Genomic DNA, 576,716 nt, shown 5'->3' on the forward strand with positions numbered 1-576,716 from the left:
GTTTGTTCGACCAATGGGAGATGGGAGGTATTTTAGGAAACTTTTTTTTTTTTTGGTGTGGCAAATTTAGCATAAATTAGACTTTTAAATCTTATTTCTTAGTTTTTGTGATTCAACTTTGCTAAATTTTGACCACAATGTCAATTAACCTCATAAATTGAACTAGACTGTATAGATTAATTTTAGTTCGGTTTACAATCTTTATTAAGGATGCTGATCCTGGGTCAACAATTTTTCAATGTTTATACTGATAAAAATGATCATTTAAAGCTCATTTATGATTTACATTTTATTTGCTGATTCAAATATTCTCATATTTTGGAATATGTTTGCTTATGAAACCCTGGCAGATAATCTTATGTACTGTATATATTTTTTATATTTATTCTTTTGAATATTTATGCATTAAATGGGAATCGTGACCAGCCCAACAACCTTCACCTTGTGAGTGGTAAAGTTGCTCCAGACTCTACCCCACAGCCCAGCAACACTGCCTGAAACAATGGCGTAAATTTGGGGCGGGGCTATTTGTTTGTTTGACCAATGGCAGACGGGGGCGTGTTCGGGAAACCGGTTTGGTTTGAACAGTCATTTTTTTGTTTGGTGTCGCAAACATTCTAGAAATTACACTTTTAAATCTTGCATAATGTTGACCACAATGTCAATGAATCTCATAAATTGAACAAATATTTAAAGATTATATAGATTAATTTTAGTTTGGTTTACAATCTAGATTAGGGATGCTGATCTTGGGTCAACAATTTTTCAGGGTTTATACTGATAAAATAATCATTAAAGCTTATGCATGATTCACATTTAACTTCCTGATTCAAATATTCTCATATTTTGGAATATGTTTGCTTATGAAATTCGTACAAATAATCTTATATACTGTATTTATTTAAATATTTATTCTTATGAATATTTATGCATTAAATGGGAAACGTGACCAGCCCAACGTAGCAACACTGGCTCAATCAATGGCGTGAGTTTGGGGTGGGGCTATTTGTTTGTTCAACCAATGGCGGATTGGGGTTGTGTTTGAGGGAAACCTGTTTGGTTTGAACAGTAATATTTTTTTTTTGTTTGATGTCACGCAAACATTACGGAAATTGTATTTCTTAGTTTTTGTGATTCAGCTTGTGTGTAATTTTGACCACAATATCGATTAACCTCATAGACTGAGCTAATATACTGTAGATATTAATTTCAGTTTAAATCTTGGTTAGGATCCTCGGTTTTATATAAAGTAAACATGAAAGGCTATTTACAGCCCATTTTACTTTATGTACATGTAAAATGTTTTACAAGTCCAAGTGCAATGGAAAAATTTGCAATGATGGGACCCTTAACATGTATTTAAAAAGTACATTTTGATTTTATGCTGACTTTAAGGTGCCTAAACCTAAAACAATCCTTCAGAACCCTTGAAATTCTATTAAAACTAGAACATAATTTCTCGCTCAGAGTATTTAAAGAGTCTTATGATGTTTATCCTAACCTTATGCATTTTTTAAAGTCATTCTAATTTATTTTTAATCCACGTTGACTTTACATGAGCCCATTCCTGACCTGTTTTGTTGATTTTACTCAAAAAGTATGTGCTAATCCAGTGTCGAGACGTTCCCTTAGTAACGTCAGTGGCTCCATTCAGTCATTCGCTGAGATTAATATGAAAATCCACCAACATACACACACAAACAAAACAAAACAAACATTCGTCTCCCCCCACACGAATAAATGCACATCCTTCGACCTTTCTGAGACCCGCGCACCTCTGGCCTAGTATTTGCAGAGCACGCCACTGATAGTAGGCCATCTTACCTTTTGGGATGGTGTGTGAGTGTGTGTGTGTGTCTCTCGCAAGGTGAGTTGCAGCTAGAGGAGAAGGCAGGCTTGCGGTCAGCAGGGAGCGACTGGGCCGCGGGGAGAGGCTCTTAACTTCTGTCAGGTACAAATAACCACGCCATTTTTCACCTCCTGATTTTGAGTGCCGCAAGTCTCCCCAGTCATTTGAACTCTACACACATCCCATGATTCAATTCTGACTCTGGACACTGTGAGAGGCACGAGCGCAACAGATCTGAAAACAACACAATGGCCCGTCCGATACATGTGATCTGTCCTCATGTGCTCAGTCTGTATTCTAATAATTGCATAACATTGCCAAGAGACGTGGAGCTTTAGTCAAACTGGTGCACTCTATATTAGGGATCAATTAATTTATTCCAAAATACCCTACTGGTTAAAAGTTTGGACATGCTTGAATTATTTGATTAATTAATCCTAAAAACTTTTTGATATAAGGACTTGTGCTAATGTACATAAATGCTTAAAATATACATTTTTAAAATGTATGCATTTTATCAGTTCATGAATTGCCTGGGAATCAAACCCATGACCTTGTTGTTGGTAGCACCATGCTCATTGTTTGAGATGCAGGAACTAGATTGTCATGGTACATAAACATACATAGTTTGTATCCAATTAAATATTAGTTGAATAAATATCCCACCTACAAACATTAAAATGCTGTTTTTCTGTTTGAGCTAAACAATTTATTCAAATGTTCTAGCAGTAGCTGTTGTTGCAGAGGATTTTGACACTTTTAGGCATCTCAGAGCTGCTAGATGGTGCTGTTTGGTAGCATTGCCTGGTTACACCACAGACACCTTAAGTGGACTCACATTGCCTTGTTTCTTCATTTTAAAATGTATATTATTAGCACAGACTCAATCAATTAACATAAGTATAGATTTGGTCTGAAACAATGTAGAAAGCACTGAGAACTGGATTAATGTTCCTGAGTGAAAGGCTCTCTCGCTTTGCCCAGAAGCCCTTCTCTTTGTGTGTTTGTGTGTGTGTGTGTGTGTGTGTGTATGTGTCAGATGTCTGTCTGCCATGCTGCACATCAGTCATTACTTTGAACTACCACAAACGTGTCACTCCATCTCTCAGTTTGATGTCTGCGTCAGATCAGAGTTTTACACACAATGGAGACGCTCTGTTTCTGCTTTGCTCTCTGCATCAGCCGCAACCTTTCTGAGCTGTAGAAACACAACACAATTTATATAAAAAAAATGGCATTATTATTTTTTACTGATGAAATAAAGAAGGACGTTATGGTCTTTGTATACAAGAATATATAGAGGGAATCAAACCCATGACCTTGTTGTTGTTGTTAGCTAAAAACCAAAAATAGTCAGTAAATGGGATTCATATTATGTTTTGCTGATAAAATGAAAGATTTTATGATCTCAGGATTAAATACATACGGCAAACATGCAACTTACATTACATTCAAAGCATATATTTGAACAGTTTAATGAGAATTCGACAGTAACCAGATCAGTAAAAGATCAGTAACCAGGATTTATTATATATTACTAATGAAATGAAGGATGTTATAGTTTTTATAAATATATCATGTATAAAAGAGACAGAGAGATTATTATAATAAATATCATCATTTTACATCATGATGTTTCTTTGTTTAAATTTCTTTGAAAATCCAAAAACTTCAAGGTTATTTACAAGCTTAAATCATATTTTTAAATGAGGTTTTCAGTATAATCCCAGAGGTTTATATATACAGTATTTAACATATAGATTTTTTGCCATAATATTTTAAATATGATTCAATATGAATCTCCATCTCAATACGTTACTAATATTGTGGTATCCAATATTGTCAATATTTGCTGATTGATTTAAATATGCACATTTTCCACATATACACCCAGTGTATACATAAATAAAGCAAATAATAATAATAATAATAATAATAATAATAATAATAATGATGATGATGATGCAACAAATTGATGATGATGTTGAAAAACCCCTATTCAACCCCTAATTGAAATATTCACCTTTTTTTTCAAATATAACTTAAATTGTGTGTATTTGAAAAAATTTGAATATTTCAATTAGGGGTTGAATGTTTTTTTTTTTTTTTATTATTATTGAATTTTATTATTTAAAAAAATAATTCAATCCCTAATTGAAATATTCACCTTTTTTCAAATACACACAATTTTTAACTTAAATCTAAATAATAATAATAATAATATAGGGACAGTTTTAAAATTGTATTCAACCCCCAATTATGATTTTCTCTTCTTTTTTAAGAGCAATGACTAGAGTACGATAAAAAAAATGCCAGTCTAAATAATTTATTTTGAACAGAAATCATTCTCCCTTGGAAGCAGTCAAAAAGTGAAATCCCTCGATTTTTTTCCATAGCAAAAACGGCTTGTGTTTTCATTTATTTTACAATAATTTTAAGTCCAAGAAAATTAAACTCTGTACATTTCCATGTGCAAAGCCAAAGCATACACATCAAGAATGAAAGGATAATTTTAAACACATAAACGATCAGTCTGCAGTTTTTTGTTATGCCAAATGCCCAAAAATAACAACTAAAAAAGGCCCATAGATATATTCTTTCATGTTTTTTTATTTGGCTGTAAACTTTATCTGAAGGGTGTCCTGTCTGGGGGCCTGCGCTGTCCTCTTCAAGTGCTCTCTTGATTTGAAATATTGTCTTACATAATGAGGGAGAAAAATAGAGCGGCTCTGCACTCCTGCGCCGATGTCAGTTTAATCAATCATTTTTAAACACAGGCAGGCATGGAGAGTCTCTCGCCCGGCATCCGCCGCATCCTTCCCCTGCTCCGGTCTAGCACGGCGGCAGCAATTCATCATCACTCAAAAAATGAAAGCGCCGGTGTATCAGACTCGTCCTTGCCTCTTCTTGGATTTAAACACAGGGGTGGGGGCTTATGGGAAGGGTGGCAGTGGGCCGATGGCGGGAGATGATCGGTGATGTAAGAAAGGAGAGTTTTCCCTCTGCTCTCTTTCTTCCTTGTGCTCGTTCTCCTGTCTTTCCGTCTCCTTTGCTCTACTTTCCTCTTCATGGCATTTTGAAAGCGCCGGACGTGGGAGGCCAAAGGTCGGGATGGCGGGAGGTCGAGGGGTCTGTGCGCAACTTGAATGGGGGCAAAGAGGAAGCGGGCCTCATCTTGCGGACTTTTCCCTGTGGAAAGTTTGGAATGGGCCGTTTATAAGTCTCACACACTCAATTACACTCACTCGTTCTTTCAACATATGAAATTTGGATCCATTGGGATTGTCCGTTGTTGGTTTGGAGAGGAAGCCGTGCAGGTGAAAAGTTCAACCTGTCTATTTTCAACAGGAAAAAAAGTACAGGCGGTAAATTTTCAATCACGTTTGGGACGTTCAGGCCATGAAAAGCAATTACAAACTGTGATGTCTTCTTCAAAGTGTCTTGTTTGTTGTTTTAACGTGACTTTATCTGATGTTTGCGTTCTGTGGTCACACCCATGTAGGTCAAAGACTTGTCGTGGGTTTGTATCGGTGCTTCATCTTACACTCCAACACATACAAACGCACACACACTGACATTTAAAACCGGTCTGTGGATGCTCCCACATTATCCCTGGTGGATCATCCCGCTCTGCATTTTTGTGTCGGGAAATGTCGCCCCATGGACTAATTATCCCCACGTAAATGCATAAACATGGCAGGCTGTGATTCCGCTTTCGTTTCCTACTCCTCACCGTTTTCAACCGGCCGTGCGACTCTAAACATGCTTATTTTCCTCTGCTAGCAGAGCACGCCGACCAGTTTGTTATTTCATGTGGTGATGAAATAATTCACTCGCACTCGTTTCGCTTGTTTCATTTGCATCAATGTTTAATTTAATGGTCTGAAAGACAATCTTAAGAACTTAGAGGAGTGTCTGACAATGCAAACAAAGTAAAACCTCTAGTAAATCAGTCATACACGTAAATACCCATGTAAACAATGTGCTGATGAAAGCTTGTTAACCCTTTGGGGATGTTTGTGTGTGATAATTATTTTTGATACACAGCAAATTATAAACCTGGACACTCTGTTTTGTTCCAAAATCTAATGTATTTTGTTATATAGACAGGATTTTAAGGAAACTTATGTGAACTCTCAACACAAAAGAATGTTTAGAATGTATTACGATGATCTCTGAAATAAAGTTAATTCAAAATGTATTAGTGGTGGATTTTTCAGTGATTCTTCCTACAGGTTTCATCATCATTCCAGTAGACTGTGACAAGTGACTGTCAAAACACTGATTCATTCAGAAACTAAACTTACGACTGATATGAATTAGTCACTGAATCATTCGCTCAACTGATTCATTCAAAATTGCAGATTCATTCAAGTATAAAACTTATGGCTGTTTATGAATGAGTAATTGAATCTTTCACTCAACTGATTTATTCAAAAATGCAAAATCCTTCAGGAATGAATTAGTCAATCATTTGCTGAACTAAATCATTCACAACGCAGATTCATTCAGGAACGAAACTTGTGGCTGTTTATGAATGAGTCACTGAATCATTCGCCCAATTGATAAAAAAAAAAAAAATGCAGATTCATTCAGGAACGAAACTTGTGACGATTAACGAATGAGTCGCTGAATCATTCACTCAACTGATTCATTCAAAGACACATATTCATTCAGGAGCCAAACAAACTGCTCTGTTTAAGAGCGAGTCATTAATTAATTCACTCAAATGATTTGTTCTAATCACTAATTCATGCAGCAACCAAACAAGTGACCACGGCTTAATTCAAATATGCATGCTTCTATAATATATTGTAGGCAGTATGTGAAAAGAGTAGCACGTCTGAAATCACAGTACTCAAAATTAAATTTTAAAAATTTAACCTAATTTTCTAATTAGTTTCTTTTATTTGGAAAAAAAGGGAATTTATTAACCAAAACTTGTGTGCAATACATCTTACTAGAGTATTATGTTGTTAGCTTAGCAACATGCTAACCAGAAGCCAGAGTCTGCTTCTGGTTGAAAAATAGCTGTTTTTGTTGTTGTTGTTGTTTTTTAAGTGAAGTAATTGGTAGTTTATTTATTCCTCTAGCTTCTGCTCATTGTGATCTCATGTTCAAATCATTCAGGTACACACACTTTGTTTCAACATTAGTTTACTTACAAGCCAAACCGCTATATTCAGACAACATTATGGTCATTTTAAAATGCTTTGTCATCGTTTTACAGTCAATTCACATTTCATTTACTTCTCAAAGCCCAAGCAGGCCACAGGCATCTCAAGATCTTCACAACCTCTTCTGTAACCCGCTTCAGTTTACAGTAAAATATTGAGAAATATTGTAAAAGAAAGTCACTAGTTCTTCTTTTTCTCAGTCCCTCCCTGGACTGTTTGGATTTGTATAAACCTCCAGAAAAGAGGGATGATTGAGAGGAATTCAAAGTCATATTTCCTCATTATTTTGTTTACGGGCTGAGGATGGGACCAAATGTTTGAAAGCCTGTATAAACTCTGCTTCCAAAGGAAGGTTGAAGGATTTTACATAAGAATGGCAGTATAAACAGTTCTTGAATTAATTGAGGTCTCTTCCGTAAAAGATTTTCGATTGTTGATTCTTTCAAAACCTAATAGCTTAATTTAACGTCAACATTAAAACATAACTGGCCATGACTTAAAACACTTTCTTGCTTTTATTGTGCACAATTCATCAGTGCATGTTATTCCAAAGAAAAACAATGTTCTTCTTAATTGCTGCATTAGCCCCTGCTGGTAGATGCGGTAACTACACCATTTGGACCCAAAAAGCATATTTCTTCAAGTAAAAAAAACAAAAACAATTTTAAGCTAGAAACATAAATTGCTGGGACTGAACAAGTTGCTGTGGTGCCAGTTAGCACCCAATCATTATGTCATTTTTTATGTTTTTCATCTAATATGTAGGCCTATTTATTATTTCCACTTTATTTCAGTTTAAGGAATAGTTGACCCAAATATGAAAATTTGCTAAAAATTTACTCACTTATTCTCTGCAGTGAATGGGTGCTGTCAGAATGAGAGTCAAAACAGCTGATAAAAACATCACAATAATCCAAAAGTAATCCACATGACTCCAGTCCATAAATTAACGTCTAGTGAAGTGAAAAGCTATGTTTGTAAGAAACAAATCTATTATTAAGACGTTTTTAATTTCAAACTATTTTTTTCCCAGCTAAAATACAAGTCCTCTATTCATAATAATGCTTTCTCCAGTGAAGGTGAGAACATTTTCAGCAAATTATCATTTTTGGGTGAACTATTCCTTTAACATAATGATTTTTAATAGTAAAAGTTTTAGTTAACAACACGGAGTAGTTGGGTAGTAGCTGAACAACAACAGATGCTAACAATGCTAATTTCTAATTTTTAATTTTTAATGGATCTAACCTTCAAACCCTCTTCCTTAATGATATAAACAAGCACACGCACACCATTCGAGGTACAGGTCAGGAGACACCAAAGTTGCATGGAGAAGACACACTCACTTGCAAATAAAACTACTTTATTTAATTAGATTAAATATATTTTAATTCAATTCAATATTGAATTAAAGTAGTTTTATTTGCAAGTGAGTGTGCAGTCATTTGTCCTATCCAGGTAACCTACAAACCCTCACCAGTGGCTCTGTTATTGTAACGTGCAGGCAGAGACATGGATCTGGGCACAGGGTATTTAATAAATGAAACCAAACAAAAGCAAAACAAGAAAAGCACAAGGGAACAATAACATTACAGGAAACCATAACTGATAAAGGACAAGTGAAACAGAAGGACATATACACACAGGGGACTAACAAGCTTAACAAGATAACAAGACCTCTGGGGAGATTAATCAAGGGGAACCAAGGAATGTACTACAAACTGACTACAAACAGAGCACAGGGACACTTAAACAGAAAAGTCCAGACAAGACACACAGAACATGTAAAATAGCCCCCCAGCTAAGAAACAAAACAAAACAAAACAAAACAAAACAAAGTTAACAAAACAGGACAAAAGTTCACGAAACAGAAAACACATAAAAAAAAACTCCAGGAGGGTGATGGAGCAGAGGCAGAACAGGGGGAGGTATAATGGTCCAGACCCATGGAGTGGAAGAGGGCCTGGAGACTGTGGTGGTGTAAGTGACCAGGGATGAGCTGGCGGAGCTGGAAACCAGGGAGGAGCCGAAGGATAAGGCGGCCGGGGGGGAGCAGGCAGAGCCGGTGGCAAGGGCGGAGCAGTTGACCAGGCCAGAGCCGGTGGAGCTGGAAACCAGGGAGGAGCCAAAGCATAAGGCGGCTGGGGTGGAACAGTTGACCAGGGCAGAGCCGGTGGAGCTGGAAACCAGGGCGGAGCCTGCGGATCAGGCGTCCGGGGTGGAGCTGAAGACCAGGGCAGAGCCGACAGATCAGGCTGCCAAGGTGGGGCTGGAGACCAGGACGGAGACCTCCAAAGCAGCAATGAAGACCCCCAAGATGGAGCAGACGAGGCAGGAGACCACCACTCTGGATCAGATGGAGTTTGAGACCTCCATGGCTGAGTAGATGCCAACCATGACTAAATGTCCGCACTCATCCCTGGTTGAGTATACTTTGAACACTGTGTGGACGCTGCTGTACGCTAGACGGAACGGAACGTGGAAAGTGAAGTATACCTGGGCCTTAAGGGTTCAGAGACGGCCTCCTTGGGAGTTTCAGCAGCGGTCACCGCCGCCTCAAGAGATTCTGTAATGGTCGCCGCCATCTCGGGTGAAGTGTGTACGGCCCAAACTCACAAAATGGCAACTGCCTTCACATAAAGCACCGTGCACAAAGGAACAACCTCTGGGACAAGTAGCGCTGCGACTGCCGGGCTTGAGATGACAGCGGCTCGCACCAACATCAACAGCGGATCCGCCAGGCTGGACGCCAGTCTCGTCTGTCTCGAGACAGGTCAAGTGGCCAGGATGGTGCCGGCTGGTGGTGTCAGTGGTAGATCTGGCTCCATGGCCGTCGGAGCCTGGGTCGTGTAGAACCTTCAACCTTTTTTACACCGCGTACCGGTTACGGTTTGAAAAAAATGTTGCGGCCCGAGGGGGGTGGGGTGGGGTCTTGTTGTTGTTGTTGTGGATGGTCTTTAAAACAGGTCTATTCATTCATACTGTTATCAGCACATGTTGAAGTATATTCGTCTCTTGTCTCTTAGAGAATATGCGCTGTTAATGCAGCGTTAGAAAACTCCATCAGTTTTTTTTACTTTCACTTTCTGTATGACTGAAGTTAAGACGTTCACCGGCATAACTATTGCGCAAAGTTTGCACGTTGCTTTTGTGATATCCATTGGCTCGCCTTCATGGTTTAAAACAGAAATATTTCCAGTCTTGAGATGTAACTGCAACCCCCCATGCATATGTATCTTAAACGCAGGGATACATGAAAGAGGAATCAAATCAGTATGCCGCGCTGTCTAAAAACACATCTCTATGCTTGTGTGCGCTTTGGGTGTATGCCAGTACAGTGCGCAAATAACGAATTGAGTTCTGTTTCGTTTCTTCTTCTTGTGGTTTTAAATAGCTTGAAAGTGTAAATTGGCAAATTAATCTGCAAATCACACGCCGAACGGTGGGGTCTGGACCTGGTCCGTATATCACAGATCAACTGCGATCCGTTTAAAGCCCTAGCCATGACACATCAGAGCCATCTTTTATTTAGTAATTTAACATGAAATCGTCAAATTGCTACTCAATATCAATCGCATACAACGAAAATACAGAATAATTAGAAAAATTATTTACGCACAATAAATAACAGAGCTTCATATCTATACACATGTTCCCCAGAACTTTCTCGTGACCCGGTAGGAATTCTTCCACGGCCTGGTAGTGGGTCGCGACCTGGTGGTTGGGACCTCTGGTGTAGAATCTCCCCCGGCATCTGATGTTACTGTCCAGCCTGTTCAACAACAACAACAACAAAAAAACAGTCCATAAGAGTCACTTCATTTAAGGGTCATTTACACGACAACGTTTTCAGCCAAAACAGGAAACCTTTTATGCGTTTTGCCTGTTCGTTCACACAACAACGGCGTTTTGGGGACTGAAAACGCATATTTTTGAAAACTGGTTTCAAAGTGCAAATTTTTGAAAACACCACCGTTATCGTTTCTGTGTAAACACCCAATACAGGAATCTTTGAAAATGGTGACGTCATGCATTTTTACACCGCGTACTACGTGTTAGGTATGTAGAAATGCGCAGTACGTGTCGATTTTAAAGGCAAGCGTGAACAAACATGCACAGCAATGGCGGAGTACATGATGTTGTTGCTTCTCAAGTGTTTGTTAACGTTCTTAAGCAAAGTGTGGATTTACTTCACCAATATTACAACCAACAGCAGAGACACATCATATACATAATTTAATCGTCACTTCCCTACAGGTACTCTTTACTAACAAGGTGACAGCGCCAACTACTGGCCTGGCATACGTAATACAGCATTTTTGGCAGTTTTCATGGATATGTGTAAACGTGAATCATTTTGAAAATGTTGTCGTGTATACGTGGAACTTTTTAAAAACGCATCCATTTTTGACTACATTGTTGTCGTGTAAACGTAGCCCTAGTGGAGCAAGGTGGCAGTAAGTCAAAATCTCCCCCACATAGTCTTCAATGGGACGGCCATCAAAATGTAGCAGAGTGCACTCACCTGGTCCAGATTAACTACTGCTAGATCCAAATTTTGGTCAGCCATTCTGTAATGTGCAGGCACAGGAGACACTTCAACATAAAAGATATACATATTTTCATGATCTAATCAATTTCTCAGTGTTCTTAATTCTCATTTATTGCAGTGAATATTCTATTTCAATTATAGATGCATCCGATTGCAGAAGTAAAATGGGTTGCGAACCACTATTTGATGCAAATTTTAAGTCATATTTCATTTTGTATTATAGGTGTACATAACTAGTTTTGTATAAATATTTATTTAGGTGCACTATGTATACAGCACAGGTATGACGATTTTCAAAGCGTATACATTTCTGGCCTGTATTTTAGCTTGATTTACTCATCGAACAAGCACAACTGCACCCGTCGAGCGATACTAAACAAACAATGTCAGAAAACTCACAAAACCTGTCCTATATACAGTACACACAACCTGACCAACATCGTCATTTCCTTACACATCACTGCGAACTGTCTAGACATTACTTAATTTGTATGGCCCTCATTAACTAGAAGTCAGTTAATGAGGATGTTTAATATCTTCAGAGAAAGGGTGTTATACGAGATGAGAGAGAACAAGTTCATACGCTTCCACCAACGGAACAGTGTGACTCATTCAAAAATTACATTTCCAAATTCAGATTTGTGAAAGAGCCGTAATTACTCCAAAATCAATATGCATTGTTGTAAGGTAATGAAAATGGTCTGTTGAAGATAAAAGCCAAAGGTGTAGATTATCTCCCCAAATGGAGGGAAAAAACATGTAGAAGTAAGAGGAAAATGGATCTGTAATGACCATCCTGACAGACACCGTTTGTGTTTTTAGCCGATGTAAAAGTAATATGTTGTTTTGTCAATGTTCCATAACGCCTCGCTTTTCACTGCTTCTAATTTGGTAAAGACCACGAGAGGTAGAAACCAATGTGACCGAGCCAGTGCCGTAATAGCTAATTATCCAGGTGGAGGAGATGTGGTTTGGAGAGCTACCAAATTACACAACCTTAAAGGCAATGATGGTTGCGCAAATGGGTTTTGATTTGTCTGACAGTCTTGCAAATTTATTAGTACATGTTATGAATCCTGCTACTGTATTATGAAACATGCCAGTAACAAGAACAGAGAAAGTGGTGAAAACAATAAATATCACAAAAGAGAAATACTTATATACCATGAATTCAGTATAATAATACTAATACTAATAATATTGATAAATTCTAATAAACACAAAACCCAAACAAATAACGTACTTCCACCCCCCACCCCCTCGTTTAATATTGTGTTTTTCAATAATGGTAAGAAAGTATTTAAAAGTCCATAAAAAAATAACTAACAATAAATAAAATAAATAAAGTCACACTGTGTAATATATAATAAATTAATATGACATTTACAATAAAACTATTACATAAAATATTAGATAAAACACATACAATATTATTTACATTATTATTTATATAATATTACATATATTTTAAATTATGTTATATGTAGAGTCATTTAAAATAATAAACAATGGTAATAGCAATGTATATTTCATATAACAGTTTGTATAATGCAATTTTGTATTATTACTCATATAAATATGATTTTAATATTATCCTTAATTATTAAGAAGAAAAAGAATCATCATCACCATCATCATCATAAAGTCTGGAAATTTTTTAGAGCATCTGATAACCACAAAACCATTATTTTCACTCCAAACAAATAAAATACTTCCATTTTTTTCTCATTTAATATCCTATTTTTCAAAAAAAAAAAAAAAAAATCACATAATGTAAATGAAATAGGTGGCAAACACTGTTTCATGTTGACTTTCCAGTACAAATCATTTTTGAAAACCATTGTAAGATGGACTTATTTGAGTTTGGACCAACACATCTTTTAATACCATAGAAGTGCAGTTCCACACAGAAACGCTGCTGCGAGTTATCTTTCCTCACTGCTGAGCTGACTATAATCTCTAAAATGAGGAGAAATGAGAGGCATTATTTGCCTGACAGGCTTGTTATAAAGAGTAAATGAGAAAACATGTAAGCAATCATTGCGAGGAACACCCAGACATCATAAAACACTCTTAAATCAAGGGACCTGAAGTCAGTAGGCCAAGCAGAGTATGTAGAGATGATTTTGAGGAAAAAAAACACACAAAGATTAGATAATAGTAGCCTAGTAATGGGAAATAATAATAGCAGAAAAAAAAGGATAATGCAATTCTGATGTCAGATGCACAACAAAAGCTTCAGGCTGAACTAATTCAGAATGATTGGCTGATTAAAACACAGACTTTCACTTTCAAATAACAAATGACTGGCCACACAGATCAGCCGTAACTGACAATAAATAAATAAATAAATAACAGTCACTTTATTATCACTTGTTAGGGGCAGATCAATAACGGTCAAAAGAGAGTCTATAAATTTACAACAACAACAACAAAATACTATATAGAATTTCAAATTATAGTGTGAAAGGTCAATAGGCCACAATGTGTGATATGTAATATATTAAACATATTTTAATAATATAACAAATGTTATAAAAAATAAAAATGATTTTTACTATATATTATTTTATTAATTACTTTAAATACTACAAAGTACACAACTTATAATATATGTAATATCTAATTTGATATATTTGTCCACTGACACAATTTTCATAATTTTGGCTCTGTATGCCACCAGAATAGAATTAAAATGAAACAATCAAGATGAATGTGGAGTGCAGACTTTAAGCTTTAATTCAAGGGGTTGAATAAAAATATAACTTAAAAAGCTTAGGAATTACAACCAGGGGCTCAAATGTAATTGGACAAATAAATATAATCATCATGTTCATTTTTAATATTTTGTTGAGAATCCTTTGCAGGCAATGGCTGCCTTAAGTCTGGAACTCATGGACATCACCAGAGACTGGGTTTCCTTCTTTGTGATGCTTTGCCAGGCCTTTACTGAAGCTGATTTGCTTTTGCTATATGTTTTGGGTCATTGTTCATTTGTATTACCTTTATGAAGGGCTGCCCTATCAACTGCATTTGACTGAATCTGGGCAGACAGTATATCTCTATACACTTCAGAATTCATCCAGCTGCTTCTATCTTCTGTCACATCAACACTAAACACCAACCCAGTGCCACTGGAAGCCATGCATGCTCATGCCCTCACACTGCTCCTCCATGTTTCACAGATGATGTTGTATGCTTTGGATCATGAGCTGTTCCAAGCCTTCTCCATACTTTTTTCTTCCCGTTATTCTGGTGCAGGTTGATCTTAATTTCAGCCTTCCAAAGCATGCTTTCCAGAAGTGGTCTGTCTTTTTTTTAGATGTTTTTTTGGCAAAGTTTAATCTGACCTTGTGATGAACCCTCTGTATTTGCTCTCGTGAAGTTTTCTCTTGATTGTAGACATTGACAGTGACACACTGGAGAGTGGTCTTCACTAGGCTGGATGTTGTGAAAAGTTTTTTCTTTACCATGGAGAGGATCCTCCGATTATTCACCACTGTTGTCCTCCGTGGACGTCCAGGCCTTTTTATTTTGCTGAGCTCACCAGTGCGTTCTTTTTTTCTCAGAATGTAGCAAACTGTTGATTTGGCCACTCCTAATGCTCCTGCTATCTCTCTGATGGATAACAATTGTCTGTTTCACTTGCATGGAGAGCTCTTGGGTTCACAGCAACAGCTTCCAAATGCAAATGGCACACTTAGAATCAACTCCAGACCTTTAACCTGCTTAATTGATGTAGAAATAACGAAGGAATAGCCCACGCCTGTCCATGAAACAGCTTTTGAGTCAAATGTCCAATTACTTATGGTCCCTTGAAAAAGAGGGGAGGTACATATTAAAGAGCTGTAATTCCTTAACCGTTTCTCCAATTTTGATGAGAATACCCACAAATTAAAGCTCAGAGTTTAAGCCCATATTCATTATATAACTGTAACTTGAATATGTTTTGGTCAACAGCTAAAATAATAAAAATTGTGCCTGTGTCCAAATATATATGGACCTAACTGTATAAGTATGTGCTTATTGTATTCTTATATAACATTATGCAATACTTTTAATTTAAATGTTATATTAATTTAATTTATTATATATTACACATTGTATATAGAATGAAATTGACCTCATTTCATTTCAAATTATATTATTATTTATAGAATTACATAGTATTTTTATAATTATTTTTAAAGTATAAACTATAAAATTATACAATGAATGATTTTACATTTTATTAAATGATTTTACATAGAACATAGTAATGCGTAATACAATTTTAATATATGCAACATGTAAAGTGATATAACATTTTAAATACATTTGATATCATTTTGATATTTTTTTCCAAATAAATATTTTATTTACATTTTATAATATATATTCTCATTTATTACAAAGCACACACTTGTTCAGCAAACCAGTTCATTAAAAGTTGCTTGATAGATATTTTATGATTAAATTCAAATTGTTTATAAGATTATGCTATGCAATTCTATGCTATGCAATTCTACACTGTTTAGTGGATGTGATTATACTGTCTTTTTGCTGTTTTTTTTCCAAAAAATTTTTCTCCTTGTTATTTATTCTCCCTGAATCCATTCCCTAAGTGAAATAACAACCGTTGCCATTATGTAGAGGAAAGCACAACAAGCAATTGTTTTCTTCCTGAGATGAACCATTTTAAAAAGAAATGTTACTGTAGCATGTCAAAGTCGATTCCTTATTGTGAAAATGAGGTGGCTGAAAACAGTCAAATGTTCGGGGGCTCTTGATGCCTTGCCATTGCTTGAAGTTTGATCTTGCCGTACAGTTTGAAGCTGGAATATAACATGGCTGGAGGCCATCGTCAGTGTAAACACACCGTCTCCAAACCTTGTGAGAGGCATGCCAGAAACAGCTGATCAAATCTGAGAAAAAATAAAAAAGATTCATAGTACAGCATTTTCAGATGGTTGTGATGGGTCTGAAATCACAGTAATTACAGGCTGATAAACAGAAGATTGGTGTCGGGTAATTTTAACCTGTCAGAACAATTTGTAGATGTACAAAATGTAACTTTAAAATCACATTCTAGGTTTAACAAAGACAGTTCACCCAAAAATGAATATGTACTGAAGTTTTAGTCACATTCAAGCCATACAAGATGTAGATGAGTTTGTTTCTTCATCAGATTTGTAGCATTTCATTACTTGCTCACCAATGGATCCTCTGCAGTGAATGGGTGCCGTCAGAATGAGAGTCCAAACAACTGATAAAAACATCATAATAATCCACAAGTAATCCACACCACTCCAGTCCATCAGTTAATGTCTTGTGAAGTGAATAGCTGCATTGTTGTAATAAACACCAAGACATTTTTAACTTCAAATAAGCACTTTATCCACAAAAAAGTTGTTTCGTCTGAACCACGAGAGAAATATGCACAAATCAAGCACTGTTTACAAACTAAATCAGTTCTAGACAATTAAGTTAGTGGATTTTGATGTGAGAGGACAACACTGACTGTATGGAATTTTTTCACTGAAGGAAGTGTTATTATGGATTATGGACTCAATTATGAGTCTTTTAGTCGTGGGTCTTTTGATTATGGGTATTTTAGTCAAAAGTGATTGTTTAAAGTGAAAATAAATCAAATTATTTTTTTCTTATAAAACATGTAGTTCCCTTTCAGGAACGTCGAGCTGCGTCGGAAGACGCTATGGGAACGCTCTCAGCGTCATTCCGCTCTGAATATCGTATGCAATCAGTCCAATAGAAAGGGCGAAGCGTCACGGGCGGGGTGACGTCACGACCAGGAAGTATATAAGCACGTGAGGCGGCGCCCGCGTTAGCTTTCTGTCATTCAGCAAGCGCTCTGTGTGTTGTCAGTCCATATCTGTTTTGTGAGTCTTATTTAGTGTTGTATGTCCTGAAAAGAAATTAGACATCCCTAAAGCCAAGACCAAAACAGGGGGCGATCCTAGATCGCGTTTCAGATTGTGTGCTAGTCCACTGCCTGCGTTATGAAAAAAAAGCATTATGAGCGGGGACACACATGATCTGTGCGTGGTCTACCTGAGTGCGGAGCGCGAGGCAGCGGCTCTCGAGGGAGCTGACTGCCCGCATTGTGAGCGGCTCTCGCTGCGCACACTCCGCACTCGGAGGGCTCTCTTCGAGAAGAGAGTCTTTGTGAGCTCCCCGCGTGGTGCTGGCCCCGCTTTTGCCTAGGCAGAGCGGCGGCTGCGCTCGTGGGACTCACAGGCTGATTTGGCGAACGAGAGTGAGACGGGAATGTCCCTATCTCCTCCCGTATCCGTCAGATCTGGCGCCCCGTCTCGCGGTTCGGAAGCGGTCTCTTCCCCCCGAGACGAGGGCTCAACACTTCGTCTGTCTTCCTCCGAGGAGGTTGACGTGACGAGCGTTGATGAGGTTTCGCCGCCTCTGTCGCCCCAATTTATATAGAAGGAAAGCGAGCTCTCCGCGCGGTGTCGGCCCCGCTTTTGTGCAAAAGAAAGATAGAGCGGTGGCTGCGCTCGCGCGGCTCGCAAATGGATCAAAACAAATCCAGCGCCCGCTCTCTGTGCTCGGAAGCGGTTCTCTTCCCCAGAGAGAGGGCTCGACGCCCCGCTTGTCTTCCTACCGAGGAGGTGGATGAGAAAGACGGTGATGAGCGTTGTAAACTCTAGTGTTGCACAAGCACAAATAAAGCCAGCCCCACTCTGCCGAGGCAGAGCGGCGGCTGCGCTCGTTGGGCTCGTAGAAAAAAAGGCTGATCTGGCTGGCGGGCATTTAGAAGAGAAGAGAAAAGAAACTATCTTCTCCCGTATCCACCAGATCTGGCGCCCCGTCTCGCGGTTCGGAAGCGGTACTCTTCCCCCCGAGACGAGGGCTTGACGCTGCGTCCTCCGAGGAAAAGGGATGTGACGAGCGTTGACGAGGTTTCGCCGCCTCTCTCGCCCCAGTGTGAGGAGCCACAAGAGCCTTCAGTTTCCCCCGATCTCCACCGAGGTGTTGAGATCGCGGGTGGAATCTTTGAGGGCAGATGGTATGCGCGCTCTCGAAATTCAGGCGGCTGCTGGGCGGGCGCAGCCTCCTCCGCATACCAGCTCCTCCCGCAGCAGGTCCTGACGGGCGAGCCCCAGGATCGCGGAGAGCGACCCCTACTGGGGTGGAGCGGCTTGCACCGCGGCACACGGTGACCGTCTCCCCTCGGTGCTCTCCGGGGACTTGTCTGTCAACCCTGCAGTTCCAGGGCACGGCAGGTCCCAGCGAGTGTTTTTTTCTCAGAATTCCCCGCCGGTAGTGACTGCGGGCCTGAGAAACTCGCCTCAGTTGCCAGAGACCGCGTCTCCCTCCGAAGCTCCGCAGCGAGACAGCGGTCTGGCCATTTCTCTGACACCAGAGGTCAGTTTCGAGAGCCTGATTCCCTTAGTAGACCATTGGGCAGTGAGCTGCCGAATGCGTCTCTTTGGGACCTGCCTGGCAGGGTCTGGTTCGTTCAGAGGTCCTGACGGGCGAGCCCCAGGACTGCGGAGGACGACTCCTACTGGGGTGGAGCGGCTTACACCGCGGCACACGGTGACCGTCTCCCCTCGGTGTCCTCCGGGGATCTGTCTGTCAACCCTGCAGCTCCAGGGCACAGCAGGTCCCAGCGAGTGCTTTTCTCAGAATTCCCCGCCGGTAGTGACTGCGGGCCTGAGAACCTCGCCTCAAGCGCCAGAGACCGCGTCTTCCTCCGGACTTCCGCAGCAAGACAGTGGTCTGGCCATATCTTTAACATCAGAGGTCAGTCTCGAGAGACTGATTCCCTTAGTAGACCATCTAGTGGCCAGGCAGCGGCTACCAGATGTGTCTCTTTGGGTCCTGCGGACGGTAGAGCATGGTTATTCCATCCAGTTCGATGGGCCACCTCCGCCGTTCTACGGGGTTTGCGTGACTACGGTCCGCCCCGAGCAGGCTCTGGTTCTGGGACAAGAAGTCGAGAATTTAGTAAGGAAGGAAGCCATCGAGTTGGTTCCTCCTCACGAGACTCGCGCCGGCTTCTACAGCTGATACTTCATTGTTCCAAAGAAGGATTGGGGGGCTGAGGCCCATATTGGATCTGCGAGCTCTGAACCGCTCAGTCAGAAAGCTGAAGTTCAAGATGCTTACAGTCAGGCAGATTATATCTCAGATCAGGTCCGAGGACTGGTTTGTCTCGATAGATCTCAAAGATGCCTATTTCCATATATCCATCCTTCCCTCTCACAGGCAGTTCCTGAGGTTCGCTTTCGGGGGCAAAGCGTATCAGTATCGGGTTCTTCCTTTCGGCCTAGCACTCTCACCCCGCACTTTCACCAAGTGTGTGGATGCGGCACTGGTCCCGTTGCGACTGCAGGGCATCCGCATACTCAATTACATCGACGATTGGTTGGTTCTCGCTCAGACAGAGCAGTTGGCGGTTCGGCATCGAGATGTCGTTCTCGCCCACATGAGAGAGTTGGGGTTGAGACTCAACGCCAAGAAAAGTGTGCTGTCTCCAGTTCAGAGAACCACTTATCTAGGCGTGGTGTGGGATTCGACCACGATGCAGGCATGTTTGACCCCTGCTCGGATCGAGTCGATTCTCACGGCAGTCAGGAGAGTGCGTCAAGGCCAGCCATTCACTGTCAAGCAGTTTCAGAGGCTGCTAGGGCTTATGGCAGCAGCGTCCAGCGTGATTCCTTCTGGCCTGCTGTACATGAGGCCCCTACAGTGGTGGCTCAAGAACAGAGGGGTCTCCTTGAGGGGAGACTCGCTCCGCGCTGTCAAAGTGTCACGCCGTGGTGTCCGTGCCTTAGACATGTGGAGAGATCCTCAGTTCTTGGTTCAGGGCCCGGTGCTGGGAGCTCCGTGTCGCCGCGTCTCGCTAGCGACGGACGCATCCCTCACCGGTTGGGGTGCGGTCATGAGTGGCCACCCTGCCCGTGGTCTGTGGAGTCGACGCCACCTATCGTGGCATATCAACCAGCTAGAGATCCTAGCGGTGTTCCGTGCGATCAAGCACTTCCTCCCGGACCTAAGAGACCGCCATGTGCTGGTGCGCACCGACAGCACGGCAGTAGTCTCGTATATCAACCACCAAGGAGGTCTGAGGTCGCGCCCCTTGTACAAGCTGGCGCACCAGATCCTGGTGTGGGCCCAGGGCAAGTTCCTATCCTTGAGAGCTATTCACATCCCTGGGCATCTCAATGTGGGAGCAGACGTTCTGTCGAGGCAGGGGCTGAGGCCCGGGGAATGGATGCTTCACCCAGAGGTGGTGAAGCAGATCTGGAAGGTCTTTGGCCAGGCACAGGTGGACCTCTTCGCCACTTGAGAGTCAGCGCAATGTCCCCTCTGGTTCTCTCTAGCTCCGCCAGCCCCGCTGGGTCTGGATGCTATGGTGCAGACGTGGCCGAGGCTGCGTCTGTACGCCTTCCCCCCGATCGCTCTGCTCCCGGGAGTTCTGGAGAGAGTGCGCCGGGACGCGGTCAGTCTACTGCTAGTAGCGCCGTTCTGGCCGGGCCGAGTATGGTTCTCGGACCTGATTGCTCTTCTCGACGGCACCCCGTGGCCGGTGCCTGTCAGAAGAGATCTCCTCTCACAGGCAGGGGGGTGCACCCCCGCCCGGAGCTATGGAAGCTGTGGGTATGGCCTCTGAGGGGGCGCAACTCGTAGCTTCCGGTCTGTCAACTGAGATTGTTGAGACCCTCCTTCAATCCAGAGCTCCCTCTACGAGGAAACTGTATGCCTGAAGTGGAAACTCTTCACTTCCTGGTGCGGAGACCGCCAATTTGACCCAGTTAACTGCCCAGTTGGTACAGTGCTGGAGTCCCTGCAGGCCCGGTTCTCCGCAGGGTTAACCCACTCCACTACTAAGGTCTACGTGGCAGCTATTTGTCATACCACGCCCTTATCGGTGGCCAAGCAGTGGGCAGATACCCCCTAGTTACATGTTTCCTCCGGTGCGCGGAGGCTGAGGCCTCCTGTACGATCACGTCCCCACGTGGGACCTGGCTGCGGTTCCGAGGCTCGGTGTGAGCACCTTTGAGCATGTCGAGGAGATAACAGATAGACTCCTCACCTCCAAGACCGTCTTCTGGTTAGCCATCATTCTCTGAGGAGGGTGATCACCTTCAGGCCCTGTCTGCGGCCCCTTCGATGTTGACTGTGTGCCCGGTTCGGCGAAAGTCTTTCTCTACCCCTGAAAAATGGGGTACGTACCGAAGGTTCTAACGGTCGTACCACAGCCGGTCGTACTCCAGGCCTCTGTCCTCCTCCCTTCGGCCAGGAGAAGCACAACCGTATGTGTCCAGTGTGAGCACTGGGCACGTACATCCACAGAGCTGCCCTGTGGAGAAAGTCGGACCAGTTGCTGGTATGCTATGGTCCGCCTAAGGGGGGTCTCCCTGCTACGAAGCCCACTCTTAGTAGGTGGATTGTGGATGCTGTTAATCTTGCTTACGAGGCCTCTGGGCTTGCCCATCCGCTGGGAGCCAGAGCTCACTCAACTAGAGGTATGGCGGCCTCAAAGGCCCTTTGGGCAGGTGTCCCAATACGGGACATCTGCGACGCTGTTGGATGGTCCACGCCCCTGACCTTTGCGAGGTTTTACAACCTTGATCTCCGAGCCACTCCAGGCTCCTCTGTCCTTTTGTCCTGACACAGACAGGGACTTGTCAGTATGGAGGCGTTGGTATAGCGTTCCCATAGCGTCTTCCGACGCAGCTCGACGTTCCTGAAAGGGAACGACCTAGGTTACATATGTAACCCAGGTTCCCTAAGGGAACGAGAGCTGCGTCTCGCAGCCATACTTCCGGCATCCCTGCCAGCGCTTGCTTCATGACATGGAGCTAACGCGGGCGCCGCCTCACGTGCTTATATACTTCCTGGTCGTGACGTCACCCCGCCCGTGATGCTTCGCCCTTTCTATTGGACTGATTGCATACGATATTCAGAGCGGAATGACGCTGAGAGCGTTCCCATAGCGTCTTCCGACGCAGCTCTCGTTCCCTTAGGGAACCTGGGTTACATACGTAACCTAGGTCGATTTTGCATCATGTTAAGATACATGTTAACTGGTGACTGGAGTTGTGTGGATTGTGATGTTTTTATCAACTGTTTGGACTCTCATTCTGACGGCACCCATTCACTGCAGAGGATCCATTGGTGACGTGGTCCTAAATTTCTCCAAATCTGTTCAGATGAAGAAACAAACTCATCTAAAAAAAACAAAACAAAAAAAAAAATGTCTGGACATCTAACAACTTTGCCTCTGTGGACCATCAGAGGTTTATCTAGGATGAAAGTGTTTTTCACCAAAACAACCATGTGGCAAAATGGCTTCAAAAATGTTCTAGATCACTTTTGGACACACTTCAGTATGACACTTTAACACTAGAGCTTTTCTGGGAACTAACTGCAGTTTTCTGAGCATTTTAAAAAATGACATTTAACCAACTGGCCATTTTTAGTGGATATATGAAGTTAGTTCCAAGTTCACACAGGTGTAGTTCATCAAATTAACATGTTCCACAAACATTTCACATAAACGTTTCCAAATACTCGTCCTATTATAATTTGAAACCTAACCAATGTCCTTTTGTAAAATGACTTGCTTGAAAAGTATGCCTAATGGCATTTAGTTTCATATTATGCTATATAATTTAAAGACATTCATACTTATATAATGTGGCATCTTGAGTGTCCAAATTGGGGTCAAAGTCTGATGCCGTTTTCATTTATTAATACTAATTTATTTGTTTAATAACACAAAAAGAATCTCATGTATTAAACTGATATGTGATAGGCTATATAATTTAAAATACATGACTTTGAGTACTTTGATTAGAGGAATATGTTATGAGATATTACAATACATCACTTTATGTAATATATTTTGGTTTTTAAATACATTTTAACTAGTGATATCTGTTGATTTGAGGGCACCAAATTCGGCATATTCTACAACACTAATAAAAAATTATGAAAATTAACCATGGTTTTACTACAAAAAAAAAAGCATGGTTGCTATAGTTAAACCATAGTAACCACAAATTAACCATGCTACACTAACCATAGTTTGGCAGTTTTCTGCGTGCTAACTGTTGCAGCCTTTAGTTCCGTTTTGACCTTTCAGCTAAACGTAACCTCGACGTAATCGCGCACGCGGTGAACTTGACTTGTTTATTGTTGGTGATTCGACTTGCGAGAGCATGCCAAAGTCCACGTGCTCTGAGGGGGCGTGGCTCTTCCGCGCTAAACACATGCGGCAGGCGTGCTGTTTACAATGCCATCTGCTTCGACACCAAACCAAATATTTAATTAATAAGGGCCCCTCAAGTTTGGCATTGTTTAGTATCAAAACACACCCTTAACATGCCGCTATAAAACTTAGGCGAAGGGTGTTGAGGCTTTGATCACCCGCTGAAGTCAGAGCTCAGACCAACTTAATCTACTGCGCTCTTACACTGATTAAACAAACACAACCAGAGCGACACTTCACTTATTCAGTCAGTGTGCATGAGCTACATTTGTGGCTAGATGCAAGATACTGTTTATACAGTAAGTGGTTAAACTTGAACTAAAAAGGGTATGAAAGTTTCCAATGTGCACTGTTTTCATGTCAACACATTAGCTATAGGCTATGGGTTATATTTGGGGAAATCTTGTTACAATAAATATATTACATTTTTATTAACCCTTAATAATGAATTTATGAATTTCTTATACCAAGTAACTTGACCTGATGCGGAGATTCTTTTTCATTATTATTACTATTAGGCCTATTATTATTAATTTATGTTTTTTATTGGAAATAAGGCCTAGGTCTCAATCTTTGTAGGCCTATCTCTCAGGAACCAGAACCATTTAGAGGTTAAAAAGTTGTATGGTGATAATATTTGTACTGCCAAATTTTGATATGTAGCCTAATGCCTAAATCTTAAATTAGATGCTAAAAGATGGTGATAATAATGATAAACACTAGTGTGTCCAACAATTGTTCAGTATATTTATGCATATGTTAAGATTTCATTTTTCACTTCTTCTTATTCTTCTTCTTTATTTATTTTTTGCTTGCATGAATTTACCATAAAAAGTTGACAGACAAAAACTGGGTGTCTCCATTAACAATGACTCAAACCAATAAGAGAAAACACAAAGTAAAGAATAATAAAGAGAGAATATTTTTGAACGTTTTTTGAACGGCTAGTGCTTTACTTCTCAAATAGGTGAAGAACGACTTAAAATTGGTATAAAAATAAAATGCAATTTATAAAATGATGTTCATCACCATTGAAATAATCATTTATAGAGTAACCAAACATAAGGTGAAAAAATTGCTGCACGCATATCTAGGTTATGCTGCCCATATATTCATCATCAACATTTCTGGCATTAGGATTTGACTGGGTACAATATCAGCTCTCATATGCACTTTTTGCCACGGCTCATAAACCAATCATATAGGTGCAGGGATTCTAAAAACATATATCATAGGATCCTGTCAGGATCGTCTAATTTGAGCAGTTTGTGCCCTTCTAGATGACGCATTCTGTGAGCGGAAAATGTGCGGCTGGGTCATTAGAAGACGGGCAAAGGCATGAAAGTGCCAGTGTTAATAGGTCTCACGCACATCCATTCATCGGCTATTGACAGTGTGTCCCTGTTGAGCGGCTGCACTGGAGCTTCTCTCTAGCGCTGCCAGTGGACAATCAAACCTACACACCCACCTCTGTCTACACTCGCCTGTTCAACATTTCTTACTTCTGCTAGAAAAATACATAGCTACAGCAAACCTCTGAGCTCTGAATCGCATCGCGGCGCGTCGTGATACACCAGCAGCAATAGCTCCAAAAGAAAGCACAACATGGAGTCCCCTCCAGATCCAGCGAGCGACCCGGGCAACGGCGTCTCAGAGCCGGTTACCCCGGTCAGGGAAACCCCGGTAAACCTGGAGACCCTCCGCAAAGCTGAGCACCAAGCCCCGGTGCGCCGGCAGAGCTGCTCCAGCACCAACAGAGGTGAGAGACAGTGATTCTTTGGAATCGATACGACATTGATTCTCCGTAGTATCGATGTGCAAAACTTCAAAGTGAATTCATTTTAACTTAAATGGCGCGCGCGGCGCGTCAAAATCGTTCCAGCGCGTTTGGTTCACTGGAAAAGCGCGTGGTGAATAGGAATAAATGGCATTTGTGAAATAAATAGGAATTAGGATGCTTTTAGAGTTTATGTGCTCGTATAACCGAATGATCCTGCTATTGTTGTGTGATGTAAGACAACACTGACACTGAAGACGCGTTTATTAAACACATCTAAATTTGACAATATTAAAGTTAATTTCTGCATTTAAAAGTGCTGTGAAATAATACATGCATGCATAGGAAGATATCAGATTGTTATGATGTGTATTAAATACACACAAATCGAACTTATGTGGACTGTAGGCTATTTGAAAATGATAACATTTTATTTTGATATATGCTTATTTGTTTGTTATATTTTTACATTTCATTTATTAGTTGTCAGCATGCCTTTGCTTGATTTTTTTGCACTTGTGTGGATGCTAGCCTAGTTGGACGCATTTAAACACTAATTTCGCATATATAAAATACAGGCTATTCAAAGGCATTTGGACTTCCCGCAATGCTTTAATATCTAATTTTTATTGAGATTTGTCTAAATATGAGTGTTGTACAGTACAGACAGTAGTTTTTTTTAGCCACTCCCCCTTCGGTGTCTCCATTCGACTCATTCAAGTTCAGTGCAAAATGTATCTGCGATTATAAAGACATAAAGTGACACGACACTGCATAAAGTAACGTTGAATGTCTGTTCAGGTTGTTGTGTGTCGCGCTGAAGGGTATATTTAGAGGCTGGTATGGTGAATGTGGAATGTAAGCTGGTTATGTAACAAGTTTAGCCATAAACAGAGCAGGGAAAATCATTCGATATGTCGGAGTCTGGGGTTCAGAGTGTTTTGTATGAGTACACTCTGGCGAATATGTGTAATGCTGTTCAGAATTGTCTTTTTTATTGGTTTATGAAACAAAATTGCATATCAAATCGGGACTTGAACTGCTCCATTCGCTTTCAAAATGTAAATATTACCGCTGGTCTGTGAAGTCAGCCGCGCGTGGGTTTGGTTCTCGAGTTTTAATGTTTGTCGTCAATTAAAGAATAAGGAGAAATGATGTTGAATAGCGAAAATGAATTTTATGGAGCTATAATAAATCCTGCTCTCTAGCCGTTGTTTCACTTTTGTTACATGGTACTTTCCCAGCACTGTGCAGTTATGTAATAGCAGTCTGAAGAGGCAGGTATAGGGAGGCACTGTCCGGATGGGAGTTTTTAGGCAAGTCTATGCCGTTTTTTTTTTCTTTTAAAGAAGGAGATTGACTTTGAGATGCTCCTAACCTGCTGACCTATATTCACCCCTGCCCTTTACATGCTAAAGTGCATCTGGAAGGGAAAGGCAAAAGAAAGAAGGCTTCAGTCCTGTTATGTAACCCTTGTGTGAATGGGCGATGAGAAACCAAGTGTTTAGCGGGACTGTTCTCTTCGGCTGTGTTAGAAATCCACTTTGCTTTCGCAAGACTTGTGCAACAAACACACCAGCAGAGTCAATAGACCTGTGCCATCGTGACATCAGTTTGTAGGCCGTTAAGAATGGCAGGGTGTGAATTATGACTAAAATAAATGATGTTAGAGACATTTGGTCCTATTGCATAAATGGTACCCAGTCATACCTTAAGTATGAATTTTGAAGCTTTTATGTTAGTTGCTATAGAAGCAATACAAAGATTTCTGATTCATCAAGGACACTCAGTCGCATCCTTTAGGTAGTTGTATTCCTTGTTTAGCCCTTTTCGCAGCTTGCTTAAAAAACCCTTCAGAACTCATGTTTGATTATGTAAGATTCACGTTAGAGAAGGAACGATATTCAAGTAATGTTAACCAGACACCTTATTTGACTCATAAATCAAAATCCAACATAAAAACAAACCCATAAAATGCTAACGGAGAATAGATGTTATATGGATAAATTATGATATGCAGAACATAATATTATTAATAGAAATAATACTTTATTAAAAAAATACAACAAAATCATTTTCTACTTATTTATCTACAAAATAAATTTGAGCTGTTTTTTTTTTCAGCAGGTTAGGGCTGCATGAATATGACAAATCCAAATAAAAACATTAAATGCAATCACAATTATTAATTTTACATTTACATTTAGTCATTTAGCAGATGCTTTTATCCAAAGCGACTTACAAATGAGGACAATGGAAGCAATCAAAATCAAGTGCTATGACAAGTCTCAGATAGCCTAACGCAGTACACTTACCAAGTTTTTTTCATTTTATTATATAATAAATAAAAAGAAAACAGATTTTATTTTAACGCAGTAGAATTGCCATTGAAATGCTTATTTTGTGCAAGATGATCGCAGAACTGTTTTTGAATTTATTTATTGCTGTTTTAGATCAAGACAGTGACTAAACTATCAACATAAGTGATTTGACCTCATATTTCATTGAACTTATGTATTTATTTGACTTATTCTTTAACAAATAAAATGTACTTGTTGACACAAAAGTGTAGATGGTGCACATTCTTTGATATTAGATCTTGGACTTTTGGCCTCAAGTTTGCAAAAAAACAAAACAACAAAACATACATGTAAATGCATTGCTGTATTAGCTGTTGTCAAATTAATGTTGAATATTTTTCAGTTTAATTGTGCAGCCCTGATAGACACTGTAAGAGAAAGACAGCAAATGCTGCAATAATGACGTTTCATTTTAAATGTTTGTCTTTATAGCTTATGTTATCTTTGGATCATATACATTATTATTACTTTTTTAAGACTAAGTAAATATCAAAGTCACACTCAAGTACATGTTTTAGCAGCTGTGACTGTTAATCATATTTTGGCTGCTTAAACACCTAAAATTGCGGTTTAGTCGGATCTCATAATTACGCACAGTAGGACGCCACATGTGAAACTGCTTTATTATTAGTTAACCACAAGCAGTTTGTGGTTTTGCTTGTGGTGTGTCAGTGAGTTTATTTAGCTTTGGCTGCATTGGCTGTGATTGTGGGTGTCGGAGGCAATCTCAGCACACGGATGAATTAACCACTTTCAGCGGATCTATGAAACGAAGCAAACCGCATTGCTTTGATCTCAAGTGAAAAGAGAATATATCTGAGGCTTTTGGAAGAGTTAGGATGACCGGTTACATTTATGAAGAAAATTATAGGAACTCTGTTTCTTTTAATTGAAATTTGTCTTTTATGCCTTTAAGTTGAGAGAGTGAGTTGTTATTATTATCAAAAGTTCAAACCAACTTTTTCCAGCTCTTATTAAGAAAGTCTATAATAATTTGAGGAAAGACGACCTTAAGCCGCCCTTTTGTTTTTAGGTCTGATTCATATTTTTGGCACATTTATCACAGTTTATGTAACAAACCTAAATGTCATCCAATGGGCTAATTTTTATAAAATATTACCTGCATATTCAAGTTCAAACCAAATAACTTTTTCTGCCTTGTTTTTTTTTATTATTAAGGAAACATATAATCAATTTTGAAAAAAGTAAAAACTGTACTTGGATTTAAGGTCGCATTTATATTTTTTGGTACCTTTTTGGCAGTGAAACCTGTTGTTTATGTAATAAATGTGTCATTTGACCTGAATGTCATCCAGTGGACTCATTTTTTTTTACATGAGTGTAATATTACAACTCAGAATAGTAGTCCACACCCATTGTGTTTCTCTTTCAGTAAATTAATTTTGCCTGTATTATATTTATTTTAATCAATACTTTTTAAATGGTGCATTAGTTATATGCTAAATTCAGTATTTATAATTAATTAATTAATTAATTATATTTGCTTGAAATCATTTGGTGTATTCTTATTTCAGATATATATTTTTCGATTTTTTTTTTTGTATTTGTATTTGTATTTTTTTTGCACAGATCCAAATGATTTAACAAAATAAAAACATCTTTTTTTATTTTATTTTTTAATTTATTTATTTTTGTACATTTACTTTAATTGAATCATATGTAGTCTTATTTCAGACACATTTATTTTTCATGGTTTATTGCACATATATAAAATGATTTAACAACAACAACAACAACAAAAGTAAAAGATCAGCCATTGTGGCTTAGTTTTTTTTGTCAAACATCTGAAGTATTCTCCAAATTATAATGCGTTGTTCAGACAGTACACTTAACTTTGTCCACAGAAACCAACATCTGGATGTAAAGACTTTTAGTAAGAAACAAATTTTCCCTTTTGGTTTTTTTACACCATGCCCACACATGGCCTTTGACCGTACAATGTTTTTGCCTGTCATGATTTTTACCTGTGCTTGTCCTCATCCACAGAAGAACTCGGAGCAGGTCAAACTTCACATTTGACCTTCTAGTAATCAAAAGGCAAAGCTGAAGAGCGTCACATACTGTTATAACCCCGAGTGTTGACACTTGACATCTTGTTTAAAGGAGGTTCTTGAAGGATAAGAGAGGGTCAGACAGGCAAGCACACAAATGCTTAAATCATTTATAGAGTGTGTTATTACTGCATTTGACTTCCTCCAGTGCTCAAGGAGGGAGTTTGTAAACAGTCAGTATTAATGCTCTGTTTTTGGTTATGGAGGTTCAGGCTTGTAGCTTTTTTAAAGGGTTTTTGATCTTATGAAGGTCTTTTGCTTTCATTATATGTAATCTTACATGGAAGTGAACTGGATGTTTGATTTTTAAAAAGGTGTAGAGCAAGATTTGGGTTTCTTAAAGGGATAGTTCACCCAAAAATGAAAATTCTGTTATTAGTTACTTACCCTCATGTCGTTACAAACCCGTAAGACCTTTGTTCATCTTCAGAACACAAATTAAGATATTTTTGATGAAATCCGAGAGCTCTCTGACCCTACATAGACAGCAACACAACTGACACGTTCAAGGCCCGGAAAGGTATCAAGGACATCGTTAAAATGTCCATGTGACATCAGCGCTTCAACCGTAATTTTACAAAGATACGAGAATAATTTTAATGCTCAAAGAAACCAACAATAACAACTTTATTCAACAATTTCTTCTCTTTATGTAAGTTCTCTGTTCCATATAATGAGAGTTTAGTGATTTATCTGTTAAGTCAAAATGGGACAAAGCACCATAAAAGTTCCTTAATATGAGTAGAAGACGTATATAGAGCACATGGTATGTGTGTATGAAAATAAAATGTAAAATCTGAACAAGGATGGAGATAACATTTCAAAGCTTTGATAGAGGGGTAGAGTTACAGTGAAAAATAAAACATTTCTTATTTCAATGTTAAAAGCTTTTGCTTAATGCTGCTTAATATTATTTTGGAAACCATGATACTTTTTTTCAGGATTCTTTGAAATGAAAATAATTTATTTTAAATAAATCTTTTGTAATATTATTTAAAACGTACATAATTATAAAACAACTTTGCTGTAACTTGCTGAATTAAAGTATTAATATTATTTTTTTTATCTCACTTACCCTAATGTTTTGAATGGTAGTGTATCAATGTTTCCACAAAATATTAAGCGGCGTAATTGTTTTCAACACTGGTAATAATAAATGTTTCTTGAGCAGCAAATCAGCATATTAGAATGATTTCTGAAGGATCATGTGACACTGAAGACTGGAGTAATGATGCTGAAAATTCAGCTTTGATCACAGAAAAAAAATGCATTTAAAAATGTATTCAAACAGAAAACTGTTATTTCAAATTGTAATAATATTTTACAGTAATATAGTTTTTACTGTATTTTTTTTATTCAAATGAATACACCTTGGTGAGCAAGAGACTTCTTCCAAAAACATTAAAAAAGTCTCAATTATTCCAAACTTTTGACTGGCAGTGTAAGTAATGACAGAATATTCTGTTGCTTTTTTTCATTTTGGAGGATCTTGGAAGAAAACTTCTTCTTAGATCGTTCAGATTGGAGTAACTCCAAACAAAGCTCTGCCTTCCAACCTTTTGCCTCATGCACACCTCCACAATTACACGTGTGCGGAGGAATCGGAGGCTTTGCATCAATCACGTTGAGTAGATTTGCAGTGTCATGAGCTTGTTTTAATGGGCTCCTTCCAGTTAACTCTCAGGCACGGCCGAGGTTTGTTTAGACTCGGGTTTGTTGGCGTTGCGGATGCACATGTGCGGAGCAGTGCCTTAACTTAATTTCTCCTTTATTGGAAGACAGCGGAATGACTGTGGGGTCTGCCATCTGTGAAGGACTAGACTATAATTACTTATTAGTTGGCATGGCAGACAACAATATTTTGCTTGCTCCCAGCCTCGGTGTCAGAGTGTGATGGTGAAATCTGTCACCTGGCAGTGTGCAGATTGACTCTTTCCAGCAGGGGGGATATTTTAGCGGCAGAATGAGCCAAGCTGAGCCCTTTTATTCAAACCCCCGCAGTTAGCCTAACAGATATTGTGCAGTGACACCGGTGTTTAACGTCCCAGCGCCGATGTGCTCCGGCTTAACCTGTTCACTTTAACACAATCAACATTTTCACACCCAGTCTGCAGTTTAAAGGAGTGGTTCATCCAAAAATGTTGTTCTCATTTTGAGGGACCTCTTATTAGAATTTATTTGTGTACTTATTTACATATTTAATAAATACAGCCAAATATGTTTGTGAAAACATTTAGAAAGCAACATGTTTGCAAAATTAAGCAACTGACGTTGTTGTTGTTAATAATAATAATAATAATAAACAATAAACGTACATATTAAACATTTAAATACATATTAAATATTTTAATAAATGAAATATTTGTATTAAATATAATGAAAAATTAGTACCACCAAATCAATTAATCACAGTTAATCGCATCCAAAATAAAATTTTGTGTTTACATAATATATGTGTGTGTACTTATATGTATATATAAATACACACACGCATATATAATAAATATTTACTTGCACATATTAATATTTATATGATTTATATTATATAAATCCTCGTCCCTCGGCCCGGCCACTCCACTTTATGGTTATTTATTTATTTAATGGTAATGAAATTATGTTTAAAGGGCTTTTCACAATAAATATTGTTCCAAAACAGTAAGTAAAAAGTGATTGTATTAAACTTTTTTTGTGTGTGTGTGCAAAAATATACATGCAATCGCAAAAAAAAAGTTTTCTGTGCATCCTCTTGAACATTTTAATTGTATTATATTTATTTATTCATTGTATGAAAAAGAGTGGCTGCACTCTCTGAAGAAATGTACGAATGTTGTACCACATCTTTTCAAAAGGTACACCTTTGTACCTTATTAATCCCTAAAGTTGCTTAATGGCACATTAAAGGTACATATTAGTACATAAAGTGTAATTATTATAATATTATAATATTGTTTTGTTGCACAGGTTTTGAACAACATTAGAGCGAGTAAGCAATGACTGGATTTTCACTTTTGGATAAACTATTCCTTTAACATGTTGGCTTGCTTCAGTCTGGATACAGATATGCAGTAACATGCTGCTTTTAATGGAGCAGACACCTCTGGTATTTAAATGCAGAGGTGTCTGCTCCATGGCAGTTGTTTTTGTTGGCTGGACAGCAACACGCTGCTGAAAACCCCAGCATGGTACGGGCTCCAGTCACTGGCCCCGATCTGTGGACTGTTAACACTGCAGCCAGCTCTGTTTTACAGCGAGCGGTGGAGTGTTTATCCAGCGATGACAGAAGACGGATGGGCCGTAGAGGAGTGGAGGCCTCTAAACAAGATTTCTGTACCAAAAAACTCTCGTGAAGCCCAGCGCTGGTCTGCAGCTTTATCTGACAGCCATGGTTCCAGGAGCCGCTGACATTCTCAAATAGCAGGGATTAGGATTTCCCTCTGCTTCAGCAGCCTCGTGGAGGAACTTACCCTTTTGTGCTTATCTGGAAGCAGTTGCGTTCACTAATCTTGATCTGAAGTATGGAAATGGCCATTGTGTGACAGCGTGGGTTCTCTCAAAAATGGACACGTTGTCATTATTTACTCATGTCTTTACAAAGCCATATGAGTTTGTTTCTTTTTTTTATTTTAATAATGCACTGGTCACTGTTTGTCATGCTGTTACGATGAATGGGTACAGAAACATTCAAGCTTCAAAAGGATGCTTTCAAAAAAAAGGTACAAATAAAAAAGTTAAAATAATAATAATAACAAAAAATATATATTTATGTTTTTTTATGGCTGTCAAAGTTAACATTCATGTGAAGAAAATATTTTACTAAATATATTAAATGTGCTTAATGAACAATATTTACTGTCACAAGCTCTTTAAAAATAACTACACAGAAAAAAAAAACATTAAAAGAAATTGAATTAAAGTACATTTCATAAGTAATTATAGAATGGCAAGTAACATATTGAATTAAACATGGAATTTTGAAATGAAATAAACTTAGTTTTATTTACAACTTAAAATATTCTTCTACAGTGTAATTTCTCAATACCACAATAAAAAAAAGACTGTTATGCCAAAAAAAAAAAAAGATTAATTATTTATTCAGTGTAAATATTGTCAAGGAATAGTTGAACCAAAATAGTTTGACTACATTTTTGAGTAATAGTTTGAAACATTTCAGTCAGTTTATTTAGAAGTATTTAATAAAAAAAAATTATTTTATAAAGTTATTTAATTACTTTTATGATTCTTATACATTCTTTTGAAGCTTGAATATTTCTGTGCTCATTTATTGTAATTTCATGAAAAAGTGACCAGTGCATTATTAAAATAAACAAACTAAATAGTAAACTTAATCAAAGTAAACATTTTGTGATAAAATTAAAATAATAATGATTGCAAAATTAATCACAAACATAAATGTTTACCATTTGAATTAATCTTTTTTAGCATTACAGTAATTTTTTTTCATTACGGTAATGAAAAATTAGTGAGAAATCTGCTAAATTTTCTTAAATAAGGCTTTAAGCTAAAATATTGCAATACATTCTTTCTTTGATTTTTGTATATATGACCCAGACATTTCTTGAGATTTCTTAGAGCCATGCAAAATTTTTGACTAGTCTTAGATCAGTTGAAAACACCAACTTGGTTGCGCAAAGCCAAGTTGTTTTGTGATGCCAAGCGAAAGCCAGGCCAACATCCCGGAGTGAAGAACCCAAAATGAGGATCACTGTTTGGCAGCCTTCCTCCTGACATAATGATGCCTCCCTCCCCTTCTTGTTTTTTGATCATCAGAGGTGTGATGTATCACACCATGCTATGGTTTAAAACGGGGGTTTGTACGATGTGTTTGCTCAAAGGTTAAGCTGTGTCATTTAACGTATTTCGTGTGTGATCTACCATAGACAATCAGTTAACTTTCCAAAGCGCCTTTCCTCCAAAGAGACGCCAGATTCTCGCTAAGTGCTCTACTGGTTTAAAAGACTGATCACTGATGCGATTTATATTAGATAAACAGGGCAGAACAACACGTTGAAGCTGGGAACGATCAATATTTCTTAGAAGCCCTGAAACCGGTCTCAGCGTTTTCACATGAAATTATTGCTGTACACCACAACTCAAAGTCCACTAGAGTCTGACTAGTCAGACATTATAAAATCACCTTTGGAGTAAAGATATTGTGAATCTGTAGATGTCATGAGACTTTTAGTTGTAGTGTCATGGGTAAATTTGAAAGAAGCCTAATCTTTAAACATATTAACAGCCTTTTTTTTTTTATAAAAGGGAAGTCAAGATGAAAACTATAGATGATATGGAGTTGGTACATGGGTTTTTGTATTCTGCCACACATTTCATCTTTGGTCCTGCATATGCACTTTAGTGAGGCATTGTGATTTGAAGTGCAAGAACAACACATTTGTGTAAACAGTTCGCAAAGCCAATTTTGCATAAACTGCTGTATAAATCAGTTGCTGTTTAATACAGGTTTTAGGAATAGTTTTACTTCATGCAAAAATTTAGAAATGGTTTTGCTCATTGAATGCAACATTTTATGTAAGAATGGTTTTATCAGTGGTTATAGACATTGAATTGATTTACAATTTTATGAATGTTTTAGTAGTTGAATTGATCAACAATTTACATAAAACTGCTTTATGAATAGTTATACTGAATTGATTGTAACGATTTACGTTTTCAATGGTAAAGTCAATTTGCGAATTGTATAGTTTTACACAAGTTTACGTAAGTATATTTTTACGTGTTGAATTGATTAACAACTCCAATAGTTTCATGAATAATTTCAGTTGTTGGATGGTGATTTAGACTAGGTAAAATGGTTTCATGAACATTTGTACTCATTGATTTGAAAAAATAAAACTATGCAAGAATATTGCAATAGTTTTAGTTTAATTGATTGCGACAATTTATGTAAGTTTGTACATTTACGTAAATGTTTTTTGTTTGTTTAACAGTTTCATATAAATAGTTTCACAAAGGATTTCAGTTGTTGAATTGTGGTTCACATAAAATGGTTTCATGAACATTTGTACTGATTTGGGAAAAAAAATAGTACGAAACTAATACTAATAATTTTTGTTGTTGAATTCATTGTCAATTTACAAGTGGTTTTACATTTTGTTTGGAATAATTGAATTAATTGTGATGGCTTGTACGTTATATGAATTGTTTGAACGTTTTTAATAAATTTACCAAAGAATACATAGAATAAAAATACAAAAAATAAAATTTTGTAAAAACGCTACGAAAAAAAAAAAAATTGTTAATAGGTTAACAGTAAGATCCCGTACTATATACAGGGAAAAACTGTAAAAGATCTAACCAGACATTTCATGTAATTTTACAGTAAAATGCTGTTAATTGTACAGTTTTTAGAAGTAAAAATAACAAATCAATGTATAATTTACAGTCAAAAACTGTAAACTGATATTCCCAGAATTCCCTGCATGACACTCCACATTTGAAAGTATTTTGTTTAAATAATCATGTTTTTTTTAATAGTTTTTGTTATCAGTTATGTGCATTTGGGCTTTATGTTACTACATCTGTTGTTGAATGAAAGCTTATTGCATTATTTAAGTATCAGATGTGTTACCATGATGGTGTTTTGTGTTTGCATGAATGACTCTGTGCACCTTCTATATATTAGTATATACTTCTGCTGCTGGTGAAGCTACTTGTGATGAGCTTTGATTCTTCATGTGGCTTTCTCTTTTACCACCTGCATTATTATGGTGGTTGTCAGTATGTTAAAGGTACAAAACAGATTTTAACAGTGTGTGTTGTTGAATTTACTGGTTCACATTCAAATTTCCTTGTTTGAAAATTACAGTTTTATACTTTAGAAGTTTTTACAAGTTTTTCTGTATTTTTTTACAAAATTATTCTGGCAACCACAGCTGCCAAAATTGTTTTGCAAAAACTACAGATTTTTTTTTTTTACAATGTAGTTTTATGAATGGTTTTAGTCAATTAATTAATTGCATTTTAGTTGGACTCATTGAACTAATTGAGACTGAAAAAATTGCAATGATTTACACTGCATTCAGTTCAATATGAAAATTTAGGAATGATTTGCTTACATTTTTTCCCTCGTGTTTCATTCATTAATGTGGCCCAGTGGTTGTTTTATGGTCATTTTTGAATAGCAGCTAAATTATTCCATAAAGGATAATAACACCTTCTATTGAACCAAACACACATGTGATTCTTTGATTTTCCTGTCAATCTACTTTGTAGCAAAACCTTTTAAGTTTTTGTATGCAACAACATTAATTTCATTCAAGTTGAAGTTCTCATGCTTTCCAGGAAACTAGGTCTTGAAAAGGTGAAAAGTTTGCAGATGGTGTGAGAAACATTTGGCAAGTGTTTCAAATAAGTACTACCCAAGGTAGCTTAAATCTTACGATTTTAAACTACATTTGAAGTTTACTAGAAGTAAGAAGTGTCCCACATCTCCTATATTGATATTTCATGGATAATTAATGTGGCGGCATCTAAATTAGACAAAGTTTACCCTCTTTGAACTAAAAGTTTTGCTCTGATGGGAGAGCTTATTTTGGAGTTAAAGCCACCAGTGGCCAAACTGGGGCTGGCAAATATGCCCTCCGCTGGTGACAAGAACCAGATTTTGATGCAACATCTCCAGTGGCGGGGGACATCTCAGATCTATGTCCCATTTACAGAAGTTAATATCTGAGATAGACAGTTTAAATAGTAATGAATTAATGCACTCCAGATGCATTATGGGAAGCCTTTAAAGAGGTCTAAATTTACTGTTGTGGGGTGGGGATGTGACGCTGAGGTGCAGGGCCTGGAAATGGGCCTCTCGTTTGGGGCCTCATGGGAGACGTAGGGGATGACCAAGGTCGACAGGATTTCTCAGTGGGATTTCTGTAGGCCCAAACAACTCATGATAATGAACATAAAGTGCTGCAGTCCATTTTTAATGTCAAATTAATGCAAACCATTAACTTGAAAGCATCCAAAAAGAAAAACATAGTCAATCTCACCTTAGAGTATGCATAGAGATCATATTGGTTTGTGACATTTGATTATTTCAAACAATTCAAACAATTGCTAGCTGTTGTAAAGATAATTTTCTGAACTGTTTTATAGTAGTTGATTGATTTTAATAGTCTTAGTGTAATTGATTTGCGACAGTTTTAATTTATGCAAGAATGGTATTATTAGTAGTTTTAGACATTGAATTTGATCATTTTATGAACGTTTTAGTTGTTGAATTGATTGACAATTTAAAAAATGCTTCACAAATAGTTGTACTCATTGAATTGATTGTAACAATGTATGTAAGAATGGTTTTACTTTTACTTTTACTTTTACTTTTGTCATTTAGCAGACGCTTTTGTCCAAAGCGACTTACAAATAAGAAAAAGTAACTAAAACTAAAAAGTTACAACTCTATAAATACTATCTACCCACATATTTAAGAAAATAAAGAAATTAAATCAAATTAACACATGCATATAACAACAACATTTCAATAATAAACATATCAATGAAAAAATTAAATAAAAAGCTACTACTATCCCTTGCCGGTGTCCCTGCCCGGTGGAGTCGCACGGTAGAGTCGATGGTCTTTACACTCTTTGGTCTTCACACTAGGAGGGCTTCACACGACGACTGCCGCGACCGCTGCCGCGGTATAATAACCTTTATTATACCAATCTAACAAATGATCGTTTCAATTCAGCTGGACCCACTTTCCTGTTTATCAACTACAAATGGCCAAGCAAGTGCACACACTGACAAGATACACGATACAGTACGAGACCAAACGCGATTTCAGCAACTCTCATCCTATTAAACAAAATAAGCGTTTCCTAGCAACGGCAAATGCGCTAAACACTGAGACAAGTAAATACACTTACGAGCTGATTTTAAACTTCCGCTGATAGACTGCTTCTCTTAAAGACCACTTCCATTACACTGCCTTCTGCTGGCGCTTGAACCCACTTTCCTGTTTATCAACTACAAATGGCCAAGCAAGTGCACACACTGACAAGATACACGATACAGTACGAGACCAAACGCGATTTCAGCAACTCAATTTTTGATAAAAGTTTTATCAATGGTTTTAAAAATAAATAGGAAATTTAAAGTTTTCTGAATAGTTTAGTTGATTGAATGATAGTTTAGTTGAATTCATTGCGACAATTTACTTGGGTTTGTAAGTTTACGTATGTTTTTATTTTTAAATTGAATATTAATGGTTTCAGATGTTGAATTGTAATTTACATAAACATGGTTTAGTGAACGTTTTTAGTCATTGATTTGAAATATTGATGTAAGAATTGTTACGAATAGTTCTAGTTGTTAAATTCATGGTCAGAATCACTGAAAAAATCATTTAAATTGGCATTTTATGTAAGAATGTGGTTTAAAACCATTCTTGAATGGTAGGAGTATGCATTGAGTTTTTGACATTTGATTAACTTGCTGTCGTAAAAGAGCAATGTCTACCATATAGCAATTCCAAGACCTTCTTTGCATGTGGCACATTCAATTTATTGTCTTTCTCTTTTCTGTTGTCCTGACTTTGGCTGCATCTGCTAATGGATAATGTTAACCAATAGCCAAATAGCTGTTAATGCATTGATTTTACATGGTCTCATTCAATCTGGCTCAATTTTTATATGTAATTTTTTCCAGTTTCTTGCAGAAATATGTCACATTGTGGAAATAAGATGGGTTGTGGATTGACTTTACCGCACTGACAAAATGTAAAGCACAAATTCTGAAATTTAGTTTATTTACTTGAAAAATAATAATAGAAAAAATCCTTAAAACAACAATGTATAATCAATTTAGACTTGATTATATAGTTTGTATTATTAGTATTTTTATTGTTTTTTATTTTCATTTACCCAATAACTTTAAAGAACTTGAACTTGAGCAGGAATGTAAAAATTAAGAGGCAAATATCATAGAAAGTGAATAGTTTAACAGTTTCTTTCTTTTAGAGGTTAGGACTTTGAGCTTAAGCCAAACTTAAAATGAGCCAAATTCTGCGTAGACGACAAGAAAATGCTTTGTTTCCATTTTGTCTTGCTCTTCTTTTGTAATGGACAAAGAAGTTGTGTAACATTGTCTGCTTTAAAATGTTCCCTTACAAGATGTGTTTACCATGCTTATAAAAGCAAGTATGGAGATGCAGGAGGGACATGCTAAAGTAGGCCATTACTTAAACTTGGCTTGTTGTATTTGCCACGACGTCTGGCTTGTAATTCACGTATGTGTGTGTGCAGCTTACTATTTTTTTCATAGTATCTCTTTGTCTCATAAATTACACAAACACCTATTCTTCATTCACTCGTATCAAATTAAATTTTTAGGTCTTACAGCCCCAGACGTGTTTCATGCATGTAATTTTCATTTATTCAGCCATTTCGGCGTATAATTGATTTTGACTCATTTTAACACGCGTTCAGATGACTAAGTTAAGTGACTGCTCATCCTTCCCCTGTTAAAACAATTTCGGGTCCCCTAACAAATAAAAATCGGGCTGATCAAAAAGATAAGCCGTGTTTTGAATTAGTGTCACTCAATGTACTTGATTATTCATATATGATTAAGAAGCGGTGCCTAATCCAGTAAATAGAGTTAAAAAGAGACAGAAATTCTGTCCCTTCAGGTGCAGCAAGCTCTTAATCAAATTATCCTCACATCCGGGCATGTCGTATTCTTCAAACACCCCCGGTGACTTCTCAATGCAGATTATAATCAGCTCCTATTTTCAGTCTTTGATTAAAATCGTGCAGGCTTGGACAGACTCGGTTCTTTCTGTGACGATTCAGCCAGATAATTATTAATATCAGAGACCCACTCTCTAGTTTTTTTTTTTTTTTGTTCAACAATTACAGTGAACCAGTGGACCAGAGTGGTTAAACAATGCCCATAACTATTAATCATGTTAAGTCACATTGGATGTGAATCCATTAGTTCATTCTTATTTAAATGTCTTACAGTGGCTGGGAGGGGACAAGGTTTCGCCGAGGACTTGGTTTGTCCTTCCTGACCTTCAACTTAACTCTCTCAGGCTGAGACTTCACCATTTATTCTACCATTATCCTTTTAGGTACTTATTAAATTATGTTAAATTAAGCCATGTGCACTTCTGTTCATTTATCAGTTTAATTTGAATAATTAAGGGTTGTCATGATGCCAAAATCTCAATCGGCAATACCAGGACTTCCACGATTCTTGATACCAAATTTGGTGCTATACATAAAAAGGTTGTATGATATTTAGAATGCTCCTTTATTTACATTTTTAAAAAAATATTTTAAAGTTGAATATGTTCAAATTTAAGCATGTTTTTTTTTTAAAATCCAGTAACATCGATTTAAGCAGATTTTCAATTAAACAGTCAAGTCATTATAAGCCATAGGATGAAAAAAATCTAATTTAGAGAAAAACATAAAAAAGGAATTATATGATCTTTCCTAATTTTTGTAATAGACACACATTCATATTTTTGTCATAGGCTCATGTATGTGCTCAATTAAGTAAAAAGTACAGTAATGCGGTAGAAAGACTGGCTTTGTTGTATTTATTTATTGAATAATTGTAGTATTTATTTCAGTGTTAAAAGTAACCGTTTGGTTACCCACATTCTTCAAAATATCTTCTTTTGTATTTAACAGAGGAAAGAAACGCATTTAGGTTTGGAACAACTTGAGGTTGAATTTTCATTTTTGGGTGAACTGTCCCTTTAGGTGTGTAATTTATAAGTTTTGTTTTTATTCACTTAATGATGTAACACATAATCATACAGCGAACCAAAAGACTGTTGCTTTGGTTCTGAGCACTTTCATTTTACCCAGAGTGCATTCGGCCTCTGAGTAATTCTGATTTACAGTGTCCGCGAGACTGTTGGAAACTTTGGATTGTTAACTTGTGACCCAGTCTTTTTTCATGTGATGTCATAAACAGAAGATGAGATTTCTCTTTTACGTAATGAATAGTTAATCTCAGCTTGTGGATGTGTGGAATTGATGGAGCAGTGATGGAGAACGACGTTTCCACTGGACTCTGGCAGTGATGGAGAACAGGGCTCTCCCGCTGTCATGTTTGCTGCACCAATCATGTCCCTCCATCTGCAGGCCGAAGTTTATCAGCCTTATCGATCAGTGTTTTACCGCTTTATTTTCCTAATGTGGTGCCCGGGATGCAATAATTAACCCCATGTCAGGTTATTAAAACCCTATTTTTACGTGACAGACAGAAATAGACATACAGAAATGAGAAGATGGAAGCCATCAGTTAATGTTCAAGGATTTTGAAATGTGAAATTATTCCTTTCCGAGACCCCATTATAATTGGTGCATTAATTTCAAATTAAAAGATTGAAGTTTGTGCCACATGGCTTGCAGACGTATAACAATTGATTGCATTTTAACGAAGAAAAAGTTGGAGGACAATGGTGCCACTGTGTTTGAGGAAATTCTCCAACACTTCTTCTGAAACTCATCTGTGGGATGGTAAAGGTTGTGTTACACTGATCTGAACGCAAATTTGACTAATCTTGATATGCATCTGCTCAAACAGCAAGATACTTTCTGAATTTGTTTATCAAAATATCTGTTTTGCCATCCTAGGAGCATGAGCTGTTGTGATTTCCGTAAATGAATTCTTCATTCAAAAAAATCTGTCATTTATTTATTCACCCTCTAAACCCGTAGGCAGTTTTTTGTTCTTTGGAACATGAAATCATTTCTTCAAATAGATCTTCTCTATACAATGACATTTCATAATGACTATGGCCTGTCAAGAAACAGAACAAAAAACAACAAACAAGCTCTAGAAACAACAAAAAATCTCTATGAAAGTAATTCATACTACTATGCTATTTTTCAAGTCTTAAGAAGTCATTGCTTGTTAAACAGACAATAAAATTGGATTAAAAAATAAGCCTAATTGAGGGAATGATTGTCACACATGATGTGCATGAAAACGCTGACGTGAAGTAGTCGCAGGGAAGTTGGCCTCTCTCAAGTAGTTTAATGGCCCACTACGGCACTGAGGGAATAAGCTGACTGAATGTTTGAATTTTCACATTTGTACTGTTGAAATTACACCTCTGGGCTGCAGATACACTTTAAGAAAATGGGTGGAGTTTAAATTATTATGTGCCAGGCTATTTATTAGACACATCTGTCATTTGTATCAGCGGGAGTCCATTTGCTGTGCACTGCTCTGCGACTTCCTTCCCTGTGACAGTGATTGACCCTTCGCTGTGGTGTTAACACCACACATGGCAGTTTGTCTGCTTTTGAAAAGTGCCAATGTGAATGGTATTCTTTGGCTTTAATTGATAGTGAGAATTCTCATTATATTTCAATTTGCATTTAGGGGGTTGTCCAGTGGAGGTTTGTTAATTGCTAGCTGGACTAGAACCTTTTGGACTTCTCTCTTACCTGGCTGGAAGCCACTGTGTCTTCTCAAAAGAGCCACTTCATCTTTGTCAGGGCCAGGTGGAAATTTGCTGCACGGTTCTAATTGGACAAAGTGCCTTTCAAACTCCCAGCCATCACTCACAGGCCGGATTAAAAGAGCCAGCGAGGTGTCAACATAGGTTCCCCACTCACTTTCGCCCTCTTTGTGGCCTGAGGCCTAATGTTCACTGCCGCATGCTCTATCACTCAGCGCCGAAGAGGAAAAACTAATAAAAAGAACACCTCGGTGAACAAAAACGCGTAGCGCAGTTGTTTCCACGATACTTCAGTCTGTCAAGATGACTGAATTACTTGTCGTTCACTCAGTATCCCTGCCTTCAATAAAGCTAATGAGTCATGAATGCAGCATGTAAATGTTCCAAGCGCGACTAGCGTCTGGTCATGCAAAATAGCAGCTTATCCAGTTTTCTGTGACATACATATTTGGAATAGTTTTTTATAACACTGATTTAGACTTTTATATCCAAATTGTTGACAATTGTATTGATGAATACGATGAGTAAGTTGGAAGCCAACCATTGCTCTGAGTTGTAAGCAGTTAACACTTAACAGAAATCCACAGGGTGAAGGCTACATGTGGAAAAACTGAAAAAGTCAATTGTCTTATTTTCACTGCCTCCTCTGTTGAAACTTCCTTTGAAACAGATTTAATAAGATGGCACATTTACACCATCCTTCTAATATGAGCTTTACCACCAATTTATTCTTCAGAGACTGCGCAGGCAGGAAACCAATGCTGGGTGTAACAAAGAACTGAAAAATGAGTACTGTCAGAGTACAAAAGCTGGCAGCTGGGATGCGATGCTTAAGTAGGTACATGAGTGTGGTGATTTGATCCCTTGTGGGAGAGCGAGTGGACAGGGGGAGATTGATGGCGATGTCCTAAAACAGACATATAACACCTGATTGAGCCCTAAAGGCATTGGGCCTAGCACAGAGCCCTGTGGTACACACTTGCTTATAAGTGAGCAGCAATCCCTGCCCCCCCAAAACGCTTCATGCTAATTCATGGGACACATTAAAGGATTATTCCCAGGAAGGTTGTGCCAACATAGCCCAACGCATTGCACATCTCCTGATCTGAGAATGAGCTGCACCTGAGAGAAAAACAACATACACAGGCAGTCATTTGTAGTTGCTGCAAAGTGCATTAGCTGTAACTTGCCGTCACAATGTTAGGGTGTTGAGAAAGGCATTGATATGCAGTTGCTAAGGTCTTCTGAGTGTTTTTTTTAGCTTGTTGCTATGCAGTTGCTAGGGTGCTTATTATTTTTTACTTACTGGCCCAAGTCAAAACCCTAAACTCTGTGATATTCTAATACCTTGGTTCCTCTAGTGTAAATCTACTGTTTTTTTTTTTAAATTGTTTGGAACGTTTTATCTCTAACCAGGCGAAAATTGTCAGATCACCTCAGCACACTTAAACAAGAAAAGTGATTTGAAAAAAAAAAAGAAAAAGTTTTTCAAATTTTTAACCCTATGCAATGAGCAATGTACATCTCTTTTCTAACTGAAGTAGATCAGGTAAGAGAGATGCAATGTTCTTTTGTAATTCAATGAGCTTACACTGCATTTAAAAGGTAATATTGATGTATATTCCAGAATGAAATATTCAATTTGAATAGCTTTGATGTGCATGGTAGCGCACAGTTTTCATCTGTTTCAAGTAACTCGCCTAAACATTTTTCTTTCTCTGTTATTTCTTCCTTTCATTGAAAACCACAGCTGCTTTGTTGAAACATCAGAGCAGGCCAGCGGCCAGAGGAATGTGGAAATAGCTCTGTGTTGAAACCAATGTGTTCAGTGTGTGTGCACCTGAGGCACTGCTCCGGTTATCTCACAATGGTGTAATCTTCATACTTTGTCGACACACCAGCGTGACCTCCCTAAAGGATCTGCCGTTGTTCTTCCTGACCCTCCGCTGAACGCTATTGGAAAGGTTCCTTGAAAACCACTCGATTGTCTTTTTGCCGCAAATAGCTTGTTTCTCCATTGTTACATGATAAGCGTGAGAGTATTTCTTTGTCAGTGTGTTTTGCAATGTGGAATATCTCATAAAACAGGTGGCAGAACATATTTTTGACTGCTTTCACATAAATTTAAAAGATCTATATATTGATATATCACAGTACAGTACTACACAATTACTCGTGATTCTCGTTGTCTTTACTGTTGAGCCCTTGAGATCCTTTAATCCATATTTTTATTTATTTGTGCATTTATACCATGTCCTTTAGGGTTTAGTCTAAGTAATCAAAGACTAAGTGAGAAATCACCACTGTCAAACCGCAACAGAAGATGTAGTGAAGTTTCATGACTAAACCACATGACAAGACAAAAAGACCCATAATGCATTGCACACATACAGTAGCTGAAAAATGCACTGTAGCCATGTCTCTCACAGCACATACAGTTGATTGCCTGAATCGGCACGCACGTGTGGGGCAGATGGCGGAGGGCTGCTGGATAATAGATCTCAATATTAACTCAAAATCATGCTGGGCGTGTTGGTGGATGACGCTTGGTGGAGTAAGGGAGAAGCGTTGACCTTCTGTCCTGTCATTTAGCCCCTCACGCCCCCCTGCGCTGCACTCAAATTACTTTGTTTTACCCAATTAAAGGAGACGGCTGAGCATGGCGAGCTCGGCCATTTTTCGCTACGTGACACGCACCGCGCTCTCACCTGGATGCGCGCGACATTAGCGCTTTGTCACTGGAAGATGTGGAGAGAAGGATAGCAGTGGGAAGTCTTCTGTGCATCCTGAGATTGATGCGGTGGATAGCATGTGACACATTTACTACCATGTTTACAAAGTATGAGACTGTAATATTATTCAGGATGTTTGTGAGAAAGTAGATTGAATTGTTTTGTTTTGGATCTGGTTCTGATGGAGGTTTTTCTCTGAATTGCCAGTCAAGAACCATTTTGGAATGATTTTCTTAACATTCATTTCTGTTGTTAGTTCTCAAAAGTTTAGATTTTCCTGCATTTTAATGGTAAATTAAGTTTTTTAGCTGATTTGTGAGCTTGCAATCTGAATTAAGGTATTTGCTGCTTGCATGTGGCAGTGGCGCAAAAGTGAAATTATTAATGCTGATACATTTAACTTTCAATAATTCAATGGTCAGATGTTCCACATATATTATAGTTTGCAAAATTTAATATTTTTACTGCTATTGGTGGTCCCACTTTATATTAGGTGGCCTTAACTACTATGTACTTACATCAAAAAATAAGTACAATGTACTTATTGTGTTCATATTGTATTGCAAAACACTATTGCTGCTACTGAGGTGGGATACGGGTAAGGTTAGGGACAGGTTTGGTGGTATGGGTAGGTTTAAGGGTGGGTTAAGGTGTAAGGGATGGGTCAACAGTGTAATTATAAATGTAATTACAGAAATTAAATACAGATGTAATTACATATAGGTATGTTTAAAAATAGAACTACAATGTAATAAAATGTATGTACACAATAAGTGCATTGTATCAAATGATTAATTTAAATGTAAGTACATAGTAGTTAAGGCCACCTAATAAAAAGTGGGTCCCTATTGGTTTAGGTTCTGGTTAAGAAACAGGCAAAAAAAAGGTCACTCTAGCCTCCATTGCTAAATTGAAAGTGACATTTTAAGAGACTTTTCTGTGCAGTTATTGAAGGAAGCATGTATTTTTTTATAGATATTACATTTTATGTCCAAAATTACTTTGAGTATGTAATTTCAATCCCATTAATGGGATAGCTCACCCAAAAATGAAAATTCTGTCATTAATTACTCACCCTCATGTTGTTCCTAACCCGTAAGACCTCCGTTCATCTTCGGAACACAAATTAAGATATTTTTGATGGAATCTGAGAGCTCTCAGACCCTCCATAGACAGCAAGGGTCCTTACTCGATCAAGGTCCAGAAACGTAGCAAGGAGATCAGTAAAATAATCCATGTGACATCAGTGGTTCAGCCATAATTTTACGAGAAAACTTTTTGTGCGCAAAAAACAAAACAAAACGACTTTATTGAAATTCGTCACCTCCGCATCACCCTAGCACCATTTTGGAGAATATCTACGTACCCGGGCTCGCAAAATTTCTAAATCCCTGGTAGCCCTTCGGGCAGGCACTCTTCAGATTTTGGTAGCCCGAAAATTAATTTAACTAGCCCAAATAAAATAAAGACCATAAATGTCAATCAAAAACATTTTCAATACACAAATATCAACGAATATCAAGGAAAGAGTTTTATTTTACTATTTACAGGGTATCTGCAGAATTCTTAAAAATCTTAAGGCAATTTGAAAAATTATTTCTTATTTAACGTATTTAAAACTGTCTAAGGCCTTAAAAACTCTTCAATTTAGTTGTATCAAATTTAAGGACCCGTGGGAGCAATGTTCCCTCTGATTTTTTTTCTTGCTGGGTAAAACTTTTCTCTATTGAGCGGACATTTCTGTCACCTGAGCAAAAGCATTCTTTATACCTGTATAGCGCGCACACAAAAAGTGTGTAACTTTTAACTTTAATGTGCTATTTATATTTGATTTGACCCTTGATGTAACTAAATGATGTACATTTTAGGTTACCTGAGAAAATCTTTTCACTGTACAATACACTGCAGTTCAAAAGTTTGGATCAATTAAGTTTTTTAAAGAGGTTTCTTATGCTCATCAAGGCTGTATCTATTTGATAAAAATACTGAATATTGTTTCACAAAATAATATTGTGAAATATTATTGCAATTTAAAATAAATGTTTTCTATAATATACTTTAAAATGTAATTAATTCCTGTGAAGCAAAGCAGTATTTTCAGAGTCACATGATCCTTTAGAAGTCATTTTAATACGCTGATTTTTAATCAATGTTGGAAACAGTTTTACTGCTTTTTTTTATACTGTATTTTTTGGGACCTGTGATATTTTTAAAATATAAAAAAGTTAAAAAGAACAGTTAAACTTTTTATTAATCAAAGAATCAAAGAAAAAAGTAACAGGTTCCAAATAAATATGAAGCAGCACAACAGTTTCAACGCTGATAATAAATCAGTATATTAGACTGATTTCTGAAGGATCATGGGACACTGAAGACTGGATTAATGATGCTGAAAATTCAGCTTTGATCACAGGAATAAATACTATTTTAAAGTATAAGTATTAAAATAGGAAACCAATATTAGAAATTGCAATAATATTTCACTATATCACTGTTTTTTCTGTACTTTTGAAATGAAAACAGCCTTGATGAGCAAGAGACTCAAAGTCAAACACCTGATAAATAACTGACCTTGTTTTTGAGTCTATAATATAGGCCTAACATAATATATTATCAAAACAAACTATTTAAACTGATAGAATAGAATAGAATGCAAAACTTAAGCTGAGATCTTCAGGTTAAATATTAAAAAAAAAGTGAACATATGAATTCTTCTATAGCTGTCTAAACATGGTTATGAAGTACAGTTTGTACAATACTCTTGTGTGTGACTGTACATGTTTCAGAGTTTTGTTACCCATCCTCCGCTATTTCCAGCACTTAATCAAGCCACTCTTCTTTAATATATGAGGACGTTTTATTTCACATGTCATTGCGTTTGCGTTGTCTCTCGTGTTGAGCGCACCGCAACTATTGAAGTATTCAGTTTCTACAGCGACTCATTTGGCGCGCATCGTTCTCTTTCTATGAAACCAGTAAACCGCATTCATCGGCTCTAACTCTGTCGTGACATCAGCTCTATAGCGGTTTGCCCGAGCATTGCTATTATTTTCCTTTTACTGCCTCATTTTTGTGTGCGCGAGGCACATTATTTCTTCTGCGCGGTCGCGCGCGCTCAGCTTCGAGGGAGAATTGCGTGGGAGCCCTGTATTTAAGGTAGCCCGTCGGGCAGGGCAGTGATACATTTTGGTAGCCTGACTGGAAGACGCAATAGCCCAGAGACGTCGGTCTAGCGATTTTGCGAGCCCTGCTTAAGAATATTCGATGCAAGCGCTCTATTTTTAGAATCACCGCTCTTGTGCAGTTTGAATTGTGGGACGACAAATGCACCAAAGTTTTCCTGTTACAGATCAAGAAACACTGTAGAGTTCTTTTGTTTCCTTTCATATCTGATGACAGAAGCGCACAGTCACAGACAATGCTCTGCAGTACCGTGTGTGTGCGACGGAGACGGGCTGTGCGATGATGGCGGAGGGCTTTAACAGCCTTGCGAGCACAGATTATGTGCTTGAAGGGGTGGAGGCCCGTGCCAGCAGTGACAGTTGGACTGGGAATTGGCGGGAGTCTCAGCCGTGCGGCACGGACCCGGCTCGGAGGACCCATCGGGTCCGAGCCCCATCTTTCCCCTCGCGGCAGCTCCTCGCAGGGACGCGGGCTGGCCGGCAGCTCCAGGCGGCCCGATGGGGGTAAACCACCCCCTCGAGTGTCTTGATGAAGCGCCGGTAATAGCAGGAGGCTTTTGAAGAACGATGCACTCGTTTGAGGAGGAGCGTCTTTTACCTCTATCCAGCTCAGGCTTGGCCGGGCTTTTGTCAAACTGCATGTCTTTGCTGCGATGCCCTCGCTCTGTGACGCCAAGGGGCCCAAACGTCTGTCATTTGTTTTACTTTCAACTAAAAGTTGATGGTTTACCAATAAAGCCCTCGAGTGCTTGTTTTGATGGAGGCATATGGAATTATCGTAGGCCCAAAGCTCAAGATGGCAGCTAAAGAGGAGGAAGTAGTTTGAAATTAAATACCGTACAGTACCGTCAGTTTGGTTGAAATGTTTCTTAAAATGGGTTAATCAGACCTCTATTTTGGGTGTCAATGATAACTTTGACACTAAAACATCTTGGGATTGTTGCCCATATGTCTCCATTCCATAGATATTTATAAAAACCAAGACTTCTTTAGCTTCCTTACATTCGAACAGTTTATCTACTAGGACTAGGAAATATATAATAAGCAAATAATAATTCTGGACACATTATTTAAAAAAGGTTAAAAACTAAACTGACTTGAAAAAAATGCTAAATAGTGGGGGGAAAAAAATTCTACATTTTTGGAAGATTTTTTTTTAAATGTTTTTTAACATGAAAGTCACTTATGTTCACTTTGGCTGCATTTATTTCATCCAAAAATCCAGCAGAAACAGTTATATTGTAAAATTATTACAATTTAAAATAACTATGGTGTCTTTTAATGTGTTTTAAATTGTTTCTTTGATGAAAAGCTGAATCATTCAGAATCATTACTCCAGTCTTTAGTGTCATGATCCTTTAGAAATCATTCTAATACTGTATGCTGATTTGCTGCTCAATATACTTTTCTTCCTATCAATGTTGAAAACAGCTGTGCTGCTTAATATTTTAATATTTACATTTTATTCAGGATGCTTTAATGAATGGAAAGTTCAAAAGAACAATGTTATGTATTAAAATGTGTTAGTAATTATGTATTTATGTATTAAAATGTTTCCTTTTTCTATTAAAGGAAACATGATATACTTTGTTATATACAGTACTTTCTATTATGTTACGTTGACCTCCTATACGTCTGGCAGGCTGTCTGAACGGTGCTGCTGACAAATTACAAATTACTTACAATTAGAGGCATACAGAGAGGATCTCACATCACAGGTAGAGCAGATAAATGGACAACCAGCTGCACACCACTGTACAAAGGTGCAAAATCATAGCGTTATCTTAATTTAGCCACTTGTACATTATATGCCTTGTATGGTATTAGAGCCAACATGAAATCAATTATTATAGCAGATTATTTTCAGGATATGTACAGGCAGAAGGTTTCATATTATTTCATCAGATTTTTAATCAAAATCTATAATTGTATAAAATATGTGAGCTGTTTAAACTTCAATCCAGACAGGTCTGTGTTCATTTACAGTTCTGTGTACTGAAGCATTTGCCACTCTATTTGAGCAGCTTTTGATGTAGTCCATTGATGTGCGAGCGTGCGCGTGTGCTTCTGAAGTTCACTGGAGAGGTCTAATAGGGAAAATAAGCATTTTCTGTTGAAAGTGCCTCCACTTGACAAGCTATATATTTCTAAAGTGTCATAAATCTCCCATGAGCCTCAGCCATCACCAAAAACAACAGCATGTGCATTTCTATGCAGTCAACCTGCAGCGTTCCATCAAACTACGGCTGTAATCTGTGCAGATGACAAAAACTGTCAAAAGTTCCATATTGTCATGTTACAACTGAATTTTGAAGAAACCCTTGCGTTGTGACCTGACTCTCTTTAACAGTTATAGATCTGTAAAGGGGTTATTAAATGTAACAAATCAGGTAAAAATTGATCGTCTTTTATTGGAAAACAACATTTTAGCAAACTTTGATAATTGCCTTAAAGGGATAGTTCACCCAAAAATGAAAATTGTCATTAATTACTCACCCTCATGTTGTTCCAAACCTGCAAGCGTGGGTCGACGATCAGCGAACAATATCCAACAGGGCAAGGCAAAGAGATAATTCAGGTACACAAGCAATAGTCCAAGAGAGGTGCAAACAGAGTCCGAATGGCAAGGCAAAGGGTTAATCCAGGAAACACAGGCAAGAATCAAAACACTAGAAAACACGCAAGGCAAGGCAAGGCAAGACTATGACAACTAAGTGGGCTCCGTAGAGTAGCTATCGCTAGGAGAGTGATAAACGCTATACAATACTCGGCAATGACAGAGAGGAAGTACAAGGTTTATAAAGCGTGTGTGATTGTGTGATCAGCTGTGTAATCAGAGCAATGTGAGATTGGTGACAGCTGTGTGTCGTCTAGGGCTGGGTATCGAGTTCGATACTTTTTAGGCACCAACCGAATTGCTTCGATACAACCGAGTATCGAAAAACGTCTTGTCGTTCGGGACCAAATTTCGATACCTAAAGGGTTAATCTCATCACCGTCAGTGAGCCAATAATCCTGCAGCACTAGGTGTGTTTGACTAGAAGCGGCGCGGCGCTGATAGATCAGTGTTTGACATCCGCGAGAGTGTTTCGAAAGCGCACGGAGCAGTCCGCTCTTTATATCGCGCGGTTTGTTTACTACACACAGACTGAAGCTCGCGTGACGCTCGCGGTGATTTCAGCGTCTGCCGTCTCACTAAATGAGGACATAAACACATGAACAACAGCTCCAGAACTGCTGTGAGAGTCAATTAATGAGCATTTTACCGTTTGATTCGAGTAAAACTAGCTTCATATCATATACACACAGAACTGTAAAGGTATTACAGACAACACGTCAAAATAAAAGTTCGGTTTAACTTGGAAGACACTGCGGCAGAAATATATTAATATTGTTCAGCAGAGTGTACATACTGCTACTACTAGGCTACTATTACAATTATTAAAACTTTATTATAATTTTTTTTAGTAATGATCACACAACAGTTATTCCATTTTTTTATTTTAATAGTAAACCCCGTTTGTTTGCCAAAATAAATAAACTTTGATTTTCAATAATTTAAAGAAATTAAATTAATGTTTTATGCCTTCATTTGAAAACCAGATACAGAACACAGAATTTCTGAGGAAAAATAAAACATTTCATAAGGCTATTTTAAGAATAAATTTAAATAAACTAAGTTGTTTTTATGCATTCAAATAATTAGACATACTACACCAGAATTTAATAACATATGGTGAAAGAAAATAAAACACCCACTTATGAAAGTGGATGAAGATTTTAAATATCTTGAAGTCTTTAACAACCTAGAAATGATGATGTGTTTTAAAATGAACACGCACTAATGTAAACGTAGCCTAACAGATGTGTAAACTGAAAACAATTTGAACTTTATTCAAATTATTTATTTATTGTGTTGGATATATTTTGTTCCTTTGTGCAGTGGCTCAGGAGATGAGGCTTTGAGTCTGTATAAATATCAACATTAAAAAATAGTTTTTTGAGATAATGTAATCTTATTAAAACTGATTTCATAAAACTGGTATCGAAAAAAGTATCGTTCAGGAACCGGCATCGAACTCAAGGTATCGGTATCGGTATCGAAAATTTTTGAACAATACCCAGCCCTAGTGTCGTCAGTGCAATGGATGATGGGAATTGTAGTCCAGTAGTGAAGTGCAACAGTGGTGTAGTGCAAGAGTCCATGCAGTGAGCGGGTGACCTCTGGTGGTGAGTGAACGGAAGTTCATGGACCGGATTCATGACACAGAGAGCGTGCTGAAGCCGCTCAGGCCGCCAATTTCTCCTTCTTGGAATATGATGACATAGTCAAATCATCCGATAGTGTGGGTTTTTCAGGAAATGCGTGCATTCCTTTGACCTCTGCTTCTCGTAAATACTACCGTGTATTGTGCACGTTATTTATTTTTTTGACAGACATTGATGTTGTGATATTCAAATGATGTGGATTTAAAAACAGATGGATCGTAAGGTAATAATTTGTTTTCTTAACCAACAAGTATTTAGTGAAGTGATTGATGCACGTAAGTGTATTATGTCGATGTTTTTAGTTCTAATATTCCAACCGACAACCAGCTTAAGTTTTTGACAGACGTGATAACATACGTAAGGGTGGAAAGCTATATTTGATTTTTGTGTAGTTATAAAAAATGCTGGAGATATTTGAAATGCTTTTTTACTTTTTACTTTTTACTTGGAGACTGACATGTTTGGCTTGTCAAAAATGTTACGTTCAGCTGTCGCTGCTGTGTCACCTTTTGACAATGAAGTTATTATTTTTTACCAGGAAAGGAGTGGTTGTAATGCTTGTAAAGTTGTGTTTATTGTCTCTTATAATACATGTATTTCATTTAATCACATGAAAATACAGATCCTGAATAGTAAATAATAGTGAAAAATCCCTTTTTTAAACTGTTGTTGAATTATTACTGCTTAGCAGATTTTGACTCTTAATAAAATAAAACTGGTTATAAATCTTACAGTCATAATACGCTTTCAATCAGTTATGCTCCTTTTTTTTGCTCGCAGCAAAGCGATCATGAGATGTTCTTGACCTTTGACCTCAGCGTTCCTCCTCGCCTGGCCAGGAATCCTTTTTGTCCTCTTCACCTCGTTCCGCTCCTGGAGACTCCATTAGGAAGTCCAGCATGTCCTTGGAAGTCTCCTCTCTTATTCATCGTAACTTCTCTCTTCTCTTACGACTTTCCTCCATCTCTCTCTCATTTTTTCCTTCTCCCAAAAGTAGGCCGGAGGTTATTACACTGAATTTGATGTAACAGCCCGACCGATTCAGTGGAGCACCTTGTCAGACACAAACAATAGATAAAGCCCGAAATATAATGTGAGGTAAGAAATGCTCTGATATTCCCAGAGAATGTTCCCCTTAGAGATCGGAACATTTGTCTGCATATATTTGCAAAGAATTCAGCCCGAGCCAGACAGAGTGGAGGTCATGAGGAAAATAAATCTATTTTCATACGTGTTGAAGTTAACTCTCTTCCTGCAGGAACTATAGAAAGTCGCTCTATTGTTCCAGCGAGACTCGGTTTGGTTTTTGTCTAACATCTACATCCAGTGCTATTGTTAGCGCTACTTGTGGTAAGTCGCGATGTTTAGTTTAGACCCAGATCTGAGATGGGCAGCTTTCTTGCGTAACATTACAGCTTCGATGGCCAAGTGCTAAGATGGTGAGGAACAAACAGATGTTGACGGTTGCATAATTGGTGAAAAGCGGCAGCGAGCTTTCTAATGTCGAACAGCGGTGCGATCAAAAGGTTTTAATTTAGGTTGACCTCCTGTACGTCTGGCAGGCTGTCTGAACGGTGCTGCTGACAAATGACAGGTGCTCAGTGGTTTTTAGGACTATAGAGGCATACAGAGAGGATCTCACATCACAGGTAGAGCGGATAAATGGACAACCAGCTGCACACCACTGTACAAAGGTGCAAAATCATAGCGTTATCTTAATTTAGCCACTTGTACATTATATGCCTTGTATGGTATTAGAGCCAACATGAAATCAAATGTGTTCTTATTCACTTTTTACTCTTTTTAATACATTTATACTCTTTGTATATATACATATATATGAATGAAATATACATTTGATTATATAAATAAAAAGAAAGATACATTTTATGCATGATACTGTGACTTGTTTCCTAAAAGTATTTGGCTGTAGTATTGTCATTATGATAAAACCGAAGGAAATAATTGAACAAGTAAATATTTTCCAGATAACATTATAAATTCTAATTTATTTTTACAGTAATTTTCACAATAAATATTAATCTTACACCGTTCTACAGGGAGAAGTTGCAAAGGCATGAATTGCAAGGCAACACTTATCTAAAATATGCAACACTGAAGAATTATTTTTATGTATGTTGTACTTCCTTAAACTTAATGTGATAATAATAATACTATTTTTGTTTACATATGCACAGATTTGCCTTTTCTTGCTTATTAAATTAAATTACTATGTAATTACTATGTAAGTACAATGTGATTACTATGTAATTAAATTATTACATAATATAAAGAAAAACTGTTTTGGAAAAGTCTGTTTTTATTTAATTAAACACCTCGTAACAACATAAATATTGTGAAATATATTTGCATATCAACATGAACAGCCCTAAAAATGCAATTGTAATACATTGATTGTGGTCTCCTAGCATCCCCATGGGACAGTTTTAAAAACCCTTAATGATATAGAGACCACTTTTCATGAGTACATCCTCGATAAATGAAATTAACTTTATTTTAATAAAATAAAAATAGTGTTCTCTCACATTTTTCAACAATAAAATGTCTGTTTCATGTTGAATTTAATGTCACTGGATTATTAAATCAACCATGGGTTTATAATATCTTGCAGATGTTCACACTCACCCTGTTAGTCATTTTTGAATCATAGCACAAGGCGCACAATATAACCAAACAAATATATTTCCTTATTTAATTACAAACATCAGCTCTTAGATTCCGTAATTACATTCACTCTTATTGAATTTAAATAAAATCCACTCCATTGGCTCTGTTGTACAGTGTGAAGTTTTGTTTGGGCTTGTTATCATGAAGCTGTCACATGCAATGACACTAAATTGTCTAAATAAATAATTTCGTGCAGTTTTATAATTATGGCTTTGGCAGTGGTTCTTCCTGCGCTGAAGAATTTAACAAGCCCACAAAGCCATCGTCATCTCACATGAAATTCATGTTGAATGTGACATTTTAATTGGAGTAATATTCCCATTAATTGGACAAACGGATATGGGAGTCTGTGGGGGAAAGGTACACTGGGAGGAGAAAAATTCAGAATTCACAATTCCTGAATTAGGATTTATCAGCTTCATTTTTGTGGCTGTTCTCCGATCATTAAGCGTGTGCCGTCTCAGCGGAACCGCCGGCTCACATTGTCTTCATTAAGAGCGATTAAGGAATAGGTCAGTTTCGTCTGCTCGGCTGGTTTGAGCGCTCTACAGCGAGGCGTCGGAAATGTCTCCATCTTCATCTCTTTGGAGTCTGTGGGTCTGGTTAGGCAGTCAGGCAGGAAACCAAAGCTGTCAGTGTTTTTTTTTTTTTTTTATACCCATGTACGCGTGTCTGATTATATGTCAAAGCGAGTCAAAGCAGCACATTTTATGCCTTTTTGAGTTTGTTGTGAGCATGTGCGTATGAGTGCGTAATAATATGAACATTTCCCACTTTTGCCATTTTTGCATGAAACAAACTCATCTTAAACTGAACAACTTACACATGTTTCTAATTACATTTTATACCTGTATTTGAATATTAATCTGAAATATCATTATCTTTCTGGAATTGGTGATGAATTGGTTTACATAGGGCACCATATGGGATACGGCCCCGTTGTACAAGCTGTCCAGAGAAAGGCCTGACACACACTAACAATAAATGTGAAATAAATTTTTCAGGGCAGGTTGGCCACCTGTCTGTTAAGACAGAGACTAGGACTGGCCATTTGGTATGGGCAGAGAGATAGGGTGCCTGTGGGAACCAGGTGGACATAAACGTTGCCCCATATGCCGTCCGGTTTTTCTTTTATTTTGAAGGGCAAACGTCTGGTACACCGCAGGACAAACCTATCAATGACATTCTTTTAGAGTCATCGATACTTGCAAAAATAAATCTGATTCAGCATTCTGGGTCTCCAATGACACCAACCCTATTAAAATGGCAATGACCCCATGAAATGGTCAATTGGAGAATTGAGGAAGTGGTCATCCTATTGAAATAGGTGACTTTTCCAGTTCAAAAAGATAATTGTTTTATAATTACAATACAATTTTTTTTTTTTTTTTTGGTAGAATGTACTTGTTTACAAAAATGTTTACTCTCTGTAGCGTAGTAATGTTAATGAAATATTTGTTTTGTATGACTAAATTTTAAAAAAATAGGTTTGGATGTAATTATGCCTTGTAAAATGTAACCATGTTTACGGTAACGGTGAAAGTTCTACAGTTTACTTTGACATTACAAGGTTGTTTACAACATGCTTTTAAGAAAGTGAATTTAATGCTGTTTTTTCAACAAATATTTACTTTTCAAATACAAGTTGCTTGCTATATATTTATTACTAGTGTTTCAGCCAAACAAGTAGCCTTTGTAAAGGTATGATGAGGGAGTGTACAGATAATTTTTTCATTCATTTAGTCTGCTCCTTAAACTTGAACCTCAGAAAGATGTTCGTTTGTTTCACTGTTTAAAGGTTCTTCATACCATAGATGCCAATAAAGAACCTTTATTTTTCAGAACATACATTTAGAAAATCAAAAACAGCATACGTTTCCATTATATTAATTGTTAGAATAAATCCTTACAAATATGTACGAAGACAAATGGCACCTGCTTTGTCAAATGACCCGGTAGAGGCAAGACGGGAGTGAAAGCATGTGGTTTCAGTTCTACGAGCTCCGAGTGAGTCAACAGACGGAAGGAACACCTGGGAAAAAGAGAGAGAGGCAGGGAGCATGTGAGGCAGAGCGACACATATTGGTGCAGTCTCGGAGAGAGTGATTTCACTCAACCGTCTCTTTGAATCAGAGGGCGAGAGAGAACAGCTCTTCGCAGTCATTTGTCTTCCTTAATCATACAGCGTGGTGCATTTTTCCGAGACGGGCCGTGACGTGGGTTTATGGGCACATCTGTGCCGTTTGGGCTGAATGAAACTTGTCCATCCCTCGTCCCACTGGGAGGCCCGATGTCGGGAATCTTCCGAATGTCCCGTGTAAAGCCGTATGGTCTGCTTTGCAGACGGTTCAAGTGATGTGGAAGACTATGAGCTTTAGAAATTGACTAGTCCTTGGGTTGTATGAAGGACTAGTTAGCCAAGTGATAGCGCTGTATAACTATGCGAGTAGGATCAGACCCCAGTCAGACATCTTTCTTTAGGGCAAGGGTGTGCAATCCTTAAACATGTCTATCCTTCGTCCTGCTGGGAGTCCTGGAAATGGACTTGTCATTCTGCACCTCAAAAGGCCACCATCCTACAGAAATTATCTTCAGCCTACTCTAACACACCTGCCCCTAAAGATTCTAATGATCCTTAATTCTTAACTCTGCAGAAAGGTATCATCTACAGGAGCAGGATTGGACACCCCTAGTAAGGGACTCGGACATAAGAAACTTTCTTGACACCCCCCCCCCCCCCCACCCCCTTTGAGACCTTTTTTTTAAGAGTGTAGAAGTTAAATGTTATGAAGTACACTTTGGCATGTAAATGGTAACTTTTGGACTTGGTTCCTAAACTAAAATATTAACATCTGACTAGTCCATCCTCACTCGTACGATGCTAAGAGAGAAGTCGAGAGATGTTGATCACGGAGGAGAGAATCTTCCACAAAAGGGAGGAGGAAAGGGGAGGGAGCATCGACTCTCCGGGGCACTGGGAGAAAGTTGCCCCATGCTTGTCAGAGTTTCAGGAAGTTGAGAATTGATGGAGCCCACAGGCAGTATGGCTAATTTTAGTTGAAATCACCTAAGTGGTTTGGCTAATTTATCCCTCACCCCCTGGTCCCCCCATTCCCTCTCATCTCTCCCCCTCTCTTCATCCCTCCTTCCCTTGCTGCTCCGATATGTCCACATAGCGTGAAGGTACCAGGAGGTGACAGGAGGAACAGAAGGGTATTTTGTGCACAGCTGACTCAGAGTGCACAGAGTATTTATAACCTTCCTTTTAAACGCTGAGGCTTTTTTGACCCAGCGCCATGGACACGGAATTAGTTCACTGGCACTCTTTTTGTCCTTATCTTCTTCACAATGCACCAAAGCTCTAATTGCGTATAGCATTACATTCAACTTGAGCATGAGAGTACATGCGACATAACGCGTGTCTACCTGTGGAGGTGAGCTGTAGGTTGTTGGAGCTCATCAAAAGAAACTTCTTGGAGAAGACCTTGACCTCCATGTATCTTTAAGGCCTCTACCAGTTCATTAAGTGAGCACTTGCTTGAGAATAAACTAGATTGTCAAGGTAAGATTGGTGAAGAGAGGAAAATGGGATCAGGAAACCCTTATTCTGTGAATATCTTGCTAGATTTAAATGCAACATTCATAAACTTTTTATTTAAAGTCCCAAAGAAACTCAACCCTTAACCCTAATTTTTTTAGCAGCGAATGCAAATCTTGTGGGAGTTTTAGAGAGTGAGATTTACTATCTAAATACGGCCGACTCAAACTTGTATTATGTGCATGAGCAAGCTTGCTTGCCGCTAGGCCAGAAATGAGCTCCTGAGTTGTGAGATTGAGAGGTTGTCACAGATTGGCATAAATGTAATATCTTACCCTCTATGTTTCTGCTCATTTCTCCAGATGAGTTTGTAAGTGACAGCAATATTCGATCAGGAAAACACTAAGTTGTTTGTTTTTTCAAAAGCTTTAATTTTTAATACTGTAATTGATTTTTAGGGAATGGAACCATAATGAATTTGACAATTATAGTTGCACAAATAGATTCATGTTCCTTAAGTATTCTATTAAAAATTTTGAGGGAATTGATTATTTTCCAACCAATTCATTTAAAATATCTTGTTCTTAAGAGTCTTTGTTTGTTGTTGCCTGTGACATTGCAATACGATTTGCAGTTTTTTTTTATATAGTTTTGCAGCACCTTGTCATTTTCTCTCATATTTACAGTACCATTTTTTGAAGGCTCTTGTCAACAAGGCTGAATGTATTTGATAAAAAGTAAAAACCCTAATATTGTAAAAGTTTTTTATTATTATTTACTACTGTGATGATAGGCTATATGTGAATTTTCAGCATCATTACTCCAGTCTTCAGTGTCACATGATCTTTCAGAAATCATTCTAATATGGTAAATCCTGAGAGCCAAGAATCAAGTACATTTACTTGATTCCTGGCTCTGGCATTTTTATGTTATACCTTCTGATCCAATTGTACATGAATGCTGAACACTGTACACTTTCACACATTTGTGAGCCGTATTATAGGACTGCTACAACAGCTTGAACTAAATAAAGATGAATAACCTATTTTAGATCTCAAGAAACATATTTAGATCTGCTTTTTTAAATCATAGTCTCTTCCATTAGGTAGGTGTAATACTGAGATTAGTTGCGAGGAATAATTCAAGCTCGCGATTCCTCTCAACATATGGGTCATGTTGTCAGTGTATTTAAATTCAGCAGTTGTAGTGCTAATAAATTAGCTGCCTATCGGAGCGCAGACACACGGTTGACTTCTTAAGCACACTCTTCCTTCTGTAGGATTTGTATTATTATCTTGTTTAGCGCTACATAATTGAATTTTGAACTCTTATCTTATTTGCTGAGTTTGCTGTAGCAGCTGAAGAAAAGAGAGAGACTGGACTGTATTTTTTAGTCCCATGGGCGAATGAAGGTGTATGTTTGCATATTTGGTGTTTTTTTTATTTTTAAGTTTTTACGTTTTTTTACGTTACGAGTGTAGTTTCTGTACGATTAGCTTCACCAAACAGAATTGGAAAAAAGTAATCACTTGCAAAAACGTTTTCTAAACACTCCCTGTCTCCAATTTGTCAGATGAGTAGATAGCCCTGCCCCCAAACTCATGCCACTGGTTGAGCAATTGTTGCTATGTCTGGATGGTCGGAATTTTCAAACAAAAAACAGATTTAAAAAAAATTACTGTTTCAAACAAGTTTCCCTGAACACTCCCTGTCTGCAATTGGTCAGAGGAGCATGTAGCCCCACCCCCAGACTCATGCCATTGGTTGAGCCGTTGTTGCTATGTCTGGCTGGTTGGACTTCTCAAACAAACAGCAATGTTTTGATAGCGCCTCAGAGACAGACACAGTGTTTGAACTTTACGGGAAAATTAACCTATTAGTGGCTTACTTAAAGCTGTAGTGTAGATTTTTCTGTTAAAATACTTTTAGTGTAATATTCAAAAACAACTAAGTTGGGTTTTAGATCACTTTGAATGAGAGATTCAGACAGCTTCAGTCCTTCTCACCCCAAAGGTGCGTAGCAAGCTGACAGAAACCATTATGCCAGTCTCTTCGTTGTTATACCTGTTTGTAATGTGCTCTTCCTCTGCGTCTCCTCGCAGGACTGGAGGAGAATGATATATTTGCAGAACTGCGCCGAAGCCAACAGCTGCTGGCAGTGTGACGGGTGCGATTTGGTGCCAAGCACCTGGTCAAACTGAAGACAATGAGCAGCTTATGGACTCCGTCCATCCCCACACATAAATGTTAGTGATGATATCAAATAAAAAAGCAGAGGGAATTGGTACAGGGAGGACTTGAAAGGCAAAATTGAAGTGTTTTTTGCCTGCAGATCTTTAAGCATTGCTAAGCCTTCCTCGCTTCTCATCCCCAGACACAGAAACGGATTTGAATACTAACTAATCTTTCGCCATTTTTGTCTTTCATAATTAACTTGTCATTGTTTTCTCGTTGTGTGCCTATCCGTGCTCCTCCACCCTGAAAGAGGAGCTGAACATCTCTGATATGGACATTTTTGTCTCCCTTGTCTGACTGTTTTGTGCCCAGCTTTAAACCCAAGTCAGATATTCAAACAGTAGCCAAATCCTTTCACGTGCTCTTTATTTATTTAACCGGTGCGATTCCTGTTACACAAAGAGACTGTGGGGCAGTCCGGGGAGTCACCCTGCCGACAATCTAATAATGACTGCCGCAGATGGAGAACATTGGAATGGAGCTGTCTACTGAATCTATCGCACACAGACACGCGGAGGAGAGTGTCAAAGCGTCTTCCGTGCAGAAAAGGACCGCTGGGGAATGCGGACCGTCTGGCAGACGCGTTGGCAGTCTCTGCTCTTTCACTCTCTACCTGGGCTGGACTCGGACCAGGGTTAATTATAGTGGATCACTGGAGTCTCGTGTCGCCCGTGAAGAGCAGGGGGGTTGTCAGGATGTTGTCATATTGCCATGTCCTGTACGACAAATACATGAGTAAAGGCACTGTCTCCTAGCCGAAATTTTAGTACACGCAGCAAGGCGCAGACGGTATTGGCAGTGACTAGAATGACTAGAAAACCAGTAATTAGTTTAAACAACTTTTAAGACCGTTTACCTCTGTATAGTGACCTTGGAAGAAGTCTGTCCGCTGATAAAATTTATTAGTAAGTTTGTGTTGCCAAAAATATTAAAACATTCTAACAATATGCATTTTCTTAAAAGGAAAATTGTTTAAAGCCATTTCCTAAATTGTATTATATTGCATTGCATTTTATTATGCAACAATTAAATATAAAATAGTATATTTTTAATGCAGTTTTTTATTTTATTAATAATCATTTCAGTCATTGCTCTTTTACACATCGGCACATTGCTTCTTGTTTTAAGCAAATTGAGTTTATGCATAAAAAATATAATAAATACTTTATTCAAACTTCCTTTTCTGAAAATGAGTGTTGTTATTCTACACCGTTTTGCCTCTTAAGGAAAAGCATCTTGTTTCCAGTATGTTTAGATATGTTTTACTGGAAAACAAGACGAAAATAGACTCGAAAAATGTAACCGTTAGGAATGCATGAAGTCTGTTTTGAGGTTGTGGAAAGAGCTGTTAGATCAAAAATTAAGCAAGAATACAGAATATAGCTTTTCCAAAAGAAAAACCTGCTCTAAAATTCTCATTGGTCAACAGATGCGTTATAGTGAACTTTAAAACTTTCAAGTGGAGCATCCCTTCCGTAAACCTTTTTTTTTTTTTTTAAACGCACCATCCTACTTGAAATCAATTGATTCGTTCTCTCTGATGCAATTTAAACTCTGGTGTATAGACACCCTTATTATCATGATAAGGCAGTTTTTGGAAAAAAATTATCAGGGATGCTTTAAAACCAAGGAGTTTTTAAAGTCACCTCCTCTGCAAAAGTTTAAAAATACTACCGAAACTTTTGTACCTCAGCTTCAGACGTTCACTTCACTTTGGAGTATAATCATTTGCTTCTCTTATACTCAATGGGGCTCACTCTATCTAGTCATGCCGGTGTATTCTGTCCCAGAAAAAATGGAGCACTTTGTGTTTCTAAAAGTTTTGTTCTACCCGTCTAGTTATTTTTACGATGGCCCATTTCTGCTATTGTTGTGGCATTATCTTGACCTCGCGTAGAGCAATTTCTCCCCAGTCAAATTAGCTCTCGCCATTCAAAGCAATGCCGTGATATAATGGTTTGACGGTTTTTGCTTCGCCGAGATGAAGAAATGGAAGGCCGAGCCACTGGGGTTAATAAAATTCCTCCTCTTCAACAAGTACCCAGGGATACGGAGTGTCCTTGAAAACGACAGCACCTCACTTTCGCCCGGCACCTCCGAGCGCTGCCATGTGGGTTTCCGAGCAACTCTTTCGCTTTTCTCATCTCTGTCCATTCTTCTACATCTGTTAACAGCTGTTCTCTGACTCTTAATTTCTCCCAGCCTTGTGTCCGCAATCATTGGAAGTGCCTCATTAAAACAGACATTGTTCTTTCTCCGAAGCCTTTTTTTGCGGAGACAGTTATCACTGAGGTGAAAGAATGCTGCGAGCATATTAACTACAACAGATCGATTCTCACACGTCAGGTTTTTGCCAGCGCATAGAGAAGCGTGAGAACTTAACTCCGTCTTCATGCAAGTCAATGAACACCTGGAGCAGCATTCCCAGTGGCAGCTAAATACATGTAGCAAGGGAATGGAGGTGGGAAAGAAAGAAAGGAAGAGGAATACAGCGCCCGAGCCTTTCAAACCCATGTTTGACACGAGGTAGAGCGAAGGAGCCTGGGCGCGGAGCTGCGCGAGGGGCCCCGCTGAGGTTTATGCCACCTGTTTGTTTTTTTTCCCTACGCAGCTTATAAATGCCTGGATGTGCCCAGCCTCCTGGGATCTGCAGGTTTGAGATGCAACACAAAAAAGGTGACGGAACAATCCTGGGTTGTCATAGTAACTTGGGGATTATGATTTATTAATCTGCAGTCTTTTAAATTCGAAGGGAAGCACAGAGAGGTTACCCGTCTCAGCCCCCGGGGGAGTAATCTCGCTTCAGAGAACAATTGCGAAACGTGCCGTTTTTGTCTTTAACTGCCGGAAAGCGCTCGTCTCATTACTCCTCCCGCTGCAGCTGCGGCGCAGGGAGAGGGTCACCCACAAGAAAGTTTGTGCAATTCCGCTGAGGAATTTATTTCTGTCCTCCTTAACAATCTGATGCCTCGCTTTTCCTCATGTCGTTCCGTCAGAGACTTTTGAGGAAACCGAGAGCGCACCGGGCTGTCTATAAACATGTACATGGTTCAAAAACTGCCGTTTGCAAATATTTTCACACTGTACGGACACACTCAAAGCTTATGTAGCTGCGTTTACCCATGATGCATCACCTAAGCACTAAATGCCATTGAAATTAGATTTTTTCTCAGACTTTCTTTTTGCTTGAATGATTTTTTAATATTTAACACTTGTACAAATATTCTTACCCAAAACGCACCACAAGTGTGAATTTTATGATTACTTGGGACATTTTATTGGTCTAAACTTTATTTTTAGGCTATTTGCAAATTGATTGGTAGAAAAAGAACAGGTCATTTTTGCGAGAAAGACTTCAAATTGCGTACCGGTGTCTGTTACGCAAAAAATATATGTTTGTGAATATTTTTACACTGATACAAAAATGCTTACCCAAAATGCAACACATGTACTTCATAACTGTTTACACACATGCATTTTAAGTTGAGCTCAGACATTTTCTTGGTCTAAAACCTAATTATTATTTTTATTTGAATATTATTTATTTAAATTTTTTGCAGCTTGATTGATAAAAAGAGGACAGATAACAAGCAATGCAAGCACGACTTGAACTTGCATTCCGGTGTTTGTTGCGCAAAACATTTTTGCGAATATTTTCATACTAATACAAAAACTCTTACCCAAATGCACCACATGTGCTTCATAAAATTGTTTGCACACATATGCATTTCAACTTAAATATATATATTTTTTAATTAAATTATTATTATTATTTTTTTTTTAATTAAGACTTTATTTATTGTTGTGCTTTTTTAAACTTGATTGATAGAAAGAGAACAGCTAATAGAAATGTTGTGAGCCAGACTTCGAACTCAAAACGGTGTCTGCTGGGCAATTTTGTGAATATTTTTAAAACAATACAAAAATGCTTACCCAACATGCACCAAAAAAGTGCTTCAAAACTTGGTTTGCGCGTGTGCATTTGAATTAAGACCATTCATTCATTCATTCGTTTGTTTGTTTATGTGTTTCTATATTTTTGTTCGATATGACAGAAAGTGTAGAGATAATGAAAATAACACAAGCCAGACTGGAATTTACTTATTGGTGTCTCTTGAGCAAAAATGTATGTTTGTGAATGTTTTCACACTGGTATCAAAAGTCTCAATGCTTATGTGGCACTGTGTTTACCCACAATGCATCACTAGTGCATCATAACATTATTAGTGCCTCACAAATGTGTTTTAATAAGGTAAATTAGGACATTTTGTTGGTATACATTTTATTTTTGTCTTTGTTTGGAAATTGATAAATTGAGAGGACAGGAAACAAGTCTGACTTAATTTAGCATATTAGCATTTGGGAATATTTACACACCAGTACAATACTGCCAACACCTATTTAATATTTTGTTTACCCACAGTGTGTCACAAATGCTTTATAAAATCACATTTTTTGTGAATTTAGGACATTTTCTTGGTCTGAATAGTTTTTTTTCCCCTTTTTCCCCTTGTATCGGAAGTGTTGCGACCTGTGACGTCCACGTAAGCACCAAGGTTAATCGTGACAGAGCGTGTGCGCTAACTGCTAGGCTCTGAGAAAATGAGATGTTTGTCATGTATATACATGTATATGTTTTTGCGAGTGTCCTCCTTGGAGTAGTAGCTACTTCCCTAGAAGGGCTGTTTGATTTGAATTTTAGTGCGTACTCTGTTGAATAACTTGAAGTTAAGTGGCTCTTACCTGTGAAGAGAGGATTAGGCTAAAGTCAAACGGAAGAGTTGGGGTACAATAATGGCCCGAGGTTTTAGTTCCTCCACAGAAGTGACAGATCCAGCAGGAGAGGACTGAGGCTGGTGCCAGACACTTCTTTGGCAGTCCTCCCCTGCTTGACTTGGCTCCTCAGATACTCGTACCATCACAGCCAACAAGATGGTTAAAAAAAGCCCCTGCGCGGAAATGCGTTCTGCAGAGGCTGTCAACGTGTCCGCACAGCTCCTAACTCGCGTTATATAGTGCTAAAATAATCAGTGGCATGTTTCATCACTGCTGTACATGCTAACAATGATGACGTGATTACACTGAGTTGTTTAGTTCAAAGACATATGAAGCCATTATAGTGGATTTTGTACTTGATTTCATATTCACATGTAGATATATATATATATATATATATATATATATATATATATATATATATATATATATATATATATATATAAAGTCTGTATATATTATTATTTTATTTTGTTTTATTTATTTGCATGTTAATAATTTTTTTTTTATTTGTATACATTTTCAGAACACGTAAATATGTAAATAAATGACAATTTAAAACAATGTTTATTTAACTGTCAATTATATATTTACTGATCTACAGTAAACAAACAAAAAAACAATTAAAACAAAATAATGGACTGTAGCCTTGAAGTATTAGTCATTTAAATAACAATTATTCAATTTTATTTAAATTATATGTATATTTTAATATATTAAAAAATATATATTTTAATTAAACATTTAAAAATAATTTGTTAATTTTAGATATATATTTTTTTAAATGTGTATATATGTAAATAAATGATAATGATAAAAAATGAAGCTTTTATTTATTTAAAAGTCAAGGTTATTTATGTTTATTAATATACTTATTAATATATGGTTTTAATTATAATTGTGTGTATGTGTGTGTGTGTGTGTGTGTATATATATATATATAATACAAAACACAAAACAGTTAAATAAATTGGTCAGTTAAATAAAAAAAGTATTTTTTATTTATTATTTTTGTAACATTTATGTGTGTGTGTTTTTTTAATGTTTATACTTTTTAATTTTTAGATACACTTTTAGACACACACACACACACACATGTAAATAAATGAAAGTAAAATCAATAAACTTTTATTTATTTAAAATATTTAATTGTCAATTATATAGGTTATTTACTTATTTACAAACATTAAAATATATATAAATTTTTTTTTTTTCCTAAATTAAAATATAACAATGGACTGTAACCTTGAAGCATTGGTCAGTCAAACAAAGCATTTAAATTTTTATTTTTCTTATTATTCAGATTAACAATGCTAAAAGTCTTACAGTTCATTATTAAATTTATATGTATACTTTAGTAACTATATTTCACATCTCTATGTATATTTTAGTAATTGTATTTTACATCTCTATGTATATTTTAGTAATTGTAAATCGTCTCTTATTTCATATTGTAAAAAATTCACAACACATTATAGAAATGTTGCAACTTATTTTTTTTCCCTGTCATTAATCTTTCATTGTAAGTTTCATGGATTTGAACAGGCCTTCGAAAGCTGCCATCTGCAATCCAGATTTGTTCGAGACAAAACATATGACAGATTGTGATATACCATTTCCACTACATAATGTGGGTGTCATGTCAGAAGCGTCTCTGTGGAGCAGCATGGATGTTTTACCATGAAAGCTGTTCATCTTGAGAGCACACTGTGGTTTTGCTTGTCAGGCAGCCAATGAAAAAGAAAAGCTGTCAGTCAAAGAACCAAATTGGGAGCTGTGCGATTAAAAAAGGTGAAAAATGTCGATACCAAAACCACATCCGTATTACCCGTATGCCCTTGCGTTTAGTTGTAGTAAAACATCTAATGCAGTGGAGTCTTCGAAAAAAAGTGAATCACAATTTCAACTTGAACACAAACCGTTACACAAGATCTCTATTTTACTCTCATTTACACTACAACGAAATGATATGTTTAATGCAAAACGACATTGTTCTTTCTGTACACTGCAATCCTACCTGTGTCTGTGTTATACATCACTGAGGAAATGATTTTGTGGTCTCTCCCTTTAGTGGTGTAATTCATATCGCTCCATAACAACATCCTGTCATCTCTCATATTGCGTCTGGTGATTGATAATCTGGCTCAGTTTGCACGTTCATACAAGCGAGTCATGATCTAGAGATTGCAGTTTGCGAGACTGTTTGGGCCATTAAGATTATTACATAATTGATATATTTCACCCGCCGGCATGTTATAATGTGAAATGTGTGATAGAGTGTTGCTTTCGCACAAGCTGCCTGAGATTTTGGTGAAAGTGTAATGCGGCAGATTGAAAACTTTGCCGTGCAACAGGAGTTCATAATCGAACGTGTAAGAGCAACACTGCCATGTGCGTGGATTGGTTGTTTTAACTTTACATTTTTGATTTTGAGACCGTATTTGAAGACCCCCATGTAGGCTGAGATATTTATGGTAGTTCTGTTGACAAACTTATTTATTTATTTAAATTATGCCTCCCAGATTTTAATGAACTAAAACTGAACCACAAAATAATTGTTGTTATTTGAAATAAAATAAACTTAAACTGAAATTTTATTATTTTGTTTATTTTAATGTTTATACGTTTTTAATTTTTACATATATGTACATATATAGATATGTAAATGAATGAGAAGTAAGAACAGTAAAAAAAATATTTAATTAAAATATTTAAATGTCAATTACTTGAAATAAAAGAAACTTGAAGCCACTGAAATAAAATATAAATGTCTCAACGTGTCTTATTTTAATGTAGTTTAACTTGATGTACTACAATAACAAACTGAAAGAGCTAAAAATGAATCAAAACTTAAAATTAATAAAACGTATATAGACATACATAAACAAAAACTACTAAAAATTTCTAAAACGCAACAAAATTACTAAACGTTTTAGTAAAATGAAAACAGAAACTACAAAAAAGCTAATTCAAAATAATAATTCATCTTAATGATACTTAAAAAAAACTTCGCGAATTAGCGCGAGAGCGCAATTCCAAAAGAGCGCCGATGGGCGTGGAAATTTCTGCGGGTGATTTAATAACAATGTGCAAATTAAATAACACAGACGCAACATCTCATTTACATATCGACCAACGCAGTATACCAAGCGCAGCGCAAATTAGCATAGTTGCAAATAAAGAATAAATAAAGAAGCCACAGTATGTTGAAAAGAACCGGAGACTAACAAATGAAGGGTTGGAAGAAGTTTTGACTCCTAGTTGAGGGCTCCAAGTCGTCTTTTATTTCCTGAAGCAAATTAAAAATAACATGGCTCGGCAAACTATATGTTCGGATAATGTGTTCCTCTTGCTTTCTAAATAAATTAATGCATGTGGAAAAAACCCTCTCCCTTCTACCACATACTCTCTGTTCTCTGCGTTGCCTCCTCCTAGCAACAAAAATTGCATCCATTTCAAGCTCACGATAGTTTAAAACATGCTTTATTTGGGCATTAAATAATGACGCAAATGTCAGTAATTTGACCAGTGCAAATGTTAATAAAACACATTGCGTGATTCATTTGAATACTCTCCTCTCATAACTTTTGCGTCTGAAAGGGAAACTCCTAAAAATGCATATTCAATAAGGTCAGGTGCAAAAATTACTGTCTATGCCTTTTCAGCGCTAATTCGTCACTGCGCGTCTTTAGTAAAATCTGACAGTACTATTTGAACGCCAAAAGACAGTTTGCACTGGTGCAAGCTATTAGTAAAGCTGGCCCTTAAAGGTGCTGTATGTAGAATTGACCTAGTGGTTGAACTAGATATTGCAGTCCAAATTCAAAATGAATGACATGAAATATGCTGTGTTTTCTGCCAACTGGCAACCCGGGGTGCCGAAATACAATTGGGTAAACTGGCAGTGGGCGGGTTTCACAAACCAAAACAGAGACAGACATTCCAACACGGAACGCATATTTTCAAAGGAGAATAACTGACTGTAGCATTGTTTTTCAGATAAACAAGTGTGTTAACTTAGCATGTTTCTTAAATATCAAAAACTAGTGGAGTCAAAAACTTACATACAGCACCTTTAATGTTCTTAAGTGTTCACACTCTTTATAAGGACTTTTTCTTTCTTTCTTTCTTTCTTTGATAAATGAATATTCCAGCTTGACTTAACTACAAAAATGTTAAATTATGTTTTAAATTGTTAAAAACGTTATAGAAATTCCTTTGACTTTTTTTATTTTAAATTAAGATTATTTGTTGATTTCTATGACTTTTCCAGATCTAGACATCAAACTTTTAAAATTGTCTCTTATATCCATGTTTCCCAAGACCATGGGAACCCTAGTTAGGGTTAACTAAAAATGACAATTGCTGAGGGAACATATTACAAAAAGAAATATAACATCAGTTTATGATTTCTAGCTGTTTTAGCTCATTCTAAAGCTGGCTTTGTCTTATTTGAAAAGATTTTAAGCCACCCTGCGTCCCCCATGGAGGTTTAACTGTTAACCGTCAGGCTATGGCTTCGACATGAGCGCTAGCATATTTTTGGAGGGTATTTGAACATACAGAGTGGCAGAGAGCACACAAGGAAAGTTAAAATAGGAAGCGGCCCCTTGGTTCAGTTGGTAGCAGATGGAAGTTCAGAGAATGAAATGATGCAGGACTTGTTTTGTGCAGTCAGGTGCCAGAGCCGGACTCTGAGGAGCAGGAGAAAGCCGCTCAGAGCTGATGTGAGAAGACAGCTGCTTCACCGCTCCCAGAACAGCCTCCTACAAGGTCACTTTGTGCAGGACCACCGTCTCAGGGGATTGTGGGTAGAACATGACACATATCAAAGACATAGATTTACATGAATACAGTCCGATATATCCCATAGGGACGCGATCTCGAGACTTTGTGTATCTCTTCTAGAGTCGTTCTATATGAATTTGGTTGTTAGTGGCACATTTCTTCCCACACAAGCATCAATCAGCAGACCGAAGTCTTTAACATCTGTTTCGAGCGTAATTTTTCACCGTGGTGTTCGAACTCCGGTGCAGTTTAAAAAAGTTTCTCAGACATTGTCTGTCCTTCCTCTAAAGTATCCCATTGTACCAGAGGCTTTTTTCTTCATGCATGGACTGAGCGGCGCGATTCTCTCGTTAATAAATCATTCCAGATGAGTTTATCATGGAGATAAAGGAACTCCTCTGGGCTCCGCTGGGCAAGGCTGGGTTTCTGGGCGCTGCTACAATAAATGATGAAATGCCGATGTCACATACATCACATTTAAGCAGCTAAATTTTTAGCTTTTATTGCCTTCAATAGAGAAGAACAGAGTTTTCAGGCGGGTAGCGCAAAATAGGCAGGTGGTGAAGAAAATATTTTAAGACTCTCCGACGTTTAAGACACAGACAACCTTCCAGAGCAGACTTTGCCTTGCTGTTGTTTGGTCTGTGATAAAATGCAGTCCACAAGTGATTTCTAAAGAGTGTAAGTTAGTTTATGAATGATAAAGATCACAAGGTTATCTTAGCGCACTGATTAGTAACTAACTGAAATAAGACATACTAAAATGAAATAAAAATGAATTAAAGCTTAATAGAACAAAATAAATAAATAAAAATAGTAAAGCCTAATCTAAAAAGACAGAATTACGTAAAAAAATATATTTATAAAATAAAATATAAATATTAGATAAAAAAAAAAAGTAAATGAATGTTAGAAATGTTTCCTTGGCATTTGTAACTAAGTGAAGCGGAAGTACTAAAATGACTAAAACTGAAATAAAAATAAAGCTGCAATAGAAATAATCTAATAAAATGCTAAAACTTAATCTAAAATTAAAACTAAAATTATAATAAACTTTTTGAGTATGTTTTAATTATAATATTAAAGTAATATAGAATAAAACAGAACATTATGAAATTAAATCTAATGCAATTTAAAACTACAGTTGTATATAAAGTACGCTACTGTAAATAATGTTGAAATAGATGAAAGTTTTTTTTTAGAAGTCAGTATATTATTTAATCATTCCTTATAATGTCTGAAGCTTGCTGTTGCATCGATATACCATTATTAAAATTGTGGCCAATAAGCTAATAATTATTTTCATGCTATAGCCAAGAACTAAAAAATAAATACAATTTGCTAGATTTAAAAAATAATTAAAATATATATTTAAAATACTTTTTATAATTTTAATGCATTATAATATTTAATAGTATATATTTATATATATATATATATATATATATATATATATATTAATCACAGTACATTATTGTGTTGTAATTACAGGCCTAAATAATCATAATAAATTCACCTACAGTAAAAAAAAAAAAAAAAAGATCTCAGCTGTTTGAACTGATATATTAGGTCCGTGGTATAATTGCTCCCAGACACAAAGACGATTGGTTGGGTCTCTTAACTCCTGAGAGTGACTTTGAAGGGAGGAACACACAGCGCACCATTTCTCCGGCCCCACTACTGTGTTTCAGGGAATATGGAGGCAGTAATGGGGATCTCAGCTAATGACTTGGGAGAACAAAACTTGGTCTCTTAACATCAAGAGCCTTATTATTTTTAGCTCTGGCCAATGCTGAGCTTATCCCTATTACAGGGACCATTCTTTGTGCTATCAGATGTGGAAATTAAAGTGAAATGACTTAAGGGGACTATTGCCCATACAGCAAGTAGGCTAGGCTGCCCTTCAATAAGGCTCAATTTGACATAAATGTATGGTGTAACCTTGCTTTTTCCTTCAAGATCTTTTAAAATTGATCAAGGAGGTGCTGCCTCCAAAGACAACGTGAAATAATTAGTTTCTTATAAAATATTTGATAAAATGAACATCCTTCATTATCTAATAAAATGTTAAAAATATTTTGAAATATTCATAAATTATTTTATAAATGAACGTGTACCGTATATACTTTTTATAATGTAAAAAATAAATATAGTTTTAACGATTCTTATGTGGAGAACAAAAATAACAAAATTTTTAACACATCTGATAGTGAGAAATCAGAATTTTATGAAGTGGCAACTTAATCAAAACTACCTGTTGCACTTTTTTTTTTTTTTTTTTAAACAGTAATGGTTATGTTAATTTCGATGAAAATGAATGCTGGGCTTGTCCGGTGGCATCAGTTTTTACAGGATGGCAACCCGCCTGTTTTTACATCCAACACTTTTTTTTAAATGACTCAAAAGTGCTGCAGTGGAGTGTTTGTTTATTGGACTTTCCTTAGTGATGTCATACAGAAGTTGGCGATGTCAGTGATGATGACCACTAGCTGAGTGCTTTTAAAAGCTGAGGCCAAAGCTTTCTTTGAGTGATGGAGAAAGGGAGGTGATGATCAATGGCTGTCAGTACTAGGGGAGTCAGACAGGTCACTCTACGACACAGGAAAGCTCTTGTCTGGAGACTGGCAGACGAGAGTTGACAGGTCCTGGCGGTGCTCTTCAGAGAACAGATTGGACACAGAACAGCTCTACTTTATCACTACTCTGCACGGCTACCTGCAGTCTTTGCGTACATTTCTTTGTCGGATTAAATCGCAGCTTCTCGGTTGGGTTCCTGTTGGCGTCCACTTTTAAAGCTGGCCGGTATATACCTTATCATGGTACAAATGGATCAGCAGGTACTCTGCTATACCCTTTGCTGTGGAGTTTTAAAAACTGAACATCAAACGACAAACAAGTATGCTAAGCGTGTCGCTGATGGCTGCTTGTACTGCTTTCGGGGGGGTGTTTAGATTTGATTTGTCACGTCTGTTGAAATTGCAGATTGTTTATAGGATTTTGAGACAATTGCTATCAATGGAATAAGCCATTGTGCTTGTGTTTAAACATTGTGCACTCTGTTGCTTGGAAAAACGATGTTATGTTTACGATGTGAGGATATAATAATAAAATGCGCGTGTTTGTGAAGTTAAAATTGAAAATAGCCTAGTGAAGCAAACATAAATCAGATCAATTCTTTAAAAAGTAAAAGTCTTAGCAATAAATCCAGACATAACTGACATTATAGGGATAGTTCACTCAAAAATGTAAATTCTCACATTAATTACTCACCCTCATGTCGTTCCAAGACCTTCGTTCATCTTCAGAACACAAATTAAGATATTTTTGATGAAATCCGAGAGCTTTCTGACCTTCCATAGACACTGCTCCGGGTGTGTGTTCACGGTGTGTGTGTGTTCACTGCTGTGTGTGTGCACGTTGGATGGGTTAAATGCAGAGCACGAATTCCGAGTATGGGTCACCATACTTGGCAGTATGTCACTTCACTCACTCAAAGCAACTGACACGTTCAAGGCCCAGAAATGTAGTAAGGACATTGTTAAAATAGTCCATGTGACATCAGTGGTTCAACCGTAATTTTATGAAGCTATGAGAATACTTTTTGTGCACAAAGAAAACAAAAATAATGATTTTATTCAACAATTTCTTCTCCTCTATGTTGGCTTTCGACATGCATTTACAAAAGTCAGAACTTTGGCTCTTTCGTCAGCAGTATCACATGCATGCGTCATGGTACTCTTGTGAATGTCATCGAAGACTGACATGAAAGATAATAAATTGTTGAATAAAGTAGTTATTTTTGTTTTCTTTGTGCACAAAAGTATTCTCGTAGCTTCATAAAATTACAGTTGAACCACTGATGTCACATGGACTATTTTAATGATGTCCTTACTACCTTTCTGGGCCTTGAACGTGTCAGTTGTGTTGCTGTCTATGCAGGGTCAGAAACACTAGCGTAGCCAGAAATGTTTAAGTGGGTGGGCCTACATAAAACTGGGTGGGCCAAGTGGCATAACTGCATGTCAAATTGCCAACAAAAAATACAGCACCAAGGTTCATTACACAGTACTTCTAAAGCATGCATTAACATTAGTAATTTGTTATGTTAAAGTTCATTTCAAAATTTACTAATAGGAATTAAAAGTTGTATCTGTTAACATTTGCCTGAGCTAAGGTTAACAAGGATGAATAAGCATGTTAACAAATGTATTGCTAATCTTAGTTAATGCATTAACTAACGTTAACTAAACAAAGTTTATTGTAAGTTTATTGATTAGCCTACCTCAGTCTGAAACAACGGGGCTTCGCAGATGATTTCATAATCAAGCCTCTCTGTCAGTTCACGCACATCGAGGACCGCAGAAATGTGCGCAGCTGCAAATTATGCAGTTTGTTGTGGCGACCAGGATCTAGCACAACGTTTATGTGTTTCTTTCCACAAAGGACACATCTGTTTAGTGGCTCAAACACTGTATTTATGTCTGGATTTATTGCTAAGACTTTTACTTTTTAAAGAATTGATCTGATTTATGTTTGCTTCACTAGGCTATTTTCAATTTTAACTTCACAAACACGCGCATTTTATTATTATATGCTCACATCGTAAACATAACATTGTGGGTGAGAAATGACCTGTAATTGTCCATGAAAACAAGCTTTTAATATTTTTAATAAATATATAAAGTTACAGTGAAATAAGTTAAATAATTGAATAAATTACATCCATTTGGAAAATTACCAACTAATCTTTGGGTGGGCCACAGATGAAAGTGGGTAGGCCCGGGCCCACCCAAGCCCACCCGTAGCTATGCTACTGGTCAGAAAGCTCTCGGATTTCATCAAAAATATCTTAATTTGTGTTCTGAAGATATAGAACAATATGAGGGTGAGTAATCAATGACAGAATTTTAATTTTTGGGTGAACTAACCCTTTATGTTGTGCTTAGATGCTAACTTTGAGGCCTATACTTGCCCTGTCCAGAAGTTGAGCAGTTTCATCACCCTATCGTTTGAGTTACCAGATGCAAAGGCGAGAATGCCAGGGAGAGAATCAGATAAGAGGAGATCCCTAGACACCTGCCAACAGGCTTTGGAATATATTTAGTCAAATATTTATGGTGCCAAAGACCAGGGCTAGCTTCTCATTAACCAGTGAACCAGTCACAGAAGTTGGGGCTGCATTAGTCTTTTGGGTTCTGTTTCAAACGGTTCCCATATTTATCCCCATCAAGCCGCTGTGGCTTACTGTGCCCCCTCATGGGCAATCTGGGAAAAAAATAAATCTAAAAATGAAAAAAAAAAAAACCTTCCTAAGTTAAACGCCACCAAATAAATGCAAAAATATGCTGTAAACTTGATGAGATCAAACACGAGGGGCGGATGTTGAGACGTTGGCCAGTGTTCTAAACCTGCATAATTCATGTTCTTTAAAGCGGGTCTTCCTTAATGAGGGTCTGGTGGCTGTTTTTAGATGTTTTTAGATCGCGGGTGGAAACGTGCTATCTGAACCACTCTGGAGCTGTGGAACCTGGGGTGCGCTGCGCTTCAGATCTGGAAGATATGAGACGAGGTTCAAAGTTCAGGCAGTTCCTCTCCATCTGAAATTAGAGGGATTACTTCATTTGTTTTAGAGAGTGTAATCTAAACTGTAATTACTCAATTATTTATCAGCCTGTAATCATGGCTAAATTACTAACTTCATTCCAGTCTAGTGTGGAAAATTACATGACGTCATTGTCTTACTCCTGGTTTCCATTTTTCATTGTTTATTTGTGTTGTTTTAGTAGATTTAACCCTCTGATTTAGGTTTAAATTTTCACTCTTTGAGTACCAAAACAAATGCAGTGACCATCCTTATCAGCGTAATTGAAACATGGCTATTGTGTTCATAAAACATTTAAAGAAATGCCAGTTCATAATTACTGGCTTTGGGTAGGATATCCATGGTGCCAGTCTTTTAACGGGGCGTAGTTTATCCACTCCTTAACAGTTGACTCAAATAGCCGCTTTATTTTCTCTGTAATTCTTTCTTTCTCTCTCATCAAGCAAAGCTGGTGCCTGACTCAGAGCAATACTGTTGGCTTTTATAATCATCCACTGCAACAAAATACGGATTATCACTCCAGGAGGGGCCATTTTCAGTGTGAGAGCTCGGGCGCACCCTCAGATGCTAAAATCCCTCTGTACAGCGGTGCAGGGCTCCTTAACCATGTTGTCTTCATTTCCCTATCAGACTCGGGTAATAGAACAAATTCACACCAAAGGGCTTCAATTAAGGACTGCAAAAGCTGGTGTAATTGGAGCCTCCGATAGCCTGGAGCCCCTGTTAAAGCTTTAAAGGAGACGTGTTGAGATGTAGCCGCGCTGTGGTGGAACAGACGAGGAAAGCAGACGTGAAGACAGAGTAATAACCTAATTTGTAGAGGTACCTCGGCTGTATTCCCAGATAAGTATCTCAAGGGAAAGAGATTCTGGGATCTGAGATGTTTTGAGGTGGTACAGTAAACAACGTGCACATAGAGGCTTTTGCACTGACAGTAAAAAGTCAAACTGACCGGAAGTTGAGACTTGGTGAATAGAGTAAGATTGATGGTTAACTACAAATGCCGTCTTGAATCCCTTGAATCCCAATTTTCCTAATATTGGTACATAGAGACGAAAAGGGGGCATTCGTGAGCACCCTTCTAACACCCCAAAATATATACGTTTCAAACTACAGTTTTGTGGAATTCATGGACACTGCATGCGACATCCATTGAAAACTTGTAGGAATGGAAGTACACATCAATTGCACCATTTGGGACAGGGCCAATGTTGAGCAAACCTTGTAGCAACTTGTTGATTTTGATTCGTTTGTTGTCAGTGTGCACACCCTTTATAAAATATGAGTTTCAAACGGTGTCCAAAGGCTACGAACTTTAGGCCACAAGCTTTTATCGCATGTGCTTTCTGAATAGATGCTCCATGTCAAAATCCCTCACTTGTTTTGCCAACTATAAGATTCCACCTCAGCAGACAGGAAGCTGATCTAAGCGCCCTATATGAACCCCCATACAACAGAACATCAAACAAGTGCAGTAGTGCTGACTTCTGTAAGCTTTCCCTCAGCGTGGGATAGAGAAGGAAGGGCTGATCTTGAAATCTTTCTTTATTGTGAAGCCAAAAGTGAAGCTGCCTTTTTATTAGAGCGGCATCAACACTTCGAAATAAGCAAGAGAATAATGTACCTCAGTGAGTATATGTGTGTTTAAGACAGGAACGGAATCACTCTGGGATATTTTCTTGCTTTCCCCACATGAGTCATACAGTAATAGCATGCATCCCTCTCACCAACTGCAGCAGGTAGAAGCCACTAATTAGAGTCAAAGAGACTCTGTGTGATTGTTTAAGGTGTGAGGTGAAGGTGCACATCTATCCTCCATTACTCAGGAAAAAAAAGAACCCTCACTTCAAAATCATTTACCGAGTTGTGACAGCAGTGGAAACACATGCTAGCTTCAAGCAATACTTAATAATTTCTAATGTCCCGTGTAATTACCACCTCTGATAGTCAACGTACAATTCCAATGTCAAGGTAGTGCCAGGCACCATTTAACATGTATAAGATGACCGATTTCAATTAAATTAGGTTTGAATACTGCTACTCTAAAGAGCAATTGTTCTCCAATCCAAATATTGTGGGTACTTTCTCATTTCTCTGAGGGACAACAACCAAGTTCCCAGCTGTCGACACCCAAACATGCTTGTCCTTTTTCTTCTTCAGCATGAAACTCGTTTCCCCATTAGATCCCAAAGTTCAGATGTGACTTTTGTCCAAGGATCACTTGGGGTTGTGGTGACTTGTTGGTGCCCCATGTCAGATACACAGTGGGTTCTAAGTGTCTCTTTAGAGGCTGTGGTACCTTCGGTGTATATCAGAGGTCGCTCTGACAGAAGCTTGAATAGAAAGAGTGTGTCCTGTGGTTTTGGCCTCTTATGACCCTTACTTGTCTGGCTGACCCTGGCACCATGGTTGATGGTCAGGAGTATGTCTAATGTATTTAGTTGAACACTCCTAATAGTACATTTACGCCCAATCAGAACTCTACCAGTTACTTCATGCCATTGATGTCTGTTTCTAAAATTTCTACACTTGTTCTTTTCCTTTTCCTTGCTTTGTTTGAGAGGAGTAAGATGATAGCGGTTTCATTGTCTTTTAAAAAGTATTGTATTGAAAGCCTGTCAGTTCTCTGTGTTTCATTAGCATTTCAGAGTGATTAGCATACGGAGACACTTGAATTTTCACTCTTGAAGTGTAAAAATCTGTGGAGTGGTGAGCCTTTTAAAACAAAACGATTTCTTTTCACTCTTGTAAAGTAGTAATGAGAGCGCTTCTACCGGTAATCAATTATAACAAGCTTGTCAACAAGCTAGTAATTTTCTAGCGACAGTTTCAAGGAAAATATCAAAGCTGCATCGGACATGTAGGACTTTTGCCAGCTATCTAGTGCTTTGTTTAATGGATATGTTAAATGCAGTCGAGACAATGCTAACAAAACACTGCTTGCGTGTTCCAAATCCGATGCATCCACCTCTTTACAAAACCAACAATGGCAGTAGGTGGCGGCTGTCGGAGGGCCTCTTTCCGCCATATTCAGAGATGACAGAGTGGGCGGGGCTTGCATGCTAATTGACATTTAAAGCCCACCACTGTGTGCTTTCCAAGCACAGGTTTAGGTTAGTGGTTTTTGATGTTAATTTTTTTTAGTTCTGGGTAATCAAAGGTGGTGGGTAGGAGTGTTTGCACCAAACGAGAATTACCCACGTGCATTTGTGTTAGAGATTTTTATGTCTGCACACTTGCGCCAATCCTACTCCTCTGGCCGCCGCCACCCCCTCTGCCTCTCTGGCTACCCACTCGCTGACTCAGTAAATGCTACATTTGCATAATTATCTTTTTAATTGGCCATTCGTGAATGAGAGTATTCTCCTTTATTGTGAGCCTGGGAGTCCTCTTCACATTTTTTTCCAGAGATGTGAGGTGATGAGAGTCTACAGAGCAAGCAAATTGCCAGCTCATTCCCCCCTTCTCTCTCTCTCCCCCTCTCTCTCTCTTTTCCTCTCTCTCCATTCTGCTTAACTCGATAATCGTCCGTGTTAATAAACTGTTTCACACACCTTCGCCCACTTAAGCCTTTTTCTGTCAGAATTTGCCGGATGATTAGAAAAAGATCAGGTTGTGCCAAGATGATTCGATTTACTTCTTGGTTTTTGTAACGCAGGGAGGAGCAGAAGTCGTTTCTCTCCCGTTTCAATTAAAATTGGAAATCATTGTGCGGTATATGCTAACGTGAATATGCTAAATTTGTCGGTTTTCTCTGAGGTAAAGCAAGATATAATTGTCTCATGAGTCACTTGCGGTGGAAAAATGGAAGAAGGAGGAAAACGATTTGTTCCAGAACAATTGCAACAACTTCGTTTCATAAAAACCTTGCTCTTATGAGTTCGTGAAACAATGTAGTTGTGCTTTGCTGGAAGGCCTTGAAGCTGAACAAAAGCTTTTGTTGAGTTTTTCAGAGGATTGCTACAGAAACATTTAGAGACATGGCAGCTATTAGGTTACAAAATATAAGGTGTGAGAGTTAAGAGAAGAAAAAATGCAAGAGATTTGAGCTAAAATACTAGTCAAGGTGTGTTTCGATGTGTAATTGGTCTGACATGAAGGCGCTCCATTTGGGATTAGCTGTCCTGAAGAGATAAAATCACATTAGATTCTTCCTCTCTTGACCTCAGCACATAAGTTCACAATCACCAAGGCCTCAGCTAAATCCCTGATATTGTGGGCGTTACTGAACACTTAACACAGGGAGTGTGAAATGCAATTATTAATGTAATTCATATTTTGTGTGGTAGAGGGATAGACGTAATTGAATCCAGAAGACAGTACAGGGTCAGCTAACTTTGGTTATTCACACCGCCCAAGTCCCATTGCACAGCAAGGCCATTTGAGCTTTCTGATGACAGTTCACATTTTAGAAAAACTTGCTGAATATTAATTAACTCAATGGCTGCCTATAAGACACCAGTATTAGTCATGGATAGAACTGCGTAAGCATAATTCTGATCTAATGGACTTGTGTAATACAGAATATTACGCAAGTTGGGGGATTTATTGTACATTTGTGTGAAGTACTTTCACTGTTAAAGTACAATGGAGCTCTAGTATTGTGGTGACTCAGCACTTCATTTTTTTTTTTTAGCTGTGATAAATTATTTTATATGCTGTGTGGGACTGAAAGTAAATAAATCAGAGCTCATTTTGCTCTCTATGTGAGGTTTTATAATTTTTTTTTTTTTTTTTGCTATATTTATTAATACTATAGTGGAAATGAGTTGGAAATGAAATCACAATTCTAATATTTTTCCTCAGAATTAATACTTTACATCTCACAATTCTGATATTTTCCACAGAATTCTGAGTTTGCATCTCACAATTCTGACTTTCACTCAAAATTCTAGTTTAAATGTCATAATTCTGACTTTTTCCTAAAAAATTCTGATATTTTTCTTCAGAATTCTGTCTATACCTTTGTTTTGTATTTTTATATTTTGGTTTTGTATTTTTGTATTTTTATTCTGTGGCAGAGATGAGCTTTAATACAACTTCAACCTGTCAAATTTTGTTGTGGTATTGTGGAGTTGTGGGTGATTTGATGCAAACACCATTTTACTCTCATCCTACATACAGTGCCCTCCATAAGTATTGGAACAGTAAAGACAAAATTGCTCTGTTGGCTGAGGAGTCAAGACATTTGCAAATATGATTAAAAGATGAATATGAGACAAAACTACAGAATGTCACATTTTATTATTAGCCGTTTCAACACATACATGTTTTACCAAATAAAAAGAACAGCACTTTTAGAGTTCATCCCACTCATTGATGTGAGCATAAGTATTGGGACAGTTGAACATAAGGCAGATATAAAAGATTAAAAGCTATTATTTAGTTGCAGATCCCTTGATCACAATCACAGCAGTGAGTCTGTGACCCATAGACATCACCAGACTCTTGGTCTCATCCTTTGAAATACTTTTCCCAGCCTTTAATGCAGCCAATCCCAATTGTTGCTTGTTTTGGGGAGTTTCTGCCTTTACTCTCCTCTTCAGCTCGTGAAATTCATGTTCAATCAGATTTAAATCTGGAGATTGACTTGGGGAATCTAAGTCTTTCCATTTCTTTGCCCTTATAAATTCCTTGACTGAACTGGCAGGGTGTTTTGGGTCATTGTCCTGATGCAATATGAAGCACTTCCCAATGAATCTGGTGGCATTTTCTTGAATATTGGTAGGCAAGATGGTTTTGTACCCTTCCAAATTCATTCTGCTACTGTCATCATACATTAAGTTATCAGTAAAGTTGAGAGGGCCTGTTCCAGAGGCAGCCATGCATGCCCATGCCATGACATCACCTCCACCATGCTTTACAGATGACACTGTATGCTTGGGATCATTTGCAGTTCCCTTTTTTCTCCACATTTTTGCTTTCCCATCACTTAGATAAAGGTTCATCTTTGTCTCATCGGTCCATAAACATCGGTTCCAAAACTCTTCTGGCTCACCTTTGTGCAAAACTCTAATCTGGCCTTTCTATTTTTGGTGCAGGTCAGAGGTTTGCATCTTGCTGTGTAGCATCTGTAATTCTGTGTCAAAGTCTCCTGAGGACAGTAGATTGTCAGAGCATCACCCCAGCTTTCTGGAAGTTGTTGGTGATTTTACAGACACATCTTTTATGGTTCATTTTCACAGCTTTTATGATTTGTCTGTCATCAACTACTGTTGTTTTCTCAGCCGATCAGGTAGTTGTCGGTTGTTGGTGTCGCTGGTGGTTTCCAAACTCTTGATTTCTCCATGCCCTTTGTTTTTTCTAGAGCTCTAATTGACTTCCTCTTTTCTTTTAGCATCCAAATTTGCTTGCTTTTCTCTCAAAGTCAGCTCCCTCATCTTCATCCTGGTTTGTGTGTGTCATCATCGAATGCAAGATTCAGAATACAGAAGTAATGGATATAACTGATACGACACATTCCCTGCTTTTAATATCTGAAGAATTAATGCAACAGGACACAGCTGATCACTTAGAAAGACCTGTGAGGCAACTGTTCCAGTACTTATGTCACATCAGATAGAGGGATGAAAAGTGCTGTACTTCTTAGCTGGTAAAACTGAATCACCCAATAATAAAATGTGACATTCTGTAGTTTTGTCTCATATTCATCTTTTAATCATATTTGTAAATGTCTTGACTCCACAGCCAACAGAGCAATTTTGTCTTTACTGTTCCAATACTTTTGGAGGGCACTGTATGTAAATACGAACCCCTAACAAAGCTCTTTCTCTTTATTCGTCACCTAAAAAAACGTTCCCAGATCAATTTAAAGAGGGAATCTCCTACCAATACCTATTCATAGCACTCCTCTGCTCCTTTGAGAGAACAAGAGAAAGATCATGTGCCGACTCGACCGCCGGATTGTTAGGGCGCCTTTGAAACGGAGCGTGGTGCAAGAGTATGTGCCGGGGCGCCTGCTCAGCCTGTGATCTGCGTCTAGCCTGAAGAGTACTGGCTGTCCCTCCAATCCTCTTCCAATGTTCAAAGGTAACGCCGGGCCTCTCCCAGGCCTCCCGCTTTGATGTGCTCTCCGACACCAGTCATATCACTGCTACCAAGTCTCTCTGGCCCTCCTCGATGGAGACAGGCGAAAAAACGAGAGTTAATTGGTTAGTCACAACGTCTTGCCCCAGACACAGCTCCGGTTTCAATCGCGTAACTGCTTTCTCTGCGCACTGATGTGCCTTTTCACAGACAAACGAAAAAATGCAAACAATATTGTAGAAAGAAAACAGACAGCTCTCTCTGGAAGAAGAAATGGGTCTCTCGAAGAACAGGAGCGCTTGAATAGAGGGTGCGGTATAATGATTCATGACTTTTATAATCAAATTAGATGTAATTAACATGGAGATGAATTAATATCAGTTGTGTTTTGCATCCATGACAAATGCAGGATCATCAGATGGGAGGAAATTCATCACAGAGGGCAGGAACCGCTGCTCAGAGAAACGTTGAGGTCACTAAATGTGTGAAGATGCTTCCCTGCCACATGAGTTCTAGAAGCACGATTATGTCACTTATTGAGCTGTTTCTCATAAGTGCACCAGAAATGAATTTAGTTTTTTTCCCACACTAAAATCCACCCTAAAACCTCTTTTACTGGACCAAAAATTGAAAAGCCAGTTGTTCTTGCATTGCTTTGAAAGTGAACTCAGACTCAGACTTTTTTTTCAGACTTTTGGAAATATTTATTTCCATTTCATTGAAAAAGATGGTGTGAATTGATTCACAGAACAGTTTTGCCCGAAAATGCTTACAAGTTGAGCATTAACCTATATAATCTAGACTCCTATTATATTATATGTTACATTATATTATCAATATTTACACTATTTGAATAGTAGTATTCATATAAATAAATCTGACTTTTTAATCCTAAAATGCTCTGTGTTATTGTCTCATATTTGCAATTCACACAAGTCGAGAGATTGTAAAACAAGTCTTTGGAAAGCTTGTGGGTAAATCAGTAGGACTGTAAATGATCATGATATTGCTTAATTTAATATCACCATCAAAATAATCAAATTCTTATAATCAGACCCCTAAAATGAAGCACAAGTGAATTTAAAGGATGATATTGACAATATTTTAATGTTCGAGGCACCGTTGAAGACTTACTAACACTGCTGCAATATTCTATTTAGAGCACTTTTAGTTTTAAGTTAGTCTCTAAATTATTAATCTTTTTCACACTATATTTTTAGTTTGAACTCTGCGCTTTAATTCTTCATTACGTGTTTATATATTATCCGTTCTGTTCCATGTTAAACTGAACCAGATTAAATTAGCTTCTAAAGAGGCGAGTGAAAGTGGCAAGCAGGGAACAATTCCTGCTCCTTTGTGCTATAAGAAATATACAAACCGCTCCATTATCTCAGAGGAGGAAGTGCTTTAATGATTTATACCAGCAGGTAGACCTCAGAGTATTAGCTCGTTTGGTCCCTGGTTGACTTGGTAGAGTTTGGCAAATGGAGGACTAGAGGACATGTTTTCAGGAAAAAGTGATTCATTGCGCCAAGCGCGGCAGTCATTAGAGAAGTGTCTCGCTTTTCGTCCCCCCAGACTCTCCAGACACACTGCGGCGTGCCACGGCTGTTTTGGAGAACAGAGGAAGCGTGGCGGAGCATAAGCAGATCTGCCTGCTAAACAGGCCCTTGTTCCCCCTCCGAGGAACCCCGAATAAGAAATATGAATAAAAGAAGTGTTTCTCGGCAGACCACACACTTGCGAGGAGGGGACGGAGATGTGTTGGAGCAGTTGTTCGCCAAATCCATCTGTCTTTGATGATAGACTTTATAATCTACCGTCTGATGGTGATTGCGTGTGTTAGTGGTCGGACGGAAACAATGGGGCAAAAAATGCATGGGGCTTCTTTCATCAAAGCTGCTTCTTTAAAAAAAAAAAAAACGTATTTCATTTGTTACACTTACGCATAAAGAGTCTGTGTTTTCTATCCCTCTTCGTGAGTGATTCAGTCTCTGAATGGTTTATTTGTGAATGCTTGCCAGGAAAACATGCTAGCAAAAGGGGATGTATCTGAAGCGAAGCACTCCTTTTCACAATTTCGGGTCCCGCTGGACTTTGTTGAAATTGTTTTGTGCTGATTGATGCCTGGGAAATCCAACATTTGTTTCTGACGGGGCTGTTCACATTGACCGTTTTGAGTTTGTGGTCAGGCTTTAATGGAGAGCGCGGTAGGTAAGCGTTTGAGGCAAAAGATTGTCGTCTTGATGCGAAAGTCTCAGTCTATGAAGACAAAACGAGGCGCCTGTGAAACTAGCGTCATTGAACTTTGAACTTCAGCTTTGGTGATTGAGATGGTGCCTGGACATTTGAGGTTTTCGAGGGAACCCCACCCCGTCCAGTGGTTCGATACAATATAATTTTGAAAAACACAAGACATGTTGATTAGTTAGAGACACAAGCTGAGTGTTCTGAAGAACATTGTTAACCAGCATAACTATTATTATATTATATTATATTATATTACATGTACTTGTGTCTGTGTCTCTTCTAATATTGAAGCTGTGAGTTTAATTACGGAGCAAACAGCAATATTACCACCTTTTTGTTGAGATATAAAATGTAGCTTTAATAATAATAGTAATTTTTTGTTTTTTTTTAGTTAGTCAAAATAAATATTTTTAAATTATGAAATGTAATTAAATATTGTTTTTCAGAACATGTACATTTAAAATACTTAATGATCTTTATCAGTCATAATAATCAAGTAACTGACTGATATTTTACTATTATTGTATTTAGATTTTGTTGACATTTTTATAGATATTCAGCAGTAATAATAATATCATTTATGTGACTGACTTTATATTTGACAATAACAGAAAAAAATCATACAATTTAAAAAATTAGTTGTGTAACGATTATCAAAATATTTCAATTTAAAACAATTGATGATCTGTATTAGTCATAATCAAGTAATTGATATTTTTGCATTTTATCAATTGTATTGTGTTGTATTATTTTCAGAGACTGTTTTTTCCACTAATAAACAGTTATTATCAAAAACCAGAATAATAAAACGAACAATTTTTAGTAATTATTAGCTAGTAATGTGTATCATTTGAGAATATTTAAATTTAAAACTGTGATTTGTATGAGTTATAATATATCAGTCAGTTATTTCATTAATAGAATGTCAAATTCAATTAATGGCATTTCTTTATTGTGATTTTGGGGGAATGAGCGTGTAAAAATGATCACGCCATTCATGAAGCTGTACACAAGAACTTCTTGTGTTTGCAAATAATGTGCTTTTTTATGCCTCCTTCCTGTCCCTCCATCTATTTTATTACTTTGTAATCTCGCAGACAGATAGGAGCTTCGCGGCAGACGCCTTTTTTTTTTAAACCCTTTGGAACCAATTGCTGAAGAAGGGTTGTCTTGGGAAGGCCCCAGTGGAGAACGGTAGGGCTCATTAGTTCAATCCCCTTCGAGGGCGAATGCAAAGAAGGAGCCGGAGTAAGACATTTCTACGCTCTCCTCTTTTCTCAGGGTGTGCGTGCTCTTTTTTTGCGCTTTCTCTTTCCCACATTTTTTGCCAGCATCAGCAGCAGCTGAGGGGCCGAACCTTGGCCATGCAGCTCCTCTCAAACTGTCCCACCGGTTTTAAGAGCAAAGCACTGTGGGGAACTTAGACTGATCAACTCAAATCCAAGACCCGTCATCCAGGCTTTAGGGAATTAGGAGCATTGGCTTTGCTCTTCATGTAACGTCCAGATATCAAAGGTTCTCCTTTATGAACAAGCAGCAAGTATGGACAACACTCATCAGGCAGTCCAGTGTATGTCTGTGCTGCTGGCACTCACTCTTAAAAATAAGCTTCCAAAAAAAGTTTTTTGTAGCGATGCTATAGAAGATCCATTTTTGGTTCCCCAAAGAGCCTTTCAATGATCAGTTCTTAAAAGAACCATTTTTTTTCTTTGCATTTTAATAATCTATTAAGAACTATTAAGAATCGTGTTCCACTATAAAGAATCTCATTCACTGGAAAGATTCCTTGGATGTTTAAGATTCTAATGTTAGAGCTAGTATTTTCACACTAGCTATGTTTCCATCCAAAGATTCAAATTTAACTTATGCGCAAAACTGGAATACAGCACCGTTTCCATCCACGAGTCAAAGATAACAAAATCGTCACTTCCTGATAAACTGACACTAAATATTACTAAGAAAAGTAGGAGAAGCCACTTAATATAATAATTTTCAGAAATGATGAATTACTTGTGCCTCAGAGCATGAAGACGAAACGCAATAAATATGGTCATTGCTTTCGGAGGTGGATGCCTGCTGTTTGGGAACACAGTCGTGTGAGACAATTGTACAGAAATACTTTTAAGACAGACTTTGCTCAGGCATTTCAGAATGACCAAAAACATTTCAGATGCTGTGCAACAAGATCGGTCCACTGGTTAGTCAAGTTATCCCTTCCCATCGTGGAAAGTCACATGACTTTTTTGATGCGCATGGTGGAATGTATTCGGTAAATGTGTTTCCATCATAATTTATGCACATCGCTTATCCTACTCAATTGTGCACATACTCTTTTTTTTAATGTGCATTTTTAGAATTTATGCGCATCTTGGCATTTTCATCCAGCGTTTTTTTTTTTTTGCGATATTCCAAAAGTGCATAAAAATAGGTGGATGGAAACACAGTTGTGATGCCACTTTTGGTTCCCCAAAGAACCTTTAAAGGAAACATTATTTTCTTAGTAGAAAAAGGTTCTTCAGAACTCTTTTAGGAACCTTTTGTAGAATGGAACCATCAATGCTAATAAAGAACCTTTATTTTTGAAAGTGTATGGCAGGGGTTCTCAACTCTTGCCCTGGAGGTCTGCTCTAGCTCCAACCCTAATCAAACACACCTAAACAAGCTCATCAGGGTCTTCAGGATTACTGGACCTCAAGGGCTAGTGTTGAGAACCCTTGTATTTGTAACCTATATTAACTCATTGCATTGCTGCAAAACCCACTATTTGGATCCTATGTTTCTAAAAGTGGGTTCAGCAGCGCTGACGCACACAGGACTGCAAACTATCCGCCTGATGCATGGTGGCCATACTTGGTGCTTGTTTGCAAAGGAGAAACTTTGATATCTGGACAGTACATGAAGAGCAAAGCCAATGCTCCTAATTCCATAAAGTCTGGATGATCAGAACCATAGATGCCAATAAAAGAACATCTGTTGGGGAAATAGTCATGGTTAGCTGCATATCCATTATGAGAACCAAAAACGAGCTTGTAATTTGAACTTTCTATTGCACAAAAGGTTTTTACAGTGGAAGAGGGTTCTTCAGATAGGGAAAGGTTCTTTGGGGAACCAAAAATGGTTCTTCTATGTCACTGCAACAAAAACCCCTTTTGGAACCAGGCTTTTGCTGCAAAAGCCCCCATACCTCTCCAAAAGAGAACCTATGATATCTGGAGCGTACATGAAAATGTACACTCAGAAATGCCTAAAACCTGAATGATTGAAATCATAGACGCCAATGAAGAACCAATGTTTATAAGAGCAGGCCTGAGTCGCCAGTTAGCTGCATATCCATTATGGGAACCAAAAAAGCGCTTGTAATTTGACCTTTCCCTTCAGTAAGCGGGTTAAAGCCCTTGTTTTGTTGGTAATGACGGGGTGGGAGCAGGGGGAGGTGGGTATAATGCAGGCAGGCAGGTCCCACTTAACCAGAATTTATCTTTTTGGCACTTAAAGGAGGGGTCTGGAGGTCTGTTATCTATGCGCTCCCCCCTGAATGAGTAAACATCTCATTTATTATTAACTCAGGTTTAAGGTAGCGCATTAATCCTGCCTGACAGTTTGCCTACTTGTTAAGGCGGTCCGGCTCCCTCCAACCGCAGCAGATGGTTTTCAGCTGCGCCTGCTGCAGGTTCAGAGCATGCAGATGATAAGGCCTTTTAGGTGCAAAGCTGCACAGGTGAACAGAGGATTCCCTTGAGCTTGTGTCAAAGTTTTACTGATAGCAATAATCGATCCTTCCATCTGAAAAAATAACTGTGGGTTTTTATAATCTGCAAATGGAAGGAAATCATAAATGGACTCTTTTTATTGTGCACGATAAGTCAGTGTTTCTTGTACTGCTTTTTTTTTAGCAACGGTGTTCTGCCACGGCAGAATACGTGATGTTTTGAATGTGATTTTACAGTCTGAACTGAATGTGATGAGCCAAAGAGATTGTTTACCTCCAAATAATAGCATGCAAACATCTTTGTTGAATTGTTCTCGTGAGCTGCATACGAAAACAAACGTAAAGTGCGACCAGTGTCTGATGCATTATAGAAATAGCTCTGAGTTGTTGTGATGCATTTTCTTTTATTGATTTTTTCAAAAATTACCGTTACTGTTTAAAATCAGCCTGACAAATCATTTTGTGAATGAAAAAAACATTCAGATTCAATATTTGCAGGTTTTCTCTTAGATTGTGTGTGCATTGATGCAATTTTACAGATATTCAGACTCTTATTTTTGTTGTAATAAAAGGAACAACTCATTTGCTGAATATTTGTTTTGTTATATTTTAATAAAAAATGTTTACAATTGTATAAAGTGTGTAAAATTTATATATAAGGAGTATATATGAAAATTATTGTCTATTACACGTTACGGAAGTTTGCAAATAATATTTTTTATCATCATTGCTTTGACAGCATAGTACACCAATATGTTTGAGATTCAGAAAGTTAAACATTTAACCTATAGCTGGCATATTCATATATTTGCATAATAACCACAGGTAACCATACAAATATTTATAGCAAAGTAAAATCATTTACAAGAACGTACTCTCATTTAAACCCCTATAACTTTTTTTGGTTTCACTTTTTAAACTTTTTTTACTTCAACAATAATATGCCATGGGTCTTCTTTAAAATACCAAACTTAAGTCTGTGCTCCCAAGCATCAAATTTTTATGACAGTTTCTTTTTTGACACAGACATTTTTGTCCACTGTGGACCTAAGTGTAACCTGTTTTTTAATTGACGCACAAGGGTTAATAGGGGAATTTTGTAGCAATTTCTGAGATAAATTTTTATTTTATTTTATAGTGTAGGCAACATTCATATATTGTATAAGTCTGATTTCTCACATAATTCTAATAGTTAATAGTGACATTTACTAGCAATTTCTAAGTGAAACTTTTACATTATTTTATTTTATTAATTTTTTTTCCAGTGTAGGCAACTTTCATATCTTGTATCAGTCCGTGTTCTCACATAATCAAATAATTTCAGTTCAACTCTCTATTTCATGTCCATTTATTTCTACCATTGTGTTTATTTTACCGTAATGACCAGCTCATGTCCTGGATATGAACTGCCGTACTGCATATTTGTACATGATGAACGTAAGTGTTCTCTTAGGTCTTTGAGAAATGTGCTGAACTGGCCGTTGCACCTGCTCTTTGTCCTGTTCTCCATGCTCAGTGAAGTTCCTCAGATCATAACCACTCCTCTTTTTTATCTTTTCCTCTTTTTTATCTTTTCCTCTTTGTTTGCACTGTAGGCTCTTTCCATACCTTTCTGTCTGACTCTTTCTTACTCTCTCTCTCTCTCATTCCCTGTTTATTACATAAGAGGTCCTGTTGAGCCAGCTGCTGGGAAGCATGTCCTGACATGAACCACGCTGCTGAACTGACTCACCATGACGGAGAGAGAGAGACCTCAGTCTGTCTGGCTCTGCGCCTCTGGCCGGCATGTTTTCCTGTTCTTACACTTATTTGACTTATGCGCACATACTCGCCGGTGTGTATGTGGCTACACTGGTACGTTTTAATGAGAATAAGATAAATTTGGCTCTATTGTTCTGGCTTTGTTCGCATATGCACTGCATTTGTAACAATTTTTTAGTCGCATATATCAATGTGTGTTTCAGACGATAAAAGACCCTTTTAAAGTATGTCTGGCGATTTATATTTTTGTGTATAAGAATGACCTTTTCATTTGGGGCAATTTGATTATGTACACTGCAAAGATAAACATTTCATTTTCTGTGACATGTTGGCAGCTCATTTAAACTTATCACAATTGTAAAATTATTTGTACACAAATATATATTTTTCAAATTGTGACTAAAACAGATATTGGAGTATGTTTTACAAGAAAAAACAAAAACAAGAAAGATTTCAGTTTAGTTTCATGTGTAATTCAAAGTGTTACTTGACTTTTAATTGTAATTGTTTGTGAAATTTACTAGAAATGTCTGATAAAATGATTTGTGATTAGTCTTGATGGCATTTTCCATTCGAAGTGTTTATGTATTTATTGCTCTCTTGGAGTTACTCTATAATCCTCAGCTTATTTTATTTTACTTGTAAAGAAAATTTTACATTTGATTTATCAGACATTTCTAGTAAATTTCACAAACAATTACAATTAAAAGTCAAGTAACACTGAATTTTTAAAGAAAATTTTACATTTGATTTAAAAAAAAAAATATATATATATATGTGTGTGTGTGTGTGTGTATATATATATAAAAACACACACACACACACACACACACACTAATTTTTTCACATAAATATTTTAAAAATGTTAAAGTAATTTGAAATAAGACATGTTTCTTGAGCAGCAAATCAGCATATTATGATTTGTGAAGCATCATGTGACACTGAAACTGGAGTAATGATGCTGAAAATTCAGCTTTTCATCAAAAGAAATAAATTACATTTTCAAATATATTACAATAGAAAACAGTTATTTTAAATTGTAATACTATTTCACAATATTAGTGATTTTACGGTATTTTTGAGCAAAAAAAAAAAATAATATATATATATATATATATATATATATATATATATATATATATATATATATATATATATATATATATTTGTTACCAAACTTTAGACGAGTAGTCTAAAATTTTAATTATTAACTCTAAATTGTACATTTAAACTTTTAAATATGAATATAAATAAGTGGTAAATTCAGTGAAAGCATTGTCAGGGCAAGTAAAAATCTACTATAGCCTGACCGAACATACAGAAATAAAATCCTTATTGTTGAGCCCTGTGTATTGCGTAATTTTCCAAACCACACTTTTACAAGCTGTTGCTGTGAGCAACTTTTTGACTTAATAGGGCATGCATCTCGACTCGGTTTTCAACATCTATGTCGTCGCTTGTTTTTACAGTCAGCGGCTTTCAGGATGTCCCAGTCTTTTGGAAGTTGCATAGTCAGGGTCTGCTCCAGTTCTCCTCGGCAGGAATAAATCGAGGGCTGGGCGGTGGATTGCAGCCAGATGAGTGGAAAATAAGGCCTTCACTGTAGGCGAATACCACGTCCATTTATACTCAAAGCAAATGCCAGACTGGTGGTGATTCGACTATGTTGTGATGATTCAAACATGCCCAGTTTGGTCTTTATACTTGTATATTACCAGGCTTCCAGGTTTCTGGCAGAAAATCTGAGAAATTGTGTCTGGAACGGCCCCAAACCCACATCCTGTGGACGATCGTTGGAGAGGCAAATGGCATAATAATTGCACACATGTTCACTGTACGGCCCATCCATTGCCATTCATTCAGATTTCCTCTTTGCTTACACTGCAGGTGGTCTCAGTTCAGGGTCTACAGGGTTGCAGGCTTGTCGTCCTTGTTTTGTCACACTGTCACTGTACTAGTAAACTAGGTTTCAAACATATGCTCTAATCTTACATATGAATCTTCTTATAGTGCTACAGGTGGTCCATCATCATAAATGCATCCTCACTCATAGTTTTGTTTTTATAAAACCAGCTTTATCTATCATGACTGTGACATTATAACAGCTGAGACTGTTTCTTACAGATGTGACTTTATATCTTGCAATTGCTGCGGTTTCTTATAATTGGGACTTTTTCTCTCAAAATTGTGACTTTGGCACAGTTGCAACTTCATATATTATTATTGGAACTTTATATCATACACTTGTTACTTTCTTACAGTTGCGACTTAGCCACAGTTGCAACTTTGTTCGTAAATTAGACTTTATCTCACAATTGGGACTATTTCTCATAATTGGTACTTTATGTCTTGCAATTGCAGCTACTTGTAAAATATAAAAATTGCAACTTTATCACAATTGCAACTTCATGGATTATAATTGGGATTTGATCTCACAATTCTGACTTTCTCACAGTTGCCACTTTATTTCTCAATTGTGATTTAGATAAAATCTCAATTACAAAGACAATGGCGACCATTTCTCATAATTGGTAGTTTATATTTCGCATTTGAGATTATTTCTTAGAATAAAGGCTTTATATCTCACAGCTGTGGCTTTTCTTATAAACGAGACTTTATATCACAGTCATAACTAGTACTTTATGTCTTGCAATTGCAGCTTCATTTCTTATAACTGTGACTTCAAATGTTACAGTTGCGACTATCAGGCCCCATTTACACTAGCTTTCGTTTTAAAAAGGAGTTTGATGGTATTTAGCACCATCTAGTACCCCCGTACAACTGGCCCTGCGCTGACATCAGAGATTCCATGACTGACAATATGGAGGGGGGGCAATTCTTTAGAATTGTGATTTTACCTGTGACTCACACTTGCAACAATTTTGTATAGTTGGTACTTTATATCCTGCAATTGCAACTAATTCTTCTAACTGGACCTGAGTATCTCGCAAATGCATCTTTTTCAAAATTAAGGCTGTATATCTCACAATTGTGACATTATTTCTTATAACTACAACTTTATATTTTACAGTTGTGACTAGTAGTCACAATACTCATATTGGTACTTAATATTGCAACTTTATTTCTTATAATTGTGACTTTATGCCTCACAATTGCGACTATTTCTGTGATACTCAGTGATTATATCTCACAGTTGCAACTTTTTCTCTTAATTTAAACTTTCTTTCTTTCTTTCTTTCTTTCTTTCTTTCTTTCTTTCTTTCTTTCTTTCTTTCTTTCTTTCTTTCTTTCTTTCTAACTGTGGAGTGGAAACAGGCTTCAATACATTAAATTTGTAGTTGTGCCATTGGAGAAAACAGTGCCATACTATCCAAACCATGACCCCTTGACTTTAACAGCTTGAATGTTACATCTATCTGTGTGTCCACTTCAGTTGGCAAATTGATGCTTTTTTGTGCAATTAATTAATAGAAACCCTTTGCAAAGTAAATAAATAAAAATCTCAAGATGCCCCTCTCATTGCATATTAACAGATTTCCTCACATCTCTCCAGATTTTAGCACATACCTTGATAATATATGAACATAAATAAACCATTTTACCAAAGCGCTCTCTCTCTCTTTCTTAGATAAACACTCATGTCGCGCGCGGTTCATCTTTACTGATTTATGTATATGTGACGGAGCGCCAGCTCATTTCCATCCATGTGACACCCACAGGGGTCCAATGCACATTTGACTCCCGCTTTAATGCCACACATTCAGTCTGTCTCTCTTTTCTCCCCCTTTTTTTCCCTGAGAGTGCCACAGAGATTGACTTTAATCTATAAGAGATACCACTCAATGGCATGTTATCATTCGGAATATGTGATGCTTTTTAAAGCCAGTAAATTCCATTAGGAGGCAGCGGGGTTGAAAAGGCAGCGCAGGGTCTTTAGCGCTGCCTCAAAGAGAGTTCGAGTGCACGCCACTAACGCATTGTAGCATATAAATCAGCAAGGGCCGCTGGGAATCAAGTGTGAGTCTCTCTCTCTCTCGCTCTAAAAGAAGCAGGATAAAAGCCTCTCACTTTTGAAGGGTCTGTCCCTCTCCTTTGAGGAGAAACAGCAGTCCTCCTGTGACAGTGAGGGCCTACAGTACACTGGCAGCATCCATAAGCGCTCTCCCGTTATTGCCTGCGCATTGTCGTCAATATAACACCGCCTGACAGAGAGATGCGCCGGATAACCTTGGCTTACTAACAGCAAACGAGCACTGATGTGACTGAAGGGACTTTTTTGCACCTGTGATTCTCACAACGCTCACACTGTCACACATTATTCCAGTTCTGTAGGAACTGTCCTTAATTGAATATTAAACCAAAAACATTTTTTGTAACACATAACAAAATTTACAGAAAGTGTTTTTGGTTTATTATGAAATATCTAGTATGCATGTATATTTGTATGTTTATTTTTTGGTGGTAACATAGTGTGGTATTTATGTGTATCTAACTCAATCTGACCTAACAACATCATTATCAGATGGCACAGCTGATTGGTTCTCTCCTGTATCGGTAGCCAATGAGCTCGCTGCTCAACATTCAAATATATGACTAGTGTTTGCTGTAGCAGTTTGCAGTGTGCTTCAGAAACCCTCCACTTTGCCCAGCTCCACCTGTATAGATCTGCTACGAGGTGATTCATGTGTGCTGTTATTTCATGTATGTTATATTTGCAGCAGCAGTATTTCTTACATGCTCACAGCTGTGTGTTGTGGATGTATTGGCAGTAGCAAGTCTCGGTAATTACTCTGCCACAGCAGCATAGCAGATCTATTCCGCCAAGACCAAATACATTAACATTGTCATGTACATTACCATGCCAATCCTTCCGAGAGTTGTCGTGACAGAAATATATATATTGCGGAGGTGCACAAACGTCATGTAACATTTACCTCAGGCAAGTCATCATTGTCTGATACTCGTATTTGCTAGAGAAGAGCATTTTGCAAAATATTAGACTACACTTCATTATATTTACTTTAACTGTTAGTGATGTCTTAATTATTTAATGTATGTTTAAATAAATATTTTATGAAACAAGTTATGACTCTGTAAATTATTATTTCAACAACAAATAGCTTAGAAATTGTATAATGTAGAAGTTAATTTAAAAACTATTTACATGTTTGCATACAATTTTTTTTTAAATTGAGTGTTTGATTATTATAAAATGTATGTAAAAATTTGATTATTATAGTTTAAAATAAATAGTAATTGAATTTAAGTTTGAGCTCTGTTGTTAATTGTAAACTTATAGTAATGTATTATTTTATTTTAAAAAGAGCAATTTGCTCAGTAAACCATTGTTTAATTAAAAAAGCAATTTATGTTTACTTTTTCCTCCTGCTGTACCGAAACCATACCGAAATGTGACGTAAAAACTGAGGTACGTACACTGTAAAAAAAAAATGTTTCAAAATGTTGTTTCAACTTAAAATAATTTGTTACCCCGCTGACTTCAATTTTTTAGTTTAGTCAACTTGAAATTTTAACTTATTCAATGTTAATTTAAGGGACAACTGGAATATTTTAAACATGCTCCTCATAATGCAGATGTATTCAAGTCATTCATAAACTATATTGGAATACATGTAAAGTATTTATGTACTTATAAATGCCATTGACACTACTGTAAATATCAAATCAGAGCGAGTCAGTAACTTCTCTAACTGATTCATTAGACTGATTCAAACTTGTGTTTGTGAGTATTTGTATTACCAATACTAAGTTTTTCCTCTCTCAACACATTAAATTCACACTACAATCTCCCAACTCGAGTTAAATTTAATTTCTTATAACTTGCAGTGTCGATAACCAAATAATCTGAAAGGCTAGCACCGAGGGAAAGCTCATTTTAAAAGGAGCTCTCACATATCTTGGAGTCTTATCAGGAATGTGTACAGGTGGAAAAGAAATTACATGACCAAATGAAACCATTAAAGACCTCGGCCACGTCACATAATTACGTCGGTGGAAATTCAAGCGGGTGCAAGGGAGATAAGAACAGGGACATTGGGGGCTCATATCTCTCTTATGAAACACTGCTCGCATATTCATCTGGGCTTTCACTCGGTACAGCAGAATGAACAAATTATACAAAGGAGAATGTGGTTTAATTAGTCGAGTATCACAGAAACACGAGAAGAAAAAAAATACAACTACAGAGCTTATGTTCAGCATTCATGGCCTTACAAATGAGATACTGTTTTAAATAAACAATGTTATAAATTTAATTCTCATTGGATGATCATGAGCCCTGTTTGAAGCCATTGTAAATTTATTATTATTAGTAGTAGTATTGTTAATAGCAATAGTATTACTACTAATGATTATAATAAAAGCACCTGATCATAATTATTATTATTTTATGCTGTCTTATAGCTGTTGCTGCAGATGTATAAAAGCAATTTTACAATGCAGGGATTTTTGACATGGTTGAATTTTTAGGTTCTCAACTTCACATTAAGCCATGTAGTAAAATCCATGAAATGCACAGGTCCATTGATTTATTTAGCACCTACAAAGTGTATCCCATCCGGAGGTTGAAGTTAGTCATACTTTTTTTCACTAAGAAACTAATAGCCACTTATAGGAATGGAAAAAGGCTGGTCGAAGGCTGACCAAACATTTTAATGAAATGTGAAAATTGAATATAGTGGTTTCCCTAATTTAGCCGTACAACAGACAGAGTCACTTAAGTGTGAGAAATGCTAATGTGAGTTTGTCTGTGCTCAGAGGAACACTGAAATCACTGCACAGAATTTTAAAACTGCACTGGAAAGACAGGAAGAGAGAGAAACAGGTTTGAGATACCAGTGGCAAGGTCACATAGAAGGCGCCAATGAGCTTGCGTTCAACTTTTGCTAACTGTGAGTGTGTTTGAGGAAGTTGTGAGAGAAGAGATGAAGCCAGAACTGTATGTATGTGTCTTAGGTATGAGGCAGACAAGAGATAAAAATTGACTATTCAAAAATTTGATGTTGGTAGGATTTGTGTAGTCTCTAATGCTCACCAAGGCTGAATTTATTTGATCAAAATACATTAATATCTATACTTTATTCATGTGATGTCAAAGCATCATTGCTCCAGTCTTCAGTGCCACATGATCATTTAGAAATCATTCTAATATGCTGATTTACTGCTTGAGAAACATTTCTAATTATTATCAGTTTTGCTGCTATGTATTTTTATGGAATTTTTTTTAAATGATTTTTTGAATGGGAAGTTCAAAAAGAGAATAATTCATTTGAAATAGAATCTATTGTAACATAATGCATGTCTTTACTGTCACTTTTATTGAATTTTGTGCGCCCTTGCTGAGAAAAGTGTTTAAATAAAAAATAACATTTATGTTTATAAATGTATACATTTGGAATAAGTTTATTTTTTGTGACACCTAGCAGAATTCCTGACACAACAGTTGTTCCAAAAGTTAGGCATTACCTTGCCCTGTCCTTTTTAGATACCTCATTTGGCCTAATTTCAAGTCGGCAATCCCAGAATGCACTGCAACACTAAAAACAAACAAACAAACGTGTCAATTATAAATATACTTGTTTCATTGAAATCTGCTAATTTACCTAATATTTGTGTTGTATCATGTATCATGTTTTTAGCTTAGCAACATGCTAACACAAACTGAATGAAATCACTTTCAGTTTTACACATACTTAATATGAAAGTGTCAAGCTTCATACATTAAAGGCATTGTTCACCCAAAAGTTGAAATTCTGGCATCATTTACTTTTTACTTATTTTTCATTTTAATTTACAATGAACCTCAGTAGTCTACGAAAAAAATCCTGTCAATCTATGTAAACATGCTTATCCTGTTCCCAGATTCAGTCTATTATTTACAAATTAACAAGTATAACTACTTTTAACTTGACAACACAGCACAAAAAGTGATGCTCATGACGCAAGATGCTGAAAAAACAACCAGAGATATTTCATCTCGCACATAAGCAACAATTAATAATAAATAGCACAACTTGAAAACAAGAATGTGTCCTGTGTCAACCGTCCCCTCAAAAAACAGCTAACTATGTATTCAGTGGAAACAAGGCAGTTTGCCATTTTTTTTTAGTTTTTTTTTTTAAAGAGCTTGTATGTGCGATAGAGCAGGAAAAATAAATGATAGATGGCTACCCCGAGAAAATGTGTTTGTACAAAGAGTGAGATGTCACAGACTGAGAAAAAGAGTGTGTGTGGATGAGAGAGAGACATTTACAGAGACAGAGCGATAAGAATGGGGAGTTTGAGGGAAAAAAAGTCTGTGTGAGAGAAACTGAGACAGTTGCAAAGAGAGAATGATAAGACTATTGAGTTAAAGAGAGAAAGAGGGAGGAAAGGAGTGTGTGTGCAAAATAGAGAGAGAGAGAGAGAGGCTATACACAGGAAGAGAAAGTGTGTGTATGTGAGGAAGATAAGCAGGGAAAGATAGAGAGAAGGAGAAAAAGTGTGCGTGCATGTGCATGTGTGTGTGTGTGGGCCCCGCACTACACTGCGCTGGGGGCCAAAACACTAGAGATTGCTTTGATCTGGATTCTCAGTGTCTCGTCCAATCACAATCATGTCACCGCCTCCCCCACGGCAGCTCACTGTCTCATTCATAGTGCAGAGACGATACCTGGCTTTCCATTATACACTATAGACAATTTATAACGGACCTGCACAGGAATTTCATCCTCACGTTTGTTTTAGGAAACACAGGGGTGTGTGGACGTCCTGGAATGTCCTCGTAGAAGAAAGTGGTACGAACACGTACACCATGGTGTTCAGTACAGTTTCGTAAATTAATAAGTATGACATTTTTGACAGCGAAGCTGTGATATTTTAGCATTATTTATACATTATTATAGTGTTTATTAATATTTTGAATTAAATTTTTGTATTTTCAGTTTTAATTTGAGTAATTTAATGTGATTTTTATTTACTATTATTATTATTATTTATTTATTTTAAATATTGTATTTTAGTTTTAGCCATTTTAGTGCTTACGTGAAAATTAGATATGTTTCCTTGGTGACTAACTAAAATAAGTTTTTCATTGATTATTTACATTTTATTTCAGTTGATTTCAGTTAATCTGTATTTCAATTACTGAACAATTTTAATAGTTTTAATTTACATAAACTTTGCAGCAAAGTGATGAATTTCCATAGAAATCTTTGGACTTTAGGAAGAAAATTACACAAATCTGGATGGCGATTTTTAAAATTTCAAGTTTAGTTCCCAACTTTTGATGAAAATCAATCAATCAATTTACTCAGAAACTGCTAGTAAATTTCACAAATAATTGCAAACTAATAGCAAGTAAAACATTGAATGAAATCTGAATTTTTGAAGTAGGAAGACTGAAATTTATATTTTGTCAAATCTTTGTTCTATTTTCAACTTTGAAAATACATTTTTTACAGTATAGTTTATTTATATTCTATTTCACAAGATTCAATTCTGATTCATTGCTGATTCCTTTGGCATATTTCAATTATAATGTAGGTTTTCTTGCATATTAAATACATTTTAGGTTAGATAATGTTGTAAATTCTACAGGGAACCTTATAAATTGGTACATTACAAAAATTAAGGATGCTCCGATACCGATACTTTTAGTTTTGGTACTTGACGATACCTAGTATTTATACCGGTATTTTCATTGTATTTGTTAATTTTTTAAATATTTGGTACAGAAACCAAAAGAATATGTATAATGTTAGTTAACATTTTAATGAGTATGAGTTTAGGAGCTCAATATCGGGCCCGATACCGATACTGCATCCTTAACAAAAATATATATATATTTTTTTTAAAAGGGGACTTCACTAAACAATTCGAAAGAGTCATTTGTTCCTGAATTGGATTACAGTGATTGCATAGTATGTTATTGCGAGTTTTATTTATTTAGTTATTTAAAAAGTTTTTCCAATCAGATGGCTTTTCAGCTTGTGGTGCTTTACGGGATACCAAAGTATCACTATTGGTTAAGAACTATGTATTCTGACAACCTTCTCATTTGATATAGAGCTTACATACTTTATAAACATGTACATTCTGTCACAGGGAAAATATCTGTTTACTCTTCCATTTCCCCTGTAAACAAACGATTCTGTTTAGAATAGCTTGCCAAGACGGTGTTAACAGTCTGCTACAAATTAGCCAAACCTCTCACCGCCGTCCTTTTCTTTTGCAGAGTTTTTCTCTCTGGTAAGTTACAGGAGTGGAATTTTTAATGGCGCAGTAATAATAAGCATGCAGTTGGCAGAGACGCTAACTGAAGGTGAGACAGATTTGTTGATAACAGATGCTGACAATGAGTGATGGGAGAGTAAATTGTCTATTCTCATTACCTTCTCAGATTGAAATACAGGTTGTCATATTCAGCGTAGCCATGGAAACCTGGCACCATACCAGCGCTGAGCTGATACACTGTGAAGGGCACATAGAAAAAAATAGTATTGTTTTGTCTTTGAACAAATTGCATCATATTTGAATGAGTTATTTTACTAGCAGAAGTGTTTATGCATGCAAATGAGTGACTCGGCATTGTATGTTATTCTGAAGGGCTGATTTTAAGAGCTGTGTGGAAAAAAAATAAAGGATTTTGGATGTTGCTGATATTTAGCATTAGAGAAGGGGAAAGGCATTATTATGATAGAAGGGGGAAATTATTTGGACAAAACAGATCAGATTTAAAACTGTATCTCCCTAATGATTACCAAATCTAACATTGTTACTACATAACTTGCTCACGAACAAATCTTGCACATCACAACCTTAGTTTACACACCGTAGAATTTCTACATATTTTTCAAAATTATAACAAGCTTTATTTTGAACAAACCAAATTAAATTGAGTGTGTTTCTTATCTAGCTTATCTTGTTTCCTATCTTTTTTCTCCTTTGTGTGCTTTATTTGTTCTAGGTTTCTATGCACAATCATATTGCAAAACAACAACTAAAAACTAACAAACAAACAAATTCCTTTTGGTTACAGGTACAGTAAACACTAATTAATCCAACATATTGTTGTTGTTATTCTGAAATGTTTTATGTTTTATAAGAATAAAACGAAGTTTGTTAAAATGTTCCCAAGTGCACTTCTTAAAATCTACTGTAGGTTCACAATTTTAAGAACAATTTAATTTTCTTCTTAAAAATGTAAGATGATTTGACATTTTCTGTTTGTAAGCCAGTCTAATTGCTTTGTCTGTTACAACCATCAGTATTTTATCTGATATATATCAATACATTTTATCCATTGAATTTTTTTAAACATATAGCTCATAGTATTTCCATCTTTAACAGAATCATTTTCAGTATCCCAACCTTGGTATATATGAATACAATTTTTTTTAATTCAATAATTATTATTATCATTATTTTTACGTTTAGTTTTGTGTAGAACTCATAGTATTTCCATCTTGAACATAATTATCCAAAAATCCTTATGAAAATAAATAGTGTATAAAAATATTTTTTTATTGATTGTTTTATTTTACATAAACGTGTATTTCCATCTTGAACATAAACATCTGAAAAGCCTTCAATTATGCTAAATAAGTACTTTTTTTACTTATACTTTTATAAGTAAAATACTGTAGTTGTAGTAATATTTATTTATTGTTTATTGTTTGTTTGTAGATGGTATTAAAATGCTTAGTTGATGCTTATTGATGCAAACCAGTAAATCCATTATCCATCTCACCTTTTAGGCTATATTTTTACCTAAAGTTATTTACAGTGTTTAAGACCTTTTTTTTAAGAATTTGAATAGTTTGAATTATTTATTGAATAGAAAACAGGAAGGAAATGATAGATTTCATGTCTATTTAATAACACCTAATAAAAGAAGAATATATTTTGTAATGTTTCATGAATACGGCCCTGAAACCAGCATCTTGTGGGAATAAGGACTTTGGTCACGCTTTATTTTAAGGTCCAATTCTCGCTATTAACAAACCATTAACTACGACTTTTGCCTCAATAAACTCCTAATTTGCTGCTTATTAATAGTTAGTATGGCAGGTGTTAGGGATGTAGAATATGGTCATGCAGAAAATGTTCTTTATAAGTACTAATAAACAACCAATATGTTAATAATAGGGATGCTAATAAGCAACTAGTTAATAGTGAGAATTGGTCCCTATGCTAAAGCGTTGCCGGGACTTCTAGGTAATAACTTTATCGATATGCTTCCATTCTGTGAAGCACTGCAAACAGCCTGACTGGACTTCCTGGTCTGTCTGAAGTCATGTTATATGGGAAAACCCTTGATGTTATTGGAAATCCCTTTGTAGTTTATGATCTACTTACGGCGACAGCCCGTCTGACCCAGGCCTGACCCGGAAGCACGTGACAGCGGCAGCCCAGACTCTCGTCTCGGCATCAGCGCTGAAAGAGTCCGGGATGCGTGTTGGTGCTCGGCAGCCGAGGCTGTTTACAAAAGCTCGACTTCTTGCATCTAATCACAATGCCTATTCCCATATGTTTGCTAGTTACTCCTGCCTCCCCTCTGACTGCTACTGAAGCAGCTCTACCTCGCTGCCAGGAGTCGCTGTATTTTTAGGTTGTTGTGAAGTTTCTTTGCCTGCATAGGCAATGAGATGCTCGCCTTTGGGGAGCGTCGGGTTTGAAGATGATGTCCTTTGGATTTGATTAATTCAGTATCACGGGAGAGCGAGCGAGAGAGCTGTCCCTGACTGAAAATAGAAGCCCTGTAAACGACTATATCGTTCATGTTTTCGCTCTCCTCCCCTCGCTTTTGTCTTGTTCCGGCTTATCTGTGAATTACGACAGGAGGGGAATTAAATAAATAACGGGCCGAGAGCGAATAGTGGCGTCTGGAGTCACGTGCATGCGTGTTTACACTCTCGTTTGTTGTGCCTCCCCGTGTTTGTGTGCATATGAATATGATACTCTCCCCTTAGATCAGGCCTGTCGCCTCCTTCTCAAGCGTTCTTCTCGCATTTCTCACTCCCCGATGCTCTTCCTGCACCGCGTTTGTCGTCGGCACACCTCTCTGATGTCTTCCATCAGACGTGATTAACGTGATTCAGCTCTATTCGTAAGATCTCTCCGTCACCATTTTGCGCTTGATTTTTCACGTCATGTTGACGCTCTGGAAACATGGCAAGTGAAGTATACTTGAAGAAATTTTGAGTTATATAGGCTACTGAGGTTTTTGCTGTCATTGAGTCTTCTCTTGGTCTTGTTTATACGAGTCGATTTGTACCGATGACTTGGTTTCTAATTGTGTTTAAATTGTGAATTTAACCACATATATGCTAACCATTTTTTATCAATTATACTAGGTAAATAGGGCTAAAGTAAGTAATATTTTTATATTTTTCACAAATATTCTATTATTTCTCAATGTTTATGTATTTTTGGCTTAAAGGTGGCGCTTAAACTATTGTTTCAGCCAGATTAAATACACGTTTTATCCAGTTTTTTAAATGCCATTTTCATTTAAAAACATATCAGTTTGACAAAGCATAATAATATACAGCAAATTTCATCTACATGTATAGGCTTAGCCAAATATTTTAATAAATAAAAAAATGCCTCGCATATTCATTTGATGATTATGCAAACAAAGTTAGACAGATTGAAACGAGTCAAAAATATTTATTTATTTATTGCTATTTAAAATGAGAAAAAAAACACTTGTGTATGAACTTTCATGTTCTAAACTAATATATATATATATATATATATATATATATATATATATATATATATAAAAATGTAATGCCCGATTTCAGTGGTAGTTTAAGAGTAAATAAATAGCAGATTTTACTATTGTTGTTTTTTCTCAAATCATTGATTATTTACAACTTTAATTGATTTTGTGCTTTGTAAAACTGTATAAAAAAGATTGCTATATCATTTAAATATTCCATTAAAGAAGTAATCATTACCACACTTATGTGAAAACTTTCATGTTCAAAACAAAATATGTAATATAAATATAATGCCCATTAAGACATTCGTTTGTAGTGGATGTTGCTTTTTTTGTGCAACTCATTGTGATTATTTATAATGTTGATTGACTTTTGCTGTATATTAGTGCCAATTTAATTAGATTATTTTGTATTCCATACAAAAATCATCATCAGTACTCTTGCAAACTTTGGTGCTATAAACTAAACAAATATATCAAAATTGAATGTCTGAGGTCAACGTTAGCTTGTAGTGGATTTTTCTTATTTTGTTTATATATATATATATATATATATATATATATATATATATATATATATATATATATTGATTATTCTATTTAAAAAGCCATCAGTAGTCTTCCACACTTGAATGCAAACTTTCATGTTCTAAGCTAAAAAGCTAAAAAAAAATTTATAAAAAGATAAATGTCTGAGGTTAATGGATTTCACTTACTTTGTTCGATTTTTCTTTATTGTGTGGCCTTTTTTGCAGCTCCACATGCACAACTGAGCCATTAAAATGTATTTTTCTGAGCATTTTACCCGTTTTTGTTGGAAAATTGGCAGCGTTACTCAACGTTGAATGGCTATGTCAGTGAAGCCCTTAAAATTCTGCTTTGTTAATGTCTTCGTTGAGGTTAATGACATGAACAATGCTTACAGAAAGCCCTCAGAAAGATGAAAGGAACATAAAACAAAAGCAAATTTTTTGCAACTTTGATATGCGCCTTTGATACAATGCTAATGAGATCACAAGCAGTGTCTTCTGCTAAAATCTATTCTCATCCGTTAATTATGCCGCACAGATATTCCACAATTAGACACGCAAAATATCCCATGCACTCGGTGACGGGAACGACGGGCGCTTCTTAAATACTGACACTGGAATTGGGACGTTCACCTCGTTGATGGCGGCTAGCCGTCTGACAGTGATAGCCAATAGCGTTAGCGGTCTGATGGGGCTAATTGCGTGACGGTAAGAGCAGTGTGCATCTCCTCACATAACTAATGAAGAATCCTCAGCTTTTGAACACGCCGTTCAACCTCCTTCAGCTCTTCAGCTCAATTAATGACTCATTGGAGGAAGGACTGCCGGAACCTTTTCGCACCTATTATCCAGCACTTTAATGGCGCCGTCCTCTGCATACTGAGGAAGCGTTTAAACATGCTGGATAATGTAAAGCCCTCTCTTTCTCCTGAAGATCTTCCCGCGACGTGTGTTTTTCTAATGAATTAAATATGGCTTCCCTCCTCTCTTTCTCAGCTGGGGTAAACACCACAGCCGCATAATTTGCATGTAGATTTATACAAATGAGAGTCATGCTTAATGCAGACTTCAGATAATGGGCCAGAAAGTGAGAGACACTTAAAGCCAGAGGATCTGTATTTGTAGATAGAAGCCTGGAGTGGTAGTGTATCATAAACCACTTCTAACTCTTTTTGAGCTTTATCTGTTGAATTAACATTGTTCGTTGTGTCCCTGTTGGAGATGATTATTTTTCACACTGCTAATATACCAGTGTTAAACCTAACTAAAAGTGGAGATGTTGCTAACTTAACTACATTTTCAATAATGTGAGCGTTTCATAATATTATTCTTCAACAAGTATATTTATTATATTTTATTTTATTTTCAGCAAGTAGTGGCATAATGTGCCAAATGTTGCATTGTTGCTCATTCAGCTTAACACCATCCTTGTTTTCAACTTGGTTATATCCTTTTTTATGTAGTGTAAAACTGTCAAGTTTTATTTTGGCCACCCCTCTTGATAATTTTATTTTATCTCATTTTATTTTATTTTATCTTTGCCGTCCTATATAACTTCACTTTTTAATAGTGGCTCATAGTAGGGTACTTGAAGTATAGTTAAGGTGTCATATGATGCGATTTCTTGTTGTCCTTTTCTTTAGTGTGTTATGTAGCTGTTTGTGCATGTATACGGTCTGCAGAGTTACAAACCTCAAAGTTTCCCACAAAATGATGTATTCTATCTAAAAGAGAAGGCTGATCCAGACCGGGCTAAAACGCCTCATTCAATCACGCCCCCACATGTCTATGTCACGATGTGGAAATATTTGCGTAATGCTGCCCAAATGTTCACTCAAAGAAAGAAGGCTTGGTTTCAGTAACCGCAGTAGGGTTGATGCAGCCATGTCAGGGAGACGCTGTGTGTTTCTACGAAAGCAAAAGCACTTTATTTGGCCTTCCGAAAGTAGATGCAATTAGGAATCATTGGTTAAGATTTGTTTACAACAGAACAGCACAACCCAAATGTTAGAATTTGTGCAACTCATTTTATGGACGACAGTTTTGTAAACCTAGGCGAGTACAAGGCTGGCTGTGCACAAAGGGTCAATTCCGAATCTGGCTCTTCTGAATCAGCGACTGTAAGTATGTTTTGTTATTAGTTTAAGTATTTGCTATTGACCATTCAAATGCAGAGTTTTGCGCAGTGTAGGGTAACACGTCATGTGTGTGTGTGTGTGTGAGAGAGAGAGAGACAGGGTCACATCACAGTGGAGTCAGCTATCTTAACCGCAGCTTGTGTACTGCAAATACATACAACCATCATCACTGTGTCTGCCACGTGACTGTTCCCCTTTCGGGCTTGAACTGATGGTAAAACTAATAACATTCTTAACTGTATTTATATTTACTTTGAAAGCTGAAGCTCTGGATTATGGTAAGGGGCATTTCCGACGCACGCTTGTGGTGGTCGGCCGATCACAATGCACTGTATCAGCTGGCCAATCAGAGCAGACTGCACTTATCGGAAGGAGGGGCTTTGTAGAAAACGAAGCGTTTGAGAGAGGCGAGGCATAGATGAACTACAATAATGTACAGTATTTGAAAAATAATGTGGTTTTTGAACATTAAAGCATGTCAACATATTCTGTTACACCAAATGCACAAAATAATGATCCTTAAAATAGCATCATATGAACCCCTTTAAAGTAGTTTGTAGCTTGGGTTCTAGTTTGTACAGTTTGTAGTTATGATTTTTAAGAAATTAATACTGCAGTGCACACTATCTGCCATGAATCTTGCAGACTAGGCCCACGTAACTGGGGTTTTCTGACCTGACACAGACCTTCCGGGTCGATAGTTGTGCTCTGTCCATAGGAGAGGGAGTAAATCACATCCAAGTGCAAGAGAACAGCAGACCCTTCTGACAAAAATCACTGTTGATGCGAAAATGGCTCAATTAGAGGAGCCTTAAACATGTTAGGGCCCACATTGGGCCCCCTGGGGCCCACCGGGGATTCGATCACAGCCACTACAGTCAATAGTGCTAGTGTGCATTAAAAACGAATGGCTGATGGGCACTCAGGAGCCGGAGGGATGTGGCAGAAACTGCTCTCCTGGTGGACGGTTAAACAAAGAATCAGAGACACAATTACCCATATTGTTTTCTGGGAGTGAGGAACAAAAAAACCCGACATGGTCACCCTGCCTGTTTCTCCTGCAGGCTAATAGCAGTGTTTAAGTCTTGCATTTGCAGTGCGAAACTGCCTCAGCATCAAACCATACAGACTTGTACTCTGAGATCAAAGAGTACGCTCCTAAATCAGATGGTCGGATTTGACAGGTAGTAAAGATAAGGGTCATTCTGACTGCGTCAGAAAAAAAGAGCCTGAAAAACTATGCACGGATCTCACGGTGGGTATGAATGCACACGGACAGCAGGATCACAGTGGTAGTTTGGCAGCCCTCAACGCTTTTACGTCTCTGACAATTACAGTTCCCTCTGACAGGGCACACCGATTCGGTCTTGGTGTTAAGAGACTTTGTCAAATTTGCGGCCCATCAAACACAAGGGCCGGACGGCTGCAGTCAGTCATCTCACATTAACACCGGCCCCTATTAGCTTTCCTGCGTAGCTGCGAACAATATAAGTGGCGGAGATGCAGTCATTTATATAAACAGTGTCATGGCGCGACGGACACATTCGGCCTTGGTCGCACCGTACCGTCTCAACGCGCCTCATCAGGTCCTGTGATCAGCCGTAGATGCATAATACATCAGACAGGCCATGAGCGTAGGAAGAGACATTCATCACTGTCCACCTTTCAAATTAGATCTCCCAGACAAGGCAATCAGTCATAGGCATCAGTATTCAGAGCTGGGTGAAGCTCATACCGAGATGCGCTCAGCTGGACTCTGGCTCCCTAGGGTGCCTTCCAATCCCCAGGACACTCCAACACGCTCCCCTAACAACTGTTTCTAGTGTTTAACCATACATACGACTGAATCCGCTTTCCCAGTGGAGGTCCAGCAGCAGACACCGTCCCTTATCCCGAGCGTTCCCCTGAAATAGTCTCGGGAGTGTCTATGCTGTCACTCTAACAACAGGGAAACATTTGGCATAGAGGCGGATGTATCCTTCTCCGTTCCACACCTCGCTGTTTTCTATTTTGTGTGTCGTTAGCACATAAAAGGGAGTAATTCATGTCCATGTGAGCCTAAAGTACAAAACAAGGAATCATCCATTACAACTAAAAGCCCTGACAGAGAGAATCGTAGAGAGTCTATAAAGATAAAAGCCGCTTCGGTACCGAGGCCTTATAGATGGTGGCATTTGAAGATTGAACTGGTTTTACTAGATTAGGCTGAAGTCTCCAGAAGGGCTTTTGTTTTTCCTCGACTAACGCCACTTTTCATGCCAAACACACCGGCGGAGCTCTACCGGGGAGCTTGTGTTGACAAATTAATCATAGCGTTTACCAGAGAAAAGAAAAGTCATTTGATGTGACAAGCTATGTTGTCTTATTTGTGGTGTTATTATTTTTAGTCTGACATGAGCACGGATGACCCAACAATTTATTTAGCTTGGTATCACTGTAATGTTTTGTATAGGAAACAAACCACGAGAAACCTGATGTAACTCTTTATCTTTTTCTCTCTCTGTTTCTGTTTCTGCCCCTGTTTCTCCTGCTTCCACCCCTTGATCATCCGACTCAAGGTAAGGGAATTTATTTTTTAGTCCATACTATCTGCTAGTACATGCCCTCATACACTATATCAATATAAAAAAAGACTCTTGGCACCAAAGGAAACTGGTGTAAAAAAATAAATAAAAATGTTAACAAGTCTGAGTGAACCAAAGATGAACTCAAGAATGCATCACCTCAGGGTTCAGGGAGCTTCATTCATTGTGCATGTCTTTTTATAGACCTAATTGATTTTGACGTCTCTAAGCACCTGCAGTCTGATATATTCAATTTTTAAAAACTTAATTTGTATGCTTTGTGTTTTCAAATGTTATGATTGATTCAAGGATATTCACATCTTATCGAGTTTATTGGAGACATTTGTACTGACATATAACTGTTTCAAAAGTAGAATACCTAAAGGAAACTAATTTTTAAGGCAGCATTTAGAACATTCTACATAGACAGGTTCTACAAAGGCATAGTAAAGGTTTTTATTTGCATCGATGGAAACTTTCCATTGTACAAAAGGTTCTTTATAGTGGAAAATGGTTCGTAAGCTTATAACAATTTAAAAAGTTATTTTAAGAAATGTTCACTGAAAGGTTCTTTGAGGAAATCAAAATGGTTCTTCTGTGCCTATGGCATTGCTGTGAAAGCACCCTTTTGAAAACTTTACGAGTGTAAATGTATATATATATATATATATTTGGCCATCTATTTTGCCCCAAGAGTTTTTGTTTATTTTGCAATGCAGTATCAGATTGCCTTCTATTCAAAGAATGAGTGATTCTGCCTTAGCATTTAGATAAATAACAGTACTGTAGCATTATTTGGTAACCTACCTTTTGGAGAAACCTTTGCAATCATAATATGTCTTTGATATCTAAAATGCAGCTTACGTAGGCTACTCGCTACATTTTGGAAGAGAACAATAGTGTTTAAATGTGTAACATAATTTGATCTTTAATCTAAAATCTTTATCTTATAGCCTCTATAAAAGAGAAGTCATTTAACAAAGACCAGCTCATATTGATGTTTTTGGAATGAATATTTTCTTTTCCAAATTTATTATGTCACAACACACACTTATATTTAACTCAGAGTTTGTCATAACTCAGGGTACTTATGCCGAGTTCACACTGCATGATTTTCAAAGTTGTCGGATCACTGTTCTTTATCTGCATGACTATCGGGTAGCATTCACTTGCTGCTGCTTTCATATTGCACAATGAATCGGCGACAGGAGGTTACACACTGCATGACTTTACAATAGGAAGAATCGCCAACAACTCTGTCTGGTCCGCAAACCACATTTCATATAACTCCTCCCCAATCTTCCCGCTGCCCTGTATTTTGCTCTCTCACTGGCTGTAGGTCATAGCCGATGTATTTTTCAGTCAGAACACATTTCACACAACAGGATTTTGAATTGCCGGCAGGTCCAGATATTTAGTATGTATCGGTGGTTCTCTCACATCTTTGATAATTCACACTGCGTGATTATCACTCACGTGAACAAGTTCCAATTTCGGGCATTTGTCGGAGATTTCGCAAAACCTGTCACAGAGTGAAAATCCGGTTTAAAATCACGCACTGTAAACTTGGCATTTGGTATACAGTCTCTATCTTTCTTTAAATTAATTATTACATAAAGAACGTAAAATGCCAAATGTTTCATTCCACAGAAATCTGAGACTAGACTCTTGAAAAATTCTAGTCAAGACGATCATTGAATACACCTAGAAGCTCAGTCCAGCGAAGTCAGTCATCGCTGTAGTGGTGGAACAACAGTGAGTCTGTCCCAGAACTGGGTGTCCTCCAGAACTGAGTGTCTGGGAAAGAAGGCCCATAGTAAGGCCAGAGAGAAGCCTACAAGTAATTCTAAACGAGTTATCGTCCTCTGTGGCGGAGATGTGAGAAACTGTCCATGAAGCAACATTCGCATACACATCAAGGCAGATAGTATGGAAATGGTGTAAAAAAGGTCGAGGTTTGCCAAACAGCATGTGAGAGTGTGAATCTGATATGTACACATTCTTAAAACCGATTATATGTGTAAACCGCAAGTCACAATACATTACACCAGACTAACATGAAGCATAGTGGTTACAGCATCATACTCTGAGTATGTTTTTCTTCAAAAGGACTGGGAAAAAATGGAAGGAAAGTGCATTATGCTTAGAACACAGAGTTCTGGGGGAAAAACATGCAGCAGTAGACAAGCATAGGAACTTGGAACATGTGCTATCTTTCAAAGAAATTACCAAAAAAACACATGGCAAGTCCTTGAGTGGCTCAGTCAAAACAAAAATCTCAGTCCAATCGAACATCTCTGGAATTACCTGAAATTGAAGTTCACAAACAGTCTCCATTCAATTTGATGTAGCTTGAGTGTTTTATACGTACTTTACAGACTGCTTGATAAAAACAAATGGGACTGAATGCTTTTGTAGTCATTGCTCAGACTCTTCTTTTTGTTTCCAAAGATCTCCAGATTATTGTAATGCAGGTGATGGTGCCAGGTATGTTCTGGTAAAAGACCAGAACATCGTGAATGAAGAAATGAGGCAGTGTTTACAGGAACAGATGCTGAGAGGCAGGAAGAAGATGTATGCTTGCATCGGCCAAACACTTGCTTTTCTCTTGGAGCTGCAGTGTGTCCCTGTCATGGTTTCCTTGAGGTTGCTAATTACCTCAGAGATGGAAACAATTAGCTTGGCTTTGAGCGGTATCTCGCTGTTGTTCTCTAAGTGCCATCAAAATCCTTCGATCTAATGAGGGTTTAATGTGAGAGAAAGGTGGCAGAAATATATTATATGACCAGTAATTACTTGCTTAAACCCTTGAGTTACATTAACAAAAAAAAACAAAGACTCCATCGAGTGCTCTTCAGGTATTATATAATGCTGAATATTACCTGAGGAGAAACTGAAAAACAGGGTTCTTGAAAATGGTGTGTTTTACAAAACCCATTTTTCTCAAGCAGATTAATACCTTAAGGGGTTATTTTGATGAAGAAAGGAAAGGGGAAACATTGCTTGAGCTGTTCAAACCCAGGACAGTTTCTGGTGCCACAAGTTTAGATGCAAAGGTCTTGGAGCCTGAGAACAAGTGGGCCAGGAGTTGCTCTGTCAAATTACTTACAAAGTACATTTTTTTTTACACATCATTTAAATTTTTCTCATCATGCCTTAGGAAAGGTCATGACCCAGATGTTTATCACCTTCCGGCCCAGAGACAAAAAGTCAGAACAAGAGAGAGGAAAAAAGCAGAATGACAAAGACAGGTGAATACATCTTTGAGACACATGCGCTCTCAAAATTCCCACCTTCATGCTCGACGAGTCTGTATGAGGTGCTAGCACATGCAGGAGTAGGTGAGAGACTCATTTGTACTTTCTGAAGAGTAGAAAGGGAATGGAGAGAGGGCGATCAATAGCTGACAGGACGTGCATTCTTAACGTGACGGTAAGGTGGCTGAACAGGCCCCTCTGGGGCCGCTACAACTCAAGGCTCCATGCCCTCCCCGCTCTGACAGGAAGCGCACACCCTCCACACACTCGACACCTCATGCTGTTCCATAGAGACACCAGACTACGAGGAAAGGGAGTCGACCCACAGGAAAGGCCAGCACCTACACTCTATTAGAGAAGAAATGAGAGAATGAAAAACACATTCGCTTCATTTTTTCCACAAAGCATCTGACAACTACTTGGACTCGCCCCCAGATTGTCCTGGCCTTTAATATTTCAGGATCTCAGTGTCTTTGGAGCTGTTCCTGGTTATTTATTGCTCCTTAAAGATGTCACGGACAATAGCTTGCTCAACAAGTACTGATAAGATGGATTTCCCCAAACTGACTTTTTCCACCAGTAAAACAACAAACATTGCTCATACATGTAATACAGTCTTTATCACATGAAATGATTTTGGTGAAGGAGGGGGGAACTTGATTGAAAATGTTGCAATCCAGATTTGAACTCATGTTTTCCAAATGAGCTTCATGGTTTAATGTGCACTAAGCCACAGCTCTGACATTCACATTTTGAATTGTTCGTGGTAGTTTCTTAGATCTTCTTAACCATTTTTTTCAAGCAGATGAATATTTTGCTTAAACTGTTTAAAGAGTCTTGGAGCCTGAGAACAAGTGGGCCAGTTCTCCGTCAGATGACTAACAGAATTAACTTTTACTGCATCATTTTAATTTTGCTCATCATGCCTCAGGAAAGGGCACAGCCTAGATTTTCTTCACCTTCTGACCCGAGAGAAAATGTCAGAACAAGAGAGAGAAAATTACAAGAAGCTGTTTTTACTATGCATGCTTTATAAACTTTTTGTCACAGGAAATGATGTTGTGGAAAAAAGGGGAAATTTGATAGAAAATGTTGCAATCCAGATCTGAACTCATATTTTCCACATGAGCATTATGGCTCAATGTGCACTAAACCACAGCTCTGACATTCACATTTTGAATTGTTAGTAGTAGATTCTTTCTTAGATCTTCTTAACAATTTTTACCCATTGTTCTCAAGCAGATTAACATTTTAAGAGGGAATATTTTGCTGATAAAAGGAAGGAAATATTGCTTGAGCTGTTTAAACCCAGGATGGTCTCTGATGCTGCAAGTTCATATGCAGAGCCTTGAAGCCTGAGAACAAGTGAGAGAACAATTTTTACCGCATCATTTTAATTTTTCTCATCATGCCTCAGGAAAGGTCACGGCCTAGATGTTCTTCACCTTCTGACCCTGAGAGAAAAAGTCAGAACAAAAGAGAGGAAAAGACAAAAGCACAGTTTTTATATGTACTACAAAGTTTTTTTGTTTTGTTTTGTTTGTTTGTTTGTTTTGTTTTTTTTCACAGAAAATGATGTTGGGGAAAGCGGGGGGGACTTGATCACAAATGTTGCAAGCCAGATCTGAACACATATTTTCCACATGAGCATCATGGCTCAATATGCACTAAGCCACAGATCCGACATTCACATTTTGAATTGTTAGTGGTAGTTTCTTAGATCTTCTAAGTAGTTTCTTAGGTAGTTTCACTTTTAGAAGTGAAAGTGAAAGTGAAGTGACATACGGCCAAGTATGGTGACCCATACTCGGAATTCGTGCTCTGCATTTAACCCATCCAACTTGCACACACACAGCAGTGAACACACACACACCGTGAACACACACCCGGAGCAGTGGGCAGCCATTTATGCTGCGGCGCCCAGGGAGCAGTTGGGGGATCGGTGCCTTGCTCAAGGGCACCTCAGTCGTGGTATTGAGGGTGGGGAGAGAGTGCTGGAGATTCACTTCCCCCTACCTACAATCCCTGCCAGCCTGAGACTCAAACCCGCAACCTTTGGATTATGAGTCCGACTCTCTAATCATTAGGCCACGACTTAACCATCTATGTCTGTCTTCACTCTGCAGAGACAGCAGATATTCTTGTATTATTTGTTCTGTTATTTGAACAGTAAATGAAAAGTGACACATTGTGTGTCGCAATAGCGACAAAGTTTCAACGCATGGCAACTTAGGAACTGCTTCATTACGTTTCAGACCACGCTTTACAGCAAAAATGAGATTGCGCTCATGGCAAACAGATAATCAATGACGAATGAGGGAAAACGATTTTAATAGTTTCTGACCTCAAAGCAATAATTGATTCAATTCGCTCTATTCCAATCCATTTATTTGCAGCTGGGAGAGTCGACACCCACTTTTTTCCATTTTTGTGGAAATGGCAGAAATGGCAGAGTCTCAGCTCTGGATCGCCGTAAGGAAACACAATTACTTAGTTGAAAGAGCCCGGCTTCCAAATGAGCTTTGCATTTAACTAGCAAAACAAGAAGGGGGGCAGGTGTAAACCACGTCAAGGTTTATGCATTTTGCAGGAGCAGCCACTCAAATCAATAGCAATAATTTAATAAGAAAAATGGGTTTTGATTGAGAAAATGAATCGGTCCTCTCGGGTATCAAAGAATCCATTTAGAGTTGTGCCATTACCAGCTACTAGCGCTAATGAGTTGGAGGCTTGCTGTGTCTTGCGCAACCTGAAAGATGCTGATGGCCGTGACCAATGTTTGTGTTTTGTTACACGCAATGGACTGTGTGTGATGTATCAGACGGCAAGCATGGAATATATCAAGATTTTATGATATCTAAAAGCTGTTTATCTTTTTTTTTGAGGATGTAACTACATTGGCTACTTTCACAGAATAACCTATTTTCAGCAGGATATTATAAAAAAAATGCAGTTTAGTTATGAGTGAATGTATTATACTGCATAATATAATATATATTATAATACTATAATTATTCTAATCTGTCTAGTTCTTAGTCTATCTATCTATCTATCTATCTATCTATCTATCTATCTATCTATCTATCTATCTATCTATCTATCTATCTGTCTGTCTGTCTGTCTGTCTGTCTGTCTGTCTGTCTGTCTGTCTGTCTGTCTGTCTGTCTGTCTGTCTCTCTGTCTTTCAATACGAACAATTGATGTAAAAAATATTCAGTTATTACCGTACTGAAAACAATTTACTTAATTTACAATTCAGTTGAATTTATGTCATAGTTATTTCAAATAATCAGTATTATATAAAATAATTGTGACAGACTTACAGTATTTAAGTTGTTTCTGTAAACTCTATATTATACAATTCACCTGTTGGAAAATATGCTTGTCAGTTCCCAAACACTGATTATGTACATGTAGCCCATATTTGTTAGTAGATCTTAGGAGGAAAAAAGAAAGCTAACCAACAAGAAACATGAAATACATGTGGCTACAGAGAGAAAGAGAAAGGCACTGCAGGCAGCGGCCATGAGAGATCTGAGGAAAGCAAGGCTTTGGCTGTGGTTGAAAAAGCGTCTGCTCTCCGTCTTATCCCATCATTCTCTCCGGTCTAGCCGGGCCGCCAATGGCAGTACATGGATGTTAAAGCCCCCTCTTACCGTGGACAAATATTCCTGTAGAATATATTGAATCAAATGCACTCCAGTATCACATCCAGGCTTGTAAGGTATACCCAGACCAATACTAAAGAGCTTAGCTTAGACCGGATAAACAATCAGACCGGCGAGTAACAGCAAAGCCCCTGTTTGTCGTTAAAGCTGAGTGAGTGAAAATGATCGACGGCTCGGGAAAGGAAGCACAAATAAGCATCGCACAGAGACGGGGAGGTTTCATTTGATGGTCTCTGATGCTGCAAGTTCATATGCAGAGCCTTGAAGCCTGAGAATAAGTGAGAGAACAATTTTTACCGAATCATTAAAATTTTTCTCATCATGCCTCAGGAAAGGTCACGGCCTAGATGTTCTTCACCTTCTGACCCTGAGAGAAAAAGTCAGAACAAAAGAGAGGAAAAGACAAAAGCACAGTTTTTATATGTACTACAAAGTTTTTTTTTTTTTTTTTTTTTTTTCACAGAAAATGATGTTGGGGAAAAAGGGGGGGGGGACTTGATCACAAATGTTGCAAGCCAGATCTGAACACATATTTTCCACATGAGCACCATGGCTCAATATGCACTGAGCCACAGATCCGACATTCACATTTTGAATTGTTAGTGGTAGTTTCTTAGATCTTCTTAACCATCTATGTCTGTCTTCACTCTGCAGAGACAGCAGATATTCTTGTATTATTTGTTCTGTTATTTGAACAGTAAATGAAAAGTGACACATTGTGTGTCGCAATAGCGACAAAGTTTCAACACATGGCAACTTTAGCAAAATTTCTGTGAAATTTCGGCAAAAAGGGTCAATTTCAGTCAGTGAATTCGATTGACCAACCTGAACATGAGGGAAATCAGCGTGCAAATTTTTCGCCATCATCCGAAACTCTCAATCATGCAGATTCCCTTAAAATGAGTCAGTTTAACCAAGCAATGGTAAATATGAACGTACCCTAAGGCAACTTTTAAGTTTCACTGAACCTTTGCTTAGCACTAGCTTTAACATGGTTATTTTTCCTTACTTGCAAACATTAGTATTGCCATCAGGAATTGCAAATCTAGTTTACATTCACACAAAATGCATGCACATGCAGATGGAACAGAAAACTCCAGAATATTGCTGCTTCATTACGTTTCAGACCACGCTTTACAGCAAAAATGTGATTGCGCTCATGGCAAACAGATAATCAATGACGAATGAGGGAAAACGATTTTAATAGTTTCTGACCTCAAAGCAATAATTGATTCAATTCGCTCTATTCCAATCCATTTATTTGGAGCTGGGAGAGTCGACACCCACTTTTTTTCATTTTTGTGGAAATGGCAGAAATGGCAGAGTCTCAGCTCTGGATCGCCGTAAGGAAACACAATTACTTAGTTGAAAGAGCCCGGCTTCCAAATGAGCTTTGCATTTAACTAGCAAAACAAGAAGGGGGGCAGGTGTAAACCACGTCAAGGTTTATACATTTTGCAGGAGCAGCCACTCAAATCAATAGCAATAATTTAATATGAAAAATGGGTTTTGATTGAGAAAATGAATCGGTCCTCTCGGGTATCAAAGAATCCATTTAGAGTTGTGCCATTACCAGCTACTAGCGCTAATGAGTTGGAGGCTTGCTGTGTCTTGCGCAACCTGAAAGATGCTGATGGCCGTGACCAATGTTTGTGTTTTGTTACACGCAATGGACTGTGTGTGATGTATCAGACGGCAAGCATGGAATATATCACGATTTTATGATATCTAAAAGCTTTTTATCTTTTTTTTATCTTTTTTTTTGAGGATGTAACTACATTGGCTACTTTAACAGAATAACCTATTTTCAGCAGGATATTATAAAAAAAAATGCAGTTTAGTTATGAGTGATTGTATTATATTGCATAATATAATATATATTATAATACTATAATTATTCTAATCTGTCTAGTTCTTAGTCGATCGATCTATCTATCTATCTATCTATCTATCTATCTATCTATCTATCTATCTATCTATCTATCTATCTATCTATCTAACTATCTATCTATCTATCTATCTATCTATCTATCTATCTATCTATCTATCTATCTGTCTGTCTGTCTGTCTGTCTGTCTGTCTGTCTGTCTGTCTGTCTGTCTGTCTGTCTGTCTGTCTGTCAATACGAACAATTGATGTAAAAAATATTCAGTTATTACCGTACTGGAAAAAATTAACTTAATTTACAATTCAATTGAATTTATGTCATAGTTATTTCAAATAATCAGTATTATATAAAATAATTGTGACAGACTTACAGTATTTAAGATGTTTCTGTAAACTGTATATTATACAATTCACCTGTTGGAAAATATGCTTGTCAGTTCCCAAACACTGATCATGTACATGTAGCCCATATTTGTTAGTAGATCTTAGGAGGAAAAAAGAAAGCTAACCAACAAGAAACATGAAATACATGTGGCTACAGAGAGAAAGAGAAAGGCACTGCAGGCAGCGGCCATGAGAGATCTGAGGAAAGCAAGGCTTTGGCTGTGGTTGAAAAAGCGTCTGCTCTCCATCTTATCCCATCATTCTCTCCGGTCTAGCCGGGCCGCCAATGGCAGTACATGGATGTTAAAGCCCCCTCTTACCGTGGACAAATATTCCTGTAGAATATATTGAATCAAATGCACTCCAGTATCACATCCAGGCTTGTAAGGTATACCCAGACCAATACTAAAGAGCTTAGCTTAGACCGGATAAACAATCAGAGCGGCGAGTAACAGCAAAGCCCCTGTTTGTCGTTAAAGCTGAGTGAGTGAAAATGATCGACGGCTCGGGAAAGGAAGCACAAATAAGCATCGCACAGAGACGGGGAGGTTTGATTTGATCTGCGATGTTGGATAATGACAGTAAGGACTAGGTATTGTGTGTGTACGTGTGTGTATGTAGGGCTTTATCTACACAGCAGCACATATACAGTGTGTGTCCACCAGATAACAGCCACAGCAGCAGACACACGGTGTTGCTTGAATTATGGGCTGAGTGGCTGAACAAAATGTCCTGAACCTGCATTGAGGAGCCTTGTGAAGGGCTTTTGAACCCCTCACACACACTTGCACCCTGTCCCAAGTTATTAAAGGGATATTGAGAGGTCGTCATCTTGACGTAACCACATATGACTCTTCTGTCAGGCTGTGAAAGTCTCTTTATGATCAGACAGCAGATGTGTTTTTGCGAATGGATGTGAAATAATGCCTCCTTGCTTTAATATACAGCTTAGAAAAATGAAGTTGCCACATGGCAAATTCCTTTTTCTTTTTAATCAGCATTGTTGTGCAAGTAAAAATATCGAAGCACACTTGAAACAAGATTAATTTAGTTTGGTAAAGAGTAAAAAGATATTAGGCTTGTTTTCAGAGAACATGTCTTGAATTAAGGTTATTTTTAAACATATTGTCATTTATAAACATATTATAAACATATTTGCTGTTTGGCGATTTTAACTTTTTTTTAAGCTCCTGGTTAGTTGTGCTTGTTTGTAGGGCCAAAAATTGTTTAAAATGTTGTGCTTTATATATCAATATTAATAAAAAATATACCATAAAAATATTGTAATATATTTCTTTGTTTAATAATATTAATCATAATTATTATTATCATTCATAATACCTTTTAATAGAATTATTGTATTTATTACTAAAGAGAAAATAAGAAATATTAGTTGTGATATTTCACCATAAAATAAAAACAAGTATTTAAAAATTACTACTAATACTACTACTACTAGTAGTAATAATAATAATAATAATACAACTGCAGCATTACTGTACTAATGTTTATGGCAATCTTAACTTCCTAATTTTCAAACGTTAAACGATCTGTCTTTTATTTTGGCAGAAAACCAATGTTATGTGTCCAAAACCTCCTTTATGCATAGTATATATATTATTATATATTTATATATATATTATAGTATGAGCTGCTTGTGTGTAAAAGAACACAGTGCTGCGCTTTACTATTGAACACGAAGTGCATATATTTATTATATTGAATCACAGCCTTCACAATTTCATAATCGCACTAAGCCATAACATGATTTCAGTTTTATTTCAAATTATCATGCACCTCTAGTTTGTCGTTTCCTTAGTCTGCGGAAATGTAAAGCAGTGTGCGCAATTTACGATGACAAATAGCGGCATAGAGTTTTGTAGCGCAACACCACTACTTTTTTGGAAAAGTAGCTTAAAGCTAAAGCATTAAATGACAAATGGGACCTCTTATGGTCTTATGGACTTCACATATACTCTCAAGTGAGGACCCCAAGAACGCAAGTCATACGTTCGTAATTTTATAGCTATTTAATAAATTTCACTTGTGAAAGTGACTAGACAAACAGAATATAATGTTGAGATGTGTTTGAGATACATGTACGATAGAGAGCAGAGAGTATGCTGTAGGTTTTTAAGAGCCCAACACAACATTTGTGTTTGCAATTCTACCCAAATTGTTTGTTAATCAACTAGCATGCTAATTCATTCGTATTTTTGCAATTTCTTTTGCTATTTAAGTTCGCTAGCATAAGTGGCAGTCAATCACTAGCAGGGCCGAATGCGTCCATGTTCATTACTTTGTCTGGCAGTGGCACAAACCGTATCCTCACCTGCAGGAAGCCTCTATGACTCTTCTATAGGCCTCCAGAGATTTCCCTCAGAGGAAGTGTGTCCCTGGCAGCACACGGTGAAGCTGCAGCGAGGGAACTTCAGCGTCAAAATGCCAGACTGAGTGTTTGACTCCTTTCAGCCCCTCACAGACGTTTTTAATGGAGTGCACTCTCTACCCTTCACCCAGCCACAGCAGATGGAGTTGGCTGTTATGCTGCTCCTCTGTCTCGCCACCTCTCTTTTTCTCTTTTCTCCTTCCTTTTTTCCTTCTCGCTTTTTGTGCTTTATATCCTGGCCTGTGCTGAGGAGAGACCATTATATCATATTAGTCCCTTCAAATGAGATTTTATCTGAGAAATGGGCCTATATTATGAAAAACTGACTTTACTCTGTTGAAATAAAGGAGTTTGATATATAGACGAATTGTAAGTTTCAGAACTCAAAACTTTTTTTTAAATGCTTGCTCAGAGATTGCCATAATTGGGAGCTCATTAACATATGACTCCCCACATTTACATAAAACCACCTGTTCAGTATTTAGCTTTTTTCACCCTATCGAACAACAACGTGAACTGTTGCTAAACAGAGGGTAGTCAACTAAAAAAAAAAGGAAAAAAAAAGCATATTTTCAGCAAATCTTTAGGGTACAGGAGCAAAAACAGCCACAATGCGATAGAGGGCAAATTAAAATGAGGTGAACACCTTAAATGTAAATTGTAAAAAAAAAAAAAAAAAAAAACTTAATTTGAACTGTTGCCTTTGAAATAACTGAAAGTAATTGTAGCAAGTAACTGTATTTAATAACAAAACTGAAAAAACAAAACTTTACATTAGAAATGTTGCTCTGGCAACTATCTTAAATAAAATATAAATACTAGATGAAAAACTTAAGCTTACTAGAAATGTTTCCTTGGCAACTAACTAAAATAAAGTAAGTTCAAGTATTGAAATTACTAAAACTAAAGCTGACATAAAATTAATTAAAGCTGAATAGAAATGTTCAAAAGAAATAAAGAAAAAAAAAAACAAACTAATAAAATGATGAAAACAAAACAAAATGGCTAAAAATTGAACACTGTAAAACTGAAAAAAAATGAAAATGTAAAAATAAAAGGTACTCCAAAATATAAATAAATACTATAAATAGTATAACACACACACACACATACACTCTTAAGCTACTAGTAATTTGTGCTCTATTTACAAAAATTTACTCAAATAATTATTACTAAAATACATTTACATTATTAAAATAATGCTACAGCGGTGTCATTGTCATGTAAAACAACTATTTTGCATTCTGTATTATTTGTTGGTTGAAACTTGTCGCATCGAGCTTAGTTAGGACACATGTAAAGGTTAGAAAATTGGTGGAAAATAGTTATATGAAAGAAAAATTATGATTATTCTAGTGCAAACAATCTTATGTGGATTTCATAGGGACAAAATAGCATATTTTACACCTTTTTGGCATTTGAAGTTTGTAGCTGGTCTAATAGGGCTCAAAGTACTAGTAGTGGAAGAGCGTGTGTGTGTTTGTGTGTAAGAAAAGGGGGGCGTAATGGTAAAAATAAGAACCCCGGCAGGAGCGGAGCGGCAAGGTCACCTCTGCTGTAGCCAGGCTGGGCCGGGCCGGGTAGATCGAAGGCACGGTGAAGGGGCTGCCGTAATACAGGCCCAGTCTCTCAGGAATACTTCAAGAGATTCTCCTGCCATACCTGAGGCAGCCGCTCATTTATCTGGAATGCGCTGCTCCGAACTGCTAACGACCAGCTCAAATTGGACTATTTTTTCCTATTTGTCAGGCAGCCAGCTGCACTGGCTCCAGCGCGCATCTGTGTGGATGGAAAAGGCATAGGACAAAGAAAGTTTGCCGTTCGTTTTTCTTGCCTCCTTTCCACTCTGCCTCTCTTTTTCTTTCAGACGCCATCCATCTATCCATCTGCCAGGTGTCAGTGTGTTCTTGTCATATATCAGTCTTGGGTGTTCGGCCTGGGTTTCAGAGGTGACGGGGGTTTGCGGCGTTATTTACAGAGACATTTTTGAGGTATTTATGGAGATAGGGGGTTCTTACCAGGAGCTGTAATCTGGTTTGGGTTTAACGATACACATATGTAGATGTGGTTTGTTTCAAAGACTCGTTTGAAATGTGACTGTCAGAACGCTGATGCATCACAGAAGCGTCAATTTGCATTTGAACTTTCAAATACATATTCAAATTATATCTTGATTTATCTATATCTGAACATCTTTATATTTATGTGTGTATTGTTAAAATAAATTTTATTGATAATCAACAGTTTTTGTGTATTTAATATTAAATCAAATAGTACAAAATAAATTGTCAAATATAAATTTATATTTTTATTTGTAAAATATAAACTGTCATAAAAATATATAATATAATTTATATTTATATATTATAATTTATTCATTTGGGAAATATATTTGTGGCCTAATAAACACACATTAAGTTATGTCATTTGTTAATGAAATTCTAACTAAATGAATCGGTTATGCAAACGCACGTATTTCCATGTCTCAGTTTTAATTTTATTTCCAGAGTTTCAGCCATCTAACCACAGACAAACTCTGACCAACTCAAATATTTACCATTCTGTACCGTCTCACGGAACACATAATTAATTTGAGCAGTGCGTTTTAACACTTAATTATTTAACTTTTCATCCCTCCCTCCCTTTCGTCCTTCTGAACAGATGTTACCGTCTAGACCAACCTTCGTCCTTTTGCCTTTCCTTTACCTGTGTTTAAAAAAATGCTTTTTATTGTTTATTTTTAACATTTATTTGTCTTGTCTTTTGTTTTATTGTTTTGTTCCCCCCCCCCCCCCCCCCCCCCCATTTTGTTAGTATTTTTTTCTTTCTTTTTTGTTTGTTTTATTGGTTTGTTTTGTGTCTCTTTTTGTTTCCCTTTGCATTTTTTTTCCTTTGGCTTTTTTTGTTTACTTAGCTTTGTTGTCTTTTTGTTTGTATTTATTTGAGCATGTTTTGTTTTGACAGGGTGATTATAAGGCCGATAACAGATAGTTTTTGGTTTTATTGTTTTGTTTTGTTTTGGGGTTTTTTCCTATTTGTTTTGTTTTGCTTTTTGTTTTGTTTTACTTTGTTTTCCTTTCCTTCACTTTGTTTTGCTTTGTTTAGGTTTGTGTGTGTGTGTTTTGTTTAGTTTTGAGAGGGTAGTTACATAGCAATTAAGCGATTGCTTTCAGTTTCCTTTGCAGAAATGACTTTCCTTTCACTTTTCCAGGAATAAAACTATGAAAAACCAAAGTGAAGAATGTTAGTTCACTGGCTTTTTTCCATCTCATGCTAACTTATTCTTTTCTTTTTCCCGAAACTTGTTGTAAGGACACCTAATTAGGCACCTGCGGCTGTGTTGTGTTCAGTCGGCGTGTACCTGATCGAGTGCTTTTGCCTGCGTGACGCCGCATACTAGTTTAAATTTCCTACTGCTTAATCTGTTGAAAACCACAGCATTTAAACTGTTCCCTTAACACAAGAGCAAAGCACAGTGTGCAAGACTGCTGAAACCAGTGTTCGGCGGTGAAGACGGCCCATTGTCTTAACGTAATACTGATGCAGCAGCAAATTGTCTGTGTAGACTCGACTTGTCTAGGTTTGTTTGGATGATGTAACCTTTTTGCAATCAGGCCTTCGGCAGCTTTCTCCTCTTTCATGTGTCCTGTAATGCTGTACGTTTGGATTTCTTTGAAATCATCGCACAATCTGCATACTTAAAGTTGACTGTCACTTCAGGCTTGGTGAAGTTCATAATTGGCTGTATCATTTTGCATGATGTCTTGTCGGGACAGTTCAGCTAATTAAAGGGAGGAACCTTATATTGCAGAGTCCATGACTGTTCCTAAACCTAGTGTGCTGCCTAAATAGACATCATTAGGTGAGGCATCATAGGTGCGGACCCGATACAAAGACTTTCCAAATGGTAGACAGAATAATTATTATTCTTGCAATTGCAAGTTTTTATCTTGAAATTCTAACTTTAATTCTAAGAATTGCATGTTTATATGCAGTTCTGATTTTATAACACACAATTGTGATGCTATATCATGCAATTCAGACTTTATATCTCACAATTCTGACGCGAGATGTAAACTTGCAATTGCGAAAAAAGGTCAGAGAGATATAAAAATTCACAATTGCCTTTTTTAATGCCTTATTTTTGTACCCATTTTAAATGGGTCTTTGATACAATATTGCTTCTTTAGATTAAAAACATGCTAACTACTGAAATTACATCAATTATGTTGAAGATATGTTGAAATATGTTTAGTTGAACATATTTTATAGTCAAAATGTTTTGATGATATTACATAACGTTTATATAATTTTAATTATGTAAGAATTAACACAATGTGTAATTGATAGCTGCTCCCCATAAGAAGTCACATTAAGTACACATAGTTCTTGCATTATTACAACTCTTTCATAAAGTACCGTCATAACACAGATTAACATGTTACTGCATAACAAAATATTACGCCGCCCTGCCACGCTTCCATCACAAATGAACTGTTGGCTAAACTCCCATGAAATACCCGCTTCACTTATAACTAGCATAAAGCATGAATTCCTATTGATTTAAGGTGACAGTTTTCTTAACAAGCGCACCGTCAGCCATCTCCATGTGCAAAGTGAGCAGCCCAATCCCTCGGTGGGAGGGGTGGGGGGGGTGGAAGAAAGATTTACCCTCTACCTTCTGATGCAGAGGCTAGTCGTACTGACAAGGTGTGAAAAGAGTCATGATCGTCTATTTTCTAGACTTCAGATCGCGCTTTGATGGCCTGTCAGAGCTTTTAAAATGACTCTCTGAGAGAATCGCTACATTATAATACATTCGAGGCACGTCCTGAAAGACAGCAGCACTCACTGAAATATCGTCTATTTCTGCACCGTCCTGTCCGACTAAAAGATCATTTTATAAGATGTCTGAGGTGTGTCACTGTATTAGCACTTAATACAGTTTAATCTCTTAAGTGACAGCATTGTTGTTTATGCATGCGTGTCTCATCTCGTTCTATCTCCATCTGTCTTCGCGCATCTCTTTGTGTCTCCTTCTGTCTCCCAGCGTCTTTTCTCGTCTCCTTTGTGTGTTTGTTGTTGTTGAGGTGAGGTGTGACAGGACGGCCTGTGCTGCCTCTATCTCTCCCTGCATGGCATAACAGGAAGTGACACGTGGTGGGACGGTGTGACACACGGAAATCAAAGTTGATGGCTGATGACAGTATAGAGACACTCAACACACCTGTCCGTGTGTCAGTTAGGATATATTGATTGACAAACTGCTCTGATTATTGTGTATTGGTTGCTTAGTTCACTATATGCTATATATGTAATTCTTTTACTTTTCTAAGTAAGTGGACTAACAGTGTTTTTATGATAAACGGGCAAAAAAACCCATAGAAATGCATTTAAGGAGGGACCCGAGTGACCTTAGAGACTTGGAGGAGTTTGGGCCAGTTAGCAACCACACAGAATACCCTGTCAACCACATAACAACATCGTAACAACCTCCCTGAATACTCTATCAACCACATAGCAACGACATAGTAAAAACCCAGAACACCCTAACAACCACATATCCTAGCAACCTTCCAATACACCTTAACAACCAAATGCCAACATCATAGCAAAAACCCAGAAGACAACATCAACCACATAGCAACATCCTAGCAACCTCCCAGAACACCCTATCAACCACATAGCAACATCTTAGCAATCTCCCAGAACAGCCTTACAACCACATAGCAACATCCTGGCAACCTCCATGAAAACCCTAACACCCACATAGCAATATCCGATCAACCTCCCAGAACACCCTGTCAACCACATAGCAACATCCTAACAACCTCCCATAACACCCTGACAACCACATAGCAACATCCTGGCAACCTCCAAGAAGACCGTAACATCTACATAGAAATATTCTAGCAACCTTCCAATACATCTTAAAACCAAATGCCAACATCGTAGCAAACCCCGGAACGCCCTAACAACCACATAGCAACATCCTGGCAACACTCAGAACACCCTGGCAAACACAACAACATGCTAACAACCACTTAAAATACTCTAGCGACAGCTACGTGCTATTAGGCACACAGAACATCTTAGTAACCACCTGAACATCTTAGCAACCGCACAACATCAATTTAACACACAATCAGAATCCCTTAATAATCCCCTAGCAACCAGACAGAAGACTAATTGTACAACTGCTGACAACGATTCAGAACATCTTAACAACAACATAGCATCTCCTAGCAACCACACTGCTAAGTGCTATTAGACAAACAGAACATTGTATCAACTGCATAACATTTTAACATCCACTAGAACACCCTAGAAACCACACATCAACATGTTAACAACCAATTGAAACACCTTAGCAACCCCATAGCAACCATACAGAACATTCTATTAACTGCACAGCTGCTGACAACTATTCTGAACAATTTAACAACACCATTGCAACAACCACTCACAGCATCCAAGAAACCACACTACAACATGCTAACAACCATTCAGAATACCATAGCAATGGCCATAGTAGCATCTTGGAATTATAATTCGCATTCCATATCTTATTCACAGATATTATAATGATTATTTGGTCTTCCAAAGTGCAAAATTATTGTCTGCCTCTCCAAAAGTGCATTCAGTGTTTGTTGTTTTTTTCTCCGTGAGAATACATTAATAGTTTGGGTGAAAAACGGGCAAGTTTTACATATTCTTTACGTGTTTACTGCACACTCCTGTACAACAAGTGAAGCAGAAATTTAATTGTAACTAATTAGCTCCCAAGAGGATTAATTGGATCCGCTGTCTTTATTCCCCAGTTTACCTGGGATATGCAAATGCCTCTAGTGAGAGAAAGAGAGAGAGAGAGGGAGTGGTAATGCAAGTTTCGATGAAGCGAAGTTGAAATTAGTTCGTAACAAGCTTAATTTCTGTCACATCACCCTGTTCGCTCTCTCCCTCTTGTGCCTGCAGCACTGTGGAGCCTGTCTAATTGAAAGCGCTGATATTGGTGTCATCCGACATTACCCTGGTTCAAGAGCCAGGTCAACACGAGCCTTTGTTCTTCCATGAGCCAGATCTGAGCAACAATATGTGTTAATGATAATGACACACACTCGGCTGCTCTGAACCACGCTGAATTTAAGTGTTCGGAACAGGAAGCCGTTCCTCTGAGAGAGGTTTTGGTTTCTAAAAAGGACAGTTGTTTCGTTCGGATGATCTCACATGAGAGACGAAGAAGCAAGAACAACACCGTCAGCTCCAAAACCCTACCACCATCTGTCCACCTTGACTTTGAGACAAACTAACTTATCTGGGATAGGACCTTCTCTCGTCGACATTCCGGCTCAAGTTCAACCCTGTTTGTCCCGTATTAGGATTTGGCCGCTGGGATATTGTTCATTCTCTCCTTGACAAATGGGCCATGTGAGGTGAAGGGTTAAAACAACTATTTTACAGCCAAAACAGGATAGTGCAGCTAAGATATGCAAATAGAAAGGGTGGGGAGAGAGAGAGAAAGAGGATGTGGGGCTTTGCACAACTCTATTTCCTGTTTTGTTTCTATAGCAACTACGAGTCTTAATCACGTTTCCATTGACAGGTTAATATGGTTTTCACACCTCTTTTAAGTGTTTAATTCTGTTCTGTGCAGACATAATTTGGTTGTTCTAAAACTTTATTCACTTTCATTCAGGTTGTGACAGTGTGTACAGAACCAAATCGAACTAGTTGCGAACTATTTAACTAGCTTTTTTATTTGTACACTGCTATAAAACCAAATTCACTCCAATTCAGGTTGTGTCAGTGTGTACAGAGCCAAATAAAACTAGTTGCAAACTACTGAACTGGTATCTCTTTTGGGCACTGTTCTAAAACCAAATTCACTTCCATTCAGGTTGTGACAGTATGTACAGAACTAAATCAAACTAGTTGTGAAGTATTGAATAAGCATTTCTTTTGGACAGTTCTAAAACCGAATTCTCTTCCACTCAGGTTATGACAGTGTGTACAGAACCAAATCAAACTACTTGCGAACTATTGAACTGGCGTCTCTTTTGGACACTGTTCTAAAACCAAATTCACTCCAATTCAGGTTGTGTCAGTGTGTACAGAGCCAAATCAAACTAGTTGCAAACTATTGAACTGTCATCTCTTTTGGGCATTGTTCTAAAACCAAATTCACTTCCATTCAGGTTATGACAGTGTGTACAGAACAAAATAGAATTAGTTGCGAATTATTAGACTAGCATTTCTTTTTAACACAGTCCTTAAACCGAATTCACTCCCATTCATGTTGTTACAGCTGCATAGTTTGTAGAGAATCAAATCGGATTAGTTATGAACCATCAAACTAGCATCACTTTTGGATAATGCTACATTGTCTGAAGTGTGAGTATGTACATTCAATCATAATATAGCTCTTCTATTGACTGTAGTTTACAAAAAAATGCCAAATGTTTTTGCATCGCTTGTTGATTTTCTTTTAATCAAAAATTTATCAAATCAAATGATTGGCTAAATGATGGCAGCAACATTTCTGATTTACAGCTATGAGATGCTAAAATTTACTTTTTTGTAGACAAACAGAACAATCATTTTGGGGGATTCGCTCCTGTATTTAAATACATTTGTCACTCCTCACTTATGGTTGTACTCCTAAAAAACATTGCAGAATATGTCCATAAAAAAAAAACTGTCTTTGGGATGTTTTTGCACTTGAGAAACTTCTGATGGAGCGCTTTACTGATATGAATGCATTAGATGTGTTTTAAAGTGTTTGGAGTCAGAACGACAATTTGGGGGCTTTGCTCCTGTGGTGGTTACTATATGGCAATTCAGAGGTAAATAGATTTGAAGCCTGGTGTAAGAGCTTTCACATGGAGAGTTTTACAGGAATCCGTAAAATGCGTTTCGAGAGTTTGGAAAGAGTCTCAACAATAATTTAGAGGATTCGCTCCTGTTTTTAAATATGGCTGTAATTTAGCAGTTTTTTGCACTAGAAAAACTCTTGGACTGTGTATTTTACTGTTAGGATTGCATAACATGCCTTGAGAGTGTGGAAAGAGTGATCGGTTTGAAATAAAGCTGGAATACAGCAAATTTGTGGGCCCACCACTTTTGCATTTGAAAATGGAAGTGCAATCTGTTGCCAAATTAGAGCAGAAATATCAACATTGGGTTCAACAAATGATGTAAGTTTTTGACTGGGCTACCTTTTTCAATTATTTGAACAATGGCAAACAGGGAGTGTTTGAAACTTGTTAGAAAATCCTCCTTAGAGTCAGATCAGTTCAGCTCTCAATTATGCAGACCTTAATCATTAGCTGGTGTAATTCTCGTTGAGGGATATGACCTCATAACCATGAGCAGACACTGTACAGATGCGTTCATCTTGGAGAGAGGTCTATTTTTGGTGACAGTTTAACAAAAGTCCTCCTCGACGCTCTGCCTTGTCAGTGTTTGTAATCAGAGCACTGGAACGTAGAGCAGAAGAAACCAAGGGAAGGCTCAGCAGGGAAACTGTGAGCAAGGAAAACCAAGATCTGGAATGCCTGCATTTAGCAGCTGTTACATCACTGGACTTTTCCATTCTCCGCTCCACCGAAAGCTGGGATGCATTTCTTGTCCAGACCAGCACGCAGATAGATCTTCTGCAACCTTTCCTACTTCCCTTCCCGTCTGAGGGCTGCGTTTGTTTAAAACCAGATAACTGGAAATTGTTTTTTGCGTCTTGTTCTTATTCCCAACACTGTCATCTTTTGGCAACTCACGATTTACAAAGCCAAATCTGATTTCGAAACGAATCCTGGTGCTTATTTTATTGTATTTTAGTTTGTTTGTTTGTTTATTTATTTTAAATGGAAGCCTGTTATCAAAGCCAGAATAGAAAAAGGTAATTGCAACTTTTTATCACACAATTACAACTTTTCTTCTTGTTATTCTGAGTTTATATCTCACAATTCTGACATTGTTTTTCTTGCAGTTCTAAGGAAAAAAAATAGAGACGTAAACTCACACTTCCGACTTTTTTTCCGAAGTTTTTATCTCACAATTCTGATCCTTTTTTTCCCTCAGAATTTGAAGTTTACATCATGCAATTCAGTTTTTTTTTTTCACTATTGAATAAAAACATTTAAAATAAACGGCAATTGCAACTTTTTATCTCGCAATTCTGACTTTTTCTCTTGCATTTGCAAGTAATAAACGCACATCTCACAATTTGGAGATTTAGAATTTAAAAATCTCATATAAAGAAATAAAAATGTGAGATTTGGGAGAACCTCACGTTTACATCTTGCAAAGTTTATATATTTTATGTCGCAATTCTAAATTTATATCTCGCAATTCTGACTTTTGTGAGGGGAAAAACTCAAAGTAACGAGATATAAACTCAAAATCATGTGGAAACATGGCAGATTTGTGAGATAAAAATGTGAATTTTTTTATTTTAATTTCTTTATTCCATGGTGGAAACGGACTTCCATAATCCTTTAGACGTTACGACAGTAACGGCTCATTAAAAACTATTTTAGCTGTTATGCTAGTCTCACATTTCCTCAGTCACAAAACAAAACTAGTCACATTTTACATCATATTACTATTGTAGACTTGTTACTCAACTAAAATGAGCAGCAAAACGTTAAATCAGAGAGTTGTAAGTTGCAGAGATGGGATGTGTGGTTAGGTGTTTGGCAGCAGGAGGAGGGAAGTAATGCAGGTGGCGGTTTGGAGTGAGATTAGCCTGTCCTGCTGGATGCTGATAAGACGCCCAGTGTCCATGCATATCATACTCACTGACTCACTCGCTGCATTTACACGGAGAGATAGATGAGTCTGTCGAGGGCTATTCCTTAAAAAGCAGTGGGAAAATAAATTACATAAGTATGGAGCAAGATTTCCAAGTTAGCACCTACTTTTATATCTACATATTTAAAGATACTTTGCCCAATCCACCTTATTTTGCAACATGGAAGTGAGCTATTTCCTGTGAATGTGTGAGCCTTCCGATTTATTAACCGCTGTAGGTGAATAACTAGAAGAATAACAAAGTGCAGTAGATGGTAAAACAATTTACACTACAAACCATGTGTTAAAGATTATGATAATAATTCAAAAGAAGAATTTTACAGCTGAAATAACTGGAAGTAAATGACACCAGAAAGCTTGTACGTTCAAATTACTTCAAATATGTACTTTAAAAATAAGTGCTATATTTATGAAAACCCTAGCATTCTGAAATGAAAAATAATTAATAATAAAATTATAATTTCGTTAATGTTTTAGAAATACATTTTTATGGGTAAAATTGTTTGTCATAATTTACTCATGTATTTATAAATTAAATTAAAATATTGAAATGTATCCATGAAGTACACTGTAAAAAAAAAAAAGTTTCGCCAACTTAAAAGTATAAGGCAACCAGCTTCAGCAGATTTTTGAGTTCTCGCAACTTATTTTTAGGAAATTTCTCAACTTTTTGTTGTATAAACTTAAAACAAGAAGTTGAGAAAACTCAAAAATCTGCTGAAGCTGGTTGCCTGAAACTTAAGTTTGGCCAACTTTTTTTTTACAGTGTATTTGCCACTAAAATAAATTAGTTTTTTTCTAATTCTTATTTTTTTGTAAAATGTAATATAGATGGGGTATCACGCTTATTATTAAGATTAATAGGCATAAATATTCTAGTAGTTAAACATTATTTAGTACAAAGCATTTTAAATGTTCATACGGTTTATTATTATTTATATATTCTTTCAGATTCAAACCTGCATTGAGCACAAAGGCTTTGGCTCAGATTTTTCAAGTTTTACATTAAAACATTTCAAAGTCATGTATGCTACTGTATACCAGTTCTGTCTGCTTGTGAAGCATGTGAGTAAGGCATGTTTTGCAGGGGTAGCCAGTGAGCTTCATGCATTATGTAGCACGGCCAGAGCCACGCTTCCAGTGAGGAAAGCACGTCGTCTATGGAGAACAGGGAAATCTAACCTGAATTTGACATTTCCTAATATCCTACTCTAAAAGTTTTTTGTTTCAGGGAGATAGGGACAGTAATTGCTCCACCACAAGAAAGACCGGCGATCCTACTGGGTATTGTGGCTGACTGTGGGGACGAGGAGAGATTGGAACGCGGTAATTGCGAAGACAAGGGGCCTGAGAATAAATGGAGAAAAAAATAGTTCCTCACTGTCAGCGCTGGGAAGGTCAAAAGTACAAGCGTGTGATATCCGTGGATGTTACAGCATATTATGCACAACGCACACATGGGATCTGAATCTTTTCTTAGATACCCAATGAGGCTGAGATGATCCGCGTTGAGGTAACAAGACAGGAGCCGCTAGATGCATCATGTCAACAGCGTGAGGTTATGGTTAATATAGCGACGAGGCCTCTCCAAAAATCACTATTCCATTATTTGATTAATGCGTCGCTGCTGTTGTCTCAATGCATACATTTCCCTCGTAAGATGAAAGACAAACAGGCGCAATTTATTTCTCCAGATTAAATATTGATCAGCGGTTCCATACCGAGCGTCAGGTGTCTGTCTGAAAAATGAACGCACAAGGATTTTATCGTACAGATACAGTCTTTTGGCTGCGTTCACCTTACTGTCCTTTGACATGAGATTAATCGCTGCTAGGTAGGGGTGGGCGGTATGACCAATTTAATATCAGAGGAACTATATATACTGAAAAAATAAGGTGTAGAAACTATTTTCACTCAGAAATTGTTTGGAAAATTCACAATTAATTACAGAGATTCTGCAAGTAACACATTGGGAATTTTTGAGGCTAAAAATATGTGTTTACTGTGTATTTCATGACACTGAGTAATGCAGTGAATTGAAAGTAAATTTGATTGTTTTCTCTTTTTATTTACAGTAGAACTTGTTCTACTCAAATAAATAAATAACTCACATTACAGTAATGTACTGTAAAACACGCTGCACATAAAAGCGAAAAAAAACTCAGTAAAATTTACATTATGATTCTAATTCCTGAATTAATTCTGATTGAAACGGTTGTTAAAATTGCCAGTAGTCTGTAAAATTTTACATTGTTGCATCAAGCTTACTTACAGGAGAACTTTTATTTATAATAGAACTTGTTGGTCGCAAAGTAAAAGATGATTATTCATTACAAATAGAATAAATCTCATATTTTATAATCCAAAACACTTTGTATGTTGCACATAACAGACCAAAAACAGTAAAATAAACATAAAGTTAATTTCGATTTGAATTGCTTGAAACTGTCAAAAAAATCATTATTTATTATTGCATAAAGTTATAATTTTAAGCATTACCTAATTTAACTATTTTATCAATCAGTCTTCCTCCTGTCTTAGTTTAGATTAACAAAAGACCTAAAACAGTCAAATTAACATGATAAATCTAATTCCAGACTTGATTCTGTTTGAAACCATTGTAAAAAAAAAAAAAAAAAAAAAAAAAAGCCAATATACTGTAACATTCTACATTATTGCATCAAGATACAAGTTTCAACCTTAATATTAGAACTCAAACCTAATTTAAGTACAAAGTCAATCATTCTTCCTCCTGTCTTAGTTTAGATTTCAACAGTCAGAGCGAGGACGGTCAACCAGAATGAGAATCGCTGTGATGCATTGTTATTGTTACGATACATGATTCACCGTGCAATAAGTATTGCCTTTTTTACAGCGCAAATACACCAAGTATTGCAGTACATCAATCTTTTTTTTATTTGACTGCTGTGAGATGTTCATATGACAATCCTTGCAAAATCATATGTCAGACTCGTTCTTCTAACAGTGTCAAAAAAGCCAGAAAAAAAAGAAACGCGGTGTAAACAATCCCATGTCATGTAAACTCTAGGGATGTGAATTAATATGTGTTTAATGAAAAAAATGCATGCTTATAGTCCTAAAGTTTTATTTAAAATATTGTTAATGAGGTTTAACTAATTAACTTTTTTCTGATTAAATCAAAATGAATTGTTTTAGCTACTTTTTTACCCCCTTAAACAGTCCAATAACAGAAATGAATATTAATTAACTCAATCCTAATAATTTAAAATTATATTAAAAAAAAAAAAAAAAAAAGTAGTAACTTTTTTGGTAATATTTTGGAATCATTGGTAGAAATGATTCAGTGGTTTCATATTTTTGCTAGGGACATGTCTTTTAGATTAATTTAAGGCAATTTTCAGTATTTTCACAAGGATACAAACAATTGCGCTGTGGTTTTGTTGTCTTTTCACATCTGAACTACTGTTTTTAATGGTTTGGGAGCAAAGGAGAGCAACAGACCCACCGCAGAGAGCAAGGAAGGAAGGAAAATGGATGGAGTGAAAGAGAGGGAGCAAATTTGTAAGGAAAAGTGCCAAGAGCCACAGTTACTGACATAAAACAACAAGTTATCAAATCTAATTAAATCCACGAGGCTGGAGGGAACAGTGTCGCTTATTGCGGCGTATGTTACTCTAGTCACACAACACGGCGGAACATTAAAGAGCCGTCACATTGATAACTAGATGTCGGTATATTTCACTCTGGATGTCGAGACTGAAACAACTTTTATACCAGAGCATTGCTTTCAATTATAATCGAACAGGTTTTACTTTTGAATATATATGGATGTGTACCTGTGTGTGGGTGTGTTTCTATCCTAACTGTACTGGGACAAAATTGTTGAAAAGTGTCCCAAGAAGTTAGCAAACTCGGAAAATAGCTTCTTTAGGAGATGTCGTTGAAAGCAAAATGCTTCATAAAGCGTCTGAATGCAGTTATTTACTACTAAATATAATAGGTTTTAGCTTAGTTTACAGTACATAGATTTTACATTTTATGATTTAAATATGGGTGGTGGTTTGTGTAAAAAGGGTTTTGCTTTGCAGTTTACAGTATAAGGCATTCTAAATAGTTTTTAATTGTGTTTCTATGCTGTTATTAGGTTGTTAATATATGTATTTTAGCTCCCTAAATATACAATAGGATACTTGAGACATCTTAGGAAAGTGCTTAGAGATTTTTCTGATGTTGCGCTAATATGATATTCTGTTCATTGCATATAATTCTAGTTCCTCCTTCATTGTAAATCTATCTCTCTCTCTCTCTCTCTCTCTCTCTAGCTATCAATCTATCTATCCATCCATCCATCTATATTCATTTTATCATCATCTGGGTGAAAATCCAGAGTTTCATTGCTTAGTTTGAATAGTAGCACACTACTTCTGCCTTAATAAACATTGCTTATTTTAATAATTTTAGAATGTTATTGCATCATTAATAACTTGTGTAGCTAGATAAACATTGTTTTATTTGATTGAAAATAGAGATGTCTATTAGAGTTATTCACAGCACTTTATTGACTTAAACAACTAACTGTGGACAAGGCTGCTAAAGTCTTGTGGTCACCAAAGCTGCATTGTTTTGATAAAAAAAAACCTTAAAAACAGTAACATTGTAAAATACTATAACAATTTAAAATAAGTGTTTTCCATTTGTATATCTTTTAGAAATGTAATTTATTCCTGCGATGCAGAGCTGAATGATCAGCATCATTACTCCAGTCTTCAGTGTCACATGATCCTTCAGAATTCATTCTAATATGCTGATTTGCTGCTAAAGAAACATTATTATAATCAATGTTGAACATGGTTTTGCTGCTTCATATTTTAGTGCAAACCGTCATACAGAATTTTTCAGGATTCTTTAAATAGAATGTTGATTTAAAACATTTTTAAACAAAGCCTTTAGCTAAATAAAGCTATTCATTTATTTAAAAAATAATAATAATCTTTTTGACCCCAAACTTTCAAACAAAAGTGTTCATCTTCACCTTTTTATGAAAAATAGTGAAGTTTTATCTTTGGAAAAGCAAGTCTGAGAAATTCCATCGTTGGACATTCTTGTCACATCATGTGTTCTGAGGCACAGGAAGTTCACGAATATCCATCTCTGGGAAGTTTTTGCCTCTCCAACTTGGCTCAGACGTGTGCTGCGCTCCCATCTGCTCTTTTTTTCCCCACTTTCTCTCTCTTTCTGACATTTAAACAAATCTGCCTTTATTTGTGATAAAAAGCAACCTTTGCATTGGCCTGCGGCTGCCAAAGGAGACTTGTGATGATTTGAGTGTCATTTTATGCGTGACACAAAATTAATTTCCCAAATAAAAGGGGGGGGGGAGATTGATAGCTAATGGAAAAGAAAAACCCAGGAGTCGTTATTTTGCTCCGGACCTCCCACTGACAATCTAGAAGCCCTCAATCAATCATGAGTCATCAACATACTGTTGCTACAATTAAATCAATACCCGCGCCTTTAATTAAATTCAGATTTTTCTCGCCCCTAGAATATAACATGCGTGAAGGCTGAGAAAACATCCACTGTTGTTTGTGCATGTGTTTTTTTCGGTGGCGGTTGTCAGCAAAGTGGGCTGTATCTCTCTTCTATATCCAAATGGATGGAGAAGAAGGGGAGGCATAAATTACTGTAGCTTCTGCAGGGGCGAAATAAAAAGCATGGGGAAATAATGGGTGTATTGAGTTTACCCGCTGTTATATAATTTATATATTGTGTTAAGCCATCCATCAACACCTCCGAGACACAAGTGTGCCCCACTCTGATACCAAAACCACACGAGGAATAAAACGGACGTGGATACACTATCAGCTAATTACAGATAGCATTTTGTAGCCTTCTGTAAGGAAAGTATACTGCATAGTCACTTTAAAGGAATAGTTAATCCAATATTCTATCGTCATTTACTCTCCCTCATGTCATTTCAAACCTGTATGAGCTTCTTTCTCCTGCAGAACACAAAATAAGATATTTTGAAGAGTGTTGGTAACCAAATAGTTTGGTTACCATTGACTTTCATTGAATTGACATTAAACAACAAAAAAGTTTTAGTTTCATAAAAAAAAGGAAGTCATGACAGAAAGAAAATAATCACAGAAACTGTGTCTGTCACAAAACTGGAAGTCATTTTATTGTGTATAATAAAGTAATTCTACTGTAGGTGACAAGTCCTACATTTATTTTGAAATCCTTGATAATTTATGAAAGATTATACTTGGAAACAGTAAAATTGTGCTGTTCTCAGTGCTAACTCAATGCCAGCACCATAGCGAAACCCAATGTGCCACTGAACATTTTATTTAAAAAATAAAATATTAATACAAATATTTACAAATCAAATGTAAACATGGAATGAAACATTTTAAGAACTAGTATTTGGAGTAAAAAATATTCTTTTAAAGGCCATTTCTCTTACACATTTGTGTTTATTCTTTTAAAGGTGCACTGATATAAAAAATTCGGTAAGAATTACACATTTATTTTGTTGAATTATAATTATATTTTTTATTTTTAACATATTTACAGTACGAAATAAAAGTAAACATGGAAGTAGTGTTTTAAGATCTAGTTTTTAGGGGGGAAAATATTTTTTTCTGACATATTACCATTTTTCTTGCATTATTCTTTTTTTTAAGTATTATTTTAAATATGTCAGTCCTGTGTCTTGTTTCCCCCTCCTCTCGTACCCATATTTGGCCGTCCTGTTCCTGTCCTCGTTTGTCATCATTAGTTCATTTGTCTCCAGCCCTGTTTAATTGCCCCGCACCTGTTTCTGTTCTTCCCTGTTGATTTCCTAGTGTTTATAAGCCCTGTGTTTCCCTGCCCCTGTGTCCGGTATTGAACGTCATGTATGTTTGTCATTTCTCAAGCGCCTCGGTCTGTGTTTCTGGATTTGAATAAACCTGGATATTGAGTCTGTCCGTGTCTCCTCGCTCCAAGTGCAACGTGACAAATTAAGGGTGCACTAATATTAAAATGTCATATACAGATAAGCCAATAATTATTTTTATGTTATGGCCAGTATTGCCGATAAATAAATGAATAATAATAATAAATTTATTAAACTTTTTAAAAAACAAAGCAAAACACTTAAAACTAATTCAATATTCCCCAATAATTCATAACACTAAATATAATTCATGTGAGTTTAGGCATCACTAACTTTTTATTTGCTAAATAAAATTTTTATGTTAACTTATACTACATTAATTATGATAATTTTTCAGCATTTCATTTATTGCAGTTGATCATGCACAATGAAATATTGAGCAATATTTACCAATCATAATCAATCAATCAATTTCAATTAAATTTAGCAAACAAAGTAGCAAAAAAACAACTCAAAAGTACAACAAAAAAGTTTCATTTGCTGACAATTGTAACACCTATAAACATAAATGTTGCTGGCGTGTTTTCCAGTAGCTTTCTTATTCAAAATAAAGATGATGTTGTTAGTTGGTTTGTGTCCGTCATCAAAGTCTAAATTTAATACACTTGTAATTCCTCCTATCTCACATTTTGAGCAGAAGCTGGCACCGTTGTGCAACAGGATATGATGATACCATCTGCCAACTGCTTGTTGATGACTCCTGGAATTCTAGATGCGTTGTTGATTTTGAACATGTGCACCCTAATGAGGGAAGACAGCCTCTTTTTGTTAGCATCTATGCTATGACTCACTAAGGATTAGAAAGGATTTGATGTTGTGACTCAAGCTTCAGGCTCAAATAAAATCTCACCCCCTCACATCCTCATCCAGCGACCGAGCACCGCCTCGCATCCACGTCCTCCCGGTGTTACCGAACACTCGTGGTGAATTTGCCTCCATTTTGCTGACAGCGTTCTGATGGAACGTCTCAATACAGCCGTCGGCGTGATGGGAAGTCATGCGTTGGTGGCAGCGAGGCTTAAGGCTCACTTGAGTGATGGTCGTCTGGAAGAATTGTTTGAAGGACACTTGGTAATAATGGTGGAAGGGCCAACTGTTTAGTGGAAGAAAGAGAGCGAGCGGTGAATATGGTTAGATGGATGAGCGCTTGGTAAAAGTTATTCAAGGTAAAGAAGCACCCAGTTGCCTACAGCATGAAAAACAACAGATGACAAAGTAGGGCTGTGCGGCTCAGTGGTACAGTATATACTGTGCAACAGTGGGAATGTGGGAACTAGGTTGAGTTTTTGATATATAGTGTACCGTGGTAGTGTAGAGCAAATAAACATATGTAGTTAATATAATTATAGAATTATTTCCATGTTATGGTTGCTATTAAAATTCAGTGTTTTCTAAATGTTTCCTTAAAAAAAACATATATATATATATATATATATATATATATATATATATATATATATATATATATATATATATATATATATATAAATAATACTTTTATTCAGCAAGGGTGCATTAAATTGGTCAAAAATTACAGATTTATACTGTTATAAATATTTACAAAATACAATATATTTCTGTTTCAAAAATAAATTCTATCTATCTGTCTGTCTGTCTGTCTATCAGTCGTTCATCATTCTATCGTTCTATCATTCTTTATATTTTAATATTTAAAATTTAAAAATTTGCTTTTTTCATTTAACTAAATAATATTTTAAAAACACATTTAAAAACCAAAAATATCTGTGATGCTAATGTATAATGTTTATCACATGAATAAATTACATTATAAAATATATTAAAATAGAAAACAGTTAATAAAAAAATCATAATATTACTGTAATATCTAATAAATGTATTCTTTGTGAGCATAAGAGACGCATTTAAAAAAATCAGTGGTTTATTAACAGTTAATAAGAACATGCTAACAATTTAGTAAAGATAAATTCTTGAAATTTGTAACATTAGTAATATAAATGATACATTTTAAGTTTTAGTCTAATTTGGTGGTTAGGTTGGTGTATCTTTATTTATTTATTTATTTATTTTACATTTTATCTAAGGGAGTTAGATGACTGTGTAAAATGAAGAAAAAATAATGAGCTCAATTATTCTTTATTTATATTTTTGGGGTTGACATTACTTCAAAGTAGCATACATAAACATGCATATTAGAAAATAATATAATTAGAACAATATATAATTGATATATAAATAATTTATGAGTGTGTTATATATCGCACATACATTGTAATATCTAATTGTAAATTTAGGATTACAGATGAAACATAAAAAAATGTACTCTTCTATGCAAATGACTTATGTAAGAGCTGTATGTACAGCATAAGTTGTCACTGATCCCATTATAATAACATGCAGTCCTTGTTTCAACCACATAATTAATGCTCAGAGTATTGTGGGTGTGCTTCACATGCTATGACTGATGTCATTTCACAAGAGAGTCCTTGTGAAATCTGAATGTTGATGTTGAACCTCTTCTCAGTCTCACAAGCCATTTAGATGTATATAAATCACCTTCTGCATTCACCAGACGTATTTAATCATAAAACTCCCAAAGAAGTTTCTCTGAAATGCCCGGAGAGTGTTTTGGTGCGCTAGCTTTGGCAGCGCTTCAGCTCGTACCTTCCAGCGACACGAGCAGCGGTGTAGACAAGGTGCGGAGAAATGCAGAGACACCTGCTTGTTCTTGTCGCCATGTTTTACATAATTTGAGCTGCTTGCTTTAACCAACTCCTCCGAAATCAGCTCTTGGATTTCGCTCGTTCTCCTACAAACTTTCCATTTTCTTTGACGGGAGATTAACGGTCATCTTTCCCAATGCCTTTTTGAACTGTCTTTTATTATTTCCTTATTTATGCACATCACATTTCTATTTAAAATGTCATTTTAATGAACTCCGTCATTATGGCCTATGAATTTTTAATTTCCGTGTCAACTTCTGACGATTGCTGCTGAAGTGTCTTTCTAACCGCCTCACTGTCTCTTCACTCTTTAAAAATAATCGAGGGTTCCATGAAGAACATCCATGGAATCTTTCCATTTCACAAAAGGTTCTATATACTGGATAAGGTTCTTTAGATGATTAAAATGTTCTTCACACTAAAAAAACAGTTATTTGAGGAACCAAAAATGGTTCTTCAGTGGGATCCCCATTATTTTGTTCTTGGATTTATTGTGAGGAAATAATTTTTTAATCAGTTATTTATTTATTTATTTATTTATTTCGACACACACAACCAAAAATCCCTCCACAGACTTTGACCTTTCACTGTAGTCTTTCATAGAAGGTCTTCATTGGAGCCAAGACCCCTCAAGTAGTCGCCAGGTTGAAGTCGGAGTGTCTACCAATCCGAGTGCCGCCCACACCCGCTTCTTTATCCTCGACATCCAATTCCACCTCTATCCAGACCCCAATCAGGTCCAGATTCTGTCCCTAAGCCCTGTTCTGTTCAGTTGGCGGACTCTTCCTCGTGCGATAAGGTGAACGTCTGCCTCAGCCTGACAAACCTGCTCTTGCCGTGCCAGTGCCTTGTGCATGATAATTGAAAATGTCAGCATGATTTTAGAAAATGTCATTTATCTTGCTGAGATGTGCCTAATGCTGCCGCCCTTTAATGTTGGTCTGGGATCAGATTAGTTGTATCTGTGACAGTGGGGTTTGGATGGAGAAACCTGGCACCAGATCAGTATTTGAGCACTTGAGCAGCTTCCTGAACGGTGACAAATGTCAGTTTTCATTTTGAAAAAGTGTTCTTTTTCAGGTTTAGACTTTTTGCTAATTTAACCGGTGAGAACAGAAAGAATAGACAGGAAATGAGGGGAGACGCCAAATGATGGATTTGGAAATGATGCAAAACGGATCTCAAGTCTGTGTCCCAGCATGTGGGCTAACAGCTAGGCAAAGGTACAAAACCTACCAAGAAATGTCCAGGTCACATTTCACCCCCAAACCAAAATAAATAAATAATAATAATAATAATTATTATTATTATTATTTGCATAAATAAATCAAACTCAATTTTTTTTTTTTTTTTATATATTTTATCGATCAGCAATATATGTTACTGTATTTTATTTTGTAATATTTCTTTTTTAATTATCTTTAACTTTTTTAATTGACTCTTTATACTCATTAAAGGTGGAGTAAGCGATTTCTGGAAGCCAATGTTGATATTTGAAATCACCAAAACAAACACGCCCCTACCCCAAAAGGGTCTCGCCCCTATTTTGATAGCTCCGCCTCACACATACGCCTCACACTGTGAAACAAAGCAAAACCAATGTTACCCCGTGTCTACACCGGACGTGAGTGGCGCGACAAAATACTATAGAAGTCATTATAATCAGTGATGCTGTCTACACTGGATGCTGTGCAGCACGAAAAAACTCCGACAGTAAACTGCTGTCGCGTTCTATTTATGACGTGCTGACACAAATTTCAAATGATTTTCAACGGTCACTTTATAGCGTCCAGTGTAGGCAGATTTTAGCTTTTGTGGCGCGCCGCTTCCAGTGTAGACACCTATCGAGAATAACCAAAGAAACCTCGGCGTCTGATCGCAGGCCTTCCGCTCCTTGAGTTCTCTCCAGCGCTGGAAAGCTGATCCGATATTTACACGGGTCCTACTTCTTACCTTATCGTTCCGCAGACGTTTTCCTCTTTTGTTTTTTTATCCGCCATCTCTATCTTTCTGTCGCTCAGCTCAGCTGTTCACTGAACGCCCTCTCCTCCACATCATGAGTAGACACGCCCCTTACTGCTGATTGGCTACAAGTTTGTTTTGGTACTCAGACCCGACGCAGATTTCTAAAGCATTTTTGAAAAATTACATACCCCACCTTTAATACATTCAGTCATTTTAAATTTTTTAATTTATTATCATTTTGAAATGATTAAATAAAAATGAAATGATAAAAAAAATAGCGTTATAATATTTGTAACAGTACTGTTACCGGTTATCTTTATCTATCCTATCTATCTATCTATCTATCTATCTATCTATCTATCTATCTATCTATCTATCTATCTATCTATCTATCTATCTATCTATCTATCTATCTATCTATCTATCTATCTATCTACTCCTGGTTTTTGAGCTGACATTACCTGGACATACATGGACCTACAGTTTTTGCTTTTTTTTATTTTATAAAATGTGACACTTTTGCATGAGATTCACTTATGCATTTAGTAGACACATTCATCAAAGCGACTTACAAAGCATTCAGCGCATACACTTGATCAAGGCATTTTTCCCTGAGAATCAAACCCTTGACCGTGATGCTGTTAACACAACACACAGTTTTGTTTTTGCTGCTGACACAATAGAGTCCCGTCTCTGCATTTTTCCAGTATTTTGTGCTTTCAATGTTGTTTTAGGTTGCCATGTCATATTGAAAACAATTCAACAATCACATTCTGCTCCCTTCATTTGCATCCCGTCTAGCTGTCACATATAAATGCCCTCATAAGAAAAGCATCCAATTGGTATCCGTGCACTTGACTGTAAACCAGCGCAATTATACATTTCTTTAGACAGACTAGTCGATTTTAAAATATGCCATGGTTTTTGTTGCACGTCAGAGCTGTTTTTAGACAGGCTGAATGTATTTTCTGTTTCGTACTATGCACTTGTTCCAACTTGACAGTGGTTTTACGTATGGAGAAGGTGCGAGAAGATACGGAGGCTCGGTAGATGCGAGACAAAAGCCCAGCATCAGAGGTGTTACGCAGGAACAGTGACGCTCATGAGGATGTCTGTAACGAGAAAGACACTCTCTCATCCCGATGCCAATCTGGATTTTCTTTGTCAGCGGCTAGCAAGTGTGGGCCGTGCCACTTTTTTTCTTTCCGCCGGAGAAAGGGAGGTGTTGCTGTGTTATTGAGAAAGACAATCCTTCTCCAAAGATGAGTGGGTTAACAGGAACCATTAATTGGTTTAGCAGGATTTCATAGGGACTCTAGTTCCGGCTTAGCTTGCAGGCGGAAAAATGGTTAATTCAGATGTATTCAGCTCCTACTTGTGTTTTTTTTACCTCTTTTTTTTTCTTTGCAAATGATCTCAGTGAGAGGAGAGGCTGTTTAACATTTGCTTTTAAGCCTGGGGTTTTGATTCGGGGATCTGGAGATTAAAATAAAGTGGAGTTTGTACGCACGTCATCACTTTTAATGTTGAATTCATAACCCGAGCTGTCATATATTATTCAATGAGTTTTCTTTTTTTCCTGCCGAGCGCTATATGCCGCTTTCACGAGACTTGCTTCTTTCAGCCAAGCTTAAAGAAACAATGCTCAACACGAGCAGGGTGCATTATAGGGGAAGATGAAGGGGTCTGAGCAACTAGAAATTAGCATTTGAACCCCACCAAAAGAGGTGTCTTGGATCTATCCATCAGTTGTTGATTGTTTTTTGAAATGTAGGAGCTGCACTCAAAAATTAATTGGAGCTTGCAGTTGATTGTAGGAAAGAGGGAGGGGTTAAAGCGGCCTAAACGGCCTAAACTTACATAAATACATACATAAAAAAAAACAAAAAAAAAACCAGACAAATTGTTCACAATATACTTTTATAGCATGCATTTACAAAACAGATTTTAAAAGTACTTGCTCTATTTACAAAAGTCTTATTGCATGTTAATTTATGGTACAAATAATTCTAATTCAATAAAAAAAAAGAAATAAAATTAAATTAAAAATTAGCAAATTATCCCAGATGTTATCTTAAAACTGATGGTTCTTAAAACTGATGAGGTAAATTTTCATTCAATGTCACCTTGCTCTTTTTAGAAGTCTAGTAGATTGTGCATTAATTTAGTGCAAATAATGACAGCACAATAAAGAAATATTGCAAGTTGTCTAAGATGTTTTCTTAGTTCTTAGAACGCGTGGATCTCAAGATACATTTTTTTCTTTTTTTTTACCATTTTGATCTTGACCGCCATAGAAAAGTGACACGTGATTGGCACATTTTCAGTGATATACAAATAAAACAAACAATAATTTGACTTTAAAGATTTATTATTATTATTATTCGTAGTAGTAGTATTTTATGATAGTATCACAATAATATAATGTTATGTATGCATGTATTAGTTTGCAGAAGTCACCAGAGGTAACCATAGCAAGCATAGACTGCTTAAGCACAAAATGGATTTACATGTTAACAAATATATTTCCGAAATGCTTAAAACATTTTTAAGATGGTTAGCTAACTGTGCTAGCAGCACCAAAGAATGATTTGCATTACGTGAGACAAAATACCCAACTGTGCGTTTTGAAAATTACTGACAATTTTTTTTTTCAAAAACGTCAACTCTCCTTAAGAATTAGCATTCTGAGACTGCATATCTAATATCCTTGAATATCTATGTCTAGTTTTTTTTCGTCAAGAACCTGAAGCAGGCTCGGTGATCTATAACCCAGACGGCAAGAGGATGTGTTTTTAATGTGTAGCCCCCAAGGGAGCCCGGCGAGTCTGTTGTCGCTCTCTCTTAACCAAATTTATTGCCACTCTATCTTTGATACCCTAACAAAGGCAGCCGGTCGGCCGCTCCCGGCTTATTTGTCAAATCGCTGCACCTGTGAGTTCCTGCGCAGGAAAAATTAGCGACTAGAGCGCTCGGGCAGGAATAAATCTTTTTCTTTCACTCCCCTGTTGTTTTTTGGGGGGGTGTTTCTCTGTTTGGTGCCAAAACAGCGAGGCTATGAATGAGTGGTCTCTCTCGTGAAGTGTAGTGGTGAAAGCCGTGATAAATTGCGTTCGTTCTTGACACCTTCATTGGGTTATTTATGGTTCATTAATTGAACAGAAGAGAAGAGTTGTTGGCACAGTGGGAGGTTTGGGGGCCGTGCAAGACCCGGTTTCTATGTCTTTGCCTGGGTAAGACCCTCAGGGCTGAGATGAATGAGTGAGAACGAGAGCACGCCTCTCTTTTCTTCAGGTCTTCTCCCTGTTTACTGAAGAACGACAGAACATTCATCAGAAGAGGAGAGAGAAATGGACAATCGTACACTGTCTGCCCCAACCCATCTCGTCCAAAATCCTGGTTTTGCCCTTTCACATAAGCCATAATTTAACGTGGGTACATGTCCCAACCACTTTTGCCATGGCGGATTTTGCCCCACCATTAATAGAATAGCTTGCTGCATGTATTTATATCTTTGCACTTTGCATTTTTTTTGTTTTGTATAAACATTTTGGGTGATAGTTAGTATTTTGGTTATAAAAGATAAATAAAATGACATTCATATGTAGTATAACATTTTAAATATTGCCCATTTATTGGATGGCCGCTCAATTACAACTATTGGGCTATTTTCCCATAATTAACACTCGTGAGCAAACTAGTTTTACTTTTTGGCTTCCTGTCTGTTCTAGTGAAACCACAAAACAAACTCAGGCTCACTGGAAAATTATATTAGATTGTTTCGTGCACATATCATGACAATTTCAAAGTCAAATGTCCAGTAAGTGGCGCTAAAAGTGGGTTGAATTTGATCTAAAACAGATAAAAATGAATCTGGCAAATTTATTAAGTTGGTTGATGTATGTATGGCGACAGTTCAAAAATGAAATGTCCAGCGAGTGAATCTGAATCTGGCAAAGTTTTAGAATGTTGGTTGTTGTGTGTAGCGCGGCATTTTGGAAATGACAAGGCTGATGAGCGAACGTGAATATTACAATGTTTTATTACGTTGGTTGTTGTGCGAATCACAACTGTTTGGAAATAAAATTTCCAGTGAGTGAATGGGAATCTGGCAACTTTTTATTCTGTTGGCTGTTGTGCGTATCGTGGCAGTTCGGAAATGAATTGTCCATTGAATAAATGTGAATCTGGCAACGTTTAATAACTTTTTTTGTTGTATGTATCATGATAGTTTGGAAATAATATGAATCTGGCAATGATTTATGACAGTGGTTATTGCACTGTAAAAAAAAAAATTTAGCCAACTTAAAATTTTAAGCCAACCAGCTTCAGCAGATGTTTGAGTTCCCTTAACTTATTTTTGTAGGAGATTCTCAACTTTTTGTTGTATAAACTTAAAACAACAAGTTGAGAAAACTCAAAAATCTGCTGAAGCTGGTTGCCTTAAAATTTCAGTTCAGAAGCTCATTTCTCTTAACTTTGAATTTTCACAGGACTAATGACTCATGAAATGCAGTATCAGGTGCGCTACAGAGCAAGTTTACTAAGTCAGAATATCCATAAGGAGCTGGTTATGTGATGCAAATGTCAAAATGCATTAGTTTACATATCATGCTCTATGGTAAAAATGTTTTGAGGCCATAACATATTTTAAAATGAGTATTGTGTAAGGAAGTGAGTGAAAATAAGTCTTTATTAACTGATAATCTGCCCATGTAATCATAATTTGTGTGAAAATTAATAAAAGTTGATGCCGTTTTAGTAGTCTTTATTTCAGATGGAAAGTGAATTGCATATATAGGTTTTTTTTTGGTTTTGCCTGTAGGAAAATGAATGTTTTTTCAAATGACCCTAGGTTGAAATTTTGAAAAATATAATTATTTCCAAAAATGTAATTGTAAGTTAAGTATGGATTAGACTCAGTTACATTAAAATATTTGTTTATATCCCAATTAATATTAATAAACTCAGCTTTTGCCATTTTATGACATAACTTGCACATCTGTGAACTACTACTACTTTTTATCAAAGGGCTGCCCTCTGAAAACCCCCAAAAAACCTCTTTTAAATCCCTTAATGTGTGTTCACTCGGTTCTAGGAAGAAGTGCGTTAATCACATTGAGCCAGGAATTGCACTTTAGGCGCTGAGTTCCTCGCACAGCTCAGAAAATGAAACTCACTTCTCAAAGAAGCGAAAGAAGCTACTTTTTTTGTCTTTCCTTTAGTGGAAGACTGGAAATTCTGCCACCGAGCAACAGCCCAGAGTATAAACACTCGAGTCTGGTGGTATGATCCGACGCACGAGTAGCGTATTAAAGTGCCTGCTTCTCAGCATATGGCTTCTCTCGTTTTATCTGTGAAAAATTTTGTTGGTTCCTTTTGATATCAGTCTCCTTTCAAGGCCCTTCAAGTCTTTCAAGGAGAAAGGGGCACTTCAGACATGAGCCTGCAAACACGCTCTTAATTAACAAGTGGATTAACGGTGCTCGTTTTCATGGAGAGGAGTAGCTCAAAGCACTTCAAAGGGTGATTGGAATGCAGCTAGAAGTACAGTAATGAGGGACGGCTGAAGAACAGAGCAAACTATGGGACTTCTGTAGATCCTTCTCTCACTCTCACTGTCTTATTTGTGCTGTTTGCTAAGGCAGTCACTACTATTGCTCTCTCTTAGGGTTTAGGATTTGAACAAACCTTAAGAAATGTTGTGTCTATTTTTTCATTTTATCATCATGAATGCACCTCAGATTGTACAACCTAGCAATTGCTGTAAAGTCAAAACGTGCAGCTGTGACCCAGTAGAGCTATTTATTTGACAACAGGTTCCATTAGTTAAATAGTATTATTATTATTTAAAACTTTACACTTTTTTTTTTCTCACAGAAATTAATACATAAAATGTTCTCCTCAGAAAACATTATTTCTGTGTTTATTAGCCAGATCTCTTGCAGCTTTGGGATTTTATTTTTCAGAATCAAGCTTGTAGTTTTGATGGCATCAAATGGTGGCCGTGATCACAGTGGCTTTGTGCTCGATGTCTTCTGCCCCATGACTGACAATTCAGTTCCTGTCTCATCTGTCATTCAACCCATGAGCCCAGATGCAGGTTCACATTCATCATACCCAGACTTTAAAATATTGACAAAAAAAAAAAAAAAAAAAAGAATATTGAGAATAAAACATTTTCAAATGCAAGCCAGAACATGTTTGGTCTTTCATATGCAGTTAATTGGTGCTGGATTTTTGACCAATAGAATTTCACTGTGGTTAACGTAGTAAATGCGATTTATCAGTTCCTTGTTCCCGCTTGTCACGGTCTGGTTTCCATTTAGTTCCGTTTTGATGATGATGCCGCCGCCCGCGAAGATGATAATTCCGCCCGCGGCGATGATTGTTCACCTGCCGTTCGCGGCCAACCCAAACTCGCCGTCCGAGAATATGGCAAGCCCGCCGCCGTTCGCGGCCAAACCAAGCTCGCCGGCAGAAAATATGGCAGGCCCATCAGCATTTACTCCAGCGATACTGGATATGGCGCTACCGTGGGAGTTTGCTGAGCCCATTTTAATCCCAGAATCTCCCTCGTCTCCGCTGGTCCCGTCTAGCCCTCCTTCGCCTCAGCTGGTCCCATCCAGCCCTTCGTCTCCTGAGTTCCCCAAGTTGGCCAGCTCCGCTACTTGCAAGTGCCCTCCAGTGCCTGCTCCTTGCAAATGCCCTCCTGCGCCAGCGCCTCGCAAGTGCCCTCCTGCGTCTCCGCTGGTCCCGTCCAGCTCTCCTGCGTCTCCGCTGGTCCCATCCAGCTCTCCTGCGTCTCTGCTGGTCCCGTCCTGCCCTCCTGCGTCTCTGCTGGTCCCGTCCTGCCCTCCTGCGTCTCCGCTGGTCCCGTCCAGCTCTCCTGCGTCTCCACTGGTCCCGTCCAGCTCTCCTGCGTCTCTGCTGGTCCCGTCCTGCTCTCCTGCGTCTCCGCTGGTCCCGTCCAGCTCTCCTGCGTCCTCAGTTCTCCCTCAGTCTTTGTCTTGGTTTAATGTTAAATAATGGTATTGTGTGTTGAAGCTTAATAAAAATACTCCTTTTCGTCTATTCCTCGTCGTGTGCATTCTTCTACAACCACATCCCGTAACACTGCTGTTCTTCCATTGATGTGAGTCTGATTTGTTTTCAGGTGATGACAAATCCTCCCCCTCGTTTTTACAAGTACAAAGTCCCGTTCCTCTTTGTAAATGGCTCACATTTTGCCGTACGTTTAGCTGCTGTAGCAGAAAGTCGAGCAAAGCTTGTGGCCGCACCACACAAGCACTCTGTGTGTATTTTTAAAGGGGTTTTGATCTGGCAAACACATGGCTGATAGTAATCTACACTTCAATTACACTGCACAGCTCATCTGCGTTATCTGTCTCGCTGCCGCTGGAGGCCGAGGGCTTTGACGTGGCGTCAGAGCTGATGTGATTCAGCTTTTCGACAGCTCTCACAGAGAGGCTACACCCACCTGTGTCGATAATGAGTGCGAATGTGTGTTTTCATGTTGGGCACCAACCACTCCTTGTGCGTGGAGGGGCTTTTGTGCTGACGCTTTTAACTCGCTCTGAGAATGTCACGTTGTTCGTAAGCATTTAAAATACTGTAATTACAAATTATGAATGTCAAAAATAAATAAGAAAATATATTTTGCTGAAAGGAAATTTAATGCTATTACATTTTTGAAAATTTAAGATATATTTTTTTATGTTATTTGAATTTTATTAGTTTAATTTATATTTAATTTCTCTTTGCCGTAATGCAATTTCAAAAAGTATTAATTTTATTTTTATAAAGTGTTATAAATGTGTTATTGAAATTTAGTTTACTATTCATTATATTTTTATTGTGCTGTTAAAATCAAACTAAAGCTAAACTTATAATAATTAATAATAATAATAATAATTAATTGCTTTAAATAAAATAAACATTCACTGAAATAAAATAAAATGTAATCTATAGCTAATCGCCAAGGCAAAGACATTTCTCATTTTTATTTGGCTTGACTAGATAAATTACTAAAACTAAAACAAAATCAATAAAAACTGAAAATATAAAAATAAAAACTGATTTAAAATATTAATAAAAATATAATAGTATCTCAACGGTACTAAAATAACACTGGTGCTACATTTATACAAGTCATTTTATATTTTTAATGCAATAAAATGTTAATTGAAATGCTAATGAAAATGTGATTAATTGTCATGAAAGGAATCGCATAAAATGCAAAAAAAAACTGCTTGTTTTTTCTATATTATTCTTTATTAATTTTTATAAATATTTTGAATTTTGAAATATGAAGCAGTATGGTTTTATGAGACATCTGGTTCCTTTCCTACTCCAGTAGGGGTCTCTTTCATAAACTCTGACATTGTAAGGCACATATGTAGTCTTGATAGGGCCCTTTGACGAAGTACCTTCGTTTGCTCCATTAGGAATATTTCTTTTTTCTTTTTTCCTCAGTAAGTGAACTCTCTCAAAGCAAAGCAGTGCAGAGTGTGTAGTGTGTAACAGAGTATCTCTACACAGACAGGAGGCATTTTTATGAGTGAAGTATAGAAATGCATGCTGGGGGGTTATTTGTTTGATGTAGTGGAAACATGCTATAAATTCTGTAATATGTGCTGTTTATGGTACTGATTTGCCTCTCTCTCTCTTTTTTACTCTCCCTCTCTCTGAATGGTCGCTGTGTGTTGGAATGTTCCATTTGAATTACATCATAAAGGTAAGTGATTTTAATATAGAAAATAGTAAAACTCTTTACACACAGTGGCCTTGAAAAATCTAATTAAGTCTCCAAACAAATAATCTTTTCTCTAAACAAAATTTTCATTTTCTATTTTTGCCTTTGATTTTTGGTGATATGTTTCTAAAGCAATCTTTTTGTTTGTTTTATTTTATGGAGGTTAGTTTGTATTTATAACAATGTTTTGTTTTATTAGCTTGTAGTTACACCAAGGTTTTGTTTTGTGTTGTTTATTTTGTTTGTTAGCTTGTAGTTTTAACAGGGTTTTATTTTGTGTTTTGGACCCTTTGATGTTGGTTTTGTTTTGTAGAGGTCAGCTTGTGTTTATGACAAGGGTTCTGTTTTTTTGTTGGATTTTTTTGGAGGTTAGTTTGTGCTTGTAGTTTTGAAAAAAAGTATAGTTTTGTTTTCTGTTTTGTTTTTTTAAGGTTAGCTTGTATTTACATTTACAAGTTTATCTAAAATATTGTTGTTTTTTCGGTGCAAAATTATTTGCTATTCCAGATATGTAACAGTACTGTAGTATAGTAGGAAACTGTTGGATAATTATAAGACACTCTGTTTAAAATGCACAGCTAAATCATAAGGAATGATAAATTGTGTAACTGCCAACAACCAAGCCATTTTATTTATCTTGTATAAAGGCACAGTCTTAATGTGTCAATTACAAATCCTGTGGCTTATCCCATCAAAACATATGCACATCTGTTATATCTCAGCCTTTTCTGTCACTTCTCGGAAAAAAGTGCAAGTTTGCATAAATCAGTGTTTTTATTTTCTGCACTTGGAGTTGAACCGCACAAAAAGTTGTTAACTTGTCAGGACCGTTAGATCACACCTGTTAGTGACCTTTGGAACAGAGTAGTGTGCGTATGATGTGATGGTTACGATGGCAACCACTCAGCTGGTCACACGCTGCTGTTTCCAGTTCTCACACACACACACACACACACACACACACACACACACACACACACACACACACACACACGCAGATACAGTTCCAGGGTTCCTCCACTAAGTGGCAGGTACCCTGTGCTTATGCATACGCCTGGTAAGCAAATCAAGATGGATGATGGACACCAAACTTTTATCATATTTTCATATGTGGTGATATAGAGCGAGGACAGACGACATGCTTAGCTGAATAAACTGAAAAGTGCTCACACCTTCACATAGATTACCATTAAATAATTGTTTTCAGTTCATTTCAGTCTTTCGTAGCTATTTGAAAATTATTAGTATCAGTATTACCATTATTGTTATTATTAATCTCTGTTTGTCAGTAGGATACAAAAGTTAGAGACTACAATCCAAATCTAAAATTCAAAACACATTTAAACCTTGAAATAAACAATGTTGCATAAATACTACTACTACTACTAATAACAATGTTTTAACAAAAATAAGAAACATTTCTAAGTCAGTAATCAAATAAGTTCATTTGTGACATTTGAGTGTCTTTAATAAAAAACATGGACAGACCAAATACTTAAATCTTACATAAATATGATTTATTTATTTATTTACAGCTTTTCGCTCAGTGTTTTGCTCATAATATAATATGTAATGGATAGATAAAAATGTGTTGCATTAGAAAAAATTGTTTCAGACCAGTGTTTTTTTTTTATATGTACTATAATTTCAGAATTTACTCATATTTATTGATGTAATAATAATACAAATTATTATTATTATTATTATTATTGTTGTTGTTGTTATTACATTTGTAGATGGGGTTGCCTTATTTATTTATATTTAAATAGAATATTATTAACTTTTTTCGCTCTCTGCGTATACAGCGCTGAATAACTAAATCTAAAACCAGATTTGTTTTCAGTTGCCTTGCAGATTGGAAAAAAAAGACTTTTTTTTTTCTCCTCGTTCCTGATAGAAAAAGCCGGCTGCCTCTGTGAGTGACATATTTCCAAGCAGTCGGCACACATTGCGGGTCTCAGAAGAACATGGCTGTCACTGTGACAGTTTATTGACAGGTTCTTCAAATGCATGGGTGTCTGCCTCTCTTTGAATCATCACTGGTGCTCCAGCAAATGCGATCCCCTCTGATGGGCCCCTTTAAACTCGCCTGATGTCCCTGAGCAATAAGAGAAGTGACAGATAACAAATAAGCCCATAATTATCACATCTCAGGCCCGCGTCACGTACTGTATTTGCATAACATTGGTGTTTTTGAAAGCAAAGTGTATTAAACCTGCAGAATTTTTTTTTTTTCCTGGAATTCACCAAAAAATGAAAGTAGTCTTCATTTACTCATCCTCATGTTGTTTCAGATAAATATGACTTACTTTCTTCTGTAAACTCACAAAGAGTTTTTAGGTAAATATTGTGGGGCCAGTCTTTTCAGTATAACGGTACCGAATAGGGTCTGTCAAGCTTAAAAATGACAAACTAATATATATATATATATATATATTTTTATAATATATATATATATATATATATATATATATATATATATATATTTTAAGTCCAGTTTTGTGAACTTGATTAACTGATCCATTGAAAATATTTGACTCAAGGGAATGACTTGTTTGCATGAGATTTGAACACTGGATCAGTCAGGATTGTGTAGAAATGATTCGGTAAATTCTGTGATCCAGATCAACAAATTCGTTGAAAAGGTCAGACTTGAGGAGAAAAAACACGAACACAAACATACACACACTGATTGATATGGATATGACAAATAGTTTGTGTGAGATACAACAACCCAATTTGTGTTCAAATCAATTAGTCTGTTTATGTGAACCAGATTAACGGATTCATATTAATATAACAAAACCGAATCATTCAGATTCATGTACGAATCATTCAGTCTGTTCATGTGAACCAGATTAACGGATTCATATTAATATAACAAAACCGAATCATTCTGATTCATGTACGAATCATTCAGTCTGTTCATGTGAACTGGATTAATCGATTGTTTACATTAGGTATGTGAATCGAAAGCGAATATGATCAATGAACAAATAATTTAGTCCGTTTTTGTGAACCAGATTAACAAATTCATTGAAAAGATTAGACTCAAAAGAACAGAAGATTTTACGTGAGATTCGAAAACCAGATCAGTCCAATTTGTGTATGAATCACTTAGTCTGCTTTTATGAACCAGATTAATCAGTTCTTTGTAAAGATGCGACTCAAACGAACAAATAGTTTGCACAATATACAGAAACCATATCATTTTGATTTGTGTATGAATCATTTAATCCAGTTTTGTGTACACTGTAAAAAAAAAAAATGAGACAACTTCAAATTTTAAGGCAACCAGCTTCAGCAGATTTTTCAGTTTTCTCAACTTATTTTTAGGAAATTTCTCAACTTTTTGTTGTATAAACTTGTTTTTTTTTGTTTTTTTACAGTGTACCGATTAATTGAAAAGATCAAACTCAAATTAACAAATTCTTTGCAAATTGGACATTGGGACTTTAAAAGGATTGAAATATAGTGAACAAGTTGTATAAACCACTTTCAAGACACTTTTATGCTGCTTTTTTGTCAGTCCCCATTCACTTTCATTATGTGGAAAAGTGTCACCTGGACGTTCTTCAGGTGTTCGTAAGACACGATGGTGAGTAAATGATGACAGAACTTTAATTTCTAAGCAAACTATGCCGTAAACTCATGGTTGTCTATGCTGTGAGTCTGTCCTCCTACTCTAGCAACGTGAACGAACCGTGGATGTAAAGCTGAAGTGCGGTGACACTGAAGGCTGAGGTTTGAAAAAAGGGACTAAATGACTCGACCAGACTGAGGTCCAGTGAAGTACAAAGCATACTAAAGGACAAGATTGCTCCTATTGTGTTTCTTGGCTGTATTTCCCCACAGAGCAGCCTCTATCTTCCGAGACCCTGCGGGCTTCATATCAAACCTTCAAAAAAGAGGCATAAAAAAAGAACAAAAAGATAGACTGCGAGCGAAAAAGAAATAACTTTTTGGAGTACGCTGAAAATAGATCTGCAATGACTGGCTCGTAGAATTTCATCTTTATTCTACCTGGAACACAAAAGACTAATCATGGCCATCACAAAGGCCGTGTTCCCATCGCTCAGTGAGTTATAGCTCAGGCTGAGCTGCCATAAAGGTGCAGCGGATGCACAGCCGCCGGATTAGATGAGAGGTGGCGCTGTCCTGTGGATCTCGCTAGAAATACTGAGAGAGATTCAACAAGAAAATTGGATACTTGGCTTGTTTTGAGTGTGGCATGTCTTGTAAATGAAAACAGAACATGAATGCTTGTTTGCCCGTCGTGTTAAACTGACGTGTAACTCATCTCTGTTTGTGCTACAGGCCTGAATGATACCTTAAGTGTTGTGGTTTTTTGAGGAAAGGTGTCCTATTACTTCTCTAAGTGATCAGTATTTTAATTTGTTAAACCGGCACAAAATTTTTTTGCATTTGCAGAATGAGGTGAGGAGGTGAAATGAGGTGATTTATTGCATGCACAAGCACCATTCTCATTTCTTTAAGAGGAAATGGCAGATGATGAAACTGGCACAAAAGTTACTATTCTGTTCTTTTTAATTATTTATTTATGTATTTAGTCATTTGTTTATTATTATTAAAGTTCCTATTTATTTTTAATTACATTGATTTTGTGTTATTTTTAATTATTTATTATTTGTCATTTATATATATTTTTTGTTTTATTAATTGTTTTAATTAATTTAAATATTTTTTTCATTATTTTTGTTTTATTATTTTTCTTAATTTATGTTAAACTATCTTAATTTTTACTTATATTTTAAATTATATTTTTCATTTTTGACTATATTTGTTTTTATTTATTTTTGTCATATTTATTTCAATTTCATTTAGTTTTTACTTTATATTAAACAGTCTTTGTTTAATTTTGTTTTTACTTTATATTAAACAGTCTTTGTTTAACTATATTCATTTGATACATTTATTTGTAATTATATTTGCTATTTTCAATTAGATCTATTTTTGTTTTCATTTTTTGTTGTTTATTTTTTATGTTAACTGAAAAATGACTGAGGAAAATAAGAATATTTTCTGTTTTCAGGTGTGTTTAAAGTCATTTTTATCTAGAAACAAAGATAAAAAATACTAGACTTTTTTGGGGCATTTGATAGTTGAACTGTGTGCCGTTTAAGAGTGTTTCTTGGACAGACTTTTAGTTTTCCAATGGATCCCACTTTTGGAGGTGTTTGAATTCCTTTTAGGGCCTTTCTCCGGTCCATCCCTCAATAGGTACAGCTAAAGCTCATCTAATTGGTGGTTCATCTTTAATTAGTTTGGCTCATTTGCACAGCTGCCATCAGGAATTGAAAGCAGCGGAGTGATAGCTGACATAACCACCCCCTTCACTTCCTCCATCCCTTCCAACCCCGTCTGATTCATTTCATCTTCATTTCCCTAGATCCTGTTTTTAAAGTTTTATTTAGGCTGTCATTTATTTAATAAGGGATTATTTATTTAGCGCATCAAATCATTCTGGAATGAATATTTATATATTTGTGGGGGCTTTAAATATTTACATGGTCCCCTCCACTTTCTCTGGTGCCAAGCCACAGTAATGAGTGTTGTTGTTGGATATGCAGCAGAATAACAAGACTGGTTTCAAAGTAAATAATCCTTTGCATATATTTGAACTTAATTGCTTTGCATGTATTATGAGAGTTGATGCTCTGATCTAAATGTAATTTGAAGTATAAAACGGATGGAGCGGGGTCGAGGTGGTGTTATTGCATATGAATTATGTTAGTATGAATTTGAATGGTTTCGCGACTTAGCGACTAGCATTGCAATGCTCACTTTGTTCGTTTGTGAAACCCTGGTTTCCTTCTGACCTCTTGACCTGACGTCGACCTCGCCATGTTCCAGTAATCCTGAAAGAGGCTTAGCCACTTAAACCCACTTTCATTTCTTACCGCTTGTTTTACATGGATTTTTTTTTTTTTTTTTTTTCGTAACAGTCGACCTCACACACTTTCGTTTTGCTAGCATTAGGCACATCTTTCAGTACGCCAAAGGCTCATTATTGTTAAGATCAAAGATACGTAACCAGTCACTGGCTCGAAACTACCATTGTTACATTCCAAAACAAGGTTTTCCATGTTTCGGCAAAACTTTGCAGATAAACATTGTACATTTCCTTATACATTATCAATAGTGTAGCAATATATAAAAGTTCACAAAGATATCACTTTCATCAAGCAGCTTTTTGTTGCTCAACTTGGTGAATCAACGTGTTCAACTTGAACCAGTTGCGAAATTTGTGTTGGGAAATCTTTCGCTGTCATAATTATTGATTGCGTGGATTCCTATTGAAATCACTGGATTTCATCCACAAGATTTGTCGACAAGGGGTCACAGTCTACAGATAAGAAGTCCGTTCCAAAAGATGTTATCTTAATGTGGCACTGCATGTATCCTTCACCAAGGACACAATCCCAGGATTTACTGCAGCGAGATAAGTGGGAAAAAATCTGAAATGTCCGACAGGGAGAGAAATGTCAATTAAATATATACTATTTCATTCAGTGAGGAAAAGTATCAAAATTCATTTACTCAATGATTGTGTGTTGTGTCTTTTTATCTTTATTAAGAGTATTTTACTGTTAGCTTAGCGACATGCTAATATCAAACTCTACTGAAATTGATTGTGAGTTAAGTCCCTTGTGCGAAGCTCACTTTGGAACAGAGGCCTAGCGTGAACATTAGCTGAAGTTAGCGCTCATTTTAGCTGAAGTCAGATGTGGCATTGCATGTATTATTTGCTGAGAAAGCAATCCCAGAATGCATTGCAGCAAGATAAGTGGGAAAAAAATCCTAAATGTCTGACAGGGAGTGAAATTTTGATTTATTCAGTGTGGAAAAATAGTTCAGTTTACTCAATGTTTATGTGAGTTGTATTTTTTAGTATTACATTGTTAGCTTAGCAACATGCTAACATCAAACTCTTTTGAAATTGATTTAGTCTCTTGTGCGAAACTCACATTGGAACAGGTCGATCCAGACAAACATTTATAGCCTATGGCCTAGTGTTTATAGCCTATTGCCTAGTGTCAACATTAGCTGGAGCATAGCATTAATTTTAGCCAAACTACATGTGACATTTTATGCATATTTCACTGCAGTGTGATGAGTAGGAAAAAAAAATCCAAATTGGCCGACAGGGAGGGAGAAATATTGGTTGTAAATAAACTTTTATTTCTTTAGTATGAAAAAGCTTACTCAAAAATAATTTTACCTAATGTTAATGTGAGTTGCGTCTTTTTACCCTTATTACAGTATTGCGCTGTTAGCTTAGCAACATGCTAACATCAAACTCTTTTGAAATCGATTGTGAGTTTACTCTCCTGTGCGAAGCTCATGTTGGTACAGAGGTCATTCCAGGCAAATGTGTAACGTATGGCCTAGTGCAAACATTAGCTGGAGCGTATTGCTATCTAGCAAGACTGTTCAATCAGAGGTTGTCTCCATACTATTACCACGGCCCCTAATGAGCAGCTCCTAGCAGGTGCGCGGGGCGAGTAGCACCCTGATTTGTTCTGCATGCTAAATATGGCCTGTAATCTTTATTCCTCTGAGTAGCTTATTAAAAGTGAAAGGAAGATGAAACCTTCGAGTGTGCGGACCATTCCTTTTCTCCTACTGTTTATCAGCGGATCTTTTTCTTCGCTTAATATTGAGGTTATAGTAACCTTAGTGGGTGATAGATGTGGCGTGTGACTTCAGGTAATAATAGCCATGATGGATCCCTACCTGAACCCAGGAGATGTAATCTTGCAGGATGCGAAAGATAAAGTGGCAGCCGGTTGAAAGATACACACGTAGCAGCGGCGCCCATCCAGCGACGCACTTTATCACAAGGCAGACAACACCGGGGTGTCCAAATTTATGACGTCTTGCTGTGTCTTTAATTCATCAATGGTTAACTCAGCCCCAAGTGTATTCATCGGTATCTGCTGGTTGGTGAATAATGTCTTATCTAGAGAGTAAATACTTAGTTTGTTTGTGTTTCTGTTGTTTAATTTGAATTATAATTATGTAGCTTCAGATTTCAGCTGCAGAGACGTTCATGAAACACGAGCAGACCAAATTTCTCATTAAATTCGTAAAACTATTCCTATGTAAAATGTTTGATTTAACTGAAGGCAAAATGTATGTATGAATGGTTTTCTAAATGTTAAAATTTTACCGTAATATCTTAATGATAAAAAAGCTTATGAATATAATTATGAAAAATACATATCTGCATATATGTATTGTGTTTGCAAGCTTAAATTTTGTATGGCTTTCAGTTTTGCAATATTTTACGATAGAGATTCATTGCAGGCTGGACTCAAACCTGAATCACCTACATGACCATCACAGCTCATATATAATAGAATATAGTAATAGTATTTAGGGCACGAATCGTCATTCGAACATTAGCCGCGTTAGCTGCATTTTAACGTGGCCGCAATGCTGTATTTGACTGATCAAGATCCAGGACCAAAACTATCCATTTAATGTGCACTATATTGACCCCAAATTGTTGTATTGATAGTCAAGTGATATCTAAATGCAAAAGCTAAGTGTTTTATTTTAGAATACAAAAAGCGTCATGCATTGAGGCTAATAACATTCGCGCATATGTGTATAGCCTCCCGCTCCGATCTCCCAGCGCAACAACAGCGCACGGTACAAGGTGGCACAGTCATTGCTCCATTAGCAGGTAATTAATGACGCTCATTTGTGTAACTGTTATTAAGGCCTTTGAAAGATTGTTTGTGTTCAGATGAAATGAAACGCATCCCAGAAGCCATCCATTGTGGCGGGCGAAGATTAAAAGAGCAGTAACGCTCTTTGAAAAATGTTATTTTATCGATGGCGATTTTTCACCATACCCTCTGGGCTGCCGCTGACAGGGAAACGCTGTAGTCCTCCTTCATGTTGATGTCCTTTTTTAGTCTACAGTACCTGGGGAGAACAGTAAGTGTGACTGATTCATTCCTTGACCAGTAAAAGGTGTCAGCCAGGTGAGAATGGATGTGGTGGGTATTGACAAGAAGAAATGCCTGCCCTGTTGTCCTGTTCAGTCAGCACGGATAAAGAGGCTGGGAAAACGAGTGTGTTCTGAACAGAAGCTACGGTGATGCTTTCCTGGTTTTAACCAAGGGCAGGGCCTTGCTGTTAGCTGTATTTTTGCCTCTGGTTTGAAACTTAGTGAGCTGCCTAGCTAGGCTGTATTTTCAGGCAAAATATGATGGCCAGAAATACTGTCTTGTTAGGCAGCTCACGAAATTTGTATACACAGTTGTCGTCATCAGTTCAATCTTTCTTTGGGTAGTTTAGATGCTAGCTACGCTGTAAGTTTATTGTTATAGTATGTGCAAATAGCAAGGTTTTTTGTTTGTTTGTTTTTGTTTTTCTACACACATGAATTCATACCTCAAATCATCTTGTCAAGGTGCGCTAACAATTTTTGGGACTTGATTTGCATTTGAATTGGCCTGGCAAATGAAAAGCTGTGTTAAAATTTACTCTGAAAACCAAAATCTAAAATGCTAAAATGTTTCCTAAAATACAAAATACATGTGTCAAAATGTACTCTCAGAAGTTTAACAAACCTTAGCATCTGTACCTTTAGCAATGCAGAGCAGCATGCTAAAAACCTCAGTAAACCCTTACGAAAATTAACCATGGTTTTGTTATAGTAAAATTGTAGTAACTATGTTTTTTTTTTCTTGGCGCATTGATTACATTTGTATATCCACATTTTTACTAAAAATACCATGGTTGATTTGTGGTTACCATGGTTTAACTACATTTAAAAACATTTGTTGTAAAATCGTGGTTAAGTTTCACATAGCAACATCTTAAAATGTGTTTAGAGAACTTTAGCAAGTGTATATGTTAAAATTACCTTGCTGGAATAAACAACAACAAATACAATAGAAACTAAAATTCTAATGGTTTTAACAACAAATACCATTACAAACATTAGGCTGCACACCATCAACTTTTAACCATTAAAACCATTAGAAAATGGTTTACTGTAGTGTGTTTTAGAACATTTTCCTTTAAGATTAAGTGGTTTTAACAAGCCACCAATTGAAGGTGACCAATTACCAAAAAAAAAATAGGTTTACTGTAGTGTGTTTTGGGACATTTTCCATTAGAATTTAGTGGTTTTAACAAGCCACCAATAAAAGGCGACCAATTACCCGTAGAGACCAACAAGGTCCATTTCCGTTTCCATTAAAACCAATAAAAATACCATTATGACCAGTACAACTATTACAAATCTGTGATAGTTTCTTTTTTCAGCAGGGTACTCTTAACACCTTAGCATCTGTTTAGCAACATGGTAAAACAACTGAGAAAAAAACAAAACAAACAAATGAAAAAACTTTGAAACCTCACAGTGATGTCAAAAAGTACTCACAGAATATTAAACCTTAGCATCTCTAACTTTAGCAACAGTATAACAGCATGCTAAAATGAAACAAACAGTCTTTTCAATAGCTACATTTTAAAATATGTTCAAAGAACTTTAGCAAATGCAAATTAAAAACTACTCTGAAAAACTTAGCATCTGTTTAGCAGTTTGCTAAAAACAACACCAAAAACACCATAACGACGTCAAAAACCTTAGCATGAGTACCTTTAGCAACAGCATAGCAGTATTGTAAAATGTATTTAGAGAACTTTAGTCTCAGCCTCAGATGTCACGCCCACGGAATGTTGGCTAAACGTCTGATACATAGTCGTCATCTGACTGGTTTAATTTAACTGGATTTCCGGGAGACGCGAGTGTCTTGTTTATTTTCGGTCCGTCGGGAAGCAAAGATACCGTGGCGCCAAGCCCCCTCACGAAAGAAGAAAGCTGTCATGTTTACAAATGTGATGGTGAACGCTTACCAGGCCAACTAAGCGCTGGATTTTCAAAAGTATGTGAAATATTTAAAGTTTGCGGCATAGAAACTTTAAAATACATCTGAGAGTTTCACACAAGAGTTTCAGTTTGTTATTGTGACGACATTTCCAAGCCCCGAAACGTGATGCTGAACGAAATGAACTGTGATTGGCTGTTTGACATGTCGGTCAAACGGCCTCATGGACGGGCCTTGGCCAATGAAAGTTACCAAACATTCTAGACCTTCAGCCGTCAGTCTGAGGTCTGGCTACGCGAGACTAAGAGAACTTTAGCAAACCTGTTTAAAACCTGTTTAGCATCTGTTTAGCAAAATGCTAAAAATAACTCAAAACCTTTTCAAACTCATAGCGACGTGTCAACAACTACTTGCAGAAACTTGGTAAACCTTAGCATTTAGCAGCAGCTAAATCTGAAAACCTTAGAATCAGTGTAGCTACATACTAAAAAATTACTTTTAAAACTTAGCAACCTCATAGCGACATGTTAACATGTGCTCAGAGAACCTTAGCAAACATGTTAAAATATAGTCTGAAAACCTTAGCATCTCAATAGCAACATGCTAAAATCACTTAAAAAATATAATGGCAGGCCAGCTTGTGAGGTGGGAAAATAATGTCTAATTTCAGTTGTGCCATTTTAAATGTGCAAAATACCATCACAGGGCAAAATAGTGGTTAATATTAAGGACTCTTCACTTTGGCATGCAGGGTGCAGATGTGCAAGAACCATTAATGTCCAGTGTTTTCACCCAACCGTAGATGTTTTTGTGCTCCTGCAGTATTTTTAGGTTTTATTTCATGCCATTTACAGTGTCTCCATGCCTGGTATAATCCGGCCTTTATTCCTCTCTATGTGATAGTATCATTTCCTCTCGCTGGTGTCCGTTGGCGGCTCTGTATCTGTATCCTAGAGTGAATGGCCCGGCTCTCTTACAGGGATCTGATTTCCCTCAAGAGAGGATCACGTTGGCTCCTTTTTTCTGCACTCCAGCGAGGGAGGAAATTTTGCTGGGCTTTTCTACTGATTGAGAGAGAGAGAGAGAGAGAGAGAGAGAGAAAGCCAGGAGGGATTGGGTGGAAAAATGAAAAGTAGTTTGTGAACAAACGTAGAGGCAGATCACTCAGTGACAACAGTACACAGCCAACACACACACTGGCACACTAACAAACAGGCACTAGGAAGAAACATCTCTTTGGGATTTATATTTAGCATCTGGCATGAAATATTGCATAAATAACGTGAATAAGTCACAGACACTGTCTTAAGTCACTCCTTAAAATCTGCCATTGCAGCACAACAATATACATGTATTTGGTTAGAACTGACACTGTGGTCAAACAATTTAATATCAAAATATTCAGAGACCAAACTATGTTAAAAAAAGAGTTAATATTCATAAGTATATGATGTATATATATATATCTCTACTACTCCAAAATGTTGTTGTTGTTGTTAATAGTATATTTTATATATTTAGCTTACAATATTTTACAATTGAAAAACAGTTTATTATTGTCATTAATAATAATTTAGCATTTTTCTTTACAGTTTAATACAAATGCATTGCTGTTATTATTATTGTTAATAATGTTATTTTTATTTTGAAGTTTAATAGAAATCATTAATAATAATCAATACATTATTGTTATTGTTGTATAAACAGTGATTTAAAATATTTTGATTATCATGTTTTACAATTTATTAATTAATTAATTAGTGTTTAACAACAACAACAACAATAATAATAATAATAATATTGTTTAATAATAATAATTATAATAACAATGACAACAACATTTGTTATTAAATTGCCAAATAAGATGATGATTATTATGATGATGATATTAATAATAATAATTATTATTAAAATATTACTATATGCTATTTTATTTTATAATAGGTATTTATATTTTATATAATATAATATTGTATTGTATATTCTATTAATTGTGTATTATAATAATACTGAATACAGTAGTATATAAGATTCAATATGAAAACCAGACCAATTCATTTTATAATTTATATTCATTATATATTTTACTTGTATTAACACATTTACAGTTTATTTATTTATGTATCATGTGAAATGTAAATTATATGTTAATGCATGTAAAATAAGGTAGGATCTTATGAATATTTATGCTATTATAAAAAGTAAGTAGACGGCATGATGGTTGTCAGTGATCTGTAATGCCGCAAACATTACGATGACTTTATTAAACAGAGGGAAATGAAAGAGGAGAGTCTGGCTGGGCCAGCAGTCCTCTGGATGGCACAGACTCAGGGAGGAACTGGCTCTTTGTCATCGCTGTTAGCATTAGCCAGAGATTTGCATACATTTCTGTGGGAAAGCATTAAAGGAACACAACAAAGAAAGGAAAAGACTAATGCACTATTGAAAGTCTCCCTTTCAAGATTTAAAGAAGCTCCATTAGAAATGGATGACTGCTCATGTAGTTTTTATTACATTTTCTGTCAGTGCTCTCCGCTCCTCCTGTGGAAGTCTTTGATTATGGTCCAGGTTTGGAAGAGAATGAGAGGAGGAGGAGGAGGTGGAGGAGGCATGGAGGCTATTGTGTTTGTACCGTGCAGATGTTGTTTGCTGTCTTCAGTAGCGGTGTGTTTATTTCATAAGTGCAGCTTTTAAATCTCTATAAAACCGTCTACAAACAAAGTCCTTCAAAGTCTAGTTTAGTTTGAAAAATATTAATATAATTGTGTGTGTGTGTGTGTGTGTGTGTGTGATTGTTTTTGTTTTGTAAAAAGCAGTCTCCGTTTTGCATGTAGAGATTTTATTAATTCACAATATTATTATTATTATTATGTAAAATACATTTTTTAAATATATATAGTTTATTGTATTTTTCATTTTAAATATATAATTGTATTAGTAGAATTATAAGTTGTGGATATTTTTATTTATGCATATGCCATATCTACCATATGGTTCTTAATAAATAATGGCATATGCTTACTCAAATGAATATAATTATAAAAATAATAACAATAATAATAATAACTATTTGCATTTATTTACTGAAAGTTTTTTTCTTTTGAAATATGTTTTGTCAGGTAAAAACAGATTATTATTATTATTTATTTATTTTTATTTTTTTTTGTGTGTGTGAGGCTTTTGACATTATTGACAAAGTCTGTTGAGAGGGCACAGGAAACCATGGATAAAGACTGGGACCCAACTCAAACCATATTTAAACCTGTCTCTCTTGAGCCATGTGAACTAACTGCTAGGCCACATCTCTGACAGTTGACATTTTCAATAAATAAGCACAGAAGCACAAAGTGGGCATCTAAATTACTTTTGTGAAAAAGCATTATTTCATATGTGCCACTCGTCAGTCCAGCGGACGGTAACGCTTCTGCCACGCTAAGTGCGGCCCGACCACTCCTGCATCACGCTCTCCACACACACACACACACACACACACACACACACGCACACACCTGAAGCAGAGCACGCAGAGGGATGCTCCTCCAGGACCCTACCCACAACTCTTATCACTCTGACCTGAATACAGCGACGGTGGACAATTTCCCAAGCAGTTGGGGATCAATCAAAACCCACTTCAAATGTGCCCACATGCCACTTTTACATTAGGACGCCACGCTGTTCAAAATAGGGTGTTTTTCACTTGTGTTTTTGATTACTGCACAGGTGGAGTTGTTCTCCTCATGGGGCCCCGGGAGCCAAATGAAACCTGCCCCCCTCGAGTGCTATCTCTTCTCCCCAGGATGGGCTAATCTGCATTGGGTAGGGGACTGTTAGTTTTTGGGGGGTACAGGCTTGAACATGTGCCTCCACATCTGGCTTGCACTTCCAGGCTTTTGTGGATGGCGGGGCTGGGATTCTTTATGTGCGCCCAGTTAAGTCGGAATAGTGAAAAAGCGGTTAGCTCTGGTTCTGGCTTTCCATCACTTCTCCCACGCTGACTAATCATATCAGTTTTACTGGTTGATCAGTTCGAAGTGTTCTATCTCTGAACCATGTCCGTCCAGCCCAGAAGCAACTGCATATCCTGCTCTTGTTCTTTTCCGTTAAGTTTACATGAATCTCCACTTTCCCAGCAGGTGTCAGTGTATTATAATCAGGACCTTATTGTCTGGGATTTCCATGCTTCCATGTAGAAAAACTGAAATTTTTAGGTAATTTGTGTATTATGGACCTGGAAGAGTCATTGAAATCAATTCAGTCTTTGTTGTTTTGGCCACATGCCGATAGTTATTTGCATGTTATGGCATGATATTAAAACGTAGCTGCATATTTAAGCATAACATTAAAACATATGCTGACAGGCTTCATTGAAATAGATTAAAAACAAAACAATAAAAAGTAAAACTAGTGATTTTAAATGCTACATGTGAGTTTAGGCATTAAAACATTATAATGTATGAGATGTTCATTTTAAGATTAGATAAAAAATATTATGAAACTCTAAAGGTTAACTATAACTAAGTGTTACATGAAAGTATTTTAAATGTAGGGGGAAATGAGAATATACAATTAAATATCCAGTATTCTCTGATACTCATAAATAAAAAAAATAAAATAAAAAAAACCTTTATCAGTTGATATCCAATATACTGTAAAACTGATATATTGTAAAATAAAATAAAATAAAATATTGTAAAATATAAAATAAAATAGCATAATAAATAAATAAATAACAGAATTGTATTATTTATTATATTTAACAATTTTATATTATTTATTTATATCTGGATAATTTTGGAGTATGCAAGTACGATTTAAGAAATCAACCAGTCAATCTCTAATATGACTTGATAACCTATATATATATATATACACACACAGTGCCGTGAAAATGTTTTTGCCCCTTTTCTGTTTTTTTTTTTTTTTGCATATTTGTCACACTTAAAAGATTCAGATCATCAAACAAATGTTAATATTACCCAAAGATAATGTAGTAAGTACAAATTGCAGATTTTAAATGATTATTTCATTTATTAAAGGAAAAAAGCTGTCCAAACCTACCTACCTACCTACCCTACGTGAAAATGTAATTGCCCCCTCCTGTTAAATCATGAAAGAACTCTGATTAACCACATTATTTTAGAAAGCTGAGTTAAATTTCACTAGCCAAACCCAGGCCTGATTTCGGCCGGACCTGTTGAATCAAGAAATCACTTAAATAGAACCTGTCTGACAAAGTGAAGCATGCTTAAAGAGCAACACATCATGCCGCGATCTAAAGAAATTCAAGAACAGATGAGAAAAAAAAATAGTTGACATGTATCAGTCTGAAAAGGGTTATAAAGCCATTTCTAAGGCTTTGGGACTCCCGCGAACCACGGTCAGAGCCATTATCCACAAATGGAGAAAACTTGTAACAGTGGTGAGCCTTCCCAGGAGTGGCCGGCCTACCAAAATTACTCCAAGAGTGCAACGACAACTCATCCAGGAGGTCATAAAAGAACCCAGAACAACATCTAAAGAACTGCAGGCCTCACTTGCCTCAATTAAGGTCAGTGTTCATGATTCAACAATAAGAAAGATACTAGGCAAAAACGGTATCCATGGGAGAGTTCCAAGACAGAAGCCACTGCTGACCAAAAAGAACACAAAGGCTCATCTCACATTTGCCCAAAAATATCTTGATTATCCCCAAGACCTTTTGGCAAATATTCTGTGGACTGGTGCGATAAAAGTTGAACTTTTTGGAAGGTGTGTGTCCCGTTACATCTGGCATAAAACCAACACAACATTTCATTAAAAGAACAACATACCAACAGTCAAACATGGTGGTGGTAGTGTGATGGTCTGGGGCTGCTTAGCAGCTTCAGGACCTGGACGACTTGCCATAGTTGATGGAACCATGAATTCTGCACTCTGTCAGAAAATCCTGAAGGAGAATGTCTGACTGTCAGTTTGTGACCTCAAGCTCAAGCACACTTGGGTTATGCAGCAGGACATTGTGTGCTTCAAATTTTATAGCAACAGTTTGGACAGGACCCTTTTCTATTCTAATATGACAGTGCCTCTGTGTATAAGGCACGGTTCAAAAAGTCATCACCAAACACCAATGACTTGTACATAAGGGTACTGTCATTTTAGACACAGATGGAAATACAATTTTTAAATACATGAATTATGTTTCCATCTTTGTTGCCACAGTTTTGTTAGTGCCTTTTTCTGTTCTAAAGAAGGGGGTGTCCCAACACTTTTGTCCTTATAGTGTACAAATCATTGGTGTTTGGTGATGAGTTTTTGGCTCAAGGTCTGCATATAAAGTCACACCAGAGGTGTTCAGCTGGGATCAGGACTTGGCTTTCTGCAGACTAGTCAAGTTCTTCCACACTGACTCAATCAATCATGTCTTTTTGAACCGTGCCTTATACACCGAGCCACTGTCATGTTAGAATAGAAAAGGGTCTTGTCCAAACTGTTGCTATAAAATTAGAAGCACACAATTCCCTAGAATATCATTATATGCTTTAACATTAATATTTGTACTCATAGATATTACTAAAGTAGTCAAGCATGTTCATTAGAAGGGGGTGACCCAATACTTTTGGCAATATAGTTTATGTATGTGTGCTGTGTATATTTATTACGTATATATAAATACACACACATGCATGTGTGAACACACACATTTCAATTAATTATCGATAGAGAGAGAGAGAGGACAGTTGTGTATACCTGCTTGCTGTGTCTGCACTTCTCTCTCTACAAAAAAAATTAACATCGATTTGATCACCTCGTTACTGGGGAATATAATGTAGCAATCTAGTACCTACCTTTAATTTTATTAATAAAAATCACGGGGAAGCGTGGGAAGTTTATATGTGTGTGCAGCACAAACTGCGATATCTCTCTCTCTCTCTCTCTCTCTCTGTCTCTCTCTCTCTCTCTCTCTCTCTCTTTGTGTGTGTGTGTGGGTGAGCGAGTGATGCGTGTTGGTTAGTGTGCATCAATTAAAGCAGTGCATTAATATAGAACAGTGATTAAACTGACTTGGAAATACCTGTGCATTAAACAGTTTTACTGCATACCTGCCAGCCAATCAGAATCCGGTATTCAGACAGACCATGGAATAAATATACATAATAAATATACACAGAACACACATACTGTATATTATGCAAACAAAAACTTTTATTTTGTATGCGATTAATCGCAATTAATCTTTTGACAGCACTATCGCAAACACTTGATTGCAGTTGTTGCTGTAAAGGGTGGCACAATCAGTTATTAGATTTGGGGGAAATTACTTTTTGGACAGTGAGGTTTGGACAGCTTTTTTTCCCTTAATAAATGAAATCATCATTTCAAAACTGCATTTTGTATTTACTCTGATAATTTTTGTGTAATATTAAAATTAGTTTGATGACCTGAACTTGACCTGAAGTGTGACAAATATGCAAAAAAAAAAACACAGGAAGGGGGCAAAAACCTTTTTACGCCACTGTATAATATATATATATATATATACACACACACACACACACACACTATTTAACCATGTGAATGATTTATTGGTTAAATCAAATGATTTTCAGGAATACTTATTCGGTTTCCGCAGTCAACTGGAACAATCATGGAAATTGACTGGTCTAAACATGTGGGAACTATGATTCAGTCTTATCTGAAACCCATGAGAATGAACATTAATACAGCCCCATTGAACTCCTGCGTTTCTCTTCAGATAATCCCAGACTTTATTTCCAGTGTTGCTGTGAATGAGCTCCAGTGCGACAGTCAGAGAGGTCAAGACTCAACAGGTCCATTGAGTGGGTGAAATCTGTTCCCGGACCAGGTGTGTCGAGCACGGGCTGGGAGTGCACCTGCACATTTGCCCACTGTGGTCGATCTTTAACAAAGACACAGATCCCGAATCACAACGCAAATGCAAAATAAAAACTGCTTCCTGCGTATGTAGTTGAATTTCAGTCCCCACTGGCTTTGCAAATTCTTGTTTCGAGGGAAGTTCATTATTTTCTGAGTCTTGTCCTTACCTAGATCTCAATTTATTATTATTATTAGTAGTAGTAGTAGTAGTAGTAGTAGTAATAATATATTATTATTATTATTATTATTTATTATAAATAATTATAATTATTCATTTATACATAATTATGCCAAATATGCAAATTATATAATTATAAAATGATTAATTATTTATACTGTAAAAACAAAGAGTTCAGCCTTTTTTATCTCATCATATAATGTTTGTGGATGAGCAACAACTCGCCTCTGACACTCATCAAACTGTTGCCGTTTTTAGTTTGCAAACAAAAATAATCCAGATTAGCCGGGATAATTATGTTGTCTGAATCCATTAATTGTGGATTCTTAATCCATTAAACATTTAAGGGGAGGGACAGTTTGGAGAGGAAACCTCAGTGTTGTGTGACACTGGGCTTGTAAATTATGGGCATCCTTCCAAAGGCTCGTTTCAACTCTTTCTAATTGGCCTCATTGTAGATGAAAAATTAAATGGCCGGCATGGCTATTAATGCTGACGGTTATGGATGGTGCGCTGTTGTACTTAATACGGCCACTTGCTTGTCCCTTTTATTTCCACCACAGTGTTCTGTCCAGCCATGATGTATGTGCTGGAGAGAGGAAACCGGAGACACACAATGGGGTTTCAGCCCACTGGCTGAGGGCCAGACTGGGAGGCCTGTCAGACCGCTAGAGTAATTGTCTGGATTGGTGGGAGTTGCTGTGTAGTTTTCACTTCAGACTGGTTTCGTGTCGAGTTTGTGGACCACTTTTATCGAGGGGAGAAATGGGATTGGGAAATGACACCAGTCACGTCGCTTGCATGAACGGCTCAATACGTCAATGCGCTAACCACTAGCTAACCTGGTTTCAGTCGAGTTGTAGGACAGTTTGAGAAGCTGCCAGAGATTCTGAATCCGATTATTAAATCACTGCTGTCCAGATACCTGAATTGGCTCTTCAGAATGTTAAAGTGCATGCTTCTCTCCAAATTCAGATCATCATTATTGCCCCCATGAGCTCTAGAAAATGCAAGCATCTCTTTAGGGCTGCAAAACAATTAATCGCAATTTATCACATTCAAAGTAAAATAAAAGTGTGTTTACACACTATATGTACTGTATGTATACTGTGTATATTTATTATGTGTATATATATATATATAAATACACACACACACACACATATGTATATATTTAAAACAAAAAAAATGTGTTTGTGTATATATATATATTATACTTGTATATAAGTTATATTATATATTTCATATATAAATCTATGAAATATATAAATGTAATATAAATGTAAGTCGCTTTGGACAAAAGCGTCTGCTAAATGACAAAAGTAAAAAAGTAAAGAGTGTAAAGACCATCGACTCTACCGTGCGACTCCACCGGGCAGGGACACCGGCAAGGGATAGTAGTAGCTTTTTATTTAATTTTTTCATTGATATGTTTATTATTGAAATGTTGTTGTTATATGCATGTGTTAATTTTATTTAATTTCTTTATTTTCTTAAATATGTGGGTAGATAGTATTTATAGAGTTGTAACTTTTTAGTTTTAGTTACTTTTTCTTATTTGTAAGTCGCTTTGGACAAAAGCGTCTGCTAAATGACAAAAGTAAAGTAAGTAAGTAAATCTAACATATTTTTCATTAATATACATGTATGTGTGTGTATTTATATATACATAATAAATATACACAGTACACATACATATTGTGTGTAAACAAACAATTTTATTTTGAGTGCGATTAATCGTGACTTTAATTGTTCCCTACGAAGTTTTGTGAAGCAGGTGCAACATAAGTCTAATTGACAGTGAAATTAAGTATTTTTGAGCTGAAACAAATGCCAGTGACTTAAATACACCTGACGTGGCGATACACCAGTGCAGATATCGCATCGGTATACTGTGTGGCTAGTGGTTATTGAAAAAGGTATTTGTGCTAACCGTATATGCAGACATGTGACCATTTAGTGAATTCTCTTATATATTTTTTCTGACTTTTAGTGTATAACGTTAACAAATGATCAAATTTCTGAAATTTCTGAAAATTTTTATCATTTTATCATAGACCAGCAGACTCAGGAACAGCTTTTTTCCTACAGCTGTCTCTCTACTGAACTGTGCCCGATGATACACCCTCACACACCACTACAAACTCTCCACCCCTCCCCATCACTAAATCGGTAAAAAAAAAAAAAATCCATCTACACACTGAGTACTATGTACTGGAAATTTTTATTTTCTATGCACTTTCAATGTTCATTGCACTAGTGTTTATATATCTTAATGTATAGCTTATTAATATCCATTTGTAATTATGTTCATAGTTTTTGCTCATAGTGTACATACATTTACTGCATAATCCATCTGTATAGTATGTTCATATCACCCATCTGTATATCATACTGATAGTATTTAAAATTAGTAAATTATGTCTTATCTGTATATTTCTGTACATATGTAACATTGTAGACACTGTATATCCTGTACCTCTGCTTAACGTACTTCTGGTTAGATGCTAACTGCATTTCGTTGCCCTGTACCTTACATGTGCAATGACAATAAAGTTGAATCTAATCTAATCTAATCTAATCTAATCTAATCTAATCTAATCTAATCATTTACATTTGTTTCTAACCCAAATCGTGCATTTTCAAATTTACGACTTTACCGCATCAGTATCTAAAACAGATTTAAAGCCTACACTGTAAAAAATATATTTTTTATATTTATATTACAAAACAAATATTATTAGAGTATGTTTACAAAAAAATACTTTTTCTACTTCAAAATTTATCATTTGATTCAATGTTGCTTGCCACTTGTTAACTTATTTGTTAAAATTATTACTACACCATTTTTTTATTTTTTGGTGAAGAAAGAAGGGAAGCTAAATTAAGTACTGTAAAGAAGAAAAAAAAAAGGGATTTTTTTTTTTAAATTCATTTCGTGAACAGCATTTTTTTCAGCATTCATTAATATGAAACATTCTCTTTTTGAACAGCACAATAAAATTCCACGTCCTGCAGGTCCTAAAACCAACTGGGCTCATCGGAATCAAGAGGTTGAATCAGAGGTTCTTGAAGCTCTCGAAAGACAACTAAAACACAGTACTGATCACATGAATCCTAGTTTGGCACCGGCGTCCTTTATCTTCTTATTTGTAATGTCGAAAAAGAGAGAATCGCTGTTCCAAAGTTCTAGAGGGAATTTGATTTCAGTCGTTACCATGGGAACAGAAAGGATGAAGATGTATCTGTGTACGATAGTTGCCAAGCCCTGCTGACTTAGTGTATATTCGTGCGTGTGCATCCAATGCGTGCTTTTTCCGAGTGTTATCATGTGTTTTTTTTTCTGTCTGTTTGCATAGGCGATGGAGATTCATGATGTTAGTTTATGGATTTTCTTCTCAAAATAATGTAAAAGCCTCTTGGCTGAAGGTCCACAATAACAAAAAAGCGCTGATCATTTAGCAGGAACACATTCAGAAGCAGTTCACCGGAGAAACGCCTCATTAAAGAAGGTCACTTCATCATTTGAGTTTGCCACAGACCTTATGTTGACCCTCTCTTTCTCTGTTTAAGTGGTTTAACTATTGGGTATTTCACACCCTATTAGCCTGACTTTAGAAATAGTGTTAAGTCAGTCATGTGGTCACTGTAGGGGTGACAGTTTGGCAGAGGAAGAGTCGATGAATGTGACAATGATACGCACAGTTCATCAGGAGTCGTTTAGCGAACGGTCTCCATTGCTTATTCTACGGAAGGACGGGAGGCTAATTGGATTGGGAAGGAGGCGTGTTATAGGGTCCTTGACATGAAAGCTTCTCTGCACAGCTGAGGCCGACGTGTCTGTGCCCCAATCAAAACTGATAGCGCCAGGACTCCTTTTCATTCTGCTCTCAGCATGCTATTCTAATTATTTGTCTCTTTCATTTCTTTCAGCAATTCCAGTGACTTTTTTTGCAGTTACTTACTGCAGAGAATTTTTTTTTTTAATGTCTGTTTTCTGGAGTTATGTTTGGTTTTGGAGCTATGGTGCTTATGTGGGATACTTAGATTCGATTCTGGCTTGCAGTGTCTCATAATCCTTTTTTTTTCTTTACTTTCAGTCATTTCATGTACCTTCGGTTTTTAATGCCTTTTTTCTGGGGCACTACAGTGCTGCATAAAAGTCATCTTGCTTTGGATGCTCCACACATTGAGTTGTGGTGCTCATATGGGAAATTTTGGTTTCAATCTGGTCTGCAACGTCACGTAATCCTGTTTTTTCTTTAGTTTCTTTACTTTCCATCATTGCATGTACCTTCAGTTCTTAATGCCTTTTTTTTTTCTTTGAACTGTGGTGCTCATGTAGGAAATTTAGGTTAAAATCTGGCCTGCAATGTCTCATAATCCTTTTTCCCCCTATATTTTCTTTACTTTCAATTATTTCATGTTCTTAATGCCTTTTTTTCTGGGGCACTACATTGTTGCATAACAGCTATTTGGCTTTGGTTGCTCCACACATTGAGCTGAGGTGCTCATGTGGAAAATGTAGGTTCAAATCTGGTCTGCAATGTCTCATAATCCTGTTTTTTCTTTGTTTTCTTTACTTTCAATCATTTCATGTACCTCCGATTCTTAATGTATTTTTTTTCTGGGGCACTACAGTGCTGCATAAAAGCTGTTTGGCTTTGGATGTTTCACAGACTGAGCTGTGCTGCTCATGTGGGAAATGTAGGTTCGAATCTGTTCTGCAACATCTCATAATCCAGTTTTTTCTTTATTTGTTTTACTTTGAATCATTTCATGTACCTTTGCTTCTTATTGTCTTTTTTTCTGGAGACCAGTGCTGCATAAGCTGTTGTGCTCATGTGGGAAATTTAGATTCGAATCTGGACTGCAACGTCTCATAATCCTGTTTTTTCTTTGTTTTCAGTAATTTCTTGTACTTTTAGTTCTATTTTTATCAGTAAAATAGTGCTGAGTGGGCCTAGGTGTCACTTTTTACTCCATTCTTCCAATTTTGTTTGTGTATGTGTATTTGTCATTTATAGTAGTGTTGGGGGTTTTCTATTTCTATTCAGCTGTATTTTTCTTTTAGCTTTCGTACAAAAATTATTTTATTTCAATATTTTGCCATATTTGTTTAAGTTGTTTTTTACGCCTTTTTCATCTAGTAATATTTTATTTAGTTTCTGCTTTATTTAAATTCCTGAAAATTATTTTTAATTTTAATTAATAATGACAACATTGGAAAAACACGTACTGTTACATTTTGGCTACACAAAAAGCTACTTTTTTAGCCACCGGTTTTGACCTTTTTTACCTTTTTGCATCAGGTCATTGGCATGTGGCACATTGTCTGAAAAGAACATCCCATTAAACTGCCTGTAATTTTAATTTGCACAGTTAAAAACAAGTCCTAAAACAGCTAAAATAAAGCTATACATACACACACCTATGTCACCAGTCTGGTTAACAACTCCGACAAGCATCAAAACAGGCATGTTTTCCAAAGTGAACACAATGCTCCTGAAGATGAACCCCCCTTCCGCCCACGCAGATGCACAGTCTGAGCGTGTTGGGGCATGCTAACTCAACACGACAGTATGCTCCATGTGTGCCGCAGCAGAAGAATGCAGTTATTAAGCGGAGCACCTGCAGGCAGAAGCACTCTCCTACCACTAACCAGAAGACAAAGTAGCCAGAAAAGCCCAGAGTGGGCCGAGCAGAGAGCTCTAATGTGCTGCTTTTATTCATCACGGTCCCGCGTCCACTGCTGCATCGCCGCGAGGGACAGTGAACGATTCGGACTATTCAGCCTCATTACAGAGTCATATTAATATTTAACGGGATGAAATTGAGAAATAACGAGGTAATTGATGGCATCAAAAATGGAAGTGCTTGAACTCTATTGTATTATTTAAATATTTGTAATAGTTTCGCAATTAAGGCCGAAAAAAAATGCATCTAAAAATGCAATACGGTAAAATATTTAAGTCCAATAAGTCGAAATAGAAAAGCAAGGTTACAGTGTTGCGACAGAGCTTTAAATCACATCCCTCGGAATTTAATTACAGATATAAAGAATAAAAATCAGATTTGTTGGCCCTACTGTGGAAGATTTTCTCCCGCAGAGCATAAAGCTCTGAATCAGATGTGTGAAATATGAATTTGCATTGAGATTTCCTAACAGGCACACGTGAAGATTATGCGGAGGGCGCTTCGTGTTATGGCTCTTTCTTAAAAGCTCTGGGTTGAGGTTGCCTGTTTGTGCTGATCCAAGACCTGCCGCTGTTGCTTTACTCGTACCTTAGACATCATAAGAGAGAAGATGAATGCAGATCTCAGATCAGCGTAAGCTGGAGTGGGGCTAATAAGGCAGTAAGAGAGAGAAAGAGAGAGAGAGAGAGAGAGAGAATGATGGTTAGTAAGTGTGTGACTCAGAGGGTGATGAAAGTTCATGCATCTTCTATCTGTTCCTCCTCAATAGTTGAAGAGCTGTCCATATTACCAGCGTTGAGCTGTTCACCGCTCCTCTTTTCATTGTTCTAGTTGACATCTTTTTGTGAGCATTTTATGGAAGAAAGATGTGAAATGGTCTTTTTTGTCCCTTTTGTGAGGTCAAAGAAGTCACAAGTGAATGCCTGTGTGTCTTTTTATGGTGCTGTTAGCCAATCAGCTTTGTCAAAATAGTACAAATTACTTCTGTGAAACTGGCAGGTCAGTTAAAAAAAAAAAAAAAATATATATATATATATTACTTTATTTGATTAGTATTTTAGTTCAGTATATAATTTAGGTTTTAGTTTTAGTTAACTATAATAACTTTGTCATGCATCCATTTTCCCATTGTTATATAAACAACTCTCCATTTTGTCATTTTTATTTAAATTTAAATGTATTTCTATGTATTTTAAGTGTTGTAATTTTAATATTAATTATGCACCTTATTTTATTAATAAAAATATTATCTTTTTAATACGTTTGCTTTGAAAAAAAAACATTTGCCAATATTGATAGTTTGCTTATTTTACTGTCATAATTTATAATTAAATTTTTGCTGATGCCTCATTTAAAACGCGATGATAATTGCAACAAAACATAAATAATTTTTAAAAGTAAGATATTTTCCACATTTACATTAAGATGTTTTTTTTTCTATGAAAAAAATTCAGTTATAATGAGAACATTTATAAGATTGCGGGGCTAATAATAATAATAATAATTTATTATTCTTGTCTGTTTGTTTTTTTATATTGTTTTTATTTTTTAGTATTCATTCATTTATTTTTTTTATTATTATTTTCTTGGTTTGAAGCCCCCCCCCCATTTGATTCAATAATTTATGCATCAAAGAGTTAAGTAAACAAGTGCATAGAGTTCTGAGTAATAAAAAAAGGATTTCAGATAATTTTTAGATGAGATTGCATGGAATCCATCCTAAACCAGCACACGGTGCCTGACTCTGTTGATCTGTGCTGGTGAAATGACACAGATGAGTCAAACCACCACGAGCATGCGAGAGAGACAGAGAGAAACACTAATGGACTGAATCCAGCCAGTGAATTTGCCAGTCCCCAGTCTAAATAGATGTCCAATTTGTAAAATCGTCCGCCTGAACATAAGCATCTTGGGCCACTTTAATTGGTCAATTTCCCGCTTGTATTGAGTGCCCGGATTGATTTATTGCCTTTTTTAAGAGGCCGTAGGGACCCGGTGAGAACAGCTGTGCCAGACGGCAGACGCAGTTGCAGCGTTGTTGGGAAAACAAGGAGGCGAGCGCTGAACATCCAGCAGCAGCAGACGGAGAGGAGCAGATATTTGGGAGGGAGGTGTTATAGTTCAAAGTTGGGGGGGGGGCTGTGAATTGTGAAATAATAGCTTGCTATATACTGCACAATATACACCGAATTCTGTAGTAATAATTGTAATTTTAACAGTGTTACGACTTCCTATTTGGCTGTTGCTTTTGTTATTATTAGTGTCTAGGGAAATAGAAAGTAAACACAAAAGATTAAATTAATAAAGAAAAATTAAAGATGTTTTTGAACTGGGGAGGTTCAAAACATGCGTATCTGAAAATCTTTTGTGAGGAATAATGTCCACCAAAACAAATTTAATTGCTCCTAATATTTACAATAACGATAGAAGCTTCAAAACATAAAGAAGACGATATTTACAAAATATATACAAACACTGAAAAACTCAACCTTGTGAGACGCGAGCAGAGCTGAAATCAAAGAAATAAATAAAACAAAACACATACTAATCTAAACAAAGAAAAAGAAAACAAAAACAATTCTTCGCCGTAAACGCCAACTAACTACGCTCACTAACAAAACATAAATACAAATATTGTCTCCCGCTCCTACCCTAGTGTTTTTATACAAGCTTTATTGTATTTGTGTGTATGACACCGTGCACCTTCTGTACAGTAAATTGGTATTTATCTCAGCTTATGGAAAAGCGAGTTGTTAACATTTGATTCATCATGTGTTTTTAAGTTTGTTGTGAGTATAATATAAAGATAAAAGATGTCTGTTAAACAATGAGTATATTATATAGCAAGTATATTATAAAAAAATAAAAAATACATCTAGCAAACAACATCTCCAGTTGCGAAGTAAAATGCGTAGCGGTGACTTTAAGTTGACACAATCAACTCGAGTTCGAATCCGCCTTTTGCCAAGCTTATTTTTCTCCCTTTTCACGTCACATAACGCATAAGAGATAAAAAAAAAAATTCAATAAAAATTTATGAAATAATTGACAAGTGGAAAATAAAGTGCCTCACGGGTGTTTATCAGGAAGGGTTAGGGTAGGTGTAGGGAAGGCTTTATTGTCCCAATAAGGCAGTATCCTTTTAATTATTTTTATAAAAATGATAATTTACACTCAATATGTTATTATTGCATACAGTTTTATAATCTACTACAATACCGAGGTGAAGATATTTGCCACTATTTGTACTAAGTAGTATAAATAGCATCAAACTACAATTTACACTTATTGCATGTTTACAAAGTGTAAATAGAATTCATAATGTGTAAATAGCATATCGCTAAGAAAATACTGCTATTTGCACAGTGTAAATAGCATCTAAGTGATACTTACAGTATGAATATCATCCATTTCTGTTTCCACTTAGTGTAAATAGCATCTATCGCTATTTGTAATTAATGCAAATAGCCACTGCCTTTTTTAAATGGCATATGAAGCAATGCATTACGCTATGCAGTATTGTCACATGACTTCATTAAGTAAGTGTCCACTTATCCGTGGTTTGACTGTTGCAACACTTTTATTTAATTTTGTGTAAAACATCTTAACTTTTGGGAGTTTAGTCAAGTAAAAGTAAAATTGTACTCACCTTATTGTCGTTCCAAACCTGTATGACTTTTCCAGAAGACCTGGAAAATAATGTAATGTCATTTTTTTTTTTTTTAATACCTTTCAGATAAAAATTTTTTTTAAGCTTCAACTCCAGTCTCATTCCTTGTTGCGTGGAAAAGAGCAACCATCACATTATTCAAAATTTCTCCTTTTTTGTTCAATGGAAAGAAAAAAAAAAGTTTGTACGACATTGGAACGACATTAGGGTGAGTAAATGCTAACAAAGTTTTCATTTTTGGGTGAACTATCCCTCTAAAGTTCATGTGTGTGTATATATATATATATCTCTTTCTCTCTCTCTCTCTCTGCGTTCGCTTCACTTTTGTCGAACCCGGCGTCATAATCACACAATCCCTGCGTCCCAATGTGCATACTATACACCCTATCTGCCCTAAATAGTATTGAAAATTACTAATATCACATAGAATTTAGGATGGATAGTGTGCACATTGGGACGCAGGCAATGATTACCTTCCGCGCTGCGATGATGGCAAAAAGTTGGGGTCAGACCTTATCAAACGATTAATTTATGTTACAAAAATATTAACGCGTAAAACGTTTTAGATTAATCACATGCCTTAACACGTTAACGTTGACAGCCCTAATATATATATATATATAGTATGTGTGTGTATACTGCAGAAATAGCAAGAGTAGCATGATTTGAACATAGTCAAATAGAAATGAGTGATGAGGAGGGAGTTAAAGGCGGAAAAGAGGAGTAAAGGATAAAAAAAGACCAGGAGAGCCAATGAAAACAACAATAGGCAAGATGAAAGGAGGTCGAGACAGTTGGAAGGAGTAATGTCTGCTGTCTGGTAGAGGCAAAGAAGGGATGTATTTCAGCAAACAGACCTCTGCGAGTCTGAACCCAGCCTTAAAGAGCCAAACAGAGAGACAGCTTGATTAGTATATTGTGATGATCATACAAGTCTGTTGCTGATTACGAAGTGAATTTTGCAAAGAAGCGTTCTGCAGTGTGTTTGTGAAGTGGGAAGTTGGAGGTTGTGGAGTGACACGTCTGTCAGACTGATGATCTCCTCTCAAAAGCCCTCATGAATAATCAGAGATCATAGTGGAGAAGTGTAAAGCATTATTGTGATTTCTGATCACCGTGGTCGTTTCATTTGTGCCACCCATTGCATAAGATCACCTCAGGAACATGCTTGATGAAAACAGTTTCTTGGAATGGAGAAAAGATATAAAAAAAATTCAAGTTGGAGATCTCAAAAAAGTATACATTTTGAAAAAAGTGTGCTACTCATTTAATATTTTTCTCCATTGCTTTGTATTTACTAAGGTAGCATTTCAAGGTAATAAATGTAGGTATCTTAATTATGCTGCATCTTAAGGTGTTCACAGATGTGTTTCTAGATAGTTTAACTTTAATTGAAATTGACATGGCAGCTTAGAAATGCAGCACTCACTTGTGAGACCCTGAAAAAAAAATATTTCTAGCCTAATTCTAAGGCAGCATCACATGTATTCTTAATTTCATTTCATTTCATTTTTAGCTGCACAGCATTATGTAGTTTTGCATTTTTAGGCTTATTAGAGTGTCATGCTTTTAGTTTAGTGACATGCTAACCTCAAACTCTTTTGTAATCAATTTCTGTCATGAGTCAAGTCTCATGTGTAGGGAACAATTTGTTTGGTGCATGATATCATTCAGTTCCATCGCAGTTAGGAAGCAGTGTTAGAAAGTGTTGCAGCTCATTAGATTTTGAAACAGAGATTTTATTTTATTTTTCCCACAGCCTTGGTTAACAATGAGATATTTAGCATTTTTTTAAACAGTGGTTTAGTAGTGAACATAGCCATGATGGATTAATGGACTGCACCTTAAGCACATTCACAGAATACCTCTGTGAACACATGCTTTTACTTCCTGGCATGCCTAACATTACTTTTTCCCTTTTCCTTTGCTCTTATGTGGTTTACATTTCATTAGATGTCACATCTTTCAAAAAACTGACTTCCTGACTTTTTTGGGCAATGGAAGGCCATGTAAATTTATGCGGCTCTTCCACGATTATTCATGCAGAAAGTGTAGTGGTGTGTAGCTCACAGACATTGCAGGAATACTTTGGATTATTCGTTGCATGCAGCAGCAGACGTGCCCTGGCCGCCGCGTTAACGCATTTCGGCGGAGATGCCTCCCAGGGAGAAGAGATAGCTGAGCACATCCTGTCTGAAGTGAAATTCTTGGAAAACTCCTGCATTTTACGGTGCAGATTATGAGGTACTAAGTTACTGCAGGCGTTTCAATGCAGTTCTCATGAGTTCCTGGCTCTACTCTCCAAGCAGAGCTGATGTGTTTCTGCTGAATAAGTGAGTGAGGAATTTCTGTACATTTTTGGCCCACTCCAGGAGCCTTCTTTAAGATGAAAGGGACTTGAAGATCCCTCTCTTGTAGCACTCTCTCTGGGCTGCTCGAGGAAAGTAAAAGCAACTGCGTTATGTAATGCCTAATAAATCTCCACACCCTACCGTAAGACTTTAATTAAAGGGTTAGGGTTAAGGACACAAACATCATGCGGTTCACTCCTTAAAGATTTGCAGGCCTTCCCGCTCTCGAGCCACTGCCTCAGATAAACGTTTGCAGACATCTTGCCATTTATGTCCTCCATGTTGCTAACGGAGCAAGTTTGCTTGCTGCAGGGCATTGCACAGCCTTCCCGTTCCTCCACTCCCGCAGTGGAAACAGACACGGCCAGTAGGAAGAGGGTTTACAGAGTTATGATGTAACATTTTCTTTTATCCAACTGAACGAAGGCCAACCATTCTGAAAGTGCCTAGTGTTCTCTGTCTCGTCTTTTCTGGGAATGACAAAAAGCCCACATTGTCCCACATGGTTTAAACTTTGTTCCACTGGATTAACAAGATTATAGGGTTGCTAAACTGTTCTTTTTTACCTTGAATTTGAATGTATGTATTTGTGTGTGCTCCTGATCCCGCTGATATATCTCTTCACTGCTGGATAACAAACTACCGAGACCCACTTCAAAGATCAGGCTGGGCGCCCCGGGCAAACATATGGTGCCTATTGGAGGCATTCGAATGACTATGATGCCCATCATGCTCCGATGAATCAAGACAATCAGAAACAAGTTTTCATGCACTTTTCATGCATATACAAATGTGAACCTCTTGTGTACTTGCAGAAGAAGTGATTTGTGTGCGGATCACTATTCTGTTTTCAGTGCTTAGCTTATCACTGACCGAGAAGGGGGCAGCTTAGCCATGGACTGAAATCTGTCCTTTTCAGAGTCTTGCTGTCACAGTTGAGCTTTGCCCCCCAACCAACACCCAATCATCCTTCAGTTTAAGCGCTCTGCCTCTTCTCCTTTCAGTTCCTCCAGTGGTCCTGATGGCCTCTAAGAAATTAAACAAACATGTGGTTAATTACTGCATCATGAGTCGGAAAGGAATAAATGAGGTGCGTAAGTAAAACTATTAAAAAGCAAAAGTCATTAAGCTGTGAAACTGTTTGATTTCTGAAGCACCCCGTGTGAGCTGGTGGCTAATCCAGAGACTATGGCGCAAAAGAGGTGAAACCCTAGTTGTCAGCGAAGCATGTAATGTCCTTCTATTTTGCTTGCTCAGATTTGGATTTGGCCTGCCGAAGAGAGAGAAAGAGTGAACAAAGGAATGAACGAACAAATAAAAAAAAAAATGTCCGAGTACTCCTACAAAGCCAGACTTTTAACACTAGCTTGACGTCTGGTCCACATTGCAGCTTACTGTAGCCAAGAACTGCTTGCTTAGAAAGAGACTGAACAAAACTAGTCTGATGCTACACTACATGATTTTCAAAGTCAATGGATCGCTGTTGCTTTCACACTACATGACAGTTTAGGGTATCATGAAGTTGCTGTTTGGACATTACACAACAGATCGAGGACAGGGGGTCATATATTACACAATATTTCACTTGTAAAAATCCCTAACAACTGTCTTGTTTACAAAACACATGCACGAGAAGTGATACAGGGATTGATGTAAGACCACAACTCCTCCGCATGAAATTTCCCTTGCCCTGTATCATGCTCTCTCATTGGTTGTAGGTCGTTGCCAATGTCATTTCCAGTCAAAACACATTTTACACTGTGAGTCTAAGAGTCGTAGGCAGATCTAGATACTTACACTGCAAAATACATCTCGGGCATCGGTCCATTGGCGCTTTTCTCAGATCGCATTGGCGCTTTGATAATTCACACTATGAACAAGCACTGATTTGCCTCAGATTTTAGGCTTCTTTTTGCGTTCTCCAGAAAACTGTTGCACAGTGAAAATCGGGCCTAAAATCGTTTACTGTATACCGAGTATAACCTAGTAAACCTGTTCCTCAGAGGCGCTCATTCTGCCAACCTAGTGCAGTAGTTTGTACAAGTTCGTACTGCGCTGATGCTTTCATGGAGATATAAGTTTGAGTTTGGATTGTGTCATTTCCTGATCCCATTCCCCTCTCTCTATACATTCATTACTTTACGCCTTAAATAAAGCATGTTGTGTATTATGCAGCAACAGTAAGTACTAGGGGTGTGCTCAAAATATCGATTCTTAGATACATACTGATATAATAAAAAAAGATACAGTATCGACATTCTAGCCCTTAGTATCGATACTCCGCCCAGCCATTAGGGGGCGCAGCGGCGCCCGCGAGTTTAAAAAAACTCATGGAAAATGTCGAAGATTTTAGAAGCGCCGTTGTCCCTAAAGGCAGATGTTTGGACACATTTTGGTTTTAAAGCAAAGGAAGGAAACCAAGGGATCGATAAAACAAATGCAATCTGCAAGCATTGCCAGGCTTCTATATGCTACACCGGTAATACAACTAACCTGCGCGCGTTCAACCTGCCTTTTTGAGGACAAACCTGGTTTAGCCTTAAGATTTTAAAAATCCATCCTGTTATGAGGTAGATTTGTTGTTGTGCCAAATGTTAAAGCAAGATGTAGCATTTAAGTGATTTCATAGTGAAATATGTTATGGCAGTACATGGTGTCACAAAAAAGAATTATAAGAAGATTTAGTAAGAAGTTAAGAATAATAAGAAGAAGATTTTGTGCTTGTGTGAGCTCAGACTGTACCCTTGGAAAGTTAAATGTTGACTTGTAGTAATTTCCAGATTAATACAATTTGTGTACAATTAATCAGAGCACTTAAAGTTGCAAATATTTAAGCAAAATGCATAATGCATAATGCACTTTTGTCTTCAATAAATTGAAGAAAAATGCAGAGTTCTGTTTGTTGAGTAAATGTGTTCAGCATTAACTAATTGGCTCTGGCCCATGTATTTTTATTGAATTGTATCGAATCGTGTCACATTGTATCAAATCGTATCGAGACAGCTCTGTATCGAGGTACGTATCGAATCGTGACCTGTGTATCGAGGTATGTATCGTATCGCCAGGTTCTCCAAGGTATACAGCCCTAGTAAGTACATACTTGGGAACATATGGTCTGCACTTGATGCCCATGTGGACACAGGCAGACGTTTGTCCCTCTCTCATAGGCTGGCGTTTCTCTGTTCCACAGGTGCAGTTTAAATGATACAGCGTCTTGTAACCTTGCCCGTCTCTCACAGTCTGCTAGTGCTGTCCCAGGGGTGTACGCTGACCCTGCCTGCCCCGGCCGCCTCTGCTCATGTTCTGCCAATAGATCATCTCTTTCCCTTCTCTCTCAACACTTCTGTTTGCTTTTCAAATGGCCAATCAATGAACTCTTACTTCATCTCATTGACCTCTGGATAATTGTAGCTGTCTCCACAGTCCTGCTTGGGGAAAACCATTCTCTCTCTCTCTCTCTCATTCATTCTTTTTCATTCCACTTCTCTCTCTCTCGATCACCCCTCCTTCTCCTTTTACCCCAGACAGCAGGGCTGCGGCTTTGTGTTGCTTATTGTTCAGCCTGAAGGAATTAATGTGCTGCGAAATTAGCATTTTATCGGACTGCAGATACAGTAAAGCAGGTAATTAGAGATGGGGTGCGGGAAGCAGCTCAGGGAGCTGTAGAAGATTCCTGTAAAGGAACAGAGGTAAGGGACAAATAGAGATGGGGATATCTAAAATAAGCACTGCACTGACACTATAGATCACTATAGTTTTTGTCATTATGAGTGATGTTTTTTTTAGGTTAATGGGATCATTGTTGGGGCTTTTTCTATTGAGGTTTGTTTGAAAAACTCATGGGCCCAAAACAGACACCTGAGGGACACCAAAGACATACAGCTTCAATTAATAACATTTCTCTGTATAATTGGGTAGCACATCACACTTTTATTTAGATACTGTGGTATAAGTATTTTTTGTGCTTAAGTCTTAACCGTATATATCACAATATGGATATATTTGTAGGGAATTAAATAGCTAAATATATATTAAATAGCTATATATTTAATTCATTTGTTTGTAAAAAATAAATAAATAAAATACTTCATTGTACAGTAAATCTATAATTATAATTATTTATTCTGATTTACATTTAAAGCTGCTGCAAAATAAATATTTTACATTTTAATTTTGCAGTATACTAGTCAGGGTTTTAGAACAGGGTTATTTTAGTAACAGGGTAACTAGTAACCAAAATGAACAGAATATAAAAAGGCTCTTATAACATTTATTTTGACCTTTTGAAATTAATGATAAGAGTAGAATATTTTCTTTTTAACAAAAAAAAAAAAAGATATTTAATTTTTTTAAGCATTTCAGGCCCTATTTTGTACTTATTTTTATTTTTTATACTTTTTTTTTTTTGCACTGTTTATATAAATCAACCTCTCAACCATCTTATCTGGTTATCTTACATATGAAGTACTGTAGATAATGTGAACTATTCAGTGTAATATTACATATATATTTTGTGTTATATGCATATTTGATATAGTGGGGGATTATGTGCTGTGGGTTGTGATAGGCCATCATTGGTCCTAGGCTGTTCTCTAGTGCCAGTTCATCCTTGTTTTCTAGGCATAGAGGGATAAGGCTTTCGTCTAATGGCTCATAGCACTTTTTCTGACTTTTAGACACAGATCTCCCTGCTTATCTCTCTTTCACATTGGAACACTGATCTCCAGATTAGGTGCCACAAACATCGATACCATCAGATTCCTAGAAGCATATATGATGGATTGTTTCCCCAAGCTTTCGCTTGCCGAAGTCTTCCTTCGCACCCTAAGAAATTGGGATCTCTGATAAGGATTTGTGGGTGTGGCGAGTGGCTTAATTTACTTAGGATTTTACATGCAGGTCCAGAGTGAATAGCATGAGCACTCTCACATTAGTTCCTGCTGGTAGTTTTCTAATAAACTTCCATGGTTCTCGTTCGCCTTCACTGTATGAGGTTAAGATCACAGGCAGGAAGTCCACAGATAATGACTCTCCATATTAGGGCTCTGAGAGTTGAGTCTGCTCCCAGCAGCAGGGGCTGATGGGTCCAGAAGTGCCCCTGGACCTTGGACAGACCTGGCACTTGCTGACTAGCCTCTGTTCAGTCCTCTCACGTCCCCAGAGGAGGCAGAGGGAGTGTGAGGGCTGTTCGCAGTCTGTTAAGGGCACTGTGTGTCTCACATAGACAGATGGGCCTCTCTTTCCCCTGCTCTCAGTGCAGTATACTGTAGGTCAGAAGCCATGTTCTTAAACCAAGTAGATGTTCAGGGAAGATCCTGGATCACTCTTATTACCTATTGTTGAAGGTTCCAGATGAGGACCGGCAAGGTCAGTGAATGCCTATTGAGAAAGCACATGTGCATCGGCCAGATGTCTGCAAAAGAATGTATCATGTGGGAAGTATTGTGTTCTATTTTAAACATGCATTTTGTGAGAAAACCTCTAATAAACATCGTACATATAGTGAAAACAAGTCGTTTTAACATTCAACTGTTAGCACTTTAGCAATTTATTGCCAATGAGCAAATACTACAATGATGACATCAAATAGATAAACATGGTACAGTGTCTCATTAATTTCATTTTATTTTAATTTTGTAATTAGTTGGACAAATGTAACCTTTTTTAATTATTAGTTATGTTTATTATTAGTTATGTATGTTAGCAAACTCTAGCAAAAAAAAGAAGCCAGCTGTATACAAATGATATGTTTTCTTCATTCATGCAAGTCCAACCTGTTATTTTAAGAAACAATAATCAATCAAATGTTTTTTTTTTTTTTTTTTTGTTCTTTAATGGTAAATACGTTTTTCATAACTAAACCACAGTACCTAACTTGCAAGCCCGTACTGAGTTAGCTTAATTTAGGCAAAATTTTCAACCCTGTTACTCATTTTATTTCGTGTCTATTTAATGCTAATTTTTATCTTTTTTTTTTATTTCTGAATGGTAACAGAATCGATAGAATAATATAGAATCAATCAGGATTTAAAACTGTATTTAGACGTCCCAAAATTTACTAACAGGGTAGCTAGTAACCAAAATAAAATGGCTCATATAACATTTATTTTAACCTTTTGAGATAATCGATATTTTCTTAAGGTTAAGCAATTTATTTTTAACAGACCATTAGACTGAAAAAGTTCTTTCATTGTTAAGGTTCATTTTGTTTTAAGCGTTTCAGGCATTATTTTGTACCCTGTTTGTGAAAAGTGGAAGTGAAGATCATCTTTGCACTTGGACCTGCTGCATAAACTCCACATTTTCCTTTTAGTAGTTGTTGTTCTGCGGTTAATCACATGGCACAGTTCTCTTTGAAAATTAACCAGAATACATTTATCACATGCAGCTTCGTAATTGAGCACATTTGTATGTGCTTGGCCTAGTGCTTCATGGTCCGCAGGTAACAGGAAATAACAGTGTTGCTGACTCCTCAGTCCCTTTCGGGGGCTACAGGAGCGTTTGATAGTTGGCGCTGGGAGGTCGTAGGCTCTAATCCCCCAGTTCTCTCTCCCTCTGCTTTTCTGAGTAAAGACAGCATGACTTCCACCACCCAGAGGATTGCATACAATAAGAACATTATCCCCTGAAAGAGAACTGAGGTGACACGTACGTATAGATAGATAGATGGATGATACCTCTGCTTATTAAAATTGTATCTCATGCAGGGAGGTGGGGGGGGGAGGTCACATGCAGGCATACATGATTAGGTTCTATAAAGGGAAAGTTATGTAAATATAAAATATGTATACACTAGAATTAAAAACATTTGGGGCTAGTAAGATGTTTTTGGAATATTTTTTTTTATTATAGCAAAAACACAGCAAAAGCAATAATATTCTGAAATATTATTACATTTTAAAATGTCTGTTTTCTATTTTAATAGAGTTTAAAATGTCATTTATTCCTGTGTTGGCAAAGCTGAATTTTCAGCATCATTACTCCAGACTTCAGTCACATCATCCTTCAGAAATCATTCTAATATGCTGATTTGCTGCTCAAGAAACATTTCTTCTTCTTATAAATGTCTTTACTGCAATCTTACTGACCCCAAAATGATTGTTACCCTTTTTGCCTGCCTATCAAAGTCAGATTGTACAGTGTTTCACATTCAATTTCATGTATCCCAGCCTGAGTTTGCATATTAAAATCTTTAATGTGCTTGTAATTTTTTTGTGATAACAAAAGAGTGCATTTCACGCTGTAGACAGAAAAAAAGTTCCCAATTTAAACTAGTTAATAGTTTTGAAGCAAGCCAGAGGCAGTTGATTAAAATCATTAATTCAGTCATTTTAAAGCTTGTTTTTCTAACCATACAGTGCTTTGTATAGGTCGCAAGTCAGCAGACCTTATTTTTTTAAGCTATCTTTCGCTTATGGGTGAATTATAGAGTTTGTTTTGAAGGGGAGGGATGGGCAGCGGAACAGCATGTTATTCATTTTAATGGAGGTGTTGCGAGTAGAAGCCGGTGTGCAGATTACAGGGGAGCTGGTTTGGCTTTGATGCCTGTCACCATCTGGATGTTCATGTTTATAAATGATGCTATTGTCATGGATGCCGGCCAAAAGAATCAATGGAATACGAACCCACCTTGAAGGTCTAAAATTAGCAGTTATTTGAGGTTGATCAAGGACCCGCTTCAATGTGGAGGTGGCGTACGCCTTGTGTAGATGAACTTGGAGTTAGAAAAAGTGCTTTTTCTTTTGTCTCACAATGATGATGTTTGATAAAAAAGAACTTCAAATTGATCTGCGATCACTCGTCTGGCTCGTTTAGGGGCGCAAAAGCCATCCCTGCAAGCAGGCAGTGATGTTTAGAGCTTCAAAACGTCCCTTTGCTAGTTTGAAGAAAATCTTGTTCTTGTCAATGTTATGCAACGCCTCGGTCGCATTTATTTTTGTGGAATCTGCAGGCAAACCCCTTGCGCTCAGCACTTCCAAGTTGAACCGAGGCCTTGTTTGCTTTGTGCTAGTCTCGAGCTCTGTTTGAAGACCAAGCATTGGGGGTTTGGAGGACATGCACTGGGAGAATAGTCTGAGGGCAGTGTAGTCAAGGGGTTGCAGGTACGAGAGTAAACACTGCCCAGGGGCTGCACTTATTGCTTTAGTTAACAACAAGCCAGCAAAATGTCATGTTTACCTTTTGCTCTGCAGGGAGAATCGAGTTTTTAGACATTCCGGCAAGATGTGAGGCAGATGTGCAGAGATTAAGGAAACTGTGCTTCCGTTCTGATTTTAAGAACAGTTTATGGACAGTGGTGGAGAATCCAGGTGCCCCCTGCATTATTAATTATCTTGTGGGAGATCTGAACAGTCTTGCTGTGTTCAATGTACTAATGAAATAGACTTAAGGCATTTATGAAATAACCTGAAGGGTTTCATCTGAGTGAATCCTTCACTTAGGTCGAATCATTCGAGGCATTCTGATTCGGTACAATATTATAAAATATTCGGTGATATTTAAGATATTTCTGACACATTTTTGAACTCTACGGCACACACTCTTCGATTCTTCAAGTCTGAGAAGAAAAAAATGGTCGCATTACACTCGAGGCAAATATAGTAGACCCCAAGTGCATATTTTACAACTGTGAAGATCCTAAACAAAAACATGAACTATTGAATTATAAGCTTGAGTAGTCAAAAAAAAAAGTATGAAACAACAGATGGACTTTTTTTCAATACTTGACAAGGAAAAATGGCAAACATCAGGGTTTAAAGACTATGTAATCACATAACGTTAAACAGCAAAACAACGAGACGAACCAATGAGAGAGCAGAATCAATAACAATATTCTATAATGAGACAGTGAACCAATGAAAACGTGTAAAATAAGTGGGAAAAGGAGGTCATGTGACATGAAGCAGGAAGCACTTGGCTGAAATTATTTTATTTTTATTTTTAGTAATTTAATTATTTGCTTATGTCTTTTTAGTAGTATGTTTTTATAATATTTATTTTTTAACTATAATTTATTTTAGTAGTTTGGTTCTTATTTTACTTCATTATTTTAGTTATTTCAACTTATTATTATAAGTATTATTATTATTTTAGTTAGTTGCCAAGGCACCATTTCTAATTTTTATTAAAAAAATAATAAATTTAGGTTTTCCATATAATATTTATTTTATTTTAGCTTGATTTCAATTGCCAAACAATCATTTTTATTAGTTGCAGTTTCAGTTGACAATAACTACACTGGCCTGCGGCATCAAAAAGTTTGAAAACCTCTGACCTAGAGTATGTCTGGGGCCTTAGACACACTGTATGCTGACGAGAATGGGTTTAGTTTTGTGCATATATTTATTTTGCGCCGTGGCACTTGACAGCAGTAGTGAGAGACGGAGACAGGTAGATGGTTAGGAGTAGCTGAGGGTGGGCAGCCGAGTGACTCGGCACTGGATGCTGACAGGTGAGCTTGTTCCCGCTGGTGGGCCGAATCGGTGGCACACCGATGGATTTCACACTTGTCCTTCACTTCAGACCCCGTGCTGAGCTTATTTCTCTCTTGCTAACGGTTTACATTAGTAATCCTTCCTCTGCTGTCTCGCTATCACACACACATTATCAGTATGCAAATTACTTTTAACTAAATTATTGCAAATCTAAACCAGTTTCTTTAGTTCAGAGGTTTAAGTGTTGCGTTTTGTATCATGACTGCGGCTAAGTGTATGCTTTTATCAAATGCGGCCTGCTTTGGATAAAACTAAAGGAATAGTAGGCCTTCCTTAATGAAGCACATCTATGGTTTTTGTCTCAAGGTGCCTCTTAACACCTTGGCAAGTAGTAAGTGCCTTCAACTTTAACACTGAAGTGTTTCTATTCTGTGTTACCGAGCAGACATGCATTAGATAAATTGTTTTTAAATACTCCATCATCTATGATTAGTTACATAAAGTGATAGCCACACCCCAAACTCACTCCACTGGTTGAACCAGTTATTAACCAGTTATTAACAGGAGAGTATTCTATCATTACAAAATACACACTTCAACTTTAAATGTACTGCCATTTATAATGATAAAGAACAGCATTCGTTTGAAATATAAATATTAAAGTACATTATATAATCAGATTTGATGAGTTTAATATGTCCTTGCTGAATAAAACTATTAATTTCTTTCACAAATTAAAAAAAAAAAACTTACTAACCCCACACTTTTGAATAGTACTGCATGTACAGTATATATACAATTTCTGTCAGAGAAGCTGACAGTCTATTTTGAGTGATACCTACCTTCAACCAATGTATCATAGTTTAATTCCTTCTTTTAGATTTTTTTTAATCTCTTATCTTATTAATCTTTTAAAAAAAAAAGAAAAAAGAAAAGAAGGGTATTTTTGCCCTGGAGCGGTAGAAGTGGAATTTGTATTTAGTGGATTCTGGCTCCCTAATGACTCGAGTTAAATGAGCTCAGAGTCTGGCTGAATGCTCTATAATTGTGATGAGTCTTTTTACCTCGGAACAATTAAAGATGCACACGTTCTGTGGAGACCGCTGTCGGACAGGGAGAGCTGAACATGTGCAGGGACATCCATGCAAACACCCAATAGCTTTACCCACTGTCCCTTGTTCCTGTCAACACAGGTACCCACCACCATAATTGATTTATTACAGCTTCCTAAAGCTCTAACATTTTTGTCTTAGAGTATTAGTTCACCCAAAAATGAAAAATGTTGTTATCATTTACTCACCCTCTTGTCATTCCAAACCTGAATGACTTTCTTTCTTCTGTGGAACACAGATGGAAATATTTGATCCAGACAATGTTGTTTGGATCCCATTGAGATTCAGTGTATGGACAGATCAAGACATTTTTTCAAAGCATCTTATTTTGTGTAGAAAGAACGAAAAAAGTCATATACAATTAAAAAAATTAGGGTTCCAAAAAGGAGTTTTCGATGCAGTGCCATAGAAGAACCATTTTAGGTTCTCCAAAGAACCATTCAAAGATCAGTTCTTAAAAGAACCACATTTCTAGAACATTTTGATCATCTTTTTCACCAAAAAGAACCTTCTGTCCAATGGAAAGATTTCATGGATGTTAAAGGTTCTTCATGGAACCATTGATTCCAATAAAGAGCCTTCACTCTAAAAAATGCTGGGTAAAATATGGACAAACCCAGCGATTGGGTTGTTTTCAATCAATGGTTGGGTTAAATGTTTAACCCAACCTTCTGGGTAGTAACCCAACTGCTGGATCAAAACAACCCAATCGCTGGGTTTGTCCATTTTACCCAGCGCTGGGTTGTATTTAACCCAGCATTTTTTGGAGTATTTATTTTTAAATGCCTTACATCAATTCTCATTCTAAAATTCAGACCACATTTGCTGGTCTAAGATCAGATTCTTGCTGGTCTAATATCAGATGCATCCTACATGTCCAGAGGGCAGATCTGATCTGGAAGCTGCGCTTCTACTTCTAAGATGCCTCATAAATACAGACTCAGATCAAAGCTGGCCTGCGCTGTGGAGGAATCATACGAATGGAGAGAACGAGGGATGCTTAATGAATGAGTGGCAGAGGTAAAGAAGCATGTCTGCCTCTGAGCCCAGACGAGAGGCGAAGAGAAAGAGAGGGAGATGGAGTAATAGGTCGTTCAGGGGGTCAGGCCATGCGAATGCAAATATTTATACAAGCGATTAAAACACTCTCTCGACTGCCGCCCACTTTTTTCAAATAAAGAGCCCCGTCTCCAAACGCTTCATCTCCTGAAGGCAAGGCTGATAGAGGGAACAGGAAGGGAAATTTGTGCGGGAAGAAAAAGCCCAAACAAATGGTGACGTAAATGTGAGTCACTCGTCTTTTTTGCCGTTACAATACAGAGATTAGAGCAGTGGGCTCTTTTTTGGGATGCGGATCTCATCCGTTTTTCTTTTCATAGACTTTCATCCCCTCAGCCAACAAGCCCAAGAAATTTCACACTGTCACAGCCATTTGCTGAGAGGGTCAGATTTGTTAATCTCACCAGTGATGATCTGAATCGTGATGCACCATTCTGCAATCTTTTACTTTAGATGAAATAAAAATAAATCATATAATATATTTTTTCACTGTTTTTCTATGTAAACATTGTCTAGATGGACACATTTGACCATTGCGCTTAAATTTGGTAAAAATTTATGTAAAAATAAAAAATAAAAATGCATCTCAAGACCTTGCAGGGTTTTTTTTTTTATTATTCCATTATCATGCATTTCATGTTTTTAAATGCAAAAGCATTTTCTGCTTTTTAAATACATTTTGAAGTGTATTTAATTTGATATAGTTCATTTTGAAAACAAATAAAGATATAAAAGTGAACGTATTATATTTGTTGAATCAGTGAAAATGCTTTGAATTTTTAAAAACCGTGTCCATTGTAGAAAAAAAGTCCCACTTTTTTTTTCTATGTACATTTAAACAGTCTGTGAAAGTAGCGCAGATTTAGAACAAACCCTTTGGTTGTTTATCCTCCATTAATGACATTTTGCAGAGACTGATGATCTTTCAGCATGCACAGTAAATTCACTGGAAGATGGATCTTCCTTGTAGCTCTTTGATTTTTAGATTCGTCTACACAAAAATGCATTGTAACCACAGTAATCTTGTAATGAATTGACTAACCACACTCAATCTCCTCGGCAGTTTCAGCAATTATGCACCAATTTCTAGAATCAAAGACAGGCTTTTCTGAGAAGACGCTCTGTTTTGACAGATTCTAAGAATGGCTGAATCAGATAAAGGATGTTACTTGCATGAGGGATGTTATGGTGAGATACAAGACTGTCCTGTGCTATCATACTTTAAGGTAGTGAACAAGAAAAAAAAAATACTTCAAACCCACACTCGCACAGAAATAGCCTCGCAGACACAGTCAACACAAGTCATCTTGATGAACGCGGAAGGAGTTTGTCATGAATCAGACAATGTGTTTCTCAGCAAATAGGTGACAGTGGTGGAAGCACATCTTCACCACAACGCTGATTTGCTTTTAGCAGTTCAGTGTTCCTTATTTGTTCAACCGTCTACATATTCAGTGAAAACCTTTTAGGCTGCTTTTTGGGTACTTCTACCTCAAATAATGTGCATACAATATATGAGGCCACTCAAAGTTCTGCTGTCTCAGCAATATTTAACATTATAATTCACTCAGTATTCATTAAGGTTGCATTGTTTCCCACCATTTTTGAAAAGTCAGAACTTCTTGACTGTTTTTGTTTTACAAAGCTTATAAATCACGTCCATTAATATTTTAATAATATATTAATTACATTATTTCTTTTAATATGAAAATAGTGAAAATTGCTTTCAGTGTAAATGAGGTAAAATAACCCTTAATATGAGTTGACATTCTCTTGATTTGTGCTTGTGGGAAACAAAAAGACGAAATTTCTTGAATGAGAAGAATATAATTGGTAATTGTGATTATAATATTTGAGTTTAACCATTATGGTGCAGCCCTTCTTCATATTTTATTGAATGTCGTAATCTGGATAAATGTACTTTTGCAAAGACTCTTATATTATTTCTGCCATACACCGTATAGATATCGGACTCCGATTATGAATGACAAAATAACCTTATATAATTCGTACACTACAAGGATGAGTACATAGTGCAAAGTGTGTAAGTGTATAGTGTCGGATACAGCTGTGGACTAGGATGTAACCACCTAACAACCAACAAAATTACTGTAGCAACACATAAAAATACTGGATACACATTGGCAACCATCAACAACTACTAGGTTTGGATGTTGACAACATTAGCGCTGTCTTAGACTGAAGACGAATCAGACTAGTGTTTCAGTGCAAAGTGAGTGAGAGTGTCCTGTGCTTATTACCATTTTAGACATTATCAAATTTAATTTTAATCAGGCCCTGAAAGCCAATGATTGAGGGTATGACTCCTATGTCTCTTTGTCTCGCTCTAAAGGGTGGCAGGCAAACGGCTGCCAGATGATGATATAATGAACGTGAAATGAGAGCGAGACAGAGAGCGAGAGAATGTTTGCTTTTATTTAGTTGATAACCCATGTACACAATTTGCTTTGAAAGATGTTCAACAATTACATAAACTGTAGCTGATTAGCTAATGGCTGTCATTTCATAGACTGAGCATCTGGTCCCCCCCCCCCCCCTTCTTTCTCTCTCTCTCTCTCTCTCTTGCACATGTGTTTTTGTGCAGAGCGTTGCTTTGCAACCATCCATCTGCAAATTATAGCATTCATCTCTTACTGAAGTACAGATAGCTTTGACGGGCTTGTGAAATATCTCTCTTTGCCTGATGGCACTGTGCCTCGGCCTTTTCTTTCCAGACACGATTACATCCTCAATAAAAAATGCCTCTCTTGGAGTGTTTATTGATCAGAGGCTCTCCACTTGAGAATCAGAGGCAAGTAATATTCGTGGGAGAGTGCACGTAAAACAGGGTTATCATTGTTTGAATGCATACTGTATATTACTGTATACACAGTACCGTAAAAATTAATGGTAATTTTTAATTAAATGAATGCTTGCAATAACAAGGATGCATATAAAATGTATCAACATTTTGAACTTTCTATTCATTGTAGAATTCTGCAAAAAAATGGCTGAATTAAAATAAAAGAATAATAAGGATTATGTCTCATACCTGGCGGAGATGTGAAAGGTTCTGTTTCCTTAAACTAGTTTGTCATGCATTCCTTTATTTCAACACATTTACAGGTAGATCCTAGTATTTTAAATTTGCGATTTTAAATTTGTCCAGGACTGCGATTGACGCGATTTAAATTTTTTAATCGATTGACAGCACTAATATATATATATATATATATATATATATATATATATATATATATATTTATTTATTTATTTTTTTTCACACATATGCAATACTTCTCTTTAGATTACAGTATATACATAATAATAAATATTGTATACTGTATTCTACAGAGAAATATTACATATGTGAAAAAGAAGAAGGAGGAAAATTAAACTAAGAGGAGGAAAGGAAGATTAAACGTGAATAAAGAAGAGTCGGCCATCATCAGCGGAGCTTTAGACTCTGTAACATTAATACACAATAATTAAGAGTGCTGGAACAGTTGTAGTAGATTTCGATTGGGAAGAGGAGAAGTATCTGGCAGGATATGAGTGCTGAAAGGGAAGTTTTTCTTCAGGAAGTGTTTGGAATATCTGCTGTCAGAGAATGTTAGATCTTCTCCTGCTCGCAGGATCACCCGGTCACGGGGGAGAATCAGACCAAATAGAGCTAAGCTTTCAGATAAAGCTGGAGTCACAGCCTGCGTAACCTGGAGGATATGAGGAAAAATTACAGTTTGTGCTGCGTTGTGGTCTGGAAAACCAGTCCAGGAGCGGTAAAATGCGACGTATATGCATACATCAGGGATTTTCAGCCGGTTCATAGTGCAGTGTGACCTGCTCTACTCAATGAAGCTGTTATAGAAAGCGATTGCTAATGAATGCTGATTGGTAGATTGACTTAATAACTGATCTCTATACAGTAGTGTGCACATACTGTACATACACACACACTGCCCTCATCATGCCCAATCACAACAGCCAGATCCCCCTCAGCTCATTTCAAGCTCTGCTTTGGGAGTATTGCGGGATAATGACCATCTCCGTGTCGTTCCATGAATCTTATTTATTGAGCATAAAGTGCTGTTTCAGAGTGCAGTTTATGGTCTCCATTTAGATCTCATATATTTTTATGTGTAGCTGGCACTGAGATATTCCCTCTGGTGTCATTTAAAAAGCACTTTAGGACAGTGTAGCCAAGTCAATATGAACAAATCTCATGATTTAGAGCTTCTGAAGGGAACTCATTTTAAACGGATGGTTTGCGTCTGCGCTGGGCCTCAGGTGCTGGCGGAATTTATTCTAATATAGACCTCTGTGCTGGTTTGACTTTTCTTTTTTTTTGGAAGAGTTGGTTGTGTTGACATCAGCAGTGTTGTTGCCACAGGAGATGATGGGAACTTTGATAAAGAGGGCCACTAAATATTCAGGATGAGCTTCTCCATAAAAAAATGTTGTCTACTTCAAACATCTGTTGAGATGTAATCATTTAAATGGTGGCTGTCATAACTTGCTTTTGAGAAAATGGACTCTAGAGATTTAGAGAAAACATTTTACCCATATTGAAAATTAGCCCATATATTACTCCCCCTCAAGGCATTCTAGATGTATATGACTTTCTTTCAGAGGAATCCTTGCTCTTCCAAGCTTTATAATGGCATGGTTTTTGTTCAACAGTCCAAAAGTAGTCAAATAAAGCGTATCCATCCATATTAAAATGTGCCTCACATGGCTCCTGGAGATGAATAAAGGGCTCCTGTAGCGAATCGATGCGTTTTTGTAAGAAAAATATCATAATTTAAAATGATATTTATAACAGTTATAATATAACAGATATATCTAACAGTTATAATTTAACAGCTTTGTGTAACTTCCGCTAAACATGGACTAATTTTCATTTTTGGGGAACTAACCCTTTTAAGTTTTATTCACATAACTTTAGAAAGTATAGATTGATCTTGGGATTTAAGAACATTAAAATTAATTTTTACATATATTATCTTTTATATGTAATCATCTCATTGATGACTGTAAAAAAAGTGTTTTTTGTAGTAATTAAGAAATAAACAAGCAAACAAATCAATTAAGAATTCATCAAAATGACCGTTTAAAAGATTTAGTTTTTTTATTAAAATAATTTGAAAGCAAAAAACAAACATTTTTGACGAAAAAATTTATAAATAAACATACGGTTAACTATAGCACCAAAATAATATCTAAAATTATTTTATTTTATTTTTGTAATAAAATCAACGTAATTTAAAAGCTTTTTTTTTTTTGGTCTAAAATAAAAAAAGAGGTCCAAATTCAAACAATACAGTATCTGTCCACAAACAATACAGTATGTGTGCATGACGTTGGCACACAATTCCCCTCTGGACCTACACCATAGCAGCCAGTGCTTTGCATCATGAAGATCTAGTCTTTGCTTCTTGGAGAGTAAAAGGAGAGAGACAGTGTAGAGAGACAGAAAACCTAAACCATGTGCCTGGCTTGACTTCATGCTGCCCAGCCTGCAGGCCCCTCGTGAGATCTTAGCTGCGGCCAGATCTTCCACACCCCTCCACCATCCACGCCTGCAAGAATGCATCTTCTCCCCAGCCAGACACAATCCCCAGGCCTGTGAGTCCCGGTACGGCCCCCAACCCCCCTGCTTTATAAGGTTGGCGGTGATGTTTGGCCACGGTTTGTTTGCCTCTCGCTTTTTTTGCCCAGCACTGCTCCACTGACCCAGTTTGTCTTAATCCCCTTGATGTGACTTTAATGGACTGCAGGGGCGGAGTACATGGGGGGGTGAATATGTGTGTGATTGGACGAGGGAGGAGTTTCAGATGGGAAATGTTGGGCGCGTGAAGCAGCAGAGCAGCGGGATTGAAAAGGGGGGGGGGGGGGTGATCTCCTCTTGCCGCCGCGTTGCGGACAGTAAATTAATTTGATGCTGTTATGTAACTGTAATCATCATCCTCTATAATCACATCAGCAGCTTTGTATAGGCACCCAAAATAGAGGGACAGGAGTGGACAAAGAAAAATAGGAATGAAAGGAGAGCACAGACTTGAACGTCACACAAAATGCTCATAGCAGAAACAATTATTTTATGACTATTTATGAATGGGTTTTCATATTTAGTTTTTGTCACCATCTAATACCATCTTGTCATTCCAAACCTGTCCTGAAGAGAGAGCTCACCTAAAAATGTAATTCTGTCATTGTTTATTGACACTTATGTTATACCTAAAGGGATAGTTCACCCAAAAATGTCACATGGACTATTTTAACGATGTCCTAACAACGTTTCTGGGCCTTGAACGTGTCAGTTGCTTTGCTCTCTATGGAATGTCAGAAAGCTCTCGAATCAAAAATATCTTAGTTTGTGTTCCCAAGGTGAGCAAAGGTCTTATGGGTTTGGTACGACATGAGGGTGAGTAATTAATGACAGAATTTTCATTTTTGGATGAACTATCAACTTATTTAAAGGGGACATTGGATGCGACATGCACTTTTACAAGTTGTTTTAACATAAATGTGTGTTTGCAGTGTGTGTACACAACCACCCTATAATGATAAAAATCCACCCAGTGGCTTTCTTTTAATCTACAAAAATTTTTACTCCTTTCTCAAATCAAGCCGTTCTCTATGGAGGACCAAACCTGCATAAATTAAATATGAATAAATGAATGAATGAATAAATAAATATATTAATGAATAAATAGATAAATAAATGTGATAATAGGAAAATAAATAAATCAATAAATGACTTGATAAAATAAATATGATTAATTTGTAATAAAATAAATTTGTCCTCCTTTAATTTATTTTCTGCTTTTATACATTTATACATTTTTAAACATTGTTTTAACTTTCATTTTTTCACTAATTATTTTTTAATATATTTAATACTTTTATATTATTTATACATTTATTTTTAGATTTATTTATATATTTATGCATTCATTTTTTTATGATTTATTCCCCCATGTATTTATTTTTAGATTTATTTATTTATTTATTCATTTATTTGTACTTTTCCGTGAGTAACATGGAAATGAGGAAGGTGGTCCTTGTGTAGCTTCAGTGCATCATTGGTTGAGAGCAGTGCATCATTGGTTGAGAGCTCATGCGTCGAATCGTCAGGCCAGCTAAGTGATAGAGATGAGAGTTTTCAAAGAAAATGGCGGCAAGTAGTAATTCGTTGTCCAGTTTGCTACGGGATGTGGCAGATCAGCTGGAGAGTTATTTTCACCTAAACGTCAGACCCTAGGGTGATGACACCCAGAGTCAGACACCCAGTGGATGGTTGGTTTCTAGTCTAATAACTCATCACCCTAGGGTCTGACGTTGCTGTGGGAGATCACATATGTAGCTTCAGCTTCCTGTTTTTATTTCTGGAAAATATTTTAAATATTTTGGCACTAATGCGAATAACTTTATATCTTTATATATTTTTTTTTTCTTTCTCAAAGTCATCTTTTTAAATAGGAATGTGTGAACTGTGCTTCATAAATTGCTACACTGTTGACAATAGACAGTGGAGATTTTTGCTAGAGAAATTTCATTGAAAATTTGCTAATGTGACTGAAACTTCATATTCAAGCTCCAAAAAGCAGCATAAAACTGGTAAGACCAAAAAGTAAGCTATTAATTGCTGAAAATCGTAACTATCAAATCCAATCTGTATTTGAGTATATTTAGTTTTAATAATTTTATTTAATTTTATTTAGCTCTCAAATCCAGTCTATTAACTGTATTATAAGTATATATATATATATATATATATATATATATATATATATATATATATATATATATATTGTGTTTTTACTTTTTTTATTGTTTTCCTTGATTTAAATGTAACACTTATAAGTGGACCCCAACGGAAAATAAGAAAAATAACAAAATTTATGATATGACTGCTTTAGAGTCCCAAAATGTTTAGAGGAGAGCTGTTAAACACAGTACAGCACACAACTTTATCCCTGTTCCTTTCATCCTTCATCCCTCCTTCAGGGCCAGACAGCACAGGAAGCAGTTAGTGCGTTTTCTCTCAGAATGCTGGCAAGACTCTGGGGCTCACTGTGAACACTTCGGCGCTACATTAAACATTTACAAAGCTCAAGCCAAATAAAAGAAGCTGAAAAACTGACCTCAGATCAGTCTGATGCAATGTTTCTCTGATAGGTTTAGGTTTTAATTACCTTATCAGGCTCTCATCTGTCAGTGATGTATATCTGCTTGGCTTTAAACTCTTACCTCATAGCAGTGGATTGGAACTGATATTGTATGAATAATCTTGATGTACTATTCAGAGCTGCTTGACTTGAAAAATATCTTTCCCTGGCTGCTTTGGCAAATCATCTTTACTCTTCGTATTCAGCCAGAGCTGAAGCTCAGCCAGTTGGGTTGTCATGAGAGAGAAGCTTGAGTCAGATCTTTCATCCTCTCACTAGACGACAGCAAGTACTAGAAAAAAAGAAATCCTGCACAAGAAACCGTCTTCTATTCACTTATTGCGCTCAGGGTGAAGCTCTGTGGACCACAAAGCTTTAACAGCAAGGTGCCAACTGGCACACTTGTTTATAACCTAGCATATATGCATCCATTGTTTGACCTCCTGGTGGCCTACTACCCAGTGAACCAAAGCATGATTACGTTTTTATCTTATTTATTAATTAATAAAAAAAAAATAAGATGTATCAATCAAGATGTATACACTAGTATATATTCAAGGTGTAAGGATTTATTTATTTTTTATTTTTTGGCTACACCACATGCCATTTTTAAAGTCATTAAATATAAACTTTATATGAAAAGGTACCCCCCCCCCCCCAAATATGTAGAAACAACTTGAACATTTCTAAGAAATTAGCACATATGATTATACAGTTATATGATTGCTATAATGTTGACTATAAGGGCTCAGGGTGCCTCTAGAAGAAGTACTTGAATGTGTATAACTTTAATTGCAAAGCAAAAACGCAGAATAAAATAATCATCCCACCCTTCATGTTCATCTGTGAAAGTGCTCCTTGAACGATAATCAAATTCAGCATGTAAGAACAAGCGCACCTCACAACGCGAGGCATTACATCCCTCATTAGCCGCCGTTTGAAACAAGTTAGTCCACCGTGGATGCCAGGCATTGGCTCTGACTGCTGTAGTATAGAAACGACAACGCCAAAAACTCTGATGTATTGAGTTGAGGAGGAAGGCAGTGGAGTGTGAAGTTGCATTATCAAATACAGATTTCCTGGCGGGCTCCTGAGAATCGCTCTCCTGCCGACGAGCGCCAACTGGCAGCTTCGCCCGCCTGGTGACAGTGGCAACCCTGATGATGATGGGCTGTCAGCTCCCTTTATTCCGGGAGGGGAGCAGGAAAAGTCATCCCAGACGTTGCCAACTCTGACCCTCCCTGATGTTCTCGGTATGTTCTGCAGTCCCGTGTCGAAATGCAATGCTTGTGTTTTCCGTCAAGTTTCAAGAAATCGCTAACTGTCTCCAAAGAAGGTACACAAAAACTGAGGCGCAGAAACCCAGACACAATGAACAGGAATGAAGCTAAACATGTGTGTTTCTTGTCATCTGTGGCTCCAAGTGAGTTCAGTTCCAAGGTGTCTACGGTTTCTACCTTAAAACAAGTGGAAGTCTGACAGGTATTACCCAAGCTTGGGGACACCGCTTCATTTGTACTTCATTCAGCCGAACAGCAGTCTGACAAACTCGCAAAGCCCAAAAGCTCGGTCTGGCTTCACATTCTGCTTTTTTTTGCCTCGTGTTTATTGTTTGCGATGGGCAGGGGTTCGCCAAGTCCCGTCTTCGCCTCGGGCGGAAAACTGTCACTTTCCTCCTGGGATTCAGGCCTGAGTTTGACGGGACCAATGAGTGGGGCCTGACAAGCCCGGCTCATCAGATTAGGACTAGCGTGTGCCAGTTGGCTGGACAGGATTTGTTCCCTACCTGCCATTTTATATCCTCAACCTCAATGTGTAATTAGAATCACTTGTCATGTCTGGTATATCACCTGGGCCTGACTGTGTCAGCTCTCAGCGAAGGAAATGTGATACTTATTCATTGCCTGTGTTGGCGTTCCACAGCAAGGTCGCTGGACAGACTGCTCCTTGAGCTAAGGGAGAAGTGTGGCAAAGTAGGAGTGTGTTTAACGTCTGTGGAAGAAAAAGAGTGAAAGTGTGAGGGTGAGCGAGATGATCGTGCCAAACCGCAGTTTTGCACTTTGTAAGCAGAGGTAACGTCACTTCCTGTGTTTAATACAAATAGCAACACTGACAGTCCACAGGAGCACTCCAGGAAGCGCAGTTACTCGAACATGAGGCAGTACTTCTCATCTGAACAGGCTGAAGATGTAGAGACTTTTTGAATTGCATTGACCATAGCAATCTTGCATTAAAAAAGTTTTTTCAAATGTATTTCTTTTGTTTGTTTTTGTTTTTTGGTAATTAGTAGCCATTAAGTGAACATTTCCCTTACACCGTGAATATATGTGAGCATACATTTTTTCTTTTTAAATCCATAAATATCAGTGAATAATGTTTGTTGCATTATTTACATCCTGAACTAACCTTGCTTCATCATAAAAAAGTGATGAGTGGACTTTTTGATTTTTTCCATGAAATAAGAAAAAAAAAGAAAAAGAAAAAAGTTAATATTTCAATTTTTTTTTTTTTTTTTTTATGTCATTATGATATCAGGACACTTGAATCACCCTGATTTTTGGTAAACCCTACAAAATATAAAAATAAACAAACAAACAAAAAAAAAATGCCGAAATTAAAAATATTCTTATTGCAGATGAGGTGTATTCAAGTCATTGTAGTATTGTAGTTGTTGTTTTTTTTTTTTTTTTTTTTTTTTTTTTTTTGTGTTTTATTTTGGTTTGGTTTGAGTTTTTTTCTGTTTGTTTTTGTTGTTTTTTGCATGTTTCTGCAAGTAGTCTGAACCATATGTCCTTAATTTTGCAGAACAAATGCATATTAATAAACAATTAAATGCATTTTCTAAAACATAAGAAAGCTTTTTTTTTTTTTTTTTTTTTTTTATGAATTAATAGAAACAAATATATAGTTTGGGCTGAATAAGACTAACTGAAAAAATGCAATTATAACCTTGCATTTTGCACTTGTTGACTCATTCGCACGGTAGCTGAAGACATCCCACAACTCACTGTTCTTGAAAGGAGACTGTTACCTGTGTGTGTTTCCTGTTTGCTGCATGTCATGTTTCCTGTTTTGGTTGACATGCAACGATCCGCCAACACAGCATAGACAACATCCGTTGACCTATGACCTGTTCTCTCACCTCTGCATGCATATTTAGCCTTTTACCTGAAGATCAGTCCGTCTACACAAGCACTCGCTCATGTATCCATTGTCTGCTTGCTCCCATGATCACGCAGTGCTGTTTTGTTATTATTCTTTTCTCTCTCGCTTGGGTGTCTCTGATTCAGCCCGACAGTTATATAACCTTTCCTGTCCCTTCTGACATCCCAAGCGGCCATATTTCTATGAGTAAACACACTCATCTTCCTCTCCCTGTATCATGGATTGATTCTGGTCTGTGTCCCCTAACTTTCCCTCCCTTCTCCCCTTCACCGAGTCGCGTCTCCCCACGGCCACTTTCTGCATATTAGCACCCGAGGCCACACTGAGGAGGCAGATACGCATTGGCTGCCATGGCCGGTGAAAAACGAGCTTTGGAGAGGCAATAAATTGCATCCAATTTAGAGATGAAGGCAGAAATAAATTTCTCTTTTCCAAAGACTGAGAAAAGGAGAAGAGGAGGAAGGTTGGAAGAAAGCCTCCAGATAATTTGGTCACATTTTTTTTTTTTCTTGCAATATTCTTTTGGAAATTTATTTTCTATGTTATGTGTTTTCTTTTTTATATTTAGAATTCATGAAATAATCATGCTCTCGTGTTTGAGATTGCTTTTCTGTGTTTTCATCAGTTCTGAAATTAATCACTTTTGTCTCGGATGACATTTTTGCATCTCAACTCAAATGCGTTTTGAGTCAGCGGCAGCGTTTGGAGAAAATAAATGAATCAGACCTGATTTGGCATATACACCATTTCTTTCCTTGCTTTTTTTCACCTCCTCTTCATCTTCTCTTCTTCCTTTTTCCTGTTCCTGTTGTTTTTTTCCTGTTCACTTCCCAAATAAACTGTCCAAAAAAAATCAAAATCTTTCCTATCAAAGAGCTTTCCTATCGAAAAGTTTGGGAATCCCTTCCCTAAAATAGAAGTAGACAAGAGCAATCTTTAACTTTTCAAACAAAAAGTGTTCCTTTTCTGCTCAACATGTATTTAAAAAACATTGTTTTTGCTTTCATTACCATATCTGTATTACCGTCAGCAGCCAAACAACGTTTATTTTACCGTTTACCTTCTATTACCAAGTATTGCCCCCTTATCAAAGATCCCCTCCACCCTTTTGTCTCCAGAATTAGCCGAGTGATGGAATTATTCTCAAGTCCAATAAAATTCATCTGGGAAATAAGATATTATTATAAGCAGTCCAATAGTAATTCTTATGGGAAGGATGTGATGTTATATGAACATTCAATTATACGAGCTAATTTACGACATTAATAACTAGATTAAAAACACACCCACCCTAGATAAGCCGCTCACTGCACCAGCTGTTTATCACAGACTGTTCAGATCTGCCTCTGCTGCGTTTACCTTTGTTAGCGTAGCTGCTAATATGCTGTTTTATCAAAGCAGTGTCGTTATAAGAAAAGAGTAATGTCTACTTTAGATTAAATAGACTTGAGTATATAAAGATGCAGCACAGATGGAGTTTAACAGATCTCACAACACTGTTTTTAACTAAAAATTCTGTTTTTGTCATTCATTTACACAACAACAGCATTTTGGACCTTTGAAAATGGCTTTTAATGTTCAAGTACAAAGTGACATCACCATCAACTGCACAATTTTATTTTTTTCCCTCAAATTTTTGCTGTCCAAAGCAAAGGTATTGAACACCCCTTGAAATTTAACCTTGGATGTTGTATAGCTTGAATAATCAAAGCTGATTGGATGTGAGGTCACTAACTCCACCCCCAGACAATTTGACTCCACCCCTTCATGCTGTTCATAAAATATGGAAATGGATAAAGTGGCGCTAACAGATCAATCGGTGGCATTTTTGCATTACCCTAGCCAGGGGCTTTGCTAGAGCTAAAGCTATACTGGGGCACAGGCCCCCATTACTTTTTCTTGAAAGAAAAAAGATTGTATCCAACACAATGCACTGTACAAACTTCTGTTGTTAAACCACTATTCTTACAGTGCAACAATACTGAGGAAGGTAAACATGTATGTTTGAAAATTGTAAAATATCTTTAACATACTTAACATGAACATTTACATTGTTTACGGCACATATACAGTATTTATTTTTATTTATTATATATATATATATTCATGTCCCTATTACACTTAACTTATTCATATTTTATTAACATTATTTTTATTTTATTTAATATTTTAAATAATAATTAAATAATAATAATAATTAGTTTTTATGCATTTTTACATTTATTCCAAAATAATAACGGAAGGCAGTAACAATTTGAACAATATTTTGGAAAGACTTTATTAGTTAGCCTAACATTAGTTAACATGAACGAAGAATGAACAATACTTCTACGGCATTTATTAATCTTAGTTAGATGCTATTTACACTGAGTGAAAATAACTATAGATTCTATTTACACTTATGTTAAAATAGCAGGATTTTCTATTTATACTACTTATTTCAAATAGTGGCAATTATCTGCACATTAGTACTGTAGAACATTATAAAATGCAATAATAACATATTGAGAGTAAATTATCATTTTAATTCAAATTATTAAATGGATGCCACCGTATTGGAGCAATATAAGCCCTCCCTACACCTACCCCATGTGATATGATATTTTAAAATGGAGAAGAAGAAAAAGTTCGGTAAAGGGCAGAATCGAACCCGGGTCGATCGCATCAAAAATGACATTTGCATGTGCTTTAATATCTACCCCCTGGGATTTGATAATGAATTGGCATCTTTTGTGGTCATCTTACCTTTATGGGCGGGGTTAGTGTAAATTACTTCTACCAGCTATTTGAACTTAGTGTAATACAGGGGTTCCCAAACTTTTCCATTCCACGACCCACCTAGAAAAGTATAATCTATTTCAAGACCCACCAAAATATTTTAGATAAAAAACAAAACAATTGACATTACTATAAGCTTTTAGCTTAGTTTAGCATAGATCATTGACTCAGATTAGACCATTAGCATCTCGCTCAAAAATGACCAAAGAGTTTCGATATTTTTCCTAATTAAAACTTAACACTTCTGGAGTTACATCGTGTGCTAAGACCAACGGAAAATGAAAAGTTGCGATTTTCTAGGCCGATATGGCTAGGAACTATACTCTCATTCCGGCTTAATAATCAAGGAACTTTGCTGCCGTGGGTACAGCAGGCGCAATGATATGACGCAGCGCCTGAAAGTAGTCCCCAGCTCAGTAGCCTATGATATTGCTGGGGACTACTTTCAGGCGCCTGCTGCACCCATGGTATGGCAGCAAAGTTCCTTGATTTTGATTTTGAATTAGGTTACTACGCTGCATAAAGACCAGTTTTGTTTTTTGTTTTTTTGCCGTGATTATCGATGTAAATGAATACACTGACAAATATGTAATGAATACACTGACAAATTTGGCCGTTCATTTACAAATAATGCAAATTGTTAAAACTTAAACTTGAGATTTATACTGGGCACAGCAGATTTATACTAAAAGGGGTCTAGCAACGCCCCTGACCTTACCTAAAACTGAAAACAACTTGTGCATTGTTCTGTGTGCCTGAAAACACCAACTTTTGAAAAAGGGTTTTTGTAGTTTATTTGTGCAATTTTTTTTTTAAAACGGCGACGTCATGCGCTTGTGTGTTATGTGTATGTGCTCAGGTGCATGGAGTTTCTTTACAAAGTGACATCGCCATCTACTGGCCTGGCATCCATAACACAGATTTTTTTGTTGTTTTTATGGATTTCCTGTGAATGGGGATCGTTTTGACAACATCGTCGTCTGGATGTAAAACTCTTCAAAAATGCAAAGGAAAATTTTTTACTACACTGTTGCCGTGTAAATGTACCCTGAGCTTTTGTTTTTATAAACAAATTTACTAAAAATCGAGGTAACACTTTATTTCGATAGTCCACTTTAGACATTCTACTAACAGTAAGTAACTTTTCAACTACATGTCAACTAGCAGTCATTAGAGTATTAGTAGACTGTCTGCTTAATATCTTCTAACACTTTAATTTGATGGGTCCACAACATACAACATACTGACTATGAGAAACTTTGCAAATATTCGTCAACTTATTCTAACCCTAAACCTACCCTACTGAGAGTTAGTAGACATGTAGTTGCAAAATATTGAGAATTAGTTGACATGTAGTTACAAAGTTACTTATACTTAGTAGAATGTCTAAAGTGGACTATCGAAATAAAGTGTATCCAAAATCGATGTTTCACAAACCCCCGGTGGTTTATGAGGGAACTGCAGGAGGTTCGAGAGTTACTGAAAAACTAATAGAAGTCATAAAAATATAAAAATTAAAATAAATATTTTTAAAATGAAAACAATTCAAATAAAATAATATATTTCAAATAAAAAAACATTTTACTTGTTTTCCTGCATGTCATGTGACCGTTAACTGACAGTATAGAACTGTGAATGTGGATGTGTTGTTAAATTATTGTAATATTAACGCAATCTCAGTGGGTACTTCAAGAATTTTTTTAGCTTTTCGTAAATTATGGAAGTGACTAGAGCACGCGCTGACAGAGCAAACTGAGATTCATTCGCCTTAGCATAGCTCTCAAGTGAGCCTCCCTTTCCATAACAATGCATTTTTAACAGGGTCTCTAAAACATGTCTGGCTAGGCATGGAAAGCGCATACATGCATACAGTACATGCATCGTTGCAGTTTATGCTCAGTTCACAGTCGTGTGCTCGCATGTGGTGCTATGGTAATGCTAGCAACTGACAGCTGTGTCTTACGGTATCATCTTTTCTCGTGGTCTTTTTATAGATTTGAATGAAAGACCTTTAAAGGCCATTTAATGTGTTAAGCACCCTGCATCCGTAGGCATCATTTTCCAACCAGCTCAACGCATGTTTGTTTGTTTGTTTGTGCATTTTTACTCTTTTGCGAGCAGGAAATACACATGGGGCGCTAATTTTAGCTCCCCAAAAAGAACATGCACAACCACCACCAGCCTACAGTGAACCACAAGTGCTTTTGCAACTCATCCTACAAACATCAATCACAAACAAAGGTGTTAGCCACAGCCTTCTGTCACTTTGGCCTTTTCTTGCAAAGAAGTGCTTTGAGGATGTTCCACTTTTTATAACTATCCTATCCCTTCATGATGCTTGATAGTCACGTTTTTTTTAAGGCGGCCTTTGAGACTTTTATTGCTACACTGCTTAATACTCAGTAGAAAAAATTTAAAAATATATAAACATGAATACATATACAAGTTTTACTAATTTCTACTACTCCTCTTAATGACATTTTTAGTTTTTCCAACCAACAAAATGCACATGATTGTGGGATATTGCTTTGATGCCTTTCTGCCTCCCTATATGACAATTTTTCATGTAGTATTTTTCAGCTTTACAGACAGGATACAGTGGCAAGCAACTACTGGCAAAACAGAGGGTGTGCAATCAGGACAGGTTGCAAGCCATACTCGAACCGACGTTTCACATAAGAGCACTTCAGCTACACATCCTACATTTTCAATATACTGCTTTTTATAGTCGTGGGGCAGTTGTGGCCTAATGGATAGAGAGTTGGACTTGAAACCCGAAGGTGGTGGGTTCGAGTCTCGGCTCCGGCAGGGATTGTAGGTGGGGTAGTGAATAACCAACACTCTCTCCACCCTCAGTACCACGACGGAGGTGAGACCCTTGAGCAAGGCACCGAACCCCCAACTGCTCACCGGGCACCACTGCTCTGGGTGTATGTTCACTACTGTGTGTGTGTGCACTTGGATGGGTTAAATGCAGAGCACAAATTCCAAGTAAGGAGGCCACACACCACTTCCCTTTACAATAGTGTGTTTATTCAGACACAGGAAGTATTCATCCCAACCTTATCTTCTTTGACTTGGCCATCATTTCTGTCAGCCATTTATTTGGAAGCCACTCTGTTTTAGAGACAAACACCTTTTCCTTCTCTCTAGTACTTTACTGTGAACTGCCACAGAGTGAGTATGTTGCTTTGGCTGAAGGGAAATCGATGTAGTCTCTTCACGGCACACTGATTTTGTCTGGCTCCTGAGAAATAATTAAAGAGTCCCTACACCACTCAACCAATGTGACGATGACTAGCGCTCTTACATAAATCGATAGCTGCTTTTTTCTTTTACTATTATTCATTTATTTTTTTGCCATCTCGCAGTAACACACACATTCTCCTCCAGCAGTTATGGGTCAGTGTGTCACTGTGCCATGTCAGCAATGTTGATACGTTTTGACAGTCTTTCCCCTAAAAAAGAAGAAAAACACCCTCCTCCCCCCAGCACATACAGTGGAGTGGGAGATACCATGTTAGAAACAGAGGGGGAGACGCCACACTATTCCTCCTCCATTACGTCACATGAGTAGGAAGCTGGAAGGCTGGAACGGAGGTGACCTTTCTGGCCGATTTTTGTATGTTTGTTTTGTTTTCTCCTAATGTCAGGTTTTAAAACTAATGTAGCTGCTCCATAAGGACAAGCGGTGTCTGTGAACACTTAAGTATTACATTGAAGTAGTATGTAATATAGAAACCAGTGACATTTCCTACTTCAGAACCATGATTGTTTTGAGCCAAATAAATACTGCTATGAATTGTAGTAGTAGTAGTAGTAATAATAATAATAATAGTAATTAAAAATAATAATAACAGAATTGTTCATATTTGATAATCTATTACTAATTAATAGGCTTTTAGTGACTTGTAATTCAATAATTATATTTTCAGAAATAAAGTTAATAGTAGTAGTAGTAGTAGTTGTTGTTAATAATCATGTATTTTTTTATATTTGATTATATTACTAATTAATAGACTTTTTAGTGACTTGTAATTCAAAAATTATATTTTCAGTTAGTAATATTCAGTATATAATATTTCAATAATATTTCAGTTAGTATATTTTAAGTTAATAATTATAATAATTATTATTATTATTAATAATAATAACATAATCATTTTAATATTTGATTATATTACTAATTAATAGCCTTTTTAGTTACTTGTAATTCAACAACAGCAACAATAATAATAATATATGTATAAAATTATAATATTAATATTATATAATGTTTATATGATATATTATTATTATTATATTATATAATTTATTATTATTATTATTCACTAACTTACTGCATCCAGCGATATTTTCAGAAAGGTAGCTGATGATAATGATTATGATGATGATGATAATAATAATAATAATATGTTTTATTAGTAACATTTATTAGTAACTATGTTTTGAGAGGTAGCTGAATTATTATTATTATTATTATTATTATTATTATTATTATTCACAGTAATACTGTATTTTCTGGGAAATAAGTTGTACCAGACACACACAAGAGAAAATATATATTAGAAACTGATTTGTATATTGCAGTAACACAAACAGGAGGTGTGATGGACTGTGATGTGCTTAAGGCTTTTGGCAGCCATTAAGTAAAGACTAGCAAGGTTAGGAAGCATCAAATCAATCTATTGTGATGTGAATTGACTGCTGACTTTGATCAGCAGCCTTGGGAGTGCTTTACCATTGAACACAGTGAGTGGGTTATGGAAATATATGGGCGGGGGTGGTACAGAGACCGAGAATCAGATGCTAGTGTCTGCTAATAGTCATTACTAACTTCCAGTTTATACACAGAGTGTAACAAAATTACGTAGAATTATAAAATAAAATAAAACAAAATGAAATACAATGACAGATAAAAAAGAAAATAAAATTATATATTAAAAAAAATAGGTTTATTTTATTAAATTAATAATAAAATAAAAAAGATAAAAAGTTTATTATTAAATTTAAAAAATAATGTAAAATACGTAAAAAATAAATTAATACGAAAAATCCAAACATTATAAACACTATAACCAAATCTCACTACATACAAATACATTCAAAAAAGGAATGACAAATATAATAAGTATAGCAAAAGACATATTATAAACAAATTGAAACACGAAACGAAAACTACCTGCGTGTGGGAAATGTGCTTTTTAGTAGTAACTCAAATTGCATCTAACTACGTTTTAGCTGGGCTGTATATGAAATAACAAAGATATTTTGGTGAATGTGTCCATTTGAGCGTCCGTGATGCAGTGTGGTAGTTGTACCTCGGTCCCTATCCCGAGGGGCCCACACTGCCTCCTCCCTCCAGAGACAGCATTCTTATGCAGTCATATCCATGACAGCTGTTGTTTTTAAAGGACTTTCTTCCTTTTTGTATTTGAGTCATTGATGAGGTTTACAGGGTAACAATACAAACCAATATATTATATTATACAGTACGAGAACATTCTAGTAGGGCTGTGCGATTAATCGAATTTGATTATCATGCGCATCTAGTCAGTAAAACCGGTTTCTTGATTAGTAGTTAATCGCCATCACCTGCTTTCAAATGGAGCGGGAATTACTACACAGAACCGTAATTCACTGACAAGCTAGGTAATGTTCATAATCGAAGGTGATTCGTCTGTGATTATGAACGTGATATTGCCTATCTTGTCGGTGTACTACGGCTCTGTGTAGTAAGTCCCGCTCCATTTGAAAGCAGGTGATGGCGATTTACTGCCAATCATTGAACCGGCTTTACTGACGAGATGCGCATGATAATCGAATTCGATTTAATTGCACAGCCCTACATTCTATCATCATTTTTACTCACCTTCATGTAGTTTCAAACCTGTAAGGTTATCTTCATTGTGTAAAACACAAAACGGCATTATATGGAAAAGAGCAGCATGAGCATTTTACTAAATATCTCTTATTACATTTTCCGAAAAAAAAAAAAAAAGAAAGTAAAATGGTTTAGGGGTTTAATACATAACGTTGAGTAAATAATGACCAAATTTGTCATGTGTAGGTGATCTATCCCTTTAAACTTGAACCCTAAATCCTTGTTGCCAGTTTGTGGAGAAAAGGACCATGGGACAACCCAAAAGGTAGCAGCGCTGCTAGGTGCGTCTCCTAACAAGATGACTGTTCAAAGGCTTTTTTGTGCTCTGGAGAACATGAAAGACGTGTTTAAAAATTTAAAAGCCCGATCTGTTCCAGTGCTATGGAGCGGCAGAGGGAAGCAGATTTTCACATCATCGTAATTCCCCAGTCGCTTGCTTTGTAAATTAATTAAGGTGTTTATGACAGCTGCTTGCACCTAATGGAATGCTTATAGACTTTTGTCATTAATAATTACTGGACTGCAAGGCTGCTTCCTTTATGTGTTGCGGGGGATGTATGGACTCTTCTATGGCCACTGTATGTCCTGCGGTTAACCTCTTGTTTTGTTGGATGTTGGGGGTCACTACACACTTGAGAGATTTGTGTTGAATTCCTGATACTCACATTTTTTACGCATTTTATACGTGCATATAACTGTAATTGGCAGTGTAGAATCTAAAGAGACCTGTAAACACCTCTTTTAGCACTAGAACAAAAACATTTTAAAAATGTTAACTGCAAAAAAAGATACATTTACACAAGCAAAATGTAAGATTTTTTCACGTCCAATAATATAACACCATTTATGCCTATAAAATAAAACTACTTTTTTCGTTTGTCATCTTGCTGCTATTCTACAAAAAAGTGCATTTCAGTCTCTGTCTTTCAGTGAATTGTAGCACAGTTCTGCAATGCATATTTCATGTTCAAGGTACTAATATGATACATACCTGCTCAACTTACAAACAGACAACCAAAAAAAGTTGACATCAGCTGAGAAAACCACCTTAGTGAGCTAAAGTACATGAGAAAATGCTAAAGAAATTTGGGAGCCACTGTGCTGGGGAAAGGGAAACTAGATTAGCCATATTGTGTTTGTTGGAAGCTCTCTATAACTATAGTACAATGCTTCTGGATAGCACTGAAGCACATCTGATGCAACCTGAATTATAGAGTGCTAATGTTCATGTTATCATGTTTGCAAGCCAATCCTTTCGAAGGGAATGTGCCATTGCAGAACTGTCCAGACCTACAGTTGCCACAAAGTGGTAACTTGGCAAGAAACTACCAAGTATCTATTAGCACAGCCAGACTTTTTACAGTAAACAAGTGTCTCTTCCTGTTAGCATACACAGTTAGCTTTGTATCAGTCAAATGTGTTAGCGTTTTGTTATTGTTTATTGAAAGAAAATGTGAGGGATTTTTGAGTCACTGCCTAAATACCAGTCATATAACTAGTTTTGCAGTGATGCCAAGACTTATTTCCTGCAGTGGAAATGGATTTGCCTTCTCATCAAAAGAGAAAGCAATATTTATACAGCCAGTGCTTTTAGACAGAAAGCCCCAGAGGCTCATGTTACTTCAGAGTCAATGGAACAAATTAATAAATAAATGGCCCCAGTTCACTGATTATGAGACTTGCTATATTTTAGTGCCCTTGTGTTTCCTCAACCTCATTGTTCTCTCAGGGGAGCAGGAGGCAGTATGTATGTTCAATGGTGGTAATGTTCCTGAACATGTATAGATTCCTGTATATTATAAAATATATTTCATAAGTTATATAGAATGATTTCTGAGCGGTCATGCGACACTGAAGACTGGAGTAATGCATCACAGGAATAAATTACATTTTAAAATATATCCAAATGTAATATATAATATGGTACTTAGATGACTACATAATGCACTTGTTTTATGTGGAAACATTTGAACTAGGTTGTTTTTAAAAGTACATTTACATTTTTTTAGGAAATTTCTAAATGTTATGTTATTGTTTACAAGTAGGTTTTTATCCAGAATTTATCTTAAAATAAGGATAGTTCATTCAAAAATTAAAATCCTGTCATTAATTACTCACCCTCATTTCGTCTCAAACCCTTAAGACCTTCGTTCATCTTTGGAACACAAATAAAAAGATATTCATGATGAAATCCTGGAGCTTTCTGACCCTGCATAGACAGCAATGCAACTACCACTTTCGAGACCCAAAAAGGTAGTAAGGACATCGTTAAAATAGTCCATTTGACATCAGTGGTTCAACCATAATGTTATGAAGCTACAATAATACTTTTTGTGTGCAAAGGGAACAAAAATAACGACTTCATTCAAAAGTTTCTTCTCTTCTGTGTCAGTCGACGCACATTCACAAGAGTACCACAATGCATGCGTGTGGTGCTGCTGAAGCAGGAGCTGGCGTTCTGACGTAGAACTCTTAATTTGTGTTCGTAAGACAAATGAAGGTCTTACGGGTTTGGAATGACATGCAGGTGAGTATTTAATGATAGTATTTCCATTTTTGGGTGAACTATCCCTTTAATTAATATCCAGTAAAAACCAGCAGGTCTGCGCACCTGCCCACTTTCTCCACCACTTTTTAAAACATAGCCTAGCTACCACAAGCTACACTGTAGCACTGACAAATTTTTAGAGAGGAGATAAAAGTTTGTTTTGGTTGTTGGCCGTCCACCTCATTGCCCCCCCGCGTCATATGTCCAAATAAGTGCAGGATATTGAAGCATTAAGCTTGAACCCTGTTGGTTGGAAAGTGACTTCTCTGATCGACTCGCTTCTGTAACAAGAGCCGCTTTGATCTTCACAGCACACTGGGAAGAGTGCTGGCCGAGCTTTCAGGTTTTAATTATGAAAAACATGAACGATAGATGCGGAACTAAGTGCCAGGCTCAACTGTGTACAGTAGCCGAAAGACAGAATTCCTCCTGCAAACATCTTGAGAGATCCTCTGTTATTTCCTTCCCTCTGCTGGACCAGAGGATATGCAGTAATTCTGTGACATTAATTAGAGGATTGACAGACATGTAATTCAGCTAATAGGGAGCTTTATTACCTGAGAGGTTTGCTGAGGCAATTAGCTTTATTGGCCGGTGCAGGATATGGACCAAGCGGACTCTCTGGTCTTCCTCCCGCTTTCACCATTACAGTTTCTTCAATTCAATGAGCTGAGAACAGCACGCTGTATAGGCCGATGTCCCTGCGGGATAGTGGGGAGTGTGTTTCCTACGCCACTTTACTCAAACACATATACGCTAGACTTGACGTAGTGTCCGACTGGGATTATAAAGGATGTTTAATTCATCTGCACTCAAGCCACTATCTTAAAAGTCTGCCTGCTTCACCATTGGAAAGGTGTCTGAGAGATGGGGGGTGGGAAAAGAAAAACATTCAAGTGAAATGCTCAGGGAGCGTGAGCACTGTAGACGCGGCCTTTAGATGTGGTCGGGTTTGGAAAGTACGACAACCCACACTCCTCAAGATGACGTTAGCTGCCTCAGAGTTCACACACTCATTGGCTGGTGAGATGAAAGAGGTGATATGCAAGTGCTTCAGTTGCAATCCACACTGCCACGTTCAGAAGTTGATACATCTGCCGGGCTTTTTTGCTTTTTGCACTGACATTTTGAGATGAATCAACAGCACGCGCACAGACCCGGGAAAGTCTGGGATGGAATTTCTCATCATGTTCATTATGAGTCATAAAGTCCGGGCTTTGCAGATGTCTCGAGAACCAATTGCTGCTTAGCCAGTCTGTGGATGCAATTGAAGATCATGTGACATCTTGTTGTGGTTTCTCTGCAAGGACAGTTTGTTCCAACAAACATCATTTCCACTGTATCAGTGGGAGCTACTGCTAATTTGTAAATCTATCCATATAGTATAATTATTACAGTTCATGACGTAGGCTGCAAGAATAATCCTTGATTTTTTGAAGATGATTCATTAGTGGTGTTTGCAAAGTAAAACATTGCTATTACTACTTCTCATACTTAACAGTTAATACTAAAATGGGGTGCATAAGTCTTATGACATGAACGATAACTCAAATTATGTGGCTTTTTGATGAAAAGTGGTCCATTTACTTTACAAAGAGATCAAAAAAATAAAAAAATAGACTTGCATTGAAGAAGGGACCTAAGTAATACTAGATATCACTAGATATCACTCACCATTCAAATTGCGCAAATTGAAAATGCGCACAATGGAAACGTCAATTTTTCAAAAACTCCCATATATCACAAAAAAGTTTTTATGCTCACATGAGGTAGTTTTTCAGGCAGTTCGAAAAAGGAATATTTCGCAAAACTGCAATGGAAACGTAGAAGTCACTTGAATAGCCACCAAGAAAAACTTAATACATGGCCGCTTTCAAGTATAAGGGGTTTTCTTGTCATTAATGCTTGGATAACCCCTTATTTATTTATTATTGTTTATTACTTATTAACCCCTTATGGACACAACTGCAGAGCATTATGGCTCTGACATGGCCACCAGAACTGATTGCAGCCACTCTAGTCAATGCTTGTGTTTATATCAGCCATTTCAGAAGCATCCCAGAAACACGGCTACGTCTCCTTCGATTAAAAATAATGGCTAGTGTGTTGGCTGAGATATACGTAAACCTACCAACATCGGTCGCAATGACTGATCGTGAGAGGAAAAAATGACGTTTTAGTCGCATAACATCGGTTAATGGAAACTACCCATAAATTAACCCCGTCATGCAACCTTTGCTTAGCAACCTCCCAAAACACTTTAGCAGCGACTGAATCAGTGAATTTCGCATAGTCAAGCTATGTTTTTTTGGGGGGGGTTTTCAGAAAATGTATACGAATATTTTCTTAGGTTGGCTAAGAATGCATAAGTAGTATGCATCCATTCTACCATACTGTTTGTTATCTTACAGCATAACTGAGGAGAATTTGCATATTTTATAAGAAAAGAGAAGACTGGCTTTGTTCCAACTGTATGACAAAAGTTACATCTTGATCGCTCAACCTCCCATACGGTGAGCTATGTCTAGCATGGTAGACACATGGGGTTCTGAAATAGCTCTTGGCTGTAAGATATGTTCAATATGCCTCCATATATTCATGGTGTTTTGTTAAATTAGTGGCAAGGAGTATGAAGCTGGTTAGAAAGACATAAAACTCAAATTCCTTAGTTGAACCACAGATCACAACACTGATTTTCTCACACGCACACACACTGAAAGATTACTACTTCTCTCATGTCCGCAATTGGTTAATGCAGCCGCAATCCCCGCCCTGAGGAGAAGACTTTGGTTTGGTAAATAAATAGATAAATTCATTTAATTATTTTGTAACTCCCTGTCCTGGTCTTCACTCAAGGGCAATTTTAGCTTCTCTCCATAAAGTAAACATATCTGAGCGCTACATGGAATGAAATTATTAGCATGGGAAATATTAGGGAAGGAAAAATATCCAAACATGTCAGTGTAGACTCGGTATAATTTGTTTTTATGAACATGACTAAACCGACGGCTTTAGTAGGACGTTCTGTGTCGCAGAGGTCCAGTCAAGTATGTTACAGGGTGGTCTTGTTGAATGCTGGGAGCTGTGTTTATGATGGAGGTTCAGATTTCATGGGGGTCTCAGCTGGGGATCACAAATGGATTACTAAGGAATGGGAATGCTGGAGTGTGGGAGAGGATGGGGCCCTCGGCCCCTCTTGAGTCATGTCCGCTAGCTGAACATCTGAAGGAACTTCATCTGTTCATGCAGAAAGGGTGAAAATTGACAGATTATAGAATTATTTGCTATCAGATACAACTCCCAATTTAACCTGTTCATACAACAGCTACAAATAACTGAAGTCAGTCCCTTTTAACATAGCTGTTGTACTATTACAAAAGTTTGAAAAGTTGGTTGCGAGTCCTGAAAATGTTAGGTAGTCAGTTTAGTTATAGAATACAGATGTCACTCTGGATTATAACCAGACTGTGTGTGAATGTTTCAAACAGGACTAACAACTGTATTTTGATATTGTGTGAACGTAGCCATGCAGAGATGACCAAAGTGACCTTGTCTGCAATGGAGTGTAGCTTTAGTGGACCACACGCTAGTGTAGAGTCAGCATTCTGAGGAATCACTACACATTATCCTCATTTACTTCCGATCAGCTGGTTACTGTATTCTCACGTGCGCTCCGCTAACGACTCCTGTGCCTGGGCCTGTAATGGTTCTGCTGTGTTGCGGGACCGATTTGGCGTAATCATCGTTTGTTTAAGCAGTCGGCTGAATGAGCTTCTGTTGTGCAGCATCTTAGCAATAACAATGGCGCTTATCGTCCGGACTCCATGCGGTACAATTAAAATTCTTCGCCATGCCTGCTGTTCATGTGCCCTTCCTGGGCCTATGTCAATCCCCTTTGCTGCTATGTATTATTCACAAGCTACCAGACGATTTTAGGGACTTACCTGGAGACTCCTGGGCTTCAGAAAGCAGGAGGATGGACCAAGGTTCTTGATCTTGATGTTCCAGCTTTGAATCTTAAACTGACTCTCTGAAAGGCTGTGACCTGTAGAACAATGGTTCTAGTAGTGACAGGTCTGATCTGATCAGAAGAGCAAGGAAAAACATTGCTGAGAACCACCGATTCCTTCCAGAAATGTTCCTCTACTTGTTTAATGTGATCTTGTTTTTTACATGGCTTGTCTCCACAACAAACTTCTGCTTGGTTTCTCGTCATGTTCTCCTTTTCAACGTGACACTACGACAATGTAATTTCTACGTCCTCTAAAACTAATTTGGATGTAAATCTGCTATTTGTGGAGATGTCAGATGGCGAATTGTTCAGTGGGAACCTGTGGAGCCAGCCACGGCGGCTTGATTTTAGTTAAAACCAATTAGAAATGACCAGAAATAACAGCGCCTGGAGATGAAGTCATTTTTCTCTTGAACCTCCCTGGAGAACGCAAGGCCTCTCTATGGAGTTCCTTAAGTGTTTTAGAATATTAGGAGGAGAGATGATGAAAATCGTCAAGCTTTTTTAATCATTGCATTTTGCATTTGAAAGTTTATGAAGTATAATAAGGCTAAGTGTGTCAGTGCAAAACGGGTAAGAGAATGTCGGAATGACTTTGACAGAACAAAACTTGGATGACATCTGTCCTCTGTTCTGATTAAATAACTCTACTTATAATTTGCAAGGTGATATGTCATTTAAAAATGCACACTATGTGTACATGAAGGATATAGCTTTGTATTGATCATATTTCTTGCAGAAACATTCTTGGTTTTCATAATATGACATATGGGTGGAGATGAGATTAGTGTTGGTTTTTATAGACCAGTTGGTTATTCAAACATCTTCAATTTCTAATTAATGTTAACCTCAAAGACAGATTCACTCTATAGAGCCCCAGCAAGTGATAAAATTATCAAATATAAAATTATAATAGCAAAACAAATAGCTAATCTCAATATATTAAATATTTGATTATCTAAGCAAGGTAATGCTTTCTATACAGTGCATGAATGTTTAGACAGGACTTTACTGTACTTTTGGGGTTTTTTTAGCTAGGCAGGAGAAATGTTCATAAGCATGTGCAGTCTGCTAAAGAATGTGCACTGCATGTTATTTTTTGACCAGCTGCAAAACCAAAAATGTTTTCTATAATTTAGATGACAGGAGGAATGATTCATACAAGGATATTATTCTTAATGATGCTGTACCTTAAACAGAAGTGAATGGAAATCTGTGCAAATGTTTGTGGTTGACACAACTTCCTTGTAACATTTATCCATGCTAAGGCTAGTTTCTCTTGACTTGCAAGTGCCAAATTTGAGCTTGTATGATGTTGATAGACACTGTTCCATCCAGAATCCATATTTATTACCAGCAAAACTGTGGAGCTGCTTATCAGTTTTATGGAATTTACCATTGTTTGCTAAATTGTAAGTCCAAGTCAGAGCTATCCAAACCTCTTCCTAGAGGGCCACTGTTCTGCAGAGTTTAGCTCCAACCCTAAATAACGTTGGACCTCCAGGAGCATGATTGGACACCTCTGGCATAAGTCGATTGTAGAAACCATTAGCACCAATGGTCTCTCCAATCTACTTATGTCTATGATGCTTTTGGGAAATGCAGCACAAGTAGATTGTAGAAACCATTAGCACCAATGGTCTCTACAATCTACTTATGCTTACGATGCTTTTGGGAAACGCATCCATCTTCAATATGTGGAGCTTGTGGCCTGTTGGTTAGCACATGAACTCTGACATCTTGAACAGTTATAGCTCGATTCTGACCCATGTCTTTTTTATTGTCTTAAGATACCGGTGGCAGGGTACCTACATCAGGCACATTTATATTTCTGGGGATGGCTAAAACATGGGGGCGGTGTTTAGGATGGGAAGCTTGTTTTTTTGTACTGTTTTTTCACATTGTTTTTTCGCTTTGCCATGCCCAACCCCACCCCCACCCCCCGCAACAACAATTGGCCAACGCTTCGATTATATTGCTGAATTATATTGAGTCCAAGACTTTCATATCTTGCAGTGGATACTAAAAATGGAAGGTCACTTTAAAAAAAAAAAAAGAAGAAGAAAATTACATCCTAAAACATTTTGCGTAATTGTAGGAAGCCTACCTAAAACCAGGGGGCCATTCTTCCAATATATCACAATTGCATTGGGGTCCACCAACCCTCAAGCAAGCCACCCATCTCCATCTCAGTCATCATTCCCCACTGAGCCGTTACTTTTCCAGAGGTGTCTATACCAGCCTTGTCCTTGTATGTCTGAGAGAGCCACTGTCCTCCCCCCTCACCAGTCTCCGTAGACTGAACAGTGAATGAGGATAAGTATGAAGCAGCAGTCAATGAATCAAGCGGTCTGACCGGCAGCAGCTGGGGGGTAGAGAGAACGCCGAGCGGGCCCCCCCACGGGACTGGCCTCGCATTAGGAACTTCCTCGCTTGTGTGTTTCTGCCACAGGTTAAATGGATTGTTCCCATTAGCTCGGTGAGAGGACAGCTCCATTACGTGAAGGAGACTCTAACTTTGAATGTCACGTACTGCCGAACCCCAGCACAGCGCGTCAAGAACCCTGCCGGAGAGGCCTCGCTGACAATAACCATCCATGATAATCATTTGCTGTCAGGCGCTAAGGAAGCTGAAATTATGATGCACAGCCTGCTCGACAGACCCAGGCAGGGCACTCTTCAGTGCCGCTGTTTGGATGGCGACATAACCTTCTTGCTCACACATCTAGGGCCCAAAAATTTTATTTGGACCCTGCACACATCCTTTGTATTCTGATATGAAACCAGTTTCACTATATTTCTTATCATTTTAGATAAGGAATAAAGACCCTGCCTGGTTATGCAGGTCTGAGACCAGTTTTGTTATTTCTTAAACATGAGCGTGACACTATTTCACCAGGAGAAGCTAAACCTAGATCAGCATGACTCTGTCACCGGGTATTTCCCCATCTGTTATACAGACGGCTTTACCTGGCAGGAATGCGGGCGATGTGCTAAAGGTTAACTTCAAACAGTCATCAGTGTGCTCGGCATATGGAATCTAGGAGAGGAAGAAAGCAATAAATGATGGCTGTGGACATGCTTAGAATATTTTCCAGGAAATACCCAGCACACTTTTATTGGCACTGTTTTTCCGTGACAGTTCTTATGAATGGTAAAATATAAAAATAGTGAAATAGTTAATTATGGATGGCTTTTTTAATGATTTATAATGAAGTGTATACACCCAAAATAATGTCTAGATTATATCAGTTTTGTATGACTCACCTGTAGACATCCGAAAAGATGACCTTTAGCTTGGCTGATGCAAAAAGCGGAAATTATAATGAGTAAGTCTTTAGCCTTGAGTTGACTTTCATGTCCACAAATGATAACAAGCATATTTCTATGTCAGAGTCAATGTAACATCTAAAGGCATTGTATTTTGTGCATGCATTCTGAGGATAGTACAATTTGTTTTGACGAATCTATCTATCTATCTATCTATCTATCTATCTATCTATCTATCTATCTATCTATCTATCTATCTGTCTGTCTGTCTGTCTGTCTGTCTGTCTGTCTGTCTGTCTGTCTGTCTGTCTGTCTGTCTTGCTGTCTTTATCTAAATCTAAATGAACAAAGGAACCGTTCCGTTACTGTCCTCCAGTAGTGTGATCAGTTGCTGAATTTCACAGCACTTTGTAACCACAATCATGATATCGTCCTTTGAAGAAGGCCGGACAAGCTTTTTCCATCTGTCAAGGATGGATTCACCTCCAAACTGACCCATCACCCCATCTTCCAGTGGAGTAGACATAACCTGGCAGGCTTCACTGGTGTCAGGGCCTGGACCCAGACCCCCTCCAGCTCCAAACTCTGTTCACCCATTGGTTCCCTGGCCCCTTCCCCTTGCACCCTCCAATCAGAGCCCTCCCAATGACACCTAGAGGAGGAAGTGGGCTCTCTCCCCACCCCTCCCCTCTCTCTCCTAGCAACAGGCCATTTTTCTGACCAAGTCTAGCGTCCTCTTTTTGACAGTAATGATTTCCGAGCAAGTACATTTTTTTGTGTTAAGATTGGTTTTCATATCTGTAAGTGACATTGACAGAATAGCTGTTGTGGTTTGGGAAGGATCAGAGACAGATAGCTGATAGTGCTACGGAATAAGGATGGGGATCGCATGGAGAGAGAGAGGGAGAGATAGAGAGGGAGGACAGAGCAAGGATGAGTGATAGTGACAAAAGTTGGATCAAAGACTGACGGCGTCCTCACAGTCTTCTCAGCTGAGTTCATGAGGTATCTGATAACCACAAAACACAACCTGGTTTGTTTCATGCTAGATGTGTGACTGGTCATTTTCCACATGGTGATCAAGTATATGTTGTTTTCCACCATGGTTTTTGTGGTTATCCTTCAGGTATGCCTAAGCCAGCACGTTCACAGAACTACATCTGAAAGCCTTGACGTCACCTAGGCTGACTATTTGTTTTTAAAGAGTTAAATGGCTCTTTAGACTTTGCTTTAGGCTACTGTTGTAGGTAATGCAGGTGTTCTGATATCTTCCAAACCTTTATGAATTCCTCTCTTCAGTGGAGTATAAAATGAAGATATTTTGGAAAAGTGTTGCCTTTGGGATATACCGAGACGTTCTTAATTTTTTAATTTTACAGGAAATACATAGTCTAGTATTAGCCATTTTAACCCTCTAATCAACTAATGAAACCTGTCTTCCACTCTTAAAAGATGGAATGTTATGAATTATCTCTAAACTAAACCAAAATACATATTTTTCTGCAGTGAATAAACAGGCCACTAGATCATGGAAGATATCGCTGACTCCTCGCTTTTCTAGCCAGACTTTTAACCATGACAGTTACTGGATTTCTAAAAATCGAGGGCTCGCCAAGAAAAAAAAAAAACTCTCCCAAATCACATGGGTTGGATAAATGTCTTATTCCCTTGGACCCACCATGTTATAATTTCACACAGTTAGACCAGAAACGTTCCCTTAAAGGGATGGTTCACTCAAAAATATTGTCAGAATTTACTACCTCGTGTTATTCCAAATCTGTGTTACTTTCCTCAGTGGAACATGAAAGAGAATTTTGAATAAGTACTAATCGTTCTTTTCCATGCAGTCACAATGAGTGGATTTGGAACAACATGAGGATGAGTAAATGATGATAGAAGTTTAAATTTTGTGTGAATTATTATTAATATATATATATTTTTTTTTTTGTGTTACACTGTCTCCTAGAATGAGACCTTTGTGTTTAGCCCATTGTCACTATTAGCCACAGATTGACGTCATATTTAGGTAATTGCCATTTACCCCGATGCTGAGTGCTTTGTGATTTGATTGCAGGTGTAAGTTACAAGAGGATTATTGCTTGTTTGTTTTTTAGTGCAATGCTGTTGTTGGACATTGCGCTCCCAGCAATAGCATTGTTGATCTGTGAAGCTTGACCGGAGTGCCTCAAGTTTTGCTACTGGGCCCTTTTTGTGTTTTTTGCTGCCGTGTCCTCAGGTGTGTCTGTGTGCACGTGTGCCTGCTCATTTGCTTTACTGTCTTTGACTTGTATTCCCCCTTCCCTCGAAAAAACATCTGAAGCATCGTTATCGCCAACCAGACCTCTTTTTATTTTCTGTGGAATTACTGAATCATGTCAGCTCGACGTCCCTTGTGTTTCAAATGCAAGCTGTAGAAAAATTAGCCATTGCTTCCGCATGACAAGTGGGATCTATTAGTCTGCTCTGGCCCATAGAGCATGAGCACGCTCAGTCCACATGGGACCCTCTGTTTCAGTAACGAACACACACACACACACACACACACAGACATACGCACATCCATCCGTGCCTCTGTGGCATTAGTCATGCTTTATAAGGTCAGACATAAAGATGCACCCGGCGCTTCTGGGCTATACTAACAGACATGAACATAGTCACAGATCTGTTTAGCATTCTGTATGTGATTTCTTGTTAATTTCCATTGCGTGGAGGTCAACTGTGACAGCAAGGCAATTGCTTGGTCCATGTGACAGCAACATACTGACCTGCCTGACCTTGCTTAGGCACAGCCTGTGGCAGCGCTAGGAAGCATTAACACAGTCGAAGCTAGCTTTTGGCTTTCAGTCAATGTCACGGCTTACAGCATCTCCGTTCCAATATGCTGTTAGCTTTTTCTGTATTTTACATCGCTTTCAGCTGTACACAACTGTAGTTTTACATATTATTTATTTTAAATAATGGGACAAAATGTATTTATGTTTTACTATCTCTCTTTCAGGTATTTCAGTAACAAAGAAGACACACACTTGTAAGTATTTTTTTTTATTAAATTGTTAATTCTAATTAAATTAATTTTATATGAAGTATCATTTTAATATTAATGGTGATTTTCATTTGATTAATATATTGATTGCACTTTAAGACAGTTTCATACATATATATATATACATATATATATATATATATATATATATATATATATATATATATATAAAATTATATCTTGAAAATTGCAATAAATATATTAATCTGTCTGTAGATTGATTGATAGATTGATTTTACTTTATTTCATTTTACTTTATTTTATTCATTCTTATATATTTGATATATGTTTATTTATTAAGAAAACTGTTCCTCAGATTCATTTTCACTGCTGAAAAATGCTGGTCTGCTATTGTTCATTTAAGAAATCTGAATTCTTCATAGGAGTTACGTTTTTTTTTTTTTAAGAAGATGCTATATCTATTTTGCCTGCTCTTTGAAAATAAGGATGCAGTTTGTGTGTGACCTTCGTGTGCGAGGTTAAAGACGTTCCTTTTGATAAGTCTCTGAGAGAGATAGGTATCAGCTCTGGAGGGAAGACTGTAGAATCTCTTACAAGTTGCATACGTGACCTTTCAAGACACTGTGCATCCTATAGATTAAGTATATCAGTGATTTGTTCTTAGTTTCAAGTTTTGTTGCGGTTGCAGATCAGTTCAGTCTCACGCCTGAGCTTATAAAGAGATTTTTAAAGCTGTCTTTTGAATACATCTTTTTCAGTGCTACTTTAAATTATGATAGTTTGTAGCTTGACTAGTTCTGAAGTAGTTAAGCTAACAATATCTCATTTTGTCATGCTAATGTCTAACCGCTACATGTTCAAATACTGTAGCTTGTTGTTAGAAAAGCTACACTCTTTTGAAAACATTTGAGCTGCAGCTGCTATACAGTAGAGCTGTTAGTGTCTTTAGCATTGCTAGCTATTTAGCATCAGCCAGTTCCCGAGAGGCTATATTTGTTTTGCATTCTCATCAGTTATAAATCTAGCTAATGAAAGATAATCTTGTCATTTTATTTGAAAATACTGCCATCCTTTCATCTGTCTACATTCACTTGACTTGTTGAAAGGCTTGAGAAATACCCGGTTGTAGCTGTCTTCTCCATTCAACCAGCGTAAAGGTGGATCAGTGATCTTTCATCCTTTTCTTCCAGGGCCCTACTGCTATCTTAATTACAGCGCTGATCACTTCTCCTTAACAGAAGGAAGTGAAATCAAAGAACGTTTCATGTGAGAAGGTTCAAAGCCACGAGCCGGACTTCACTGTTTTATCTCAGTGAAAGAAATGCTAATGACGCGTGTCAGAGAAAGCGAGAGAGGCTGTTGGAGAGAAATAATACAGAATGAAGTGTGAAGACGACATGTTAGGGCTGGTGGCACAGGTCAAAGGGTGCTGTTTGACAGAGAAATGGTTCAAAAGATATATAATGGGCAGAGAAAGGGCTTTGCCAGTTACGAAAGAAATTAGCATATTTATCGCTTGTAATGTGCTAATGAATTGGCTGGTTTTTAGTAATGAAATCAAAGTCAACCCTAATTACTTTAATTAGTAGTAAGGAACCACCCAGCATACCCTAGAAACCACCTAGCATTGCTCTAGCACTGGAATATGCTAGCTAAATTAGCCCATTTTTGTTTGTAATCTCAACTTCTCATTGAATATCCTGTTGCATTTCGAACTGTTCCACATTAGAGAAAGAAAATGTTCATGTTGACTTGAATGAAGGGATCAGCTGAGATTGGATGGAGGATGTACAGTGTGTTGGGTGGGGGGTTGTGCAAATGTGCGTTTTACAGTCGACTAGGCCGTATGGGCATTTATAATGCATTCATGGAAGCAACTGAACTGGAACATGCTCATACACATGCTCATATGCACATGTAAACACACACACACCCAAGGCTATAAACCCCAAACATTATATTTAAACATATTTCCCTCAATCCGGGGTTGCCAGGTCTGTGAGACAAAGACAGACCAATGACCAATCAGAAATGGTGAATAAACTGGGCCAGAATCAAAACGGAAAATATGCCATTTTTAGAGTCTCTATTGTGTATTTCCTTTGATTTGGAGGGTTAAGGTTGGAATGCACTATGCAATTTTTGTCCAGATTTTTGCCTCAGTTTGCAGTCTGGAAGAGTCATTGCTAGTTGCCAAATATCAGAGCCAGTCTGCAGAGTTCGGGTTTTTTTTTTTCTCTAAGTACTCATTTTTTTGGTATTGTATTTGGATTTTTTAAAAGATTTTTTTAGTATCCACATTTTTTGTTGTGTTCAGCATTAAACTCCCCATTAATCTCCCCAAGATACATTTTGTAAGCCTATTTGGTATTTGTGTTTTTTTTGTGTGTGTGTATTTCTTTCTTTCTTTCTTTCTTTCTTTCTTTCTTTCTTTCTTTCTTTCTTTCTTTCTTTCTTTCTTATTTTAATTCATCCCAATTTATTGGTTAGTTACTCATTTATCTTACTTCACCTCTAAATTCAGTGTTGACCTGACTGATTTCAGTAAGGTATTCTTATTACCTGTTTTGAATTGGTTGGTCAAAAACTCATATTATAAAAATCCAACTTGAGTATCAAACCGCAAAACAAGAAAAGTAGAAGTAGCCGAATTCCCACAGACTTGGCAACCCGTTCCTACTCCAACAATCTTAACCATACACGCTCGTCGCGAACTCTCACCTACCCACACACACATCACACAGACTCATCAGCCTCATCTCTCCACTCTTGCCTGAATGATCAAAACCGTGGAAGCGGCCCACCAGTCCCCTCATCAATATAAATTACAGGGCAGCTGTTGGCTAGCAGGCATCTCTCGGCCTTCCCTGGCTGCACGTTCAGCCCTTAATAAGCCCGAGTACTTTCTGGAAGAGAACAGATACTTCAGTTCTCCTCTTTACGACCCACCAGCCATCTCTCTGACCAACTCAACATCATATGGAAGTGCCACAGACATGAAGCCAATGTAGGAACGAACATTTAATGTCAGAAACTAATATTTAAGTTGAATTTCACTTCAAACAATCCCTATAGGTGCTTATAACAAGTGGTAGTGGAATGTGTTGTATATTTATTTATTTATTTAATATTACAGAGCAGGTTAATCGGTGGCCAATATATTGCACAAACATAAATAATACAACTTAAAGTGACAGTTGACTCAAAAATGAAAATGATGTCATCATTTACTCAGCCTGTACTTGTTCCAAACCTGTATGATGTTCTTTATTCTGTTGAACACAAAAGAGGATATTTTGAAGAATGTTGGTAACAAAACTGTTGACAGTAGCCATTGATTTCCATAGTAGAAGAAAAAAAATATTAAGAAAGTCAATGGCTATTGTCACCTATTTGGTTACGAACATTCTTCAAAATGTGACAGATTTTCCATGTTTGGGTGAACTATTCATTTAAGACGAATGAGTTTATTTTTTATTTTTTTCACAATTTGGCTCAAATTCAAAATCTTTCAAACCTACAAACATTGAAAACAATTGCTGCTTTGTATTTTTGAATGAAGCTTTTTGAAAAATCAACATATTGCCCCCCCCCCCCCCATCACTTCCTATCAATAAAAGGGCAAAAATAATGTATTAAAACTTATGCTTTTAAACCAGAATAAACTGCAGAATAAGTGAAAAAAAATATTTTTTTTAAATCAAACTATCTTTTAGCTGTCGTTTGTATAGTTAGAACAGATTCTCCCAAGTCATTTGAGAATGTGGCATAAACATTGACTGAAACTCTCCCCACAGTCTCTGTTTTACACTTCAGTTTCATGTATGGTTTTGCTTTACGTTTCAACTTGACAGTTTTATGGCCGGCCTTTTTATATAGTGCTACTGCAAGGCCATGTGGTTCATTCTGGCAACAGACTCTTTTCCTTAGATAAACAGTGCTGTTTAATAGCTCTTTGAGAGGAAAAACACAACACTGGACAGGAATTAAGTACTTGGATGTCTCCCGTTAAGAACAGGGTGTTCTAAGGAATTTAAATAAATGACAGAAATAAAATATTGTCCTATAAAAAGGTCCATAGGACTTTTTAGTTCAAAAGTCCTTTTTTAAGCAAAGTTCTTTTGTTCATACTGGGAAAAAAATGAACTTGATTAGCAAGTATCAGTGCAAGCATCACTGCAAATATCAGTAGACGTAGTAGAAGCAAGTATCAGTGGTGTTTTCCTGTGCAAAACTTGTTGTCTAAATGTGACAAATGTGGTTTTCGCATGTTACTATGCGGGTGTTTATGGGAGATTTTAGGGCGTAAGTAAAAGGTTTATGATATTATGGTCCTTTCGATGTCAATCTACAGTAACAGGTCACCTCCCCTCAACAAACCACAAAATTGGAAGTGTTATTCATGTCTATGGCAGCGGTACAACTAAACTTCTGGAAATTGTTACCTGCCACTGACTTGCCACCACTAATTATTCCCACACCCATATAATTATGTCTCAGTTGAATTAAAATCACTGGTAGTGTGTGACTATGTTCTGAATTCAAACTACAATAGAGTCCAGTCTCTGCTCTAGTGAGATGAGTTGGTGTTGTTGTAACCTGTCTAGGAGGTAGACATGTTGATAAGATTCACTAGATGATTACAGGCAGTAGACTAGGCTTGTAATCTTTTATTTGTGTATGTATGTTTGCATCTACATTATATGTGTGTGTGTCTCCTAGCTCTCATATCACAATGCCGATCCTTGGCCAGAGAAAGCGTCTGTCTTGCCAAGTCGCTGCACCTCACAAGAAAAAAAAAAAAAAAAAGCAGATGAGCAGAATGATTAGTGCTGTGAATTTTTTTTTTAAATGCATGGAGTACTAATTTAATCACTGATAGCAGTTAAGTACTGTTAAACAACATTTGTAATTGCAAAAACCGTTACTGATTTTAAACAGGTTTCCCCATCACTGTCTGCATTGGTTGAACAAACAAATAGCCTGCCCTAAACTCACGCCAATGGCTAAGACGAAGTTGCTATGCTGAGCTGGTCTGGATATTCACACAAACACAGCAAAGTTTTGAAAACACCACAGAGACACGTTGCATCCGAAATAGTGTAATGAGTATGTACTAAATTAGAATTTTAACCGACTTGGCGACTGTTAAAAAAAAGTAAGTTCTATATAGTATGAATATTGGTAGTATAAATGAAATTGGGATGTACTACATCTAGCATGTTATTTTCACATGACCTACCAGTGATAGTTACGTTGCTTCACTGCCATTCATAAATCATCCCCCATGGCCTCATGGGATAGTAAAGTGTCCATTGAATGCACACTTCATTGCTTTGCTGGTAGTAGTACAGGTATTTTCCGCGTATTGTTTTTCGAATACTATAATTTAGGACATACTACTTTTTTGCCGTACTGTTTTATGCATACTATATAGTAGGGAAGTATTCAATTTTGGAAACAGTGACACTGTTCACCTTGTGAAATCAATCTTATTAGTTTATAGCTACTTATAGTTACTTAATGAATACATTTACTTTATTGTGTCAACATTTATTGTCAATTATATTTCTTAATAAAAAAGGAAGTTGAGTCCATAATTTATAAACGTTATAAACCAAAATTTGCTACCTTAACTATTACTAGTTGGAGGCAAAGTGGCATTGGGTTAGGAAATTCCAGAGGACATTTGATTGGACAAAAAATTGGACACACCTCCAAGTGCAGGATGAGTCATCACTGTTTTTTTTATACATTTTCTGAGAGGAGAAAGACTAGTTTTTAAATAAAAGTTTATTTGGGATAAAAGTTCAACTTTTAAGAGTATATTAGCATATGGACTCAAAGCCACACAACTCAGTTTTTGAACTCATGGGATTTTCAGAATCAGATTGTGTTGTATGTATGTCTTATTTTCCAGCAAATACCAAATAAAAAGCATGCAATCTACTTGCATGTACATTGAAATCTGCCTAGATTTATGTGATATTCCGAAGTTGTCAGAAGCTCTGGGTATGAAGAGCAGAAGATAAATGGGCTCGGTATTACGCCGTGGTTTGTTATTCTATCGAGAATTATTCTCTCCTAACACATTGTTCTGCCATGATGCTGTTAGTCATGGATGACAGGTATTGAGCAAATGAAGTATTTGCTTGTTTTGGGCAGCACAGGGAGAGCGACAGCTGTAGCGGAGTGTTAGCAGACCCATCTTGAGTCCCGTGCAGGTTAGTCGTGACTGGGGGACACAGAGACATTGATCCAATGAAAGAAAGAGAGAGAGGGAAACTGGAGGAAAGGCACAGAAAAAGAAAGAAAGCGATGGAAAGACATTAATTGAAATGGAGTCTGGAAAAAGGAGGGAGAATAGGAGTGAGAGAGTTGTAGAGAAGGCTTATCTGTCTCAATGGCGAGGACAGAATGTGTCAGTGTTTATTGAGAAGCATGGCCTCACCCTTGCCAGTTCATTTGTTTACCGCCCCGTCCAGAGCTGAGAGAGTCACAAAGAAGCAGCCATGCTAATCTCAATCAAACGATTAAGACATTAGGGCGACCTCGCTGAAATATTAATGGACCATTCTACCATACAGGTTCCTGTTGGGTGTCTTGCGTATTTAAAAATGACTAACAATGAATAGCTGATGCCAGTGTTTTCTGTTACATTTTTTAAACATATCAACACAATGCAAGTAACTTTATTTATTTTTACTTTAATAATTAATAAAGACTCGATCTGCTAGGTTGTTAGTCAATCCTGTTACTATTATATTTCCCCCTTTTAGAAACTTTCTGTTTCCTTTCAAGTGGAGTCACACAATGCAATTTATTAACACCTAAACACATTATTTGTTTGATAAAATGTTTAAAATCTTAGGAAATATTTGATTGAAAATATCTTTATTGAAGTAGAAAAGTCACCCATTTCATAGAATGACCATACAGTAGTCAAGTCAAGTCAAGACACCTTTACTTATATAGCGTCAAAGCACTGCACAATATCAAAAAAAAAGGAAAATAAAGTGTCAATAAGTTTGAATAGTGTCTTTGCAATAAGGTCGGCGATATCGCTGGAAATGAAGCGTCCCCAACTAAGCAAGCCAGAGGCGACAGCGGCAAGGAACCAAAACTCCATCGGTGACAGAATGGAGAAAAAACAGTAGCAATGTGAAAGATGCTGAAGAGCTTTAAACAAGCCCTGCTTGATCAGGGAAGTCAACTAACAGTGGCACAAGCATAATCATATGTTCAAAACTCACACTGAAAACCACAATAAACAGCACCCATTCATATGATTAATCAAACATGGATTTCACAACTTCCTTGTGTTCGATGTTTTATGGCATTTCATGAATCATTATTTATAAGTTGTCATTGTAGCGAGGTCATTTGCTGGAACTTGGATGAGAGCCGTCTATGGATAATCTAACACTGTAGGGATTTATTAAACATAATCATGCTGTACACAGCCAATAATGCGTCCCAGCAGTGGTCTGACATATTTCTGTTGCACGACTAAAACAGAAATGAGAGTTGAATGGTGCAGTCTATTTGTTGAAATATATTTAATCATTTTGTCTTGATTTGGCACACATAGGGCTTGCGTACAACCTCTGAGAGAATAAATTTATATGATGATTTTGTCAACACTGGTTATGTGCACCAGATGAAGGGCTGGAAAGTATTGAAAGGATTTAAGTGTGACACGAGATCGAAAAAGCAACAAGTTACAAAGGAGTGACCTTCAGCATCTTGTTTTGTGAAGACTGACATATGGAAGAGATTTGTTATATGTCGTATATCAAGAGAAGTGACGGTCACAGTATGCTACGGTGTATTTTTTTTTTGTCACGCCAGTTGGCTAAGTGCTTGGTAAATGAAGTGAACACAAGCTCGTCAGAAGAGACTGTTTTGAACGGACGGAGCGTCCCAGGAGTGTGCTTTCTGACGAAGCGATTTCGCTCTCAGCATGCCTCAGAAACCTGAAGTTTTTCCATTCTCAAACAACAAGAGACACTCAGCAGAAAAAAAGCAGCACATTCAAATTGACACTCTCCAATTTTAACAATAGATTATGTTTCATCCTTTTTCCATTTGTTTGTGCCATGGAAAGAATATTTTCTTTTTGGACACTTTGCTTTAATCCATAATAGCCTGCCATTTTTTATCAGAAATAGGTCAGTATATTCACAACAGAGAAGGATGGGCCGCTTCAGTAAAAAGGAAATCAATAGAGACATCTATTTGTCGTAAACCAGGACAGCATGATTTTTATCCCTTTCTTCTCTCTCCCTCGATACTTTTTCTTCCATCCACACAAAATGACAGGACTTCATTTTTCAGCGAAAGCATTATGGTTGGCCATTTTGCCGAATTGCAAATGGGCCTTAGTGAATGTGTTTTTTGCATAAATTGTATAAATTGAAGCAAGGCTATTTTTTTGCTCTTCTATCACCTTCTTTGGCTGAAGGTGTCTGAATGGGAGAGGTTTGGCATGACGGTTGCTTTTGTGTCCTTTTTGACGAGGATGGGGTTTGTTACAGTAGGGGTTTCTCAGGGACGGGTACTGGGCCCCCTTCAGTTTATTTGTAGTCACTTAATCTGTCTCTTCCCCTCTGTGACGGGCATGCTTTGTGCCGCCCTCAGCTTCGTCAGCTCTTCTCCAGCCGTGCTGTCCCTTTGTGAGTCCCTCTGAACCTGAAAGACCTTGTTGTGAAGAGATGTCAGCCTAGAAAAACAACGGCGAGTGACATGTGTCACGCACACAAAGCCTGTTTGCTGTTGTGGATTGTATACAGAGCTCCATCTGCTAAGGTGGATTACAACTTTGCAGATCGCCGCAAGTGACAGCGGACAGGCACGTGCCTACTTGGGCACTTGGGCGGTGCCATAGTGCACCTGCCTAGCCATTCGGTGAAGTGGTACAGCCTTGTACGAGCTAAAGCGGGTTATCCGTCACTCCCCACTTTCTCCATGTCTCATCACTTTTCTGTCTCATGCAGCCGTCCAGTGGCCGACAAGTGCAGCATGTCAGCATGAAATGAGGGCTTTGATTCATGGGCCAGGACAGAAACGGAGGTCATCTGGCTCCGGCAGATATGAACGCCACTGATGGAGGCTGACTGCTGATGTTTAAGATGGTGCTGATGAAATGTCCTTGTGCCATCATTAGCTTCCTCTACGGTCTGGTGCGTGCAAGCAGACGCGTTCACGCACACATACACTGAAAACACACACCTTGTCTTGCACAGCCAAAGCTTTGTCTAAATGGCATAAGGCCTGTCCCTGTTTTCTTTTCTTTTTTCATCATCTTATTATTATTTTAAAAATTTGTGGGTCAGTATAAGATTTTTTTTTTCTTTTTTACAGTAAAGATATTTATTATGTTACAAAATATTTAATTTGAAATAAATGCTGTTCTTTTCAGCTTTCTATTTAAAGAATCCCGAAAAGAAAAAAAAAGGCTGGAGTAATGTCTGCTGAAAATATAGCTTTACATAACAAATAAATTGCATTAAAAAAAAAGCCTTGGTGAGCATAAAAGAGGTCTCTTTGAAACAAGTAAAATATCTTACTGACCCCAAACATATACATAATCTGAGCTGAATTGCTACAAAATTAAGGATATTATGCTGAACTGTCAGCCTCCACCTTAAGAATTATGCCTCTTCACAAACCATCTTTATTATGTGAGTTACAATGGCAATAACTGCAGAAGTGCAGAGACAATTATGCACTCTGGAATAATGAGAACTATAATTATCATGTAAAACTTCTGTTTCTAAATTATTCAGCTGCAATTTTGTTGAATAAACCATGCAAAAGACTGGGATTTTCAAAGAGATCAGTCTTTCATATTAGAGATACTTTAGAAACCATTGGAAAACCACTTCATAGCCGCAGAAGAACAGACTACAGATGCTGTATCTGAGTGAATAGAGCTGTGTGGGTCTTTTGGTCCTCTTGAAAGTTGTGTTAAAGGGATAGTTCACCCAAAACTTAAAACACAGCCCTTACACAAAGCTATCATATGGCTTCAGAAGGCTTGAAATATAAGTGATATAGAGCTCTTTTTAGCTACTTTTATGATACTTTTACATCCTTTCTGAGGCTTGAAAGATCCAGTCCTCATTCTTTGTAATTGCATGGAAAGAAGCAACCAGCACATTATTCAATCTGTGTGTTCCATAGAAAAAAGACAGTCATACAAGTTTGGAATGACACGAAGGTGAGTAAAGTAAATGATGACATACTTTTCATTTTGGGTTGTGAGCATGGGAATAAAATGGCCACACATCTCGCTTTTTCAACCTTTTCAGGTCCTCCCTCTCTCTTTTCCTCCTCTACCTGTACCATCTTCCCTCGCAGTGTTTTAATGTATCAGCGGTTGTCAGTGCGACTCCACCTGCACACTTAGCACCTTGCCGGCTTTGTATCCATTCTGATTAAGTGGCAGACTCCTTAATGATGTGGTGGACTCGCTCCAAAGATCAACTTAATTTTTCACCACACGGTCATTAAAGAACTCGCCTCTTTAATTTCTGCTTGCATAATTCAAATTGGTCGCACCCTGCCGTATACACTACGGACAAACACCGAAAAAGTGTACAAATCTTGAACATAAAACTCAAGAACCCTTTTACAAGCATGTAAAAAGTAAATGAATAGTAATTATTGATTTGAAGGTATGTTGTTATATTCATATAATTTCTATCTGTTTTTTTAAATATGTATGTTTTTCTTTCTTCCAGATAACACAAAAAAATATTACTTAGAGATCTTTTCTATTAAATGCAGGTGAATGGGGACAGATGCTGTTGAGCTCAAAAACGTCACAAGAAAGCACCATAAAAGTATTCTACCAATCTCACAAACTATATTCTATATGTTCTAAAACCATATAGCAGTTTTAAGTAAGTATTACTTAAGAAATTGTTGTCTGAACATATTCACGTCCAACATAGCTTTACAATCTTATTTGCCTCAGACAGATCTACATGCTTTAAAAGACTCATATTTTGGTCTTTTTCTCACACAAAACTATTCAGACCTGGAATAAAGCACCTTTCATGTCATTTTTGGAGCTTGACAGCATCCATACCCATTCGCTTTCACTGTCTGGAAAAGAGCAGCCAGGATGTTCTACTAAATATCTCCTTTGGTGTTTCACAGAAAAAGTAAAATGACATGAATGTTTCATTTTTGGGTGAATAGTGCCTTTGATATTACATTCCTTAGCTTCACAGATTACAAATCGCTCAAGAGGAATTTTAAGTTAGATTGATTCCCAGAAAGAAGCGCTCATCTCATTTTGTGTTGCATTAAGGAGCTGTCGTAAGAGAGAGATTACGCTCCTCTAGGAGTTGTGTTCTTGAGACAAATGTACATTTTACCCAATAATGTACTGGATTACCGAATCAAGGTCGACGCACAGAAATTTTATCCCTTAATCCCATGTTTTGGTTTCAAACAGCATTTGTCGTCCAAACTGAAAATAAAATAACAAATCTGAAAACAAGAAGAGACATACGAAGTGCTCGACATAAGAAGTTGGGGGATTTTTTTTTTTTTTTAATTCCCCCAGTGAGTTTACTGCTCTGTTTTCTGGTTATAGGACACCTCATTTCACCCCTCATGTTACTCAGAAAACCTTAGTTGAATGTTTTTTGTCACATACTTTTCAGTTCTTGTAGCTCAATTGATGAAGCATGTTGCTAGCAGCAGCATTTTGAATAAAAATAGGTATATTTGTTTTCTTCTAAAATGAACTCCAATAATCTGACAGCATCAAAAAAAAAATATTTTAATTTTTTTTTCCACTGCAGGTAATAACCACACTGAAATGTGAAACGTCAGAATTGTGAGATTTAAACTTGCAATTGCGAGAAAAATGTACGAATTGCGAGATACTTTTTTTATTTCATAGCAGAAACAAATAAAAACAGATTTGTGAGGTTTAAGCTCAGAATTTAAAGAACTTTTGCAAGATTTCTCAGATTTCTGATATTTTTGATCTTTCAGTTGTTCTGAGCGTATATATTGCAATTCAGAATTTATATCTTGCACTTCTCGCAAGTCAGAATTGCGAGAAAAAAGTCAGAATTGTGCAATATAAACTCAGAATAAAAAAAAAGTTTGCAGTTACCTTTTTGTTTTATATTTTTATCCCATGCCAGAAAAAAGCTTCCATATTTCATTGTGAACAATTCATCCATACATATGTGTTTTTTGTTTGCCTGTTTGTTTTTTGTTGTTATTCCCCCCCAAAATGTTCTAACTGGATTTTCCTGCCCCAGCAAGCTCACATTCATCTGCCTCCACTTTTAAGTGCAACATCCACATCTCAAAATCTATTCAACAATCGATGGCTAGAACCAAGTCCCTGCCCTAAATTTCGATAATCTGTACTTCACAACACAGAAGAAAAGATCTGTCGCTGCTTCTGCATCACTCCGTATCTACGATGCCCCTAGGCCGACTCTGTCCGAACGGGCCTGTGCGAACTTAAAGGTGCCGTGAAAGACTAAAAGTGGGGCATGCATGAGGCCTCGCCGTGACCTACCTTGTTCAAAGGTTCTGGGGGAAGAGAGCTGTGACAGGCCTACTCCACAGTGGAGAACATTACTAATGTGTGAGGGTGCAGGACGAGCCAGGCCCGTGATAAATAGCTCCCAAACACCCGTGGCATACTCATAAGTCAACAGTAAAAGAGAAAAGCCGAAAGCCCTCTGACCAGGAGCTCAAAAACAGAAGGGAAGAAAGAAAAAGACTAGTTTTGGGCCTACCGAAAGGGCCAGATTCAAGGAGTATTGCAGCCTCAAGAACTCCCTCAATCTTGAGGACAAAGCCTCTGTCGCCGCTATGGTATAATGGCGTTTTAGTTGGATGGAAAGTTGCAGGACAATGCAAATCCTAATAAATGAGTTGAAAATGTGCTCTGCGGTCTGCTGCTCTGTGTTAGAGTGACGCACCTCTGACTTTAAAACTAATGAGAAGAGTCAGTGCATGGCACAGTTGTGGTTGAAAGCCATTTTGACCTTATAACTTGGAAAGTACTTTTGTGCACCAGAGAACAGGTGGTAGCAGCAGCAGCAACAACATGCACATGCAAAAGGTTTTGTTTTTCTCTACATTTATTTGTAACAGACTTGTCTTCTATCTTATGCAACATTAAGATTAAGTAATTTTAGGTAATGATTTACTCATTCTTTTTTTCTAGTTTTGCCAGTTTTCCCTGTCTGTTGAGCTGCACTTTTCTTACATAACTCTTTTTTTATATATATAGACTTTGTCTCCTCTCTTCTTTCAGAGTTGTTTTTCAGGTTTTTTTCCCCCTTTATCTACAACAGATTTTTATAATGTCACTTTTTATTTTTCAGTCACTTTTTTGCTCGTTTCCTTTTTATATCTTTTATTAGATAGTTTCCCTTTTAGCACTACTCGTATTACTTGCTTACTCATTTCTTTTTCAAATCTTTTTTTTTATTATTATTTTGTCATTATGCACAGCCTTTCTTGTGTTACTCTTTTTATTTTTCACGTGGCATCTCACATGGAAACTTTTCATTTACACACACCTGTCTTTTAGAGTTGTTTATTTGTACAGCAGCCTGGGTTACCACACTTTTTTAATTTATTTTTATTTTATTTTATTATTTTGCTTTATTTTATTATTTTATTATATTTTACTTAAACAATATTTAAATAGGCCATTAATTTACAATGTTTTTTAACCCACATCTTCTTTCAGTCTGTTTGTTTATTTAGTTAGCTAGTTGGTTAGTTAGTGTGTGTGTGTGTGACATTTTGTACAGCTATCACTTTCTTGTGTCTTCTTTTTTCCACACGGCATCTTAAGTAAATATTTTCTTTACCTAACCCCTTTTTTTTTTTTTTTTTTTTTTTTTTTATATATGTTCAACTTGCATTTTTTTTTTTTTTTTTTTTTAACTCAACCATTTTTCCAAGTAGTTTTTATTTTATTTTTTTACTTTTTACTTTGGTCTATATTTCATAGGTCATTTAAGTAAACTTTTGATTTTGTTTATTTGTTCATTTTCTCCCCTTTTATTCCTTTTTAATGTACAGCTGCCAATTTCTCACATTATTTTGATATTTCTTACAAAAACTCTTTTTTCAGTTTTTATAAATATACATGCCTTTATCTTCTGTTTATTTTTCTCTCAATCCCAAGTAACTTTTTCTCCGTTCACCTATCCCTTCTTCCAGATTTGATGTAATCGTTTGGCATTGAGGATGTGTGGACTGTAGTGTGTGTTGGGGGAGGACGTTGCGTGTTTGTTTGACACAGGGTAATACATCACACGCTCCAGGGGGTCTCCCCGGTATGCTCCTCAGTAATGAAGTTCATTCGTTAACTTCCCCCTCAAAGGCCACGATCCCCCGCTGCCCTTTTCAGCAGTCGGTGGCGCTCGTACCGCAGTCAGAGGCACGCAAAGAAAAACATAATCATACTTTTTGCCTGCGACAGTCACTGCGACTGCCGGCGCTCCACTTGAAGGATAAGAAGGGCCATTACCTATCCCTCATGCCTAGTTATGACCATAATTATCACACCCAAAATCACCTGCCCTACTTCCTGTAGAGATGCTGGCGAGGTTCCCCTCCCAATCACCTCCACTTCCTTTTTGCAGGGAGAGGGAGTTTCATGCGGGGAGGAAGAAAGAGATCATTAGGATGCTGAACGTCTCTTCCTGGCCTCGGTTCAGACCCCGGTACATGGTGCTACGTCCCCTCCTCCTCTCAAACTCTCTTTCCAAAGTCTTGGATGAGATCTTCTCATATTTTTTAAGACAGAAGAACTCTTTTTTTATTCTCCTTCCTTAAGCTCTAAGGCGATACACATTTACCGTAGTGAAGCACAAATCCTCCAGTCGGTTAAATCTATCGGTTGATACGATCTCAAATAGGATCCCACACCTGAGGCACTTCTTCTCATTTTCACCTTGGTCCTCTGAGCTTTTTTTTTTGTTTGTTTGTTTTTTGTCCTTGCTATTAGCGATTCGCAGCTCACCTTGACAGCCTCTCACAAATTAATCTCATAAACACATTTATTTGTTTGTCTCTTTCAGCCACGTCGGCAACACGAGAAAATGCCCAAAGACAAAGAAATTGGTTTGACATCTCTGCTCTATTAAAACTAACCGAGCAGCGACAACATCGACGGCAACAGCAAGCGAACAGCCGCTTGGGGCCATCTGATGTTTTCAATTAGACTGAGCACAAGGGGAGTTTAATGCTTATCAAATTGTTTACTGCCAAATGTCTCCATATTATTAATACCTGGAAGGGTTCAAATTTAATTTGAAGTAAACACGCTCAGTGTAGAGGAGGATTGGAGATTTGTTTGAGTAACATGTCAAACAAAGCTTTCTGTCTCTGGTCTCCACGCTTTGTTCTTGGCAAGTCCGTTTGTATTTGCTCTAGATGTTTTGTCTGGTGACTTGGCTCGTTTTATTTTGTTGATTATTAATCTTTGCTTACAGCACAATTATATTTTGATGATTTTGTAAATGTTTTTTGGAAAAACAAATGTTTCTTAGTTGGAAAACTCATAGTATGCTATACAGAGTTTGAACAGAGGCCTACAGTTTTTTAAATATAAAAGTTAAGCTTTAGTATTTCATACAAACTGTGAATGTTCCAGTAGGCTATCAAGTGGGTATTTGGCAATATTTTATTTCAAGCCGTCTCCCCAAAGTGCTATCCAAAACGTAAAATGAAGCCAATCTCATTGGCCCATTTTTCAATAATTGCTTCCAAAACTGAGGCTGAGTCATTCTTTGGAGCATAGTGTCATTATACCGCACACTAACGAAGAAAGCCATTTTTGGGTTTTGTTCGGTGCTAGTGGGAGCACTTTGTCTGGATCTTGACAAGGGGATTCATTTCGGTCGTATAACCCTCTTTCTTCGTCTTCTGCGAGACTCAAACGCGACATTGTGAAATTTGGAGTCCCGCAGAGTTCTTAAAAGAAAGTGGTCTTTAGAAATCGAACACTTCCTGTTGGTGGCTATAGCTGATGATTTGAGAACCATTTGTGGTGGTTAAGCATCTCAATTAGATATCCCCAACCTACATTTCTGGATTATTAAATCAGTGCTAAAAATGATCTTGAAAATAAACTCAGAGTTTCTCAAAAGAAAAAAAAAACATTCTAATTCTCTGAATCCTTTCCGCTTTTTGTGTTTGAACTCCTTCTGTAACGTCTCCCTCTCTTTCAAAGAAAAGAAGCCCAATAGTCTTGTCTATTTATCCTGGAAATAGATATTCCCCTTGTTGTCGGAGTGATTTATTGAAGTCCTCTTCTCAGATGGAAGCCACAGGAAATTGCCTGGAATGGCTCTAAATTGGTTTATGATTGTTTTATACGGGCTCGTGCGCTTACGGTTTGATATTGTGCCCCCGCACTCTTCGTCGTATGTATTAAACTGATCCATATTGAGGTTGTTGGTGTGTATTTAGGGGGACTTGTTAATTCAGTGATGGTTTGAACTGGCTGCCATGTCACTTTCGGCATTACTGTGAGAAAGTGGCACTTCTGTGATATATATGTTGTTACTCTCGTCAGGGTTGACTGTAACAGACACTCTTGGCTTAATCCAGATAAAGCAGTAGCTTTGGCCTCTATCTGGTGATCATGTTGTTGGATGTATGCTGTTGATAGACTGATATTAGTTCCTTCCTGTGAATCTCTTCTAACATGTGACATCTGTCTCAGTGAGACCATCATCCTCTTCACTTTACCTCTGAGTAATTCAATAAATCTTGAATCAAAGAGTAGGTGTCTAGAGTGCACAGACTCCTTTAATATTATGTGAGGATGTGGTTTTTGGTGATCATGTTGTTGGATGTATGCTGTTGATAGACTGATATTAGTTCCTTCCTGTGAATCTCTTCTAACATGTGACATCTGTCTCAGTGAGACCATCATCCTCTTCACTTTACCTCGGAGTAATTCAATAAATCTTGAATCAAAGAGTAGGTGTCTAGAGTGCACAGACTCCTTTAATATTATGTGAGGATGTGGTTTTTGGTGCTGAGAAACATAATATAGGCTATCATAGGTTATAGCTGCTTGTGACAATATTGCAGTGTAGGCTAGTCTGGCTGCAGTAAGACATTCAGGATGGCTTGAAACAGCATTTGTTACGCATCGTTTAGTAAGGTTGAAGTCATATCTAGATTTTTTTCTTAGCATATTTAGCAGAAGTGTTTTACAGTGTATTAATTGAGGCTTCAAGGAGAGTGTTTTAGTTGAGTTACTGTTAGCATGCTAACGTTAGCATGCTAAAACCCTCCAACTTAAAAAAAAGTCCCTAAATTCCTACTTTTTGTTTATTTATTTAATGACAACACAAATTAATCAACATTTTTTTGTAAATGTGCCAGTGTTAGCCAGCTGGCTAATTTTCAAATGCAGTCCTTTTACAGCACCATTGCTGTATGTCAGCGTACCATTTTTTTTTTTTCACAAATTTACCACTTTAATTTGAACTTGGAAAAAGTATAATATAATTGGTGTATTGGTAATGTTCATAATCTCTTTAAGGCAAGTCACTTTTTTTTTTTTTTGGTGTCGTCCATCTCGTTATGCCTTCAGACACCTATCCGAATCCTTTGAGTAAAGGTACTTGAATTGAGAAATACTAAAATCTCCAAAACTGTAAGTCCATATTAAGCTACAATTACACACATTTCAAATCAGGAATAAAATTTGACAACAATGTATCATGAAATGTTCCCCTTTTTTAGGCCAAACCATACAAAAATGGCCTTTGGCCTTGTTAACGTAATACTGTACTGTTCTACAGGAGCGTTGTAGCATTTTATTTAATGGAATGATTTCTCCCATTTATTAAATATATAATTAGTCAGTCTGTTCCCGTTCTAATGCCTCTTTTGCATGAGAAGAAAAGTAGTTTCAGAAGTAGCTACATTTTGAAACATTCTAAAAACAAACTTTTTTCTTTTTAATAATGTACTGATGAATCATTCACACTTAAACGGGTCGCTTTATTTTGTCTGCAATTACATTCTATGTGTTCCAATAAAGCAAACTCCTTCCTGCCATTGAGCTGTGGTTTTAGTGTTGAGGAGAGGCAGGAGTTAAAGAGGATAGAGGATCAGCTGCTGTTCTGCCCGTGCGTGGGATGCTACTGACAGACTGCTAATGAGCCCATTATCGGCTGCAGTCCTCCGCCTGGCTCCTCGGGGGCACCAGTGGATGCTCTGCGTCCCCTCTCAATTGAATTCCATCCCACAGGGGTTGTTTACAATAAATACATTTGCTTGAATTAATCAGGAGGTGGAGAGCCAGACACTTGACTAGGGCTGCCATTTTTATAGGGAAATGAGATTGACAGAGACCACCTTTAGCCCTCGCTGGGTCATGGTAGAGATACACCCACGCCTGGCCAATATTTGATATAATAAGTTGGTGAGAAGATTTTCTTGTTGCGTTAAGGCTCTTTACTAATGTTTTATGAAGAACCAGATTGAATTGTAGCTACGCTTGAGGCAAAGATGGCACATGAAATGTGGTGTAAACAAAGGTTGTACACTTTCCTGAGCTCGTTCACTGTATTATGTTTCATGTTGCCTGGATCAACATCTTTTGTTGTTCTCAGACAACATCAACCAATTTTTGGTTGGTTTCAAGGGGGTGAACGTGATTTCACCTGGTAGAACATGTTTCTGTATCAACATCAACAATATTTCAGTCAGATTTGAGGGAAACGTGAGCAGTTAATGTCAAGATTAGACTTAAAACCATGGGGTTTCTGTTTCATTCTTAGCCACTTATCACTTCACTTTGATTGTGTGGGTCAGTTATGAGAAGTGTTAAGTGTAGGGGTAGGTATAAGAGTGGGACTTCGTTTTTGGAACAAAATATGTTGATCCAGGAGTATGTCTTGGCAAAATCAAGGTGACCAGTTCTAGGGTTAAGTTCTTTGATCGACATGATTTTGCCAAGGAGAACGTATTCCTGGATCCATGGCTTTTGTTGGTCCTGAAACAACGTTCCTCTGGAAAGTTCCTAATACCAAATCCAAACCATAAATCTGAAGGAAACTGCTGATTCAGAAGAACATTCTTCAAGCCTCTGACCCCTAACCTTAACCTTATCCCTAAAATCTGTTCGATTGATTGGAAGATTGCAATAAGGATGCTAATCCAGGAACATGTCCTACTTGGCGATTCCCGGTCACTGGGTTGGGTTAGTGCTTTGATTGAACAAAGCAATTCAATCAATTAATTGCCTGAAAATAGACAATGTCTTCTGAGACTACCATCAAACTCCACAGGCCTTGGTTCTGAGTTTGGGAAAGCCGGGTTTGAAAGGAGGGGAAATGCATTCCAGGGCATGGAGCGGAGAAGACGAGGCCTGTCTGGTGGCAGCTGTTGTCATTAACACCACTTAATTCCTTCGTTGATTGTTGCAGTTCTTCACAGTTTGATTTTTGACACCTCGGAGATGCCGACATCTCCAGTGACTGGTTAGGGACACACTAGGAAATTACAACGTGCGATTTGACATGCCTCGCTGGTCTAAATGCCTAGTGTTTTGTAGAAACCAATGCTTTTGTATATCACTGATACTCATCAGCCTTATAATGAGTGGCATGGTGGTTATATCATGCGGTGATGTATATGCAAAGTTGAGAAGTTCATTGTCAGAGCTACAGTTACCCACCGTTCTAAACATTTCACACACACGACAAGACAAATGTTCCACTATCCTTTTCATCAGCAACTCTCAAAGCCACAGACGTCTTTTTTCCACCATTACTGATAACTCGTTTGTAGTCTAATCTGGGGTTATCGCACTGAGATCTAAAGCTTTAGGAAGACGAAAACGTGCTGTTAGTTTTTGCATGCGAGTGCACATGTAGCCTTTTTTCCACTCCACGTACACACGTGCGAGTCTGAACTGCACTGCCCAGAGGCTACAGCATGCTGTTCTGAAAGCCTTTCTCTCAGCAGTCTGCTCTAACCACAGCACTGTTGCTTACCTACCGACCACAAGTATCTCGACAGAGCGAAGCAGTTTAACCTTACTGCAAGTTGCAGTTAGACTGACTCACCAAAGAGCACGAGCACCACACAGACAAAAACACAGTAGCCTAATAGAGGCAAAACAGCCCACCGCTAACACTAATGCTAACAGCACAGCGTGACACTAGCTAAACTACCTCCACGGCAGCTAATGCAACTTTCGGCGTGGCTAATTTTCAGCTATGATACACCTCATTTGATAATCATGGAGGGGAAATTATATTTTGCTTATTAAGCGAAGACTGTTGATGGATTAGTGTTGACATAACATGAGTTAATTTATTTTCGCTGCCTCTAATGGATCACACAAGAGGTCGTGATCAGACAGTAATTTCAGAGATTTATGGCATCAGGTGCGGAGTGTGTATTTGCATTTTTTTTTTATTCAGGGGATACACAGCGCAGTTATTCCTGCTCATTTAGTGTTAAATTAGCATAGCAACCACAGCCAGTCAGGTAAAGAGTGATTTTACCTTTAGTCTATCACACATACAGACATATTTATAACTCTAAATTAAAGTAAATATACAGTGGTAACCATGCAGTAGTTTCAAGTAAAATACAGCTGTTACTATACAGCTAACAACAAAGCCCGAATAAATGAATAAGGGAACTCCAAATTCAAATTTGTTTGTTTTGCTTAGTTTTGTTTTGCATTGTGTTGCAATGTGTTGTATTGTGTTGTGTTTATTTTTTATTTATTGTAGAGGTTAACATCAAATTATAATTTCTTTTAGGTTTTTAGTGCAAATTATGGTTACTCTTGCAAATGATTGTGACGTATTTTATATATTATAATTATTAATATTAAGCAATACTTTTATTAAAGGGCTTAGGGCTTTAGTAGACCGTTCAATACAATTATTTTTATTAGAGGTCATGCTTCAGATACTTCAGTAATATATATATTTTTTTCTCTCTCTCTCTCTTTTAATGCACTGACATATTGCTATCTGAGATTCACGTTAGTCCAGGGTGGAGATGAGAAGAGCAGGGGCTTATTTATGAGGCTCAAAATGGAGCTGGGTTTGGTTTGTGGCCGAAGCCAGCTCTCTCTAAAACCAGAATCATGAGCAGCCAGCTGCTAAGAAGCCTGAGCAGATTATTAGAGAGAGAGAGAGAGAGAGAGCTCATGAGAGGGTGGGGGTCTCTGACGGAGCGATGGAGAGAGAAAATGAAAAGGATGGTGAGATAGTGAAACTCATCAGACAGTCACTGTGTGGTGGGAGGATCAGTATGAGTCCCTCTCTTCCTCTCTCTCCTGCTATCTTCTGGAACTCAGCTGCCAGGGCAGCCCGTGTGAGCGCCTCTCTCAGCAGGCAGGACACCGAGCAGCGAGAGAGGAAAAGATGAAACCAGCCTTCTGGAGGGAGGTCAGAGAAACGGCCAGTAACATGCTCTCGCTCGCTCTCTCTCTATCTCTCTCAGAAAACATCTGGAGTTGCTTGCAGCCTCATCTGCCTATCTAATATTAGCACACAGGAAGAGAGAGACTGCTGTCATAGCACCAAGACAAAACAAAAACATGATTCTTTTTTTAATTCGCTCCTTTTTCTGCCCCTTTCGTTCAATAGCTTTATTGGCATGATAAAATAAGCTCTGCTTTGCCAAAGCATTAGTTACATTAAATATACACACTATGACAGGTATCAGAGATGACAGGACGTTTGTTTGGAAGGAAAATGTCCCGGGACCTGTGAAGAATGGGTGTCCAGTAAATTACACGATATGGTACAGTCTACTAATTGGACTCATAAAAAAATGTCCAGGACCACATGTTTAAGGAATTAGTTGCTTAGAATGGCTCACAGTGAACAACTAGATGGTTAACTAGTGAGGTCAATTAATTAATCTAGATTCGTTTAAATTTTAGATAGATATTAATAAATTAATTAACAAACTATATAAAGCTGTTAGACAGTTTGTTAAAATATTAATCAAATATTCAACTTTGAAATTACAAATAGGTCCTAGGTTCTTCGTGGCATGTTTCTGTAATTTAGCACTTTAATAATGACACTATACATAATAAATGGTAGCATTTTATAATATTTATAATACAGTATATCCCATCAACAATTCTCTCGGTCGCTGTAGATTGAGCGCTTAAAAATAGTTTGGCATTGTGTTTCTGCTTTATGTAATAATAATTATATAATAATATTATTATACATAATATAATATATAATCATTGTAAAGCACTTTTTATTTGTCCTTTTTTATATATATAAGTCTTTACTTTTTTGTGTCCCACTAACCATTCTCTCAGTCCTTTTACCATCAGGACTGCAAACTGAAAAAAATAAAAACTTGTTTGTTGTCGTGCTTCTGTTATGACTTTCTCTTGTTTGCGATAAAGCACAAGAGACGGTGACAGCCACCCTGTACCCCCCTCACCCATCCCATCAGCCCCGGTCACAGCCACTGCAGTCTGTAGAAAAAGACCCAACCCCCTTTTTTCCCTCCCCTCCCCTTTCATTGGCCACCTCCTCTGCCAATCACAACCCAGGGGCGGGCCCAGGAGTGAGGGAGCGCTGATGTCAGAGTCACATGGATTCTGGTGTGGTCATGCGAGCGCAGCTGAGTGGCAGAGCTATGCTGGCCAGCTGCTGCTGAAACAGCAGTGGACTGCTTGAGCTAGCACTTGCGATACCGCTCGCCTATGGACCGCCGAGCTTAATGATGTATTTTGTGATTTCAGCTATGAAAGGTAAGAGGAGAAAAGCATGCTGGGGTTTTATCTGTCCTTTTTGTAAACTTCCTTTTTTTGCGAGCGAGTCTAGCTGCAAAGGGCTTTATTCATAGTCAGCCAACTCTCTGTAGAGCGTCTCGTGCAAAGAGAAAGAGCAAGAGAGAGAGAGAGAGAGAGAGAGTTGGGGCTTGTGCAAGTGTTTGTTTCAGGGAAATTAAGTTGTGGCATTGTTTTACATTTCAGTTTTGCAAGGAAATTAAGTTCTTTGATATGAATGATAAAGTTCTGTTGCTGAAGCAGCTGAATGTCAAAAAAGAGGAGGCTGTTAGTATGCTGATGTCTGATTTTTCTGTTCCTGAGATGCATTAGAAAATAAATGATTTTTTATTTATTTAACATAATACTTTTTATTCTTATTTTACGCACTCAAAGTTTCGGTTTTAAATCAAGAACTGGTGGTCTCATCACCTCATGTCAGAAACCAAGATTTTTTTTTTGTGTGTGTGTGTTGTCGAAGGGAAAAGGTTGAGGAGAGTTTGAGTCGGGACGCAGGACATGTCGTTTGGGTTGATGTCGGTGTGTGTCGTGTTCCACTGACTTATTTTTTGGGCTGTGAACAACCAGGGTGAACACCACACTACTATACTGGTGTTGATCCTGCCTCCGTAATCCTGTTCGCCGGTCCCAACCCCCCCACCCCCTTCCCCACCATAACACACACAAACACACACACACACACACACACACACACACTCACTCACTCATCTGCCGCCTTTGGGCTGGATAACCTGCATTCTTACATTCATTTGTTTTCATTTGAAGTCTCTTTTTTACACTTAAAAATACACACACTCTCCGATCCATTAGTGCTCCATGCATCCGTGCCACCACACACACCCCCTCCGCTTCACACACACACACACACACACAGCTGTCATTCTGTATTAGGCAAGAGGTGTTGAGAGTGGAAAAAGCTATGGATGTTGGTGTTGAGCCGCGGTAACACCACTCTTCTCCTTCGCACACTCTCTGTGAATCTCCCTCTGAAAGCTTTTCGACAGATCACCTCCACTGCACTCGCAGTTATGGCATTACCACAACACCGCCTCGTGATTGTGGTATCTGTGTGTTGGAGCTCAGTTAAATAGCAAGTATTAATGAGTTTTTATGCAGCATCAAAATGCATTACTAAGCCATATTTATGCATTTATTGCGTAATAAAATATTTATGCTAATTTTCCAACTTGATTTTGCAAGGATGTGCATTTTTTTAACCTTTTTTCTTGTTCAGATCTTTGTGTGTTTGGATTGTTCATACCTTCACAGGCATCTGAATGTGAAAGCGTGTTGTCTGAGGGCTTGTGTGGGTTTAGTTTTTTGCATGCATGCAGCCGTTAGTGTGTGTTTGTGGGTATGATCGTGCAAGTGTGTGTGTGTGTGTGTGTGTGTGTGTGTGTGTGGAGCTGGAGCAGGTGTATGCGATACTCTCTGACCCTGTGTCTCGTGTGTGGGTTGTTCTGAAGAGGCTTACAAACTGAAAATAGAGCTCTTGGAGATTGGAGGAATCCATAATCGTAGAACCAAAATACATCTACAGGGGGTCTAACTCTTTAATAAAAGATTTTCTAATGTTTTAGAGAGGTCGATACTGTTTGCATGAACTTTTTTAATATAATTGTGTATTATTAGATGTTTTCTATTGAAAACAACTTGTATTTGTGTGTAATTTAATTTTTAAACCGTTTAATAAAAGAGTTCCTGTTGTTTTAGAGAGGTTGATACTATTTACAGTGACTCGGTTACAATATTTTGATAAGATTTTGTTATTAGATGTTTTCTGTTGAAAACAACTTGTATTTTTTATATCATTCCAATGTTAAAATGATTTCATAAAAGATTTTGTAATGTTTTTGAGAGGTTGATACTTTTTGCAGTTTGACTCAGTTACCAGTGTTTTGTATTGGAAACAACTTGTATTTTTATGTAATGTCATTTGCTTAAACATTGCCAAAACTTAAAAATCATTAATAGACACACTCATTTATTTTATTTTTTATAAAAGTCTTCATAAAGTCTAATTTCAGTCTAGCATCTTTATCAGAGCAGTCGACTGATTGCGACACTGATTTTGCTGTGAAACCATATTTCATTCTGGCAGTTACTAAGTGTTTGCTTTGCAATTCATTTGACAGGCATGTCGTTACAGATGCTAACGCCTCCTTGTTCGGTAATACGATACGGTTATCTGTCTTTTTTCCGATCGTACCCCTCATCCCTCCTTTTTCCTTTCCTCTTTCCCAGCCTCCTAGCCACACACTTGCCTCTCAAGTACCTAATTACCTGTAATGGAAACATCCCTCTCATTACCCTATGCAAATGAGCTAGCCTGCTCCACACAATTAAGATGAAAACTCCAAATATTAATTACATAATTAAAGAAAGTTGTTTGATGTGCCAAAGACAGAAAAAAACAGGCCTGTTTCATCTGTGTGGTAATTAACCCTTTAATAAGCTATAAAGTATGTTGGAAAAGAGCCTTCTCACATTGATTTGCACATGTTCTGAAAAGTACCAGACTAGAATGAATATAAATGCATGTAGATGTTACAAACAAAGTTAAAGCAAATAACATTTGCATGCAAGTGAACGTTAGAGCTTTGCCCTTTCTCTCTTTTTAGTCACTAGGCTAGTAGAGTGTTCTTGACTAGTGTGATTCTCTGGGCACTTCGGTAACTGTAGAGGTTAACAAGATTGGCTGTAATCCAGTTAGCTACAAAGGACAGAAAGAGGGCAGGCAAAATCAGATTAAGGTGAAATAAAGATGTAGCCCACTAGCTAGGGTTAAAAATAAAGAGAGAGATTACTGGCCAGCAAGGAGTGTTAAGTGGACTATTTCTGCAGCGGCTTCGGGTTTTGCTATGGAGTGGGGTAAGGAGTCACTTTTATGGATATTTAAGTGCTACTTGGTATAGTGTTATTGTTTTTGCATTGAATATTAAGCAGTTGGCAGTTTCAAAACTTCAAAATGTAAAAACCTACATTTGAAAAAGAATTTATCACACTGTCTTTGAATGTTGTGTTAAAATAAACAATAGTTGTTCTTAGTAATTCTTGGTCAGAAAAAGTTTAAAAATAAACCAGACTACTGTAATGGGCAAAAAGCTATACTGAAACATACAAAAAATGTCACTGTATTGTATTCCAGAATGTGTAAGAAAACCCATTTTGGAAGTTTCAAAAGTTTAAAATGTAAAAACCCACATTTAAAAAAAAAAAAAAAAAAAAAAAAGCCCTTTAAAGTCACATTAAGATTGAAAAAAATAAATAAAAAATTAGATGTTATTCAGAATTCTCTCTGTGAGTGGTCAGTAGTTTGAATAAGCTTAAAAATAAACCAGAATTTATTCAAAAAATATATATTTTTTTAAACTAGCTATTTGAATAAGGCCTGAAATGTACTTGAATGTTACTGTCTTGCGTATTTTCTGAAAAATGTTATTGATTTAAAATTTGTTGCATTCTCATGGTAGCCACAGGGGCGCTATTGCAGACTATTGCGTAATTTCTCTTCTTGTTTGGTCACGTTCTTGCAGGTTATTGTTTCATGGCATAGTATCTATCGCCACCATAAATAATGAAATGTCTACAAAAAAGACAGCATTTTCACAGTTGCTTAATTTTGTAGAGTGTGTTTTGTGGAAATTTTGCACAGCGAGGTTAGCTTTGTATGTCATTGCAGTGTAAAGAATGCTGTGTAATTGACTTTAATCTACTCTAGTCTAGACCTGCCAAAAGACATGACTGGATCAAACCAAGGGATCAATCCTGGTGTGTGGAAGTGGGTTTTGGATTGATAAGAGCATATACACAAGCACACACACACAGTCTGTCACTGTTTCTCCTTGGAGGTTGAGTGACCATATTCCACCGCAACTTGTGAAAGAAACTGAGTGTCACATTTCCACAGGTTATTAGTGTATGGCATGTGAGAGAGAGCGGGAGAGAGACTGTCGGAGTGTGTATATGAGTGTGTGTCAGAACTGTGAATGCATTACCTGCCAGCTTGGGCACAGTGACTGCTTAATGAGATATTGACTGGCCATTGAGAGCATAGATTTTTGATTTAGCTCCAGTGGTGTGTGAGAGTGTGTGTATGTGTGTGTGTGTGTGTGTGTGTGTGTGTGTGTGTGTGTGTTTGAAAAAAAAAACAAGCATCCAGACGGTCTGAAGATGGTGAGAGAGAGAAAGTGGAGAGGATGAATGAGTGAAATCGAGACAGAGCAAACGAAAGAGAGCAGAAAATAGAGAGAGAGAGAAAGAGAGCGAGTTTCTCTGAAGAATTGTAGTCTGGCACTTCTCCTGGTTATCCATGCCATGCACGGACACACCCATCCTCACGCTACATCTGAGCCCTGGCGCCTCGGACAGTTTGGCATGAGTCCCATGTGCCAGTCTCGACTCACCCTGTTGGCAGGCAAGACAATCTCCACTCCAAAGAAAAAAGATCCTTGTTACATCAGATGCTTCTGTCTCCGCTCAATCAAACCTGTGCTAATTTTATCCCCTTAGACTGTAAGTCAACATGAAACAAATATCGACTCTATTTACTTTCTTAATGCATGTTATTATGGCTGATTCATCATAGAAATAAATCTTTCTAAATCATCTTCAAAGTGTTACTTTCTCCTTATTTGAAACAACTTTTTCATTTCAGCTGACGTCATCAAGGCCACTTAAAAGAACATCCCAGGTTCAGTGCAAGTTCAGCTCATTCAGCAGCATTTGTGGCACATTGTGTGTTATCTGTTGTTTTCATCCCTCCAATTTTTTTTTTAAGATTTAATAAAGATTAGCAAGCTATTTTTCATACTGTAAACATGTTACCATGAATATTCTTTGTATTGTGTATATTTAACATTTGTGACCCTGGACCACAAAACCAGTCATAAGTAGCACGGGTATATTTGTAGCAATAGACAACAATACATTGTATGGGTCAAAATTATAGATTTTTCTTTTATGCCAAAAATCTTTAGGATATTAATTAAAGATCACGTTCCATGAATATATTTTGTAAATTTCCTACCGTAAATATATCAAAACTTAATTTGCAGCTAAGAACTTCATTTGGACCCACTTTAAAGGCTAAAATATTGTCTAAAACACTTTTATTGTTCTATCCTAACAAACATTGACCCATATGACTGGTTTTGCGTCCAGGGTCATATTTATGTATTGGCTCCATTCTCTTCCATAGTAAGTGACTCACTATAAACCAGATTTTGTAGGAAGAAGTGAAAATTAATTTTGGTAACCACAATTATGCAACAAGTTCTGTTTATTTAGCCCAGCCTGTCATGAACCCAGAGTTTTCCTTTTACCCAGAGTAAGTTTCAAGTAGCAGGTGCCAGTAATCCAATCAATTCCAGATAAATCAAGTCCCATCCTTTATTTTTGTCTTGCCAAATATCCCAATTCACTCAGAAATTATTGGGTTGCAAATGTTGTTTCATGTTGACTGAACACTTAAAGCTAGAAGGTCTTCTGATTATTGAACCATTTTCTGTAGATTTTTTGAGGCATCCTGCATTGTTTTTTATGTTCGAGAGATTTGACTGTTCAGAGGGATAGTCGTCTCACGCCTTTGGAGTAATTTCCTACATTGACTCCACGTTAAGAGCACAGTCGTAAGGAATCCTTTGATGTCTCAGGCTGTCAGAATGTATTTCAGGCCTGCCAGAATTCTCTTTCTCACAGTACTTCACTGATAACACATTCACCACAGGTCCAGCTGCACCTACACACACACACACACCGATTGTGCTTGCATGAAGCGCACACATGCACAAATGCTCTGTGCTCTCAAACACATAGTAGGGTGAAAGGTGATTATTCTCAGACTAAAATGCAAGTTGGAAAAAGAAGAGTAAGAGATTGATTTCATTTGAAGACAAGGAGAAAGAGGAAGTGGATAGACAGAATGCACAAGAACAAGAGTAGGTTTCCCAGACAAAGAGTGGTGGAAGGTTGTGCACATTGCCTCATTTGTCTTCAAAGAGTCCCTGGGCGCAGAGTAATCCCGGTCCACCAGGTCATTGTTTACTGAAGCTTCTGAGATTCAGATGAGGCTTTTACTCCAAGCCAAGATTAGTTGGGTGTACCTTGGGTGTAATTTAATAACCCATCGGATGCAGATACATGCAATAATTGCACTGGACATATTTGGTTTGTGTATGCTAGTCCCCGCCAAGCACTCCTCCAGGTGCAGATGCCAATGATATTATTGTGTGAGACCGCTTTGCTCTTTACTCTCATTCACACAGGCTGAATGCGGCAAACCACAGTGGTGATTGAAGGTGCTCCTAGTCGCACCGAGCTTTTCTTGCACAACTTCAATTCCAAGCACGTTGTTTTGCCCCTTCAGGTTTTTTTTGCGGGGGTGTCTTTTTCTCCTTATCTTTTTTTTGCCCCTCCTTCCTTCTTTTGAACACTCCTCTGAGAGCCGTCCACTAACCTTTTGAAGTTGCATCAAAGAGGAAATGGTGGAAAAAACATTATCGATTTTGCGTTTTGTCACACTCAAATATAAAAGAATGGAGATGCGTGCAACAGAAACTCAGGATCGGGGTCTGGAACACTTTCCCCATTCTTTGGCCCTAAACGGGAGAGCAAGAAACCCCGGGTTCTGACTACGCCACCCTGCCTCCTGGAGCTCCCAGGAGCCCTACTCCTCAAACCCGTGCTTTTGTGCTATTAATCCCTGGGTAAATCAAATGATTTTAGACAGACAAACCTGCTCTTTCTACCCTGAAGATGTCAGATCTCTTATCCCGACTCATCGGACCTGTATCATCTTTCCTGTGAGCTCACAGACTTGCCCTGTTTTCTCCGACCAGAGTCAGAAAGGGTTACAGAGGGTTTACTGGTAATCAAATCTGCACTGCAGGCATGCATGAAGGAGTGTAGTTGTTTGTGTTTGGAGAGAGTGAGCGATTGAGAGAAAGAGGGTGACCCAGGGGAGGTAGATGAGATCTGATTGTCTCGCTTTCTCCTCACTCTGCGGTGACCCTGCTGTGACATAAGCAGAGGCCTCTGGGGTTTCTCTCAAGTCATTCCTAACCCACAGAGCCTGATCCAGGAGCGGGTTTATCTCAATCTGTCATTGTTGCTCCGAAGGTAACAATTTGAGCCTCTGCTGTCGATCCCATATCAGAACTCTGCTGAGCAGACACTTGGATAATATTTCAACTCTATGTGTGAGAATCTATCTGTTTTGTATTGTCGCCATTTTATACGATGTGTCAGTGGTCATTATTCTGCAGGTTTTACACTCAGCTTAGACAAGAAGGATTCTCAGAGGTATCAGAGAGATAATGCAGGTCTATTCTTAGAGCTTTTCTCTATTTTCTTTCACATTGCAATGACAATCTAAAACTTTTAAAGTGCGAGTATCTTTTATACACACATCAAGCGGTCTTCCAAGTACTTTTGGACATAAATGTAAGATTTGGAATTCAGGTATCAGTCAGGTAACTTGGAACGTACAAAAAAAGAATGACATATCAAAAAAGAGGCATCGCTTTTGGTTCACAGCAAGGAGCAGGGTGCTACGGAGTGCATACTTGAGAGGCCAGGAAGTTCATCCTCCCTCTTCTCCATGGAGATCAGCTTTAATGTTCTCAAGAATGGCAGGAGAGAGAGGAGCAAAATGTGGGAGTATCCTTCTGAATTTTTATGAGATTAGGGAAAAGGACTGAAAGAGAGAGAGGGAGAAAGAGCGGGAGGAAGGCAGAACAATAGAAGCAGCTTCAAGTGGGAGGCTTGATTGTGGAAGGGAGATGAGCAACATTGAGTTGATTTAGAGGGGTTCCTGCCGGGGCCATCGAAGGTCCCGCTGTTTCATTCTTATCCAGTGTGTTCCTCCTGATCAAGCACCTGTACTCACTCAAATATGAAAACAATTGAAAGTTAAATTGCACTCCAAACCACTAGGTGGCAGTGTGACAGATGCAGGATATGAAAGTAATTTTGGCAAGGTACTACTTAATGGTGCATTCACACTGAAAGCGATTTGTATAGACAAGGTGACAAGACCTTGTTCATGATTCGTAGAGAGTTGACATGACAGTTGCAGTTAATACTTATTCAGAAGTACGGACACCTAATGGCCTCCAGAGACTTGCCATTTAACTGCTGTCTGTGTGAACCTGGTACAGCTTTCATACAGAAACACGACTTCAGTTATATCACAAGAAACGTTGGCATGTCATCTTCTAAAAGTCTGCATGCAGTCTAAGCGTGAAATTGTATCTCAAGGTTACTTTGATTAGGCCTGCTGTGTTCTAAACAAACCACATGGCATGAATTTAATTCAACAACAAAGCCAACCATTCTCAGCCCCACCGACCTCTGAAATGTTTTATATATGCACATATATTTATTAGAAATTAAGTCATGCCTCCTTTTAATGATGAAGATGAAAGGATTTTTTACATTATTTAAAGCATATAATAAAATCACCAGAGCTTTCCTGACGTTCTTGAAATGTTTTGAAAAACACGGAATGTTTTTGATAGAAACCCAAGCAAATGGCATTATTAGCATGTCCTCAACCAAATTCATAACTCATTCCTTAAAAATAACGTATCACAACAAAATCAATTAGAAGCAATAGCTTTGCTAGTCAGAACAGAGCACTGACATTTGAGATGACAGGAATTGTTTGCCCGTTAGAGTCCCGTGGGGTGATGGTAGGGGTTTCTGTTTGCTCTGTAGCAGTGCATGGGTGTACCGCAGTAGGGAAGAGGGACTGTGGAGAGGCCCTTGACCTGCTCCAGAGTGAAACCCAGAGCCCCTACCGTTTAAACAGACAGTCTGATTACTGATTAGGAGCTCATTCCCTGTTGTGCGGAGCAGTTTGCATGTCAGCATCCATTCTACCCAACACTGCACTGATTAAGAATGAGTTGCTAAAGACGATGAAGCCTGGACCGACTGTCGCTGTGTCTCTTTTGTTTTCTCACTGTTTGCTCCATTTTTTTGCTCTCTTGAAGAAACAGTTTAACCACAATTGAAAGTTACGTTATCACTTCAGTTTTTTCTGTTTATCTATCTTCCTTTTTTATGTATATTATATAACACATTGAATTACTTAATATGATATAATACAATAATAGTTTATTTTTTAATATTTATTGTCCCTTTTTATTTTTTCTTTAACTATACATTGAGTGCTGGTGTTCACCCAGAGTCCACTCTGGAGAGCCAGTAGTGTTTTGTTGTTGTTTTGAAGGCTTTTTTCTCCACTCTTACCCTATCTCTCTTCTTTTGTTGTTCCCCTGGGCTCCTTGTTTCTGGATGAGAGCTCTCCCTCTGCTGAGCACAGGTTCTTGTCTGTTCTTCCTCTCTCTCTGCCTCCTTTTTTCTTTCTTTTCCTCTGTCTGGAAGTGCACTGTGAAGCTGTCCATCCCGAACAAGAGCCGCATCAGCACAGAGGCAGGTAGCTCAGAGCCCAATCCCAAAAAAACTGTGACATCCTAATACACACCAAAAAAAGTGTTTAGACAATAAGGAATAACATTTTAGTAAGTACAGTGACAGATTTTGTACCATTTTTTTTCCTGAGAGTGTATGTGTTTTATGCTTTAAGGACCCCTAGTTGAAAATCCTGCCTACTTGTGGAACTTGTTGGAAACAAGGTTAGAATTGGATTTTCTGTCACATACACCAAAACAAGAATCACCCCAAAAATCTTTCTTACTCTCCTTTCATTTTCCTGTTTAATAGATCACAACGACCACCACCTTTATTTACATGCAGTGACTGGTCATTACACAGCAGCAGTCATCTGCACTCCTTACTCTGTTCTTTGTTTTGTTTTCGTCAGTAGTTTCGAGGGACTGGAACGGCGACGATAGCGGCATTAATTCGTCTCATATGTCGACTGAAGGACACAACACACTCATCCACAGAGAGCCTTCTGAATCACTATCACAGCCTCTCAGACCAGCACTTGTCTTAGAGTGTCACTCTATGAATACCATCACTCTGTTACCAGTTACACAATGTGGGCGGCTGTGAATTATGATGTCTTGTCTTAGCAAAGAGTGGAATCTCTTTCCAGACAGAGACTGACTGCATTATGCGGGCTTTAAAAAAATATGGCTCACGCTTTGTCTACATATTTAATTTCAATCAGGGCTTGAATTTCGGTGCAGGTATTGTGCATAATTTTACTCATTCCTGCAGATTCCATGCTTATATGTGGCAAAAAAGTTGGTGGAATTTATCATTTGAATGTGTTTTAAAGTCTTGACAATTTAGCCGAATTGAGTTCTCTTTTTTTTTTTTGCAGCTTATTGTTTGTAAACAATGAAATACACACAAAATTATGTAAAAATACCCATCTTGGTGAGTTTTAACATAAACACAGTTGGTTATATCTTAAGTGAATGTAAACTGCAGAGAAAGAAAATGCATGGTTGTCAGTGTATGGGGGCAGTCGTGACCTAATGGATAGAAAGTCGGACTTGTAACCCAAAAGTCATGGATTCGAGTCTCAGGTCCGGCAGGAATTGTCGGTGGTGGGAGTGAATAACCTCTCTCCACCTTCAATACCACGACTGAGGTGAGACCTTTGAGCAAGGCACCGAACCTCCAGCTGCTCCCCAGGCGCCGCAGCATACTGCTCCGGGGTGGGTGTGTGTGTGTGTGTGTGTGTGTGTGTGTGTGTGTGCGTGTGTGTGCGCGCGTGTGTGCACTTGGATGGGTTAAATGCAGAGCACAAATTCCGAGTATGGGTCACCATACTTGGCCACAAGTCACTTCACTTTCACTTTTTATATTGGATCCATGCATTAAGTTTCTTAATTCTTTAAACAAACAAAAAAAAATAAAAAAAATAATCACAACTTTTTACTGAATAACTTTAATTGTAAGGATTCAGCTGTATTTACTTATTCAGTGAAGACTATCCAAAGTTAATTGATTGCTTTATTCATTTTCTGTATTCTATATTTGAATATTTGAATAGGTCTAATATTAGTGTTAGACCTACATGAAAATGTATTTCATTTGTATCATTCTACTGTATTTATTTGTGCTATTGCACATTTCTTCATTTGTTTTTATTACAGACTGTTTACTTAAATAAACAGTTCAAATCAATTGAGAGTTTGATCAAGCTTCCTTTTGTTTCCTTTGTGTCCCAACTCCCCCTCAAATAAAAAAAAATAAAAAATCCCCATGTTTTGCTTTGCCTAATATACAATAAAAGTGACACAGTTTGCTCCAATCTCCCCTGTATTGCAGCAAAAAGTCTCTGTGCGAGACAATCAAGCTGTAATCTTGATTTTGCACATTAAAAAAGTTATGAAATGTAGAAACAGATAGATCGCTGCGAGGATGAGACAAAACATGCCCTTCCGTGAGACTGTGCAACCACAATGCCTGAGATACTCGCACACAGACAGCAGAGACACGACGAGATTTGTTGCGAGATGTTGTGAGGAAGATGTGTGCTTGTTGTTTTTGTGTAGGTGGTTGATGGTATGTGGTTCATGTGTGTGTGTTTCTGTATGGAGACCACAGAGAAAGACAGAAAAGGGTAGAGAAATTAAACGTTTGTGCACTGCGTACGTATGTGTGGGTGGGTTTGTTTGCCTGATCTCAACAGCAGGTTTTGTGCTTTTAACAGTTTACCTTTTACAAGTAAAAGGCAAAAGGAAACAGACACCAAAATCTGCATACACACAAATGTCTTTGTTATAAAACACATTTTCTCCCAGCGCCTGGCGTCTAAACCGGTATTAACGCATGTGAGAGGAAAACAGGAGCTCATTGAAGCTCATTACAGTGATGTGTTACAAACATCCCAGAGATTAAACCAGATCAGCGGCTGAGCGTCCTTAACATCAGCTGCTGTATGTTCTTTGCCGCTACGATCGAATCTCATGGCTACTCTAGCGCGAGACTCCGGCTAGCTTTAATTATGAGCTGAAATTGTAAACAAAGGTGTTGATGAGAGGAGTTTGAAAATGCGCTGGGAGACGTTAGCACAATAATGGGCGCCTGGCCCGGTCGAGGAGTCTCGTTTAGACCGAGCTTTTGATCTGTTGTGGGATACGTTGTTGCTTGGTTTAGAGGTTTAGGGAGTTTCATAATTTATACAAAAGGGATTTACGTGTGTCTGTGTGTGTGTGTGTGTGTGTGTTTTTGTTTTCACTCTTTCCCAAGCTTGAGCAACCTTAAGTAAACAGTGCGTGCTATTGTGTTCGTTTACGGCGCGCCTCTCATTAGCGATCCCTGCGGTAATTATCAGGCTGAAAGTGAAAATATTCTCCTCCTTATATTCTCTCATACACAGACAGACTGTGAGCCGGCGCTGCATTATAGATCAATTCCAGCTGAAATCAATCGAGTCCTGCACATCTTCTAAATCTAAAGACAGAGGGACTGTGTGAGAGCAATGCATTCTTAAACACTTCTCAGGACAGTTTTACCCTCATTTTTTAAGCACAGAATATAAAAATGTCGTCACGGTGTCCTTGAAAGGCAGGTTAACAGTGGAACTCACACAGTGAAGCCAATGAAGCATAGTTCTGTTGTGGGCCGCAGGGTAGGACTCCAAATCGGCCTGAATATTTAGCTGAAACAGTTTAAAAAAAAAGGCTTTACTGCACCCTAAAAAGAGAATGATGACTGAAACTGTGATATTAGATGGATGTTATATGTAAAAAAAAATATATATTGAAGTATATACGTATAGCCCTTTTATATACAGTATGTATATAGAACTCTATATACATAATTTCATTAATTATGTATATAGAGTTCATTAATTACTGGAAAATACGTTAGAGTCTGATGAGACACAACAGACTATTGCATGTACAGCTTTGGGTTTGCATCAGGTTTGGATTTGTAATTAATGAAAATTACATGACTATAATTACATATATTTGTATTATATAATAATTTGAATTTATATTTATAGAAAAATCCTTTATTTGTTAGATCTTAGTATTTTGTTTTATCCAGTTGGGTCACAAGGTCTCAATTGTGAACCAGATTTTGCATTCATTTTAAAGTCTTTACAGAATTCGAAAGCTTTTTTTTCTCAATACTGGTCCTGAAGTACCAACAAGTACATTTTGGATTTAATATACCTTGTTTATTTATTAAGCTCATTAGTGGAGACTACAAGACCTAAAATGAGGAGAACAGTAAGAACCGCCCTATTTCGGGGCATTTGTTGATTCAATGTTTATTTATGCAATGATTATTTAAATTAAAACATAGTTACTTGGTCTCATTAAGTTCAAAGGGTTTTTATTTTAGATCTGCACAGGCCATTGATATATTCGGGACCGCTGGTATTCAATTACATATGACTGGTTGCTTTATATAGTGTATTATATTTTCCAGTCAGATAATATGACTGTTATGGTTGTAAGACTGCCTCATTGATTTTAATATCATAACAGCACAACCCCCAAACAAATGCATTGAGTAAATCATGCAAAGATATGAGGGGGTTTACTTTTCAACCTATCAAAAAAAGGTAAAAAGATTAATTTCAGCCCAGAGCTCCCATTATGCAGGAAACAAATTGAGATTTATGGAATTAGTGCATATGCGGCATGAATCGAGATCTATTTTTGGTGCACAGAGCATTGCTGTGTAAAATATGATTGGTTGCGGGAACGTTCCCAGAGTGTTGGCGGAGCAGCCAGTGAGTCTTTGAGATGGGATTAGTTGTAGAATAGTGGCATTGATTGCTCACCGTGTTTCCCCCCGGCCGGTGCCTGGCGATTGTTGTCTAAATACAGTTCGGATGTGCTCTCGCTCTTGTGGTGGGTAGCTCACTCCGCTCAAGGTCGTTTGGGATGGTAGCGCTCCATTAATAACGCCTGTGAATCTACCGCATCTGTCTCCACACCCATCTGGCACAGCCCTGCCAACTGCAACCACTTCCATTCCTCCAGAGGATGGCATGACGTGAACCCACATTAGTGGAGAATTCGTAAAGCAGGTTGTGAAGGAATGTCTTCCATTTGCTCTTTCACAGCTTCAGAAGATCCAATTCTCTCGCGCTTGAAGGACAGGTGTGAATGAGCAACCCCGTACATACATGAGCGTATGTTGTCTACATCCCAACATGCTACAGTTGTCTACCAGATTCTCTGAGTGCAGTGAGGACGTGAGCATTGGACCTAGCGGGTAATTCCCTGTTTGCTGCACAGCCCAGCAGCTCTACTACAGGGATGCAATTATCACAGTCCCAGACGCTGGCTGCAACCACATGACAAGGTGCTACTAGAGGAACCATCAAAGCCTGATTTTAAATGATGCATTTAATTATGTAAAACAGGAATTTGCATGTGTGTAGAGTGTTGGAGAGCTTGTGTGTGCGTTTGTACCTGTGTTTGTTAGCTTGTTGAGGGGTAAGGTGAAATGATCGTAGCTGTGTGTGGTATCCAGTGCACAGCAGGCTAGCAAACAGACACGTTGTGTAGTAAAAGTGTGTGTATGTGTATGTGTGTTCATGCAGTGAGGGTGACAGGAAAGAGAGAGATGAACCCTCTCCATGCAAACTCTCCAAACAACAGATCTGTACTGCTCTTCCTCTAATAGCAGGAGGCCTACCCCTATAAACCCACAAGTCATGCATCTTACACTGTCTCTTTCTCTGTCTCACTCTATTTTTCTCCCTCCTGCCTTACTAGAGCTTTTATTAGCTCAAATAAACAGTAGTATTTGTGTATTACATCATCAGAAATTGTACAATTTAACACTTAAATCAAATCTGAGAACTGCAGTGTTCAAAGCCATACCTGATTACTTTAGTTACTTCAGTTTACATTACACTCGATTCTAACCTCTACACAGTTATTTAATCTGTAATTGATCCGCATTGGAATTGACATTTCGGTTTACGAAGCCAATTGACTCAGACTACGGATAGGCAAGGTTTCTGCTTAGCTTCCACACCACACACATTCTCAGATTAACACGATAAAGAGGGCCCTGACTGGACAGGTGCCTGGGGTCCAGAGGTGGAAGGTTATCTTGCAAATCAGAATCCTGTTACCCTTCATTTCCTCCACCGACCGGGACGAACAGAATTAAGAATTTCAATGCCAAAGCATGGCTGCCCTAGCTAGGAAGAGCGTGTGAATCCAAATAGCATGGCTAAATTTTCATAAGAATTGCGGAGAGCTGCACAAAATCAGCACTTGCTTTCGATTGGCCTACACTGAGGGACATGGAAAGGGAAAGGAAGATGACGCAGACCTTACAGTGGGGTTAAACAAGCCAGGCTTAAGGAAGAACATTTTGTTTGACAGGTCCAAAGCAGGTGGAAATTCACTGACCCCACATGACGATTTATACTACTAGGATCCACAACCGTGATATAATCTTTAACATGGACTGTTTGTACAGAATGGCACTACATTAAACCATGTTGTTGTGGTCAGTAGGTGTAGAATCAGATTGAATTCAGGTTAAAATCTCAGTTCTAGTCTAGCAAAAGTGAATCTGCCTAATGCCGATACTGAAAACACTCTTGATCCTAGAGGAGGTTCAGAAGAAAGAGATCTTAAACCGCAAGGCAAGGATTCCTTTCAGTAATCCACACTGGCTGCTGCCTCAGGCTCTGCTCTCTATTGGGGCCTGTGTCTGTGTGATGGCTTGGTTTGGACAGGTTCTGCAGAGAGAGAAAGGGATGGGGCAGCAGAGAGCTCCAATGTTAGCACACAGTACGCTGGATAGAGCATTATGTAATCATGCCTTATCAAGACCCACCGCCTGCATGGGCAGAAATACACAGGACTCTCTCTCTAGCTCTATCTTCCTCTTTTCCGCACAGTTACACACACACATGGAGATACACACTCACCTCCCACTGCCTACCGAGAGAACGCAAGCCTTCATTAGCTGGGCTAAATATCCCTGCTTTCTGCAATCTCCATCATTTTTGGCCTTCGGGCACTGGGATAATTACCTGCTCTCATTTCCCCTCCCTCTGGCCAGTGGGGAAGAGTCCTGCGTTGCATTAGTTTGCATTAAATATTTATCGGCATACTGCACATTTTCCTCACAGCCTCGCAGCCTTGACGGACAGCTGCCTTGCCTTGATGTTTTCGCCACAAGTCGCACCGCCTTTATCCAGCTGTCACCAAGAATGAACATGTTAAACAAAGCATGCAACGGGTGAATAGGGGATTCTCTGTTTTTGGAGGGAAGAGTTGGTGGGAATTCTGGGGGAACAATGTACAGAGCGTTTATGTGTGGGAGTGATAGTAGATAAAGAAAAAGTCATTCCTCTCAGGCCTGGCTGGCATGCTGTCCTTTGTGTGTTTAATTTTTTGTATGTGAACACACTTGAAAAACACATTATAATGATCACCATTTGTGATCAACAGTGGCAATATTTAATAGCCAGCCAGCTGCTGATAGTGGATGCTAAAAGCCCAGCTGTGCGGTGTATGAAAATACAGATCTTTCTTAAAGCGGGTAATCAGATCAGAGGTGTGAGATTCAAATGTCAGCAAACTCAATATCTTGCTGAGGTTTGTTTGTTTTAGTACTAACTAAACACAACTCAACTATCTCATCAGAGTTTTGGGTGTCCTTGAAAATCACAGCCAGGAACTCTCTGGTCACATTAACCGTGTTCTGCAAAACCCTCACAAGATTTAAATTAGCTTCAACCAAGAATAAAGGTAGGGTTCTGCAGGACAGGTAAGGAATGTGTAAGTGTTTAAGGTGGACCTCCAGGACTAGGATTGAGTATACTTGGTCTGCACCCGTACCATTATATTACTATTCCAGAAGAGCTATTGGATTGAAAGAAAAAAGCCCCCTTCATAACACTACTTTAAAAGAGTAATCCTTAGACCGGTATCTTTAGGGGACTTGTTTACAGCCAGAAGAGGATTCACTTCAGTGGCCTTCTTTAATTAGAACTGAAATGACTGGTTGGTTGATCAGAGGCATCAGTTTAAGTCGGGATTTGAAGACTATGTCTCTAAGCCCCATCAGTGGCTCTTGTAGCAGATCCGTGGGGAACATGGACAATGATGGAAGCACCTTTAATACAGGATGGAACCAAGTGCCCTTGATGGACCATCCTCTGATTTCAGGGTTTAAAGAAAGGGATTTCACATAACTGAAGTCTGTCAGGGGAATGATGCTGAACAAAAGTCTTAGTTTTTTTTTTGAGAGACACCTAGCATCAAGAGCACAGAAAGGGTGTCTTCAAAGATTAAATCAAAAACTTTATGGCTGTTTTTCATCCCTTTGTTGAATTGAAAGTTTTATGAGCTATGTCTCTAGTGTCATGTGTACTATGTAAAGTTCATGCCCCCGTTAGTGTCTCGTTTACTGCACTTTTAAAAAATCCATTAGCTAGGCCTATATTCTTTGTGTTGTGTCTTGTTTGTACATACCTGACCTATACCTGTCTGTATGTCTAATCCTCTCTCAGTTGAAAACTAAGAGGCATTTTGGGAATTTAAAAGGCATTCTGAATTAAATTCCCAATAAGACATGACCCTGCTAATGCAAGTTAACCCAGAATTCCCTGTGAGCAGTGGGAGTAGATCTTATTTTAACTGGAAATAACAAACAGAGGATTGTCTTTATAATATTCATCATATTTTGATATTTTCACAAATCCAGGGCATATATGTCGCTTACAGGAATAACTACCTATAAGCTTTACATCTGGTCAACTTTAGAATGCAAAAAAATTCAACCAGGTAATTTAACAGATATATGTGTAGTCCTTTTGTCTTGAACTTTACAAAGGTGTGACCAACCTTCCCATATCCTTCCAACAAGCCGGTATTGCTGTTTATTAAAATAATCCGCTCTCCGCCCTTGATTCGGCTTTCATTACACCAACACGCTTCAAATTGAAAATAAATTTATAGATAAATGCTTTCGCTGCACTGACAAATTATACAGCTGTAGCTCAAAGAGACACGTTGTTTATTTTGGGAACGGAGCACAACCGAAGAAACAAAAGAAGAAAAGGCTCTGAGAATGTTGATTAATAAGATGAATAACCGCTACAGCAGCGCTCAGAAACGAAAATGATTGGCTCTTCAAATACCCTTCCTCATTATTGTAATTATAGGTGCTATATTACGCCTTGGATTAAGTATTCATTACAGATTAAGGGGCGGATTTGAGCTTGTTGTAGAATGCACACTTCTCTGTTTTGACAACATGCTTGAAAAGGCTGAACCTCAGCCAAGACGCACGGGAGAAAAAACTCTTTTTTTTAATCTCTCAAGCGGGTTACTGTGTTTTCAGAGGGTGGCTTGCAATCTATCCCTGACTCTTTCCTTCTCATACCCAAACCCAACTCGGTTCTTTTTATCTCTCGCTTAACACCCCCACACAAATGCACAGCCACACATGTGGACGCATAAATACAAACGCACACCTACACATGTACATAAACGTATAAAATGATGCCTAGCCATCCTTACATTATTTCATCTCTCTCTGTCCTTTGCTGTACTCTACCTCAGTGAATCCCACACTGACGAGGCGTAGAGTCTGTCACGGAGACAGCATAAGCTTTTCATATGCATAGCAGAGATAAGAGGCAGCCATTTTTATCAACTCCTCTCTCTCTCTCACCCAATCTTTACAAGAAAGTGTCTCCAAATCCCTGGTCCTGGTTAATGACATGGCCCTGGTTGTGCCAAAATTAGCAAAATGAGCCCGCTTTTGTTTTTTCCCCGCTTTAACCTGACAATTACGCCAATTATAGACAGGCTGCGCTGTTGACAAACACGCCGGGAGAATTGCGACAGGAGGAGTCCCCCGCTACAGCCCTCTCTGTAATTTAACTAGCGTGGAGCAACGTCGCAAAGGCTCACTCTGCAAAAAAACTCCCAAAGCAATACATGATCATCTATGACATGGGTTGCCAGTTGTTTATTTATTCCAGCAAACAAGCCGAATGCAATTTGTGTGCTGGAATTGTGAAGGAGAAAGCAATGTAGTCTGTGTAGTAGGCCGAGTGTTGCTTTCTGGAAAGTGTAGGGCCAACAGTACATGTGGAATGTTGTGAGGAACTAAATCCATACTAAAGGTCCATTGCTCATATTTCTTTAAAAGCAACATTAGCCTAAAGCAGATGTTAGCATCATTCCATGTACGGTTTTTGTAAATGGAGTAAGCTTGTTAAATGGGTAAAGAATACAAACTAACACTATTTGACAACATACGCTCGTTATAAACATGTTACAGAGTTTAAAAACATCCTTTTTACGTAAAACTTCATGCAAAGGAATATCTGTTTTCTAAAACAAATTAACTATTAGATATTTGAGATTTCCATATTGACAAACTGAGCAAAGTGGCAGCTTTGGAGTCTATAAAATGTTCCAGCTCTCTGGAAAATGTGAACTTAGAAGTTTTCCTTGGTGTACTTTCAGGAAATGTCATCTGATTTCGATTAGTGGCACTGAAATAAAGACGTGTAATCAAGAACATGTACTTTTGCATATTCCACCGCCATGAGGTCATGCCATCTGTACCACGACATGATGTCATGTTACACACTGCTGCTTTTTTGACTTTGTACGGGTTCGGAAATAGGGGAAGATTGGGTTATAACATGAAATAATCCTGTCATTTGCCATTGTGATTTAGGTTTCCTATTTCTGGGGTAAATAGTAATGCTAAATGTTGTCTCGTTTAAATCACAACCTAAGATAGCCATTATAGAGACTTTCACTAGCGCTGGTAAGCAGTTAACTAGAGTAAGCTGAGGTCAAACCTGAATTACTTGAGCTGTGGAGTCAGGTCAGCACCCGAGCAGGACACTTGACTTAATTTACCTGTAAGCCTGGTTTAGATTTAATCCCTGTCATGGTATTTCAAGACGCTTAGCTTCTTTCTAGAAATTTCCTCTGTCGCTCTTCCAGTTGCTACTGTTTTTCTCACTTATGTTTCTTTATCTGTCTCTTTTACACACTATTTTGTTCTGTCGAGGTGATTTTTGAATGCCAAAAGTGGGCAGGAGAAATTCTGTAGAACAACTGCACACTCACTTAAGCATATTTATTAACCAATGTTTCGGCTAGTAGCCTTTTTCAAGGTAACTGGTTCATATATTTTTTTCCTTCAACTTGCACCTCATGGTGTGCGTTTGCCTTGCCTTGCTTGTTCTATTAAGGATTCATCCTGTTGACCATCTAAACTTGTTTCATGTGACTTATCGCTATTATGGTGATACTATTTGATCAAGATAGTCTTTGTGGTTTAGTTAGATAAGAACTCTGGTGGGAGACTGCGCTAGTCTTCTGAATGTGTTTAATATTAGCTTCACCAGTGACGGTCAGATTTTGTTGCTGAGGCCGCATAGCCGGCATGATTTACACTGCTATCAAGTGAAGTGAGGATGCCACAGGATCCATTATCGGAGCTCTCATTACAGCAAGCATTCAGATTCATCTTCATCACCAGTGCTCAAGAATACCAGCCAGTCTATTAGCCCAAGCTGTTATGCAAGACTGTGCATGTGTGTGTATGTTTGTGTTTAGGTGAGAAAGACAAAGTAAGAGACGCTGTCTTTGGGAATCCTAACCTCTTTCAGGCCCCCAGAGGTGAAGGAAATGTGCACTGTGGCCAGTGTTATGATTTACAGTGTTTTTGTTTTAGTCATAGTTTTGGACTTGACAAAAATGCTTTTTATATTTAGACAATATTTTTTGTTATATTGATTAGTCAGTTTTACTCTGACAGAAATGGTGTATGATTGTAATGACTTGTGAATTTCAGATTCGCTCTTCTATTGCAGAAATCTTGAGTTGTGTTTGGTGCAATTTCTGTTGCAGTCCGTTATGATATTGTGTTCTGTTGCAGCTAATTAAATTGTGAGAAATGTATTGTCATGTGCATTCTGTCGTGAAGTAGTTGGTGATACCCAGACCTAATTATTTTTTGATGATAAGATACAGAATTAAAAAAAAATATGTTAACAGATTTTAACCAAATAATAAAAAAATATGTAACTGATTAAACTCAAATATTATAATAATTTTTTTGCAAATTAACCACTTAACCAAATGAACCAATTAATCAAAATTGGTTCACTTTTCCAGTGTTCAACCAAATCGCCAATATACAATACTATGACTGAATTGTCTTAAATTCTTTCTACAGTTTTCTTCTAAAAAACATTGTTAGTGCATTAATATATTGTGGTATTAGTTTTTCTCATATTTTTTTGTCAGAACTGTTTTCATTTCATCTTTGTTAGCGTTGACAATCAAAAAACCCTTCATCAACTTTTTTAGTCAGACGAGACGAGAATAACATTGAGTGTTTCCAAAACTTTTGTAATGTTGCATGCATTACGCTAAAACATCATGAGACAGATTTTCAGACAATGAATGGGAAGCTTTCATGGCTTATTTAGAAAGCTAGCGATTCAACCCAATTCAGAACAGACATAGTTCTATCTAATTAATAAGCACGAGAGAAACCAACTCTTTCAAGTGATTTCAGAAGAAGCTTTTTTGAGGCAAATTCACAGCATTGTAATTATTGGGGAGGGAATGTCAAAACAGTTCAGATAGCTGTTGGAAAAAGATGCGTTTCCAACCCCAGTCAACTGTCTCCCCTTTCTCATTCCCTTCCCTCTCTCTTTCTCTCTTTTTTTTAACATCTGCCTTTGGTTTTGATAAGGAAAAAAGACCTGTCAATCATCCCCACTAATGGAATGTGGATTTTCTAATTCACTCAAACAGAACGGTAAATTGAAAAAGAGTGCAACCTTTTTATCACACACACCGGCGCTGACAGTCAAGCTCCATTATCTGACAGCCGGAGAAGTTAAAAATAACCGGGCTCGCAACAAATTAGACGTATCATTTGGCTTCTAAACGGAGAGATGAATGTATGTGTGAATGTGCTTGCCATACCGTGACATGAGGCCAATACATCAACCTCCTGTTTGTCTGTCTCTTTCATAAACTCCGACTGGAATAAACAGACAATGCAATTTGTTACAGCGCGAGGATATTTTCTCAGTCTCCACCGAGTTCACCAAACGATCCACGGCGCATTCCACCCCCGACAATCCATCCACGCATGCGACCATTAATCATCGCTCGGGTACGTGCAAGGTTATTGCTATCGCTCAAAGCCATGTTCGGAGTTTTTCATATGTTATATTTCTATCGAACAATAAATCTGACATGTGCGGCGAGGACTCGAGAAGACATGCTCGCCCTTGCTGTAATCTCGCTATATATGAAGACATAGGCCTGACAGGGCTATGAATCTCTATTGGTGCTGTCACAGATAGCGATTTTCCATGACATTGAATCGCAGCCGTACCTGACTAGCGCTAGAGAGTATTCGGTTACTAGCACAGTAATTTAAGTCTATGTGAGGCGTCTCTTTTTTCAGTTTGGTTGGGAAGGAGATTGTCCCCTTTGAGTCGTGTTTCTAGAGGAGTATCTGTTTACCCTTAAATACCCCTCACCGTCATTGTTTATTTAACTCAGGCTAATCATTAGCCAGCGAGACAACAAAAAACAGCCCGGAATCTAACAGCCCGGAACCCCCCCCCCCCCCCCCCCCCGCCCCCAACATTGACATTGAAGCAACATAGCATGTTAAACGTAGCTGTGCAGTGTTATTGCTCAAAACAAACTCCCCAAATCAAAGTATTACCTCCTTTCTGTTTGTTGTGGCATTGTTGAGGAGACTGGACTAACAATTTTCGCCTGGCCATAAAACAGACAAAAAGATCTCAGAACACTCTAGCATTTTGACAGCGAGAAAGCGGACTAGCACCACTCACATTTCCTTCACAAAAAGACTAAAATTGTGTCAGATCATCAAGTTCTCCAGAGATTCACACATGACTTGTTGGTTAGACCATAGTCGTGGGTGGGTTTGAGAAAGTCAGCTCATATTCAGGGAATGTGTTAAATGTGGTTGTGTGTGATGGTGAGATCGACTGTATGCCTATACTCTGTGTCACAGTGTGTGTCTCCTGCATATGTTATTTCCTCATTACAGCCAATTAATGCTCCAGACTCACACTCCACTACTGCCCTTTCTTCTTAGTGTGTGGAAACCTTCTTTTCCCCCTCTTTTATTCTGTACATTCATCACTATGGAAGCCTGTTTCCATTTTAAAGTATAATAGTAGCCTAATACTTTTACTCATAATTGCAACTTTATACTTCACAATTGTGACTTCGTATCTCATAATGCAAATTTGTTTGTAACAATTGCCCATGTATTACTTGCAAAATGGCTTTCTTATGTTTGCTTCTTTATTTTTTTGTCATTTAAAAAATATTTCATGTAATTGTGAACATTTCTTGTAACTCTATCTCATAATTTGACTTAATATCTCATAATTACGACTTTCTCACAATATGACTCATAATTTTGAGTATTTTTTTGAAATTTCTATTTTATATCTTGTAATTGTGATTCTTTTCTTGTGATTATTTGTCATAATTGCAACTATATATATCTCACAGTGTGACTTAAAATCTCATAGTTGTGACTTTCTCACAATGCAATGTTGTCGCTTGTAATTATGAGTATGTCTTGCGATGTGACTTTTCATAACTTCAAGTTAATCTCACAATTTACACAATTTAGATCTCGCAAGATACATGACTTTGTATCTTGTGGCGTGAATATATTTTTAACTTACATCTCATAATTGCAAACACCTCACTAACTTTCTCAAAATTGCAGCTTTCTCACAATTGTGATTTTGTATTGCACAGTATAAATTTCTTTTTAACAATTGCAACAATTTCACAATGGGACTCAAATTGTTTCTCTTTTTGTCATTTCAACTTTATATCTCATAATTATGACTATTTCTCACAATTGCAATAAATTGACTGCTGTGAATAACAATTGTGAAAAATGTTGTGACAATTGTGACTTTATAACTCATAAATGTGAAGTTATCTCATAATTGTGACCTTTCCCCCTACTTTATTATTTTTAATTTCAACTTTATATCTTGCGATTGTGGCTCACATAAATGTTTGTCATAATTCCAACTATATCATAATGTGATCTTATTTTAAACCTTGTTTCAAAATTACCTGTTTTATTTTTTTTACTCTGAGGCTGAAACTAGCTTACATTCATTACACATTGTGTTCACCTCAAACCTTGACGGTAATGAGGCTCCAATTGCCAGAACTCTCTCAACATCAAGAGCCCATTATCAAAGGCGCTGGACAAGCTGTGACATTAGACGCCCAGGCCAGAGAACATCGATTGTTTAATTAACTTTTAATTAATGGCGGAGGAAAAAGACGACAGAGAGCAGTCACGCTCACACTGGTTGAGCACATTTGATTTCACCCCCTTTAGCGATCGGCATGCTCCTGTACGTTAAGCCACCAAAGAAATCTAATCTACAATGTGAATAATAAAAAAAGACGGGAAAGCCATTTCTGCTTTACGTGCGCAGCTCGTCTCTTGGCACGGCATTAGAGTTTTGGGATGCAGTGTTAACTCTATATTTAGATTGCACTGGAGTGGATTAGGAAGTCTTTACTGCAAACCCACGGGATTCTGGCTGAAAGGGGAAATTGAAGAAGTGCTGTTTGTATCCGCGCTATACAAATAATTGCGAGTTCTCAAATTTCGACCTGAATATATGGAAAAGTGAGCTTTGATGTACAAATCCGCAATTCAGCCGGGATTAGAAACTCCAAAGGTTAGAAGTTACTAATTACGGGAAAAGGGTTCTACATATCTAACGAGCAAAAAGAGATATTGGTAATAAATACGAGACTTCGTGAAGCTAATGATCACATTGGATTCCAGAACTGCGGCCCATGTAGAAACATTTGCAGTTGGACACATACTGCATTCAGCATCATTACCGAGATTCCGCAATGATATTTTAAAGTAGAATTGGATAAAGGGATGCGTGAGATACATGATACAAAGCCTACTTGCTAATTAGCACTGTTCCAATGGCCCTTGGTCTTTTTTCTGTGTAATTGAATTCAAATTATTCCTTTCTTCCCCCATTTTTCCCAATAACGAAGAGAAATTATGAAGATGGCAAACACGCAGCACAAATATGACAATAGTGTCTGATTAATGTGCACTTTTGATCTTATTACGTGTAGGCGACTGCCTTGAGTTTCTCATTGGCTCCCTTTGCTCTTCCAGCCAAGCTGCGGCCAATCACGCTTTCTCCAAATTAAACATGTCCGGATCCAGGCGGATGGTTGCACTGCCCCAGGACACGGCTTTTCATCTCTTAATGAATGTGCCTGGATGGGCCCCGCCTGGAGGATTCCCTCAGAGGGGGCCCATGTCACCCCTGATTAGCCGGGGGGGATGCGTTCTGTACTCATTCTGAAGAACAGCGTTCTCGATCTCGTTCCACAGCATCTGAAATGTTTCTATTCGCAAATGTTTAGCACTGAAACAGTGTTTATTTCACAACTTTAGATGGAAACCCAGCTAGTGGCTCTCCGGGAAGAGGTTTGGATGCCCCTGTTGTACATTTCAGTGGTGTTTGCTGAGGTGATCCTAAACGCCTCAACGTCAAGCATCCCGCATCCTCGAATGACTCTCTTTTCAGAGTATTAATGAGGCTAGTGAAGGAAAACTCAAAAAGGCTTCCAGGTCTTTGGGATTTACAGCGAATCAACTGACTCTAATAGCCTTTTTCCCTTGTTTTTCCCTGAATGTGGCTCTGTGGTTCAGTATAATTCCACAGGATTTGTGTTGTATTTATGCAATCATTAATCTGGCCGTGTCTTTTCACTGGCCGGGATTAGAGTTCCCTCCATTGGGCACCAGGTAGGTTCACATAGAGGTAGCATACAGTCATTTAAACACAATGTTTAGTGCTACAGAACGCATTTTATGTGGCTGTTTAATGCAGAATGGAACCAGGCCAGGGCTGTGAAAACACTAGATTTGCGCACTGTATGATGTCTCTGAACTCTGTCTGACAGCAGAGAGTGTGAGGCCACATTTCACACTGTAGGATCAAGGAATGCCTGTCTGCTCAGGTCGTAAGTGCTGTGTGTTCATGACTGTGTAAAACACATCAGGGATCAACAAAAAGAATATGCAAGCATTTCGGAGTTGACAGAAATGTCACATGCCCTTGAACCAGAGCTTTGGTATTACATTTAGCATTTGTTAACCATATACAACAGTTTTCTGTGCCTCTGGCTAAAATAGACAAGATTTTGTTGCAAGGCTTGGAAGCATCCGATGGGAAGCTTTAATGATACGTTATTGTGAGAATTGCATAAAAAACTATTTTATTGAATAATATATAGGTATATATGCTATATAAATATATACAAATACTATTTAAAGTTTTGTTTTGTTTTCTGCAAGGAAATCTTAAATTTTACAGTATTATTACAATAATATTGTATACATATATCTTGTATACAAATGTTTTTTTTGTGAGGTCTTTGAAAATGTTGGCAGAAAATAATAACTTCTTACTGTGGTACCATATGTTCATATGTTTTTATATCAGTTGTCTGTTTACGTTACAAATCCGAGAGTGAATTATCTAAGCGCTTTGTGCCCGTAAATGTATACGCAGTTCGCAGGGCTGTTTATGTTTTAAGAGGTAAATATTGACATTACTAATCTGAATCGGATTGGTGTGCATTAGCAGTGATTATGTTTGTAAAAGAGAGCAGTAAATGCTTCAGTAGATTTTCATCTTGAAGAACGGCACCACTTGAACATACCTTTTATAATACATAAAGATATTTTACTGCCTCCGAATAAAGATCCATCTCTGTCTTTTTCCCAGCTGCCCCCTTTCTCTCTCTCCCTCTCTCTATCCATCAGGGCTGTAGCAACCATTATAACTGATGGACAGAAAAGTAGCAAAGACATTTCATCTCCTAAGTTGTTTGGTGAATCTCACAAAGCCTGTCAAGAACATGGTCAGGTCACTTTTCACCCCTACATAACAAATTAATTAAATATTATAATTGATATAATATAAATATATTATTATACTATTAAATATAATCGTGTATATGATATATTCTAATATCCTAAATATAGTCCTTTTTATTTATTTATTTTTTGATGCTAGAAGCACAGAAATTATCCTCACCTTTACACAATATGTAATTACATTTTAAGGCATTACAGTATAAAAAAAAATACTATCATTTTATCATTTGTATAACTCTTGTTTTTTTTGTTACAATTCCAGTTGGTCGTACTAGTGGCACAGAAATTACCTTCACCTCTACACATATAAATAATTATTTAATTTATTTTTTCATCATCAACACTGTGATTCATACTCTCATTATTATTATTATATTTATTATTATTTTAAAATTTGTATTTTGTATTATATAATTTACAACATTTCTATTTGTTCATTTTTTTATTATTATTAGCATATGTATGTCTGTTTGTATATGTATATATATATATATATATATATATATATATATACTATTAAGCAATCTTAATAGTCAAAAATTATGTCCAAAAATATGTCCTGAAACTTCTTTAATCTATTTTAAGGACAGGAAGCTATTGGTCTGTGGATCTGTAAGCAAACAGGTAATTTGGAGGCCGCAGCGAACGACTGAGAATAATAAGGAAGCAGAAAGAGAGACACAGAGATAGCAGGCGCCCCAGCTTAATGCCTGAGAAAGCTGCCTTTTGGAGGTCCCATGACGCAGCGGATCTGTGGAAAGGTTGGGTGCGTCTGGTTACAGCTCTATCAGGGCTCCATCAGAGAATGGCAGGATTCGGTATCGCCTTCTAATGTAACAAGGACCATTTGTCTCAGTCACACATCCTTGCAAGTGCCATGCTGAAGCCATTGATGTCATTCATCTAGCCTGTCCTTGGCTGCTCTTTTCCTTCACTGACAAGAGAGCAGCACTCTCAGGTAGCTGCAGGGGAGGAAGAGCGTGTGATGGAGTGAGAGAAAGAGAGCGAGAGGTGGGATAATGCTTTCTCATCAAGGCTAGAATTACCCAATGTGTTGAGTAATGAATCCATTGCCTTACATACACAAATACACACTATTTTACACATACAAACACGCACATGTTTCCCTAGTGCTTCACCGGTGACCTGAATGCCAGAAGACTCCTGTTGTTTTCCAAATTAAGCTAATTGCAGTTGCTACTTGCTGTCTCTAGTATGTGAGCAATGCGGAGCAGAAGCAGAGCTGTATGTTTTTGCCTGGAGCGTTTTTCGGAGTGTCTGTGTTATCTCTCGCTCAAAGATCGCTGTGATACCGCTTCATCACGAGCGTAACACGTTAACGGCCTGAAATGCAACTACATGTCAGCAAGAATTCAGCACATGTTAAACAGTAGACTATTAGGAGCCATTCACACAGTGTTTTGCATTCTGCGATGCTGCTTTTACATAGTTTTTCTGTGTAAACATGATACGTTTGACAATTGCACTTGTCATTTGCAGCATCTCCCACGTGACATAGCTTTTCAAAAATGCAGCACTCAAATTAAAATTTAACTAAAAAAAAAAAAGGTTTCTTCATTCCACTCCATGTCACATTTTTCATCGCAAATTGCCTTATGGCCACTAGAATCAAAAGACGCAATGATCAAAATCCAAAGTGAAGTGAAAATTTAGGATGGAGAGGGAGAGTGTGAGTGTGAGAATTTGTTTGGTAAAAAATTGCCATATTTTTTTCACATATGGAAATAAACTTTAAATGTGGGTCATGACACTCTCTTCGCAACTGTACAGAAGTTGTGCAAATATGGAAAAAAAGATAAAAACAGTAACACGTAGACATATGGTTCAGTTTGTTAACATTCTTAGTCATTCTTAGTTTATTGTATCGAAGGCGTTAACTAATGTTTAACTAATTTAATCTAATTATAAAATGCAATCAAAACAATGTATTAAAAGGCTTCCGCAGTAGAACAGTTATAATGAGTTATAATGCAAATTGGAGAGAACTAAAAGGAAATTTGTAGTAGGGATAAATGAAAAACCTGGAGTGGAGTTTGGAGTGGTGTGATTACAAAAAGCTTTAAATTGTGATTTTTTTTTGATACACCCAAATGATTATGGATGTTATTCTGAACAGACAACATTTTTTAATATGAAAATATCATCATTAAGGAGAAATTTAAAAACCTGGAGTGGAGCGATTACAAAAAAATTTGAATTGGGAATGGAGTTTTTCTTTTTCTTTTTTTATCGTTCCACCCAACTGTTTTTTTCCTTCTTTGTATGGACGTTAGTCCGGGTAGACACCATTTTTAATATGAAAATAGCATCAGTATGGAGAAAACCTGCAGCGGAGTTGGGAACATTTTTAATTTGAAAATACCAACAGTACTTGTTCAGTACTGTTAACTGCTGTACCTTGATGTAAGTCATTAACGAATGTCTGGGAATTTTTCATCAGTTCTGTCCCTGAAACATGGCTGGGTTAGAAACACTCACACACTCCAGTGGTCCAGCTTTTCATTGAGTATGCATGTCGTTTTAGTCTCCAGTCGAAAATTTCTGCCTGATTTATTAATTGCATTCTTAGGACAGTTGTCTGCTCCTCACCGCTTGGCACAGTAAAGGCAGTGACTGTGACTGCTTTGACCTTGGAGCCCAGGACACAGTGCTTGCTATGTAAACCGATATGATGGTTAGGAGGGTGACACATTCTGAGCAGACTGGAGACGTTATTGGGGCTGACAGACAGGGCCAGCTGGGGCAGGGGCCGCCGAGCGTGCCCTACTGTACTCTGAAAGACACGACACCGAGGCCGGACGGCTGGGCGCCTGCGCAGACAGCTGAGCAAAAGGGAGCTGGCTCAAAACAACAACAACACCGGCGTCGTCCGATGGAATCAAACAGAACTCCACAAACAGACTTGAGTGAGTAACAAAGAGTTGTGAACTGGGCGGTTGAAAATCTGAAGAGAAGTAGACGTTTGGGAAGGAAAGGATCGGCTAATGATTTATGTGTGAATGCAGGCTTCGATAAGGAAGGAACAGCTGAGTAAGGAATCAGGCCAGGTGTTTGGTCTGATTCCCCTGAAACGAGCAGAAAAGCAGAGTTGGTCTCTGGGTAAATGGAACATTTTATCCCTCAACTATCTCAGTAGAGCCACACACACACATATGCAAGACAACGCAACACGGTTTCAACCAGTTAAAGCTGCATACCACATATCTAGCATTAGTTAGAGCGTGCAAATAGGGCCTTTTTTATAATATGCTTTTTTATTTGAGGCCAAACAACCCAATTCAACTAAAGCGTGAAATATATTTGAACAATGGTTTTCAGCATGCAATGATTTTTTTTCCCATGTAAGTAGATTTCTGTTTTTAATTTTTCAAACTAACAGACAAGTTCTGATTTATTTAATGGTAAAACCAGATAAATTCACCCAGAAATGTCAATACTGTCATCATTTGCTCACCTTCATGTCTTTCCAAACCTGCATGACTTTCTTTCTTTAATACAAGATATTTTAAAGGATGTTTCAACTTCATACAATGGAAGTCAATGGGGTCCAAAGTTCGTCCAAATAGGAACTTTGGACCCCATTGACTTCCATTGTATGATACATTTTTCAAGTATTTTCTATTGTGTTTCACAGAAGAAAGTAAGTCATACAGCTTTGGAACAACATGAAGTTGAGTAAATGATGAGAGAATTTGCATTTTTGTTTGAATTGTCCCTCTAGAGTTAGCATGAATTGAGTAATATGACATTTTTGAGTGAAATGGGTTGGACAGAACTTTATTTTATCCATTGGGATACAGTGGATTGTGAAAATTGGACATTATATTCCAGAATGCAAGAGCCCGACCAACAGTGAGTTTGCTTGAACAGTGGCTAAATAGCTATTCTACTAATGGAATTGTTAGTGGACAAGTATTGTGATAGTTGAGGCTTTTTTGAAGAATGAGCTGCAATGGATCATTCACAATAAGACCATAAGATCAGGAATGTGTTAAGAATGTAAATGTAACACATTCTTTATTGGCATCTATGGAACTTTTCCATTGCACAAAAGTTCTTTAGATTATTCAAATGTTCTTCACATAAGAAGAACTGTTCACAGATAGGTTCTTTGTGGAACCCAAAATGCTTCTTCTATTGCATCACTGTGAAAACCACCTTTTGGAACATTTACTTTTTTTCATCTACACCGGCTGTTTAAATTTCCTACAAAATAACATTGTACACACTGTAATCTAACCACTTTTGAAACTGCATTACCAGACACGTATGTGTTTAGCTTTGTCTTTAATTCACTGCACAGTGATTACAGGCTGTTCAGCGGATCTGTGGCGAGTGGAACCGCGGGCTGCTGTGGATGGAACATTGTGCAGTCAGGTGTTAGAGACCCAGCTGCAGGTCGGCTCGTCGTGTCCCATTGGCTGTGTCCATTACCAAACCCTGCTGGAAACGTATTTCTCTGTAGAAATCAGTCAGTGCTTTCTCGTCTGGCCTGAGTCAATCAGGTTTGGGATTGGTGTGTGTGTGTGGGTGGTTAAAGTATTATTTGGAATACCAGCACACACAGTCTTTCCTCACTCTTTCACTCACCACTTGTTTTGGTGGATCTGGACTTGTAGACTACTTGATTTTAATCCTGTCCGAATTAAACGTCTGTTTTTCTCGCAAAAATATGATAAGCATTGGGGTGACCCAATACTTTTGTCAATATAGTGTGTGTGTGTATATATATATATATATATATATATATATATATATATATATATATATATATATATATATATATATAACCAGGATCACGTAAACCCAAAACCAGGCTAATTATACACCACCTCCTTAAAACCGATAAATGAGCTAGACAGCCAATCTTTAGTTTTGCACATCTCTAATCCACAGCCATGACTATTCTCCTGGAAATGCATATTAATGCAGCAATTACTGGTCTAAAACACCAGTGCCACATGGAAACCGAATTCCCTTGTGCCGTCGAACAAGCTGCTTTATTGTTGGGCAAAGGTTTTCTCAGTGTAATTGAGCATGAATATATATATTCATTCCTTCGTGTTTATTGTTTTGTCATTCATTGTGCCGGATTGGCTCCCCTGAGAACTCTGTGTGATCTGATTGGTGTTTAACATAAGCACTCAGCTGTGGGAGATTGAAGCTCCCAATCGAAGATTTAATCAGCCATAGAGGGCTCAAATTCATATTGCATGTTAGAGATCACCTCCGGCCTCTCCTGCCCGGCTGGCAGAGTCCCATTCGTATTCGTAAGCAGTCTGGAAACTGGTTTCAGATGAGGAAAAAAACATCTTCCGACACAGGGAAAAAAAAACTGCAGGAGCATGACTCCAAAAATGGCTCCTCTGATGTTTCAGCTTCAATGATTCTAAGCCTCAGCGATGTGCAACGTCAAGCGTCGCCACACATGGCATTCGTAAACAAAAATAGACAATGGCGAGCTCTAGCTCAACTGCGCAAAATTTCCTGTCACATTATAACGTGGTTTTACGTCAGTTTACAAACAAATGACGTGTTTAGACCTGGTCTAAATTCTGTTTCATGCACCATATGATTGCGTTAATGACTTCAGCTCGCTTTCAAATCGAAGATAAATGTTTATGCATGTGGAAGGTTTGCCTGCGTTTGATTTGTGTTTGTTCGAGCAACACTGCACAGACGGTGCAATGCAAATGCACCTCTCTCTGTCTCTCTCTCTCCATATTTCCTGTCTTCCTCTCCCTGTCTCTCGTTCCCCTGGGATTCAGGTGCACGGTGACACAGCGAGAGGTGGTGTGCCCTGTGGCTCTAGACTTCCTTGCTCCGATGGAAACACTTTGCCTGTCACTGAACAGAGGACAGGAGGAAAAAGAGATGGAGACAGACAGAAGGAGAGAGAAAATGGGTGTCGGGGCAGGGCGGAGGAGTGAGTTTGGCACACACATGCTCCTCTCCGCGCAACTTGTCTGTATCGTAACCCCCATCCTTTTGTTCTGTTCCCCTGAGTGCAGTCACGCTCACACTCACAGCCAGAAAGCTCGTCAATCTTTTCCACATAATGCTTAAATGAGGACTAGGGCTAGGCGGTATAGCTGAAAAAAGACAGATAGATAGATAGATAGATAGATAGATAGATAGATAGATAGATAGATAGATAGATAGATAGATAGATAGATAGATAGATAGATAGATATTTTTAGTTAATATTGTAGATTTAGACTGCAGAAATACATTTAAATAGGTTAATATTTAATTTTAATCATTTGATAAGTGTATATGCAATTCCTGCACATAAAAATATTAATAACAACACACAGGCACTTGAAGTGAGATGTCTCCTTACTGCCGACTGGGAAGCAGCCCTGCTGTATATGGCATGTCAAAATGCATTTGACTGAGCCGGTTGGGTACATCTAGAAGTACGGTAACACAAGCTGCTGTGTTTGCTGGGAGGGATCTTGAGTTTTGTGTGTGGCACTGAAAAATTAATGGCCTCATACACAAACAAACACACAGATGTATGCATGAGTTACTCCTGAAAGCTGCCCAAAGGCAAGCAGCCAGCACTGGGTCTAAACCGCCACTTCAGCGATTTACAGGAGCAACAAGAGGAAAAGAATGAGAAGTTCTTGTCTCAGCCTTTCTCTCTCGCTCATGCTTATCTCCTCTGATCTTCTCGTCTCTCCGGCGGTCTCAAGTGGCGGTGGATCATGGTGGCGGACTGTGATTAAACACGAGGAATTAAACAGAAAGCACAAACAAAAGTGAGCACAGGCTAACAAACAAGCCCATGTGATCAAAACGGCTGTTTGTGCACTTGAAACCACCTTTCTTTGTTGCTTGTTTGCAAAATGTGTAGTTTTTACAATAGTGTTGAAATTGTTTATTTCTGTTAAGCAAGGTAGCTCGACATGCTAAAAATCAACAAATTACATATAGTATTTATGCTATTCTATCAGTGCAAGTGGAATATTATGGAAGCCTGTTTCTGCCACAGAATAAATGAAAAAGGTAATTGTGACTTTTTATCTCACAATTCCGACAGAATAGTAGATATCCTCTCAAAATTGTGAGATATAAACTTTTTGAGAACAAAAGTCAGAATTGTGAGATGTAAACCCAGAATTCTGAGAATGTCAAAACTGTTAAAAATTTAAATCGCTAGGTTGAGAAAAAAAGACTTGTGAGGTACAAACAGAATTGCGAAGTGCAAGAAAAAAGTCAGTCAAAATCTGAATTTTGAAAGGCAAATCTGAATTTTCCTCTCAGAATTACAAGAAAAAAAAGTCAGAATTGTGAGATAAAATTCACAATTACCTTTTTTTAAATTCCGTATCTATATTGGCCTTCCATAGAATATGGCGATCTTGTGAAGCTGATATTCATATAACCTTCCATTCTTTCAGCTGAAAGGCAAATGAAAGAAAAGTATCAGAAGTTATAACTTATTTTTTGTTGCCAAATTACTTGGACAAATGACATAAATCAGTGATTTTAGACTATCCGTGCAATAAAACCAGCTAATCTCATAAATCAAACAGAAGATAGCAGATTCCCTAAACTGGAGTTCTTCCCACTGAAATATTTTCTTAAACCTATACTTACCCAAATAGCCCCAGCGGTTCGTGTCGTACCACAGAGGGTGCTTGGATAATGTTCACGGGCTTCGTTATTTACTGAAACAATCTGGAACAGCAGTGTAACATTTCAGAGGAATTTGATTAAACTGCCGTTTGTCCATGTTCTCTGGCCTGGAGGACTGTTGTTAATCTGGCTGTAATGTGGCACTTTGCGCAATTCCAGCATGGCTGTCCAATCACTTACATAATCCCCTGACATGAGCCCACTGGCTTGCGTCATTTGGTCACTGACAGCTGTCAACACACAACACACATTAGCAGCCTTCTACACACACAGTGCAGCCCAATTGCCACATTTAAAGGTGCAGTGTGTAATTTTTGCACCACTAGAGGTCCAAAACAGAACTGCAAAAATAGTCTGACTGTTCAAACAGGTAGCAGCATCCCAAACTCATGCCTATGGTTGATTCAAATTTTGCAGTGAGATCACTCAAACAAATGGATTTATTTAGTTTGGTGTCGCTAATAGTGTAAAAATTAAACACTGCAGCTTTGAGGAAAAAAATAGTGTTTTTAGTGATTTAACATCCACTGTTATATTCAACTTTATCAGGCAAAGACTCACTGTCTGCTTTCCCTTTGGCAGTCGCATCACTACTCATGTGCATAAAGTGTAACGCGGTTTCATTTAAGGTGAATTATACTTCGATTTTTACACCTTCGGTAGAATATGCGTACAGTGTGCGCAATCTAAATTTTGCCGTTAGCTTAGCACACACACACACTGTACGTTCACATTCAGATTTTTTGAACTGTGCATATTCTTTACGCTGCTCCTTGAATTTTTTTCGCTAATTAGTTCGTCCACTAGGTGGCAGCACTGTTCTGTTGTTTTCAGTCAAAAAAGTTGACACCACATTGATGAGTGCTTGTGTGAGGAGGTTTAGAGATACACACAACTCTAATTTAAACAAGTAAAGACATTATTATCTGTAATAACTCCTGGAAAGAAATTGCACAAACATTGGGCAAGGACAAAACTTTGAATACTTTGAAAGGCTGTGCATTCCGCTGTATGCATACACTTAGTGTCCGCTCCAGATTTGAAGTATATTTTGGGTTTTAGTTGTGCCTAAAACAGACAGAAATATTCATTGAAAATGAAAGACTTTTGGTTGTTTTGTCGCTGCTAGTCACTGTGAACACTGCTTTAGGCCTTCATGGTATTGATTTCTTTCATTAGCGAACGATTATCAATCTATTTGACAGTGGAAACACTATAATAGATTTGCTCAGAAAGTGTTGGCTATAAACCACTGTGTATGGTGTACTAGTGTAATGGGTAAAGCTCTCAGCTTTATGAGTATGTGTCCTTATAGCATAAGCGGATCATCCTAATCCCACCAGGTTATGTCAACAATCCAACAATTCAGCAAGATTTTAGCCCAGAGCGGGAATAACTAGAGGCATTTTGTGGTGATTTGCATGCAGTAGGAAATGTGCCACAAATGCGTTGTTAGCGCTTTGGCCCATCGCTAGTCGCCTAGCTTGATTTTCAGCCCTCCAGACAAACAATATCACCAATGTCTGTGTGCAGAAACAGAGATCAGGATGTTTTTATACTGCTGAACAGAAAAAAAGCCATATCATTTTGTATGCGCAGACAGGAAGGAGCACTCTGGAGAAGTTAGCATTCAACCCTACCCCACTAGCCGACTCCTGGAATCCTCCATTAGCAAGCGAACATTCCTGAATATTTCACACGCCTTCAATATATTGTGTCAACATCACACTTTTCGTCTCACTCTCAGAACGAAGCTCCTCAGGTACAAATGAGGCGAGAGCACTTTTAAGAAGCGCTCAGCACGGCGAATGAGTGCCTTTGTGATGCTGATGTCAGCGCTAATGCGCTAAAGAATACAGAGCAACTGTGACAGCGCTGAGGCGATAGCTGCGTTATGGTGAAATGATTATTGTCTCTACTTTTTGATGAGAAACCTTTTGCTGCTGTTTCCATTTTTTGTGGCTTTATTTAAGAAGAAAGACATAAATTAACTTCAGCAGAGGAAAATAAGGGACAGTCGCAGTTTCGTTTCCTTTACCAAAATTAACCTTGGTTTGTTAATATAGTTAAACCATGGTAACTACAAATTAACCATGCTTTTGCTACACTAACCATGGTTTAACCATGGTATTTGTAGTAAAACTGTGGTTTTACGAATGGTAATCAATCCGCCGAAAAACATTACTACACTTTTACTATAATAAAACCATGCTCATTTTTGTTAGGGTTAGCAAAATAAACGAAAATCAAAATTTCATAATTTGCGATTAAGTTCTAAAATTCATTCAATTTGATACTATCATTTTGTTTTTGAGCTAACGAATACATATACTTAGCCTAGCATAGCTTAGCCTGTAACTTAGAAAGGGCTGTTAAACATGAAAAGTGTCTGTATTTCACATTCAAATTTGTTTTCCACTGTAATCTGTCCTTTTTAACATCGTTAGTTGTATGCTAAACTGATTCAAATGCAGTAGCCTAGCAAAAATATGGGACAAACAGTATCCTACATGGATTTTATACAGAATACAGCTCTTTTTTCCTTAAAAAATATCAGATGATTGTATGCATCCTTATATATGAGACACATTATTGCTGTGTTTCGCAGTTGCGGTGTAGCGTGGCTAAGCAGTCTCAGAGAGCCGGACTGTCATGGCTGATGGTGTGCTATGAAATATGGCCTCAGTCTGAATTTATGTGCATGAACTATGTGCTGTACCAATTAAAATGGCCATTTGGTGAGCAAGTGACAAGTGTGTTTGATGTTAGCAGAAACTGAGGGGCTTCTGTTAGCAAGAGCAGGGGCTTTTCTCCCATGAGGTCTGATTTGAGGGCTGTAAAGGAAGACAGAGACGGGGTCTGATTGAGATTAGGACGCAGAATGAGAGAGAGGGATGGAGGGTGATAGACGGAGAGAAAGATAGCATTAGCTGAGAGCAAAGTGACACGTCACTCCTCCTCAGGGCTCTGTCTCGCTGTCAGCTCTGACTCAGTGACTTTGAAGTGGGCTCCAGGAAGTCACAAAAGAGAGGACTGAACTAACAAGCTGCATCAGATTTGCTCTTTTCCTCCACGCATTTCAACGTAGGCGCTATGGGAGTCATTTAGTGCATGGTTTGATCTTTATCATTACCGTGGGCCTGCGCCCTTTTACTGTGCACTTTCGTTTGCGTAACTCTGTGTGCGTCTGTGGTGTCTTTGATGTAGCCCGTAGGCTGAGACCATCTTGACCAGCAGTGGTGTATGGCATGAACGCAGTCTGATATGCAGTATCTGTCCATTTCTTGAATGACTTTATTACCTATGCGGTGTATCTTTTTGAGATCAAATGTCTATTATTATTATTATTACAGTTATAGTATGCTTTAAAAAGTGTTCATGTATTTATATAAGAAAAAATGTGTAATAATAATTCTAACTTTTATTATTAATATTGTGACTAATGACATTTTGTGCAAATTAACACATTGTGAACTCTTTAGAAAGCATATTGTGATTATTATTATTAGTAGTAGTAGTAGTATTAAGTTACAGTATGCTTTCAAAAGGGTTAATGTACACTGCCTTGCAAAAGTTTGGAAACGCCTTAGAAAAGTGGGGTTTTGTGTATTTATAAGAGAAAACTGTAATAGCCTAATAATACTAACTATAATATTGTGACTAATGAACTCTTTTGTAAATAAATACACTGTGAACTCTTTAGAAAGCAAATGGTTATTATTATATTAGTTTGCTCTCTAAAGGATAATAGTGTAGTGAAAATGTTGTGTAATAATAATAATAATAAGTGTATTATTGACTTTAGAACATTGTGATTTATTTAATCATTCAGAAAATATTTGTTATTCAGTCACAGCATGCTTTCTGAAGGGTTACACACACACACACACACACACACACACATATATATATATATATATATGTGTGTGTGAATATGCATATGTGCAATGATATTGACCAAAAAAAGCTGCAATTTTTTTTTTTTTCATGGTAGCATGTCCTAAAATATATAGTAATACCATAGTATTTTTTTCCCTAGAGGTTATTCAGTTATCTAATGTTGGCAAATACCACCCTGTAAACATGTGGAACTGTTCGAGCAAGTGAATATCTCACAGTGTGTGTCATTAGGCGAGTGTGTTTGTACTGGAGCTGGATGAATTACTCCCAGTCCTAATCTTGCTGTGAGGATTTTTTTCAGCAGAACAATTTTGGTTTAGCGCTCTCCGTAGACAAAGGAAGCTCCGATCCAGCACGGCAACCCGCAGCGTGAGCCAGGCAGGAGACAAAGAGCTTTGTGAGTGTTTCATGTGGAGGCCTGGTGAGAGGGAGAGTAGAGCGAGAATTGGCGCTAGGCGGACCCAAACCTGAGTGCCCAGCGCAGCGTTCTGCCCTCTTCACTTCCCGCATCGTCCACTGATGTGGCACGAGCTTCGTCAGCAAGTGTACCTGCTTATTTCCGGCTAAAACGTAGGGCCCTCTGAGCACCGCCTAGGGAGGGAGTCAGATAGGAGCGCGGCGGCTGGCCCCGCGGGCTAGAACCTGCAGCCTGCTAGTCTGTGATGCCAGCAGTGTAGAGGCGCAAGCCGCTTCAGCCTTTAGGGCAAGCTGGGATTACGAGCCTGGGATAGACGGTACTCGCAGCACTAGACTGCCACCTACTGGCAGGGGTCTGGTACTGCAGCTTCTCTCCTGGACTTCAACCAGAGCCAGCCTTAATTACAGCATGCTTCAGTTGTTGTGAGTGCATGTCAGAACAAATTATGTAAGTAATGAGGCTGAAAATGCTAAAGGAGTAGGAACACACTGGCGCGCTAATGCTCATGCCGAGAGAACACAAAAATAAACAACAGAGTGCACTGGCCGCATTTTTTTTTCTTTTTCAGAAAATAAATAATTAAGTTTCAATTAATGATAAAATAACATGATCGGTAATATGAATTAGCAATTCTGACAATTCCAGTGAAGAAGCTCTCTTGGGGTTACAATAATTTATATCAATGACTGCCATGCCGTCCAACTTGAAATGCATGCTTTTGTACTGTTTACAGGCATGTTGACTGAACCAACGGTGTACTGGCTGTCAGCATACAGGGTTAGCGGATCATTTGAGAGATAGAACAAGAGAGAGAGAGCGACCCTTGGCCTCCCCATTGGGACGTTGACATTATCCAGATGACACAACGGGAGCTCGAAGGCAGATGATGAAATGGGCCGCTGCGGATACGTCGCTCAGTGGTGGCAAATTTGATGCGTGCAAATTAATTCCGTACGATTGGATTTATAGGGTTCACTAAAATATTATCGCGTCACAGTATTTTGGCTGGAGGTAGGCAAGTAGCTGCGGGGAACTCTGGCTCGGGATCTAAGAGAACTAGAGGGAGCAATTTCTGTCAAGTAGAAATAAAATGCTTAGGCTACATTAAACAGTGACTGTTCAGCTGTAATCCGGCTAAATATAGAGTGAAGTTCTTGCGTGGTAAGGTCTATTCATTTTTCTGTTATCTTTTATTCCATCATGTTGTTCCAAAACCTATATAACTTACTTTCTCTTGTGGAACACAAAATTAGATGTTTGGAAGAATGTTCATGCTGCTCTTTTCCATACAATGTAAGTGAATGGGCACTATGGGCTATCAAGCTCCTATAAAGCACCATAAAACTTGCTATATTCTAACTTCTCTGAAGTTAGAAATTTTCTGCTGCAGCTCTCAGATCTCATTAACATTCATATATATTAGATATGGTGTGTAAAATCATGTCATGCTAGAGTTGACATTAATAATGCCCAATGGTAGGGCTTCTTGAGTCTCAAAACCAATCATGACTGCCAAAATGTTAATATGCAAATATATGAATCTCATTAATGATGTTTGAGAGTTTCAGTAAATAACTTGACTTATATTAAGTTGCTTTGGATGAAAGCGTTTGTTAAATGCATAAATGTAAACGTAATATATGATAACAAAAAGCTTTCGTATGATTTCATAAGATTTGGAATGTAGCATGTAAACTACTTTTAGATACTTTTATTTATTTATTTGTGGAGCTTGACAGCTCACCATTCACATTCATTGTATGAAAAAGAGCAACGTGAACATTCTGCTAAACATCTCATTTTGTGTTCTACAAAAAATGAAAGTCACATTGGTTTCCTCAACAAACACTCAAGCCTTCATATTACCATCTTCTCTTTGTGTCAATGCTAGGCCTCTTGGACTCTGCGTCTCATGGTGGTAAAATCTACTTGATTTTAGCGGTTTTTAAATTGAACAGGCAGCTTTGAACCGATATTCCAGTGGTGGAAAGGTCCAGTCATGTGGTAAAGAGTTGGGTTTGTCCCGATAATGCTGCCCAAAGGCTCTGCAGGGAACAGTGGCGCTTTATTACGATCACATTTGTTTCTAAATCACGGGCTGACATCACGTTTTCTGTGCTTTTTGAGGGTTTTCTGTTTAAAGTCAGGATGGCCTCTTCCAAACACGCCGCAGCCGAGGGTGGCAGGGATGTGATGCGTTTGAAGCTCGGCGCCGTTTCATGTCGCAACATCCAGCCGTGGAGGAGGTGTTGCGCGGTGACTGGTGACAGTGAAAAATCCTGACAGTATCTTCTCTCTTTTCTTTCTCTGCAGCTCAAATCGAAATAATTCCCTGCAAGATCTGTGGAGACAAATCATCAGGCATCCATTATGGCGTGATAACGTGTGAGGGCTGCAAGGTAAGAAGCTAAACAACCCTGTCAGCGTGTGTGTGACAAACAAAAAGCGTGAAAAGCCAACAAATGAGACATTCTGGAAAATAACAGAGAAGTTTCTTTCAGATTACTGTCTTTCTAAGGAAGAAAAATGCATTGTTGTGCTTACAGGACTTCGGAATTCACACGCCAGAGTGTTAATAACTCGCATAGTCAGGTTGAAATGTTGCTAAAAACGTCACAATTACAATACAACGACAATATAATCCCTGTGTCTTGTTTTTCTTTACCTTCTGCTGCACCTTTTTTTTTATAAAACCGTCAAAAAATGAAGCACTTTGGATCACAGCACATCGTTAGCAGTTTTGCAAACACGTCCTCCCCCCGTTCATTCCCGCCGAAGCTCCTCTTTTCGTGCATTTTTCAAACATGCCGTCCACTCAGCAAAGAGGAATTTTGTGCTTATTGTGAATTCCTGTTTGCTGCCTGTCACCGGAGCGTCTCGTTAGCATTCCGCAAGCAGGCTCGGCAGAAACGAACGTGCGGACGAGGCTCCTGAACGGCGTGTTTTTTGTTTTCCCGCACAATAGACAGACTCTCTGCTCAGCATCTCCCTCCATCACTCATTCGGCAGCAGAAACGCGCAACCCTGAAGAATAAACTGCTGAAATGTATCCTTAATGGTTACTAATTACTCGAGGCACAGAGACATTTAATGATACACCGCTCCGGCCCATAAATCATAGCATTATTAAGGAGCGCTGCTTGTCACCGGCAGTCCTACCCCGCTTTCATAATGGCTGCCATTAGAAAGCAACTTGGCAGCTGTCAGCTGTTTTCTAGTAATTAAACAGCCAATGAGCATCTAATTAAGACATATGTGTATGGAGCTGTGGAGTGGGGTGTGTTAATGACGAGCTGGAATCAATTCATTAAGTCAAAGGGATGAGAAATCAACTCAACGTGGGCGCCCGCTCCTTCCCCCCTTGCAGCACCCACCGGGTTCGGGCTCTGTTGTTCAACATTAATAACCTTGCACAAATTCGGCATTATTTACTACCTTTCTCGCCCGTCTCGGAACTAGCCGTGCTAGTCGTTAATGAGGAAAAATACTTGTTCCAAACTGCTTTTTATAGTTCCCTCGGTGAAATATGTTTTTCAGATGTATTTCGACTGAAGAGAAACGCGTCTATATGATTGAGACAAGCGTTTGTAGAGTTGCCACCATCTGTTCAGAGTTTGCCACAGTTTTTTGAGATCTTCATGTGAAATATGCGTTTGGAAGATAGAGACATGTCCATCCATTTGAGGTTAATTCAGCAGGGTTAGTATAGGTAACTAAAACTAAAAATAAAACTTTTTTAAAAAAGTTACTTGAACTAAATGTTAACTGAAATAAAATGTATATAAAAAAACTTATTTTAATCCAGTTAGTTCCCAAGGAAACATTTCTCATTTTCATTTAGTTTAACATGATGTAAATAAAATTACATTAAATTACTAAAGAACTAAAACTAAAATAAATCAAATATATATATAATAAACATAAAAAAATGAATAAATAATGACAACCCCCCTTCCCCAAAATGACAACATTTTATTTAAAATTAAAAATAAAAACAGACAATTAAAAACGTATTTAAACTATTAATAAAAACTATAATTGTATCTCAGTGATACTAAAATAAACTGCAGTTCAGTTCATTTTCTAACATAAATACTTGGCTGAAAAAAAATTAGGTTTGGTTCAAAATTTCAAGAATAATTTGTGATAGCTTAGAGGCAAAAGTTAAAATTATTTTATAATTATTTTAAAAATATAAATACTATATAAATGCTATAATATAACAAATACATAATTTATAATTTATATTATTATTGTTAGTATTAACAATATTGTTTTTTTGTCCACATTTAAATATACATTCCTAAATATAAAATTGTGTTAGTAAATTTTTTTATTAGTGGTTTGACTGGGCCAGCAGAAAATAAAAATCCTTACGGTTGAGTCGTGAATGGGTTAACTAACCTTCTCTCTGTCCATCTCTCGGGCCTGTAGGGTTTCTTCAGGAGGAGTCAGCAGAGCAATGCGGCGTACTCATGCCCGCGTCAGAAGAACTGCCTGATTGACCGCACCAGCCGAAACCGCTGCCAGCACTGCAGGCTGCAGAAGTGTCTGGCTGTGGGCATGTCACGTGACGGTAAGTCCGTGTCCAGTACAGCAGGCACCAGAGGGAGAACAGAGTCTCCACAGATACAGAACATCAAATGCATGCAAAATACCAAATAGATCAGCATGTAAAGTGAATGAGCAACCTGACAGCGAGTGTTTTTTCAGCTATGGTTTAAGAAAACCTTGAGTGCAATGAATAGAGTAAAAGGGGGAAATATAATGGAAAACTTTTCAACCAAAACTGTCTAAAAGTACAATACAAGCATCACAGGATGCATCTGTGAATGTACCTGGCATCAGTGTAATGGGATATGTTTAGTCCTTTTCTACTTTTTTTTTCTACTTACCTTTGTCCCCAGTCTTGCCATATCATATAAGTTAGAGTACCTGTTCTGTAGTCGGTACCCAATACTTAACCAGATGAATTTAAGATGCAGTTGTGGTTCTGGACTGCAGGGCATGCTCACTCAGGTGGAGAATCTGACAGCAAGTAGCTTTTATTAAATGAGCATCATTAAAACAGGCTCATTAAAGCCAATGCAGGTGAACAGCATTAACGGGAGCACAGGTGAGCGTATGTTTGTGTGTGTGTGTGTGTGTGTGTGTGTAGAGGCCCCCTGCTGGGCCTCCGGCTGGGCTGTGTGACTATGGCCCGTGACAGGAGGATGAAATCAGGCCAGGTCTTCCGAGTCTACCGGGCTGCTCTCTCACACACAACCAGGACAGGCAAGGTGACTTCTGACTTCACTCCGACTGAAGCTCACCAGTCCTCATCTGCCTTCCTTACTCGGAGACTGAGACGCAGAGCTACCCAGACACACACGTCTGAGATGACGTTAGGCCTCCACTCAGACTCATTCATATGCCTGATCCTGTATGCCTGATTCATAAGAGCTGATCCTGTACCTCTTATAAAAACCTCACTCGTCTCCTCGTTTCTTGTCTTGTCTCTGCCCTGCATGTCTTGTCTCATCTCCTTTCCACTGTTCTACTTTTATCTTTTGTATTTTGCTCACATCTCTCTTCATGTCTCGTCTTGTCTCCTCTTTGTTCTCTTTACCTCAGGTCTCTTGTGGTTTCCTCTCCTCTAATTTTGTCTTATTTTTTTATATATCATTTTGTCTCCTCCTGCTTAATGTCATTTCTCATTTCCAACTCTGCCCACTCATCAAATCTTATGTTGTCTCCTTTCTTCAAATCTCACTTTGTCTCCTCGCCTCTTACTTTGTTCCTGGTTTCTCTTCTTGTCTCAACTCCTCTCCTTTTTTCAAATCAAATTTTCTCCTCTTCTAATGTTTCGTCTCCTCCTCTGTCTTCAAATCTCATCTTCTTCACTTGTCTTATTTTATCTTCTCTTCTCATGTCTCAACAGTCTTGCCATGTTGTCTCTTTTCTTTACCACATCTTATCTAATCTTCTCTACTGTCCAAAGCTCTCCTCACATCTTGTCTTTTCTCCTCATGTCTCATCTTGTCTCCTCTCAAGTCTCACATGTCCTCTAGTTTTTCTCTCATCTCCTCTTTTCAAATCGCAGCTTCAAGTCTCCTTTCACTTCCTCTCATTTCCTCTCTTCTGATCTTCCCTTGTCTCATTCCCTTTCTTTACATATTGTTGTTGTCTCTCCTCCTTCGTTTTGTCTCGTCTTCTGTGCTCTGTGCTCTGGTCTCCTCTTGTCTCCAACAGTCAAAGCCCCTTTATCTCCTTCATTCTCCACTAAACTCTCCAGTGCGTTTATCTCTTTTTCCATCCATCAGTAGATCAGCTTGTCCTCTGACACACGTCCTTCCTTTTTATGAACACTTGATCTCCACTTATATCTGATCCCACTGTATCTCATCCCCAGCTTCCTGTTCTTCTAACACTCTTTCAGTTCAAAGACAGGCTGAAGCTGTAAGTTAAACAGACTCTCTGCCACTTCTTCCAGGTGTTACGAGTGAAGACCGTTCCTTTTTGTGAGTGCCTGTAAATTGATGATCCATACTAGTCAGGTCTTCTGTTCTTGGATCATTTCGGCAAGTAGACAGCAGGAGAAAGCTAGTAGAATGTTTTTTTGACCCAATACACCGCTAATACCCTTTGAGAGACATTAAAACCTGCTCCCGGGAGTTAGTTGTACTCTTCATGCCGCTATACTAAGCTTCCCTTTAAATGGCAGAGTCTTAAGGGAAAACAGATTGTGCTTTTTGTTGATTCTTCAGTAACAATAGCTATGGAGTGAAGTCATCTTGTGCAAGGGTTGTTTTGGTGTGGTGGTTAGTAACCAAAAGGTTGCTGGTTTGATCAACATAATCAGTGAGCTATGCTCCACCACCATTGTCCCAAAGACCTATGTTGCACCAAAGGGATTGTCTTTGTAATAAGCACATTCAGTAGTCGATGTTAAAGGGTTAGTTCACACAAAAATGGAAATTTTGTTATTAATTACTCACCCTCAAGTCGTTTCAAACTCATAAGACCTTCGTTCATCTTCAGAAGACATATTAAGATATTTTCGATTGAATCTGAGAGCTTTCTGACCCTCCGTAGACAGCAAGGATACTATCAACGCACAGAAATGTAGCAAGGACATCAGATAAATAGTCCATGTGACATCAGGGGTTCAATCGTAATTTTACGAAGCTATTAGAATACTTTTTGTGCGCAAAGAAAACAATAATAACATAGTTTATTCAGCAATTCTTCTTCCTGAGTTAGCGTCTTCCAGCATTTAGGAGAGCACCCCAGAACGTAATCAACATAATCAGCAGTGTTTACATTCAGTAGACAGTGTGCGCATGCACATAATAAATTGTCATTTATTGTTGTATTTGCGCACAAAAAGTATTCTCGTAGCTTTGTAAAATTACGGTTGAACCCCTGATGTCACATGGACTATTTTTCCGATGTCCTTGCTACGTTTCTGTGCGTTGATTGTGGTAATATCTGCTTATACCCCACTGGCGGTTAGTTTTAGGGGAGGATCTTCATGCTTACTCCTTTTCTAAAAAAAACAATACATTTCCACTTCGTTAAATAAGATAGGGTTGGTCCACCACCCTTTTCTGAATGCATTTGATTATATTTAAGGAAGAAGTCACAGTTTGAGAGAGATTTCTGTTCTTATTGCACTGTCTTTGCCCCCTACAGCGGTGAAGTTTGGCCGGATGTCAAAGAAACAGCGGGACAGCCTCTATGCGGAAGTGCAGAAACACCGGCTCCAGCAGCAACAGCGGGACCACCAGCAGCAGCCCGGTGAGGCCGAACCCCTCACCCCAACCTACGGCCTCACCACCAATGGCCTGACCGAGCTCCATGATGACCTGAGCGGCTACATGAACGGCCACACGCCCGACGGCACCAAGCCCGACTCAGGTGTTAGCAGCTTCTACCTTGACATCCAACCCTCACCCGACCAGTCCGGCCTGGATATCAATGGCATCAAGCCAGAGCCCATCTGCGACTTCACCCCGGGCTCGGGTTTCTTCCCCTACTGTTCCTTCACCAATGGGGAGACATCCCCCACAGTTTCCATGGCTGAGTTGGGTAAGTGATAATTCTGGAGAATGGCAAAGTGGATTCTGGGTAGGGGATGGTACTAGGGGGAAGAACCCAACCGTGGGGCAAACGTCGCTAAAGGTGTCTTAAAATAGCATTAGGTTGGAGACTCATCTCAAAGACTCATTAAAAGAACCTCTTTTTTTCTAATTAGTTTCCATTAATTAGGGCCAATCAGGATCCAGCAGGGCACGCACCAGGGGAAATCATTTTTTTTAGCTTCCCCTCCTGCTCTGGGACTCCTTTTAACAGATGTGTTTTCAACATGATTGAATTTTTATACTGTTTTTTTTTCTTCTTTCTCTCGTCTCCATTTGCTCGTTCTTGCTGAAAGCAAATATGACCTTTGTTCCTGTGAATTTACACACACTCTTCACTTTTATACTTGAAGTACTGCCCTATTTTCCTCTTGCACAGGAACACAGACGGTCAACAAGCTTCTAAATCGACTTTAAATCACAAACGGCTACAGTGTAGCTCCTTGATTGGAGAAGCAAATAAAACACTGCATCTTTTGAAAGATCCTTTCCCTCAGCATTTCTGTAAGCATAAATGAATCCGCCAGTAGAAAGAACCACTTTATAATGCTAATGGGAAACAAATGCCATCCCGTACCACATGTATGTGTGTGTGTGTATATATATATATATATATATATATATATATATATATATATATATATATATATATATATAGAGAGAGAGAGAGAGAGAGAGTGTGTGTGTATATAGTATGGCTCAATATGTCTGTACGTTAAGTGCAGTCAGGCGCGACAGAGGTGTTTTGAATGTATGTTGCGTTGTGTTTCAGAACATCTGGCCCAGAACATTTCCAAGTCCCACATGGAGACGTGTCAGTACCTGAGAGAAGAACTTCAGCAGATGACCTGGCAGGCTTTCCTTCAGGAGGAGGTGGAGAGCTACCAGAGCAAGGTAAACACACATTCTTGAAGAGCCACATGTGGTTGTTCAGAAGCTTTAAGTAGGGATGTTTACAGTTTAATTGAATGTAAATGTTTACTTGCAGGGACACTGAGGAAGTGATGGTTTTGGGATTGAAAATGTTCTGGCTTGTTGCATTAAGATGGACAGTCATTTAAATGTCTACTTTAGAGCACTGTGTTTTCTTAAAATATGCCAGTTTGAATAGGTTAACCAATAATAAATGTATTAAATGTACGGTATCAAATTCCATTTATCTCTAAGGATCAGTGAGAGGGTATAAAATGGTCATGTAAAACTGAATTATGACTGTTTTTGGTGCAAGAAGCCTTGACTAACATCATAAGTACATAAAGAATATGGCCGCTTTTTGAAACTGCCTGTTTCTCCTCAGCCCAGGGAAGTCATGTGGCAGTTGTGTGCCATTAAAATCACAGAGGCCATTCAGTATGTGGTGGAGTTTGCAAAGCGCATCGACGGCTTCATGGAGCTCTGTCAGAATGATCAGATAGTGCTTCTCAAAGCAGGTAAAGTGTGTGTTCACATCACCATCATTAAAGGCATTAAGGCATTTTTACATTTAAACAGTTTATAATACTACTCTTTGAAGTATTTATTAATGCAAACTTCCCACTTTTTTACATACCGCTTAAAATAGTATACTGCACAGTAAGCAATATGCAAGTATTCAATTCCGAACACAGCCGATGTCACGCAGCAGGAGGTGCCGTGCTTCAGTATCTCTTGTGTATACAGGAAAACTGTATCGGGACGATCTGTCAGCTCTTTGAAAAATAAGGCACTATTGAGATGATATCCACTGCTGCACACTATCTTCTCACAAATAATGGACCAAAGTGCTCCATCACACTCACACCCCATCCCCATTATGATCCCAACAGCTTTCAGTGTTTCTGTTTGTTCCAGGCCCAAACAAAATTATTAACAAAATACTGAGTGAGCACTCTCTCCTGACATGACATTTTAAACCACCGGCATCTTTCTAGCGCTCCGTAATGGCTTCTATTACGTGGCTTTTATCCTCTAAGCCTGTGCTCACCAAAGCACTCCGCTGTAGAATTACTGCTCCCACTCACAACAATAACAGCAACACACTCCACCTGAGTCACACACACACACAGCACTGCTCAAAAACATCAGATGATTGGTGACTTAATAAAGCTGTGTTTTATGATACTGCTCCTTGTTATGATATGAACACACTACTTATGGCCAGAAACATACTTCAAGCAAGAATGCAAATACTGACCTTAAATAACAAACCTAGTATCAAATATCTGTATCATTATTCACGTAGCTAACTATAAACATTGACGTCTGTGCCAATAGCCTTGTGGGCAGAATGCCGACATGTAGCGCTGTAGGTGTCCCGAGTTCGAATCCCGGCTCGCGGATCTTTCCCGATCCCGTCCCCCCCTCTGTCTTTCCCACTTTGCTTCCTGTCTAACTACTGTCCTAACAAAATAAAGATGTAAAAACTGCAAAAATAAATTCTTCCTTTCTAAACTCTAAACTTCTAAGCCTTTACATATTCCTCCAGAATTTCTGTTTTTGATGATAAATTCACATTTTGTTTCTTTCTCATCTATGTGTAGGCTCTTTGGAGGTGGTGTTCGTCAGAATGTGCCGTGCCTTCGACCCTCAGAACAACACAGTCTATTTTGACGGAAAGTATGCCGGGCCTGATGTCTTTAAGTCATTAGGTGAGTTACGAAACCCGATTGGATTTGGTATGTGAAGTGGAAAATCTGTGACTGGAATATTATATGAGTGTTTTGCATGTTTGTGTCCTTTTTGTTTGAAATGACATTCACACATGGCAACAGCATTCAAATGCATGCAGAACCCAACCAATTTGCCTAACTGCAAGTAACGTCAAAATTGCTTTGTACACACACCTGTGTGCAGGATCCAAAATCTGCCACCGCAAATAAATAAAACGATAATTATTTATATATAATTCATTGTCGATAATTATTTCTATATAATTCATTGTCAATAATTATACACTTAACTAATTAAGTATATTTTATATAACATTTAAATAAACATTGTAAATACAAAGAGGTAAAATGAATGCATGAAAAGCATTTTTTTAATTAAATAAAATTGCAATTTTACTCTCATTTGGCACTTGAGTGTTAATTTTGGACCCTGTGTGTACGCAAGCAAATAAAGCCCACCAGATCGGCACCAGCTTCTCATATCCCCCACACCTGGAGTTAAACTTTCCTAGCTGAGGATGCTGCTAGGATTGCAGTAGCGCGGCTGTAGCTGCTGCGTATTGTGGGCGTCTGGAACCGCATAAGCAAGATTGAGTGTTTACCAGAAGTGTTTTATCAAACCCGCCGTCCACGCAGCCGTAGCCTGGGCGTAGAATTTTTCTAGAGTAAGCAAATAGCATTTATGTTTGAATGCCGTGACATTAGTGAAATCTCTTCTCTGTCGTTAATGCACTCACATTGGAAACCTTTTGGGGCTGAAAGCTGCCCAAATGCCAAAACAAACACAAATATGAGAAATCTAGACATAGCCTGCAAGACAATCATTCAGTCATATCTCACATGTACATCCTCAGCGTTATAACGACCGCAATATCTTATTCCGGTCAAATCTGTAGCGCACTTAATAAGCCTGCCTGTGTTCACCAAGCTTAAACCGGTAGCTCCGAAACTGATATGAAAACTAAAACTGTGGCGTAGTGCCCCCAGGTGGTACTCAATACACACTGGATGTTTTATGTAAATTATTTATAATTGTTCAATGTTTAATTTCCAATATCTGATTTATTTATGAGTCCGATATAGATTTGTGCATCTAAAACTCGCATTATTACTTAATAGGCACTGTGTTAAACAATGTTTTCAAGCTGCAATCGATATAAAAGGCAAGATATGATTCTAAACAGACAAGAAAATCATCTAAAGTATATTTATTATTTATGTGTTTGATGCAGAATGCAACATTTGCATATTAATTCATGCAAATACAGTGCAATCCTTTGTAAATATTACTACTGTGGTGTTTGTGTGTTTTAGCTTTAGTCTAATTCTTCCTCGAAATATGGAAATGTGTGAACAGGTGGTATTCAGCACAACTTATTTAAATGATTTGCCATTTTTAGTATCTCTTTTCTACTGTCTACAAGTCTAATATAGATTCATGTGTCTAAGACTACTAATGTCAACAGAAACAATTTTTTTTCAAGCTACAATTGATATAAAAGGCAATATATCATTTTGATTTCAATTTGCAAAAAACATTTTTGAACTTACTCAAATGCTTGAAGTACTAGAAATACTATTTATTTTATATAATTTAACAATCAAATCTAAAAATGTATTTTATATTAAAATTATATTAATTATTAATTAAATAGTATATTATAAAACATATTTAATATAATGTTAAAATATGTATTACTTGTGATAAATGTGTTCATGCAAGTACAATGTAATTCTTTCTAAATATTACTACTGTGGTGTTGTGTTTTACCTTTTGTGTGATTCTATATGGAAAATATGGAAATATGTGAAAAAATGGTATTTGACACAACTTCAGATATTTTTTTTTAAATATTTGCCATTTTTAATGCTTAATTTCTAGTATCTAGTACAAGTTTAATATAGATTTGTGCAGATAAGACCAACAAAATCACTTAATGAATTTTATATAAAATTATTTTATTTTTTTTCAAGTTTTCTAGCTATGATTGATGGAATAAGCCAGATTTAATTTTATTTGACTTTTAAGTTAACTTAAAATATTTAACGTAACGTTAAAGTATGTACTATTTATGTGTTTGAACTGGACTGCAATTTTTTATATTCATGCAAGAACAGCACAATCCTTTCAAAATGTTACTTTGGTGAGGTTTTTTTGTGTTTAGATTTAGTGCAATCTTTCCACATTTGAAAATTCTGGAACGTTGCTATAGTCCTAATGCTTGCGTTCAAAGTGAAAGAGAAAATCAGAGGGAACATTGTTGTGTCTAGGTGGTGCTTGGCTTGGAAAGTTTGAGAACTGCTGCTGTAGACTGTCTCCCAGTGTTTGCGTGAGCTCTGAGTCATGGCTTTTATTTAGTGTTGTTAGTGACCCCAGTTATGGTTATGTAACCCTTCTCATTCACCAAAGCATGATTAGCCTGGAGGCGGGGGGAAATGTGGTGGGAAAAATCATTCTGTAATGCTGAAGGATTGTATTGTTTTTACCTCTGCGCCAGCCCGACATCTCATGCCAAAAGATCAAGTGTCTACTCTATGCTGTCTACTGCTCCGTCTCAGCCGCCTGTGACTCTTTTTTTCATCGACTTTTTCTTCCTCTCTGTCTCCACGGTGACAGGTTGCGACGACTTGATCAGCTCTGTCTTCGAGTTTGGGAAAAACTTGTGTTCTATGCACCTCTCTGAAGACGAGATCGCCCTGTTCTCCGCCTTCGTGTTGATGTCTGCAGGTGAGCCTGGCTCTGTGTTAAAGCATACCCATAGATTACCCACAATCCCTTGTTTACCTTCAAAATGATTTGGAATGATGTTGGAACAGCTCAGATCGTTTAGATGAAAGTGAATCATCCTCGTGCCTGTGTGTGTGTTTAGATCGATCCTGGCTCCAGGAGAAGGTGAAGGTGGAGAAACTCCAGCAGAAGATCCAGCTGGCCCTCCAACATGTTCTACAGAAGAACCACAGAGAGGACGGCATATTGACAAAGGTACTGTACACATTAGGAACAGGATATGATGTCGTTAGATGTATCATCTGTAATCTTCTTTTCTTATATATTATATTCTTTTATGTACTCCTATGTATTTCTATAGTGTTTTATTCAAATAACTGTGTTAAATATTGCAAATATTAAATATGAAATGATTATGTTGTCATTATACCAAAGCAAATTATTAAAATATTTATAGAGACAATATTTACTTTGGTTACAGTTTTACAGTAAAATTAGATGTATAAATCCAAAACAATAAATAAATGAATAAACAGATTTGTTTTTTTTTTTTTTATCTATTTCTGTTAAAAACTAGGGCTGCAAATAGAATAAATGATTAATAATTAAATTAGTGTTGTTTTAGCATTATTTATATACTATTATAGAATTTATTGATATTTTTAATTACTGTAGATGGTATTTTTATATATCTGGGTTTAATTTTATTTTTAGTCATTTTAATACTTCAACTTAAACTTATTTTATACTTCAGTTACTTGCCAAGTCAACTTTTTTTCTTTTTTTTCTTTTTTTTTTCATTTTTCATTTTAATATTTTTATTTACTGTATATTTATGTACTTTTTTTCAATTACTGGAAACCATTTTCAATAGTTTTAGTTAACAATAACCACACTGAATTAAATCATTTTCAACTGGTCATTATGAAGCAAAATGAAATAATCATAATATTCAATTTGTTAAATAATATTGTGGAAAACAAATTTGACAGTTGTGAAATTACATTTTGAGAAAAAAAGTAAATACACTTTTTTTTTTTTTTTTTCTGCAGACCCCTTGTTTAAATCATTTGCATTATTGGACCAGGGACATTTATTAAGAAAGCAAATAGGGTCAATTTGAATTTCATGTATGACTTCATCCACAAAGCTGTATTTGGTCTGGCGGCCGAAAGATTAGCTAATGTCATGTGAAAAACCTGGGACCATCTGTGTTGTGTCTGCGGATTAGAGGTTCTGCCTTTTGCCTTTTGACCCAGTACCACAGGGTCCTTTCCACCAAATTAAAATCTCTCTCTCTCTCTCTCTCTCTCTGTCTCTCTTTCTGCAGTTGATATGCAAAGTCTCCACGCTGCGAGCCCTGTGCAGCCGGCATACAGAAAAGCTGACGGCGTTCAAAGCAATATACCCAGACATTGTCCGCGGCCACTTCCCCCCCTTGTACAAGGAGTTGTTCGGATCAGACTTTGAGCAGTCCATGCCCGTTGATGGGTAGCGCTTCGCCGCGCCCACCCCACTCGGGGGAATTCACACCGTGGGGAATGTCAAGCATAAATCTGAGACACTTTAGCAGTGCCCTGCACATACACACACCTGGACGGATGACACACTGCACACACACTTTTCCCCTTTTTTCGTTGTGATTATTTTTGTCGTGGGGGAGGAGGTAATGGACTGGGTTTGACTCTAGCGGTTTATTTTTGGGGTTTGTTCCCTCCTTTTACTGACACAGGTGGGACTCGGAGCCCAGGGGAGAGGATGAGAAGATGAAGACACTTGTTTTTCCTGAACGCTCCCTCGCTCTCTTTCTCTCTCTGGCTGAACCTGAAGAGTCCACGCGTTCGTTTTCACGAACGGTCCCATGGCGATTTGTCACGATCAGCATAAATTGTTTTGACTCGTTTCCAAAACGGAAAAAACGATTCCCAGAGAGCATTCGCCTGGAATCCAGCGGAAGAGGAACAAACCCTTTTCAAGCCAAGAACATGAAATAAAAAGTTGCAATCAAAAAGTCGATTATCCGAACTGTTCCAGCAGTTGTTGTAGCACCAAAAAAAGTCTACGTAGAAAAATACGTGGTTAGTTTCTTCCTCCCTGTGTGCACTTGGATTTTTCTTTTTCCTTTTTTGGGATGTCAAACCAGCACCGAACGAAGAAGAATACAAAGTGAGAGAGAAAGAGAGATATGGAGAAGGAGTGTGATGTGGAGTCAACACAAAACAGCACCTTTCTACGGACAATCGAGAAAAAAAAAAAAAGAAGGAACAACGTAGAATTCTGGTAATTCTAGTCACGATTACTTTTAGCCGTCAGAGACTCCATCTACCATAGTTGCTTAGTGATATCGTTTAAGGCCATCTGCTATTAAGTCCCTCTCCGGAATGGTGTTAACGTAACGTAACGGTCCGACCGCCAACATCGATGCAATGCAAGGGTCCATTCCACCTGTTTTCTAACGTGTTACAGGGTATACGATCATAAGTACAAACTATACGAAAAAAAAAAAAAGTTTATAGAATCTATTTTAAATAACATGTATGATATTAGTAGCTAGACTATTCTTAATTGTGAAAAATTGATAAGGCACTTTTATTTGCACCTTTCTTTAATTTAAGACTTGTATATTTACCTAGTGATGTGTTGCATGTATAAATACCACGGTTATGGAGAACGAGTGCTGGAAACCCTAACGCTGCTGAGGGTGGGTGAGTGTTTGTGTATTTATTTGCACGAGGCGGAGGTTGGTGCTGGGTAAAGGCGGATCACGTGATCTAGGGGGGGTTTGTAGCAAACACTCATCGCCTGCCACCATTATGAACACCTAAGCATACCGGCTCTAAAGGGCTGTTGAATGCAAACAAACCCTTTACCACACACGTCACATGCTATTTATTGGTTCCATCTAGTGGTGGTGCGCCACATGACCGTGTGGAGGAAGCAGATCTGGTTTCTGAACGGCTGATCTTCCTTAAACTGACTCTCGTGAGGGTCTTTGCCCAGCAACAAAGCTCTTCGGGAACGTAAGAGTGGGAAAAAAAGACGAAAAGATAAATATTCAAAGCCTTGTCTGGTTGAAATCCTCTATTTTTGTAACATTGTACAGTGCTTATGAAGCCTATGAAAGAAAAAGGGAACGAACGAAGGATGATATAGCACTTAATCCTGCAATAATTAGAATCTGTGTTTTTTATGATTTTTTTTTTTTTTTGTCTTTTTCAAAGAACAAGACAATTGTAGAAATAGTGCTATTTTTTGGAATACCTAACTGTTGTGTGTTGCACGTGTTTGTACGTCTCTTGAATGTGCCATAGTGGTCTTTCCTGCTTTTTTGAGTCAAAAAATTTGTTATATTGTAACATTCCAGTAAAACTATGTTGTGGCGTTTAGAAAATCCCAATATAATCCAGAAAAAAAACTTCACAGATCACATCTATGACCTGCTAACTGACATTTTGAGTAGATCTTGGTAGCTACATGTCATTTCTTTTCCCCATGACACAAAGTATTTTCCTCAGGGAAGAGTCTGTCTAACTCGATTCTGAAGTCGGTAGCTTAAACACATTAGTCAGCTCTATGTTGCATCTAGAAATCTATAATTTGATCTTGATGGCATGTTCAGTGCATAAATATGTGTCAATAACTACTGTTCACAAAGTATGACTTTGTGCAATGCATCCCCAAGAAGTCCTGCTAATTACAATACATCAATCTGTAATTGACAATCCAGATTCATATTTAGTTCTTCATACAGTAAATCAGCAGTTTGTGTACTACAAGGCTCAGGGAGAGTAATATTGAATAATAATTGAGCAGGGATAATGAAATCAGTTCCAAATCCTAGTGATCTGCCTACTTAGCATTTTAGCAGTCCCAATAGGCTGGAAATGAAAAGTTTTGGCCAAATTGTAATCTTATTAAAAAGGTAATTTACCCAACATTTATGAGCAAATTATTGTGCTTTTAGTTCCAACATGCTAACAGAAAACTCCATTGGAATCAATTGCAAGCAGAGACAACCCATGTGTTACTCATAAGGAGAGCTATTTGTGTGACATACAGAATTGTTGTCTATGTAGATTGATCCAAATCAGTCACTTAGATTTAGAGGATGTCACCTAAGCAGACAGCAGACAGGAAGGCAGCTCACTAGGAACAGAATTGAACCCAAAACAACTTGGTAATGATGTTAAAGTACAAATGGGAACAAACACTCATTTGTTACTGTAGTTCATTTTTTAAACCTCATTTTTCATCTTTCACAATTTACGGGCTCATGTCGTACCGTGTTATTCACTAGCATGATTGCTGTCAAGTCAAAAGAAGATGGTAGTACATCATAAACAATGCAAAACGTGTCATTTTATTCATTCGCCCCCCGTAGGCTCCTGGCTTTATCAAATCACCCAGCGAGCTCCAAGATCAACTTCCTGAAAATCCAACAAAGCAAGATAACAACCTCAAGCGTGCTACGCTAATTTCCAGCTTTGTTTTTCTCTGGATGGGGATTTGTTCTAATCGTCACTCATAATTGTTTGAGTCTATGTGCCAAATACCTCTTCACGATTTGCTCCACCTTCAGACGTCCGCGCGGGCGAATTGTCACGCGTGACAAATACGGGTTTCTACAGGGTAACCACTGCTGTGGAGTCCCCTTGATGAACAAGCTTTCCTGTCCAATGATCCTCAAGTCAGTTCTAACACCATAAAAGCTGTAGTAAAGTCACGTTTTACCACTTTTTGCATGTCGTATTTTGTCAGTGTAGTTTGTATTAGACTTTTAAAGCAATATGCTATGGGATAGAACTTTGGGACAAATTTATTTTTTCTAATACAAGCAAAGGTACTTAAACGCCTCCGGATCTGTGGTATTTTAGACGTGTGAAGAGAAAAGTCCTGCATTTTTCTTATCGGTGGAAGATCCATACATTTTCCCTTGTAAATTGTTTAACAAAATTCTTTTTCAACTGTGGTTTTCCTTTGTTTATCTATGTGAGAAGCAATATACGTCCGAATGTGGATGCGAGAGCGTGTACAAGCGGAAATGTGTGTGTTTGTGCTATTTGTAATGTTTGCTTAAGGTCAAACCCCCAGACAAGGCTTTAAAAGATAAGACGCAGCAGGGTGAGATGGTGAATTGTATGTAAGATCTTACGTTATTTTTCCCAGGATTTAAGATGTTTTAAGTAGCATTGAGCTTGAATCCCTTGACGAGGCTGTACAAGCATGACACACTGCACCTCAACGTTAATTTCGATTAGAGTTATGCAAACGCAACAAGGCCTATGCACTCACGTTCGAACGAAAGGCACATTTACAGGTTTTTTCGCGATTCCGATCAACGGATTTAACGTGTCATGTTCGCGACAGCATTCGAGCTGAAGGTCGAAGTGTTTCTAAGAATTACGTCAATCATTTTCCTTACGCTTTCTTTCCAAAAGCACAGCTGACGCGTTATTAAAAGTGAACTATGTTTAGATAATAGACAAAAGAAAACTCTTTAGCCATAATCGAATGTCAAGCAATAATATATGGTATATTATGATTCATTTTGTGCATAGGCTTTGAACATCTGCATGTAAATACATTTTCTTATTTATCGCGTTTAATTTTTTTGCTTTGGGTTTTTTCGCGCTCTGATTGTTTTTTTCTTTTCTTTTTTTTTTTGTATATTGACTAGTTCTGTTCCCGGGTGGAGAACTACGAACGTCAAATGGCCTGTAAACTGTACAGCTACGTTTCCCTGTCCTCCTTTCGGGTTTTAATTCACGATATTTAATGTTCTATTGATCACATGTATAAAAGTAACATTGTAACTTCTGTCTGTATAGGTAAGAAGAAAATACTGCTTTTAAGACCTGCTCAGTGCAAATATTTATCTGTTTTATCAGACACATCATGCTGTACAATATCTCTGTTTTGAGTATACTTCTCTCTTTTAGACTTAGTTCGATTAGCGGTAGGGTGTGCGGACATTAAATTTTGTGTTATACTGATGTGTGGTGCTAGGTAATTTACTTTGTGAACAAAAATTATGGATTCATAGACTAGGCCACCCTCTTAGTATTGATGCATTATTGATATTAGGACTCAATAAATAATAATAATGATAATAACGATAACAATAATGATAATGATAGTGGTAAACTTACTTTCGAATACCCAGCAAGTACCTGTATCAGTGTGCTAGTCTTGGGACATGGCTTGTTTCCTTCCCACTTTTAAGATTATTAGCAAGTATCGGCTAAGTAAATCTCTATTAAACGTCGCAATTTTGAATTTTCCGCAACAATGATTGTTCATGCTAAAAAAAAAATGGAAAAAGCAGCAGTATTGTGTTTCTTTTTGATTGTTTCGAAACTGTAGCTGGAGGAGTTTCTAATCCAGTGCTTATTTTCTGTATTGGGCGCTGGAAGGACTTTAAATACGCGATAAATTACCGGATTGTCTGCCGCTTTTTTGGGTCCCGCCATTTTTTGTTGATTTTTTTTTCAAACACGCTTTGTAAACATTTGTTTTTTCCCGCTCACTTACACTTACATACACACACACGATGGTTAAGTGTTATAAATTGTACAGGACAAAGGCGGTTGTGTGAAGTTTTGTGCGAAACTTCCTGTTTTTATCTTTGTAGCAAGGCAGAATCTACTTGCAATAATACATAGCAAACTACACTGAGTGCCTCTCAGTGGTCCAGGATGCAGAAACTCTATTCGTCTATTTTGTTTTCACGTACTCAAATGACTGTGTTTGCACACGTAGGTGAATTCTGTCTTGTGTTACCAACTTTTCTTTTCATTGGCTGTCTTTTTGTATGTAAATGAGGCATTTCATGTTTGTTTATAGCCGTGGAAACAGCATTTTCTTGTCTCTTTGATGTCCTGTATTTTCTGAGATTCTCAAAAGCTACTTTTTCTTTTCCTCCAAACAACTTCACGTGGTTATGGGACATTGCATCCAGTCAGTTGCACCCTGGTTGGATGTTAAACGCGAACCCCGTTTGGATATTTGCAGAGACAAACTGGCAGACAATAGACAATCCACTCTGTGTTCCTCCTGTTGTTTCCTGCCAATTAGGTTTTAAGTTGACGTTTATGAAACAAAATGACTAATGCAATGTATTTTAAGTGTTCATATGTGTATGTAAAATGATGCATACTACACTTCTATTTCTTGTTGAGCTGAAGGGGAGGGCACAAGGGCTGGGGCAGGATGGGTTGGATTTTGCTCCTGCTTACCTGCAGGGGAATAAAGGCAGAGAATGGTTTGCGGTTGTCACATATTTTTACGTCACATGTTTGCTACTGATCTTAAAATGGGGACAGTTGATCATGTACCTTTTTATTCAGCTCTTTGGAACTCTCTTTAGGAGATAGTCTCTTCTCAATAGTGGTTTTGCTCCTTCTGTTTGTCTGATTCTTAAATATGAAAATAAGTATTTTGATTTATTTTGTAAATACCGCTGTAAAGAAAAATAAGAAATTTAATGTTGTCTTTTAAATACTTTTCATTCTAATATGAATGTTGTTATATTGTACTTAGAAACTGTACCTTTAATATTACCTTTATTAAAAGTGCATTGGACACATCGATTTTAGATGTGCTTTATGTGCTGTTATCCCATAATAAAATTTACCGCTTGTAATGGGCTCTTATTCAATGTGTGTCATACTTCTTTATGTAGATCATATGGTTGAAGTTCCTCACAACCTTCAGAGAACTGAACAAAGAGATGGACGTGGAGAGACAGAACAACATTTAAAAGAGAACTTCAAAACTTACGTTACCCTAAAAAAAAATTAACCATGGTTTTACTACAAATAAAACCCCCCAAAAAACATGGTTATAGTTCAACCATGGTAACCACAAATTAACCATGGTTTTGATACACTAACCATAGTTTAATCATGGTATTTGTAGTAAAACTGGTTATACAAATGGTAATCGATACTAATTTTAAAAAAAAAACATGGTTTTACTACAATTACTACAAATACCATGATTAAACCATGGACACGATTATTATTTAGTATAGTGAACAAACTAATAAGTTCAAATGAAAGCTTTGAACAGTATAAGAGGCTTTCAGAATCTATTAATTTGTGTTAAATCAGTCATTCTTGAGAAGTGGGACAAAACAGGGTGCAAAATTGAAAAAATAAAACCTTGTACTCCGATAAATGAAACTACATTTATGTATTTTATATGTACTAAGCTACTGAGCTATGCTTTGTTACAACCTCCCAACTTTTCTCTTTTTTTAACAAAATGTGCTTTTTACCTTGGACTGTGTAATATAATTTCAACTTTATCTTTAACAGCATTCAAGAGGCTTTTAACATTTCAAAACACATTCTCATGTTAGCAGACAGATTACACTTTCACATTTGACCAACAATTTCCTCAACAAATATAAAATATCAAAATATTAAACTGACGGAGGTGACGAAAACCAGAATTTGTAGTCTTTTTAACTATCATTGAATCGATCAATTACTGAATTAAAACAAACACAACAGTGAGTATGTTAGTTTATAAAGCTTTTATTCAAGAGTCACATTTAAGTATTTTGTTATATTATTGGAACACATCTGACATCTGACGGTGTTAACAAATTTGGCATTTCTTTCACAAAACAAATGGAGTTCATGCAGTAGCCATTTTGTTTTGGGTTTTTTTCTGTTTATGCTAGATGCTAATGGAACCTGCTTCAGGAGAATAAAATGATCTAAATATTTCAAATAATTTCCTCAGAAATTGGAAGATAGTGTTAACATATCATTGGTTGTGACCAGGATATTAATATTAAGGTTTAAAATATTCTAAAACTGACCAGAGCCTGTCTGACAGTGATGTACTACGCAGAGGAAGAACGTGGCAAGGGGGTCCTTTAGAGTGACAGCTGCCACTGATATTATTACATTTTAATGAATGTCTGATGGTGTCAGGTGCGGGTGAAGGGATGGAGAGCGAGGACTCAAATGCAGGGAAAAAGGGCTTTTATTAGTAATAAATATAAACAAAAACAAACAGAAACTACCCCATAGAGGAAAACAGACTGGCAAGGCAAACACAACATTTGATGACAGACTCGCACAGGACTGCAAATACAAGGAGATTAAATAGGGAGCAAATGAGGAGGGTAACGAGGAAAACAGGTGGGGTAATTAAACCAATAATTAGGTAACAAGTGAGGTGGCGTCAAGACAATAGACATGAGAGCACATGCACATAGAACCAAACAAAACAGGCCATGTACTCACACAAAACAACAACACAAGCACATGGCCAGCAAAACAAAATCACTAGCCATGTGTAAAACAGGACACAAACACGCAGCTAATTGAGTGTTCACACAAAACAAGACAACAAAAAAAGCACACAGCCGAACCCAGACCGCGTGCCGAACAAAACACAACGCACGCGGACAGAGGAGCGTGCAGCAAGGGCAGGGCCCACATCAAGGACATAGCCGGCAGGGCAGGAGGAGTCGGCAAGGCATTCCTCAAGGGCGGAGCTGGCAGGGCGTTCCTCAAGGGTGGAGCCAGCATCAGAGCAGGGAGCTTGTGTGGCGCCGGCAGGGCAAGGAGCTTGGGAGGCTCTGGAATGGCCTCCAGGCCTTGAAGGGTGGAAGAAGCCTTCCTCCTCCTCCGTTTAAGAGAGCGGGGTGCTCTGTCAGCTGGAGGATTTCCCTGACAAGCCAGAAAATCAACAAACTCTCCTAACATCAGGTGGCCCAGCCCCCTCATCCTCCACCAGTCGAGGGGCTCATCAAGGGCACTATTGAAGTGGTCCTTGAGGGCCGCATCATTGAACCCCAACCCCTCTGCTGCGTTGCTGAACTCTAGAGCAAACCTCCTAACGTCAGTGCCCTGCTGACGGAGGAAGCTGAGGGCCTTAAACTGGAGAATGCACTGGTAGAGGGGGCTGGACAGAGTGGAGGCTGGTGGATGGCGCAAGCCCCTCCTCCGCTGAGTCCTCATCTTTGGCGAGTTCGTTCTGTCAGGTGTGGGTGAAGGGATGGAGAGCGAGGACTCAAATGCAGGGAAAAAGGGCTTTTATTAGTAATAAATACAAACAAAAATAAACAAAAACTACCCGGTAGGGGAAAACAGAAGGGCAAGGCAGGGCACACACAACATTCAACAACAAACTCGCACTGGACTACTACTACTTCTTCCTTGATGTTTAATGGAGGTTGGCATCCAACTTCAATGGTGCATTACTGCCACCTACTGTACTGGAGTGTGAACCGGAGCTAGACAGAGATAAATTATATGTAGAAGGGAGACTTTCCATTTCTCTTCTCCCCCTCCCCTTATAATAACTTCCAAAACCTATTTACTATACCAGTGTCCTTCAGAAAGCAAAATAAATGTGTACTAACATTATTAGATTTTTTCCCCAGAAGTTCCTTAAGTGAATTCCCTTGTGCCCCCAAATTCCTTATGCTTTCTTTCATCTTTATCCTTTCTCTCTCATACTTTTGTCATTCAAGTACCACATGTTCAACAGATTCAATACTGTCACAAAATCCACATCTTCCTGATATATGCTAAGATAGGTAAGTACTTATTTAACCCAAAATGGCCAATTCTTAACCTAGTGAAAATGATTTCTTCCCTTCAATTCCTTCTAGTCATCTTCCCTGTCCCAACCTGTTGAATACTGTATAAATGTCTTCCTTTTTCCTCTCTATCCCAGCCACGTTTTCATCATTTCAATCCAGATTTTTGCTTTAGCTTCTGCTATACTTATTGAGATTGATAAATCAACATCTTCTCTTTTACTGGCTTGTTTTGCCAAACCATCTACCATTTCATTTCCTTTAACCCCTATATGTGCTGGCACCCATGTAAATTTTACCTTCACCCCCAACTGAGAAATCCTTGTGTAACATTCTAGTACTTCATACACTATGTCTTGCCTTGATTGTGACTTAAATGATTGCAAACTCTTTAGGACTGCACAAGAGTCTGAGCAAATTACAACTTTATCTGGTCTTGTTTCTTCTATCCACTGTAGAGCCAAACAGATACCCATAAACTCCACCGTACTTGCACTGGACTGCAATCACAAGGAGATTAAACAGGGAGCAAATGAGGAGGGTAGAAACACAGGTGGGGCAAATGAACCAATAATCAGGTAACAAGTGAGGTGGGGTCAAGACAATAGACATGAGAGCACATGGCACATAGAACCAAACAAGAAAAGCCATGTGCTCACACAAAACAAAACTCGAGGCCACGCGCTCCCACAGCAAGACCAAACCTGGGTGAGTGTCCGAACCTCGACACAAAACCAGAACTGAGCCTGAACAAGACAAGAGTGCCGGGATCCGAACACCACGCCCTAACATGAAACGGAGCACGCAGACGAGAGAGCACACAGTTCAAGCACACTTGAAGCCGCGCGCTCACCAGAAAACAAGAAAAGAGGGGAGGCTCTGTCACAAAACCAGGAATAAACTAGACCGAAGTGACAGAACCCTGACAGACGGTGTTGACAAAAAGTGAAGACACAACTTTGAAACCTTATGAAACATGCATGTGCCACTTAAAAACAACCTTGTTTTGAAATGAGATATTAAGTGTTACTTTTGATAAAACAAGGTCTCAAAAACAACAACAACAAAACACTTTTGTCCATGTTACAGCATATGAATGATTGAACCCTTCTCTGTGGACACAGTTTTAGATGTAGTGAGAAGAGAATAAGTGTCATAGATTTCACATAATAAAGATGACATTAAATTAAACTAATTGAAGGGGATAATTGTGTTAAATACATTTTTTTTTTTTTAAACCTGATAGCAGTTACAATTGCTGGACATGTTTTGTCCCATGTCTCAAGAGTGACTGAAAGGTAAAGGACTGAGTGTCAGTTTAAAAGTCAATCGCCTGGCCATAAACACATTTGATTGATAGATAAAGTAAAATAGATAATAAATAAAATGTATCCACGTTTCATTATACTGCTATACTGATGCAACATTTTGTAAACCCAGCTATTTAGTGATTTTTTCAGCATCCTGACTAAACCCTATACCACTCGAAGTAATTTTTTGTTATTTACTGTCGCAAATGTATTGAACCCATAACCACATAGCCTGATATTCAATATAATATAATATACAAATTCAAACGTTTGATCGGAAGCGGAACCTTTGTGCCATGTTTTGGTTCTCCCCGGAAGACTCATGGCGCCGCAGTGTTTTGACGAGGGACTGTCAACATGCGAGAGTCTGTAGATGATTTAACGATGTGAAGTTGTGAACTACATCTAAAAACCTGCTGAAATGGAGTTAAAATGGTAGGTGACAATATGAGTCATTTTATTGATAATTATGATAAAGACGGTGTCAGAAAAGAGATGCCTTGTGTTTGTTCTCGGCTCAGGAATGATGCTCCTGTCTCTGCTCCGCTTGTGTTCTCCAGAGATGTGTTTGACAAGTTCACTCTCGCGCCCAACGTCAAGGAACTGTTTGCTCTTTTACACAGGTAACGTTAACTTTAGGTGACTCTAGTCAAATCCTGTTCACCTGTACTATAGTTCTTCATAACTGTTGTTAAACTGACCATATAACCACATGCTCTTCATAAGCATCGTTAGAACGTGTAATTATGGTTTACAACTATCAATGCTACAATATGGGAAAATAGTAGCCTAATTACTTGAATGTACAACATTTCTATCAAATTGCAATAGTTACTATAGTAAAATCATGGGAATTACTGTAAGGGATACTCTATAGATGTAGGGAAAAAAGCACATTTATATTTAAATATAATATGATCACTTTTTTTCATATATTTTAATAAGTACCGGTCAGAATAAGTATGTTGCTTCATTTTTACATAAATATTTTAGACACCAAATATTTTAACATTTTTATTTACAGAAAAGTTATTTGAAACATTAAAATAGACAGTTTGCATGCACAAAATGTGTTTTTCATGTATATAAAATCACTTTTGTAAATGTAATTTAATGCGGACAACAAAATGGAACGGCTATATATAATATTAATTATTAATAATAATATTTAATAGCCTTTTTTTTTTTTGAGGGTGTATTTTGTGATACTGATCAATATGCTCCTCTAAATTATGCATCATTTAGTTCTATAGGCTATATAATAATGAATAAAAAAAATTAAAAATACATATTTTAATACTATTTACCACGGAGCCCTGAACATGACATGTGGACAAAAATGTATTTATCATGGCTGCGAATTAAGCATTCGTTCTCTCATTTTATTATTTTGCTCTCTTGTTTTAGATAAATCATGGCCACGAGTTAATAATTTGTTCCCACGACTTATTATTTCCCTCGTTTTATTAAATCGTAGCCATGTTGTACAAAGTCGTACCCTCATTTTAATGAAATCAAAATGAGGGAATGACTAAATCGAGGTTACACTTTTTTTTATTATTATTATTATTTATTTATTTGCCTAGATTACTATTATTATTTCTACTGTTACTAAAAAATTGTTAATGCAGTGTTAACAATAGACTTAATGAGTACTTTCCTTTTTGAATCATATCCACAATTTATTTTTCATGTTCACATAGACAGTGTTACAAAAGTCCCATTTCCTATCCCAGTGAAGTAAAAAAAAAAAAATCATAACAGAAGACTACAAGAGGGTTAAGGCCATGATATGCTATTGAGATGCATTATTTTTCATTCTTCAAAGCTCTAATAGAAAATCAGAGGAGACCGGTGAGAAAAAGCCAGATGGATCCTCAGCAGAAGCAAAGACTGCGAAGTGTGATGAAGGTTCAGATGTCAGTAACATCCTTGCATCAGATGAACCCTCGTCTGAATGCAAACCAACCAAAGCCAAACCTGTGAAGAGAACTGAGATTCCAGCGTTCCCTGAGCCTCTAGTGCCCTACCCTTGCTTCTCCACCCTCAGTATAAAGAATCGAAAGATGTATCTCAACATGCTCGTCCGCAAGAATTACTTAAAAGCTTCAAAGGTAGACCATCTCTTGTCCTGATCGCCTTCCTTTAATAGTGAGGCAGTTTTGATTGAGCTGCATGAATGCAAGGCTGTTTTCATGCGGTTCATGTTGTCTCTCATTTCAAAGTGTTTGATGGAGCAGGTGAAGAACGAGGTGTCGGAGTTTATGAAATACCTGCAAGATGTTTCTAGAGCATGTGCTGATGGGTACAACTATATGCCTCCAGGCAGCAGCCGCTACACCGAGGTATTATTGATTTATTTTACTATTCAAATCTTTACACAAAGTCATTGTTGTTTAATTAAATTGTAATATTAAATTAATATTTATATAACAATGTTAATTTGTATAATAAAATAAATTTGTATGTTATTGATTTAATAGACTTAGTGTGTTTTCCCCAACAGGAATATTTGGCAGCCTGTCTGGAACATGTGAAGAGTTACCCACAGGTTTACAGCATTCAAGAGATCACTAGTCTGACCAGTGTCAAGCTTGTGGGTGAGCTCTCTCTCAACTTTGAGAAACAGCTTCTTGCTATGGTACTTAGTTTTCTTTATTTTGTTTTATGATCTTATATGTGTGATATACTGTTGTTTGTTATATCTATCTCTACTGTATTTTCTCCTCAGGGTAAAATAGACATGCTAGACAAAAAAGTCATAGCAGAAAACACCCAACTTGCTGTAGACTATGAGACCGTGTCAAATGTGGCTCCTCCAGCTAAAAAAGCAACTTCAGTTCACGCTGTAAGTAGCCTGTTTGTGATGGTGTGATATATATATATATATTAGGGATGTCAGTCAATTAAAACTTTTAATCTAGTTAATTACAGGGTGCTGTGATTAATTAATCTAATAATTGTGGCTGTGAAAATACCCCCAAACGATAATTTAAAGCTATTATTGTGTTCAATGTTTAGGCTACAATGGCCTAACATAAAGTATGGAACATAAAAGAGCATAATTCGAGAAACATGCCATGAAAGTCAAAACAGCTTAGTTACCAACTGTAGGCTATTCAAAATACCTTCTTTTATGTTTTGCAAAAGAAAGTAAGTCATTGAGGTTTTTTTTTTAAATAAATGAAATGAAACTTAAAATGAAAATTCTGTCATTATCAATATTTGCTTCATGTTTTCCAGTGCAAATGTCTAAAGGGATAGTTTACTTAAAGGGGTAGTTCACCCAAAAATGAATATTCTGTCATTAATTACTCGCCCTCATGTCGTTCCAAACCTGTAAGACCTTCGTTCATCTCCGGAGCACAAATTAAGATATTTTTGATGAATTCTGAGAGCTATCTGATCCTCCGTAGACAGCAACGCAACTGTGATGTTCCCAGGTCCAGAAACGTAGTAAACACATCGGTAAAACTGTCCATGTGACATTAGTGGCTCAACTTCAGTTTTGCGATGCTACGAGAATTTATTTTTATTTATTTTTTTGCGCAAAGAAAACAAAAATAACTATTTACTCAACCATTCTTCTCCTACGTTACGTCTTCCTATATTATATTATTATATTTTTTTGTGTGTGTGTGTATGTTTGTATTTATTTATTTATTTCCTTGTCATTGGTTTCATGACAAGGACAAGGACAATTACACACATTTCGTACTCCAATTCCTTTTTTGGATTTTTATTTAAATCCTGTTCAAATTTTTCATTTAGTTAATTTCAGTACAAATACTACCATGAATAAATAGTATAAATACTATTAAATACCTATAAATAATGTTATAATAATAATAATAATATTATTATTATACAATTGTTGTATAATAAATAGTGAGGGTAATAAACTGTTGTCATGAAAATAATTTTATAATAATAAAATACAAATATAATATTAATATTTTTATAACAAAAAATATTAATGATGCTAAATAGGCATGCACTTTGAATTTTTTAAAAAAAACTTCCTCCGGTTTTTTCTCTCCAATACAAATATCTAAACATCCTTAAATGAAGATACATTTACTTAAGATGCAAGCTGAAGATGTGAAGTTATTTTCTGGGAAATTCAACAAAATTAAGTGAGCTTATGCTTAAAACAAGAAAAAAAGTAATTTTGTTTCTTAAAGGGTTAATTTCATGAAAGCAAACAATAATGTCATAATTTATTCAGCAGTTCTTCTCCCCGAGTTACCGTCTTCCACCATTTTTGAGAGTACCCCAGAACTTAAGCAATGTAATGAGCGTTGTTTACGTTCAATAGAAAGCGTGCGCATGCTCATTACATACTCATTACATTGATTATGTTCTAGGGTACTCCCCAAAATGGTGGAAGACGGTAACTCGGGGAGAAGAACTGCTGAATAAATTATTGTTTTCTTTGTGCACAAAATGTATTCTTCATAAAATTACAGTTGAACCCCTGATGTCACATGGACTATTTTCCCGATGTCCTTACTATGTTTCTGTGTGTTGATCGTGGTAATATCCTTGCTGTCTATGGGAGGGTCTGAGAGCTCTCAGATTCCGTCAAAAATATCTTAATTTGTGTTCCGAAGATGAACGAAGGTCTTACAGGTTTGGAACGACATGAGAGTGAGTAATTAATGACAGAATTTTCATTTTTGGGTGAACTACCCCTTTAAGTAAACTATCCCTTTAGACATTTGCACTGGAAAACATGAAGCAAATATTGATAATGATCTTTTTTTACTCGTTAAGTTCTATTCACGTTGACATTTACATTTAGAGACCATAATAATGTGTTCCATTCAATTTATTCCTTAAATTTTCTTTACTTGGTCTTAATTTTTTTTAAATGTCTTAAATTTACCTTCATAAAACCTGCAAAAACCCAGAAAATATTATTTTATTACTTTTTTTTATTTTATATTATTTTAAACGTTTCGATGTGTAGGTGAAAAGGACCCAGATATGTCCTTTTTGTGAGATTCAACCATGTAAATACTATCTTTTAGTGTAGGTCTCCATCTTGCAAAATGTAGCCTTAACCACTAGAGGGCACTGTTGCATTTGGTTTGAATTACCACTCTTGATATATTTGATTCTGATACATATTGAATGATATCCCAATACCTCATGAATTCATTTTGATGGACCTGTGAAAATCAAATATAGTACTTGCGTTAATCCTGATGTCTTTTTATATCTGCAGGCCATCAGCAATGACAGTAATGCAGAAAAACTTAGCGCTACTTATGAGCCACAAGTGTGTTTATCTAAAGAGGCCTTCCTTCAGATCCTGAATAACACCTCTGAGTTCACAGAAGCGTGGGAGCTCCCTGTTTGGGTCAAAATGAATCCCATGAACGGTGAAGAGTCACTTCATGTTTTAATGCTTCATTGTAGACCGTAAGATTGTAATCCTGTCAGTAGTCTCACATGATGAATGTTGTGGTTGTTCTCAGGCAGCAGTCAGAGTAAGACAGCATACATCGATCCTCCTCTGCTGAAGACGGAGCTGAGCTGGAGAGAGAGGAGTCTGCTGTTTCATCAAGAGAGCGTGAAGCTGGCATTCAAGAAGACCGTATCACGTCCTGTGTTTTTCCTCACGTCAGAAGAGCTCCCTGTAGAAATGCAGCCTCCTCCTGAGGTAAGATCTTTATCACTGTAAGACGAAAGACCAGACGGGGAAATATATTGCAGATGAAGTATTGTTAATTAATTATAGTAATTAATGTATTGGCTCTTTTTTTAAACAATGTAAAATCAAAAACAGAAATTTTCTCAGCCAAAATTGTTTAGTAACTACAGTTAAAATATGTAATATATTTAATAATTAATATAGCAATAATAATTATATTTTTTATATTATTAAAATATTGCAAATTGTCATTATATATTTACATTTATAGTGTAATTAGAATAATTTATTATGATATTTATTCATATATGTTTATTAATGTATTATTAAGCAAACACTCGTGGTCAAAATGTTGGAATAAATATTGTTTTTGATTTGTTTTATGATTTCTGAAGCATCATGTGACACTGAAGACTGGAGTAATGCCTGCTGAAAAATCTAATTTGAATCACAGGAATAAATTACATTTTAAAATACAAGACTTCTTTTAAACTGTAATAAAATTTTACAATATTACTATTTTTATTATTCATCAAGTAAATGCAGGCTTGGTGAGCATAAGAGACTTTTTCAAAAATGTTTAAAAACCCTTAATTATTCCAATCGTTTGACCTGGAATCAATGAATGAATGAATGAATGAATGTTTGTGTGAAAAAAAAGTATTACGTGTGTTTATATTATATTGTACTATTATACAACTGTTTTATATTATATATCTGTATATTATATTATTATTATTATTCAGGAAAGTGTCTGCTAAATAAATAAATATAAAGTAAATCCAAAAAACTGAGTTATATGAGAAATATTTAAAATAGAAAAATTGTAAATGTTGTTTATTTTTCTTTACTGTGCCCAGGACAAGATCTCCAGGAGTTTGGCACCATTTGATGATGCTGGTATGGATTTCGGGACTGATCTAACAGACCTGGAGTCCTTTGGAGAGTCCTACAAGCCCAGTAAGAAAGTGAAGGAACAGAATGTACCAAAAACAGCTTCTACAAATCCAACCGCAACTCCATCTCAACATTTCCCGAGCCTCAAGAAACCGACAGACTCTGTAGGTACAACAACACTCACCTCAGCATCTCAAGACGCTCCCACAGAACCCCTTGAGTTGACTGTGGCCAAGGTCCAAGGAGAAACCGTCACTTTGGCTGATGAGGGAGACGGTACACTGAATAAAACTGCCGTTTCAGAGAAGGAAAGTGTGAGTGAAGATGCAAAAGAGAAGATAGAAATGTCTTCTGCTCAGTGTCCTCCCACCAAGCGGTCCAGACATATAATGGAAGACAAGACGGACAAGGATTTAGATTCTGATGAAGAACGACTAGTCATAGATGCCATTTTCTCCCCACAGACACCTCAAACCCAGGTGACAGCAGCACAGGTGCCCTCCCCACAAACACCCGACCCAGCCACGCCAGGCCCTGCAAACCCTCCGGGCAAAGGAACAAAGAAGGGCATCAAAAGACCCCGAATATCTGGTGAGTGCGATCAGCTCGGACGGATTTTGAAGATGCAGGACGCCATGCTGAAATCCACCCCCAGCAAGAGCCAGGAGCCTGTGAAAGCTCATGTCCCAGAAGACAAACCTCCAGAAGCTAAAACCCACTCACTGGTCAAACAGTGTGTGACATCGTATCTGGAGTCCAGAGAGGGACAGGAAGAGGACACCACACTGCCTGCTGACGTTCCTGTGCTGGTAGCCACTCAAAGAAAACGTTAGTGCTCAAAACACCATCTCAGAGGCAAAAATCGTGCTCAAATTGTGTTTTTGTGAGGTTATTCAAACATCCTTTTAAATGTGGCCCATGATATCCATAAAACACTCTTCTAGAAATGACGAAATGAAGGCATAATGGTAATACACCTGATGTGCGTTTGTCAAAATTAACATACAATTCTTGAAATATATTTAAATAATTTTAGTTTACATAATTATTTAAATAAACAAAGTATGATTTTAAAATAACAAAGTATGATTTACATATGTCCAAATATTATTTAAATGTGCAGTATTTCAATTTATGCAATTTTATAATTTAAGTAAATACGTACATTTATTTTTTCAGAATTTGAACACAAATGTAACTTGACAAATTCAGTAACTGTAACAAGTCAGGTCATTCACTTTGTATGATCATATTTAACTATCATGATCATATTTAATTATCACTGAAGCACAAGAACAATCAAATATCACTGACATTATTGAGATGACTTTCTCCAAAAACTCCCAAAAAGGGATAAGTAATAATTTAGTGACTATTATTATTATGGTATTATTATTATTATTATTGCTGTAAGTCTTTTCCCCTTTAAATGACATGTTCTTTAATTAATATATATGATGAATCACAATAATAGTATTATTACAAATAATATATCATTATATATTTTATTTTTAAATGTTCTATTTTATCAATGTTTTTAATATTGGAGGTTTAACTGTGATTTAAATAATATTAATTATATATAAATATTAAATTAAATATTTAAATATAATATTTTGGCAATAAAGATATGTTTAGCATATATATATATATATATATATATATATATATATATATATATATATATATATATATATATATATATATATATATATATATATATATAAAATTTCAAGTGATTTATAATATATATTTTCATTTTAATATGTAATTATTTATAATATATATTTTCAAGTGCTTTATAATATATATTTTAATTTTAATATGTCATTTATAATATACATTTTCATTTTAATATGTAACAAATGTATATGCAAGATTAAATTATTATTATGTATTGAAATAATTTCAAATATTAGGTTCAGTGTGTCAAATCAACTTTTGATTTTTTCCGTTCACACTAGCATTCAAAAAACAGATCTGTGTCACATGTTAAGGGGACAAAATCAGATAATCCTAGCATTTAATAATATTACTATGATCTAAAGGGGCCATATTTTATATTTTAGCATTTTTAAGTCAAGGTTTCTTGCACAAAATATGTTTATGCATCTATCGCAGGTCTTCTGAAGGAGGATCTTCAGGTCAGTGCTGAGGATGAGATGGACTACGATCCTCCAGCAGAGGGCAGCGTTCTGTACAAACTCTACAGCCTGCTGGACGTTCTGCTCATGGTGCGCAGCAGTGTGGACATCGCTCACCCCAGACACGACAAAGACACCTTCAGGGTGAGCTGGACACATGCTAATACACAAACACTATGATCCTTTAGATGAAATGTTGTTTATTGTGGCCCTGATTTAAGTATAGTCTCGAATGAGAGATTTCAAACATGATTAAACTCATCACGTCTCGTGTAAACACTCACAATGCATCTTATTATCATTATAAGTTATCATTGTCAGTGATTTTTAGCAAGCCTTTATTGGATTAGAGTCAGTATGTCAATATGCCAAGCATTAATCTTTATATTTTAACTAGGGTTGAGTAATGTCCACCACACCCTTTCTTTAAACACTCTGCTTTCCTGTGCAAAGCTGTAGAGTTGACTTTTCAGTCTTATCAGTGTATCAACACACTCTTTCCAGTCAATGGTTCTCAACTGTAGGTCAAAACATTTTGCACTGAAAAAATCAGCACAGGATTTACTCTTCTACATGTGTTTATAGAGCACAGTGACTCAGAACTGCTGTTTGAGTGGGTAATGATCGAGTTTGTTCTCATCCAGGCCGTCCCGGTGCATGTTTTACCCAAGCTGGAGTATCAACTGTGTTACGGAGCTGAGAGTCTGACCCACACTGAGGCCTGTCAGCTGTGGGCCGAGAAACTTCTGCACTCCAGTACTGTGTCCTGCATAAGTAAGAGACCTGATGAAATGTGTTTTCTTTCTCTTTAGCTATCATGAGATGTTATGCATTTTTATAGTGAATCTGCTGTTATTCTGTCACGAATCTGTTTGGTTAAATCAGATTCACTTGATATGGAGAAGAAAATCTCTATAGTGTGAGAGCATTTAAAAAAAGATCATATTCACATGAAAAAAACCAATGGGCTTTTAATAACATCAGTTCAGTTCATAAATTCATAAATAACTGATTTAATAATTCATTTGCATTATTAGCAAGTCAAATTTTTGTAAAATGCTGATTAAAAAAAATTAAATAAACTGAAAATTTGAGTGTTTATAACATGTTTAACATTTTTAACATTCGTGCTGTAAAATGTTGTAGTAAAATAAATGTTAATGATTAATTTAGATTCAACTAATTTGATTTGATAATGCAAACAAATCATAGAATCAAAGCATTTTTGATTCTTGAAAGTTGTGTAAGAATATGTTGGTAAAAATTGATGAATCAATTCATAACTGAATCAGCGATTAATTTGCGATATCAAATGCTTTGTTCTTTTCAAACTGATAATTAAGATTTTTTTTATAATAAGATGATTTCAATTCATTTTTATAATATAATAATTTAATATCAGTAATGTTAAATATATATTGTTTTGTTTTTATAATGTTTGAAATTAAAAATGTATATATTTTTTAGTGTATAAATAATTTTCTTAAGTACAAATTTCAGTGTGTGAGTTCATAAAAGATTCAATGATTGCTTTGCATTATTGATTCAAATTAAAGCAATATTTGCGCTGTAAAATGTTACCATAAAAATATATGTAGGTGAAAATTTTGATGAATCAATTGATAACTAATTCAACTAATTTGATTATTTATGCAAATTCAGACAACCTGAACTACATGTTGTATCTGGAGTGTTAGTTTTGGTAACAAGGGGAATCAGCACAAAAGTGAACTTCCTGTAAACTCCCAGCATGCCTCTCTCATGATGCATGACTCACTGTTTTGAGTCAGGGTTACCATAGCTACTAACATTTCAACTTTGAAAGGGCTGCAGAAGAATGCAACCGCATGTGTGATATATCACTGTGGGTGTAGGGCTACTTGGGTTTCTCCTTTATGAGAGAAAGAGGGAAGGAGACTCCTTTTCTGCTGAACAGACTGCTAAAATTTTGAGAATTTGTAACCTGACATTTTCTATCCACTTTGAGGAAGTGGACAGCAGTCTGTGGCTGCAGGTGAAAATACCTCCAAATCACAGAAGAATACAGAAGAGCCTTGCTCTCGGTGTATCGTTTGCTTTAGAGATTCTTCTAGGCTTATTAAAGGAGTCTAGTCTTGTCTGGATCTAGTCCAGGATCCAGCCCTACTGATAACAGAATGGGCTGGACTCTTCACAGTCTGGACATATTTTTACAAGGTTCAAGAGAACTTTCTAACTGAGTATTTTACTGCAGCAGATTAGAGCAATAAGTCACAAAATAATTAGGGCCGGGACTTTAACGCGTTAATTTAGATTAATTAATTACACAAAAATAACGCGTTAAATTTTTTTAACGCATTTTAATCGCACTTATTTTTGCACCGCGGAACGTTTCTCACTGGATGAGTTTCGGCGGACCGATTATACTGGAGCACCTACTGGCGTTCAGACGAAAGACGCAAAGAACGGACTTGCGTTCTCGTGGAGACCGGTCTTGCCTATGAGGCGCCGGGCTTGACAAAAGTCAAGCGAACACGGGGAGAGTGCGCGAGAGAGAGCTTCCTTGGAAGAACGAACTCGGAAGGACGCGAGAACACAGAACGCACACTTATGAGAACTGAGATGTACTGCGTTCCTGCTTAACTGACCGCATAGTCTCAGCATAAGAAACGGCCAATGAACAATCAATATTACCAAATGTCATAACTTATTAAAACATTTCATACTATTATAGATATTACTTTCATATAATTGTATTGTTTTATTTTACAGCGTTATATGTTTTACTGTTAAGATGAATTTTAATATGCCAATAAAAATGCAGACTTTCTCCGGGTCTTATAACTTTATTAAAATTAACCAAAACAAAATGATAAATGTTTACTTTTTTTTTTTTTTTTTTACAGGGACAATGCAGTATAACATTGCTACAATTTCATGCAGCCGATGCTCTACATATAGGCTTCTAGCCGGAGGCTAATTTGCAGCCCCAGTCCCTGGTTGGGCTAAAAAAAACACAAATGAAATAAAATAAAATAAACAACTAAAACTATGTACCACCATCAATGTTCACATATCTGCTTTTGTTTGAACCACTTTTTCAGTTTTGTTTGAAAAATATTCAACTGTGTTTGCATTTTCAATTCAGCTGACAGGCTGTTCCATAACAACGTTGAACTGAAAATGTAGATTGTGCAAATTTAGTTTTTCTCTGTGGTATTATACAGTTCTGTGTAGTTGCACCTCTTGTAGCGATCCCCTTACTACTCTGTTTTGATATTAATTTGCATATAACTTTTGGCGCAAGATTATTTAAACATTTAAAAAACATTTTAATAAAAGATGAATTTATAAAATTTTTAAAGCTAAGCAAACTATATTTTTGTAAAATGCTACAGTGATGCCATCTGGTTGGTTTCTTATCCAAAACTTTTAGTGTTTGTTTATATAGGGATCTGACAGGTTTAATAGTCAGTTGAGAAACCTGACTCCAGACAGTCACACAGTAAGATAAATGTGATAAAATCATTGCATGCATGTATAACTTGGCTGCTTTCAAGGATATATATGGTCTAATCATGTAAAAACAATTCAGATTTGTTTTGATTGTTCTACATAGCTTCTTAACATGCATATCAAATTTCAACTTGAAGAGCCGTTAAGTATTTGTGAGAGCGACTTTAAAGCTTACAGGCTTCCGTACACCGGCCGCCCACAGCGTTTTCTGGGATTTCTAACGGCTCGATTCTCTCAAGTCTGCACTCGATGCATCCTCAGTTTCAAGAACATATCCGGGCACTTTCATGCATCCTCTGTACTTGCGTTCTTGAGAATTGGAACTGAACTTCGACGGTTAATGATGACGTAGAACGAGAACACAAGTACGCAAGATCGCTGAAGAACGCATATTGAGAAACAGCCAAAAGCAAACCACAGTGAACATGGACAAAGAAGCTGATGAGACCGCTTTGGTTGGCCCTGTGGATGGGAAATTTAAAAATCCATATAAAAAAACTTGCTTCTCACTGTTCTCAGGTCAAATATTTATATGCGATTAAAATGCGATTAATTTCGATTAATTAATTACAAAGCCTCTAATTAATTAGATTAATTTTTTTAATCGAGTCCCGGCCCTAAAAATAATAGAAGTACCACTTTATATAAGATTTTTTGATGTTGTTTTTGAAGGACGTCTATAATGCTCACCTCTGCTGCATTTAGTTTATTAAAATTATAGTAAAATAGTAAGGGAGACTTTTTGTCAGGCGCGAGACAAATAAGCATGAAAACGGTACTGTGTAGGTAGCATGTGCAATTGCACGCACAACTGCATGCTTCAATGCGCCGATGCGCACTGTAACCGGTATAATTTCATATCAAAGCGCAAAAGAAACCACAACCATGCAATGTCGTAGTTATGTCGTCAGTTAACCCTCTGGTGCTCCTTATCTGGGAGTCACACTTGTGATCTTCACGGTCAAATTTACTTTGACCAAATTCCCCCCCCCCAAATCAATTTAACATTTTTGTTTAATAATATTTTTTATTTTGTATTTTGAGAGAATTTCATGGTACTAATTCATATTTATGGTCAATATTTTCCACTGAAACTAATTGTTTTTAGACATAAATACTCGTTTTTATTAAATTGTGGGTTTGGATATATATTTAGACATTTTCAAAGACAACTTTTTGTAAAGGTTTAGATTTTTTTTTTTTTTTTTTTTGATTGAAATGTTGATTTAAAGCGTCAGTTTTTGAATTATTATTAATACAGTCAAACCTGAACATAGAGAAAGCATTTTGTTAACACAAAATATTAAAATTCTATAAAAAGTAACAAAAATGAACAGGAATGTTTTATCAGAGCTTAATCCTTCTGGCTCTGATCTGATTTCAATCTCTTATTTCAATTTTCTGAGTTGTTATGGCTATATGGTTAACCATACCAATTCATTTGAATGTGTATATTAGTGTATGTGAGTGTGTGTACGTGTCTGTGAGTGTGTGTATGTGTCTGCGAGTGTGTGAGTGAGTGGATGTGTCTGTTTTGCACTCTTGATGTTTCAGTGTAACCCCTTCCTTGCTGTCCACTTTTTTTACTGCATTGTAGTTGAATTATTGCTTTTATTTTATATATTTGCTCTGTTACAGTCACACCAGTTCATAGGTGTGTGTGTGTGTGTGTGTGAGTGGATGTGTTGGTTTTGCACTCTTGTTTTAGAGTTTCACCCCGTCATTGCTGTGTACTTTTTTCTGCATTGTGGCAGTTTTGTAGATTGTTGAATTTTTGTATTTTTGTCAATTTTCCATTCATTTCCTACGGTCGGCCATTTTTGACCGAAGACCACAAGTGTGACTATTGTTTTTAACGTCCACTTAGCCTGCTCGAATCAAGCCCTCAATTTTTTTGTGTTCACATTCCAAATGCCATAAGATTTAAAAAAATTCAAAACATTTTTCGGTCAAAAGTAACCGAAGAGCACGAGAGGGTTAAGTCATGAAGTTACCAAAAAGGCAATTAAAGCTGCCTTAAAACTGTGTAGGCTTCTTAAGTATTTGTTTGTGTTCTTTGGCCTAGAGCAGCGTTTCCCATACACAGATGAAGGGGTGTGGAGATCATTTTGTTCTGTCATGAACTCAGAATGACACCACCAGTGTGATATATTACGAGGCAGAGACCCAATAGACAGACACAACGTGTGAACGATTATTGCAACATTATTGTTTCTCACAGCCTGAGTTTGTGTTACAGGTCAATGCCTGTCCTTTTGCTCTGCATCACGTTCAAAGACTTGGAAAAAAAGAAAAGAAAAAAGAAAGTAGGCAATCTACCTAATGTAGTATGTACATTTAAAGGCTAGTTGTTCACAAACTGTTTGATATTTGTGTAGGTCGCATCAATGCACACACATCAGAAGTGGCGCAGATGCAGATGTTGCCCGATGACTGGATTCAGAACGTCACCTGTGACTTCAAGTGAGTGAATCTCTATATAAAGTCAATTTTTAATTGTTTAAATAAAACTTCAAAAATTCCAATTCCAAAACTAATTCTCACAGATTCTGTGAGAATTAGACATTTCATTTTAAAATGTATTTGTATTTTAAATATTAATTTATAGTAATTAATTAATATTCTATCTCTTGTGTCAAGTTTTAATGTGATATCAATATTTATTTTCCAGGCCAACTAGATGTTTAAACACCCTCTACCACTTACTGAAAAAAGTCTCATCGTGAGTTTCTTTCACTTTTTAGATCTATTTAAAATTGTTACTTTACCCTCACCGAGATTTGCATTTCCTATTGTGAATTCAGTCTTTCAATCTGTTTTAAACAGTGTGCAATTCTGCATATTAAGCTAGGACTTCCAAAAGCATTTTAACATTAAAAATGGCATTACGTAAGCTTTAGGTATTGAGCTCAGTATTTGTAAGGATGTGACCTTTTTGTTGTTTGTGTTTGAAAGCTTGCGTCATCAGCTACAAATTTCCTTTCAGCTGTCGCAGTGCTGTAATTTAATAAAGGTGTCTTTTAACACCTGCCCCAGATTACAGGAAGGACGATACCTGTTAGTCCACAAACCTCGTGAGGGTTTTGCGACCATCTTTAAAGCTAGTGATGAGACCAAGGCTGCTCGCGGGGTGTACCACCTGCAGCACGCACACTGCGGACCCCCAGCTGTGTCTCCAGGGATTCCCTGGGTTCACCTGGACCCCTCGTATGTCCTGCCATTTCACCAGAAACACAGCAGGCCGCCCTGCACCTTCCCCCCACGTCCACCCCATCAGGTATGACCATCTTTTCGCTTTGAAATGTAGCCCAAATGTGTGCATGTGTGCTCCAGACATGTTGAACCTTGCTGCTTATTTGGAAAAATTGGGTTCAAATTTAGCCTCCAATATACCTTTATACAGTATTTCTAGAGGTGGTGTGGTGTGGTAGTAGTGGTAAATTAAAGGTTGCTAGTTTTCATATGTGTGCTCCAGACAAGTTGAACTGTGGTTCTTATGTTGGAAATTTGACTGAATTTAGCCTGCAACTTTTATCAAGTATTTCCTTGTGATGTGGTGTAGTGGTTATAGGTCAGAGTTGGTAAATGGAAGATTGCTGGTTTGCATTTGTTTTCCAGACATGTTGAACATGTTGCTGTGCTTGTGTTGGAAATTTTAGTTTGAATTTAGCCTGCAACTAGGGCTGGGCGATATATAGCATGCGATATGCATGCGCATCTCGTCAGTAAAGCCGTTTCCTTGATTAGTGCTAAATCTCCATCCCCTGTTTTCAAATTGAGCGGCATTTAATACACAGAGCCGTAGTTCACTGATAAGCTAGGCAATAACGTGTTCATTATCAAAGGCGATTCATCTGCGATAATGAAAGCGATATTGCGTAGCTTGTCAGCGATCTATGGCACCATGCAGACCTGCCAACCTGTACGCATTTTGCGTAGCGGGCACGCATTTTGACCTCAAAGTACGCAGGTACGATTTGTCACTTTAAGCTACGCAAAAACCTGGTGACTCCTTTGTGCAGCACAAACCAATCAAACAACAGCAAAGAAAGAGCGCTTCGACCAATCAGAGCGCTGGGTTCATTCCCCATCTAGCAAGTGGGATGATTGACAAATGCGTAGACCTATCATTAAAAAGAGACTGCAAATAGACAGCAAAACAAAATCCCGCTCGGTCTCGTACCTTTTTTACTCCCGGCGTCTGATTTCTTAAAAGAGGACAGTACACACGGTACTTACAACTAAGGTAAACGGGTTGGGGTGGATGTGGAAAGTTAAAATATTGAGTTGAGTTGAGTTAACTTAAATTTTACTAGATAGTAAAAGTATCTTGAGTTTAAGAATTTTTAGATATTTTGACTAGAAACAAGACAAAAATACTAAGTAAGATAAGCCATTTTTTGCAGTGTGGTTCACGTGTGCTCCAGATGATTGAACCATGGTGCTCATGTGGGAAATTTGTGCTTCAATTTAACCTGCAACATACATTTTTATCTAGTATTTCCAAATGGTGTTGTGTGGTGTGTATAAATATAGTTCAAAGATGGGAAATGGAAGGTTGCTGGTTCGCATGTGTGCTCCAGATATGTTTAACTGTGGTACTTATGTGGGAAATTTGGGTTTGAATTCAGCCTGCAACTTACCTTTATAATGAGTTCCAGAGTGTGGTGTATTGGGTTATAATACTTGGTGACTGGTAGGTTGCTGGTTCAAGCAATGATTTGAGCCATTGAGCACTTAGAAGCATCTATTTTCAGAGATATGCACCATATACTCAAAGGTATTTGCATACACACACTCACAGCCAACATAAACAGTCAAGAGTGGACACTCTTCCATGATGTCTCAATAACATTCCTGCACAGAGTTACCACACCCGTTCTGTCTGTCATGCTATGAATCTGTTTGAGTAACAATGGATGGTGAAAGTTACTTATCTTTAGTAGTTTCTAACTTTTATTTCACTTCATTTCTAAGTTGTTTCTGAGTTATCACAGTGATGCTTGCCATAGCAAACTCTGTTCATACTTACAAGACAAAGTAAATTTAGATTGTGGATGTTCTCTTATTCACTGGTCTGAGGTTCTTGCGACAAGGGATGGGCGATATATCTTCCGATCTTCAATTCCAGCTCTATATTTAAATGTAACGAAGTTCACATCAACTAAATCAAAAGATAAGCGCTGTATTTTATTAATTATCAGCTCATTTCAAGATCAAAGACCGCAATAGGAGAGCACGTGGCATCAGCACTGGAAAGATAAGTTTGTCTTATACTTTTAATGAAGAGTATTGTGTTGATCGTCTGCTTCTTACTTTGTTTCATTCGTGGCAGTTTGCGTGTCTGCTTGCTGAAGAGATACTCAGCTACTCGTCCGCGGCGATGCGTGTTGCATTAGCGCAGTCATCTGACTATAATGTCATATAACACGGTCTCACACGTTTATTTTTATTTTTTACATTTTGGGACAAGTAAAATTTACATATGTGGTTTCAACAACCAGATGCGTTTACACATGTCCAGTTTCGTTTGGAATCACCCAGATCACCTCCTGAAGTGTTTTGAGCGATCAGATTTATATTACAAAACGCATGAAGTGACCAGGTGTAAACAGCCCCTATATATTTTTTCATGTTATTTTTCATTAATATGAAGTTGTCTAATAGATTGTGTTTAACACAGAGAAGAGTGACACAGAAGTATAGAAATTCTACATTGATTTGATCGGATCGGAATTGGCCGATACTCAGAATTTTCTGGATCGGATCGGATCTGAAAAAATGGTATCGTTGCATCCCTATTTTGTGGTCCAGGGTCACATATTACGTGTGTGTACTCAGTAATGCTCACAACACCCTATTTTGGGTAAAAACAGGAAAGATAGTACTTTTCTCTAAAGAAACTACTTGCGACTGCATGGGAGATGTGTCGGGACAGGTCGTAAAGAGATCACACCCATTCTAAGTAACTGAACTAAATGAAGCACTGCCTGAGGAAACATGACACTTAAAATTTCATTGAAGCAAGACGTACTCCAGAACGTCTGGGAGGTGTGTCGATTGTGTAACCCATTGAGCTCCATGCTCATATTGTCGTGTAGAGACATGCCTACTATATATGCATGTCCTAAGTCATGCTGGGACATTGGAAGTGGATTTACAACTCGAGATCTCTGTAATTCTCCGGTTCATGGACATCTACTATTGGGATTTGAACCAACAACCTTAAGTCTACTTAGATACTTCGATACTGCTATGCAAATGGTGTTACACCACGATTTATGAAGCATACTTTCTACTTCCTCTCATACAGGCAAAAAGTGGAACAGGACCTAAGCAACTCCAGGGAAAAAGTGCAGTGAGACCGCCACAAGCAGCCAATCAGAATCCGTCAACAAAGAAGCGTAAAAAAGGCAAAAATAAGAGAGCGTGGAGAGACAACATGAAAGTTAAGATGATGAAAGACCAGCAAAAAACCCAAACCAGTGAAAGTGGAAAAGATGGAAATCCTTGATTTTGGAAAAATCCATTTTTTTGGTGTAATTCCTGTGTTCATTGTTTCAAAGCACTTACTACCCCTGATATTATGTACAACGACTTAAAACATATTTTGTATAACTTGTTGTGTAGAACTACTTTTTTGTACATTTTGCAACATTCCTTACCGTTAAGAAGCAAGCTTACATTTTTTGAGCAGGAAATAAAAAAAATAAATAGTTTAATATGAAATCTGTTATAATTATTGTGTTAGTGACACACATTCACATTGGACATCCCAGTGTGTTTTCTCACAAAATGATCAGTTTTATGAGAGAAAGATGTGGGGTGTCGGAATATTTAGAGATCCACCTTATGTTCTAATTAGGTTACTATCAATACTGTGTATAATGCAAGATTAGAATTAGTCAGTCCCTATAGAAGCCAATGTTAAGAACAGCCAAAGAACAACTTATTCCAGTGGATTTTCAACGTGCCTTTGTATGCTTTTCAAGTAAAAAATGTTGCGCAACTGAAGAGGAGGAACGTGCCAGGGTTTTTAGTTGAAGACGGTTAAGAATGTTATGCAGAAGCTGCCACAGCACTTTTAAACATTTATTAACATAGTGAAGGTAATAATGACATTAAAGGCAGTAAACTTAGTTAGATGCTAATGTTTACAAGTGTTTAAAATTAAGTTTTAAATGTTTAGAGATAACCTTTAAAGATTTGATAACTGGAACCGATAAGCACGACTTTGGTTTTAGCACTATTAAAGCAGATGAAGGTATTAAGCTATCAAGGAAGTTATAAAGTGATTTTACGGTGTAATAAGAAACCGCTCTCACCTTGCTGGCAGGTGTGTTTAAAATAATCATATCATATGCACAGTTGTTTAGCGGAGCATGAATCATAAATTCACGTGCTCTTGCCTAGAGTGTCATATTATGAACTGAAGCAAAACCACCAGAGAACGGCCTCTGCTCAGGTCGTGGCCTGCATTGACCCGTCATTCAGCCTTTGGCTTAAAAAGGGTGTTTTAGTATTTGTTTCTTTTTTTTTATATAATAATAATGCGTTTTAAATAATCATGTTGGTTAGTTATTGTGTTCAGTTGTGCAGTTGAGGTGGGAAACTGTTAAGGTTAGGGCCAGGTTTGGTGGTCTGGTTAGGTTTAAGGGTGGTTTAAAGGTATAGGTGTAGGGCAAATTGTGTGCGTTGTATCAAATATTAATTTAAATGAATGTAGTAGTTAAAGACACTTAATATAAGGTGGGTCCATTTTTTTTATTAATAATTATACCCCTCTGATTTTCATTGAATGGACAATAAAACACTAAGACATTTTAAAAAATATGCCTTTTTTTCACCCAGTGCTATTTTAGTATTATTTATATACCATTACAGAATTTATTCATATTTTGAATTTGCATTTATTTTTACATTTTTAGTTGAAGTTTGTTTTTTTACTAGGTTCATGTTTTAATATTTCTATTTAGCCAATATATTTTTATTTCAGTTATAGGTTAATCAGTTTTAATACTTCAATTTAAACTTGTTTCACTTAGTTGCAAACCCTTGTAAAAAAAGTACTATATTTAAAATACATTTATTTCATACCAAAGGTCTTTTCACACTGAGTGCCAAATTTTCGATATGCGTTTTTTAAATTTTTCCTATCAAAATGCTTGTTATAGATGTGCAGACGCAGAAAATCGAACCTGATCTGGAATTTTTATGATGGACGAAAGTTTTGGAGGCAGCGTGTAAACGTAATTGATGCAACGTGAGGTCATATTTGTTTTTTAACGTGCAAAAATTTTGGATGAGAATTTTGAACTTTTGAGAATTTTGTGCAATGACCTTAAGTATAGTTCAAATCTATTAATATATTTACTGACATATCGCTTGAGACTTACTGACATAAAAATTAAAATGAAACTTTATTTGGAGTACTACTTGTGCACAATGAACATTTCTCAATATTAAGCCTAAAATGTGTTTTAATATCTATTGATTGATTGTATGATCGCTGAATAATATCAGTCTGAATAATATATGCACATTTTTTAAAGTGTACCTGAAGTATACTTGCAACAGTTCTGCTTTAGGACAATCAAATATACTTTAATATATTTTTTGTTGGACTTAAGCACTACTTCCACACAATTAAAGTGCATTAAGTACAAAATTAGTTGTTCCAATTTAGCAGACTTTAATTATAACAGTTTAATATATTAAAAGTAGAATTGTGGGGTATTTTTTATTAAGCACATAAATATTTTTTGCAGTCTACTTACCATGAAATAAATATTTATTTTTCACTAGATAAGTGAAATATTTAGTTCTTTAATATTTTAGTACTTCAGTGTAAGGGAAAATTTGTCATTTCAAGTTTTTAAGTTCAAGTTATTAATTTATATTTAATTAATTTCAATTACTGCAAATATTTTCTTTAAATAGTTTTAGTTAGCAATAAAAAAAATCCACAAAAGAAAGTTTTACAAGTTTAAAATGATATGAAGGTTAGTGAAGGAATGTTTATTTTCATTTTTGAGTGATCGATCCCTTTAAGACTCTAAGATTAGTTTGAGTCACCTCTTAACAAATAAGTCAATACCACATACTTAATTTCCCTTCTGAAACCACTGCCACAGTTTCCTGCTTCCTTTCATACTCTGAGGTTTAAAAATGCCCATGCTGAAGCTCCGCCCCTCGATGCAGTGATGATGTGGCAGAGTGAGTGGGGTGTGTCCTAGAGGGGTGGAGCCCACCTTCAGGACGGGACCTCCAGTTCAATGGGCAGGGAGAAGGGCGTCCTGGACCGCCTCTGCTATTTAAGTACCACACCCATCAAACACTCCATAGCTGGGGTTCTTCAGCACAGCATCTGATCACTCAAGGTAAGCTCAAATCCTTTTCCTTCAGCTGTTAAACCTCTCTATTAAGCCACTTTATTCATATAAATCAACATTTATAAAGCAAACAAAGGTTCTCTTTTAACTTTGTATGGTATGAAATACAATAGCCTATATTGTATTAAACTAAACTCCTTTTCTTGTTACATTAGCAATTTTGCATGCAAATCAACAGATTAATAAAAAATGACTCTTTTTAAATGACTGAGACATGCATGGATCTGTCTCACACGCTGTAAGGATTTTTTCCAGCATGCTCTCTCATGGGTGTGTCTGTTTGCTTAGCTTTTACCAGATGCTGGGTTTTAAAATGACTGTTTACTGCTGCTGTTTTGGTCTAATTACCTAGCAACGGCAATACATCATGCGTAAAACTAGCATGGTTTGCAAGCATTTGGGCGTTTTTTTGCATTGGAAGTTAATGATTTGATTAGAAGTGAACAGTAATGTAGTAGTAAACTGACCAGAAAAGAGATCTTGCAGTATCGATTTCATCTCACACAGTCTATTTTTTAATTTTAGCTTTGTTCTATGACTCATTATGGCAGGGTGACTTAAGTTTTTCTAAACTCAAGATGGAGCAAGAGAGTGCTGTGCATGCCCTCAGCATTTCTGCATTACATAACTCTGTGAAGCATGTGACGGACACTCAGAGTCTCCTCGGAAAGCTGAGACTGCTCTTAGTGCACTTTAGGCTGCAGAAAACCGATGTAAATCAGATGGTCGTTCAGTTTGCTGCATCATAGATATCAGACACATAAAGCAAAATATCATGGAAATCAATAGGTGTGTCTGCTCTCCACAGGAAGTCCAGGATGTCGCTGGTTTCTGAGTTCTTAGGGCAGCTCACTCTGCAACTGGGTGGAGTAAGTTCATACAAAACGTTTTAATCTGTATTGAAGATGTTCATAATGCACTTAACTGAAGAAAAAAAAAACAATATAATTGCAGAGACAAATAAATAAACTTATTGTTATTGTCAATATTTCTATAAATGATATAATCTATTATTTATAAATTAATATTTTTTTAAATAATAATTAGATAATGCAAATCAAAACTAATTAAAAAAATCACCAACATGTTACAATTGATCATGCCATATTAAAACTAAAATCAAAATTCATTAAAAATTGCACAAATGTTTATGAAAAGCAACTAAATCTAATATGATAGATATAATTCATCTATTTATGGAATGATCACATTGCTCCTCTCTATAGGGGGACCCCACATACCCTACTGTGGTGCCCGAGCCCAACTTTGATCCAGATAAGGATGCTGCCAGAATCGAGACTGCTATCAAAACTAAAGGTATAGAGAGCAGAAGCGCTGGAACATGATGAGCTCATGATGAGCTCATGAGAGCGGCCAGATGTATTTGTGGCGTCTTGTTTAAACCTGTTATCTGATTATGGTTACGAGCTTTAAACAAACAATAGGCATTCATGTTTGGTTGTGGGCTCTCACCCGGCCCTCATCTTTGTGTGCTGTCCCTATAATGAAGTAAAAACGCTCCAGAACAGGCAGCAGCGGTAGAAGTGAGTCATCATCCTGTCTGGAAGAGATTGAACCACATGTGGAACATTTTCAGGCCAACGCCTGATTGCAGCAGATTTCCTCCCCCTCAACGACTCTATACCCTGTTCTGCTTCAGAAACTATCAGCTTGCATTCACAAAGGAAGCATTGTATACATGAGTCATGCTTTTGGAAGATTCAACCTTTTTTAACTCATCAAACTATACAAAAATATCCATGAAAAAAATGGCATTCTGTCTAAGAATTTGTGATTTTTCTAACAGTTTTTGTAAAGTGACAATTTGAGCATATAAATCATACAAATTTGAGCATAGCATAAGAGTAATATGTAGAGGGCCCTACATTTGGATTTAGATTTTTAGTTTTGTGTATTTAATTATTATTATTTATTTTTACATTATATTGTCAGAAATGTTTAATTTGTAAAATGATTGTGATATCATGTAAAACAGAAGGGGGGAAAAATCTTGTCATTTTACATTAACATTTTTTGACATTTTAAGGGCAAAATATATTAAATATTTTATTAAATAAAACTCAAATATTTTTAAACAAATGTATATAAAAAATAAATTAATCAAAAATATTAGGTAAAATATTTTAGATATATAGATATAAAATCTAATATAAATATTGATATGTATTAAAATAAAATAAATCTTTAAAACACACACACACTAATAATTAATATTATTTAAATGTACTAAGAAATCAATTAAAATAATATAAAACTATATAAAACATTTTAGACCAATCGATCATTTTAAAAAAGTATGTTTATTAAATTATATTTTAATATGGTAAAGTGACATTTTGATTTACTAAAAAAACAAAAAAAAACTATTTGTTTTAGGGGTGGATGAGCAAACCATAATTGATGTCCTCACCAAACGTGCATATAACCAACGGCGAGATATCGCCTTTGCATATGAGAGGAGAGCCAAGAAGGTCAGTATGTATATTATGTGCTTCTGTATGAAAGTATCCTTGTCCATTTTCTGTGATAACACTCATTCTCATTTCACTTTCAGGATATGATCTCAGCCCTGAAGGGGGCGCTGTCTGGCTCTCTGGAAACGGTCATCCTGGGCCTCATGAAGAGCACTGCCCAGTACGACGCCTCTGAAATCAAAGGCTCCATTAAGGTAAACTAAATATTAATGACTTTTGATTGAATTTTGATTGCGTAGATAAAATGGGAGTGAAATCTAGATTATCCAGATACATAATGTCTGTGTGTTTGTAGGGTCTGGGAACAGATGAAGAGTCTCTGATTGAGATCGTCTGCTCTCGAAGCAATGCTGAGCTCATGGAGATCAAGCAAGTCTACAAGGAATGTGAGTATGGGAGTATTTAAGTGCACTTATTAGGAGCGTGAGGCCGTGATATAAACATGTGTCTCAACGCAGTGTTCAAGAAGGACCTGGAGAAGGATGTGGCTGGAGATATTTCAGGAGACTTCGCTAAACTTCTGCTGGCTCTGGTTGAGGTGGGGGGCTTTAACTAATATGTGTCTGAATTAAGATCTTGAGGATTTGTGTTTAATGTAATATTTGTTCCACATCAGGCCAAGAGAGCCGAGCCCAGCTCCGTCGTTGACTATCAGAAAATCGATGAAGATGCCAGAGTAAGTTGTTGTGGTTTATCTCTCAGCATTTAATTGAAACATTAATGAATCAATATCTGGATGTAACGTTTAGAAATCAAGCATTTATTAGAGCAACAGTGTTTAAAAAAAACTTTAATCCTAAATATTAAACTTCAGTTAATAAACTTTACATATATTGCAATTAAATTATTAAAAAAATAATATATTTATGTAATTGCATTAAAATATTGAAATTTGTTTTAAAAAATATCAAATATACACACACCTATACATATAATAATATATTATTTATATACTATTATTTACATCTACTTAAGTAAACATTTTTAAAAACTAAAACATTTATATACATTTAAGTGCAATATTTATCAATTATATAATTATTACAATTACATATTATTTACATATGTATTTGCATTAAATATATATTAAATATATTTAATATAATATATGCATTTATTCATATACAGTTTAAATAAATATTTATTCAAATATATTTTATACACAATTTATTTACATTTACTTCAGTTAAATATTTGCTTTTATTCAATTATATTAAAATATTCAATTATACTTACAAAAAACGAACCTATTTAGATGCATTTAATTATACAAACTATATAAATTATATATTTATGAAAAATATTATTATTCATATATTATTTATATATAATATTTATCTGCATTAAGTAACTATTTATATCTATATTTATATACATTTATTCATACATAATATAGAAATTAGATATAGAAATTGTATATTATTTCTATTTAGTTACACTTGATTTAAATATTAAGAATTAAATATAAAGAACTTTTAAAAAATATACATTTATTTACTTATATATAATAAATAGTGAAGAAATGACTTCTTTATGGAAATTATTTATTCATATTCTATTTATTTCCAATATTTCACTATTTTAAATCTGCTGTGCAGGCCCTGTACGAGGCTGGAGTCAAACGAAAAGGCACTGATGTGAAGTGCTGGGTCTCCATCATGTCCGAGAGAAGCGTTCCTCACCTCCAGAAAGGTCTGTGAGCCTTCCTTCCATCTCATAAGATAATAGACCATTTCAAGGAGATAAACAATAACAAAGGCGTTGGAACGCTACTGCGCATGTCTGATCCTGAAGCATTTCCGGTAACGCCATTTTTAAATGTCAGATCCATGAAAACCTACAGCGCATCCTTTTTAAGTCTAGCGAAAACGCAAGTTAGGTATTTAAAAAAAAAAAAAAATTGAATTACCCTTTAAATATGACTGTGGTGCAAACTTACAAAGAACATTAAAAGTAGTGTTCTGGACGGCTCTGATTGATGCTGTACACGAGAGATGGCGGTAAACGCGTATCGCAGTATAGCACATATTATTAAAGCGATTTTGTGTTTTCTTCTATAGTGTTTGAGAGATACAAGAGCTACAGCCCCTATGACATGCAGGAGAGCATCCGCAAAGAAGTGAAAGGAGATCTGGAGAAGTCCTTCCTTACCTTGGGTGAGACTTTTCTTTGAAGCCCCCTTGAAACTCAACTTTCCTTCCAGTGTTGATGTATATCCTGTTGAAACAGGAAGTTAGAATGGGATATGGCGAAGTGCTAGTCTGTTTTTGTATAGCTAGCCATTAGCCTTTTCCTTACAAAAATGAATCATGGTTTTATTGTACTATAAGTGTAGTAACTATGTTTTTTTGACGTTACCATATGTATAACCACAGTTTTACTACAAATACCATGGTTAAACTATGGTTAGTGTAGCAAAACCATGGTCAATTTGTGGTTAGCATGGTTTAACTATAGTATACCATGTTTTTTTGTTTTATTTGTAGTAAAACCATGGTTAATTTTCATAAGCGTTAACCTTGGACCTAGACATCAAGCGAAAACAATCAAAAATCAATACATTTTCATAAATTAATGCTGGAATAGGACATACAGTATAAGTGTTAGTGAAAGCCAAAAACACAACAAAAGACTGATTAGCAAGTTGCTAATGCTAGTCAGAGGAAGGTGGTATTTATTATTTTGGATGAGGGACTTTCTTACACTCATTAATATTTTGGTCAGCTTTGCTGAAAGAGATCCAGTGTTTTTACATGAGAAAGCTACTATTAACTCAGCAGGCGAATCTAATCTCCACATCTTCTCTTCCTCAGTTCAGTGCTTTGAAAACAAACAGCTGTATTTCGCCAACAGACTGCAAGACGCCATGAAGGTAAAAGACACTTCATATACTAACATTTTCATTCTTTCATGGGCTTGGAAGAAAGTATTAAAAGGATCTGTAACGTATCTGCTGACGTTTCAGATGTCTTGCAGTGGAATTGCATCAGGCGGTTGCGGTTCTCTTTTAATGTTGCGCGGTTGTGTCTTTTAGAGCAAAGGAGCGAAGGAAAAGGTGCTGACCCGGATCATGGTGTCCCGATGCGAGGTGGACCTCAAGAAGATCAGACAAGAGTTCAAGGCCCATCACGGGAAGTCTCTGTATCAGACCATTGCTGTACGTTCCTGTAATATTACTATATGCCAATGTGTAAAACTGATCCTACACGTGTATTGATTTATATGTGATTTTAATTTTCTCAGGAGCACACAAAGGGAGACTACCAGAAGGCCCTGTTGAGTTTGTGCGGTGGAGACGATTAAGACAGAGTCTGGGAAGCACCATGAGAAGGACTTGAGCTCTGCGCTGGTCCAGACATAGATCTCCTGTGCCTGGCCTTGAATATAGTCCCTGCTGCAGCTTTAGAGACCGGCACCCTGTACACACACACTCGCTTAGACTGGAAACAACCACTAAGAAGGACCGCAAAATGAACAGCGTAAGAGCTAAATGTGCCATATATGGTTTCATGGCCCTTTAGAGACAGAGACAGGCTTTCTGGAGTTCTTACACGAAGAACATATACATTTGTACTTTTACGCTTTTTCTATACTAAGAAATAAAACAAAATAAACCATCCATCTCTGCTTCATTTTTCATTTTCTTTCTTTCTTTTTCTTTCTTTCTTTCTTTTTCTTTCTTTCTTTCTTTCTTTCTTTCTTTCTTTCTTTCTTTCTTTCTTTCTTTCTTTCTTTCTAGTAAAAGCTTCTAACAACCATATTTTTGACTTTTTTGCCTTTAAATGATATTTAGATACAAAGACCTCTCAAAAATTATTTGGTCACTTAAACCACATTTAACATTTATAATATTGCTTGCTTTATCATTTAAAATGTCTTTTTGTATTGCTTAAAATATGTTTGAAATTACTAGAAATGACTAAAACACAAAAATTACTAGAAATGACTAAATTAATAGAAATTACTTTTAAAAGTCTTTAAAGATGAATTTAAAACATGTTTAAATATGTGTGTGTGTGTGTGTGTGTATATATATATATATATATATATATATATATATATATATAGTGAATAATGGAATTATGTAGTTAAGATAGAAAATAAAATATTTAATAAAATAAAGGTACAAATAATTAGTGTTTTTAATGTTTCATGTTTGCACTCATTTAATTAAAAATATATTAAAAGTAAATAATAGTAATAATGAAAAAACGAATTTGATTATAATTTATCTAATAGAATAACAAATATTTCAAAATTTTGAATAAAAATGTAATAATAATATCTTTAGTGGAAAACACTATACAAATTAAAGTTATTTATTAATTATTTTAATTATTCATTCATTAAAATGATTTAATTCAATTATTAAAATATTATTTCATGAAAACTTTATTTCAAACTATTTATTAATCATTTATTTTGGCTTGAGTGCTGTATTTAAAGAGTACTACTCGCTACCTTTTTCCCACACACCATAAATTAGTCTTACATTTTTATTTGTTTTAATTTTATTTTTTGTTGATTTATTTTAGCTTTAGAACATTAAACATATTTAAATAATATATTGTCTTAATATTTATCACTTTTTTTTTTTTTTTTTTTTACCCACACCATAAATGAGTCCCATATTTCTGCCTTTGTGTTTTAGGAAGGAGGTCCTTCACAAGGGAATCACCAAATATGGGGTGGTATTTGGCATCAAAAAGTTGGTAACCCCCCTGCCAAATTCTTTCTTGGCTTCTGCAAGTTGTGGGTTGTATTTCAGCTGTATTTCCACTAGAGAGCGATAGAGCCACAGGCTCCATTTGTGTGTGGCTCACAGCCAGAAACCATCTGCAGCTTGCTCTGGGATTACTTTGATGTTTGCAACTGCCTTTTTAATGATTATTTTTTATTCAATAACAAATACTTAATGTTTGATCTCCACTGGAATTAACATATTTTATCCCTTAATTTTAAAAGAAATTAAAAAGTAGTAACTTACACATGAGAGAGCATTTTCCCTCTGTTTGAGATTCTGCTCAGGATCAGATTTAAATACGCTTTACATACATGCATTACATATTGCCACATAAAGGCTTTAATTACAAAACACTTTCCCTGACTGGATACTTGAGGGAATCGAGCGTGGTATTTTACCACCCAATCATTTCCATGATAATCAGCCACAACATACTGACACGCCTCAGCCAGTCCATTCATTTCACTACATAATCGGCCAACGACTCAATGTCATTTAGATGTGAATTTCCTCTCTAGACGTGCTTTATGGGAGCAATAAAATAGTTTTCACGCTGCCTTCTCCTGCTCATTCTTTGGCGAGGAGGCTTTATTTAGATGTTTTAATCATTAGTGTGTTTTGCTGTGTTTGTTTGGTGCTAATTTTTTAATTAAAAATGTTAATTTAACCTCCAGCTAACTTGATTAGCATACCAGAAAGAGGTTCCTCCACTAGATCTTTCCCCTGTTTAGTTTGTGGTCTCTGAGGGTGAGATCCGCTGAAGAGTTGACAATGCATTTCTAACGGCCCCAGCAGGCCTCATTCCTTCAGAGAGAGAAAAACCTAATGAGAAAGGAATGTTTTGAGGAGGAAGATAGGAATTCAAATGAAAAAGGGCCTTGATATCTCTCACCTCTTATGGAGATCTCGATCTGGACGGACGTTGTTTTCACATGGATGATGTTTAAGATTTATTATTTAAAAAATCTTTAAAAATGAATTAAAAACAAGGCAGGTTGATTGTCTTAAAAAGTTGTGCATTTCTAGCTGTTGTGTGAATAAAAAAATATGTTTAAATATTTAATGCCATAATACATAAAAATGCACACTTAAAAGATGTGCTTTTATTGACCAAATATACATAAATAAATGTATTTTTGTATTTTAGATGTGAAAAAAATGTGTGTGTGTGTTTGTATGTTGTGACAGTATTATTAAGCTACCAAATATATATATATATATATATATATATATATATATATATATATATATATATATATATATATATATATACCTAAAAGCCTACATATAACTTTTTGAGACAACTATGTCCTGCAAAAATTATTTTTCTAAACCATAAATAAAAGCAAGATTACTAGAGTTTTAAGTTTTTACGAGAAAATACCTTTTTTTTTTTCTTCTATTTACTAAAAAATTTGCCATTCTTTGTAATTGTTTGTGGGATTTACTAAAAATAGTTTCTACAACATTTTTTTTTCCAGTTTAAAAAGGATCTAGAACCACTGTAGTCCTGTTTCACTCGAGGACAAAAATTCCTTCTAAAGTTTATAATCCTTAAAATTTATTATCATTTTGTGATAATATTGATGAGGACATTACCCCTTTGTGCTGTTTTATGTTTATTGCCAATAAAAGATAAAATACAGAGTAAAGGGGGTTAAAACAGTATTTTGCAAAGCAGGCCTGAGATTTACATCCAGCTCCAGTGACAGATTAATTTCTGTGTCATAAAGAGGAGAGTACCTCTCATATTTTTTCCGTTTTATGTGGATGTACAACATGCTGTTCTTCTCGGAGCCTGGCCCACCGGGACCCTTGCTGAATCCGGAGGGAACTCTCTCCTGGATTGAAACGACGCAATTTAGCTCGGCAAACGCCAGCATTCAATCATTCAGATAAGACCCGGAGCCCATGAATGTCAAAGGGAGACCACAGCACCAAAAACACGACGAGACGTCGCTGGAAGAAGAGCAAATGACTGATGTTTTCAAATGGCAAGTGGTCAAGTGTGTTCAAATATGATTACTGTAATCTAAGTGTTCAGCGAAGGGGATTTGTCTGTGGATCTCAGAGTGAAAACAGTATAATATGTAGGCCTGTTTTCGTAACGTACCATTCACACAAACAGCGATTTATTAAAGCAACGTCAGTAAAATTCTACATGCCATGAAATGTATCGCTTGATGCTGTCTTCATGTCGCTACTTTATTTGTTCCATGGTTATTCTTACCTTTTATAGGTTTAGTGAAAGTAATTTGCTATACTATTGCGAATTTAGCCTCGGTCATGTCATTTTAAGTTGGCTATACTTCATTTTTTTTTGTTATATCTTCAACTTCATGTTTTGTTATATCTGAACATATAGCCTTTCAAAGTAGGCCATTTGATAGCGTGAGCAAACACAGGCAATTCTACGCACTAGAAAGTTTCATCCTTGTCCAGTTGCACTTTTTCTCTTCAGAAGTTATGACTGATAAAAATGCATTTGTAGGCTACTTTTTAGCAACTGTATGTTTCTTTTTAAAATTTGAAAGTGTTGCCATCTTCTGGACAAACTAATTCACTCATGTTGCGAGAAAAAATATTGCCAGAAATGACTTAACGAATACTTTGCAGTTTATGCTGTATACCGTCTACTATTAAAAAAAACACTTGCGTAAGTCATGTTAAAAATTGTGGAAGCAGGTATTACTTTCAGTTAAGTTCAGGCCGAGTCAAGTGCATTAAATCTTTTAGATCTTTTGAATACTGCTCATTTTGGCAAATGTAGATCCTGCCACAATTATCTACTACATTTAGAAAACGTTATATATATTACTGTATACTGCGGAAATAGTGAGCGTAGTATGCTAGTCTGTGAGTAGCCAATGAAACAACACCCGGTTGATTTGTTGCTACAGTTCACTGTGTGAATGCCCCTTAAGAGAGCACAGCTGTTCAGACACTGGTAGACGGCGGTCCTCATGAATAAGGAGCTGTGTAATACAGATTTTGTCCCCTTTCGTCGTCTGTATTAATGCCCATGGCCTGCCTGACTACTTGTGCAGTGCTGGTTATTTAATTATGGACTAGACTAGGGAAGTTCCTAGTCATAATGGGACATAGTGTGCATGCTTATATCAGTATATGTGTGTGCGTGTGATCCCATGTCCTCCAGCTAGTAGTCTTGCTGCTGTCTTGTTCTCTGGAAACCAGTATTTCCACAGGCTAGGCCAGAAGAGCTGCTCTGCATCCTGACCAGCTACCTAAAACACAAGCAGTCTGAGAGCACTAGAGTTTGATTCATATTTCCTTAATTCTCATTATTTTATATTTCGGAGGTCTCGGCTGTCCCGTGGGTTCATTAGTGGTGTAGTCAGCGGTGCGTATGGTAAACACCGACCCCAGTCTCTGTACTCTGTACCCTCTGGGCAGACGGGCTCTGCTGAAGGACTGACGTGTTGAGAGGTGGCCCGTCTCCAGCAGACGCTCTCTTTGGATGGGAAGACGGGGTTTGTGCTTTTGGTGTTGTCATGACAGCTTCCTTTTATGAGGCTTAAACTCAGACAACAGAGGAAGTCATTCTGTCACTACGGCACAGGCTTGGACTGAAACAATAGCACTGAAAAACACTGACAACCTTTCTGTCTCTGTTTAATGTTGCTGGCTGCGTTTAATTAATTACTCATGGATGCATTTTCGTCATTTATAAGTTACAATGTGGAAATAGCTATCTATTCACATTCTTATTTTCCTCAGTGGCAGTTGCTTGGCTGGCTAATGCAGCCCTGAAATTATTTGACCTGGATACCACCATTTTGTTTCTTCTTTTTTTTGTTGAGCCAGTTGTCTAAGGTGTAAAACCCATGTAACTGATCTGTATTACACTAGGAAAATTTTTTACCTCAGAGTTGGGTCAAACATTAAATTCAGAAACATAACAAGGAATGTTTCTGTTTCTTATTTATATATGGTATCACATGTAAATATGAAGCAAACCGTGAATGATGAGTGATTAGATTTACACCGTTCACTACAAACTTGCTTTCCCTTCATAGATCTCTTTATATTGATTATAAATACATTATATTATTTATATTTATATTAGTGTTTTGACCTTCCAAATCATCATCCAACTTGACAAATCGGCAACTTTGCTTGGTCAATCGTAATTATTGAAGAGCAGTAATGCTTTTAAGAGCCACTAGTGGAATAGCTACTAAAATGTTATAATTTTACGATTTGTTTTTTTAGTAATAAAATTGCATTTTGTTGGAATATATGTCTACTTTTGGGTGCATATATAATGGGTGTTCAAAATGGCGGACAGTGCAGAGAAATTTTGATTGTATTCAGGGCTTAAAAGAATCATTTAAAAGTTTTACCCTATGTATTTTTTAAACTAAAATGTGATTTTACACTAAAATAATAGCCTATGTGTTTTTTCATAAGAGAGCATAGTGTCGTTAGCTTAGCAACATGCTAATGTAAGATTCCAATATAAATGAATGTCAAGTGCTATAGTTTCCATTTTGGTTATTATGCTGCCTTAGATTATAATATGCAGTATACAGCAATGATAGCCGTTTAGTAGACACATAAGGAAATGTGTAGTGTATATTGTAAAATAACTATATTTGCTGGTGTAATAGAAAAACACACAAAAATTGTTTGCATATCCATTAATTGAAGAGCTCCACCAAATATATTAACTAACACAGTGCCGGGAAACCAAAATATACTACTTTAACCAAAGAAAATGGCTGGAAACACTTAGTTGTCTTGATGTGCTGAACAAAGAAAGGGTGGATGCTGGATTCCTTCAGTGAGTGTGATCAGCAGTATGTAATGCTTAAGGCCTGTCTGTTTGAGGGCTGCTACAGGGAGCCCCGTCTTTCTCCCCTGTGCGCTGACGCTTTGAGATCTCCCTGTGGCAAAGCCTGGGTTCATCCTCTCTCCTTCTCCAGCTCGCTCTGCCTCAGCCTATTTTCATGCCCCGAGCAGCACTATAGCAGCATTACTGCACACTGAAGTCTCGGAGAAAAGAGTCTATTTTCTAAAGGTTTGCAAAACAATAGAGAAGCCTGTAAGTGTTGTTTGACTGGTTGAAACTGTGCAGAATTTTGCAAAAGGCTGAACAAAATGCTATAGTTTTGAGTCCGTAAATCCATTTTTACAATAGACCCTTTCTATAATCATATATTCTGTTTAATGTCATAAATGTTAAGGTGATGTAACCATTTGGTAACCATTTTTATTTAAACTGTTTCATAATTTAAACATATTATATATTTGAAAAATGTTTGTCTGCTTAGTCCAAGTCTGTTGTTTCGCATTCAAAATATTAATAAGCATTATAATGTTAAAATAAGTCAACAACTGAAAACGTTTTGTTTTGTTAGAAAACAAACACACATACAGTAGGATACCATATTACATTTGTAAGGATATGCCACATATTAGCACTTTCAAATTGATTTATAAAACATTTTACTTTACACCTTGAACATTTTTAATTGTGATTCTGTTTTCTGTTAAAAAATCAAGACTAATAACTGATCATCTACATGTAGTGTGAAAGATTTACCACATTGTGGCACACAAATTCTTGGTTTGTTTTCAGTTGTGTGTGTGCTGGTCATGCGGTGCAGTCAGTGTTGGTAGGTGGGAAGGTGGCGCAAAGCCAACGGTGCTAATCATGATTGCCCGTGAAGTGGCTCTAATCATCTGTTCAGCTGCCATGACTCTCCGGCTTGTTTGTACAAGCCAGCGACTCCGTGCGTTCTGTGTACAGACAAGATATTTGTAATCGTAACTTCTTGAGAACTGGTTAAGGCAAACATTACGGGAGGTTGCATATTAATACGAGCTTCTTCATTATAAAACAGGCGCTGTTCCTGAGTGATTCAGGGTTAATGAGGGAAGGCTGGAAAAACACGCTTGCTTCTAGAGTCAGAGTTTAAACAGAAAAGATGGCCACAGTGGTTTTTGTTTGTTCAGCCCTTTTAAAATGGGTCTTGATATTGAGAATAATTTTTGAACAGACAATATTAGTACAAAAAGGATGTCTATTATACCTTGAGTAAATTTCACAAAATCTCACAGGTCATCCAGCATAAGATATGTCATCCTATTAATTTTATAAATCATGCTTTGCATAACATTTATGCTATGATAAAAGGTGCTTTGAATCTTTGTATTGAAAAATAGATAAAAAAAAATAATAATAATAATTTCATTTAATAAATTACATTTTGCAATATAATTTATAAATTATATTTTATATACGTATATTTCATTTTATAAAGAAAAACACAACCTTCCACTTTCAGTGTCGAAAGTCTCCTTGTGTTTCTGCATGTGTGAACTTTACCATCTGCCATTGAACCTCTAACCTGTGAATGCGGTCGAACTGGGCCAAAGTGTTTTAATACACGATTGTCACGCTACCTTAATCCCGTCTCCTGAAGACGGGCCGTCGCCAGTGTCCTTGTGAGACCAAGCGCTAGACTGCTTTAGCCATTCCCACACACACACACTGCAGTCCTGTCATGCAAAAGATGGAAATCGGCCCCACATCCACTCAAGCATGAACCAAATGTCAGCCGCAAGCCAGTGAGAGAGAAGAGTACTGCTATTAATTAGTCCACTGAAGAAAGGTTTCGTTTTTACCTGTATAACACACAATCCTGAAGATCTCCTTATCGCTGCTGATCTGCAGGAGTTCTTCAAAATATAGAGCGTAATATACTCGCTTATTTCGAGACTCAGTAATTTTGACTGGTTATTTATTTTTAACACATATCTTTATGTACTACACATGCTGTCTTGTAAATTTAGGGAGTCAGTTCAGTTGTAGAATTCAGTTGTCACTCTGGTTTCTAATCTAACTGTGTACAATTACTACAAGCTACTACAATTTAGCTCCAAACTGGACTGACAACCGTGTTCTGTTGCTGTGTGAAAGTAGCTGTCTAGTCAATGGTTCAGTGCCTTTGTAGCACTAGTGTGGCTGTCAAGAAATTTCCTATTTCAAAAATGAGGGTTTTTCATTGTGTAGCTAGCTAATATGCAACGCTATCTCACGACTAATTTGTACATATTTTACGAGGTAGCTAATGCTTACAAATTTGTATGAGCTCACTTGGGTGATTTTTGTACCCAGTGGCGGGTAGGTTTAGGGGTAGGTCATTCGTACGAATTGGGGAACTTGTAAAATATGTACCATTTAGCAAAAGTCATACGAAGTCATACGAATTTGTACGAATTAGCCACCACGTAAAATACATATGAATTGCCATGAGATCGTGTTGTAATATGACATGGCTTTGCTAAAATACTTTTATTGAAGGAGGTCTGAGTCTGAGTATACACACAGTATTGTTTAAAAGTTTGGCGTCTGTAAGATTTCTTAAGGTTTTTTTTTTGTAAATGTCTTTACTGTTACTTTTAATTAATTCAAAGCATCCTTGCCAAATAAAAGTATTAATTTCATTTTTTTAAATAATATATTAAATATATTAATATATTACAATAATTATTTTACTGCTGTGTCCTCTTCTCAGCAAGTCAGTGGGGCAAGATAAAAAACCTTATTTCTTTTTTTTCTACAAAGTTTTGAGAAAGTATCTGTTAATTCATCGCTACTTGCTCTATCACAACACTTTGAAAAGAACAAGGGGATTGGGCGGGAGGAATCCATGGCTGACAACACGTTTCCCATGTGACACTTAACCTATGGAGCTTTTGGATTCTCTCTGATCGTTCAGTGTTTGGTACATGTTAATTAACCCTAGGGCATAGTAGAGCGCTACAGCTTTGAAGAAGAAAATATCAGAGACATCAAGAGGTGAGATAAAAAAGGATGAGACAAAAAATATCTTTATCACAAGCAGTTGTTTTTCATGCACACTCGGCTCACTGTATTCTTGACTGGTTTGATTCGGCTCAGGAACGTGCAGTCGGTACGTTTGAAAGCACAATGTTCTTGAAGGGAAAGCACAAGGGTTTGTGATAGTTGTATTTCACACAACCAAAAGTTGCTCCAATACACTTTGACGTAGACATCCAGTGACCAATTTTTAGAAACCCAGTTTGCGGTATTTAAATTTTTACATCCTCAAAACGCATTGCTATACGTCAAACTCTCCGTCAGAGCTTTGTAAGTGCCCTTAAACGTAGCCTGGACAGATTGACCCTGCTTGTGTTGTTCTCAGCAATGGAAATGTGTCTCAAAATATGGTTCTCTGCCTATAGCCATCACACAAAATATGCAAGCAGTTTCTTCTTCTTTCTTGGCTGCTAGCAGACATGGTGCCCTTTTCCCCCTCCTGAAAAACACAAAGCAAACTTTCTTTTTCAGAGAAGGGTGCACAGAACTACATTGCTGAAAGTCTACACATCAACTAGGAGTTGTGTGTTTAAGGGATAGTTCACCCAAAAATGAAAATTCTGTCATAAATTACTCCCCTCATGTTGGTCCAAACCTTTCTTTCTTCTATGGAACATAAAAGAAAATAGTTGGACAAAACTTTGGTTTCCAGAATTCTTCAAAATATCTTCTTTTGTATTCTGCATAAGAGAGAAAGTCATACAATTTTGGATCAGCTTGGGGGTGAGCAAATGTTGACAGAAGTTTCATTTTTGGGTGAACTATCCTTTTAAATTCTCTTTATACCTTTAAAAACTAAAACTAAAAATATAATAACAACTGGAAAACCTAAGCAACTGCATATCAACATGCTAAAATTCAATGGCCTACACTATTATGAAACACCATAGCAATGTTCTGGCAACCACCTACAGCACACCAATATTGAAATGGAGATTTTATTTCTTTTTTTTTCCAAGTAAATAAATATCTAATGATGAACTTTAGAGAAGCACAAGCCGGCAGGTTGAGTGTTTGGAGGAGAACTCTGCTTCATCCGTTATCTCTGGATGGGACGGGGAGTGCTTATGAGACCACAACACACGGGCGGCATCACCTGCAGGTGAAGTCTGGAGGAGGACTGATCAAAGCACTGCCCTGGGATACACACGCTGATCCTGAACCAGCACATTTCTAAATGGCTACCAGCTCTTCGTTCTCTGGAGAACCCGGAGGAAATGGGAAGAAATGGGTATAAACTTGTTTTCTTTCTGCTCTTTTCAGAAAACTGTCAGGAGGAGACAGCAGAAAGCATCTTCTACTTGTGAAAACTCTTATGGCTGTTTCATATGACGGATGTCGGCATGAAAATACACTTTTATGATGCATGAATAAAGGTAATCACCTAAGATGTCACCAAAATATTGCCTTGTCCATATCATAGACATGGAACACAAATAAGTCAATTTAAGAGGTTCGTCATGCTAGCTTGCTCCCTAAAAGTTGACAAAATTAGCCTGTAGCAGATATACACACCACAAAAAAATATTGTTTGTTCAATGCTTTACAATGAAATATAAATACCAACCACCTCTAACTAGCAATAGCTTTACTTTCCTAAACCAAGTAGTTGCTGGAATTTATTCTATTTTGAAAATGTCTTTATTGATTTTATCTATGGTACACACTGTCAAGTGTGCTTTTCACAGGCTGTGGTGTAAACTAAAGACTGCTGGCTATTCAAAAATATTAGTTTATACAGTCAAGCTCCAGAAATACCATTAATTTTCTCCATTTCATCGATAAATTACAAACTTTATAGAGAACCCTCTGAGGTTGTTATTCGATGGTATATGCCTATTTTGAAGTCACGAGCCAGCATTATTTCAATTCATTTGAAATAAAAAAAGTGTTCAACAGCATAATTCCTCTTAAAAAACTACATTACCCATTATTCTGCAGAGAATGTCCACCAATCAGAGAATTACAAGAAGAAAATGGTGCCAAGTAACGCTTTAGTCATCCACTTCCATGAAGTTTCTCTAAAGTATTGTCATTGTAATATTTTTATTTCGATTATGTCGTTCACAATAGCTCTTTCCCTCATTCAAGCTGTAAAGTATTCAGTTTTGTGTCTGTTTTTTCATGCTTTTTTTAAATACTTCAAAGCAAAATTTGTCATGTTATGATTTACCTCACAGCTGGCTGGTTTGGTTAATAGCTTATAACTCTTTATCAAATACTTTTTGGGAAAATTACTTCTGGAACTATGCAGTGGACACACTTGCGTCCCGCCCCAACTTTTGAAATCATTTTGTTGTGGTCTTAAATCTCATTTACCTTTCTTGCTTCATAATTAATCAACAAACCCACACAAAGGGTAAAATATGGGAAAAAACACAAGCATCACCAGTTTTGTTTTCCTGTCCCGAAGCGGTATGCACAGCTAAACTACTTTATCTGTCAGCACTGCAAATACAAACTACAACAGGGAATTTAAAAGGGATGTTAATTAACACTCTTTGTAAATAATAACATGCAACATGATATACCCACACAAAAAGAGGACAAAAAACAAGCTCACAAACGCCTGAGGTTTTATACCTCTTCTAATAAGACATATATTCACTCCGCACCTCAACTCATGTACTTAGTGCAAAGATGTCATTCTGTACTTTGTAGCTCATACACTCTGGTATGGAGCGCCACAAACGCAGACTTTTCTTCTAAATATCAGCACCCTCAGAAATATCATATATATAGAATATAAGTCCATATCTACACAACCATTGAAATAGGTATGCCTTTACTTTTGATCAATTTAAGTATTACATTTATTTATTTTTACTTCAAACTTGGTAGAATGGTAGTGTGTTTAAAGATAATTGTATATAATGTAGTATATAATAGTTTATACGTAATATAAATAGAAAGATAACAGTAGGCTTATAAAGCTTTGTATGAATGCAATTAGTCATTTGCAGTTTCTTGAATATGAAATATCTGGCTTATTATCAGCACTCATGTACTTGTGAATCTCATTTAGTTCTCTCTCATCTTGATCTTTTGTAACAATCCTAATGACTCCACAGATCCAAGACATGGGCATTTAAAATTTTCATTTCGCTCTACGTACTGTGATCCCCATGTTTAATCATGGCCTATGCTAAGGTCTGTTCTTTCCTTTTTCTTTTTTGGAATATGCTAACTGTTCCACCCTTTTTTGAAGGGTTAGTTTTTGAAGTATTGCTAGGCGATGGGAGAGATATATCAGGTGTACTTGGAGCCTGAGGGGGCAGGTAGGATAAAAAGGCCAAGCATGCTAATAACGTTAGACAGATACCTTATGAAGGTCCTTCATTATAAACATGTTTTAAGAGGACCTGAGCTCCGTGGGCATGTATGGGTCACTGGGGAATCAAGAACAGATGCTTTGAAATTCAGATCCTATAAAGACAGCGTGGCTGTTCACCTTCATTTTTGATTGTCTTTTTTTATTCTTTTTTATTTCTCCAATTATGAATAATAATACATATTTCATTCTTGTGCCAGAGAAGCTGAGCAGTATCAGTTTGCTGTTGGGAGTCCTGAGGAAAATGGATGTATCTCTTACTTTTATGGAGGATGGTTATCAACAGTTCTTGGCAAACCATTGAATTTGTTCGTTTTATTTATTTATTGTGTGTGTGTTATTTTTGAACGAATCAATGTTTTTGAAAATCTTTTAAGTGAACGAATAATTTCATCATTTTTATCTTCTGTTGTCATTTGTGAAAACATGCTTAAATTTTGTTCTAGAGACACGCAAATGAAGGATAATAAAACATGTTTTGGCTAACCTCAATGTTTTTTTTTTTTGTCAGTTATAAAAATAACGCAATTTCACCACCTATTGGCGTAACAATGTAAATTACAGAAAGGGTCACTGAATGAATGAATTTGAATGAATTATTTTGATGAATGGCTTCAAAAGAACATGTTTCAGCTAATCTCAATGCTTTTAGTCAGTTGTAAAAATAACACAATTTTGCCACCTACTGGCATAATGCAATTTATAGAAAGTGTCACTTGAATGAATCAGTGAATAAATCTGGATGAATCGTTTTGATGAGCTGATTCAAAAAGAGCACATCTCAGCTAATCTCTGTTTTTTTTTGTTAGTTGTAAAAATGACACAATAATAATGCCACTAATAACGCCACCTACGGGCATAACAATGTAACTTACAGAAAGAGACATCGAATTAATCAGTGAATTAATTTGAATGAATCATTTTGATGAACAGATTCGAAAGAGCACGTTTCGGCTAATCTCAGTGATTTTTTTTTTGTCAGTTGTAAAAATAACACAATAATAACGCCACCTACTGGCATAACAATGTAACTTACAGAAAGTGTCACTGAATGAATCCGTGAATGAATCTGAATTAATGAACGGATTCAAAAGAATTGTGGGTCACACTTTATATTAGGTGGCCTTAACTACTATGTACTTAAATGAACAAATATGTACAATGTACTTACTGTGGTCATATTGTATTGCAACACACTTTTGCTGCCATTGAGGTGAGATATGGGTAAGGTTAGGGACAGGCTTGGTGGTATGGGTAGGTTTAAGGGTGGGTTAAGTTGTAAGGGATGGATCAACAGTGTAATTATAAATGTAATTACAGAAGTTAATTACAGATGTAAATACATATAGGTTTTTTTTTTAATATAAGTACAATGTAAGAACATATACGTACTCAATAAGTGCATTGTATCAAATTATTAATTTATATGTAAGTACATAGTAGTTAAGGCCACCTAATATAAAGTGGGACCGAATTGTGTCAGAAGGCGTGTTTCCATTACAGATTTGCGCAAACCTTTGGCAATATTTTATAAATGTCATTAAAAAAGTATTGCGAAATAACAGCGTTTCCATTAACCAATGTTATGCGACGTAACCTTTTGCCTCTCGCAATAAGTCGGATTTTGACAGATTTTGGCTGTATTATTATTGGCATATATCCATTGCAGTTTTGTGAAATATTCCTTTGTTGAATTGCCTGAAAAACCACCTCATGTGAGCGTAAAAACGGTTTTGCGATATATGGTCGTTTTTGCGAAATTGACGCGTTTCCATTAGGTGTATTTTCAATTTGCAATTTCAGTTTGCGCAATTTGAAGGGTAATGGAAACGCAGCTGCTGCGTTTATAGAGATAAAAATATCAAACTAAACCATAAACCACAAAAAAAAAACAGACAAACAAACAAAACATCTCCTATATTTCCTCACCAAAGTTTGATTTGACAACGTGGGTTCATAATACACCTTTTAACCATGAAAATGTGCATACAAGAAAAAAAACTAAATGTACAAAAGTCATTAAGGACTAAGCTACTTGTTTGAGAATGTCTGTTGTGGGGCAGAGCCACTGATCTCTCAGACAGCGGAGCCATTTTTGGGGTTGGGAGTATTTATTTGTCATTCCAATATTTCTGGTGGCACATATTACATGCTTCAGCTTTATTGCGCTGAAATTTTATTGAGAAATAATTAAAAGTGTCCAGTAAAGGTTGAGAAAGCTTGTAGATGCAGACTCTTTGGCTAGTGTTCAAGTGTTACGATGCTTATTAATTCCAGTGCTGAAATGTGTATTTCTGCCAAGGCCTTGAGTCCTAACTATAAAAAATAAATATATGCTTACATTTCATTTCAAAGCACTCTGCAAAGGCAAGAACTTGGCATGTGAAGAACTTAACTCTAGGAAAGGAAGCAGATCATTAAAAGCAGGGGAAAAATTAAAACAGGATCTAAAAGCATGAGGATACGCTCGCCGTTGGCTACTCTGCTCTTCAAAAAAAAAAAAAAAAAAACTCCTCAGACCTCTGCTCTCCTTTTCTATTTGAGTACATCTCAGTGGCTCAACGCTGGGCTCTGTGCTGTGGAGTTTTGTTTTGAATAATCAATCAAAAAGAGCTCCGCGACAGCATCGTGTGCTTTCATGCACAAGCGAAGCACAGATGAATGAGGAACGCTGCATTTCGCTACGACGTTTCACCATCTGTCCCTCCCGTGGTCCTCCTCTGAAGTCCTCATGGCATCAAACTGCCATGTTTGGGACCAATTATACATAAAAATGCAAATACTTCAGGGAGCTGCCCAAAGCCGGTGTAAAGTATGTAGTGGTAATTACCTGATGTGGAGTCGTAGAGTTAGCATCCCTTCAAGTGTGGAGAGGCATTTGACAGGTTTGACCAAAGAAAGGGTGGTAGTCTGTTAACACACGTTCTCTCATGGATAATAGAACAAAGTGTTCATTTTAATTATGAACAAAATGACTGTAAGATGACGGCCGTCACTCATGCTTGGGCCCTCCCTATGCATATGCAAAATACAAGCGCGCATTTTGATCTTCAAACCTTCCATCTTTGTGTCTGGGAGGCACAACGGACTATTAGGTGTCTGCAAAGACGCTCTGGTTTATGCGGCACATTGGTTTGACCGATGTCTTGGCCTGTCTCTTTGTTTTTTTTGAGACATATTTTAAGCCACTAATCACTGTCAAAGACATCAAGGTGTTCATGAATTTATCATAAATAATTCTGTGCAAAATAAATAAATACGATGTAGGACACGGTAATGCCGTTATACAATTGTTAATGCTGTTTACTTCTACTATTTATTTTTGCAGCGACTTTTAATTCAAAACAAACCAGAGATATTTTTACTTCCAAAACAACACCTTTAGGGTTCGTTGTTTAAGTGCGCGTCACTTGCACAACGACGCTATTTCAAGTCACCTCAAATAATACGGCACAGCGAGCATCACAGCTACTTTTGAAGATGGGTTGTGTTTTTAGATAGGAAACTAAACAGAATAATGATAAATAAATATATTGGTTAATGCATTGTAATGCAATTATGTGCACATGGAAACGTACAGAAATTACCGAGACCCGTCGATCGCAGTAGTTGGTTGTTGATCCTTCATTACTTTGAGAGCAAATGTTGGGTTTACTTCAAATGAAGTTTAGTTTTTTTTTTCTCAAGTGTTTTTTGTACCAACTGTACCTTTTTGAAGTTTGCAGAGGTGTAGCAAAAAAAAAAAAGATTTGGCTTTTCCATCAGGGATGGGTTTCGTTCTCCACAGACAGTCAGGCCGAATAAATCTGTACACTTTTGAATTGAAAATGTCTGATATGAAAGTTTCACTTTTAAATTATGTAAAAAGCCTCCTGCTACATGCCAGCTGGGAGTACCTGCTACACGTTCTTTAGTTCCTGTATCCCTTTTTCCCATTAATGAGATGTCTCAGGATATGGATGGTCGGCCTAAAATGCCTTTGGTAGAGTTCTGCGGGGACGGAAAACTGGGAACTCAACTTCTATCCCTGGTGCCAATCAAGTCGTTCACCCTCCTGCAGTCACAGGTCCCTTGTCAAATCGAATTGGCTGATAGCTTTTATCAATGTTGACCACTTTGGCTTGTGTATCTTAAGAGATTCTCCTTTGGGGGCGAGTCTTCTCCCAGTTCTTTGTTGGTAGGAGGTCAATATGTGGGCCACCGCTGTATCCTGAGATTAAACGAAAAGTGATATGCTCTGAAGGTATGTGTTCTTTCACAGTATAAATCTGAACCTCTAGAGGTGGGAACCTTTCTTGATTAACCTGCTAATAAGACGATTAAAATGTTTCACTCTAGATACAGAAGGCCATTGTATACTGTAAGTGAATGATTTATACACAATAAATAAATATAATTTAATCATAGGAGTTACAGTATCAGAATATATTTAATAGTACAATTCGATTTTTACGTTTTCAGAAGAAAATGTGAGCCATACGTGCTTGCTATATACAGTTGCTAGTGTGTTCTTGGTGGTAGGGTTTTTTTAGGTTATTGCTAGGTGACTGCTGCATGAGGTGTTCTGGGTAGTTGCGAGGTGATTGTTGGGTGTTATGCAAACAGTAAAGGGTGAGTAAAGTTGATTTTCCTAACAACAACAGAACACAGAATATAGTGCAATATCTTAAATATAAATGTATTCTGTACAATATCTTAAATATAAGTGTATTCTTGTCATTTAAAATCTGAAAAGGTCTGAAAAATACTGGAAAACTGAATTAACAAACTCAGTAAGAAGTCATTTTTGCAGTGGAATTACACAGACAATTCTGGATTGTATTTTGCATAATTATAATATCTACCATGCTTTTTTATACCTAAAATTGTCATGAGCTATAAAGTACATTAACTGCATCAATTTGAAAGGCTCAGTGTTAAAATACAGCCTAAACCTTTTATAATGTGAATAAATGGATGCAGTCTTCTCCCATCCAGCACCAGACGTCATTTCGATGTTGTTTTTTGGGCTAAATTAAGTAACCTGTCATGGCCTTCATTTAGCCCCAAAATAGACATTGAAAATTGGGCTTTGTTTGGTCTGTCTTGATTTGGTCCAAATTTAGTCCAAGATGCGCATCTGTCTTGGACCACATATAGCTACTATTTATCCATGAACATAATTGCAACAAGCGAACAAATAGATTGTAGAAATAGTTTAAAGTTACATACATGTACCGCACAACCTGCATATCCCAGCAGATGTTCAGAAAAGTGGGCCATAGTTAAGGAAAGTTCATCCACTCAGCGAGGGTCATTCATTTGCTATCTTTACAGCACATAAAACACAGTGTTTGGCTCGTTTTCTGTCTGCCTGCTTTGTTTTACACCCTTCCCAACTGTATTCCGCACTGACGAGGCCTCCTGGTATCACCATTCGCCGTGGTAAATGGATAGCCATTTATAATTCATAGGGCTGCTGGTCCCCAAGTTAATTTTGCCCTGGGCTCTGTTTATTTCTGCTTTGTACTTTGTTTAAAGTCAGTTGTTGACAACTCTTGAGCATGTCAAACTATCACCGCTAATAATTGCTTAAGGAGATGGAACTTTCGCAAATGTTGGTTCCAGCACAAAAATACATTCTCCTCAGCCCATCGCGAACTCTCTCTGATGAATTTTTGATTCCGTTCCTTCTTACTCTTAACAAAGATTCCTCTGTAATTCAAAGCAATAGCTCTGAGTGAAAGAATAAAAAAGAATAATGTAGCATTATCCTCAGAACGCAGCTCCTTTTTAATGTGCGGTGGGAAATTTGTCAAGCGTGGCTCTTTTCACTGCATCTCTTTCTCTCATTCGCTCTCTCTCTCTCTCTCTCTCTCCTTTTTGTTATTGACCAAAGAGATGAGGCAGGTGGATCAAATATGCACTCGCGCTGTTATATGAACGCAGCCTACGGCGGTACCTATTTCTGTGGGTCAATGTCGCTTCTCTTCTGATCGCGACAGTCGCTGCGCGCACCCAGTTGCTTGATTAGTCCCAATTAGACAGCCTGTCACATTCCTCCGGTGCGCGGGACCAGGGACCCACCCGGTCCTCGACGCTTCCCGTCTGAATCGGACGTGCGCTGCTCTGATTGCTGTAGGCTTGGGGGATTATTTTGAATGCGAGGAGAAAACAAAAGAAGCAAGAAGACGCGCAAAGACTTGACAATATGATCTCTCGCATACTTCCGAGACGGCTGTGAAAAGAGCGTATCATTTCTCTCCGTGAAAATCTCCTCGGGGTTCATCCTTCCTCCCACAAACAGTGCCTTCCCACGTCACCTTGTCTCCCTGAGCACTCAGAAATACAGCGGGAAGCGTTTGGCGTGCTGTAGTTCGGCAGAACTATAATTGTTTAGGAAGGCTGAGCTCGTGATAGGTATGAATAATTGATCACGTCCTCTAATTTCTAATCATTACACCACTTTTTAATACTTATCAGATTGTTGACATTAAGAACAGGCGAAATAGGCCACTTTGAAAAGCGCGGAAAACGAGAGCCATGGTGGCAGTGTTGTCAACACGTTTACTCAATAAGGGAGGAGTTTGTTTAGCTTTTTGTCATTGTTTTATTTTCAAATCTACTTATCTTAGTTCTTTACCTGTGTTGACTTTAAAATGAAGTTTTCGAGCGCTAGCTGTTTTTATTTCGCTACACTCGCTCAGAATAGCGGACTCAAAGCGCAGTGTTTTCTGTGACTAGCTGAGGTTAGCTTTTATGTTGCTATCTGCAGGGGAGCAAACAGAAGTGTGAGAGTAGAAACAAGTCGGGAGTCTTTATATTTAATTCTATTAAATATTCATGAGGATTTCATTGAGTGTGATATGTCAAAGGGTGTTTGTCTATTAGCATGAGGAGGCAAATATTTAAAACAACAAAGTTTGGGAGTTTCAAGTGAATGCGCAGCATAGCAAGCCTACTAAATAGCATGTGGTCCTTGAAAAGTGTGTTTTGTCAGAGAAAACAGGCCTGTAGAGAAGACTAAAAACCTGTACACATTTATCGATTCTCTATAATCAGAAATTTAGCATGTGAAGATGTTCAGTTTAGTTTCTACTAAAGGCAGCCTCTGCTTAGCTGTAATATTTTCTTGAGGGGAATCTCTGTCAGGCCTTTCATGGCAGGAAAGGCTGCCCCGTGTGCCCCCGTCTCAACCGCCCTGGGGTATAGTCACGCATGGACAGGACGGCGGGTTTTGGTGATAATAATTGCCATCTCCGCCAAACTCGCGCACACTGTGATTAAAAAAGAAAAGAAAAAAAAAACTCACTGAACCCAACTCATACCTCGGAGGCAAAACAACATACTCCTTAGAGACAAAATCGTCGTACCCCTCTCCATGCGCTTCGTGATTTAGGGAGGCCCGAGATGTAAAAACACGGTTTACCTCATTTTAAGCTTATTAATTCTGCTGTGGGTTATCAAAAGTGATCAGGAGTTATAGATCCTTATATTTATGTTAATATTATAGTAAAGATAAAACTGCAACTTCAAGAAAATACACATATATGCAGTGCTGGATAGTAATTTATTACACGTAATCTGGATTACGTAATCAGATTCCAAAAATTAAGTACTTTTAATTAGAGTACAGTACATTTTAAAGTACATTAAAAGTACAGTACTTTATGGATTACATGATTACATATTTACACAATGAGCAGTAAACTATTCATAATTTATTCATAATTTACAGACTTTTTTCTTTTTTTCAGTTTTAAAATTTCCTCTCTAAACATCCTACAGTGTAGAGTAAAAAAAATAAATATGCAAACCATGCTGCTGAATTTAAGGGGGAAAAAGCATCTCTTAAGCAATTAGAACAATTAATTATGCATGTTACTAAACACTGGTGATGTATAGCTGTGAAACATGTCATCACCTTTAGTAACTGTTGATTATGAAAGTCTGGACAAAAATATTTCAAACCTGGAAGACTTTGGTGTGTAATCTCAGTCTTTTTATGTTTATTAATGTCTGTTCATATAATGCAATGTAGTGTTTAATTGATTTTATGATGCTGAAATAATATATATATATATATATATATATATATATATATATATATATATATATTCTTTCTCTTTGATTATATCAATATGGTACATTTAAAACAATAGATTTTTCTAAAAAAAAAAAAAAGTCATCTAAAGGTAAGCAGATTACATTACCTTAAATGAGTAACCTAGATTACAGTTTTCATCATGAAATCTGTAATCAGTAACAGACAACAATTAATCTACCCAGCTCTGCATATATAGACTTAAATGGTTTGGTTATATAAGGGGTTCCAACAAGTTTTGTGTGTGTAAAATACAAATAAGAAATATCTGTTTTTAATTTATACTTTTACTAATTTTTTTGAGTTTAGAAATTTTGACAGAACCTGCTGGAAGAATTATTATCCCTAGAATAGCTGGAGGAAGCACAAACACAAACATCCCATTAGACTGTGAATTACTGGCTATGTTAATGTATGTAAGTGAAACATCACACTGTTTCCAATTAATATGTCATGCTGTGCGCGCTCCCCTCTGCAGTCGCTCGTGCTATTAGTGGATTAATACCCGCGCTCTATACCATCACAATCATCTAGACACAGGTTAATTAAACATTTACACACAAACACTCAGCAATCTTTTGTTCTCTTTAATTTATACCATCTATATGCTTTATTCAAAACAAAAGGGGGCATGTGTTTGTCTCAAACATACTAATTGGCACCATGCTGACTCGCTGAATTATATTGTGGAGAGGATGAGGAGGGCAGCTTGATTCACACCCTGTTGTTTACAAGCACAGGACAAGATAACTAAGGCCAAAAACATACTTTACGCAAGTACGTAAACACAAATGCATTCGCCAGTGCACTTACTTCTCTGTAGCAGTAGCAAACCTCTAGGGGGGGGGGGGGGGGGGGGGGGGGTAATGTTACCTTCAAATATCATTAAATCAGTCTTGTTTAGGTAGCTACCTAACTGGGTGCATTTTCATTTCCTGTACAACAACGTAATTTGCTGCTTAAGTAGCATAGTAGGATGTATCATTAGAGGAATTAACTAGCTGGTCGTGGGTGTTAACTAGCAGTGACGTGGTCTCGCCTCCATCGTTTGAACCACATTAAAACGTGTTGTTATAACAATGTGACATGCAGGTGGTGTAGTAATTCCTTCAGCTAATTACTCGATTCAAGATAACAATCAAAATTACTTCATGTATTTAAATTAAAAAATATAGATTGTACTGCATGTTAGCTTGCTTATTGTGCCTAAGAGTATGATCTATGGAAGTCCACGTCATAATAACAAGAAACTTTGCTTCAAACCACAGGTTGAGAGCTGAAGTTCCAACCATACAAGTTTGCAAAGCTGTTTGCGAATGTTCGTTGGAACTATGGTTCCAGAAAATGCAGAATCATTGAATTGTTAGTAACAATAGAACTTGCGACCATTGTTATCTAAGGGTGCTTTTGGGAAACGCATTATAATTTAGACTTTTTCCTCATAATTATAATTTTTTCCCCCCACACCCTGTTATTTACAAGCGCAGGACAAGATAACTAAGGCCTAAACTTTACTTCAGGTATGCAAACATTGGCCATTGAAAATTAGACATTTTTTTTCCTCGTAATAATGTATTAGTATCTCATAATTTTCACTTTTTATCTCATAATTGTGATTTACCAAATCCATGTTTTTTTTTTTTTTTTTGTGGCGGAAGTAAGCTTCCATATTGTGTAGACCAAAAATCTAAAAACTATATATTGCTATATATAACCTGATGGCATGGATTTTTGGTGATTGAGACATGACGCTGACTGAAATATTTTGAGAGGAATGCTGTGTGCTTCCTGCCATTTCACATTGCTCTTTTTTTTCTTTTTTGCACAATACACCAAACCAGCATCAGTTCACATGAGACATGCAGAGACGACAGGCTGATACTTGACTCAAGCTAGCACTTCTAAATTAAATCTCCATTTTCTTTCTATGCCAAATGCCTCAGAGGATACGGGTGGAAAAGGAATTACGTTTATTGTTTTCCTATAGTTCCTCAGTCTACTGAGAATGCAGGAGTGGGGTTTTGCCCATTGGCAAAGACAGAAAAATCTTTCATCTTTTTTCTCCACTGACTCTCAAATTCTGATGTGGAAATGAAATTCTGATCAAACATGGCATAACAACAATCACATGGAGAGTTAATTGTGATTTGATGATGATTTGTATGGTTTTATATAGGAGCACATCAGTTAAATTGTTACGGTAAACTTGTTTTGCTGTTCATTTGTGACCCTGGACCACAAAAGCTGTCTTAAGTCGCTGGGGTATATTTGTAGAAATAGCCAAAAATACATTGTATGGGTTAAAATTATAGATTTTTCTTTTATGCCAAAATCATTAGGACATTAAGTAAAGATTATGTTCCAAGAAGATATTTTTTTAAATTTCCTACCGTAAGTATATCATAATATAATTTTTGATTAGTAATAAGCATTGCTAAGAACTTAATTTGGACACCTTTAAGGTGATTTTGTCAATATTTCGATTTTTTTTTTTTGCACGCTCAGATTCCAAATTTTCAAATAGTTGTATCTGGGCCAAATATTGTCCTATCCTAACAAACCACACATAAATGTAAAGTTTATTTATTCAGCTTTCAGATGATGTACAAATCTCAATTTTGAAAAATTGAGCCTTATGACTGGTTTGTGGTCCAGGGTCACATATATGTCCACTGGGGGACATACAAGACGATGCAAAAAAATAGTTCGTAAGGTGTTTTATGTCTTTTTATTTACTGTACTAAAGCAGAAAATGGCATATTTTGTTTGCAGATATTTAGAAAACATGCTAAGTTCACACACTTGTTCCTCCAAAAATCAAGGTCACTTCACTGCTGCGGTGACATCACCATATGGGAACACCCTTTGGTGTAACGAATGTCTGAAGCCCTGTACCATCCCGCCAATTCTATTGGCCAAATAACGCTTGGCACTGCCTTATGTATGCGTAAGCATAGTATACCTGCGTGTCGCTCCCTATTTCACTCAGATTTCATTTCCTTCTGGAAAGTGAAAGCAAATTTTTCTGTGCCCTAGAAAGCATCCCGCATTCTCAGCGATATTTTTTTCTTCTCGTGCAGTGTTTAACTCCTCTTCGCGGACGTGATGAGTCAACGGAGATGTAAGGATCCATGTAGCAGGTTTATCACGGCGGGGGACACTCATGACAGGTGCGTTGTATGTCTGGGCCTGCATTACGCGCAGGTGGCGCTTAGCGGCCTGTCGACATGTTCCCACTGTGATGGCCTGCAACAGAAAGTTCTGCGCTCAAGGGAAGAAGTTTTCTCCAAGGTCGCCCCCGCGTCCAATCCCCGCCGCATCGCTTCTGCGGTTGCCGAGGTGCCGCACGAGGTGATGGCTTGGGGTGACGTGTTCGACCCTGACCGTGAGGACAGTGATGCGCGGTCTCGCTCGCTCTCCCCCAATCGAGTGCAAGAGGTCAGTGAAAACTTTGTGGAGCCCATTGTTTTCACCAATAAGGGTCTACGGCCCACCCCGCAATCTCCTTCGACTGCGGGCTGTATGATGACGACATTTTGTCCATCGCGGCCTCAGAGTCAGAGGACTTACTGGCCTACACATGCGGATCTCTCCCTCCTGGCGGACAGGAGAGATGCAGCTCCCCGTCCTACAGCGAGCTGTTGGATGTGGTCACTCGCGCAGTGGATAAACTGGGGCTGGATTGGGAAGCGGACGCGGCCCAGTCCCAATCTGGTTGGACGACCGTTTTTTAACTAGTCGTGCACCTGCTCAACCCCATAACCTCTCCCCTTCTTCTTGGACCTCCACCAGGAGGTTTCGAGGTCCTGGAAGCAGCCATTTTCAGCGCGCATCACAAATGCCGCAGCCGCGGATTTTGCCATCATTACTGATATGGCGAGACGTGATTATGCTATGATGCCGCCGGTGGAAGAGACTTTGACTGAACATCTCGCACCGAACTAGGCCGCAGTTTGGAAGTCTTGCCCCCTCCTCCTGTCAAAGCCATGTTGAGTCACGTCTAGCCTCGTCGGGAAATCTTATTAGGCTGCAGGTAAGGCGGCAGCCATGCTCCACTCGATGGTGGTGCTTCAGGCCTACCAGGCGGAGCTATTGAAGGAGCTCGATGAGGGAGAAAGCATCACACCGGAGGCTGTGAAGGAACTGCGGCAGGCTACATACTTGGCGCTACGTGCCATGAGCATCAAGCAGTCGGCCGTTCGATGGCGGGGATGGTGACGGTTGAGCGCCACCTGTGGCTCAACCTCAGCGACATAAAGGAAAAGGACAAATCTTTTCTTATGGATGCCCCGATTTCCAAGGATGGACTTTTTGGAGATTCAGTCACCGCGGTGGTGAAGAAATTCAGGGCAGCGAAGCAGCAATCAGCTGCTTTCTGCCAGCTGATTCCGCGCAGGCCCAGGGAAATAGAGCGACGTCAGACGCTGACGGTGCGCTCATTGTCTTCACACCGCCAACGGGGCACCCCACGAGAAGCGCCATCACCTATGGCACCCCCTCATAAGGATTGGGGTCCTAGGGCTTATCCACCGGCTCACCAACGCCAGCGGAAAAGACTAGACCTGAGCTTGACGGCGAAAACCTATCGTCCTCAGGCTCCTAATAGCAGTTCCTGATCCTTCTGCTGCTGCTTCGTTGCTCTCATCGCGATCTCGTGCTAAATCATCTAAGCAGCCTGGGCTTATGCACGAATCTAGGCAGCCTGGGCTTATGCACGAATCTCCAAAAGAGTGTTCTGATCCCTTGCCAAGGGATAACCTTTTTGGGGATAGATGTGGATTCTCGCACGATTGTCTCTCCCGCGCGTTCAGTCATTCATGTCATGTCTTCACCACTTCAAAGCAGGTCGTACAGTGATGGTGAGTTTGTGCCTCAGACTTTTGGGTTTAATGGCAGCAGCGTCCCCTTTAATCCGTCTAGGCTTACTTCACATGCACCTATTTCAATGGTGGACAAAAAGTCAAAGGATTTCTCCCCGTTGTCATCCGCATCGAACGATTTCGGTGACACGGGGGTGTGTTCTCATATTAAAAACCTGGACGTCATTTCTCTGAGGAGGATTGGGGGCCTGTTTTTGCCGCGAGACTGTCACGACGGACACATCATTGACAGTTTGGGGGGCTGTTTGTCAAGGACACACAGCCCACGAAACATGGACGGAGGCATAGCGAGGGTGGCAGATAAACAGATTGGAGCTGCTAGCGGCCTTTCTTGCTCTCCAACATTTTTCAAGACTGATGACCGGCTGTCATGTGTTAGTCAGGACGGACAACACAATGGTTGTGTCTTATTTGAATCACCAAGGAGGATTAAGCTCTCGCCCCCTATGCAGGCTGGCGAGGAATGTCCTTCTGTGGACTCAGGACAGGTTTCTGTCCAGCGGTTCACGTTCCGGGGCACCACCTGATCTTCGGAGCGGACATGCTCTCGAGACAGAGCCTGGAGGAAGGGGAATGGAGGCTGCACATGGCAAGTGTTTGGAGAAGCGGAAGTGGACTTATTCATGTCGAGCACGACTACGCATTTCCCACTATGGTAATCCTTATTCCCTAGTGGACGCTCTAGCCCACGAATGGCCCAGAACCAGTTTGTATGCCTTTCCTCCGATCCTGCTAATTCTACAGTGGTATCCAGAATACGGTCAGACAGTGTGGAGCGATTGCTGCTGATAGCTCCGTGGTGGCCCACTCAACCGCGGATTGCGGAACTGATTGGTCTGGGAGATTCCCCTCAGACAGGACATGCTGTCGCAAGCACGGGGAATGATCTGGCACCCACGGCCAGATTTATGGAAACTGTGGGTGTGGCCTCTGAGCGGAATGAGTTAATATGTTCCTGTCTTTCAGTGGAGGCTACCAAGGCTATAATTAATTCCAGAGCGGTTTTTAGGAGACATTTATATGCCTTCAAATGGAAACTGTTTACTACTTGGTGTAGGAGTCGTGATATGGATCCAGCTTACTGCCCCATCGCTTCAGTACTGGAGTTTCTTCAAAGTCGTTTTTCAGAGGGAGTAACGCCAACCATTCTTATACGTGGCAGCTATATCCGCTAAACACACGTACATAGACGGAGTTTCAGTGGGCCGTCATCCCCTGGTCTCTCGATTTATGCAGGGTTCACGACGGCTGCGGCCTTTCCGCTGTGCGCGAGATCCATCATGGGATCTGTCCATCATATTGCAAGGGCTATCAGGATATCCGTTTGAGCCCTTAGAAACTGTGACTGAAAAAATCCTGACTCTAAAGACAGTCCTATTGTTAGTGCTATATTCCCTCAAGAGAGTTGGGGATTTACAAGCTCTTTCTATTTCACCTTCGAGCATGGACTTCGCACCAGGATTGGTGAAGGTTTTGCTGCGACCAAGGCCAGGTTACTTTCCTAAAGTCAAATCCTTCTCGCTTCCAGCAGGTGGTCTTAGAAGCTTTCTGCCTTACGGAGTTGGGGTCAGAAAATCTAAGCCTTTGTCCTGTGAGGGCCCTGAAGATCTATGTTGATCGTACAGCTCAATTGCGTGAGTCCGACCAGCTGTTTGTCTGTTTTGGGAATAAAAATAAAGGTTGTGCTGTCACAAAGGAACGCATGTCCTATTGGCTGGTTGACGCTATATCCTTAGCCTATGAGGCACGCGGGCTCGCGTCGCCTTTGGGAATCCGAGCTCATTCCACGAGGGCGGTGGCTTCGTCGCAAGCCCTCCTTAGTGGATCTTCTATGGATGATATATGTGTTGCGGCAGGATGGTCCTCACCGAGCACTTTCGTCAAATTCTACAGTCTGGATGTGAGGACGGCTCCTGGCACCCAGGTTCTTTCCGCTTGAGCAGATGCTTTCCTCGGACCCCAGTTATCTCAGGTATGTCAGGCGTGATGGTATAGCGTTCCCATACGTTGACTTCACCGCAGCATTGAAGTGACCTATGAGAGGGAACATCTCGGTTACATATGTAACCACGGTTCCCTGAATAGGCAAGGAGATGCTGCGGTTCAGGCCATTCCGTACCTTTGATAGCGTTTCCTTAGTCCATGAAATAGCGCGCGGCATGCAGGTATATTACACTTACGCATATGTAAGGTGGTGCCAAGCACTATTTGGCCAATATAATTGGTGGGATGGTACAGGGCTTCAGACATTCGTCACACCAAAGGGTGTTCCCATACGGTGACGTCACAGCAGCATCTCATTCCCTATTCAGGGGACTGTGGTTACATATGCAACCGAGATGTTATTCTACTTTGAAATTTGTGTTCAGTGTCGGAATGTCTGTTTTTGTTTTGGTCAGTTTGGCCTGCCCACTGCCAGTTAACCCAATAGTATTTCAACACCTCGAGTTGCCAGTTGGTGCAAAACGCAGTTTATTGCAGCCATGGAAGTGAGCAAATGAACCAGGAGTGCATTTCCCAAAAGCAACTATGGTTGCAAGTTCTGTCGTTATCAATAGAGCTCAATGGAACTTGCAAACATAGTTAGCTAATGATCCTTTTGAGAAACACACCCCTGGTCAGAGATCGCAAACTCTACTTCGTCTAGAAATCCTCGGCATCCACCTAAAAAGGTCTATGACCGGATGAATATTAAAGGGTTAGTTCACCCAAACATGAAAATTCTGTCATTAATTACTCACCCTCATATCGTTCCAAACCCATAAGACCTAGGTTCATATTCAGAACTCAAATTAAGATAATTTTGATGGAATCTGAGAGCTCTCTGACCAGAGGTGGGTAGTAACGAGTTACATTTACTTCGTTAATTTACTTGAGTAAATTTTGCAAATTATTCATTGCATGTTGTTGGTCAAGCTGAGCTGCTGTCAGGGCTGCTTGGAGCTCTTTAACTTGTTCCATTGTTTCCTGCTCCCTCTCGTTGGGTGCTTTGATTTGATCTTGTACTTTCACTTCCAGCTTATCTATGCGGTGTTGAGCACATGTCAGCTCCTCTTGAAGTTGGATGACGTGCTTGTCGCTCAGTTTCAGCTGTGTCGTGAAGGCATAGCTTAGAGAGCTGGTGATTTTGACTAACTCCTTGTGGTTGTTGTTCTGGCTTGAATCTTGTGTCAGGAATCTTCTCAGGATTTGGATTATTATTAAAAATAATAACAGTGCAAGGGTCTTGGGGGTGAGGCTGTCTGTCGTGCCTCTCAGCCAAGTGTTCCCATCTTCCCCTTGGGCAAAGGATATAATAATAATTCTGATATCTCTTTTTTAGTCTGATAGGATTGACAACGCACACCTTACAGTTGGACCGCTCACCAGGGAGGCTGTGAAGGCAACGGTTGCTCAAAACCTCTCTATTAAATTGATCTTAGCGTTTGGATGAGATGTTAAAATTTGGATTGCATTTTCAAATGTGGGTTGGCTAGGAAGAACGAAAGAAGGTTTGATTACAATCAAATTCGTAAAGATGAAGATTGGTATCTCATTCACTTAGAATTGATTGATGGTCCTTACAGGTCCCCACTCCCCACAAATGTGAAGAGGAAAGAAAGCAGGAGAGAACAGGAGAGAAGGGAAAGAGACAGTAAGTTGAGTGGATCGGGTCCACTAGCAAGCGGTTATGCCCGACTACGAGAAGAGTGTTGTTGTCAGTTGCTCCACAACTAATCAACAAAAATAAATTTTAGGTGAAAGTGATTTGTCTCTATAATTTATTTGAACTCGTAGAGAGGGATAACAAGGTCTCCTATTAAGGCTCAGGTGAGACAAAATAAAATTAAAAGTAATAAATGGCAAAATAAACAAAGGAAGAACTCAGTAAATAAAAATAGTGGCTAAGTGTATAACCAAAACAGGAAGAATGAGGGGGTAAACGCAATAAAGTAATGAATGAGTATAAGTCTGAATAGAATCTAATAATATGGGTAATAAATCAATTAGGTAGAATAAGTTTACTTAAACTTTCAAAGTTCAAGACTTATTTCTACCTAAAATGATTAGGCCCAGAAGAGAATACTAGAAGTAATGATCATATGAAATGATCTGTGGGGGAAATCTGAATGATTCCAAATAAGCTTAATGTTTTAATTAAATTTTGAATTTGGCACAATTAATAATTGTGAACTAGTATTTCCCTTTCTAGTAAAATGCAAATAAGTGGTAAGAAGTGAGAAATTAGAGAAATAAGAAAGAGAAAGACCAACAAGTGTATTAGTTTAGATGTTTAAAGGGTTAAACCACTTTAGCTTTTCAAACATACACTGTATTCAACCACTGGATGTTAATGCTATCTGCTAACCTTTGAGGCTAATGGCTTTAGCATATACTTCAATGTAAACACAACCGTTTCGTTAACCGTTTGTTTACAATAGCATCGATGGGCTGCATGTGCGCAGTTCAGAGTTGCTTCCGGAAGTAGTTTAAGACTTCTGTGTCCTGATCGTAGCTGTGGCAACCAAAACAAACTCTAGGGGACTAGCATTGTTGCATTGCCAGTACAGTTAAGCATGTTACATGAAATGTCGGCGCATTTCAACACTGTACAAATAAACAACACCGCTTTTAGTTGGTTCTGCGATGTGGCGCTTAAACTCTGTTCGTTCGGACTTAAACTTTATTCAAATAGCAGCTTCGTGCTGCAGTTGAGGAAAACAGTGATCATAAAAGCCCGTGCCAGTTTCTCTTTCCACAACAGGTTCTGTTGGTTCAATGTTAAACTTCACTTCACTAAATCCCAAGTTTACAGCAATATGTGCAATTGCATAGACCTGAACCACCAATCACTTATTTAACCCTCGCATTGAGTTTCTCAATGAGGCTAAAATTTATATTAAATGCACCTGCTCAGCAAAAATCTGGAGTTGTACTTGCTTGAGTTGCTTCTGTGTTAAGGGATTCCCTTGTGTCGTCATCGTTGCAGAAAGGAGATTTCCCGAGGTTGCTGATTGGCTGACAGTTCAGTAGTCGTTTGTAGTGAAGTCTTGGGCGTTGGCTCTTGGCTGAAGTTGTGGGCTGGTTGAAGTTTTAGACAGGCACTCGAGGTCGGACTCGGAGACACAGCGTTGGCAAACTTAACTCAGCACACAAAACTCAACGGAAAGAACAGAAATTAAAGTAAAATGAGAAAACGATACTAGGTGGTTTTTCTTCTCATTGTGGTAGCAGCAGGCATGTAGGCTAGAGCATGCTCAGAGAGCGCTAAAAAGCAGCATCAAAGCGCGGTGGCAAAAGTTGAAGCAAAAAGAGGAGAGAGAGGGAAGAAGGTGTCCTGAACTTTTAAACTCTGCTTTTTGACACATCCCAATGGTTGTCTTGACCAATTAGATCCTATCCTGGCTTGCTTTGTTTCTCCACCCAATCAATAAATCAACATGTCGTGGTCAGTCACATTGTCCGAATTTTACACGCTCTTGTAGAATACAATTTTGGACATGATTTCTATAACAAGACTATGATACATTTGACAAAGAATTGATTGGAATAAACGTTTAAAGCATGATTTTTCAAACTCATACATACCAAACACGAATATAAATCCTTGAATAAGTCATTCAATAGTTATTAAAAAGACATACATAATATGTGATAATCCATAATAGTCTAATGAGTGGGTTACATACATAATATGGAGTTATGCATGGAAATGATTAGTTGCTTATACGTCCTTTTAGGATGATTTTAGGTGCATATGGAAAAGACAGTCTCTGAAGTTCAAGGTAGAACAAAAAGACATGCTCTGTGGACAAAAGAATTTTGGTCTGGTCTGTGTCTTCTATGTGTGGGGGAAAAGTCAATCTAAGGAAGCTCACGATTTCTATCGTGGAACACGTGATGGCCATCTCTTTGACCATCAGTCTTGATTACTTGCCCCAAATTTGACAGTCTCCTTCCTGAGTTGGACTTATCAATAAGTTTTCTTTTGTCTTAATGTTGCAAGCTGTTCTGTGAAAGAGGCTTGTTGGTTAGGCTTTCTTCAGACGGGCTTGAAGCTAGGTATCTGATTTATGACTTCCTGTTGGGCCTTGGGGCACCTCATGTTTCGATGCTCTGATCAAATCTTAATTGTGTCTGATTCAGTCTCTGATATCCTACATTCGTTCAGTTCCCTGCCGCACCCGCCAGTGATGTCCGGTTCGCGAACGAATCGTTCGATTTAACCGGATCTTCTTAGTGAACCGGTCGAACCAGTTCACCAAATCAGACTGAATCGTCTGAAACGGTTTGCGTCTCCAGTAAGCAGTAATCCACAAATTACTTAACTTACTCACTTTTTTAACGTGCCTGACACACCCTCTGTCTCGAAATAAACTAATATCCCGGAGTTATTAATTTACTCAAACAGTAGTGTACTGCTGTGAAGAGAGAACTGATGAACATGAGCAGAGCAACACGCCCACTGCTAGAGCGATTCTCGTTCTCAAGTCAAGAACCGGTTGCAGCGGTTTTCGGATCACCAGTACACTGAACCGAGAACCGTTTATTTCGGACACGTCCGATTTGAGAACCGATGAGATGTTACTGCGCATGCGTGTAATTTTTCAAGCGGACGTAAAGCTATCCAAGTATTTTGTTAAACATCAGAAAGTGTGATAATATAAAACATATTTTATTTTAATTTTTTTAAAGATGATCGTATCTGTGTAATTTGTTCAGTTGAAGATTCTGTTAGGTTATAGGCCAAAGGGGTTGTCAGGGACGTTGGACCATAATTAAGACTTTATGTTTAATAGGAGAAGGGAATATTTATGAAATACCTGTGCTGTAATTATAGTTAATGGTGACACATTCACAAATTGAGTTTGTATGAAATAGAACTGATAATGAGCACGAGCAGAGCAGCTGCAGTGTGCCAGTTAGCGGTTCTCGAGTCAAGAACCGGTTGCAGCGGTTTTCAGATCACCAGTACACTGAACCTAGAACCGTTTCTTTCGGACACGTCTGATTTGAGAATCAATCGATGAGCTGATAATACTGCGCATGCGTGATTCAGTGAACAGTGCCTACCTGACTGACACACGTCTGAACCAAACTAATGTTAGTTCTTTTGGAAACTAATGTTAGTTCTTTTTATTTACTGAGTTCTTCATATGCTATGGTGCGGGTAAACCGAGGACCTGAATGAGGGCGAAACGTAAATTTATTTAATAACAAATAAATCGTAATGGATTATGTAAGTGGATTATGGTTTCTGCGCTGATGACAACTAATTTATTAACTTTATATCTTCAAGACTTAAATCCTTGTATGCACATGCCTGTACCTGTGTTTGGGTGCTATATATGACTTTATATCATAGGCGTAATTTACGGGTGGGACATGTCCCCACCACTTTTTACCAGGCTCGATATTGTCCCCACCACTTTTAAAAAGTAACCGAAAAATAGATTGCGTAAGGTATGTATTAAAGGAAAGGCACCATCTACAAATCGTCACTCTTCATAATCTAATTCATTCATTTAACAATTTTTTACGCCGGTCAGAAGCTTTTCAACGTCCTCAAAGATGAATATTAAGTCTCGTTGTGAAACTATCGCGAGATACGCGATATGCGTCATGGGATATGTAGTTTCCTTTCCCTATAATTAATTAGTCTACAGATCCTGTACCTCTTTTAAAATTTATTTGTAGTCTACAATGTTAATACTGTATTTTAGTCTTAAGGTCTCTGCACACTGAGTCTGAAATTTTCGCATGCGTTTTTTCGCATTTGCAATCTTAAAAATTCGTCACGCACAGAGACCTTGCACACTGAGTCCAATGCGTTTTAATTAATCCGTTTTTGGACATGGACCGAAACGGGTCCTTGTGAACAAAGTTGTTTTTGACCAGGTAAAATTGACCAGGGGCATGTCTACTCATGATGTGGCGTTCAGTGCACAGGATGGACATTAGCCGAGCCGAGCGACAGAAAGATAGAGATGGCGGATAAAAAACAAAAGAGGAAAATGTTTGCAGAATGATAAGGCAAGAAGTGGGACTCGTGTAAATATCGGATCAGCTTTCCAGCGCTGGAGAGAACTCAAGGAGCGAAAGGCCTGTGATCAGACGCCGAGGTTGCTTTGTTTCTTCTCGATAGGAGAGTAACACCGTGTCTACACTAACATTAGCTTTGCTTTGTTGCATAGAACTAATCGTTGCCTGGGTTGCGTACGTATGTGTGGGGCGGAGCTATCAAAATAGGGGCGAGACCCTTTGGGGTATGGGCGTGTTTGTTTTGGTGATTTCAAATGTCAGCATTGGCTACCAGAAATCGCTTACCCCACCTTTAAACAGTAGTCCTGCTATGTGGCAAATGAATAGAAGTCCTGCAAAAATTTGCGATCTTGAACCTAAAGAGGAAAATAAAATTAAATTTTTGTCTACGCATGACTGATTTCAAAATTTGAACTTAATCAAAACATTTTTTTAAAAAAATGCTTAAATAATTGAATGTCCCATGCAGCAATGTTGAGGGTGAACAGGTGTGGGTGGGCAGGGACAGAGATATATTTGAAGAATTGATTAATTTCCCACATCGTTTGATGAGGCGTGTCTCATTAATGCATCTATATGGTGCTCTGAGGCGATGCGGATCATTCAGCTGGGACCGAAAGCACCTCTAGGTACTTTGGACGAACACCATTTTAGACATACACACACATGATGACTGCATAGACACAAACACAAACACAGCAAGCACTCCCAGAAGTCTTTCATATCTATGCCAAGAATTGGTGCCTAGGGTGAGATTCTCATTCTCTCCAAATCCTGAAGGGCTCTTATTGTGTACTAACAGCGGTGTGTGTCCCTCAAACATGTGGCATCAGTAAACAACATGTTTAAGCCTAAAACAATGTGTGTCCCTGATGACTCAAATTATTTATGAAATCAAACAGAATCCGGCTGTCGGCCATTTGGGACTTTCCTTCCAGATCCTTTTCACATCCTTGTGGATCTTATTTTCTTCTTCACTTTGTCGTCTTGCGCTCTCAAAATCCAAAAATGTGACAGTAGCATGTCAAATTGTGACTGTCTATTTGTCAAAAATGCAAATGTATTAAGGTCCTTGAACACAGAGTCTGAAATTTTCGTGCATTTTTCGTATTTGTCATTTTTCATTCGTCATTTGTCAAAAATTCTTTATTTACATAAACCTTGCACACTGTGTATTAATTAATCCATTGCGAAAAAATTAGTAAAACAATACAAAATGGAGTCTTCCAGCAGTGAGGATGATTTTGTTGTCATCTCTCTTCTTTAAAAGAGAAAAAGAAAGAGCAGATACTGGGTCCATCCAATCCTGAGATTTTGTAGGAAGGAGAGTTCCACCTCCTTATCAAGGAGCTCCAGGATTATCCCAAGTGACTCAAAGTGGCTCTGAATTGTCAAAACACCTCTCAAAATGCTTGTTACAGATGCGAAAAACTCAGAAAAACCTGATCCGAATTTTTTTTATGACTGATGAAAGTTTTGGAGACAGTGTGTAAATGTGATTGACAACGCGTGGTTGTATAATTTTTTTAACGTGCAAAAATTTTGGATGAGAATTTCAGAGTGTGCAAGGACCTTCTGTCTGCATTGTTAGGGTATTGCTGGGTGGATGGAAGGGCATTGTTAATGATTTGCTGTTGTGTTCTGGGTGGTTGTTAGGACATTGCTATGTGTTTGCTAGGATGTTGGTGGTTGTTGAGGTATTCCTTGGTGGTTGCTAGTGTGTTTTTTGTTGTTGGTAGGGCATTGCTCCTCCATTGCTGGGAAGCTGTGTTGTGGGTGGTAGCTTGAGCATTGCTAAGAGTTTGCAGTTCTGTTCAGGGTGGTTGTTAGGGTGTTTTGCTAGGTGATTCCTATGATGTTGGTGGTTGTTAGGAAATTGTTAGGTAGTTGCTATGTGTTCTAGATTGTTGGTAAGTCTGGATTGTTAAGGTGTTGCTAGGCCATTGCTGAACATTCTCTCACTAGCTGTATTTCCATTTCCCTTCAAATTGCGCAAAATTAAGTTGCGAGTTGAAAATATGCCTAATGGAAACATGGCAATTTCGCAAAAATTTCCATATATTGCAAAAAAGTTTTTACACTCAAATGAGGTGGTTTTTCAGGCACTAAATATACATGCATACGTCTCCTTCGATTAAAAATAATGGCTAGTGTGGTGGCTGCAATATACATAAACCTACCAACATCCGTTGCCAATACTTATTGCGAGAGGAAAAAAATTACATTTTAGTTGCATAATATCGGTTAATGGAAATGCCGTCAATTCGCAATAGGTTTTTTATTGATATTTTGAAAATATCGCAAAAGTTTTGCACAGATCTGTAACGGAAGCCCGGCTACAGTCTCAAGTGAAAATAATCCACCCCCAACTTTCTATGATGTTTTGATCCCTAAAAATGTTTGGGGATAATAGAAGTCAAGCCATGCATGTTTAGGTATCATTCACATACTAGGCATGATTTATGCATAAAAGTTTTGTTGTGAAAGTATGATGGATTGCATCAGTCTTACACCGTGTCATTGGTGATTACAAAGAAATCACCAATCTTCGCGCAACAGCTAAAGTCTGTCTACACTGGATGCGACAAAGCGACCATTGAAAATCATCATTCATTAGAAATTTGTGTCAATATGTCATAAATAGAACGCAGCAGCAGTTTTCTGTCGGGGATATGTCGTATTGTGCCATGCCCTATCCAGTGTAGACAGCATGATATGTTCTATTGTATTTTGTCGCACCGCACCGCACCACTCACGTCTGGTGTAGACACAGTGTTAGCCAGCACCACTTAATATCGCAACTGTAGTTCAGGTAAATCAGTACATTAAGTCATATACACCTACATTGACAGGTCAGAGCAACAAATGGAGTCATCTGCTTTGTAGGTTGGCAAACATCTAATTGGGACACATGTAACGCTTTCAAGTGTTTCGACTGAGACTCTGGGAGCCTTTTTGCCTCAGAGTGGCTTGTGCTCCAAGTTTAAAGGGCTGAATAATTTAACCTGTGGGACTGCTGGACCTGCTGCTCCCCACACATTTCAGAGTTCGCAGGGCTTGTCAGTGAAGCATGCCGGCTCCCAGGGCGTTCGCCTGCAGTTAGCAGCTGCTACAGATGGTACGCTCACTTTGTCATAGAGCTTCACAGCACTATGGGATCACAGGGCAATTAACAAGTCCCCTATTCCAAGGATGGAGAACACTCATTTGGCAGCAGAAAAGAAAATGAGAGAGGAGAAAAACATGCATTGGGGGCATCTTCACTTTTGAGTTGACCTCAATGTAACCTTTAGCATGCTATCTGTCTGCCTAAGTTTCAAGTCGAGCTAACATAGGTGCTAGAAGGTGCAAACTCTTCAGTAGATGACTCGTGGCTTTCATGTATGCGAGACAGCACAACCACACTGCCTGTATATTCTTCAGGGTCTGTTTTCTAGGTCAAGTTGAAACTGAGGTTTCAGAAAAGATGGTTACCTCTGTTAGTCTCACATAGCCAGACTTTTGAGTGTCGAAATAAAGTCTCATCCAGTTTGTAAATTGTTTGTAAACTAATGAATTCTCACATAACTTTCTCCATATGTATGGTTTTTCTGACAAAGTAAACTTGCTTTCATGTCCATTCCCCTACAAAGACAGCACTGAAACAAGTCATACAGCATTGGTTGCATTTGGGAAGCAAGAGGGAAATATGACAAAAGAAGATTAATAGGATTTAAAGACATATCATTCGGGTTGTTTATCCATGTGTTGTTTACCATGTCTATCAGTTGTAGGAAGATGAAAAGGAGGGGGAAACTCCCCAGAGAGACCACATGATGGGGTAACGGTACACTGACTAATTCATCTTCCTCCTCAGCCTACGTAAACAAATCTTCCAGTCCTCTTGTAAATACGATTGCAAAAACGAACTCACTAAATGAAATGCACATAAATATGCATCATATTGAGAACCTGAGACCTGAGCTTACCCTACTGTTAAAGAAAAACAACCTGGTTTGCTTGTCTCCCAGCTGGATCAAACTAGTCTGTAGGCTGGTCTTAGAGGAGTTTCAGGTTCTTCTCAGTTAGCCAGGCAAGGAAGTCAACTGGCCCCTCAGCGAAACCAGCTTGGTCAGGCTAGAAAACCAATTAAGATCACCTTAAACCATCGAAAACCACCAGAAAGTTTAAATCAGTTAAGTAAGTTGAAACCCAAACTGACCCAGGCTCATTGAAAAAGCGTGCATATGGCAATATTTCTGCAAAATGATATTACATTGCTTCTTGCATGTTTTGCAGCACTTTCAAAGAAAAATGTCCAGTGAGTGGCACTAAAAGCATGTTGAGGTTTATCCAAAACAGATGAATGTGAATCTGGCAATGTTTTATTACATTGGTTGTTGTGCGTATCTTGGCAATTCGGAGATGAAATGTCTGGTGAGTGCCGCTAAATGGTTATCGCCTTGTTTGAAAATAATGTCCTACCTGCACTAGACCCAACCCTACATCTAACCATGAGATAAATATCCATTTGCTGAAGCAACTGTGCCATTTTAGCTTGTTTCTACAAGTTTTTGAACTTTTGTATTGTAATTAGTTTTTTTACGCAACTCGTACCTTCATTGCAAGTGCATTTGCTGTACCAGTGTTGTGGTTCTACTTGCCCCACTCCGAGCGGGATTCGAACCGCGGTCTGCAGCATGGGAGGTGGGTGCTCTAACAAGGAGGCTAAAGGCCACAGCCTCTAACATCAGTCGCTAGAGTGAGGTTTTACCTGCATAGCACTTACCTGCTGGCCTCTGCTACACTCACCCCCCTAAACCTCACTCCCATCCGGGTCACGGCACCAGGTGTGCTTCCGAGCAAGTTTACTATGTCAGAAAAGCCATACATTTGGAGCTGGTTATGTGATGCAAATGACAAAATGTCTTATTTTACAAATCATGCTTTATGGTAAAAGTCAAAGTCATTTCGAGGTCATAGTATTGTGTGAAAAGGAATGAAAGTTATTGGTCTTTTACTGCCTCTAGTGTTTATTTCAGTTGGAAACTGCATTAAAATGGAATTATTGGTATGTTTTTTTTTTTGTATTTTTACAGAATTGTAGCTCCTCCCCATGTATATTTTGTTTGAAACTCAAAAACAACACCCTGGCAACCTTTTTTAGCTTAGCATTTTAACAGTATTGCCTGATTTTTATAATTATTATTATTATTATTACCTTTTATTGCCAAAAACAGGCTAAAAAGGATCTCCTGCTTCTAGCTGGAACCTTTATTAATAAAAAAGAGTCATACAAAGTCCATAAATCACATAAAGAAGATGAATATGGGAGCAGGACTAAATTAAATGGTATTTAGCCCTGTGCAAAGAACAGTCATAGATCTGCAAAGCAGACAGATAACTTAGAGGGACTAGCTTCCCAGAAGCCTTTGGGCTCTCCACTACAAGAAGTCAAAACCCTTGATGATCTGCCTTAATACAAGGCCAAATGGCATAATAGTGCAAAAACTCATATTATGCACCTTGTGTTTTTTTTTCACCTGATCCGCGTGAATGGAGATATGAGACAGTATTCCTTTAGGACGTGAGGGGGTGGTTCAGTAAAAGGGCCTCTAAGCTGCTGTCACACTTCGCTTAATTATGATTAACGATGTACCTAGGAAGATATTCTCTCTCCGGTGAGTTTAAATTCTTAAATTCTTGTTAGAAGGGGATGCGTTGTTTCAGCCCTGTGCTATTTGTTATGTAAAAGCTTGCAAATAAATGTGGGAATGTGCTGAGCACCCCTTCTGAAAGCATTCTGGTCATTTCCATGATTAATTAATCAATCAAACGAATGAAACTGACAATGTACTCAGTGGGTTTGGAAAATACATTCAGGTCAACCAGTCATAAGTGAGTAACAGCATTGACAATAAATAATACAGGGATTAATTAATAAAATTGATTGCATTTGTGTGACTTTTTAAACATCTTAAGAAGTGCATATGTTTTTTTACAAAGAAAAAAACTATTTAGCTAGTGGCTTCATAAAGCCTGCCACTTCTGTGGTCTGAATGGAAGCCGTACTGTAAGGCGAAGGGAGTCATTTCGCTCTCACCCCAAAGCCAGATTGTTATAAATGCTGTTTATGATCTTGCCATGACAGCTGTGAAGGGCAGAGATGGCAGAGGATGCAGTCAGGGCTTATTTCCTCTCGGTCTGCATGCATTATGGGATTGTTAATGACCCTGCATTATAATGGAGAGGCTCAGCGCTGGGACTCAGTGTGATCAGTATAACTGACTGTTTAGTGGATTGTGTTTACATTTGCGCTCAATGAAAATCATATGCATGAATGCAGCTATAATATAATACTGATTAGCACTAGCTCATTGTTGTGCATGCTAAACCTATTTATTTTCTGTTTTGTAATCAAATTTATATTTCTGCTAAACATTTTTTTCTAATTTGAACACTTTTGTTTATCCAATGATAACAATACATTTTTCTAATTTAACATTAAACAAGATCACTAAATATTATATATGAATTATATTAAATATAACCTTGTTAACATTTACTTTTATATTGAGTTTTTGTTACATGTTATTATTATTATTATTATTATTATTATATCATTATTATTATTATTATTATTATTATTATATCCAGTGGTAAACTATTTACAGAAACATTGTGAAAAGTAACTTAACACAATAGTTTAATAGCAATGATCAATAATTGTACAGCATTTATCAATTAAATTTATTTAGATTTAATAATCAATAATAATATTATTAGAATTTTATATTAACCAAGGTTAATAAATATTATATATTAATTGTATTAAATATAACCTTGTTAATATGTGCTTTTAGAATGTATTTATATTAAAACTAATTGTTATTATACTTCTTATATTTCATATTAAACATTTCATTTTATTTATTAGAGCTATTAAAATATCTAACATTTTATATTAACCAAATGTATTTTTAATATATATATACTTATATATTTGTATAATTTAAATTATGTATTTTTAATATTTTATATGACATCAATGCTTTATAGAATTTTTGTAATATAAAATATGGTTTTTAATAATAATACATGCGATTTTTCTAGAATTATAAAATTATTGTTAAACTATATGATTTTTGTTAGTTCATGAAGAACTTTTAAATAAACAACACTCTACATGCTTCAAATATTTAATGATTAAATGTGTATTGAAATATGGAGTCATGTATAGTAAAAACAACACAAATGTGCACAAATAGTACCACATATGCTATTTTTAATCACAGTTTTGTTCATTGCAAAATAGCAATATTTTTGATCACAAAACTGAATAGTCTCTGCAATCCTCGCCTTCAAAAGAAAACCAGAACTCCTGCAACACTGCAGTTTAACCGTCAGCCGGACTGACACTAAGGCCTTTATAAGTTCAGACAGTTTCTCCTCGGAGGTGAACAATGCAACCGGAGGAGCCCTGCTGTCAAAACATCCTCGTCCTTCCCCTCTCCCCTCTGCCATATGCTTTATAGCCAACAATAAAATATTTTAGTGCTAAATAAATTGGGATCGCTTTGAATTGCCGGTCCTATATATGTCAACGAAGACATACTGTTATTTTTTAGCAACCGCGGGCCCATAGTTTATCATAACGCAAGCAGCGTGACTGCAGACCGGTACACATCATTGGCTTTCCTTGCTTAGTTAGATGGTGAAGGTCAGAGTTCCTTAGGCTTTTATAGCTGTTTAACTTTGGAGAATTATCACATGTGAAGAGACGTGCTGATTTACGGCTCAAAGAGAGGCTGGATGGAGACCACGGTTTAGAGGGTTTAGAGGCTCCCAGACTAGAAATGCAACTCTATTCACATCAACAGAAACTGTCATTAGTTGGTATTAATATTTAATAGGTTTATCTGTAAAATGCTCGGGCTGTTTTTGCAACCAAATAAGTAAAAAAACGCCCCCGATTGCGACTTTTGGGCTTGACACACTTTATTCGCCTCTAGTTATATAAAAAGCCCTCTTGACGGAGCTTGAGTAGGTATTTAAATCTATAAAAATGTTCTGCTGAAAATGGCAAGGTGACATTGAATCGCCATTTTGCTAATTGGGATTTTGCTGATTGGGCATATTTTGTGCTGATGGGCATCGCCTGGCTCTATTTTTGTACGCCGATCGTCCTGAGGCCTGTCAAACTTATGCTGGAAATATAGAAACGTGATGTACCAAAGGGAAATGTCTTACTAAGCAACCTATATGCGAATATAGCGATTCTGTAGGCATAATTACAAAGCGTTTGCAGAGTTATCCCAAAAATATCCCGTTTTGCTGAAGTTTTACTAGGTGTATAAGATACGAACTGAATAAATACATCACAGGGACTCAAGCCAAACAGAACGTAATTTAAGAAAAACATGATTTAATTATGGAAATGTTCAATTGGTTTGGTTTTCTTTTAAGAAGCCTCCCACAGAACTCTCTCTTGTCGGCATAATCAACACAATCTGCATAATTTACATTAGTTGCTTAAAAATGCTATGCTCTATCTGAGTGAAAAAGTAAAGAAGTTTGTTTTTTCATGTTTGTGCCTATTAGCCACAAATTAATTAATCCGCTCTCCCAGAACCCAATTAGGCCACTAGCTATATTAATACATAACAGTTTTCCCAGTATGGAAATGAAGTACATGGGGAAGTGCTATTATTTTCACAAACATCTCCATATTTATGGCGGTGGATGCAAACAGGCTGGTGCGTGGGGTTTATTTCTTTGACTTTCCTCGTTTTTAGCAACACTTTTATTTGGAGAAGCAGACACATTGGCTGCCTGTTCTCCATTCGGCCACAAGGGGGAGATTTGCTCTCTTTCAGCCAGAGTTTCAGCATCCCTGGCTTAGCTCATACTTTAGAAATGCCTGAAATATATTCCAAAACGCTCTCCGAAATGATCAGCGGTCTTTGAAGGATAATATCAAACAGGCTGAACTCAGAGAGGAAGTTAAACTTAGCCGGATCCTTTTCTCCTCCGGCTTAGCCCTCTCCTTTTCACTCATCCACGTTTTTCTCTCCATCCATCATGATGTTTTCAAATACTCCAACTCTTTCTTTTGGGAATTGTTTGTTTTGTTGTTTGTAAACATGACGGAAGAGATGTGCTTTTCTAAAGCCGTATGTTAAAGAGGCGCCCCGAAGAAGAATATACACAAGGTTTCCATGGCTCCCATTGATATGCTAATGCCTTCATTTAAATATTTTTAAGAGGATCAGGTCAGATTACGCCAAAGTTTGACAGAGATAATTCGACGGCTTGTGTAACAGCTTTGTTCGCGAGGACGATCATTCATGGCACGTCAAACCACCTCAACGGCCCCTATATTTAATTAAGTTTACTTTGAGAAATGGAGTCTTATGAGAGTCCCCAGAATTGGGTGCACAATGAGGAAAGGATGGATGTAATCTTAGCAACACTGCGCAAATGAGATCACATTGGTAATCTGTTTTAGTTTAGCCTTAAATCTTTAGGCGTAAGTGGATTAAAAGCATGTTTGTATTCCCAAATAATGCCGTTCGCCAATTTTGTGTCGATTACGAGACGGGACGCTTGATAAGCGTACAGTTTTCAATTGTTTCATTCTCATATTCGCTCTCCAACTGGCATTATGTGCAAACAAGGCATGGAGACCCCCTAGTATTCCGGACAAGCCTAGACCGCTTAAATATTTATGCCCGAGCCTCTAGAGGCCCGCTATTAGTTGAGAGATGTTTTACTTTCTCCGACTTTCACAGGACTCTGGCGGCCATTAACAGGGGTGACACAGACCCCTGGGTCAAACATTTTGAGGCGACAAAAGGCCCTGATGGAATCACTTGGCGAGACCCAAATTACTTCTGTGTCATTGCTGAACAATATTTCCCTCCGAAAGCATTCCTCCCTCTGCTAATGCCGTGACCCTTTCCACTGCATATGGAAATGATTATTTGTATATTGCGCTAGGGGATGGAGATACCGAAGGGCTTCACAGACAATGTTGCCGTCGTTGTCGGGCCCCGACAGGGAAGAGCCGCTACCCCTCCCCCTGTTTTGTTGCGCTTTGTGAGGCGCGTTGATAAAAACAGGTTGTAAATGAAGACGGGGAGTTGGGGACAAATGCGTTAGGGTGGAGCGCTGAAGTTGGGAATCCAAACATACAAGACCTCACAGAATTGGCGGGCAGCCGTGCTGGAAACCGTACACAAATGATGAAAAAGTAAAGAAAGAGTTAAAAAACGAAACTATATCTACACACACACACACACACATATATGCATACATATGTTAGTGTTTTTCAGATTTTTCTAGTTTCAGTTTTTATTTATCTAGTTAGTTAATTTTCAATTTTAATAAAATACTGCCACAATTGTATGTTAGGGCTGTTTCATGTTTTATAATATACCAAAATTGTAACCCAACATTTATTGGTGGCCATATTATTTTTGTTAGTTTTGGATTCATGAAGTTGTTTTTTTTTTGTTAGTTTTTTACATTAAAAATAACTGCAATTAAACTCAAGTAAACTAATATGTTATAGCTTGTGTTTTATACATTTGTTAGTATTTTTTCAGATTTTTCTAGTTTCATTTTTTATTTATTTATTTAGTGTTACGAGTCTAGTGTGCAAAGTAAAGCGCATGGCAGAGTATAATCAAACAGAGCTCTTTTAATAATCCACAGAATGAACTAAGCACAATCAAACGCAATTCCAAAACGATAGCAGACAAGGGAACAGGGGAGAACACAGGCTTTAAATACTAAACACAATCAAGGAGAAACAGAAACAGGTGTGGAGCTAATTAACTAATAACCATGGAAACAAACTAGGATGAAGGAGACATAGAAAACTAAACTAAAACAGATCAACGTGTAACAGTTGGCACGTCAGTTAGTTTAAACTTTTTCATAAAATGCTTCCAAAATTGTTTTTCTAGGGCTGCCAGGGGTTTTGTAAAGGTTTCATGTTTTATAATATGACATGTATACTAAAATGCCTAAATGAAATTTGGGCCATTTTATTTCATTTTCAATAGTTTTGGATTCATTAACATTTTTAGTTTCAGTTCACTTTTTACCAGATATGTTAGTTTTTATTTTTGTTTCAACTATGGAAAATGTTTTCATTTTATTTTCATTTTAATCGTCAATTACGATAGTATCAATATTTCACTACAAAAAGTTTTGTTTAAAATCAACTTCAATAGCTATGTCACATGATCACAACAGGATTCTCTTCGAGCCAAATTCGGAAAGTCAACACGCATCTTGACTTCATTTTATCTCCGATTCATCTGATTCGGACATCTCTCAACATGAGCACTCATCCCATTTCATCCTTTGACTGAATATTTTAAAAACGGCAGCTTAACCGCAGGACGCTGAGGAGCGAAGAAGGCCTCGAGCACAATCGGACGAACAGCAAACAGTGTCCAAAAAGGGGCTAAAGCCCAGAACATGCACGCAGGCTTGAAATGCCCTCTCAAGCCTAAGTGGGTGGTCCTTTCACTGTAGGGTTGCTGAGTAGACGGCAGGCATTCGGAGGGAGGGCCGTGACGCCTCGCTCTTCAAACCCACTGCTCACCAAGGCAGCTCATGCGGCCACAGAATGATATTCACGCTACGCTGGTTTTATTCTGAGCCCGAGCACTGGCACCGGCCGATGAAATGACAGCCAGAATTTGAGCCCCCTGAGGATTAAAATGATTCAAGAGAGAATGACTCGTGAAAAAGAGCGATTCACTGAGGAAAGGAGCATTTTCAGGGATTTGCTTTGAAATACAAACTAAGCGTGCAACAGCAGACTGCTTGATAAACTGACGTGAATGGGATGTAACGCCAATAAATGTGCTAAAAAATAAAAAAGTGCACGAATCAAATAATAATGCAGCGATATGCCACCATCTTTTGTGAAATCCGCCAAAATATTCCTACTCCCGTCAACCTGGATCCATTATAAGGCTGTAACATGGATGAGTAACCCGGTATAAGACAGATTTACAACACACTGTCACACTCAGCAGACCTTGCCATGACAAATAAAAGTATTTAAAAGAAGAAGGCAGAAAAGAGGTGAGAGAAGATTGACAGCTCACAGCTCTGTGCCAATGTGAGCACAGCTCGGCTTTGCAATGCAAGACGTGAGGCGAGGTTGAAGTTCAAACAAATCTTGATCTACTGCCACGGTGAGAAGGGAAAAAAAAGACTTTCCTAAGAAGCAAAGATGAATTTTACAAATGCTGCTTAACACCTGCTGTCTTCGAGAGCAATTATGGGAAAATGTGCAGTTTTTATATTAGTTTGTGTTAGTCTAAGTTCATTAACAGGGCTTTGTTTATAGGAGCAACATGTCATTTCTGGACCATTAGTGCCACTAGACATAATGTTTTCGAACAGGTTTATTATTGGTCAAAGGTCATCAAAATTTACTTAAGTGAGATCTTTAAAGCTAATTCAGGACCATTAGCATCACAAAATATGTTTTCAAACAGGTTTCCCGCCATCTGCTAGTGCTTATTCCAAACAGAGTGTCCCGCCCCAGACTCATGCCATTGGTTGAGCCAATGCTGCTTTGTCGACTCAATATTTGATTGTTTAAAGTTTTTGGGAAATAAACCTATAAATTTCTTCTTGTTAGACTGTATATTAAGCTGGGATTGAGGATATTATCTGAATGTTAAATTAATGTAAAAAATATGAAACTTTAAGAAAAAAGAACATTCAAATTTTCAGTCAATGGTCATTAGCACTTTACTTTAGTGAGGTCTTTAAAGCTAATTTGACATTTTCTGACCATCGACATTGCAAAATATGACAGTTTTCAAATACGTCCAACCAGATAGTCCTGCTCTAAACTCACGCCATTGTTTGTGCTTCGTCGGTGCAAAATTTGGACATTTTGTCAGATTATTTAAACTTTTTGGGGAAATGAGCCTATAAATGTCTTACTTCTAGCTAGATTCTAAGATATTACATTTATATTAAAAAATGACATGCTTCACCTTTAAGAAAAAATGTCAACACTGTTATATTTTTGGTCAAAAGTTTTTACCTAAAATGAGAGCTTTGTTTAAAGGAGCAATATAAAATCTCAGGACCATCGGTGTCACCAAACATGATGATTTCACCATTGTTCGGGAAAACAGATAGCCCCACCCCAAACTCATGCCATTGGCTAATGCTGCATTGTCTGTACAATATTATGATATCATGTTAGTTTATTTAAAGCTTTTGGGGAAATATACCTATAAATGTATTAATTAAGCTAAAGCTGGGGTAATGAGATATTATTTTAACATAAAAAATGACACCTTCCGCTTTAAAAATATGTCAACACTGTTTGTTACTGTTATTTGGTCAAAGGTTTTTTTAAATACAATCAGAGCTCTGTTTAAAGGTACAGTACATAATTAGCATCACCAAACGCGACTGCTTTCAAACAGGTTTTCATCTGTCTTTCCTTATTCAGAAAAACAGATAGTCCCGCCCCCAAACTCATGCCATTGGTTGTGCCAGTGCTGATTTTGTCAGATTATTTAACTTTTTGGGGGCATAAAACTATAAATGTTTTACTTTTAGTTGTCTTTTCATTAAGCTGGGATAGAAGTTACTATTTTAACAAATTTTAAAAGAAATGACACGCTTCCCCTTTAAGAAAAAAACTTCAACATAGTTTAATTTACAGTTATAGTTTTGGTCAAAGGTCATTAACACTTGCCACAATGGGAGCTTTGTTTAAAGCTAACTGCTAACTGCAATTACTAGGTACAATGTAGCGACTGGTGTACCAAACCTTGATAGCCGTTTTATTTAGAGAACAGCTCAAGACCCCTTCAAAACCCCACAGCGTCAGAATGAGGGAATAATGGGCATCCAGCACCTACTAGCAAAGCACATTAGAACTGTTTAAGTTGTCCCCCACAAAGTCACACATTACAATTATTTCAAAGCGCTCGCCAATTAAAAGCTGCAAACGCGCCTTTTGAATGCAAACTAACACAATTAAAAGTGTTTCAGGAGTGTATTAGAGGAATCAGTTCTGAATTAGTTCTCTGAATACACAAGCCCCCCTTCGTTCTCATCTCCCGGGCCTTTCACTCTCTCAGAAGGACAGAAGCGGAGAGCTCTTTTTGAAGTCCGAGGAGGTTCCTTTCTTTCGGCTTTCCCTCTCTTTTTCCCTCGCCCTATCCTTCAGAGGGAAAGAAGATTGAGTCAGCCTAATCTGCTACTTGTACATTTGAATGTGTGGTGAGAGGAGATGATCCTGGTTGCCTGATAATGGCCCAGGTGCAAAGACACTGGCCGTGGCTAACTTGTTCTCGGTGGGGGCCGTATATCACAGAGGGGCAGCCCACCCTTTGAAGATGCATGCCTGCTTTCAGGAGCTGATTTGTGGCCTGCGGAGGCCAGCGCTTTACAGCCCCTCCAGAGAAGAGCTCAAAGGAGTGAGCGGCCCCCCTTGTGGGGACACGGTGTTGCTCGAGAGCACTTCTTCGGTCGGTCGCCGTCCCGGTTGTGATGAGTTTTAATGGGGCAGAGGATGGAGTGAAACTTTCCAGGGTGAACTTTCAGGTTTACCTGCCACTTTTTTTTCCATTTCTAGACATGCACTTGCCCCATAATGCAACCATTGACTTTGTTTGTGGAAGTCATCGGCGGGGCCAAGAGAGGTGACTTTGTTTGACTTTGGTGACCCAGGCGACAAAACAACAGAGCCCTCTCTCTCTTTTTCTCTCCCACTTTGCTCCAGTGATTTATTTGTCCTCTGCAGTGCCACCTAATGAAGCCAAAGAAAAGAAATTAGCAGAGTGTTGCACAGGCCCCATTGACGGCGTCATTAAAGTGGCCCGGTACAGGCTTACCCGCACTGGCTCCCGCATTCCTCTGTTTGTTATTGAGATGGTTATTTACACTGGCCGGACACAGAGCTAGCTGGCTAACGGACAGGAGGCAGAGCAGCACCATACTTACTTGGCTGGCTGACAACTGGAAAGTCTTGTGTGGAAAGTTTTGGCTCGCTCTGTAGGCACGTTATGAAAATTTTCAATAGTTCTTGCATCGTAACCATAGTTTAATGGTGGAATTTGTAGTAAGACCAGACTAAACAAATGTAAACAATGGATTTGATGATGCATGGCTTCAGTATAGCAGATTATGGGATTTGTTATTAAAGTTAGTCATAGTAATAAAAATATTTACTTTTGTCAACAATTTATACAGTATTCATATATTAATATTTGGTGTGTGTGGTTGTGTGTGTGTGTGTGTGTGTGTGTGTGTGTGTGTGTGTGTGTGTGTATGTATGTATGTATGTATGTATGTATGTATGTATGTATGTATGTGTATATATATATATATATATATATATATATATATATATATATATATATATATATATTTAATAATATTAAATAAAAAAAATTAAAAAAAATTAAAAAAAATAATACATTTGAGATATTCTAAAATTATTATATTTTTCATTAGATTATTTTGTTAAATTGTATGTATGTGTGTATATATATATATATATATATATATATATATATATATATATATATATATATATAATTTAACAAAATAATTAAATTAATGAACAACTAACAATTAACAAACAAACATACCAACTTAAATGAATACATAAAGTATTGTAGTATGGGATATAATATAAAATAAAGGTTATACAGGAATACAGCTGCTATATCAGTATGATTAAAAAATATGGAAATTGCTAAATTAATATTTTGTTTTTAAGTGAATTTGTTATTATTTGTTAAATATTTAATTTCATATGACTTAAATGCTCGAATTGCCTAAATAAAGTCTAAATCTACAAAATTTCTGCTATATTTACTACACTTAGTGTTACTATAGTAAAACCATGGTAAATTTCCAAAAGGTTTGCCTACCTAGGAAGGCAAAATACTCAGCATATTAGAAATGATACTGTAGGCTCATCAACCTTCTACATTGTTACATTACAGCTGTCAGATTCTAGATCAACATAAAAGGTCAGTTTCAACCAAAACCCAAGCAACCAACAAACTTTGTGTCAGTAGTTGTCTTTGAAGAAAACTGTGACCGACCAGTCATCCAGTCGATCCAATTCTAAACCTGCGCTGTGAGTTATGCTTCACCCTGGGGTGACGCTCTGAACTGAATGTGCAGAAACTTGTATTTATGTAAATTATACGAAGAAGGGTGGTAAGTGTGACCCCTTTGACTTTTAAAGATCTGATTACTATCCCAAGTTGGGAAACAGACTGAAAAAGAAGCCAAAATGAGAATCCGCTAACTCCAGATAAGTTATTCATGCATTAATACGGATGAGGTCCGCACAAAGTTAATTGCTCCCGGAAATGCATCTCTCCTTTTAATGGTTTATTAAAAACTATACGCCTTTTCTTAATTTCATCATATTTCATCATTCGATGCATTTGCAAATTAATTAAAACGACCTACATTCTTCTTACGATCGGCAAGGAAAACGCTCCTTGGAGAACTTTGTGACTTTGGGATTGCGTTGCAGAGGATCATCGCCGTTGACTTCAGGAATGTGCCATTTCTTGTTTATTAAAGCTTCATTAGCATCTACATGTGTAAACAGATACTGTAACTAACACGCATTACCTGGAGGCTCATGGTCATGAGGAGAAAATAAAGAATTCAAGAATGCAAAATGTGTTTTATATGTCCTGTTATTTTATTATTTTCAGTGTTATTTTTACTAGCTGTTCTTAGAATAACTTCAAAGTTCGCAATAACTTTAATACGCACTCTAACTTAGGATGTACTCTTAAAAATAGCTTCAACCAAACTACCATTTTCTTGAACCTAAACACTTTCTTCATTTAAAAGGGAGTATTCCAGGTTCAGCACAAGTTCATTTGACCAAATATCAATCTTCAGAAAAATTCAAAGATCAGTTGACAGCATTTGTGGCGTAAAGTTGAAAACAATAAAAAGCCACATATTGTTCATATCTTGTGGCTATACTATTAAATCAGTGAGTATTTTGATGTTTATTTGTGAACTAATTTTCACTCTGAAATTTGCTAGTAAATTTCAACCGACATTTGCAAAAAACAAAGAATTAAACATGAAATTTTGAAGTAGAAAATATTTTCTTGAAAAACATATTCCAGTGATCTTTATTTTGACAATTTGGAAAAGTCATGTTTTACAGTATATTGGCCTCCACTGTAAGTGCATTATTGTAACCCAGATTACTGCTTTTTTTAAGAAAAGGAAGAATAAGTGAAAATTAATTGGTGTGGAAATCAACATGACATCACAAATTTTGCCGATTGAGTTTAGCTAGAATATTCCTTTAGCTTCATAACACTGCAGAGCTCAATTGTCCATTCCAAGACTAGCAGTTTTCCCAGAGGAACGGGTTTCCGTGTATTACACATGCCACTGATCCAAGGCCAGCCGCTGACTTCCTCAGAATCGGAATTAATTACTGGCTTCGCACGGGAAGCGGGTTGAGAGCGGAGATCTTTAGAAGTCTGGTCTTTCTTCCCAAACTGCCCCATGGACTTGCAGATGGTTTCGGTGAGTGGCTCTTTCCCGTGGAGAGTAATCTCACCGGGGACTCTGGCGCAGCGCTAGGCTGCACCTATACAGTCTCCATTCGCAGACGTTTCAAAACAGCCATGGGGGAGGTTGGTGACTTAACATAAATTAGACCACCAGGGAATGTAGAGATCTTGCTCTGAAGAAGGGTAATATTGAGAGTAAATGCGACACTCGGAAAGCTTTCGGATCCGGTCTATGTGGACAGGGTGTTATGAGGAAGGTCATGGGTTTGATTCTCGAGGATTAAAGTGTCTGACAAGAGAATAAATGTAAATGAGTCAATAACAAATAAGAGTAAAAGGGAAAAAAATCTTAATATTTAGTTTAAAATACAAGTCAAGTTCTTAGAAACTGTATTAATGTTGGTTTTGTATTGTTTTGAACATTTTTATAACATCAAGAAAGTTTACAATTATGGTAAACAGTAATATATTTTGTATATTAACATCAATTTTAATTCATAAATATGAGTAGGTTTTTGTAGAGTTGAACCACATGGAATTTTACAGCCTCAAATGACCCTTCCCTGTCATAATAAGGTCATTGTTATTGTATTTATTTGATAAATTTTTGTATTTTTGAATCCAGATCAAGCTCAAAGACAAAATCATATCATATAAAAGCAAACATTAAATACACATGCTTACCCTGATATTCATAACAATACAGGTTTTTTAATAATTTAGCAACTTTAACCGAGTGTTATTTTAGTATCAATGAGATATCATAGGTCATATCCCTTAGTATATATATATATATGTGTGTGTGTGTGTGTGTGTGTGTGTGTGTTTGCGCTGTCAAAAGATTAATCGCGATTAATCGCATCCAAAATAAAAGTTTTTGGTTACATGTATGTACTGTGTATATGTATTGTGTATATATAAATACACACACATCCATGTATATATTTAAGAAAAATGTTGCATTTATAGATTACATTTTATTGTGACTATAAATATATATTACAAATATACAAATTTATATGACAATAAATATATATACAATTAAATACATGTAATTTAAAAAAATATATATATAATGTATGAGTGTGTATCTATATATACATAATACATATACAGAGTAAACACGTTATGTAAACAAAAACGTTTATTTTGGATGCAATTAATCGTTTGACAGCACTGATATATGTGTGTGTGTGTGTGTGTATATATATATATATATATATATATATATATATATATATATATATATATATATATATATATATATAGTTTTTTCTTTATTATTATTGTTGTTGTTACTTTTATTTTCATTATTATTATGATTAATATTATTATTAAATTATTATTAATATTTTGAATGTTTTTTATTTTAGTAATTTTGTTTTGGTTTGAGTTTTTGTTATTTTAGTACATCAAGTTAAACTAAATTAAAATGTGGAATGTTGCCGTGGCAACTGGCTGAATTAAAAAACAAGTTAAAGTTTTCTTTCTATCTATCTATCTATCTATCTATCTATCTATCTATCTATCTATCTATCTATCTATCTATCTATCTATCTATCTATCTATCTATCTATCTATCTACTTTATTTATTTATTTTAATTTTATTTAGTCTTAGTTAATTATAATAACCCTGGTTATTATACCCCTGGCCCCAAAAAATAATTTTGTTTAGTTTAACCTCATGAAACCAGCTTGATTCAGTCATTTTAAATTGTATTTAAATTTATTAAGATATTACTATATGAAGTACATTTTTACCCGACAAATAGTTTTTAAGTAGCTCAACTGGTAGAGGTAGCTTTAGCAATGCCAAGGTCACAGGTTTGATTCCCAGGTAATGCACATACTGATCAAAATGTACGCTTGAAATAACTTTTCTATCAAATGACAGATTACTCAATCAGACCAGACCAGTCGAAACATTTCAAAATGTCGTTAAAATTATTTCATTTGAGTAGATCATCCACACCTGTTCCCACTGTACCATATTTCCGTGCGGATCATGAACAGATGCGCTTCTTGTGTCACCTAAAGACAGGATTAACAACGCTCTGTTTGTTATTTTGTTTGTTTGTTAATAGCTGCACCTTGGCCGTGTTTGCAGTGAGGCGCTGATGGCGAGTCGCTGACTCTGAAGAGGACACTTCAAGTGTGATTAACAGTGGAGGAACGCAGAGAGCTGCGGCGGCTGCTAATTAACCCTGCATTGTGCTCGGCCGACAAAGAGACAAAAGAACAAAGTCGAATTTGAATGCGGCAGATTATCACGATAACAAAAGACAAAGTAGTAGATCGTGCTCTTGACGGGGAATTTTCACACTGATCGTCACAACATGGGATTGGATCAAAGACCGATGGAGTTACATTAGCGAGACAATGGGGCCTTGTTATTCGACAACAAGAGGCATCCATCTGCATGTCACAGGGGCCCGTTTTAGTCAACTATCAGCTTCCTCTGCCGTTGAATACAGTGTGGTAGATTTCAAATGTACAACGATGAAACCCATGGGCTGATGGATGTTTCTTAGCAGTTGATGGATCTCATATTGTATGTTTCCACAGTGGTTTCAACTGGATTGGCTTCAGGGCCCAGATCAAGCGGTGACAGATTACTGTACAAATGTAACAAATGTATAAATTTTACCACAAACTGCTAGCTATGTAGAAAAATTAGCAATTTTATAAATGGCTTGATTTTGAAAATTCTGTGTTTTTGAAAGTCAATGGGGTCTAAAACAACATTTCATTATATGGGCAAAAACAGTTCTTCAAACATTCTCTACAATTTCTCTAAACATTCTTCAAAATATGTTATTTTCTGTTTCACAAAAGAAAGTCATACAGGTTTATAACAACATGAGGGCGAATGAATGATGATTATTTCTGGATTAAGTGTGTTTTTAACAAAAATAAAATCATAAAAATCATACTTATTTTAAACCCAACAATCCAAGAAAACCACGTTGAGATTGAAATGATTAGGTTTTTCTTTGGTTTTGATGTTGAAATATAAACAGAAAAAAAAAAAAAAACGGTAGAAAACATAATTCACATGAAGAACAAAATCAGGATAATGTGCAAAAATCTAGATGCGCCAATATTTTTTTTCAAACTATGACTTTTATTTAACAAAAACCCACTTTTTAATGCATGTATATCCTTGTTGCTCTTGTTCATGGTTTTCGTGGATAAGGGCATGTAATCAAGTAATCTGTTCATGTTAGCATTAGAATTTAGCATTTAAGATTATTTTTTCCATATCTTTCACAACTGTACAGTTATGAACTTCATTTATTCTTTTCTGAAATTAGTTCAGGATAAGGTTAGTCTCTAACTGTATAATCCAGCAACCTATTCCATCCAGCAATTACCAGTGACTTCATGTGTGTGTAATGAATTGCTGGAGTTGGTGCCGTGACCCGGTACAAAAAAAGAAGATAACTACCAATAGAAAAAAAGTATACAGAGACAGCTGCTGTCAAAGCACAATTTCGAGCCACAGTACTCCTCGAAAACCAGCCCCCCCCCCCCCCCCCCCCCAACACCACTAATCAGCATCATCCCTTCTCACCCCTGGACGCAGCCCTCAGCTCTCCCCGCCTCCCTCCTGCACCTATGCTGCCCTGCCGGCCTTTGAAGTGGCAGCGCAGGGTGTGAGTTATCACGGCACAATCACAGATAAGATATATGGTGATAGATTAGCTTGTCGCAACAGGGGAAATAGCAAGGATACTAAAAAATCCACAGAGGTTGTTACTGTCCTAACATATTTAACGCCTTGCAGCGAAGACCCTTCAGCACCCAAACACCCGAGTGCCAAATCTGCTAGCTCCCTTCATTAAAAGGAGATGTTTATGTGTGCGGTTAAATGAGCTTTGACAGAGAGAGAGGGAAAAGAAGAGAGAAAAAGGTTAAGCTATACCAGATATTTTGTGTATATACAGTATATATTATTTTTTTACAAAGATTTTTTCTCTCCCTAAATAATATTAGTTTTACAGTATATTGTATTTTATAATTTAGTATTATTATTTAATTAGCATTCACATTTTTAAATATTTTGTTTCATTATATCATTAAAATATATACAGTTTTAGTCTATAAACTAATATTTATATAGATTTACATAATATATAATAATACATCGTAATATAGTAATATGTTAATTAATACATAAATTAAAAATACGTGTATAAATAAAGTTTTTATAAAATATTTACATATCTGTAGATATTGAATAATATCTATAGATATATGGTCTGTAGAATATCTAATTACCAATATCGTTGAAATATGTCCATAATTAATCTGGTTAAGTGGTTTATATCATTACATCAACAAATCTAGGACTGTCTAAGATTTACCAGTAATTTTAATATTTAAAAATTCTGAAAACTTTTCCAAATGTAACACGGTCTATATTTTAAATTATTTTAAATTAAATTGTTTTTTTAAATGAACTGCTACCACATTATGAATAATTAATGAATTAACATAAATATTACAGACATATCACCAAGTTAGGCCCATAATTTAAAATCTCAATGTTATATTTAAAGTATACCGTTGCCTTTTTAAATGCTTTTAAGAAAAATGAAGATTATGAAACAAAATTAATTAATAAAAATGCATGAAAGTAGTTTTTCAGCAGACGGCATGAAACTACAATAAATAAGTAAAGAAAGAAAGAAACTTGATATGTGATAATTTGACATTTCCATTTATTTTTCTTGAGAACACAGTTTTTGGTTAAAATCTTAATTGTATATTCCAAAATTGTTCTAATGTATCCCGGTGTGGATTTCGTGTTGCTGCTTGTTTACCACACATCTACTAAAAAATATAATGATACTAGGACTTTGGGTTTTGAGGATATAATATAATACTTAAAAAAAAATGAAGACAGTATTCTACAAAATGACAAAATCAAGACAGCAATTAAAATGCAGGTTTTAAGCCCAATTATAATCCAACTACACCCAGTTTATTAAACTAAAGCAAGCTCACTGCACAGACATGCTGGGTTTCATAACTGCAATAACCTGGAGTCTTGCCAAACGGCTATTGTCCTCCAAAACAAACAACGCTGAACAACACTAAACCCCACAGCCGAGCCCCCCGCACGTTCATTCTCCAATTTGCGTCAAAACTAAAATTTAACATCATGGGCTGTTGGCCAGAATCAGCCGAGATGCAATAATATTTGGAGAATGCATGGGGAAAAACACTAAGGCTTCTGATTGGTGGCGTGGAATTCTGAGGCCCAGACTGACAGAGCCGAAGCCTGAAGCGTGATGAATAGGAGGAGGAAAAACTCACGCTGGGCTCTGTCTGAACCTGCGCAGCTCTGCAGAGTCTGGAGGCTTCGGCTTGGCTTTTTGTTAGATGTTCGAAGTGTCAGAACATATGTTAATTTATGGGTTCTCTTATTGAACATGGTAACAACAACTGGGGATTCAAAATGGAGACCTGCAGCAAACTCTTCCTACAGCTAATATTGCAACATTTCACAGAGGATATAATTCATATCATCGGGAGGTGACACGCTGTGATAAATTAGGTGCAAAGCGGTGAATTCAAACAAATGTGCTTTGAGATTGCTTGCTCGGTTGACCTCGTGAACTGGTAAGACAGGACAGCCTCCGCTCAGGTGAAAGTAGAGACCTTTAAAAACTAAGATCCCGGCTAATGGTTCCTCTTATCACCTTCCTGAGACAATACACATCCTTATCTTGAATAACAATTAGGAACTCTTTTACTGCCCCTGCTATGCTAAGTTAGCCCCATTAACACTAACAGGGAGGAAATGCGTTTAACATCTTAATAAGTTAAGAGACCAGGTGCAACCGAATGGAGGAAACTCGAGATAATATCTATTGTAATCCTAAATCATGAGGGGTAAAAAACTAATATTTAATGAATCAACATGAAACAAACATATCTGACCACTGATTGCAGCCACTGATGAGTCAGAAAGATAATATATAGTCAACTTTTATTTATTCATTTTATTATTCAACATGTATTCATAATGTATTCATAATAAAGTAAAAACACATAATATTTAATTAATCAATTTAATTTATCAACATGAAAAAAATATATGACCACTGAATGGTGCCGTAATATAATAATATAATATAATATAATATAATTTTGCAATATAATTGTGTGTGTGTGTGTGTGTCTAAGTTAATATTTGTAATTTTTGACGAGATTAGGAAAACATTTCATTAATCAACACTGAAAAGCATAGCATAATTTATAAAATAATATAATATAAATCAAATGTATTCAATCATATAAAAATATTTGTATAAATTAAAAAGTATAAAATATTTTTTGTATAAAGTTTATTATTATATACAGCATCATTATATAAGTGTCTGTATTCTATTCTACATAACCTGTGTGTATAGATATACAGATATAACAATATATAATTATAAATAATATTAGGTAAAAATTGTTTTCACTTTTTATAGTGTATAGTGAGGTTATACTGATTCCTCAGCAGCCTATTTTAAATCAGAATCAATGTGTTTCCAATTTCTTTTATATCATATTTTCAGCTTCATTATAAATATTTAATTTTCATTCTAATTCTATAGGAATCTGGTCCTGCCCCACATTTAGCTCTTAGCCGCAGCAGCGTATACAATGTGAGACGCCTCCCACTGATATAATTTGTTTCACAGCTACTGCCCAGCAGCATGAATCAGATGTTGACATTCTAATTTCATGCACACACGGGTGTTCAACCCCAACCCCACTGTCTCTGGTGTCCATCGTACCTGGAAACAAGCGTCTGAGATCTGCCTGACCCCCACCGGAGGGGTCCACTGACTCTCTGAATCTCGTGCTGATGAGATTATTTATATGAACCCAAACATAAAGATATATGGCAGTGACATCAGAAGCACCTGTTACCAAATCTGATTGGGATAAGCATGGCAGATGTGTTACTGACCAAAATGTTTTTATTTATTTATTTATTGTACAATTGTATTAATTTATTTGTTCTGTTCTCTGCTTATGCTATTGATTTATTCATTTTGTATTTGGTTATTTATTTATTTGTTTATAAATCCTTAAATGTCTCCTATAGGAGACTAGCTAGTACCTCCACTAACAATGGGTCAGGCCTACCTCATTTAAAGCTGACTTTTTGCTAAGCATGCACAGAGTGTATAAATATATTTGTTTATTGCAGTTGTTTTAGTAAAAATCAACGTGTGGCTGCAAAGTAGAAAGAAAAATAGCCATCAGCAAAGCATAAACACACATCAGTTCCTCCTTCAGCAGTGCTGTTTGTCACATTTGCAGAGTAAACTGGATGCAACTTTTGCTTAGCGTCGATTAATTTTTACTCTTTTACAAACAGTATTTTGACAGCCCATAATATGAGTGGAAACATGTGCAGGGCGCAGCTGAACCAAAATCTGCCCTCATTCTGTCAGCAGGCTATCTACAGAGAACTCCATAAGCTATTGCAGAAAAGACTCTGTTACCAGCATGTGTGAAGAAGTTACAACCAAACCTGATTTTTGTTGGTCTAGAATTTACTGTCAGACATGTTTTGATTTACATCCTGTCAAATTTAACCCTTTGCGATATAAAATTATTAGTTAAACAAAGAGTTTGGCGCTATTTGGCCTCAAACTACAAACAACAACAGCGTGTTTTGCGTTACCTAAGTTAAACCCGGACTTTTGACTTTTTATATCCCTTTGGGATATATTGGTTTAGCGAATTGTTTGGCGCTATTCTACCCTCAAACCATCCATGATATCTGACACAACAACCCCGTGTTTACGAGTTACCTTTGTTGGTGTAGAATTTACTGTCAGACATGTTTTGATTTACATCCTGTCAGTTTTCCCAAATTTAACCCTTTGGGATAGCCTATGTTGATTTAGCGAACTGTTTGGCACTGTTTGCCCTCAGACCATTAATGATGCACAACAACAACATCGTGTTTGTTGATGAAGAAGTTACAACCAAACCTGTTTTGATTTATGTCCTCTCATTTAACCCTTAGGGATATAAAATGATTGGTTTAGCGAACTGTTTGGCGGTATTTGCCTTCAAACCATCGATATCTGTCACAACACCTCTGTGTTTACGTTACCTTTGCTGACTGAGTCCAAGTTCACCTCTCATCCTGCAAAACAAATGAAGTCATTCGAGTTCAGCAAAAGCCAAGAATCAACCAAAGTTCTGTCAAACGGATTTGACTTATTGCTCGACAATAAACACCCGTCCACTGTCCATTTCATCTCTCTCCGCTGGTTAAGTCGAGTTTATTACCGACGCCTCGGCCGGCGTGCATTAAGCAAATCATAAATTATGCATGCTAATTACCTTGGGCTCCCACTGTAATGAATTCTTTTAATTAAACTACCACATTGTGGTTTTGCGTGGCACGCTCTATATTTTATCCCCCCTGCCTAGGATGACCTTCTTCGTTTTGTCTTTGCTTACACAACAGAGTTCACGTCTGTGTTAATGAACAGAGAAAAAGCCCACTCGAAGACAACTGAGGCTTCGTTATTACGAGCCCTGAAATCACAGCTAATGCTGCTGCTCTCCAGCATAATGTGAAAAGCTGGACGACTTGGCTGACTGTTGATTTGAAAAAGTTAGACAACCGACACGAGTTCTGTGTGCTACATGCAAATGCGTGGAAATATCATTTTATTTTATTTAGAAATTGCATCTACATTTTCATGTGCAATGCTATTATATTCACTATAATTTTAGTTATAGTGCAAATGCTAATTTGTGTAAATGCTGACAGGAATTGCATCTGTGTGAAAGATAAAAGCGCTGGGACTGTATCTATGTATGAAAATAGTAAGTTATTTAATAATTTAATGAATACAGAAATGATATTTGTTTGACACTAGCCAGTAAACCAAGCTGTTTTAGCAGCACTGCAATAGTTTTATGAGAAACGTTTTTACATGTTAGCGATAAATTAGTCAAATAAAATAATAATGCTGAAATAAATGCAATAATAATCAATTGCAAATGAATATGTAAGAAAAAAATGCATTTACTTCAGTAAAGCTATTTATCTTTGTGAAGCTACAACTAATAAAGTGAATTCCTGTAAAACATTCCTGTTGATTTATACTTTTCATCTTTAAATAAAATTAAGAATAAACTTTTGTCATTTTATTTTACTTCTGTAAAACGGTTCTATAGATTTTTTAGGAAATTTTAGTTGTTTGAAGTTTCGTTTAAAAAAATAAATAAACGAAATATTTTTGTTAAAATCTGTAAAATAGTTTATTCTGCTAAACATGTCTAGTTAAACTTTTATATTGAAATAAAATTTATAAATAAAACATGGACGTTTGGACATTACATGTATTTTACCGCTGTAAAGCTTGTTTTGTATTTATATTTTTATATATTTCTTGTTTAAGTAAATGCTTAAAAAACTAAACATACACTTCTGCATAATCAGTATGATAACCTATAGAGTAAACATCAATGCAACACAATGTCAAACCCCAGAAAAGAAAGGAAAAAGAAAAGAAAAGCAAAAGGGGAAGAGTGGAGAAAAAAAACTTGCAGTGTTGTGCAAACAGTCTCTCAGGGGGAGGGGTTGGATTTAAATTCCAAAGGGGTCTCAGAACTCGTTTCCTAGTCCCCCAGTCAGCTATGTGTTTGTGAGAAATCGGCCTTTTTGTCTTTCTGAAAAAAGACTAAATCTACATCGGTGGCCCAGTCTAAGTTTGCAATTCTTTGCACTTTCTATTCAAGTGAATGAGGGTGAATGAAGTGGCCAGGGACCCTTTATTTGATCAGCTCAATTGCATAAAGTGACGGAATTCTAATGTATTTGCTTAATATCCCGGAGAAGGCTGTTGCTCTCTATGCCGGGACGCAAACAATGCACCTGTTTCTCGCATTCTGACCGCGACATATCCTTTATCAATGGACCCCCCATTAAATCTGAGAGTAAAAAAGGAGGTAAAATACTGAAAAGCGGTGAAATCATAGTGTAAAAATCAGATATACAGATAATAAAAAAACAAAGAATAATTTTAAAGTAAATAAAAAATTTAGAAATGAAAGGTAATTGTATTTAAAGTGAATTTTTGGTGCTTGTGTTAGTTAAGAATTTAATTCTACCCAATTAAAAACTAAAATACAAAAAATGGAATACCAGGAATACTTTAAATAAGCATTTGGAAACATAAAATATAATCTAGTAAAGTTTTCTAGAAATAAACATTATCTTTTTTTTTTTTTTTCTCCCCGAAATTATTTCTGTCCTCCGATGAAATGTAAATGTAAAGGTTTAAAACTCGACGTGGAGTGTTTTGTAGCTGAAGTGAGTGGCTGAGCTGATGAATGAGTCTGCTTGTGTGTGCTGTGACTGCGGCACAGTAACTTCATGCATCCTAATCAAGAGCTTCATTCATTTATTCCAGTCCGTCGGTTGTGCTTTTCCTCGAAGAAAAGTGCTCACCTGCATGATCCGATGAGCGAATTTATATCGTTTAAGATGTTCAGATAATATGCACAGGTATTTATTCAAAAATTAAAAAGAAGACCTTATGAAGAAAATATAGTATTCATATTTTTATTACTATTCGGTAAAGGAAAACAAATAAGATAGATTTACTTAAGCAAAAGTTTGTAGAGAGGAAAAAGTAGCACTATAGATATTACTTACTTTTTGCATTTCAGTCATTTTAATAATAACAATAATATTTTAATGTAATTGTTTTTTACATTTTGAGTGTAGAGAATTTGACCGTCTGTGTGAAGAAAGAGAAAAACACCAGCTAAATTCACAAACGAATACAAGAGCAAATGTATAAGTTTACACAATTTTAATGAAAAAATATTCTGATGACCAAGTTTATAATTTAATGCAGACGTTTTGCACATCTTTTAAAAGCACGCATGCTTGCAGTAAAACAACACAAAGTCTGGAAAAGGCATGCTTTATATCTGAACAAAAAGTACAAATGTACGGCATTTAATACACATGGTCACCACGGCTTTAAATTAAACGCTCACAAAACATTTCCTGCAAAATATAATGTAAAACATCTAACTAAAAAGTGCATTGGACACAATTCAATATCACTTATTTGCAATTATTAACATATTTACTCGAAGACCCTATTCTTTAAAACTATTTCAACTTTTTTCAAGTTTGCCATTGTAGCATACTGTACTTGTGTGTGTGTGTGTGTGTTTTAGATCAAGTATAGTATTTGGTTTGTTGACTGAGAAGTTTAGTCATCTAGGACGTTAGTAGCATGAATACTGACTACATAAAAAACAGTGAGCATTCCAACTTACGCACATTTTCAGCCTATTTCAGCAAGATCAAATTATCTAACAATTATTATCATAGGCGATAACCTGTAAAACGATGAGCACTTGCCATGTGCGATTGAAACACGAAGCAGATCGCAGTGCTTGGAATTTGTCAGCAGTCAACCCACTCGAACGAACACATAAATTCTGGATATTTAAAATGTAAAAACTCTTCATTTTACAATATGGTATCCGTGTCGATCCGTGTGATTGGACTCATCGAAAGCAACACTTAAAATCTGAACAACGTACACATAAATTAACATCACTGCAACATAGATAGCTCTTGCCTTGATTGTATAGCCAGTGTTTTTTTTTTCAAGGTCTATAGTTAAAATTCAACTTTGGAGTACAGGTGTCCACCGGGAGGCACAGTTCGCAGGTGTCAGTGCACCGCGACCGACTGCAGCGACGCGGGGCCCGTTAGGGTCTCGCTCGGGGTGGCGGGGCTGCTTTGGCTGGTCGCTGTCTGCGGGGAAGTCGGGCTCAGCGACTGGGGAGAGTTCGACAGGAAAGCGGGGATGTGGTGAGGCAACGCCGCCGGAGTGGGCTTTATCGGGACGGGGATCGCCGGTAAGGTCTGTCCGCCATGGCAAAACGACTTGATGGGTACACCGTAGGCACTGTAATCGCTGCTGGTCATGGAGAGGGGCGCCACGCTGTCCATCACGCTAGTGCTGTACATATGGGGCCAGGCTGTGGTCAGCTGGTTGTGGAGGGGATACCCGGCGGAGAACGCCAGCCCTCCCGGAACTTTATACTCTCGGGCGATGATGTTCTCGATGGCGAACGGGTGTTTGAACGTGGACGGCTGGGACACTGCCAGGTTGTAGCTAGACATCTGGGGGAGGTGGGTGCCCAGGGCGCTGAGCCGGAGCTTTGCGTGCTGCTGGAGGTAGTGGGCAGCGTCCGAGGGCTTGCTGGGCGCCAGGTGCTCTGATGTCATCACCTTGAATCGTTTGCGGCGTCGCAGGAAACTTCCGTTCTCGAACATGTCGCCACAGCTGGGATGGAGAGCCCAGAAGCTGCCCTTTCCGGGCTGATCCGGGCGCCGGGGGATTTTGATGAAGCAGTCGTTGAACGAGAGGTTGTGGCGAAGGGAGTTCTGCCAGCGCTGGGTGTTTTCCCGATAGTAAGGAAAGCGGTCCATGATAAACTTGTAGATCTCGCTAAGGGGAAGCATCTTCTCCGGGCAGCCCTGGATAGCCATTGCGGTGAGGGAAATGTAGGAGTACGGCGGTTTCTGGTCGCTGTAAGTGTTTCTCCCGGGTCTAGGCATGCTGTCCAAATTCTGTCTTGGAATTCAGCTGGAAGTCTGTCCTCGAGTATTTTATTTTTATCGCGCTTTTTTTTCTCTTAAAAGCGCCGAGAGTCTTCCTGCAAGTTCACTTCTCTGGTGCTGTGAACTCAAGAATGAAGAAGTAAGGTTTCCTTCTTCCCAGGCCAGCTTGAATGGACCAGATCCTCTCTCTTTCTCCGTCTTTCTTGATAAGACTAAGAGCTAAGTGGCTGCCTCCATGTCCTTCCTCTAACCATCTGATAGTTTTATGTGGCGACATGGGCAGAAAAGACCCCTGTAAAGGCGCTTCATTATCGTGCCACTTCTTTGCTATCACATGACAATCGTCTTGGGAGGAGGGGGGCTGGGAGAAAGGCATAATCTGGTTTCATTTACACCTATTTACATGGACACCTTGGGCCAATAGAAATCATTTCCATTTGAAGGCAGAGCAAAGGGGTGAAAAGGCTCGGCAACCGGAATTGAACTGCGATGGCACCCGGTAACAGTGTGTGAAGGTATGTGTGTGAACCTTTCTGTGCGCTTCGTAGGGTGCTTGGTCTACAATTCACACGTACAAATGGAGCTACTGAGCAATGGGATGTTTGACATGGAAATTGGCTGGAACTTGCATGCAGTTTGCATTGTATCGTCACAGTTACTTTTTGCTTGTCTTGCTGTCATGACACAGTTCGTATGACTTTTGCCGGCTTTGTTATGCCTCCTTAGAGCGAAAATGTCAATTGCATCCCAACGTAAACATGTGGAGGGCAAATTAAACCGTGTAGCGACACATTTTTTCTGTGTATTTCCACATGACTAACCTGAGCGCCTCGTTATTATAATGAGCCAAGGGAGTCGTGCATATGTCATTTAGCCCATAAGCATATGTTTATTAGCAACTAGGAAATGAGCTAGGCTAATGTTTCACGGATGGTATTTCGATACAGTCAGGCGATACATATTTGATTAAATCACGACAACATTTAAAGGTGAATGTGCACATATCTCACTATAATAACACTGAAAAAATACTAAACTTGAAACGTAAATTCAGCGAAGCCTTGATTTTATTTTATTTTTAAGTTTCACACTGATTATTTTATTGCAGGCTTTCGACGTTATTACCTATTTGAAAAATTGGTAGAAATTAAGGAAATTATTTAGACAAATGGGATGGATGGAAACAAAAATCTTACGGCATAATGACGAAAACATATTTACTTTGCAATTAATAACAATGACAATGCGTGCTCACAAGCAGCTACTCGCCTAAATAATTACACATAGTCCATTAGTATTACACGGTGCTTACTTATGCAAATACACATTGACACTGTAAAGTGTGAACAAATCATCAAAGCTATTTTTTTCTTCTTCAAATGATTAATATTCGCTTAATTTTAAAGATGTCGCCAGATCTCATTATTGCGGGTTTAAATGCGCGGGCACATCCGACAATATTAACAGCAATACTTGAGATACCTCTTCATAATGCCGACCACGGATAAAGATAAAAAGACACGACCTTTGTACACATTAAGGCTTCCAAACATAGAATAAGCCACAATAACAGTCGATGGGGATACACAATGATTTTTATATAAAATAAAATGGTGAGATATTTTCCCTCAAAGCCACACAAGTGAGGTGACATGGAGTGTGCATTAGAAAAAATGTGCAAACATTTAAACAAAACAAACAAAAAAACCTTCTTGAAACTTCATGATGCCAGGCGGGCTTTTGTGCTCATGTAAAGCAAACTGAAAAGTACTTCACATATGCAAATAAAGCCTTCAGAGTGGCGTTGTGAAAACTGTATAAAATATCCATAAGTCAATTATATGAATGTGAAAACCAAATGGAAGCCTATTTTGAGCAATGGCCATTCAAGCTTTTTTTTCAGGGCTCACCAAGGGCCACCTTTCCGCTTGGCGAGTTTGCAATGCGATGGACCACACACGAGGTCGCGGATTTGCTCATAATTTATGCAAATTTTCCACCATAAATCCACCAATGAGACCCCTGACTGCTCTGACGGATCGCGAATAGAATCAACCATACAAGTGATTAGAAGCAATACGCATTGTTTATTTTGATGCCTGTTTGGAAGATGCAGGAGGGAAAAGGTCTGTCTCTACACCACGGGAAGAGAGAGAGAAAAGACTTTTACCAGGCAGCTAATATTTACAAAACAGGAGGAAAGTACCAAGCAAAGCGTTATAGTTTCCTTGGTTGCCACACAATCACCGTCTCAGAAACACTTTCTTTCCAAGCGAAGTCATGCAGCTTCTCGCTGCGCCATGAAGTACTTCTTTTAACTTGTCATTCCTCTGCTTGTGTATTGACAGAAAAGGGCCAAAAGGATTCCAGTTTTCCAGGCTCTCTTTCACATGAAGTTTTCCAGAGTTCTTCTGAGGGAAGCAACGTCGAGGTGGTGAAAAAGCAAGTGTTCTTCAATGAATCTGCCATTCTGACGACGCGACACCTTCAGTGAGAGAGACGGAGAGTTTGTGTTTGCGTCTACCGCTCATAAAAACTGTTTATTTCTCTGCCCAAATGTTTACCCAGACAAGAAACAATAGAAAAACAACTATGTGACTTTCCTAGTGTTCGATGCGCTCGAAAATAATAAATGCGGACAAAAATCGCACTTCACATTACTGTTTTCAAAAAAAGAAATAGCCTATGTATTAACAACTTTCTGTGTTTGGAGCTCCGACGATTTTTGAGAGCTACATGTTTCAAACTTTGATATGATATTCACAAATTTGTCGGCTATGAATACTAACTACAACTTAGTGATGTTAAAACCTCTCTACAACAGCACCAGTTAAAATATAGACATTTATTATTTTATTTCGTGGTGATAAAATGTAATTGTCCAATGATGCCATTAATCATTTTAAACACTATAATTAACATATAAAAATATCGAAAATAATTCTAACTGGACACAATTATGACAAATACTAAATACTAAAATCAGACATTGTGTGTGTTAGTCATATGCACCGTCCCATTTTTTTGGATTGTCCATCTTGGTTCTGCTGTAATGCAAAGCGTTCCCGAATATTTTAATTGCACGTGTACCGTGTAAAATATCGTTGCAATATTATGCAAATGAGCCCAGTCGCCCGCGCGCTCCTCCGCTGATCCTACAGACTCGCAGGCAAATGTTTTCACAGTTAATCACCGCACAATGGCACAGTATCAACCTGTGATGAGAGACCACCCAACTCATTGCACTTTCTCCGTTTTTTTGCGGGATAAAGTTTCCGGCAGCTGTCATGGAAATCAGCTTTGTCCTTAACTTAACGGTTAACCAATGTGATGAGGACGAGCCGTGTGTATTTGTGCACCGAAGATTTGCTGCTTTTTCTTCCCGCAAGCCCCGAGCGCAGCGCTCAAATGGCTCACTGCAAATGCCACCACGATTCTTGAATGGCTCGAGTCCCTGCAGCAGTAGATCAACTGTATAATGTGCGAGTGAATTTGGTCATTTGTACAAGCTGAACAAAGGTTGGTCTAAGCCAAATTGCATTGCACTTGTGAACCGGGGGCTCTAGTCTTAAGTATCTTTTACAGCTGGGGGGACCGAGAACAATTTTGTGTGCGTCTGAAAAAGGCAGAAAAACAAAGGCACTTTCTGAAGCATCTTAAAGTAGAGTAGTGAGGCGTGACATTCCCAGGGCGATGGGACACAAAGGCTGAGGTCACGCGGATGAAAAAGAGAATCAAACAGCCACTTTCACACGTCTGCCCTCCGCCACACAATAGGAAACAAATGTTGTTAAAAGAGGATCGATGCCATTCATTGTAAGGCAGCGAATGATAGCAAAACAATATTGTCAAACTGAATCAACTTTGGGATATGCTGCCACCCAGGAAAAAAGGAGGGACAGGGGAGAAGCTTTCTCTCTGCCCTTTACATCCATGCAAGGAGCCGTCAATAGAGGCGAAACCGTGCAGGAACTTATGATACATAATAAATGAATGGACACAATTATGACAAATACTAAATACTAAAATCAGACATTGTGTGTGTTAGTGTGTTAATAAACACATGAATGACTCTAAAAACGTCAAGTTGCATAAGACCCCCCCCTCAAATAAAATAAAATAATACGCATGGGTCATTAATTTCAGTAAATGTACTCCGTGTGATCTGATCAAAACGTTCCTTGCCACAAAATAGGCACAATATATGTTATTTAAAACGAAAAACATACTGACCTTGACAAAAAGGTCCTAAAAAGGGTCTGAAGCGAACCTCGTTTTTTTTTTTTTTTTGTTTATTTGTCACTGTGCAATAAAATTACAGGTATATAGGCTAATATTATAAAATAAATAGTATTATTAATAGAAACTGCTTTGCTTTTTCTACAAGGAAGAAAAAATTATACTAAATTACTTATGTCCATTATTCCTTCCTCAAGAAGTTCAATATTTTTATACGACGTAGATTACAGTTGCAGTCTCTCCTTTTTGACATTGTTTTTACCTTAACGACCCACAAAAGAATAGGAATATCAAAATGCATATCAATGTGACATTTAATTTCGAAACTGAAAACGTGTATCACAGATATAGCCTATTCTAGTAATTTTGACATAAGGATATTTAATAGACATACAAAAAATAACTGAAAATCGTCAGATATAATATAATAAATATTACTGGCTTATAATAATATATTATTATTATTTAGTATTATTATTGCTGGCCGTTAGTGCATGTCAGGCTGCTGTCGAGCAGAACCCAGCTGAGCTCTCCATCAACTCCATGTGTATTTCCTCGCATTATTAGCTTCATCTTTCTGCAGGCAATGTAGATTTACCAAAGAACTAATGAATAAACAAATTGCAATGGCTTGCGGTGTAATTGACATTGTTAATGCAAACATTTGAATAAACATGTCATCAAAATGCCTATTTCGAGACACTGTGCCAACAACAGTGCATCATAATTCACAATAATAGACGAATTGTTAACGTGCACGTGTTAACCGTGCATTATTGTCAGAAAATCCCGATCAGGAGCTCAGAACTCAGTTTTTACAGTCGCAGGTAACCTGTCGGACCTTTACATCTGACTTATCCTACCTTTCCGAGCCCGACCAGCATTGTTTTAATGAAGTCTGCGGAGGTTTGCTTCCCCTGAGATGCTTTACGGTGCAATTAAGAGCGTATTTGTGATGTGGCGTATGAATATTCAAGAGAATGTCAATTAATTAGCAGACAGAGGGCTCTCATTACGATGCTCAAAAGCCTTTAGTGGCGGGCGAAACTATAGGGGAGGGGCTCGCGCACCAATCCAGTTAAACGCTATTATCTCACACTGCCCTCATTTGCTTGATGGACTTTGTCTTAATTATGGGCTTATGGTTTGTTAGCTGTATCATCACTTAACTTAAAGGAACCACGGTGCAATTATATACACGCACACTGCAGATGAGCTCAGCGTTTGTGGCTTAGATATAAGAAGTTATTTTTTTAAAATGCTTAACGCTCATGTTAGTACATGTTAGTAGACATAGTAGCCTATGTGTAATTATTATATACATGCATTATGTTGTTTTAGCTTGACATAGTAATTGAGGTCTTGTAACACGGGCACTACAATGAAATCAATAAATATATTTCAAAATATACCGATTTTTGTGGTATTTCAATTCAGCATAAAAACACACTGTCGTTGTTGTTGTTCTTGCAGGATTTCATCCGCTTCCAGTAAAGGTTACAGCGATAAATACAAAGGTTTGTCGCTAAGCCGAGTCCCATATTAGTATGCATGTAAAATTAATTAGCTGCTTCTCAGTGACATCAAAAAGAAGTACCTGGGAGAACGACGCCTTCAGGGCATGCCGAACATATGCTGGGATTACAGTTAATGGACTAATTACATAAATTAGGCATTCATTATACAGCACATCAGGTGTGGAGGATGTCTCAATTGAGTGTAGTTGGGGACGTTGAGGGAATCAAATGGGGTTTTACTAAAAGGCCGGTCAAGACTCATTTGTCCAGACCATTTTTTTCTCTCCTCCTTCAAAAACAAGGGGGAAATATGCAATCAAAAGACGACGGCTTAATTAGAGCTAAATACTTGTATGCATCTGCAAGAGAAGGATAGATAGATAGATAGATAGATAGATAGATAGATAGATAGATAGATAGATAGATAGATAGATAGATAGATAGATAGATAGATAGTAGTTCTTTTGGCCATCAGGTGGGGGCGGTTGAGTTTACTGAGAACTGAATTAATAGATGATAACCACTTGACCTTATTTCAGTTCTTATCCCAACAAATGACATTTATGTTTCGTGTGTTTATTTGTTCGAGTCCAAAAGAATTACCAAATGTCATGAGTGTTTGTTTGTTTTTATTTAATTTGTCCAAAGAGTCATATGATTGAGCTGTTATTTATTTATTTTCTTATTTATTTATGAAGAATTATAGTTTTAATAGTAGTAGTAGGAGTAGCAGTAAATTAGCTAATTGCATAATTTCACTTTATTTACTTTATACACTGTGAAACCCAACAAGTTAGGGTAACTCAAACCGTTTGAGTAAACAAATTCACCTTGGCTTAAACCATGTAAGTTTTAAAACTTGCAGTTAAGTAATTAAGTGATTAATTAAGTGCTGATTGAGCATTAGTGATGAACACCTGCTGTTAACAAACAGAATCACTGAAGAAAAGAGAAACACAAGAATACTAAAACTGACTTCAACCATAACCTTAGATGAAATCAACTGAAATAAAATACATTAAATCTCTCAAAATCTGATTAAACAACCCCACAAACAGCCTCACCAGCTCCACTTATTAATAACCAGACTGACTTTATTTCTGTCAGACATCTACAGAAGATCTTATTGAGAATTAACTAAGGTTTAGATGTTGATTTATTGTTTCATTTGAAGTAACCACGTTAGAGATCAGTGTCTGCTTTAGTTGGGCTCTTGACCCTTGACATTTGTGTTAGTTTTTTTTTTTTTTCCTCTGGCTGTTGTAACCATGTGTTCCTTGAGCATTTGTTATAACTCAAAAGCCTAGAGAAAATGATCAGTAGTTGGTTGTTATATATTTATAATGACAATCATCTATTAGTGAACTGATCTCATTGAGAGTGAACATAGACTCTTTGTGTGTCTAATCTCTGATTAAATGGATGTGTTGATTATAGTAAAAGTGATTCTACAAGCCAGTGGTTCTGTGACAGTCAGTTAATATAAAGGACTTTCCAAACAGTTTGACCACAACATTTTTTTCTCTATGGTAGTGAATAGACTTACACAGACATCAAGAATCATCTTATGAACCTCAACAATGTTGACCATTAGAAAAAATTAGAAGATAGAAAATTTGCACACCAGCATATTCATACTCAGATTTACAGCAGGAGGTTTTTCAGCACCATGGAGAGCTCCTACATTTACCACAGTGCCCACCCTCAGTCTACCATCATTTCACACTGATCAGAATGGCACAGATCAAATTCATTACGGCTGTATGGAGGGATGAATTAGAATGTGAGAGAAAGAATGACGGGAAGGCAAGAGCCTTTGAAGCTAAAGGATCAAGTCTTTACCACATCCACCTGTGTCTAACAGACATCTGGCACTCAACGCTGGCACACAGCTGGCCACCGCTGCTAAATGAACGACACCTGTCTATCTCCCTGTGCGTATTTGTGGACACATGTGTGTGTGAGGGGGAACGTGTACTTATGGAGGATCTCAGCTCTCCCCAGTTCATTGGGTCCATATGGAGAAGAACAGCAGGGGTGATGAGCGCTCTACCTGGGGCCCGTGTTTGCACTACTGAGTGTGACCAGGAATGTGAGTGTGTTACAAACCTCTGCATAATTCATGATTGCCACAGGGACGCTGTGTACCGGTTTGTTATTGGATGTTGTACCTTCCAAACTGATCAGTTACTCATGTGAAGCTACTTAACAAGCTCAGCTTGTTGAATAACAGTGGATGGCAAAGACGTCTAGGGAAGAAATTGCTTTAATAATTTGTTACTATAAAAGTAATTAACAGACTGGCTAACCATTGGATATGTGGATTTTCGGAATGTCAGCAAACACCAATAGTAGTGAAAACCGTAAAATAGTTTATGAGATCACTATGGTTTTGCTCAAAACTTGCTGTGGGGCTTTTCAAACGTGACAGTTGACCCAGGTAAAATGGAATCCTAGGGTATTTATAAACTTACATTTCAGTTTAAACCCCAGATTAATGTTCTTTTTTTGCATATTTGTGGTGGCAGTGCCATTGATTGGACGAATGCAGCACATGACACATGACCTGTTTACGTAAGGACTCTAGCGTTGCGCATCGTTGTAGCAATGTTTTAGGTTTCACAGTTTTAACTTAAATTTACACTTAAATACCATAATTTCATTAACAGATATAATGTCAATATACCAACCTATTGAATTACTGAAATCTGTTTCGTACCCTTGTAATAAACTAATAACCACCAAAAGCAGTTGGTTATGAGAAAGTCACTTAATAAACCAAAGCCTATCACAAGCAGCTTTTAAATATCAACATATATTGAAGGTGCACAGTGTCATTCACACAAACACTAAACACCATCACGGTAACACACATGAAACTGACATAATAAACATTAATTTAACAACATCTGGTGTAACTTACAACCCTTCGTACAAAACTGATAAGAAAAAAAACGAAGAAGAAACATAGTTATTTCAACAAAAAAACATAAAATTTGAAATTTAACACAGGGAATGTCAATTTATGGTTATTCACGGTAAATTATGCGCTCTTTTTCAAGTCCAAAAACGGTATACTACCGTAAAATTACATGTAATGTCCAATACAGTTTTTCACTGTATATAGTAGGTGAACTTACCGTTAACCATTTAACAGGTTTTTACTGTAGCATTTTTACAGTTTTTTACCATTAAATTCACGGTCATTTTTTTTTACAATGTAGCTATTATTTATACCAGACTACAACTATTAAGTGAATTTTCAGTGGACTATAAAGGTAAGAATAAAATAGCCTTTTCTTCACTCCAGTTCATGTGTTTTTCATCAAAATTTGACGGTGCTAACGCTGCAAAAGCGGCTTGTCACTCTCCGCAGCAGGGTTTCACAACTCCAGGTAAAAATCAGTGCTAGCACCTCTTCTAAAGAACAAATGTGAAACAGTTTACCAGGGGTTAAATAACGATAATAAAGTTTTAAATGTATTTTTTTTTTTAGCTTTTTATAATAAGTAAACGCTACACCAGTTATTCATTTCTCATGTAAACTTCCTTTATTCTTATAAAAATAACTCAAATTGCACAAAAACACACACAAACCATGAATTATCACAGTCATATATTCATTAGCTTCATGTTTAATCCGTTACTTATGAATACGAACGAGACCGAACACAAACGTGTCACGTCATCGGAAGGTGGGATTTATGAACACACTATATTGATTGATGGATCTACAGTCAATCATCTTCCTGTGAGTAAATCCTGGAAGAGAGAGAGGCTGGCAATGGTTGATGCCACTTCATTCCAACCAGATTGCATAATTAATGGAAATTAATATAAATGATGATTCTCAAATATACATGTAAACGTGTGAATACATCAATATTTCACCAAGTGTGCACCTACTGACCTAATGGACGTTGTTTAGCCATGTGATCACAAATAAACGGGAGAAAACACGATTGAATATATGTGTCTCATTGTTCTATTAGAAATATTAATAACTACAGATTGATTTGGCGTGCTTTTGCGCTCCTGACAGAAATGAAGACATTGCTGTGACTGTAGCCAAATTTATCATAAGCAGTGGTAAAATATCTAAGCTATCTAATCAATGTAAAGATACACAGTTTCTCAAGATCAAATAAGTATTCATAATTATTAATGATGAACACTACGCCAGGTAAGTTTGAGTATGCAAAGAGTGGGCATTAATATAGTCATTTAGTTAACTGAAAATAAAAGTGGATTTTCTGTTACACACAATATGAAAACATGTCATGAATCAATATGTCTGGTCAAATTAAATGAACTGTAACACTCAGAGCTGGCCTGAGGGTCCCTTGAGTGCACTTAACCTTTGACCCTTGAGACGTTTTCAGTCACTTCCCTAGTCTTCTCAAACACATTGTATCACATGAAACATGATCAAATCCTTGTTGCTCTACCTTCATTCTCTTTTAAATGTAAGCCTTATAAAGTATCATTAAAACAGCCATGACCATACATACACATTAATATACAGTGTGCTTATTCATATAGGTAATGCAAATTTGAACCCAGTTCACTTTTGAATAAAAAGTGATTTTGGTAAATCACCCATACAGACAGTTCCTGCAAAAGAATCATTCCATTCATTTGAATCTTTGCACAAATTAGTTTTTTTCCCCCTGTACTGATTCATTTGAATTCCTGCACATATTAATTAACAATTAAAATTTTTAATCCATGTACCAATTAATTTGAGTCACAGCACAAATAAAATTTGAATCCCTGACCAATTCACGTGATTCCTCGCATTGATTCATTTGAGTCCCTGAATAAATTTATATTGAATCCATGCAAGGATTCATTTGATTCCTTGCATGGATACATTTAAGCCCCTGCTCAAATTAATGTGATTCCTTACACAGATGCACTTGAAACCCTGTACAGATTCATTTTGAATCCTGGCACCAATTCATTTGATTCCTCTCATTGATTCATTTGAGTCCCTGCAAAAAAATTATTTTGAATCCCCGCAAGGATTCATTTGATTCCTTGCATAGATTCATTTAAGTCTCTGCACAAATTAATTTCGAATCCAAGCACTGATTCATTTGATTCCTTCCATAGATTCCTTTGAATCTCTGCACAAATTAATTTTAAATCCTTGCACCAATTCATTAGATTTTTTTGCACCGAGTCCTTGCACAAATTAATTGAAGAAATCATTTGATTCCTTACATCAATTTAATTGAGTCAGTACAGAGATTTAAGCTAGTTTCAGTAGTAGCTTCCCCTACACTGAATAAAACAGGGGAAAAAAAAGTTCCAACTGTCATTGTCAATAGTATAGCGAAGTAAAGTCACTTTCAAACCACGCAGCTTGTTGGTCTTCTTGGTGAATTCACATGACCACCTTGAATCTGAGCGAACTCTTCATGGGGAACTTTTTCGTAATTGCACGATTTCCTGCAAAATTTTGTGACCACATCTTTAGTTTGATTCTAAAATAAGATTAATTATAACACTTAATAAAGCACATGTTTCAAAAGTACAACGTCACAACAATCTACTGACAACATACACAATATCCCCAAAACCTCAATTTACAAGTTAAGGTTAACAACATATGCCCATGTCCCTCCCTTCCGATCTCACACACCTCCTCAGTATCACTTCCTGTCTTAAGGGGCACTCTGGTAAACAGCATGCCGTCATCAGCTGAGCTCTGCTTTTAATATGATCAGGAGAAGCTGGGCGGCTCTGTGCGGCCCACATGCTCATAGAGACCTTGGTAATGAGCGAGAGGCACTTAGCCAACTGGGACCAGGCGAGGGGGCATTCCATCTATCTTTCATCTCACGCGTCGAGGGATGTCTCGGGCTCCCAGGACGCCACTAAAACCGCTAAAGATCACAGCCGCATACCACGCACCCCTGCTTAAATTAGTGTTTACCACACTGATAAACAACAACACCTTTTTTGTGTCAGGACAATGTGAAGAGTATCCTAAGGGCAGGTAATGGGATAATGAGGAGCGGATACATATTTCAGATACAAAAAAAAAAGTGCTTTACAAGAAACAAAAGGAGTCCGGTCGTCCGTAGGGGACGGGAGGGAATGGACTGTAGATGATCGGTGTGACATTAGCATCGTTTCAGGCACCCAAACAATCTGTTTAGAATCAGCTCAATTGGACTGAAAAGCCTTTGTGACTGAACTTGATCTGAATGAAGTTTTGACTGAATTGGAAGGGAAGGTAAAGATCTGAATCCAATCAACAGAAATATATTGAGCATGTAAACACCTGAATGTACTATTTTCTCAAACGAATTCAAAAATACCTTGCAGACATGCGTAGTGTCATGATGCACAAGTTTACATATGGTTTATATCTTACAAACATGCATATGCTTATTTACCTCTCACATTTACCTCTTTCATATTTACAAAAAATTGGCTAAAAATTTATTCTGACCAGGATTATTATAGTTAACTATAACTAAAACCATAAAAGAAAAAAAAAAAAAAATTTCCTTACTTGAAATAAAGTAAATGTTAAGTGAAATAAAATAAATAAAAATAAATAAACTTATTTTAATTTTATCTAGTTGCCAAGACAACATTTCTCGTTTTCATTCAGTTCAGCTTAGGAACTAAAATAACTCAAATGAAATAAACTAATACAAATAAATAAAAATGCATAAAAACTATATAGACTATAGAATATACTGTTGACATTGTTTTAAAAAACTAATAAAAATGATTCAATGTTTAATTACAATTCAAATTAAAACAAAAAATATATAAAAAAATATAATTCAAAATATTAACAAAAACTACAATAGTATATCATTGAAGCAATTATATTTTTCATTTAGTTTAACTTAAAATACTAAAATAACAAACTCTAATAAACTAAAGTGTAGAAAACCTACAGACATAAAAATCTAATGAAAATGGCAAAAACAAAAATATATATATATTAACTAAAATTGAAGTGAAAAAGAAAATACTTATTATTAAATATTACTTAAAATATAACATATGAATGATTCATTGCTTCTGACATATTTGTTAAGTTTCCTTTTCATTTAGTTTACCCTTAAGTACTAAAATAACTAAAACTAATAACTAAAAATCTATGAAAACTATAGACATAAAAAATCTAATAAAAAGGGCAAAAAGGGCAAAAAATACTGAAATGTTAACTAAAATTAAACTGAAAACAGAAAATACCAAAAAGTCATTCAAAATATTAACAAAAACTGTAATAGCATATCATTGAAACAATGCTTCTGACATATTGGTTTAGTCAGGTTTATTTTTCATTTAGTTGGCATTGAAGTGCTAAAATAACTAAAACTAATAAATACAAATGTATGAAAAACTACATAGTTATATTTAAAATACACAAACTAATAAAAATTACTAACATGTTCACTAAAATGAAAGTAAAAACTGAGAATATAAAACTAGTATATCAATGATATGCTGCATGCTTCTGACATTTGTCAGGTTTCTTTCTGAAAGATAAAATGGTGTTTATGCTTGTGGTAGCTTTGGTGATATTATCGCGCCACTTTCTCTGGTTCTGAACACGGCGACTGAGCACTGAATTTTTGTTCTGGAATACATGTAATGCTCACAAATATGTGAATTGAGGACGAAGTTTAGGATTCAAATAAACAATGTTCAGTATCTGTAACTGAAATATTGTGCTTGTAAACATCCCTACAGAGGCTCCAAAAAAATACCGTAGCGGTTTTCTCTTTCATGAGCATGGTGCTAATGAGGTTAGCCACTTAACACACAATAGGCTTTATATTTAAAATGCGGCGCGCCTCCCCTCGCTAACTCATGTTAGACCACCCTCCGCTGTCCCTGCCCTCCCCTCGTCTTTGTTTATGGCCGAGTATCATTTTAAGCAGTTAGGGCCTGTCACAGACATCCAAATACTTTAATTGGGCCTGATTTACGCCGGCCCGAATTAACAGCATCTCTGTCGTCGAGCACAAACAAGGGGCCCCCGGTAAATCATGGCTCCGTTAATAGGGCCAGGCAAACAGTCAACTGAGCATGCCGGAGCTTTCCCGTGCTCCTCGGGAGTTGACCAGCCCTGTGTGCCTCCTGCTGCAAGGTAATATGCATGACACATTTCCAGGCACTAATTCATTTGTTTAATAATAAGATGTGCTAACCTGTGCCGAAAACAGTGTGGGATTGGAGGAAGCCGGAATGGTACTATTAATCCATGGCTAATCAAAGGGCAGGAGATGGTGCCGGGTTCCGGCGTATTGGAATATTTGGCTTCCTGCTAAAGAATGCTAATGGCGAACGCATGTACGGCACCGTCTTCGCTTGTTTAATCTCGCCTAACGATATGAAGGAGCCCCTTGACTGGCGCAAGAAAAGTCGTCTAATGCATATATAATGTTTGGAGGCACTATTGTGTAGTTTCTCGAAGAAAACTGTTGATCAAGAGCTCTCCATCAATTATTGAAACCGAGGAGAACTAATTAAGAGCGGCGGGATTGTGGGAAAAGGAGATGACGGGTGACCACTATCGAAGATAATTTTAGGAAACAGCCGTTGAACTGTAATACATTTAATTTTTGTGGAGATTTGAAGGTCAGGAGTATGAATGAAGATGTGATAATGGCCTTGTGTAGGCCCATATGTTCCAACAGCCTGAGAGGCGCGTGATTAAGACATCACGCCGACCACTGAGCTCAAGTGTGATAAATAATACAGAAGATGCTTCATCTGAGCGGAGAGTGTCCAGGGAAAGTAGCCCTGCAAGGCCCTGTAACCTCCTCAGGGACCAGCAGAGAAAAGTCAGTCCCCAGACAAATCATATAATCTTACTCCTGAATAACTGACTCTTTTGAAATCAATAGAGACAGACATTGCTCCGAAAAAAAAAAAAAAAAATCCAATGTCAATGCTATTAAAACCCCAGAGCATGTATGTATATGTATACATACATACATATTTATGTGTATATATAAGTAATTTTTCCTTACAATTACTTAATTTAATATCACATTAATCATTTTAAAAGTACAAACCAGAACACTAAGAGTATTTGAAAGGAATAGCACTGTTATTCTGTAGAAGTTTTTTAATGCCTTGTGTCAGGGGTTCTAGTAATAAAAACAGCATAAAAATGACACAGACGCAAAACAATATGACAGCTAGACAATTCTAAAGGTCAATACCTCCTCTATTTACGGTTTATGTGCAATACAATCACAGATTATGGTTCAACGGATTTACTCTCTTTTAAATATAATCATGACGTATGGTCTGTTCATCTAATTACATCCGTGTAATGACATTCTCAGGAAGGACTGTCTGGAAAGCCAACGGTGAACAACTGGAGTGCAAATCAACCCGAGTCAGAGATTAGGAATTAATGGCACAAGTACAATTTGCCATGTTAAATCCAATTGGAAAAAAACGTACTCATGAAAGGCATCACAAAAAAGGATTATTGTTAGGAAGGAGAGTGTGTCCAATTCACTTTACAGTATGCTCTGTAATTCAGTTCTGTAAAAATAAATTCACAGAATTCATTCTGCTTAACTGAAAAGTAATAACTTTTTCTCACTCTTTGGTATCAGTAGTCATTGGTAAAGCTTTAAAAATGGTATTCAACAATCAAAAGAAACGTTGGAAATACATCTTATTCCCATAAAATAGCAAAAATGTACAATCTAATTCACAGTTACCTGTTCTGTGCAACTTCAGATCGACCCACCTTCATGATCCAATTTTGATTGCCTCCTAATCATGTTCTAATTTTGAATGTGGACTTGTTATGCAAAATAAATGGAGAAACTAATCGCATTTGCTCTGTCAGAGATGGTGAAGATGAGCGCCGGGGGAGCGTGCCGTACTGGGGTTATGAAGGAAAAACCACAGCGCACAGATCTGACAAATGTCAAGTGCCACTGGATGCTTGAAATCAGCCATGTCTGCGTATGACTTCTGCACCGCTGTAGCTTTAAGAGCCTAACTCATATAGTTAGGGAAATGTCCAATTCCCACATCTAGGAAAAAAACATTACAAGCCCAAATAATTGACTTTCAAAAATCAGTTTCCTTAGCAACAGTAAGAAAAAGAGAACAAAAGATGGAGCTTTTGTAGATGAAGCTCACCTGTGGAAAGTTGATTGGCGGTCAGAGCACCATTGTTACGGGACGAACAAGACGTGAGGCGAGTGGATCCATTTGCAAGGTTTTTATTCAGGGACGTGGTCACAAAACAAGCAAGGTTCATGTAATGGCAAACAGGTACAACACAGGCAAGACAAAGAGTAGTCCTAGGGCAAGCGTGGGTCTATGATCGGCGAACAATATCCAACAGGGCAAGGCAGAGAGATAATCCAGGTACACAAGCAATAATCCAAGAGAGGTGCAAACAGAGTCTGAACAGCAAGGCAAAGGGTTAATCCAGGAAACACAAAGCAATAATCAAAACACGAGAAAACAGGCAAGGCAAGACTATGACAACTAAGTAGGCTCCGTAGAGTAGCTATCGCTTGGAGAGTGATATACGCTATACAATACTCGGTGATCTGACTGAGGAAGTCCATGTCTTAAGTAAGGTGTGTACTCAGTGCAGTCAGCTGTGTGTGTGTTGTCAGTGCAGTGGATGATGGGAATTGTAGTCCGAGGTGACGTGCAACAGTAGGTGTAGTGCAAGAGTCAATGTTGTGAGTGAGTGATCTCTGGTGGTGACAGCGTTAACATGACAGACATGGGATGCATTGATAGTCTCTGGGCTCATGACAGTTAAGGGTTCAAAGGCGGGTTTCCGGGTTGTGACAGACAGGGCAACAAACTCAGTATTGACCTCCTTGAGAGTGGTTGGACAGACAGACAGTTCAATATTAGACTCATGGACTGGAACAGGACATACAGATAATTCAGGATTACACACACTTGGGGGTAGTGGTCTGGCAGACAGATCAAAACCGTGTGCATTGACTGAAACTGGACTGGTAGACATTTCAGTAAGTGACATTAAACAGATAGACACAATTCACACTCGGACTCATAAGTTGAAACTGGACAGACAGATAGCTCAGAATCAAGCTCACTGACGGGAACTGGATAGACAGACTGTTCACTAGGGGTATCTTTGGCAATGACAGAGTTAACAGGGCATACAGATCGTTCATTTAAAGTTTCCATGGCAGTGACAGGCAAGATAGACAGTTCAAACTCAGACACATTAGTAGAGACGAGATGGACAGGCAGTTCACAATCAGTTACCTTGGCTAGTTCAGAACAGAGTGATAGTTCAGAGATAACCTCCTCAGCCGGTTCGGAGCAGGGCAAAGGTTCAAGAGCGGCCGCTGTGGCCGTGACAGAACAACCAGGAAGTTCATAGACGGCCTCCATAGCCGTGACGGAACAGGACGAGAGCTCACAGATGGCCTCCATAGCCATGACAGGACAGGGCGAGAGCTCACAGACGGCCTCCTTAGCCGTGACAGGACAGGGCGAGAGCTCACAGACAGCCTCCATAGCAGTGACAGGGCAGGTCGAGGATTCATAGATGGTTACCACTGACACCTCTGAAGGTTCTGCAGCAGACCCCGCCACCTCTGGAGGTTCTACAGTGGTAACATCAGGAAACAGGTAGAGTTCATTAACAGGACAGGTACAGTGCTCATTTACGGTTCCTTCACCCATGATATGACGGGCTGGACATGCATTGCTGGGCGCCACCACCACGCAAGGAGCTGAAGCGAGAACCGCCGCTTCAGGAGGTTCTGCAGCATTCACCGCCACCTCTGGCAGTTCTGTGGTGGTGTATGCAGCCCAAACGCAACATAAAGCGATCCCCATCATGAGAAGCGCTTCAGACAGGGGAATTAGTTCAGGAACAGAAGGGTTGGAGTGAGTGGATTTGGGGATAACAGCTGCACATGCAGACAGCAGTGGTACATCCCTCACACTGGATACCAGACTGGGAAATCGAAGAACTGACCTTGAATATCTGGGTGTGACGGACAGAACGTAACGGGACTCTGGATGATCAGTTGTGATGTGACGTAACTTTGGCTGATCAGCTGTGACACGGTGTGACTCTGGATGATAAGCTGAGACGTGAAGAGACTCTGGAAGACCAGCGGAGACATGAAGAGACTCTGGAAGACCAGCGGAGACATGAAGAGACTCTGGAAGACCAGCGGAGACGTGACCTGACTCGTGACGATCAGCTGAGACGTGACTTGACTCATGACGATCAACTGTGACTTGACTGGATTCACGATGATCAACGGTGACTTGACTGGACTCACGACGATCAACTGTGACTTGACTTAGCTCGTGAAGATCCACTGTGACTTGACTTGATTCATGACGATCCAATATATATATATATATATATATATATATTGGATCGTATATATATTATATTATACTGTATATATATATTTCAAAATATCATATTTTATGTTCCACAGAGCAAAAAGAAGGCCATACAAGTTTGGATCAACATGAGAGTGAATAAATGATGACAAAAATTGCATTTGTGGGTGAATTATTGCTTAAAAGACAACTGTTTGCATCCCATCAGTTTTCAGATATAACATTTTTAACAAAATAATTGAAGATATAATCACCCACCAGACAAAACAACAGATAATATTTATATTTTAATTTAAGTCAATTAAATCGTCAATAAACCAAATTAGGGGTTAAATGCAAAATCAGAATTTTTAATTATTTATTTATTTAAGGAGAGTGAAAATTACTAAATAATTAAATAGTTGGTGTGGGGATTGGAAATGATAACAAAATTTGCATTTTGGGGTGACTTTGCATTAAATCACACATTTTTAGACATCCCATGCAGTCTTTAGAAACATTATTATAAAAATAACTAATTAATTACCCACCAAACCAAAAAAAAAGAAGAAAAAAAAAACTTTACATTTACATTTTAATTTAAACCAATTAAACAGTCAATTAAACAAATTAGGGGTTAAATAACAAATCAAATTTTTCAGGAAGAGTAGAAATGAGCAATTACTGGAGTGATTATTATGTTGGAATGGCTAAGTGCGCTAAACTGAATAATCGCTATAAGCACTTAACGCCAGATTCACGACTGTGTCAGGGTGTCTGTGTAGAAACAGATGCACACAGATGAACAAATCCAAGCGTGAGCACAGTTTAACATTATGAAGCACTGACTGATCTATTACAGCTGAAATGGAGCTGAAACATACAGTTCTTCATTACCAAAATCAGGAGATTTTCAGCTGTACCTATTAAATCTGGCCGCTTACAAGGTTTGTCTTTGAGCTGAATGTCCTGCCGTCGTAATATGACCTAAAGACCTATTTCACAGCTGCATTGTGAATCATAAGTTATAGCTTTTAGGTGAACTTTGACCCCAGTTTTATACTAATGGACCCTATATATTCACTTAAATGCATGAAATAGTGTGAATTAATATAGAGATAACTCCAAATGTCATGACACCATAAAGCTTACCCGTGCTCTTTTAAAAAATATGAAATGCACTTCACAAGGAATGCTAATATTGAGGGTAGGTTACAGCAGACAAATTGCTACATAAGCTATATGGGGCTCCGTTCCATGATATTACTACTGTGTATGAAGTATGTTAATCTAACACAAAATCAATAAGCTATCAACACATCTGGCTAAACTAAATTTTAATTAATTTACTGCCATACTATGACTATTTAAACACAAAAATTAGGCAATTGTTTATTATTTTTTATTTAAACCCTGAACATTTCCACCACAGTGGTCTCAAATGACATACTTTGCACATTCTTTGATGGAAACGACAGTGGAAACTTCATTTTTATTTATTTATTTATTTAGCATAATTTGGTTGACTCCTTTGTCTTGCTGAGGCTAATTTTATGTTTTATGGCTCCTTAATAAAAACAATTTATAATTATCATACATTTTGTATAATTTGATCAAAATACCGCTTCACTGAAAAATAACACACAAGAAAAACATTACCTACATCATTTTAAAAACATTATTTCAAGTGATATTTACCTTGAGTTGTCCTTGCTCTCATTCTTGTCATCTTCAAGATGAAAATAACTGAGAGGCAGTCAAATTTTGTGTAATATATATATATATAAGTTTTTCACACTGTAAAACGTGATAAGTTGACTTAACTTAAAAGAATTGAGGAAACCCGCTGCCTTAAAATGATTAAGTAAATAACAATAATAAAAAAAATAAGTTAATTGAACGTGACAAATCAATTAACTTTTTCTTTTTCTTTTTTTATTATTATTTACTTTAATAATTTTAAGGCAAAAGGTTTCCTACATCTTTTTTTTTTAAGTTAAGTCAACTTATCACTTTTTGTTTAGATTATATAATTATAATTAATATTTATTTATAATGGATTTCCATATTTCCAAATTTAAAATCTGTCTCTGGGACAAGTATACAGCAATGCAATTTTAAATAAAATTCATGAGACAAGTTTCCAGTACAATTTAGGAACTAAAAATCCCATGAAAATAAAAGTGCCTGTAGTTGAAGGATCACACAGTTAGAATAAAGTAGCATAATGCTAAAGGGTCCTGACATTCTAAACATAAGCCTCCAGTTATTTGACCACTGCTAACATACAATCCATTTTCTAAGCTGCATATGAGTTTCCCATTCCTGAATAGCACCAACAAAGCTAGGCCTCTCAGTAAGCCTGTTCTCGTAGCAGTAAGTATTCAGTTTTCTCTCTTGTGGTCAATAGACACTCGATGGCAATCAGGGGCAAAGCGGATTTCAGCAGGTATCAGTCATCCTCTTTGTAGAAATTAGCCTAGCGCTATTACTATGCACTGATATCTGCTGAGACAGGCACTAAAACTCCGGCTGACACGGACCAGCTGATTAGCCAAGCTTAATTAGCCACGCTGCCTTTTAAATGGGGAAATCTGACTCTTCCTTTAAACCTCAGTTGGGACCAAAGACTGCGGAGCGGCGAAGACCGTTTCAGCACCTTAATGATGCTAAAATGGACCGCTTCAGACCACAGAGAGAAATCAAGAGCAGCCGCGCGTCGCGGATAATAACCAATTGGAAAAGGTCAAAAACAACATACTGTTAAATAAGCCATTTGGAAATTTTGTGGGATAAATACAGAGCGAACGCGAGAGGCTGAAAGGCTAATGCTATATGCTAAAGGGAGCACAGAGGTTTGTACTTTAGCAGCAAAAGATGCCTGGTGTTATTTGGAAAAATTGGCCTCAAATTTGATGATAGCCTGTCAAATGGACAATCAGGAGATGCTGAAAATGCTAATGCATTCATCGATGTAACTAGATGTCACTCATTGCAAGTCAGGTTTATGTATTTAAAGCTCAGTAATGAATCTCAACTGGAGCTAAGCCAAAAACAATGTACTCTTAAATAAGCCGTTTGGAAATTTTGTCGGATAAATGCAGAATGAATATGCAAGACGGTAAAAGGCTAATGCTAAAGGAAGCATGAAGGTTTACTTTAGCAGCTAAGTATGCCAGGTTTGATTAGAACAGAAATGGCCTCAGATATTAAAACCAGCATGTGAAATTGACAAACAGGATTTGCTTATAATGCTAATGCTAATCAGCCATTTCAAAAGTGGTTTGTTTATGTACTTAAAGCTCAGTAATGAATCTCAATAGGATCTAAACAAAAAAACAACAACAAAAAATAAATAAATAACTCTTTAGGTATTTGGAAATATTCTCAGATAGATGTGATCGCTAGAGGCTGAAAAGCTAATGCTAAATGCTAATGAGAGCACAAAGGTTTGTACTGTTGCAACATAAGATGCAAGGTTTGTTTTGAACAAAAATTGCCTCAGAATATCAAAACTAGCCTGTGAAATAAACAAACAGGACATGTTAATATGCATGCATAATCATAGTAGATGTCATCCATTGTGATACCATTTTGTTTATGTACTTAAACTCAGTAATGAATCTCAACAGGAGCTAAATGAAAAACATACTGTTGATTTTTTTGTGGGATAAATTCAGAGGGAGGGCAAGAAGCTGAAAGGCTAATGCTAAATGCTAAAGAGAGCACAAAGTTTTGTTGAACAAAAATGGCCTCAGATATTGAAACTAGCCTGTGAAATTGACAAACAGGATATGCTAATAATGCTAATGCTTGCATCATCGTAACTAGACATCGGCTATTGCAATGGCAATTTGTTTATGTACTTAAAGCTCGGTAATGAATCTCAACAGGAGCTAAACCAACTCAGGTAAAACGGCTCAATAAACGAGGCCAATAAAAAGCATTTCATCTGAGGTGTCAACATGATTAATCATGCACTAAAAAGGATCCGGGACCTTCAAGTAGACGCGGTGATAGCAAAGACGATTTACATCTCGGCATTAGTGGCGACAAGACAAGCAGTTAAGTGAGGCAGCCCATGCAACAGTATGAATATTTAATTAATAATTAGTCATGTAATTCCTCCTTAGGAATTATTATCCCTAGAACTGGTTTGTGAATTTAATTATTAGAAGCCTTTTTGTTTCCATGTCCCCCTCATTACTGTCAGGATTGATGTAACACAAACTTCATTAAAAATTAAAGCAAGAGTCTTAATTACAAGGCTACACTGACTGAAGTTAGAATTAGCCAACTCAGTGATGTGCAAATGAGAGCATTATTTAAGAAACATGCTGGAAGTAGTTATGCTAATTTGGAGGGTTCACAGTAGCAGACCTTTTCACTTGCAGTTGCATATTCATTAAATACACTATGCAAATTTAATGTAGCAGTCTTAGTAATGCCTTGTTAATTTATTCAGATTTATTGAGTACGACTTGTAAAAAGTACCAATTTAATTACTCGATCTCCTTGGGAAGGTAGTGGGATACGACGGTAGAGGTTTTTCCACTGTGTAAATCAGGATTACTGTGCTTTGATAGAGAACGAAAGGACACTGTTTTTAATAACTGGGCTTGAGAGACATATTTGATTTACTTAAGCCACACGCAAAGAGAAAATCACTTAAGTCATCTTAATGGAGGAGAGAAATGGCCGGAGATGTTGTGCTTGTTTGACCGAATTAGAATAGATGCTGAGTCCACAGCAGTTGGTGGGAATGAGACCACTGAGACCAGTAAAAATAAATGGAGATGCTGGAGAGCGTGTTGAGACCCCTCGGCTTTATACGCACATTTGCTTGCTTTCACACAAATGGCTCTATAACTTAAAAGAGACCAAACTGTATTTGGTGATACTTTTTAGTTTTGCATCTCTTTTGTTAATTTATATGACTTTATGTTTATGAATATGATTGTTAAGTAGCTGTGGTGCTAATGTGAGCAAAGTGAGTTCGAGTCTGGCTCACATCCTCTTGCATAAAACTGAAATAAAATATGGTCAACTTAAAAAATGCACTTAAACTTAAAAAAATATTAATAATGTTGGCAACTAGCTGAAATAAAATAGATTTAAGTCGAAGTACTAAACCTACTAAAATTAAAATTAAAATAAACCTACATTGAATTATTTTGAAAAACAAAAATCGCAAATCTAAAAATAAAAGGTCATTCTAACTAAATGCAAAAATATTTTGAATACACCAAACTCAAAAATGTCTGTTGTGATTCACACTGAAATAAAGTATAATTGGGATAGAAAATAATATAAAAAGTAACAGTAGCAAAAAAAAAAAGGAGAAAAAAGGGCTTTTTATGTGCAATTAATAATTATACTCATGAGGTATATTATTTGGAGAGGGTGCAACTATCTAAATTTAAGAAATATTCAGAAAACAAACACTCACACATTGTAAATACAAGTTAATTTATAATTTATAATATTAAGAAATAATATTAAGAAATAATCATTAATAAATTACTAAATGTTAATAGGTCATTGAATTAATAAATGCATCATTCATTAATAAATTCAAATAAATAAATATTATTACATGTTATAGTTACTTTGTTACTATTTTTCTACAATAAAAGCACTGTTTTGGATCGCAACTTAACTTCCAACTTAAAATCTTAAAATCTTAAAATCGCGAAACAAAACCGAAAACTACTAAAACACAAAGTCAGCAAAACTGTGTATAAAGCTACTAAATCTAAGTTTGCAGACAGTCACAACTCAGGTACATATTTCTTTTTCCCTTGACATTTCACATTGATTTTCATTTCTGTACAAACATCCCTTGGTAGACAAATAAAAATCCAAGTCAGTGAAGCGTATAACCCGTGACAGCTTTCAGCTGCTTTACGAACTTGTTTTGTAGCTCAGGGGCTTCGTTGAGATGATAAGAGATGCGAATGAAAAAGCTACTTTCCAAAACAAAACTTTCATCTCCCCTCGACTCAAACAAAGGAATCGGACCTTTGACCGCAACTTGTTATTGCAGTACATCTACACTCCAAAAACAGACAGCAAAAGAGACGCCACGCTCTGTTTTTCCACAGGACTGATGGTGTTGAACTTGTTCTCTCAGATCTTTGTGCCGTGGCCAGTTGTTAATGACTGGATGCCGGTCTCGAGGGATCGCCCCGCTTCTGTCATACTGGAAAACATCCTCAGGACTGTGGGCCAGTGAAGCTCAAAGAGCCAGCAAACACAGCCTGGAGTGGATCCACACAACACTGGCCGCGTCTAACAGACCTGCTCTCACCCCAGGATCTAATTACTTACTCCCATCTTTCCTATCATTTCCCGCTTCCTCCAGCAGGATCCCCATGGGTCTCTTGAGCTCAGACCCATGTAACACACTGACATGGGGGAAGAGCTCAACCTCCGGCCCGACAACTGCTAGAATCCCTATCAAAGCATCGTACAGATCACACAAACTCGTACAGACTGATATTTTGACTTGATAATGTTAAATAAAATCTGACATGTAAACTAAATCAGTTAATAAACGACTTTAGGCTTCTCAAAAAAAGTTAGTTTACTACAGTTTGCATAAAAAGTACATAAAATGCAAACTAAAAAACAAACAGAATTGCCTGAAGATGTGTACGGTCTTATATATATAGTGTATAGACCTTTTAAAATTAATATTATTCATTAAGATTAGTATAATTATGAGCATCTTTAATCAGGATCAATTTTATGTTTATTTAATGAATAAATTAGGATCATTTAAAATTTTATGAATTAATTATATTTTATTAACATCATTCTTAAATTATATATAAAAATATATGTATAAATTATATTTTTCCTATTTTATTTTCCTTATTAACATTATACTGAAATTATATATAGTGTAAATGTCACTTATAGTACACTGTAAAAAGTGATAAGTTGCCTTAAAATTATTAAGTAAATAATATATATATATATTTTTTAAGTTAAGTGAACTTGACAATTCACTTAACTTTTTTTTAAATTATTTATTTACTTAGTTAAGTCAACTTATCACTTTTTACAGTGTATAAATGATATTTTTTCCTATTTTTCTTTTAATACTAGTACACACAACTATTAACTAATTTCTTCTGTCCTCAAAAACACTATAGAATATGAATATGCATGTTATTTTATCAGATAAATGATCTCTTGTGGTCCTCAGAGGCTACAACACAGTAAATAATTCAGATCCTCCCACATCACGTAAATCTTCTCTGCCTAAGCACTTTTACTATATTTGTTCAATGTATTATCAAATAAAAATTTAACTGTGGATTTCCTAATGTTTTTACATTGTGATTTTTTTTAAGACAAGATAAATGGCTTTGACATGACAGACAGCGCTGTCAGATGAAGCAGAGAGGGCAAGTGGCTCTTCATCTTGATTAATCCATCACAAAGCATGAGTGAATTTGTGTGTGTGTGTGTGTGTGTGTGTGTGTGTGTGTGTGTGTGTGTGTGTGTGTGAGAGAGAGAGTCTTCTATAGATACATGGCAGATGGACAATTGAGGGAAGTTTAAACTGCTCTTGTTTAGTGCCGTCGACATCTTCCTCCCATCATGTCATTGCCCACCAGCCATCTCTTGTTCTTGTTCAAAAATACACACACTTTAAAACAACCTAAATGTCATTTTCTATATCAAGGCCCATGTTTTGGTAACAACACTCATAAACTAAATATAATCTAAAAAATATAAGAGCTTGTGAAATAAAAACTTAAAATGACTACAATGATTGTTTTCCTCAATTGCTTAATTTATAATTTAAAGGTTTAGACTGAAAAGTGTGTTTTCCTCTGCAGTGATTTTAATGTTGGTACAAACATCTATTTCAAAACAGTCAGAAATCAGGATAATCTTTGCCTACCAAATTATTAATTATATTTTTGATAATTGCTTTTTTTTCTTAAATATTTGTTTTATCATAATTTTTCTGCTATAGCTGTTGAAGTGCTCACCAAAAAACAACAACACTGATATACATTTAGACAAATGGCAACAGTAGTATGCTGTAATTAAGGAAGATATTCACTGGGGCAAGTTGTCACTTTTTTGTGTAATTTATTCATTATTATTAATTATGTGTGTTGTGTGTCAAAACTGATTTACCAAATTTAATAGCCTTTAATAGGCTGTTTAATGGCCAAATCCTATTGTGATAACTTACCTACTAAAATATGAAATATTAGAGTAAATGTGTGGCAACTAGCACCTTATAGTTATGGCACATATGAATACAAAAAATATATACTACTGTACTTCATAGTTCATAGTAAATTACTTGTTATGAATGTACTTTGTTCAAATGTTTGGTCAGTAAGTTTGTTTGTTTTTTGCACGAATTTAATATTTCTTTATATTTATTTAGCAAGGATGCACAAAAAATGACAGTATGACACTTACAATTACAAAATATTTCTATTTCAAATAAATGCTGTTTGTTCACATTTTCCATTCATCAAAGAATCTTGAAAGACAAAAAAGTATCACAATTTCCACAAAAATATACATTCTTTTCAAAATTGATTATAATAATAAATGTTTCTTGAGCAGCAAATCAGCATATTAGAATGATTTCTAAAGGATCATGTGACTCTGAAGACTGGAGAAATGATGCTGAAAATTCAGCTTTGCATCACAGGAATAAATTACATTTTCAAATATAGTTAAATAGAAAACAGTTGTTTTAAAATGTAATCATATTTCACAATATTTCTGTTAAATTCAGTCTCAGTAAGCGGAAGAAACGTCTTTCAAAAACAGATTTTTCTGACCCCACACTTTTGAAAGGTAGTGTATGACAATTATATAGTTTTTCAGTAGGGTTAGGTTATTATTTTCAATAAAATTTCAAATCAATGCCAAATTTGAAAAGGGGGGGGGGGGGGGGTCCCACTAAAGTCCTCTATGGTCCTACCCATCGGGCCAGTGTATGGAGGAGGCCCGCCCTAAAAACATTGCACAGAGTAAGCAAGGGCCCTGCTAGCCTGAAGGTATGAAAGCTTAGATCCCAAAGCACCACCTGCCTGTAATTACCCCAGGCCCATGAATAATGGCAGGTCCGCTCGCCCCGCGACGCTTTGATAGAGATGAGATTAGTTTAATCAAGTCCACGGGCCGGCCGAGGCTTCTGAATCTCATCACCTACCCCTCCAATCACCCGTCTCAACACGTCCGGCCCATCTGCCATCCCTTGTTAGCTCCTACGCGCTAGCCATGCTAACTTAACGTCTGTGGCGATTTCTAATCTTTACGATTTCTAGCCTGATAGTTTGATCCTTCAATCATCAGACGTGGGCAGAAAAAGCACACAGTTTAAGCTGTACTGATGGCCTTAACCTTTAAAACAGCTATGGCTTTTGCTGACCAGGCTAACGGGTTAGCGAGATGTGATATTTGTCACGGCGAAAAGGGATAATGCCAGCGATAAAAACCCAAGCGCACACTCACACTCTCCAACTTACGCATACAAAAGGAGCATAAATTTCCATATGCTGAAATTTGACTGAAATTAGCATCACATTGGACGGATCAAAGGCATGCGTTGCCTCTCTATTGCACTATAGCACAAACAGCGCTAACGCTCCCTTAGGGTCTGCCAGTTAAACTAGGGGATTAGTGAGGGTCTATTAAAGATTAAAGAGGTGGGTTTTACTTTATTATCCCAAACCAACAACTGTCAGTGTCAGGGATATTCCCATCCCTCATTCAGCACAACAGATTGTCAATAATTCGGCAGAAAAAGTATTTTTATGGGGGGATTAATAATGCATGTGTGAGTTTTAGAATTTAAGTCACATAATTGTTATTGTTTGCGTCTCTTTCTGCGTGACTATTCCTCAGAGACGTCCCAACAAATGACATATGAAAGGAGTGTTTATGCTTATTTGAATTGTAAGATACTACAAGTAAATTTAACAAGAAGATGTGTTTGTTTTGAAATACAAATCAAAATTAGCTGGGAATGTTCAACGCTTAAACTTTAGTGGCAGCTTTTCTGACATGCTTATAGAAATTAATGCCAAAATTCTTTAAAGTTTCCTTAAAATAAATAAATAAATAAAAAATTTACAATAGAGATCCACAATACATCGGTAGCAAATTGAACAACACACACATATATATATATATATATATATATATAGTTAATGTATATTATAATATTGTGTGGTAGTTTGCATTGTTTTAATCAAAAATAGTATTGCAAAATACATTCATATATTAAAATTAATGCAAAATATATTTACTTGCCTGTATAAAATAAATATTTATATATTAAATGCAACATATATTTACTAGCCTGTATAAAATAAATATTTATATATTAATGCAAATCATAGACACACATACACATGTATTTTTATACAAATTAAAAATGTATATATTTGTATTTTATGTAAAAATATAATTTTAGATTATATACTTTATATTGCAAAAGTATATAATTTAAATAATTTAAGCAAATATTTGTATATAAAATGCAAACATATAAACACATAACTTATTTTGTATTTATAAAACAATTTTTCATTTATATAACAAGGTAATTTCCCCTAGTTTACCATAATGCTCTTAAAATAGAAGTCTATGTGGCAAAGCATTGCAGTTTCAAAACTATAGCAAGACAACTTTAACACTATAACATTAAAACTAATATCATAAAATTGTTTACTAACTTTCCACAAAGACAAATCTACCCAACAGGACTTGCGTTCATAATGCATAACCAGAATTTGATGCATTTTAAACAGAAGCCATGGTTCTGAATGAGTTTATTTACTTATTTTTTTAACAGAAGAATGAAACACTTGCCCTATAGACTTCCATTTTAAATGACTGTAAACCCAATTTTTACTTATTTTTACAAACCGAGCGTTGAGTCTGTTGTTTTTTTCTTGTGCCGAATCCTGTAAACAGCCTCCAAACACACTTCAGAAGCAATCCACTAAATGCTATTATTCACTTTTGAGGGAATTAGTGCGTTGTACAGGTAATTAACCAAAGAACAACCATCCATTATGATGACCTTGCTATACTGATGACTTTACACACATTGTAAAGTCAACTTCAATGCGTCCCAAATGTGTAACTAGAGTAGTATGTTTAAAATCATTTAAGCACCTCTCATTAGAAAGATCAACATTAGATTACTCACACTAATGTGTTTACCCCCTGAGGCGCTGCGCTTTTTCTTTACAGACAACAAATCATTTTTTTGTCAAAACTGAGTAACACAGCATGAGATGGGCTCTGTATGAGGTGTGTGTGTGTGTGTGTGTGTTACGACTGCAGACTAGAGGAACTTTGCAAACAAAGCCCAGAGTGAAGCGCTCCCCGTTTTGACTTTCACACAGACTCTGTCAACAGCAGAGCCTCCGAGCTGAGAGATATCACACCGTTACAGCACTATTTGGGAGCAATTCATCAAATCAGACACAAGATTAATTAAGTCTACGGACTGAATTACCCCCGGTCTCTTCTCATGAAGGTGTACCTCCAGTCCCGGATGGGGTAGGAGGGATGATGGGGGTCTCTGAAGGAGGGGGTGGGGGACATGAGCTTGTAATACAGCCCAGCATGGAGCGAGTCATGTTTACACGATAAAGTCTGACTGATTTGCACTGATCACAGTGGCAGGGTCAGGTTTGACCCAAAATGTGGAATATAGTGTGCATAATATTTAGCATAAAGAAAATTAAGCCTAGTTTTGTATTAAAATGTTTTGCACTGACATAATAATAATAATTTTAATGATCCTAATAATAATCTTACTATTAAGATAATTTACATTTTTCATTACTGTAATGAGTTATTTTTATTTTGAGTTGTATTTGAGTCATGTAATACAAATATACCCTACGTGTTAATTAATGATTATGATTTTAGTGTAATTTATTTCTGCATTAAAGTAGGGTTTTTTGTTTTTGCAATTGTGCAAAATCATTACATTTTTTAAAATATTTTAATAGTTTTATATACTTTATATACTTTTTTAACTAAGACATATTTTTTAAATTAAATTATTAAGTAGGGTAAACCTTGCAGTAAATCTTTTTTTTTTCTTTTTTGCAAAAGTTTTTTCTTTCGAGTTCATAATATATCTTAATTTTAATTATTCTTATTTTTTAATTACTGATATATATATCATACTATTATACTACTTTATTCTGTGCAAAAATATAAAGATATAATGTATTATTCATTTTTGTAATATAATATAAAAAGTAATACAAATGAAAATAGAAAAAAACATTTAAAATTATTTTAAATATAATTTATTTTCTTTTTTTTCAATTTTCATTTGATTTTGTGGTTAATAGTGAAATGTGTTTGTGAGATTGACCCATCTATGTACATATATTCTGATAAATCAATATCTGACTGACAGAAAGCTTCTTGTCACCCAAGTTGCTTAGCTATTAATTATTATCTAAAAATATTATGTCACTTCCATAGGTGGTGGTGATGGCGCAGTGGATAAGACACATGCCTTTGGTGTGAGAGACCCGGGTTTGAATCCACTGTGAGACACCAATGTGTCCCTGAGCAAGACACTTAACCCCTAGTTGCTCCAGAGGCGTGCGACCTCTGACATATATAGCAATTGTAAGTCGCTTTGGATAAAAGCGTCAGCTAAATGAATAAATGCAAATGTAAGTGAAGCTCATAATCAAGACAAACACAGGACTAAAAGCTTTTCCTGTACAGTACGTGCCGTACTCTCCTACGACGGGGGAAATTCTGAAATGAAGGATCTGCATCTGGAATAATTTTTCATCATAGTCAGTTTTCCTGGCCTTTGAATACGGCACACAGCAGAAATACATCACAGCTTTAAACAGCCATCATCTGTGAAGATAAATGCTTGCAATCTGAACTGTGAGGTGGGGCTAATGGTTTTACATCGGCGGGCCATTTTTCCCTCTTTCCCTTTTACACAAACATATACATTAAACCCACAAGGCAGACGCACGTTCACGCCGACACGCGCACACATTTTAATGAGTTCATTAGCCCATTGTATCCTCCGAGTGGGTCATATCTTGATGAATGGTGTGTGTGGCGCCTTGCTCCAGGGTAGGATTCATCGCTCAGGTGGCATGAGGAGAGATAGAGCTAAGAAAAATACAGGGAGGGATGAGGGAAAAAAAGGGGCAAGGTGTTTGGACCACCAGAGATTTTCCTCCCGCATGAGCGCGGCATCAGCGGAGACATTAAGAATCTAATGTGCTATTATTCTCCATTGCGCCCCTAAGCTTTAAACATCTGTCCTGTGGGTGGCTGCGGTAATAGGCATGGGCTTTAGGACCTGTTTCTGAGACTAGACACCGGCACCCACGAGGGCCCTTGACACGCTGGCGACTTAATCTGCAACTCCTTCCACAAAATTGACATTGTCTAGAGAGTAAAGCAATCACCCGAACCGGTATTATAGAGCATTTATGTTTGAGCTAGGCTTGCAAACAGCAAATCTTGACCTTTTCGAGACACCCCGTCGCCAAACTCCATTTTCCTGGCCGAGTCTTTCCAAACTTCCTTGAAGAATTATGTTTGTCATTGGACTTGGCTCTCCTCGAGGTGGGCTGTGGGTTTAAATTCACGCCGAGCAATCTGTTTCACCTAATACCGCCGCGGATTTGGGACCTGAGAGAAAGAAATAGAGGATTAAAAGTGGGAAAAGGCCAGAGAGGGGGATACATTTCTACACTTGAATGATGGAAAGAGATCTTTGGACAGGTTTGGTTTAGCACAGAGTAATTTAGGTATTTGGGCCTGAGATCCCTGGACCCGTGTATTATGACATGTGGTCGCTGTCATACAAACAGACCGAAGGGACAAAGACGTACATCAAACAGAAAAGATTGCAGACGGTTATAATAAAAAGACATTTCCCTTGTCAATACACCACATGAGCAAATATTAAGACTGTTGTGTTGATAAAAAGTTATTCCAAATCTGTGTGTGTTTGTTTGTGGAACGCAAAAGAACTTTTGAAGAAAAACTTTTGAAGAATCTTCATGGAGGTGATTTTCTGATGACAGTTTATGGCACTTAAAAGGGCAAAAAACATCACAAAGGACTATAAAAATGGTTTTAAAAACATGATTTCTAGAAAAGTTTAAATTTAATGAAAAATGTCATGTGGTGTAACCGACAAATGATAACATATTTTCCTTACACCCAAAATGCATGAATGTACACGTCCTAATAATTATTTTCAAAAATGTTTTCAAGTATATTTTCTAAAGTAAAAAGTTTTTTTTTCTTATATCGCAAATTATTCATTCATAAATACCTTTACATATTTGTAAAGTCATACCACATGACATTTACATTTAATAGTTATACATTAAAATTAAATTAATTTTTTAAATAGAAATTAAGATATAATTGGAATTTTAAAAAAAAAAGTAATATGTAACCCATTACATTTTTGGGGAGTCGCACCACATGACATTTTTTTTATTTGACCTGTAAATTGACCTTTAAAAGACTTAGTGATCCTGTCATAAGGGTCTGCATATTTCTTCATGACTTTGATTTGATGAACAAAACGTTTTCAAAATTAATAAGCAGTGTAGTGTCTCACGGTGCACACACGAGGAGGATATGGGAACATGCAAACGAGGAGTAAACTCAAAATAACAGTCTTTAATGAATCCAAACAAGGCAGGGAAAGACAAGGCAAGGCTGACACAGACAGGAAGTAAAAAGTAGACCAGACAAAACCTAACAGAACAGACAGGACTTAAATACAAGGGATAATCATTGATAATTAGACAAACACAGCTAATAATTACATTAAACAAGGACAGGAAACAAACCAAATATGGAAACATGAGGCGGGAACACATGACACCCAACAGAGGTCTGACATGTAGATTTTTTTTTTTAAATAAATGAAAATAAAATAATAAGCTTTTTCTTCATTATATCTTCCACATTTTTTACTTTATGCCCCTCAAAAATCTAAATAAATTTTTGAAGTTAAAAACTTGCTCATCATAGAAAAGGTGTATTCAAGTCATTGAATGCATGAATTGCAATTTAATGTTTGTTATATTTATATATATATATATAAATTAATAGATTTGACAAATAAAATGAGTGTCGTGTCATTGACCCACGCAGGTTTTCCCAACTGACCTGCGATAGTTTATCATTAACAGTCCTGTGCCGTAATGAGATCCTGTCTGGCTTCATCGTTGAGCTTTGTAGTGTCATTGTCACTTACATCCCCCCGTGTTTGAATGCTTCATCATATGCCGTGTGAGCAGACAGAGTGACCACCGGGGATTTGAGGCAGGCCAAGCAGAGCAGACATTCATATTTATAAGTCAGGCAATCTGAGTGATAAAGGAGGAAGGACATTAACGGCGTCAAACGAAGCAATTTTCACCAAACAGTCTTAAAGGGATAAATGTGCCGCTTTCATTCTCACTTAACCTTTGATCTGCCGCATGTTGCTCAAACACTTACAGTAGCAGCTCAAAGTGATCATTAAATTCCTCTGATTTGTTTAATTTAATAGCTGACTGGCATCATTCTTGAGACTTATGGAAAATGCTGTTAATGGCATTACGTGGATTAAGAACTTCCCAGTGATTTCTGTTATATGACTCCAATAATGTCATAGATATAATTTAGAGAGTCGTGGCCTAGTTAGCAATGTACTCCTGTTTGAATAGATCTGTAGTGCTAGTTAAGTTTGAAATCATTTGTATTTTTGTATTTGTATTCCTCCTGAATAAAAAATGTCCTGAGTATTATTATTATTATTATTAAAAAATGCCAGGAAGAAAAAAAGCCTCATTAAAGACATTCTTGAAAATAGACTCTTAAGTAGTTTTGTATAATCTTTTATTATTTCTTTGAACCCCCCCTCCATAATATTTAACAAAAATGCTTATTAATATATATATATAAAAAAAAAACATGCAGAAAGACCCTCATGACTGTCAATAAGTCAATAAGCTTCCTGGAATAAAAGATAATTTGATGTATTTATGACAAGATTAGTTTAGGTTGTGAAATGTCATGTGGTGCGACTCGCCCAATATTTAATGATTTTCTTGAATTAATAATTGATGATAAGGTGTAAGAAAATTATGTTGTTTCTTCCTTTAAAGTTTCAATACATGACATTTTAAGTAATTAAATTTTAAAATTTTAATTAGAAAAGTTTAAACCAACATGAATCCATTTCTAATAACTTGGCAAATGCGTTTGAAACTAGATTTTTCCTTTCCTTGACCCTCTAAGCTATAGTCACCATCCACTATCAGTGTATGGAAAAGAGCAGCCTGGACATTTTTATAAACTTCTCATTTTGTGTTAGGCAAAAGAAATGAAAGTCATACCATTTTGGATCGACGTGAGAATGAGCAAATGATGAGAGAAAGCCCAATTTCTCCTTCAATAATGAGCACTGGTTTTCCATGTTAAAAGGGATTCTTTTCCCTCTTTTTTTGAGACAGAAGTGGAATAAAATTTGCAATAGCTAGTTAATTGCCTCAAAACTGGGGCCAGAGAATGAAAAATTCATGAAAACGGTGTCGCTATCAACAAAGAGAGGGAGACCGAGAAATCTATAACTATGGTCTCTCACCATTAATTGAATTAAATTCAGTCTGAGGACAGATAAATCTGGCTTAAAGGCACCATATTCCCTCCAGGCCCTAATTAAATATACAGTCTTTAAAACACAAAAATAATCATTTGATTCATAGAATTTTAATGAGATGACGGAAGGCGTGCGCTTTCAGAGAGCAACGTAGCACTCACATTACATTTGCTTTTCCAAAGATTTTGCTTTTCTAACAACGCAACACACCACAAACAACTCCTTGCGTGTGTAATCCAAATAAGTGTTGTTTCCTGTGCAGAGAGCATCTGTTAGCGAAGGAAAAACAGTTGCAACCCTCTGCTCCTCTTTTGTTTTTCGCAAAAACAACACATCCTCTTTCCGTTTAGATGCGGAGAGAGAAAAAAAGAATCTATCTAAACAGTTAACAGATGGCTAAAGCTTGTGTCTTTGAGCAGTGTTTCCCAGCAATTAAAAGTTTCTGCCTGTTATTCTGCTCCCCGAGTGCAAATTGCAAACAACGCAAGAGGTCAAATATCTGGAAGGGAAATGAGGGATTGGAGCAACCGCGTGCCGGTCTCATCTGGCGCTGTGCGGGACGTGCATTCACCTGAACGTCCGTAATCACCCGGCACCTATGTGAATAATTAGTACAATAATTACCAGCTTTAAAACGAGGCTGAGCGCTGCCCTCTCGCACGACGCCATCAAGGATAACAGGTGTTGCCGGTGCCTGGAAGGGACAGAGATTAAAGATTATTTCACTATCTGGTCTCTCCTTCAGGCCAAAGAGATCTCCCCCACTCTCTGTCGAGCATGGAGAGGGGGACAAGTGGGGGCTCATTTTCCTCCAGCGTGGCAGTTTTGGGAATGGAGTGTTTGACAGAGAGTGAATATTGTTTAATCTGGGAGAGTGATACGTCCTTGAGATTCCTGGACGCTCGGTGTCCACATAACCTAGAGCCAGGTGGAGGTTGTCTGGTACTAATGAGGAGGAGTTTGCAATGTGGAGAAACAGAAAGCAGTGTTATTAAACAAAAGTGCATTTTACTGAGAAAAAGCTACGTTGCCACATTGCTAGGCTGTTGCTAAGGTGTTTTGAGTGTTTTTAACATGTTGCTATGCACATTTTACTATGGTGTTGAGTTGCTGCCAGGGTCTTTGTAGTTGATAAGGGGTTCTGAGATTTTTAGCATGTTGCTATGCAGTTGTTAGGGTGTTCTATATGGTTGCTAGGGTGTTATGAGTTGTTGGCAGGGTGTATGTGATCAATAAGTTGTTTTGAGTGTTTTAGCATGTTGCTGTGCAGTTGTTAGGATGTTCAGATGGTTTCTAGGGTGTTGTGAGTTGTTGGCAGGCTGTATGTGGTTGATAACCCTGTTGTAAAAAAAACAGCAAACGCTACACAGTTGTTAGGATGTTGTATATGGTTGATAGGGTGTTGTGAGTTGTTGGCAGGGTGTATATGGTCGATAAGTTGTTCTGATCATTGTAGGATGTCGCTTTGCAGTTGTTTGGATATTCAAATGGTTGCTGAAGTCATGCTGAGTGGTTTCTAGGGTGTTGCTATGCAGTTTATAGGGTTTTGTAAGTTGTTTGCAGGGTCTTTGTAGTTGATCAGGTGTTCTGAGTGTTTTAACATGTTGCTATGCAGTTGTTATGATGTTCTATATGGTTGCTAGGGTGCTGTGAGTTGTTGGCAGAGTGTTTGTGGTCAATAAGGTATTTCTAAGTGTTGTAGTGCTTTGCAGTTTTTAGGATGTTCAAATGGTTGCTGAAGTCATGCTAGGTGCTTGCTAGGGTTTTGCAATGTGGTTGCTAGGGTGGTATGAGTTGTTGGCAGGGTGTATGTGGTCAATAAGGTGTTTTTAATGTTTTAGCATGTTGCTGTGCAGTTGCTAGAATGTTCAAATGGTTGCTGAAGTCATGCTGGATGGTTGCTAGGGTGTTGTGAGTTGTTGCCAGGGTCTATGCAGTTGATAAGGTATTCTGATTGTTTAATAATGTTGCTATGCAGTTGTTAGAATGTTCTCGATGGTTGCTAAAACTATTTGAATTTAAAATAAAAAGGTTGCCAGGGTATTGCTATGTGGTTGCTAAGGTGTTGTGAGTAGTTGACAGGGTGTATGTGGTCGATAAGGTGTTCATTGTGTTGCTAGGGTGTTTTCAGTTACTTCCATGGTGTTGCTATGTGGTATCTAGGGTGTTGTGAGTCATTGGCAAGACATTGAAATGTAGTTGCTGAGTAATGTTCTGAGTGTTTAGCATGTTGCTATGCAGTTATTAGGTTGTTTTGGTGGTGCTAGGGTGCTGTGGATGGTTGCTAAGCCATTGCTATGCGGTTTGAATGATGAAGTGTTTTCGGAATGCTGTTATTCAGTTGTTAGGGTAACATTCTACAAATTATAAGTTACATTTTAAGATACAAGTGCAAGATATATACTCAGGAATAAAATATTTGTTGAAACCTTTAAAGGGATAGTTACCCTAAAATAAAAATTCTGTTGTCATATACAAAATACATTTTGAATTAATTGAAGCTGACACTTCCATCGCAGTGCTTCGCTCACCCACATGCAGTAATTGTGCTGTTCTCATAATGTGCTTTGATGCTGTCCTCTCAACAACTTAAGCAATGAAGCCAGGCAGCCCCAGGGTGTTTTGTTCTTGTAGGAATTACTTAAAGACTTGTCAAGATGCCACCATCACATGGCTTATTTTCTGTTTGTTCTTCTCACTTGTGTGTTTTTGAAATTACTACAACAGGTGTGACAGATTTGCACAACAGCGGTCTAGGATGTTTGGTTACAGACAAGAGGAAGATAGTTGTTTTGTTCCTAATGAAAGCCATTTGGTAACAATATAGCATACCAGTGCACAATATGTGTCATAAAGAAATGAATAAAGAAATTAATGAATAAATAAAATTATATATGAATAAATAAAATATTTATATATGAGATTAATTGTGATTAATTCACTTAACTGAACAGCAGATATTGTAATTAATTAGATTTTTTAAAATCAATTTAATTACAAGAGCTGCTGTTTAATTATCTGAATTAACTACAATTAATCTCATATAAATATTTGCTGACAAACGCCCCAAAATATCCTGTCATATAGAATTAAATTAAATGTGCACATTTTAATAACATAATTATTATAATTTTTTTACAATTATATCAAAATAAACCGATGAAAGTTTAATCAAATTAATTACATAATATGCTGCTTAATTAATCAAATTACTCACAGTTATGTCATGTCATCATGTCATTTAGGGGGTATTCACACCAGGAAAGCCATTGTCGCTGGAATCGCACCCTTTATTTTAATAAAAATAATTACACAATATGCTTCTTTATTAATCAAATGACTCAGTTAATATCATATAATCAATATTTGCTGAAAATTATGGAAGTTTATTGCACAACATTTTGTTGATTTATTTATTTATTTTTATAATCAGTCACACACAAAATGTCTTAAACTGACATCCCTAGAATTTAGGAAATACTATAAATTGTCAGTAGTCTTGCTAACATATTGAAATAATGGTTTTCCATCTAAATATTCTGGTAAAATTGAATGATATCGTCACTGTGAACTTATTTCGCTGGTCTTGCGGTGCTCTGTGGCTCTCACTCTAGGATCTCAAGGCAGCCGAGACATTCTTTGTCATTATTATTTGATTCCATTCATCATCCCGGCTCACAACAAAGAACCCTGCTATGTACAATTTAAATAAAGCTTTGTGTGACATTCGCGCTGACAAGCTGATGTATCCATTGAAGAAGCAGCAGAATATGTGCATGTCTATGCAAAATAAAGATGAATGCTGGGGGAAACAGACAGCGGGTGATTAAGGTGCACGAGATCGCGGCCGATCTGTCATGATATCCCGTTGTCTTATGATACCTTATCATTAGTTTCCCTGACAATGATTTAGCAGTCATTGTCAGGGAAGTATTCCCCCTCATTGCCTTGCACTGTGTTTAAACGTAACCTTCTTTCAGCAACGGCTGCTATTTGTCACTTTTGACCTGTCAAGCATGGAAAAATTGGACACTTCCAACCGTGGCCTTTTGTCCTGACACGAAGCAGGCAGGTATGCAGAATCAGGATGGAGGACGGAACCGTATGCATCCATAACATTTAACCGCCTCTGAATGATTACTGCCTCTAATTTCTTTGGGGACGATGGGACTTCGGTCCCACTGCCAAGTCCGTTTTTTTTTTTTTAGTTTGTGTCTCTCTTTCTGCTTTATTTCGGGTCGTGGCCTCGTGACTGTTAAATAAGAACCAGGGGCAGGTCAGCGTGCAGGCCAAGGAACGGAGGAAAACGAGCCCCCTGGTCCCTCTCTCTGGCGGCCAACAGCTGATGCAGAAAGTCACCATCCATCTCTGGCAGGATGCTAATGATGCAGTTTTTGGGAGGAGAGGAACTTAGACCTACTTTGCAGTTAATTCTCTGTTGATTCGTGCCTGCTGTTTAGAGTGTATGCCAGCGAAATGCGATAGGAAATGGGCCTCTGGAATCCCTTGAAGACACTGAAGGTGTGTTTGATGTCCTTGTAGTCTCGGTTCAGGCCTTTGGTTGTGTTCTTCAAGCTATGCTTGGAGAAAACATCTCCGGTGATATTGTGACAGAAGAATTGGTGCTGCCTTTTCACGGTTCACAATCTCATCGTAATTTATAGCAATTTTACTCTTTGGCGAACTGGTGGCAGATATTGTGTCCTAACCAGATGCAATGCAGTAAGGGTAAATTTACATTTTTGAGAAGTTTTGCATATAGGCAGCAACTTTGTCAAAATAATCCTCATGCACATGCATCTGCGAATACTACTAAAACACTGTATTATGCATGTCAGGCCAGTAGTTGGCGATGTCACTTTGTAAAGAAACTTGCGCATGCCTATAGACTGAACACAGATAGATAGATAGATAGATAGATAGATAGATAGATAGATAGATAGATAGATAGATAGATAGATAGATAGATAGATAGATAGATAGATAGATAGATAGATAGATAGATAGATAGATAGATAGATAGATAGATAGATAGATAGATATCCCCGCAGGGAAATTGATTTGCATTAGCAGCCAAACATACACCATAAAACACACAATAAATACAATAGATAAAAATAAATATAATAAAATAATAATAATATGTAAAATAATAATAATATGCATGCACATTACGTTACCAACCCGATCTCATGGCTATTCGTAAATATTTTATGAGGTGGCTAATTCATAAAAATTTTTATGACCTCACTCGTACAAATTCGTACGATTTGTAAAAAATTGTACGTATGTTACAAGTTGGCAAATTCACATAAATTTGTACGAATGAACACCCCTAACCCCGTCCCAAAACCTACCCCTCACAGAAATCGTACGAGTGAGGTCGTACAAATTTGTATGAATTAGCCACCTGGTAAAACACATACGAATTGGTTGTGAAATAGCATTGGACGTTACCATATTCATAAATTCACGTTTTTTGTAAATTCGTGTTTCAAAACGATAATGGTATCATTTTCAAAAACTTCTTCTTAAAACAGTTGCAATTTTTCATGAGATTGGTTTGTCTTTTCTGCTTCTTCAACTTTTCTGAATGGTTTAGACTCGATTGATGCCCCTTGTTAATTCTTTGGAGCAGTTTGCCAAATGCTGATTTCATCTAGCCATCGTCCATCTGCAAACAGTAGTTTGGGCAGGTGTGAAACTGGCCCTTCGAAACGACAACATGTGTTGCCAGGAAGTGAAGCACATGTTGTCCACAGGAAAGATGTAAATAATTATCTGCCCACAACAGGTTTTCTTTCCCACTGGGTGTTCTCACAAATTTGGCCAGAAACTTGGAATACATCAAATTATACTAATGATCTATACACTTGAATAAAGAACTTGGGCAAGGTTCTATAATGCTATGCAAAATTACAATAATATGCTCTATGTTTTCATTTGTAGATTGACCATTTGAGGCTAAAAAATCTTGTTGTACAAATTAAAATGACATATCATCTCTAGATATTTCAGTACAACCATGAACCAAATGTTTCCCACAAGCAGAATTTAGCTGTGAACACTTGTTTTTGCCTTGGAAATGCATGCACAGAATGAAAATTCATTGTTAGATGCACAAAATATTAGAAAAAGAAAATCTTGCAGCCCTAGAAATTAAAAATTGAAAATGTGTTGGCGAGGTTTGAGGAATCCAGACAAACAAACATACAAATAAATACATTTAATTACATTACGCTGCATAGTTAATCAAATTACTTGCAGTTAATATAATATAATCAATATCTGTTGAAAAAAATATCTAAATTATGGAATTTAATTGCACATTTTTTGTTCCATTACGTTTGCAAAATTAATCACAAAATATTATTAGTATTAGTACTATTTTACAATTAATCAAAATTAATTTATGCAATTTTAATCAAATTCCTTCAATGATATGCTGATTAATCTAATTACTCACAGTTAGTAAAATAACAAAACAAAATAAAATCAAACTGATAAAAAAAGCACATCAGAGACACCAGTGAGACCAAAAATCGCATAAACAAATCTTGAGCAATTTACAAAATATATACAAAATTAATATTAATGAGTTAATCTAAATTTGTAATATTTCGTTCAGCCATATAAAGTAGCCTAATTGTAGCATCACATTGTAGCATCTATGCAACTATAAAAAAAGCAGCATTAGGCAAACATTCTCTGCATAAAATATATATCAGGATCACATTTTTAAAAGATAATTATCTCTTACTTGGATTGTGACGATCAGTATAACAACAGAAATCTCTCCAGTGTTCACTATGAAATATGATTCATTGGTCTTAAATCTGACACCCAGTGACATCACAGTCATTATTCTGTAGCCGAGGGTTGGTTCTGCCTCAGGTGAAACCTTCAACTACAGCAAACGTCAGTTTTAAATCTCGCTTGAGCAAAGTTGTAGCAGCAATGATGTAATATGTTTGCCTTTCAATTCAATTAGCTTACAAAAGACCTTGAAGCGATGCAGTCGATTATGGGATGATGTTCTTTTACCTTGCAGAACTGCTGCCTTCAAGTCACAGAGGAATGATCACATTTACAACATTTGTGTGCACTCGGATGTCACAAAGTCATAACTGACAGTTTTTACAATATCAGTTTCTGCTCTTGAATAATGTTCTCAAAATTTTGGCACAAAAATTTTATTTATACAGTACATCGTTGATGGAACATTTTGTTTTCTGTGAAATTTTAATTGGACATTCAGTTAACGTTTGTTAAAACTTATTATTTTTTTCAGAGCATTCAGAGAACATTCAAAAGTAACGTTCCATGTTTGCAAAATTCTAAAGAGACAGTTCAAACAAAAATAAAAATTCTGTCTTGAATTATTCACTCTCATGTCGTTCCAAACCCGTAAGACCTTCGTTCATCTTCAGAACACAAATTAAGATATTTTTGATGAAGGTCGAGAGCTTTCTGACCCTGCATAGACAGCAATGCAACTGACACGTTCAAGACCCAGAAAGGTCGTAAGGTAATTCTTAAAGGTAGGGTAAGTGATTTCTGGTAGCCAATGTTGATATTTGAAATCACCAAAACAAACACGACCATACCCCAAAAGGGTCTCGCCCCTATTTTGATAGCTCCGCCCCACACATACGTACGCATCCCAGGCAACGATTAGTTCTGTGAAACAAAGCAAAACCAAATTTTACTCACCTATCGAGAAGAAAAAAAGAAACCTCAGCGTCCGATCGCAGGCCTTCCCGCTAATTAAGTTCTCTCCAGTGCAGGAAATCTGATCCGATATTTACACGGGTCCTACTTCTTGCCGTGTCAACATTGGACACAAGCGGCAAATCCCAGACACGACAAATCCCTGACAGTAAACTGCTGCCGCGTTCTATTTATGACATGTATAGCTTTTTATCCGCCATCTCTGTCTTTCTGTCGTCGCTCGGCTAATGTCCATCATGTGCACTGAGCGTTCTCTCCTCGCATCATGAGTAGACACAACCCTTACTGCTGATTGTCTACAAGTTTGTTTTGGTACTGGGCCCGACTCAGTGTTCTAAAGCGTTTTTGAAAAAAATACATACCCCACCTTTAAAATAATCCATGTGACATCAGTGGTTCAACTGTAATGAAGCTACAAGACACTCTTAGTTCATTGTCTATATTGTGGTTCAAATAACCTGGTCATCTGGTCATCCTTCTGGTCATCCTCTCTGTCAAAATCTTCAGACATGTTTACGAAGACTGTTTTATGCACAGCATACACTCTGCTTGTAACAAACTACAAAATTAGTGGTTTTGAATATTCAGAGAAATATAACATTAATGGGAGCAAACTCTAGAACATATTTTTGTTAGCTGAGAACCAGGGCCGGCGCCAAGGGAGAGCACTTGCGGGCCGTGCCCCCCCACTTTCCATCCTTCCTCCTCCTTGCTGAACGCGATCGATTTTGAAAGCGAAAGTACCGATAAAACAGCGCACATAAGATAGCGATTGCAACACTTTTGTTATTGCTAACATAAGTAACATAGCTTGCTAAGCTACATGCTAACAGCTATACTAACATCTAGTATCTATAACTTCACACAGTGCTAAAAAGTCACAATTCTAAAATATTCACATAAAAAAAAGAAAAATGCTAGAATCTCCTTTAAAACAAACCACAGTTTGCTAGCCATATCCAAACATGTCACTTCTCAGCGACCAAACTAGAGCCACGGAAACAAACAAAAACCCATCATGACAAGCAGGATATGGAGATATTACACCTCCCCTAACATCCACTTATAGAGCCTGTGACCACTAATGGTCTCCTCTTTGCAACCATGTGTTCTATCATTTGATCTCATTTGGCTAACAATAAAAGAGCCAATTAAAGCATAACCACATTACTTTGTTAATAAAGCAGACAGATTGACTCAAGGGAACATTTCATTGGCAGTTAATTATGCACAGTGGTAGTCTCGAACCCACTGAGCCAATGTGTAGCAATAAAAGCAGTTATACTGCTGCCAATTCCCACTCACAGCTGCATTCAGCTCTAAAACCAATGGATAGCGGCTTGCTAAAGCCAGGCAGACACTCTCTGAAGAGAAATAGAGAGATTTGCAATTCCACCGCTACCTCTGAGAGTTGGGGAAAGGTCCGTTTTTTAATGAACAATGGAACAATGACGGCACTCTTTCAACGAAAAGGTCAACTTTAGGTCACTGTTGGTTTGCCAAATGCTGCGATTCATAGAGTTAAGCTAAAAACGAATGGCAGCGAGAGAATTAGCATTTTGCTGTACCTCTAAAGAACGACTTCAGCAGTTATACACTTGCCTACAACAAATCTAACAAAGACGCCCCATTGTCTCAGAGTCAGTATAGAACTATCAAGCACGAATCGATGAAACTTAAGCCTGTCACGGCGTTGGATGGCTTGACCTTGAGTGATACACTTGCGTGTCTATCTGCACAGTCTGTATCCTCATATAAAGCAGTGTGTGAACAAGGACTCGGTGAGGCAGACTGACATTTTGTCAATACTGTATTGGCATTCCACTTAACCCCAGAGACAGAGGGATTATTATGTTGTTTAAGGGTGGTAAATGGGTTGTTTGAGCTTTTATTGTTCTGGAAGGTTCACTCATTCAGATTCTATGTTATGTTATTTATGTCTCTGTGTGTGCTGCACTAATTTAATCGACTGTTTCTGTGCTTTCATATTCCTAAAAAAACACATTTTTTCCACACATTTATGTTGATGGATAATAAATTTTACGTTACGCCTGAAGCACACAGTTTCACATTAATATCGGTGGTTCTACTTTTGAAATGTGTCAACATTAAAGCAAATATACCATGAGAATTAATTAAAAAATGTAATTAAAGATAAGTTCTGTCAATAAAAACTATCATATATAGACCAGGCTTTCATCTGTAACACAACATTGAACATTAATAGCAGTGCCGGTGTTTAGTGGTTTAGTTTCCTGGCAGCTTATAATTCTTTATAATTAGCCAGCAATGCAATAAAAATGATGCTTATTGATAATACTCAACATTTAAATATTCATATTCATAAACAAGCACAGTTTGCAATAATTGTAGGATATTCATTAATAAAAATATGTTTGTATAAATGTATTTTCTTGAAAATATTGACTACAAGATACAATTGAATAATTAATTTAGCATTCTAAATATTACAATTATTTTATAATACTATTATTATTATTTCAAACTGTTTGAAATTTAAAATATTATTTAATATTTTAACAATATAATATGTGAATTATATTTAATTATTCACTATTTCTTTCTTGAAAAGATTTAATGGAATGCCTTGGAAAGCATTAAACAAATTAAATTAAAGTTTTATTAACAATATTTATTAAAATCAACATTAATACCGTAATAATGGTGCTACAATAAAAATGATTGTTATTGATAATCCCCAACATATTCATATTCACAAGGCAATAAAAAGAGGCACATTTTGCAATCACTGTATTATTATTAATACAAATATTTTATATAAAATTATTTACTATAAATACTTAATGAACTACTATTATGTTATGATATCATTATTATTACTATTAATAGTAGTAATTAAAAACTATGACTATTTAAATGCATTTTAATAATAAAGGCATTATTTAAAGTATTTTAGAATCAAATTGAAATGTTAATCAAAATACTATTTATTCTTATTTAAAACTGTTTGTATTTAAAATAGTGTTTAATATTTAAACAATATATAATAATATGTAAAGTATTATTTAATATTAGTTTTGTTGTTTCAAACAATTTACTATTTAAACATTTTCTTTTAAAGATTTGATGGAATTCCTTGTTATGCATGTTGATTAAGTTCATATTTATTCAGATCAACATTCATACCTTGAATTGTGCTACTGTCCTAACAAGATATTCAGACCAGCCAAAACCGAATCACTCCAGTTGTCTAGTTATGAAGATCAGTTACATCTTCATGTCATACTGCATGGCCGTCCAGCCGTTTGTGATAAATGATGCTTGAAAAGCACTTAGATCAGTCACCGTTAAAAATCAGGCAGCGAGCTCGCTGGTACAACTTCATTTCCAAGGGTTAATATGACATGCCCTCTCCAAAACAATGAAAGTTTAAGCACATATTCCTGTCACTCCAGAACCTTGGCTCTTTGATGAAGTGATCGATGGGGCTGGTGAATGCAGATATGTTATACGGACACATACATCTTGATGTGATTATTTTTGTGGCCCCATAATTCAGCGAGAGCATGTCATCTACTTGGGTCTTCCCATGATACCGCTCTCTAGCAAACCATTCAAAGACAACGGACAGGCCGGTGTCGCTGTTCATAAAATCTGTTTAAAATGGAAAAAATGTATTTACTACCCTCATGACGTTCCAGTGGGAGATTCAAATTGAATAAAAACTGAAATTTCAGCTTGATAAAACTGATAAAAGTTTATATCTTTGGAATTCTAACTTTTTCCAAAGTTTACATCTCACAATTCGGACTTTTTTTCAGAATTGTGAAAATTCTGAAAAAAAAAAGTCAGCATTATGAGATATAAATTTAGAAGTGCGAGAATTTTTTTTTATCCCATGGTGAAAACAAGCTTCCATAAGGTAGCGCCATGGAGTGAAAACGAGGGATGGATGTACGGTGTGTTCAATGGATTGTATGTTGTTAAACAACATACCGAAATATCCATATTACAATATCTAGGACCTTTATACAGCGCATACCTCGTTTTCATCTGTGTTAAATTCAATATGGCGTCTAACCTGATTAAGGCCTATACGAGTTTGGATTTATATGACGGTGAGTAAATAATGAATTATTTACATTTTTGTGTGAACAATTTCTTTAACACATAAAAACAATGAATGTATGGCTGCTTTTACACATACAATCCTAAAAATAACATAAATAAAAGCTAAATATGCTCATGTCAACTGAGTGCAGCAAATGTGAGTTAATATGTGACTTTTCAGAGGTCTTACGGTTTGTTCCATGCATTTTTCAGTCAAATGTTCTTTTTTTCCCCCAGATCATCCATGCCTAAAGCAGGAGGAATGGTGTCTGGAGAAAGTCTATCCTCCACAAAAAAGGAGAAATATTGTCTTTTAACAGCCACATGAAAGGAGAGATGCTGTGAGCCACTTCAACACGACAGAATAGCCTGTGGGGATTTAAACGGAGCGAGATGCGTCTCGGGCAGATAGGATGCTGTCACGTACACCGCGCAAACTCACCGTTTATGTGGGAATTATAAGCAAATAGTTATTATTTTCATGAAATGGAGCATTTCCATTCTAACTAGGGCTAGGAATGTTAAAATATTGAACAATCTATTAAAGATTAAATGTTGAATACTTGCTACATCTGTCTCCAGCTAATTGAGTTGCTACCAAGAATGTTAGGACTCAGGAGAATAATTTGTCAGTGCAAAAACATCGAATGGTCCAATTTATTGCTTGCTGCAGGCTGCGGAGTTCCAACTGGCTTTGATCAACCTTTTTAGGTCAGTATCACTTGAAATACAGAGAGGTCTCAGTAACCACAGAGAAAATATTTCATCTTTTTCCTCTTTTTTTTTTCTTTTAAAGAACGAAAGAGGGAAGTATTTTTGTAGTCTTCTGGATGGTTGTGAGGGAGATGCTAAATTCTTTATGGGACAGGAAAACCATAGCGAGGTAGTTACTGCAGATTCGCTGGTGTTGTTTATTCGCCGGTAATCAGTTAAACATTTATGATAGCGAACGCAATTATAAGTTTAGCTGCAGCACCATCAGATTCCGTCCCCTGCTACAGATCAATGGATCCACGGTTGTCAATAGGCCTTTCCCACACAGCTCAAACAAAGCTCGTGCTTATATCCTGAGAATTTTGAAGTCAAAGCAAGGAAACATCAAATGGCAGGCACTGACAGCTCGCGCGTCCGAGTTGTGTTTCTGACAGACAGACAAACCGCTGAGCTGATGGGAACAAACTGAGCTTTTTTTCTTGTTTTTTTCCAAATCTTGTTCGAAGGGCTTTATTAATTTTCTATGTATTTATATTCATATTTATATTTAATTTTGCTTTGCATTTGCCATGTCAAGCTCTTAAAATAACTACAATTTATGATGAATCAATATTATGAGGGTAATATTCCATTGACGATAACTGTCAAAGACGATTGTGTTGGTGTGTTCAAAAGAGGGAAAATGAAAAGGGTAATTCAGAGCATTTGAATCAATAAACATTTCATCAGCGAGTCCAGAATGAATCTGTACTTTTGAACTAATTGGTTAAATGAATGATTCAATGGGTCGTTCATGATACAGTCACAAGCTTTGTTTCAGAATGAATCAGGGTTTTGAACCGAATGATTCAATGAATTGATTATAAAGACAGTCACATTTTGTACTTTTGAACTACTTTGTTAAATGAATGATTCAATGGTTCATACATAAAGTCACTCGCTCTTTTCCAGACCGATTCAATCATTTTGAACTAATTGGTTAAATGAGTGATTCAATGGTTCATTCATGATACAGTCACTTCCCTTTGTTTCAGAAAGAATCAGGGTTTTGAACCGAATGGTTCAATGAATCATTTGCAATGACAGTCACATTTTGTCACCATATACTGATGTAATGGTTTAATTCAGACCGTTGTTTAGGAACTTTTAAGAAAGTTTTTATAACCACAAATTTATGATTTCAGATTGTTATGTCTTTACTGTCTCGTCTATTATAAAGGCATTTATTGTAATGCTAGAGACAATCATTTAGCACTTTATAAGGTACAATACACAGTCCATTGTTCTCCATGCTGACCATACACTATCAGTTTAACCTTGAAGATGGGTCAAGGTGCCATCTTTCCCAGACTTCTGCCCTGATCCCATTCATTATCACTCACAACGATCCCTCAGGTCACAAGGCAAGAGATTTTAATTACGAAGCCATAAATGGAAGAATTAAAGTGTGCATTTATAAAATGCTGATTGTGTGAAATGAAGTTTTTGGACGGCAAAGCTGCACCGGTCTGCTCTGGTCATTAGTTTTGTAAAAGTGAAGCCAGGTCATCTATCTGGGCTGTGCGCAGACGTCTTTATGATGCAAACACTACTATTATTCTGCTTTATGAGCTTGTCTGGAAATACTACACTGTAACATGCAATGCCACACTTCACCTTAGTAGTAAAATCTGACTTAAGGTTTATATCCAGCCTGGGCTGTAAATTACAGTAAGATTCAGTGCTATGGTAAAACAAAACAATCTGGGATGTGAGACACTTGATCCTCGGCAGCCACCATAGAACAGTACAGAACGTGACTCTTAATATAATAAAATAAACACCTAGCAATTAATTTACAGTCAAAACAGTTTAACCATATGGTTAATAGTATAGATTACCAATTTCAGTGTCTCCTTTATAAAGATGGCATGTATTAGTGCCATTTTGATTCTGTTATGAGAATTAATTTATTTATTCATTAAATTTCATTATACAATTCATTAACTGAACTCATATATAATATATTAGTGTGCATCAAAAAATCCAAAATTTATAAATACCATATAAATATTTTTTGCCCCTATATCTAATGCATGCCCTATCAAGTAATAAAACGTATGGCCAAATTTCATATTTTTATACTTTTAGCTTTATTGTGCTCTAGCAACATTTCCAAACCTATAAAAACAATAAAACATATTATAAACACATATATAGGATTTCTCGCATAATTTGTTAAAGTTAAATTAACTCTTCATGTCCATTTATTCAATTAATGTAAAACATGCTGTAATAAGCAGAATAATGTACAGTCAGCTGGTCATCATTATAAGAAAATTAACTTGATTTTGCAATAATGACCAGGTAATTTTACATTTGTCCTTATTATTTACAGCTATAATTTTATATACAGAGTCAAAATGATGACAGCATATCTGTTCTTTCTTAAAATCAAGCCTATAGTATCCACAGACGAATGATTCCTGAAATAAAGATGGAGGATAAGCTGAACTGTATGTGCGATAGAGGGCCACGATTTTACGCGAGAACCATGACCACGCTAACAAAACCTGAAGGGCTGTCCTCCTCATGGGGCCGAGACGCCCACCCCAGCGTAGGGAAATAAACGCGCTCACTCCGGGCTGCCCTGCACATCAGTCATGGGGGTAATGATCTTCAACCGCGGACAGGGTTACAGCGACGGCTCCGATCGCTCTGCCTCGTGGCCCCACCGGACACAGCACACTGTCAGCAGAGAGACACGCTCTGATGTATGGGCCGTGTAGGTCACTGAGATTAGTGTCACAACCTTCAGTACGTGTTTTAATAGAGTTTAACATGGGTGTCATTCCATTACTTTTGTCAAGGGCAGGACAGTTACATGCAATGATTAGTGTAAATAATCAAATCAATCCAGGTTTGGAGGATGATGGCCTGTAAAGAGAGATATTACAATTATTTTCTGCTGCTGGATTGCCATCTGAAGCAACGAAAGAAAATATTTCAACTGAATGACATAAATAATGATCGAATGTTCATTCCAAACCTGTATGACTTTATTTCTTCTGTGGAACACAAATGGAGATGTTGTGAGAAATGTTCACGCTGCTCTTTTTCATATAATTGAATGAGGATTAGATGGAGCTTCAAAAAGAACAAAAAAGCTGCATAAAGGAAGTCAGTATGACTCAAATGCACAATCACACACTCAGAGATCTCCTCCACTCAATTATTTTGTAGTATGATAATTAACCAATTCACTATGCATGGCCAATTCTCAAAGGCGTCTTTGAACTAATTGTTCTCATTGACTCTATTAATTATTTGTTTGCTGATTTAATTATTTTCTGATCTGGAGAAATGGAAATTAAACAAGAGGCCAATGAGTGTTGCCAGAAAATAAAAACTCAAAAACAGCTATACAAATGATCTACTTTGAATCCCGTGAACTCTTTCTAAAGAGAAAAAAGTCAACATAAAAATATTTATAGATCTGTAAAATTTGATTGCCAAGCCAATATCTTATATTATAGGATATATAATATGGTGCCACATCAATCTATGAATGAGAAAATATGTTTATTTGTTATATACATAAAATGGATGTACTTAAAATATTCTAGGCTATGCTTATTAAATACTAGAAATGCTCAATTTAGTCCAAATTGAAAAACTGAATTGTATTAAATTAACTTATTTATTTTTGATTCCATCTATGTATTCTTCCTAGTCCAGATGGACACCTCACAATATTGTATATTAAATATATTGTATTTTCATACAGTATATTGGTCTATTGGTATATTGGTTGGAGTTCTGAGCATACAAAACAAGGTTATTGGCATATGTTTTACAGGAAGATAATATTCCAGTATATCTACTCATTTTCATATTCCAGTATATCTACTCATATCTGCAAATTTATTATTAAAATTAAAAAAATAAAATTCTACACCATTTTATCTTAGTGTATATAATAGTGGTTTGCAGCACACTAAACCTGGGTTAAAGGTCTGTCCTGTTTAGAGAAGAGAGAAAATCAATGCTAAATGCAAATAATCAAATCATATAATCTTTAGGAAAATATGCTTATTAACTTAAAACAACAGAAAAAAAGCCACAATAAGATGCTTCCGTTCATTGTTTTTCTTTGCAAATGACATGACCTCTTCTTCTTCAAAAAATATTAAATACAACAAAAAAGTTCATTTTCCCAATTTAGCGTGCATCATGTTAATAATTTTGCTTATTATTTGATCTATATTTACTGTAATATTATAACATTAAAACCACTTGGCTATAACAACATTTTTGTATGATAGGCCAAACAGTCGGCATTGCGATTTTCAATGCAAAATCTGGGGCCTTGCTTTGCCAATAAATATGAATTCTTACACTGATTCTGCTTCAAATTGGGCCTTTTATCTGTCAAAACATTCAAATGTTGTGTGCTCCTTTTAACAAGTTAATTGAATCCTGAACTCCGGGTTTTTATTTGTCCTCTTCAGGCAGAGGCATAAACCATCATCTCTCGCTCTCATCAATGCCAGCGTCCTGCCCTCCACTTGTACCAGACCGGTCGACACATTAAATCGTGACTAGCCCGTGGCATCCATCCAGCCGCTCTCAATAGAAAGCTAATATTCCCCTGCAACGTGCCAGCCCACGCATTCTGTCCGTGCCCCCGTAACGACCGGCATATGGAAAACAAATTGCCGAGGCCGGGATCAGACACCACGCGGATGTTTAAGGCCTCGTGGCAGCCGCACACAACAACTCCCACTATTATTTATCATGCTGTTTTAAATGTTTTTCTCATTTGTTTCCCCTAAATATTTCATTGTCCCTTAAATATTCATTTAACTTCTTCTGCTTTTGCATTTTTTACCAGCTTCTCTTTCTCGGGCTCAACAATCATAAATAATTATGCATGCGCTCCTAGAAACAGACTGCATAAATCATGCACACAAATTCTTTTTTGTCTTTTCTCATTAAGACGTGTACTTCAACTAGCCTAAATACTTCCCACTGCCCCACTTGTGGAAATTGGATGCTCAATCCAGCAATATCATCGCTGCCTCTTGGTATTACACCAATTTTGTTACCTTTCTATGCGGTCATCTTGAAGGATGCTTTGTTAGTGCAGCCTTTCTAAACTCTCGCTAACTTGTAAACATTTAGGCAATTATCTTTTCTGGAAACCAAAGAGCTGGGTTTCTCGCCCTGAGTGGCTCTTTCATGCCAGCCGAAGCAGGGAAATATGTTTGCTTAATAGCTTCCTTGTTATGTCCTCATAAATGAAGAACTCGCTTCATCTCGCCACGCTCCACAAGAGGAAAACATCAAACATCTCGCGCTCCGACTCAGGAAAAAGAAAGTTTGCTTTTGAAACATTCACAACACCACCGACGGAGAGAAAGGGACTCAGCCCGGATGTCAACCGAATCAAATCCCGTTGAACACACTCCTGATCTCACACAGGTTTCCAAATGTTTGAGGAACGAGAGCTCATTTGCATACAAGCAAATCAATATTTTATTCTTCCTTTGAGTCGCCACACTGTTTTCACTCCTGTCACAGTCAAAAAACCCTTTATCTCAGTCAAAAATACATTATTTTTTTATATCAGACAACAAACATTTAATAATTATAAAAGGAAAAAGTATAAAACAACCTATTTAATGAGTTATTAAGCAAATTTACTCTGGTTAATGAGAAATCCAGGACTGGTATGTCCAGATTTTGTGCACATCAAAGTCAGCATCTGGTCTTTATTTGTGTGTAACGACTGAACGGAGCCTCGGCAAACATCTCGGCAAGCAGAAACAAAAAGGTACTGTAAACTTTGAATATTGTGGGATTATCTGTTACTTAACGAGGCCGTTCGATCAGACAGAGCAAATAGCAGTATGTTAATTAGTGATTATACCCAATGATCCTGAGCACACATCTCAGATATCTGTGGTATTATGGGGCAGTTCACATTTATCAGTCTCCCATAGCCATAAGCAATCAGACATATGCATTCATATCTAAAAAAAAAACTTTAATGTGATGCTGCATTGAAATCAGTGCAATTTATGAAAACATCTTTGCATTTTACAATGCATTTCGGATTTTAGAGGTATGCACAAACCTATAAGCTCTGTAAATTTTCTTTGTTCTGTCACAAAATTTGTGAAAGCTCAGAGTCCTCTCTCATTTGCATACGCTAATTGCTCGTTCTCATCATGCAGTATGAAGTAACCTCATTTGATAATAAGACAAGACTAATAAATCACGGACTTCATCATTAAATGAATCACTTCCTGGGGGGATTTAGATTGTTTGATCTAACTGTTTAAAATAAGACTAAAAACTTAAATATTTCTACACCTGTGCCATTTATAATGATTAATAAATGATGTACATAAAGTTTTTGTATTGTAGGTGTTTGCTCATAATTGCTCGTTTTAAAAAAGTACATTTTCAGTGGCTTTTATTTGAGATTTTGAAAATATTCTTTACAAAATATTTTGACGTTAAACATTTTGACATTTCAAAATCATTTCAGAGATTTTCATCTCTCTCTCTCTCTACACACACACAGCTCCTTTTTAAACTAGTGTGTTAAAATTGAAACCTACAGCAACATAGCCCGAAGAACTGCCTGCTTTATTATGTATAACTCTCTTTTTTAATTGCCTTTTTTAAGACTGAAAATCTGTAAACATTTTAGAGGTTTCATGTTATAATTATATGCATTGCATTAAGTTAGCTTTGCTTTTTAAATCACAAAATTTGACTAATTACTGTTAGTGAACTATCTATCTATCTATCTATCTATCTATCTATCTATCTATCTATCTATCTATCTATCTATCTATCTATCTATCTATCTATCTATCTATCTATCTATCTATCTTGGGGAAGTCGTGGCCTAATGGTTAGAGAGTCGGACTCGTAACCGAAAGGTTGCGAGTTCGAGCCCCCGGCCGGCAGGAATTGTAGGTGGGGGGAGGGAACGTCCAGCGCTCTCTCCACCCTCAATACCACGACTGAGGTGCCCTTGAGCAAGGCACCGAACCCCCAATTGCTCCCCGGGCGCCGCAGCATGGCTGCCCACTGCTCCGGGTGTGTGTTCACGGTGTGTGTGTGTGTGTGTGTGTGTGGATTTGTTCACTACTCACTGCTGTGTGTGTGCACTTGGATGGGTTAAAGGCAGAGCACCAATTTCGAGTATGGGTCACCATACTTGACAATACGTCACGACTTTACGACTTTACTTTACTTTATCTATCTATCTATCTATCTATCTATCTACAGACTGACATAAAACGTCTCTGCTTTAGACATCTCAGATTTGCATTCTGCATCACTAACATCAATAACTTATTATAAGCACTAAGCAGATGTATTGTAGTAATCAAAATCAAGTGGTAATCAAGTAAATACAGTCTTATAAATATTAATTTGTGGGGAAAATCCTTTTTTTACTAAGCTTCCATGCACTATCATATTTTGGAATATATATATATAAACATTAAACAAAAAAAAAGAATCATGTTACTCATTGTGATTTCAGTGTTGACGCCGAATCACTCATCTTCAATTATTTGGGAGGACCTTTTATTCTGAGATTAATTACAGCAAGAGCTCATTTAATATAGTGTTCTGTCGCCATCTAGTGGATGAATATTGAATAGATCAATACTTGACAGCCGTTATTAAATCTATTCATTCGACTAGTTAGGATAAGGACACTGTTAAAAAAATAAATAAATAAAAACTGTTTAATTTGTCTGCTAACAATATGCAACAGTGGGCATAACATGCATCACAGAAGAATTAAGTCACTGACATTTTTCTTTGATTAGATCATCAGCTGTAAACATGCAATAATTCATATTTTTACGATAGGTTATTCATTTATTTATTTGATGCTAGTTGTAAACGTAGGCCTAATATTTCGTAATTTCAAGGCGGTTTTTCATAGTTTAAGAAAGTCAGAGTCTGGTGGTGTGTGTGTGTGTGTGTGTGTGTGTGGGGGGGGGGGGGTTGTTATTTTTATTAGTTTTTTATTATTTTAAAACGTCTGTATTGTTTTTCTTAATTTTTATTTTAGTTTTAGGTATTTAAGTAGGCTACATCAAGATTAATTAAATGAAAATGAGAAATGTTGCCTCATGAACTACCTGAAATATATAAGTTTAAGTTTAGCCTATATCTAAGTTTATTTTATTCTATTTTATTTAATTTCAGTTAATATTGATTTAATTTCAAGAAATGTTTTTTGGGGGGTTAGTTAAAGTTTTTGTTAACCCTGTAAAAAAATATTTTACAAGTATTTAAATAAATTTCAGCACATTTAATGTTACATCTCTCAACACCCAATAAAACATTTCCACTAAAATAATAAATACGTTCTTATTATTGTACTTTTATCAGCCACAGATTATATACTTCTTTACAACCATTTCTGAGCTGATTCGTGACTTTTAATAAACAATCCGGGGGACTTTTATTTTGAATATTGTGAATACGATCAACAGTGTGACCGGAAGTTATGTGTATTATTGAGTCAGACTTCACCTTAACTTACCAGACACTTCCAAAAGAAGAATGACGGCCGGTTAAAGCAACAGATGAGATATCAGCTATTAAAACTGTCCTCTAGACCGGTATCGACCATTTTAAATGTTATTTCCCTGTGCTTTGCTATGATCGACACCAGTTTCTCACCGTTCTGTGTGTTAAACTGTCAGCAGTCTTGCTGTAGGAAGGAAGCAGGAGAGGAAAGGGACTGACTAAACACACACTCAGCGGGGACTTCACTTAAAAGGGCAAGATTGTTTTACAACATAACTTACTTGATAGCCACATAAATGCTCATATTTTAAAAACACAGTCTGTTATCAGTATTAATAGTAATCAGATAAATCAAAGACTATGTGAAGTCGTTATTGTTTGAATATTACAGTTTGTTTTTCGTGCATTTTTTTTCTGATCGATTATAATCGAGCACATATCAGTCATCGATCATGGCTACAGATGTAATAGCAACTGAAGAAATCTCAAACCAGAGAGACTCGAGTGACCTGAACGCCAACAAAAGTAATCCCGAATCAGACACACCCTGCCGGACATCTGAGACGCAAGAAAACAGAAATATAAGTCGCCCGTTATCATCATCCTCATCGGGGCACTCCGAGGAAGAACCACCTCGGGACCCCACAACAGAAAATTCGCTGGAGAATGGGGACAGTCCGGTCCGAACAGGAGACCCTCCACAGGAAGCAGCGACTCCAGACAATAGACAAAAACAAGGCGTGAGGACTTCAACTCCTCTCTCTTCAGCAGCTGAGCACAATGGAAGGTAATGGGAACACTGTCTGTGGCTCAAAACAAATGCTCAAGTTTTAGGACTGTCACTTGCACGTTCTTTGCATATGCTACAGTTTGGACTCCCATGGTTGCTTTTGGTGAATATTTGAGCAAATCCCATGGTTTTGTTGGGAGAAGTTTGAACTATAAATCTTACTTAACAGCAAGAAAAATAACCAACTTTAAATAAATAAAATGTTTGCTTCTCTCCTTAAAGGGTAAATATTTTAAAATATCTGCTACATACTCATTCTCAGGTTATTCAAGATATGTTTCTTCATCTGAACAGATTCACATCACTTAGTGAATGGGTGCCGTCAGAATGAGAGTCCAAACAGCTGATAAAAACATCACAGTAATCCACACAACTTCACTCCCATCAATTAACATCGTATGAAGTGAAAAGCTGCATGTTTGTAATAAACAAAGCCATTAATAAGATGTTTTTAACTGAAAACGGTTGATTTTGGCAAATTCTACCTCAGAGGTATTCCCCCTTTCTACTGTATCAACAGGTAAAATCATGCAATGATATAATTATTTTGATCTAATCTGTTGACATTCATTTCATTATAGTTTATTAATGACTGAAAATGTGGAATTAATTGTCCCACATTTCTACTCCACCCTGTTACTATATCTTTTTTTACTCTCCTATAAAAACATTCCTTAAATTGTTAACACACTGGAAGTAAAATCATTTGCCGCTTTCTACCACATTACAGGGCGACAAATAATATCCTAAAATGTTCTAAATTTTAGCAAACTTTATGTTTGTAGGTTGACTGCGTCAAACTGAACCGTTCAACCCCGTTACCAAAGTTATTGTACGAATAAGTATTTGTTATTAAAAGCTCTGCTAAGCTGTTGCAACTAAAACCAAAACAGTTTCATAAAGCTGAAATAAACTAAAATATAGATATTAGATTAACTCAAATTTAGAAACCTAAAATTAGAAATGTTGTCTTGACAATGAACTAAAAGTAAGTTTAGTAAGAAAGTTATACATTTACGAAAAATAACGCTAAATAGAAATATTTGAAACAAACTAATGAAAGTGACAAAAGCATGTAACACAACAAAATTAAATATAATAAAAGCTACTTTGAAATCTTGATAAATGGTATAATAAAGTATGTAAAGGATACTAAAATAACACATTTTGATAATTTATTCTGTTTAAATCTAATGTTTATTGCTGGAAAATTAGAAAGTCACCCAAATTAAGTGTTTTTTTAGGCACATACCTAATGGTGCTAACAGGGTTGAAAACCCCATGGAAAGAGACTTTATTTGACACCCTATTCATGAATGGCCTTTTGTTTGTGAGCCGTTATTGTCACTTACTGTAGGGTGTGGTGGCATGCAAAACATACGTGTGTGTACAGTCTATCCAGTCATGTGCTTGGTCTCAGGCATGTACCTAGTTACTGTAAAAAAAAAAAATGTGTGCTACTTTATTAACTGCATTTATCAGAGTCTAAGTCTATGATTCTGCTTTGTAATAACAGGTTTAAGGGTTTGAATCCTTTACTTAAAATCTCATTTAAAAATCTTAGAAATATGTCACCCAAGAATGAAAATTGTTGTTTATATTCATACAGTGAAAGTCAGTGGAGTCTAAAGTTGTTTTGGACCCCATTGACTTTCATTGTATGGGCAAAAACAGTTTAAACATCCTTCAGAAGATCATCTTTTGTGTTCATGTAATACTTTAGCAATGAGACATGAGCAAACATGCAGTGGTGTGTCCCGTTACATGACAGTGTGAAGTGTTGCAGATCTCTTGTAGGGAGGGTGGCATAAAGAGCGGCAGACATTCCCCCTGGAGGAGTATGGCGGATACCACGTGGATGACATGGCAATTAGCTCCCATCTGCAGTTAACCAGTGTCTCACATCAGAGTGCCAGCCTCTCTTTGAAATTACTAAACAGCTGGTGGATGAATGACTCCTTTGCTGAGCCTCATTCATTAAAATCAGACGACATAACAGCCTGTACACACGCAAATAACAGGTTGATGGGAATACAAGGTATTTTTAGATTATGAAAACCAGTTTTTCTTAGTCAAAGGTCTTCCATCGCATGCAATCAAGTTTCTATGTTCACAATAATTTACATCTATGCTTCTATTTTTGCAGTATGCATGTGTAGTATGCATATTTTCTGAATGCATGGTATATATATATGCATTTACCAAAATATGCAGTATGCTGTTGAGTGCACTTAGTAGAATACTGTCTATATCCCAACATGCAGTGCACTCAATCTTATGTTCTTTTTCTTTGTGGCAAACGGAAGTAACACTTGCAGATATTTTTAATATCTCCTCTTTGACTCTTGATTGGTTAATTTGACTATTTATTCATTTAAAAAAAATATTAAAATCAATAAAAATGTTTTTTTTTTATGCTAACACTTTACAGTAAGTTACATTATTTCACGTTAGCTGTTCATTTATTAATCTAGGTTAAATCTATATACATAAATACATTTATAACTTCAATTTAAGAATGAATATAAATGAAAATTGTTTTTAAAATGATCATTAACCAAGATTAATACATTTTATTGTTAGTTCATGGTTCCTAATTTGTTAAAATTATATTTTTATGAATAAAAATGAACTAAAATATAAGTATTAGAGGAAAAACTAAAAAATGTAAAATAAGTTTAAAATATTAAAATTAATAAAACTTTAAAAAAAAATCAATTGAAATATAGTAGAAAAATTTTAAAGTAACACTAAAACATTTTCTTAAAAATGACAGTAAAAGCTGAAATAGTATATTAATAATACTAAAACAGCAATGCTTCAAACATTTGCTCCCAAATTAGCTACTCCCATTTGCACCCCTTTTGCCGATTTTGCCAGTTTTCATTTAAATTGTTTGATATTTGTCCTGTTTAACTTTGATGTTCATTTAATGTTTATTGCAATTTTATCCAAATCAGGGTTTTAAACTATTTAGACACGTGCTAAACAGGGTTGAAAACCCCCATAGAAAATGAAATGATTTTACTGAAAATGTTACTATTTTTATTTTCCGAGGAGATCACTGGCCTTTTTACTGTTTGAAATTGCGTACTGCATACTGTTTTATAATTTTTGCACATGAAGCAGTGTGCTAGTATTCCAGTCTGAACATAGCTCATGAGGATGAATTTAGTTTTTCTGTATTCTGTGCTCTTTGGTTACAGTCTAAATTATAGATATATTCAAACATTGGATCTAGTGTTTAGTAATATTTTTTATTTTTTTATTCGGTCTTGAGGAGCGTCCCACCCTAGCAGTGATCTCTCTGTGAAATGACTTTAGTTCTAGCAAGAAGAGCATCCTATTCTGCTCTGTTTCCAAGAAATTAGAGCGGGTTTGTTCTTTACGGTGAAAAATTTGAACTTTGAACACACTCCTTTCTAGAGTCACCACCCAAATCTTTCCCCAAAGAAGGTGAAACTCTCTCGCCTACTTCCATTTGTAAAAGAGCTTATCTCGTATGTAACAGAATTCAGGGTGTAAGAAGTCCTCAGGAGTTTACATGCCTTTGTATTGGAGATTAACTCACCAAAGAGGCCCGTATGGATTATAAACTGTGATATTCTGCATCTTAATGTGCAGTGGTCGTATTAGGCAGTTTGAAGCTGTTTCTCAGATACTACGGCAGTTTGTAGCTCTGTGATGAATGACTATCAGCCGGTATCAGATTTGGAATTCTGGACTCTTTCAACTCGGACGTATTGGTTTTTTTAGTGAGTGAATAACATGTTATGAACTAGGGCTGGATTAAAACCAAAACGGCTGCCAAATGGGTTCATTCTTTATTTTTATCCTTCAGTTTTGAGCACCAGGAGTCAGTTGCTACGACAGAGGCGCGGCTGAGAATGGAAGGGGTGGAGCTAAAGGAGGAGTGGCAAGATGAGGACTTCCCCAGGTTTTTTTTTTCTTTCTTCTTCTTAATGATATACATTGTAAATTCAATGAAAAGAAAAGGGTTCTGTCCAAACTGTTGCTATAAAAGTAGAAGCATGCAATTCCCTAGAATATCATTATATGCTTTAACATTAAGATTTGTACTCATGGAAATTACTAAAGTAGTCAAACATGTTCCTTAGAAGGGAGTGACCCAATACTTTTGGCAATATAGTGTATATTACTGTTTGAAATAAAAAATAGAAATGTTAAAAAAGGGAATTGTACTGGTTTTAATGGTAAATGTAATGGTCTCTACTGGTAATTGGTCACTTTCTATTGGTGGCTTGTTAAACCACTAAATCCTAATGGAATATGTCCCAAAACACACTGCAGGAATGCATTTTTTTAATGATTTTAATGGTTAAAAGTGGTTGTAATGTTTATTTAGTAGTGGGAACCATTAGAATTTCATTGGTTTGTATTATATTGTTTTGTTTTTTTTCAACAGGGAGGAAAGTTTGGGAATTGGTCTTAGTGACTTAGTGGTCCTCTTCTCTACTCCTAACTTTTTAGGATTACGGTCCTCTTCTCTACTCCTAACGTTCACAGATTAAGGAGCTAGTTTTAGCGCTAAAATGCTTTGTGAAATACTCTTGGAACAAAAATTTAGGAGTCTTAAATTTAGGATTGACAGACCCATTATTTTTCAGATTTTCTCCTAAATTGGCAAGTTATGAGCTACTTTTAGCCTTTAGAAGTTTTGTGAATATGGACCCTGATTTAAATGATAGCAGATTCTAAATTATTTTACAATAATTTTCAAATCTGTTTTATTTGGGTTGCCAGGCCCCTCCCAGAAGAGGAAGATATGCATCTTGATGCGGAGCTTTTCCCTGGTCCTTCTGGTGAAGGAGCACCTGGTAAGCAATGATAGAGATACTCAAAAATATAGAATATGTAGAGACAATTTTATATTTATTAATAGCTCAGAAACCATTATGATCTCTCTTTTTTTTTATTATTGCAGCTTCACAGTCTTATGGACTTAACAGTGCAAAGAAAACCAAAAAGAAGCTTTTGGCTCCGGACATCAGCCTAAACCTAGACCACAGTGAGGGTTCGGTCCTGTCAGATGAGCAGGATGAGAGTACAGAACTGGACCTGGACGATATAGACACCCCTTCAGACAACAGCAATGAGTTTGAGTGGGAAGGTATGACTGTGGTTTAACCTTTAAATGTTAATTGTTTAAAATTACATAATTCTAACAGCAACTAATCTGCTTAATTAGTCATTTTGCAGCCATTCAAACTCATATCTTTCTGATCCTGTAGAAATGTTCTTTACTCACTAACATTACAGAGATGTTTTCATGGGCCGGCTTTGTGTAATAACTCTTAGTTAAACAGTATTATGTGTTCTTGTTTTGTTTTTCTGTCCTGCTGCTCTCTTCTCTCTTTCCTGGAAGGATTGTTTCTTCTCATTGGTTTGCGACAGGCCGCTGGCCTGCGGTTTGTGGTAAGGTTACCTGACTGGATGTTTTACTCCCTGATCAAGTCCTACAGCATTGATTTAATTTTCTTTTTGTTATATCACCCTTTGGTGTGGTTGATACAGCGCTACAAATCAGATGTTATCCATTGTTCTTGTGTTGGAGAATGTTGATGGTTGGATTTTGATTTGTGCATGGTTTTTCCTTGAATCTCATCAGATCTGATTCTATTAATCAGCCTCATTTTGGTGTCCTGATCATGTGTTTTTCAACGCTGGAAATGAATCACTTTGAATTTGAGGCCAAAGCAGCCTTCCATTGTGAAAATGAATTGCATTTTAGCGTTTGTTTAAAAAGCATATCGTATTACAGAATTTTTTTTTTAAATGTAATTTTATTATTACTTGTTCTGCTGAAAGCACTGACAAGCGTTTAGGGGAATCGAAAATATACTTTTATGTAAGTTCTTTTGAAACGTGTTTGTCGAATGTAATGATAAATGCAATTTATTACATTGAAAATATTTTTACTTTAACTATAGTTCAAATTATAATCAAGTACTTCACATGTGCTCTAGTAGGTTAGTCTACACATTAAAATTGTGCTTCTTTACAACCAATGGTTATATGACTCTCGAAAGTCCCTTATGTAAATTAACCACAGTTTTATTATAGTAAACGTGTAGTCATTTTTATATTTTTTGGCATGTTTATTACCATTTGTATAACCACAGATACCATAGTTAAACTATGGTTAAGTGTAACAAAGCCAAGGTTAATTTCCAGTCATCATAGTTAAACAACATTAACCAGGTTTTTTGGTTTTATTTGAAGTAAAATTTTCTTAAGGGAGTTGACTTTTTATTAATTTTTTTTTTTAATGTTATCTTCAAGTACAGTTTTTAAAAACACACTTTAAAGTTGTAAACTGCACTACAAATGCACATTCAGTAAAATTAAGTGCACTTTTCACAAGGGTTCTTACATCTTATAACAGGTGTTTATCTATATTGAACTGTTAGAATCTTAAGTACTATATTTATTGGAAACTAGCATTAGCATGTATGTAGGTAGTGTTGTATTAGCTCTGTTTCAAAACCTAGCTAGCTGCCTCGCTGGCTACTGTTACCTACTGTCTACATAGGCAGCTTCCTTCTAAGACATTATGCCTATCGAATTTGAAGTGCCTAACCTGAAGAGCCCAAATAAATTACCATCACACTGGATTTCTATAGTCTTACATTAGCATGTTGTTAAGCTAACAGCTGCATACTTTTAATAAAAAAATTAAGAAATAACACTGCACACACAAAATCCTTGCAGTTTCAGCCTCTGATAGATTCTGTGATTGTCCCATTGAAGAAAAAATGCGATCAACCTGGAATTTTTAGCCAAAAAATCAGCACTTTTTGTGCTCGACACTTGCTTCGATATTGCACTTATCATAGAGATGTACACATTATAAAGTGTAGTTTATTTTTACTCCCTTTAAAATTAGTTTGCACGTTTTTTGATACTTTGGCTGCTTGTTTAACCTGTAAGCAGAGTTTTAATTTGTACCTTGTTTTGCACTCCTAGGAGTTTTATAGTTGGGTTTGCTAAACCAAAAGACCACAGGACAAGTGGAATTTATTCATTTAGTTTCATTTATTTATTCATTTTTTCATCTGTGAATCAGCAAAGCATCATTCCTGATCATAGAAATGCACAAACAATGACTAAACTGCAAACATGCATTCATAAATAACAAATATTAAAATCCTCTATTTCCCTTGTCAGATGACCTCCCAAAACCCAAAAACGCAGACCTGCTGCGTAAAGGAGTGGAGTCGGTGCAGGAGTTCACCAGCACAGAGGAACGGGAGGAGGGCCGTCGCTGGAGAGTCTTCCGCATCGGAGAACAGGAACACCGGGTGGACATGAAGGCCATTGAGCCCTACAAGAGGGTTATCAGCCATGGAGGTCAGTGGCCGCACCTCTCCATGCCAATGTGTCCTGTCTGTTATCTACACAAGGACATTTTCTGTTTGCACCATTCAGGAAGTGAAATTGTCCATGGTCGAAATTGTCAGTGGATGAAACTGAAAACATTCAGAGCTGTTTTATTATGTTTAGCTGCATTCTCACTCTCAAAACAGTGCTTCTGATGTTTTAGAGCATTACTGCGGCATTTATTGTCATTTATAAGGCCACAGACCTTTTCCAGATCATCTCTCAGTCAGAAGAGCCTGTAGCCATCTGTCTTTCCTCCTTTTCCACTTCCTCCCCCTCCCTTTTGCCATCTAACAGCTGTCGCTTTCATTTGAAATGCCTGTTTTGCATGCTGTTATATAATGAACAATTACACAGACTGAGCTGTTGATTCAGATGGATTGGATCTGTCAACTTGTGTAATTGCTGTAAAAACGCAAACTAATGTTCAAACATTTGTCAGGAGCCAGTTTCAAACATTCGTTCCCCTTTTCACAGGTTACTATGGCGATGGACTGAATGCCATTATCATCTTTGCTGTTTGCTTTATGCCTGAGAGCAATCAACCAAATTACAGATACATCATGGACAATCTTTTCAAGTAAGCTCTAGATGGCCGTTTTCAACCGTTTTGTTTCTAGTGATGTTCCACATGGCTTATTCTGGTCAAGATCCCTTTAAAACAGTAAGAGACGTCTGTAAAGCGACCACACTGGAAAAAAATTGGTGTAGAAACAATTTTCTTTTAGAAATTGATAGTAAATCCCTCAATTAATTATCAAGAAACATATTGACTTAAATGTGAAATCCAAAAATGTTTATTCACAACTTTTAAAAATTTTACATTGCAGTTACATTTTTACATTCTCTACAAATTGTTGCACAGGCAACACTGATGAAATTAAGGCAAATATGTGACCCTGCACCACAAAACCAGTCTTAAGTCACTGGGGCATATTTGTAGCAATAGCCAAAAATACACTGTATGGGTCAAAATTATTGATTTTTCTTTTATGCCAAAAATCATTAGGATATTAAGTAAAGATCATGTTCCATGAAGATATTTTGTAAATTTCCTACTGTAAATATATCAACTTAATTTTTGATTAGTAATACGCATTGCTAAGAACTTCATTTGGACAGCTTTCTCTACCCTCAGATTCCAGATTTTCAAATCGTTATATCTCGGCCAAATATTGTCCGATCCTAACAAACCATACATCAATGGAAAGCTTATTTATTCAGCCTTCAGATGATGTATAAATCTCAATTTCTAAAAATGTATACTTATGACTGGTTTTGTGGTCCAGGGTCACATATGTGTTGATACTAATTGCTTCCAACATAATGTGTAAACAGTTTTTCCATTTGGACTGATGAAAACTTTACGTTTTTAATCTAGTCAACAAAATACTGAAGGAATTACTTTCTCATCAACTATGATGATATTTCCATCAACTAAAATAAGATTTCATTTTATTTTGGAGTAAAATTGACTCAAGTAACTCCACCATTTTGAAATCCATTTTGTAAAAAAAAAAAAATAGGTATCTCAAAAGTATCTCAATTCTTGTCACTATCACAGAACACTTTTTTTTCACAATTAAATATAGGCATTTTTGTTTTGCAATACTATTATTTTCCCCAACATTATGCATTTTCTGTTTATTTAAAGGGATAGTTCACCCAAAAATGAAGATTACCCTATGATTTACTCAGCCTCAAGACATTGTAGATATTAATGGCCTCTGAAGCGAAGCGATGGGGAGCTTACTCTATGCCTTCATCTTTGTATTTGCTTCAGAAGGCCTTTATTAACCCCACTTTTAATGATAGATAGATGCACTTTATTTTGCTTCAATATCCCAACCACCATTCACTGCCATTATAAAGCTTGGAAGAGCAAGGATGTTTTTAATACAACTCTGATTGTATTCATCTGAAAGAAAGTCATATACACCTAGGGTGAGTAAATCATGGGGTAATTTTCATTTTTGGGTGAACTATAACTTTAGCATGTCTAGTGGTCACATTTACCATTGTTTGGTGATTTTTCATGGGTGAAATCCAGTAATTTCGACAAGAACGTGGAATTTTGTGTGAAGTGAAAGATTTCCTCACAGATTTAACAACGGGTTACGTGGATTCAATGCCAACAGAAAGCTGCTTGATTTGAAAGCTACTGCATTACTGGCAATTTTAAACAAGGGATTTGTTTACCCCAAATTTTATCCAAATTTAACAAATGTGCCAACACCTTAAGTTTGTTAGGACAAGTCCTCACTTGTTTTGCAACTAACATCTTGTGTGTCATTCAGGTATGTCATAGGAACACTAGAGCTTCTTGTAGCTGAGAACTATATGATTGTATACCTGAATGGAGCCACTTCACGCCGAAAGATGCCCAGTGTGGGCTGGCTCAGAAAATGCTATCAGCAAATAGATCGAAGGTGAGAATCTCATTGCCAATATTTACTAAGAGTTCATTTTTGGGTGAACTGTCCCTTTAAATGGCAGATTCTGTCTTTATCTTCAACTTAATTTAGTTCCAACCCCAAATAACCCAGAAAGGCAATTTCAAGTCCACAGCTATTAAACTACCTATAACGTAGGAAAATAAATGTAATAATGTGATAAATAAAAATGCATAATATAAATGTATAATATAAAATGAATACAATTTTCTAAATAGTATTAATTGAAATATTTATTTTTAATATTTTAATATTTAATATAATATTTAATATAACTTTTAATATATACAAATTCTAAATTTATGTTTGTACAACATCGTTCTGATACAGGTTAAGAAAGAATTTGAAGTCTTTGATAATAGTGCACCCATCCTGGTTTATTCGCACCCTTCTGGCCCTCACAAAACCTTTTATAAGGTCAGTCCCTATCTAGTTTCCTTCAAATATATTTTAATATGAACCGATGTCCTGCAATGACCTTATGAGTGCATTCCAATTACAGCTCAAAATTTAGCCAGAAAATCAAGTATGTGTACAGCCTGACAGACCTTGCTGAGCTTGTCCCGATGGAGTACGTTTCCATACCAGACTGCATTAAACAGTAAGTATCCTTTTAATATGCCCTACTGCTTCCTATTCTTTAAGCAGGAAATGATCCGTTTCTACTGTACGTTCATGACTCTGAAAGAGTTTTGACTAGCTATGTTTAATGAGTACCTTCCGTACTGAAGTTTCCATACTGTTCTCCTCTCTCAGCAGTATTCCAGCTTTGTAATTATTTTACTGAAAGTCTGATCTGCTCCCAAGTACTAGCTGCTGTTGGCTGTGGTATCGTCAGAAACTCTCTATGCCCTAACCCTTCTTCCTGCCTTTCCTCTAAGGTTTGACGAAGAAAAAAATAGGAAAAAACATAAAAGGTATCTGTATTTTCATTCCGGAGATCCCTGTCGTATCTCTGTTGACCTTGCCTGAATTGCACGAAACTAACAATTAATCATTTGGCTTTATTAAGTGTACACCTATACTTGGTCGCTGGACCAGAAGTTGCTTTTTGAGCTGCTGCTTTGATTGTTATCAAGATGCAAAATTCCTTCTGTGTGCCATCTAACTATAATCATTTGTTGTAAATGCAGCTGTTTTGCATTTTAACTTTTTAAATTGAGCACAATTTGTCACTTGTTTCAAAAGCAGACGTGTTGACTTGACCTTTTATTATTAAATCCACTGAGGCAAGCAGTATTTCCTGTAGTTTTTGTCCTATCGCTATTGCAGTTTCAGTTTTTTGCTGTGTTCGCTATAAAAATATACAAACCATTCAAAGCAGTTAAAATGCATTCAAGTTTTTAATTATTAAATAATAAAAAAAAAAAATCATTTTATTTGATAAAATGACTAAAAACCCTGAAATAAAAATGTACAGTGGGGTTCAAAGGACTAGACATAATTTTATTTAATTTGAGGAAAAAAGTGACTTGTAAAACGAATAAGATTTATGAAAACGAATTATTCACTTTATTTACAAAATGATATCGAATATATAATTGCATAGTGTATACATTTTATATATAAATTAGTGCTGTCAAACGATTAATCGAATCCAAAATAAAAGTTATTTACATAATGTGTGTACTGTATATATTTATGTATATATAAATGCACACGTGTAAATATTTAAGAAAAATGTTATATTTGTATGTTAAATATATTTATATGTAATATAAATAAAATAAATATACATGTAAATATTTTCTAAATTTACTGTGTTAGTATGTATTTATATACATAATAAATATACACAGTATGTTCACATATATTATGTAAACAAACTTATTTTGGATGCGATTAATCGTTTGACAGCACTAATATGAATATATAAAAAGACAAATATTATTATTATTTTTTTTTATTATTCTTGTTAATACACTTATGTAGCTCTAATTCAATAAATCTCTTGCTTTTACCTCACATTTTTGAGTCTGCAGTGAGTTAGGCCAGCGATACTCCAGATCTGAATCATCCAGTAACTGTTATTAATTTCATTTTTGGGCAAATGCGCTAACTTGCTTGTGTTTGAAATAAATGTCTCTCAGATTTAGATTCTGACGTTGTGTCCTCTCAGTTCTGCCAGTGTTAGTATGGTATGTATGACCACGCTAGTAAAACAGACTTTATGGTGAAGGATGTGAATAGTAAAGTCACGGGTGGTTTACATTAATTAATTAATTAATTTATTTTCAAATGCATGCCTGCCCAATGCACATTCTTACTGCTCACTGCATGCCCAAGCTCTACACGTGCCTTAAATGAATAGTGTAAACCTCACAGTGGTGATCACACGGGACAAGACAGAGCGTTACAGTTTACTCTGTTTTCCACACATAAAACTTAGAATGCCTTAGAAACTGTATAGCAGCTTCAATTCAATTTTCTTCAGGAAATGTTTTTCAGCCAGTTTGTACAATGAACAATACAGAGTCAACTGACTTCAGTTCCACATTAATTGATTTAAATAATCATTTTGCTTGTTGTGTTTGTATAACGATGTTTTAACCTCAATCAAAAAGTTGTCTTGACTAAACCTTTGAGTGTAAAGTCATGAGATCTTTTTGTGACGTCGTCTGTGTATTGATTTGTGTATAAACAGCTAGTGTTGGATTCGATTTCATTTATAGTGTTATAATTTGTTTTTCCGATTTAGGATTGACCAGGACATGCCTGGAAAGGTGGAGATGGCCACCGCTGCAGTGCCAGAGTGAGTTAGAAGAGCTGAAGAGAGAATCGGGAAGAATCAAAGAATGTATTTGGTTTCTTTTAACTGGAGAACGCAAGATCTTGATGTCAGAAAAGTGCCTTTTAAAGCAATAGTTCGCCATAAAATTAAGTTCATCATGTCATTCCAAATCCATGTCACATTTTCTGTGGAGCGCAAAACAAGATATTTAGCAGAATGTCCAAGCTGCTCTTTTTGATAGTCGTAGTCCACTTTCATTGAAAGCTTGTAGATTCTGCTAAACATCTTCTTTTGTGCTCCACAGAACAGTCATACAGATTTAGAATGACGTGAGGGTGAGTAAATAATGTCAATTTTTATTTGTGGGTGAACTGTCGCTTTAAAGCTTCGACTGCCTGTTACGCTATGTGACTTTTTTTTCTTCCTGTTACATTTGTGTGCCAAACATTTGTCAGATGGCATCTGATTTCTGCGTTAAACATTTTAATAACATTTTTTATGTATCATTTCAATAAGTAGATACTGTCAACGTGTTCTAGTTCCAATTGTATCTTGCTCTTAGTTAAGGCACTCCGTTTTTCGAACTAGTCTATGCATGTTCTGCGTTACATTTAAATATCTATATTTATATCAAAAGGTGATAAAGGAGAAAGATTAATATATTTTTATGACTCAAATGTTATTTTTTGGGCCACAGTCTGCTGTTGTTTGCCATCTGCTCACTGAACATCTCATAGTTATACCACGTATTGTTTACTTCTGATTTGGTGTTTGATTCGAGAACGTGGAGAAATGTGCAAAAGAATTAAGGCAAAATGTACAGCACCAGTAACATTTCTTCAATTCACTTTCATTAATGGTTTGGGAGTGTGGGGTTCTTGTATGTCATGATCTTGCAAGTAAACTTCCACACGAAAATCACATTGTCATCATGAATGTTTTACAATACTCCAACAGTTCAATGTTGTGTCATTTCCCTTGCAGAAAACAGAACACAAGGGTATTTTTTTTTTTTTTTTTTTTTAACAGTGCATCTCCACTAAGCTCCTTTTGAACAAAACTGAAACGTATGTGTTTTAGGTTCATTTGTTATATTCATATACGCTCATATTCCACATACATCTTTTACAAAGAAAATAAAATATAAAACAAAGGGAAGTTTTATGTATACATTTACATATAGTTGTATTTATCCATTTGTGTCCTCTTATCAGTAAGTATGCCAGTATAAAAACTAAATAATAAATTACAGAAATTCTATCCAAATAAATACCGTAAGTCATTCACACTGACAATTTTTAAAAAAAATGCATAGACTGTTAAAGAACACATCACTACTGGCATCATAAAATAATGCCAGATGTTTGAACCGTTAGTAATGATCAACCATAAATAGCTTTGTACCTTAAAAAGGCTTCCATGCATTTGATGGCTACATCATCTACTTCTGGGTCAAACTTGTTTGCCAAAAGATGGTGTTGCTGCACAATCCAATTCAAGTCCCCAGCTCCATAGATACACACTGCCCGTCTGTGCGTCCCAGTGCATGGTGGGTAAGGAGCCCCACTCTTTAGATCTCCTTCATGGTAGCTCCACTTCACCAGACGAGCAATTGCGTTCATGTCCGATTGTTCATACTTGATGTTTGGAGGATTGGATCCTGGTACTGAAGGCATCCGCTGTAATGTAGCCCACATGTGCTCATCTGGACTGTACGTGTCTTTCTCCCATTCCATGAAGTTTTGAATCTCTTTGCTTTTGAAGATATGCTCCACAAACTCTCTTGAAACCACAAAGTAAGCATTTCCTGAGAACATTGCAGTCTTTATTGGTGGAGGCGACTTTTTAACATCTGTCCGAGTCACAACATTTGTAACGTCATGATGATATTGCCAGCGGGCCTTTTTGGCGTCTACGATCTCAGACTCCAAACTGTTCTTTCCATTCAGGTGTTTTAGAGACTGAACCATTTCTGCATTGGTTTTAATGGGGAAATCAGTTCCACATGTGTTGAGCAGATACTTCCACTGGACAGGTGACTTGAGCAGATCCTGCATGCAGTTGATGTCCGCTTGAACTCGAGACCAGGAGGCGTAGATCACATGCTCCTGTTTGCTGGCCACAAACACATTGGTCAGGCAGGACGTAATGGCCCTTACTGCTTCTTCAAAGATCTCAGGAGACTTCTGGTCCACGTGAACACAGTACACATTGTGAGGAGTGTAAATGGCTCTCAGGAGCCTTTCAAACATCTCAATCTTCTCATGGACCACCATAGAGTAAGCAATGGGGAAATATTTTTCCTCTATACTGAGAGAAATGGTTAGAAATCCTCTGTCTTGGATGTAAGATGGACAATCCTTGGTTGCGTTGAGGTAGAATGACTCTGATAGCAGGGATTTTCTTTTTTTAGAAGCCAGGAGCTTCCTGAAAATATCCTTGTCCACTCCATCCATGTCTCCTTGAATAATAGCAGAACAAGCCTGTAGTTCTCCAACATCCTGCTTTAGTAAGTGATTCAATTCCAGTTTCCCCCTTAGAAGGGCAGTTCTTCCTTGGATAGTTCAGTAGGACGATGGACAGCATTGTACCCAATGAAAGAATAGGAATTATTTTCAGAATCCTAGGTTTATTAAATCCCATTTTCAGTTTGAAACCCGACCTGCAAGAAACTACTGCCACTGTATCGGTAAGGTATGAAGCGTCCTCTCTGGTTCATATGAGAGATGTACCTACTAAAAGGCAGGTGTATACAGTAGGCAAAGTAGGGACCGGTCCCCCATGGACAAAACCCTGGTTACCAAGGGATACATTCATATGGGGATAATGAAAGGTAATTTCCTGGACTATGGAAGCAAAAACAAAAAGCACAAACACAGTTATGGATACAAAAACTATTTAACATTTAAAGGAAATAAAATTACGATGTATGTGCAAAAAGCAGTGCATGTATTCATATTACGTGGGGTAATTTGTCACAAAAAAAATCAGTTTTCAATTTTCAATTTTTACAGGCTTATGACAGAACACTGTAACAACGAAACAACAAAATAATGTGCACGTAGGCTATGATTACAAGGTAAAATTAATATTTGTAAAAATACATGCCTATGTGTGTCTGTGATAAGTCTTGGCAATAGCTCAGGCTCGCACTCTGGTGTACTGTAATTACATCAGCACTCAAATTTGCTACTCCATAGGTCTTTAACCCTGCTCCTGACCTGGGGACCCACTGTTCTGCAAAGTTTATTTCTAACCTGCTTCAGAACACCTGGCTTGTGACTTTTCAAGTGATCCTGAAGACCCTGATTATAACTGTTTAAAATGTGTTTGTTTAGATTTGGAGCTGAACTCTGCAGGACTGTGGGTCCCCAGGAGCATGGTTGAAGACCTATGTGCCATTTATTACACTGAAATTCACAACATAAATGTATAGCAAATGAGGTAGCTATTTATTGTCAGATTTTGGGCATGGTGCCTGCAGCACTCTAGATGAAATATGTGACCCTGGACCACAAAACCAGTCATGAGGGTCCATTTTTTTGAATTTGAGAAAACCATTGATGTATGGTTTGTTAGGATCGGACAATATTTGGCCAAGATGCAACTATTTGAAAATCTGGAATCTGAGGGTGCAAAAAAATCAAAACATTGAGAAAATCGCATTTAAAGTTCTCCAAATAAAGTTCTTAGCCAAGTATATTACAAATCATAAATCAAGTTTTGATATAATTACGGTAGGAAATTTACAAAATATCTTCATGGAACATGATCTTTACTTAATGTCCTAATGATTTTTGGCATAAAAGAAAAATCGATCATTTTGACCCATACAATGTATTGTTGGCTATTGCTACCTGTGTGACATATGCAGGGGCGTCGCTAGTGGTGGGAAAAGGGTGACAGAGTGCATAGGGCCCAGCGGTCTGGGGGGCCCGCGATCGCCTACTGGCCATCGGGAGCACCAGGACATTCTATTCAAGTAGTGGGCCGATCGCCGACATGAGGGAGACCTCCCTTCGGCCACGATTTATAAGAGATAGGCTAAACAGCGCAAGTCTCTTGATCAGATGTGACACAGAATTGTTATACAGTCGTGTGATATGAGAACATTAAAGGTTCTGTAGTGATGCTGGCTGAAAACAATGAGGTATTTTGGAAAACGGCACTAGGCTTGTCAATTCAGCACCATAGTAATTTAACTTGAAGTTATTAACTGTGTACAATTGACAATACAAATAAAACAATTTATTATAAATGTTACTGTTATTACATATTCGGGAATATTTTAATTTTATAGAAGGTGTTTTGTAGTTTCTTGATGTTTAGTTTAACTACAAATTTTATAGTTTATTATTAGCCTACTTATTTATTTTAAAAACCATATAACCATGGTAATGATGACCATGGTTTTACTTCTTGTGACCACCATCCTATTAATAGTCAGCTAAACTCTGGATTCTAAGCAAGACCTTCTTTCTTTTTAGATGTTAGCTCTAATTAATTTTAATTGAAGTAAAATGTTAATTCAATAAGGGCCTGAATAAAGATCAATATCATTGTCTTATATAAATTAGGTGTATATTATTTACAAATAATAAAGTTCTTAAAGGGAAAATCACCCAAAAATGAACTTGATTTTGAGGGGGCCCCATAGCAAATTTAGTGCACAGGGCCCAGATTTCCCAGCGACGGCCCTGGACATATGACTGGTTTTGTGGTCCAGTGACACATATAACTCGCGGCTGCTATTGAATAGCTGAATATGTGTGGCGTCTATTGGTCATGTGAGCGTGAGAATTAAAAAAAAAATACTCAACTGCAAAGATATTTGAAGGCAACAACAGCACTACTTTCAGTGAATAATGGCTTAACTTTTAGGCTGTTCCTCTCACAAAGGTATCATGGCTTCAGAAGACTTCAATAATGCTCAGATGTTTGTATGGCCTACTTTCATTGCACTTTTTTTCGAGCTTGGCTTTTCAAATGGGGATCCATTTGTATTGTCTGAAAGACTCCATTTGTGTTTCCAAGGAAAAGTCTCATTTTGTGTTTCACTAAAAGAAAGTACAAAATAAAAAATGGAAGCGGAATGTCTAGTGTTATACCTGTTTTTATTTAATTATTTATTATTATTATTTTTTTTTTCAGTTAACCCCTTGTCTAATTGACAGGTTTTATTTTTAATCATACCTTTTTGCTTAATGATTATATTATTATGATTATAAAACAGAAGGAAAGAAAGAGAGAAGAAAGAACTACAACAGCTTGTCACTGGGACAGTACCCTTAAAAGGATATCGTTGTACCTTATTTACCCCAAAAAGTTGTATAGTTGTACATTACGGTACATATTGGTACTCTAAGGTACTAATGTGCACCATTTTGAGTATAAGTTATAAAGATGTCCTTATAAGGGTACTATTGTTTACATATTTCAAATTGTATTTTGTGTTATATGTACAGTACATGGCACACAGTAATGGATACTTGCACATTCACATACTCCTTTATTCTGTTCTGATCTATTATACATTAATCTGATTAGTCTATGTTAAAAGGTATAAGAAATATCTTATCATAGACAATGCTATAAATAATCTTTACCTCTGAAGCCTCACTGAAACTTTCTGCCTCATTCACTCTCAACTCTGAATTCAAAACGAAAGTATTTTTAAGTACACTTATCTTCCGCCAGGAGGTGGCGACAACCCGTTTAAAAAATGTATTTGACATTGAATCATTCATTCAGGAGATTCCAATAATGAAACAAGTCTTTACGAACTGAGACACTGACTCCTTCATTGATTTTTTTTTGTATTATTTTGTTCAAATGAATGTATATTTTTAAAAGACTAAAGCAATTAACATTTTGTCAGAATCGTGATCTGCAGTTTATTTAAAAAATTGTGATTCTCAATTTATCCAGAATCGTGCAGCTCTAGTTTACATGTTGTTTATTACTGCATATAATTCATTAAAAGAGACGTTTAATTTCATAAGTACAAGTTGATTTCAAAATGCACCTACATCTGCATTTTGTGTTTTTCAGTTGAATAACATACTATTTTCCCCTATATATTTCATTATTGAGGATTTAAAAAATCTAAAAATCTCGTCTCGTTCTCGTGAACCCAGTCTCGTGTCTCGTCTCGTCTTGTGAGATAAGTGTCTCGTCACACCCCTATAAAACATATTACAATGCATGTGATATTAACTACCATAGTGACATACACAGAAATTATTAAAGAGAGTGACAGAGGGCACTCAGTAAATGCACTCATTTTATCTGCATATCAGGGTGATTGACAGTTAGAAAAAAAATGTGGATTCAAACCCAGATCGAACGCGTCAAAAACACCTTCAACAGGTACTTTACCATCTGTGCCACTGGGACTGTTATTTCAAGATTTTTATTTGTCACATACACAATTATACAGAGTATACCCAGCAGTGAAATGTAAGTCAGGTCCGCTCCAAGGACAGTGCATAGAATAGAACTGAAAATTGAGTGTTTAATCTTTATTATACATTACTGACACTCTATCCTCCAGTTTGATACTGCTAAGTGCTTTGACACAATCTGTATTGTTAAAAGCGCTATATAAATAAAGGTGATTTGACAGGTGCGAAGATACATCCTTCATTCAAGCCATTTCATGTTTCATCTTGACATGACACAAATCAGTGATATTTAAGCGGGAGAGTTTTATACTTACATTATAATTCATAATACATTATAATTCTTACATGATACATTATTATAAGTCAATAATGCCATCATTTTCTTCATTCAGGCCGAGACCTTGCACGAACACAAAAGGCGAAATTAATCGCAAGAATCAGTCACATCCAATCATAACCGATCATATCTAATAATAGCTCGATGGAGGTATTGCCTCCTCTCTCGTGACTTTCCCACATACATCTCAATGAGCCTCCAGAAAAGTCACGGCACGCTAAGGGGTCTCTGTGGAAAGTTAATGGACCGAAGGGACGCAAGCCTCCGCTATAACTTTACTTGCGGGTGTCGCTGTTGGACAGTGTTACTTTAGAAAAACAAGTGACTTTTAGACTTTGACCCCTTGTTTCACAGACAAGGCTTAAGCCTAGTACTAGATTAAAATGTAAATCTGAGCTGTTTCAACTGAAGTAAACTTGCATTTACAGATCTTAAAATATATCGGTGCCTTTGTTTTGTCTCAAGATGCACCCCAGTATTTTTTTTTCTAAGCATGTTTATAAAAATTACATATATATTTTATATTTTAACACGTTTATAACAATGTCCTAATTTAACTATGGCCTAATCCTGGCTTAGTCTAAGCCCTGTCTGTGAAACCGGGGCTTAATTTCATATTTATTCATATTTGCGCAATTTTATTTTTGTAATATCAATTATTTTCTCATCCAATTTTGAGGAGAGGAGACACTGCCTCCCTTGCCTTTATATAAACACCCCTTTATATATATATATATATATGTATTAGCCTTAGAGTAAGGGATTTTTTTTTTTTTTGATGTTACTTTGAATTAGAGAAGTGGCAAAGTTGTTTTTTTTTTTTAATAAAAAGAATGATTTAATGATATCATTTAATGTAGAACCTACTGTATTGTTTATGAAGCTAAAAAGCTGAAATTAATTAGATAACATGATGATCAACATTTTGATATATTCCTTTGTAGGGAGTAGGTCTGCAAATGAGCAGCAGTCAGGTGAGAATAGAACACGGACAGCCTCTCACACACAGTACCACCATGTTCCCAACACTGATAGCAGTCATTGCACCCTAAATAATTTTTCAATTTTTTTTTCTCAATGAATAAACTTAAATGTTCTGAGGTTATTGTCACTCAACAAGAAATCATCATTCACTGGCAAGTGATCTAGTATTCTTTTTTTTTTTTTTTGGGGGGGGGGGGGGGGTCTCAGAAAAGTCAGTGCAAAAAGAGAGTGAAGTCAATGCAGAGCACATTGAGAAGAAAGCACAGTAGAGAAAAGGCAAGGTCAATATCTAGGTGAGAAAGTGAATAGAGTTGGTTTGGATAAAGTGTCTGGTAAGTTAAAAATACACATGATTTCTAAGTTGCCATACATATTATTGTCACAGGGACAGAGAGAGCATGAAGCAGAAGAACACATGAGACAGGAGAGAGAAGGATAGAAATGCAGAGAAGTAAGTTTAAAGTTATGTTGTTTTCTGGTAAAATTTTTCTGTTTGTACTTGAACGTAGAGGGTATTATACCCATCTATGCAATGCATTGAAATACTGCAGTAATCAATCTCAATCTGTCTGTCTGTCTGTCTGTCTGTCTGTCTGTCTGACTGACCGACTGACCGACCGACCGACCGACCGACCGATCGATCCTCATTGGAGGCTGAGCCCCCTAAAGTGAAAATCCTACAATTGCCTCTGGTTTGGGTAATATCATTGCTGTTAAAAGAAGTTACAGACACTTTGAGTCCACATGAAGTGTGGTCAACGTGAAGCCATTCTGTAGTACAGTTTGTTCTACATGCCACTATTTCTCATACAGTATTCAGAGTTTATTTAAATGAGTCTTCAGTAGAGGGCACCATGATATCACCTTGTCAAACAGGCTACTGTACTTAAGCACACAAAAACAAATTTTGTTTGCTCGGTTAGCACAGATCCCTGTAAAACAATTGTTTTTGATACTATCACTTGGGTTGTATTATCTGATCAAACACGTGATGCCAATACTAATAGACTGATGGAGCCAAAAAACAGTACCTTATCTATCCTTGGCATGAAAGGCAGCAGACTGGTCCATATCATACTTTTAAGATCTCTCAAAACAAAACTGGACACCGCTTAAACTTCTACTATAATATATTAAATGTAAACATAATATAATATATATATACATATATATAATAAAGATTTATTGATTCATATGTTGTTCATACGAACCATTTAGCATACCATTCAGTTACTTGAATGGCTGTCAGTAGAAAAAGTGAAAGTTGAGTGTGGTTAAGGTATCTACAAAAAGATGCTTTCTGGGTCACAGTAAATTAACATTTGACCTTTTAATTTCATTGCATTTTTACTTAGATAATCTGTGCACTTAAGAAGTGGATTCTCAGTATCCCAGTTATACACAATTGATTTCAACACTTGAGTTGATTTCAACACTTGTTCACATTTCCTGGAGCTAATTTAACACCATGCCAGAGTTCCTTATTTGACTAAAAAAAAAAGGTGTTAAAATAACACTCAAAGTGATACAGAAAAACAACAATGTTTAGAGTTGCATGTTTAGGTGGTTAGAATGTGTTTCACTGTATGGTCTCAAAAGATCTACAAAACACTGTTAAATATACTGAAAACATAGTTTAATCAACTACAACACACAACACTGTAAAAATAAAAAAACGTTGAGGCAACTTAAAATTTTAAGGCAACCAGCATCAGCAGATTGAGTTCTCTTAAACTTAAACATCAGCAGATTGAGTTCTCTTAAACTTAAACTTAAACATCAGCAGATTGAGTTCTCTTAAACTTAAACTTAAACATCAGCAGATTGAGTTCTCTTAAACTTTATAAACTCTATAAACTTAAAACAAGAAGTTGAGAAAACTCAAAAATCTGCTGAAGCTGGTTGCCTTAAAAGTTTAAGTTGGCTCAACTTTTTTTGTACAGAACATAATTTCACTGTCAATATCAACGTTTATTTTTAATTCTCTCTTGCAGTGCAATTTGAAGTTGAATTAAAACATTACAAAAGAAGGAATGATATACAAAATTTCATCCGCAACACTATATGAGTTTTGAATATCAAATGGCATCTGACATTTTTATAATAAACCTTTCCTCACTTCATAGTACTCTGTATGCACGAAGATGCTCATTAAAATGTGTAAAGGTTCACAAGTGCACTATCATATGGCAAACTGAACACAAAATGTGCCTTTAAAAGTTCATCAAGGAACCAGTTTGCCTGGCATGGGAGGAGATGCTTATCCAAGAGGATGTAGAAGCGGTTGCTTTTCTGACGTCCAACAGCAAGGAGGTACACAGTATTGGTTCAGTGTTCATTATCTTTGTGCAGTGGTGTACTAGTGAACTTTGTTGTTCTATCGTTTGAACAGGAAGAGATTTTATCAAAAGGCTTGCATGTTCTTGGCTGAATATTGAACAGAATATTTTTGTACTGCTATTTGTTTCCTTTTTTGAAGATTTCTTACTCTATACTCTTCTGCATATATTCACTTTCATGTTCATTTTAATCATTTCATATGCATTGAGAATTTCATATAATTTTTGGTTTGTTAAATTCTTTCTTAAAAATATGGCAGTCCTTCATAACAGTTTTCATAAATTGCTCATTAACAAACATTACAGATCAGTATAGTGTACCTTAGGATAGGGATGTGGTGACTGTAAAATTCTAAAATCAGTCTATGGAAAGTATTAAGATTGTTAAAGGATATTTCCTTAATAGTCTACTTGTCATTGTTTTCTTAGTGATATTTAAGGAAATCAATATTTATGTCTTTGTCTTATTGTCTCTTTGTGATTACAGTATTTACAGTTAGGCACTAAGGGTGCCTCAGCTTTAAATCAATCTTTAAATCAGTCACTGATGAAGTTCACATGCCACACTCTATTTGTTTTCTACCACACAGTACACCAGTGGCTCTCATTTCCGCCCAAACCCCATCAATATCCTCTTTCTTATGCACTGCAGAAGTTTCATCTGCGCGTGATGGCATTTCAGAGTGAATTGGCATTCCATATATAGTCTAAAACACAACTGCCCTTATTTTTTGCAGCAGAACTGTAAGTTTGAGTTAAGTTTTGTCATCTTTGCAGGAATGTAATATGAAGATTGTACAAAGTAACATATCTTCAGCAACAGTGTGAAAGTGATTAGCACATAAAATATGCATATAAACAGTTATCTATTGTCACATTTGTTGGTTTTTCAATAGGCTATAAATAAAATATATATCATATCAATATATTTCTTATCAAAGAACTGAAAGATACATTATTTACAAAAATATACAGATAGCATCATAAAAAAATGTCCGATTTTTGAATTGTTAGTAATGATCGACCATAAATAGCTTTGTACCTTAAAAAGGCTTCCATGCATTTGATGGCTACATCGTCTACTTCTGGGTCAAACTTGTTTGCCAAAAGATGGTGTTGCCTCACAATCCATTTCAAGTCCCCAGCTCCATAGATACACACAGCCCGTTTGTGCGTCCCAGTGCATGGTGGGTAAGGAGCCCCACTCTTTAGATCTCCTTCATGGTAGCTCCACTTCACCAGACGAGCAATTGCGTTCATGTCCGATTGTTCATACTTGATGTTTGGAGGATTGGATCCTGGTACTGAAGGCATCCGCTGTAATGTAGCCCACATGTGCTCATCTGGACTGTACGTGTCTTTCTCCCATTCCATGAAGTTTTGAGTCTCTTTGCTTTTGAAGATATGCTCCACAAACTCTCTTGAAACCACAAAGTAAGCATTTCCTGAGAACATTGCAGTCTTTATTGGTGGAGGCGACTTTTTAACATCTGTCCGAGTCACAACATTTGTAACGTCATGATGATATTGCCAGCGGCCCTTTTTGGCCTCTACAGTCTCAGACTCCAAACTGTTCTTTCCATTCAGGTATTTTAGAGACTGAACCATTTCTGCATTGGTTTTAATGGGGAAATCAGTTCCACATGTGTTGAGCAGATACTTCCACTGGACAGGTGACTTGAGCAGATCCTGCATGCAGTTGATGTCCGCTTGAACTCGAGACCAGGAGGCGTAGATCACATGCTCCCGTTTGCTGGCCACAAACACATTGGTCAGGCAAGACGTAATGGCCCTTACTGCTTCTTCAAAGATCTCAGGAGACTTCTGGTCCACGTGAACACAGTAGACATTGTGAGGAGTGTAAATGGCTCTCAGGAGTCTTTCAAACATCTCGATCTTCTCATGGACCACCATGGAGTAAGCAATGGGGAAATCTTTTTCCTCTTTACTGAGAGAAATGGTTAGAAATCCTCTGTCTCGGATGTAGGATGGACAATCCTTGGTTGCGTTGAGGTAGAATGACTCTGATAGCAAAGTTTTTCTTTTTTTAGAAGCCAGGAGCTTCCTGAAAACATCCTTGTCCACTCCATCCATGTCTGCTTGGATAATAGCAGAACAAGCCTGTAGTTGTCCAACATCCTGCTTTAGTAAGTGATTCAAGACTGTCTGTTTCTTGTTAGAGCAATTTGTCCTTTGTCCTGGATAATTCATCTTAAGGACAGATATGGTTACAATCACAGAAAGGATGGAGATTATTTTCATAATCCTCTGATTATTAAATCCCATGTTGAGTTAAGATTATAATTTGCCAGAAACAAGTACCAGGAGAGGAATCCTGTGTAAGTGAGGTATGAAACAGCCTCTCTTGTTCACATACCAGAAGTGTGTGGTAAGAACTGAAAGATAGCGAATCATATTCAAAGGGGAAGGGCTGAGCTCTGCTTAAAAGGCATAATAATTATTACACAGGATAGAGGTGTGGCTGTCATTTTCCTGGAGGGTGTGATTGTTTACCATGGTCAGTAAGAGCATTCAATAAATAAAACAGCTTTGTATACCAGAGATGTTTAACAAAAAAATAAAAAATTTTTTTTTAAACTTTAAGAAAGATTTAATGTAACAAATATCATCATCCGGCTCTTTGAGCAAGGTGGTTATCTTATCTTTTGGTTACCATCTGTAGCTGTTTTTGCACAATCGTTTCATTTAAAGGGATAGTTCACCCAAAAATGAAATACTTTTAGTTATTTTTTAGTACTTCTTAAGTTTAAAGTTTGTGTTAACTAGAGATGCTCCGATCGAGCGGCCAGGTTGTTTGCAATCACGTGGTTCTGATGACACGTGAAATGCAGCTGGAGGGCAGGAAGTGATTTTTCTCCATAGGAATGGGGATGGGCGATTCATCTTATTTTATTTTCGATATTTTCAAGCCCAGTATCGTCGATATCGATACCTGTAAACTAAAATGATCTTTTAAATTATTAAACGAATATAATCAGTAATTATACTCACTTAATATTAGGTTTTTTTTTACATTTCACAGGCCTTTTTTGTTTATACTGTCAGAAATTAGATATACTAAAATTGTATTCTAGCCCTTTACTAGCTTGGGTTGTAACCTCAAAACTTCAGTACCTTTGAGGGTGCCTCATGAAAAATAAACATGGTGTTACATATAGTAAGTACTAAAATGTATTATTAGTATTATTATTATTATTATTACCATGGTAAACTATGGTTACTGTAATAAAACCATGGTTAATTCTTTTAAAAGGCTGCCAGAATGCTGTACTCCTAAAAGTGAAACTTTAGCATATTTTTTTTCTGACATATTTATTAACAGCAAATACAGAACATAACAGAATCTTTTATCTTTTGAACTTTTAACAACAGTTTAAATTTACTTACACAAACTAGCCTATTTAAAGTAAATATTTCATGTACACAAAAGTTTGGGGTTAGTAATATTTTGTAATATTTTTTAAATAAGTCTCATGCTCACCAATGCTGCACTTATTTGAACAAAAATACAGTAAAAACAGCAATATTGTGAAATATAACCATTAAAATAGTAGACCTATTTTAAAGTAGGCCTATTTTAAAAATGTAATTTAAAATGCATCTGTGATCAAAGCTGAATTTTCAGCATCATTATTCCAGTCATCAGTGACACATAATCCTTCAGAAATAAATCTAATATGATTTGCTGCTCAGGAAACATTTCTGATTATTATTGCTGCTTCATATTTGTGTATAAATCGTGATGCATTTTTCAGAATTAATTTTATATATAGTAATAATGATATGTAATGCAATGTAATAATGTGGCAATGGTTTCTTAGGATCTACTTATGCTTCTGATACTTTTGGGAAATGCAGCTCTATTTGAACAAAGGATTTGACTGAGCCATGCGTCAGCAGCGAACGCTGTCTGTGATTGATTGGTTCTGTCTTTCAGCATTTGCGTGCATTCCAATGAGCAGGAGAAATAGCTCTATCCAACACTATTGTTCGCTAATATAGACTATTTTTCCATTTAGAAGCTTATTTTATGCACAGAGTTTCTTGATAAATAAAATGAGTGGTTTAAAAAAATATTTTTATGTGAGGATCGATACTTTCGATACAACACCAGTATCGAAAGTATATCGATACTTTAGGATCCGCCCATCCCTACATAGGAATCAGTAGCAGAAACTCAATATGCCTGTGTTTTGCGTTGTTTATGGATGCTCAAATCGGTCAATCCGAGAAAACACAAGGAGCTTTTATCATGTACTAAAGTGTGTTGTCAAGAAACTGACTGAAAAACGCTGTAAAAAGTGTCTTGAAAACCTGTGTCTGCAGTAATGCTCGTGTGTGCAAATGGTTAAAACACGATATAATAATATAATAAGGTATGTTAAGATATTAATACAGATAGAAATAAATGTGACACAGTCAGAATTCTCTCAATGCTAAACGCCACATGTAGACACGATGTAAATAAGATATTTGCAGAGCTTCGCTGATTATAAAGGAACCGTGAGATTGACAGCTTTTTAGTGATTACATGGAAGCGCTATTTATTCACTTTCTAGGCTGTAATCAAATCAGAATTCATATAAAAGTTGTTTCATTTCGTGCTGCTAACAGGACCCACGGCCACAAAGAGACATATATCTCACATCCATCATATAAATACGGGATTCACTTTAAAAATAGCTTTGCAGGGTTAGTTGCTATAGGCCTACACTGCAGGCAAGTATTTCAATTTAGTTTAAACATCGGGCCTCTTTATAACTTAATGATTACGTATGTCGTGTTTTTCTGTTTATTTTCTCTTGTTATAGCGTCTAACAGACTTTCCTTTCTTTTTCAGTCACTCCTGACACATTGCTGCATTCAGGGTTTGTGTATGTTTAGCAGCACACAAAACAAAACTTTTATTCAGATTCTGAATTGTTTATAGAAAGCGAGTAAAAAGCGCTTCTGTATAACCACTAAAAAGCTGTCACTCACTTCAGTTTATTACAATCTCACAATGTTCCGTTATAATCAGCGAAGCTCTCTAAACTGCAAATAATATCTTATTTACATCATATTATTTACATCGTGTCTGACGTTTAGCATTGAGTGACTTCTGACTGCTGAATGCTTGAGACTTGGCAGCCCTAGATTATGTATTTATATATTCATAGCTTAATATATTATTATATCTTATATTAACCATTTGCACACACGAGCATTATCCGATCAACTCCTCCTGACCGCAGACACAGGTTTACAAGACACTTTTTACAGCTTTTTTCAGTCAATTTCTTGACTTCTCCTCCCTTATGAACAACACACTTTAGTACACGATAAAATCTCCTTGTGTTTTCTCGGTTTGACCGATTTGAGCATCCATAAACAAGGCATATTGAGTTTCTGCTACTGATTCCTATGGAAAAAAATGACTGTTTTTGATCAACTTCGCTGATGAAAATAGTTTCAATCAAAGACACAGAACTGTTTTGTGTTTCCGAGCAATAGAGCGTTGTTTCGTTACTGAATGAATCCACGCCTTTGAACGAATCAAATGAGTCAATGATTCAGTAACCCATTCATAAAGACAGTAGTCACCTGCCTCGTTTCTGATTGAATCAGCCATTTGAACGAATCTGTTGAATCAAGGACTAAATGACTAAATGACTCACTCATTCAAACAGTCATTTGACGGCACCTACTGGTTTGGATTCATATTTAAAACTATCATAGCATTTTGCCCAACATTTCTTATTTGTATGTTTAAAAATATTTAAAACATTAATCCTATAAAATTCTTTATGCATTTGAAATGTTGCAGTGTTATGCATTTATGGCACCTCAGCTTCATTAAACAGTCTGTGTAAATACATCTAATGTCACTTCAGATGCAGCTTCTGTGTTTCCTGCAGTGGAATGATGGAGTTTGTTGTTACTGCTTTCATTTGAATGGTAACAGCTCTGCAGTCTCTAATTATTCTAACTGAAGTAATTGAAACAATGTAAGAATTTGATGTGAAAGATGACACATTTAATAACTTTAGTGAAAAAAAAACTGGGAAATTACATCTGTTTTGTTAAATAGTACAGCAACTCCTTTTCAGTTAATTACATAATAGTCACAGAGCACTTTATTCTGAGAGCTGTTTAAGTGAGAGAACATCTGTAACTTTGTCCAGATTGGGGGAATTGTAATGTTTAATAATTTTTTATTATGTCAATCTTTTTTTTTTTTTTACATTAAAAAAGTATAGATTTTTGTTTGTATATACTGTCAATCGGCAAAATCGGTACCAGCAAAAATCGGTATCGGCAGTTCACACTCAGAAATCAGAACCGGCCAAGAAAATTGCAATCGGTGCATCTCTAGTGTTAACGTTTTACGTTTGTAAGTTTAGAACCTTTTGCCACACTTTTAGATCACTAGTAGTCTCTTTTAGCAGTTTTCATTGGGTAAGCAGATGCTGCCCAATTAAAGTTTTCAGTTTTTTAAATCCTCACTTTAAACAACAAAACTAAATGAATATTTGGTCCCACTTTATATTAGGTGGCCTTAACTACTATGTACTTACATTTAAATTAATAATTTGGTACGATGCACTTATTGTGTGCATACATGTTCTTACATTGTACTTATATTTTTAAAAATGCCTATATGTAGTTACATCTAAAACTAATTTCTGTAATTACATTTATAATTACACTTTTAACCCATCCCTTACACCTTAACCCACCCTTAAACCTACCCATACCACCAAACCTGTCCCTAACCTTACCCGTATCCCACCTCAATAGCAGCAATAGTGTGTTGCAATACAATATGAGCACAATAAGTACATTGTACTTATTTTTTTATTTAAGTACATAGTAGTTAAGGCCACCTAATATAAAGTGTGACCGAATATTTCAGCCAGGTTAAAATGGAAGATTGATGAGAAAGATGAGTGAAACTGTGTGCACTTGTAAACCAACCAGATTTTCCAGTGTCCTGTCAATTACCAGAAACTAAAGGAATGTTGTTGAACTTGAAAAGGGCACTATGGATTGTCAGCTGTATATTGTTTTCTACTTTTCATATCTTTGCATGATAATACTTGTGCTTTCACAATGCGCATTGACAGTTGAAACTATTGTGTAACTAGATGGAGTGTTTCTGATGCCCAACTTAGAAGGCGGTCTTCTTGTCACTGACTGTAGTCCCCGACTGTGTAGCAGGAGAATACATATGCAGATGAGCAAATGGTTGAAGATCCATGAGCGAGTGTCATACCTAATTTAAACCTTAAAATGGGTGGCAAACCCAACCTGTGTCCAAAAATACCTATTCCTAGTGTGAGATTACCACTATTTTTTTTCTTAAACTGTGATGTCAATAGATATTCAGTTGTTTTTTAGCTTATAAATTGTATAATTATATTCTTGTTTACTTTAAAAGCATGGGGCTGGCAAAGGATTTAATGTTGCATTGCAAGCGCAAGTGTAATAGTTACCCGTGCTTTATTTTCTCATTCATTCTCATTTACTCATTGTTTTTTATTTTTATTTTTTTTAATTGCTTTAACAGGTTAGTAGCTTTAAGCAATATCTACTGCACTACATGGCTATTACATACCGCAATATGCGCTCAATAATTCTGGTTTTACCACCATGTCTGCTGCTGTTTGTTGTAAATTTTAACCATTTGATGAAAAAAAAAAAAAAAAAAAAAATTCGGAGAATAAGGTAACTGGAATTATTTGCCTTTGAATCATAGATTAAGTATTTTAAATTGATGTTTTTGATATTCACATACCTAAACGTAGTACTGTTTGCTGTTTTTTTTGGCAGAGTTTTTGGACCTAGAAATGGACATCAGACATCAGACTTAATAACTGGATAATTTGAATGTAGGTTGGTCCTTTCATCACGGAAAAGTTCACAATTCTTCTGTGCATTTTGTCCTGTTTAATGAAAAACTATGTCCTGAAGATAATTCCGCTTTGAAGTTAAATTTTTTATATAAATGAACAGAATTAGTGATCTAGATACACCATAGCACATTAAAAAGCCAGAATTGTGCATTTAAGTTTGTGGCGATGTGGTACATAAATCATTTAGTAGCTAGCATTGTTTTCTATTGTTACAGATAAAGCACAAATTGGACATTTATTTTTTTTAAGAATATTTACAAGACTTGCTGTGTTCAGACTGCAGGCAAATCAGTTTTTTTTTCTCAAATCAATTTTTTTCAGGCATACTCTCTGCAATATTAATTGTGTCCAGACATAACAAACCTATTGGGTATGTGATGAGTTTTTCCAAATGGACGCAGGCAAAATGGAGGTTCATCATCTCGCTCTCCAAATAAGTGTGATGTTGAGTCGCGGTGCAGAACTTTGGTATATATTGTGATGTTCCGTGTTGTCGTGGCCCAGCTTCACTCTGCATCACCATTTATTTAAATCAGATTTGAGCAGCTAGAGTGTCTAGACTGAAACTCAATTCCCAGTGTTAACGAAAGTTACTTTTAAAAGTAATGCATTGCAATATTGCATTACTCTCTAAAAAAAGTTACTAATTACATTAGTTACTTTTTATGGAAAGTCATGTGTTACATTACTTTTGAGTTATTTTTTAAATCTGGGCAGGGCTTACTTGATTGTTTTTAATATAGAAAAGTTATTTTACAAATGTAAAAGCCCTTTTACAACAAAAGTTAAATTAATGCACCTCAGGCTGTAGGAAATGTAAATTCACGTCTGTACAGTAAAAGTTCAGAGGGGGTGCTAAAAAAACAAATTAAGTATAAAAAAACTAGAAAGTTTTTTATAAACAGCAGCATCGAAAAAAGGCATATTTTACTTTTTTCTGTGGTACTGAACTTCTCATATGCCACTGTCATTAGTAATATACTAACGCCAATTGCCAAATATGATTTATGAACGAATATAGAAAAGAGAGAAAGTTGGGATTTTTTAAATATTTTTTAATTAAATAAAAACTACTTTTCATAAACTATTCATAAAACTATTTCCACACGGGCGCATGTTGCGTGTGATAACCTCCTCATGCTGATTTGCATGGTCGATGTCGATGATAGCAGAGATAAGTATCAAAAATTGGAAATTTTAAAAGGATTTAGCATTTCCAATTAATGTAGGCCTGTTACATTCTTCTTATTATTAGGCCTGTTATTATTATTATATTACTTTTATTATTAAATTACTGCCCCGCAATAATTTTTTTTTAGAAATATTTGTTTTAAAGTTCAAGTTCAAGTTTATCTGTATAGCGCTTTTTACGATACAAATCGTTGCAAAGCAGCTCTACAGGAAATTAAGTTTCCACAATATATTTACCTATTGCAGAACCTTAATATATTTAATTTATGGCAAAATTTGGTAATTCTGTATGTTGTCTGAGCGTTGGCATCCTCTGAGGGGTTGGCATTATCTTTTCTCAGGTGTTCGGTCATCTCAGATCATTTAAGGGTTGGATCCAGACTGAAGCTTCTGTAACTCCTAGTTACCATGGGATGTTAATCCCGTGGCAGAAACAGAGAAACAAATATAGACATAATTAGCGTAGCTGCTGTTCCATCTAAGCAAAAATTATTTGTTCAACCCAAGCTAAAGAATAATAATAATGTACATTTGATCAGATATAACTGCAGTACAAGATTATAAAATGCATTATGTGAATGCTTGGCTAAAGAGATGTGTCTTTAATCTAGATTTAAAAAGATAGAGTGTGTCTGAACACCGAACGTTTTCAGGAAGACTATTCCAGAGTTTGGGAGCCAAATGTGAAAAAGCTCTACCTCCTTTAGTGGACTTTGCTATCCTAGGTACTACCAAAAGTCCAGAGTTTTGCGACCTTAGGGAGCGGGTTGGATTATAGCATGGTAGAAGACAAGTTAGGTACGCAGGAGCTAAACCATTTAGGGCCTTATAGGCAAGTAATAATATTTTGTAAATGATACAGAACTTAATAGGTAGCCAGTGCAGAGACTGTAAAACTGGAGTAATATGATCATATTTTCTTGACCTGGTAAGAACTCTAGCTGCTGCATTTTGGACTATCTGTAGCTTGTTTATTGAAGATGCAGGACAACCACCTAGCAGTGCATTACAATAGTCCAGTCTAGAGGTCATAAATGCATGAACTAGCTTTTCTGCATCAGAAACAGGTAGCATGTTTTTCGAAGCTTGGTAATGTTTCTAAGATGGAAGAATGCTGTTTTTGTAACATGGGAAATATGATTTTCAAAGGACAAGTTGCTGTCTAATATAACACCCAGATTTTTCACTTTAGAGGACGTAACAGTGCATCCGTCTAGTTGTAAATTGTAATCCAAGAGATTCTGTGTAATGTTTTTTGGTCCAATAAGTAATATCTCTGTCTTATCTGAATTTAATAGGAGGAAATTATTGGTCATCCAATCTTTTACATTTTTTGCACAATGTATTAGCTTAGATAGTTTAGAAGTTTCATCTGGTCTTGTTGAGATATATAGTTGAGTATCATCAGCATAACAATGAAAACTAATTCCGTATTTTCTAATAATATTACCAAGAGGCAATATGTATACTGAAAATAGCAGAGGACCTAGGACAGATCCTTGTGGTACTCCATACTTTACTGGTGATAACTGAGATGACTCTCCATTTAAATGAACAAAGTGGTAGCAATCGCACAGGTAGGATCTAAACCATCCCAAAGCCTGCCCTTGAATACCAGTATAGTTTTGTAATCGATCTAGGAGTATGTCATGGTCTATAGTGTCGAACGCAGCACTAAGATCAAGTAATACTAGCAATGAGATGCAGCCTTGGTCTGAAGCAAGAAGCAAGTCATTTGTAATTTTAACATGTGCAGTTTCTGTATTATGGTGAGGCCTGAAACCTGACTGAAATTCTTCAGTGAGATCATTTTTTTGCAAGAAGGAGCACAATTGAGCAGACACAACTTTTTCTAAAATTTTAGACATAAACGGAAGATTTGAAATGGGTCTGTAATTTGCCAGTTCATTAGAATCTAGTTGTGGTTTCTTAATAAGAGGCTTAATAACCGCCAGCTTGAATGGTTTTGGGACGTGACCTAAAGATAACGATGTGTTAATATTGAGAAACGGTTCTTCTGCTACAGGTAACAACACTTTCAGTAGTTTAGTGGGTACAGGATCTAATAAACACGTTGTTGGTTTAGATGCACTGATAAGTTTATTTAGCTCTTCCTGTCCTATAGTTGTAAAGCACTGCATTTTTTCTTTGGGTTCAATGAATGAAGCTGAAATACTAGACGCAGTAGAATCTACATTTGATATTGTATTTCTGATGTTATCTATTTTATCAGTAAAGAAATTCATAAAGTCATTACTATTAAACTGTGAGGGACTATTTAGATCGGGTGGTGTCTGTTTATTTGTTAATCTAGCCACTGTGCTAAATAAGAACCTTCGATTGTTTTGGTTATTATCTATGATTTTGAGGATATTGTTACGGGGCTGACGAGACGTGAGGATCCATGTGCAAAGCTTTATTATAAAACATGTTGAGACACAGGCAGGGTCAGACATCGGCAAACAGGTATGGTGGAGGCAAGACAGAGCAATCCGTGGAGCAAGCGTGGGTCAACGATCAGCGAACAATATCCAAAGGGGCAAGGCAGAGAGATAATCCAGAGACGAGAGCAATAATCCAAACGGGGAGCAAACAGAGTCCAAACGGCAAGGCGAAGGGTTAATCCAGGAAACACGGGCAGGGTCAGACACGGCAGGAAAACAAGGCAAGACTAGGACTAGGATAATGGCTCTGTAGAGTTGCTATCGCTATGCGAGTGATATACGCTAACAATACTCGGCCGTGAGCAAGAGCAATCCCAGGCTTAAATAGAGTGATGGTGAAATGGTGATCAGGTGTGTGTGATGAGTGAATGGTGACAGCTGATCTGTGCAATGCATAGTGGGAAATGGAGTCCAATGTGTTGTGTAGTGTGAAAAGTCCATGTGGTGAACGGGTGACCTCTGGTGGTGAATGAGTGGAAGTGCATGGCCAGGATTCGTGACATAGCCCCCCCCCCCCCCCAAGGAGCGGCTTCCAGACGCTCCTAAACAATCCAGGAGGGCGGTGGCGCGGAGGCGGAGCAGGGGGAGGGACGGAGGGCCAGGTCCTTGAGGAAGAACCGGCAGAGCAGGAAGCCAGGGCGGAGCCAGAGGCCAGGTCAGGACCGACAGAGCAGAGGCCCACCAGGGCGGAGCAGACGGCATGGGAGCCCACCAGGGCGAAGCAGACGGGACCGGAGCCCACCAGGGCGGAGCAGACGGGACCAGAGCCCACCAGGGCGGAGCAGACGGGACCAGAGCCCACCAGGGCGGAGCAGACGGGACCAGAGCCCACCAGGGCGGAGCAGACGGGACCAGAGCCCACCAGGGCGGAGCAGACGACCACCAGACCCGAGCAGAAGACCACCACGGCAGGGCAGACGACCACCAGACCCGGGCAGAAGACCCCCATGACGGAGCAGACGACCACCAGACCCGAGCAGAAGACCACCACGGCGGAGCAGACAACCACCAGACCCGAGCAGAAGACCACCACGGCGGAGCAGACGACCACCAGACCCGAGCAGAAGACCACCACGGCGGGGCAGATGACCACCAGACCCGAGCAGAAGACCCTAGCCAGGAAGCAGACTGGGCAGGAAACCATGACAGAGTCTGAGATCTGGGGGAAACAGAGACAGACAACACAGGGAGAGCAGAGACAGACAACACTGGGAGAGTCTTCGTTGCAGGGCAGGACGGGACCAGAGCCCACCAGTGTGGCGTAGACAGGGCAGAGTATCTCCACGGCAGAGCGGACTGGTCAGGAAGCCATGACAGGATCAGGGATCTGGGGAGAACAGAGACAGACACCACAGAGAGAGTCCCCATGGTCACAGGAGCCGTGACCGAGCAGGTCGAGAGTTCATGGACGGTCTCTATGGCTGTGGCAGGACAGGGCGAGAGCTCACGGACGGCCTCTTTAGCCGTGACAGGACAGGGCGAGAGCTCACAGACGGCCTCTTTAGCCGTGACAGGGCAGGGCGAGGATTCGCAGACGGCCTCTTTAGCCGTGACAGGACAGGGCGAGAGCTCACAGACGGCCTCTTTAGCCGTGACAGGACAGGGCGAGGGCTCACAGACGGCCTCTTTAGCCGTGACAGGACAGGGCGTGAGCTCACAGACGGCCTCTTTGGCCGTGACAGGACAGGGCGCGAGCTCAGACGGCCTCTTTGGCCGTGACAGGACAGGGCGCGAGCTCACGGACGGCCTCTTTGGCCGTGACAGGACAGACAGTGAGTTCAGGGACGGCCTCCGTGGCCGTGACAGGGTAGACAGTGAGTTCAGGAATGGCCTCCGTGGCCGTGACAGGGTAGACAGTGAGTTCAGGAACGGCCTCCGTGGCCGTGACAGGGCAGACAGTGAGGTCAGGAACGGCCTCCGTGGCCGTGACAGGGCAGACCGTGAGGTCAGGAACGGCCTCCGTGGCCGTGACAGGGCAGACCGTGAGTTCAGGGATGGCCTCCGTGGCCGTGACGGGGCAGACAGCGAGTTCATGAGTGGGCGCCACCACCTCGGAAGGTTTTGCAGCGGAAGCTGCCACCTCTGGTGGTTCTGCAGTGGATGCCGCCTCCTCTGGAGGTTCTGGGGCAGACTCGTGGACTGAAGAGGCCTCAGGAGCAGACTCGTGGACAGGAGAGGCCTCAGGAGCACAGTGTACAGCCCACACACACTCAAAATGGCGACCGCCATAACGGGAAGCACTGAGGTGAGGGGAACAGTCTCCGTAACAGCCAGGGTTGAGGCCCTGGGAATGCCAGCTACTCGCACTGACATCAGTGGTGGGTCCATCACCCTTGATATCAGCACTCGAAGGACTGACCTTGAATCTGTGGTAACAGCCTCTGGCAGTTCGGCGACGACGTGAGCAGACTCTGGCTTGGCAGCGACGACGTGAGCAGACTCTGGCTTGGCAGCGACGACGTGAGCAGACTCTGGCTTGGCAGCGACGACGTGAGCAGACTCTGGCTTGGCAGCGACGACGTGAGCAGACTCTGGCTTGGCAGCGACGACGTGAAGGGGTGCTGTTGCTGCCGCCATTTTGTGAGTGAGTGCGGTGCCGCGTTCCTCCGCGACACCCACAGTGAACGGAGAGCCCACACACAGCAAAGCATAGTCCATAGATTTACTGAGAGATGAACGGGGACCCTCGCGGATTAACTGAGACTTGAGCGGCTGATTAGTGCCCTCACAAAAAAAATCTATAAGTGCATAGTCCGGCAGATCAGAAACATGGGCGAGGTCTAAATACTCTTGTATATACTCCTCGAGCGGTCTCGAACCCTGCTCGAGGGTTAACAACAGTAGTGCAGTGTCCATACCTGGCCAATGTCTATTAGAAAAGCCGCTGGATCCTCTTTTGGCCGAGTATTCTGTTACGGGGCTGACGAGACGTGAGACGTGCGGATCCATGTGCAAAGCTTTATTATAAAACATGGTGAGACACAGGCAGGGTCAGACATCGGCAAACAGGTATGGTGGAGGCAAGACAGAGCAATCCGTGGAGCAAGCGTGGGTCAACGATCAGCGAACAATATCCAAAGGGGCAAGGCAGAGAGATAATCCAGAGACGAGAGCAATAATCCAAACGGGGAGCAAACAGAGTCCAAACAGCAAGGCGAAGGGTTAATCCAGGAAACACGGGCAGGGTCAGACACGGCAGGAAAACAAGGCAAGACTAGGACTAGGATAATGGCTCTGTAGAGTTGCTATCGCTATGCGAGTGATATACGCTAACAATACTCGGCCGTGAGCAAGAGCAATCCCAGGCTTAAATAGAGTGATGGTGATTGTGAAATGGTGATCAGGTGTGTGTGATGAGTGAATGGTGACAGCTGATCTGTGCAATGCATAGTGGGAAATGGAGTCCAATGTGTTGTGTAGTGTGAAAAGTCCATGTGGTGAACGGGTGACCTCTGGTGGTGAATGAGTGGAAGTGCATGGCCAGGATTCGTGACAGATATGCTCTGCCCTGGCAGCTTACAGGTCTATTAATTTATACAATGAATTATAGGCCTATAATTAAAATGATTAACACTGTAGTCATCGATGACAATTCAGATCAGCTTTATTTCAGGCACTGATTTTCAAAAACAGCCTGTTTAATGCAAAATACTTTACTTCTCATGTTTTTCACTATACGAGCCAAAAAAAAAAAAAAAGAAATATTAAGGGAATAATTTCTGTAATAGCTGCAGTATGTCGTTTTGCATTGTCCTTCTGAAACACAAGGCCTGTATCCGACTAGTCTAAAAGCTAAAAATCCCAAAAAAATGGCAAAAGAAAAAACTGTGAGCATGTCTATATAACAGCCTACACTTGAAATACTTAATCTTTGAATCACACTGTCAAATCCCTCAATGAATTCTGCTAAAAATAGGCCACGATTATGCTGTATGCTTACCTCGTGTTGTCATCATTTAATTTTACACTCAACACAAACCAGTGCATAGCTTATTTATTCAAATCAGAAAATCAATCAACAGACTGACAGAATTCTTAATTTTCACATAACGTTAGCCAAGATATTAAAACACAAGTCAAAAACAATAGGAAAGTTTATCAAGGAATAGCATTAAAACAGCTTTTAAAAATGTAGGCTATATTGTAGGCTTCATGTTGGCTATATTGTCTGAAAACTAAACAATCCTCGTTTTACTTATTCAGACCATGCACTTGAAAAAAAAAAAAGCACTCGCCAGGAACTGAAGTCACAGGCACGGAGAGAGATACCCTGCCAACACTTAGGGCTGCCAGCGCAGGGCCCCTGAGAATTTGCTCATTGGCAAAACGTTGGCCCCTTAGCGCTGGCCCTGCACGGGCAGCCCTCACTTAGCCTCCAGGAAGCCTAAGCACTGTTTTATTGAAAATAATAAAGTTTCCATTGTAGAGGTTCATACGCTGAATCTTGATATCTGTGTCAGTCTACATGATCCCATTCAAATAATTTCAGCATAATGACAAAAATGTTCAAAATATAAAAACAGGACAAAATGTCATGCAGTCGTATTCTAGGGCTACTCTAATGTGAAATAATTAAATCTAAATAATGTTAAACTCTGGGTGAGAGCAGGGAATCAGGCCACTACGTGATGACTGAATCATCAAATCAGTTTTTTTCTTGTAACTTTTGCTATAACAAATGTGCTTCAGAAACAAAAACACGTTTTTTTCAGAAAAACGTACTTGGTTACTAGTCATCGAGGTAGTTGAGAAAGCGGATTCCCATCTGTCGCAGACGGGAGAGAGTCGCATCCATGCATCGCGTAAAAGTGCGGGGAGCCAGGGACAGCCCAAACGGGAGGACCTTGTATTGATATGCCGCCCCTTCGAATGCGAATCTCAAGAATCGTCTGTGATGGAGGGCTACCTGGATGTGAAAGTATGCGTCTTTCAGATCCAGTGACATGAACCAGTCCCCTGGGCATATTTGTGAGAGGATCTGTTTCAATGTGATCATCCTGAACAACCTTTTTATCAGGGCGTGATTCAGGAGTCTGAGATCTGGAATAGGTCACAGGCTACTGTCTTTTTTGGGGACGAGGAAGTAGCGGCTGTAGAAGCCTGACTCGCTCTGGGCTGGAGGAACGATTTCTATGGCTCCCTTTACCAGCAGATTCATCGCCTCTGTGCGCAGGACTTGGGCATCCTCGCTGCGCACTGTGGTGGCGACCACACCGCGGAAGCGCAGTGGTCTTCAAGCGAATTGGACTGAATAACCTCGTCTTATCGTACCCATTACCCACTCTGACACACCGGGGATGGCCTGCCAGGTCTCGGCCCACGTGACAAGAGGTTGAATAGGCTCTAAAGACTGGCTGCATAAGGGCAGGACGCTTATGGTAGGCAGTAGAGTAAATTTGCTCTCTTTTTGAAAATATTTGTGTTTTATTTTTTCCGCTAACACAGCGGTCGGATTCCCGGGCGCTAGAGCGGGCCTATGGGGAACCAATAATACACTTTCCTCTGTACCCAATGCTCAGCGGGGTGACAAGAGGCAGATTAGAGGCTATTTGCGGGGTGGACCGGTGGTAGCGAGACTCAGGCCCCTCCTCTTTCTGCCTGGATGATCAGGAGGACTTCTGAGGCGCTGGATCCAAGGCGATCTTGGGTCGGAGTCCTTGGCCGGAGTAGGCGCATCCAGCGAGTGCAGACATGGCTCTGCACAGCTTGGACAAATGGTTCGCCCTTGCCTTCCATCCGATAGACGTGGGCGGGCAGAGATCCCTTGTCTTCTGCGCCCTCAATGGAGGTGAGGGTGGAGAAAGCAGAAGATCGGATGCGAGACGAGTAGGGTGCGCGCCACATTTAGTGAGCTCGTCGTGGACTTTGGGAAAGAAAGGGGACGAGCGTTGGCGCTCCTCATCCGTTCTGGGTCTGACGCTGCGTGTAAAGGACTGTGGCAAGAGGGTGGGGTCAGCCACCGAGCCCGATAACTCTTCCGTGTCCGAAGCTGCCAGAGAAAGGCCGTCATCCAGTTCGTCGTTACTCCCACCGAATGAGACCATGTCACTCGCAGCCACAGAGGGCCGCTGATCAGGTTGAGAGAAGAGGACCGGCGAATCCTCTCTCTGCGGTGATGGCGAGGCACGCGGGCACTGAACCGACATGAGCTCACTCGTCTCCGGCCGCTCGAATCCTCTGCCCCGCTGATTCTTCCTTGCAGGTCCCTGGGAGGAAGAGAACGGGACGGCGCGAGGGGCAGAGTCACTTTCTGAAAAGAAAGCTATCTGCGAGTGCAGAGAGGTGAGATTGAAACTCTCACAATGAGAGCAGTCAGTTCCGCTGAGTGCAGCGTTGGATTTCCCCAAGCATGATTGTGACCGTCATCAGCGTGCAGGGGAGTTCTGCACGCATTTGGAACAACACCGCAGCTCTTTTAGCATTTGCTCTTTAGTGACACTCTTTTAGACAGTCGCCGGATGGCAGCAGGGGATAGACCGGGAGCTGCGAGCTGCTGAGCGATCCAAACATTTGCTGGCTTTGGCTAGCCTCCAAGTTAACACATACGTGCCTGTATTGAATATGATTACGCATCGCTCCAGTAGAGTTATTGTAAGACAATTTGGCATTACACAGTTTACACAAAACTTTTCCATTTCCCTCTAATTCAAAATAATCCCACATCTTGCTGGTTCTTCGCGTGGTCATTTTGAACTCGCCGCAATTGACATGAAGAAAACGCATGCGAGATCTGAGGTAAAAATGTAGTGTCTGCCCAGATATGCTTTTAAAAATATTTAAATATTTTGATATGCATTCTTTTTCAAGAGTTTTATTTTAACTTGTTATTTAAATTTTTTTAAATGTAATGTTAAAATTATGGTAATTTGAATGATAAAATCATGTTTTTTTTTTCTCTTGTGTAATTGACTATTGTTTTCAGTGTCGACTAGGAGGAGCTGTACCGTTTAGTTGACTAGTCGACTAGACCTGCACATCCCTAGTTTCTGGAAGGATTCCTGGGCCCATTTAGTAATGTCAATGACAGAATCACGCCGATGAGTGATGCAGTGTCGTCTGAGGGCCCGAAGACCATGGGCATCCAACAAAGGTCTCCAGGCTTGTCCCTTATGCACAGAGATTTCTCCAGTTTCCCTGAATCTTTTGATGATGTTATGCACTGTAGATGATGAGATTTGCAAAGCCTTTGCACTTTGATGTTGAGGAACATTGTTTTTAAAGTATTCCACAATCTTTTTACGCACCCTTTCACAGATTGGAGAGCCTCGGCCCATCTTTACTTCTGAGAGACTCTGCCTCTCTAAGACATTCCTTTTCATGTTATAGACCTGATGTCAATTAACTTAATTAATTGCTATATTTTCTTCCAGCTGAATCTTTTCAAAATGTCTTGCTTTTTCAGTCTTTGTTGCCCCCGTGCCAACTTTTTTGAGACCTGTAGCAGGCCCAACCAAAACAGAGCACCTTCTACCCGTGAAAGTGCACTGGAACGGCAGTCAAACCCGAACATACATGGTGAGAAATAGATCAATAAATAAAAAAAGATAAAAAAAAATAATAATAATAATAAAGGAATAAATGAGAAATAAATCAGTTTGCCATGACTTGCCTGGAACGCTACAAAGCCGTGAGTCATGGTTTGAAGTCGTGACTTACCAGCTCTTACCATTTTACCATCTGTACATTTACAGATAAGTAAAAGGGATTAAGTAGCCATAACAACTTACTGTCTGAACAAAACCGTTTCCAGAGCAGGTTATGCCATAGTGTTAATTTACATGTTCAGCATTAAGGTATTCATCACCCATTTAATGAGGCACCTGTGGGAGTGACAGCACAGATTTTGCATAGCATTATATGATAATGTTATAAAATGTATAATTTGTTATTGATGGTGTTTATGCTACAAAAATGGAAAAAAACGATGTGCCTGGGGTACTTGTAACACTGATTCCAGGTTTCCTGAGAGGATAGGCAACATAATTATTTTATTTCTTAAACACCAACCAAAACAGAGCAAAAATGTCCCTATACATTCAACCCCAATCGCAATGAAGATGAAAAGTTAATTTTCTCTCTAAGACATTCCTTTTCAAGTTATAGACCTGATGTCAATTAACTTAATTAATTGCTATATGTTCTTCCAGCTGAATCTTTTCAAAATGTCTTGCTTTTTCAGCCTTTGTTGCCCCCGTGCCAACTTTTTTGAGACCTGTAGCAGGCATCAGATTTGAAATGAGCTCATTTAGTGGATAAGTGTAAAATTTCTCAGTTTAAACATTTGTTATGTTCTCTATGTTCTATTGTGAATAAAATATTGGCTCATTTTATTTGAAAGTTACTTTACTAGTTAATTACAGGAATCTGATTACGTAACTCACGTTACTTGTAATACGTTACCTCCAACACAGTCGATTCCAAACAGATTTTTACAGCATTTCCAACCACCACCAAATGTGCCTTTTTCTGCCTATATATAACTATATATAACTAGGGATATATAACTTTTTGGCTGTAAATTAATTAACACAATATAATGTGAATACACACACACCAAAAAAATACTATTATCGTTCTGCTTACTCATTTTGTGACATTCAGCTAAACATCTTTAAGGAAGGAAGTCAGTCGTAGTGGGTTGGAATGACATGATGATAACTAAATGCTAATTAATAGTTGTAGGTCAAATATACATTTAAATATTACTTTTTGCATATAGTATTAATTAACATGACATAATAATGCAGGAAATATCTGTATCTGTAAAAACAGAACTCATTTAAAGGCTTAAAATCCTGAGCAAAACCTGAGCTTGAAAAGACAGCAATTGTTGTTTGTTCTGCCCAGACTGTCAGTGGTATGTAGGGTGAAACTGGGGCCTGGCCCCGTAACAATTGTTACAGGATTCAAACTGAAAGAGACGTTATTTACCGTGGGATTAATATTTTTGTGTTTGACAGTTACAGTGCATTGTTTGCATATCTGCTTGATCTGGTTCATTAAAAGGCTTTGTTTACACAGACAGAAGTGTGGGTGTAAACACACTGCAGTTTCAGCTGAAAACATCTTTCTTGTAATTTGTAAAATATGTCCCGGAACGGCTTCTGCGTATGACAGTCAGCAGAAGTTAGAAAAAAAGTATTTATAACATTTTAAATGTGGATATTTTTCTTACAAAAAATCATCAGTTTTCTACAGGAGGCCTTTATTTTATTATTTATTTATTTGGGCCTTTATTTTAGGAGGCACATTTTATTATAGATGCACGCACTTTATTTGACTACTTTTGGACTGTTGAACAAAAACACCCACCTACTCAAATGGTTGGAAGAGCCAGGACAATTTTTTAACTCTGATTGGAAATGTCTCAAAGAAGAAAGTCATATACACCTAGGATGCTTTTAGGTTGAGTAACACATGGACTAATTTTCATTTTGGGGTGAACTAAGGTTTCTGACAGCAGTTTGGGAGGAGCCATGTTTTCTGTCATGACAAGTGAGATTTATACTCTAATCAAACACACCTGAACAAGCTAATCAGGGTCTTCCAGAGGATATTCCAGAAAACAGCTTGTGTAATGATGCATTCCAGGCAACCTGTAAGCCGTGTTTTTCCAGCCTTCTACCTGTGAAAGTGCACTGGAACGGCAGTCAAACCCGAACATACATGGTGAGAAATAGATCAATAAATAAAAAAAGATAAATAAAAAAATAAAGGAATAAATGAGAAATAAATCAGTTTGGCGTGACTTGCCTGGAACGCTACAAAGTCGTGAGATGTGGTTTGAAGTCGTGACTTACCAGCTCTTACCATCTTACCATCTGTACATTTACAGATAAGTAAAAGGGATTATGTAGCCATAACAACTTACTGTCTGAACAAAACCTGCTCCAGAGCAGGTTATGCCATAGTGTTAATTTACATGTTCAGCATTAAGGTATTCATCACCAATGTAATGAGGCACCTGTGGGAGTGACAGCACAGATTTTACATAGCATTATATGATAATGTTATAAAATGTATAATTTATTGTTATTGATGGTGTTTATGCTACAAAAATGGAAAAAACGATGTGCCTGGGGTACTTATAACACTGATTCCAGGTTTCCTGAGAGGATAGGCAACAGAATTTATTTTATTTCTTAAACCCAACCAAAACAGAGCAAAAATGTCCCTGTACATTCAACCCCAATCGCAATGAAGATGAAAAGTTCATTTTCTGGTTGTCATATTCTCATTAAGTTACAGTTTTTATCTGCTCAAGCAGAACGCTAATGTCATCTTGCATTTCAGCAAGATATCTCTGGCAAAAACTTGCTAACGTTAAATTTAGTGAGTCCATGCTAACGAACAAACATAAATAGCAAACTATTCACACTTCATGGACGGTACAGTGTGAGTCAAAAACACATAAACGAAGGTCTACATATCAGCGCTTCTCCATATTAAACTGGTTAAATGTAAATTTATTTAATTTTACACTGTGGTACATGAAACGTGTTGACCCTGGATGTTGTCATTGTGATCATAACGAACGTAACATGAGGCTTCTACCATTTGCATAGTGATTTGTATTTTTACATATATTATAAAATCTTTTATATGTCCCTTGCATTCCATTTGAATGATGAAACTGCAAAAAAGTGTGTAAAACAAACAATTATCAGTTTAAACAAAGTTATGCAGAATATAAGATGGTAATATTTAATTGACGAGTTGTCAATACAAGATATAACAATACAATATATAGGGTATGATTTTACTGCACAATTCAACATAATGACATAAAATGATAACCGCAAATCTGTGTTTCGCTGCCTGGAGTCCATTTGTTTTTTTGCATTGCAGAGATTCATTTGCTTCTCTTTTCTGTAGCTTTCGGAAGTCTGAAAAAATATCTGATTTCTTGTCTATTTGTAAAGTTAATCACACAGCTCTTTCTCATTTTACATGTGTTTTGTGTGTTCTGTCGCAGCATTCACATTGAAAAACAATGCTGCCACTCAGTCTTTTTGCCAATCAGTTGGCAGAACCGCAGGCACTCCAGCTTACAGTGACTTCACGTGTATACCCTCTATTAGAGGCAATTTTTACGTTAATGGGTTTGAATAGAGAAGGCTCGAGCTATGTGTGGCTCTACTTGTGTCTGCAAAGAAACATTTTCAATTATCCAGAATAAATGACAAACACTATTCCAGTAGATGTAGGCTTACTGTTAATCGCAACTTCTAAAATAGTTCCAGACTACAACAGATGCCAAAGTGACCAGCTTACGTGTACTTGACAAACTCGGGTTACAAATTTTGTTTTTTTCCCCATGGAAATCTGAATTAGTTTTCATTTGAATGGCTGACAGGTCGGGTATGCAGCATTTTTGGGCATTAAAGTCTATGCAAATTCTCATGACACATTTAATGAGCTTGACAGATAATGAGAGAGTCCTTGACAGAGTAATTTAGCTGTTTTGAAAACAATGAAAACATGTTCTCAACAAACAAGCAATTTTTTTCCCCCTGAAGTTTTGCCATATGTTAAATATCACACTCTGTACTCACATATTTGAGTGAGCTGAATAATAACACTTTTTCTTAAATTTTCCTTTCCTTTTCTTGTATGGGATGTTGGATTCATTTTAGTGAATCGGTTTATTCAGAAAACTCATGTAAAAGAGCTTGAGTTGCATTAACCATCTGATTGAACTAATAGTTCACTCAAAAATTTAAGTTTTTCACCAAAAAAAGAATTTTCTGAAAGTGTACTCACCCTCAGGCCAGGGGTGCTGGCAGCAGATGGACCCACTCTGATGCCCCACACCCCCATTTATTAACCTATACAAATATAATATTTTTATCTATTTGAATCTAATATCTATTTTTTAACAGTTACAAATCTATTATATCTCAAATAACTAAAATAAATAACATATGTTTTTGCCTATAATTCTTGATGAGTTTGTTTGACAGCTGTGTTAGGCAATTAGGCAGTGGTGTATAAAGTACCTGGAAGCCATACTTAAGTAAAAGTACAGACATCTTACCAGAAAATGACTTTGGTAGAAGTTGAAGTCACTGTTTAGAATATTACTTCAGTAAAAGTCTTAAAGTATGTGATATTTATTGTACTTAAGTATGAAAAGTATTTTAAGTAATGAAAGTTAAAGTACAAGGAAGTGCAAAATGGAAACGAAACAAATAAATATATATACACACTCACCTAAAGGATTATTAGGAGGAACACCATACTAATACTGTGTTTGACCCCCTTTCGCCTTCAGAACTGCCTTAATTCTACGTGGCATTGATTCAACAAGGTGCTGAAAGCATTCTTTAGAAATGTTGGCCCATATTGATAGGATAGCATCTTGCAGTTGATGGAGATTTGTGGGATGCACATCCAGGGCACGAAGCTCCCGTTCGACCACATCCCAAAGATGCTCTATTGGGTTGAGATCTGGTGACTGTGGGGGCCATTTTAGTACAGTGAAATTGTCATGTTCAAGAAACCAATTTGAAATGATTCAAGCTTGTGACATGGTGCATTATCCTGCTGGAAGTAGCCATCAGAGGATGGGTACATGGTGGTCATAAACGGATGGACATGGTCAGAAACTCATGCTCAGGTAGGCCGTGGCATTTAAACGATGCCCAATTGGCACTAAGGGGCCTAAAGTGTGCCAAGAAAACATCCCCCACACCATTACACCACCACCACCAGCCTGCACAGTGGTAACAAGGCATGATGGATCCATGTTCTCATTCTGTTTACGCCAAATTCTGACTCTACCATCTGAATGTCTCAACAGAAAAGAGACTCATCAGACCAGGCAACATTTTTCCAGTCTTCATCCGTCCAATTTTGGTGAGCTTGTGCAAATTGTAGCCTCTTTTTCCTATTTGTAGTGGAGATGAGTGGTACCCGGTGGGGTCTTCTGCTGTTGTAGCCCATCCACCTCAAGGTTGTGCGTGTTGTGGCTTCACAAATGCTTTGCTGCATACCTCGGTTGTCACGAGTGGTTATTTCAGTCAAAGTTGCTCTTCTATCAGCTTGAATCAGTCGGCCCATTCTCAAGGCATTTTTGCCCACAGGACTGCCGCATACTGGATGTTTTTCCCTTTTCACACCATTCTTTGTAAACCCTAGAAATGGTTGTGCGTGAAAATCCCAGTAACTGAGCAGATTGTGAAATACTCAGACCGGCCCGTCTGGCACCAACAACCATGCCACGCTCAAAATTGCTTAAATCACCTTTCTTTCCCATTCTGACATTCAGTTTGGAGTTCAGGAGATTGTCTTGACCAGGACCACACCCCTAAATGCATTGAAGCAACTGCCATGTGATTGGTTGATTAGATAATTGCATTAATGAGAAATTGAACAGGTGTTCCTAATAATCCTTTAGGTGAGTGTATATAAAATGTTCATACACAGCTTGATTGTGTTCAGTTTTAACTCTTTTTCCCATTTTGTATTTTTGGGTAAGAATAAAAAGCACTTCATCTGGTACTTAGTGTCTTCTATTCCAACATAAGAAAACATTTCTGGAATCTGTATCTGAAATAGCATTTAGATTAGATTAGATTAGATTAGATTCAACTTTATTGTCATTTATGCAGAGTACAAGTACAGAGCTAATGAAATGCAGTTAGCATCTAACCAGAAGTGCAAGAATATAGTGTTTTATATACATATAAGTGCAGAGTAAGTGAAGATATGATTTACAGAATATACAGTGGAATTGCTATATACAGTATTGAGCAGAGTATATACAGAATATAAAATAGGAATGCAATGTAGGGATTGTATGTACATTATGAACAGAGCAATGTAGATTATATAGATTACAGATTATATATACACATTATGAACAGCAGAAACGTGAGAACAGTGGTAATAAATAAATACAGCTGGATGAGTGTGCAAAGTATTGATAGAACAATGTATTCTATGCAAAATAGCAGTAGTGCAATATTTTATAGAAATAGTTTACTGTGCTTGTACAGTAACAACTTTAAACAGTTTATAGTGTAATGACTTGAACGATGTGCAGTCTGTGCAAAATATGAGTAGTGCAAATGCATGTGTTTAAAGTACTGTGACCAGTGCAGTAATAAGCAGGTGCAGGTTAGATTGGTGGTGTGGCGTTCAGAAGTGTCACAGCCTCGGGGAAGAAGCTCTTCCTGAGCCTACTGGTGCGAGAGCGTAGGCACCTGTAACGCCTGCCGGATGGAAGGAGGGTGAAAAGTCCATGGTTAGGGTGAGAGGCATCCTTGATGATGTTTCTTGCCCTGCCCAGACAGCGCTTATAATAAATGTTCTCAATGGAAGTTAACTGGGTGCCGGTGATCCGTTGAGCAGTTTTCACCACCCGCTGGAGTGCTTTGCGGTCAGATGCGGAGCAATTGCTGTACCATACTGAGATGCAGTTCGTGAGTATGCTCTCAATGGTACAGCGGTAGAATTCCACAAGGATCCTGGGATTCAGGTGAACTTTCTTAAGGCTCCTTAAGAAGTAAAGGCGCTGCTGTGCCTTTTTGACCAGAGTAGAGGTGTTATGGGACCAGGTGAGGTCATCAGAGATGTGGATGCCAAGGAACTTGAAACTCGACACATGCTCCACTTCAGCTCCGTTGATGTAGATGGGTGTGTGTGCATGACTCCTAGTCCGCCTGAAGTCCACAATGATCTCCTTTGTCTTCTGGGTGTTTAGCTGTAGATTATTGGTGGCACACCATACAGCCAGGTGCTGCACCTCATCCCTGTAGGCTGATTCATCGTCATCCTTGATCAGACCTACCACCGTGGTGTCATCTGCAAATTTGATTATGGTGTTGGAGCCATAAACAGGAACACAGTCATGGGTGAAGAGGGAGTACAGGAGAGGGCTCAGTACGCAGCCCTGTGGCACGCCGGTGTTCAGGGTGATGATGGAGGAGGAGAGGTTATCTAACTTGACGGACTGAGGTCTGTTAGTCAGAAAATCTAGAATCCAATTACAGATGGGTGTGCTGATTCCAAGCTGGCTGAGCTTGGAGATCAGCTTGGAGGGGATTACTGTATTAAATGCAGAACTGAAGTCCATGAACAGCATTCTCACATGTGTGTTTTGACTGTCCAGGTGGGTGAGGGCAGAGTGAAGCGCTGTTGAGATGGCGTCCTCTGTTGACCTATTGTGGCGATAGGCAAATTGGAATGGGTCCAGTGTAGCAGGGAGACAGGATTTTAGGTGGGATGCAACCAGTTTCTCAAAACACTTGGCAATGATGGGGGTGAGTGCAACAGGACGGAAGTCGTTAGGGACCGAGGCAGTGGAATGTTTCGGTACTGGTACGATGGTGGAGGTTTTGAAGATAGTGGGGACAGTTGTTTGGGCCAGGGACAGATTGAAAATGTCCGTGAAGACCTCAGCTAGCTGCTCCGCACAGGCTTTAAGCACACGACCAGGTATTCCGTCAGGGCCAGCTGCCTTCCGTGCATTCACCTTACGCAAAGTGGAGTAAACGTCTGATGTGGAGAGAGTGAGAGGCAGTTCACTGGGTTGATGCTCAGCTTTGAGTGAGATCTCCTTATTATTTTGATCAAAACGAGCATAAAAGTGGTTGAGCTCGTTTGGGAGGGAGGCAGAGCTGGAGGGGGGCACAGAGTTAGGTGGTTTGTAATCCGTGATAGATTGTATGCCTTGCCACATACGCCGGGGGTCTGAAGAATTGAAGTGTTCTTCAATCTTCTGTTTGTGTGTGAGTTTGGCCTGGCAGATACCCTTCCTCAGGTTGGCTCTGGCTGAGCTGTAAGCCTCCTGGTCTCCAGACCTGAAGGCTGCATCTCTTGCTTTGAGCAGGAGGCGAACCTCTCTGTTCATCCAGGGCTTCTGATTGGGGAAGATTTTTATTTTTTTGTGTGTAGTCACTCTGCTCACACAGCTGTTGATGTGCTCCATGACAGAGTTGGTGTAAGTGTCAATGTTAATCTGAGAGTTTGTGGTGGCCTGGGCAGCAAACTCACTCCATTCTGTGTGCTGGAATTGATGTTGAAGAGTGGAGTCAGCACCTTCCAGCCAGATTTTAACAGTCCTTGTTGTAGGTTTCACACGTTTGATGACCGGGGTATACTTGGGGAGCAGGAACAAAGAGAGGTGATCAGACTGACCCAGGTGGGGGAGGGATGTATTTTAGATGTATTTACACAGTTTAGTGTATCTCAGAGGGGACATGGATGCATTTAAACTGCACTTACAGATGCATAAACAGGCCTAATGTTTTGTTTTTAACATAAAATGTTGAATACTGATATTTGAAATAATTTAAGAAATAGTTGAAATGTGAAATTAAAACTGCCAGTAGGTGGCAGCAAGTGACTGTTAATTAGTGAGTCACTGAGATTCATTCAAATGGCTGATTCATTTAGAAACAAAAAGCATTTGACTGTGCTAATGAGTGAAATCAATCACTGAATCATTTTTATAAACCGATTCGTTCAAAAAGCAGATTCATTTGATAAGTAAACACTGTCCATTGCCCAGAGATGCAAAATAGTGCTGTGATCTTTGTTTGGAACTGTTTTCGTGGCAAAATTGAGCAAAAGCAAGCAATAGAGCTCCGAAGGTTGACGTCACACAATCTAAACTCCGACATTTTGGCAGGCAACCAGGAGAGCGCTAGCAGCCGTAGCATTGGTATCGACAGTTGTAGAACAATAATTTAAAACCAGACTATTTAGACCTTACAAACCTTACACCATTTTAACATGGTGGATGCCAGAACATGCAGGGGAAAGCTAGGGTTGCCAATCGCCCCATATTAGCCGAGATGTCCCGTATATTGGGCTTAATTTATGTGTCCCGTACGTGATCTCCCTTGGCCAGTTTCTCGTCCCCTCACGCAGTATTCGTTAAGTAAATCAGAAAGTCTTGAACATAACTGTTCGAGGAAGGCTGCAGAATCCTCTGCCGGATGGCCTCTCCCGCTTCACAATAAGCAGCACTCACTCTAATAATGCTAGTCCCCTCCGTGTTTTAACTAATGTAAATTTCTATTTTGGCAAATATAGACACAGTGATTATTTTTCATGAGCCAACATCCAGCTGCGCAAGAAAACATGCAATCTAGCTGAGACTTGATCAATAAGGGAAACGGTTGTCTTTCACTATTGTAAAATAGAGAAAAAAACATTTTACATTTATTAAGTAAGCTTCTTAACCTTGTAGCCTATCTTATTCGTAAAACACACAAAATGGCCGATTAAAAAAAGTGTTGAGCACCAAAAGCAGCCCATATTAAATCTATAAGTTATCTTTAATTGAAAATATGCATTTTTCTATATAGCCTACACACATGCGATTGTCCCATAAAGCAAAGGGGAAATTATTTTATCGTATTCCTCAGATGACTAAAATGGTCCACTGCAATAAAACGTGTTAACACACAACATCTGGGATTAAACGGGTAAGATTTTATGACATTTATGATGTATACTGTACTCACAGTGATATAGTTATGCTGGCTGCCTACAAGGACAGTTAGGGTTGATTACGTTAGCTAACAACACAGTTGACTTAACCTTCCAGTGACGGCATTTTGGTTTTAGCCGGCAGACTCCTGAATATTCATAAAAAAATTAGATTGTGTCCATTTGTACCCCTTTGGCTTTTAAAGCCGGAGGGTTAGGAGGGAAAGTTGATGAGGTAGTTGTACATATCAGGATATTGCAGGTCAGGAAATCTATCCGTTCATACACGTTAAAAGCACCCGGGGGCATTATAGGGATCTGTTATGTTTAATCTATTAAGTTTTACTATTTACAGGTCTATGTTTTTTTAATTAAAGTGCGCAGTGAACTCTGTTACCTTGAAACTTATGCTGGCGCCATTCATTTCATATTCGCTCCATGCCTGCCAGCATGGTGGTGTAAACAGAATGGGTCACGTGACATCTGGAGCCCTGTATTATGTCTAAAATGTAAGTCACTTATTGCTTTACTGAACTTGTATAAAATGATTATTAAATGTGTTATCATGCTGATATCTGCAGAAACAACTGTACTTTTGTGAGATAAAGATTGTTAACTATATTAAATTATATAAATATAAAAAGCATACAGAAGCATTTTTGCTGGCACACTCGACTTGAGTGGAAAATTAATCATCCATGGTTGTGCGCGCACTTGTTTGCACATGAGCAAAGGTGTTTTTAGTAGTCTAACTTGGAAGCACCAGACCACTGATTTGTCAAACATGTTTTCCTGCTGTCCGTGTTCTTCTGACTTCTAACTATTTTGTAGTAAGTAACTAAATGTTCGGGGAAATGTATCAAAGTAAAAGTGTGCATTTAGTTAGGAAATGTAGTGGAGTAAAAGTAAAAGTTGGCTGAAATATACAAACTCAAGTAAAGTACAGATACTCCCAAAAATACTTAAGTACTGTAACAAAGTATTATTACTTTGTTACGTTACACCACTGCAATTAGGTGTTGTCCAGGCTGTTTCGGGCATGTCACACCTGTGATTTCTTGTGTGTTCACCTATTCAGTAGCCTGTAATTTGGAGTTGCATATTACAAAATTTCAGAAAAACAGCAGCAATGCATAATTCTGTAAAAGGGACTTTTTAAAAACTACAGACTTCAGGCCAATTATGAATGTAATTTGGGCTCAGTCAGTGTTTTCCGTCAGTGTTTAAAGTCGTGCAATGTGTGGTGTCTAAAGAATTTAAGACTGTTGCCAGTTGTCCTCAAAGATTTAACAAAATGAATGAACAAATAATAATAAAAAAACATGTAATTTCTGAATAAAATAATTATACACTTTATTTATATATAATATATTTGAGGAAATATGATGAGGAAATACAATGCCTTGAACAGTCTGTAGAATAGATTAAATGAAAATTACAACATAGGCTACAGATAACATTATAAATGACTTCTGTTTCGGAATTAATAAAGCCTTATTGAATTTTCATTCTAACTGCTATTCAGGTTTTGTATGTGGACAGGTTGTAGCTACAGTTCTCTTCTATGTCAATGTTGTATAACTTTAGGGACTGATAGGCTACAAGTTCAATTCTGTGTTTTGTATTTGTATTAGTCGAGCAGATGTGCATTAGTGACCTGGCGTTAGAGATTCTTTCTACACAGTTTTACCGTTTTTTGTTTATTTTTTTGTTTGTTTGTTTTTTAACTACTGCAATAGTATTTAGAGATTGGGGCTATTGTGAATTATGTTAGGTTATGTTAAAAATGGGCACGTTTCTGATACCGACGGAGATGTGGTAGTTTTACTATGGCTACGTTCACACTGTCAGATTTTGGGATTGACAACAGCATTTTCTTTATAGGTGTGATTCTCTAAATGTCTCGTTCACACAGCAGCTTACAGTTAAGTTTAGAATACTGTCTGCATGAACGTGCAAAGGGAGTCAAGCCCCTATTCCTTACCAGTAACCATAGAGACAGTGATCAAAGTAAAATCGAAGATGACGACATCCATAAAACTGAAAGTCTTATCACTTTCCAACACGACAAGAGTCCAATCGAGCCTCGAGTTCTTCGTCAAATCTTCATTAACGGACAGCAGCTTTTAAATTTGGGTGGAGAGTGGAACATTTGAATCGCGTGCAGAACGCAAAACTGATGGGAGCGGCCCCAGTGGAAAACTAACTGGATCTAAGAGAGCGGAGAGCCGCGCTGGAAACATCCCGGGCTGACGCTCACAAGTCCGGGGTAAGTATACAGCACGCTGCTAACACTCCCACCACCTCTACTCCATGTGTTTCTCTGCACAGACCATGTGCACCCAGGACGCGATCTTCCCAGATGTCCTTCACTCCAGCGCCGGGACGCCACGCACCCTGGGTGCACCAGCAGCGGAAGCTGTTGACCTCTCCCCCTCCGCTGCCTCCGGTTTTCGAGATCTCCACCCGGAACCGCTTTGCTCCCCTTCGCGAGACGGAGCACGACGCTGTGATCGTCGGAGACTCCATCGTCCGGCACGTCCATGCTACGTTAGCTCAAGTGCACACTCACTGTTTCCCCGGTGCTCGTGTTCTCGATGTTTCTGCGCATATACCCGCAATCCTGAAGGGCGATGAGAGCATCTGTGCTATCGTGCTGCACGCGGGGGTTATCGACACCAAGCTGCGGCAGACGGAGACACTGTAGAGGGACTTCAGGAGCCTGATCGAGACGGTACGCAGCACATCGCCCGCGACGACGATCATCATGTCAGGACCGCTTTCCACGTATTGACGAGGACACGAAAGGTTCAGTAGACTTTTTGCTTTAAACGAATGGTTATTGTTATGGTGTAAAGAATAGAAACTGCTCTTTGTTAATAATTGGAATCTTTTCTGGGAGCGTCCTAGGCTTTTCCGTGCTGATGGCCTGCACCCCAGCAGAGTCGGAGCTGAACTCCTGTCGGACAACATCTCCAGGACGCTACGCTCCATCTGACTAGTAAGCCAATTCTCAAATAACTGCTATGATGACTTTTGTTCTACCCACTTAAAAGATAGAAGTACTTGCGTTGTCCAATCTATAGAGACTGTGTCTGTTCCCCGAATAGCAAGGTCAAAATACAAATTTAATGCAGGATCTAGAAAAAATCTGATCGTGATTAAACCAGAAATTAACAAAAACAATTTTTAAAGCTTGGGCTCCTAAACATTAGATCACTCGCACCTAAAGCAGTTATTGTAAATGAAATGATCACAGATAATAATTTTGATGTACTCTGCATGACTGAAACCTGGCTTAAACCAAATGAATATTTTGGTCTAAATGAGTCTACTCCACCAAGCTACTGTTATAAACATGAGCCCCGTCAGACTGGTCGTGGTGGCGGTGTTGCAACAATATATAGTGATATTCTCAATGTTACTCAGAAAACAGGATACAGGAGGTTTAACTCATTCAAAATACTTCTGCTTAATGTTACACTGTTAGATATGCAAAAGAAATCTCTCCTATCTCTTGCTCTGGCTACTGTGTATAGACCGCCAGGGCCATATACAGATTTCCTAAAAGAATTTGCAGATTTCCTCTCAGATCTATTGGCTAATGTTGATAAAGTGCTAATTGTCGGAGATTTTAACATTCACGTTGATAATATAAATGATGCGTTAGGACTTGCATTTACCGACCTAATAAACTCTTTTGGAGTCAAGCAAAATGTCACCGGGCCCACTCATCATTTTAATCATACACTAGATTTAATTATATCGCATGGAATTGATCTTACCGATATAGATATCGTACCTCAAAGTGATGATGTTACCGATAATTTCCTTATATCGTGCATGCTGCGTATTACTGATATTAATTATATGGCTCCGTTTATCGTCCGGGCAGAACTATTGTTCCAGCCACCAAAGACAGATTCACAAATATCCTGCCTGATTTATCTCAACTGCTCTGTGTACCCATAAATACACATGAACTAGACGAAATGACTAGCAACATGGGCACTATCTTCTCTAATACATTAGAAGCTGTTGCCCCCCTCAAATTGAAAAAGGTTAGAGAAAAACGTACTGTGCCATGGTACAACAGTTATACCCATTCTCTCAAGAAAGAAACTCGTAATCTTGAGCGCAAATGGAGAAAAACTAACTTAGAAGTTTTTAGAATTGCGTGGAAAAACAGTACGTCCAGCTATAGACAGGCTCTAAAAGCTGCCAGGGTAGAGCATATCCGCAAACCCATAGATAATAACCAAAACAATCCAAGGTTCTTATTTAGCACAGTGGCTAGATTAACAAATAAACACACGCCACTCGATCTAAATATTCCCTCACAGTTTAATAGTAAGGACTTTATGAATTTCTTTACTGATAAAATAGATAACATCAGAAATACAATATCAAATGTAGATTCTACTGCGTCTAGTATTTCAGCTTCATTCATTGAACCCAAAGAAAAAATGCAGTGCTTTACAACTATAGGACAGGAAGAGCTAAATAAACTTATCAGTGCATCTAAACCAACAACATGTTTATTAGATCCTGTACCCACTAAAATACTGAAAGAGTTGTTACCTGTAGCAGAAGAACTGCTTCTCAATATTATTAGCTCATCGTTATCTTTAGGTCACGTCCCAAAACCATTCAAGCTGGCGGTTATTAAGCCTCTTATTAAGAAATACAAATGACTTGCTTCTTGCTTCAGACCAAGGCTGCATCTCATTGCTAGTATTACTTGATTTAAGATGGTTTAGATCCTACCTGTCCGATCGCTACCACTTGGCTCATTTCATCTCAATTATCACCAGTAAAGTATGGAGTACCACAAGAATCTGTCCTAGGTCCTCTGCTATTTTCAATATACATGTTGCCTCTTGGTAATATTATTAGAAAATACGGGATTAGTTTTCATTGTTATGCTGATGATACTCAACTATATATCTCAACAAGACCAGATGAAACTTCTCAACTATCTAAACTAATAGATTGTGTAAAGAATTTAAAAGATTGGATGACCAATAATTTGCTCCTATTAAATTCATATAAAACCGAGATATTACTTATTGGACAAAAAAACAGTACACAAAATCTCTTGGATTACAATTTGCAACTAGACGGATGTACTGTTACGTCCTCTAAAGTCAAAAGTCTGGGTGTTATAGTAGACAGCAACTTGTCCTTTGAAAATATTAAGGACTCAAATACAGGACTGACAACCATATTCTGCTACTGTGTGAACGTGGCCTAAGTGTCTTCCATATTCTACGGTTTATTTTTCAGTAGGATCAAAGAAAAGATTGAAATGACCTGAAAATTGAGTCTGACTCCGTCCATAAGTTATAGTGCCCGCTCACTTTTGCCCAAAAATCTAATTCTGCCTATGGCACTGCCTCAGACCATCCTGTTTCTTTTTTGGAACAGATTTGGAGAAATTTGGCATTACTTGCATCACTTTCTCTTCAATGGATCCTCTGCAGTGAATGGGTGCTGTCAGAATGAGAGTCAAAACAGCTGATAAACATTATCAGAAAGAAATATGGACTTTTTTCACAAAGGAAGGATGTTATTATGGATTATGGACTGAACGAAAGGGATGATTTTAAATTAAAACACTGATGATGGATTTGTTTCTTACAAACACAAAGTTTTTGTTGATTTGTTTCTTTTCTTCACAAGGAATTGATGGACTGGAGTGGTGTGGATTACTTGGGGATTATTGTGATGTTTTTTATCAGTTGTTGTTTGAACTCTCATTTTGATGGCACCCATTCACTGTAGAGGATCCATATGTGAGCATGCTAAGGTAATGGTAAATTTCTCCAAATCTGCTCTGATGAAGAAGCATCTATGTCTTGGATGCCTGAGAGGAAGTAGATTTTCAGCAAATTTTCATTTTCACTATTCTTTTATTTACCAACAATGGACGAATTTGTTTGGTTTGTAAGATGGTCTTATCCTGTGGGACAGTAGCAGATAATTGATGAAAGTAGACACACCAGAGCAGGTGGCACACACATGATCACAGAGTATACGGAAACCCAGCTCTACCCCGTCAACCTCCTCATATGTATTGTAGATTTACGAACCAGTTGAAACCACCTGCTCCCGTTAAAACCAGTAAATGAATGTTTTGTGTAAATAGAACAAAACACAGTTTTTCCTTTGTACTGCACTCTAGAAATAAGAGAGCAACTGAAAGCCAAACCACAACTGATAAACAGTCCCATCCCTTTGCAGGATACAAAAAGCTGCACCCTGATATCAAATAGTAACATGATATATTTTAAATTTAAATTCACTGTAATCTAATTTCCCCAATAATTCAAAGGAATCCAACTGTGAAATTTACAATTTAATACATAGATGAGATGAGATAATTTAACATGGAAGATGAATTAAATTTTTTATTTTAAATTTTTATAAATTTCATTCTTTTAAGTGTTCCTAACAGGCTTTCGGTGCTCATTTAGCTCTAACTGTTACTATTCTTGTTAGTGAAGTCTTGAACAGTGTGTGCATTTGCAGTTGTCTGCCATGTAGCTCATGGGGGCACAGTTTTGTCTTCCACATGAAGCCAGAGCTTTCCCTATCCGATCTTTTTTTTTCCCCCCTTTGTTCTTCCGTAAATACGCCGTCATCTCAAGAAATATCTGCGTACACATGAAACCACTAAACTCAAAACGATGTAGTATACATGCCAGACCAGTATGTGGTGCTGTAATTCTGCCACAGAGATACGCTAAAAATTGAGAAAAAGACTTGAAGCGTGTGCATAAACCTTGCACACTGTATATAGTCCGCCGTTGGCTGTAAACATGAAAATGCAAAGGTGTCATTTTTAGATTTATCCACTCTATGACCCAGTTTTAAAAAATAACGTTTTTAGGCTCCCAAAATGCCCGATCCGTCTGGACAAATCATTGAAATAATACAAAATGTTTGGCTAAACACTTATCCGTGTGTACAGGTACTTAGATACGAAAGGCACTGTGTGCTTGTGCCATCACAGGTCAAACAGAGGTCATTGCCACATTTGTATGTCCCAAACTCAGTATCAAAATTCGGTGCTTTGCTCAAGGGCCAGTATCACCATAGAGTGCCTTTCAACCCTCACAATACACAAACATTTTGATTTTCCCATACGCTTTATGTCATATCATAAATAGTAGACACTCAAGTACTATAGAAACATATTAGCTGAGCTCCCACACATTTTTTAGATAATTATGGGCCATTATTCGAAGCATGAACCATAAGATATGTCCACCCTGTCATGGACATATATATTACTGTTAAATGTGTTTTCATTGCAAAATTAGGATGCAAATGATATTTTCTGAGAGTTATGGTGTTCCTTTCCTAAACAGGGTTATTTTCTTGCTTTCAAATCATAAATACATAAAAGATTTTATGTAAACCATGTGTTTTTTAAAAAACTCATACAATTCACACATGTTCTTATTTGGAGAAAACTGTGAATATTTGGATGCAGTTTTTTGTTTCCATGTTTTTGCCCCCACACCTAGCTATTGAACACACTGGATTATATAGATATGATTGAATTATTATTTAAAATATTATTGTAAAATATCAAGATGACAGGGTGGACCAGCATGTGACGATGTGGACACATAATGCAGAACACACAAATCATGACAAAATATGAAAACTAAACATTTATTCAACTTCTAAAAAAATAATATAATAAATAATATAATTACATCCTCAATCACACCGATATACTGACCTCTCCCCATTAATTTTCATTCAGTCCACCCTGTCATGTGTCTGTCCACTCTATCGAGTCTAAATGGTGGACATTTTGAGCTTCAGTTAGCATATTAGCTTACAACAAACTGTGACTAGCTAAATATGTAGCCTGGTTATTGAAGAGAATTTGGTATATTAAAAACTTATGCACTTCTGGCATATTTTATGCCGACAGGGTGGACATGTTAAGCTTGGGAAAAGCAAGTGAGCAAAGTCATACTAAGGAAATTTGTCAATTGAAAAGTCACCAATTTATTCACCTAAGAGGTTGAAATTCATTGCAAAACCATTGAAGAGACAAAAAATCTGTTGTCCTGATGTCACTAAAGGGGATGGCCTTTTCTTAAATGGGCAGATTCCCCAACACAACAGGGTGGACAACCATTCAAGGGACATGGAAAAACTCTTATTTTTTATTAAATAAAAATATTGTGTTTATTACCAAATGATCAACACACTCAAATTGAGTTTAACAAAATATTAATAGAGAACAAAATTTTTAAATTTTATAATTTGACTGCATTCTACTCTCATTCAAATTTAATGAGCAGTGCATGGGACAAAGCAAAATAACACACATCCTCTTACACAAAACAATTTTAAGAAAAAAAAAAAAAATATATATATATATATATATATATATATATATATATATATATATATATATATATATATATATATATATATACATTTTTTTTTCTTAAAATAACCTAGATACACACACACATATATATATGTGTGTGTATATATATATATATATATATATATATATATATATATATATATATAGCCTATATATATTTTTTTCTTTTCTTAATAAAATAACCTAGATACACACACACACACACACACATATATATATCATACATACATACATACATACATACTGTACATATATATATTATTATTATAATTTTTTTTTTATGAAGTCACATGAAAGCAGTCACATGACTTGGAAAAAGCTTAAGAACTGGAATTAGAATTTAGAAATAAAATTGTTTCTGGTTTTGTGTTCTCACATTTGAAGGCATTTCAAAGTACATCTTAAAGGGTCATGAAACCCCCTGTTTCAGCACTGGTTAGTTCTCACAGTTTTAAAACACATACAGCTTCAGGTTCAGACAGTTTCATTTCGCTCCCATCGAGTTAAAAACAAATAAATGCACTCTGCATCTAAAACATATACACAGTCATGGCCAAAAATATAGGCACCCTTGCAATTCTGTCAGAAAATGCAACCCTTCTCTCAGAAAATTTTAATATAATTACACTCTTAACTCAATATTCAGCAGCCCCTCCTTTGGAAAAAATAACTGAAATTAATCGCTTCCTGTAATCATGAATGGGTTTAACAGCGCGATCAGAGCAGGAGCCGAAGTTTCAAACAGCGCGTGAGCAAGCAGAGAGAGAGCACGCAAAGCTGGGCGTCTGTCTTTAACGGGCTGATTTGGGATCCACCCACGGGCGACTGACCCAATCGGATTCTTCCTGTGGGGCGGAGCCCCGCCCTGCACGGCTTCTTTCCGTGCATACATTGTGTTCAGTTATTTTATCACATGAAGAAACTATTGACAGCAGATTTCTATACGTGTTGTAATCATACCTTTATGATGATAAAAGACAATTTCCATCCACACCAGATTATTGCTGATGAAATCAGCTTTCATTTGAAATCAAACACCAAGTGTTTTGCATACCCAAAGTACATATATCAATTGTATCTATTACGCGGTTAAGCCATAGATGAAACGATCCTTAATTCTAAATAATCACACCAAGCATGTGAAACTAAACAATAGTGATCGGGAAAATTAGACATCAAAAGATTACAAGAATACATAGGTTCCAATAACACAACAAGCTTTATTTCATGAAATACAACCTGAATATATATTGTAAATATATTGTACATATTGCTTCTGAGTATATTGCTTTAATAGCAGGAACAATTATACTTTGTTCTTTTTTGCAATCCTTAAGCAAGATTTGAGTCTCTTTGTCTGTTAATAAGAAGAAAATGATTGTTCAAATGTGAGAGAGAGAAGGGTTGTCCGGGGGTCATGAGTGGTCCGTTGGACACGCATCTGGAGATTTTCTTAGCCCACACGTCGGTTGTAAAACCGCCTTCCTCAGGATTGAATTACATGTTAGGCAGTCAGGATGTCGTGTCCAGATCCAGAGGTCTTTGTCCTGTTTCTGGTTGAATTATCTGTGTGTGTCTTTGTCTGTGCTGGACCCTTTCCAGATGCAACGGGCTTTGCACTGTTCGACTTTATTTATGGTAAACTAGTCACGAACATTGAAGGTTCTGTTCTTTAAAAACATCCAGATGTTCTTCTCAAATATCTCCTGTTTTTTAGAGGACTCCTGAGATAAGGAGATTTAGGGCAGGAAATTGGACAGCCAGTCAAATGCTGGGAGTGGGAGGCTTAATTCCTGCTCAGGAATGTTTTGAAATTACTTGTGTGTCCTGGTCTACTATGCACTACAGAGATCTCTCCGCAAGTGTTCTATGGGATTCATATCTGGACTCATTGCGCTTTGTTTGTAACCATTTCTGAGTGCTTTTGGAAGTGTGTTTCGGGTCATTGTCCTGCTGGAAGAACCATGACCTTTGGTGGAGGTGCAGCTTTCTAACACTGGCCACTACATTGCGCCCCAAAATTATTTGGTAATCATCAGATATCATGATACCTTTAACACAATCAAGGCATCCAGTGCCAGAAGCAGCAAAGCAACCCCAAAACATCTTTGAAACTCCATCATATTTGACTGTAGGGACTGTGTTCTTGTCTTTGAAGGCCTCATTTCTTTTTCTGTAAACAGTGCCATGACGTCCTTTACCAAAAAGCTGTACTTTTTTCTCATCTGTCCACAGTACGTTCTCCCAGAAGGATTGTGGTTTTATCACATAAGTTTTGGCAAACTCCAGTCTTGCATTTTTATGCCTTTGTGTCAGCAGTGGTGTCCTCCTGGGTCTCTTACTCTAGCATCCCTTTTCATTCATGGTGACGGATAGTGCGAGCTGACACTGTTGTACCCTGTGTCTACAGATCAGCTTGAATTTGTTTGGAAGGTTCTGGGTTCTTTATCCACCATTCGAACAATCCTTCGTTATAATTTTTCATTAATTTTGCTCTTCCGTCCATGTCCAGGGAGGTTAGCTACAGTGCCATGGGCTGTAAACCTCTTGATGATATTGCGCACAGTGGACACAGGAACATTAAGATCTCTGGAGATAGACTTGTAGCCTTGAGATTGTCCATGTTTTTCCACAATTTTTTTCTCTCAAATCCACAGACAACTCTGTATACTTCTTTCTTTTCTCCATGCTCAGTGTGACTCAACTTTTCTCCATTTTAACTGGTTGTAAGTGTGATTACTATATTGTGTCACGGAGCTGTAAAAACGGTTACACTCACTAAGTGAAGGAATCATGTTTGTGCCAAACTCTTATTACAAAGCAAAAGCAAACACTCTCTATCGATCCATGAACGTTTCTCTGAGTTAATATACGCAATCTCACAGTCTGAAGCGTCTGTCACAGCAAATCAACACATGCTGTTTTGAGTAAATAAGCAAGGCATCTTCTCATAGGATAGAACACGCAGTCTCATGAATAATTTAATAGACACTGACGCATCATCGATGTACTATAGTCCTTTGCCATGTCACAAATTGTGACGTCAACATGATGTAGATTTTAAAACCGGAAGATGAAAATAGCGCAAAAAAAATTAAATCAACCAGTTTTCTCCAACAGTTAAAATTATCAGATGCTAAAATTGTCTTCTATGATGTGCATGTGAAACACAAACATCTCTGTCAAAATTTCACAAAAAGTATTCTGGGGTTTCATGACCCTTTAAAGGGATAGTTCACCTTCAGTTGCTGGTCCCTATTGATTTCCATAGTATGGAAAAAAATACAATGCACGTCAATGGGGACCAACTGAAGGTGAACTATCTCTTTAAGAGCAGTGTATGAGGGCTGATCTAATGAGTCTCCAGTAGAGTGTACCATAAGATATACTTGTCAAACCAGCTTTGCCATGTTATGCAAATACTTCAGTAAATGGATGTTTACTGAAAATTTATTTGAATGCTGTCACAAGGATTTGTGTGCAGTATCCACTTTTTTCCTGATGGAAATTTTGCCCAACTCATGCCAGAACGATGCTTTGCATTTTCAGTTATCAGTGATTCTAGTAAAATTAATTTACGTTATATTATAGGCAAACATTAAACCTGAAAATGGTTTTAAAAAGAGCATGGTGCTGTACTTTATTTACTTTACTGTCGCAATGACTGACACAATGACCATCTTTTTGCAGTGACTCAACTATCAAAGTTTAATGAGTGGGTAGATGACATGAAGCGGCCCGAGGTTTGCTGCATTGAAAACAAATGGATACTCAGCACCTGATCAGGGTGAAGTTTGGGAGATTTTGTCCACAAACTAATAAGAGCACACATTATTTTTTTACACATTTATTATTATTATCATTATTACTACACGCACAGTATTTTAACTTAGGTGCTGCAAGCCATGCTCATTTTCTCTTGTCAGCATTTGACATAGAATGCGAGGTAGTTATCATAATATTATAATATAAATCATTACAGTGATAACATAATATTATTAACAATAATAACATAAATGTATCCATAACATTATAATGTAATAGTGTGTGTGTGTGTGTGTGTGTGTGTGTGTGTGTGTGTTTCAGTCGGTGTGTTTGTGTCGTCTACTCATTTTTGTAATCACACTTTAACCATGCATCTTGTTTATACCATTTTTCAACAAATCATATCCTATTTTTAGTTTATGATACATTTAATTAATGTAAATGGTTTGCTATATAGAGTGATTTTTTTTTTTTTTATCAGCAAGGACATTTTAAATTTATTCAAACTCTACTCAGCTTTGCCATCATCACAAGAATAAATTTTATTTTAAATTATTTTAAAGTAGAAAACATTTATTTTAAATTGTAATATTTCACTATTTATTTTTTGTACAATTATTACTTGTATACTTAAAATGTATACCACATACATTTTTAAAAAGTCAATTATGTTAAAACAAAATTACCTTTAAATGAATACAGAAAAGAAACCGACACAAAGTCAAGTGATTAGAACATTTGATAGTCACAAGTCATGCTCACAAAGACTTTTTGGTCACACGGATTTAATTGTTTTGCACAATGATGGTAATTCTTGCTTGGATCCTGCACAATGTACATTTAAACATTCTTGATTCATTTATTGTGCTGTTGACCTTTGCTTATAACATACAATAAAGTTGAAAACTATACAATAAGTTGATAAATGTATTGTTTGTTATAAAGAAGGAAATTTGTGTCCAAGTCTCAGTGAATTTAATGTTAAATAATAATGCCTCATAATAAAGTAAATTTATAGTATAGCAAATATTATTATACTGGACAGCATATCCTTCAATTATTTTGAAAATAATATTTTGTGACAATGTTAACTTAAAACTTATAATGACTGTCAAATATTTAAAATGCATGTAGTCATCGAAAGTGTTGAAAGCATATCAGATACAATCATGTTTTGTAGGATTGCAGATTTAAGTACTTCGGAACTTCCCTGGATACAGTATTCTGGAAATAATTTGGCAGCATAATAGCATACATAGTCATAATGTAACATACAGTTGGATTTTAATGGTTGGATGGAAAATAGTATCTAAATAATCTACAGAGAATTCTGGGAAGTCTGGAAAAGTATGGAACATTGAATGTGAAATGTGTGGGTACTTGGAACCCTAACATAGAGAGCTGCTCTGAAGTGTACACATAATTTTTTACTAAATTACTCATTTTAGTTATTTGAGTTTTAATTTGACAGTTTGCACCATCCTATTAATAATTTGACCAACTTACAATATATAAATGTTTATATTATATTTTCTATTACATTTGCATTGTTAAAAAGAATAAAAAAGATTAAAAAATATATTATTATTAAATATATTTTACGTCTTATTAAAAACATATATTTTTTTAATTGTTAGTAATGATCGACTATAAATAGCTTTGTACCTTACAAATGCCTCCATACATTTGATGGCTACATCGTCTACTTTTGGGTCAAACTTGTTTGCCAAAAGATGGTGTTGCTGCACAATCCAATTCAAGTCCCCAGCTCCATAGATACACACTCCCCGTTTGTGCGTCCCAGTGCATGGTGGGTAAGGAGCCCCATTCTTCAGTTCTCCTTCATGGTAGCTCCACTTCACCAGACGAGCAATTGCATTCATGTCCGATTGTTCATACTTGATGTTTGGAGGATTGGATCCTGGTACTGAAGGCATCCGCTGTAATGTAGCCCACATGTGCTCATCTGGACTGTACGTGTCTTTCTCCCATTCCATGAAGTTTTGAATCTCTTTGCTTTTGAAGATATGCTCCACAAACTCTCTTGAAACCACAAAGTAAGCATTTCCTGAGAATATTGGGATCTTTATAGGTGGAGGTGACTTTTTAACATCTGTCCGAGTCACAACATTGGTAACATTGTGATGATATTGCCATCGACCCTTTTTAGACTCTACAGCTTGGGACTCCAAACTGTTCTTTCCATTCAGGTGTTTTAGAGACTGAACCATTTCTGCATTGGTTTTAATGGGGAAATCAGTTCCACATGTGTTGAGCAGATACTTCCACTGGACAGGTGACTTGAGCAGATCCTGCATGCAGTTGATGTCCGCTTGAACTCGAGACCAGGAGGCGTAGATCACATGCTCCCGTTTGCTGGCCACAAACACATTGGTCAGGCAGGACGTAATGGCCCTTACTGCTTCTTCAAAGATCTCAGGAGACTTCTGGTCCACGTGAACACAGTAGACATTGTGAGGAGTGTAAATGGCTCTCAGGAGCCTTTCAAACATCTCAATATTCTCATGGACCATCATAGAGTAAGCAATGGGGAAATCTTTTTCCTCTTTACTGAGAGAAACCATCATAAATCCTCTGTCTCGGATGTAGGATGGACAATCCTTGGTTGCGTTGAGGTAGAATGACTCGGAGAGCAAAGTTTTTCTTTTTTTAGAAGCCAGGAGCTTCCTGAAAACATCCTTGTCCACTCCATCCATGTCTCCTTGAATAATAGCAGAACAAGCCTGTAGTTCTCCAACATCCTGCTTTAGTAAGTGATTCAAGTCTAGCGCTTCCTTATGAGCAGAGTTTGTCTTTTGACCTCGATAATTCAGCAAGAAGAGGAACACTGACAGGATAAAGATAATTTTCAGAATCCTCTGATAGTTAAACCTCATTTTCAGGTCTTTAAGATTATAACTTTACAGAAAAAACTGCCAGGAGATTAAACCTGTGCCAGTGAGGTATAAATCAGCCTCTCATGTGACAAAATAGTAAATCTTATACAAAGCGGGAGGGCCTATCTCTGAAAAAGTGATTAATAATTATTGGACAACGGTGTTGCTATAACTTACTTGGAGGGTGCGATTATCCGATATTACAGTAAAAAAGTAATATTATTAAAAATATTATACACCAAATATGTTCTTAAAAACAAAAATATTGCAAAACAGTAAAGTATTATGTAAAAAAGTATTACATTGTCACATCTGGCACTACATTTAAAAAATGTTGGTCGCTTTGAAGCTGATTGTCTTATCTGTAGGCTGACATAGGCTTAATGTTCTTTAACTCCAACAGTTTTTATAGCCTATTACAAGTCTAACTTATATAGTCATCCTGTAATATACTGACAATTCTGCACCAACAATTATCTCTTGTTATGGGAATTGTGAAGCAGTTGAAAATAATGGTTTAGCATTGCACAAGACGTAAAAGGTGCTAAAGGGAAATGGTCAGACGTTCTGGTGCTTATTAACGAGTCATGTTAAGTTTGCTGACTCATCAATAAGAAATACAATTGCAGTATAACAAAACTAAAATGTTCCTTGTGGAACTGCACTTTGCACTCTGCATAAAATACATATGAATGCACTGTTGTATCTCTGATAAGTTTTCAGGCTTATTCTGAGGTGTTTATATAAGCCTTTTGACGGGTTGTGTCATAGAGGTGTAAAAATGGTCACGCTCACTAAGTGAATGAATCGCGTTTGTGCTGAACTCTTATTACAAAGCAAAAATAAACACTCTCCTTTGATCCATGAATGTCCATGAATGTTTCTCTCAGTTAATGCAGGGCTCGAAATTAACTTTTTTAACTGGTTAGAAAAAAAAAAAAAAAATTAGGAGCACCCAATGAATATTAAGGAGTAGCACAATTGCCAGTTGAGCGGAACAGCCAGCAACATCCTGATGATTAAAAGTTTCACTAGTCGAACCTGATCCTGAATTCTTTGCCACACACTTGTCCCAGCATTTCTTTTTAGTAATGCACTGATCTTGATTCTTCACGGCCGATTCTGATTGCTGATGCTTTACAAGAAAATGGGCTGATTCTGAAAGCCTTTAAAAAAAAAAATATATATATATATATATATATATTTATATATATATATATATATATATATATATATATATATATATATATATATATATATATTATGCCTTAAGCAAGGGACAAGAAAAAATTAAAATTAGTAGGGTAAACGTACCTATTAATCTCACCAAAATCTACATTGAGACATTTTTCAAACCAAGATATTGGTTTCAGTACAAAAAGTTATGTTAAAATAAAATATTAATCTCTCACACAAAAAATATTTAATTTAATTTTAAATGACAAAAGCATTTCAATTAAGATATAAATCATTAAATTCAAAAAGTCTGGCTGTGCTTAATGCATACATTTTTGTAACCTTTAAGCATACCCCTGTTCCCATTAAGCTTACATCATGTTTTATTAAACGATCTTGTTTATTTTAAACAACCTTTTTAAAGAATAATTAAAAAATATATATTTTTTGAAGGTACAAAGTCAATCACAACAAAAAATAAATAAATAACAGAACACAAAATCAAGCAACAAAGCATTCAATTTGATCAGTTATATATTCATAATGAAGTGTAATTTAAGCACATTGTAACATCTATAGTAGTCTGCGTTCAGCTAAATAACACATATTCAAAAATCAAATAAAACAAACCAATAAAGCATTTCATTCATGGGGATGAACACAGAAACTAGCCTCATTATGAAGCCTCTTATTACATGGATGTAAATTTATCTATAGTCTCTATGGCTGGAATACACTACATGATTTTTGCCCTGATTTTCCACCGATTTACAGTCTGGAGAAGTTGATGCTAGTTGCCAAAGGTCAGAGCCAGTCTGTAGATTTGAGCTGACAGAATCCATAGAAAATCGATTAACTTCAATACATTTTTATCACAATAGGATATTGTTTTAATCCCCAGCCCTAGTAAAATCTGTTATAAAGAGATCAATAGTTTAATATTTATAGTCTTTATACTTGTTTATACTCTATTAGGTTGTGTTGTAACATCTCCCAATAAGCAGGTAAACGTATGTCTTATGTGACAGTGTCACAATTTTGGGACGGAAAGAAAAGAATCACAATATGGCTTAATGTGATGATTAAACTTCTAAAGGCTATGATTTCATTGAATAAATATAAACACAATAAGTGCAATACTGCTTTAAATTGTTGATTTTCCCCCAAAATTAAAAAGATTTCTGTATAATTTAATTGCAATTTTTTTTTTTTTTTTTTTTCATTTTTCTGAGCAAAAATAAATATCATATATTTTTCCCTTATTTACAGTAGACACCCACTAAAATGTCATTCAGTGTAACAATCTTGTCAGGCATATTTACAACAAAAATCAATTCGTGACATATTAAAAGACAAATTACTTTCACCCCAAATACTAATTTTACATTTTTTTAAATTTGCCACTATCCTAGGTTTTACCCATTTGTTGTTAAGAATTTTTTACTCATTTAAAGCACAATCAAATTTAATATGCTCCCTTTATTATTTTGTACAAGTCAGAATAAGCATGCTGTTTGAATTTTTACATAAATATTGCGTTACACTTAGTGACAATGTAACATTATTTCAACTTTTGACATTTTATTCTCCAAAAACTTATTTGAAACCTTAAAAGTAGACACTTTACTTACATTTACATTTACATTTAATGTGCTTTCTATGAACATAAAATCACTTTTGTAAATTTCTTTTGTTGCGGACATCTTAACGTCTTAACATCTTAACCCATTTTGTATCCCTGAAGGGAACCGGCTATTTTCAGAAAAGTGTAAATGTGAACCGAAGGATCTAATGCATTATAAAAATCTAAACAATTAATATATATATTTTAAATTAATATAATAAAGGATACTTCTGACTTACCTCTAAGGCTTAAAAGGCTGAAATCTGATGTTTATAATTTTATAAATCTTTTTTTTTTTTTGTTTTTTTTTTTTAAACCTGTATCTGAATTGTAAATCATGCGTTTTACAATCATTTTACAGTTTAATAGGTTACCATAGACATTGCCCTTCCCTGCTCATAAGGTATTCATTTTACTTGTGCGGGTCTTAAACTGCATATGAATCCATGTTTTAATCACAAATATTGTTGTCTTACACAAGAATGGTTGCAAAATGTCTTAGACAATGAACATGACACTGTTTTGCAAGTAAAAAGCTCTTATCTTTTTAAAGGGATATATACTGTTCATTTTTTTATCAATAAAAGTTTAACAGACTAACATTTGTTACCACAGGCAGGTGTTGGCCAGTAAGTAACATCGGCTCTCTTCACAGCAAGGGTAACACATCCTATCTAACACAGCCCTGAGGAGTGTTGTCTGCAAACAACACAGAAGAGTGTTTCATTCAAAGAGATGGTAATCTGGAGATATTTTTAGGTTAGAATTTCACTACATTCAATCTATAATTTACTATTACATATTTAAGTCACCATGCACACCAAAATGCATTCTTATTCTTGAAGTTTTATCTGTGTGTATTATAACAGGAGTTTCAGATTGGCATCATTTACTTCCATTGTAAGCCCCTCACTATAATCCAGATTTTTGCGGTTTTAAAATAAAAAGTGGAAAATGCAATTCCCTTCCAGGAACTTCGAGCTGCGTCCGAAAACGCTATGGGGAACGCCTTCAGCGTGACCACGCTCTGAATGTTACCTGCAATCAGTCAAAAATAGAAGGGCGAGGCGTCACGACCAGGAAGTATAGAAGCACGTGCGGCGGAGCCGGCGTCAGCTTTCTGTCATTCAGCAAGCGCTCTCTATATTGTCAGTCCATTTTGTGAGTCTTATTTAGTGTTGTCTGTCCTAAAAGAAGCCTAACTCCAAGGCCAAGACAATGGGCGATCCCAGATCGGGTTTCAGGTTGTGTGTTAGTCCCTGCCCTCGCTACATCACGAGTGGGGACACACACAATCTGTGCGTGGTCTGCCTGGGTGCGGAGCATGCGGCGTCGGCTCTCGAGGGAGCCGATTGCCTGCACTGTGAGCACCCAGAGGGCTCTCTTCGAGGAGGGAGCCTTTGCGAGTGTTCCTCACGGTGCTGGCCCATGGATCATCAGATCCAGCGCCCGCTCTCTGTGTTCGGAAGCCGCGTTTCTTCCCCCAGAGAGAGGGCTCGACGCCCCGCTTGTCTTCCTAGCTTTGTAAGCTGCAGTGTTTGCACAAGCATAAGAGAAAAATAAAGCCAGTCCCGCTTCTGCCGTAAAAAAGAGAGAGAAAAGGCAGAGCGGCGGCTGCGCTCGCGGGGCTCGCAGAAAAGAAAAAAAGGCTGATCTGGCTGGCGAGAGTCAGACGGGCATGTCCCTATCTCCTCCCGTATCCGCCAGATCTGACGCCCCGTCTCTCGGTTTGGAAGCGGTACTCTTCCCCCCCGAGACGAGGGCTCAACGCTTCGTCTCTCTTCCTCCGAGGAGGTTGACGTGACGAGGTTTCGCCGCCTCGTTCGCTCTCGAGCTCTCCGTGCGGTTTCAGTCCCGCTTCTGCCGAGGCAGAGCGGCGGCTGCACTCGTGGAGCTCGCAGGCTGATCTGGCTGGTGAGAGTGAGACGGGTATGTCCTTATCTCCTCCCGTATCCCGTCTCTCGTTTGGAAGCGGTCTCTTCCCCCCGAGACGAGGGCTTGATGCTGCGTCTTTCTTCCTCCGAGGAGGTTGATGTGACGAGCGTTCACGAGGTTTCGCCGCCTCTTTCACCCCAGTTTGAGGAGCCACTTCTACATGGGAGCCTTCCATTTTTTCCCCGATCTCCACACCGAGGTGTCGAGATCTCAGGTGAAACCTTTCGTCCCGGCCATTCTTTCCCACGGGAACTGAATGAGCGTGGGTACAGGGCGGTGCCGCGGGTTGTGCAGACGCTTGCGAGCTATCTGTCTCCCTCTATGGCATCGTCTTTGAAGGCTCCTGCTCTGCTTATAACATCTTTGATGGGCAGAGGGTATGCGCTCTCTAAACTCAGGAGGCTGCTGGGCGGGCGCAGCCTCCTCCGCATACCAGCTCCTCACGCAAAAGGTCCTGACGGGCGAGCCCCAGGACCATGGAGGGCGACCCCTACTGGGGTGGAGCGGCTTACACCGCTTTAAGCTGAAGTTCAAAATGCTCACTGTCAGGCAGGTCGTGTCACAAATCAGGTCCGAGGACTGGTTTGTCACAATAGACCTCAAAGACACCTATTTCCATGTTTCCATCCTTCCCTCTCATAGGAAGTTCCTGAGGTTCGCTTTCGGGGGCAAAGCGTACCAGTATCGGGTTCTTCCCTTTGGCCTAGCACTCTCACCCCGCACTTTCACCAAGTGTGTGGATGCAGCTCTGGTCCCGTTGCGACTGCAGGGCATCCGCATACACAATTATATCAACGATTGGTTGATCCTCGCTCAATCAGAGCAGTTGGCGGTTCGGCATCGAGATGTCATTCTCGCCCACATGAAAGACTTGGGGTTAAGACTAAATGCCAGGAAAAGTGTGCTTTCTCCAGCTCAGAGAACCACTTATCTAGGCGTGGTGTGGGATTCGACCACAATGCAGGCACGGTTATCCCCTGCTCGGATCGAGTCGATCCTCACGGCAGTCAGGAGAGTGCGAGAAGGCCAGCCATTCACTGTCAAGCAGCTTCAGAGGCTGCTTGGGCTCATGGCAGCTGCGTCCAACGTGATCCGTTCGGCCCGCTGTACATGAGGCCCCTACAGTGGTGGCTCAAGACCAAGGGGGTCTCCCTGAGGGGAGACTCGCTCCGCGCTGTCAAAGTGTCACGCCGCTGTCCGTGCCTTAGACATGTGGAGGGATCCTTGGTTCTTGTCCCAGGGCCCGGTGCTGGGAGCTCCTTGTCGCCGCGTCTCGCTTGCGACGGACGCCCCCCTCACCGGTTGGGGTGCGGTCATGAGTGGCTACCCTGCCCGCGGTCTGTGGAGTGGTCGCTACTTGACGTGGCATATCAACCAAGCGAGCACTGGGCACGTACATCCACAGAGCTGCCCTGTGGAGGAAGTCGGACCAAATGCTCGTGTGCTTTGGTCCGCCTAAGAGGGGTCTTCCTGCTACGAAGCCCACTCTTAGTAGGTGGATAGTGGATGCCATTAATCTGGCGTATGACGCCTCTGAACGTCCCCCGCCGTTGGGAGTCAGAACGCACTCAACACGAGGTGTGGTGGCCTCCAAGGCCTTTTTGGCAGGTATCTCCCTGCAGGACATCTGCAACGCTGCTGGGTGGTCCACGCCCCTGACATTTGCCAGGTTCTATGACCTCGACATTCGAGCCACTCCAGGCTCTTCCGTCCTTTCGTCCTGACATCAGGCAGGGACTTGTCAGTGTGGCAGCGTTGGTATATCGTTCCCCATAGCGTTTTCGGACGCAGCTCGAAGTTCCTGGAAGGGAACGTACCAGGTTACGTATGTAACCCAGGTTCCCTGAAGGGAACGAGAGCTGCGTCTCGTAGCCACACTTCCGGCATCCCTGCCAGCGCTTGCTTCAAGACTTGAAGCTGACGCCGGCCCCGCCGCACGTGCTTATATACTTCCTGGTCGTGACGTCACCCCGCCCGTGACGCCTCGCCCTTCTATTTTTGACTGATTGCAGGTAATATTCAGAGCGTGGTCACGCTGAAGGCGTTGCCCATAGCGTTTTCGGACACAGCTTTCGTTCCCTTCAGGGAACCTGGGTTACATACGTAACCTGGTACGTTTCGTTTTAATTGAGTTCTAAATTGATAGGGATGTAATTCACACTAGAGGCATAGTACCTACTAACCACCTGGTTTCAAGTTTTGTTCTTTCAGGAATCCTGTGTCAGCCAAGCAGCTTCCTTAGAGATTAATTATATATCGCCTTGGTAGCCCAGTCAACAGGATTTGTTTCATTGTTCTATCTATAGTGTAAGGCTGGTGCCAATATGTCTGATCAACCCATCGATGAAACAAAAGGCTCTCCTGAAAATTAACACTTGAACTATCTCCTGCATATGTAAAAGGAACTTCGGAGATGCAGCCCACAGTGCAACTCACACTTCACACACTATCTCCCCTTCACCCCCTCCTCCTCCTCACCTAAAATACACTGAAAACCTATGCAATGCTATGTATGCACAAGAAGTAACTATACGTGTTTGATATCATTTAAAGTGTCTCTGTGCGCCTGGTAAAATGGTCTCATTCTCCCAACCATAATGAAAAGCTAAAAGAAGTTATAAAATATGAGAAAAGTGATGTGTCTCTTGAAAAGGTGTTTCCCTCCCCAGATCCCCCATTCAGATACCTCCTGCATGTAAAACAAGAACCCATTCAAGTACAAATTCTGATCTCACAGCGTGAATCCCTCAACAGGGAACCAAATTGTAATTATAATGACAAACGCCACCTTTTGGTAAGAATATTGAATTAGCTGGGTATATAAGGAAAAGGTGCAAAAACGTTCGCGGAGTCTGTAAGCTGACTTCCCACACAAATGCTGTGTGTAGTTTTTGTTGACAGGTAATAATTTCTACAAATTCCTCTATTTCTGAATTGTTGTTATGACATGTTCAACTGATGATTTTATCCTTATGAATTGGATTTTGAATTATTGCTTCATTACCTGATCAATAAATTGTAAACGTTTGATTGTATTCTGACCGACTCTGAGATTTGTTTTCCCAAGTAGATTGTCGGATTCGTATATTTCCACAAGTTTGCGTCAGGGATTAGTGACGACTAATACCCAATACCTAAATTCACGTGTGCTTGGATGAGGAGACGAGTAAGTTTCTGTCTAGAATCAGCAGATGCTGTTTGATCAGCCTAGATCTGAATGCGTCGATGACCTCTGTTCTAATTTAATGTTACTTTAGATAAGTTTACGTGGGAAAAGCCACGAGCTTGGCCAGACAAAGCCATTTTGAAGAAAGGTAAAGTTGATCGACTAATGTTCTTAAATGGTGGCCAAAAGGAAGACTCTACTAAAGTAAACGATTGAATTAAGTTCCTGAGGGGCAGCCAAGGGGGCTAAGTATTAAATATCTTCGATTGTGCACGTGGGAATACGGCAAATCTCAGATATTTAGCCAAATACCTCTGTTTTGGGTCATTGGAACTGACAAAATTGTGCCGGAGACCTGGTGAGGAACTCGAAGCGATATAGTTTCCTGATCTAAGCGGGTAAAGTATAATCAGAGCTTAACAGAACAATCAAACATTCATTCACTTTAATGATGCACAGATATCATTAAAACCCTTTCATTTATGGAGTCAGATGAAACAACGAGTTATTACATGTGAAAGAAATATATTGCATTTAATCTTGTTGTGTTGCGAAAAGGAAAGACAAGCAATACGCAGAGAAACCTTCCTCGTTTTATTGGAAACCTCCATTGGACCAATAAACGGGCCCTACAATAGCATGCATTTTAGCACAATGAAATGTAATACAGACCAGCAAACAACCAGATCTATCTTTTTGAAATACAATTTTGTGATCAAACAAGGGCCATAATAATAAGAATGAAGATATATTGCTATGATGGAAGCTCAAAGTGTGAAAATGATAAGGGAAGCACCTGTGCAGGATTTGCAGCTGGTGTTGCACTGTCTGCAGCTGTGCTCACTCTCATAAAAGTGCTGCGGACACTGATCAACACACTGCCTGGTGTCCTGCAGGTCCAGCAGAGGAAGTGTGCACACCCTGCAGGCGTCCGGCCCTGGGTTCGAGCACTGCTCACAGAAACGGTCACACTTCTCACAGTGTTTCCCTGTGCTGTAGTGCCTGAGGAAGGCACATGAAGTGAAAGAAATGCAGGTCAGAATCAAACCTTAATTTCCAATTTGAGCATTACAGCTCAACATGTCAGTAGCCATGCACTGGCATGGCTCTGATAAAGGAATCCTGTAATATTTAATTACTTGGCTAGTTTGTCAAGAGTATGTTTATTGTGAACACAGATATTTTTGTCATCAGAGTGCAGTTCAGGCTTATTTGAGGCTCTGCATTTTACATTTACATTTATGCATTTGACAGCTAAATTACACATTTACATGTTATTGCTCCTTGCTTTCCCTGGGAAGCAAAGTCACTGTGGATTGAATTAGTTGATCCAGCACATCCCAGAAATGCTCAATCGGATTGAGGTCTGGGGGATTCTGAGGCCAGCGCAAGACCTTGAACTCTTCATAATGTTCCTCAATTAATTCCTGATCCTATGCAGTGTGGCAGGGGCAGGGCACAATATCTTTCTGAAAGACGCCACTGCCATGATGAAATTTAATTTCCATGAAGGGATATACAATGGTTAGGTACAGTAGGTGGCACATATCAAATTGACATCCACATGTATGGCCAAACCCAAGGTTTCCCAGCAGAATGTTGTAAAGAACCTCACACTCCCTCCACCAGTTGTCGTATTTTCACAGTGCATCCTGGTGCCATTAGTTCCCCAGGTAAACAGACCATTAAAATTTGACCCTTGTTAAAGTTGCTCAGGTCTATTTTTAACTATTTTTAGATATGAGAAGTTTGGGAAGCTACGGTTTAATGAAACACTCATGCTTTCTATTAACTAATTACCAAACGATTAATTAAATTTGTGTGTTTGTGTGCATAAGAAGATCTTATCTGGAGCAATGGCTAACGATGAGATGAGAGAGCAGATGAAGGTAGCCTGGTGCATAGCTCAAGACAGTTTCTGGGAGATACCCCCAGAAATGCACTGACATAAGTTCAGGTAAGTTCAAGTCATTTGTACTGTGGAGGTAGTTGGGCACAGCATGGTTCTGCTAGTCAGAAGGTCCTTTGCAGGACTGGCAGAGCCAGTGACATGCTTTCCAAGTTACTTTGTTGTTTACCCTGGTAATTAAGTAGGCAAATGTCTTATTTATTCAGCAAGTTCTTTTGAAGCAGGAACTCATTAAAAGGGAACTTTAACAGTCTGTTTATCAGGTGGGAGGGAAAGTAAAGCTAATCTATACATTACCGGTAGCACATGTGATGCAATTCTGAACCTTAGGACAGTAGCAGGTCAGACAAGATCTATCACAGTAACAAGTGCGACTTTGCCCTTTCGGAGTTAAAAAACAAAAAAAACATTATTGTGTCTATTTGCTATACAATAAAAATGACAAAAGCAGATAACACAATATAAAATGAAAGATAATATATATATATATATATATATAATATAATTATATAATTAATCCAAAATAAAAACGATTAATAATAGTATATGAATAACATGATTAAAGACCTTTGGAAAAAAATAAAGGCAGCTATATATTTGTGTGACAAAAATAAATAATTAGATCTTTATTGTCATTGATTGAAAGCTGGAGTTATTACAATTGTATCTGGAAAATATTCTCATTATACTAACTTAAAAGTTTATCTTTTTCTATATGTTAGAGTTCTGAAGCAGTTATATAGGATTGCAGGGGATATTGGTCCCACAAACCCTAATTTCTGGCGTAAGGATTACTTCAATGATTTCCAAAATATAACATTATAAAATGAAACCATAGTCATTTCAAATCTGGTGTTAAAATAAAATGTCAAAAAACTTCAATCAATATATTTAGTAAAATGTTAACCTTAAAGCCTTCCAAAAGTATTTTAAATTATTTCTAAACAATTCAGTGTAAAACATTTTGAAAATCAATGCTAAATTACAGGACAAAGTTGTCAGTGTTTTAAGTGTATTACTACCAGATGTCCAGCAGAGGACATTATCACACTTTTGACTTTTCCATTTACTTCATTAATAAAATCACAACCATCAGTGCACAATTCTCCACTCCACAACCTGTCAAACACTTGTCTTACCAGCAAACATATATTCACTCATGTCATGCGAGAGTTAGATAAATTGTTAATTTGTGGTACTCTCTGAGGCAGAAGTCTCTAAACTCATCCTTTCCAATCATCCTGCTACATTTCCACTTGATCTAATTCCATCTCATCTCCTTCAAGCCATTTCTTCAGTTGTACCTGCACGCACGGACACATAATTAACACATCCCTTCACACTGATGTCTTTCCCTCAGCATTTAAACAGGCTCGGATAACCCCACTACTTAAGAAACCCAACTCTTTTAGAAAACTACAGACTGGTATCCCTTCTTCCTTTAATTGCAAAAACACTTGAACAAGTTGTGTTCAACCAACTCTCTGCCTTTCTCACACAGAAAAACCTCCTGGAAAGCTACTAGTCTGGCTTCAGAAGTGGATTTTCGGTTGCTGAAGCCCTAAGACTGACAAGAGCAGCTTCCAAATCTTCAGTACTTATCTTGCTGGATCTGTCCACTGCTTTTGGTATGGTTCACCACCAGATCCTCCTGTCAAACCTATTGGCAAAGGGCATCTCAGGAACTGCACTCCAGTGGTTCAAGTCTTACCTCTCAGATAGTTCCTTCAAGGCATCTTCAAAATGTAGTGTCCAAGTCATAACAATTAGCTACCGGACTGCCCCAGGGCTCAGTTCTTGGACCACTTATCTTCTCTTTCCACATGGCATAACTAAGTTCTGTCATTCAGAAACAACACTTTTTATATCACTGCTATTCTAATGACACTCAACTACAGGTATACCTCTTATTCAATCCTGATGATCCGGTGATAGCTGCTTGCATCTCAGCATGTCTAAAAGTCATTTCTTGCTGGTTGAAGGACCATCTCCTTCAACTCAACCTTGCCCACATAGAACTGCTTGTGGTTTCAGTAGACCCATCACTTCATCACAATTTCACCATCCAGTTAGGCACATCAACCATACACTAAAAAATGGCATGCGGTTTCAACTAATTATTATTTAGTAACTAGTTCCACAGAAATTTTACGTTCAGTCAATTTCTGACTTCAAAATGTTATCTGAATTGTTATTTTTTAGTTGGCTCAACCTTTACTGAACTAGTTTTATAGTCCATTCATCTAAAATGTTTTAATTGGTCAAACATTAGAAGACTACAGCAAGTTATGTCAATTAAAATTTAACCGTTTACTCCATGTGTTTCATATCTTACCTCAGCTAAGGTTTATTATTTGGGCATCATAAGAAATTGCTGGGGAACTACATAAACATATAAATGGTGTTGATCAATCACTAAAAACACACACTTTACAACACATAATAGCCTTTATTTAATAACAATTCTTAATTTATAAAATTTTTCATACACACTAAACATACAGAAATGAAGAAAAAAGTCACCTAACATCTTGGGTGGCCTAAGGGTCAGTAAATTAACAGCATATTTTCATTTGTGGGTGAACTTTCCCTTTAAAGCTCCAGTTGACAAACATTACATCTGCAAAACAAATATTGCAAAGTTTAAAAGTTTAAAGTTATAGTTTAAACTTTGTTTAATGAACTAAGAAAAAACTAAACAAGCTAAACAAAATGTTAGTAAACAAATATTTACAAATATTATTACTTTTACAATTACATTATGTATTACATCTTTAAAATGAAAAAAAAAGAACCAGGTGTTACAGTACATAAAATCAAGTCAAGTCTCCTTTATTTATACAGTGCTTTATTCAATACTGATTGTGTCAAAGCAGCTTTACAGAGTCAAACAGGAAAATAGTTTGTCAATAATGCAAGAGGACATTAACAAGTCATGTTTCCAGTTAAAGTCAGTTCACTGGTGATTCAGTGTTGATATAATCCAGTTCAGCTCTCTTCCAATAGTTCTTTGCAATCAGCCAAGCGTCCCCAAATAAGCACGCCAAAGGCGACAGCGGCAACAAAGTCTTTGGAGAGGATCTGTCTCTGGAGCTCATCTAGCTGACTTGGTCTCCGCTGACATTCAGAGCTGTCGAGGTCATCTCTAGGTCCTGATCCACCATCTGATCTGAATGCAGTCTGGATCTGAGTGACTGCAGTGACCATCTGATCTGGATACGGACTGGGTGGCTACATTCACCTAGGAATAAAAATTAAACAGACTAATATTAGCACAGATGCCACTGAGAGCATTAAAGCACATTATAATTGTAGTAAAAATTCTAAACAGTTAACACATATTACCTGGAATGAAAACAATAAAATCCTCGCCTTGAAAGTACACACAGTATGTAGTTGCAGTGGAGTGGTCTGGTCACATGCCAGCATTTGGTGCCTTGGAAGAACTGACTGGGTTGCATCTGAAATCTTGCAACGATGACAAAGCACCAATGCAACCTTTGGCCACACTCTGATGGAGAAAGAAAAGTACATTTTAAGTTCAAAAAATGAAATGATGCCTTTTAAATCATTTACATTGTATCAATATCAGTTAATTAAATTTCTGACGAAACCTTTTTTTAGCACAAATCAATTCCACAATCCATTGCACAACAGGGAGCATTAATGCTGACTGGATTTGTAATAGAACATGTTCATTTCATATTATAGGGCTAAGTTACCTCAAATAGCATAAAAATAATATCAAAATATAACGGTACTGCTGGTTGTTGATAAATACCAGTGGTGACGTTTAACAAATTGATTGATCAGTTGTCCCAGAGTTTACTGAGCCACGGTCTTTCCCAGTGCAGGAACTCGTGTGCACAATCTAGTGATTCACTACCTAGGGAACTGACTGAGATGCTTTGAATGGCCCTGTGAAACGATTCGGTTGTTCATTTTCGTTCGGAACGGCAAACTCCTCTTCCGAAGTGCGTTCACGAGAAAAGAAACGCAGTATAACATTAAAGTGCCATAGAATGCATTGATACAATATTTTAAATTGTTCTCTGATATCTACATAGAAGGTATGTGGCTTAGGTAAGGGCAAAAAATCTCCAAAAACGGTTTTACGTGTCCATTTACAAGCCTAGGATTTGTCTCTACAATGAAATGGTCTGTTATTGGCTTATTTGGACGGGTCATGAATAATAATGAGCTCTGCTCTGATTGGCTGTTTCACTGTACGGCTCAATGTTGAGCTCTGCTCTGATTGGCTGTTTCACAGTGCAGCTCATTTCAGTAGCTCACAGAAAGGAAACACAGGGAGGAAAATATATATTTCAATACTTTCTCTCGCAGTTATATCATCAGGTAATTATACTGTTAATAAAATGCGGGCATCGGGGAGCTGCTATTAATACGCGGGCCATTGAAACTGCTTTTGAACGATCAGTCAATCGTTGAATAGTTCCACTTTTGATATTCGCGATCACACGTAACTTACTCTGTTCATACTATGGGGCGGCAGTACTTACCACACATTTTACAAGATCAGATGCTTGTCAGTGGTGCTCAGGATCTGTAAATCATTCACCATCATCCTCAGTCATCTCTCCTTACTCTTATGTGGTAAGTAAAATCTTATGCACTGCAGTGTAACAGGCTACTGCTAGCAAGAACCTAACCATGTCCCTTTAGTGGCTCGCATTATTTTATTAGAACGTGTCAGTTGCTTTCCGTGCCTTTCTGAATACAGACACCAATCACCAATATTACTCTTACCTTTATCAAAAAAATAAATAAATGACGGCGTAGGCTATTTTAATTTGTTTCCACTGAAAGCAATCCAAGTGTTTGCGCTGGTGCCTCCAAGGCTGGTGCCTTGCGCGTTTTAGCTTCCACTCTCTGCGAAATATCTCTCAGTGAAACTGGCCAATGGCGTTCAAGCGTGTGAAATATGAGCGGGAATCCCACTCTATATAAGGCAGTATGTCATTCATTCAGAATCTTTTCCTTCAGCCAACATTCTACTAGAAGCAAGAAACCTATCAACAAGAAAAAACTACTCATCGTCTACACGCTGCAGTGGACACGCCTTCTCTTCCCCTGCTGTGTTCCGGTGAGCTTCGGAAGCAAAGATGATTCGCGATTGCCTCACTTGTGCAGAGCCAGTCAAATCTTCTGATGGCCACGAATCATGTGTCTTCTGCCTGGGTCGCGCCCACGCAGAGGTGGCACTTGGGGGGTCGGACTGCCCCCACTGCGGAGATATGAGTCTCCGGACTCTCAGACTCCATGTAGCCATCGTCCAAGGCGATGAACTCGCCCAACTAGCTCTGCCGCGCTCTTGGCTCTGCAGCCTCTTTCGAGCCAAGGAGGAAAGTGCCGCGAGTTTCTGATGCGGATCTGTCAGCATCAGGTGACAAGCCCACACTGGATCAGTGCCCACATGCTCCTCACCCCCCTGCTGCAGGTCCCCTTCCAGTGCGCTTCATGACCGCTGATCTCTGCCCCTCCCCCGACGCTCAAGATGTGTTGTCTTTCGGTGCCATGGGGGGCACTGAAGAGGAGGAGGATGCCATTTCGGTGGCAGCATCTGCGAGAGAGGAGTGGTCCAACAGCCCGCTGGATTACACTGCACCCCACGGCAGCGACGCGGGGGACCTCCATCACAGTGATGTCGAGCTCCTAAGCGTCCTGTCCAAGGTAGTGGATGAGCTCGGGTTGGAGCGGGCGCATCCTGCCGAGCCGGCCAGAAGCCGTCTGGACAAGTGGTACCTCCAGTCCGATCGCGGCCGAAAACACACTCCGCGGAGACCCGGCCCCTTTTTCCCCGAGGTGCACGATGAGATAAAAACAAGCTGACAGTGAAAGTCCAAGATGATTTCAGGCATCAGACCACTGAGTTCCTGAGAAAGTTATTGCACATATCACGCTGCACAGATAAGCTCGAAGTGAAAACCAAGGATAAACTCAAGGAACTAGACAGAGTGAAGCAGGAAACAAAGGAAAAAGTTGAACAGCTCCAAGAAACCCTTGCAGTTGCTGAACATGACCAATGAGAACTAAAAGCTTCCCCGAAAGACATGAGAAGACATCTGCAGTCTGCAGAACAGTGACTAGAGAAAGCCAAAACTGACCTTAAAACAAAGACTCTAAAACAAATGCTCTGAAAGACCACCTGAAAAGGAATTAGAGCCAAGAAAAGCGGAGCCCTCATCAGTATCTGAGCAGAACGGGGTCCCCCATCCAAGAATTGCTACATGATGGAAGAAGTGAATGGCCACAAACAAAACATCATTTGTTTTTATGTATGCCTGAACTTGACATACACTGTCTTATATCCACTTTTCTTCAGATATACAACTCGTAAAACATTTTCGAAATGTCCACTCAACAAAATCGGATATGTTGCATGATTTTCTCGTTAAATTTAGTCTTAAAAATAACATTTATTTAGTGTAACTTACCTGACGCGTGAACTTGACAAGATGGCGGCACTGTTTCTCCCACAAAGTCACTCAGGTGCGTGCATGTGCAGAATGATGCCAGTGTTGGCTGGATTTGTTTTTATTAGTTTAGTCAACATTTAGCATTCTGAATGTTGACTGCATTTGAAAATAACCATTCATTTAATGTTTTTAAAATATATTTGTGCAGACTTAATACAATATGCATTCTCAACTAAGCCCAAGCAATAAAATTAGTTCAACTTAAATATTTTTGCCCTTCCAATATTTTGTTAATTGGATTTTTTTTACAGTGTTACTCCTTCAAAGATAGCCAGGAACCTTGGAGTTGTGATTGATGATCAGCTGAATTTCATTGATACAACTGCCCAGTCCTGCAGATTTGCTTTATACAACATTAGGAAGATCAGGCCCTTTGTTTCAGAACATGCTACACAACTTGTTCAAGCTCTTGTTCTGTCTAGGCTGGACTATTGTAATGCTCTCTTGGTAGGTCTTCCAGCCAATTTTATCAAACCTCTACAACTAATACAGAATGTGGCTGCAAGATTAGTCTTTAACGAGTGAAAAGATCGCATGTCACACCTTTGTTCATCAATTTGCACTGGCTACCAATAGCTGTTTTTACAAATTCAAGGCATTGATGTTTGCCTACAAAACAACCACTGGCTCTACTCCTTTACCTAAATTCACTACTTTAGACCCTCCAGAAGCGTGCGTTCTGCAAATGAATGGCACATTGTAGTGCCATCTCAAAGAGGCTGTTCCGTCCTGGTGGAATGATCAAACCAACTCAATCCGAGCAGCTGAGTCCTTAGCCATTTTTAAGAAATGGCTAAAAACACATCTCTTCCATCAAACGTAACACTCTATTCTATTTCTATTGTATCTACTTGTTTTCTTTTAATTATAAAAAAAACCTTAACAGGTTTACTGTGTTAGACAAACCAAGACTTGTCACAGCACTTCTTCAGATTTGATTGCTTCTAGTATCCTCATTTGTAATTCGCTCTGGATGAAAGCATCTGTTAAATGACAATGTCAAATGGTTGATCTAAATTGTAATATTTCATAATATAACTTTTTTATTTCTTATCATTTTCATTAAATAAATGCAGCCTTGGTGAGCATAAGAGACTTCTTTCAAGTCAGATTAAAAAATCATCCTGACCCCAAAATTTTGAACAGTAGTCATTCACAGGTCAAAAATTGCCAAATGTAAGTTGTAATATTTAATAGCATATTATAGTAGTAATAAGAAATAGTAAGCAGTAGTGTGGGGTAGTACTGTTTCCCAAAACATTGACATCAATTTGCTCAGGGATGTATACATACATTTTCAAATCTTTCAGTAAATAAATGCAGTAAATTTAAATTTTCCCCCTTGAAGATCAAAAAAAGAGAGAAGAATGGAAGCCCATTTCCATGGAATAACAAAAGTTAAAAAAGGTAACTGCGACTTTATCTCACAACTTTGATTTTGAAAGAAAAAAAAAAACAGAATTGAAGATATATCAAAAGATATAAATTCTTAACATTAGGGAGTTATTTAGAGGAAGCATTTTGAATGCAATTTCCAAAAGTTTATTTAAAAATACATGATTGAAACCACAAGATTTGGATACATTTTTAAAATGTAAATAAAATCATCTTTAATGTTTTTTTATTTATATAATTTTTTTAGCTTTAACCACACAACAAAGTTTTTGCGAGGAATTGTACTGAAATCCTGCTGAAATCAAATTCTGTTTTTATGTTTATAGATACACTGTGTATTTACATAAATGTGCATTTTTTTATATGTTAGAGCACAATATCATGTACTGATCATGCAAGTAGTTATCAGTAAATATAAATGTTTAGGAACTAGCAATCCTTACAAAGAGAGCTTCTCTGAAGTGTACAAATAACACAAATTAGAAATTAATTTGAAGTATTTGACAGTTTGCACCATCCTTTTAATATTATGACCATCTCAGATAGCCCATCATAAATGTTTTTATTATACTTTCTTAATGAATGAATTAATGTGGGATTTATATAGTGATTTATTGTGTATTGCTGTACACCCAAAGCACTTTACAATCATATCAGGGGGCCTCTCCTTAACTACTACATTTACTATTACATTTACTGCACAGTCATATCCATTACAAGATTCCAACAATATTCACAAAAATATACAGAAAGATTTTGAACCTGTTATTAAAAAACATCAATAAATAATGTCCGATTTTTTAACTGTTAGTAATGATCGACCATAAATAGCTTTGTACCTTAAAAAAAGGCTTCCATGCATTTGATGGCTACATCGTCTACTTCTGGGTCAAACTTGTTTGCCAAAAGATGGTGTTGCTGCACAATCCAATTCAAGTCTCCTGCTCCATAGACGCACACTGCCCGTCTGTGCGTCCCAGTGCATGGTGGGTAAGAAGCCCCACTCTTTAGATCTCCTTCATGATAGCTCCACTTCACCATACGAGCAATTGCGTTCATGTCCGATTGTTCATACTTGATGTTTGGAGGATTGGATCCTGGTACTGAAGGCATCCGCTGCAATGTAGCCCACATGTGCTCATCTGGACTGTACGTGTCTTTCTCCCATTCCATGAAGTTTTGAGTCTCTTTGCTTTTGAAGATATGCTCCACAAACTCTCTTGAAACCACAAAGTAAGCATTTCCTGAGAACATAGGTGTCTTAATTGGTGGAGGCGACTTTTTAACATCTGTCCGAGTCACAACATTTGTAACGTCATGATGATACTGCCATCGCCACTTTTTGGCCTCTACAGTCTCAGACTCCAAACTGTTCTTTCCATTCAGGTGTTTTAGAGACTGAACCATTTCTGCATTGGTTTTAATGGGGAAATCAGTTCCACATGTGTTGAGCAGATACTTCCACTGGACAGGTGACTTGAGCAGATCCTTCATGCAGTTGATGTCCGCTTGAACTGGAGACCAGGAGGCGTAGATCACACGCTCCAGTTTGCTGGCCACAAACACATTGGTCAGGCAAGACGTAATGGCCCTTACTGCTTCTTTAAAGATCTCAGGAGACTTCTGGCCCACATGAATACAGTAGACATTGTGAGGAGTGTAAATGGCTCTCAGGAGCCTTTCAAACATCTCAATCTTCTCATGGACCACCATGGAGTAAGCAATAGGAAAATCTTTCTCCTCTTTACTGAAAGAAACCGTCAGAAACCCTCTCTCTTGGACGTAGGATGGACAATCCATTGTTGCATTGAGGTAAAAAGACACTGAAAGCAGGGGTTTTCTTATTTTAGAAGCCAGGAGCTTCCTGAAAACATCCTTGTCCACTCCATCCATGTCTGCTTGAATAACAGCAGAACAAGCCTGTAGATCTCCAACATCCTGCTTTAGTAAGTGATTCAAGACCAGCTCTTCCTTATGAGCACAATTTGTCCTTTGTCCAGGATAATTTATCAGGAGAATAATTATGATTATGATTATTTTCACAGAAAGGATGGAAATTATTTTCCGAATTTTCTGATTATGTCTCATGGTTAGTTCTTTAAGACTGTGACTTTCCTAAAACAACTGCCAAGTGAAGAAGTCTGTGCCAGTGAGGTATAAAACAGCCTCTCGTGGCATGAACAAAAGGGGAAGGGCTAACTTCTGCAAAAGAGATTGATTGTTACTGCAGGTGATGTTGGCATCACCTACCTGGAGGGTGTGATTATCCAATAACACGGTGAGCAATATCATAAAAAAAATATATATATAAAATAAAAAAATAATAATAATAAATAAATAAAAACTCTATACACTTTTTTTTTTTACACCAAAGATGTTCTGAAAACATACATTTTCAAAACAATTAGATGATTTAAAATAACAATTATAGTATCACATTGCATGTCTTGCACTCCTTTAAAAACTGTTGGTCACTTTTAGGAAGTTGGTAGGCTTGTCTTTTCGTTACCAAATCTGTAGCCTGTCTTGTTTAATATTCCTTAACTTCAAGGGTTTTGTAGCCCATTTACCCTGTCATTTTCCCACCAAGGACACAATGATGTGAATAATAAATAATTTGGCAGGTTAATAAGGAAGATCAAGGTGCTCTCAGAAATGCAGTGTCTGTAATGTTGAATCAGTTTTATTGAGCTGTTAGCGATTAATTGATTGTGTTTGCAAATGTTACATGTACCAGATGTCAGAGAAATGTTACTTGCAAAAGAGCCTGATACTCTACATTAACAATAGTGAAATGTATTTTGTTACTTTTCTCATAGATTTGCATGATCATACTTGCACTTTCCAGAAATACAATGTCAGTTGAAACTCTTTTCTCACTTGTTGGAGAATGTCTTGGAAATGCCCAACCTAGACAATTGTTCTATTGATCTTCTTGTTACAAACTTGTCACTGATCGTATAGCAAGGAAGTACATATACTGTATATGCAGACTGTGAAAGATCTGTCAACCAGAATGGCATTTTTAATGTATGAGATACTCCACTCAAAAATTTAAATTGTGTAATTTACTTATCCCCAATGGCATCCCAGATGTATGTGACTTGCTTTTTTTAGATGAACACAAATTAAGATTTTTATAAAAATAATCCATCTTGAAGACATTGTTTGCAAAAACAGATAACTTCATTTTTTTAATTTTCAAAAATCATGTTTTTTATTATGTTATCATGTTTTTATTGTTTTATTGTGTTAGTTAGCTGATTTTTTTGTTATTTTTTAACCTAGTCAAAATAACCCAAATGCAGTTTTATTGACATTAATTGGAATGCACAATGAAAAAAACATGATTTTTGAGAATTGTTAAAAACGGAGTTATCTGTTTTTGCAAGGGGAAGTCGCAGCCTAATGTTTAGAGAGTCAGACTCATAACCCAAAGGTCGCGGGTTTGAGTCTCTGGCCCGACAGGGATTGTAGGTGGGGGGAGTGAATAACCAGCGCTCTCTCCACCCTAAATACCACGACTGAAGTGCCCTTGAGCAAGACACCGAATCCCGAACTGCTCCCCGGGCACCGCAGCAAAAATGGCTGCCCACTGCTCCGGGTGTGTGTTCACTGCTGTGTATGTGCACTTTGCATGGTATAAATGCAGAGCGTTAATTCCGAGTACCATACTTGGCCAAATGTCACGTAACTTTCACTTTCGCTTTCAAATGAACTCTTCATATATTGAAAGTGTGCTTGATCTTCAAAGCTGATGATTTAAAAACCAAGTGGGGAAAAACATAACATTGTGAAACTCGCTCAAGAAGTGATGTGGAAGTACTAAGGACTGTCAGTACTCGCTTAAATTTCACAACGTGTTTACATCACGCTTCACAACATGCTGAGGTTTACATAAGAAAACACTCATGTGACCGTTGGTTGTCATTGAGTCCTTGATTCATCTACTGGGGTCGTATGACATACAGGCATGTTCGTATTGCATGGTTTTTAAAGCACCACATTTGGCGGTCCCACAGAGTTGGGACTCGCAGAGCTAAATTATGTTTCTAAAAAATCTTTGTATTCATCTGAAGTAAGTATGTCAACCTCAGTTCCAAAAAGGTTGGGACATTTTGTAAAATGCAGTGAAACCAAGAATTTTTGATTTTGTTAACTCTCTTTCAACTTTTATAAAGAAAAGATTTCCAATGTGTTCACTGATCAGCTTAAATGTATTTTGTAGATATAAAATTTTTTGATGTTGATGGTTGCAATACACTCAAAAAAATAAAAAATAAACATTGGAGCAGAGGCAAAATTAAAATGAAAAGGTTATAGAATAGCCAAGTTAAACTGTTTTGAAACAGTCCACAATAAGCAGGTGAATTGGTAGTAGGTGAGGGGATCATGTTTGGGTATAAACGCATCATCTCAGTCTTTGCCAGCAAAGCTATTTTGTGTCAAATTTCATGAGATATGTCAAACAAATCAAAAATCACATTTCTCAATGCAAAATCACAAAAAAATTCACCATACATAATATTGTGAATAGATTTAGGGAATCTAGTGAACTCTCAGTATATGTAGGGCAAGACAGGAAACCTTTGAGTACATTAACCTGAGGACTCTGATGGCATTGTGAGAGTAGCTGTCATGCTGCTGTGTTAAATATAGCCACATGGGCTCAGGAGTACTTTGGAAAAAGTAAATGTTTGTCATGGTATGAGGATGCAGCAGAGCAAATTGTATAGGTGACTGGGAAGTCCATTGTTATTAGATGAAGAGAATGCCAGGTCTCATTCGGCATGTGCTACAACAGTGTGGTTTCATAGACACATGTGGATTTGACTGATTGGCCAGCAGATCTGTCTCCTATTGAAAATGTACGGCCCATCATGAAATGGAGAATTAGACATTGACGACTATAGACAGATGAGCAGCTGAAATCTTGTATCAATCAAGACTGGACAAAATATTGCACAACTTTAACAATTAGTGGTGGTATTTATTGTGTGTTGCCCTCAGTAATAGCAACAAAGAGCGGGGGTGCAAATACTCGCCAGTATATTGAGCCACATTACTTGTTGGAGTAACCATACAGCTTTGCGTTTGGTCTTCGTTCAACCTTAATCGTAAGTACGCCTGTCCCTCTCTTGCACATGGGGTTTGGTTGACTTGGTTTAATGTTTTGATTTTTCCTCTGTTAAACGTAAAGGTGGAATGGAACATCACAATCTCTAAACTAATCCCTTGTTGAAGACGCTACATGTAACACCGCTGCTGTTTTGCTTATGGAAAATGTTTTTGTTTTGACTATGGACATTTGTACGTCATTGCTTACGGCTTCGCTGTGAAAGCGAAGTCTTCTGTACTTTTGCTAGGCCATCTATCCGTTTTTATCTTGATTTAGTTTTTCCCGTATAAGGTTTGTTTGTTTTGTTTGTGGTCTTCCTCTTTTGTACTTTTGGGCTTCTTTTACAACAGTGTTAATTTATTTTGTTATTTTCTGTTATTTTTGGTTGGTATTTTGTAGTTTTAAAATTGTTAATTTATATTTTTTTTGTACATGTCTTGTACTGGGTCATTGTAACGAGTTTATAATTTTCCCCGCTTATTGTCTTGTAATTTCGGTGCCATTCAAGCACTGTGATCTGCTCCCGCTGCATCTTGAGTGTCATTAGGAGACCGGAGTACTAGAGTCACTACATCAGCGCCTGTACAATTAGTTTTTTTCCCTTCATCCTTTATTTATTGCAATTTTCTTTTGTAATTTTTTGGTTAATGTGTTTATTTTTTTTCTCCAGGAGCCAGTAAGGACTCTGTGTGGAGCAAGGGAGGCTAGCCACTTTCCTTCAGTGGCGTGTGCTTCACAGGGTGCCATGTGTGTTGGTACGATCTCCTTTACAGTGTGTGTGAGGTGTTTGTGGTGTGAATTTAGGTGGGTTTAGATGATCACCCGAGTTGCAGCCGGCCTGCCCTGTTCCCGCTAAGCCTGGCCCAAGAGAATAATTTTTAATAATCTTGTGGTGTGTTTCCTGGGAGAGAATTTTATTAGTGCTCTTATAATATAGTGTATTTTTGTATTGACACTTACGTCTCGCTTATTTATTTCTTTGCCCTTAATTGGTAAAACGTACCTGTGTCCTTATTGGCAGTATTTCTCTGGTGCTCCACCAGGGTGGCGTAGTCTGATTAAACTAATTGTGATTGTACTTGACATCAAGACATCAACTCCTGTGTCCTGGAGAAGGTTAAACGACAATCACCCAATGCTATACCTAATGCCGAAATTGTGCTGCGTGATCAGTTTGCCGAGTATGTCGCTGATAGTGCCCTCCAGTGAACTGAAGCAATTAGTTCGCCACCAGCCTGCTTCTACCTTATTAGAAATACGTGAGGAAGCTATTAGGTGGGAGCGGGAGGGGATGCCAGGGGGTGCGAAGGGTAGGAGTCAATCGGTCCCAATGGCTTATGGCATCCAGTATGGGGTGCACGGGCAGTCCGAGTTGAGGGAGCTGCAGGAGATGTTAATGTCACAGTAGCAACAGTTAGACCAACTTACTCAAGAGTGTTGCGGGTATGCGGTTTCCTCAGCGTGTTCATCAGTCCTCCCGGACTGAGGTACTACTCTGTCGTCAGTGTCAAAAGCCAGGCCATTTTGCCCGTGAATGTGATGGAGAACGTGTTGAGCTTTGCGGTCAGATAATTCCAGGATGTGGCGTGTTGGTAGTCAGAGATCCCCCTGGGGCACCGGTGCTCAGGTCCCTGGGAAATATGGGAATGAATGTGTTGAGCCGGTGCTATCAGGAGCTCTTTGGGCAACACGCTACCACCCTTTTTGATGCGCTGTCTGCGTCAAGGGCATCTAAGCCAGTGTTTCAGGCATTACAACACTGTGTTCAGGTAAGTGCTGTCCGTCACAAAAGCCTTATGGGTAAGGTGCGACTGCGGGGTCGCAGCGCATGTCGTATTCCAGGTGGCACAATAAAAGTGGTGGCTGCCATTTGCTCTGGGCACTTTACTGGGGAAACTGTGCTCTTTGAACCATCAGAAGCTGGGTTGCCTGCAGGTTTTTTGGCGTCGGCTGCATTAATGCGAGTGACTCAAAGTACCATTTATGTACCTGTCATTAATGTAGGTAAGACTGATGTAATGCTTTTTTGGAACTCTGTGTTGGGCACCTTGCACAGTGTATTTATTGTGAGTTTGCCCTGTGGCGTCTCTGAATGTAAATCAGTTTCGGCCTCAGTAAATTTTCAGATGCCCACTGTTCTTCCTTCAGTACAGGAACAAATCAAGATGCTTGATTTGTCTGTGTTATCAGAGACTGAGCAGGAACAGGTGAGGTCGCTGCTGTTGAAGTTTCATGTGGTTTTCTCGGAGTATCTTTTTGAATGGAATCGTATGCCGTTCGGGCTCTGCAATGCCCCAGGCACCTTCCAGAGGCTAATGGAGAGGGTGTTTGGGGATCAGCAGTGTCAGTCCCTTCTTTTGTACTTGGACGATATAGTGGTTTTTTTCCTCCTCTGTGACACAACATCTAGAGCGGTTAGAGGTGGTTTTGAGTCGGTTGGAGTGAGAGGGGTAGAAGGCTAAATTAACTAAGGGTGTATTCACACCAGGAAAGTCCATTAGTTCACTTGCTTTGGTCCGGACCAAATACAATGATGATTTTTTTTGCTTTCACACGGCAACATTGCAAAGCGTACCAAAATGTGTTTATGCAAGTCACATGTGAGTAAAGCTGTCGTCTTATTGGTCAGAGTTCACTTGTTTGAAAAACTTAACAAGTTTTTCTCCGCGGGCTTATTGCGGCTTTATAGCTGTCCTGGCAAACGCAAAACGAATGTAGCTGTCATTCCTCTCTAATATATCTATCTATATATAATTATATTTTCACTAATATATATATATATATATATATACAGTTACAGCGAGAGGGAATCGAGGCTTCGTCAGGACAGCATTCTTGTAATGCGCGGAGAAGAGTAATTAATTACAAAACATTTTAATATGAAGAGGTGCTCTTTGGTTTTCAACTGCAATAACAAATATTCTCACTAACAAAATCAAAGTTTCTCACAATTTCTCACTTGCATTCACAAAATAATAATTTGTTACATTTTATATAGCGCTTTTTTTTTATCTTTTAATTTTACATTATTGACACACTATTTTCCTTTTTTGATATTGTGCAGTTGCTTTCAGAATCAGAATGAGCTTTATTGGCCAATTATGTTTACACATACAAGGAATTTGTTGTAGTGACAGAAGCTCCACAGTGCAACAGAAAGACAGTAACAGGACAGGACACAGGTAATAAAAACAAAATAACAAGAAATAGCCAATAACCAATGTACAAAGCAGCAAAAAAACAATATATAATAATAATATAGACAACTATGTATGTACAGGTCAAGTATGTGCAAATTAGAAATGAGAAAAATAAAAATAAGTGAGTGTGGTGAATGGATAATGTATTAGTTGTGTGTTCCATGTTTATTATTGAGTGTTCATGAGATGTATTGACTGAGAGAATAAACTGTTCCTGTGTCTGGTCGTTCTGGTGCACAGAGCTCTGTAGCGTCGACCAGACGGTAACAGTTCAAAGAGGTTGTGTGCTGGATGTGAGGGGTCCAGAGTGATTTTGCCAGCCCTTTTGCTCACTCTGGATGAGTACAGTTCTTGGAGAGTGGGGAGGGTTGCACCAATGATTCGCTCAGCAGTCCGGACTACCCTCCGTAGTCTTCTGAGGTCAGATTTGGTAGCTGAGCTGAACCAGACAGTTATTGAGGTGCAGAGGATGGATTCGATGATGGCGGAGTAGAACTGTTTCAGTAAGTCCTGTGGCAGGTTGAACTTCCTCAGCTGGCGAAGAAAGTACAACCTCTGCTGGGCCTTCCTGACAATGGAGTCAATGTGAATGTCCCACTTCAGGTCCTGAGAGATGGTGGTGCCCAGGAATCTGAATGACTCCACTGCAGCCACAGTGCACACTGCACCAGACAGCCAGCTCCTTAACCTCCTGTCTGTAAGCAGACTCGTCACCGTCCTGGATGAGGCCGATCAGTGTGGCGTCATCTGCGAACTTCAGGAGCTTGACAGAGGGGTCTTTAGATGTGCAGTCGTTGGTGTAGAGGGAGAAGAGCAGTGGGGAGAGAACGCAGCCCTGAGGAGCTCCAGTGCTGATGGTTTGAGTGCTGGATGTGAATTTACCAAGCTTTACTAACTACTGTCTGTCTGTCAGGAAGCTGTTGATCCACTGGCAGACGGAGGTGGGGACGGAGAGCTGAGTTAGTTTATTTTGAAGGGTTTCTGTGATAATGGTGTTAAAAGCAGAGCTGAAGTCCACAAACAGGATCCTCACATAAGTTCCTGGTCTGTCCAGATGCTGCAGGATGAAGTGCAGTCCCATGTTGACTGCATCACCCACAGACCTGTTTGCTCTGTAGGCAAACTGCAGGGGGTCCAGTAAGGGTCCAGTGATGTCCTTCAGATAAGCCAAAAACAGTCTTTCGAATGATTTCATGACATTACAGACATTAGGGCCACAGGTCTGTAGTCATTAAGTCTAGTAATTTGGGGTTTCTTTGGGACGGGGATGATGGTGGAGCGTTTGAAGCATTAGGGGACTTCACACAGCTCCAGTGATCTATTGAAGATCTGTGTGAAGATGGCAGCCAGCTGATCAGCACAGATTTTTAGGCAGGCTGGTGACACACCGTCTGGACCAGGTGCTTTCCTCCTTTTGTTCTTCCTGAAGACCTGGCACACATCATCTTCGCTGATTTGAATTGTAGGTGTGGGGGAGAGAGGGGTTGCTGGAGGTGTGAATGGTTGTGTGAAGAGGTGTTCTGGGCGGGTGTGGGGTGATCGTTCAAAACGACAAAAGAACTTGTTTAAGTCGTCTGCCAGGTGTTGATTCTCCAGAGTGCTGGGGGATGGTGTCTTGTAGCTGGTGATGTCCTTCATTCCGATCCACACTGAAGCAGGATCACTGGAAGAGAATTTGTTCCTGAGCTTGTCAGAATAATTCCTCTTTGCCACTCTGATCTCCTTTTCCAGTGTGTATTTGGCCTGTTTGTACAATACTTTTATCCCCCTTTCTGTGAGCATCTTCTTTGACCTGACGGAGCTGTCTGAGTTTGGCAGTGAACCATGGTTTGTCATTGTTGTAGAATAGATGAGTCCTGGTAGGAATGCACATGTGCTCACAGAAACTTATATAAGATGTTACAGTCTCTGTGAGCTCGTCCAGATCATTTGCAGCAGCTTCAAAAACAGTCCAATCAGTCAGGTCGAAACTGGCTTGTATATCCAGCTCTGTTTCGTTAGTCCATCTTTTAACATATCTTAATACAGGCTTTGCAGACTTAAGTTTCTGCCTGTAGGACGGAATAAGATTAACCAAACAGTGATCAGAGAGTCCTAAAGCTGCTCGTGGAACCGAGTGATATGCGTCCTTTATTGTTGTGTAACAGTGATCCAATATATTACTGTCTCTGGTGGGACATGTAATGTGCTGCCTATATTTTGGCAGTTCGCGGGAGTGATTTGCTTTTATTAAAGTCCCCGAGAATGATTAAAACAGAGTCCGGGTGTTGTTGCTCACTCTCTGTGATCAGATGAGTGAGTTTCTGTAAAGCTGTGCTCACGTGCGCTTGCAGTGGAATGTAAACACTCACGAGAATGAACGAGCAGAACTCCCGCGGCGAATAGAACGGCTTTCAGTTAATGAAGAGCGTTTCTAGATCTGAACAGCACATCTTCTTTAACACAGTTACATCTGTACACCACCTCTCATTGATGTAAAAGCACTCCCGCCGCCGCGCGATTTCCCCGTTGATTCCGTGTCCCGATCTGCGCTGATAATTAGGCAGATGAATCGCGCTGTCCGGTATGTCGCCATTCAGCCAGGTTTCCGTGAAACACAAAGCAGCAGAGTTAGAAAAATCCTTGTTTGTCCGGGAGAGCAGAAGGAGTTTGTCCGTTTTGTTGGGTAGAGAGTGGAGATTCGCCAGATGGATAAAATCCGTGCTGACGAAGCTTCACGAGCGCACCAGCTCTCTTCCCCCGTCTGCACGTCCTCCTGAAGCGTTTGACCAGAGCTACGGCTCCGCCAACTACAATGTCCAGCAAAACGTCCGAAAAATCAAAAACCGGTAGAAGACTTTGTGGTGTGTTCTGCCGAATGTTCAACAGATCATCCCTGGTAAAACTGATCTTATTTGAAAAACAAAAAACAGGAAAAACAAACAAAAACAATACGAACACTGAAGAGCAACGCACAATAGCTGCCATCATCAGCGCCATGTTGGATTGCAACTTTGACACAATTTACATTGTTAAAAGCGCTATATAAATAAAGGTGACTTGACTTTTCTGGGTACTCAAAGCGCTTGACTGCTAGACACAAAAGACACTGACTGCTGCTTTTTATATAACATATTTCCCGTTATGAATTATGATACCGTTTGATTCGTTGGTCCGTTGGGTCGGATTGCTTTCTCACCACAAAACGAACCGGTCCAGGGTTCGTTTGAAAGCGTACCGAGACCACCTCTTCAAGGAGGTCTCGGTACGCTTGTTTGGTCCGCATTTGGTGCGCACCCGAGTGTGATTGCTGCTTTCTCACCTGCCCAAACGAACCGCACCAAGAGGGAAAACAAACTCTAGTGCGATTCAACTGAACTAAATGAGGCAGGTGTGAAAGCACCCTAAGTGTATGTTTTTCCAGCCAGAAGTAAGTTATCTGGGACATGTTATTTCGGCCAAGGGGGTGTCGACGGATCCAAGCAAGATGAAGCAAGGGCAGCGTCCCACGGGGTTAGCAGGGCTTCGATCGTTCCTGGGTTTTGCTAGTTACTATAGGCGGTTTGTAAAGGGTTTCGCCAAGTTGGCGGCCCCTCTGCACCGTCTGGTAGCTGAATTTGCCGGTCGTAAGTCCAGGGCTCGAACAGAGTTGGGCTTTGGTGTGGCGTGGACCGAGCAGTGTCAAGTAAGCTTTGAGGAGTAGGCTCACCTCTGCCCCTTTATTGGCTTATGCTGATTTTTCTCTTCCCTTTATCTTGGAGGTAGATGCCAGCCATGGAGGTTTGGGAGCAGTTCTGTCTCAGGAACAGGGTGGTCTTTTAGACCTATGTGAGTGCCACATTTGCAAAATACAATTAGGTTGGTCAGCGAAAATATTGGAAACCTTTTCTTTGTACTTTTGTAAATTTAAAAAAGGTTCAAGAGAATGTAAGACCTGGTCGAAACCAGGATACACACACACACACACACCTAATTTCAACACATTCCTGAAGCAAGAATCAAAGCTGGAACGTATGATATTGTTGTAATCTTCTGATGCATAACTTCACCTGATGTCCAGTGTTCAGTTCACATACTGGATGTGTTTATTTAGAATTTAGGATCGTTTAATCGATGCATTAACCGCGTAATGAATACAAAGGATATATGTATTTTTTGTGCATGTCAAATACGTGGTGTTTGGTTTCAGATGAAAGCTGATTTCATTAATAGTAAGCTGGTGTGGATGAAATTTGTTTGTTCTCATCAATGCATGATTACAATACGAATAGAAATCTGCTGTCAATAAGTTTTTCATGTGATAAATACCTGAACAGATAATGTATGCATGGAAAAGGGGCTGTGCAGGGCGGGGCTCCGCCCCACAGGAAGAATCCGATTGGGTCAGTCGCCCGGGGGGCAGATCCCAAATCGGCCCGTTAAAAACAGATACCCAACTGTGTCTGTGGTTGTTGTTGGAAATTGAAAAGAAAAGCTTAAGCTCAGCTCGCTCCTTGCTGGACGCTGTCAGTCATTTAACATCATGATTGAGCAGTAAACAGAGATATCAACACTCAAGCTTCTGTAACCCAGTACATTAGTTTGGATCACTAGTATTAATTAATTAGTATTAGTTTATTCATATCGTTATGAAACTAATAGTAAGTGAAGAATAAGACATAAATTGTATTTATTTTATTATAAATAATTCAAAGAATATAAAAACGTTTCTGAATTAATTTGATTGGTGAGGTGAAAGGTTAGCTCCGCCCTCAGTTGAGAAGCTTCCAGAAAAAGATCGGTATCAAGCTGAGACTAGATGAGAGAGATTGTGAACGACACGAGTGATATTAAATCAATTGAGTGAGTAAAGAATGAACAGTGATAATTTATCAATAAATTATTAACAAGCACAGTAGATTTGTGAGTTATTAGTTCTTAGAGAGCTCGCGTGTGAGAAGTGCCTCGTGAAAACTGAGCGCGCTGTGAACTGAACAGATAGGAGAAATTTTCAAATCTTTCCTTTGGAAAATAGTTTTTCTTTTGTTCCTTGATCCATATTTCTCCTTGGCCGGGTTTTTTGTTTTGGTATATTTTTTCTTTCCTTTGATTTAATTCTCTGTTGAGAGTTCCTGGATTGCTGCTGAGATTCCGTTCCGTTCCATTCCGATTCCGAGATTTCTGTCCTGCTGTGGATTTCCTATCCCTGGTTGGACTGGCGAGCCATCCCATCATTTCGTCCCTGGAAACCTGTAAAAAGTGTTGTGAGAAACAAAGTTCTGAGTGGGTAGGACAAAACTACACACATTGCATATTTTTTCCAATTTACCTGGATTTTCCTGAAGTCAAGAATTCAAGTTTTTTCCTTCTTCATGGACTGAGCTCATTAGTTCATTTTTGATGAACATTAATATTTTTTTGGGACATTTGAGATTGAGAACTTGAAATTCAGACACTGAGGTCAAATTTCAGAAACTGACATTGGGAATTGTGTGTGGGAACTGTTTCTGTGTTTATCATCCATTTCAAATACTGTGTGTTACTGTTATCCATTTGTTTTTATTTTATTTCATTTCTGCCAATTTCGAAAAGAAAATACAACATATGCAAAACATCAAACAAAGAAAAAAATACACTTACCTTTTCATAAACTAGCTGCATACCAATACTTTGAGTGGTTCATTCATTTTATTAATTCTTACTATCATCTTTGCTAATAATTGCTTCTGTGAGTCGTTCCAAAAATCTTCTGAGTCTGGTCCAAAATCTGAAATTGTAAGAGCTAGAAACCGAGCCATGCGCTACATGTAAAACTTGGCGAGAGCCAGCCAGGAGCAAAATTGCAGCAAAGTGTAAAAGTTAAAACTTGATAATCACAAATAGACAAAGAGCTTAAGTGAAAAGTAAGAAAAATACGTTCCCTTGCTCTATAGGAAATCAGTTAAACAGGCAGATATGGAAATAGTGAAACGTGAGAATATTAACGTCCAGAAAGCAGTCATTGTAAGTGGCTTAACACTTTCTGACCCAGATTTAGAAATAGAAGACTGCTTGCTAAAATATGGGTCCATCAAACGCAACGTAATCATTGACGATCCCAAGTCAGAGTATCACCACAGTGCTATTGTGGAATTCTCACACGAGTCTGCCATGCACAATTTAGAAGCCTCACTGCCTTTGACTATCAGAAGCACACTAGATGCTAATGTTGTGTTCCAGGTACGCAGCCTGAGTAGTGTATACACTTCTGAAATGGGTGGAAACATCACTGAAGAGTACCTGGAAGAATTGAAGGCCATCGCCAGAGGCAGTGGAAGAACTGTGCAGGAAGTGCTCCAGTGCGAGCTGCAGAAGATATCTGCGTTGATGTTTCCAGAAAGTGAACAGCCTGCAGATGACAGTTGTGTGCGAGTGAGTACCCCCACAAATTTGAATCCGGAATGTCGACTATCTGTTAATGCGCAACAGGGACAAGCAGAAACAGCTGCAATACCCTCACCAGAGATCTTTCCATTATTGAGTGTTCCAACCCAAGGACCTGAAAACCCAGCCAAGGGGAGCACCCTGGCACAGTCCCCTCATAACATACAGAGTTCTGACGCCAGTGTTGCAGAGACCATTTCCTTGAACCTACCTGTTAGTGCTTTGAGTCCACCAGGAATCCAACGAGTAGTGATGGAGCATGTAGTAAAGACCAGTGAATCCTTGTCCTCTTCGCATGCTACTTTCCGACTGAAATCCTTTTCAGGAAGAATCCCTCGCCCAAGCCATGAACCAGACTTCGACACCTGGCGTGCGAGTGTGGATTTCCTACTGAATGACAAGTCTCTCTCTGATCTACACAAGACTGGGAAGATTCTCGACAGCCTACTGCCTCCAGCCTCGGATGTTGTCAAACACATCGGTCCGTATGCCCTGCCACTAGAGTGTTTGGAACTGTTGGAGTCAGTATATGGCTCAGTGGAAGATGGAGATGAATTGTTTGCGAAGTTCATTAGCACCTTGCAAAATCAAGGGGAAAAATCCTCCACCTACCTTCACCGTCTTCATGTAATGCTGAGTGTGGCAATTAGACGAGGTGGTGTTGCTGAAGCTGAACGGAACCGTTGCCTTCTCAAGCAATTTTGCAGAGGTTGCTGGGACAACAGCCTAATCACTGAGTTGCAGCTGGAAGGAAAGAGAGTCACATCCCCTTCATTCGCTGAGCTGGTAGTTCTCATTCGTACTGCAGAGGACAAACAGACTTTAAAAGAAGAAAGGATGAGGAAGCATCTCGGAATAACCAGACATTCTACTGTTCCAATTAAATTACGAACAGCGACCCATCAACAGGTTGTGTGCTACAGTGATGCATCTGAAGATTCCACTTACGAGGTGTCAGGCCAGTCAAGTGAAAAGCCGAAGTCAACCAAGTCCAAAAGTAAAGCTGAAAAGTCTGAAGTCGAAACCCTGAAGAAGGAGGTTGCAAAACTCCAAGCCCAGATCTCCGCGATGAAACCAGAGCCAGTTCGTAAAGGAAAGATCAGTCCTACTGTTGAGGAATTCTCTGAATTGAGGCAGCAGATAGCTGAACTTCAAGCTCATCTTGTCCCAAGAGCGCAGAGGGAATATCAAGAGTCTCCGGTTTTGAGCACTTTTCCTGAAAAGTACCGACCCACACCGATGGGACCTGAGATGGATAGAAATTCAAGACCCACCTGGCAATCGCACAGCAGACCCCGTCCTGGCTATTGCTTCCATTGTGGAGAGGATAGACATCTTGCTGTTAACTGTGAAAATGAACCAAACCCTCGCAAGGTTGAAGAGAAGCGCCGTGAGTTAAGAGAGCGACAGGCCAGATGGGATCTGCAGAACGTCTCCAACACTAACCATTTAAACTGAAATCCGTCTCAGTTGCGGGGCGGACAGAGACGGGAAGAAGAGAACAATGCCCTAATAAGAATGAATATCTGTTGCACCAGCATGCTCATGAATCTCCACATTGTGAATTACCTACTGGATTAGTAGGGACCAGGTGCACCGCCAGAATCCAAATTGAAGAAAGAGAAGTGAACTGCCTTCTAGACACTGGATCGCAGGTGACAACCATTCCCAAGTCCTACTATGATAAATACCTGTGCAAGCACCCCATGAAATCCTTGGAGCATCTCCTTGAAGTAGAAGGAGCCAACGGACAAGCCGTACCCTATTTGGGTTATGTCGAGCTCAACTTAAAGTTTCCCGAAAGTTTCCTGGGGGTGCAAGCCGAGGTCCCGACGCTAGCTCTGATAGTCCCAGACCTGGCAAACATACCACAGATTCTAATTGGTACCAACTCGCTTGATGTGTTGTATGCCGATTGCACTCAAAGGGGCACGGGTGTTATCAAGTCACTTTATTATGGCTATCAAGCTGTGATAAATGTGCTGCAGAAGAGGAAATTGCACGCTTCCAGTGGAACTGTGGGATGTGTGAAGTTGAAAGGGAATCAACAAGAAGTTGTACCGGCAGGGTGCACTGTAGTTCTGGATGGACTAGTCCAAGTGAGAAGTCCTCTTTTTGAAAAATGGGTCGTAGTGGAGCCGCCCACCACAGTTTCCTTACCCGGTGGTCTTATGGTGGCAAGTTGTCTGCACAGCCTACCTTCAAGGCATCGCTTTGCTCAGTTGCCAGTAGTAGTGAAGAATGACACCCAAACTGATCTAGTAATTCCATCAAAGGCTGTGATAGCTGAAATCCATGCAGTCCAGCGAGTGATGGAAAAAGATTCTTCTAAAGTGGATACTGGAAGTGAGAAGACAGAGCCACCTCTGTCAAAGATTCCAATTGACTTTGGAGAGTCTCCATTAACGCCAGAGTGGAAAGCGAGAATAACATCACTGTTGAATTCGATGCCTGATGTCTTTGCATTACACGATCTGGACTACGGACACACTGACCAAGTGAAGCATCGGATAAAGCTTAGTGATGAGACACCATTCAAGCACAGAGCCAGACCAATTCACCCTCAAGACGTGGATGCAGTCAGGCAGCATCTCCAAGAGCTTCTTGAAGCTGGAGTTATCAGAGAGTCAGAGTCTCCATTCTCATCTCCTATAGTTGTGGTGCGAAAGAAGAACAATTCTGTGCGATTGTGCATTGATTTCAGGAAATTAAACTCCCAGACAATCAAAGACGCATACGCCCTTCCTAACTTGGAAGAAGCCTTTTCAGTCTTGACCGGATCAAGATGGTTTTCAGTCCTCGACCTAAAGTCGGGCTACTATCAAATTGAAATGGAAGAGTCTGATAAGCAGAAGACCGCTTTCGTATGCCCATTAGGTTTCTGGGAATTTAATAGGATGCCACAAGGAATCACGAACGCACCTAGCACGTTTCAACGGTTGATGGAACGTTGTATGGGAGATCTCAATCGGAAGGAAGTGCTTGTGTTCATTGACGATCTGATAGTCTTCTCAAGAACTCTGGAAGAACATGAAGCTCGTCTGAAAGAAGTGCTCAAAAGGTTGCGTGAGTTCAAGCTAAAGCTTTCACCTGAGAAGTGCAAGTTCTGCCAAACCTCTGTCAAGTACTTAGGCCATATAGTTTCGCAGAGTGGAGTTGAAACTGATCCAGCGAAAGTGGAAGCCCTCAAAACCTGGCCAAGGCCGAAAACGCTTAAGGAGCTCAGAGCTTTTCTCGGATTCTCTGGTTATTACCGAAGGTTTGTGCAAGATTATTCGAAAATAGTGAAGCCTCTTAATGATCTCACTGCTGGGTATCCTCCATTACAGAAAGTTCGCAAGAAAAAGACAAACGAAGCAAAACAGTATTTCAGTTCGAAGGAACAGTTTGGTGAAAGATGGACGCCAGAAAGTCAAAGGGCATTTGATACTGTCATTGTGAAACTCACTTCTGCTCCAGTATTAGGATTTGCTAACCCCAAACTCCCATATGTGTTGCACACAGATGCCAGTACCACCGGGCTTGGTGCAGCATTATACCAAGAGCAAGACGGACAGATGAGAGTCATCGCCTTTGCAAGCCGAGGACTTACCAGGAGTGAAGCAAATTACCCCGCCCACAAGTTAGAATTTCTGGCATTGAAATGGGCCGTGACCACCAAATTCAACGATTATTTGTACGGGACTGATTTCACTGTGATAACTGACAGTAATCCGTTGACCTACATCCTGTCCTCCGCAAAACTAGACGCCACCAGCTATAGGTGGCTGTCAAGTTTGTCAACATTCACTTTCAAGATACAATACCGAGCTGGGAGTAGAAATCAAGATGCGGATGGACTATCTAGAAGGCCACAAGAGGAAGTTCTAGATGACCTGGAGACACAAAAAGAGATGGAGAGAATTAAACAGTTCACTCACCATCATCTGACAGAAGACCCTTCAATGGTTGTTTCTGCAGAAGCCGTTGAAGCTATCTGTGAACGTCACCATCTCGGTCAGTTGTGTGGTAACCCTGGTTCTTCACATCTTCCAGTGACCTTGGTGGAATCCCTTGCTATTGATGTGGAAGCTTTACCACAAGCCTTCCAACAAGAGGATACTTATAATTTCACGGAGATTCCCCAGTTGTCTGAGGAGGACCTGCGGGAAAGACAGAGAATGGATCCAGAAATTGGAGTAGTTATCCGACAGCTGGAGTTAAATGACAAGCCCTGTTTCAAGACCATTCCACCTGAATTAATTCTATGGTTCAAAGAATGGAATCGGCTGGAACTGAAAAATGGTGTGCTATTCAGGAGAAGCCAAAAGGAAGGAAACTCGTCATACCAGCTGGCATTACCTGTTTATCTTCGTTCTGCAGTCTTAAGGGAGCTCCATGATGAAATGGGTCACATGGGCATCGAACGGACTCTCGACCTTGTTCGATCAAGATTCTTCTGGCCTAAAATGGCCTCAGCAGTGGAAAAGAAGGTCAAAACCTGCGAACGTTGTGTTCGACGAAAGACCCTACCAGAGAAAGCCGCTCCATTGGTGAACATTAGAACTAGCAGACCGCTAGAGCTAGTTTGTATGGATTTCCTGTCATTAGAGCCTGACCAAAGTAACACCAAGGATATACTGGTAATAACAGACCATTTCACCAAGTACGCTGTTGCTGTACCGACACGGAATCAGAAAGCTCAGACAGTAGCCAAATGTCTATGGGACAATTTTCTGGTGCACTACGGATTCCCAGAAAAACTCCATAGTGACCAAGGTACTGACTTTGAGTCTCGCACCATTAAAGAACTGTGCAAATGTGCTGGAATATCCAAGACCAGAACCACTCCATACCATCCGAGAGGCAATCCAGTTGAACGCTTCAATCGAACGCTGCTGCAGATGTTGGGAACCCTGAACAACAAGGAAAAATCAAGATGGAAAGATTATGTCACACCACTTGTGCACGCATACAATTGCACTAAGAGTGATGTGACTGGATTCTCTCCATACGAACTAATGTTTGGGAGACAACCACGACTACCGGTCGACCTGGCATTTGGGTTACCTGTCAATAATAAGTCTGGATCCCATTCCAAGTATGTACAAGATCTCAAGAAGCGACTTGAAGAAAGCTACAAGGTTGCAACGGGAAATGCTTCAAAGGTAGCGGAGCGAAACAAGAAGAGGTATGACAAACATGTTGTTGCCTCCACCCTTGAAGTTGGTGATCGTGTATTGGTGAAAAACATACGCCTGAGAGGAAAACACAAGTTAGCAGACAAGTGGGAGCCTGACGTTTACATTGTAATCAAGAAGGCAGGAGATTTACCTGTTTACACGGTGACTCCAGAAAGAAAGAATGGACCTCTGAGGACTCTGCACAGGGATCTGCTGTTGCCCTGTGGATTCCTGTGGATATCTGATGAGTCTGTTGAAAGAAAAGTGATTCGTAAACCCAGAACCAGAACCAGAGCCAGATGTGCTGAGGAACCTGAGGAGTTTGAGAGTGTGAGCGAGTGTTCAGAGTCAGACTATGATCCAGTTGACCATTATGCTCCTGGAAGGTCCTTCGAGATTGAAACCCGAGTTCTGTCAAACCCAAAACCTGTTTCTTCCACTGGAAGTAGAAGGACCGTCCACTTACCTGGTGCTGAACCTGTGATGGAAAAGGATAAAGAATGTCCTAGCCCGAAAGAACCTGCTGAAAATGGAAACTTACCTGATATGGAATTCTCCAATGTTCAGAAGGCTGATCATCCTACTTCAGAGGAATTGGTAGAAGGGAACCCATCAGATCTGCCTGAAGTTGAAATTCTTGATGAAAGTTCGGTTGATAGATCTGGAAATGAAAATGAACCGATGAGGAATTGTGAGAAATTGGATGCTGATGGTGAACAATCATCTGGAAATGTACCCCGAGAAGGAAGTATCCTTTCCCCTCAAACAGAAAGTGCCACTCCTTGTGACTCTCTACATAACCAGGGTGAATTAACTGAAACTGGTGGAGGTCTTAGACGTTCAAGGAGACAATGTGAACCCCCCAAAAGACTTCAGTACCCGCAACTGGGTAACCCCCTTAGTTTAGTTATCCAATCCCTGCTGTCAAGTCTGAGTACTGCGATTACTACCAATTTGGAAGGCCCTTAGAAATTACTCCCCTATTGAAACCCTTTAACCTTGAGCATGCAGAGGGACCTGCATACATTCAGGAGGGGAGAGTGTAACCCAGTACATTAGTTTGGATCACTAGTATTAATTAATTAGTATTAGTTTATTCATATCGTTATGAAACTAATAGTAAGTGAAGAATAAGACATAAATTGTATTTATTTTATTATAAATAATTCAAAGAATATAAAAACGTTTCTGAATTAATTTGATTGGTGAGGTGAAAGGTTAGCTCCGCCCTCAGTTGAGAAGCTTCCAGAAAAAGATCGGTATCAAGCTGAGACTAGATGAGAGAGATTGTGAACGACACGAGTGATATTAAATCAATTGAGTGAGTAAAGAATGAACAGTGATAATTTATCAATAAATTATTAACAAGCACAGTAGATTTGTGAGTTATTAGTTCTTAGAGAGCTCGCGTGTGAGAAGTGCCTCGTGAAAACTGAGCGCGCTGTGAACTGAACAGATAGGAGAAATTTTCAAATCTTTCCTTTGGAAAATAGTTTTTCTTTTGTTCCTTGATCCATATTTCTCCTTGGCCGGGTTTTTTGTTTTGGTATATTTTTTCTTTCCTTTGATTTAATTCTCTGTTGAGAGTTCCTGGATTGCTGCTGAGATTCCGTTCCGTTCCATTCCGATTCCGAGATTTCTGTCCTGCTGTGGATTTCCTATCCCTGGTTGGACTGGCGAGCCATCCCATCATTTCGTCCCTGGAAACCTGTAAAAAGTGTTGTGAGAAACAAAGTTCTGAGTGGGTAGGACAAAACTACACACATTGCATATTTTTTCCAATTTACCTGGATTTTCCTGAAGTCAAGAATTCAAGTTTTTTCCTTCTTCATGGACTGAGCTCATTAGTTCATTTTTGATGAACATTAATATTTTTTTGGGACATTTGAGATTGAGAACTTGAAATTCAGACACTGAGGTCAAATTTCAGAAACTGACATTGGGAATTGTGTGTGGGAACTGTTTCTGTGTTTATCATCCATTTCAAATACTGTGTGTTACTGTTATCCATTTGTTTTTATTTTATTTCATTTCTGCCAATTTCGAAAAGAAAATACAACATATGCAAAACATCAAACAAAGAAAAAAATACACTTACCTTTTCATAAACTAGCTGCATACCAATACTTTGAGTGGTTCATTCATTTTATTAATTCTTACTATCATCTTTGCTAATAATTGCTTCTGTGAGTCGTTCCAAAAATCTTCTGAGTCTGGTCCAAAATCTGAAATTGTAAGAGCTAGAAACCGAGCCATGCGCTACACTTCCAAAGAACTTTAACATCTAAAAGCCTCAGAAACTGAACCAACTTCATCAAGTCAGAACGAGGCCAACGAACCACTGAAGAGTATTCTCGTGACAATGACCTACCAAGCCGCCCATCAGCGCATGATCTTTTCTGAACCGGGAAAAGACTGAACTCGACCGAAAGCAAAGTAAGACAAAATCTCCTGAATCTGTATTTATCTTTTAAGAGTAAAGATAGAAGAGTTCCATTGCGTGTGTGTTTCCCTCAGGTTGAAAACGAGCATTTGAACCTAAAACTCTCTTCAGATCAAAACAATTCATTGTAACGAATGTGTGTTTGTTTACGTCTTTTGTTTCGTGTTGTTTAGCTTAGTATTGTGTTAGAGTAGTGAAATAAACTTTGATTCCATTAAGAAATCTCATGTCTGTTGCTATGTGATTTTCCAAGTCTAAATTACTTGCCAAAAAGATAATGTTTTACCTGTGCTCATGAGCTTGATAACTAACTATTTGGTTTGTTTTATCGTTGGCCGCGAATAAGATAAACAAAATTGTTAAGAGATAACGTGCTGATTTTAATGTTTGCTGGACAAGTCGTTAATAAGGTATCGTTAACAAGGTATAAGTTGGACATTCTGATTAATCTCAATTAATCATATAAATATTGAATCTTAAGAGTGATTCCCTAAAAGCTAAAGTTAGAACAATGATTCTAACGATTACTACAAGAATTATCAAATCACAGATTCTTGATTTGTATAGCATTTAACAAAATGTCCCAACTTTTTTGGAATTGAGGTTGTGCATCTAGAACAGCATGTTGGATAAGTTAATGATTATATACAATTTTAGGAGAAGTAACAACATAAGACGTGTCAAACTCAAGACATGTCAATTTTTAATTAACCATTTTAATTATTTATTACTGCATTTTCCCATTATGGCATCTGTTGTTTTTAAATGCACTTTATAAATAAAACTTGACCTTGACTCAGGTAAGCAAATTTGATTTTATGAAAACAAACATTTAGAGATTACCAAGGACATACTTGGTACTGTCACATGTGTGTTCCCCTTGTGTTCTTCTGTCCTTATTTGGTCGTTCCTGTTCTTATTAGTTAATTTGTGTCAGCTGTGTTTAGTTATCTTGTTTAGTTTGATTAGTATATAAGTTCCTGCCTGTCCCTTATTCTGAGTTCTGGTATTGTTCGTCAAACCCCTTGCTTAAGTGTTCTTGCCTGTCTTGAATCTCTATGTGAGAAGATTAAAGTCTGTTTATCGCTATTCTCCTGCATTCCTTGCTCCAGCACAGTAGCTTAAGCGTGACAGGTACAAACTTTTTTTTTTTTTCCTGAATATTAACTTGCACCAGTTAATTATTTCCCACAAGACTAGTAATGTGTCCTAACAAATGATTACTGTCCATTTTGATTTAATGCACAACCAGCATTACCATTACAAACAGTTTGTTTGATTTATTTTTTTTCATATATGTACCAAAAGTTATTTTCAGAATTAACAGTCGAGTTGAATGTTTTATTGAAAATGATTTTAATTGACAACTTTAATTCACCGTTATTGTGATTAGTGTTCAATATAGTTGGGCACTTGGTTCCATTTATTTATTTTTCTAGTTTTCATTTGACTCTTGTAGCTGCATAGAGAACCTTAGCTGTGCAAAGGAAGCCCAGATGATAAGATCAAGTGATGTTGGTTACTTATGGTGATAAAATCATTGTGATTAGCTGATCTCATCTGAATTCTAATTATTGATTATCAATGTGATGTGTTAACAATACATTTACATTTTGCAAACAAAACCTGTAATTAAGTGACATTCAATGCAACTATATTTCTGAAAAATGTTGAAAACCATGTTAGACTTGATGATTCAAATGTAAGATACCTTTAATTGCTCATGAACACATTCAAATACATTTTTAGATTCATGATAAAGTAACATGCTAATATTACTGTCAAAGTACAATTGCATATATCTTGAGTCTGATTTTTGACTAGTCAAAACTTCCTAGTTAAAATCTAATTTAAAGGGGTCATATGACGTTGCTAAAAAGATTTCTAATGTCTTTGTGGTTTAAGGTTCAAAAAACACATTTTCCACATACTGTACATTATAGTTGCTCTTATATGCCCAGCCTTTCTGAAACACAAATCAAATTTTTACAAATCTCATCGTTCAAAAAAGCGAGGTGTCGTCTGATTGGATAGCTACCCAGTGCGTTGTGATTGGCCGAATATATCAAGCGTGTGAAGGAAATTGTATGCCCCTTACCATGTTGTGATGCCGTGTACCGGGCAGATTACAAGGCAGAGATCTGAAACTATTTATCATACGCACAATTTCAAGATCATTTGCGCCATAAATTTCACATCTTAAAGGTGTACACACTTTTTTTGTCCATACGTTCATTCACTGAATCACACATACGCACATTTGTGAAATGATCATAAAATGAAACGTAGGATGTTTCTACAGTATGTGGTATCATGCTTAATTGTGACTGCATTATCAAGACTTCATGTTCAGCAGAACGACTAATTAAGAGATAGAAAGTGGCTTTTCTGAAATTGATTGAATATTCTTTATTAAGAAAATACGAATAAACTATCTGTCACCTGTACAGTTTATACAAATAAACTATCACCACCCCTCCAAAAAAAACGTTTGGTACCACTTTATGGTAACTGTCTTTAAGAACATTAACAAATATTACATTACATTATGAAAAGGGTTATATTACAATAACATAAAAGTAATCTACATAGACACTGGCAGCAATATTCTGAATTCTGAAATATATACAATATATAAGAATATATGTATCAGGAAAGCACATATAAAGATGCTATCATGTATTGATTTATTATAAATCTTTACCACCTTCCAATCCAGTGAGTTCTGAACACAGAAGTGTGCGTATAAAGAATTACTAGAATGTGACTCATTAGTGACCATATTTTAGGCTCTGCTGAGGTGTGTGTTCTCATTAGCATCGTCTTCGTCCTGCTCCTCTTCTGTGTCTGGCTTGTGGATGAAACCGTAGTGTCGATATACAGATCCATCTTGACTGGTGTAGACCACGTCCACCTCGTCTCCGCTGTCTTCTGGTTCTGGTACTCCATGTGGCATGGGCCGAGGACTGGGCTGTTCTCTAGCCACCCCACTCAGTCGTTCATAACTCCTTCTCCAGCATAACCTTTTTTTGGCCCTCGCCTGTACCAGAGCAAACACAACTAGTGCTAGCACTACAGCTAGCAGCAGAGCGGCAGGTAAAGCTGCAGATGCATGCTGTGCCGCTTGGCACCTCAGAATAGCATCATCCTGACTTATACTTGGTACAGGCGCCTCAAGACACGCCTGTAAAAACAAAAAACAAAACAAAAACAATTAAATAATAACATAATTAATATAGAATTTTGTAAAATAAAAAAAACAGTAACACTTAAGTAGTTAAGTAGTTGCTTATTAGCATGCCTATTATTAAAGGGTTAGTTCATCCCAAAATGACACTTCTGTCATTAATTACACTTACTATTAACTAATTACTCAATTACATGTCGTTCCATACCCATAAGACCTTCGCTCATCTTGGGAACACAAACTAAGATATTTTTCATTAAATGTGAGAGCTCTCTGACCCTCGATAGAAAGCAACGCAACTAATATTTCCAGGTCCAGAAACGTAGTAAGGACATCAGTAAAACAGTCCATGTGACATCAGTGGTTCGAGTTCAGTTTTGTGAAGCTACGAGAATACTTTGTGCGCAAAGAAAAAAAAAATGATATTCAACAATTCTTCTCCCCCGAGTTACTGTCTTCTATGAGGCACCACGTAGGATTTAAATCAAACTTCGCTTATCAATACATGCATAAAATATGTGCATATACACCTATAAATTACTCACATATACATATATACTATTGGATGTTCAAAATATATATATGAAATACACGTGCACACTAATATGATATCCATACCAATACATATGTTAGTAATGAATGCAGACACACCTATACATACTCGCATATACATATAAACTTGATCCATGCATATACACCTATAAACACTCGCACATACATATAAACTCAATGCGCGCATACACACCCATAAAACACTCGCGCAAACATACAAAATAAAATTGTATGGTGTATGCATGTGTCAATTTATATGTATACGTAAGTTATTCACAAGTGTATATGCATTCATTACTAACAATATGTATTGGTATGGATTTCATATTAGTGTGCACGTGTATTTCATATCTATGTATGTATTGATAAGCGAAGTTTGATTTAAATCCTATGTAGCGCCTCATAGTCTTCTGCGATTTTAGAGAGTATCACAATGTATACGCACGCTTTCCCCAAAGCGTAAACAACGCTGATTACACAGATTGCGTTAATGCGCATGCTCCCAGAACGTAAACAATGCTGATTATGTCGATTATGCTCTTGGGTACTCTGCAAAATGGCGGAGAAGAATTGTTGAATAATTTATTTTTGAATAATAAGTCTTTTTTTTTTTTTTTTTCTTTGCGCACAAAGTATTCTCGTAGCTTTTGCAAACCTGAAGTTGAGCCACTGATGTCACATGGGCTGGTTTACCGATGTCCTTACTACGTTTCTGGACCTGGGCCCGTAAGACCTTCGTTCATCTTGGGAACAAAATATTTTAATTTATGTTCCCAAGATGAATGAAGGTCTTACGGCTTTGGAATGACTTGAGGGTGAGTGATTAATGACAGAATTTTTATTTTTGGGTGAACCTTCCCTTTAATATATTGGCTGTTTATTAGTACTTCTAAAGTACATATTCTACAAGATCATATTCTACATCCCTAATCTTACCTAATTAGGAGTATGAGAAGTCGTAGTTAATGGTTTGTAACCTGAACCTGACTTTTTTTTTTTTTTTTGAATAAAATGAAAACTGAAAGACTTTCAAATCACATGAGCCAATATTTTATTCACAATAGAACATAGATAACAAATGTTTAAACAGAGAAATTTTACACTTATCCACTAACTGAGCTCATTTCTGATGCCTGCTACAGGTTTCAAAAATGTTGGCACGGGGGCAACAAAGGGCTGAAAAGCAAGACATTTTGAAAAGATTCAGCTGGGAGAACATCTAGCAACTAATTAAGTTAACTGACATCAGCTCTGTAACATGATTAGCTTTAAAAGGGATATAATTAGAGAGGCAGAGTCTCTCAGAAGTAACAATGGCCAGAGGCTCTCCAATCTGTGAAAGAGTGCGTAAAAATATTGTGAAATACTTTAAAAAATGTTTCTCACTGTCAGATTGCAAAGGCTTTGCAAATCTCATCATCTACAGTGCATAACATCATCAAAAGATTCAGAGAAACTGGAGAAATCTCTGTGCGTAAGGGACAAGGCAGAATACCTTTGTTGGATGCCCATGGTCTTCAGGCCCTCTGACGACACTGCATCGCTCATCGGCATGATTCTGTCATTGACATTACTAAATGGGCCCAGGAATACTTACAGACACCACTGTCAGTAAACACAATCGTCTGTGCCATCTGCAGATGCCAACTAAAGCTCTATCATGCAAAATGGAAGCCATTTGTGAACATGGTCCAGAGGCGCTGTCATGTCCTGTGAGAACGTTTGGCGCATCATTAAACTAAAAATGTCAAAGACGACCATGAACTCTTCAGCAGCTGGAAACCTATATCAGGCAAGACCAAATTCCAACACCAAAAATCCAGAAACTCATAACCTTGATGCCCAGACATCTTCAAACTCTTTTGAAAAGAGGAGATGCTACACCATGGTAAACATTCCCCTGTCCAAACTATTTTGAGACCTGTAGCAGGCATCAAATTTGAAATGACAGATTTGAGAAGCCACAGAACTATTGGTCTAGCACAGGGGTGCCCAACCCTGTTCCTGGCGAACGACTGTCCTGCTAAGTTTAGCTCCAACTCTAATCAAACTCACCTGAAGCAACTAATTAAAGTCTTCAGGATCACCTGAAAATTAAAGGCAGGTGTGTTTGATTAGAGTTGCAGCTAAACTTTGCAGGACAGTCGATCCCAATGAACAGGTTTGGGCACCCCTGGTCTAGCACATCCCATAGATGCTCAATTGGATTGAGTTCTAAGGAATTTGAAGGCCAGGGGAACACCTTGAATCTCATGTTCCTCAATTGATTCCTGATCCTATGCAGTGTGGCAGGGCACAAACTCCTTCTGAAAGAGGACACTCCCCTCATAGAATATCATTTTCATGAAGGGATATACAATGGTTAGGTAGGTGGCAAATATCAAATATCCACATGTATGGCCAAACCCAAGGTTTCCTAGCAGAATGTTGTAAACAGCCTCACACTCCCTCCGCCAGTTGTCGTCTTTCCAAAGTTCATCCTGGTGCCATTAGTTCCCCAG

General features: G+C 37.6%; 8 protein-coding genes and 1 pseudogene across 20 annotated transcripts; 4 read left to right on the top strand and 5 right to left on the bottom strand.

Annotated features, from left to right (window-relative positions):
- The first annotated feature begins 25,262 nt into the window (after positions 1–25,262).
- Positions 25,263–306,509, top strand: LOC306868436 (nuclear receptor ROR-alpha A). 2 transcript variants are annotated; one of them, XM_079414597.1, is made up of 11 exons: positions 25,263–25,575; positions 228,783–228,812; positions 292,832–292,917; positions 294,953–295,094; positions 298,193–298,588; positions 299,411–299,532; positions 299,936–300,068; positions 301,158–301,265; positions 303,904–304,014; positions 304,157–304,269; positions 305,345–306,509. In XM_079414597.1, the coding sequence occupies exons 1-11, from the start codon at positions 25,422–25,424 to the stop codon at positions 305,507–305,509; spliced, it is 1,560 nt and encodes a 519-aa protein (XP_079270723.1). In that variant the 5' UTR covers positions 25,263–25,421; the 3' UTR covers positions 305,510–306,509. The 2 variants fall into 2 exon arrangements, with proteins under 2 accessions (XP_079270723.1, XP_079270724.1); XM_079414598.1 differs by lacking the exons at positions 25,263–25,575; positions 228,783–228,812 and adding an exon at positions 251,414–251,571.
- A 9,682-nt stretch (positions 306,510–316,191) lies between these two features.
- LOC306868039 (little elongation complex subunit 2-like) lies at positions 316,192–335,908 on the top strand. Of its 5 annotated transcripts, none has more exons than XM_079414024.1 (16): positions 316,192–316,323; positions 316,410–316,511; positions 317,717–318,002; positions 318,114–318,233; positions 318,395–318,529; positions 318,620–318,736; positions 321,119–321,275; positions 321,372–321,556; positions 322,408–322,758; positions 322,909–323,272; positions 324,566–324,732; positions 325,233–325,362; positions 330,462–330,546; positions 330,755–330,805; positions 331,120–331,360; positions 334,397–335,908. In XM_079414024.1, exons 1-16 carry the CDS (start codon positions 316,310–316,312, stop codon positions 334,595–334,597), a joined length of 2,706 nt encoding a protein of 901 aa, XP_079270150.1. In that variant the 5' UTR covers positions 316,192–316,309; the 3' UTR covers positions 334,598–335,908. The 5 variants fall into 5 exon arrangements, with proteins under 5 accessions (XP_079270150.1, XP_079270148.1, XP_079270151.1 ...); XM_079414026.1 differs by having other exon boundaries at positions 316,213–316,323; positions 316,449–316,511; XM_079414022.1 differs by having other exon boundaries at positions 322,408–323,272.
- A 1,286-nt stretch (positions 335,909–337,194) lies between these two features.
- Positions 337,195–343,589, top strand: LOC306868567 (annexin A2-like). The gene is made up of 13 exons (XM_079414816.1): positions 337,195–337,463; positions 338,284–338,344; positions 338,702–338,792; positions 339,873–339,967; positions 340,051–340,164; positions 340,266–340,356; positions 340,429–340,508; positions 340,587–340,646; positions 341,569–341,662; positions 342,031–342,126; positions 342,784–342,842; positions 343,005–343,127; positions 343,214–343,589. Exons 2-13 carry the CDS (start codon positions 338,294–338,296, stop codon positions 343,271–343,273), a joined length of 1,014 nt encoding a protein of 337 aa, XP_079270942.1. The 5' UTR covers positions 337,195–337,463; positions 338,284–338,293; the 3' UTR covers positions 343,274–343,589.
- A 62,601-nt stretch (positions 343,590–406,190) lies between these two features.
- On the bottom strand, positions 406,191–407,084 carry LOC306868600 (forkhead box protein B1-like; the record flags this gene model as incomplete). The annotated part of the gene is made up of 1 exon (XM_079414852.1): positions 406,191–407,084. The coding sequence occupies one exon, from the start codon at positions 407,082–407,084 to the stop codon at positions 406,191–406,193; it is 894 nt and encodes a 297-aa protein (XP_079270978.1).
- A 55,838-nt stretch (positions 407,085–462,922) lies between these two features.
- Positions 462,923–477,594, top strand: LOC306868450 (BCL2/adenovirus E1B 19 kDa protein-interacting protein 2-like). 6 transcript variants are annotated; one of them, XM_079414620.1, is made up of 12 exons: positions 462,929–463,743; positions 467,588–467,683; positions 468,511–468,584; positions 468,692–468,877; positions 470,935–471,117; positions 471,625–471,727; positions 473,445–473,576; positions 473,931–474,017; positions 474,103–474,201; positions 474,482–474,517; positions 475,691–475,738; positions 476,299–476,426. In XM_079414620.1, exons 1-11 carry the CDS (start codon positions 463,409–463,411, stop codon positions 475,701–475,703), a joined length of 1,344 nt encoding a protein of 447 aa, XP_079270746.1. In that variant the 5' UTR covers positions 462,929–463,408; the 3' UTR covers positions 475,704–475,738; positions 476,299–476,426. The 6 variants fall into 6 exon arrangements, with proteins under 6 accessions (XP_079270743.1, XP_079270745.1, XP_079270746.1 ...); XM_079414618.1 differs by lacking the exon at positions 475,691–475,738 and having other exon boundaries at positions 462,946–463,048; positions 463,133–463,743; positions 476,299–477,594; XM_079414617.1 differs by lacking the exon at positions 475,691–475,738 and having other exon boundaries at positions 462,923–463,743; positions 476,299–477,594.
- On the bottom strand, positions 477,357–488,783 carry LOC306868452 (beta-1,3-galactosyl-O-glycosyl-glycoprotein beta-1,6-N-acetylglucosaminyltransferase 3-like). 2 transcript variants are annotated; one of them, XM_079414624.1, is made up of 2 exons: positions 487,438–488,783; positions 477,357–479,177 (listed from the first exon to the last, which is right to left on the bottom strand). In XM_079414624.1, the coding sequence occupies exons 1-2, from the start codon at positions 488,679–488,681 to the stop codon at positions 479,129–479,131; spliced, it is 1,293 nt and encodes a 430-aa protein (XP_079270750.1). In that variant the 5' UTR covers positions 488,682–488,783; the 3' UTR covers positions 477,357–479,128. The 2 variants fall into 2 exon arrangements, with proteins under 2 accessions (XP_079270750.1, XP_079270749.1); XM_079414623.1 differs by lacking the exon at positions 477,357–479,177 and adding an exon at positions 485,386–486,433.
- LOC306868453 (beta-1,3-galactosyl-O-glycosyl-glycoprotein beta-1,6-N-acetylglucosaminyltransferase 3-like) lies at positions 477,503–479,084 on the bottom strand. The gene has a single exon (XM_079414625.1). It carries the CDS (start codon positions 478,785–478,787, stop codon positions 477,714–477,716), a length of 1,074 nt encoding a protein of 357 aa, XP_079270751.1. The 5' UTR covers positions 478,788–479,084; the 3' UTR covers positions 477,503–477,713.
- Positions 488,784–529,170: 40,387 nt separating the features above from the next.
- On the bottom strand, positions 529,171–530,469 carry LOC306868329 (beta-1,3-galactosyl-O-glycosyl-glycoprotein beta-1,6-N-acetylglucosaminyltransferase 3-like; the record flags this gene model as incomplete). Its single annotated transcript, XM_079414433.1, has 1 exon — positions 529,171–530,469. The coding sequence occupies one exon, from the start codon at positions 530,467–530,469 to the stop codon at positions 529,171–529,173; it is 1,299 nt and encodes a 432-aa protein (XP_079270559.1).
- An 18,480-nt stretch (positions 530,470–548,949) lies between these two features.
- On the bottom strand, positions 548,950–550,259 carry LOC306868332 (beta-1,3-galactosyl-O-glycosyl-glycoprotein beta-1,6-N-acetylglucosaminyltransferase 3-like; annotated as a pseudogene). The gene has a single exon. The product of its transcript is annotated as a beta-1,3-galactosyl-O-glycosyl-glycoprotein beta-1,6-N-acetylglucosaminyltransferase 3-like (transcript).
- Between the last annotated feature and the right edge of the window lie 26,457 nt (positions 550,260–576,716).

Source organism: Barbus barbus, assembly GCF_936440315.1.
Source record: "Barbus barbus genome assembly, chromosome: 50".
In the NCBI taxonomy this organism is placed as follows: domain Eukaryota; kingdom Metazoa; phylum Chordata; class Actinopteri; order Cypriniformes; family Cyprinidae; genus Barbus; species Barbus barbus.

Coding starts and splice junctions, on each gene's coding strand:
- LOC306868436 (XM_079414597.1), top strand. CDS start 25,422: ATGGAGTCCCCTCCAGATCCAGCGAGCGACCCGGGCAACGGCGTCTCA. Junction 228,813..292,831: donor AACAAAGAAGACACACACTT/GTAAGTATTTTT, acceptor CTTTCTCTGCAG/CTCAAATCGAAATAATTCCC. Junction 292,918..294,952: donor TAACGTGTGAGGGCTGCAAG/GTAAGAAGCTAA, acceptor TCGGGCCTGTAG/GGTTTCTTCAGGAGGAGTCA.
- LOC306868039 (XM_079414022.1), top strand. Junction 318,003..318,113: donor ATTACTTAAAAGCTTCAAAG/GTAGACCATCTC, acceptor CTCATTTCAAAG/TGTTTGATGGAGCAGGTGAA. Junction 321,276..321,371: donor CAAAATGAATCCCATGAACG/GTGAAGAGTCAC, acceptor GGTTGTTCTCAG/GCAGCAGTCAGAGTAAGACA.
- LOC306868567 (XM_079414816.1), top strand. CDS start 338,294: ATGTCGCTGGTTTCTGAGTTCTTAGGGCAGCTCACTCTGCAACTGGGT. Junction 340,165..340,265: donor AAATCAAAGGCTCCATTAAG/GTAAACTAAATA, acceptor GTGTGTTTGTAG/GGTCTGGGAACAGATGAAGA. Junction 341,663..342,030: donor CGTTCCTCACCTCCAGAAAG/GTCTGTGAGCCT, acceptor TTTCTTCTATAG/TGTTTGAGAGATACAAGAGC.
- LOC306868450 (XM_079414617.1), top strand. CDS start 463,409: ATGGCTACAGATGTAATAGCAACTGAAGAAATCTCAAACCAGAGAGAC. Junction 468,878..470,934: donor CAATGAGTTTGAGTGGGAAG/GTATGACTGTGG, acceptor TTCCCTTGTCAG/ATGACCTCCCAAAACCCAAA. Junction 473,577..473,930: donor TATCAGCAAATAGATCGAAG/GTGAGAATCTCA, acceptor GTTCTGATACAG/GTTAAGAAAGAATTTGAAGT.
- LOC306868453 (XM_079414625.1), bottom strand. CDS start 478,787: ATGGATGGAGTGGACAAGGATATTTTCAGGAAGCTCCTGGCTTCTAAA.
- LOC306868452 (XM_079414624.1), bottom strand. CDS start 488,681: ATGGGATTTAATAATCAGAGGATTATGAAAATAATCTCCATCCTTTCT. Junction 479,178..487,437: donor TGCATGGAAGCCTTTTTAAG/GTACAAAGCTAT, acceptor TTGCTTCCATAG/TCCAGGAAATTACCTTTCAT.